This window comes from Prionailurus viverrinus, chromosome A1 (assembly GCF_022837055.1).
Source record: "Prionailurus viverrinus isolate Anna chromosome A1, UM_Priviv_1.0, whole genome shotgun sequence".
Lineage (NCBI taxonomy): Eukaryota > Metazoa > Chordata > Mammalia > Carnivora > Felidae > Prionailurus > Prionailurus viverrinus.
The window spans coordinates 17195971-17731905 of record NC_062561.1 but is presented as its reverse complement, the minus strand read 5'-3'; the positions used below and the strand labels follow the sequence as shown (position 1 = coordinate 17731905).

The 535935-nt window shown below is 41.0% G+C and overlaps 5 protein-coding genes and 1 pseudogene across 23 annotated transcripts; 4 read left to right on the top strand and 2 right to left on the bottom strand.

Annotated features, from left to right (window-relative positions):
* The first annotated feature begins 112959 nt into the window (after window positions 1-112959).
* LOC125177129 (uncharacterized) lies at window positions 112960-237674 on the top strand. 15 transcript variants are annotated; one of them, XR_007144896.1, is made up of 7 exons: window positions 113219-113541; window positions 116686-116894; window positions 135566-135725; window positions 153604-153768; window positions 154345-154615; window positions 165491-165584; window positions 218534-218978. XR_007144896.1 is itself a non-coding variant. In XM_047879238.1 (4 exons), the coding sequence occupies exons 1-3, from the start codon at window positions 112990-112992 to the stop codon at window positions 187023-187025; spliced, it is 789 nt and encodes a 262-aa protein (XP_047735194.1). In that variant the 5' UTR covers window positions 112960-112989; the 3' UTR covers window positions 187026-187036; window positions 218534-218978. The 15 variants fall into 15 exon arrangements, 5 of the variants coding, with proteins under 5 accessions (XP_047735194.1, XP_047679196.1, XP_047735391.1 ...); XR_007144897.1 differs by lacking the exons at window positions 113219-113541; window positions 116686-116894 and adding an exon at window positions 121837-121923; XR_007156535.1 differs by lacking the exons at window positions 116686-116894; window positions 135566-135725; window positions 153604-153768; window positions 154345-154615 and adding exons at window positions 186883-187036; window positions 237539-237674 and having other exon boundaries at window positions 112960-113541; window positions 218534-218653.
* A 1617-nt stretch (window positions 237675-239291) lies between these two features.
* Window positions 239292-250121, bottom strand: NHLRC3 (NHL repeat containing 3). 4 transcript variants are annotated; one of them, XM_047878897.1, is made up of 8 exons: window positions 249739-250121; window positions 249498-249526; window positions 248929-249081; window positions 248473-248620; window positions 246118-246318; window positions 244006-244097; window positions 241201-241313; window positions 239292-240362 (listed from the first exon to the last, which is right to left on the bottom strand). In XM_047878897.1, exons 1-8 carry the CDS (start codon window positions 249809-249811, stop codon window positions 240107-240109), a joined length of 1065 nt encoding a protein of 354 aa, XP_047734853.1. In that variant the 5' UTR covers window positions 249812-250121; the 3' UTR covers window positions 239292-240106. The 4 variants fall into 4 exon arrangements, with proteins under 4 accessions (XP_047734853.1, XP_047735079.1, XP_047735001.1 ...); XM_047879123.1 differs by having other exon boundaries at window positions 246118-246264; XM_047879045.1 differs by having other exon boundaries at window positions 249498-250121.
* A 187-nt stretch (window positions 250122-250308) lies between these two features.
* PROSER1 (proline and serine rich 1) lies at window positions 250309-278491 on the top strand. The gene is made up of 13 exons (XM_047878781.1): window positions 250309-251221; window positions 253710-253775; window positions 256512-256580; window positions 259437-259531; window positions 260558-260651; window positions 262764-262874; window positions 264419-264502; window positions 265855-265933; window positions 266505-266600; window positions 270442-270486; window positions 274119-275901; window positions 276353-276503; window positions 277125-278491. Exons 1-13 carry the CDS (start codon window positions 251177-251179, stop codon window positions 277245-277247), a joined length of 2841 nt encoding a protein of 946 aa, XP_047734737.1. The 5' UTR covers window positions 250309-251176; the 3' UTR covers window positions 277248-278491.
* A 1689-nt stretch (window positions 278492-280180) lies between these two features.
* Window positions 280181-280312, top strand: LOC125147506 (uncharacterized; annotated as a pseudogene).
* A 7329-nt stretch (window positions 280313-287641) lies between these two features.
* On the top strand, window positions 287642-309537 carry STOML3 (stomatin like 3). The gene is made up of 7 exons (XM_047871213.1): window positions 287642-287693; window positions 301129-301232; window positions 301312-301384; window positions 303523-303605; window positions 305044-305247; window positions 307348-307482; window positions 309313-309537. The coding sequence occupies exons 1-7, from the start codon at window positions 287642-287644 to the stop codon at window positions 309535-309537; spliced, it is 876 nt and encodes a 291-aa protein (XP_047727169.1).
* A 10998-nt stretch (window positions 309538-320535) lies between these two features.
* On the bottom strand, window positions 320536-488985 carry FREM2 (FRAS1 related extracellular matrix 2). 2 transcript variants are annotated; one of them, XM_047869874.1, is made up of 24 exons: window positions 483561-488985; window positions 477961-478050; window positions 412846-412992; window positions 405277-405507; window positions 390967-391092; window positions 389608-389859; window positions 358010-358159; window positions 355816-356025; window positions 354044-354241; window positions 353088-353252; window positions 352110-352292; window positions 348702-348832; window positions 347008-347166; window positions 345410-345713; window positions 342590-342721; window positions 339783-340114; window positions 330997-331189; window positions 328945-329049; window positions 327412-327539; window positions 326925-327059; window positions 325801-325927; window positions 324755-324942; window positions 324400-324546; window positions 320536-322900 (listed from the first exon to the last, which is right to left on the bottom strand). In XM_047869874.1, exons 1-24 carry the CDS (start codon window positions 488740-488742, stop codon window positions 322388-322390), a joined length of 9528 nt encoding a protein of 3175 aa, XP_047725830.1. In that variant the 5' UTR covers window positions 488743-488985; the 3' UTR covers window positions 320536-322387. The 2 variants fall into 2 exon arrangements, 1 of the variants encoding a protein (XP_047725830.1); XR_007154629.1 differs by lacking the exons at window positions 320536-322900; window positions 324400-324546; window positions 324755-324942; window positions 325801-325927; window positions 326925-327059 and having other exon boundaries at window positions 327425-327539; window positions 328945-329030.
* Between the last annotated feature and the right edge of the window lie 46950 nt (window positions 488986-535935).

Here is a 535935-nt window from a genome sequence, read left to right as displayed (position 1 = left end):
ACGACCAAGTTCTCACGAGAGAAGACTTTCAAGTCTATTTTGGATTGACTTTGAGAACATGGACAGTATTTGGCCATGGTTTAGAGCAACGAGAGCCAAGCCGTGGTTGGGAGGTCTGGGCCACCAGGCTCCAGGATGACGTCAGAGTCATGACAAGCAGCCTGTGACTTGCTGCTACTCCACCTTCAACACGGTGCTGTGTTTCTTTGGTACCTCTGTGCCGGGGACCATTTTACACCACTCCCTTTTAGCGTTCTTGGCCATTTGAGACGATTAGGTCACGTGTCTGCTCTCAGCATAAAGCCTTGACTAAAGAGAAGGATATGCACCTTTTCGTCACCCCACAACAGAACCAACACTTTCAGGAGTAAAGATTGCATCCTAGATCATGGATATATTATTTTCTTAGGCAACACCGAATTATTGCCTCAAACCCTTAAAACTTCAGTGTCAATTAGTGTCTCAATTGTATATTTTTTGAATTGGGGAACTGAGCATTCCGGTTGTCTATAACTATATTTTCTGTTCTTTCTATACATATTTGTCAATTTTACTTGCATGTCTGAATGTCTCACTTGCTTCTGGTTACTTTTAATCATCCAGCGGATTCCGGCTGCCTTGGAAGAACAATGCAAGAATCAGGCCAATAAAATTCTGGACTTTCTGAGGCTTTGTTGCTATGGAAAAAGTCATTCTGCTCTCAAATGCTTAATTCATAATGGGCTGAATATCCTCTGATTGTGTCTCATTGTCCACTGAGCGGGGGCTTCTCCACTTTGCGGTTTCCTGAGGAGAGGAGATTGCACTTTGCTTCCTCAATGAGCCCATCATTTCCATTATTGCTGGTGTTTTTCAAATGTTCTTAACCACACCTTCCTGTCAGAATAGAATTATGACCTCTTAGCTCCCATTGTCAAGTGGGAGTTCTCTATGGAATTCATTAAGGTTATTTCGTGGACAGATTTAATGATGACACTGTCATTTTTACGTGATCCGTGTGATTTCAGACATCAGTGGACCTCGCTAAAGTCAAAAGCTGACACTCCAGCAGGATGAAGTCAAAAGGCAAACCCTTACATCTCAAGTTCTAACTAGTCATATGTGTTTCTGGTTCAAGATGTCCCAGCGTTTCATGAGGAGCATCAAATTTATTAAGAATTGGGGTACCTGGGTGGCTCAGTCGGTTAAGCATCCGACTTCAGCTCAGGTCATTATCTCACAGTCCGTGAGTTCCAGCCCCGCGTCGGGCTCTGGGCTGATGGCTCAGAGCCTGGAGCCTGCTTCCAGTTCTGTGTCTCCCTCTCTCTCTGCCCCTCCCCCGTTCATGCTCTGTCTCTCTCTGTCTCAAAAATAAATAAACGTTAAAAAAAATTAAAAAAAAATTATTAAGAATTACCAAAAGATCACATATACTTCTTTTCAAAAACAATCAGGATTCATGAAATAATCATAACAGCAACAATAATAAAACCTGCAACAGGTCTATATTCACAGGCTGCTCACTGATGTACACTTAAGGGGCAAAACCCTCCATTTTCACAACCTCATGAAGCTTCCCTTGCTTGTACAGGCTTGTGAGGTAAGTGGGGAGTTTCCCTTGTTTTCAGAAAACGACATGCAAAAAAAGTTACTGGATGAAATTGAACCAACTCTTCCAATTTTCAACACATTCATTTGTGCATTTGGGATAATAAATAGTTTCTGTGCACCTGCTACTCGCTAGGTTTCCTGCTGGATGTAAAGCACTCCATGCAACGTGTCTTCCACTCTCGAGTTGGCCCCAAGCTTGTGGGGGAAAAGGAAGAGGAAAATCAGTGATTATCATATCCTGTGATGTCAAATGATGCTCACGACAAGGAGGAAGTTCCTCCCAGGCAAAGAATCCTGCACAGACAAATTAAAAAGGCATAGGAAAAGAAAGATGATAAATTATAGTTGTCTGCTCATCAAAAGACATCATTAAGAAAATGAAAGGGAGACTGGAAGTTGTGTGTCTGGAAAATGAATAATAAAAAAAAGTGAACCACGCATATTTTTAAGCGGGTCAAAAATTGAACGGGATATATCACAAAAGAGGACATATAAATGCCAATAGTCATTTGAAAAGGTGCTCAACATCATTAGTGAAGAAGAAAATGCAACTTAGAGCCACCGTGAAACACCACTTAACATACACTAGAATGACCAAAATGTTAACGACACCCAACATTACCAAGCACAGAGATGTATGGTTGGAAGGCCGTTAGGCAGTTACTTATTAAGCTAACCAAACTCATTCCCTTCTATGTATTTATGCCCCCCCAAAAAAATCTGTGTCCCTAAAAAGATTGTAAAAAAATGTTCATCTCAGTTTGGTATGTAATAATCCCAAACTGGGAACAGCTCAGATGTCTGCCAATCCATAAAGAAAACGTGGTATATTTAAATAGCAGAATACTAGTCCACAATTTTTTAAAAAAGGAATTTCTGGTATACATAATGATGCAGAAGAATCTCAGATGCTATGTTGAACAAAAGAAGCCCGACACACAGGCGACGCTAATATATGGTGATAGAAATCAGAGCAGTGGGGCGCCTGGGTGGCGCAGTCGGTTAAGCGTCCGACTTCAGCCAGGTCACGATCTCGCGGTCCGTGAGTTCGAGCCCCGCGTCGGGCTCTGGGCTGATGGCTCAGAGCCTGGAACCTGCTTCCGATTCTGTGTCTCCCTCTCTCTCTGCCCCTCCCCCGTTCATGCTCTGTCTCTCTCTGACCCAAAAATAAATAAACGTTGAAAAAAAAAATTAAAAAAAAAAAAAAGAAAGAAATCAGAGCAGTGATTAACCTGAAGGCATTAACTAGTGATGACACAGGGGACTTCCTGGGGTGATGGAAATGCCCTATGTGTTGATTAGGGTGGTGGTTACACAGATGTATACATTTTCCAAACTCCATCCATATGTGCTGTTAAAGTGTGTACTTTATCATATGCTAATCATACCTTGATAAAAAAAAAAAAGGTGGGGGGAGTCCTTGGAGAGCCCTGCCTCACGGGGCTGCAGGGAGGGTGCGTTGGGGCACAGTGAGAGAAGAGGGTAGACATGAGGTGGAAAGGGCACGAAGGGCTTTGTCAGCCACGCTGAGGAGATTACAACTGATCCTGAAGGCAGGAGAAGCATTTGACATGGTAGATGTGGGATGTGGCATGACTATCTGCGTGTTTTAGAACGATCCCTAGACCCACTATGGAGATGAGTTAGCAGGCGGCACAGGTGGCCAGGGGAATAGTACAACGTGTTCCTCTTACCCACAAAGAGTTTTGAGCCTTTCCTAAGTGCTTAGGAAAAGGAGGTGAACAAATAGGCTGATGCCATCAGGTGAAAACCGAACTGGGCAGGGTGGAGGTGGGGCGGACGGGACAGACCAGAGGGAACAGGAGGAGAGAATCAAGAGATCCTGGGAAGTAGGAAGTGGCACGGATAAGAGCAGAGCCGGTCCTGGTCTCGCACACAGACACGATATGAAACAAGAGCATCACAGTAATGAAGGACATCCATGGGGTGTCCAGTTGGAGATGCCTCATGGGTAGTTCAAAATTAAGGCCTTGGGCTCAGGAGAAATTTGGGCTCTGGAAATAGCACATACGGGTAATATCAGTGACTCTGCAGGCATTAATAAGAAGTGGATGCAGGAATGTTTTCACGATATTTAAAGCAGAAGCACGTCAGTTGGGATTTCCTTCTGCATGAGGTTCTTTTGTAGTGTATTGTCTTAACCATAGTGTACCGTGAAATATTTTCGGAGTATCTTTCACGTTTAAACACATTTAGCAGCATGCGATAATTACATCATCAGTTTTGCTACAGAGACAGTCTGTAGCAAGGACCTTCTTTGCTGCCAGTTATCATAGGCTGTTTGAAGTTAGAAAACTGAATAGCGACACCGAATACTGTGGAAATGCACTTTGCTCAGTAACACTTGTGTTGTTGCAATATTTGATTATCCATTTGGTTGTTACCAAAACTTTCTTAACTATAATGGGTTATTGTTGCTACGATAGTCTATTGCCTGTATTTCTACCTATAGTAATGGGCTTTACATGCTGGATTTTAATATCCTTGAGCTGGGCAAGTGCACAAGTCTTTTTAAAAGAAACATGGTTTATTTGCACAAAATTGATCAGTTTTGAGGATCGTTAATGCCCTTGAAGTGGTTTTGTGGGTGTGAAACACCTGGTGAGAATTTGAATTGATGCCTTTTATCATAGTATTGAAATTAAGTCTACTTAATTTATCAAGTCATGTTCATGCCCTGATTTTGTATACTTGTTATCTATCAATAAACATTGTGATACTTGAAAAAAAAATGAATGCAAGAGAAACCTTAGGGAACATATCATTTAAAAGATAAGATCCCTGTCCAAGGAGTAATCAGAGACACAGAAAGAAATTTAAAAAAAAAAACAAAAAACAAACAAACAAAAAACATTGTCATAGACACCAATGAAGACAAGAGAATTTCAAGAAAGAGAGTTCTCAAGAGTGTTTACGGTAAATGTCTTGCAAGAGACAAGTTAGATTTATTTGATTGGGTAACTAGAAGGTTAACAATAAAGCCATCAGAAAAGAGCAATTTTAGTGGAGGGGTGGGGTGGAGCTGAAATTGTTAGGGGTAGGAGAGTGAATTAGAGATGAAGAGAAGGGGCACCTGGATGGCTCAGTCGGTTGAGCATCCAGCTCTTGATTTCGGCTCAGGTCATGATCTCAGGGTTGTGGGACTGAGCCTCGCGTGGGGCTCCACTTTGAGCGGAGAGCCTGCTTCAGATCCTAGCTCTCCCTCTGCCCCTCTCCCCCAGTTGCCCTCTCTCTCTGTCTCTAAAATAAAAAAAAAAAAACCTTAAAAATTAAATCAAAAAAAGAGATGAAGAAGAAGAGACAGCTATAGAGCAAGCCTTTCAAAAACCAACTGTCAAGGGGAGGAGAAAATGGGGAGTTGCTGTTCATCGGGCATAAAATTAGAGCTCCACTTGATAAATGAGCTCTGGAGATCTGCTATACAACATAGTGCCTATAGGTGACCATACTTGAAAATTTGTTAAAACGGTAGATCTGGTGTTCAGTGTTCTAAGCGCGCGAACACACACACACACACACACACACACACACACACATAAGGAATACAAGGAAACTTTGGGAGGTTATGCATATGCCTTTTGCCTTCGTGGTGGTGATGATACTCTAAGTGTGTGCATATGTCCAAACTCATCAAGTTGTATACATTAAATATGTGCAGTTTTATGTATCAATTATACCTCCTTAAGTGGTACAAAGAAAAAGAGACTTAGCTGTGAAGGGAAGATGAAAAATAGAATTGATTCAGCATGTTTGCTACTAGCAAAATCATCTTTGCGGAAAAAAATTTTTTTTTTTTTTTTGCAATCCTTGGTGACTGGAGTGAATTTGTCAGAACATCAAATGTCCGTCATGCCCCCTTCTCTGACTCAGGCTTTCTCTCAAAATGGAGGGGGTATCTCCAGAGAGCCTTAATGGAAATAAGACCATTAGGTTCCAGCAAGCTCATAGGACCTAGAAGAAATCGCCTGTCACCTCAAGAGGGAACAGGATTGCACTAACTCTCCAGAACAAGGCAAAATGATTGCACGAACTGGGTCACTGCACTAACACGTAGCAGTGGGGGTCAATGAGAAAATAAGTGATTTTTCCCTGCAGGAAAAATCTCTTTCTATTGTAGAAAGAGAGCACATTCTTGGAGTCCAGGTCTCCTTTAGCTCTGTGTTCTAAGTTTTATATACTTCAGTGGTGGTTAAAGTAAGTATTCACATCTGAACGTAAATTTTAGGCAGTAACGAAAAATGAGAATTTCTTACTACGAGCAAGAACAAGCAGAAACGCCATGCTATGAGGCCATCTGTGGCCACACTGACCTTCAATTACTTCCATCAGCAATTGGATCTGGAGACGCTTCCTACTCTATTTTTTCCCTTAGCGACTTTCATAATTGCTGTTTCCCTGGGATATGGGAAAGAACTTGCTTGCCCTATTTTGGAGATTATGCTGTGCCTTCCATGTATGACTGCCTGAGATACTGTTTGGCTCACCCAGGATGCTTTTTTTTTTTTATGACTTCTGATATCCTGGTCTTTTTCTTTTCATTATTTCTTTACTTAAAACCGTTTACTGATCACATACTACACATCATACACTGTGGCCCATCTATCACTGACCCATTTTGTCTTTTCCTATGGGCCTTAAGTTTTTCTATTCCTTTAAGTTCTTAAAACAAACACTCTATGTTAGAATCCTATAAGCATATATTAGAGTATAACGCTACTACTAATATATTTTTTTAAATTAATGTTTAACCTGTAGTACACAAAGAAACAAGCTTTGGGAAACTTGGGTGGTTCAGTCGGTTGAGCTTCCGACTTCGGATCAGATCATGATCTCACGGTTCCTGGGTTTGAGCCCCACAGTCAAGGCTCTGTGCTGACGGCTCAGAGCCTGGAGCCTGCTTCGGATTCAGTGTCTCCCTCTTTCTCTGCCCCTTCCCTGCTTGCTCTCTCTCTCTCTCTCTTTCTCAAAAATAAATAAACATTAAAAAAAATTAAGGGGCTCCTGGGTGGCTCAGTAGGTTAAGCGTACAACTTCAACTCAGGTCATGATCTTGAGGTTCATGAGTTTGAGCCCCACGTCTGGCCCTGTGCTGATGGCTCAGGGCCTGGAGCCTGCTTCAGATTCTGTGTCTCCCTCTCTCTCTGCCCCTCTCCTGCTTATGCTCTGTCTCTCTCTCTGTCAAAAATAACTAAACATAAAAAAATGTTGTAAAGAAACAAGCTTCATGAGGAGACACTGCTTGTAACGGCTAGTTTTCTGTACTTACCGCGAATGAATTATTATTTCCTCAAGGCAAATTATTAAGTGGTTAGTTTCCAAGCCACTTTACCGACAAACCCAGGTCTCTAAGGCAGCCTTGGGGATAAGGATAGAGCTAACATAAAGAGATAGACAGGTTAGGGCTAGTTATCAGCAATGGACTTAGATGTTCTCGTTTGACTAAAATGTCGTTCATACATCAGTGTTTAAGAGATCCCTACCCAGAGTGCCCGAGTTTGGATCTTGATTCCATCACGGGTTAGTTCATGTAAACTTGGGCAAGTTTCTTACCCTCAGTTGCCTCATGTGTAGAAATCTGAACAGCAATCTTATCTTCATAGAGTTTGATGAAGATAACACTAGGTAATCAATGGGGAGCTCTTTGTAGGGCTCAGGCCAGGACAAGCTGTCAATACATGTGCATTTTTGTTATCATCGTTAGCTTTTGCTTTGTTTCAGTCGGGGGCCCTGGAGTTTTGGTTGATAGTAAGGGAGAGCCCAGGCATTCCAAGTGTATGTCTGTAACAGTGTCAAGAGAAGTGAAAGAACTCCAGATTTTATAAAGCACCTAACAAGATTTGTCACAAATGCTATATCAATACATGACTGTAAGAGCTAGACATGAGTGCTTCTTACCCTTAATCTTCTGTTTCTCCTGAAGAACCGTGGATCACCTTTTTCTAAGGAAGCTAAGGGGATGGTTCTTGCTAATTTAGCTCGTCTTCTGTGTGACCCATATTGCTTTGTCCTGTGAGGTCTTATATGCTCTAGAATGTCTCCTTCTAGGGGCGCCTGGGTGGCTCAGTCGGTTAAGCGTCCGACTTCAGCTCAGGTCACGATCTCACGGTCCGTGAGTCCGTGAGTTCCAGCCCTGCGTCGGGCTCTGGGCTGATGGCTCAGAGCCTGGAGCCTGCTTCCGATTCTGTGTCTCCCTCTCTCTCTGCCCCTCCCCTGTTCATGCTCTGTCTCTCTCTGTCCCAAAAGTAAATAAACGTTGAAAAAATAAATAAATAAATAAATAAATAAACAAACGTTAAAAAAAATTTTTTTAAAATAATAGAATGTCTCCTTCCAAAACACAAATCTCTCCTCATAAGCCTATATCACTTTAATTCTCTACAATGCTCTGCCTTCCTCCAACTGCCCTGAAACATGCTGGCTGTGATTTTGGCCTTGCAGCTGTCTGAGATTCTAAGCTGAGCTTTCCGAACCTCCATCTGCCTCCTCTGTGTCTGCCCTTTGTCATGATAATGGGGATTTACCTTCCGCTGGCTGGAAGAATCGGTTCAGCTTGCACATGTGCAAAATGATGTGTGGACAAGGTTTTCACGGAGGCATTTTCAATAATAGCAGAAGTCTGGAAGCAAATGATGACCAGTGGGGAACTCCTTACATAAATTACGGTACATATGAATGTAGGAAACTAGACAACCATTTGAAAGGCAGCATTTCTGTACTGATACAGAAAGATAGTCAGGGTCTAATAAGAAAGAAGAGTGAGACACACAGGACTCGAACTTAACTGTGGGCTAGACTTTCTAAGAGCATTTTGAAAGAATAGTCCTGTGTTTTCTTTATGCAAAAAGAATATCTCTAGGAAGATACAGAAATAAGAAACAGATGAGAAGGGCTGCTTCTGGATAAGAGACAAAGGTGGGGGGGAACTTACTTCATGTGACTTTTGTATGGTCTAACTTATGACGGTTACCTACTCAAAAATACTTTTAAAAGAATATAGAGATCATTTAAAAAGGTATAATCCAGGGGCTCCTGGGTGGTTTAGTTGGTTAAACATCTGACGCTTGGTTTCACTTCAGGTCATGATCTCACAGTTTGTGAGTTCAAGCCCCTCATCAGGTTCCGCGTTGACAGCTCAGAGGCTCCTTGGGATTCTTTCTCTCCCTCTCTCTCTGCCCCTTCCCTGCTTTCTCTCTCACTCTCTCTCTCTCTCTCTCTCTCTCTCTCTCTCCTCTCTCAAAATAAATAGATAAATAAAAATGTATAATCCAGAGATGAGATGACAGATATGCATATTCCTTAAAATCTACAGGAAACAAACCCTTCAATTGCACAGCCTATTACCATTCAAAGCCAGCCCCCACATTTCTGCACATTTCTGGGGGGATGTTTTCAGAGGCTACCCCTTAAGGACACCACAGGCTGCCTTTGTCCCTTATTTCTTCGCCCCAACCTGAAATTCAGCTCCTTTTGTGGTTTCTAAGAAAGAGTCCCCACAGGAAGAATTTGAGATTTTTAGGTTTTTCTGAAGCTTTGTCAGGTGAAGAGGAAGGAAGGGGTTACAATGCAGCATCGCAATCAACTTTAATGGAAACCCGAGACTACCTTCCTCTGATCGCCCTTCCAATGGTGAAGTTCCAATAACCTTGCCAGCCCGCTCCCTGCACGGGGCTCCCTGCTCGTCCTCTTCTATTCTCTACAAAGCAACATAAATTCTTTTTCTCTCCTGCATTGTGGTTCTGCGTTCCAATTTTGTTGCTTAATTGTGCCATTGACACACATACTCCAGTGCAAGTGTTTTTTCCAGATAAAGCCAATTCTTAGCTGAGAAGAAAATTTGCTCTCGGCTCTAACATTATATAAAATGCCACATATTTGCCAGGGTGATAACACCAAAATCGTTATTGATTTATGTGGTCCAGTACTCAGTCTTTAAATGCTGGAGTGCTTCAGGGACTGCTGCCTTTCCCTGGGCGATCTCATATTCTCCTGTGGCTTTAATCACATCTATTGTCAAAGGCTCCCACAGGTACGTCTTCAGCCCCAGACCTCTTATGCCCAAAGGCATATGCAATATCGCCATTTAGCAAACCCACGGGCCCAAACAGAATTTATAATCTTCCTCCTAAACCAGCCATCACTGGTGTTCCTACTCTCTGTGTATCATACCTCTATGAACCAAGCTGTTCAATTCAGAAACCTCCCTCCGCCACATCAGATGTACCCCTGAGGAAGTCCCGCCTTTCTCCACCTCCGTAGATACTATATTAGTCTAGTTAATGTCATCTGACTTGAACCAAGTTTTCCAAATCTGTGTTCAGGTTCTCTTTGCAAGTTGTTGCTAGTTTAGGATGTCTGGAGATTTGTGAGAGCCATAAATATCGTCCTCCACCGGTTTGCCACCAGATGGGATGTTATAATGAAAGCAAGTCTCCCACCAGATTCTGCCACATATTGCAAGCATTTGTTTGCAAGGAAGCACAAAAATTGTCACACAATCTGTCCCACTTATTGGTACTTTTGGCACTTTGAAAACTGCCCGGCCTGGAAGGTCCCGTAGAGTAGATGTGACAGTACCCCAGCAGCGGGAGTCAGCTCACCTTCTTTTGAATTCAGAATCCTCTGTTAAGAAGTGCAGCAACACGGAACCAAATGTCTGGTTAGTAAGGTCCAGGATCCTACTTAGAAAGTTGAGAGATGTCTGCAGGGTTTGCGAGATTCTGAGGAGGTAGTATGATAGGAAAAGAGAGTATGGTAGGCAGAGAGGGAAAGATTGGGAGCTGAGGTCCATGGCTGGGGAAAAACACATATTTTGGAACAATGCTGGGGGCGGCTGACCACAGCAAGCCCCCTGAGACGTAAGGTGCCTCTTAAGAATGTAACAGACACCACCTACTCCCCCTCAGCTTCCCCTCAGGAATTTGACACCAAAAAAAACCTGGCTAAAAATAGGTAGACCATAAAACCTATGACCCACAAGGAACGGTATGGCCGTAAACCACCCGTCATACAATGGAAGCGAGCCAATCATGAATGGATAACCCAGCACCTAGAGTTATCCGGCCAATAAATGTAGAACCTGAGAAGGAACAAGGGGGAAGGGAAGGGGAAGGGCTGACCAGAACCTTATAAAACAAGGACCCTTGCCTATAGTCAAGGGCATGCGCTTTCAAGTGTCCCCTCTCTGTAAAGAGAGCTTTCCTACTATTCTTTCTTTCGGATCTTATACTCTAATAAGCTTTTGCCTGCTGCTCATTTTGTGTCCACGTCTTCATTCTTCAAAGAGACGAGGCAACGAATCCTGGGTATTGAGGTTAAAAAAAAAAAAACTTGCAGCAATAGAAGTGATTCAGAAGGTAGAAGATGTATATTTGCCCAGAGTCAGTTCATAAATTCTGAATGCCACTCCTGTCACCAATGCAATATTCCTTCTAGCAATCTTATGCCAATGAACAGACACTGTGGGGAAGCTTTGATGGTGATATCTAAAGACATTTGTTGTAGCTGCCTCTGGGGAATGGATGTCTGATGAGGGTAATTGCTAGGGTGGAGATTAAAAAGAATTTATACATATCTGCATGTAGTTACACATAACATACTATATATATTACATAATATCATGCACAATATATATATGTGTATTTATACATGGCATCTTTAAAAAAGCAGGTTGCAAACAGTGTATCCCTTCTATCTGCATACTTCTAACTCATCTTCCCATGCCCTCACCTGCTCTCCTGTAAATTCATTTTCCACACTGGTGAAATAATCAAAGTCACAGACCTAATCATTTCCCTGTTTCAGTGGCTTCTTATTCCTCTTGTTTTGTCCTATCTGTAGGTACCTTGTCATTTTGGCCACTCTTCCGATCCACTGTGCTGGGCTACCTTGTCCTCCTTTTTGGGAACACTTAACTGGCCAAGATAACACCTGTCCTGTAGCATTTGTAGTTTCCTCCTCACCATCTAGAACATCATTCTCTACCTCTCTCGTCCTAGCTAAACCCTATGAGCAATGGAAGCCACAACTTAAAGGAAACCAGTGCCGACTCCCCGGATGAAGTGAGCCTCCTGGGAGACCCTCCTATGACTAACGTTGTAATAAATTAATTGTCTGATGTTCATCACTGGACTGTTGTCGTTATAGGGACGAGGTTCATGTCTTTCGTAATCACTTAGCTCTGCCTTTGTCTCATTGTTAGTGTTCAGTAAATATTTGTTGCACAACTGAATGAATTCAACAATGTTGTGTTGTATCTGAGAAAGTTCAGGCTTCCATTGTGCTTCCTGTTAGAACGTGGGTTTGTAGTTAAGTCTGGGAATATCAATTGGTGTAGAATTTTCAGTGAGATTCTTTGGGAAATGATATGACACATTAATGACTCAAACTATATATAGAAAGAAAATGTAAATATGATGTCCTTTGAAATCTAAATCCTAAATCCTCCTTGTCCTGGCTTCTCATGATCTTTGAAAAGGGAAACATTTAGAACAAAAAGCCACACAAATAATTGCATACTACATCTGGAAAGGGGGGGATTTCTCGATCAGTTTTCCTCTGGGTCTTCTGCAGAAAGCGTAGCAGGGTCAAAGGTGAGGCGCAGGAAGGCCTTCTGATGGGAGTCAAAGGCAGTTTCCAGGAAACCAGTTTGGAAATTGTGCTGTGAGTTCACGCCACATGGGTAAATCCTCCAAAGTGCAAAATCCGTTTATCTGCTCTGTTCAAGTAAACACAGAGTAGAAATCTATTTGTTTGTATTGCAAGGATTGGGTGTCTTTGATGGCATCCTACGGTGTCTTAGAGGCAATGCGAGAGATAATTTGTACATTCAAAGATTGCCAACAACCTCTCAGGCATTAAACCCATCATACAATTTTCCCCCTATTGTGTTGCTTGTTGAAAACACAGATGCTTGGGCCTAAGTCTCAAAGATTATTATTCGGAGGTCTGTTCCAGGGGCCCTCAATTCGCACTTCAAAAGGTAAGGTAAGACATTAAAAACTAGAGACAGCCACAATGAAGGGTATGGCAAACATCCGTATTAACCTTAGTCACACACATAGATCTAGTTCCCTGCTTTCATCTGTTGTAGAGTCCCATACTGTCACAGTGTTCTCCACCAGAGTGATGAGTGACTCCAGCAGCTATCAGGGATATCCTATTGAGAAAATGGGGTGTCCTGAGTTTGAAATGGAAGTGGATGTTGTTACAAATGAGGGAATGGAAAGGGGGAATTTCTTTTTCTTCAGGCAGAGGCCTACATTGTCTTTTTAGGTTATTAATAATAATGTGAATAGACATTCATAATAGACTAGATATTAGTAATATTTACTAATACAAGGGTAGCTTCCTCATGTCTCTTTGTTAGAAAAATCTAAACTTCCACAAGAGATAAATGATGGACGATAATGTAAATAGCATGCTCCCCTAATGCATGTAACGTATGCATGTACCTGCAATATTCTGGCTTAAAATAGGAACACACTTTCTTTCCAAAGAAAGATACACCTGCAAATCCATTTTCAAATGAAAAGAACAAAATGTCACTCAGTTGATGATCTTTAAAAGAGCTCCTATTTTAAAAGTATGACCCACACATTTTGATAGAGGATCATGAATTAGCAATGCAAGGGGTTTGTTCACTTCTTGGTAGGAATGCAGGCTGAGGAGAGAATACAGATTAGAAGGAGAAATTAACAGTATTGAAGTACCAGATAAATAAGTGACCAATGCGGTGTTCCCATTACATATTGAAAACCTTCGGTCCCTCCATAATTGCTTTTCTAAAGGTAAGAGTTAAGCAGAATGATTTGAATCTGATTTTATTAAGATGGTTTTAGTAACAAGATAAAAATGATGGTATAGAATTTTGAGGGTCTGACACAGGGCATTTGATCTTTCTTCCTGACCAGATGCCAGCTGTTGCCAATGTGTTTTTTCTTCTGTGGGTCTGGCTGGATACCAGCCTGGGGCAGGCTAAGTAGGTTTCTCCAGACAATTCTTTTCATGTTCTCCTTGCTCCCTCTCAGGGTCCTGGACAAGGTTGCTCTGACCTTTCCCGCTCTATGGTTTTGCATCTTGGGAGTTTTGGGGGGAGAGGAGGGAATTAAATCATTCTGTTTGTTGTTTTAAATTCTGGCTATGCTTGGAGTTTAAAACCATGGACTACTAACAGCATATGTCACTGTAAAACAGGCCTACATTAGAGACCTATTTTTGCCACTTACTAGCTGGACCAATGTCCTCATCTCTAAACCTCCCTCAATTGTTAACCAGAGGTGATAATAGTTCTTACCCAATGGAAACTCACCATAGAGTGCCTGGCAAATAGTGAGTGCACAATAAATTTTACCATGATTTTCACTCTTAATATTTTCACATTTTGAAATCCGGTTCTGGATGGAGCTGGATGGCTCAGTTCGTTAAGCCTCTGACTCTTGATTTCGGCTCAAGTCACCATCTCACAGTTCGTGGGTTCGAGCCCTGCATCGGCCTCTGCACTGGGTCAGCACGAAACCTTCACGGAGTTCTCGTTTCCTCTCTCTCGGCCCCTCACCCCCACCCCCAAATAAATAAACTTAAAACAATTTTTTTTTTAAAATTCCATGTCCCAAAAGAAGACGCGATAGTTCAGACCTACGTGTGTCGAGTCAGGTGTCGGAGGAGGAGACACCCCAATGTGAGGAAGGGCGTGATGTGAATACAGCGCACTGTGTGGGGAACAGAGAGAGAAACCTGGGTGTTCCATCACCTGAAACGTTCACAGAAGTGAGTAAGAAATATTCAGCACAACCAAGAGGACCCCAAAACCGGTGGCCGGGATGAGCACTTCATTGTTTCCTGAGTTCAGAACCTTCGGGATTTCTCCAGGCCCATCCGGCCTCCCCTGTCCTGGGGCTGTGAGCAGGCTTTCCTGGGATCTGGGGCTGCTCCTGGCCACGAGGAGCAATTCCCGCGAGCTTTCGCTGAGAGTGTCAGGTTGCTGATGCAGACATTTTCAGTCATAGATTTTTTTTTTCCTGCCACAGGCAAGTGGTTTTAAGCTATTCCGTTAGTAAAGAAAGGGGAGGGGTGCTTTGGGAAGAAACAAGACAGAAAGAGAACGTGTTTTGACCTAGTTAAGCAACTGAATAGACGCGTTTTAACGATTTCTGGTTATGCCATATTAGCTGCATGCATATATTTTAAAAAATTGGGGCTGTCAATTTTTCTAGGAAAATGGAATTGTAAATTATAAATGCCTATTAAATAAAGTATTAGGAGCAGCATTGTTCTTGAAACATGCCTCATAAAATTTCCTCCCTCCTTTCCTCCCTTTGTCCCTTCCCTCCTTCCTCTCCTCCATTTTTAAGGGCAAGAACCACGTTTCTAGGAGAGGATGTGCTACAAACAAAAGGTCCTACCCTCAAGAAGCAGTCTAATGGGGAGGCAGACGTGTTAATACACGGAGCTACAGTTACACAAAGTCGTACAAGATCCAGTTAGGAATACAACGGGAAGTGCTTATTCTATCTTACTTTTGAGGGAAAGCTAGATAGAGGAATTGTCACCCGAGTTTTGTTCTTACTAAAGAAAACCCAGCAACTGCTTCGAGCACTTTTTCAGGCTTTATTATACTCATGTGTGCACACAAATCCACACGGATGGGAGTCAGAAAAGACTCTCCTCAAGAATCTTAAGATAGAATTTTTAGGCAGAAGAAATTGCTTACCAAAACCTAGGACCGAATGCGTAACAAGAACGCTTAGCAGATTGGCCTCTGTCTTTGTGTCCAGATCTTTAGGACCCAGCTTTGGTTCAGTTTGGCACATATATGTTCAGTTTCTGTGGGTTCTGCTGTTGTTGCTTTGTGTTGTTTTTTGAGAGTTTTTAGGTAAGCAAATTTAGGTTCAGATTAGAATGGTAGCTTGCAAAATTGTTAGCAACATATATAGTGGATGTTACTTGCAAATTCTTTCTCAGTACCAGGAAATGGGTACTTATCTTCCGGGTAGCTGTGGTGAGAGAGAGCTTCCAGGAAGCCAGAGCAGCAGGGGCAAAGACTTGGAGGCCAAGGATAGTTGGGTACCATGGGGAGATGGAAGCGGTTCACTGCGGCAGGGAGGTAGGGTCAGAGGGAATGGGGCTAGTGAGTGGGACAAGGATCTCATGTGCCACTGAATTGCTGATGGCAGCCATGTTTGCATGTCCAGTCTTGACTGCTCCCCTCTCACTGAGCACCACAGTGCAACGTCTGACAGCCACCATGTTGCTTCCACATCAATACCTACCAACCCTTAAGCTAAGTATATCCAAAACAGAAGCTTTAATTTCCTCCGTGGTACTTATTTTTGCCTCCAGTTCTACTCATCTCTGTCAGGGGTAACTGGCACCCACAGTTAATGAAGCTGAAAATAAAAAAGGCATCTTCATTCTTCATTTTTTTTTTAGGTTTATTTATTTATTTATTTTGAGAGAGAGAGAGAAAGAGAGAGAGAGAGAGAGAGAGAGAGAGAATCTCAAGCAGGCTCCACTCTGTCAGTGCACAGCCTGATGTGGGGCTCAATCTGCCGAAGCATGATATCATGACCTGAGCTGAAATCCAGAGTTGGACGTTTAACCAACTGAGCCACCCAGGTGCCCCTCATTCTTCATCTTTAAACCTAGCCCAAATACAAAACAAATCCCAAATGTGCCCTTTTGTTCCCACTGCCACCATGGCTATTACTCTAAATAGCTTCTAAAATTTAGAGGCTAAGCCTCTAAAATCTTGTGTGTTTCTGTAATAATTATCGTTTTTACAAAAATATGTCTTATCATGCCACTTCCCTACCTTGGGCCCTTGGTTCTCCTTACTTTCTTTCTTTTTTTTCTTTTTAAGCATTTATTTATTTATTTATTTATTTATTTGAAAAGTAAGCTCTATGTCCCACATGGGGCTTGAACTCACAACCCTGAGATGAGGATCAAGAGTCGCCTGCTTTACTGACTGAACCAGTCAGGCGCCCTATTCTCCTTCCTTTCTAAATAACGTTTTAAAAACTTCTTATACCTACATTTTAAGGTCTACTCTTTGTGCTATAAAGTTCTACGGGTACAGGCAGATGCTCCGTTCCAAAGCCATTCCCGTCAGGTAGAGCTGTGCAATTCTCCCTCCTTCCAGCCTGCCCTTCCCCCGAGAAGAACCTCAGAGCACCAGAGCTGGTGATGGGGACAGCAGCACTCTTCTCCCAGAGCGACCCCCCGCTCTGTTAAGTGGTGCTGAGGGATGGTGGTCTTTTGGTTTCTCGGCTTGCGGGGCTCGTGTGGAGTCTCCTGCCTGTGATGAGCAAGCTGTTAAGAGTAACAGACTGCAGTTTTCCCAGCTTGCGGTACCTGCAGAAGAGCCTCTGCTCTTTGAATGAGCAGGGTGGGGGAAGCGAGTCCCATTCCTCTGCCATGCCTGCTCTGAACATGAGACTGTGGAGGATGTGAGAGCCTAGTGGCTTATTACCGAATCACGGCTGTAGGTTAGAAGCTAAGGAGAGCAGGAGACCCTGTCTTGCCGCCTGCACCCCAAAGCAATAGTCCTTCCATCACACAGAATGTGCACAGGTGATGGTGTGATGGGAGCTGGTCCCTAACTCAAATGCTGAGAACCGTTTCTGTCTTTTATCAGGATTTGGCATCATTTGAGTAAATGCCACGCTATTTGCTGTACATCATTAGAGAGATTTCCAGAGATTGTAAAGAGTTGTTTCTATTTCTATTAATTCTCACCAGTTAAATGGATGTTCTGCTGGGGAAACCATTCCCCCAGACCCTCATCTCATGGTTCCAGGAGTCCTGACCCCTCCCAGGCAGTTTGCAACTTTGAGCCTCAGTTAATAGGCATCCAGGAATCAGACTGTCAATCTTACATAAATGCAAAACAAATGTCATTGCTATTGTTAATGAGAATAATTTAACTGCGATAAATCCACATTAGTTAAATGGATAAGATTTCCTATGTCACTGTATCCGGGTTAGCCGTAAGAGGTTTCACACTCAGTATGGTGTGGTTTGTTTTCTTCGTTTTGTTTTGTTTTTTGTTTTTTGCTGTTGTTGTTGTTGTTGTTGTTTTTGTTTTGGTATTCTTTATGTTTTACAAAAGAAAGAGCAGCTAACTCAAAAAGAAAGCAAGTGACTTGTGACTTTGTTAACTGTTTTTCAGGATAAGGCAAGGACTCAAAATTCCTGGAGAGATCTCTCACTGAAGACAACTTCTGGCACACTGTCAGGCATAAAGTCCATGGGCTTATGAGTATTCCAGCTTGGGATAAAGCAGCTTACTTTTTCCTAATCTGCACTTTGATGCATTCGACTCTGGAGAGTGATTTTTTTTTTTTTCCATTCTTATTGCATCAGGTGGAGGTGGCTCAATTGTTTACGTGTCTGATTTTTTTTTTAAGTTTATTTATTTTGAGACAGAGAGCATGAAAGTGGAGTAGGGGCAGAGAGAGAGGGGAGAGAGAATCCCAAGCAGGTTCCGCACTGCCAACACAGAGCCCGATGTGGGGCTCAAACTCATGAACCGTGAGATCATGACCTGAGCCGAGATCAAGAGTTGGACGCTTAACCAACTGAGCCACCCAGGTGCCCCACATGTCTGATTCTTGATCTCAACTCAGGTCTTGATCTCAAGGTCGTGGGTTCAAGCTGCATTGAGTTCCATGCTGGGCATGAAGCCTACTTTAACACAACAACAATAACCACTATTGACTAGATATAGATATAGATATAGATATAGATATAGATATAGATAGATATATATAGTCTATCATATATTGGCTTTCTTATAAAATCCTAATATCATATCTTCAGAAGTAACATCTTGAAATTTCACCTCTGAAGTGACAGGTTTGGGCTCTTCAGAGTTCTTGATATATTATCGAGCTATGACATTTGAATTAGCTTCATGAAACCATATAAATATTTTTTGCTGGCCTTATAAGTGTCATTATGAGCTGGTTTTTATCATTACTTTAATTTCAGAGGCTGATGTGAAGCAACTTCTCCTTTGACAGTCAGGGAATTTCAGAATGAGAAGTACGCTTGCAATCTATTTGCACAACAGACTGAAAGTACCTTTCTTCTGTGGGTTTGATTTGATTGCCTTACAATTGTCCCTGTCATCATCACCATGGAATGAAGGTGAGGAGTCATTTGTTGACTGACAACTGAGCAAGTGTTCAGTGGATGGTGACAGAGCCCCTTCCTCGCTGAGCCCTTCGCTCACCCTTTGACATTATTGATGTTAACACATTTCCTCCAGTCTATACTGTAAAAGAATCATACTCATAAAAGAATCCTTAACTAAAAAAACCTTTCCTTTTCTAAATCATCGCTTCAGTGTCGAATAGGTCAAAAAATCCTCAAGCCCCTCTACTCAGTACACATAGCGTGCGTATGCCAAGATCTGTTTCTACGGTACAATATGGCAACTCATTTCTGATACTGACTACCCAGAGTTAATGCACACTCCACGGGTTGAGCTCAGAGTCCCCAACAAGACTTCCCCATTTCACATGCTAGCTGCAAGTTTCGGAGTCCTCAGGCCACCTAGACTTTTGACCAACTGCCTACAAATTCAGGAGTTCCCATGACTCCGTAGTTTTGACAGTTTGCCAGAACAATTCATAGAATTCAGAAAAGCTCTATATTTATGATCAAAGTTTTTTTTTATAAAGGACACAAATCAGGGCCAGCCAAAGGAAGGAGCACATAGGGCAAGATCTGGGACAATCCTGAATGCAGGGTTTCCATGTCCTTTTCCTGTGAAATCAGACTATCACTGTCCGGGCACATAAAAGCGCCCATCAACCAAAAATCCCAAACAAGCTTCGATGGTTAAAGTTTTTTATTGGGATTTCGTCATATAGGCACGACTGATTGAACCACTGGCACGTGACTGAACTCGATCTCCAGCCCTCCCTCTCTTCCTAAGAGGTGCTTCTAATACCACATGGCTCAAAGCCCCAACATTTGATTATGTGGTAGGTCTTTCTGGCAGGGCCAGTCCCCATCCCTGAACTATGTAGGGACCCAATGGGCCCACCATGAATAAGACAAATATTCCTATCACTCAGGACATTTCAAAAGGTTAGAAGCTCCATCTCAGGAACCTGGGACACAGACCAGATAATCCCTTATCATATGACATACACCTTCATCCATTTGTAAAGTTTATGCCAGCAGCACGTGTAGTAGTCATTGTCCTCCTCCTCGTGTGCAGTATCCATGGCTCCATTTGATAAAGGCTTTGGCCAACCTGTTAAATAACAGGTTAATTTCTCCGAGTTCAAATTATTATCATTTGTACCTGTGTATTCACGAAGAGTGTGCTGAGAACCCTTTATGGATTTGGACTTTTCTTTGTCTTTGATGATTGCTAGTGCTCATTGAGTCTTTGCTATGTCCCAGGCATGATGCTTAGCTCTGTACATGCATTTCATCATCATAACAAATCTATAATATTAGATAACTATTATCTCCACATTACACGTAAGGGAAGGGGAGTAAAGAGACGTTGTGTCCAAAGTAATGTGCCCCCATGGCACAAGGGTGGCTCGGTCAGTTAAGCATCCGACTTCAGCTCAGGTCGTGATCTCACAGCTCGTGAGTTCAAGCCTCTCGTGGGGCTCTGTGCTGACAGCTCAGAGCCTGGAGCCTGCTTCGGATTCTGTGTCTCCCTCTCTCTCTGCCCCTCCCCCGCTTGCACTCTGTCTCTCAAAAATAAATAAATATTTAAAAAAATTAAAAAATTAAAAACAAAGTAATGTGCCCCAAATCACAAAAGTAGTAAGTGGCAGAGCTGGGATTTACAAAAGGTCATCTACTCTCAAAGCCCGTGCGCCATTAGACCGTGCTACGTATAGCAACAAGAGCACTAGCTTTGCGCTGGAAAGTTCTGGAGCAACTCATTTGGTTTATCATAAAAGCAATTTTTCTTTATTTGAAAAGTGACGGAAAAGCCTCAGTGGTTAACATCATATCATAACAAGGTTTCTTAAAAGAAAACGTGCTAAGGACTCCTGTTAAACAAAAAGAGAATCCAATAAAATTCAACGTTCAGATATTTGTCATTCCTTGGATGCTTGTGAAAAATCTTCATTTACAGATTCACTGTCCCAACACAGGCAGAGTCAAATTCTGTATTTACACTGAGGATGTCCTCACTATTCTTTATCGTGAAGGTACTCTGAGTTGGAGTATTTTTTTTTTTAATTTTTTTTCAGCGTTTATTTATTTTTGGGACAGAGAGAGACAGAGCATGAACGGGGGAGGGGCAGAGAGAGAGGGAGACACAGAATCGGAAACAGGCTCCAGGCTCCGAGCCATCAGCCCAGAGCCCGACGCGGGGCTCGAACTCACGGACCGCGAGATCGTGACCTGGCTGAAGTCGGACGCTTAACCGACTGCGCCACCCAGGCACCCCTGAGTTGGAGTATTAATGTTTCTCTTTTCATCCCTACTTTTGCACCTTAACAAGCCGCTTTTGAGGCCTTGGTATGTTTGAGAAATTAATGTTAAAATAAAATGCAAGTTTAAGAAGATTAAAGTTATCATGAAATAAAAATATATTAACCAATGAGTCTTCATTTTCTTAACTGTACAACAGGGGTAGGAATCCAGGTAGAGTGTCGTGGGGCTTACAAAATACTAACATATATAAAGTGCCTCTGGTGAGGAACAGTGCTCCCGAAGACAGACAGATCTAGAATCTTCTGTCAGTGGTCAGGTGCCAGCAGGCCCACTGAAATGCTCAATGAGTGCCCCTTCTTTCCTGCTGTATTCATTTCTCATTCTGAAAACAAATTATTTTTCTCCTCTGGATACGTTACTTTTGCTTTTAGCAACTATCAAGAGAGGTAGGGTCAGACGAGTGACTCAGAGAAGGAAGAAAGAGTGTTTGATAGTGATCTCATTAACGGAGAACAAACAGGGACAAGATAACATCAAGAGCAAAACTGCAAAGTAATGAGAGAGTATGATGCACTTTGTGCTTCATTTTTGTTACATGCAGCACCCATGTTACCTACGTTCCCTCTGCTCATTCATTGTCCTAAAACTTATGTATTTGGAAAATGATGGCGGCTTCATTCATTTAAACACAGATGCTTTAGAAGCCTCCTCCACAATTAAGAACGAAGTAGAAGATACATTTAAACCAATGTGGTCATTTTTCACTACTTTTCATTTCTCCTAAACGTTGGCAAGCTGACTTTAAGTGGACCTTAATAAAAAACGTAGTTCTTTATTAAATAGTTTACGTCCAAGACGTTTATCCCTAAGTGCCTCGATCTGGTGGCTGTAAGTTCTCTTGCGGAAATTCAGCCCTACACATCCTTCAGGGCTTCTACGCACTAGACAACAGGCAAAAACAGACGTCAGCTGTTGGACTGTGTGAAAGGGCCCACGACAAGGGCCTTTCCTAGATTTTCCAGTTATATTTTAGTTTAAAAAAAGGCGGGGGAGGGGGGCAGTTCTACCTTTGAACTACAAACATTTAGGGCCAACTATTTATTAATATCTAAAATGTGAATCTTTCTTCCCTTTTTTGTTTTTGTTTTTGTTTTTGTTTTTGTTTTTGTTTTTGTCTGACAGGTCGTGAGGTGTGCTGTGCAATGAGCTGGAGAATTTGCTTTCAGATCATCGGTGGGTGGCATGGGCTCTGCTCAGAGGAGAAGCTGGTATTTTTATCCAGCCTCCACAAAGCCCCCAGCTCTTGGCAGCAATGTGTCCTGGGCCTCTGACTCGCTTCTCCCCCTTCCAAGCCGGCTCATTTTCTATGAGTGTTTCTTCTTCTTCCCTGACTCCTTCCAAGGTGTTTACAGATTACCCCCATCTCAGGAACCAAACCCTCGCCTGCGTCTGTTCAGCCTTCTCTGCTTCTCGTCACTCACCCAGGATAGAGATCTCATTCTGGAGTTTGAACCTCGGCCCCCCATTTATGACCTGTGTTAACTTGGGAAAATTACTTCACCTCTATTGGCCTCGATTTCTTCGTCTGTAAAATGGGACCGATATTAGTCCTTCTACATCTGAGTTCATTCAAGGAGGTAATGCATGTAAACTTCCTCGCACAGAGTCTAGTACACGTTACGGGCTGGTGGCTTTTATACTAATAATTATTTACTGTATCCAGCAAAGCAAAGAGGCCCTTTTTTAGTGTATGGAGATGTCTCCTGGCCAGTGTCCTATGATGCCTAATAGGATGGATGCAGCGGGTCCACCTCCATCATGTGCAGGGCTTGGGGGCAAGAGGACACGTGTATACCTGCTCCCACTTTCCTCTCACTTTCAGCTCTGTCCCTCGCTGCAAGTTACCTCACCCATGAGTGTGCGTCCTACTCCTACCGGCCTGTCTAAGCTCTGTCCAAACCCAGCTTCTTCCTATCCTGCAAGCAGCCGCTCCTTGGCCACCTCTCAGGTCTACAAATGGGTCCTCCAGAGACTATCTCCACGGAAGAGCTCCTTGCAGGCTGGCAGTGACTTGAGCCCCTGGATGGGGAACCCCATGATCCTGGTACACGGAGTGGGGTGGGGAAGCAGGGGATGGCACAGGCGAGGTGCTCAGAATTGTCCCCCATAGAGAAACCTGGCTAAAAGATGGCCGGAACAGGGCCCTCCAGGAGGTGGGACTCGGGGTAGGAGACCTGGCTGTCTGGAGGGAACCATGTTGCAGGAAATGAACCATGCGTTCGGGAGGGTAGTTTCTCCACAGGCTAGCTTGAAGCCCTGGTGTCCAGCACAGTTATGGAGATGGCATGTCTACAGTGCAGGAAAGAGCTTACTCCTCTCGCTAAGGCCCTGACAAGCCTTTGGAGCAGCCCCGACAGATGCCAGTTTCTTTGAGGGATCAGTTCTTGGTGTTGCAATGTCTGTGCTCCCCTTTCACAGACCTGCTTCCCATGCTGCAGCACAGACCTCTCTACTCCTCCCCTTTGCTAATGTTTCCTTGGCTTGGCAATTGCAGAGTGGACACTGAAGAAACCCTAGGAGAAGCTCACCTCAAATACCAGGAAACTTGGAACCAGGGAGAATTTCAGGACACAAAGGGAACGAAAGAGATCTGTTTGGTGGTAAGTAACATTTGACTCTAGAAAGTCCAGTGAGTAAACCACGAAGGTCAGCACACCCCACTTCCTGCAGAATTGGGGTTACGATCCATCTGCTCCTTTAAAATATATGGTTATGTCCTACGTTAGCAGCTTTCCTTTTATTACTGAGAGTCTCGGCACCCACGTGTTCTGCAGATTGCTGCGAAGGACTTGGGGTGAAGTGTTAACGTACTGAGAATTTATGTTTAGGAGTCATTTGGCAAGAAAAAGTTATGAAATATAATTCAATAGCAAATGGGCAATAAAGACAGAGCACCTGTGCTAGATAATAAACCCCCCAGAAAAGGAAACCGATGCCTTCAGTTATAAATTGTCAAGGAGTCACATTTGGAATTGGAGTAGAAGTGCCACCCTTGCAGGGAAAACCATTCGGTTCCAGCAACGGGAGCTGGGCTTGCCTCCTTCTGAACAAGAGTGCTTTGCTCTGGTGATCTCACATGTCCAGTTCCATGCTGGTGGCCTGGCTCTCGCCCAGGACCCGATTACTTCAGAAGTGAGCTTATCTGGCAAAGCATCCTTGTATAGAAAGCTGTATATGGAGAAGGAGGTTGTTTGTTTTTCTAAAGAAAACAAAAAGTGATATCTGACTGACATTCTAACTGGGGGGCTGGAGAACATGAGTTTCTTGTGTGTTAATAGAGGCTCAATATCAACAGGGTCCTGTTTTATTTAAATGTAAACTGAAGGGTTCTGCACCGAACAATTGGGAACTGTTGAATTAAAACCAAGTCTATCCATTTCTGGGTATATACCCAAAAGAATTTATAAGCCAGGTGTCAAAAAGATATTTGCACACCCGTGTTCACAGGAGCTAAAACATGTGTCCATCAACTGATGACCGCTAAGCAAAATGGGGTCTATACACACAGTGGAATATTAGTCAGCAATAAAAAGGGGGGAAGTTCTCATACAGGTGACAACATGGAAGCACTTTGAGGTCATTGTGCTAAAAGAAATAACCCAGTCACCAAAGGACGAGCGCTGTATGATTTCACTTACATGAGGTACTTACAATAGTCAAATCACAGAGACAGAAGATAAAACGTTGGTTGCCAGGGAGAAGGGAGAATGTGGAGTTAGTATTCAATGGGTACCGAGTTTCAGTTTTACAAGATGGAAAGAGTTTTGGGGACGGAGGTGGTGACAGCTACATAACAATGTGAATGTATTTAATACCCCTGAGCCACACGCTTCAAAATGGTTAGATGGTAAATTTTACATTAAGTGTATGTTAACATAAGAAACATTTTTTTTTATTTCTAAGGATGATCATTTTAACTGTAGGATATCTCAGAGCGTCTCTTATGCTCACATGCAATACTATTTGAAATAAGAGGGTGTAAAATACATTTTCCCAAAATAGAATATACTTGAGAAACTACTAATATAGATTGCTTTTCATTCCTTGATTTTTTTTCCTATCCCCTTTCCAGATAAAATCTTTTAAATATCTAAGTGAAGAATGCTATTTCTTTTAAAACATGGTAATTCAAGGTGTCCCACGGGGGTGGGCATGGTGGATTCGTGAGTATCGGGCCCTAATATCGCCGCACATTGTGCATCTTAGGAGGAAAACTAGAAAACGTTATGGAAAATTTCTCACGGAAAATAAGATGTGGGGAAGCCATTTCTGCCTGGGCTATTCCTTGGCATCTGTTCCATTTAAGCGCCACAGGGCTGCGCGGGGTTCGGGCGAGGACCACCCAGAGTTGGATCTCCACGCCTTGTAATAAGTTTGTCCCCATGTGTTCTTCCTAAGTTCTCAGACCTCCTCCCCTAAGAGACCCACTCCTACATGTAATGACTCTTATTAAGGAGGGACCAGAATTGGGGGGGGGGGGCAAGCAAAACTGGGGACATACTCTAGTTCTCCCCCATGCTTTTATTATACATCTCTTACTTTTCCTTTCTTTGCTTAGTTCCATAGGTTAACCTGTAGCCCCACAAGCATCGATTAACCTTTCTTGTGACATTTGAGGCTGCTCACCTCTGCCTAATTCAATAGACGTTCAGCTTTAGAGAGGTAGAGGGTGTGATTCAGAGGAAGGCAGGGGCCGAGAAATAAGTCTTGCACTAAGACACTGGGGGTGTTCATGTGCAAGTTCTCACTTTTAAAACAAAGAGTCTACTTTGGAACATATACCTAACTGTAAGGCATCTATCGTGAATTCTATAAACACGGTGATCATATTCTCCAAATCTCAAATTAGGACACACCAACTGGGAAAGGTTGTGTGTGTGTGTGTGTGTGTGTGTGAGGTTACTTAATTTTTGTAAAATATGCCTTAATCCCATTTAGTCAGTCAGTAATAGAAATCTTTTATTAGAGAAAATAGAATTTTATAAAATCATAACTGTACCAGCAAAGCTGGTATAGATGATCAACATATGTGATCCCACACAGTGTTTAGATTACATACTACCCTTAAGAATATTTTTTGTGTATTTATTACTCTTTTGAAGGACTGAGCCTTTGTAATTCCTTGTAAATCAAGACATAGTCCACTCTGCCATTTTTCTTTCTTCTTTTTTGTTAAAGAAGCTCCACGCCCGGCACAGAGCTCAATGTAGGGTTTGAACTCACAACCCTGAGATTAAGACCTGAGCTGAGATCAAGAGTTGGATGCTTAACCAACTGAGCCACCCAGATGCCCCTGCCACAGTCATTTTTTTTATTTTATTTTTTATTTCTTAAAATTTACATCCAAATTAGTTAGCATATAGTGCAACAATGATTTCAGGAGTAGATTCCTTAGTGCCCCTTACCCATTTAGCCCACCCCGCCTCCCACAACCCCTCCAGTAACCCTCAGTTTGTTCTCCATATTTATGAGTCTCTTCTGTTTTGCCCCCCTCCATGTTTTTATATTATTTTTGTTTCCCTTCCCTTATGTTCATCTGTTTTGTCTCTTAAAGTCCTCATATGAATGAAGTCATATGATTTTTGTCTTTCTCTGCCTGACTAATTTCACTTAGCATAATACCTACCCTCCAGTTCCATCCACATAGTTGCAAATGGCAAGATTTCATTCTTTCTGATTGCCGAGTAATACTCCATTGTATGTATACCACATCTTCTTTATCCATTCATCAGTTGATGGACGTTTGGGCTCTTTCCATACTTTGGCTATTGTTGATAGTGCTGCTACAAACATGGGGGTGCATGTGTCCCTTCGAAACAGCACACCTGTATGCCGTGGATAAATGCCTAGTAGTGCAATTGCTGGATCATAGGGTAGTTATATTTTTAGTGTTTTGAGGAACCTCTCCATATTGTTTTCCAGAGTGGCTGCCACAGCTTGCATTCCCACCAACAATGCAAAAGAGATCCTCTTTCTCGGCATCCTCGCCAACATCTGTTGTTGCCTGAGTTGTTAACATTAACCATTCTGACTGGGGTGAGGTGGTATCTCATTGTGGTTTTGATTTGTATTTCCCTGATGTTGAGTGATGTTGAGCATTTTTTCATGTGTTGGTTGGCCATCTGGATGTCTTCTTTGGAGAAGTGTCTATTCATGTCTTTTACCCATTTCTTCACGGGATTATTTGTTTTTTGGGTGTTGAGTTTGAGAAGTTCTTCATAGATTTTGGATCCTAACCCTTTATCTCATATGTCATTTGCAAATATTTTCTCCCATTCTGTCGGTTGTCTTTTAGTTTTGCTGATTGTTTCCTTCGCTGTCCAGAAGCTTTTTATTTTGATAAGGTCCCACTAGTTCATTTTTGCTTTTGTTTCCCTTGCCTCCAGAGACGTGTTGAGTAAGAAGTTGCTGCGGCCAAGATCAAAGAGGGTTTTGCCTGCTTTCTCCTTGAGGATTTGGATGGCTTCCTGTCTTACGTTTAGGTCTTTCATCCATTTTGAGTTTATTTTTGTGTATGGTGTAAGACAGCGGTCCAGGTTCATTCTTCTGCATGTCGCTGTCCAGTTTTCCCAGCACCGCTTGCTGAAGAGACTGTCTTTATTCCATTGGATATTCTCTCCTGCTTTGTCAAAGATTAGTTGGTCATACGTTTGTGGGTCCATTTCCGGGTTCTCTATTCTGTTCCATTGATCTGAGTGTCTGTTTTTGTGCCAGTACCATACTGTCTTGATGATTACAGCTTTGTAATACAGCTTGAAGTCCAGGATTGTGATGCCTCCTGCTTTGGTTTTCTTTTTCAAGATCGCTTTGGCTATTGGGGGGTCTTTTCTGGTTCCATACAAATTTTAGGATTGTTTGTTCTAGCTCTGTGAAGAATGCTGGTGTTACTTTGGTAGGGATTGCATTGGATATGTAGATTGCTTTGGGTAGTATCAACATTTTAACAATATTTGTTCTTCCTATCCAGGAGCATGGAATCTTTTTCCATTTTTTTGTGTCTTCTTCAATTTCTTTCATAAGCTTTCTATACTTTTCAGTGTATAGATTTTTCACCTCCTTGGTTAGATTTATTCCTAGGTATTTTATGGGTATTTGTGCAACTGTAAATGGTATCGATTCCTTGATTTCTCTTTCTTTCGTTTCATTGTTGGTGTATAGGAATGCAACCGATTTCTGTGCGTTGATTTTATATCTTGCAACTTTGCTGAATTCATGAATCGATTCTAGCAGTTTTTTGGTGGAATCTTTTGGGTTTTCCATATAGACTATCATGCCATCTTCAAAGAGTGAAAGTTTGACCTCCTCCTGGCCGATTTGGATGCCTTTTATTTCTTTGTGTTGTCTCATTGCAGAGGCTAAGACTTCCAATACTATGTTGAATAACAGTGGTGAGAGTGAACATCCCTGTCTTGATCCTGACCTTAGGGGGAAAGTTCTCAGTTTTTCCCCATTGATGATGATATTAGCATTGGGTCGTTCATATATGGCTTTTATGATCTCAAGGTATGATCCTTTTATCCCTACTTTCTTCAGGGTTTTTTATCAAGAAAGGATGCTGTATTTGGTCAAATGCTTTCTCTGCATCTATTGAGAGGATCATATGGTTCTTGTCCTTTCTTTTATTGATGTGATGAATCACGTTAATTGTTTTGTGGATATTGAACCAGGCCTGCATCCCAGGTATAAAGCCCGCTTGGTCATGGTGAATAATTTTTTTTAATGTATTGTTGGATCTGGTTGGCTAATATCTTGTTGAGGATTTTTGCATCCAAGATCATCAGGGAAATTGGTCTATAGTTCTCCTTTTTAGTGAGGTTTCTGTCTGGTTTTGGAATCAAGGTCATGCTTGTTTCAAAGAAAGAGTTTGGAAGTTTTCCTTCCATTTCTATTTTTTGGAACAGCTTCAAGAGAAGATGTTAACTCTTCCTTAATGTTTGGTAGAATTCCCCTGGAAAGCCATCTGGCCCTGGACTCCTGTTTTTTGGCAGATTTTTGATTGCTAACTTGATTTCCTTACTGTTTATGGATCTGTTCAAATTTTCTATTTCTTCCTGTTTCAGTTTTGGCAGTGTATATGTTTCTAGGAATTTGTCCATTTCTTCCAGATTACCCATTTTATTGGCATATAATTGTTCATAATATTCTCTTATTATTGTTTTTATGTCTGCTGTGTTGGTTGTGATCTCTCCTCTTTTCATTCTTGATTCTATTTATTTGGGTCCTTTCCTTTTTCTTTTTGATCAAACTGGCTAGTGGTTTATCAATTTTGTTAATTCTTTCAAAGAACCAGCTTCTGGTTTCATTGATCTGTTCTACTGTTTTTTTGGTTTTTATAGCATTAACTTCTGCTCTAATTCTTATTGTTTCCTGTCTTCTGCTGGTTTTGGGTTTTATTTGCTGTTCTTTTTCCAGCCCCTTAAGGCATAAGTTTAGGTTGTGTATCTGAGATCTTTCTTCCTTCTTTAAGAAGGCCTGGATTGCTATATACTTTCCTCTTATGACCACCTTTGCTGCATCCTAGAGGTTTTGGGTTGTGGTATTATCATTTTCATTGACTTCCATATACTTTTTAATTTCCTCTTCAACTGCTTGGTTAGCCCATTCATTCTTTAGTAGGATGTTCTTCAGTCTCCAAGTATTTGTTACCTTTCCAAATTTTTTCTTGTGGCTGATTTTGAGTTTCATAGCGTTGTGGTCTGAAAATATGCACGGTATGATCTTGATCTTTTTGTACTTACTTAGGGTGATTCGTGTCCCAGTATATGGTCTATTCTGGAGAATGTTCCACGTACACTAGAGAAGAATGTATATTCTGCTGCTTCAGGATGAAATGTTCTGAATATATCTGTTAAGTCCATCTGGTCCAGTGTGTTATTCAAAGCCATTGTTTCCTTGTTGATTTTTTTGATTAGATGATCTGTCCATTGCTGTGAGTGGGGTGTTGAAGTCTCCTACCATTATGGTATTACTATTGATGAGTTTCTTTATGTTTGTGATTAATGGATGTATATATTTGGGTGCTTCCACATTTGGCACATAAATGTTTACAATTGTTAGGTCTTCTTGGTGGATAGACCCCTTGATAATGATATAATGCCCTTCTGCATCTCTTGATACAGTCTTTATTTTAGAGTCTAGATTGTCTGATATAGGTATGGCTACTCTGGATTTCTTTTGTTGACCATTAGCATGATAGATAGTTCTCCATCCCCTCATTTTCAATCTGAAGGTGTCTTTAGGTCTAAAGTGGGTCTCTTGTAAACAGCATGTAGATGGATCTTGTTTTTCTTATCTATTCTGTTACCCTATGTCTTTTGAATGGAGCATTGAGTCCATTGACGTTTAGAGTGAGTACTGAAAGATATGAATTTATTGCCATTATGATGCTTGAAGAGTTGGAGTTTCTGGTGGTGTTCTCTGGTCCTTTCTAATCTTTTGTTGCTTTTGCTATTTATTTATATATATATATTTTCATCTTTTCTCCCCTCAGAGAGTCCCCCTTAAAATTTCTTGCAGGGCTGGTTTACAGGTCACAAACTCCTTTAATTTTTGTTTGTCTGGGAAACTGTTTATCTCTCCCTCCATTTTGAATGACAGCCTTACTGGATAAAGAATTCTTGGCTGCATATTTGTCTGATTCAGCACACTGAATATATCCTGCCACTCCTTTCTGGCCTGCCAACTTTCTGTGGATAGGTCTGCTGTGAACCTGATCTGTCTTCCCTTGTAGGTTAGGGACTTTTTTTCCCTTGCTGCTTTCATGATTCTCTCCTTGCCTGAGTATTTTGTGAATTTGACTATGATATGCCTTGTTGATGGTCGGTTTTTGTTGAATCTAAGTGGGGGTCCTCTGTGTTTCCTGGATTTTGATGTCTGTGTCTTTCCCCAGGTTAGGAAAATTTTCCGCTATGATTTGCTCACATAACCCTTCTACCCCTCTTTCTCTCTCTTCCTCCTCTGGGACCCCTATGATTCTGATGTGCCTTTTTCATGAGTCACTGATTTCTCTAATTCTTAAATCGAGCTCTTTTGCCTTCATCTCCCTCTTTTTTTTCTGCTTCATTATTCTCGATAAGTTTGTCCTCTATATCACTGATTCTCTGTTCTGCCTCATCCATCCTTGCCACCGCGGCATCCATCCATGATTGCAGCTGAGTTAGAGCATTTTTTATTTCATCCTGACTAGCTTTTACTTCTTTTATCTCCGCAGGAAGGGATTCTAATCTGTTTTCGACTCCAGCTAGTATGCTTATTATCGTGATTCTAAATTCTGGTTCAGACATCTTGCTTGTATCTGTGTTGGTTAAATCCCTGGCTATTGTTTCTTTGTGATCTTTCTTTTGGGTTGAATACCTCCGTTTTGTCATTTTGAAGGGAGAAAAGGAATTAATGAGGTAGAAAAATTGAAATTAAAATTAAAATTTAAAATATATTAAAATTAAAAACTAAACACATACACACATGCACACACAGATCGAATAAATGATGTTAGATCCTTGGTGTGTTTTGGTCTGGGTGTTGAAAGTGGTTTGACAGATTAGAGAAAAAAAGGGGGGAGGGGAAGAAATCATTTGAGAATTTGAAAAAATGAATACACTGAAGTAGACTAAAATGAGATGATGGGGGTAAAATAGAATTTGAAAAAAATAAACACAAAAATAAAGAATATAGTAGAAAAAATAAAAATATTTTTAATAAAAATTAAAAATAAATATGATTTTTTTCTTTTTCTGTATTTAAGAAAAAAAGAAAAGAAAAAGAGAAAAAAGATTTTTAAAAAGAGAAAAAAGAAATCGTTTGAAAATTTGAAAAAGTGAATACACTGTAGCAGACTAACATAAAATGATGGAAGTAAAATAGAATTTGAAAAAATTTACACAAAAGCAAAAAATATAGTAAAAAAATTAAATAAAAATATTTTTAATAGAAATTGAAAGTAAAATGAAGTTTTTCTGTTTCTGCATTCAAGAAAAAGAAAAACGAAAAAGAAAAAAAGGAAACAAAGAAAAAAATGAAATTGTATGAAAATTTGAAAAGGTGAATACACTGTAATAGACTAAAATAAAACGATGGAAGTAAAATAGAGTTTGAAAAAATTTACACAAAAGTAAAAAATATAGTAATAAAAATTAAAGAAAAATGTTTTTAATAAAAATTTAAAACAAAGATGAATTTTTTTCTTTCTGTATTCAAGAAAAAGAAAATAAGTGAAAAAGAAAAAAAAAGAAAATTGAATACATGGACCTGCTAACAGATTGAAATAGGACTGAAGTTACTTCGTTTTCCCCTAGAAGTCAGACCATGAAGAGCTTTATAGTCCATAAAGTAAACAGGCGGTGAGGCATGTTCTTGAAGAGCGAGGTTGGCCCAGTTGGGCGGGGCTCAGTGTAAGGACTCCGTTCTCCACTAGATGACGCTGCTAGCCTCCTGGGGTGGAGTGTTGTGGTGCTCCTAGGTGCATATGCGCATGCGCGGGGGGTGGGGGGGGCGGGGGAGGGGGGTGAAAATGGCACCATGCAGCTACCCGGTCTGTTCTCCCGGATCAGCAATCGCGCACCCATCCTCTGTCTTCAGCTTTCGTCCACTCCCCGCGTCTTCACTGTCTGTGACCAAGCCCTAGGCAGCAACTCTCTCCTGAGGTTTGTCTCAGAGGCAGCTGTTTCCCCGGCCCCTTATTTCTGAAGGACTGTGGCTTTGACCCGTTCCGCCCCTCTGTGGGAGGGTTTCACCCAGCAATGGCCGAATGAGCAATGGCCTAATGTTGGCTGCACCCAGGAAGGCCCGCTGGACCCTGCTGCTGCCGGTGCCCTGAGACTGCGGCCAGGTGTCAGCCCACCCCAGAAAAGTTCATGAGACAGTGTAGCAGCAGCGTTTCAGGGATTATGGGCACCAGGCTTCACCCTCAACGACTGTGTTCCGGCATCAGTGAATGTGGCCGCCTTCCGGGGTCTGCTGCAACCAGGTGGCTTCAACAGTCTCTACCAAATGTCCTTCCGGCAGTGGAACCGCTTTTCCCCGTGTGGCCTGAGAACCTCCCGGACCCCACTCTGTTCCTGAGGATTCGCCCTTCCCGCCAGAGCACCGCCAGGTACCGAGCTGCGGAGTTGCAGCCTTTGCGCTCCCCTTGTTTACAGTCTTAATGGAATTTAAACCCTCTCCTTTCTCCTTTCTCCCTTTTTAGTTTAGTCCCTTCGGCTGTTTCCAATTTTCCACTTTCTCTCCAGCTGCTTTTGGGGAGGGGTGCTTTTCCTGCATTCTGCCCCCCTCCCCGGTCTCTTTCCTCTCTCCACCCACAAAAGCGGTTTCCACCTTTCATGGCTTCTCGCTCCCCAAATTCACTTCTTTGTCCCGCGTACCTGCTGAATTCTGTGGTTCAGGTTGTGCAGATTGTTGTGTTAATCCTCCGATCAGTTTTCTAGGTGTGTAGGATGGTTTAGTGTTGGTCTGGCTGTATTTCATGGACGCGAGACGCACAAAAAACTTCCATGCTGTTCTGCCATCTTGGCTCCTCCCGGTTATTTTTAAGGAAGGCTTTTATCACTCTGTTTCCATCAGTGATTGAAACTGCGAGATAGTTTCTCTTTCAAAACTGTAGTTTTCCCACCCTGAGACACTGCACACAGGCCTTCAGAGCATAAATATGTCTCAGGGTCGTTGCTGTGACTTGTTGCTGACCCAGTCATTCCAAAATTCACATGTAATGCTGGAGAGCAGAAAGAATCCAAATCTAACAGCTTAATCTCTGTGTTTCCTGCGGTACTTAATAAAGTATTAAGTGAGCGTCGTCCCTGTCTAGTTCTGGTTTGTTTTTAGGTGAGCATAAATGCCTAAACCTGTCCAGGATGGAGGGCAGAATGTGTGCTATTGACTGTCTCCTATCAGGTCCCCATATTTGAGTTAACGTTGGCTTGCAGTTGGAAGGTACAGGACACTTGGACTTGATTAGATATGAGAAAGTTGGCAAAGCGGATCTATAGGTAACCCCTCCTGCATCTTTCCCTGGATCACCTTATCTGGGGTAGAACCTTGGCCATAAATCCTTTAAAATTTCATCAACACAAGAAAGTTTAGTTTTCCTTGCTTTATAAATGACTGTTAACTCACTTGCTTGAGTCTTGTTATTTTCACTTCTTTAAGGGAAAGTACTAAATTTGACAACTTGGGAACTTTGAGTTCCTTACTATACCTATAACAACGTTTATCAGAGAATTTCAGCAGGATCAAGGTTTGTCCAAAAAATTCTCTTACGGAGAGAGACCAAGGCTCTGATCTCTTATCTGGTGGAGTGTTGGTAAATGTTTAGCAACATAGTAGTTGCCACTTTCCATGGTATAAATACTGCCACCATGGCTGACTTAGTTAGGGACGGGTCGTGACTGAACGCAGGGCTGGGAAGAGGAATGGGTACGATCAGCTCTTGCAAGCCTGTAGGACCACTTGAGTTTATGCCCCTGGTCCATCGGCTCCCAAATTTTGGTGTGAATCATTATTGCTATTATTAAAATTACAGAGGTTGATTCAGATCTCTGCAACTGAGGCCAGACTACCTGTATATTTAACAAGTTTCCCAGGTGATCCTTATTCTATGGCATGAGCTCTGACTCCCATATTCATTTCAATGTAAAGGCTGCTTTTGTGTGTGTATGCTGCCATTCGAGATCAAGAAGTCTAAGTACATTTTCATTCCACAAAATTTACTAAGATATTATTATGTATCATTATATGTGGGCTAAATTCACTAAGATGTAATGAAAATAGATTCTGCTATTTGGAATGAATAATGACCATCCTGTTCACTTTGATATAATAGTCTATATTCAGCTCATTACTTTTCATTATCCTTGAATGTAAAATATGCCATGGAAATCCAAAATCCATATATTCTAGAAATTAGGTGATATCTTTATGGAGCTCGTAAATAGGCCCATCCTAGAGTTATGAGAAATATTTGCATCGGACATTTTCATTGTAAAGAAAATGATTCACATGACAGTTATCCTTGCTCACCATCAATATTCTTCCAATAGGATTGTGCCAAGTGTGTCATGAATGTAATGATTAGTTTATGACAAAAAACTTTGGATAAACATACCAACTTCCTCTGAAAGATTCTTGAGCGATTTTCAAAAAGGCTTCGTGGAGTTAGTTTATTATTCATCTTCGGGAATGAATGCTTTTCATCGGAGATGATTTCAACGCTTTAGTGCTGATCTCTTTCCAAAGACTGCATTCACCCTGTGAATATCTCTGAAGACATATTCTCTACTCTAAAGGAATTTACAATCTACTGGGGTTAAGAATTCCTTGTATTAACAATTAAGGGAAAATATGGGAGGTATTCGAAGCCGTGGTGGGTATGTTCCTGGCAGTTTGGTGGGAGAGACGGATATGTAAATACCAAATGACACATGCTGGGAGATGGTGACTAAAGTCTCCCTGATGGTTCAGTACAGCTTCACAAAGGAGATGACATGAGCTGGGTCTTCAGGATTGTTGGAAAGGTGGAAGCATAGAGGGCATTTGAGGCAGAGGAAAGAAACCGGGGCACCCAGCTGGACAACAGAGATTTCCAGATTGTTCATTTGAGTCATAAGTACTCTTCTACTCTGTACACAGAATTATGCTCAGCACTCAGGGGACGAAGAGTGAATGAAGGGCACAGCCCCTGCATGCAAGGTATTGATATGCCATTTGGATGCCTAAGATGTGCAAATGTTAGAGAAGAAACAGGGAAATCACACAAATGCCATGGTGCATTACAGATAGGTGTTGTGCAGGGTGTTGTTAAAAGGGGAGAGAGATGTGAGCTGTCGTGTTTAGGGATGACTTTCAGGGTTAAACATTTTTGGACAAGCAAAGCATTTAAACAAACAACCCAAACCCACCAAGCATATATAGGTGAGAGAGAACATGCTGTGTGGGAGGCAGGAAGCAAATCAGTGTGCCCAGAGTAGATAATGCTAGTGAGCAGTGTGAAGGAGGGGAGAGGATCGGGACTGGTCAGGGATTTGGGAGAAAAGGGAAACACCTTCTATCATTTCAGATCCTCAGTTTCTTTAACTATAGAGTGGGCTGAGAAAAATTAACTCATAGGCTTGTGAGGAACCAATGAGGCAATTTATGCAAAAGCATTTTGTAAGCTGCTATATACTATAAATATGGGTTGTTGTCAATGGAGGGGATTCCCCAACAATGATTCCTTTCTAAGTTTATTTATTTTTGAGAGAAGGAGAGCACGAGTGGGGGAGGGGCAGAGAAAGAGGGAGAGAGAGAGGATCCCAAGCAGGCTCTGCACTGTCAAACAGAGCCCGATGCGGGGCTGGAACCCATGAACTGTGAGATCACTACCTGAGAGGAAATCAAAGTTGCACGCTTAACCGACAGAGCCACCCAGGGGCCCCGTGATGGCCCCATGCCTGGAAACTTAGGTTTTCAGGAATGGCATTCTCAGTGTGAGGATATAGGTTATGTGCCAAATTGAGATCTTCCCACTGAGAACCGACATCAGAATCAAAACATTTTAAATGAAAGAGTCTATGTTTAAAAAACAATTGCAAATTCTGAAAAGCAAACTTTGGTTTCCAGTTTCTTTTATTATATCTTAACTGATAAACTCAACCATTTTTACGGTTTAAATTTTAAAATAACAATATTAAATAATTAACTGTTAACATTTTAGTGATATTAGTGTGCTTGAGTTTTCTTAAGTAGGTCACATTCCTACAGGAAAAAAAAAAAAGGAAGAACTTGCTTTATTTAAACTAAAAAAGTATTACTTGCTGATTAATGGCTCTTCTTTTAGAAAGTATTGTTGTGAAATGAAAACAATGCTGCTAATCTTAAAGTATCCATTGATGACCTGATTTTCTCATCAAATGAAACCTTGTGGTTAAAAAAAACTGAGTGTTTCTTGGCCTAGTTGACTACAAGGATTCTAACTGGCCATCTTCCCATCCAGCCACCCAGCTATGCCCATTAGAATAACACAGACACATTAAACACTATCAAAAAAACTATTTATTTTATATATCAGAGAGTGATATTTAAAAAGAAAAATAAATCTTACAAAGACAATTTCCTATAAATTTGCACAGAAGAGAGTTTCCAAAAGAAGTTTTGGTTATGTTTCTCATTTGGAGAATGATATTCTTTCTCAGACATAAAACTTCAGATCTTCCCCCCAATGCAGTTCTGAAGTTTTTACTGTTTGCGAGAAGACACAGAAAGTGACACCATTAGCTTGTTGCACAGAATTTCAGCCTCCGCTAAGCTCTGGGACCCTTGTGTCTATTTTAGGTCTTACATCTGTTCAGTCCATGAGGACCGATCGTGCTCCACTTTTCCCAATTTAGTTTTACTGCATTTCTTGGTAGAACCACCCACTTGGATCTGCTCAATGACATATGGCTGGATTCCTCATCATCACGGGTTTTTTTCTTGCCCAACACATCTGGAATAAAATGGATTTGAAAATTACGTTTCCACATTGAGGAAAGGAAAAAGATGGTAGGTGGTTACCGCTTCCATCAAAATACTTCTCAAATACGGCTAACATCCTTTATAATTTCAGGTACACTGCACTTATTTTGCCTTGGAAGAGGAAAATGCCTTTCGTTCATTCATTTTATACGTGTGAGAAGAATGATGATTCAACTAATCTGGTAAATTCCAGAATATGAAAGTGGGGGTACTGAGAATTCCAGCCCCTTTGTTTGTTAGAAGAGACAAGTTGTGTTTAACTGCTACCAAAACAATTTGAAGACAAGTTGGAAATTAATGTAAACCAGCATCATGCAATCCTAAATCCTCCAGTTCTTTGGCTGAATCCAATTCTTGTTGCTTTGGTGGTTGCTTTTAGTGAAACTGTTTTATGCAGATAAAGTAAGTCTCGGTAGATTAATGATGGCCACAAATTCTCTGTGACTTTTCCCACTCAGGGGGGGGAGTCTGGCCTCAGAGGCTTGCTTGAGTGTGGCAGAAGTGTCACTGTGTGACTCCTAGGCTAGGTCATAAGAAGTCTTTGTCTCTGGAATACTTTCTGGAGTCCTGAGCTGTCCTCTGGTCGGTCACTTACCCTTCACATGGGAGTGATGTTATCTGAAGCCTACAGACCAGTCCATCTAGTCAACACCGTAAGGGACAATGGAATCACTCAGCTGAGCCCTGCCTGAATCCCTTAACCACAAAATTTTGAGGTAATACAATCATTGTTGATTTAAGCCCAATAAATAACCTAACACACAAAAAGGTATGTTGTTCGAGATAGTAATTGGATTCTTACCCATTGGCCTCTTTGCCTTACCTTGTGACTATGATAAATGGCATCTTTTAAAAATTCTCACAATAATCTTGCACTATGTATGCGATTATCCCTGTATTACGGATGAGAAAATAGCCACCAAGAGAATAAGTAACTTGATTAAAATATGCAAGAGCACCATAGGTAGGACTGAAACCCAAGCCTGTCCAGTTTCAAATCCTTAGCTATCATCAAAGTGAGAATCTTAATTGTTGCTGATGTGATCACATCATTAAGAATAAAGTTTTCTTGGATGGTTCAGGCTCTAACTGCATGAATCTCAATCAGGGGTCAGCAAACTTTGTTTTTAAAGGACCAGACAGTAAATATTTTAGGCTGTGGGTCCTGTGGTCTCCATGGCAACCTCTCCATTTGGCTTTTACACTGTGAAAACCACCATAGGCAATATGTAAACAAAAGGTATGGCTATGCTTCAAAAATTTTATTTACAAAATCAGCCAGTGGACCGGATTTGGTTCACAGGCCATAGGTTGCTGACCCCTGATCTACACATCTGAGGTGATTATATTTGAATCTTTTCAAATCTTTGGAAAAGAACCTCAAATTCTAAATGAACTGTTGATGGCACTTCCTTAACAAGCCAAATTTTAAACCAAAGTCCAAGGTTTTAATAACTGTCAGGTCTAAACAGAATATGTGCAAGTCAGTGGAATGTGTAAATCAACGTAGGGGGTGGCCAAAGACTTTTGGAAATAGTATTTTAGAGATTCTTTTTGCTCTGCTAAGTTACAAATCCCCCCGAAAAGGATGGATTATACGTAAAGATAAGCTCTAATGGTCTGGAACTTTCTCCACACTTGCTTTACTGATCAGAATATCTTTAGTCAATTGTTATTCTAAGCCTTTGGAGTCCCAAAGAGATGTTCTTGGTAACGATTACAAAGTGTTTCATGAAGCATTTAGGCGCTATTTATGGAACTCATTCTCCCTCCTGCAGACTGGCCTCTGTGGCTGAGCTGCTGGCTGTTTGACAGCTGCACATGCATGTTATGTGCAAGGTCAGAACAGAATATTCCCAGCTTACTGAAACTATGTGGGCACTTGGGGGTCACAGGAACTTTTGGTAGTAGCCGAGAACTGCTCTTGGAGCTGGAAGAGTTTGTTCTTTACAAGGGAGTTAGTGAGGTCTTGAAAACCAAGGTCAAGATTTTAACTTCCGTGAAACTTCTCTTATTCTTTAATCTTTTGGTGTTGGTTGAGCCACTACAAATTATTGTAATCTGTACTACTATTAATTTTTTTGTCTTTCTTGTTATATTGGACTTATTAGTCCAGTAAGTTTTAAGTGACTTGCGTGCAAGAAATAAGGGTTTTCCTTTCTCCTTTATATTGTCATTTCCGCTGCTTGACATATAATTTTGTTCTATTCATTTTTGAATAAACAAATCATAAATCATTCCCACACTTCTTAGTCCAAAAGTTTCTATGTCTTGCTTGACCCCTTTCCCTCAAGTTTTCTTATATCAAATATACATACACATATAGACATATGAAGACTTTATATCCAGGATTTAGCTCTCCAAAGATGCTATGAACGGAATATGTAATATTATAATCAGTAGGTCCTATTGCCATAATAGCATTTATTTTAGTTTGATTTTGTGAATTAGCCATCCATAAAATTTCCAATAACTTCGAATTGATTTATTCATTAGAAGAAGTAATGTCTACACATGGAGCATAACTTTAAAAGGCACAAAATAATATACTGCAGTAAAAAGTCACTTCCTCCCATCTTATTCCACAGTCCTTGGTTTCTCATTGCTACACCCAGTTTTTTGCGCATTGTCCTTTCCAGGATGCGCTCTCTATATACACACTGCACCTGTACCAGACAATCACACAGACTTTCGTTTACATGCACATGCTTATTGTACATACGTTTCCAAGTCTTGGTTTTTGCACTTTTTATATTTTAGAAATGATCCCGTGTTAGGACATATAGAAATGACTTTAAAAAATATCTACTAGTGGGACGCTTGGGTGGCTCAGTCAGTTAAATATCTGACTCTAGATTTCAGCTCAGGTCATGATCTCGCAGTTCGTGAGTTCTTGAGCCCCACATCGGGCTCCATGCTGGAGTGTGGAGCCTGCCTGGGATTCTCCCTCTCTCTCTCTCGCTCTCTCTCTCTCTGTCCTGCCTCAGCTCGCTCTCTCTCTCTCTCTCTCTCTCTCTCTCTCTCTCAGTAAATAAATAAACTTTATATATCTGCTAGTATGTTATTGTGTGGGTGGACTGTAGTTGACTTACAGATATTTATTGATGTACATTTATGTTGTTTTTAAACAAACTGCTCTTGCAGGCAGTGCTGTAATGAATATCCTTTGACAGTGTCTTTGTGCACATGTGAGAGACTATGTGTAGGATAACTTCCGAGAAACGAAACTGCTGAGTCAAAGAAATACGCGTTTTGCATTCAAATGACCTCCACAGCAACAACACATACGTAGAGCAGAGACGTGCTCCTTCCAGTTTTCATTCCCTCCACACTCAGCGTCTCATCAAACTTTGACTTCTGTTAACTTGAGAAGCGAAAAATGTTCTTTCCTTAGAGTTTTGGACTGTAGTTTTGTTAGTTTGCCGAGGACCGCTCAATAGTTTCACACCAGTTTCTATGTAATTATTGACTTTTTCCTTCTTGATTTATAGCTCTTTGGATATTAAGGAAATGAGCACTTTGTTAGACATACCTATTAAAAGGTGGTTTTTTTTTTTTCAATCTTTGTCTTTTCTTTTTCAGTATAGTCAATGTCGTCAATCTTTTTGGGGGAGGAGATATTACATAATATTGTTAAGTTTGGATAAAAAAAGTTCACCCATGTTTTCTTCTAGTATTTTTATAACGTATTTGTTTTTCCATTTACTGTTAGATTTTCCTGGAAATTTTGTAGTAAAAAATTGACTTCTTTTTTCACAGAATGCTGTCAAGTCATCAAAACTCCATTTATGGAAGAATTCATCCTTTTTTCACCTCCGTGCAACGTCTTCTTATGTTATAAATTTATGTACGTGTTCTTTGTATTCTCCGTGTCTGCATTTTTTTTTCCTCGAAACAGTCTTTTGTATGTACCACATTCTTTATTTTTTCTTTAAAATTCTTTAACATCTAGTTTCCTTATTTTTTCTTTTCTAGAATTGTTCTAGATATGCTTAGGTGTTTACTTTTTCACATGAACTTTAGAATTAGTTAAGTTTAAAATTTTTCTATTTGTATTTTATAGTGGGATGAAATATCTTATAGATTAAGTTAGAAAGAACTGATATTTTTATGTCTTCTTATCTAAGAACAGAGCACAACTTACCTTATATTCAAGTCTTCTTTGAACTATTAAAATACTTTTCTCGTGGATCTAACTCATCACTTGTTAGGTTTATTCCTAGGGGTTTGTTTGTGTGTTTGTGGTTGCTCTTGCAAATAGGCTCTTTTCTTCCATTTTAGTTTTTCTAGTTGCTATTTGCTTATATATAATAAGGCTATCAATTTTTATACACTCATACTGAACCTAGCCACTTTACAGAAATCTCATTGTATATGAATAATTTTTTAGTTGTTTTGTTTGAGTTCTTTCCAGACCTACAATCATATCATCTAAAAGATAATTTGTACTCACTTATTAAAATATTTTATCTCTTAGTTTTTTCTCTTGACTTATCTGTTACTCCTACTTTAAAAAAAAGTTATGTAATGGTGTCAATGGAGCGTAGACATCCTTATCTTGCTTCTGACCTCAATGAGAATGCTTTTAGCATTTTTAGCATTAAGTAGGATATTGGTTTTACTTGGAATATGTGATGAGAAGATATTTCAATGTATAGATTTAATATATATTCATTTAAATATAGAAATGTTTCCGGGTAAGATGTATATGTGTATATATATACATATATGTATACACATAAATAAATATGTATATTTATCTAAGGAAATACTTGAAACTTTTCAGGTGATTTTGTGTGTGTGCTCAAGAAATGTGTATAGGAAAATGTCTAAATGTGTTCAGGTGATTTAATATTTTTTTCCTCTATATTCCTCTCTGGCCTCAGAAAACATATGAGTTTCCTCTACTCTTTGCCTCATATAGCTCATCCCCTAGTCTCTGGAGCAAGCTTATTGGCTATAGCTAAATAAATATTGAATCATACAGGCTCTAGAGCTTTTCCTAATTGTACCCCAGGGTTATAGAATTCTCTGACATATTGACATTCTCTGACATATTGAATCATTCCAATTGGAAGGAGGCCACAATATTTCTCCTCTACAAGGCATTTCAAGACGTTTAGTTGGATATTGTGAGCTCCACCCACTTCACCAAACGTCCATCAAAAAAATAAAAAAAATAGGGGTGCCTGGGTGTCTCAGTCGGTTAAAGCTTCTGACTTCGGCTCCGGTCATGATCCCACAGCTTGTGGGTTTGAGCCCCACATGGGGCTCTGTGCTGACAGCTCAGATCCTGGAGCTTGCTTCAGATTCAGTGTCTCCCTCTCTCTACCCCTCCCTGCTCGCACTCTGTCTCTCTCTCTCAAGAATAAATAAAAACATTAAAAAAAAATTTTTTTAAATATTTCAAAACACAAATATGGTGGGGCCCTTGAAGTTGATGGAACATGAATGGGTACTAACTTGCCTATGATGGTGAATTTTATGTGTAAGTTGACTGGGCCATGGTGCCCAGATATTTGGTCAAATGGTACTCTGTATGTTTCTGTGAGAGTATTTTTGGAGGAGATTTACATTTAAATTGGTAGACCTGAGTAAAATAGATTGCCCTCCATAATGTGGATGAGGTTTACCAATCAGCTTGCATGGCCTGAATACAACAAAGACCAATTTTCACTCTTTTCTCCCATTCCTACCCTGAGCAAGAGTTCAGACTTTAACCACAACATTTATTCTTCCCTGGGTCTCTAGCCTGTTGGCCCACTGTGCAGATTTTAAACTTGCTGGCCTCCACAATCATGTGAGCCAATTCTCTAAATCTCTTTCTCTCTTCTTTTTTTCTGGAGAATCCTAACTAATATATTGCTTTTTTGCCAAATTGTGGCAGGGAACAGGAAGGATTCTCTTCTTTATTTTACTACTTTTGGAACAAATTCTGAGATGTTAGATTTACTTTTGTTGGCTAGAGGGAGACGGGCACAATAGGAGCATGAGATCCCCTCCCAAACTCCAGACATTCCAGATTGTGCTGGAGAATGAAAGTAGAAATACCAGAGAAAAGCATGCAGTGATCTGGGCCTTTGGAATTTCTGCTTTGGCTGCTGTTCTGGGAGCTTTACAAGTTCTGCAAGAAATCTTACCTTGGATTTTCTGAGTCCTGTATTTATTTAAAATTCTTAGACACGCACTAAATTCTGTTCCTGAAATCATTATTACACTGTATGTTGACTAACTTGGATATAAATTAATAATAATGATAATAATAATAATAATAATAATAAAATTCTTAGACACATACACGCAGCGCACCTAGACTTAGAACTACTGCTGGTTTTCCTATTACCATTTCTTGGGTGGTGGTCAAGCCCCAGCTCTCTGGGGTCCATTGTTTCTGGTTCCTTCCTCAGCTAAAAGTGAAACACACCTGATCAATTACATGCTTTTGTACGAAACTGTGCTATCTTCCTGGAATAATTATTTCTCCTCTTTCCCCCATCCTCCTCCAACTTGAAACGGGCAGAGCACTGGCTTTCGAGTCAAATTTTGTGTCTTGGTGCCACCACTTATTACTCATCACATGGTCTCTCTCGGTCTCATTTCTCTCACTTGTAAAATGGACACACAGTAGTTGTTGTGAGGACTAAATGGGGTCACTCGTGTGAAGCAACCAGCACGGTTTTGAACCTATAAAGGGCCTCGATAATGTTATTTCCTCCCAACACTTCCTAATTTTCTTTTTAAGACCCAGCTCAAATGTGACCTTCTACATTATATCAGTCAATCCACTGGGCCTACTAGAAATAGACATAGGCCTGGGATTATCGAAGATTTTTTGCACACATTTACAAGAATGTAAATAGAAGGCAAGCATCCAGGGTGGTCTTCCCCGACCAGAACAAACAAAGGGAGCTTCACAGTGAACAGGAGAAATAGCTCTGTATTTTTTTTAAAAAAAATTTTAATGTTTATTTATTTTTTAGAGAGACAGAGATAGAATGCGAGTGGGTTAGGGGCAGAGAGAGAGGGAGACACAGAATCCGAAGTAGGCTCAGGGCTCTGAGCTGTCAGCACAGAGCGCGACGTGGGGCTGGAACTCATGAGCTGTGAGATCGTGATCTGCTAGCTCTGTCTTTTTAGGGACAACAATCAGATCTCCAAGAGCGTGTTTTATCTCGGTTCATCGAAAAGAAAGATTTCAGTGGCAAGGGTGTGTTGCCACTCAATATAGGTACAGAATACCTATGTTTGGTGGTTTCAAGGAAGCCTGTGGTAGGCAGAATAATGGCCCTCCAAAGATGTGCATGCCCTAATTGCTGGAACCTGCAGATACACTACCCTACATGGCAAAGGGACTTTGCAGATGAGATGAAGATTATAGCCCTTAAAATAGATTATCTTAGGTTATCAGGGGATCCCAGTGTTATCACATGGGCCCTTAAAAGTGGAAGGAGGGACAGAAATGGCAGTCAGAGATGCACTGGAGGAAGAGAAAAGCAGAAAAGATACAGAAGCAGGGAGATTTGACCTGTGTTTTCTGGCTTTCACAATGGAGGAAGGGGACTGTGAACCTTAGAATTCAGGAAGCCCTACGTGCTGGGAACACTCAGGTCCACAGCCATTAAGGAAACAGGGACCTGAGATGATGCTCTGCAGACACCTTAATTTCAACACCCTGAGACTGTGCAGAAAGCCAGCTAAACCCCAGTGTTCTGGGACTTCTGCAGAAACTGCGAGATAATAAGTGGGTGTTGCCTAAAGCTGTGGCGATTTATGACAGCAGCAGTAGCAGATGAATCCAGAGGACTTCTCAGGGATGCTTCATTTGCTTGGTATGCAACCCGCATACAGGTGCTTCAGCTCACACACAGGTAACTAGTGCCATGAGCTGTAATCAGGGTTAATTTCACCTACAGAGTAGGGATCAGAAATCAAAGCAGCATATGCCCGCCCCTGCAAAATAATGGGTTGGGCCCACTTTGATTAAAAGGTAGCGGTATAAATGTAGGCTGGTGGTACTTCTCTGACAATGACTCCTTGACCCAGTGCAGTTGGGAAAGTCTCCTCTCATCCTTTTAGGCATGACCTAATTGCATAGTCATTCAGTCATTTAGCAAATATATACTAAGAACTGACACACAATAATTAATTTCAACAATTCATTCATCCTATTTGATAACTGGGAGTGAATATGATCATTTCAACCCAAAGGGAAATACTCTCATGTTTTCTTCCCTGAGATTTTGTGCAACAATAGCCTTTAGCCTTTCTACCTTTTTCTGGTTGCATTGCAACCTCTGCTCCTAAAATACAACAGCTAATAACAGGCTTCTTGGTGAGAGAAATAGATTCATATTATTAGACCACTATAGTCATTATTTTAAACACCATTTGGTTTTTATTTATCTCATCTTTTTATTATTATAACTTCAGCCCTTTCATCCTTGCTTGGGCGGTTCAATATAAAATTACAGAGAAGTACTATAGACAAGGCTGCCTTGTTCCTGATTTAGTGACATTATAGGCCCAAGCGCGAAACTTAAATCTCTTTTGTTCATATTCCAGCTGTTCTGTTTTGGCAACAGATTTTTTTGTTTTAATTGTGCATTCCTAGAGGAAACAGGAAGCCACAGCTGCCAGTCTGTCATGGTATGTCTTTCTGTTTCAAACTCTAGCAACTTGGTCTCTTCTGGACAATGCGTGATATCCTGACCCCATTCAGTCAAGCGTATTCGGGAAGAGCAAATCATTTGAAAAGACAGTGCCAGTTCTTTCGTTGTTAGTGTTATTTCTGCAATATCAGCTCGAAATCTTTGATAATTTTCGTAATAGAACACTTCAGTATGGCCTTGATGTTCTCATTCTCGCCACATTCATTAGCCCCAGAGAAGCTCGAACAAGTCTTCATATGTCATACTTCTCTTAGAAGTTAAACATGCGCAAGTAAACAAAGGCCAATTAAAGGAGAAAAGGGAAGGCTGTTTATTCAGAGCTCGCTACAGCAAAGGAGTCAGCCTCCATAACTTGCATTCGGCAGACACCTGAAGGCAGGTGGAAAAAGGGAAGGTTCAGGTGAGCCCTGATGGGAGGCTGTTGGCAAAGGGAGGCTGGAGGCGGGCGAACTGGAAGCGAAGCATCCTGCGTGATTGCTTAGGTTGCATACTTGGCTTTCTCTGGTTGGTCCTAAGCTGGAAGTGGGGACAAAAATGAGGAAATGATCAATTATTAATTAGATCTTGGTCATTTGGGGTAGAATATTACAGAAGTTGTTCAACTTCCTGGATTGTCACTGGAGGTGGCAATCTGGCTTCCTGTAAGTCTTATTTGTGACAGGGTGGCCCCCTAGGCTATTTATTGTAGATAAAGGGGTTGGTTTCCTAGGCGGGTAGCTGCAGGTTGTGGGTCAGAGTTCTGTTTTTACATATGGACCAACCATTGTCCATTTGCATATTGTTTCTCAAATGTATCTCTGGGCTTTTGAGAATATGCCCCTGGTTCTGCACTCTGTAGTAAGCACAAGTCCAAAGCATACTTCCAAAGAGTGTTCCTTTATTAAAGTTTTGGACACGGGTCTAAGAAAAGATGTGAAGCTTGAGAAATTAAAAACAAGTTATACGTAAGACTAAATTCTGATGGGAAATCACCTCTGGTTCAGAGTTCCTTTATAAGAGAGATATTTGAAAGTTTGCAATTTTCATGTAATTTTCTTTGAGACATTTAGACGGGCATTTAAAGAAGCACATAATCATTTCTCTTAAAGACCTTAAACATAAATGGGCATTGAGAGTCCTCTGAGATGGATGCCGATCATGTGTACCTGCAATTTTTAGCCCTTACAAAAATTTCACTTTCATGAAAATAGAGAGAGACCAAGTATTGCAATGGAAACAGGTTTATCATGAAACAAAGGCCACTTCTACTCTTACATATGACATTATAATTCTTCATTTGTTCCACTGAATGTTAACTATTTCCTAGTCATCAGATCTTGGGGTCAAGCAGGTCAATAGACCTGGGGTCAATAGACCACTAGTTCTATAACTATTAAGTATCTATTATCTTAACTCAGGCAGGAACTTGGGAAAAGATGAAAAAAGATCATGTACAAAAAGCCATTGAGGTCCTCAGATGAAAGCTAAGCTACAAACAATTATTTCCTACCTAGTCCTTCCAGCCCCTTTGCTTTGATGAAAACCTAGAATATTTTCTCCATTTAATGCAAGGTGCTATGAAGGATAAGCCAGGCAGCCGACGACAGGAAGGTAGAGCTTCCAAATGGGCACCAAGGAATATTCTAATGAATTCAATTGGCTATACCTTTAAAGCTTTGAAAATTGGTCCATCTCTTCCTGATTTAACAGTGAAACATCTATTTTAGAATATCAGATAGCTTGTTCTGAAAAATACCTTCCTGTGTTCTTAAAGTCTGTGAGGTCTTCCTCATTTATTCTTTTTTGGAAAGCCAGTTCTCTCACCTATTAATTTAGGGGATCACTTTGCATCATTTTCTTCCATCACAGAAGAACTTCCAGAGGCAATCCATGGGAGAACAGATTCCCTTGGTAAAGGATCCTTTGGATATTTTTATTTCACTGCAAAATTTTTCCTATAAGGTGATAAAGAGCACTTCAAAATTCTTTCATAAAGGCAACCCCTATTCACATTTTTTTCTATTTCAAATAATTTAAGGTGGAAGGACCTATTACGCACATTACAAACAAACATGTGATTTAGCACTAGTGTTGAGTTTTGGGGTGGCATGCTTCCCAGATTTTCTGTGGAGTTCGGCCAGAATAATTATGCCACAACAAAGGAGTTTTTAAATAAACATTTATTGTCTCTTTGACTATCCTTCCCCTCCCCTGCCCCACCCAAGGAAAACTTAACTCAAAATAAGTTAAAAAAAATACCTACTAGTACTAATAATTTACTATTAACGTGATTTCTTCCAGAGAACCCCAAAAGATCATGTACAGTAAATGACTATATGGGGCATCTAGATGAACATGGGGTTAGTCAGTCAGCTTCCTGCAGGCCATGGAGAGCAATGGCTCTCATTCTGTCTGGAAGAAAACACAACCGAAGGTTCTCAGCCAGGTGCACTGTGCTGGTGATAGTTTGCAAAGTGCAGATGTTTCCCACAACACAATGTCTCACCATTTGTCCATCATCTAGAACTTGGGCTTTGGAAAAACTTCTGGAATAATTAAAGGCACATTTCTCAACGCAATTGATAATTATTCAGAGTCGAACATCTGGTGAAAAGAATTGATAATTCTGTAAAGGCAATTCCAATTACATTATGTGGCCCAGTGATTTGTTTCCAGACTGATATTTTGATGACTTTTTTATTTGTTTTTCTCTTTGTTCTAGTTCTTATTTCATTCTGACTTGTATTTCATTTCATTACTTACACAATTATCTTTCTCATTCATTTTTTTTATTGAGGTAAAAGCACTTTTTAGGTGATATGTTATGGGATATATCTTTATATTTTGAGTTCATAGTGAATTTTTCCAAAGCTATCTCTCAGTAGAGGAAATTTATTATTTACAACTATCCAATAAGATGAAACAAAACTAGCAAAAGTATTTCACAACATGGCTCAAAATGTAAGAAAAAACTTCCAAACGTCCATAGCATATAGCTGAGAACATGTGCCAACAGTGTACCATGGGAACACAGGGAATTCCTGTCTCCCGGGGCTTTCTGATCATGTAGGGAACTCTGTGCGTGCATACTCAAGCTTAAAATATATTTGGCAAGAAGAACAATGCAGACGTTTCTTGGGAAGAGATCGTGTTAAAGAGCATTCACACCATTAAAATGGTGTAATTACTATGATTCATCAGCAGGTTACCCAAAAATTTCTTCAAGACATCAGAAGCTTAAAGTGAGAGACCCAACCCGAATTCAACTGAACTGAGACATTACACCACTTCACTTAAAGTCTTTTATTCAGTCACTCATTCATTCATACATTCGTTTATTCAGTAAATATTTATCAATGCCATACTATAACATACTAGACACTTTACACATACCATATCTAATCCTCTCATCAAAGCTGAAGAGTTTGTGTTATTACGTCCATCAAATGAGGAAAGCACCTCAGAGAGATTAACTTTCCCAAAGCCACATGATTAAGCAAATGATAGAACTATTATTTAAAATGAGGCTTGGCTGTCAAACTCTGAAGTGTCTCCCTTGACATCACTCTATTTGCTTATCAATAATACTTCATTCTCATAGAAAACATTTTCCCAAATCATGTTCCCTGAAATATGAATCCTATGAAATGTTAACAACTGACGTAACAAAAAAGGGGGGCGGATTCCACGGCCAAACAAGTTTGTGATACGTTGGTAGATACTCTTACTCTCAACTTTCAATGGCATTCTTTTCTCAATTACCTACTCTCCTCTTCCTTATAAGGGAATCATACACCCTGCCAATCACTGTGTGATGCAGTGTTTTCTGTGAGAGAAACAGACATCCCGCGCCCCATACATAGCCTTTGGGCTTGGCATGTGACATTCTCCGGCCAATGGAATGTGAGCGTTCCAGCAGAAGCTCCAAGATGCCTTGGAAGTTTCTGCTAGCTTTCCTGCTCTCATATCTGTGATAAGAATAGCACGTTCTAGGCCATGTCTGTTCTTTCAGCCAAGTCCCGGAATGAGTGGGCAGGTGGATCAGAGCCGTGATGACATAAGCCTCTAGTCCCATACATGTATAGAACGTATTTTTGCTGTGTTGTAGGCTGCTGAATTTGGGGGGCTATTTGTTACTGTAACAAAGCTAACTAATATAAAAATATGACAAAGTAAATACCCTTCTCAGATATTCACAAAGCATTTGCTTTTTTTTTTCTTTTTTACGTTCAGAGAGTTCCTATGGTGAAGAAAATGTTTAGAAAACCCAGTAGATCAAACACACATACACTTATACCTGCTCCCTCATTAACTGCTGTTAAAATGTCAGTTAAAAGGATTTTTACAGAAAGAAACCACAAGAACAAAGGAAACAGGAAATAGAAAAGGAGTAAAGAGCAGACAAGTGATGACATCAAAATTTTGAAAGTTGTAAAGCAGAATGTGTATTACTTGGGGGGAAAATGCACTATATCAGAAACAAAAAGAGCTCCCTAAAAGCTTCCAGAGAGGTTTAAAAATAATAAAAGTTGGGTCTCATATCAAGAGGAGAAGAATGGAGCGAGGTACCACTATTGTTATTTAAGTTTGTGGGAGCATCTGATTTTTAAACATTGTGTTCTTAAGGCACCTGGGTGGCTCAGTCAGTTAAGCGTCCGACTTTTGCTCAGGTCATGATTTCGTGGTTTGCGGGTTCAAGACCTGCATCAGGCTCTGTGTCTCCCTCTCTCTCTGCCCCTCCCTCACTCATGCTCTGTCTTGCTCACTCTCAAAAATAAGTAAACGTTAAAAAACCTTTAAAAATTGTATTCTTTTGTTACTCGATAACAAATAAAACTTCGGTTTAAAAAAAACTAAAAAATATATTGTTAAGTAAGTGTGTCCGCTTATTTGACCACAGTCACTACTGTCATCGTTCTTGAGGAACAATGGTCTGTGGATCTTCTTTTGACGAAAACTTCTCTGAGAGGGGAAAACAACAAAGGAAAACTTTGTAAAGAATTAAACATATAGGGGCGCCTGGGTGGCGCAGTCGGTTAAGCGTCCGACTTCAGCCAGGTCACGATCTCGCGGTCCGCGAGTTCGAGCCCCGCGTCGGGCTCTGGGCTGATGGCTCAGAGCCTGGAGCCTGTTTCCGATTCTGTGTCTCCCTCTCTCTCTGCCCCTCCCCTGTTCATGCTCTGTCTCTCTCTGTCCCAAAAATAAATAAACGTTGAAAAAAAAAAAAGAATTAAACATATAATGTGCTCTTGAGCTTTTTGTATATGTGCCGATAGCGGTAATGGAAAAGGAAGTCATACAGAGTTCAAGTGCAGTGTCCATGAAGCGCTTACATAATACCTACCCTTTCCCTTGCTTGCAGTTGGGTCAGCAACTTCCTACGGATCTTCACTGGGGGGAGTGGGGAGGCCTTCGTAAAATTTGATCTTGCCCTTGCATACCAACAACTGGTCTTTGATGATAGTATTCCAGATACCTAAACCATCATCACTCATCAAGGAAATTGCCGAGTTACATTCCTTCACTTTGGAATTTCTGTTGCCTTTGGAGCTTTCCATTGCTTTGTGAAGAATCTGGTTTCTAGAATTTCTGACAAGATATCACATTTCAGTGGGTGTGATGAAATTACTGGGGTGGAAGAGATAAGTTTGATATTCCAAGTATATCTGACCAGCGCCATTCTCACTTTGATATGTAATACTTTTATGGTAGTAGTCAAATAGATTTTCTGGAGGCTCCATTGCTCTGCTGCCTGATAATGAACTTACTCTCAACTTTGATCTAAAGGATTTTAAGCTCTTTTGACACACACCACTGTTAAGCCTGGTCTCAACAGTTTCATATTTGGATTAAAGTTCCTGACCTTATATTTGTCCCCCCTACATATGGAAGGGTAGCTTAAAGGATCCTTCTGAACTATATTCTGTCATTCAATGCATATTTCCCCTCTCACAGTTTGTCACACACCAATTTTATAAGCATCCCATTTCTTAAGATTGTGAACCAGATGGGGCCAAGAAAATCGATCAGTACTTTTAGCAACCGTTGATTCATCAGTTTTGAAGGCACTCAGTTGTAATCTTATCCAACCCAAATTTCCCTAGCAAGTCCACTGTATATTATGTCAAATGGCTTGTTGAGTCCCAGAATCATTATATCTATCACTTTCTGTTCTGATGGTCCAGTAATCCTTTCAGAAAAAGAAAATGTAGACAATAGTAGATGAATTTTAAATTAACACACTGCGGTTTGGCAGTCGCCATTCCTTCTTCTAAAGATTGCCTCACAAACCATTCTTTCTGAGACATTAATTTTAGAATTTTCCTTAAGATTGCTGACAAGAGCAAAATAATCTACTCTTTTCTTTGGAAGAATCAAAACCATATGCGTTCGTGTACTTTTAGCACTTCTTTTCTTAGTAGGTTTTCAAAAAACATCGACAATGGTTCATGTATCTTTTTAAAAGTAATTTCAGTACTCTGAAACATAATTTGCCCAGACCATACTATTATTTTGCTCATCTGAGGCTTCAATTTCTACTCTCTATTTCTTTCTAATGATTACTGTCCTACAGCCCACAGATCAAATCAAAATAAGCTTTGAAGAGCATTATCAACTGAGAATGTAGAGAGGATAGTCGGGCTAGTAAACTCAGGGATTTAAGGAACTATCTTTAAACCTCAAAGTATCAGCAGTCACTTTAAAGTTAAATTGATAAAGACAAAGTTTTCGCTGTGGATTAAAGAACAAAATCCAATTACTTCCAGCTCATGATTTGACATTTAAAATATAAGGACAGAGAAAGTTTGATGGTAAAAGTATGAAAAAAAGATATCCCATGTAAACAGTAACTGAAGAAAAGCATGTGTATTAATGTTGAGGTAGACTTTATGGGGAAATCGTTCCTGTTTAAAAAGAAAGATAGTTTATGATGATCAATTCACCAGGAAAATGTAACAATTCTAATTAACACCAAAAAAAAAAAAGGCATAAAAAACTAATATCAGGAATACAAAAAGTATCTTTTAAGACTTTTCAAACATCAAAAATTTTAAACAGCTTATTATAAATAAACATCTCTCAAAAGTTTGAAATTTAGATAAAATTGGAAGTTCCTATTAAATACAGCTTATTAAAGCGAACATAAGAATTAATAGAAAATCTGTATTGTCCTGCACCTGTTAAAGAAGTTGAATCCAGGAGTGCCTGGGTGGCTCAGTTGGTTGAGCATCCCATTCTTGATTTCTGTTCAGGTCATGACCCCAGGGTTGTGGGATTGAGTCCCACCTTGGGCTCTGCACTGAGTGTAGAGCCTACCTGAGATTCTCTCTCTCCTTCTGCCCCTCTACCCCCTCACACACTCTTTCTCTCTAAAATAAAACAAAAAATACAAATAAAAATAAAGAAGTTGAATCCAAAATTTAGAACTTCCTACAAAAAAGCCACTGTAGACACATTTGTCTTCATGTGTGAATCTTTCAAACATGTAAAGAAGAATTATCACCAATTTCATACAAAGTTTTCCAGAGAGAAGAAAAAAGAAGAAATATACCCCAGCTTATTTTATGACACCAGCATAATTTTGATACTAAAACTTGGAAAGAACTATAAAAGAAATAAAAATTATAGGCAAGCTTTATTAACATAAATGACACAATCCTAAATAAAATATTAGCAAAATGAAGTTAGCCACAGATAAAAGAGGATCGTATTCTGACTACATAAAAACTTCTGAAGATCTGTGAGAGACAGACAACCCAATAGAAAAATGGGCAGGAAAATTGAACAGACCTTTTACAAAAGAAAGATTTGAGTGGCTAATAAATGTATGAAAAGATATAAAACTGAGGTAGTAATCAGGGAAATGAAAATTAAAGGCATTGTGTCTATCAGACTTTTTGTAATTAAAAAACTGACTATAGGGGCGCCTGGGTGGCTCAGTCGGTTAAGCGGCCGACTTCGGCTCAGGTCATGATCTCGCGGTCCGTGAGTTCAAGCCCCGCATCGGGCTCTGTGCTGACAGCTCAGAGCCTGGAGCCTGTTTCAGATTCTGTGTCTCCCTCTCCTTGACCCTCCCCCGTTCATGCTTTGTCTCTCTCTGTCTCAAAAAATAAATAAACGTTAAAAAAAAAAATTTAAAAAAAAAAAAAAAAAAAAAAAAAAAACTGACTATAAGACATGAACTGTTGAACAACAGGAACCCAACACTCTGCTGATAAAAATGAAATTTGGTATAACTACTCTGAAACTCTCTATGAAGTTAACCATTGAGATTAATTATATGTATATCCTATTGCCCAGAATTTCTACTCCCAGTGTCAATATGCCCAAAAGAAACAGATGCAAAAGTGTACCCAAAGATGTGTACATAAATGTTTGTAGCAACATGTTGTGTAATAGACAATGGTGAGAATAATCCAAATATCTAGCAGAAGAGATTGGATGCCACATATGAGTACAATCATATGGTGTTTGTCCTTTTCAGTCTGATTTATTTCTCTTAGCATAATACCTTCTACGTCCATTCATGTTGTTGCAAATGGCACAATCTCATCCTTTTCTATGGCTATGCAATAGTCTGTAATATTCCACCATTTGATATTCCACATCTTCCTTATCCATTAGCATAGCATATAGAGAATTTGAATCGCTATGTTGTCCACCTGAAACTAACATAACATTGCGTGTCAACTACACTCAAAAATTTTTTTCAATAAAATGAAAAGTAAAAAAGGAAGTAAAGCAAAAAATAAAGAAGCAGATCGGAAAAATAAATTGTGATTTATTCAAATAATAGAATACTATAGAGTGAAATAGACCAAATGGATGTTACATACAGCAACATGGAAGAATCTCATATAATAATACAGGACTCCACTTATATGAAGGTCAAAATCAGGCAAATCTGTAGTGTCAGAAGTTCAGATAATTGCCATTAGGAAGGCAATATTTGGGAATATTTGGGAAGGGGAACAGGGAGGAGGTTTCTGGGGTGCTGGTGATGTCCTATTTCTTGACATGTGTGCTAGTTACCTAGTTGTGTTTACTTTTGATAATACATAAGCTGTATACCTATGATGTGTACATTGTGTATATATATGCTTTTTTAAATTAAATAGCTTAAAAAGATTGACATAACTCAGCATTGGTGAGGATGGAGAACAGCAACAATTCTCCTTCAGTGCTGGTGGGAATGTCAGTTGGTGCAACTATGTTGGAAAACAGATTGCAATTAACCAACATACTAGACGAATCATGCTGTGATCTACATTCATTCTAAGGTGTATACCTAAAGAATGTCATGCAAATATGTGCTAGAACACTGTGGCATTGTTACCAGACTGAAAACCACCCACATGTCCACGCACATATGCATATATAAATCATGGTGCAGCCGTTAAATCATGGCAACAATATAGTGAGTGAACTACCCTACAAACATAGGATGAATTCTGCAAACATAACTCTAAGCTAAGGAAACGAGACAGAGAAGCATGTATTCAGAAGGGTTTTGCAAAACCGTTGTTTTGTGAATGCCATAATTAGACATTAAAGAAAGGTAAGGACATTACTGTCACAAACTTCAGGAGGGTGATTACACATGGGGATGGGGCCAGTTGTGACTGACTGGAAGGAGTGAAGAGACTTGGTTTCTCAGGGTACTACCAACCTTCTCTCTCGTGACCTCAGTGGGTTTTCATGAATTTTGAACTCATGCCTATTTGTAAAACTAAAAATAAATGTACTTTTCCATCTTTATGTAATATTTTGAAGCAAATAAATGACAAAATACTTGCTGAAGAATTTATATATTATTACATGACTTGCTTTTCTATAATTATTTGTCTTGCAAAATCATGTTTCTATTCCTGAGGTCAATTGTCATACTATCTTGGTCACAGAGTATTCAGCATGTCTGGACCTTACTCAGATGAAATTACTGATTAGGATCTATCTGTTTATCTGATTTCTGATATTGAGAAAAACTGAAGAACGAGGGTTGCAAACCCTGATCACTCTCAGAGCCTAAGAAATAACAGAAATGCGTAAAGAGGTCCTATGGTAATATATCACGAGCGAGCTCTTATGGCAAACATCTTTAATAATTGCTTAAAACACTGTAGAGCCAACAAAACACCCAAATAAAACATATCCAAATAGAGAAGACACATATTTTTGATCCATTCAAATAACGTGGCACCTGCCAGGCTATTTTATCTCCAATTCTGGGTAACACACTCATCATCACCACATACTAGCCCTAACTATACATTTCATATTTCTGAAAATGTACCTTCCTTCACTCAAGCTATTACCATCTTTCCTCGTTTCTCCCAAGAAATGATGAAGGAAGAAGAATAGTGCAGACTAATAAAAAATGCCCAAGCAGACTTTGCAAAGGAGGTAAGTCAATAAACAAGACCATAGGCTTTGTCATTGCTGAGAATGTCCCTGACTGTTCTGCAACTCAGGCTGTTCTTCTTAAGTGTGAACAATTCACTGAGGATGTATCTCTGGACTTTCCCTCAATTATGCCCATCCAATCTGATTGAGGATTGACAAGGCAAAGGGCGAGTTTCCTGGATGTGGCTCTCAGTGCCCACACCATTTTTCATCTCAACCACAGTAACTAGTCTTTTCTAGATTGTGTTTTGCTTGACCAATATGGCCAAAGATTATAAAGTTTCATCAAAACAGATCCAAAAGTACAGAGTGGTTCTCAGCATTATTGAGCTGTTCAATTGTGAAGGCACCAGCAGGAGAGCCATTTGCAATGGATATTTTCCTTTTTCTCTCATGGAATTGCTGAAGATTAATTACGAGGTACCAGCGTGATCTAAGAGCAGCCTCCTGCTCGACCAAAGTTATTTGGACAAAGCTGTGTAGTACTGGGTGTGTGTGGCTGCTGTAATCCAGTGATGCTATTTTTTTTTAATTTTTTTTTTAACATTTTATTTATTTTTGGGACAGAGAGAGACAGAGCATGAACGGGGGAGGGGCAGAGAGAGAGGGAGACACAGAATCGGAAACAGGCTCCAGGCTCTGAGCCATCAGCCCAGAGCCCGATGCGGGGCTCGAACTCCCGGACTGCGAGATCGTGACCTGAGCTGAAGTCGGATGCTTAACCGACTGAGCCACCCAGGCGCCCCTGCTGATGCTATTTTTATATTAGGGGATGACTTATTAATTTGGGGGAGTGGTAGCCCAGAATAGCTCTGAAGCCAGAAAAATAAAGACCCTGTTTCTCTGAGTGTCCATTTGTTCCTTTCTTTTATTTTATGTGTTTCTTTTTTTTTCTTTCGAAACTTCCATCTAGCACAACAAAACAGCACTGCAGAAGCGATACTCCAGTTCACCCCAACAATTCATTAGTATTTGATGTAGTTAAAATTTTTTTTTGGTTGGGAGTATCTGGTGGCTCAGTTGGTGACTCCTGATTTTGGCTCAGGTCATGATCTCGTGGTTTGTGAGATCAAGCCCCACTTTAGGGGCTGACAGCACAGAGCCTGCTTGGGACTCTCTCTCTCTCTCTCTCTCTCTCTCTCTCTCTCTCTCTCCCTCTCTCCCCCTCCCTCTCTCCCCCTCCCTCTCTCTCTCTCTCTCTCTCTCTCCCCCTCCCTCTCTCCTTCTCTCTCTCTCTCTCTCTCTCTCTCTCTGTCTCCTCCTGCTCCCTTCCCCTTGCTACACACTCTCTCTCTCTCTCTCTCAAAATGAATAAATACAAAAAAATTTTTTTAATTTAAATTTATTTCTTGGCCTTTTCCCAAATATCTAGAAAGGTGACATTTTCCCCTTGATGGTTTGCAAGGACTACGTTCTAAAGAGTGAAAAAAGGAAGATAATGAAGTACAGGCCAGGAAACAAATCTTCAAATTTGTCCAGTTTTCCCCTTTTGCCAACACGACTGTCTTTGTGCAAGCTGCTGGCCAGCTTCTGGAGCCAGCAACTGCTTCTCCCTTGCCTTGGTCTTGTCTTAGGCCATCATACTAATCCAAAATTGCTTTCTCCCATGGCACAGCTTTGGTTTGACCTACAGCCTCCAGAGGACAGTCCTATCCATACTGGAAGCATTTAACGGACGTGGGTACAGCACATGCAGCGGGTGTGGCTGCTAATCCAGACTTCAGTCATCTCTGGAGGATGGTTCTTGTGTGTTCAGAGCTTCCTTCTTAGGAAATGTCTGGGTGAGATGCCCTCCCGCTCTATTACCCCAAGGTGCCCAGAGCCAATGACAGACTCGGGTTGGAGGGATACAAACACCCTCTCTCATCTCTAGTGGGATAGGCTTGGGGTTTAACTTAAACTTCAGTGTTGCCCCATTAGACGCAGGTAGGCACTGACTTCATTTGAAGCCACTGCACTGCTTAGCTAGTCCCTCTTCCCCCCTGGGCTGCCCTCCCTGGCAGGCTGCTCCAGAGAGCACTGTAAGAACAGCGGTGGAGGGCTGGAGATGTGCCAGAGTTAACAAGGTAGCCTGACACAGTTTCATGGATCCTGGAGGAAGAAAGCGTGCCAATGTCAGAGACAAGGGGCAGTTTCTCACATGTAGCAAGGTAGCAGCCAGAGTCATCTCTGTGGCACTGGTTCCCCAGTCTCTGTTCCCAGAGGACCAGATGACGACTTGACATGGAGTCTCATCACAGGAGAAACTCCCAGAGTTTAGGGATCTTGAACCTTTTAGGGCAGGAAATGAGCAAACCCGCCCTTTGTGCGCAGGCTTTATGATCTCTGTCTAAGCTGATGACCTCACAAACATCCTAGAAAAGGTAGTTCAGGGGCGCCTGGGTGGCACAGTTGGTTAAGTGTCCGACTTCAGCCAGGTCACGATCTCGCGGTCCGTGAGTTCGAGCCCCGCGTCAGGCTCTGGGCTGATGGCTCAGAGCCTGGAGCCTGTTTCCGATTCTGTGTCTCCCTCTCTCTCTGCCCCTCCCCCGTTCATGCTCTGTCTCTCTCTGTCCCAAAAATAAAAATAAAAATAAAAATAAAAAAGAAAAGGTAGTTCAGAACACAAGAGACCAATTCCTCTGATCCCAGAAGGTACGGAAACCCGAGAGACCTGAGGACATCGTCACTCAGCAACATCTACTCTCATTTCTATATCTTCTTGGTGTCTGCAAACAATCACCTAAGATTATGCCACTCTGTCAATGACTTTGATTAGCCTGACTTACAGAGGTGGCAACCAGACTGTTCAACTGGCTTCATATGGGACAAGGCTAATACTACTCCAGGATAAGGCACCTGCAGTATTGATCTCAACTGCACCCCGAGTTTAAGACTCAATCAGCTGAATACATCTCATGAACTATGGACATCTCCCTTACAAAGTCAGGAGCTGGCTCCTTCATTTCCACAGTGACCCCTCTACTTTGCCTGAGGCATTAATTCAGATACACAGCATATATTAGCAGTTGCACGGACCCTGCCTTGGCCTACAGGAGGAAGTCTAGGACAATTCCATTACCTCTTTTTTTTTTTTTTTTTTTAGTTTATTTATTTCATCTTGAGAGAGAAAGAACGCACATAAGAGCAAGACCAAGGGAGGGGCACAGAGAGAGGGAGAGAGAGAGTCCCAAGCAGGCTCCAGGCTGTCAGCGCAGAGCCTGATGCAGGGCTCGATCTCACAGTTCGTGAGATCATGCGTGACCTGAGCCGAAATCAAGACCCGGAAGCTTAACCAACCAGCCACAGCCACCCAGGGGCCCCTCTTCTGCTTTTTCTAAAAGAAGGGCTCTGATTGCAGGGATAACTCCCTCAGTGTACACATAAATAATGACTCAGTCTTCCCTCTGAAAAGCCCTCTCCCCCCAGTAACAAAGGGTAGTCTCAGTTTAGAAAGATCTCTTTAGTTTTCTGAGGGCTGTATGTAAATTTGTGACATTTCCTTCAAGACTTAAGAGCTCTTAAATGCCATGTTTTTTGGGAGGGAGGGAAGTTCATGTTTGCCTTCTGTGTAAGTATGGTCCTGCAGGCACAGATAGCACCCCTGGAAAAAGAAGCGTCGTTTAGATTGCTGTTGACAGTGTCTCCAAGGTGGCCGCCTGGCAGGCTGGTAGCCCTTAGGGTTCCTAGTTCAGTTAGAATAATTGAGCCAACTCCTTACTTTGAGGGACTGCCTGGATCAAGCTGGCTTCACTTTTCATTTTCATTTGAAAGTAAGACAGGTTGAACCCTTCCCAGCTGGCCAGTCATCGAGCTCCGAAATAAGAACATTAGGCTGAGAATCACAAGACTTCCAGGGGTTAGGCACGGAGTTTTGACGAGATCCCAATGGCAAGCTGATAGCTATTCACAAGGGGTGCCCCTAGCAGTTATATCAGAGAGGTACCAAGTCCAAAACCCTACCGGGCATCTCCAAGTGGAGACTACCTTCCTTTGCCAGAGACTCAGATCATCAAAAAACCACTCGTTGCAAAGATTTGTAGCTCAAAGGAGTCACTAAAGCTGTGAAATCCCAAAGGCACTAGAACATCTCTGTATGCAGCTCCTCAATCAAGAGAATCCGCTCTGGTACTTGTGAGCATTCACAGGACAAGCATGACAGTCACCAGTGACGACTAGACATTCAGCCATAACGACAGTGCAGCGAATCAGCCCAAAGGACTCTTCCTGCAAGGCTCCCCATTGTGAACTCTGCCCAAACCCCATTCATTAGCTGAATCCAGGTGTCCCCCCTCATCAAGAGATTGGGTAGGATGGTGACAAGTGCTTGCATCCTCCAGAGCCATAAAACTTCCAAACCTCCTCCTCCATGACATTCCTTATGTAGTCACACATGTGCATATGGCCTTTGGTCACCTTAAGACATCCTTAGAGCAGCTGAGGTTGGGATACAGGGACGGATGGGCTCTGGGCATGACAGGAGTGAGCCGCTGTGTGCCAGGAAGCAAGGTGGGTTCACTTTTGGTTTCAGCCAGCACACGGGATGAACAAGTCGCAACCAGATGAGTCCCCAGTGTGTTTCATCCACAAAGCCTTATATCAGTCAGCCAGTTCATCACTACCGATGCCATCTATTTTGGCTATGAGGGCCCCTGGGTTTAGCAGCTGCAGCCATGTTTCATTCCCAGTTGAGGCTGCAGAATTCACATCCTGTTGGCTGATTTGGGCTTGACTCACACAGTGGCAACTTTTTAAAGGACTTGACCTTAATCCAAGGCATTTACTGCGTGTGCTCCTGTAACATCTCTTACTTTTTCACTTGCTTTTAACATAAGGCTAAGGCAGTTTCCTGGAATGGGGGCTGATAGCAAAATGTATCCAGAATTCTTTATGTCCGTTTCTCCTACACTAGAGAGTTACGTGCATCAACAGCCTAGGAGCTCCATTACTAGTGGATGCGGGTCTACAGTTTTCTGTGAGAGTTGTTTTTGTTTTTGTTTTAATCAGAGAAATCTTCCCAAGAGGGTCAGTGTCCCCTTATCAGAGCCAAGACCCACTGCAAAAGGCTCTATGACTTCTTACCTCTCATCTCTGAAGAGCTCTAATGTTGGCATGAACAGCAGGAAGGGCTGAGCCACAAGATGGCCCAGCTGGTCCCATTCTCATATTGCAAGTTTAGTGGCCCAGGTTGTAACAACTCACTTGGTTTCTGCTTTTAGTGGTTGTAAATTTTTCTCCTTTCACACTCAGCGTGTGCATCTTTGTAACTGTTGTCTGCAGAGGGTAGAAACTTCTGGCGCTCACCATTATACTGGTTCCATTATACTGGTTGTTACCGTGCCCCTCCACCCCCTCCACCGGGAGACTTTGCAACAATCTGACAGCTCTGTTGGAACTACTTCCCAATGGTTGACCTGCAACCACCTTCCCAATTCATGCTCATTGACAGGCAATAAAGCTGGAGACCACTTACTGCCTGGTTGAGTATACAATTGAGCTAAAATATTCTCTCCAGGTTCCCATGGACTTCTTGCAAATTTTGTTAACTGATTCAAGAAATTCTTGTTCTACCTTTTTCAGAAATCGTGTCCCTAACAACAACCCATCCTTTTTGCTAAAACTATCAAGAACTGTGAAGGTCTGAGATTTTACCCTCCTTGCAAGCTACATAGGCCACCTGCTACAGTTCACGGACGCTGGACAATAGGAGACTGTTGAGCCAGAGACAAAGGGACAGCTTGTGACACATAGCAATGGCAGTAGCCAGAGTATCTCCATGTTGACAGTGGGTCCCTACACCCTAATTCCCACAGGGTGATGCTTAGAAAGCGGTGACACTTGCTCACACAGTAGGGTGCATTACAGGAGAGAAACCTTGAGCTTAAGGAACTTCAATCTTTTATGCTGCTAAACAAGTAAAGGTTATCTGACCTTTGTCCTGGGAGCAAATGTTACCTTTATTCTGATATACAATAAACAAACTGATCTTTTGTTGTGGAAGGAGGCATTATCTCTAGTTTCTAAGGCTCTTTCTTACATAAATAACCTTGAAAAAATAGTTCAGAACAAAGCCAAACAGTGCCTGTGCTGATAAAACAAACAGAAATATGAGAGAACCAAGAAGTCCCTCCCAATACGCATTCTCTCAGTAAATCAATTTTATATGAATCTTTGTCTCCAGTTCTGCTACTTTGGAACTCAAGGCAGTGGGGAAAAAAAAGGAGAAGACGAGCTGGAGGTCAAGTTTGAAAAGCACAATAATAATGATGATGACTATTATGTCTCAGTCTGTTTGGGTTGCTATGACAAAATACTACAGACCAGGCAGCTTCTAAATAACAGAAATTTATTGCTCGCAATTCTGGAGGCGGGAAGTCTGAAGCTAGTGTGCCTGCGTGGTCTGGTGTATGTCTGGTGAGGGCCTGCTTCCCAGTTCATAAATAAATGGCCGTCTTCTTGCTGTGTCTTCACATGGTAGAAAGAGTGTCAGAGCTCCGTGGAGTCTCTTTTATAAGGGCACTAATCCTATTCACGAGGGCTCCACCTTTATGACCTAACACGTCCCAATACCATCATAGTGTGCATTAGGATTGCAACATAGGAATTTTGGGAAGACACAAACATTCAGACCCTAGCAATTACTGGATGGTATCATATAATTTTGTAGATTACATAAAGATGAGTAACAGTGAGAAGGCACTTTTGATGGCCACATGTGTTTGGCTCTCTTTCCTGGTGCTGTAGTTGATAAATTGTAACTATTGAGAGAAAATGGGTATTTACCAAGGGAGCAATGTCAATAGAAACATTTCCAAATGAGAACATGCAGATTAAATGTTTAATTCAACTAGCTTTGCGGGCTACAGAGCTACACCGTTAGCACAGATTATTTTAAAGTTCTCTCTAGATTTTTGTGGCTGGCTCAGTTCATTGGGTGTTTTATTATTAATACTATTATTACTAAGACTCAGATTCCATTTCTTGGTTCAGACATTATTTTTTCTCTCAAAGAGTCTGCATAACTTGGAAGATGAAAGATTTTGAGCTCCATGATGTAGAAAAGGAAATGAGTATTTGTTAAGGACACCAAGGACACATGAGTCTTCATAGATACAGATGAAGACCACAGAGATATGTATGTGCTGCCTGTTTAACACAAGTGTGTATTATACACGCACATTTAAAAAATAAGTTCTATGGTCCATCTGGATTTGTATGCATGGTCATAAAACATTTTGCACTGTTTTGTGCAAGCAATTACTTGTACATCATCTTAGAAGGTTAAATGTATACCATCTATCACAAGGCTCTATTGATCAGCAGTGTCTATTACTGCCCCTTCAGCACCCGCTAGAGAGAATATGCAACTTGATCAGCAAAGAACATACATACCTAGTCAGTAACTGTTTTTAAAGCAAAGTCCATGGTACAAATCAGCAACTATACAAATGGCTTTAAAAATATCATTTTCAAGACTTCGATACAAAAAGAGAAGGAAGGGAGAACAGAATAAAAGTCTCCCCTTTGAATAAGTGCAGTAAGTCAGCAGACTTCTATCTTTTCACGAGTCTTACAGACAGATGATGCTGTCTATAATATATGAAAAAGGTAAAAGAGTCTCGGTAAGGTTGTGTACCTTGCTGAAGGTTCCAACACCCGGGAATTAGCACAGCGGGAGATGTAAACCCAGGTCTGAGTCTGTCATTGTTCTTTTCAATCAACCACAGTGCCTCAAGCTAGGAAAGAATATTCCACCTAAATAGCCTGAAAATGACCTCTGTCTCCATCCAGGAAATTTGCAACTTTAAGCTGGGCCCCTTAAAAGAATGCCCTGGCCTCTCCTTAGACCAACTGAATCAAAATTTCTTTTCTTTTCTTTTTAATTTCTGAGAAGAAGAATAGAGCCTTAGCACTAGAAGTTCTGCAGGTGATTCTAATTTGCACTCATGACTGAGAACCTGAGGTTTAGCTCAACTCACTTCTTTCTTGGGACCTCTTAGATGTTGTGCTGTGACTTCCAACTCAAAATATATAAACCAGATCTCACACACCCCACCTCCCGAACCTTTCTCTTTTCCTCAGTTTCCCCAATGGCGCCTCATTCTTTCAGGCTTCACTAAGCCTCAAAATTCTGGTTTCTTATTTTTCCTTCTAAGGCCTTTCAGGACGAAGCCTTTAGTCACTTGCAGAGTTGTTAGTGAAGGGAAGTTAATTCTCTTCTTTTCTTTTTACGTTTATTTATTTATTTTGAGAGAGAGAGAGAGAGAGCTGGGGGAGGGGGACAGAGAGAGAGGGAGAAAGAGAGAATCCCAAGCAGGTTCCTCGCTGTAAGTGCAGAGCCTGACTTGGGGCTTGAACTCAGAAACCGTGAGATCATGACCTGAGCTGAAACCAAGGGTCCAATCAATTCTTAACTGACTGAGCCACCCGGGAGCCCGGAGCTAATTCCCTTCTTAGCAGCTTCTGTTCATTCCTCTAGTGAGGTATGCTTCTGCCGCCTTCCACTGTGTCTTCCTTGCGTAAAGGGAACTGATCTTTTCCTTGTCTGGGTGATAACGGAAAAGGAGATAAGGCTTGGTTAGATACCTATTGTGTTTACATGGCTGACATTCATTTACTCTGGAAAGTATTTCTTCTCTTCTTAGCTTTTTAATGTCTGTCTAGCAAATATTTTTTTTTCAAAATAATGCCTTGACATGAACAGAATCCTGAATTAAGTAGACTCAAAGAGTACTTTATATGTCTGAATATAAAGCAATCTCTGATGTAAGGTAATTCTCCCAAAGATAATTTTGACCAACTTCAGTATATACATTTTTAGGGATGTAGATGAAGTTGTTAAATTTCAACTTGCAAATTTTAATGTGTTAATTTAGTTACACGCATATCAATTACATATTTAATAATGCTTAATTAATAGGTATTATAAACACAAACAATTGTATAATATATATCATAATTTTGTTTAATTTAGAAATACTACTTTTCCATTCTCATATTTCCTGAAAAAATGTATTTTCATGGTTTAAGTATACTTTTTTACATATGCTGTCATTATTTGAGCCATTTTACAATCATCAAACACATTTTCTTTACGTCCATGTAACTATTGGTGATGCAAAATCCATACATGAAGCTGTCACTGAAAATTCCATCCCCAACTAGTCACATGTATCCATTTGTATAATATTCACGCACTTATTCAAAAAGTATTTGTTGAGCATGTACTGTGGGTACAGAACAGATCTCAGCACCTTTCATGTACCGGAAATACGACAGTATCCTTATGACATATAAGTTCTGATGGAGTTTGTATTCTAGCACGGGGAAGAGGGACAACTATCTCTCGGGTACGTCCTATGAAGTGCCATGAAGACAGAGGAGAAGTGAACGGAGACAGACGGTAGGCAGCGAGGTGCTTTCTTGGGATGGCCGAGAAGGCCTCTCTGAGGATTATATCAACCATTTCTTTTATTTTCTGTATCTTTGACATCTGGGGTCTTCCTGACCCTGTAGTGACCGCCCCTCCCAGGGTCAGCCAATTCTTATGCATAGTAAGCAGCTCTCCAATGAACACGTTTTCCAAACTTAAACCAACCAATCAGAGCCCACACCTCAGCCACTTCCTGTGTTGGCTCTCACACTCTGGGCCACTCACCACCTGCTCTAACCACCCCAGGGATGGATATCTGATGACCAGGGACAGACCCTTGGCTCCACAGTCCCCTGAAATCATTCAAACTAGCCAATCCTCAGGCTGCTACAGGCTCTTGCCCGCTGCGCGCCCCACCTCCCCACGCTGGGGACCCCCACACCAGGACCGAGTCTGGTGTGGCCCTTGTGGCCCCACGTGATTTGGCACCCTGCCTCCTCTTGGAGACTGTGAGCAGCAAACTGTCTTCTTTCTTTCTTTCTTTCTTTCTTTCTTTCTTTCTTTTTCTTTCTTTCTAACATTTATTTATTATTGAGAGACAGAGACAGAGCATGAGCAGGGGAGGGGCAGAGAGAGGGGGAGACCCAGAATCTGAAGCAGGCTCCAGGCTCTGAGCTGTCAGCACAGATCCCAACATGGGGCTCGAACCCACGGACTGTGAGATCCTGACCTGAGCAAAAGTAAAACGTCCAACCGACTGATGCACCCAGGCGTCCTGCAAACTGTCCTCTCAGTGGCAGTTGTCTCTTGGTCTGTTGGCTTCACTCTACCTCAGACCTTCTACTAATATACTATATTTTAAACGGAGGGAGTGACATCTGAGGAGAGACCTGCTGGGTGAAGTAAGGAAACGTTGAGGATATCTGGAGAGAGAACATCCCATGAAGAGAGAACTGCATGTATTCCTGGGCTTGTCTGAGGAACAGGAAGCTCGCCATACGGCCAAAGCAGTGTGAACAAAGGGGAAATACGAGGAGATAAATTGGAAGGAAGGTGGTGGAGGCATATGCAGTTGACATAAATGAGAGCAGTGCTATGGACTGAATGTGTGTGTTCCCCTCTCCCTCCAAATTCATGCAGTGAAACCCTAATCTCAATGGGATGGTTTTCGGAGGTGGGGCCTCCAGGAGGTAATTACATCATGGGAGTGGAGCCCTCACGAAGGCACTGATACCCTTAAAAAAAGAGACATGAGAAAGGATGCTCTCTCTCTCTCTCTCTCTCTCTCTCTATTATGTGCAGATACAGGGAGAAGGGCTCCGTCTGTAAACTAGCTACAGGGCCCTCACCAAGAATCGAAGCTGCCAGGACCTTGATCTCGGACTTCCCAGCCTCTAGAACCGTGGGAAATTAATTTCTGTTGTTTAAGCCACACAGTCTATGGGTTTCTGTTATAGCAACCAGAACAGACTAAGATAAGCAGGCAGTTGGGGGTCACTTGAGGCTGCCGGTAACTGGACTGTCAATGGGAGAGGCAAAGGGAAAGTCTAGACGCTGAGCACTCTTCCAGATAATGAGTGACTATTGTCAAAGACAGAGACTGGGGCAGGCAGATAGTTCAAATCTCCCATGAGGAGGCTCTCAGGACAAAAGTGACCAATAAATGACTCCTGTGGATGACAGAAGAGAAATTCTGTTTCCTTATCGTGCTCTCTCACTATAATGGATTATTGTGTTGAAATAAAAAAAAAAAAAAAAAAAAAGCACTATGGCTCAACCAGAGCACTTGCAAAATGACCTGTTGGATCATCCTCATGCCCTAGATCCTATTTTGCATCTTGAATAAATGAAGCTTCTTTGCTTCTTAGTCTCCTGAAAGTGGGAAAAACTTTAGGTCAGAAGTACGATTGATGGAGTAGGTCAGAACAGTATGATTTTTGGCCAGAATTTATGTATGTATGTTTAAATGCAGGGTTTATTTTGCATGCAGTGGGCACAATTAGTATGCATGTAGTGGGTGCAAATTAATTAGAAAGTCTTTCTTGCATATCTTATCGCTGCTCTGGGCCTAAGGGAGTTTCAGAAGTATGAAATGGTGTTTCCCTCAAAGAGTAGTCATCATGATAAGCACAGATAAAGCAATTGATATGTAGAAAGGAGCAAAATCTTATGATACGGGCTCCAACTTTTCCATAAACTCAGAGTAGAGGGAGATAAGAAGTGTTGGCGTAAAGAATGAAAAGCTCAATGTGCATTTTGATTTTGACCGTAAAGAATGTGTGAGATTTACACCAAAGGATGGTAGAGACTCATGAAGGGAACAAACCCTGGAAGCAGGAGGGCATGTAGAGTGTTTCTGGACGATAGAGAGTTCCACTGGATAAAAAAGAGAAAAAGATGAACAATGTATGTAATTGTTTTGGAACCTGAAAATAAGATAAACAGCATTTAGTGATAACCGGAGGAAATAGTCTACCACTTATCAGTTTTTTGAATAAAGAAGTGACCTAATGTGAGCGATATTTAAGGAGGTTTTTCTGTCAGAATTAAGCTGAATGGTTCGAGGATGAAACAGCCAGAATCAAAGACAACAGACGTGAGACGTATTACTTTCCCAAGGCTGCCATAACAAAGTACCAACAACCATGTGGTTTACAAGAATACAAATTTATTGTCTCACAGTTCTTGAGGCTCCAAGTCCAAAGTCAAGGTGCTGACAGAGTTGTTTCCTCATGGATACCCTGAAGGAGCATCTCTTACATGCCTCTCTCCCACCCTGGCAGTAACTGGCAATCCTTGGCATTCCTTGGCTTGCAAATGCATCACTCCAGTCTCTAACATCTGTGATCATACGGTGTTTTCTGTGTCTGTACCCAAATTTCCATTTCTTATAAAGTCACCAGGCATTGGGTTGGAGACCGCTCTGATTTCCTATGACCTCATTTACCTTAATTATATCGGCAAAGATCCTATTTCCAAATAAAGTCACATTCACAAGTATCAGGGGTTAGGACTTGAACACGTCTATTTGGGGGACACAGTTAAACACACAACATGGGTATGGTATTACCATAGCAGGCTTGATGGATTGAACTGTGTCCCCCTCAAATTCATTACCCCAATGTAATGGTATTAGAGACGGGGTCTTTGGGCAGAAATTATGTTCAGATGAGGTCATAAGGGTATTGAGGCTTCATGATAGGAGTAATGCTCTTATAAAAAGAGTGATCAGAGAGCTTGCCCTCTCTGCCGTGTGAGGACACAGCAAGAAGATGGCCATCTGTAAGGCAGGAAGAAAGCTCTCACCAGGTAACTGAATTAGCTGACACTTTGATCTTGGCCGTCCCAGCCTCCAGAACTGTGAGAAATGAACTCCTACTGTTCAAGCCACCCAATCTACTGTATTTCGTCATGGCAGCTTGACTGGCTAGTGCAGTAGGCATGAGGTGATTCATTCATTTAATAATTGCCGGTGCCCCCAGTGCCACGGACCAGGGTGTTACAGCTGATTCATGAACGCATGTAGGCACCTATGCACGTGTGTATGTTTTCCATTACTTCATTCCCCAAATGACTCAGGCTAGATGCCTGCCTAATATGGTTGTATTAGAAGAAATGGAAAAACAAATAGGAATATGGTAATTTGGAGGGATAGGAATTAGAAAACAATCCTGCAACTCCAAGGCAACACATTTTAAAAATGTCAAAAAAATAGGAGATTTCGTGACAAAATATAAATACCCAAATTAAATTAAGACATTAAAAAAGTGGTTAAACCAAGTACCGTAAAAGAGATTGAAAAGGTGAGCAAAAAACTTCCATTAAAAGGGCGCTGGCACCAGATGGGCTCACCACTGAATTTTATCTAACCATTAAAAATACAGATGATTCCATTATTTCTTAGAGTATTTTTGACCCCAGAAAAATATGGAAAACTCAGTAGTTTCTTTCATAAATCCAGCCCTGGTTTAATACCATAATTTTATAATGATAGTACATAAAAGAAAGCTGTAAACAATCATCTGTACTAAATATAGGTGAAAAAATGTAAATAAAATATTGGCAAATAAAATGCAACAGTGTATCAAAACACTAAGACATTCTGACCCAGGAGAGTATATTTTTGCCAAAAAATCTGTCAACCTAATTCAATTAATTAAAATGAAAGAAGGTTTGGGGCGCCTGGGTGGCTCAGTCGGTTGAGTGTTGGATTCTTGGTTTCAGCTCAGGTCATAATCCCAAGGTCCTGGAATCAAACTCCATTGGGTTCCACACTAAGCTTGGAGCCCACTTGAGATTCTCTCTCTCACTCTGCCTCTCTCCCCTTCTCACACTCTCTCTCTACAAAAAAAGAAAAAAAAAGCTTCATAATTAGATGAGTAGATGTGGAAAATGTGATGAAACAAAGTAGGTAGGTATTCTCGATTTTCTCTAAGTTATATGGGACTAGATAAACCCTATTTATGAAATACAACAAATACTTTTCTGAATGGCCAAGCCTTAAAGGCAAGAGGCAGTCAAGGTTGTCTGGTATTATTACCACTGTACAGCATAGACAGATTACTGAGATGGCCTCCAATGATTCCTGCTTCTGGAATTTATGCCTCATGCAATCTTCTCATCAGTATAGGCTGGCCCTACAGACTTGCTCTGAATGAAAAGAATGTGGTAGACATATTGGGCTGTCACTGACAAGATTATGTTGCAAAGATGGGGATTTCTGTCTTGCTAGCGCTCTCTTCCTCTTTCTGGTTCTTCTTGCTGGCCTCCTCTGATGAAGCTAGCTGCCATAGGAGGGAAGCCACCCTGTGGAGAGGCCCATATAGCAAGGAGCAGAGGGAGGCCTCGAGCCAACAACCAGGGAAGAGCCTGCAAAGATCTGATTCTTACTAATAACTACTTGAGTGAGCTTGCAAGTGGATCCTTCCCCACTTGGGCCCTGAGATGGCAGCAGCCGAGGCCAACACCTTGATTGCAGCTTGTGAGAATTCCTAACGCTGGGGACCCAGTTAAACTGTGCCTGGATTCCTGATCTACAGAGACTGAGATAGTAATTGTTGTTCCTTGCAAGAAAATCAAGGAGCCTACATTTGCTGCCTAAGGATGGAAGAAGCATTAGTCACAAAACAAAGAAAATATATATATATATATTTATTTTTTTTTTCCCCAGCGTTTTTATTTATTTTTGGGACAGAGAGAGACAGAGCATGAACGGGGGAGGGGCAGAGAGAGAGGGAGACACAGAATCGGAAACTAGCTCCAGGCTCTGAGCCATCAGCCCAGAGCCTGACGCGGGGCTCGAACTCCCGGACCGGGAGATCGTGACCTGGCTGAAGTCGGACGCTTAACGGACTGCGCCACCCAGGCGCCCCGAAAATATATTTTTTTAAGAAAGTATTTTTTTAAAAAAGATAATTAGAATGATTAAAGCGATCTGTATATTGGAAGGTTGCAAAGAGAAGGCTGTAATATGTAAGGAGGTGGCGATGATGATTTTTGTTTTGTATAAAATATTGTGTTATATTGTTTTTACGTATTGTAAATAGCATAGATTCCCATTGTAATTTGAAAAAAAAATCAAATACACAAAATTCCAAAATAAATACAACATTAAAATGTTGAAGGAGGGGACACTTTTTTTTCCTAGTGTTTGATGTTTCCTTTCTGTGAAGGATGTTCATATAATCTCCAGTTTCCCTCTGCCCCTTTGCTCACCCCAACATTTTTTAAATGTTTGTTTATTTTTGAGAGAGAGAGAGCACGAGTGGGGGAGGCGCAGAGAGAGAGGGAGACAAAGAATCACAAGCAGGCTCCAGGCTCTGAGTTATCAGCACAGAGCCCAATGCGGGGCTTGAACCCACAAACCATGAGACCATAACATGAACTGAAGTCTGGCGTTTGAGCCACCCAGGCGCCCCTTGCCCACCCCAACTTAAGATGGAGGGTGGAGCCGCGGGATATACCCATTGGTAGATTTGGGGAGACTAAATGGTAGAACCGGGGAACATTGGTAGCCTTCCTTTGGGGATAAAATGACATTGGACCGTAGGCGTTCTTCTCTGCTCCTCCCGGAACAGGTTCTCTCCTTTAAGGTTGCAGAAGACGTTGCGGGAGAGACATCAAGACTGCCCCAGCAGGGCGCTGGTTGGGCGAGGAGATGTGCGGACTTCTGGGGTCCGTTAGGCAAGCCCGTTTGACTCGGTCACTAAGCTACTTTCTCATTTTGATCTTCTGTCTGGCTTACTCTTTGTTTCCCAATTTAATCAGAATTGGGGCAGAAAGGAGATATATCATTAATTGATACCCTTTAAAAAAAAACAACAGTTTTAATTTGGGTAGGAAAATACAGAATATAAAAACAAAATATTGATTTGTGTATTTTATCTAAAAACACTGTAAACACATATAACCTCTACTTAGTAGTTTTGCTTATCCTAGCCTTTGTAATTCTGAAACTGCCTTGTAGGTATTCTGGGTTTAAGTCAATGAGTAAATATCTCGAGGATAATGGAAGCCAGATTTCTCACTCTGGACACATATAAATATGGAAGCATCCTGTGTTGTTGGATTGGAATTAGAGAGATCAGTATGAACTAATGATTTTAAGATAGATATGATAGATGATAGATAGATGGATAGATAGATATATGTGATCATATATAAAAATAAAACATGTTTCATATAACATATATTACTCAGGTCTATCAGATTAGAGCGCTAGAGGCAATGAAATATCAATAGGAATGAGCATATCTAGTGCCCATGAATTGGTTTTTATATACCATTTCCCATTAAAAGGGACCTGATCTTGGAGAAATGGCCAATTCCAGAGCATAGCCAGTATAAAATAAATTTGTAACGTCTTATTGCACCAAAAGTAAGGGAATTTTCAGACTTATATCAAAAGGACATAGAAGCCAGTTGGAAGAGGTTTACACTGGGTCAATTTGATCATCAATATAAATAATTATAGGAATGAATTATAATCCAATGAATAAAACAAATGTTCATGAATTCATATAGATGTCAATATATAAATTCAGAGAAGGCAAAAACTCTACCTGGCAATTAAATGCCAACTAATGAAAATAGAAAGAAAAATGGAAAGTAAAATAGAAAATCTTCAATAGATACCAAAACTAGGGAGTGAAAGTTCCACAATTACCTTGATACATGCATAGTCACAAAGTATCTCATGACTTACTTACTGATTACAAAGGGGAAAATAGTAATTCTACAAGATAAACCTTCTGATTACTATCTTAAGCAAGTTATTAAACTTAATATCACTAATACTAAGAGGAATTAACTTCCAATATCGTGATCATGTGCTTTCTAATAAAATACCCCGACAAGCACACAGCATCATTTTAGGGGTGTTCCTGCTAAAAATCTGGATCTAATCATAAGGAAACATCAGATAAATCCCAAATGAGAGACATTCTGCAAAATAACTGGTTGGGACTCTTCAAAATTGTTAAAGGAGAGGCGCCTGGGTGGCTCAGTCAGTTGAGCGTCCGGCTTCGGCTCAGGTTATGATCTCACAGTCTGTGAGTTCGAGCCCCGTGTCGGGCTCTGTGCTGACAGCTCAGAGCCTGGAGCCTTCTTCCGATTCTGTGTGCCGCGCCCCCCCCCCCCAACTCATGCTCTGTCTCTGTCTCAGAAATAAACATTAAACAATTTTTTTTTTAATATTAAAGGCAAAAAGACAATACAAAACCAAGGAAGGCTTTCAGATTGAGAGATGCTAAGGAGACATTTATGGCCTGAAATTTAATTCTGAGCCAGGGGAATAAAACCTATAAAGGGGAAATTGATAAAAGTTGAATATAGACTTAAACTAGATAATATAATTTTATCAATGTTAGATTTCTTGACTTAACGACTATTTTTATGGGTAAAAGGATGTGACGTTTCCACTTATTCTAAATTGGTTCAGATAAAAATAAATGTATACACCCACAGACACATACACAGAATTATGGAATAAATGTGGCAAAATAAATACACTCGCGAATCTGACATATATATGTGTGTGTGTGTGTGTGTGTGTGTGCATGATATATTTACATAGATATCAATTATATATATATATATATATATATATATATACACACACACACACATATATGTATATATTTACCAACATTATGTATCTCATATTTAATAGACACAAATACTCAATGAGAGTTTTTTTGTATTATTCTTGTAACCTTTCTGTAAGTTTTGAATAAAAAGTTGCCCAACTATTGGGCAATGATATGGATAGATAAATGTTGAGTGAGTTTACTTTTTCAGGGAATTTGTGGGGAAAAGTATGTACCTGGTGAGGTTTGGGTAGTACCACAATAGGTGGATTTGGGCTTCTGGACTATGGTGTGTGGGCAGGAAGTTCAGAAACTGCTGGCACGTCATGGCTTATATTGGGCTGGCATTTAACTTCTTGAGTTTAGGCATCACAGTTTTTTGCCATTTGACCGTTAACTGCAGTTTGTGGCGACTTTGTGGGCAGGTAGAAGTTTTTATGGAGGTACGCACTGGGTCTTAAGTAAAGGGTCTGAGCCTCAGCAAAGGCACGTATATATGAGCCTGCAGGTGGACTGAGCTATAGACATTGTGGAGGCTGTATTCATGATGCCAAGTTCAGCCTCTTGCTTGGAGATTTCCCCCAATTTATTTGTCTTGCAGATTGTGGATTACACAAAACTGGCATTGCCTGGCATCCCAACAAAGCTGAAACCAAGGATGCATTTGGTTTTTGTTGTTGTTGTTGTTTGTTTGTTTGTTTGTTTGTTTGTTTTTATGTTTTTTCCCCTACCTCTCAGGTACTGTTGAGTGTCTGCTATGGCCTTAGCCCACATCGGGCTCTGTGCTGACAGCTCCAATCCTGGAGTCTGCTTCGGATTCTGTGTCTCCCTCTCTCTCTGCCCCTTCCCTGCTCATGCTCCGTCTCTCTTTGTCTCAAAAATAAATTAACATTGAAAAAAAATTTTTTTAATTTGGTAGGTGTAAGACCTGATAAACTCACACATCCTATTAACTTTTAGACTCTATTTAGAAGAAGAAGAAGAAGAAGAAGAAGAAGAAGAAGAAGAAGAAGAAGAAAGAGGAGGAGGAGGAGGAGGATATGAGAATCTTGATGTTATAATTTCCAAGGCCCTAAAGAAACAGAACACATACCTTTTGGAGAAAGCCCAAGCTGCAGCTGCTGCATAAACCCCAACACTCCTGGGGCACCCAGAATTCCAAATCCTGTGACTAAGCAGAATAAAGCATGAAAGAGGACAGTCCTTGGTTTTAATTTATCAAGAACTCTGGACTTTAAATTTGTAAGTCCACAGGGTAAGATAATTTAATTTGGACTGTAACCTGCAGTGGGATTTAGCATTTAATTCTCCTCGGAAATTTGAAATTAAAAGAAGGGTTATGTTAAAATCCAGAGTATCTCAGTTGTTGTGGGTTGAATTGTGTCCCTCCCCAAATTCACATGATGCAGCCCTAACTCTCAGGTACCTCAGAATGTGACTATATTTAGATATAGAGCCTTTAAGAAGACTGTTACTTTGATGAGGCCCCAATGCAATCAGACCAATGTTCTTCTAAAAAGACGAGATAAGAACACAGAGAGGTACACAAGGAAAGCATGTGGAGATGGAGAAGACCATCTGCAAGTCAGAGAGAGACCTTAGAGAAACCAACCCTGATAATACTTGATCTAAGACTTCCAGCCTCCACGATTGTGAGAAAACAAATTTCTGTTCAAGGTCTGTGGTACTTTGTTACGGCGAGGCTAGCCAACCAGTACACCAGTGTTGTTGGATTTGTTGCTGAGGTAGGCCTATAAATTTTATTATTGGAGGAGCAGTGGTTGTTATTGGGAAAGTGAACTAAAGATGAGAACAGAAATGTCCTGGAAGATTGCTGGGCCCCTCCCCATGGGAGATTGAGAGTTAAGCTCAAAGAGTTAAGAGATCAAAATGAGAAATGTGATGAGGAATCTTTTTTCACTACTCTTGATGTTTCCTTTCTGTGAAGGGAACACAATTAAGTGTAACTCCTAGCCTCTCTGCCTTTTACTAATTTCACCCCAAGGTGGCAGTGGTTCTATTGGTAAAATTTGAATTAAGTTGGTCATATGTAAGAGGGCTACCCCACTGAAATACTCTTTTGACTGGGTGGGTAAGTGTTTCTAATTCTGGATTAGAATTAGCTAGCAGACTTATCAGGCTCTCCAACTAGACTGTGTTCTCCCAGCTTCATTTCAGTTTTAAAGGTGATGTTTCCCATATGCCTTACCTTTTTACCTCAATTTCTTCAGAGTAAGGTGTGGAGGAAAAATACCCCCTCAAAAACACCAACAAAATGATTCTATGTGTTGTAATTTTCCATTCTAAAGAGTTGGTTTTTTTGAAAGTGGGGATTGCTATTATTCTTGGACAATTGGCTTGGATTAGCAATGGTCCTGATGTTGTCCCACACTCAAGAAAGGAGTGTAGATTAAGGATAGAATCGGTGACTGCCTTCCCTTTTCCTGTTGGAAGCTACATGGTAATTAGGGAGAACCCAACTTTTGTAATATGTATTTAACTTATTAAATGTTCAGCTCAATACCAGGTCCAATTTAATGCTATTTTTTTAAAAAACACCTTTGATATTGATAAAAAATTATTTAGCCCTTTATAGTCTATGAAATGCTTTCATATATATTGTCTAATTTCCTCCATATTGTGGGTGACTCAGTTTATATGAAATATGAAAAGTTACAAAGCTAATAAGTGAAAATCATCCAAGCCTAGCTCTTGTGGTTCCAAGTTCAGAGATTTTTTTTCTGCTATATAATGCAATTGCTTTGCAAAAATTCATTAACTCTGCTGTTTTATGGGGAGTCAGAAAAATAGAGAGCTCTAAATAGTCAACAATATGTTCAGTTGCATTTGTGCTTAAACTGTGTGAAATAAAATTAAAAAGAATGTAGGAACTGTAATATATACCTAACACAGTGTGGGAACTTAGTGTCGGAATTTTCAACCTTGCTTTGCCGATTCTAAGGCAAATGAGCATCATTTTTTTCTCAGAAATATCTTAGAGTTGGCAACTGCTACATCATTCTTATAGGAGAAAATACTGTGATCCCTTGTAAACTGTTCTCTTCTTCCTTTCCAAAATCAGAGAGAAAATGGCAGCTTCCAGAAGATTCTCACCCAGTTGCTGGTTGGCAGCATCTTGAAGGTTCAAAATTCATGCTTTGCCTTTGCTTCTTCCCACTTCCTTTATTTCCTTCTTTTCCCCACCTTCATCTTTTGTCTGGGGCAGCTGAAGATTGATTTGGATCACAAGAGAAACTTTCAAAACCCAGGTTTTTTGTTTTTTGGTTTTTTTTTTCTGTAGGCTGGATTCTAGCAAATATTAATGGAGATCTGGCTTGCCTCCGTGGTTTTTCTCCTTTGGGTGCAGTGGGGGCTTGCCTGCTAGAGTCTCCATCTTCCTGTTCCCAGCCCACAATGAGACACCAGTATCTTAACTCAAAAAAAAAAAAAAAAAGAAAAAAGAAAAGAAAAGAATTTCTCCCAAGATGCTAGAGAGAGAAGTCCATTGTTAGAGACAAAGTCTTTTGTCAGATGATATCTACACTTTTAAAGGGGAATTTTCCTTTTTCGTCTGTACAATGGTACAGATATCTGCCACATAAACTTGGTGGTTAGGATCCCTTGTCCCAGGCAAGGCTGTTCATAGTTTTCATATCATAGTATGGATGCACATTTTCCCCTGTAGGACTGAGCCTACTCCCAGGAAATAGATCAAATCAAACAGAATAACAATGAAACACACTATCTCAGAGACCTCAAATAAAAAGTGATTTAACTTTAGCACTTTGCGAGGTGAAATTGCATTGTGTTGTGACACATAGAGCCCTTATCATCCAAAGCCTTAAATTTAGAGGGTGATAAAAGTCTTCCTTTCTCTTTGTTTCTTTAGCCTTCTATTTTTAAACCTTGAATCCCAAAGGTGAATAATGAGACCCCTGTGTCTGCAACTGACACATCTTTATTTGAGATGACATATTCATCCATTTTCATAAGTTATTAATAAAAAACTATATAGCAACAATATATTATTATTTCTTTAGAATCACATTTCTCAGCTACTTTATGAATACATAGATTTTAAATCGATTTTCAAAATAAAATTTTACTAAATGTCATTAACTGTGGTAACCATCTTTCATTAATAGAGGAGGCCAGACATGTTGGGGGGGGGGGGCTCCAGATCCTTTATTTATTTATTTATTTATTTATTTATTTAAGAGAGAGAGCATGAGCAGGGGAGAGGGGCAAAGGAGAGAAAGAGTGAATCCAAAGCAGGATCCCTGTTCAGTGCAGAGCCTGATATGGGACTCTATCACACGACCCTGGGATCATAACCTGAGCCGAAATCAAGAGTCAGATGCTCAATGGACTGAGCCACCCAGGCACCTCCCAAATCCATTTTTTAAAATCACTTTCTTGTCATTGTCAAGAAACTTCTTTTGAACCCTTCCCACTGCCCCTGCCTCCCTGTCCCCCAGTGCCTGACACTGAGCTTGTGCAGACCTAGACCATTCCCTTAAGATCAGGAGCTCCTACCAAAGCATAGAAAGTAACTCACACATTCTAGAGCACAATATGTTTCAGACTGTCAGAGTCATTGAAACAATGTCCTTAAAAGAGCAAATGTGGACTATTTTGCATATATACATTTAGTATTTTGCATATATACATTTTGCATGTATACATTTTGCATATATACCAGTTAGCTGAAATTTAAGTCTCTTGAAGAAGAGAGAAGTATCAACCAATTTTATGAATTCAGTATATGCTGTGTAGAACCAGCCCCAAAATACTCTATTTTATTAAACATTCACTTCAGGAAATAAATGAAAAAGTGCATTTTCGACAGGGTTCAGTTGACATAACTGTACAGTATTTATACTTGTCTTATTGAATGAATAGAAATTCCACGGGGGAAAAGCAAAGAACAAATCCTGGATGCTCGTTCTCAGAGTTCTCATTAAAGAAAAATTCTCTCCAACGCATATCTGTCTGGCAGAAAAAATTAACTTGGCAATATGCAGAAAAGATGATGGCTTTTGGTAAGACCTTGACCCAATCATGTAAAGTAGGATTCATCAGGCCTCTTTCCCCAGAAAGCTATCTGAAATCCTCCGATGAAAATAGAGGTACAAAGTGTACTTATAAATAAGTAAGGATTTTTACTGCTAAGATCAGCAAAGGCACGTTGAGGTTTTTGTGTCTCAGAACTGCCGACTTGGCAGACTGGGGTGATGTGTGAAGTGTGGGAGCCACAAGAACCACATTGGATGTGCCTCCCCAAGCCTTTAGGGTGTGGGCTCAGCTCCGCGCCCTGGCCCTATTAATGCCACCAGCTACATTTTAATTACTGTCTACACAAAAATGGACTTCCTTTGCATTTTTATGCTCATCTGTAGCCATTCATACGAGATTGACCCCTGGTTTCGTACTACAACTAATCTTGGTTCAACAGCCTTCTACCTAATTCCTTTAACTTTTTTTAAAAAGGGAGATGTAGTTAAAATGGAAACAGGCCACAAAGGCTTTACAGTTTGGCAATAGTGGTATACAAAACGGGAAGCTATGTCATGAAAGGATTTCCTCAGAGACACCATTAACCAAAAATTGCTTCCTTTATTCCTCTGCCTCATTTCATTTTTACCTACGTGTTCTGAGGAGAGACTGCCATCCCTAATAAATCTGCTGAGGTTAAAATCTATCTTTCCAAGACTTTGAAAAAATTTTTACTCCCATATCCAACAAGAACAAAAATAGACTTAGTGAGACATTACTGCCTCTGGAAAATATCACATTTTCACAGTTTATTTATAAAGTGTTATTTACACATGTCCCCTCACACATGATCATGACTGACACTTTACTGAACTGAGTTTAAATTAATATTAACAACACCAAGGGAAACAGAAGACTTTATTTAAAAAATCCTTCCAAGATGCCTTAATAATAATGGCATTTGGTAGATATCTGGTGATATGTTTTTTTCCAAAAAGTTCAAAATGTATCTTAAATAGAAAATATTTTCACAGTCTCAGGTAACCACATCTATCCACATCTATACTAGTACTTAAAAATATATATATATTATAGAGTTTTCTCTGATGCTGGCTGGAATATGGCACTCAGCTGAGATGATTTTAAGTCCTGGAATGAAGGTGAATTTCAATTGGAAATTAAAGACACATAGAAAGGATTTCTAAGTTGATGCTAAAAGTTATCCAAATTGCTAAGTAAGAGATAATTGATTAGCCTTCATTTGGAGCCCTGTCTTTGAAATTTCTAGGAGGTAACCTTTATTTGCATGTACTTTTTTTTTTTTTTTGCAAAGTGATCAATGTTCAAAACTGATTCCTTGCTAACATTTACCTAGCTCTTTTTATTTGCAAAGGGGAAGGTACATAGTGGTCTGTAAATTCAGCATCCTGCTGTAGATATTTCCAAAGGTCAAAAGGAATCAGGAATTTTTCTAGCCGATATATACCCTGTTAGGATCTAAGAAAAAAATTATCAAAAGATGCTTGCATTTTATTTATTTTTTTTAATTTTTTTAACGTTTATTTATTTTTGAGACATGGAGAGACAGAGCATGAACGGGGGAGGGTCAGAGAGAGAGGGAGACACAGAATCTGAAACACGCTCCAGGCTCTGAGCTGTCAGCACGGAGCCCGACGCGGGGTTCAAACTCACCGAGTGTGAGATCATGACCTGAGCCGAAGTCGGACGCTTAACCAACTGAGCCACCCAGGCACCCCCTAAAAGATGCTTGCATTTTAATTTAAAGGTAAATCTCAATAGCTGTAAATCATCCTGTAAAGATTATAATTCTTCCATGTAACTCACGTATAAAAAGCCAATTGACACATACCGCAGTTAAGATTACACCTGCCACTCTTCATGAACAGTGAGTCCTGAGTTTCAGAGGCCTTACCCAATAAAGAGTCCATTGTAAAATGCATTCCTGGTCATCCCAGCGAGCTGACCCTGGATTAGTAAGGAATCCAGGCTCTTACACTAGATTCAAACAAGAACTTTCTGATGGTGATGCATTTTGTTAGCACATTTAGGACTCTCACCTTCACTGGAAAACAAATTCCATGAGGGGCAAGGATTGGGTTATTAGCTATTACAGCACAAGCATTAATACCTGGCAAAAAAGAGACAACAAATAATATGGTTTAATAAACAAGCGATTACGTGAAATCTCTTGGGAGACCCGTCTCCTCATTTATAAAATAAAGATGAGTAATTAGATGGTCTATAAACTCTCTTTGAGCTGTACAAATCTTCTACAAAATAGTAATTCTACATTTAAAAAAAAGCATTGAGTTTCTCTGAGAATTTATGATAAATTAGTTGGGTTATTCCCCACAGGACATTTAGCTTACATGGAAGCCACGATCTATACACTCAGAAAGGAGACTATAGAGGAAGAACTCTGTGTGGCTGGATCCAGCCACAGGCTCTCAGCCCATCCAGCAGCCCGTCCCTGACCACCAGGCTTTGTTGGCAGCTTGGCCCACTATGGTGTAGAAAAGGATATTACCAGGAGCTCTGGCTACTTCAGGGGACACTGAGGCATTGCCGCGTAGACATCAGATTACCAAAGTCACCATAAATTGGGCCTCCGCCATATGTAGATACCCAAAGGAAATAGTTTCAAGAACCCTTCCCACCACACTTAACTCTCCCAGCTAGACCAGAGAGGCGACAAGGGTCTGTGAGAGGATGTTGTGAGGAGACTGGTGACTGGTAAGAGAATTCTTTTTTTTTTTTTTAATATGAAATTTATTGTCAAATTGGTTTCCATACAACACCCAGTGCTCATCAACAGGTGCCCTCCTCAATACCCATCACCCACCCTCCCCTCCCTCCCACCCCCCATCAACCCTCGGTTGATTCTCAGTTTTTAAGATTCTCTTATGGTTTGGCTCCCTCCCTCTCTAACTTTTTTTTTCCCTTCCCCTCCCCCATGGTCTTCTGTTAAGTTTCTCAGGATCCACATAAGAGTGAAAACATATGGTATCTGTCTTTCTCTGTAGGACTTATTTCACTTAGCATAACACTCTCCAGTTCCACCTACGTTGCAACAAAAGGCCATATTTCATTCTTTCTCATTGCCAAGCACTATTCCATTGTGTATATAAACCACAATTTCTTTATTCATTCATCAGTTGATGGATATTTAGGCTTTTTCCACAATTCGGCTATTGTTGAAAGTGCTGCTATAAATATTGGGGTACAAGTGCCCCTATGCATCAGCACTCCTGTATCCCTTGGGTAAATTCCTAGCAGTGCTACTGCTGCGTCATAGGGTAGGTCTATTTTTAATTTTTTGAGGAACCTCCACACCGTTTTCCAGAGTGGCTGCACCAGTTTGGTTCCCACCAACAGTGCAAGAGGGCTCCTGTTTCTCCCCATCCTCTCCAGCATCTATAGTCTCCTGATTTGTTCATTTTAGCCTCTCTGACTGGCTTGAGGTGGTATCTGAGTGGTTTTGATTTGTATTTCCCTGATGAGCGACGTTGAACATCTTTTCACGTGCCTGTTGGCCATCCGGATGTCTTCTTTAGAGAAGTGTCTATTCATGTTTTCTGCCCATTTCTTCACTGGATTATTTGTTTTTCGGGTGTGGAGTTTGGTGAGTTCTTTATAGATTTTGGATACTAGCCCTTTGTCTGATATGTCATTTGCAAATATCTTTTCCCATTCCGTTGGTTGCCTTTTAGTTTTGTTGGTTGTTTCCTTGCTGGGAGAACTGGACAGCAACATGCAGAAGAATGAAACTAGACCACTTTCTTACACCATACACAAAAACAAACTCAAAATGGATGAAGGACCTGAATGTGAGACAGGAAACCATCAGAACCCTAGAGGAGAAAGCAGGAAAAAAACCTCTCTGACCTCAGCCGCAGCAATTTCTTACTTGACACATCTCCAAAGGCAAGGGAATTAAAAGCAAAAATGAACTATTGGGACCTCATGAAGATAAAGAGAATTCTTTAGAGAAAATCGAGGCATTGTCATGCCCTGCGGGCCACCAGGCACTGCAGCCAGCCCCAAGTTTAACAGGAAAGCTTTGGAAAAACCCCTTGGAAACCTTTGAAATGTATTCTCCTTGGTAGTGACTTCAGAGGCCCGAGCCCTGATTCTTGCATGAGAAAACAAAAGCTGACTATAGACCAAGGTTCAGTTTCTGTCACCTGGGCCCCTTGAGGGTGAAAGAGTACTGGCTGCTTTGGTGGTAGACCTGGCAGGGGGGTGGGGAGGGGTTTACTCTCTTGGGACCAGACTGCCATCCCAGTTTGTGAGCCATGCAGGGAAGAGACAATGTGGAGTGGATTTAGACCTTGTTCCTGGATCTACGAGGAGACCTCAGCAAAACAAAAACAGCCCCAAACTGGCAGATCAAGAAAACTTCCTGTGAGAAGAACCTGCCAGGGAGCACGAGAAGCCTTTGAAAGATCCCCGGAAGATGAGGGATGATCTTTAATCATCTGGCATGGCCAGGAAGCATAGAGCCAGCATATGACTCTGCCTGCCAGTCAGGCTTCTGAAATGAAGCAGGGAGAGGACTTCAGGCTAAGGCAATCTTGGACGGGGTATTTCAATTACTATTGTGAAGTGATGCTTGCGACAGAAAATGACTCGGTTTTATTTGAGACGGAGGAAGAGTGATAAGCCTGCCAACATTTTCAGGTTGGAGCACGGAAAGATTATTTAATAGCATTTAAGGAGTTGGGGGGAGACAAAAATAAATTTCTGTTTTGCTGTGATGTATAAGTCATCGCTTATACAACACAGTGGTTACACCGTATCTGTCTCAGATTTGCCAATTACGTGGCACTCCACTGAATTTGGTTTGTTGCACATGTTTGAAGTTTCATGAAGTTGCATTTTGTTCCTCAAGAGAAGAGGTGAAAGGCCTTGATTGTGAGACCCTATTTCTGGAGTTTGCATTACCAGCTGGAAGTGCAGGGATCCAGCCTGCTAAGTCTGTGAGCCGGTTCTCATGGGGTTACTTGCCCTGTAGGAGTATGTCTCAGGTCACTGGTGGGACAGATACCTTGATCAGGAAGGACCTGATTCCTCCCCCGTTGGCCATGTTGCCAGCTGAGAGCCTTCCCCTGCAGACTCTTTAGGGTTTAGGGATTGCCGTAGCTGGCCACAGACAGACCCTCACACGTGTCACCAACATGACCCCCCACCCCACCCGACCTCAGGAAATTTCTAGCCAAAGCTTCTGCCCCACTGTCAGTCTTACATTTTAGAAGCATACTAACAAACTGCTAAGACAGAAAAAGAAACATTTGAGGAAGAGGCCTGCACAGATGAATCAGAAAGTGCCAGAAGTGACCAGCAGTTACCTAGGCCTCGTGATAATGTTAAAATCCTCTTCTGAGTATTCATCCCAAGCACTAATAAGAGGAACTTGCCTTCCCTCTTTATGGGAGACATAGCTTTAAATTATCACTCCCCATGATCTCCTTGTTAGAAAAAATGTAGTTGACTTCGTGAGGCAATTCTACCTGGTGCCATCTTGGTCTATAACTCACCGAGGAGCGGGCCCACTTTGGTTGGGTAACACAGGTCCAACCTTTTTTCCAGGTGCTCCATACCCAATGACTAATCAAGAAGGTCATAGGAAGGCTTGGCCATTTCAGCCTAACTCAAGATAACTCTGAGGGATGGTTTTACTGGCAGAGCTCCCCATGGGGTTTTCTGAGGTCATTTGGACTGTACTATAGCTTGCTACCTCCCTCTGCCCAACCTGTTCCGTTCCCCTACCTTCTGCAGGTGTCAATACCAAGGTACTTCGTAACAAACAATTCTGCTCACCTAACTCTCTGCTCCCCGGAGAGCCCACCCTGCCTGAGTGGCCCTCTGCATTAGTCTCTACCCCTGTTACTCTCCCTCATTTCAAATCTGCAAGGATACACATGCACAGTGCTGTGCCTATAAAGTTGTGGTCTTGGAACAACTAAATCAGTATGTATGTGTTTGGGTAAAAATGTATACAATTTAATTTTCTAATTATAATCTGTAAAATATGTACTTTGTGAAATTTCATTCATGAGTTACACAGTCCCTTCAAAGCTTCTATGACCTGAGCATGAACACCATGGTGACAATCCCAGTTGACCTGCCCTTGAGACAGCCACACAGGCTCACGTATAAACTAGTCTCTGGAACATTGCTAGGTATCACTCAGTCCTAAATCCAAGTTTCTGTTTGATGAAAAATATATTAAAAATGAATAATTTTATCACTCTCCAAAGAGTAAAGCAATCAAGTGACGCAAGTATTACAAATTCGATGTGCCTTTCCCAGGAAGAGTAGATCAATGAAATCATAGGTTTTCATCTCTTTTTCATTTAAAAACACTATGTGCATGTTCTGAATTCAAAGACACAGTCAAATACTCCATTTAATGAGTCTTAAAAGCTAACTGGGCTTTTGCTTTACCCGTACACATTTATTATTAACTCATTATGAAATTGTATTTTCCATTATGTCACAAGGCTACAGGAGGCAATCCCTTTCCATCTGGCCCCATTAAAAATTTGATAAACACATTTATTAAGACAAATTGGCAGAGGTGAATTGTTCTTTACAGTAATTTGCTCTGGTGCCAGTACTGTTTTAAATCATTGCTCCTTGAGGACAGAGAGTGTTATAAAACTTCGCACCCACTCATAGTGTTTAGAATAGGGTCTTGCATGCAGATCATGACTTGGTACAACTTCCTGAATTCAGTGGCAAAACTTTTGGCAAACGTACCTTTTGTTTTGTTTTTTCTTTTTTTTTAATTTAGGTATAATTGACATATAAGATTATACTAGTTTCACCTGTACAACATGATTTGATATTTATATACACTATGAAATGATCTGCACAATAAGTCTAGTTAACATCTTCCACTATGCATATTTACAAAGAAATGTTTTTTTCTGGTGACGAGAATGCTTAAGACCTCTCAGCACCTTTCAAATATGCAGCAGGGTATTATTTATTTTTAATTTTTTTTAAATGTTATTTGCTTTTGAGAGAGAGAGACAGAGTGCAAGCAGGGGAGGGGCAGAGAGAGAGAGAGAGAGAGAGGGAGACACAGAGTCTGAAGCAGGCTCCAGGCTCTGAGCTGTCAGCACGGAGCTCCATGTGGGGCTCGAACCCATGAACCGTGAGATCACAACCTGAGCCAGTCAGATGCCTCACCGACTGAGCCACACAGGTGCCCTGCAGCAGGGTATTATTAACAATAGATACCATGCTGTACCTTATATCCCCATGACTTGTAAACGTACTTGTCTTGAGAAGTAATTTTATTATGAACCTTCTTCACAATGACTTTATGATTGCCTATGTACTGGGAAGTCTATGTTGATGGAGGACAAAAATATTTGTACATCTTCTAAGCCTAAATTCACTATTACTCCAAGCCAGTGCCAGGCCCATCCCAAACAAAAACAAACAAAAACAAAAATCCACCATTTCTATTCACACTGCTAAGAAGCAACCAAAGAAATAACAAAGGGAACAACCAGACCCCAGGCCCTCTTTGCAAATCCTTGGGTTACTTGTGTCTCTCTCACTCTTGGCCCCAACACTACTTTAATGGACTTGCGTGTTCACACACACCTATGCAAACATGCATACATCATTTCTATGTGTTTTGAGAAACTGTAGTAACATTCAGAGTTCTGTATTCCAAAGAAAGCCCTTTGTCTTTGTGCCACTTATAGGTATTTGACTTTCCATGTCTACATGCAAGATTTTTTCTTTATTAGCTAACTTTCCCTACTAGATTTTACTTTCCTTGAGGGAAGACATCCTGTCTGTTTTACACACTGTTTTCCCCTTGCATATAGCACAATGCCCAGTGCATAGCAGATGTTTAGGAAATATTGTGATCCAGCCCTGGACTTTAGAGTATTCTATGTGGGCACAGTTCTGCTAAGTGTTTTCCATTTCTCTTTTCCTTTTGAAAAATGTTTGGACTCCTTACAGCCTTTGCAAATTGTTCACCATTCAAGAACGGAACTACCAGAAGTCATTCAGGGATAGGGAATGAGACTTGTTGGTGGCATTGCCTTAGTGCTAAAATATTAAGAGTGACTCATAAGAAGTACTGAACACATGAACTGCACGCATGGTATCTGTGAAAAGCAGAAGTCACCTTATAGTCATGCTTTTATACTTGTGCCAAGTATATGTTTATACTTGTGTGTGCACACACACACACAGTCTGCATATTCATGGAAGACTTTGTGTAATCATGTAATCTCCTGTCGCACGTAAGCAGGACTTAGTCACATGCTTCTAAAAAATAGAAGAAAGCAGTGGTGATGGAATCTCACTCTGAGACGAAATCATAAAAGGCAGTGTAGCCTCTCTCTTTCTTTCTCATCACTTTTTCTTGGAAAAGCCAGTTGCCATGTCATCAATATCAATATAGAGAGAGGCCAACATGGCAAGAAATGGAAGCGTTTGGTCAACGGCCACACAAGGGAATCTGGAAACAGATCCTCCAGCCCAGTCAGCCCTCAAATTGCAGCCTGAGCAGACAGAAAGGCTTCATGAGAGAATCTGAGGCTGAGCCATCTAGCTGAGCTACCCCTGGATTCCTGACCCACAGACACAATGAGATAAGATGTGTTTGTTTTAATATCCTGAATTTGGGGTACTTTGTTCAGCACTAGATAACTAATACACCATACAACAACATTTATTGAGTTTCTACTACGTGCTAAGGACAGTTCTAGATGCCAGGGACTATAGCATGGCAACCAAACCCAGAGACTTTGTTCTTATGAGAACAGAAATTGTTATTAAATTTTTATTATTCATATTTATTAATATCATCCTGAATGCATAAACAAGGCTTTGTGGGACAGAGCATATTATTATTTACTTACAGCAAATAACCACAGGTTCGCCTGTGCCTCCCTTCTTACCTCCGGAGTGACGGGATGAGAGCCAGAAGCAACCTGCACCTGAGGGGGTTGTAGGTGAGGAACCTGGAAAAAAATAATCTCACTCTTAGGAGAGAGACAGCTGTTCCTCTTTCCCATCTGAGAGAATCTCCATGGACCCACAATGGGAAGGATTCGGGGTTCTTATCCAGATTTTGTGGAGTGAACTTTTTTGTAAATTTTTTTGTAAATTTTTTTGTAAATTTCTCCGGGAGAAGATAAGCCAGTATCCAGGAATGTTTCCACAGTCCCAGGTCTCAGCCTCCACTGAAATGCAGAGACATACCTTAGGAAGGAAAATATCTCTAGAATTCTCCCACTATTCAATCATTCAGAAATTCCTCCAAGGCTTGCTTTTAGCTGAAGTCTCAAGTTTTAATAAAATTTGTACAGAAAACTCCAACTGTGCAGAAACATAAAAATGTTTTCTCTACAACCCCACGGCTCTAAAATGTTCACCATTGCATTAGTCACAAAATGAAAATTTTGGTATAGGCTAAATGCTTTAAAATAATGGGAATGGTCAAATAAATTATGGAAGAGCAATTAAAAATCTATGCATCCAGGGGCGCCTGGGTGGCTCAGTCGGCTAAGCGTCCGACTTCAGCTCAGGTCACGATCTCGCAGTTCGTGGGTTCGAGCCCCGCGTTCAGCTCTGTGCTGACAGCTCAGAGCCTGAAACCTGCTTCGGATTCTGTCCCTCTCTCTCTGCCCCTCCCCCACTCATGCTCTGTCTCTGTCTCTCTCAAAAATAAATAAACATTAAAAAAAAGAATTACTATAAATTATATACTATATTATCTACTATAAAACCTGTGGGGTTGGCATAAGGTTAGATAAATAGCAGAACAGAAGGAAGAGTCCTTACATATATACAGTCACTTGATTACTACTAAGCTTCACTGAAATTTAATGGGGAAAGATAATATCTTCAGTAAAAAAGAAATGAATATTGCCACGAATCTCACACCATACACAAAACTTCAACAGGGGTTGGAGACATCAATGTAAAAGGTAGAACAGTCAAGCTTCTAGAAGATGAATCTAGAAACAGAATAGTCTTACAAATTTTACACAAAGGTTTCTTTAAAAGAACAGGAAAAGCCAGTAATCCTGAAAGAAAGACCAAGGCAGTTAAACTATATTAACATTAAAACTTGTTTTTATGAAAAGAGCATTAAGAGAATGGATCCAGTAAGACAAAGGATATAGGTAGGTGAACTGTAGGTAAACTATAAACTGGGGAAGCATGCTTGCAATGCATGTATCCCTCAAAGGACTCTTGTCCCAAATACATCAAGACCTTCTGCAAATCAACAAGGAAAAGAAAGGCAACTCAACCTATGTTACGATTTGTGACTGTGGTGAGGTTTACAGGAGGTAAAACTGCTAGGCAAATTGAAATCTTTTACAAATACTAAAATTACTATCCCTCAAAGGACCAACGGATGTCTGTGCAACAGTCTAGTCTCTGCATGGGAAGCCCCCTCACAACTTCTCAACACTTCTTTATTGACACCCTTTTACTATTATCTAAATTGGAATAAGAAGTTGTGGCATCTTAATATTGTGTCTAAATAAGACGGTATGGGATATTTTAACCGAATAAATTGGGCTTTTTAAGCTTCCCGGCCCTTCAACGACCGTTAAATATTCAAACTTGTACCTGATTCAAACAAATTGGTCAACTCCATCTAAACCATCAAACTGGCAGTAATGTTTCTGGCCACAGGCTGATCAAAAGTTCCATTGGTTTGCATTCAAAGCGGGGGCAGGGCTTAGAGGCCGTGAGGCTCAGATCAAACACTTCCTCTGATGGTGGAGCGTGACACATCGTCTGTCTTCTGGTACCGTGTGATTTGCAAGTCTGACTCCGCTATGGTTTCAGAATGTAAAAAAGCTTAGAAACTTCTTATAGAGGCAGGGAATTATGAAGCAGAGGAGACCGTGGCCCTGCTGATTCATAAACTGGAGCAGGAATACCATGAGAGTCTGAGGAGCCACAGCACATAGATGGCATGGATCCTCCATGAGCATGAATTTTATTCTGTCTGGCGGAAGGAAAACAGCAAATAACAACGACAGTAATTTAATAGTAACCAATTGAAAACATTCTTATGATAAAAGTGTGACTACACATACTATGGAGAGGACACATGGTACATGAAATTTTTAGATAAAACCCAAGAATTCAAAGACTTCATCCACTTTCTGAAGGGTCTCTTTGGCAACAGATTCTAGAACCCTGGGGACAAATGTTCAAGCTCCTTTTAGGTAGTGACATTTATAAAGCACAGATTGCTCCTCTAGACCAACCCCCTTCTTATATATGTGAAGATTCTGAGGTCCAAATTGGCGGAGTTAGTGGCAGATCCAGGGCCAGATCCCAGGATTTCTGCTCCCCCACCTCCAGAACTGTCTTTCCAGCACGTGACCGACGATGTCGCACACGGGATTGCCAATAGAGATTGATTGGGTCGAAGCAGTGTTCAGCGGCTTACCAAGATACGTCAGGAAATACCTTGAAGGCTTCAGTTTGATGACCTGAATTCAATTCAAGAACGGATTAGTCCTCTTTGTTGCGTGTTTATTAATGAGCTTGTGGAGTTAAAGAGTGTTCTCCCAAACTCACCTCGATTTGGCAGAGATGCTCTGATTGGGATTCCGGTTTGAGAAGCAGCGTGCCTGAGGGCGGCCTGGGAGAGCAGGACCATATGATGATGTGATCTGCAGTGATAACCCATGGCCACTGTGGCCTGCATGTAGCACTGACAAGGGGTGGGCATTCATAATACAGCATAATCCACCCGGTAACACGCAGCTCTGCTCTAACTAGGGTTGTAATTTCTACAGCAATCTCAGGCGCTCTTGTTTTTCCTGCCTTTTTTTTTTTTTTCACTTGAAGTTGCAGAAATGGGGGAAAGAGAGATTTTATCAAATCTCTGCCAATCTGAATTGGATAGTCTAATTTTTGAGAGGATTAATGTTATCCAAGTTTCTCTCTGAGATTAATGACAAGAATTTGAGCGCGTAAACTTAACTAAAAAAAAAAAAAAAAGTGCTAATCGGGGCACTTTGGAATTTGCCAAAATGCTCCACGGTAATTGAGATGATCTGTCATTTGCTACACTGGCGAGGCTGGTGAGTTCTTGGAGCCCGGGAGCGGGTGTAGACACGGGTCTGCTTCACTTTGCTCTGCTATGTTGCTTCATTTCGTACAATGTCTGACTTTGCTGCACGTGTGCGTGTTTCACTCAGTGTATATCACTCCTCCTGCCAGCCATGGGAATATTTCCGTAATTTCTACTCACGTTCATTTTGAAAGGAAAGGAACGCCCCCTTTTCAGTTTCCTACTTAAAGAAAATCCAAGGACCCATGATTTCTTTTTTTTTCTGAACTGCCTACAGCACCAGGACACATCTGTATGTATTTTAAATATAAGCTTTTTATTTTATAACAGTTTTAGATTTACGGAAAAATTATAAAAATAGTACAGAGAGTTCCCATAAATCCCACACCCAGTTTCCCCTCCACCTTACCTTACCACGGTATCTTTGCCACAGTGAGCTTATATTGACACGTTATTATTAACTAAAGTCCATATTTTATTCAGATTTTTTTTTAGCTTTATACAATTTTTTTTTCTTTTCTAAGATCCCATCCTCGATCCCATTCCATTAGTCATCATGTCTCCTTAGGCTCCTCTTGGCCGTGACGGTTTGTCACACTCTCCTTGTTTTTGATGACAGTTTTCAGGAGTACGGGTAAGGTGTTTTGCAGAATGCCTCTCAACTGGGATTTTTCTGGTGCTTTCCTCGTGGTTAGACTGGGGCTCTGGGTTTTGAAGAGGAAGGTCATTCACATTACATCACATCAAGGGTGCATAGGATCAACATGATTTACCACTGTTGATGTTGACCTTAATGACCAGGCTGAGGTGTGGTGTTCTTCAGGTCACTGAAATGTAAAGTTGATTGTTTTATTCTCCTTTCTATACTGTACTCTTTGGAAGAAAGCCACTTACTTTAGCAGTGGGGAGTTATGCTCCCCCTCCTGGTAGCAGAATACCTACCTAAATTATTCGAAATTATTCTGCCTGGGAGACGTGTCTCTTCTTTTATTTATTTATTATTCTTTTCAGTCATTTATTTATTCAATCATTTATTGAGATCAATGTGGACTCATATATATTCATTTCAATCCAATGCTATTTTATTTATTTTGTTACTTAAATTGTTCCAGGTTTGCTCTTTGGGATCTCTTTCAATTGGCTGCATCCCTTTGACATATTCCTGTTGTTGTTGCTGTTGTTGTTGTCGTTGTTGTTTTAATCTGTTCTGTCATTATTTTTAAAAAATTTTTTTTTAACATTTATTTATTTTTGAGACAGAGAGAGACAGAGCATGAACAGAGGGGCAGAGAGAGAGGGAGACACAGAATCCGAAACAGGCTCCAGGCTCTGAGCTGTCAGCACAGAGCCCGACGCGGGGCTTGAATTCACGGACCGTGAGATCATGACCTGGGCTGAAGTCGGACGCATAACTGACCAAGCCACCCAGGCGCCCCTGTTCTGTCATTATTAAAATACTCCAGGCTCATCTTATATATTTCCTTTCAAGTCCTGGAATCAGTCATTTCTCCAAAGAGTCCTGTTTTCTTTTATTGGAGAATGGGGTTAGAAACCAAGCCCTCTGTGCTTGGTGTGCTCATCGCTACTGGAGTGTCATTGCTTCTGGGCCCTGTGGATGCTAACCTGTGTGTATGCGCACATATCCGTGAGCATTCTACATGTAACAACCTGTATCTGTATTAAGCTACACACAAGTTCGTGCTAATATCTCCACCTCTAATCCACTACTACACAAATCACTCTAGACCTTTCCCCTCGCATAGCTCTACCCTCCTACGTCAACAGTTAGAAAATCAACTCCCACCATCTGCCATCCATTTACCTAGTTGTTTATTTCATGTATAGTATATTGCAATTGTTAAACCATAACCCTGTGAGTAACAACCATACCAGCTAGAGAGCAGTGCTTACGTATAATTCTTTTTCCTTTATTCTTAGAGATTCCACTCCTTTTTTTTTTTTAATTTTTTTTTTTTTAGTGTTTATTTATTTTTGAGAGACAGGAGAGACAGCATGAGCGGGAGAGGGCAGAGAGAGAGAGAGAGGGAGACCCAGAATATGAAGCAGGCTCCAGGCTCTGAGCTGTCAGCACAGAGCCCGACGCGGGGCTCGAACTCACGGACCGCGAGATCATGACCTGAGCCGAAGTCGAACACTCAACCGGCTGAGCCACCCAGGCGCCCCGAAATTTCACTCCTTTTCAAAGTTAGTTAGGTCAGAGCCTTTTAGCCCACCTCCTTAAGTGAAGTTGTTTCAACTATTTGCAACGTAGTTCGATAATTTTGGCCCTTTCTGTATTTCATCCTGGGATCCCTGCCCTCCTAAATGATTTTTTTAAAAAGTTTTATACATTAATTCATTTGTTCTTTTGCTGTGAAGTTCTGTAGGTTTTAGCAAATGCATAATGTCATATATCCATCACTACAGCATCGTACAGTATCATTCTGCCACTCCAAAAATCTTCTATACTTCACCCATTCAATTCCATTTCCCTCTTTCTGTATCCCTGACACTCACTGATTTTTATACACTCTCTAATTTTGCCTTTACCACAATGTCATATCTTAGGAATCACATAGTAAGTGGCCTTTTCAGAGGGGCTCCTTTCACTTGGCAATATGCATTTAAGATTCATCCATGTGCTTTTTGGTTTGATTTTGTATAAATGTATATGTTAGAGAGAGAGAGAGAAATAGAGAGAAAGCATGAGTGGGGAAGAGGAGCAGAGGGAGGGAGAGAGAGAATCTTAAGCGGCCTCCGTGCTCAGCACATGACCCTGGGATGATAACCTGAGCCAAAATCAAGAGTCGGGAGCTCAACCAATCCAGGCGCCCCGACAGCTTATATTTTTATCACCAAATACTATCACGTGATTTGAATGTACCACAATATATTTATCCATTTGCCCATTCAAAGACTTTCTGGTTGCTTCCAGCTTTTGGCAATTATAAATGGAGCTGCTGTAAACATTTGAATGGGGATTTCTGTGTGGACATAAGTCAGTTGGATAAATACCTAGGAACACGATTGCTGGATTATATGGTTCGACTTTATAATAAATTGCCACACAGCCTTCCAAAGTGGCTATACTATTCCATTCCACCAACAGTGAATGCAAGTCTCCACTGCTCCACAAACTTGCTAGCAATTGGTGTTGTCAAGCTACCTGTGAGGTGTTTTTTTTGTTTTTTGTTTTTTGTTTTTTTTTTTACCAAATGACTGTTTTATTCATTACCTACTATACCTGGGCCTTACTGACTCGTCTGTCAAATGAGTTGCAATATCCCATCCTTCATACCTCTGCAGAACATGACTAAAGAGTAAATGTGTGTAGAGTGTATGCAATGTAACAGAAAAAAAGTTCCAACAAATTTTACTTTGGATACAAAAAGTCAACAGCAACCCTTCTCCCCCAGGGGAAGAATATCAGAAATGTACATTTCCACTTTATAAAATACCTCTCTTGCAATTACAGTAATTGGATAGGTTGAGAACAGCATACTTAGTCGTTAGAAGTGGCCGAAAGGTTCCTAAACTCTTTCCAATCAACCAACGCACTTTATTTAAAAAAAAAAAAAAAAAAAAAAAAAGCTGCATAGGTAGGATCTGTGTTTTCTTTTCTGTGTATGCTCACCGCCATCTATCAGGGAATAGGTTCTCGGTAATCGTGACTAACTAGAAATGTAAGAAAAGTTGGGCTTTCTGATTTCCTGATCAGTGCCCTGTGCGTGATATCTGGCTGCTGATTCTGGTTACCTTTCCGAATTATGCCTGAACTCTTAGCAAGTTTACAGAGCCAATCACACTTTGATCATTGACCGCAAGTGGCTGATCAGCCCTAGTAGCTGACACAAATGGGAGTGCTTGCTACTTGTGAAGCGGATACTCAAGAAGGTCTGCGCCATTTCAAAATGAAAATGGGAAATGGAGAGGCTGGCTTGGTATGGGGCCGACCCGGAGGCTCATTTCAGCACTCTGCTGCCCTGTTCTTCGCTACTCAAAACATAGACACCTGCAAGGGATGCCTAATATGTTTTCTGGGAAAAGTAGGAATAGCAATGTTTCGCTTTCACCCATAGAGCCACGTGTGCGAGTTCCCAATTTTCACTGAGGGACTTGCCCCTCTATCTTCGTGTGTTGTATTTGCATGCATTTGGTAATGTCTTGCATTAGAAAATATCCTTACACTTGCTTTTTGACTATCACATAGCCAGTCACACAGTTATGTTAGGAACTTCTCTGGAAACACATAATTTCCAATTCAAAATGCACAGAGTGGAAGGAAGCGAAGAATAAGAAGATGAAAAGACTCAGAAGATGAAAGCCATTAGCGAAGACAGGTATAAGTGGCTTAATTCATCTTTTATCCTGCAGCACACTACATGAACACAAAACCTAGTTTCAAAGCTATGTCGCACATGCTATTATGCATGTATATAGAAAGCTGACAATCACCCATTTGAATATCTGTACAATTAACTGCGGCTGGGGAAGAAACAGCATATCATAGCTACTGTCCTGGAGCCTCCAGGTGCTTTTCCAGATTTTACCAGTGCCACAATTAATGGTCATAACTAGTTGAGTATTCAAGGATCTAAGTCTCTGTAATATCTTATGCAGGGTCCTTGTGTGAGAACCTAAGCTGCCTTTGTGCTGTGAAATCAGACATGGGTAGCTGGGTCTTTGTCAACAAGTCAGAAGGTTGAGAGGTGCTCTATTTACGTGGGAACAGATGAGTCTCGTGGGAGAGGCAGTGATTGGATCCATTGATGGGTTGTTCACGTGGCTAAGATTCCCAAGTAAGGACTGCACAGGGGCTACCCCAGAACTTCCCAGGCATCAAACGTTTACGGAAAAGAGGTTCACTCTCTGGGAAGCCAGACGCGGTTGCCTGCACTAAAGTCTGGGGAGCCAGAATGTGAGTGGGCACAGGGATTTTAATGAACTACTGCACCCATTATGAATAAATACATTTATATTTACATTTATGACTCTAAGGCTTATGTATTTGGATCAGCCCCCTTAGAATTGACTTACACCTAGAGAAATGCAGGAAGTTAAGTTTTCGAACATGGAAAGGTGAGGATCTGACTGACCAAAGTCCACCTTAACCCCATCTGCTTGGCTAGCCCAAACCCCTTAGAGTTCCAGCCTCTTAAATCATAAATCTGTGTAGTGGGTTTATCATTTTTAACCTCAGATTTATTCCATGCTTACCAGTTGCATAGTAATGAATTATGCTATCCATTCTGTTTTCATATTTTGTTAAAGTACTTAATTGTGCACCCACAGTTTGGTTTCCTTTCCAATAGGTCTCAGACTACACAGACCCAAGGATAATTTGCACGGGCTTCAAATTTAACAGGCAATCACGTAAACCACTCAGGAGCTGAATTTACTGATCATATATGCCTTCCAAGAACACTAAAACAGATCACCTCTGCATGGTGCCTGCAAAAGCAGATGTTCTTAAAGGAATATCTGAGATGAATAGGAATAGAATTATATTTAACAGAGCAGCACTTTCTATGGGTGTTTCTTACTAGTGCCACGATTATTAATAATTGTCAATGGCCAAAAGGTGCCATGGTCAAATAAGTTTGAATTATGCTGAGTCAAAGTTAAACCAATGTCTTTACCGTAGGACACATCGGTCTTTAATATGCTAATGAGTCCTGAATCTCTAAGAAGGAGCCACGGTGTACAGCATTTCCCAGCCCCACCTGACCTTGAAAGTGGGTACATTGTGCAAGTGCTCTCTTGAATACATTTGGAATATTGCCATCCAGAGAGCAACAGAAATCTGGCTGAAATCCTGGTAGGCATCTGGGTATGGGATAGCACCTTGACGCTGACTATATAACTACACAAGGTGTTGAAGAAATCTAGCACCAAAGACAGAAGCAGTAAATGATTAAGCAACACGACCCCTGAACTGATGTCACAGGAGCATATTTACTGTGTTATTAGGAAGTGTCGACGAGTCGTGTAAGAGACTCACTCTCAGCTGTTGCTCTAAGCTTAAAGTCTCTTACCTCCAAAATAGGCTTGAAAATTGTGCATTTCCATCTTGTGTTACATTCCGATCTCAGCAGAGAGAATGGCTGTGTCCATCTACAGGTGGCAGGGGAAGCCAGCATCCCACAGAGCGTACAGGACGGGGGTGGGGGGGAAGTCCTCCCAAGATGGCGGCTCATGAAGACTCAGTGAAGAGTGTCTACTTGTAGCATCTGCAATACAAAGAACAGGCACTTTCTGAAATGGATGATAAGGCCTCTGGAGCAAGCAGCAGGTGTCCCAAAACAGACAGCGCAGGGGACAAGGAAATTAGGGCACCAGGGACCATACTAGAAATTGTCTCCTGGTCACTTTATTTGAAGGTTATCACCAGTTTCTTAATAATGAGGAACTGGACGTAGATTCCGTAATCCGTTAAATATCCTTTTTACTTTACCACATATGGTAACCTTTGTTGAGTGTTTACTATGCACCAGGTATCATTTCATCAGATCCTCACAAGTCTATGCAATGCTAAAGAGGAAACTGAGGCACAGGATGGTAATACCACATGTCCCCAGTGCTCAGTGAGGCGCAAACACAGGTTTATCGGACACAAAAGCCTGTACCGTTCTCTGCACACTCCATTCTCCACAGAAGACACACTTTATTCTTCCAGTCCTTAGCAACCAATCGCTTGTCAGCTTTTGTAATCCCCACGTTCAAAAACACCTCCAGGTATCATGCACAAGATCCTGCCCAGGTAATCATCTCCCTGACCATACAGGGAAGAAGGATCACATTTTATCTTAACAGGCTCAATTCCGTCTGGGTAAACTTACGGTGAGCAGATGTCCAGTTTGCCCAGGACAGTCTTGGTTGAGACATTATGCTAAATGGGGCTTGATTTCACTCTCAAAATGATCCTGGATTGGATTACAAACTATATGATCGCACTGGATCTACATATATTTCACACTATGAGGACACTCTTTGCCAAGAAATGTTAAAAATATACCTTCGAGTGGAAATTAGAATATTCCCTGAGGAGAAAATGAAGAAGAAGGAGGCTTATTACGCCAGGCCTCTGACTTCAGTCCACTTGGCAAATATGGGTAGCTGACAAATGGCCAAGGCAAAAGAACAGTATCCATATTTACTAGGTATGCTCTCATGTAAAACATTTATTTGTTGAGTAAAATACACAAATATTCCATATTCATATAAGGTACAATGCAATTTTAGATGCACTTACCAGACCGTTTTATTTTATTTATTTTTTTGCCAGACCATTTATTTACTTATTTTTTTAATGTTTATTTATTCTTGAGACAGAGACAGAGCATGAACAGGGGAGGGGTAGAGAGAGAGGGAGACACAGAATCCGAAACAGGCTCCAGGCTCTGAGCTGTCAGCACAGAGCCCAACGCAGGGCTTGAACCCACGAACTGTGAGATCATGACCTGAGCTGAAGTTGGACGCTTAACCGACTGAGCTACCCAGGTGTCCCTTTGCCAGACCATTTAAAAAGAATCATTTTTGTAACATCAATTTTCGGTTTAAATAAAATCATGTGTATGATTTTAAGTTTATGAAGGAACATAAAATAGAACAAACCATCCAAAATGGAAAACAAAAACAAAAACTAAAGGAATCCCTGACTTGCTGTTACTTTTGAAGAGTATCTATTGAAAACCATATCCATATGATGTAGGTTTGCATTTTTATTTAATAATTCTATGCCTTCGGGGATTGGTTTCAGCTCAGGTCATGATCTCACTATTCGTGATTTTGAGCCCCACATCGGGCTGCACGCTGACAGTGCGGAGCCTGCTTGGGATTCTCTTTCCCCCACTCTCTTTGTGCCCCCCACCTCCACTTACACACTCTCTCTCTCGGGGAAAAAAATTATATGCTTTTGCTTTTGTTCCAAATTCATAAAGAAGGAAAGGAAGGAGGGAAAGAGAATAGCATGATGTATGAATATCTTTGCAAGACTGACTATTGAATCTTTAAGATAAAGGTTCAACGTCCTTATCATAGCCTGTTCGTCACGTGGCGGTCTGGCCCCTCTTTATTTCTCTGGATGCAGTTTGCTCCTTGTTGCTCCTTGTCATCCGCTGAGCTCCAACCTCACTGACCTTTCAGTGGCTCAAATCTACCATGATCCTTCTCACACAGAACATCCAATCAAATTGTTCTTCGTCTGCCTCACTTAGTTCATTCCTACTCACAGCAACCACAAAGTGCTCTCTCTCCATGAACCAGCACGGTAAGGTGGATTATCATTCAGAAGTAGACCCCTCGCCGTTTCTAAGAGAGGAATATTGCTTCTCATCCATTGATGTTGGGCTTCGTATTGGTCTCCTCTGGCTAATGGCATGAAAATAGGTAACAAGGAAGCATCGTTGTTTTTTTTGTTTTTTTTGTTTTTAAGTAGGCTCCACACCCAACGTGGGGCTTGAACTCCTGACCCTGGAATCAAGAGACAGATGCTCTACCGACTGAACCAGCCAGGTGCCCCAGATAACAGGAAGGAATTTTGAGAAGCTCACGCACATTTAGTTTTGCCTTCTCATGCCTCTGCCCTTGCCATGAGAAGAACCCTCCCAAGCTGGCTGCTGGGTCCAAGAGGAAGGATGAAAAGCATGTGAATGGAGCCACCCCCGTGAAGCCCACCTTAGATCCTCTGATCCTCGCTGAGCTATGGGACTAAAGAAATTGTTACTGTTCATGGATGCTCAGGTACCTTTCGGTACTCGCTATCAGAAATTGCTAGCTGATAGGGCTGTGTATTTCTCTTCTGCAGCATTGATGACGGCTGTCATTTTACATTTATTTGGGTGCTGATGTGATTAACATATCTTTGCAGCACTACAGCGTGCGCGTGGTAACCAAGAAGTCGCCGCACTGGCACCCAGCAGAGGCTGACACGAAGCAGGTACTCAACAAATACTCTGTTTTAAAACATAAAGGTAACGCAGGCCCCTCCGTGAGCAGGTACGTGAATAATGACGGATTAAAACGGGAAGATGACATTTCCTCGCTAAAAATGGTCGAATGGCAACCAACCAGGCTTCTGTAATCTTCCTCAAGGAGCCGGTTCCCTGGCTGGCACTGCTGTGTGGACCCTCCTGTCACCTGCATGCCAAAGTCAAGAACAAAAGCTGTAAACCATTGCATGTGTTTACAACAGCAATCGGCGCTACTGATGAAAAAGTCAACTGTCAAATTAGGCAAGGGCGAGATTGATTTTTTCCCCACATTAATCACTAAAACAAATCTATTTCCTCCTCCTATGTTTCCCTCTCTGCTACCCCACGAGGGAAGAATGAAAAGAAAGGGAAGGAAGCATGACTTTCCCAGGAGTCTCACTAGACACACTGCCAGGCAGGCTGAGCATGATTGATGAGGAAAACTACCGAGGACCGGCAATGTTTCTGAAGAGAATAAAAAGACTACTTTCAAGGCCATGCTACTCAGCGCTGCAATTCCATGCCAAATAATGGCAATTCTTGCCAGAAACTTGCTTAAAAGAAGATATATCTAAGATGCTATTGAATGTTTCTTCAACTAAAGACCCAAATTCTGATTTTGTCCTCTCTCGATATAAGCTTATTAAAAACATTATGTAAATAGATTTCTCACAGGACTACAGATGGTGACAGATACACGTCCTGCCCTACCTGCTGCCCAGACTTCGATCGGCTTCCACGTGTTGTGGCGCCTAAGTCTTCATGTCGTGTGCTCAGCATCTCTTATAAGTCACAGTTAATATCAAAAGTTCCAAGGCAAGGTCACCTGCACATAAAATCAAGGCCTTCAGAAGCACTGTCCTTAAATACTGAGCCTCTGCAATGACCACAGGATACCCACACGTTCCCCAGAGGGAGAAGAGAGGTGGGGAGGAGTGAGACAAATTAGTGGACATGTGCCCAGACTTGGGTGATTGGCCAGGCCTGGGTGGATGAGAGGCCACATGGTTCTTTCTTTCAGGTCCTCACTCACTCGTTTATTCCACGGTATGTATTCAGAGCCTTCATTGTGCTGGGCATTGAGGATAGAAAGATAGACCGTCGGGGCGCCTGGGTGGCTAGGTCAGTTAAGCGTCTGACTTCAGCTCAGGTCATGATCTTGCGGTTTGTGAGTTTGAGCCTCGCATTGGGCTCTGTGCTGTCGGTGCAGAGCCTGCTTCGGATCCTGTCTCCCTCGCTCTCTGCCCCTCCCAGACTCATGCTCTCTCTCTCTCTTAAAAATAAATAAAGATAAAAGAAAGAGAGAGAGAGACAAAGAAAGGAAGGGGAAAGAAAGGAAGAAAGAAAGAAAGAAAGAAGAGAAAAGAAAAGAAAAAAGAAAAGAAAAGAAAGACGGTCTTTCTGGAGAAGGCAGAGAAATAAACAAGAAAGAGCCATACACTGTGCTAAGGGCGGGATAAAGGGTGAGTACAGTGCAGCAGAATCACTTTGGACATGTAGCTGGCCCACTTTGAGAGTGATCAGGGAAGGCTTCCTGAATGAGGAGACATTTAAGCTGGCATTTGAAAGACAAGAGGCAATTATTCAAAGTGACCACGTATAGACAAGGTATCGTAGGCACCGAGGTCTGATGTGCCAAGAACGAGAAGCGGGACAGAGAGGCTTGTCTGTGGGACCGTGGGGCTGTAGCACAAGGCGGCGCTGAGGTGAGGAACAGACATAAAAGAAGACAGTGGAGTGGACGGCAGAGGCCAGACTATGGGAGTCTCCGCGGTGCTGTCTAAGGGGTTTGCAATTTAATTCACGGGAAATGGGAGTCACAGGGGGTTTTTAATAAGGAATGGCATGACCAAGTAAGACAAGTTAAGAGAAAGCAGGGTGCTGGTTTTCCTGATTTGTCTTACATGTGTTACAGTTTGGGACACACGAAGTTACTTAAATAAACGAGGGAGAAGCAGCTTACTCCCTTGAAAAGGGTGCCTCTGCTCATGAAGGGGACAGGCGCGACTGTAGATTGTTCAGCAAAAGTGTATAAGGCCATCCGAAGGCCACTTCCAAACACAACTCAGTGTTGAAGGGCCAGAAAAATAATAGAAGCCACGATAAATACCTTGCAAAACATGACAGCATAAAGGAGAAAGTTATGAAATGGGATTTAGAGAAGCCACATTTAAGTGGCTAAAGATAGGCAATTCTGTCCTAAACCGAAAGATAAGAGATAAAACTTTGCAGGAACATTAAAAGGCAGGACGTTTAAAATATGTGCAATGCTGGTCACAATCTCGCGGTCCATGAGTTCGAGCCCCACGTCTGGCTCTGGGCTGACGGCTCAGAGCCTGGAGCCTGTTTCCGATTCTGTGTCTCCCTCTCTCTCTGCCCCTCCCCCGTTCATGCTCTGTCTCTCTCTGTCCCAAAAATAAATAAACGTTGAAAAAAAATTAAAAAAAAAAATAAAATAAAATATGTGCAATGCTTATTTTGTTTTACTACTCTTTGGAAATCAAAAGTCATTTGCATGAGTTTAGAAATGCGAAGATGAATTATATATAAGGTGTTCCGCCCTTAAAGTGAGGTTGATATCTCGAGATACGAAGCATGAGAGGAAGTCCAAACCTCTGGAGAAAACTTTCCTCTGAACTTTCAGAATATGCATCAAAAAAAGTGTTGAAGAGAAAAATCAAGCCCATCGTGTCTTAAAGAAATCAGGTGATCACTAGTTGTTTTGAAGCTTCAGAATTCTAATCTTTCTTTTATGGCGTAATGATGGTATTTTCACCTTTTAACAGCGTTTTTATGCATCTTATATAATTTCATCTTTAATCATTATCTTTGGCAAATTATTATTTTGAGGCTTGAGTGGAAAGGTACAACCCATACTGTCCAAATAAACACCTTCCCACCCAAACATAGATTCCTCCAGATTGTGACAACATCCAGTTCATTTTTGTTAAATGTTGTCTTCTTCCAAAATCGAATGACAATTTAAAATACTTCCTTGGGGAACTGGAAGCAATAACTTGTACGTGGTAAGTACGGGTGGAGAAAATTCTCACAGATTCTTTCATACCCAAGTGCCATCAGCCAAGGAAAGTAGTGAGCTGTCTGTGATATTCACAGTAGGGACCTTAAAAAGAAAACAAATTCAGATACCTTTTAGGGGATGATTTGATAAATAAATGGTGTTAGGGCAGAAAGTAGTATTTCCTGACCCGTGTGGGGAGATTCTGTCTCTTTCTCTTTCTCTCTCTCTGTCTACGACAATAACAACAACAAATAACTAAAGAGACGTGTGGGCAGAAAAATAATCCCAAAGATGTGCACGGTTTTTCAATATGTTATGCTATTTAGCAAGGATTAAGGTTGCTAATCAGGCGACCTTAAAATAAGGGAGGTTATTCTGGATAATCTGGGTGGGCCTGGTTCAATCAGTTGAAAGGATTTAGGAGCAAAGTTGAAGCTTTCCCAGAAGAAGGAATTCTGCCTGTGGATAGCAGATTTAATTGTGTCCGTGTGGATCAGATCTCCAGCCCGCCCTTGCGGACAGCCTCCCTCAGATTTCAGACTTGCCTCCTCCCACCCGCTGACAAACGCAGAAGCCAGTTCCTTGCAATGAATTGCTTAATATACGTCACCTAATGGCTCTGCTTCTTTAGTTGAACCCTGACTGGTACCAGAGGTTAGGCAGTTATTTGGTGACAGCCCATCCACCATTTTTCAGGACGAGTAACCCCGTTTTATGAACCAGAATAATAAAACTCAATTTTCAGCCCTGTGTAACAAATGACCCTAATATTGTTTGAGTGTCTATAAAAACATAAGCTGTCTGGCTTCTCCGCAGCATAAGCAGTAAGACCTCTCGTCTATTATATTTCTCCTGCTGATAAGCACACACCACACACCTAATAGACAATTATAAATAAATACTGGTTTGTTTCAGAAGACAGTTCAGGCAGATTTATTTCAAATCAATTGAAAAAAAAAAAGAAGCAAAGTAATTTTTTTTTAATGTTTACTTATTTTTGAGAGAGAGAGAGAGTCAGAGCATGAGCAGGAGAAGGGCAGAGAAAGAGGGAGACACAGAATCAGAAGCAGTTTCCAGGCGAAGAGAGTGTAGAGCATCGCCGAAGTTTGATCAAGGGGAAAGATTGCTCTCTGGAGGTAAAGCCTGTAATCCAAGCTTCATGCTTTGAGATAAATTAACCTGCTGATCAGGATTTAGCAGCTATCAGTCACTGTGACATCCTTGGAGTAGTGAGGAGAGAAAGCTGCCTCTCTCGGGGAAATCATTTTTGTACCGTTTTCCTCTTTGAGACCTAGCTCAAGCTTGCCTGGTTAAGAGGGCGCTTTCAGAGACGGTGTCCTGGGAGAGGAATGTGGTGACAGGCCGTGGCATGGAGAACACAAAAGAGTTCCTTCAGGAATTTACAACAGATAGTCTTTGATATGAATAACGGTCTATAAGTCTGAGGCTTGGGGAAAGTTAGTTTTGCTAAGGGGTTGGTAGAACTCAGAGTTTGAACCAAATAACCAAATCGAATAGGGAAAATCTTAGTTTATAAACCAGCCAATGGGTTGGTTTCTCCTTGAGTTGAGATGCTGCTATATTATAATAATGAGGAATTGGAGGGGACCCCTCACTCTTCAGAGGGCCTTTACACTGCTTGCATTATTTCATTCTACCCCAACTTTAGAATGCTGTGAAAATGTAGTTCACATATCTAGATTCTTGCTTGTGAAAATCTTGACTTAGGAATTACGTGTATTAATCAAACCGGATATGTATAGCTTAAATTTCCCCCGCATTAACTGCCTAAGAAAATGATAAGGAAAGATTTTAGTGAGAATGTGTAGGTGTAACTTCAAGCTGAGATGATTCCCAGAGAAAATTATAGAAGATTTGCTATCAGGACAGAGAGAGCCCAGAGTCCCAAGAAGATGGGTAAGGAAAGTCTATTGAGAGATGAGAATGGGACTGAGAGCCAGGGCTTCCTATCCAGGCAGCTGGATGGATTATTTCATTCTTCTGAACCATGCCTAACGGAGTGTACAAAATTTCACATTAATCTACCCCAAGATGAGGCAACTTCGTGGTTCCTTTCCACCTCGGAACTCTCTTTTTTTTTTTTAATGCTTTTCATTTATTTTGAGAGAAAGCACACATGCCCATACGTGCGAGTGGGAGAGAGACAGAGGGAGGGAGAGAGAGAATCCCAAGCAGGCTCTGCACTGGCAGCACAGAGCCCAGCACGGGGCTCGATCTCACAAACCAGAGATCATGACTGAACCGGAATCAAGAGTCAGACGTTTTACCGACTGAGCCACCCGGGTGCCCCCACCTCAGAAGTCTTTAAGATGACCCCTCCAGTCCCCAGAGCCCAGAATATTGCTTGACCTGTCACACAACACAGGTCTTTTTTAATTCTATTCATCTGTTCATTTTATTGGGGACTATATTAGAGTTCTCCAGAGAAATAGAACCCATTAGAGAGAGAGAGAGAGATACAAATAGGTAGATCTTTTAAGGAATTGACTCACTTATTGGGTCACTCAATAAGTTGACCCAATTGACTCAGTCTCCCTCCCACTTACTATTAAGGAATTGGTTCATACAATTGTGGGGGCTGACAAGTCCAAATTTGCAGTGCGGGCTGGCAGGCGAGAAATTTGCCCCCAGCTTTATTGAGATATAATTGACACATTACGTTGTATAAATTGAAGGCGTACAGCGTGTTAATTTGATACGTGTATATATTGCAAAATGATTATCGCCACAGCGTTAGCTTAACACATCTATCACATCACAGGTCACATGGGTACCGTTTCTTTTGTGTGGTGAGAACATTTAAAATGTCTTCTTAGCGTTATTCAAGTATATGAAACAGTATTACTAATTATAATCACCATGCTGTAAATTAGATCCCCAAACTTGTTAATCGTATAATTAGAAGTTGTACCCTTTGACCAATATTATCTCCCCGTCTCCTGGTAACCACCACTCTTCTCCCTGTTTTTCCGAGTTTGGCTTTTTTAGGTCCCACATATGAGTGATATCAGACAGGATTTGTCTTTGTCTGGTTTATTTCACGTTTGATGCTGCGCTCTTGAGTCCGAAGGCAGTCTGGAGGGAGAGTCTTCCTTCTGGAGAAGGAGTCTCTTCCTTCTGGAGAGCCATTAAGAGTTTTCTCTTAAAACTTTCAGCTGATTGCATGACCCCCATTCACATTATGGAGAGAAATCTTCTTTACTCATGCTCAACTGATTTAAATTTTGATCACATCTAAAAGATACCTTCATAGCAACATCTAGACTGTTGTTCGACCAAACAACTAGGTACCTCAGCCTAGCCAATTTGACACATAAAATCAACCACCCCAGGGGCAAAATGTCTCTAGGGGAAAACAATAACCCCAGTTAAAATTGAACTGGGGTTTTTAAAATCCAAGACCAACGTGTTTGTGGACTGGTGGAAAAAATTTGGTTTGATAACCAGATAATACGTGTTCTGGTGCCGTTTTAGTTACTCTCTGGCTATGTGACTTTGGGCAGGCACTTGACATCTCTCAACCTTGTGTCTGTGATACATAAAAGCAATAGGCTGGACTATGGGCATTAGTTAATTCATTTTTTTTTTTAATGGATTCAACAAAAACTTAATGAGTTTCTAAGATAGGCCCACCTGGGTCTATGCTAGTATTAAAAGTTTTCTAGAGGTTTGCATTATAGAGACAGCTTAGTGAATTATTACCAAGTTCGATTTTAAGAAGTAGAACAACAGTTTTATAGCTGATCTGTTTTTGCTTTGCTTTTTTTTTTGTTTTAATTTTTCTTCCAGTATGAGGAGCTTCTATTCCAAGACCTTTCTGCATAAAAAGCTGGAGGCTAGGATTTAAAATATTGATTTTTGCTGAGTATAGCTCTTGCTTGAATGTGATGGGTTCTTTGGTTAATGTCTAATTAATGACAAGGCAGAGCTATATGGTTTAACGAAAAATATCATTTAAATAATAAAAACATAAGTGGCTTCCTGGCCTTTAATCATCACTCTCAGAAAAGAAACATATTTTATAGCTATTTAAAACCACAAAAAGGCTAATCAGACCTTTTAAAATATAGTGCATTCAACAATGTATTAAATGTATTATATTTAAACATATTGAATAAAATAAGGACTAAGCCTCTGAAATAAAACCAAGTTTCGTTGACATGAGTCTGCTCTCCTCTTCCACCCAGCTCTCCTGTCAGAGGACCGGAGAGGACTCGAGGGGCAGGGAGACTGAAAGGTGGGAAGAAGAAATGGCAGCCACCCCATCTCCGGAAGTAGGGAGAGAAGGATGCGTCCCTGTGTCCCGAGTACTCTCCATGTCCAATATCCTCAGATACGGCCTATGAAATGGATGCCAGCTAACAAAAACTTCCTGGAATCATGGCTTGCTGTCCTGGGATTCTCAGACATTTCAGAACCTAGAAAATTCTCATCTACATTGAAAACCACCACCTGGAGTGCCAAGCTGCAGCCAGTGGATTCAAATCTCCGTCTGGACCCCTGGGGCTTTGGGGTAGTCATTTTGATAAATTCTTAAAGTGATGTCTGTGTGTTTTACATGACTGAACTTCCAGACTCCACGTATGGAGCCATGGTGGAAGGGTTACAATGGCACACAGCAAGAGCCCATTAAATAGTATATTATATTTAAAGCTTGAACTGATTTAAGAAGTCACATCCATTCTCCCATGTTAATCCTTAAATTTGTCTTAACATTCCTTTCCATCCAGGGCAAGATCTCACTTGACATAAATCTCTTAGATCTGGAAGGAGAGGTAAGGAAGGAGTGTTTCTAAATTCCTTAAGTGTCAAGCTCTGCTGTTCAGAAGTGAAATCAGGATTTGAATTCCTTTTTTTCAAGACGTTCGGTGATTTAATTATATACAATATGCAGCCTTTGGGATAAGCAAATACTCCAGGCCTCAGCACTGAGAAGACATTGCAAGGTCGTAGTTCTTTTCATTGCCCAAGTTATCACAGCCAGAAATTACGTCCCTTCAAAATTTCCCCTCAGAATTTCTGAGCGTTCCCAGGCAGCCGTTGCGGGGGTGATCAGGGTTGGGCCCCGCACCCTGTTCTTCTCTGTCCTCTTGGTCAAGCCCCTCACTCTTGCTTTCATGGCCACAACACTCAAGATGCATGCTGCTTCTCACACTGTTGTCACCAGCCAGCAAGAATACTGTTAGACCCTGGCCTTCAGAGGAAGGGGACCTCTCTTTTGCCTAGTGTCCAAAACATGAGGCAAATCAGTTCCTAATTTCCCATAGCCTAGCTGAAGCACAAGTTAGATTTTACTTGGTAGGTGCTCAAGTGAAGGAAGAAATGCTCGAGGATGAAAAACTATCAAAGAAGAAAACGAAACAAAACAAAAAACATAGGCAATTTTCACTTGTACTAAAAGTGTCTCCCTTTAGATCCCACAGGCCCAAACAAACTTCAGGGTCTCCATCGGCCTGTCTTCAATACGCAGGGCTCTGTTCCCACCTGCTCCCCACTTTCTGCCCAGCCCATCTCATCACTGGCTGAAGTACCCCTATGTTTCAGAATCTATAGCAACCCCACCCCCACCCCCGCCATCTTGGCTGTGGAGAGAAGAGGCCATGATTTTCCTCACCTTCATGGAAAGCCTGCTCCTCACGATTGCCCTCCTGTAATGGAGGCAGTAGGAATATCTTATTTTTGTTTGTTTTTTAGGTGTATTTACTTGTAGATATACTTCCATTTTTTAAATTATTATTGCAGAATAAACCCCACCCAGGTTTAGTTCTGTGAACGTCATGTAGGTCCCACCTATGTACTTTTCCAGAGCCTATGTTAATCTTAAACAAACAAACAAAGAAACAAACCAGTCAATAGTCCACTTGGGATTACTTCGTTCTTTTTCTCTACCAGGACATAAAAAAAAAAATCTCTGCATGTCTTTATTCTCTCCTTCTATTGTGTCTTCATATTCTTGCAAACAAATGGTCATTGGAGAATACATAGAACTCTAAATAACCTAAGGAATTTTAATCCCCCACCTAAGGAAATTATTTCGTTCTGTTAAAACATGTATCTTGATTAGGTCATTAAAAATAGCTCCTAACTTCTTAGCTTGGAGGTTCACCATTGTTCACCTTCTTGCATTTTGGTCTTTCTCTAAAATGATAAGTAGGCACTTAAGTTTCCTTTTCTCCATCTCAGAACAAATGGAGAGTTTTTCTTAAAGGTAAATTCACCACTTAAGAAATACAAGCAGCTCAAAACTTTGAACATAAACATTTTCCAGATTAAAAAAAAGTATCCTAACAATGCCCTTTCTAAGCATTCATCTGAGAGAAATGAAAACAGATGTCCACACAGAGATTTATACAAACAGGTTCATAGAAGTTTTTTGGTAATAATTCGTAACTAGAAACAACCAATCAGATGGTTGATGGATAAACAAATTACAATTAATAAATACAACTGAACACTTCTCAGCAATGAAAAAGAACAAACTACTATTTTTACCCAGTGGTATGGATGAATCTTAAAAGCATCATGTTTAGAGAAAGAGGCCAGACTCTTTCAAAAGGCTACACCCAGAATTTATGTGACATTTTGAAAATTAGGAACAGAACATTAATCAGTGGTTGCCAGGGCTGGGTATCAGGAGAAACGATTAGCTGTTAAGGGCATTAAAGAACTTTTAGCAGTGATGAAAATATTCTGTATCTTGACAGTGGTGATGGCTAAACTCATTGACCTTAAAAAGTTCACTTAAAAAGTGAATTTTCCTGAAGGCAAATAGCTCATTAAACCTGACTTTAAAAAACTACTTACTGGGGCACCTGGGTGGCTCAGTCAGTTAGGCATCTGACTTTGGCTCAGGTCATGATCTCCGGGTTTGTGGGTTTGAGCCCCGTATTGGGCTCTGTGCTGACATCTCAGAGCCTGGAGCCTGCTTCAGATTCTGTGTCTCCCTCTCTCTCATCACCTCCCCTGCTCATGCTCTGTCTCTTTCTCTCAAAATAAATAGGCATTAAAAAAAATTTTTTTTAAATGAAGAAATGGCTTGAAGAAGTCAAGCAACTTACTCAAGTTAAGTGGCCAGCTGGGAAGTGAACCCACATTTGCTGAGTTTCTGCCCAGCACTAATACCATTCTCCCACACTGCACATATCAGTAGAGATAATTTTTTTTTATTTAATGATTTTTTTTGCATGCGAAAATAATCATCTTTTATAAGGATTTAAACAAAGAGAAGTTAAAAATTAAAAAAAGAAAAAGCTCCAAATGTTCCTGTTCCACAATAATCATTAACATTAGATGAACACTATTCTGGACATTTTTCTATGCATATATTCAGAGAGAAGTATAGATGTACCAATTCTTCCTATTGAGCAGTGTTGTACCAGGAAACATTCTAGGCCCTGAGGATATAGAGCTCAAGACAAAATCTTTCCTTTTGTGGAGCTTGTTCCAAAAAGGGAGAAAAAAAAGTACTAGTTCAAAAAAAAGTGTAGAATAGGGACACCTGGGTGCCTCGGGCAGTTAAGTGTCTGACTCTTGACTTTGGATTAGGTTATGATCTCACAGTTCATGAGATTGAGCCCCCATTGGGCTCTGTACTGACAGTGCGGAGCCTGCTTGGGATTCTCTCTCTCACTCACTCTGCCCCTCCCCTGCTCACACATGCCCCCCCTCAAAATAAGTAAATAAACTTTAAAACAAGACTACAGAATAGAATTTCAGTTAGGAAAATATCTATGAAGAAAAATGAAAATTGCTAAGAGAACGGAGAGCGACGGTGAGAGAAATTTTAGATTTATTGATCAGTAAAAGTTTCTCTGTGGAAGTTTTTTCTTTTGAGCAGAAGCCTGAGTGAATCGGCCTGCTAAGTTCCTGTGGATGGGTCTGCTGCAAATCTGATCTGTCTTCCCTTGTAGGTAAGGGACTTTTTTTCCCTTGCTGCTTTCATGATTCTCTCCTTGCCTGAGTATTTTGTGAATTTGACTATTGCTATGCCTTGTTGATGGTCGTTTTTTGTTGAATCTAATGGGGGTCCTCTGTGCTTCCTGGATTTTGATGTCTGTGTCTTTCCCCAGGTTAGGAAAGTTTTCTGCTATGATTTGTTCACATAACCCTTCTACCCCTCTTTCTCTCTCTTCCTCCTCTGGGACCCCTATGATTCTGATGTTGTTCCTTTTTCATGAGTCACTGATTTCTCTAATTCTATTTTTTTTTAATTTTTTAAACGTTTATTTATTTTTGAGACAAAGAGAGAGAGAGAAAGAGAGCGTGAATGGGGGAGGAGCAGAGCGAGAGGGAGACACAGAATCCAAAGCAGGGTCCAGGCTCTGAGCTGTCAGCACAGAGCCCGACGTGGAGCTCGAACCCACAAATTGTGAGATTGTGACCGGAGCCGAAGTTGGAGGCTTAGCCGACCGAGCCACCCAAGCGCCCCTGATTTCTCTAATTCTTAAATCGAGCTCTTTTCCCTTCATCTCCCTCTTTTTTTCTGCTTCATTATTCTCTATAAGTTTGTCCTCTCTACATATATCACTGATTCTCGGTTCTGCCTCGTCCCTCCTTGTCACTGCTGCATCCATCCGTGATTGCAGCTCAGTTATAGCATTTTTCATTTCATTCTGGCTATTTTTTACTTCTTTTATCTCTGCAGAAAAGGATTCTAATCTATTTTCGACTCCAGCTAGTATTCTTATTATCGTGATCCTAAATTCTGGTTCGGACATCTTGCTGGTGTCTGTGTGGGTGAAATCCCTGACTGTCGTTTCTTTGTGCTCTTTCCGTTGGGGTGAATTTCTTCGTTTTGTCATTTTGAAGGGAGAAAAGGAATTAATGAGGTAGAAAAATTGAAATTAAAAAAAATTAAAGTTAAAAACACACACACACAAATCGAATAAATGATGCTAGATCCTAGGTGTGTTTTGGTCTGGGTGTTGAAAGTGGTTTGACAGATTAGAGAAAAAAAATGGGTGGGGAGGAAATCATTTGAGAATTTGAAAAAAATGAATACACTGAAGTAGACTAAAATGAGATGATGGGAGTAAAATAGCATTTGAAAAAAATTACATAAAAGTAAAGAATATAGTAGAAAAAATTAAAGAAAAATAGTTTTAATAAAAATTAAAAATAAAAATGAATTTTTTTCTCTTTCTGTATTCAAGAAAAAGAAAAGAAAAAAAAGAGAAAAAAGAAAAAAAAAGGGAAATCATTTGAAAATTTGAAAAAGTGAATACACTGTAGTAGACTCAAATAAAATGATGGAAGTAAAATAGAATTTGAAAAAAATTATACAAAAACAAAAAATTTAGTAAAAAAATTAAAGAAATATTTCTAATAAAAATTGAAAATAAAAATGAATTTTTTCTCTTTCTGTATTCAAGAAAAAGAAAAGAAGTGAAAAAGAAAATTGAATAGATGGACCTAACAGGTTGAAATAGGACTGAAGTTACTTCGTTTTCCCCCAGAAGTCAGACTATGAAGCGCTTTATAGTCCATAAACTAAGCAGGCGGAGAGACTTGTGTTAGCGGGGAGGGAAGTTGGCCCAGTTGGGCGGGGCTCAGTGTAACGGCTCCTTTCTCCACTAGATGGCGCTGCTCAGCTTACTGGGGTGGAGTGTGGTAGCGTTCTTAGGTACTTTTGCGCATGCGCGGGAGCGGTCAACGTGGAGTCACCCAGCCTTTCAGTCTCTAGTATGGGAACTCTGTTCTCTCCGATTAGCAATCGCGCACCCGTCCTCTGTCTTCAGCTTTCGTCCACTCCCCGCGTCTTCACTGTCTGTGACCAAGCCCCAGGCAGTAACTCTCTCCCCAGTTTTGTCTCAGATGCGGCTGTTTCCCCTGACCCCTTACTTCCGAAAGACTGCGGCTTTGACCCGCTCCACCCCTCTGTGGGCGGGTCTCACCCAGCAATGGACGAATGAGCAATGGCCTAATGCTGGCTGCACCCAGGAAGGCCTGCTGGACCCTGCTGCTGCCAGAGCTCCGAGACTACGGCCAGGTGCCAGCCTGCCCCAGAAAAGTTCGGGAGACAATGTAGCAGCAGCGTTTCAGGGATTATGGGCACCAGGCTTCACCCTCAACGACCTTGTTCCAACACCAGCGAACGTGGCCGTTTTCAGGGGTCTGCTGGGACCAGGTGGTTTCAACCGTCTCTACCAAAATGTCCTTCCAGCAATGGAACCGCTTTTACCCGTGTGGCCCAAGACCCTCCCGGACCCCATTCTGCTCCTGGAGATTCGCCCTTCCCCCCCCCCCCAGAGCACCGCCAGGTATCAGCTGCAGAGTTGCAGACTTTGCGCTCCCCTGAGAAGCCTGAGTGAATTGATGGAAGGATCCGTGAAAACATCTGGGGGAAGAGCCTTCCAGGTGGAGAAGGTAAGTGCGAAGGCTCTGAGGTGGGAACGGACCTGGAAGGTGTGAGGTGTGGCAAACTGCCCCCTCTTCCTGTAAGGTACTTCCTTCACCTGGCCCGGGGAGGTCCTACCCTTTTCTTTAGCTGCGGATCGGACGGGGTGTTGCAGTGTCACTAGTTCACTTTAAAATGCTTCTGTTTATTAATGTGATATTATGTATGCGCCAGTCAGTTTATGCTTTAACCAGGCAGTGGTGCACTAGTGGGCCATCAAGAGCACCCCGTCTAGGGGCGGGTGGTCCTCAGCCCTGTCTCCTGGGGAAGCCCCTACATGCCCTCTGGTAACTGCGTCTCCATCATACTATGTGTCAGGAAAAACCAATGACTTACTTCCATGATGACTAATAGAGCTCTTATTGATGAAATTCAAGGTTTTGAGGGTAAGTGGATTCACTACAAGAGTTTAGGGCCACTCTCTACTCTAGCCTGAAGCGCCTAGAAGCACGCAGCTAAGTTTCTAACCTACACTCAAGCGTGGTGCCCTAGACCTCCCGTTTAGTGGTCCTCTGCTTGGCCATTGATTCAGGATGGGTTTTGACCGCACAGTGTAGACAAAAAGGCAGAGAATCCTGCCTCCGACGGTTGCCCTCTCTTCCCGAAATGAAACTTTAGAATTGCCTGCTCCTACAAAACATTTGTATGAATATTGTGTGTCTGCTTTGCTAAGGAGGGCTTTGTCTAATTAATGTGGTTGTATCCTTGGCACAGGGGACTCTAAGTATTCTTAAAAGTGATCGTATGTATTGGCTCCATACTATGTGCCAGGTACCGCAGTGTGCTCTGAAGGTAACAAAATGAAAAAACAGACGTGGTTACCATTCCTCTGGAAGCACCAGTGGGTGACAAGAGCAAAATTCAAAATGGTACATGCGAAATTATTTAAACTAATGAAGTGTTAAGAAGCGGATATTCCGGTGCCCAAGAGGGTGTGTAACAGGAGGATAATTGAATAAAGGAATGAAAAGGAAATTTTTCTTACAGAACATTAAGGTATAGTTATTTATTATTATATTTAATAGCTAAGAGTCACAGTCCCTGGAAAAATAAGCCAAAGTACTATCTTGTTGAAAATATGAGGGAGAGGTCTAAAGAGCCTTGTATTTTTAGACATTAAGATATATCTCTTTATAATGCCTCCACAAAAGGTTTACAGAGTGCCTCGTCTAGGCAGTGCATACATGAAGCCAAAGCAAATAAACATAAAATGCTCGTAGCCAGGTGTGTGGTATCATGCAGAGAGATTCCATCCATCAAGTGCATGTTTAGTCTGCAGATGCCAGGGAACCAATGTGACAGAACATAAGGTGATGTTTTTACTGCAAAGTTATTGATGGATGAGGAGACAGAATAATAGAATGTCAGAACTGGACGGGGTTCCAAGAATATGAATGACTCGGCCAACTTGAAGCCTGTTCTCAGCTGAGGTTCACTGGGCTTCCTGACCAGGCCTTTCCACCCTGCAGTTGCCTCTCAACAGCACACTGGAGGCCACAGCCATGAGCTGGAGGAGAAGCAATGTAACCTGGAGTGCACAGGAGAGCAATACGCACGGATGGGTCTTGAGAAGGGTCACTGCCATCTTGGACAAAGGATCACAAGGCTGTATCTGCACTGATCTGTGGTTGTGGGACTATAAGTGAATTTTTTCTTTGTTTTCTCCATCTTCCAAGTTCTCTATAATAAGAATATCATCATCATAATAACTAAATTTATTAAGATCCCATAGTGGGCCAATATTATACTTTTCATTTAATTTTCAAAACAGCCATATAAAATAAAAGGATGCTATTATCCTACTTTAATATATGAGTCTTGCTGAAAGTGAAAAAGACAAAAGGGGCGCCTGGGTGGCTCAGCCGGTTAAACGTCCGACTTCAGCTCAGGTCACGATCTCACGATCCGTGAGTTCGAGCCCTGCGTCGGGCTCTGGGCTGATGGCTCAGAGCCTGGAGCCTGCTTCCGATTCTGTGTCTCCCTCTCTCTCTGCCCCTCCCCCATTCATGCTCTGTCTCTCTCTGATTCAAAAATAATTTTTAAAAAACATTAAAAAAAAAAAAAGACAAAGACAAAAGCCCCAAGCTCTGTACCTCTTGAAAAATACAACTTGGATTGGAATCTATGTCTGTATTTAAGGTTAAGTCACAGCTACCATGTATTTTTCTAAAAAATAAAAATATAATTTAATTTGTAAATATTTTGCATTACAAGTTTTTTGGCTAAAAAGCTTCCTTTCAGCAAAATTATGTATGACACAGGTTTGGGCTTCTTCAGTAGAACGATGTCATATGTTGTTACCACAGTTAGGCAAAACGTTAGAGCTATCAAAAGTCAGTTGTTTAATCTTTTAAAGATGAAAGAGATATACGGCCCTAAAAATGAAGGGGAAAATGTAAAATTTCATCATGTTCAAAATTATCAACATATAGAATAACATATAGAATAACATATCAACATATAGAATTATGTTGATATATAATTCATTGATATATATAGAAACATATAAATTATCAACATATAGAATAACATATCAACATATAGAATATGTCTATATGTCTATAGAATATATGTTGATAATTTTGAACATGATGAAATTTTACATCCTTAGGATCCTATTGAATTCAAAGGGCTTTCGATGCAGACAGAACATATCTTCACGTATCTTAAGAAACAAAGAAAGGTAACGTGGAATCAAGTGATGGATCTCAGTGAGAGTTGAAGACCAAGCTGACTGAGAATAGCTAACGTGAGCCACAAGACTAATCCTCTTCCAGGTTCGAAGCCGTGATGTAATAACAAGAAATCTCAGCTCATGCAGATAGTGTTAGCAGCAGAAATCGCCCATGGTTCTTTCCAATCACTACCCCACCATAGATTAGTTGTGCCTGTTTTTGTCCCTATGTAAATAGAATCATGCAGTAGGTACTATTTTGAGACTGGCTTCTTTCAATCAACATTATGTTTGTGAAATTCCTCCGTGTTGTGGGTGTTTTTTTTATCCTCCTTGCCTGAATTCCGCTGTGTTAATATTCTGCAATTTATGTTTCTCTTCTACTGTCGATGGGCATTGAGGCAGTACTGACATGAACATTCCAATACTTGCCTTTCAGCGAACATGCATATGCATTTCTGTCGACGAGGCGTCAGATAGTGGACTTGCCAAGTCATAGATGTGTATACAGTTACCTTTAATGGACACTGACAAACACCTTTGCGAAGTCACTGTACCAATGTGCCATCCCACCAGCAGTGTGTGAGGTTTCCTAGTACTCCACATACGTTTTTGTAGTTTTTTATCTTTTTTATTTTAACTGTGTTGGTGAGTATATTGTGGCACCCCGGTCTGTTTATTTATGTTTCTGGAGCCTAAGATTGTGAGCATCTTTGAATATCTTTATTGATTATTTGGATATCCTCTTGTGCGTAGTGCCTGTTCAAGTCTTTTGTTTGCTTGAAGATTTTATTCTTTGACTTTTTTGTACTGTTTTCTATAAATTTCTCTAAATAGATAGATCTCTATTTATATTATCTATCTATCATCTATCTATCTATCTATCTATCTATCATCTATCTATCTATCTAGGGAAAGAATATATGCCAGATTAATATAAGACAAATAAGTATTTCTATTTAGATATATATATATATATATATATATATATATATATATTACAGTATATTTTCCTACTCGGTGGATTCCATTCTCTCTTCATTATTACATTTCTATAAACACAAATTCTTACCTTAGTGTTAAGGTTTTCCATTGCATCAATATTTTTATGTTATATTTAGGATGTTTTGTACCTTATTTAAGAAATCTTTGTTTATTCCAAACATGGCAAGATCTCTTAACTAGTTTTATAAATATTTTGTATTATAGGGGGTACCTGGGTGCCTCAGTAGGTTAGGCATCCGACTTTGGCTCAGATCATGATCTTGTGCTCCGTGAATCTGAGCCCTGTGTCAGACTCTGCTGACAGCTCAGAGCCTGGAACCTGCTTCAGATTCTGTGTCTCCCTCTCTCTCTGCCCCTCCCCCACTCACATTCTGTCTCTCTCTCTCAGAAATAAACATTAAAAAAATTAAAAATAATACATATTTTGTATCATAAAAGGAAAAACCATTCACTGTAGAAAATGTACAAAATTTAGAAAGGTACAAAGAAGAACATAAAAATCAACAGCAATCTCACTTTGAGGAAGATAATTGCTGTTATTGTTTTCTATTATTGTAGTTTTAGTTGCGTGTGTGTGTTTGTGTTTTACATAATGAGTATCGCTGTATATACACTCTTATCATGCACTTTCTCTTTTTTACCCATTTACTCATATTACTTAAAATTATTCAAAAATTTCTCTTTGTAATGATTGTATGTCCTATAAAAATCACATAACTTCTCTAAGGAGTCCATTACAAATACTATATATATGACGTAAAATTATTATAAATAATGAGGTGAACATTCATGCAAATATTTTTAAACTACATCTAGTAAGTATTTATAATAAAATTACTAAGGTCGGAGGTCTAAATATCTTTTTAGTTCCTTGATGACGATCGTAGAATGCCTTTCAGAAAAGCTATAGCAGTTGGTTATTTCATCAGTGTTGCGAGAGGACCCGCCTCACTATATCCTTGCCAATATTGGTAAAACAGACCTGTGACAATGTAATACCAAGAACAATAACTTATTTTAATTTACATTTCTTTGATCTTAAAACGCTGGATATTTTTTCAAACATTTATTAGTCATTTGTACATCTTATTTTGTGACATATTTATATGCTTCCTTCATTAACTTTTCAGAGTTCCAACTTGGTTTATAGGACTCCAGCTAATGTTTAACAATAATGTGCATTTCTTTGTGTGTAAGTGTATGTGTTTAAATACATAGGAAAAGATCTGGAAAATAAGCTACTGAGATTACACAGGTGACAAAAGAGATTTCGAACCTTGTATGAAATATTTGAATGAGCTACGTATGTAACTAACGAAAACTTGATTTTTAAAAAGCATATCCTAGTTTATTGTATGGTCTCGGCTGCTGGTTTTGCTTCCATAAGATGTGAGTAACTCTTTGTTCTTTGATGTTAACAGCTGCAGGATTCAGCAACTTTTCACCCATATAACTGAAGTGCTGTAGCTCAGGGAGCTCTGTTCACTTTTACCTCGCGGGCCACCCCACAAGATTTGTAGTGCCTGCCTGGAGAGCAGAATTGACTGAGATTCTGCAGCTTATTGATGAGTTATACTTGTCATGAGATTGAGGGGCGCGAGGAGCGGACGGACAGCAGGAGTCCCAACCAGCGACCATCTCTACTCTAGATACTTTGACTTTATAATTGTGCTATATTTTAAATGAGTCGGGAGGCAGGGATAGTACAGAGGAACACAACAAATAATTTAGCACACAGGGCAAATTTTAAAATCAGAAGCCTCTTTAATGTTACCAGAAACAAAGTAGGAGACGTATGCAAGTGTTCTTAGCTGTTTAATGATATTCACATTTAGTTGTCACTTGATTTAAGTATAGAGTTGCTACTTTGTCTAAGTAGTTTTGGAATATTCTCTTCTAGTAAGGCAGTCTCTCCCTGAAACTCAAGCTGTCATTATTTTGTTATATGATGACAGTTGCTAAATCATTTCTGTCCGTTAATATGCCATTAGCTGCACTATTTCACAGAGTGTTCTTTCTGAGATGAAGAGGGCGTGTTTTACGTGGGGATATTCTTTTTAATCACTTCAAGGCTACCACCTATACTCAACCATGTAGGTGACAAAGAGACGGCTGGAGACACAGGTCCTAAGCCCTGATCATTTGGATGTGCTTTTGAACTTCTTTATGCATCGAGAGATGCTTCTAGAGACAATAAACTTGAAGAGTCAGGTAAAATGCTAGCGATGGTCTTTGAAGCCCTAAGGGGCAGTGAAAGTAGAGTGAGACACAATAGATAATTTAACAGAGAGAAAAAATATTTCTGGGCTTTAACTGGAGCAGATGCCCTCAGGCCAGTTTAGTATGATTATTGCTGAGACCACCGCAGGCTACAGAGCTTGGCTATATGAATCCTTTGATTTCAGTCCCTGTTGTCGGATTGTTGACTCACAAGACTTCAACTCGGGCTCTCAGCAGCCATCACATCATCATCAGAACAATAGCTACAATTTTATTGAGAACTTAGGAAGAGTTCAAAAATAGTAGGTGCTATAATTGTTATCCTTCTGTTCAGGCTCTGTGCTAAGGTACTTTTATTAAGGCACACTAATTCACCCTTCACAGATGACCGAATTGAGCTCATGGATGTGAAGCGACCTGCTGAGTGTCATGGGGCTGCAGGTGGTAAGGCTGAGATCCGAACCCAGTTCTGTGAAGTGCAGAGGCCACGAGCTCGGGTGAGGTGCTCCACTCTGTCTTTGCCCTGCTACCCGTTCTTCACGACTCTGCCATCCATAAGCCTCTGTTCACACCCTGCTATGGTAGGCAGAATGATGGAGCCCCAAAGATGTCCACATCCAAATCTGCAGAATCTGTGAATATACTACTTTATATTGCAAAAGGGGATCAAAATTACAGATGGAAATAAGGTTGCTATCAACTGACCTTGAGTTTAAGAGATTATCCTGGATTATCAAGGTGGGTCTACTGTAGTCACAAGGAGTCAGAGTCAGAAAAGGAGATGTGAGGGGGAAGCACTCAGGGAGATTCCGTCAGGAAGGACTCAACTGGCCATGGCTCACTTTGAAGAAGGAGGGAGAAGCCATAAATCAAGGAAGGCAAGAGGCCTCTAGAAACTGGAAAAAGCAAAGATACGGATTCTCTCTGCGATGATTAATGTTATATACCAATATGACTGAGCCACAGGGTGCCCAGATTAAGTATTATTTCTGGGTGTTTCTAAGGTGTGTCCAGATGAGATTAACAATATGGCTGGTGGCCCTGTGATAGAACTGTGCTCGGACAGTGGCCTGGGTGTGGGTCGGGCTGAAGCAGCAGAGGTAGGGTTGATCGCGACCAAGTCTGTGTTGTAGGAAATAGCACAAGCAGTGATCACATGACACATGCATCCAATGTAATACCTGAATACCCATGGACTCTCTGAAGACCAAGAGGACAAAAGGGCTTCTTAAGCTTACAAAATCTGGGTGTACATTTTTGATGCAACTTCAGTGGCTCAATCGACTGCTGTGGTTGCAGGAAGATGATATGTTTTTGTAAGAAAGGGAGTGACATGCTCATAGTTGCGTTTTAGAAGTGGCTCTACAGAAGGTGGAGTAAAAGATGCTTTAGAGAGGGGAGACATAGCACAAAGTCACTTAGAAGATTGATGCAAAAGTCCGTGGAAAAGATAATAAGGGATTTACTGGAGGCAGCAACAGCTGACGAGGAAAGGGAATGGATTTGGGGAGATCTTTGAGACAGGATTAATAGGAATTGGTGACAGAATGAAGAGAGGCCGAGAAACCCCTGGTGGGACTGGAGATACCATTATCTGTCGATGGGGAGTACGGGAGAGGCAGCAGGTTCCCGGTGAGGTCTTGTCTTTGCAGAGATGGTGAGCAGTGAGCAGGCAGAGACAGGCCAGCGTCAGGCCACATCTGAGGGGACAGTACCTGGCACTACAGACTTGGGCACTGAGCCCCTTCTCCCCTTGGCCTGAAAGGCTTAAGGATGCAGAGCAACCTTAAGGATTTTGCTGTGCTTTTCACCATGGGACCTTGAGACACTCTTAACAGGTTTGTGTCTTAGTTTTTCCATCTTGGATACCATAATAAAGTTCTTGGGTAAAGATTTACGAGCTGATGCTTGCAAAGTCCTTTGAGAACCTCCGCTGAGGCTCAGTACAAATTACTTTATTAAGGATTGATGAATGCTTGCAGTTGGCAGGTTAGCCTGAAGAGGGAGAAAGAAGGGAAAAAAAGTTCTTTGAAAAGAGAGCTTCCTATGATTGTTTTGACTGGTGGGTAGAGATGGAGAGAAGGGAGAAAGGACGCGGGAGGGAGCGAATTACCCCCGCGGTGCTACCAGGATGCTGTTTCTTCAGGCTGGGCTGCAGGTGGGCTGCAGACAGCGGGCGATCAGGATAATGCAGAGGCATCACGTGGGCTTGTTCTGGGGAAGCAGGGTTCAATTCTTCTCTCTCGGAATCATTTATGGTTTTTGTAAGTGCTTGCCTATGGACTTCAAAGGGTTAAAGCAGGACCTTAAGATAATCAGGCCCAGGCTATCAGCACATCGCAGGGGCTTGCTCCGCTCTGACAAGGACGGAGTGCGGAGCGGTCATCAGGAGCCCACCGCTAACTGTTTCAGCAGACAGAAACAGGCTTCCTCAGGCTGCAGAAAGTGGCAGGTAATGAGGGCTCCTTTTTGCTGAGCACTTTTCAAAATGAAGTTAGAAGCGGATCGATGAATCGTTAGCAAATGGTACACACGGTGATGAAATGGGGGAGGGGCATAAGCCAAGTACTGGACCATTTATACCTCAAATTGTCTGAACCTGCGTGTCGTTTGGGTTTCATTTGTCTGTTATTAACTTTAATGGCTGCTGGGACTAAGGAGCGGCACCTCAGGTTTGTCATTCTCTTTGATACGCTTTTTCATATGCTTGTGCGGTTATTTTTAGTCTACGTCTCACATTCTGACCTCTCGGATTCTGTTCAAAAGCAGACTTCTGTCATAGGATGTTAGCATTAAAGAGCCTCCTAAAAGATCCTCCTTTTCATTTTATACAGAAGGAGATTGAGGCTTGGAGAGATTCTTGGATTCTGAATTGCCCAGCTAATTAGTGGCAGAGGCAAACTCTTAGCAGCCTCTCGTCTCAAAACAGTATCCATCTCTCACTTCCGTACAGCACTTCCCGACCTGCTGTACCACCGCCTGACACCTGGTGACCTACGTTATCATCCCAAGTGGGTCACCGTCAGCAGGGGACTAACAACTACAAGCCCAAAGTAAACGTCTGAGAAGACGTCTTGGATGCTCAAAGGAAATGCAGAGAAGACATAAAGAATGGGCAGTGAGAGAGCCAGAAGGAGTCAGGGAGCCACGAGTTGTCTTTGGTGTGTTAGTCAAGCCCATGGGAAGGAGTCATGCCAGCCCCACTCAGTTCATCCCAGAACGACGCCAGGGAGAGCAGCAGTGGTGCCCAACCACGTAGGTGGCCTCCTGTTGTCCTCCTAGGAGGCTTCATGTTTCACCCTGGTTCTGTTTATACTCCCTTTTCATTTGTGGGCTTTTCTAGGGCAGCTGGGTCTGTTTTCTTTAGAAAGCAGGGTGCAATTAGGTGGATGCATTTGCGATAATAAAGTTCTATAATAATCTCAGAGACTGTGACACCAAATACCTAACAAATACCTAATTCCCTGTGCTTCTGTAAATCTTGTTGCTTGTGAGACTGGATTTGAACTTTTTTTTTTTTTTTTTTTTTAAGCAACAAAAATGTTGTCTATAAGACTTGTTTCTTTTCTGGTTCATTTCCACTGCTTGCCAAGATTGCAGGAACTGGTTGGCCTCTTTTATTATCTTAAATTCATTATTTTATTTATGTATTTATTGCTATTACCCATCCAGAGTGGAGCCATCCAGCAGCAAAATACAATCCATGAATTTCATTCTGACTTCCGCCTCTGGATTGCCATTTGAGCAGCTAGAATTTTGGGGGTGGAATACAATAGCTTGAGAGGAAAAGTAAGCAGGTGAGCAATCGTGTTTCTTGGTCCTACACCTGGACTAATTAGGCCTCCAATAGTTTGGGAGTGGGTCAGTCAGGAGGGTGAGAGATGAGCTTCTGAGATGTTCTTATCAGGTTAAATTGGTGTCACTGGACAGTCCTGGACTTTGAGGGTGTGATAGAATAAAACAGCAGCATTCATCCGTTTCTTCCTGTTGCAGCAGATAGCTAGTGGACCGGAGGCCCAGCGTTAGGTAAATCCATCCAGGTTTCTAGATCTCTGTGGTGATGCTAACCTACTCCTGACATTCTTGATGGACGGTGGCCCCGGTGCTCCCAGGGGAGCGGGGGCGTTGCTGTTACTGCCAATGGGCACCAACACTGATGCTGTCAAATTTGCCCTTTTCTAGTAGCTTCTGCCCATTCCAACAATTTCCAAAGTAACAGCTAAGATGAAAAATACTGGAACTAATTTCTGGACCAAGTCATTCAATGTCCTAGAAAAACTGTAGTGGGCAATAGAGCTTTTATTTAGTTCCTTTCAATAATTTCTCCCTCTCACTTAGGTCATTTGCACTGATGAAACAGGCTGTTGCTCTATCCGAATCTAGTCTCCAGGTGATGCTTCTAGCAGATTCCCTCCTAGAACCATACATTTTCACCCTGATCAATCTCACATACCCTGAGTCCTTATCCCACTTCTCTCCCATCTTGGTAAGCTCCTTGCCCATCCGGTAGAGTCAGAACAGGACCAAAAGGGCATAGAAAAATGGCTAAGAGGATGGTTCTTATTTTTGTAAACAGCTGTGCTCTCTTACTCTGAAGCTGGCAATCAACCTGTTGGTGTTCAGTCACATTTCTTTCGCCCCAAACCCTCAGTTTCTCATGGAAACATACCTTGGCAAGGCAACACTGCCAGCCGGTCAGTTATAATCAGACATTCTCAACTGGATACAACACACTCCTCACAACCGTGTGCCGAGATTCCTGTTGTGTCTTACTGGTGTCTTTAGTGGTATTCTCAGGGAAACTGAGTCAAAGATTTGGCATGCTAGTATTGTTGGGGACAGCTCTGGATAATACTTGTGAGGAAGTGAGGAAGCAAAACTGAGAGAAGCAAGGAGAAAAGTTGAATGGCAGTAGGGTTGCAACAGAGACTAACACCCATCCCGAGCGGAGCTTGGGACTAGGAGGGCCTTTTAGACGGTCCGGAATTGAGGTAAGGAGGCTGATTATATGACATAAGCTGCCAATCATTCTCCCCCCCTCCCATTCCTGGATAACCTTGGACAAGGCTCCTGCCTTCACAGGAGGACAATTCCCAAAGAGGGAGTGAGTAGTTAATACTCATGGTCGCTGGCGAAATGAGGGCTTTGACCCAGAGGAGGGGATTCAAGTGACGGACCCTAGCATACGCCACACGTGGCAAGAGTTCTTTGTTGAGTTTGTTTCATTCCCACTGTGAGCATACCCCAAACTCTTACACTGTCTCAGGCTTCAAACTCAGGGAAAGATAGATAATACCAGTAGGGCAAGTTTTTGCCTCTTTCCATTCCATGGCCCCTTCAGCTTGCAATCTGATGAGTGGAACAAGCAAGGTGATACAAATGTGTGGCCATGTGATCTATATTGCCAGTTGCCAACAGCGCCTCACCCTGAGTCGGTGGGAGAGGAAACGAAGCAGTGTTCGGACACCGCCCCCCTCCGCCACCGCAACGCAGATCTTAAGGATACTGTTTCTTTTACATTTTCTCACTTACATTCTTTTCTTATTCTACTGGTTAAACTTCTTCTCCTATGAAATAAATCGTCCCCTGTTTGATACTTCTCACTCAACATTCCTCCATATTTTGCTTATATCTCTTCAACGTAACACTACTAGAAGAATAATGAGACTGCTATTTATAACTTTTTCCTACTAACACAGGCAAAATATTAAACATTCCAGTTCATTCCCCCCCACCCCCCAAGATTTGGGCAGATACAGTAGATTGGCTGAGTCACCAGCGATTTCCACCTCTTTCTATCGTGCCTCCCTTCCTTCTCTACAGGGGCGACAACACCCAGGTTGCCAGAATGATTTAACTTTTCCCATTCAGGTGTACTTGTTCAGGACTCAAACTCTGAAACAAGTCAAAAGGGAAGAAAGAGGCACGCCAGTCGTCTATTTGGGGATAGATCTGGGATAGATCTAACAGGCTCTGTATGGCTCTGGTGGTAGTTCCCTGATCCCCAGACCGTGGCTAAGATAGCATGGCCCTGTGGTCATCAACTGTTCTTGCACATTCCTTATCCCCTCTCTTTCTGATGCTGCTGGAGGTAGCAGTTATGCTGGTGGGCTGGTTCCGGGGTAGTATTCTTGTGGTGAATCCTTCGGACTCAGCTTCTCGCAGCTTTTAAAGCACCTAATTCTTTCCACTAAATCCCTTCTTGTTTGTTAACAGAGACATAAACCCTGGTTTATAAAACCTAATGATTTTTTTTTAAATGCACACCCACTTCATTTAGCCGTGTTTAGAAGCTATTTTTTGACTGCTAGTTTTGTTCGATATGTGTTGTTTAATTGTCTTAAATGGCATGATCTGCCTGTTGGATGGTCCCTGCATTTCTATCTACTCAGAGAAATTTTTTCACTTCCCATTGAGGGAAGAATCCTCTGTGACGTGCCCGGTCATTTCCCAATAAGTCCCTTTATCCTCCTTTATCTTCTCTTTCTCTTTGGCCCTTGAAATCAAGGAAAAGTGCCCAGAGGTAGATGAAATGGAACCCAGGTCATTTCCCAATAATCCTCGTTTTAGACATGTAAATTATTTTTCTAGCAGAGATGACCCTGGCCTTTTCCTGCCAAACCGAATTTTTCACTCAGAGCCCGACTCTGAGGCCAGTTGCACATGGAAGTGACAGTGACCCTCAGATGAGAGAGAGGTATCTCTCAGCCTCCCTTCACCAATTATCACGATTGCCACAAGATTAGCGTCCCCATCCCCATTCTGAGAACACTTCATTCTGATGAGAATACCTTTCTGCTTCCTGTCCTCCCAAGCTTCTTTGCAAGCCAGGCACGGCTCCCACCGCAGCATGGCTGGCCGCTGTGTTTTCCTCACTCAGAAGAGGCTGGATAGGGATCTCACTTGTGTGTCCCTTCTCATTAGTCCACTCTTTTGACCTTATAACGGAAAAACAGAAGAACCCTCTAAATCTGACTCTTATCCTAAGACTTTCTCCCCATCCGGCCCACCATCCGGGGGCAGACTCTTCAGAAGACTTCCCTTATCCTGGTGATCCAACTCAAAACTTTCAGCTTCCTGGCTGACTCTGGCTAAATGCTGCAGCAGGGTCCCCTTGTCCTGGTTCTCTTGCTTTTCAGCCTTTTCCCCATCAAGTGATAACTCCTCGTATTCTACAAACAGGAACATCTCCCCTCCACCTTGCGACCAAGTGTTTTGAGGGATGTGAAATAGTTCCCCTACTTCCAAACTTGGAAAGATATAAATCAAATGCACACTGACCCGGATTTATCATCTTTGTCGGAAATTTCATTCTCTGAGATCATGTGAGGCACCAGTGTGTCCCCATAGAGACCAGTTCAAATACCCTGTTCACTCTGCTGTGCTGATAACAGGCCCAGCCCTCAGGGTTATGATCAAGTGGACAGCAACCAAAGGACACAGCAGGCTGTCAAGATTGTTCCCAATGCAGGTCAGTTCATATGGGGCACCGGGACAGTGAGTTTTTCCTTTTCCAGCATATAATTCTTTCCAAACAGCAGTGCTGATGTGGAAAACAGGTGAGACAATGTGGATGTGTGCCTTTGTGATTTATTACTATGCTAATGGCCAGAGTCAGTAGAAAATTTAATAAGTCAGCAGTGCCCAGATACCCTCTCCACAAGGTCTAACTGACCTGTACAGTTTCTCCCAGAATTTACTAACTTCATTCCTCCTATTTCTATAGGCAACCCCTCATATCTTTCTCTCTTTCTGTCCAATGATCTTTGAAAATGGAGCTATCAGCTTTCAGGAGTGCTGGAAGAAAATTTTAACACTTATATTTATTTTTTAGATGATTATTTAAAATTTTCTTTTATACACTTTTATACAGCACAGAAATATATTAGCATAGCTGTCTATGCATATTGATTATAAGTAAAGATACATTAATTGGCATGTGTGAGCTCGATTTTTTAAACTGATCGTAATGTATGATTAAGAGCTGAAAAACCACTGCTTTAATCAATCAACTCGATGTGTAATAGTAGTTTCTAAATTTTTGGAGCCACATAATTTATTTTTTAATTTCATAAATGATATTTTGATCATTTTTCTTCTACCTATTGATTAAAAAAGTATAATGAACAAAAAAGCTATTATGAGCTCAATAGTGCTTTAAAATTGCAATGTATTTTATCACAGTAGCCTACGCACACTTGAAAAATAATAGTACATATCTGTGTGTGAAGTATATACTTTGTACATATTATATTTGTAGATCTTTTGCAATTACCCTATGAACTCCCAGGGGTTGTGTAGCAATGGTTAAGAAGTACTAACCCGTTGGGTTTTTGTGTGCCTGATTAGCTCTTAGGTTCCCAGCCTTAAACACGCCTGACAACATATTTGTCTAAAAAGAAGTAAAGTCACTGTCTGTAAGGAAGTGGTGAGAAGCAAGAAGTCTGAATCCCATTAGAGAACAATTATACCTTTTAGAAAGCTCTCTTTAGGCAAACCATTCACTAACTAGGGATATCTCTGTGGCTTATAAGAATCGCTCCAGCTTTAGAAGATGGACTGTGCACTCTGACTGGCTCAAGTATAGGGCAATAAGGAATTCTAGGGAGAGAAGTCTTTTAAATACCACATGCTGAAAATATTACACGCATCAACTTTGTGCTGCTTTTCTTTTACAAATAATAGCACTGGTCCTTATAAATTAACCTTTAAGTTGAAGACCTGACATTCATATTTAGGGTCATGTCCCTCCTCTTTATTAAATGATGCTAAGGAAACTATGTCATTACCAGAGTTCCCCTGGGCAACAACTAAATAGAATGAAATTGACAACCGAAGGCTGTCATCTCCTTTCCTTATTCCAGGCGAGGAATGGGAATGAATGCTCAAAGGAATCATTAGTTCTTTCTGGTTGTGCAGATTTGAAAGTGATCAGCTGCGTGGCTTACCAGTAATATACAAGGGACAGAAATATTTATATTTTAGTTCTCTTGTCATCTCAACTTTTCTTGAAGCTAATGGATTACATTTTTGTAACACGGCACGCACTAAAGCTTTGAAGCATTCTTTGCGGCCAAAGAAAGTCACTTAGATTTCTTCGCCACTTTCTTCTTCAGAATTTAATTTAAGGTACTGTCAAAAGGAAACTGTTTACTGTAAATGAGTCACCCTTTGCTGAAATCATTTTGGCAAATGTACTTACAGTCCCGAAATACAACCACAACAGGAACATATTCACTGTAATTGTTTCATATGCCCCGAGATCCCATAAGTGCCCATCTGGCTCTTGTGCCCTAGGTGAGGGCACTGAGGGATACGTAGCTCATTTCCACCATACGGTATTCAAAGGTTCTATTTCTTCTGCCTGGAAACCCCTCCCACCCCTGTCTATCTCCAACTAAAACCAACTGACACTAAAATTTCTGCTTAAATGGCACTTCTATGGAGAAGCCTTCCAATCTCTCATTTAAATTAGGCTCTCTTGTTATAATTCCTCATTGCACACCATATTTTCCCTCAGTGGTTCAAGTTGTTATAATTTCTTACATATTACAGCAATTTATAATACCTTGGCTATTTGTATTATTATTTGTTTCATGTAAGATATCCAAAGACAAGGTTTGTGTCTATTATATCCACATTTGTATCCCAGAATGTTACGTGGCTCATAAGGAATTCAAGAAACATTCATTGAATGATAGATTTTTTTCTACATAATCCAACTAATGTGTATCAGAATTGAAATAGATAAAATCATCCTTTGTAGCTTTATTAAAAAGTTATCGTTCATTATTATTCTCGAAGAGAACTAAAAACCTCAATTACATCAAGGTATTAGGGTTGTTGAAATATCTCTTTCAAGAACAAAGTAATTTAGTAAATGATGGTCTGGTTTTCTAAAGAGGCTAAATCAACCATTTGCTTTCAGGGTTGCTGCTTCTTAAAATTCTCACTAAAATGTGAATATGTATGAAGGGCAATTGGACTATACATCCTTGGTTTGGGAAAGAAAACACTTTAATATTGGACATCTTGGGGTTAGAATTTAAACCACAGTGAATATCAAGGTTTGGGTGGTCGCAGTATACCAGTAGTCTTTCCACCAATCATATTAAGAAATACGGGGAGTCCAAAAGTTGCTCTCAATATGTACAAAAACAAAAAAACAAACAAAAAAACCCAAGAAGCATCATAGATTCATCTTCAGTAAGATTTCACAGGATAACTAAAATGTCATATTCCTTTGATTTTGATTTGAATCAGATTAATCAAACATGATTACTCATGCTGATCAGTTACTTTTTTTGGCTATGAGCAAATGTTACATCAAATTAATCAAAAATAGAAATCTACATTTATAAATGCAGTTTGTTTGCTAGACAGTATCTTCCAAACACATAAGGGGTGATGGGGAAATATTACAAAAGGAATCCCTGATGGTAAAGAATCTAAGAACCTCATAATCAATGTCGTGAGGAGAGGGACTGATATTTAGCTTTGCCAAATAACATGACAATTTTCTTACTGAAAGAAGCATAAATTAGAAAATAAATTATGAAAATCAGCATTTCCAGTTGGCCTATTAAAAAGCCTTAATTACTAACAGTTCCTGGGGAGGTCCTAAGGGTATGACATATGTTCCATAGAAATATAAATTAAGAACTTCCAGGCAGCCTAGGAAATTAATTATTTTCCCTAATTCCCAGCAAATGCCCTTGCTCTCTGCTTTACAGAAAAACTAAGTATCATCAAACAGGAACTTCCTTAGCTTCCCTGCACCGTATCTCAAGCTGGTTTGCGTCGACCTTGAGGGGATGAGATAGCCCTCCATTGTCTAAGGCTGATCTTCTGTCTGTGCCCTGGACTCCTCCCCCAACCATCTGAGGGCCACTCTGTTGAAGCACTACCCTTCCCATTTCTGGACCTTTAATCTCCATTCTCTAGCTCTCTGGCATTCTGGCTTTCTTCTGTCAGCTCTTAAACATAGCCAAGGGTCTCAATTCTTAAAAAATAAACACAAAAGTCTAGGACCACACAATATCTTCCAGGTACTGCTCTCTTTTCTCCTACTGAAAGAGTCCTCTACACTTTCCATCTTCACTACTGTGCTGTTCACTACACCTGCAGTGTGGATTCAACACCCACTCTTGCACAGGAACAAATCTTGCCAAAGTCACCAGCAGTGTTTTGGGTAGAGAATTCTCAGTCCTTATATTCCTTGGATTCTAGGAAGCCTTTGATATATGAATGAGTCCTTCCTTCGTTCAGTCATTCAACAATCATTGATTATCCCCTACCAAGTGGCAAGCCCTGTTTTATGTGGTAGGATTACAGTATTGGAGAAAACAAAGCCTTCCCTCCCTCCACCTAGTTTTTTTGGGGATACAATTGACATATAAAATTGTGTAAGCTTAAAGTATACAATGTGATGATTTGATACAATATGTTTCGCTGAAAGATCACCATAATAAGATTAGCGAACACCTCTATCACCTCAGGTAACAACATTTTGTGTTTGTGCGTGTGTGGTGAGAACACTTAAGATTTACTCCCTTAGCAACTTAGCAACTGTATATGCTGCAGTATTGTTAACTACCATCACCATGCTGAACCCTAGATCCCCAGAACTTGAAATGGAAGCTTGTGCCCTTTGCCTAACATCTCCCCTTTTCTCCCACCCCTCCATGGCCTCTGACAACCACCATTCTACTGTCTGTCTCTTGGAGTTCAGCTTTTTTGTATACAAGGAATATTGTTGTTGTTGTTGTTTTCTTTTGCTGCTTTAAAAATTGTCTTTTCGTCTCTGATGTTTTAAATTACAATGTCTTGGAGAAGATCTTTTTCAGTTAAAATTTTGAAGACCTTTAAGCTTCATGAACTTTCATGCCCAAATCTCTCCCCAGATTTGGGAAGTTCTCAGCCATTATTTCTTTAAATAGGCTTCCTGCCCCTTTCTCCCTGTCTTCTCCTGGGACTGCCACCACGCAGATTGTTTCTGTATCACAGTTCCCACAGGCTGTCTTCACTCTTTCTTTATTTCTTGCTTTGTTCTCCTCTGATTGAATAATTTAAAAATTTTTTTTTCAACGTTTATTTATTTTTGGGACAGAGAAAGACAGAGCATGAACGGGGGAGGGGCAGAGAGAGAGGGAGACACAGAATCGGAAACTGGCTCCAGGCTCTGAGCCATCAGCCCAGAGCCTGACGCGGGGCTCGAACTCCCGGACCGCGAGATCGTGACCTGGCTGAAGTCGGACGCTTAACCGACTGCACCACCCAGGCGCCCCCGATTGAATAATTTTAAGTGATCTTTCTTCCACTTTAAAATCTTTCTTCTGCTTGATCAAGTCTGCCATTGGTACTTTCTACTGCATTTTCATCTCATGCATTGTATTCTTCAGCTCCAGAATTTCTCTTTGGTTCCTTTTGATGATTTCTCTTTATTAAACTTCTCATTTTGTTGGTGTATTATTTTCCTGATATTGTTGAATTGTCTGTCTATGTTTTCTTATTGCTCACCGAACTCCCTTCAAACGACTGCTTTGAATTACTTATTGGGCAACTGTAGACCTCCACTCCTTTGGGGTCAGTTACAGAAAAATTACTGTATTCCTTTGGTGGTGTCATGTTACCTTGCTTTTTGTGCCCCTTGAAGCCTTTCAGGAGAAGTACCTTCTGTCAGCTCTGTTAGACATTCTGAGGCTTTCTCAGACCCTGCCTATGGATACTCCTGCCCTATACTTCTTGTTCCCTCTTGAGGAAGAATTCTTAAGATTTTATGCCTTCTTTGGATCCTGCAAAGCCATGCTGGTGCTGACAGCCTCCTGTTTGTTCGTTTTCCTTAGAGATACACTGAATACTCAGATGTGTGTGCTTTCTCCCAATCCTGTAGAGTTGGGCTAGCTTTCTGAACATGCTCGCTTAGTCATCTGCAAAGGCTTGCTCTCACTGCCCTTGGGAGTATGCACCAGGAGCCAACCACAGGCTGGTAGCATATGTGAGTCAGGCACACAGAGTGCCAGGGTGTCCGTGGGTCAATTGAGCAGATCCGTACGTGGCACATCACCAAGAGCTAGCAAGCAGGCTTCCTCACGGAGTCTGCAAAGCAGTTAGTAGGAACTGCGACACTGTGACCCCCTCCAACAGCCCTAGATGCTGTTCTCCCAGCCATTCCCCTCCCTCAATTATGTAGCACACCTGGTTAGTCTGGGTAGGGTGAGAAAGAAGTGGGTTTCTTGGGCAGCATCCCACACAGCTAGAGATGCTGGGTGTTTAGTCACACCCTCTCACTTTCCCACATGGAAGAAATCATGGTCTCTCTTGGCACTGAGCTGTGCTGCCTTAGACGAAGGGTAAAGTAAAACTGTTCGACTTTCCCTCTTACGTGCCTCCAATCTTGGATGTATATATCCAGCTCTAGCAGTATGCTGGAACCTCTCCACTGGACTCTCCAAATTCCACAAACCAACTCTGGTCCATGGATTATTGTTGAAATTGGTGTTCTCTTGTAAGGGGGTGGGGACAGTAGAAACGCCTCTATTTTGCCGTTGTGATGACATCACCTCTATTGAAAACAAAGTCTTGGCCCATTCCATTCTGTTGGCTTCAATTATGTGAACTTTCTTGATTTGCTCTATCCTTCTGACTTCACATTTATATATATAATTTATATGTTTATAATTCATGTACATATTACATATATACTATATATTATTTATACTATATATATACTATATATATTTTTTTAATATATATACATACATATAAAATTTATTTACTGGCAACTCTTTCAATGCCCATCTTACAAATGTCCCTTTCTTGAAACTATATCTTGGTCTGTCCTAGGCCCTTTCCTACCCACTGTGATCTCATTCACTTCCATGACTTCAATTACCATCTGTAAAGAGATGGGGACTCACATCTCTCTTCTGAGCTTCTGATCCATATACCAAGCTTTTCTCTAACACATCCTCTTAGAAGTCCTGTAAAATGCTCTAATTCAATGTATGCCAAGCTGGATTCTGATCTTTCTCACCACCACTTGCTCCATTCCCTGTGCCAAAACTTGGTCATGGCTGTGATTCCTCCCTCACCTCATTCTGTATCCAATCAGTTCTTCCTCCTATACAACTTATCAATGTGCCCCTCCTCATTTGCCTCACCCCACAATCTATCATGTCTCACCTCCCCTTTTGTAACTGTCCGTATCTTTAATCTTACCCCCCTCTAATCCCTGTCTTATGACTTAGCCTAGTGGATTTTTCTAAAATGATAAATCTTATTCTTTGCTTCCTCCATACCCTTCAATGGATTTGGTTATTTTCAGTACTACACTTGCACTCCTTGGTATGACTTAGATGGTTCTTTTATAATCTGACGCCCCTCATTTTCTCCAGCCCAATCAATTACCCCTTTCTACTCTATTCCATGTACTTCAACCATGACAAATTTCATTTTCTCTTGGTTTTGTTCCTTCATACATGCTGTTCTCTATGTATATAAATACTACTTATTTTCACAATCTAACCTTAATGAACATTCCTAAATATTAATTCAAATAGTAATGCTATAGATTCTATTGACTTTTATACTGGGTAATTATATCATTCTTAAGTTTTCTTATTTTCTAATCATTCTACCTTTTATTTCCTGAAGATGGTTACCAATAAAGAATGAGAATTCAGCTGACAGAAACCTTATCAACAATAGCAGATATTCCAAAAGATGAAGTAATATTTTAATAGTCTTGAAAGAAAATAATTGTCAACCTAGAGTTATGTAACCAATATTAATATCATTCAAGAATGAGAGTGAAATAAAGACATATGTACACAAACCTATACCCACGGAAATTGCTATTCACAGTCTTTCACCAATGTATCTGCTAAAGTATGTGGTTCAAGAAGAAAGCAATTCAGACTAGAATTAGTGGAATGCAGTAGACAATAACAAGCTAAGAACATTGTAAATACATTGGGAAATATAAAGCATTGGCTATGAACTTATGACAATAAAAATTAGAATATTTGATGGATTTTAAAAAGTGAAATTAAAACAATAAGCAAAAATAGCATGGAAGATGGAAACATAAGATCACAATTAAAAAGTTCCAACATCCTGATGTTATTGGTAAGAATGATGTAAATAATTAAGGACTTTATACTTTATCAAATTGTATATTTTTGTTAAAGTACTAAATCTAAGCATAAGTGAGTAGAAAAAAAAGAGAATAATCAATGAATCTAATAAATAAGAAGAAGAATGGGGGAGAGCAAAGAAAAACATGACAAAATAGAAAAACATGAAGTAATGTGGCAGAAGTATGTCAGAAATATAAGAAACCATAAAATTTTAAATAAAGGTCATCAGTTTATAAGAGATTATCATATCAAATATATAATATTCATGAGATCATAATGCTGAAAAAAAGAAACCTCGCTGACCTCTCCTGGAGGATTGTAGGAGACAAAATCATTATTCTGAAAATTGGTAAGTGAAGAGGAAGAATAGAGCTTTTATCCTAGAACAAACTGGATTTCTAGAATCTAATCTAATCTTTCTCTAAATCTAATTATTATAGTAATCATGAGATTAGAAAAATAAGTTAAAAGGCACCTTGAAGAAGCATACTACCAGATTCAGAATGTAGGATATTCTACAGGAAAAATAATGTTTTTTTCCAACAAAATGTGATGTAGAATAAAAAGAGAAGAACAGAGGAAGTAGTCATTAAACAAAAAGGCAACAACAAAATGCAACAAATGAAACTTCTTTGTGGAAATTTTAATGTAGACTGGGTTATTAAATATTGTGAAGAAATTATTGGGTTTTTTTTTTCAGATTTTATGATGGTTATGTTTGAGAAAAAATCCTCATTGGTTAGCTGAGGGATTAACTTTAAAACAATTATACATAAGGAGGAGGAGCAAGAGGAAAAACGGCCAAGAAGGCCAAGAAAGAAAATAGCATGTGGGATGGATAGGTGATACAACATAGCACATCTATTAAGTGTTGAATCTGAATCTGAGTTACAGGATTTATTATACACTGGTCCCCCTATATCCATGGTTTGGCTTTGCTTTCTGTCATTTCAGGCACCTGCAGTCAACCTTGGTCCAGAAGCCCATGATCCTCTTTCTGATGTATCCTCAGAAGGTCATTAGTAGCCTAATGCTACGTCACAATGCATACGTCATCTACCACACTTCATCTTATCATGTAGGCGTTTGATAGTCTCACATCATGGCAGGAAGGGTGAGTGCAGTACAATAGAATATTGTATTCATGTAACTTGTATTACACCTTGTTATTTTGCCCTATTTTATCATTAGCTCTTGTTGTTATTCTCTTGGTGTGCCTAATTTCAAAATAAAACGTTATCATAAGTATGTACGTAAAGGAAAAAACAGTACATATAGGGTCCAGCAGTATCTGTGGGGGGCTTGGAATGTATCCCCTGTGGATAAGGGGTGACTTTTGTTTCATCATATCAATCCAGTTGGAAAGGGAGTATTCTTATCAGATGATGTTTTTAATATCCAGTCCTGTTCTTCATTGTAAGAATCAAACTTAAGGGGGCACCTGGACGGCTTAGTCAGTTGAGCATCCACCTTTGGCTCAGGTCATGATCTCATGGTTTGTGAGGTCGAGCCCCACATCAGGCTTTATACTGACAGTGCAGAGCCTGTTTTGGAATCTCTGTCTCCCTCTCTCTGCCCCTCCCCTGCTTGCATGGTCTCTCTCTCTCTCTCTCTCTCTCTCTCTCTCTCTGTCTTCCTCCTGTCTCTCTCTCTCAAAAATAAATAAACATTTTTTTTAATAAAAAAAAGGAATCAAACTTATGGAAAAATAAGACATAACAGTAGGTAATAAAGCTATGTGAAAAGATAGATCAGGAAAATAGCCAAAAGAAGCTATAAATGCTAGTATTAGAAAAAGATGCATTAAAGGAAAAATTATTTCTAGAGTTAAAAACACTACCAATAATTAAAGCAACAGTTCACCAAAATATATGATTATCATGAATGTGGATGCATAAAGCAGAGTCAAACATATGGAAAACTGATAAATCTATAGTTATATGGGGAGACTTAAACATGTATCTCTTAGAAAACGTGATCAAGAAGAGAAATTTTATAAAAACACAGGAGATATGAACAATATGAATCCCAAACTTTACCTAATAACTGCCTGTAAGATTCTAAACTAGTATGCAGAGAACGAATATCCTTCTGAGCCATCCATGGAACAATCAAGAAACCTGACCACTCTTTAGGCCACAAAGATCCAAAGAGGTGATAGCCTATAACCTGTGTCCTTGACTGCAATGCAAATAGATTCAATATCAGCAATAAAAGATGATAATGAGTCAGAGTGGAAATTATGAATTTCTTAAAAATAATTTTTTCTAATTTTTAAATTCTTATTTGTTTTTGAGAGACAAAGAGAGAAAGGGAGAGAGCCAGCAGGGAAAGGGCAGAGAGAGAAGGAGACACAGAATCCAAAGCAGGCTCTAGGCTCTGAGCTGTCAGCACAGGGCCCGATGAAGTACTCAAACCCACGAACCGTGAGATCATGACCTGAGCTGAAGTCAGTCACTCAATCGACTGAGACATGCAGGTGCTCCATCTTAAAAATAATTTCTAAAGAAAGCTTTAAAAACTGGTAGGATATAACTAAACAGTGCTTAGAGAAAATTTATAACTTTAAAGACAGGTATTAAAAAACAAAGCAGATTAAATGTAAACAAGCTAAATATTCAACTCTAGAAGCTAGAGCAGACAACAGAGTAAATACAAAGGAGAAGAAAAGAATAAATAGAAAGGGTATTTAGGCATAACCAACCATAAAAGCTGATTCTTTGAAAAGACTAATGAAAATGTTAGTAAATCTGTAACAACATGTCAAAAAAAGAAGAAAGCACTATTATAAATACAAATACATACAATATAAAAATATGCAATATTTTATTAGGCCAGACTAGTTTGTATTACAGTAAAAATCAATACAAAGATTTCAATGGCTTAACAAAATAGAAGCTGATTTATGCTCACAAAAGGCCCTTAGTTTATCCAGGTGATTCTCCCAAGATCTTTCTGAAGGTAGCTGAGCCTTCTAGGGTGCTCTGATCTCCTACTATTTGCTTTCATGATCACCCCACACTGGCTATTAGCTATACTCTGGTACCTAGAGGTGATACCCATCACTTTCTGTCATATTGCACTGGACAGACCAAGTCATATGGGCAGGCCTGACAGCCAGGGAGTGGTCTTCCCTTGAGGGTTTCCTGAGAAGAAGAAAAGAAGCAATATAGACCAGCATTCATAATATTTACCCATATAATGTCACAATACATTTAAACATTTACATGAAATTGAAAATTTTCAAGAAAAACAGAAATTACCAAAACTGACCCAAGAAGAAATAAAAGATCCAAACATAACCAAAACTGTTAGAAACACTGAATCAGTCAAGAAAGTTTTCCTCTCAACAAAGGCCAACAAAGGTTTGGTTGACAAAGGTTATACTGAAAAATGTTAATAAATCCTCAAAAACCAAAAGCTGCCTCACTTCCGTAATTAAGAATATTTTTTAAAAAGGTGGGCACCTGGTACCTCAGTTGGTTAAGCAACCGACTCTTGATTTCAGCTTAGGTCATGATCTCACGGTTTGTCAGTTCAAACCCTGCATCAGGCTCTGCACCCAACTCCTCTTTTGAGGTTATTATAATTTTGATAAGAAACTGGATAAAGATAGTATCAGAAAGGAAAACTGAAGATCATTATCATCAATCAACAAAAACACAACAGTCCTAAATATAGTACTTGTGTAACTAGCGCAGCGAACAAGCAAGAATCATAGGACGTACTCATAAAACATCTTCATTTTGTTTCCCACTCTGCCTTTAAAATGTTGTGAAGAAGTGGACTGCTTCCCCCCTCCCGGATGAAAACTCAGGCATACTCAGGATTTTTCTGATTATTCCTAGGCAATTAAAAAATCCCAAGTCAAACACAGTCTCAATTCAGAAATTCAAATGGTAAGTCTCATATCAAAACTTAAAACTTGATTCAAGGATAGATCTTTCTTCCCGAGATGTAGCTGGGTTTTGTGAAAACCCAGTGCCCATGGAAGGAGGGCTGAGTTGACTGCTTTTTCTTGCTAAATTCCACCACACTTAAATGCTGCTAACAGCCCCTCTGAGGCTGAGAATGAGAAGAAGGTACACAGAAAAGGAGAGGTAAAAAGAGCTAAATAGTTCTTTCCATGTGTATCACCGTTTAACCTGTTCTTGTGCTCTCTGGGCCTTAGGCATGTTTAAAACGAATGCCTTGTTTTGTGAGTTTTTTCATGTTGTTTCCCCTCCCCCACCCAGAGCATCTAGCTCTGACAAACGCAGGGAGGGAGATGATCCCACGTGCCTCAGCTGTCCGCAGCAAGCCAGCCCATCTTCAGCCCCTTAGAACTTTAGCTGGGAATCAGTCTACTGCAGCCTAGCTTTGGATGACACAGAGAAGGCTCTCAGAATAATCCTGTTGACTCCCCTTCCACTGGGTTTAAGGAGGGGAGCAGACTTGCCCCAAACAGTTCCTTGGTTTGAATTAGAAAAAGGTGATCCTTTCTCCAACTGACCTTGGTGAGTAGCACACAAGGGATTTCAGGCCCTATATGTTCCCCCTTCCTTGTGTCCTTGTGCATTAAACAGCATGCACAGATTTGTGCAGAAATCCTGACCCAGCACCGATCCTTGGAGTTACAGTGGTGGGGAGTAGGGATGGATAGTTCATACCATAATTCCTTACAAAAACAAAAGAAAACAAAACAAAACCCTCTTCCTAAATCCCCTTTTGAAACTCTGGCTCCAGAATCTTTTATACCTTTGATATAGATAAAAGGCTTACCAATGATCTAAGAAGCTTTGGTCACCTCTTATCCAAATTCTACTGGGTAGTCTATTCCAAGTTGACTATTGTGTCTGATAGCTGTCATTCTAGAGTCTTGGCCAGAACTTCCAATGTAACAGCCTATTCAGCCAGCAAAGCAATTCCTGGTTTCTACTAATCAAGCCAACCAGACAACTAAGAGGACCACGTAGGACTTATCCCAGGATACAGGGGTTATTAAATCAGAACACTTGCTATTTCAACTCACTATAATAACAAATTAGCAGAGGGGGGAAATGTAGTCATTTTATTAGATGCAGAAAAACTCCTTCGAGTATATATATTCAAAATTCTTTTATTCTTTTAATTCTTTTATGATTTAAAACTTACAGCCACCTAGAACTGAAGGAAATTTCATTTGCTTGATAGAATGAATTTCCCCAAAGAATACAATAAACATAATTCTTAGTGATGAAACAATAGGATTCCCACTGAAATGAGGAATGGAATGAGGATGTGATCCTTGCCATTCAGTGTCATGTGGGAGGATGTTATCTATATGTCAATTAATCAGTCAATCAATATTTTAAAAAATAAAATATAAAAAGTAAGAATGAAAAAAAATCATGATATAGGAGAGTCTAGCCAGTAAATTAATACCAGGAAAATGCCTGAAAAAAAAAACAGAAACTGTGTAATGTTTGAAAGGGGAAAAGAAAATTGACATTTTTTTTCTGACAATATGATTGTGCACATGGAAAACTCAAGGGAATTTACAAGCTATTAAAACTAATGAAAGATTTCATTAAAGTCAGTTGATAGATGAACAACATGAAATTTAACAGCTAACAATGAACAAGAAAATGTAATAAGGAATAGTTACAAAACATATCTAAGAATAAATCTAACAGTAGATGTGCAAAATATTTATGGCGAAAATTAAGGATATTACTGAAAGACACAAAAGCAGGGCTAAGGAGGGGCACCTGGCTGGTTCAGCTGGTGGAGCATGTGACTCTTGATCTTGGGGTCATGTGTTCAAGCTCCAGATCAGGTGTGGAGATTACTTAAAAATAAACTCTAAAAGAAAAAAAAAAAAAAGTTGGCCTAAGCAAGGAGAAAAATTCACTGATTTCATGAGAAAGATTAAATATATACAGATAATGCAACTTTTTCAGCAAAATAAATGTCATTCCAGTAAAATCTCCAAATAGGTTTTCCATGGACTTGAACAAATATTCTAAGAGTCATATAGAATAAAAGTCCAGTGATAGCCAAGACAGTTCTTTAAAAGGAAACGGAGACTCCTCTTACCAGATATCAAAGATTTATTACCATCTATAATTCTACATTATATGATATATATTAATCTATATAAACATGTGTGTAATAATTAAGACAATGTATCATTATAAAGTAATAGATACACAAATTATTAGAACGGAATAGTGAGCCCAGAAACAGACCCAAGTTTATCTAGGTTCTTGGTATCTAAGAGAGGAGGTAATGCACATAAAAGGGGAAATAATGGCCTGTCCAGTAAATAGTACTGATATGATTCTATTTCTGTGTGGGGAAATAAAATACAATTAAGACCTACCTTATATTCCACAGAAAAATAAGTTTTAGACGTATTGAAGATTAAAATCTCACATTAATCAGATTAGAACCTGTCCTTGGAGAATAAGCTCCTGGGGTAGGGAAGGATTCCTTAAACAAGTCAGACTACAAAACAAAACAAAATAATAAAAAAAGGAAAATATAATAAAGAATTTAATAATAATTCTTAAGAGAAATAAGCAAAAAATTTGTCTAAACCCAAAATTTTAAAGTTTCTAAATGACAAGAGGCACAATGAGCAAAATGAAGAGAAGCAGAGTACTGAAATGAACACAGTTGCCAGATACACAAGGATAAGTATGGAGGGTATATAAAGAACACCCACAACTCCATAAGAAAAATAGGCAAACGTTATTAACTGGCAATTTTCAGAAAAGGAAAGCTTCTAACCACCAAAGATATGAAAATGCTCACTTTTATTAGCTATTAGCAAAATAAAGCAGCAATGACAATTTTTAAAATCTAATTATTCCAAGTGTAGGTGAGAATGTAGAAAAAGGGTCATTACAACTGCTTTGAGAATGAAGTTGGCATCCTCTAGAAAATTTGAAAGTATGTAGACCTCTGTTTTAGCAATTTTCATTTCTGAGTATAGCCAAAGGAAAATTCTTACCCTCAAGGAGATAGACAAGGATACTCACTATGATATCACTTGCAATAATAAAAGAATTGAAATCAACTAGATATTCATCAATATGGAAATGAATAATAAATTGTGATGCATGCATATGGTGGACATAATATGATTTTTGATATAGACATGTTATAAATATGTTTATATTAGAATTATGATATATCTGTATGGCACTTCAAATAAATAAATTGATTTGTCTCAAAACAATGAGATCTTGAGAGGAACAAAACAAGTTTTAGAGTTATGAACTGTATTTTTTACCAGATGTTAAATTAAAAGCAAGAAATGATACTATAGGGTTTTTTTTTTTTTATATATATAAATGTGCATCAGAGATTTAAATGCATGGACCAGGAAAACATTTACCAAATTTGTGATCTGGCTTCTGGAGGGGCAGAGCTGGGTAAGAGAACAAACTTTAACCCTATCGTAATGTTTCAATCCTTTTCACTTAAAATTTGAATTAAAAATGAAAACAAATAAGTAGGTTAATTCTCAGTGGTGGGTACTTGGAATTGTTCTCCTTAACTGAGTATTTTCCTGTAGTTTTAAAACTCCTCAAAAAAAATTAATTACATTCAAGTGACATTCTGTTGAGATTATAGAAGGTTTTATGATTGGTGGCTATGGTCCTTCTCAATAGAACCATCAGCCAGATGCTTAAGAGATGCTAAGCTAGAAGACATTGGATGTGCTCGAGGAACAATAGTTGGACAGACCAAATTGTTTAGAAGATAAAGTGCATGCAAAGTTAGAGAAAACTATTTGTGATTAGATGGAAGTCCTTAAGTACTAACCATCTGGGGTTGGGCTAAATTCAATAGTCAGTAGAGACTCCTTCAAAATGTTTAGTTTATTTTTTTTAAGTTTATTTATTTTGAAAGAGAGAAAGTGTGTGTGTGTGAGAGAGAGCAGGTAAGGGGCAGAGAGAGAGGAAGAGAGAATCTCAAGCAGGCTCTGTGCTGTCAACCCAGAGCCCAACTCAGGGGTTGATTTCAGGAACATAGAGCTCATGATCTGGGCCTAAAGCAAAAGTCCTGATGCTTAACCTACTGAGCCACCCAGGCGCTCCCAAACATTTTGTTTAAAATAGATTTTAGGGACACCTGGCTGGCTCAGTTGGTTAAACGTCTGACTCTTGGTTTTGGCTCAGGTCATGATCTCATGGTTCTTGAGTGGTTCTTGAGACCGAGCTCTGCATTGGGCCCTGTACTTTCAGTGCGGAGCCTGCTTGGGATTCTCTCTCTCTCCCTCTCTCTCTCTGTCCCTCTCCTGTTCTCACTGTCTCTCTCTCTCTCTCTCTCAAAATAAATAAATAAACATTAAAAATTTTTAAATAGATTTTAGGAAGATGTCTTTAGTTTGCAGAAATTGAAAAGTAAGTATGAGTATGTGTGTCAGGGGTGGGGGGAAGCCACTGGAATTTTTAAGTTGGTAACTTACATGTGGTCTTTAAGAGAGTAGTTTCATCAGGATAGGAAGATGATACATTTCAAGGAGTGAGTGGATAATGAGGAAGTGGAGGGAGTGAGAACTGCTTGCTTGGTTTAAAATAGAAGCTTGGTAGGAAAAACAAGGCAAGGAAGTCTGGTGGCTTGAGGCAGCATTTGGACTGGAAGAGTTATTATTTTTAATGATGGGAGACAGATGTGTATACTTCTTTTAACGTTTACTTGTTTTATTTTTGAGAGAGAGAGAGTACACAAACAGAGGAGGGGCCTACACTCTCAGCAGGTTCCACACTCTCAGCAGGGAGCTTGGTGCCAGGCTTGATCCCACGAACCGTGAGATCATGACCTGAGCCATAATTAAGAGTCACAAGCTTAACTGACTGAGCGACCCAGGGGCCCCGACATATGCTTAAGGCCAAGGAGGAGTGGTGGGAAGGAAGAAAAGGAAAATGCAGCAAGTAGATCAGGAACAGCATGATATTGTGAAGTGAGGGGCAGTGTAGGGCAGCAAAGAGCAGCTGAGAAGGTAGGTGTGTAAAGGAAAAGAACATGTTTTCTTCCAAAGGAAGGACAAAGCAAGAAAAGACAAGTGAAGGTGCCAATACGTTTTGAGTTGGCGATGTGGCGATGCTCAGCGGATGCTGTTTGTTCTCAATTCTTCAGGATGAGGGGAGGTCATCTACTGAGCATGAGGAATGGGAGCTGAGGCCACACATTCAAAGGATGGAAACAATGTGACATATCTGTCAGAGCACGTCCTATCCCTACCTAGACTTCTGCAGGCTATTGCCATTTCTGCTGGAGCTGAGATCCAGATGTGGAAAAAGAGTGGACATGAACTTATCTTGAGTGAAATCTCGCTCACTTTAAATACTGGGGGACAAAAGGTCTATGGTGCCTTGTGAAAGTTTATCTCCCCAGAAAAGTTTGGCATTTCTCAAAGGAAGTATTTGCTCCCATAAAAATACTATGTTAAGAGAATTCTAATCATCTCGGCCAGCATCCACCAATAGTGATGGCAAACAAGCCATGCTGATTTCTGACGGCTTGCAAAGCCATTAATTAGTCCAACAGAGTTCTTTTTAAGATCCAAAGCATGCCAGTATGGAAAAGACTAAAAGCACTGATGAAAATGTGTTTTCTGTTAAATAGGTTATGGAAGAAGCCCAAAAATATTGAAGTAGTAAACATTTCAAAGAGAAACAGTGGAGGGAGTCCAAATTCCCAGTAATCCCACTGGAATAAGTTCAGTGAGATCTGTGTGAGGCATAACCCCTTCATGTCCTAAAATAATTTACCAGAATATAACAAAGGTCATCATGTTCTAATTAATTTGGAAAAAGCTCTGAAGTTGGATTCCATGAGTGTTAAATTACTGAAGCTAAATCACATGCAACTAAAACAGAAATTGGCCAGCTATTGCTCCTGGGTCAATTTCAGCCCACTGCCTATCCTGTCTTCCTGTTTTCCTTCTTTCTTGTTTTCTCTTTCTTTATCCCTCCATCCCACTCTTTCTTTCTTACTTTTTTTAAGTTAATTTTTGCTTTGAGAGGGAGAGAGCCAGCAGGGAATGGGCAGAGACACAGGGAGAGAGAGAATCCCAAGCAGGCTATGTGCTGTCAGAGTAGAGCCTGATGTAGGGCTCGAACCCATGAACCATAAGATCATGACCTGAGCCAATCAAGAGTAAAATGCTTAACTGAGCCACCCAGGCACCCTTCCTTCCTTGCTTCTATTCTTTTTTCTTTCTTTCTTTCTTTCTTTCTTTCTTTCTTTCTTTCTTTCTCTTTCCCACAGTCTAAAAATGGCTTTTACATTTTTAAATGGTTCTATTTAAAATGGTTACATAAGTATCTTTACAATGTCTTTCATTTTGTCTCTTGGCTGGCAAAGCTAAAAATTTACTACTTGGCCCTTTGCCAAAAAAGTTTGCCAACCCCTGTACTAAATGATCCGAAATTGGGAAAGTAAGAAAAGGAGGCAAGCCTCAAGAGGAGAGTATATATTCCTGGATATAATTGAAATACGATTATGATGCTGTTTATCCACTACTATTAGTCCATTGACACTAGTTTTCCTTTATTACTGAGAGGTTTGCCTCATATTTTATCATTTATCTCCACAGTAGCTTTAAAGATAAACCAGTCTTATGTGCTGCAGTGGTTGTCAGGTAGAAACTTGTGTTTGTGAATGACTATGAATTACTGAGATGGTAGGTTCTGGAGCCAAATTAACCATCTGTTGGAGGGACTAAAAGCGAGTATGACAAATAACCCAAGTGGAGAGCAAACATGGTGGATCCCCTTGAGATCACAAAGCATTTTTGTACAGCTGTCCAAAGACAGGTGGTAAGCCAGTCCAAAGTCTGAAAGCTGAGATGCATGGTGCCATCTTGAAAGAAGCCCAGAAGTTAAAAAAAGGGGAGTGGGCAGAACTTAACATCAAGGAAGACTTTGTGAACAAATGGAATGTGAAGATGCTAGGATGTCTCTCATGTCTTCAGAGGGGACTGGTCACATGTGCATTTCTGGAAACAGTGGCTGCTGCTGAACAAATGAATCAGCATCGGAGTGAGTGGGTGTGGATGGTTAATCTGACCAGGAGAGTTGTGGTTCCTCTTGACTACCCTTGGGGTGATTCACTTCTGTGTAACAACAGAATTCCGACAGCAAAAGCCTTTTTGTTGTCAGGTGATTTTTCTCTCACTTTCTCTCAGTTATTCTCTTAATAATCTCACGAGTTATTATTTTTTTCCGTGACAGATAGGCAAGCTGACGCTCAGAGCGGTTGAGCAACTTGACCAAGGCCATCCACTTTGTAAATGAAAGTCATGATTTACTTACTCTCAGACCTTCTTTCCTCCAGTCCCAGAGCACTTTACCATTAACCTTTTATCAAAGCTTACCCTCTTTTACAGTGAGCTGTTGAGAACTAGGCTTAACCAATGGGTTACCCAGTTAATACATAATTTGAAATGTCCAGAGGCCTTCTTTTTTTTTAAGTTTATTTATTTACTTTGAGAGAGGCAGAGAGCAAGCGGGAGAGGGGCAGACAGAGAGGGGGACAGACCCCAAAGTGGGCTCTGTGATGACAGCTGAGAACCTGATGTAGGGCCCAAACACACAAACTGTGAGATCATGACCTGGGCCAAAGTCAGATGCTTAACCGACTGAGCCACCCAGGTGCCCCAGTGAAATGCCCAGAGGCCTTCCCCATGAACCTCATACAAACTAAATAAATTTAAGCATTTTAAAAATCCTTATTGACTCCAAATTTTGGACGGTGGAATTTCTTGTTAGTTTGTTCAGGAATTTTTAAAATTTTATTTTATTTTTAATAGCTTTATTGCAGTACTATTGATATAAAATAAACTGAATATATTATAGTATAAAATCTGATGAATTTTGACATGTGTATACCCCTGTGAAATCACCCCCAAAGTAATGAACACACCATACCCATCAACCCCCAACGTTTCCTCATGCCCCTTGTGATCTTTTCCTCCTGCCCCTCCTCCCATCCCCAACCCTTCCAGCCCTTACCCTATCTCCAAACCTGTGTTCTGTTGCAACAGATTAGTTTTCATTTACTAGAATGTTAAATAAATAGGATCATACTATATGTATTCTTTTTGTCTGGCTTCTTCCACTAAGCATGATGATTTTGAGGTCCATCCCTGTTCTAACATGTATGAATAGTTTATTCCTCTTTGTTGCTAATAGTCTATTGTACGGAGATGCCATAGGTTTTTTCATTTATTCACCTATTGATTGATACCCATTTGAGTTGGGTTTTGTTCTCTTGGGTAAATACCTAAATATGGAAAGCCTGGATCATATGATCAGAATGTGTTTAGCCTTTTATGAAACTGTCAAACACTTTTTAAAAGTGGCTGCAGCATTTTGCACTCTTGCCAACCGAGTATGAGAATTCCAGTTCCTTCGCAGTCTTGTCCACACTTGACATGGTTAGCCGTTCCAATTTTAGCCGTTCTAATCTGTTTGTAGTGGTATTTCATTGTGGCTTTGATTTGCATTCCCCTATTGACTAACAGCAGTGAGTTTTTCTACCTGTGCTTATCTGCCATCAGTATACTTTCTTGGTGAAGTATTTGTTCAAATCTTTGACCCATTTTTTTACTGGGTTGTTTGTTTTCTCGTTACTGAGTTTTGAGGTTTCTTAATGTATTGTGGATTAAGTCCTTTATCAGATGTATGATGTGGAAAGAGTCTCTCCCAGCCTGTGGCTTGTCTTTTCATTCTCTTAATAGAGCCTTAGAAGAGCAGCTTTTACTTTTGATGACATCCAATTTATAATTTGTTCTTCTTGGATCATGTGTTTGTGTATGGTCCAATTGTCAAGCTTACAGAGAACACCACACAGAATATTTATGGTTCCCATAGAGGATTTTCTGCTTTGCTTACTTACTTTAGACTGGAGTCACTTTCAATGCCTTGGAGATGACGAGAAGTCCTCTGAAAGTTCTTTCAATTGTGTATTCCATTCCCAGATAATGTCCCTCATATTCAGAGATGAATGGGTTCCCAGGGTTTTATTCATTTTAGAGAAGAGATGGGACCGAGTTACGACCATAATTGAAAGATTGCACAGTTTACTGAATGTTGGTATTGCTGAGAAGTAGATCATGCTGTCAGGGTTTTATAAGGCCCTGTATCCTAAGGAGCTCACATAATTTAGTATCAAAAGGGAAGTTAGTAATCATCTTGCCCACTTGCCTATGTAGCCCAGGCTTCCTTCCCATTGAATCTTCCCTCTTTCATTCAGATTTTTGCTTAAAAGCCACCTTTTCAAAGAGGCCTTCATCTTACCTAAAATAACAAAACCCTCCTGGCCCCGTTACCTTTGATTTCCCTCCTCAGCTTTGCTTTCCTCTATAACACCACTACCTGAAATTTTATTGTGTATTTAAATTTTATGTATGTCTTTATTTTTTTTCTCTGCCCCTCCTACATGGGTAGACTTCTCTGTTCATTACTGTATCCAAGCACCTCCCCATGTAACCATTCAAAAAATATTTATTGACTGAATGAATTTCTTCTCAGCCTGAGTGTCAGCTCTGACAAATAACACATTGTACTGGAAAGAGAGCCATGTGTCCTGCATTCTCGGCCTTTCTCTGCCACCAGCTGGAATTTTGTTAAACGACTGGGTTGACTTTGTGCTATTTAAGGACTGACCGGTCCAGCTCCATCACACCGCGATCATAGGAAATTCATACCACGAGGCAGCCCCTGCCGGTGTGGGGCTCTGAAGATATTAGATTTTTTCTTCTAGGGAAACAAATTTAGCTTTTCTAAAAAAGAAAAATTGGAACCAAAAGTTGAAACCAGACAGTTTCTATTCTTTCTACTGGTTTGAAGATCTGCTTCCTTTGGAAACTTATCTGAAGAGTGCCAGGCATGGTCTGAGTACTTTGATCCTCCAGTGGGCAGGTATCATTATTGTCTTCACTCTGCAGAGAAGAAAACAGGCGTTGGGAGTTCCACAATTTGCCTAAAGCAATGGTAAGCTGGGAAGTCAGAACAGGATTGACTCCAAGAAGTCTGACTCAGGAGCCCATGTCATTTCTTCTATGTTCTGTTGCATTTTATTTAATGCTGTGTTTTAAAATAGATATTATATTTACATGAAGAAGCAAAACAATATAAAAACTTATACACTGAGAATCTTGTTTCCACCTTCTTCTCTCCTTCCTATTGAAAACACTTGATTAGATTTTAAAATTTATCTTTTTAAGGTTTGCTTATACAAATGAGTATTTTTGTTTCTCTTCATTTTTGCAACAAAGGTAACATTTCAGATCCACTGTTCTATTTACTTTGAAAAAAAGTCATGGTTTGGGGCACCTGCGTGGCTCAGTCGGTTGAGCGCCCAGCTTTGGCTCAGGTCATGATCCTATGGTTCGTGGGTTCGAGCCCCACGTCGGGCTTTGTGCTGATAGTGCAGAGCTTGCTTGGGACTCTCTCTCACTCCCTCTTTCTCTGCCCGTCCCCTGCGCATGCTCTCTCTCTCTTCCTCAAAATAAATAAATAAACTTTAAAACAAGTTGTGATTTTAAATATACATTGTTCAGCTGTTATTTTGCAGAATTTCAAAACAATGGAGAAAATCAAAAGGAATATCACAATGAACACTAATATATGCTTCACCTAGATTTTCCAGTTTTTAACATTTGCCACTTTATGTTTTCTTCTCTATTCACCTATTTGCTGTTGTTTTGCTGAACCATTTGAAAGTAAGTGGATCTATCATGACACATCGTCCCTATATACTTCAGTGTGTAACTTCTAAGTAACCAAAATACCATCTTTACAAAAGTAAATATTGCAAAAGTAATATTGAGTCAATAACATCTAATATACAATCCATACTCAGGCTTCCCTCGTTGTGCCAATCGTGTCAACTGTTTACTTTTTTCTGGTTTGGGAAATTAAAAATTGCATTTAATTTTCATGCCTCGTTAATGTCCCTTTATCTGGAAAAATTTCTCGTGACTTTTTTTTTTTAATCTTTTGTGATATTAACATTTTTGAAGACACGCCATTTCTTTTATAGACCGTCTCACACTCTGGATTTTTCTGCACGTGTTCTTGTATATTTGGACAAACTCTCCTCGTACGGCCACCACATAGGTGATATTATGTTCCTGCCACTGCATTGCACCAGGAGGCACTGAATTTCAGCATGTTCCTTTATTGAGAATATTCCCTTTTATTACTTTGCTGAGATTTGTTCACCAAAGGTCTCCGTTATGAAAAAAACTTTTCTCTCCAGGCTGTGCGAATACCCTATTTCCCACAACCTTTCACCCAATACTTCTTACTATCCATTGATGATCCTTGTCTGAATCAATTGTTGCATTGGGATTGCAAAATGGTAGAGTTCTAATTCTATCATTCCTTCTACATTTATTAACTGAACTTCTTAGTGAGGGCTTCTTCCGCTTATATACATACTTGTTAATTTAGTTTCATTTTAATCTTTAAAAAAAAATTTTTTTTTCAACGTTTATTTATTTTTGGGACAGAGAAAGACAGAGCATGAACGGGGGAGGGGCAGAGAGAGAGGGAGACACAGAATCAGAAACAGGCTCCAGGCTCTGAACCATCAGCCCAGAGCCTGATGCGGGGCTCGAACTCACGGACCGCGAGATCATGACCTGGCTGAAGTCGGACGCTTAACCGACTGCGCCACCCAGGCGCCCCTACTATCATTTTAATCTTAATGGTCTTTTTTGTCCTTACCATTACTATCATTATCCTTTTTGATGCTCAAAACTTTGATGTTTTACTGTTGGCCTGATCCTATATTCATTTCACCTGTTTCCATTAGTTTTTGGGTACTGTCTTGCTTTCAGGCACAACTAAATACACACATCTTGTACTTTGCTTAAATGCCATACTTTTTTTTTCTTTTAAAATATATCCTGGAGATTTCCAAAATCACTGTGTTGAGAATGCTCTCATTTTTTTTTTTTTAACTGGTGCACTGTGTCTTATTCTGTGGATGGTTTACTAAACCAGTCCTCTTGCTGGAGATGCAGTTATTTTCAGATAATGCCATGGTGCAAAACCTGGTGTATACATATTTTCATTCCTGTGCATTTGTAGAATAAATTCTTGGAAGCAGAATTGCTGAGCAGATGAAATGCATACTTAGTTGTTGTTAAATATGCCAGATTCCCCTATGTGGATTGTACCATGATGCACTTCTACTGACAGAGACCCCTGGATTGCTGCTAGGAAGGTCTGTTTCTGAGGTTCTAGTGGTACCTTCCAAATTTCCCATCTTCTTGACTGGGGTAGAAGTCGCAGCTCCACCTGTGGACTTGTTCAGTGATGATTTTCTGGGAATTGTTCCTGGAGGCCCAGCCCAGAGCTTACTCTTTGCATGCTTCCAATAATTTGTAAGCACCCATTTTCCACGTCTAAATCTCTTTCTGTACAAAATGCCTAGAAAGGTTTCAGCTTGATTTAGCACACTCATTTTTTTTTGTTTTTGCTCGCCATGAATTTTTTTTTAATATAATTTATTGTCAAGTTGGCTAACAGTGTATATAGTGTGTTCTTGGTTTTGGAGGTAGATTCCCATGATTCATCGCTGACATACAACACCCAGTGCTCATCCCAACAAGCACCCTCCTCAATGCCCATCACCTCCCTGCCCCCCAACCCTCAGTTTGTTCTCTGTATTTAAGAATTTCTTATAGTTTGCCTCCCTCTCTGTTTGAAACTATTTTTCCCCTTCCCTTCCCCCACAGTCTTAAGTTTCTCAAGTTCCACATGTCAGTGGAAACATATGGTATCTGTCTTTCTCTGACTGACTTACTTCACTTAGTGTAATACCCTCCAGTTTTATCCACATTGTTGCAAATGGCAGGATTTCATTTTTTCTCATTGCCAAGTAGTATTCCATTGTATATATAAACAACATCTTCTTGATCCATTCATCAGTTGATGGACTTTTGGGCTCTTTACATAATTTGGCTATTGTTGAAAGTGTTGCTATAAACATTGGGATACGTGTTCCCCTATGTATCAGCACTCCTGTATCCCTTGGGTAAATTCCTAGTAGTGTTATTGCTGGCTCATAAGGTCGTTCTATTTTTAGTTCTTTGAGGAACCTCCACACTGTTTTCCAGAGTGGCTGCACCAGTTCATATTCACACCAACATGACAAGAGGGTCCCTGTTTCTCCACATCCTCGCCAGCATCTGTTGTTTCCTGAGTTAATTTTAGCCACTTTGACTGACATGAGGTGGCATCTCAATGTGGTTCTGATTTGTATTTCCCTGATGATGAGTGGTGTTAAACATCTTTTCATGTGTCTGTTAGCCAACTGGATGTCTTCTTGGGAGAAGTGTCTATTCAGGTCTTCGGCCCATTTCTTCACTGGATTATTTGTTTTTTGGGCGTTGAGTCTGGTAAGTTCTTTACTGATTTTGGATACTGACCCTTTATCTGATATGTCATTTGCAAATATTTTTTCCCATTCCATCGGTTGCCTTTTAGTTTTGTTGGTTGTTTCCTTTGCAGTGCAGAGGCTTTTTATCTTGATGAGATCCCAATAGTTAATTTTTGCTTTATTTCCCTTCCCTTCAGAGATGTGTCAAGCAAGAAATTTCTGCTGCTGAGGTCAAAGAGGTTGTTGCCTGTTTTCCCCTCAAAGGTTTTGATGGTTTCCTGTCTCACATTTAGGTCTTTCATACATTTTGAGTTTATTTTCGAGTATGGTGTAAGAAAGCGGTCTAGTTTCATTCTTCTGCGTGTTGCTGTCCTGTTCTCCCAGCACCATTTGCTAAAGAGACTGTCTTATCCCACTGGATGCTCTTTCCTGCTTTGTCAAATATTAGTTGGCCATACACTTGTGGGTTCAAGTCTGGGTTCTCTATTCTATTCCATTGATCTATGTAGCACACTCATTTTTGGTTTCCCTCCCTTCCTTGGCTTACTTCCCCTACTCCCACAGGATCATTTCCACTTCCCATATTAATAACTGCATCCCAGTTTGCATCAAGGTCAGCTTTTGGGGGTATTCAAACTGAGAAAACAACAGACATATATTACTCTCATGATTAGGGTGAAAAGTTCTTTTAAAATCCTATTATAAGGAGTTATTAATTTTTGAAATACCAAATATCTGCTAAAGAAGATGATGCTATTTGTTTTGTGACTTGAATTGAAGGTATAAATCTTTATCCCCTTGTAAAGTGGGATCATATTTGAAGTATTAATACAAATATGATTTCCACATCTCTGAGACCACTAAAATTTTTCCATTCCTCCTAATCTGTTCAAGTCAGTAGAAGAGAACTAAAAACATAAGGTACAAACAGAAGAAAAAATAGGGGAAAAATCAAGCAAATACTGAACAACTTTGTGACCTAAAGGAAAGAAGTATAATGTTGTTTACTTGAATAGTGATCTTTTCTCATACCAAGGAGCTAAATGACTTCCACAGTGGCTTGAAGAAAGAAGTGTAAAGGAAAGAGATGCCATGCATTCAGGAGGGCAAGCTGGGACTGGAAGCCCCCTCACCAGCAACATTACAGGAGCAAGTGCAAGCTGGGGCAATATGGTGGTCTTGTTGCCCACTTAAGACCGCCAAGCTCCAAGGATTAGCATGCTGATTCTCCATCGCCTTTTTTGGAATTATCCTTAACTGAGGCCGGAAAACTTGCCCAGTAGCCCATGTGATCCATCTCATGTGGACAATCCAAGACAGATGTGCCAGATGCTTGTCAACTCCATCTTCTCAGATGAGGCTAAGAGAACAGGACACCTCATTGGATTATGTCAGTGTGAAGGGTAAACCTTGCCTTTGAGTGAGGTGTAACTGTACAAAACTATCTAGAAATTGCCTGCGGAGCAGGGCAGGTGGTAAAAACATCTCTCATATCACACTGTGACTGCTGTTACCGATGGTAACCGCTGATTTTTTGAGTGCTATGTTTCATGCTCTATATTTAATCTCACAGCCACCCTTTGACATAGGTATGTTCTTTCTCTGGCTTTACATATCAGGAAACTGAAATGCAGAAAAGATAAGGAATACAAAGCTTTCACCACTAATGAATGCAGAATTGGGCTTGTGACTTAACAGCTAACATATAAACATCATAGTTCTTACTACTGGTGGTCATGAAGACAAGCACTGGAAGAGGCATATTTAAAACTGAGCAAAACCAGGTAGGTATGGTTGCCATGTTGTAGGGTTGGGAATGATTAATCACCCCTCCCCCAAGGTGTCCACTATAATATGACATTGTTACTCCTCCAGATGTTACTTTTACTCATTTTGTTATATAGCTTACATCTTGGGTTTCAGAGCAGAGGCACCAGATTCTCATTTTAATGTTCTAATAGGAATGGGCTTTGTTTGTGCCTTTTTCTTGCTCGTGTTATCACCAGTGCTATTAGAACAGATTCATGTGGTGTCGTTCCTCGTTCCCATTACAACCTTTATCACAATAATATGGTGCAGTATTGGAATTTTAATGGTTCATATATTCTGTGAAACATGATGGTAATAAACTTTAAGGCTTTGACCTCAGCTTTTTAATATTTGATGCATCGCCCCTTCCCTACCCACCTAGCCCCCTCCTTTCCTCATGCTATTTGAATGAGGATGAGGTAGAATGGGCAGTCACTCAAAGAAGGAAACATTTACCAAGTGGAATACACCTGTTTATAAGCCTATTAAAAGTGGATAGACATTCATGTTCTATTTTGAAAAGAACAAATCACCCTTTCTCCTCATGGCAGACAACACAAGGAGAATGTAAACTAGAAAACATGAATCAGCTCTTATTACGGGAATCACAACAGGAACAGAAAATGGCACATTGATCATCTACTCTTGAGACAATGGCTAAACTGAGAGCCGAAGCACCACAAAAGCAACTTCCTTCTTCCTGCAATTGGCTGCATGTATCTATGAACAAAGTGAAGAATATGAGAAGGCAACTCAGAAATGAATTCAACATCAAAGACCAGCCTCGCTGTTTATTTAGAACCCACGTCATGCATGACTCAGGTAAGACCCAGCAATAAGAACCCTTCATGGAGCCAGCCAAGAAATACCATGACTGAAATGAATTGTTGACTCCTATATCTCATCATTTGATTTCTCTATCACTGGGCCCTTTGTCACGTGTTTTGAAGAGCAAAACTGTAACTATTCTTGTTACGACTTTCCTTGAAAAATGAAGCGCTATGTTCTTCTGGCACCAGTTATGTGTCTGTCCCTTTTCTATAAAGTGGTGGCATCAAAGTGAAAAAGCCCGACCCCAAAAAGTGTTGAAGTTTAAATTTTTTTTTTAATGTTTATTTATTTTTGAGACAGAGAGAGACAGAGCATGAACGGGGGAGGGTCAGAGAGAGAGGGAGACACAGAATCTGAAGCAGGCTCCAGGCTCTGAGCCATCAGCCCAGCGCCCGACGCGAGGCTCGAACTCACGGACTGCGAGATCATGACCTGAGCTGAAGTCGGCTGCCCAACCGACTGAGCCACCCAGGCGCCCCAAAAATTGTTGAAGTTTAAAGAAAGTCTGTGGGGAACTAGAGGCTGCTGGCATGGGAAAATGAGCTGAACTCCCTTGGAGTATTGACCATGCTTCCTGGTTTGACCCTCAGTTTCGTAAATCCAGAAACTCAATTTGTAATCCCCCAGAGTTCATCAGGCTCATGTTGACTTAACCATGTAGGCTACTTCATGCTGCAATATAAGCAGAATGCTAGTTTATTAATTTATAAAGAGAAATACTGCTACAGGCTGATCCCAGAGTCTAATTAATGGGATAGCTTAGTGATGTATCCCCTCCCACAACAGGGAAATTTCCTTCTAGCGATAGGATAGGGCAAGTCCATGGAGGAGAGCACTCTGTTCTTTTTTCCTAGTAGAATTATTAATCACTCTTCTTTCATCCAAGTTTGAATGCCTTATTGCTGGTCACTTTGCTTTTCTTGAGACCATGATGCTATCCCATAATGAGAACATTTTTTTAAAGAGGTAGAAACACCAAAAACTCCCCTCCCCCCCAAAATGGACAACATGTCCCTATGGGTTAGAGGCTCTAAAAGAATTCACTGGAGGTAAGATTAAAAGGAGGAAAGACGGCCTGACTGATCCCACCAAGTTTCTTTCTTATCCTCTTAAATAATCACATGTAGCCTTTCAAGAAAGCAGTTTGCTATTAACATCAAAGGAAATTTCTCCTTGAAGCAAGATGAGATGAGTCAAGCAAGATTGGAAACTGGTCCAAGATAAATATTTTAAGGCAATATGAAAATATTTGGGACATTGTGGTAGGATAAAAGGGAATTAATGGACTGTTGCTGAACTAAAGGAAAATCAGCAATGGTATTAAAGGAAATATCCTCATGGAGTTGATTCTAACGGTGGTGTGGTAGACGACCGAGCATGCTCAGAGAGCAACTGTGTGTTACCAGACTATGAGACTGAATAATTTAAAGCAATGATCCCACCTAGATGTGTGTGAGCGTTCACTGGCTGGCAGAAAATAAAGCGCATTTGTCTGATCTCTGTTTGACTTACTCCATGAGTTTCCACAATCTGCGATGACCTGATCATAGAAAGAATGCAAGACCTCACTGCCTCCTATCACCCCATCCTGAAAATTCCCTAGCTTCGCATTGTCATGATGTCAGCCCCCATTATCTTCTTCAGCACAGAGCGATCCAGACTTTGTTATAGAAATTGTAGTGCATCACCCAGATTCTCCCTGTTCCTATAGGAGTATAGTCATTCTGGGATTCGTTCCCCCCAGCTTGCAAGAGTGTTGGCCTCTGAGTGCCTCTCTGGGGATTTCTCCCTGGGAGATGTTTCACCTTAAGTTATGCCCTCTGCTTGTGTTGATGCAGGAGTCAAAGGCCTACCTCCCCACCCCGAATTCAGGACAGTTAAACATCTCAGCTGCAGAGCGCCCCACGTTCATTGCCCAGGTCTAATTTGACTCTGTATTACAATTTAGCTTCTACCTCCACCGGACTGTGATTCCATCATTTTTTAAAAGTTATTTGTTTATTCTGAGAGACAGAGAGAGTGTGTGCATGCAAGCAGAGGAGGGACAGAGAGAGAGAACGAGGGAGAGAGAGAGAGAGAGACAGAGAATCCCAAGCAGGCTCCATGCTGTCAGCACAGAGCCCGACGTGGGACTCAATCTCACAAATCATGAGATCATGACATGAGCTGAAGTCAAGAGTCAGACGCTTAACTGACCAAGCCACCCAAGCACCCCAATTCCATCAATTTCTATATGTGTTATTTCTGACTGCAATCCCCAATGAGCTTCCTGTACACAAATTTTCTTCTCAGACAGAACTCACTCCCAGGAACTTATGACAAAAGGTGGTGAAGTGGAAGAGGCAGAATTTAAAGTGAGGTTTTAGAGCTGCCTCACCCCCTGGCCACATGACAGTAAGGACCCCTCAGCAAGTGACATGTTATAGCTGTGCAACTTGTTAAGGCTTTTACCAATGGAGAAGTAAAAAGAAATACCAGCAGAAGAGAATATGCCAGCTGGTATAATATCTCAAGTGTTGGAAAGATACAAGGGAAGAAGTAATCAAAAAGACGATGACACTGGATCGAGTTACTAAGTGCTACTCATATACTGCAGAAAGATAATGGAAGGTCGAGAGTGATTATCCTTGTATCTATTGCTCTGTAACAAACCACTCTCAAACTTGGTGGCAACAATGAGAATATGTATTTAATTCACAAATCTATAATTGGGCAGATTACAAAGGGCCCAGCGAAGACCTCTCCTCTCTCCTCCCCTCAGCATCAGAAAGAGTGGCCAGAAGGCTAGAGGCTGGAGTCATCCAGTGGCTTATTCAATCATTTATCTGGTGGTTGATAACTCCCTGCCAGCTGGAAAATTTACAGGTGACCCTCCCATGCAGCTGCTTGTCTTTTTCACAGCGTGGTAGCTGGTTCCCGGGGCAAAAGTGCCAAGAGGGGGAAGAGAGTCAGGTGGAAGCTAGATTGCTTCTGTATGGCTTTTATATATGGCTTGGCCACAGAGGTCATGTGGCGTCAATTCGACTGTATTCTGTTTGTTAGATGTGAGTCACAAAGGGTGTCTCGTAGGTATGTCAAAATTTGCTGATATGTTTAAAACCACCAGAGTGATTAATCACTAATACAAGGCGAATTGTAGAAGTCAGAAGGCCTCATTTATTGCATATCAAGAGACATCTCCTCTATAGCTTAGAGTACAGAAAAAACTGAGAATCAGTTTCAGGACTCCGGAGATTATGAAATCCTCAGCCTCAGCAAGCTTGATGAACCAAGGCCAGGGCCTTGATTAGTAAGGAAAAAGAAGCTGAGCTTTGGAATGGGGACATCTGGGTCAATGCACTCAAGAACCTTGAAACCCTGGGTCATTCTGAACTCTCTGGGCCTGGAGAGGTAGCTCGCTCCCATCTTGGAAAGGACAGCACTCTTTCTCCACACTTTGAAGACAAAGGAGAAGCATCTGTCTTGCAGCACTGACCCAGCTAGGTAAGTGATGACTCTTAGAGGAAATAGATTATACCCTGAAGAAGCTCTAAAACCGAGGAAACACCGACTGCAGGAGGTAAAAGAGTATTGCGGTGTTGAATCCAGACAGTGCAGAATCAAGGAAGGCTCAATAACAAGGCAGACAAGAAAGAGTTTATCGATGTAAAAGGACTCTCCTGAGACACAGAATGTAACACCCTGGCAAAGACCTCATGAGACAACGCGAATATGCTAGAAATATGGCTCTTGAAAGCCTAAGAAACACGACGGCCTACACCAAATGAAGTAGAAATGCCAGGATGGTTTTGGCAGACATTGGTAAGCTCATAAGGCTCAGAGAAGTGAGCATGCTAGAGAGAATGTACCACGTGAAAGCAAAACCTACAAACTATGTGCAATGGGAAGGCTTGGAGGAAACGGGCCTCACTGAGAAGCTCAGTGGCGTCTGTCTTCCATAGGCCAGGCTAACGGTAGGGGATTTTGTTATAGAACTGTGTCTCTGATAGTAATGAGAATAAGATATTGAAATAACGGAGGCCAAGGCCGCCTGATAGCTCAGTCAGCTCAGCATCCGACTTCGGCTCGGGGCATGATCTCGCGGTTCGTGAGTTCGAGCCCCACGTCGGGCTCTGTGCTGCCAGCTCAGAGCCTGGACCTGCTTCAGATTCTGTGTCTCCCTCTCTCTCTGCCCCTCCCCCACTCACGCTGTCTCTCTCTCTCTCTCTCTCTCTCTCTCTCTCTCTCTCTGAGACAAAGAAGCATTAAAAAAAAGAAAGAAAGAAAAGAAAAGAAAGAATGGAGGCCAGTTGGTAGTGCTTAACAACGAAAAGCGAGTGTATGCAATTGAGTGTCAGGTCAAGTAGTAACTGGGTGAGGATTGGCTCATGGAGAGCTATGGAGATGGTTAATAGAATTATGGAATCCCTAAGGACAAAAGAGATGGACAACAAACAGCTGTACTGCTCAAGCTATAAAACAAAAAGAAATCAAGGAGAAAGATCAGGAGGCTGAGGCAGCTGCTTCAATAAAATGTTATGATCCCTTACCCAGCTTCTGGACTTGCGCCACAGCCAGAGAGTATAAGTAAGGTGGCCCTGACCCCTGTGTCATTGACTACTATTATATCACTGCCTCTCTTTCCACTCGCATCTGTTGCTGCATATGTGGGTCCCCAGCTGACAGAGAAGGAAAAGACCAAGGTTGGCTTAAGAATAAGTTGTCTTGGTATGTAAGTACAAGCCAAAAATAAATTTTGTTCTCATATAACTCCACTCTCAGGTGGTGTTGAAAGACACAGGTGAAGGAAAATCCTTGCAATTACCAGAGACATGGCAAGTATCCCTGATCGCTTACTTTATGAAGAAAGAGAAGTGGTCAGCCGTAAATCTAAACAGAAAACTATGCACAATAAGTGAATGGTTTGGCTGTTGGGCAGAAGTTTGGAAAAAAAACAGACAGGTGGAAAGAAGTCTGGGAAGAAGCATGTGGATGCACCTATGGAAGCGGGCACAAAGTGTGAAGTCCTGTGTACTGGGGAAGGTCATCAAAAAGACGTGACTGCCAGTTGACTTGTAAGTTGGATCCAGCCACTTGGAGGCTCCTCATCCCCTCCCCCAGTTTTGGAGTGTGGGTTTCACCTGACTTTCCCACCCCCAGAGGCTGCTCCAAAAACATAGCCTTGAGATGATGATGTGATGTTGAGAACACCTACACGGTATATGTGACTTGGCCCAGTTAGGGCTTCTTTATAAACATTTAAGATTTGGAGGGTGGGTGTAGGGATCCGTCTGTCTTTCTGCCCAAGACAGCTTCATATGTAAGTTCCCTTTGCTTATTAAAACTGCCACCTACCAGCCAGGAATGGTCTGCTTCTTTCTTCGGTCTCTCTCTACCCTCCACATATGGGGGTCAGCTTCAGATTACACCTGGGAGTTCCCGAGAAGGTTGTGAACCAACACTATGCATCACAAGTTAACAGCCAAATGAGAGAATCTGCCACAGAAGAGGCACCAGACAATCAAGAGTCTCAGATGGTTGTTGTCAGCCAGTGTCCGTCATCAGCCTTCCCAGTTCTGGCCCACTATAGCCATGATGTCAGAGGGAAGGCTGTATATGGTTCCAGTGGTATGAGCTCTCACATAAAGTTGATCTGTTTCTGTAACTCTGAATAATCAGTCTACCAGCAACATAGGTCAACACTGAGCCCCTGATATATTCTATTCCTAGAAGGAACTATCCTTAGATGGAACAAATTAGTCATTTTACAAATTGTCTACACTTGACCTCTTTCATCCTAGAAGGGGCAATGGTTCATTCTGCCTGGAATAGTAACATACTCAAGATATGAGGTTACCTTTCTTGATCCCAGGGCTCCAGTCACCACGAAAATTGACAATGTTCGATGCACTTACACAGGTTAACGCAGAGCATCATTTCAGACCAAGAGACCTACCTTCCACAAAAAGAGGTGCAGCTGTGGGCACATGGGACCCACTGATCCTATCATATACACACCACCAACAATCTGCCAAGCAGATAAGAATGATGGACTGCCCTTTTAAAGCTAAAGCTAAAGCACCAATTTGAAGATGAAACTCTGTAAGAATAGGGTGTCCGCCTTCAGGAAGATGATTATACACAATGTTAAAAGACCATTACATGATGCTGTGTCTTCAGTAAGTATAACATATAGGTCCAAGATCCATAGGGATCGAAGTAGGAGTGGCTGGGCTTACCAACATGGCTACTTTGTACTTCCAATGTTCCACACAGCCAGAGAAGGATAGCTTTGCTCTCAGGGACATGTCTTGGAACACTTCTCCCAATTTTAACAGTAAATGGACAAATTCAGCCGTCACAGCATGAGAAAGGCCCAGTGACCGGGACTCCAACCTCCTCAGGGATGAGGGTAAGTCTCACACCGTAAGAAAAGCCACCCAGACCAACAGAGCTGCTAGCCAAGGGTGAAAAGAATATAGAATGGGTCGTGGAAGAAGAGAGGATGAGAATCAGTTGTGACCTCAAAGCCAGTTAGAGTGGTGTGGTCTGTGGCTGATCCCACTAACCTTCCTCTTGTGGGTTTACCGAGATGAGACCAAGCAGAATCCTAGAGAAGCTGGTCCCAGGTGGAAGTAAACTTACTATGAGAAGCAAACATGACGAAGGGTGGATACGTTGACACATTGTACCCAGACCACATTGTACATCCAGATTGTACCCTACAGACCAACACGATAGTTCTTCCAGCTGCCCGGGATGTTAACCATTAACGCTTCCTAGTTGGATCCTTCTCTGGGGATTGTTATCCACCAAAGGCAGCACCCCACCCAAGTTTATGCACCCTCCTCAGGGCAGCCACACTGATCAGTGATTGCCGCAGGGTGCAAAGTCTTGGCCTCTCTGTCACAATTTGTAACCACTTTGAAGGACCAGCTCTGGAGTGCCAGAGCTCTGAGTAGGACTGGCCGAGTCTGGTAAAATAACATCTCTTTCATCTTCTCTCTCTGCCCAGTCCTGCTCCCCTCACTTTCTTACTGGTGATGTTCCTATAAGCATACTCCCTAACAAAACTCCTGCACATAAATTTCTAGCTCAGAGCCTGTCTCCCAGGGAACTTGCCTTAACACAACTCTAAACTTCCTCCCTCAATCACAAAGAAATGCCAGAGAGAAATAAACGAGTTCGCTGCGTTTGCAGATTCTAATGGGTTTTGGTTTAGTTCAGTGTAATATTTCCAGCCCCCCGTTGCTTGTCTGTTCTAGATCCAAGGCATACAGCCCTCCCTGTCTTCACTTCCATACCCAACCTGATTTTCCCATTTCACATCTTTTTGGTTTGTTTCACTCACATTTATTTATTTTTTATTGAGGGATAAACATAGTGCATACAGTGAACTAATACTAGGTATACGATTTGATGATTTTTTGCATATGCACATATTCCTGTAATCACCATGCAGATCAAGATATAGATCATTTCTGGCACATTTCTGAAACCGTAAGTTTCTCACATGCCCCTTCCCACTCTGTATCCATCATCCACCTCCCCAGAAAACCGCTATTCTGAATTTTACCATCATTGGTTAGTTTCAACACTTCCTGAACATCAGATGGATTTGGAATCACAGAAAGCGTGGTTTTTTCGTGCCTGGCTTTTTTCCCCGAATGTAATTTCTGGGAGATGCATTCATGCTGTTGTGTATTTCAGTGGTTTGTTCTTTTTATCTTTGCAAAGTTTTCCACTGTATAACATGCTGCTAATTTTTCAGTTGGTGGCTGTTTTTAGTTGGAGGCTATTATGTATAAAACTGCTCTGAGTATTCTCACACTTGTGTTTTTTGTGGACGTACATGTCCCTTTCTCTTGGTGTGAATTGCCGGACACTAAGATAGACCTTGGCAGCTTGGGCAGAAGTTGTCAGTTTTCCAGCGTGCTTGTGCTTTTGACATTCTAGCTGCCAATATATGAGAGTTCCTGTTGCTTCACACCCCTGCTTACACCTGGAATTGTTGGGCTTTTCAATTTTTGCCTCTCTGATGTTCATGCAGAGATCATTTATTCTGGTTTCAGTCGTGCATTCCCCTGATGACTGAAGGAAGTGTGCATCTTTTCCTATCCTTGATGGCATTTGGATATTCTCTTTGGGGAGCTGTGTTCGCCCCTGTTTGTCATGCATGATTGTTCCCTGTTTATTCCACATTCTGCTTGGAAGAGAATAGATTTAAATAATAATGAAAAGAATCAAGAATAGGCAGACTTTATTTCAATTAAAGAAAGGATTTTAGGGGTGCCTGGGTGGCTCAGTCGGTTAAGCATCCAACTCTTGATTTTGGCTCAGGTCATGATCTCATGGTCATGAGATTAAGCCCCACGTCAGGCTCTGTGCTGGGTATACAGCCTGCTTAGGATTCTCTCTCCCACACCCTCTTTGCCCCTCCCCAGAATTCTCTCTCTCTTTTCTCTCTCTCTAAAAATAATAAAATAGGGGCTCCTGGGTGGCTTAATCAGTTGAGTATCTGACTTCAGCTCAGGTCATGACCTCACAGTTGGTGAGCTCGAGCCCCTCATTGGGCTCCATGCTGACAGCTCAGAGCCTGGCACCTGCTTCAGATTCTGTGTCTCCCTCTCTCTCTGCCCCTTCCCCCCTCACGCTCTGTGTCTCTCGGTCTCTCAAAAATTAATAAAAATTAAAAAAACAAAAAATAAAATAAAGTAAAATATAATATAATATAATATAATATAATATAATATAATATAATATAACAATTACAGCCACCAGCAATAGATGGGCCGCCTTAGGAATCAGTGGAGGCAGATGAAGTATTAGACTAATAGAAGGAGAAATATGGTCATTTCAGTATCATGATCCTGTGACTGGAAAAGATTCAACAAATAGCAGAACACCCAATTTTTATAACTTGACTTAAAGTTGCTATATGGGTCTTTATGTGTAAGTTTCCCAAGATTAGTCTCTATTTCCATATTCTCTATTGCTTAGAGACTCCTTAAATGCTTACCCATTCACTAATGTCTCACTCTACTCCCTTTAGCTACACCCTCCTGGGAGAAAACACTTACTATGTTTAGATACTTCAGCCTCATTCATCCTACTATGAGGAAACTGAGTCACACACAGATTAAGTCTTCTCACTTTTTGGTAAGGGAGCCACATTCTCGTGTGTCGGATGCTCAACTGACTGAGCCACCCAGGCGCCCCTGTTTCTTTCTTTCATCTGGATGCCTTTTACAGTTTATGCCAAAGGCTTTCGTGCAGATGCAGTTCTAGAACAGTTTCACTATCACCTTAGACTGCCATACACTATTGTTTGAGAACTGTTTTCCAAACAACATATTAAAATAACTTTTTAAGATCTGAAGTTCTAGAAGAAGCTGGGAGGTCCAGCCTGCTAATTCTAAGATGGAGTGTTGTGTTCCGCTGCTCCCCCGTTAGACACACAGGTTTTGTCTTCCTACAGCTTCCTGTCAGCTTCTAGAGTTTATTTCTGCTTGAGAAAGCAGCCAACTCCTTTTCCCCAAATGTTGGCCAGCCAGAGGAAAAGCAAATCTGCAGCCGCCAGTCGGCCTGGCTAGCACTGGCATGCCCCCTGATCTAACTTGCATCTGCCTGCCAGTGTTCTCTCCAACTTTTGAGAGTTGACAGAACCCAAGGTACATTTCTTCCAAAATCTGTGTTCCAAATCCAATTCAAAATTTAACACGTGTCAGCCTTGTCATCTGACAGGGGGAAAAAAAAAGAGTAAGAATAAGAAACTTTTAACTATTTATATTCATTTGCCATGTTTCTCCTCCTCAGAGGAAAATTTAAAATGAAGACAGATTGATATGCCTGTTCCTAAAAGCAGACATGTTCAGATGGCTTTCTGTCATAAATTTTTAAAAAGCAAGTAAAAGGTTTGATTGTTGTTAAAAAGTGATCTGTGTAGGTCCAAGAAATGCTCTTACTTTTATACTTGTCATCATCTGTTTCTACATTCACCAAGATGTGTCACCAGAGAAATGAATGCTGTTTCTAAAGTACCTATCACTTGGGATAAAAACACCCAGTGTTAATGCAAGGCCTTTTCTCTCCCTTGCCTGGCTGCGCCCCACCCCCACCCACCCAACTCATCACTCACAAGGGAAAACCCTATAATTAGACAGATGTGCTTTGTGCACGACATAATAATAATGAACACTGAACCTTGGCTGTGTGCCAGGTACTTTACATAGACTATCTTATTTAACCGATGGGGGTAGAACTGCTGTGATTTCCATATGATTGAGAAGGTTGGTCCAGGGTGGTTCGGCCACTTGTCCAAGTTTAGCCAGCTGGGAGGGAATGAAGTTGGCCAGACCCAGACCACCATTTTTTTTTTTTTTTTTTGAGAGAGAGATTGAGAATCTCAAGCAGGCTGCGTGCTCAGCACAGAGCCTAGTGTGGGGCTCGATCTCACAATCCTGAGATCATGACCTGAGCTGAAATCAAGAGTGACACACTTAAGGGAACCCCCCCCACCCCAGACAACCTAATTCTTAAAGGACAGTCACCCCTTAGCTATCCTGCTTCTTATCATTCAGTGTCAGTTAACAGAGAGTGTTTTGTAATGAGACTCATTGCATAAACAGGGTAGACATGTCTTAGTGTATGAAGTCCTGAGTATACAGTATTGGTTAAGAAAAAAAAAAAAAAAGGACGAGTGCTCAAAGTTATGTTACAGGCAGAATATTCCTTTTTGCTGCGCACTAGCTGAAGTTTCTAGAAAGAAATCAATCTGCATTATTGGAAATAGTAGGAACAGCTGCAGCCTGAGGGGAAGCCTCCTGTTACAGTTCATAGCCCTCGCACCCTCCAGAAGACTAAAACTCATTTTATTATTTTTCCCAGGGGCAAGAAGGCACATCCAGCCAGAAACTACGCACACCTCTTCATGGAGAAGCACTAACTGGATGGAGCAAACACATAACTGTCGTCCAACACGGTAGGTGGCAAATTGTGTTAAGTACAGAAGACACAGTTGAATCGGGAGGTCCTGGCTATAGGGGACGGGGACGCAGAGATGGGACACAGTATGGAGGAAAAGTTAAAGGGAGAGTGCTTTACAAGATGAAAGAGAAAGGCCTGAGAGGTAAGGAATCAGAGAGTGAGGAACCGAGAGTAGGAAATGAGAGAAGTCCATTGGGGGAGGGCAGACAAGAGATCTGGGAGCATCCAGAGGGACTCTTGGCGAAAAGCCTAGACGGTCAACACTGTAACTGTGCAGAAAGATAACTGGGAACTAGACCCAAGAGCACAAAACCCATATTCTCTCTGGGTGGACTTACCACTCATTTACCCCTCCCCCAACCCTTTCAGTAAAGAGCTGCTGAACTCTCATAAAGGTCACTGGTATTCTCCCAGGGAATAGTGTGTGACAAGCTGTTCCCAACACAACAGCTCCAGGAGGGCATCAACAAATAGGGACCAGAAAAGGGGAGGGGGGGTACCACCTGGCTCAAGAATACAGCCATTCTTCCCAATACCATCACCACCACTGCCATTGTCTAAGTAAGACTTAGTTGTTTTTTAATTGTGAAATTGAGAATAGATTCCATTGTGAATAATGTACATGTTAAAGAGCAACGGTAAAATGAATATCCACATAATCTTTAGCCAACTTAAAAGACAAAACATAACCAGGACTTTGTTTTGTTTTGTTTTGTTTTTAAGTTTATTAATTTTTGAGAGAGAGACAGAGCAGGAACAGGAGAAGGGCAGAGAGAGAGAGAGAGAGAGAGAGAGAGAGAGAGAGAGAGAGAATCCCAAGCAGGCTCCACGCTGTCAGCACAGAGCCTGATGTGGGGCTTGATCCCACGAACTGTGAGATCATGACCTGAGCCGAAAGCAAGAGTCAGATGATTAACTGACTGAGCCAGCCAGGCGCCTCTAGATAACCAGAACTTTGGATGCCACTGCTATGGCCTGCAGAAGTTCTTTCCCATGCCCCCCCTTCAATCACTGTTGTGATGTTTAGTTAACCACAGTGCTGGTGTTCTTTGTAGTTTCATCATTCTCATTATCCTTTCACAATATATTGCTGAGTTTTTAAACTTTACATAAATGAAGTATGTTGTAGATTTTCTTTTGGAATTACTCCTTTCATTCAGTGTCGTGCTTTGGAGGGTCACGGATGATGATATGAGTGACTGTCGTTCATTGATTTTTTTCCACTAATGTAGAGTATGCCAATAAATAAATGTAAACAAGAAGTATTTCTTTTTTTTTTAATTTTTTAAATGTTTATTCATTATTTTTGAGAGAGAGAGAGAGACAGAGTGTGAGCAGGGGAGGGGTAGAGGGAGAGGAAGACACAGAATTTAGAGCAGGCTCTAGGCTCTGAGCTGTCAACACAGAATCCGATGCAGGGCTTGAACTCACGGACTGTGAGATCATGACCTGAGCCGAAGTCAGATGCTTAACCGACTGAGCCACCCCGGCACCCCAACAAAAACTATTTCTTTCTCCCACTATTAATAAGCATTTGGATATTTCAAATTTATATCAAAATGTCACTATGTCCTTACTAAGTTTTGTCCCCATAAACAAGAGTTTCTTTGTGTTATAGTCCAAGGAATAAAATGTCTAGCTCAGAACATACGTATTTGTTGAATTTTACTAGCCAAGGCCAAACTGGTTTCCAAAAGATTTATTTTCACTGAGACTAACTCCAACATGTATGAGAAATCTTTGTTTTTAGATTCTTACAGACACTTGTTCTTGTCAGACTTGAATTTTCACTAATTTGGTGAATACCAAATTGTGTCTAATTTTTAAAAATTTCCATTTTACTGATTATATATAACATTAAAGACATTGTCATATTATATGCTTTTTTTGATTCTATGAAATTCTTGCCCATATGTTTGCTCATTTCTCTATTTTTTTTTTTACTGATTCATAGGAATTCATTATGTATTCCAAATAATAACCCTCTGTTGAATATACATGAAGTAAATATCTTCTTTTAGTTTATGACTTGTTTTGAAATCTCTTGATGATGTCTTTTGATGAACAGAATCCTTAATTTTAATGTAGTTCAATTTATCTAATATATGCTACCAATTCTTATGTTTGGTTTTGGCAGTTATTTGTTATCATTTTTGGCTGTACAGTACCTAATAAGCCTGCCCTTGACTTTAACTTGGGAACTAGAGATTCAGAGAGGCAAAGAGTTCTCTCTCACGCAGTGGTAACAATTAGTATAAATGAAGTTTTCAAGGTAGCAGTGAGTACTCATAATGGTGTCCTTTGGCCACCAGTGTGGCCAATGTTCGGGGCTAACAACATTAGGAGTACAAGCTGTATACGTTCACAACTAGCTTAGATGTGTCCTTTGGGGACTGTGTGTGTGTGGCTGAGTAACCCCCAAGCCACATTCTCTAATCTTGTTGCTATTCTGTGAACTCTTCAGTGTCTTTTTAATAAATTTCATTTGCGAATCAATAATTATGCGAATAATAATTTTCATGTGCGAGTCAATCAGAGTAGATATCATTTGCTTATAATGAAGAACTCTAGCCAACATGGTCAATAGAAGACTGTTTTGCATTATAAGCCATTTTGCCGCTTGGTATTCCCTTGCCCTATTCTCTGCAAAAGTTCAAGTATAGCACGCTCAGTGTGAGAGAGAAAATAACTAGAAAAGTGCCCAGTAAAAATTTCCTTTCTCATTCTGGCTATCTACCCATTTTGTGCAGAAATTTGGTTTTCTTCTTTATTTCTCAATGTTTTCCCTACCCCATCCCCTTGCAATCTCCGTATTCTGTCACATCCCTGCCTGTAAGGTCCCAATTTGGAAGCCTTAATGAGACCCACTCATCTACACGGCGATGCCTTCAGTGTTCCCGTCTCCCCAGTGGATCTTCAGGTTTCTGATAAACATAGTCATATGCTTATCAACATTCATTCGTTCAACAAAATCGCTGTGTGAGTTTTATGGCAATAACATTGGTAAATGTGAGAACAGCTAGTGAAAATATTTTAAGGTGACAGATTGATGGCAGCTTTGCAAACAGATTCAGAAATTCTCTCTCAGACATGTTATTCATGAAATGATATTTTTAAAGCACTTCAGTACAACTTTATTTCAGTCCCAGCCTTATAATGAACAGGCATACGGAATATAGCAGGGAAAGAAAGGATTTTCACAGAAAGCCTTTTATGATCAATTTAATGGATACAACAAATACACTCAAAAATGAGGTGGTTCGGAGATAAATCGAATCACTTTAGCTCATGATTTAAAGCGACTGTCAGCAAAGCTTGAGTTAATCAATTTTACTAATCAGAATGTTGCTTAATACAATCAACTACCCATTGAACAAACGCTGAGTGGGAAATACTAAAAGAGGCCAGGTATAGGGTACAAGACAGCCCGCGAAAGAGCATTAAGTCTTTCCAGAAGTGAAAAAAAGCTGGAGATCTGTCTCATGTGGAGGGAAAAGCACTGGAAGACAGAGAGATGATGTCTGGGTAGTTAGTTCAGTACAGCTGGAGAGTACAGTAGCTGCAAGGGAAAGGGATATAGGTGACAAGGTACTTATTGGAAAGAAAAGGAGGAGGGGCGCATGGGTGGCTCAGTCGGTTAAGCGTCTGACTGGCTCAGGTCATGATCTCACGGTTCATGAGTTTGAGCCCTGCGTAGAGCTCTGTGCTGACTGCTCGGAGCCTGCTTCGGATTCTGTGTCTCCCTCTCCCTCTGCCCGTCCCCCACTCATGCTCTCTCTGTCTCTGTCTCTCTCAAAAATATATGAACATTAAAAAAAATTTTTTTAAAGGAGGAAAGGAACTTAAGGGCACTGTGTGATTCGTATCATATAGCTCATGGGTCAGGGTGAGGTTTGGATATTGTTAGAGTTGAAGGCAAGGGGGACTTTGGGAGACTCGAAGCATGGAGTGAATGGCTAGATCTGTGCTAAAGGGAAATTACTCTGGCTTCAGTGTGAATAAACCAGGGATCAGGAATGGAGTTGGCAATGGAAGAGGGTATTTAAGAGACTGTTGCAGTAGGGGCGCCTGGGTGGCTCAGTGGGTTAAGCATCCGACTCTTGGTTTCAGCTCCCATCATGACCGGACGGTTTGTGGGCTCGAGCCCCACGTCAGGCTCCATGGTGGCAGTACAGAGCCTGCTTGGGATTCTCTCTCTCCCTCTCTCTCTCTCTGCCCCTCCCTTGCTCGAGCTCTCTCTCTCTCTTTCATGCACAAAATAAATAAATAAACATTTTAAAAAAGAAGCTGTTGCAGTAATCTGAGGGAAAGGTGCCAGTGGCTTGAACTAAGGAAGGACCTGTGTTTGGAAATAAGGTTGTATATTTGAAAGATGTTACAGAAGTAGAATAAATAGGACTTGTTGGCTGATTGGACATAGTGGTGGAGGAAGACAGAAAAGGACGCTAGGGTTTCTAACTTGACATCTGAGTGGATGCCACCATGATGTCCACGGAGAGAGGGCACACAGAAAGAAGAGGAATGGGAGATAAGGTTGAGTTGGAGGTCACTATATCCATCTTTTCTAATGGAATAGAGGGTCGGAATAGAGGGTCCACAGGACAGGACCGTGTTCCTTTTGTTTAGGGATATATCCTAAGTGGTATACACAAATTCATGCTCAATAAATACTTATGGGAAGAATAAGAAGTTCTGTGTGTAGATCTCGAGCTTAGGAGAATGTCTTACCTTTCCACTGCTGAGTAGTAGTTTTCTACTACCTAGTTTTTTATGGCCCTTCTAAGTTTATGGTAGAAACTTCTAAACAGCACCCAAGTGCACCCAAGTGCACTCTCACTCACAGTCCTGTAGGTGGGAAAGTCAGGTGGGCTCTCCAGGGTTCTCTGGGTGGGGCCTTACAAAGCTGGAATCGGGTTTTTGGCCAGGCTGTGTTCTAATTTAGGTGCTCTGGGGAAGAATTTGTTTCCAAGCTCATTTAGGCTGTTAGTGGAATCTAGTTCCTTGTGGTTGAGGGTCTGAGGTCACCATTTCCTGGCTGGTTGGCAGCTTAACTGGGGTCACTCTCTCCTCCTGGAGGCTGCCTGCATTCCTTCAGACCAGCAAGAGCAAGAAGGGGTTTCTTATGCTTTGGATCTCTGGGAATTCCTCTCTCACTGGCCAAAGGAAACTCTAGGCACTTTAAGGGCTCACTTGATTGAGTCAAGGCCACTGGATAATCATCATATTTTAAGGTCAACTGACCTGACATCTTGATAACATATGCAAAATCCCTTCACAGAAGTACTACCTTAGTGTTTGATTAAATACCCAGGAGGCAGAGATCCTGGAAACCACCTTTGTAATTCTGTCTACCACTGAGAAGAATCTGGGCTAGAGGTATAATTTAGGAATTTTATGCTTATGTACATTTGAAGGTTATTTTTGCCAAGTATGTTAGAACGAATAGGGCAATTGTTATTTAAATTACTGTATTAAACTATAGATATTTTCTGGATATTCTTATTTACTAATTGATATTTTCTTTTAACAAAGAAAGTATGCCTTAATTTTTAAAAATTTTTTTCATGTTTATTTATTTTTGAGAGAGAGACAGAGCATGAGCAGGGGAGGGGCAGAGAGAGAGGGAGACACAGAATCTGAAGCAGGCTCCAGGCTCTGGGCCATCAGCACAGAGCCCGATACAGGGCTCGAACCCACAAACTGTGAGATCATGACCTGAGCCGAAGTCAGACACTTAACAGACTGAGCCACCCGGGTGCCCCAAGTATGTCTTAATTTTTAAACTATTTATGGATGTGGATGTTATTTTGTAAAAATAAAGAGACCTTTGTAGTCATATTTTTAAAAACTTAAAAAATCTTTATCCTAAGTTTCTAGATTAGAAACTGTGTGAGGTTACCTGAGTCCCATCACATCCTTTAGTCACAAGGCAGCAGGTAAACTTGGCAGAAAGTGGAGAATGTGGGTTTGGAGAAGGGCAGGCCTGGGTGGAGCCAACCCTTTTCCCTGTGACCTCAGGAAGGTGCTTGTTCACCCAGAAGTGAGGTTTTCTCATCTTCAGAATATTAATGAGAGTATCTGCATCACTAGGCTATGTAAAGAATTAACCTGAGTGGTAAATGAAGAGTCTGGCTATGGCAAACTTTGAGTACAGATGAGTTCTCTTTCCCTAGATTCTGTGTCGTGACCTCTCCTGTCCTGTGATTTCACTGTGCTGTGTCCCTGAGAAGGTATCAGCCAAGGGAAAGCCACAGGACAAATAGGGACTCAGGTTGTCCATTTTACATTCAAGATAGACGCATCCTCGACAGCTTCTCCTGAGACTGGGGCTCAGCTTTTACACAGCACTCTATCCTTCCCTGGGCCTGGCCGTCAGGGCAGGACCAGCCCACCCCCAGGTGCACCCGAGCCCCAAGGCTGGCCGTTACACTCGACACATCTTCCTCATAGGCTGTATCCTCCTGGGGCTCACCTCCTTCTGAGAAGCAATGGCTGTGCTTTGGGTTCGAATCTCCCATGTTTGATAAACATCAAAGAAATCTTATAACCAGTTCCTTTGCAGGGCCCCAAATGCACCGTCTATGTGCATTTACTCACAAAAAAAACACACTTGGCGTGTCTTTCACATCTCTTCAAAGGGGAGAAAATTAAATGTATATGTATAGATCTATCTATGCCAATATCTCTGTACTGATCCTTTTACCAAGGGAGAAAGAAAGAGAAAGTTTTGGGAAATTACCCACACAAGTGGCGGAGCCATGTATTGGTCAGGGTTTTAGTTTGTGGGGACCAACGCAACTCAGTATAAACAAAAGAACGTCAACAGCCTACAGAGTTCCTGGACAGTCAGGTGTACCAGGCTGGATGGAGGCCATGCAGCCAGAAGTCGTGCCAAGATCTCCCCGCTGAACTGGCCCAGCATTCCCACTCCAGAAAATTCACCTTCCTGTAACTCACATTGCTGCCAGAGAGAATTTTCTACCATCCCAGAATTTTGTACCAGAAACTCCTGACTCAAGTTCCAGGATGCATCTCCCAGTCCATGCCCGTGCCCTCCCTCCAAGGAAGATCAGGAAAGTGAGAGACTGGTATCTGCATTTTCCGGTTACTAATAGAAAAATCCGTGTTCGTTTTCTGTGGTTGTTTTTAGTAACCACAAACTTAAGACAAGAATTTTATTCTCTCACAGTGCTGGAGGCCAAAGTCCAAAATCAAGGTGTCAGCAGGGCCCCATTCTCTCCTCTCTTGGGGGTGGGTCCCATCTTTGCCCTCCCTAGTGTCTGGGGGCTTCTGGCATTCTTGGCCTTGCGGATGCTACTCCAGCCTCTGCCTCTGACCTCAACTGCCTTCTGGGTGTGTGTTGCCAAATCCCCCTCTCCCTTCTTCCAATAACTTGCAATGACAGATAAGGCCCACCTAGACGATTCAGGATAATCGCTTTACCTTGAAATCCTTAATCGCATTACTTCTGCAAAAACATGACCCTATAAGGTAACATTTACAGATTCCAGGTATTAGGGCCTGATATCTTTAAGAGCCAGAGGCAAGGAATTATCCTTTACCTTAGAAGGGATATCTGGACCTGCTGTACATCACTGGGTCCCTAGAAATTCATGGGGGTGAGTGGGTTAGGCCCCTGAATTCTTCCCAGATTTATCTCCCACTCTTTGACATGCAAATGTCTTAACAGCATGTCTAGAAGAAATTGCTGCTGCTTGCTCACTTAGATCCAATCAGAAAAGAGGTAAGGGATTGCTAAAATATCATGAGGTTCAGATGATGGTCATCAAAATGATCAGTGTCTAGTATAATTAATACACAAGATTTATAACATAAGAACCTATAGACTTTTGTTAGAAGCATCCCATAAATTTTGTTGAACTAAATTGGTTTTAGAAAACAAGACTTAAGCCCAGATTGCTTATCAATTTGGAAATTTTCTTTTTTAATAAATAGCACAATAGAACAAAGATATATGTATGTGTATGTTATACATATAATATACACATACATATATATTATATATATAACATACACATACGTATATATCACCAACAGAGGGATAGCTGCCCAGCTAAGCCTATAACTTGCAGACCCTTTCACAGTGAGGTGTGCTTATGATCTGGTCAGTGAGATGTGCTTAGAAGTGATACGCGGAGTTTCCAGTTTGTGCATGAACAGGCATACCCCTCGCTTCCCCTTTTTTCATCTTCCGCTCATTGGATGTATTTTGCTGATGCGGACAACTGCACTAGGGTGGATACATGAGGTACCAAACGCTTAGTGTTCTTCTCTATTGTCAGGGCCTCCCTTCCATGGGCAGCTGTGGACACTAACACTGAACATGTACAGACTCCACCTTGCATAGCCCCTCAGCCAGTTCTGACCAAGGTGGTCCATATATCAGCAGGCACCATACCACTGGGGTTGGTGTGGACTAAGCCCACTATATGAGGCCTTTTTGCTCTTGAAATCTCTAGTGCCTAGCAGAGGGCCAGAAGCCGTTGTTGGTCTTTGATTGGCAGGGCCTAGATGACAACCTGTAGCCCAGCTTCTATGTGTCCTCAGAGTCATAAGTTAGGGGATTTTTTAAATACGGGAAAGGTGTTCTCTTCTGCTGGATGGCCAAGAAATAGTGAATAATCCGCACTACAGTGATAGAATATGCAAGGCACCTACTCTGTCTAGTGCCTGGTCTAAGAGGTGATCGATGCTTAAGTGAAGAAATGGTTGTTTACATGAAGAAATAAACAGTGAGCGTCTGGTTCAGCTCCTTCCTGTACTAGAAACTCTGTGGGGCTGAGCATCTTCCCCAGAGCCTAAGTTATGTGACTAAAGCCTTGCCAACTCTCCTCTACCTTACCAGCCCCACTTTCCCAGAGTGTAGACCCTTCCTTTGATCACTGTTCTGGTTAAGGGTCTGTTCTAACTCAGATTATGCAGAACGACAATGTTACCTCCGGCCTGACTTCGAACACCTTCACTGGGTAAAGACCTCTGACTACTGAAAGACAACTGAAAACCACCTCCTTGGTTTACTGTGCCCAGTAAACTTCTGGTCACTTCTTTCAAGGGCCAGGTCTACAGCTGAGTCTATTGCTGAGTCAGAACCCATAGTCCTTTTTTTAATTAATTTTTTTTTTTTGAGAGAAAATAAGAGAGAGAGAGAGAGAGGCAGAGAGAGAGAGAGAGAGAGAGACAGAATCCCAAGCAGGCTCCACACCATCAGCACAGAGCCTGACATGGGGCTTGAATCCATGAACTGTGAGATCATGACCTGAGCCAAAATCAAGAGTTGGAGGCTTAACTGACTGAGCCACCCAGGTGCCCCAGAACCCATAGTCTTTGATCCTGGCTCTCTACTTGCCTAGTCTACTGAAGTCATGTTATGTCTTGAAGTCTAGTCCATTGTAATCCTGACAGTAATAAGGTGACTCAAAGTTCAGTTTCTAGGAGTGTAGAGTAAATAATTATATTAATAGTGCGTGAAGTTAAGTAACATTGGATAACACATTTTCTGACTAGATAACCTGGATTCACTAGGTCTATGATGGTGCAGGACAATCTGTAGTTTTAAAAACACCACAGGTGAGCTCTCTGATGCATAGCCTGACTTAAGAATCATTGTGTTAGAATTGTGTGAGTCCTAACCACAGAGGCAAAGATGATTTAGGTTAAAAAGGCAGATACTGGGGTTTCAGACCTGCTAACCATTTAAAGTAAGCAACGGTTTTCTAGAAAATAAAAACAGATAAACTTGAAATCATTAAGGGCCCTCCCAACTTAGAAATTGTCAAGTACAATATAGAATGAAAAGCTTTTCAAGAGTATTGCGATTCATGGTGAGGCAGGAAACGGGGCGCCCGGGTGACTCAGTTAAGCGTCTGACTCTTGATTTTGGCTCAGGTCATGATCTCACAGTTTGTGGATCTGAGCCCACATCGGGCTCTAGGCTGACAGCACACAACCTGCTTGGGATTCTCTCTCTCTTTCTCTCTCTCTCTCTCTGACCCTCTCCCACTTGTGCACATGCACTCTCTCTTTCTTCCTCCAAAATAAACATTTTTTTTTTTAACCACGATTTTGGGGTCAGACAGACATGAGTGTGAATTCTGACTTAAGTCAAATTATACAGTTGTCTGAGACACAGTGCCTCATCTGAAGAATAGGGGTAATATTTGGCTCTCTCTTAAATTTGTTATAAGTTTAAAAGCAGTAATATGGGGATAAAAACTGTGCTAACTTTTGTGGACTAATGTGAGGATTATATGAGTGGGTATGTGTAGAGCAGTTGGAACTGTGCATGTGGAAGAAATGTTTGCAGCTGTCGTTCTTATCTTAAAGACTACGGTGGGGCGCCTGGGTGGCTCCGTCAGTTAAGCTTCCAACTTCGGCTCAGGTCATGATCTCACAGTTTGTGAGTTCGAGCCCCACGTCGGGCTCTGTGCTGACAGCTCAGCCTGGAGCCTGTTTCGGATTCTGTGTCTCCCTCTCTCTCTGCTCATGCTCTGTCTCTCTCTCAAAAATAAATAAATGTTAAAAAAAAAAAAAAAAGACTGCACTGTGACTGGCACATATTAAATGCCGGCAATGTTCATTCCTTTCTCTCTGCCAATTCTCTGGCTATTTAATCCACTAAAGGGCTTTAGGCAGAAAGGTCCTAAATTCTATGAACGTGTTAAATTGGTTTTAACTGGCTGAGTGACTTGGAAGTCTTCTTTTCTCTTTTCTAGTTTATTTCAATGACTTATTTCTTCTCCCTGTCGCAAGTCCGCTTGACTGTGATAGGGAGTGCAATGAACCTCACGCCCCATTTAGTACAGAAAGCTCATGCACTGGGTATTGTTCATCTGGTATCTTACAAGCTAGGTGCTCTCTGCTGTTTCTGTGGGTAGGAGAATCAGGTTGCCCATGGGAAATGGCAGTCGTGAAAAGCCAAAGAGTGTAATGTATGGTCTGAATTAATATCGGCTGCTGCCAGATTAAGAACGAAAGCACAAAAACATTTCTCGAAGCACAAACAAAACAGGTTACAGTCTTAACAATGGTGTTGGTAATTAATCTGCGGAGAGTTACAGATGGTTAATGACTCGTTGACTTGAGCAGACTCAATTACGTCCAGGAATGTGCTCCGCTGGACGTTAGAGGATATGAATGAATCTTTTCCTGGAAGGCTGATTACATGCTAACTTCAGCAGAAACGAGACTGAACCTGGATGCAAGCGACAAATGTAAAATATAACGTCTTGACAGTGGGAGGTCCTCTGACCCAACACTCTCAATTTAAACATGAGGAGATTTTGTTTTGAGTGGTCCACGGAGGTTGAGTGTTTGCACGCCAATGAGTTATGAGTATAAATATTTTATCGGCGTCAAGGTAGATAATCTAAACTACAGAATAGCTTTTACCTGTACTTTAAAGTTGAAACATTTGGTGATTGGAACTTCCACATTCACATACAAACATCTACAGACATTTATTGTATGTGACAGAAAATGTCTGGAATACTGGGATTTCTGTGGGTACAGTGAGCAGGATGCTCGCAAACAGGATGGCCCAGAAATTCGAGGGGGTACCATCATGATCGCCAAAGGCCACACATGTCTTACACCTACTGAGAGGTGGGATAGCTAAGTGGTTAAGTGACTGGACTCTGAATTCAGACTGCTTGGGTCTGATTACAAGTTCTGTTTCTTACTGGCCGTGTGCCTTTGAGGATATTACTTTTGTTCTTTGTACCTCAGTGTCCACATTTGTATAACAGGATGATACAAGTTGGTATCTACCTCATATAGGTACCATTACGTGAATTAATATAATGTATTTGGAAGGATGCCTATACATAATAAACACTGCAAAATATTAGCATTCTTTGTGTTTCTGACCCTCACAGTGATATGAACTGAGGGACTCCAGTTTTCAGTTTTATTTTATTAAAATTTTTTTTCATTTTATTTGTTCTAATTTTACTTTTAATGTTTATTAATTTTTGAGAAAGAGAGAGAGAGAGAGCAAGTGGGGGACAGGCAGAGAGAGAGAGGGGACAGCAGATCTGAGGCAGGCTCTGTGCTGACAGCACAGAGCCCTACACGGGGCCCGAACTCACAGATGGTGAGATCGTGACCTGAGCCAAAGTAGGATGTTTACCCAACTAAGCCGCCCAAGCGCCCCTCATTTTATTTACTTTAGAGAGACAGCATGAAAGGGGAAGAGGGGCAGGGGGAGAGAGAGGGAGAAAATCTTATGCAGGCTCCACAATCAGCGTGGGGCTCGATCCCACGACCCTGGGATCATGACCTAAGCCAAAATTAGAAGTCGGAAGCTTAACTGACTGAGCCACCAATGCACCCCTCCAGTTTGCAATTTTAAAGCAGTCAACAGCTGTGTGCTGCTGAAAGAAATTTCAGGGCAAAGGGGCTACAGAAGTGGAGTCCAGTGGGAGGGCTTTCTGTGGATGGTGTCTCTTTTGGAAATGGCGGTGCTCTCTATTGATCTTGTACTTTCATGATTTTATCCCTTTCTTTGAAAAGCTTGTTTCTGACTCAATTCTACTGTGCTCTTAACAGTAATCAAAATTATTAATTTTTGGGGGTTTTTGGCTAGGGTCCTGGGGCAGTTTTCCACCATAACGCACATACAGTCAGGCCTCTCATCACTTGCTCTGCAGTGTCTGTTCTAGTATGCCCACTGATTTGTGTCTGTTTTTCTGTCTCACACCCAGCTTCTGCCCCCAGATAGCCAGTCTGAATGTGCCACTGTGCACTTCCCATATTCCCTGTGTATTTTCAGTATATCTTTATCTTCCGTAAGCAAAACTAGTGTTTTAAGTAGCTTTGGGGTTACCTATTTGATAATGACTCAAGTCATGGTCAGGGTAAGACCTTTACCAATCTCTGCTAAGACTGTGGGAGCCCCACCCTGCAACCCATATCACTGCCCCAAAATGTATAATTCAAAAGTAAAAGAGTATTACAATATAAAACTCGCATAACAAAGTCCAAAAGAATTTGAATTTTTTCTCCATGATGGCATTTTGAAGTATCATGTAGCAAGTTTTTCGCTAAACTGTCTCATTTTTGATACTCATGTCTTCTGGAAAATCCTTAACCAAATTTCCCATTACAGACCTAAAACCCTTTAACATTTACCAGACTGGCAATAAATAAATTTTTCTCTTCTTCAGAGAAATAAGAGAAATTAGCAAATGGAAACCAGTGCTTACTGTTCTGAAATACATCACACAATAAATTTCTATGAAAGATAAAGTTCTTATTACTGCAACCAGTAGACTGGACCACGGTTGCAAAGTTCCGGTGAGAAATCGCTGCACGACATCAGGCTGGCTTGCTGTTTAATAATGCTTAAAAAAAAAGAAAAAAATCCAGAGAGGGATCTGTGGGCTTTTCTGTCCTCAAAGGAGGTAATGAAGTGTTCAATCATTTGTACTACAAGGGAAGTTATAGAATGGGTCCAAATATCTCCTCCGTCTGGAAACAAATGTTTTGTTAGAAGTCAGATCATTTGTATATGCACCCTAAACATTTGGAGGTACATTCCTCCTTGGACATTTGAAACAAGAGGGGAAATCCCACCAGTTAAGGGCTGACACCAGTGTGGTAACATGTACACACTGGGCATAAGATAGTGTAACAGTGTTGGGAGTGAAAACTAAATGGATGTAAACAGTAGCCTTCTGACTGGCGGCTGGGTCTCTTGGTGTTCAGAATCTCCCGCTTCACTTACTTTTTTAATTTTTATTATTATTATTTTTTTTAGATAGGTACCATTAAGTCAATTTAGATGGTCAACAGAAAGCATGATTCTAGCTTTGGCAAGTACCTAAATGTCGCTGATTCACCCGTGCATTGGCAGGCACTTAGGCTGCTTTTTGCTGGAATGTTGTGTGATACATGATTAACCAGGAGGAAGACCCTAAGATCAGGCAAAGAAGAAGGAGGGGGAAGGAAGGAATAGAAGAGAAGCAAACTACAGAGAAGGAAGAAAATCTACTGAGTGTAAATTATGTGCGAGGTAGTCTTACTCTACAACGCTTCCTAAAGTCTTGACACAGAATGCATTTTTATCCCCCAACTTTACAGGAAGGGCACTGGAAACCCCAAATTTAGTAATTCTCTGGATCACAGAGATTCACTGGATCACACAGTGTTCTTTCCCCAGTGATATTTTTTTTTCATTTGTTTTCAGTGACGTATTCCCTGACACTTTCAGGTGCATTTCTTGATCTCTCCTTTCTCTATGTCCCCAAATACTTTGTACAGTGATCCCACTACTGTATTAATGGTGGTGGATGCCCTCCTTCCCACTAGGGTTGTGAGCTCTCACAGGGCAGGAAGCATCTCATTCATTCTCAGTGCTCAGAGCTCAGCACTCAGCAAAGAGTAAACAAACATGACTATCTAGGTAGACAATGCTACCATAACTCACTCTTTATTTCAAAAGTCCTGCCAATACTATTCCAAAGAAATAGTTTTGACCATTTTAATTAAAAAAAAAAAAAACCTGTTAGAAAGCACTTTTTCCTAAATTCTTAAAATGGTATTTTTCTCTCTTTTTTGAAGTTATTTTTACTGCTTTATGTGAGCTTAAGTAAATCTACTCATCTTTTGCACTAAACCGTTGCTAATGGGTGCAGCCAATTCAGTTAAAATTGCTGAACTTTGTGTGTGGCCTGAAACACTGTTCTTGTCTCTTTCAAATCCTCTAGCAAAATATGCTGATCATCGTGTGGTCACAATCTGTTTGCATAACATATTTTTAAAAGAGATTTTAGAAAATGCTTGTATTGGGGCGCCTGGGTGGCTCAGTCGGTTAGGCGTCCAACTTTGGCTCAGGTCATGATCTCGTGGTCTGTGGGTTCGAGCCCCGCGTCGGGCTCTGTGCTGACAGCTCAGAGCCTGGAGCCTGTTTTGGATTCTGTGTCTCCCTCTTTCTCTGACCCTCCCCTGTTCATGCTCACTCTCTGTCTCAAAAATAAATAAGTGTTAAAAAAAGAAAGAAAGAAAGAAAGAAAGAAAGAAAGAAAGAAAGAAAGAAAGAAAGAAAGAAAGAAAATGCTTGTATTAATTTGCCAGGGCCACCAGAACAAAGAACCACAGACTGGTGCCTGAAACAAGGGAAACTTAACTTTCTCACACTTCTGCAGGCTGGAGTCCAAGATCAGGGTGCTGGCAAGGTTTGGTTTCTCCTGAGGCCTCTCTCCTTGGCTTGGAGCTGGTGGGCATCTACCTGTGTCTTCATATGCTTTTCCCTCTGTATCTTAACTGGGTCCATGTCCTAATTTCTTTTTCCTATAAGGACGCCAATCACTTTGGATTAGGGACCATCCTAATGACCTCATTTTGATGTAATCACTTCCTCAACGACCCTGTCTCCAAACACGCAGTTGCATTCTGAGCTATGGGGACTTAAGACTTCAGCATATGAATTCTTCAAGGGATACAATTCAGCCCCCAGCAGTGCTTCACATCATGTCCCCTGCTGTCATTCCTTCTGGAGGATCCGGCTTAAAAAGAGGAAGCTGTTAAGAGGGCTGAATGCCTCCACCCAGCAGGGCCCCTGGGCACCGTGTGCTGGGTTGTCCAGCTGGCTGAGGCCTGCTGAGTGAGGTGGAATTTAGCTGAAACTTCCAGATCTAACTCTGTCCTTCTCAGAAGGAATTCAAGAATTCCGTACAGTGAAAGATCATGCTCTTCTGTGAGCTGTTCTCCAAACTTCTCTCAGAGCCAGGAGCACCACGTGCCTATGAATGTATAAGTACCTAATAAGCCACTTTATCATCTCGGAGCTATGAGAAAAGTATCAAGTTATCTGCTGAGCAATGAGCCATGTCCGGGAACTCTTGGGCCGCTGTAATGGCCTTGGGGTTTGGCCTCGGTGCTAACGGATGCAGAGCCTCCTTGCACACAGAGGAGGACAGTTCTCTGATGACAACTGATTTATGGTGTCCGTGGTGGGGCTTCTCTAATTAGGGACCGGAGCCAGCCGGCCCTGTTCCAGACGCCCTGGAAGAGGCCGGCTTTGTAATACTGTGCCCTGAAATGATGGCATCGTCCTCTATTTGCGGTGTCATTAACAAGTCGAAATAAAACTCTTTTGACGGGTGTTTTTCCTTCATGACTAAGAGTCGATAGCTTTGCGAATTGCAGGGTGTTTTTACGAGCACACATAACTCACTGGGGCATGCATCGCAGTGCTACTTCTCTAGTGAGGCACTGAGCGACGGGGTCAGACGGAGACTTACTTAGACATACACACCCCGTTTGCCTAAAACTGACGTGCACTCGAAATGCTCGAAGCCAAGAGGGGGAAGACACCCTTGCTCCGTCCTGGCTGCCATCTGCTTGTCTGCAGCTCGGATGGAACGAGGTGAGAGGAAGCACACGTTGAAAGCAACACAATCTAGCATAACCTCCGGTCCCCGCTTTTGAAAGAGTGAAACAGCTAATCAAATGATCAAAGGTGCTTTGATATATCTCATTCTGGCTTCACGGCTGACTTCTTGTACAGTTGTCGAGATGATTAGAAGCCCGGTCTCTTTTAGAGCTGCTCTGGAGAGAGGTTCTCCAAAGAGAAATAGAACCTGAAAACTTTCTAGAATGTATTCCGAGTTTTAAAAAATAAAGAAGGTTTGGGGCGCCTGGGTGGCTCGGTCGGTTGAGCGTCTGACTTGTGGCTTTGGCTCAGGTCATGATCTCATGGTTCATGGGTTTGAGCCCTGCGTCGGGCTCTTGATGACTTAGAGCCTGCCTGGGGTTCTCTGTCTCCTTTTCTCTCTCTCTGCCCCTTCCCTGCTCATGCTGTCTCTCTCAAAAATAAATAAATAGACATTTAAAAAATAATAATAAAAAATAGGGGCGCCTGGGTGACTCAGTCGGTTAAGCGTCTGACTTCAGCTCAGGCCATGATCTCACAGTTCGTGCGTTCGAGCCCTGCGTTGGGCTCTGTGCTGTCAGCTCAGAGCCTGGAGCCTGTTTCGGATTCTTTGTCTCCCTCTCTCTCTGCCCCTCCCCCACTTTCGCTCTGTCTCTCTCTGTCTCTCAAAAATAAATAAAAACTTCAAAAAAAAAAGATTTAAAAAAAATAAAAAATAAGTTTTGAAAAACAATATGTATTGACCGGAAAACAAAGAATTGCCTTGAAAATCAATTTTCTCCCCAAACTGGTTTATACATTACTCAAATTACATGAAATTTCAAAAATGCCCAATCTTTTCTTCTACTTACACTTAGGCTGATTGAAGAAGGTGTCACTTATACACAAACTAACTTTAATCACTTCTGGGAAATAGTTTTATTTTTTATGTTCTTAGAAAAGAAATGACATTTTAATTTTAGATTCCTAGTAAATAACCCAAGATGCACTTTAGAATCCCTCTGATTGACTAATCAACCACAATTCTAAGCGGTGCTTTAGAGTTCTAAATTAAGTTGAACTGAGCCTCAGTGCATTAGACACAACAGTTGAACATTGTAAAATTCTCTGAACCACTGTGGGAGTGGCCAATGCTTCCCCCACAGTAGTTCATGAATGATGGCCTAGAGTTGGCCAGAATACTTGGTGTGAGTGACACCCAGGAAGTGATGGGCAGTAAGCTACGGCAGCTTCTTCTCTGCCCTTTGTGAACTTAGGAAGAGTGACAACTATTGTCTCTTCCTACTTGGCAATATTTTTCCCCATTTTTTATGATTCCTATATAGAGAACAATGACGTAACTCACGGTACAGATAACATCTCTCACATCTATCTCTGGTGTGACCTCTCCTGACTTTCAGAACTTTTTTCCTAAGTCTTATGAGGCCAGTCTGTAGAGAACCACAGACATCCTAAAACCCGCATCTTCAGAATTAAATTCATTCTCTTCTCTCCCCGCTAATTCAGTCTTTTCACCCGACAGCTTAATTACACACTCCAAGGCATCCTGATTCTTTCTCCTCTCTTTCCTATACTTGTCACTGCATCTTTCTCAAACCCTTTCCCCCTCTCTCACCTACTGCCAATGACTTGGTTATAGTCCTCAGCAATTTACTTTGTTTGCTTTTCTGATGAGATTTTTGTGGAGGTCAGGCATTACTATTAATGAATTCACACCATCATTTTACAAACCGACGCAAATATGACGGGACCTGTGCTGAGCAATGAAGACGCAGAGATGAAAGATACTAGCCTGAACGTATAGATCTGGAGAGGTAGTTAAACCATGGTGGGGGGGTGGGGGTGCAAATAGTGCACTGTATTAAGTCCACCTGGTGTCAGGCGAGTGGTATGGGCTGCGAAGCAGGAAGCAGACTTAGATAATGTTGGGGTCTGATGAGGATTTTGAAGGATAAGTAGCTAGTAGAGAGGTAACGAGGTAGGATGGGTATTACAGGCAAAAGGGAGGATGTGCAAAAGCAGGAGCATAGAAAAATCACAATGAGTTCATACGGCTGTGACTAACTTAGCAGATCTGAAGGAGTAGAAGAGGAAGAAAGTGTTAGGAATATTGCAAAAGGCATGGTAAGATTTTTCAGAAGGTGTGATGGTCTTAAAATACATCTATGATTTGTTCACAGTCACCCTCCACACCCCAAATATGGAGGCTAATTCTCTTCCTGTTCTACCAATGACTAGAATGTGGCACACAATGATGCCTGTGACTTCTGAGGGTAGGTCATTCTGCACGAATCTTTCTCCTCTGGATCTCTGCGCTGTGGGAAAGCCAGTAGCCTTATTGTGAGGATACAGCCTGGGGAGAGGTCGTGTGGGGAGGAGCGGGGGCCTCCAGCCGACAGCCAGCATCTCCTTGCCAGCCACGAGCTGAGCCATCTTGGAGATGACTCTTCCAGCCCCAGTCAAGCCTTTAGATGACTGCAGGCCCAGCCAACATCTTGACTGCAATGTCTTGAAAGACCTGGAAACAAAAGCAGTTGGCTAAGCTATGCCTGAATTCCTGACAGAAATGATGAGATTAATAAGTGTTTATTATGTTTCAAGCCATCATATCTTAGGATAGTTTGTTATGCAGAGAGAGATAACTAAGACAAAAGAGGAATGAGGCGAGCAGACTCATATTTTATAATAAAAAATGTAATTGTATTCTGAACTATAGAGAATTTATGGGACAGGAAATAGAACAGAAATAGTTAAATAACGTAGGTGGCTGTCAGAGTAATTAAATAAGGATCTGGTAAGACCTGTATTAAGGCCTCAACCTTCCGGTGTAAGAGGAGGAAAACAGTTTGAGAGGTTTAGGCAGGAAAAAGCAACAAAGGTGTGACTGGTTAGTCACGGGGCATGAAGAAAGGAGATCATCAAAGATGTGATTGCAGTCCCTTGCTTAGCAGACCAAGGAGTGGTGGCATCGTTTATGAAAATGGGGAGTAAAGAAAGAAAATAGGGTCGCCAAGGGAAAGGAGTTTTTAGTTTTGAATGTACGGAGTGTAAATTGTCTGTGGAATATCAAAATGGAGATGTCTTATTAGTTATATAGACACAAGAACCTTGACCTCAGGAAAGGGAAATAGACTAAAATTACATTTGAAACAAAGAACAGTGAAGGGTGTAATACAAGTTATCCAATGATAGAACAGAACATTGGATCACGTTAACATTGATGAGAGACAGAAAAGGAGACAGGGCAGGGTTGTGAGAGATCAAATAACAACAACCATAAAAAAAAAACAAAAAACAAAAAAAACCCAAAGAGAAAGCATAGAGACCAAAAGAGCAGAGAATTTAGAGCAAAGTTTGCAGTGAATGAATTAAGATAAAGGCTAATGGGTATCTACTAGAGTTAGCAACCAGAAAGTTACTAGAAAACTTGGCAAAGGGAGATTCACCTGGAGTGACAGTGACAGAAGCCAGGCCGAAGTGGATTAAAGGACGACCAGGAGGAGAGGCACCTGGGTGGCCCAGTCAGTTGAGCAGCCAACTCTTGATTTGGGCTCAGGTCATGATCTCACGGGTTTGTCAGTTCGAGCCCCTAGTGGGGCTTGGCACTACATGAAGCCTGTGTGGGATTCTGTCTCTCTCTCCTTCTCTCTCTCTCTGCCCCTCCCTTGCTCGCTCTCTCTCTCTCTCTCAATAAATAAACATGTTAAAAAATGACCATGAGGAAAAAAAACAGAGGCAGTAAATGCAGGCTGTGCTTTCTAGAAGCTCACAGTAAGACAAGGGACCTCCTCCCAGCTGCTCCTCATGCCTTAGCTCTGCCTTCTCGATGTCCACTTCCCACTGCTATCGGTGCTCTCTGGTCAACATCCAACTTGGCATGGACTCCTGATCCAACATGGTGGACCAGCCTCAGAGACATCAGTGGGTGAGGAACAACACATTTGGGGAAGAAGGAAGGCAAAGGAGGAGAGGCAAAACTTAGAGAGAGGAAAGCTCAAGCACCTGTACAGAGCTGGAAGGGTCGGTCTGATTTACCCTCATAAGACCTCTGGGACTCAGAACAAATGCACAGACGTGCTGTGAGACAGAACAGGCAGCGAAGTGCGTGGCTGAAGAATCCAGAGTTGATTAAGGGATGCTTCTACACTGGCTGGGCTTCTACGTGTGTTGAAATTCACTTTTTCGGATAAACAGTTGGGCGACATTCCAAAAGATGATGCTTTCAATACCACAGGCTTAAGAAAGGCTCTTGAGAGAACTGGCAAGGCCCGCAGAAAGTTCTGCAAACTGACCCATCAAATGGTTGAGACGAGAAGGTCAAACATGAAGTGAAAGGTAATGTGGAGGGTCATCATATAATTCGAAGGAGAATTTTCCTACCACTCACAGAACAAACCTCTGTTTCAGCTCGGCTGGTTGTGTAAATTAGTGTGTAGAAGCGATTTTTACTGAATTTTTGTTAATTGTAAGAAATACTTTTTTCATTTTTTATTGTTGTGGATAAAGTCCTAACCCAATCTTTGATCCACTACTCACCCTGAAATGGTAGGTACCTTTTAAGTTCTTTTCGGGTGACGTTTTCCTGATGTCAACAATTACGGGTACAAATGACCTCCCAGCTGTCCATCGCCCTAAAGCTCCTCACAGTACAGTTATTTCCATACATGCTCACAGTTTTGACAGAAGCGTCCTTTTAACTATGAAAGAATTATGTCTTTCTCAGTCTTGAATTTCTAGAATCCTGCACAGTGCTTGGCACTTTAAATGCTTAGAGAGAGAGAGAGAGAGAGAGAGAGAGAGAGAGAGAGGGAGAGAGAGGGAAAGAAAGAAAAGAGGAGTGAGGAAGGCATCTTATTTAACTATAAGAATAACTACCATTATCTCTTTGCTCCTGAACAAGGACCCTGCCCTTTCAGTGGTCTGCAGTGGGGGCCACGGGGCCACAACTGTGCCTACAACTGTGGCCAGAACTGTGGGGAGGGGCTTCAGGCTTTTCTGCGAGAGAGACCTCATTCTTGGGAGACCTGCTGGTCAGGAGCGTGACCCCCATCCAGGTAAATCTGTGATATGCTGTCTCTTTTCTCCTTTCCCCCAGGATCTTGACTGGGAACAGTCACTAGAGAAGTCAGTGCCTCATCACTGCCCTTTTACCAGTGTGATGCCCCATAGGTGCGGATAAGGAAGTGAGAAAGAAATGGAGGAGGTGACAGGGCACAGGAGAGGCCAGAACTACAGGGGAAGTCTTACTTCTAGTGTCCACAATTAGATTCTTTTATCTTTTAGGTGAGGCTGCAATTTATAGTTAGTGCTAGTGTTATCAGTACAGAGTTCAGCAATTACAATCGGAAATGATTAGGCAATTATCCCAATATTCTCCAGGTAGCCCGTTCTGGACCCTAAGTTCGGAAAATGTCACATTGAAAGAAAAACTTTGTTCGTGCCAGTTTTGAAAACACTTATCGACTCCCCGTGTTCTTGAATGCCTTAGACTCCAGGACCTATTTTATTTTTGAAAACTATTTTTTAATGTTTTATTTATTTTTGAGAGTGAGAGCACAGGCGGGAGTGGGGGAGGGACCGAGAGGGAAACAGACGATCTGAAGCAGGGTCTCAAACTCACTAACTGTGAGATCATGACCTGAGCCAATGTCGTACACTCAACCAACTGAGCCACCCAGGTGCCCTGACCAAGACCTATTTTAAATATCTTCAAGTTCCTGCTAATGCACACTTGCATTTGCTTAAAGCTGGCTTTCGCATGTTTTTTTTATAAAAGGCTCCTAAACTCTTTCCCAAACACACCAACTCTTTTTAGGGTTTTATTTTTTCCATATGTTAAAAAAAAATTCGCAGATTTATGTTTAGATGATCCAGTGCTCTTTCAGAAGAGCGTGGTGCGGCCAGTTCTCAAGATCTGTTATTGCCAGAGCTCTGGGGAAAGGCTGTGGTTCACTGGAGCTCTCTTGTCACGGGACTCTTCTCGGCAGACACGACTTATGCTGAAGGATTGCTAACTCAGCAGGTGCAGGGAGAGACACAGACCCAGGCAGGTGCTCATAAAAAACCTGGAGAAGCACAAAGGGAGCATTCTCTGTTCTCTGCAACAAATGCCACCCGTAGGAAGTAACGCTTTGTCTGTGAGGCGTGTGGGATTCATCATGGCCCACTAGGCAGAACGAGATCAATGCTATGGTCTGGGACAGGCTCAATGCAGACTATTGTGGCTGCTGTCGTGACTTCAATGACAGAGCAGGATAAACCCCATCTGGTTCCTGCACCCCGAAATGGCCATGGCGTCAAGTGGCCATTCCCATGTCCAAGTCAGAGTCGACTTAAAATCCCCCTGGTTACGTTGCCCTGTCTTAAGGGTCACTCAGTTTCTACCGTTGTTTATTCTCCAGTATTCTGAATTTACACCTACACATAAACGTGTGAAGGGCTGGGAATGCAGAAAAGACCAGGCTGATTTTTCCAAAGACTTCCTCATTTAATTCAATTCTCACCTATTCCTCTGCCCCCGGCCTTAGCTTTTTTGTGTCTATAATTTAGTCCAGCTAGGGTTTGGTGCTTCTCCATCCCCATAGGCATACAGATTTTGCTCAGTGTGTAAGTTTCTTAGGCTGGAAATAAAACAAATCAGGTAATTACACACGAAGGAGATAGTGATAAATCTGATTTTTTTTTTTCTTTCAGTGTCTGGGGCTGGTTCTTCCTTTAAAGAAAAATGTTTATTTATTTTTAAGAGGTAGGATAGGGGCGGAGAAAGAGGGAGAGGGAGACAGAGAATGCCAGGCAGGCTCGGCACTCTTAGCACACAGCCCGATGCAGGGCTTGACCTCAAGAACTATGAGGTCGTGACCTGAGCTGAAATCACGAGGAGGACATTTAACTGACTGAGCCACCCAGGCGCCCCAATAATTCTTCCTTCTATAAGACAGTCCCTCCCGTTGCAAGATATTTAGTAATCCTGGCTTCATCATTTCTGCCATTCCTGTCTCTATCCTACTGCATTGTGATAACCACAAAGTGCCCCCCCCCCATACATCTCCAAATACTCTCAATGAAGATCCATCGTCAGAGACCGTCATGCCTACAATGCTAAGAACAGCTGCGGTGATGCTGCAAAGGCCTACTGGATACTCGGTACTGTACTGCTGGCTGTCCTAAATAAACTAATCTCTAATGGTGGAATTTCAGGCACCTGATTGCGTGAATATTTGGGAGCCGACGAGACTTCCTGGTATACTCCGATCACATAGGAAGAGAAGCTGTTCCTGTGTGAGGCCAACCCTTGGCTGAGACCCAAAGTGAGGCAGGTCTCCTTCGTCACTGCCAACGTCTCGAGCAAGAAGGCTTCATCCACGGACTATGATATTTATTAGGGGCTGTCTGAGGACGTGGTTCTACAAAACAGAGTATAGCTATTTTGTCTGTCATTGCCAGAATTTATAAAAGGCCTATCTAGCTTACACCAAGCTTTCCCACTTCAGCTGCCAACATGGCACGCAAGGGCTGTAAGAATTCAGAGTATCTGATGGCCCGCCCTGCCTCCAGCTGGCCTGGCCCTCACTGGCTCACGAACAGTGCTGTTCTGACAGCAGGGAGAAGAACCCCCATAAAGCTGTCTTCGAACACTAGCTCCTAGCAGCTGCAGTTTGAATTCAGAGAGCCTTGGAAATCAGTTTTAACCTGTGACAGAAAAGGAGCCACATGAGAATGTCTGTCTTGAAATGATGGCTCCTTCGAGGAGTTTTGAGGCTTTGGAAACAATAATGAATATTTACACTGACTGAAGAAACTGGTCATTACTTACATCCATTTTTCACATTAGAATCATTGTAACATTTTGCTTGGAAAAAAAAAAAAAAGACTTTCCAACTGTTAAAAATACTTCCAGCCCAATGTTCTCTGCTCCGTTTAGGATAAGCATATTCCTTGCTCAGTTTACCAGATTAGATCTCCAAATAGGGTCTGTCACTGGTTTGAAGAGTAATGTCTGACTGAGGAAAAAAAGAAAAAAAAAAGATTCCTTATCTTTTTCTTGAAAATTATGGAAAAGATCATTTCCACTTTATTTTCTAAGCATTCTTAGGTGCATATATACTGAAATTGTTGGCTAGCACTTAAAAAGCCATCTCTTCCATAGATGCCTCTTCTTTCCCAATTTACCTTTTCTCTCACTGTGCACTAGAGAAAACCAGATGTTTCTAGGTGACTGAAACAAGGTAGCCTACAGCGTGATGGGTATGAATGAGTTAAAGTCCCTCAACTGCTTCTGTCAAGGGTCTGCTTCTTGGGGTCACACGTGAGCCTCTGGTTTCACTTCAGAGACCAATCCGAGAATAATTTTTGTAGTCAAAGAGAGCATAATCTCAACATGGCCCTCAGCGTAGCATGCGGTGAGCCCGAACTTCTCCAAGGCATCATGAAAGGAAGATATACCCCATGCTAAGAGCCCTGAGGTTGCAAATGACTCAAGGCTATTTAGTAGTTAACAATTAGTAAATTCTATCTGGGAAATACCAGTTAGTCTTCACTAGTTAGAGGTAGGAAAGTTGGATAGATCTTCTTACACACAGCACTGCTGAAGGGGGGTATATTACACTGAGAGCAAATCTCCGATCCAGTTCTGACATCCATACAAGCCTTGGCAAGCAAGCACAACACCAATCACAGCCTATTCTGTAAGCTCAGTGAAGTAGCAGCTGTCTGTCTTTGTAAGCACTCCCATAAATATCATGTCTGAAAGATTCAGTCAGGGCAAAAATCCAAGAGGTGAAATCCTGTCTCAGTAGCCATGTGTGAGACAAGTTAGAGTCTTAAGCCAAAATTGCCTTTCTTCAGGGTCTGGATTCTCACGGTACCTGTATGACACTTTTGGGCAATCCACATACCTTAGGTGCCACTCATTTTGCCAGTGGAAAATTATCTCTAACACCCATTATGCTCAGATTAACTAGAGATAAAGTCTTTGATGTCCTTTGGAGATCGCTGAAGTTCTTGTGACTGCCTCTCTAAGGTAGACCTTTGATTAAGAATCTTTCAGATGTTTATGAATCTCTCATGGGGTCTGTACTCCAGATTGGAGCACATCAATTGTAAAGCAATTGCCCCTACATGTAGAGTCAAAAATATAAATCATATGTTCTACATGAACTATGTAAGATATATTATGGATGATATAAAAGATGGTTTAGAAAGTCACAGAACCATCAGACCAGATAAAGTCATCCATAACTGAATAAGTCAAACAGAGAGAGCAAACATTTTATGGTCCAATATTTAGGTCCATATTTAGGTCCATATTTATAAAAAATAAACAGTCCAGGAAGATGAGTTAGTCATACTATTTAGGTCCATATTTATAAAAAATAAACAGTCCAGGAAGATGAGTTAGACATACTTTTTCTCATTCCTTCCACTATGTACAACAAAAATCCCTGGATGTTTTATACACAGCAAACATATGCAGAATCTGAAACGTAGAGACAAACAGGCAGGCTGACTAGGGACTTCCAGACTTGAGAAATGACCTGGTTGTGTGTTCCTTGGGTTTTCCTTCTGCCTCATGTATCCCGGACTGGGTGCTTGGAGAAATGAGCAACTTAAAAAAAAAATGCCAAGGGGCGCCTGGGTGGCCCAGTCGGTTAAGCGTCCAACTTCAACTTGGGTCATGACCTCGTGGTTTGTGAATTCGAGCCCCGCGTCGGGCTCTGTGCTGACAGCACAGAGCCTGGAGCCTGCTTTGTATTCTGTGTCTCCTCCTCTTTCTGCCCCTCCCATGCTCATCCTCTGTCTCTCTCTGTCTCTCAATAATAAATAAACATTTAAAAAAAAATGCCAGTGGGTCCAGTCAAAACAACAAGAACAACAATAATAAACACCTGCTCTCTCTAGCCAAAGAACCAGGTAAGGGGAAGATCAATAAGACAGAATATTTTTATTTATGCATTTATTTAAAGTTTATTTTTATTTATTTTGAGAGAGAGAGATAGAGAGCAAGGCGGGGAGAGGCAGAGAGAGAAGGAGAGAAAGAGAATCCCAAGCAGGCTCCATGCTGTCAGCACAGAGACCCTTGAGGGGCTCAAACTCATGAACCGTGAGATCACGACCTGAGTGGAGATCAAGGTTCCCAACGCTCAACCGACTGAGCCACCCACATGCCCCTAGACAGAACATTTTTAGATAATAATTGTTCTACTCTAGCCAGATCCCTCACCCATGACAATAAAAGCTGAGTGGGAAGACTAGAGTTTCCCTCCTCACCAGGCTGTAATGAGGTCCCCAAGACCCTTCACACAATCATCCAAATGGCATCAGAAAGGCCAAGTAATGGGCTGGGACTGCCACCCCCACCTGCAGTAATGAGATGCCCCACTGTGATGGTATCAGAACAGAACGAGGAAACAAGACGTTACCAATATCCAGTGGTAGGGAGCCACCCGCCACACGATGGTGTTGGTGGACCTAAGAAGAGATGCTTCAACCACTTCCAGGCAGGGAAGTGTCATTGGAAGCCTGGTGGGGAGCCAGAACTCCCAGCCCCACCCAGCAGTAACAAGGGGTCCTTCTGGTGTCAATGGAGATTGTGTGAGGAACCTTGACTTCTATCCCTGTTTGCAGTAACCAGATGGCCCCTCTCCTCCTTCCCCTGCTAGAGTGCTGTCAGCAAAAAACACCTAAAACAGAAACTTTAAATAAGACCCAGAGTCTCACAACATAAAATTCAAACTGTCTAAGTTTCCATAGAAAATTACTTGTCAGCAAGGAACCAGAAATGAAATATATATTCCTCAGACTGAATGAGAAAAAAATCGAAAGATGCCAGTATCTAGATGACAGAGATTCTAGAATTGTTTGGCGAAGATTTTAAAGCAGCTATCATAAAAATCCTAGCAATTATGAGCAGAATTGAAAGAAATGAAAACAACGGAAAGTCTCAGCAAAGCAAGCAATAGAAGATAGAAGAAAGGACCAAATGGAAATTTTAGAACTGAAAAATAATCAAAATTTAAAAAAAATTCTTGGGGTGCCAGTAGATTAAGCACCTGGATCTTTATTTCTGCTCAGGTCATGATTTCACAGTCCTGAGATCGAGCCCCACATCAAGCTCCAAGCTGTGCCTCGAGCCTACTTAAGATTCTCTTTCTTCCTCTCCCTCTGCCCTAGCTTGCCCTCACTCATGCTCTCTCTCTCTCTCTCGCAAAACAAAAACACAAAAACAAAAAAAAATAAAGTAGATGAGTTCAACTGTTAAATGAAGAAGACAAAGAATGAGCAAGATTGAAAAATTAAAAAATAGAAATGATCCAATCTGAATAAAAGGGAAGGTAAGACTTTAATAAGAACAGGGGCACATGGGTGGCTCAGTCGGTTGAGCTTCCGACTTCAGCTCAGGTCATGATCTCACATTTCTTGGGTCCGGGCCCCACATTGGACTCTGTGCTGACAGCTGGAGCTTGGAGCCTGCTTCGGATTCTGTGTCTCCCTCTCTCTCTCTGCCCCTCCCCTGCTCATGCTCTGTCTCTCTCTCTCTCTCTCTCTCTCTCTCTCTCTCTCTCTCTCTCAAAAATAAATAAATAAACATTTAAAATAATAAGAACAAAAAAGCCTCAGGGACCCATAGAGCTATAATACAAGAGTTAACATTTGTGTCATCAGCCCTCCTGGAGGAGAGGAGGAAGAAGATGGGGCTGAAAAAATACTCAAAGAAATAATGGCCAAAAAGTTCCTGAATTGGGAAAAAGACACAAACCTACAGATTGAAGAATGTCAGAAAATCTCAAATGGATAAACAAAAAAGCCATACCAGGAGCTATCACAGACAATCTTCCCAAGACTAAGAACAAAGAAAAAAATTTTGAAAGCAGAAGGTGGGAGTGTTTGGGAGGGAGGGAGAGAAGGAGAGAAATGCCTTATCTATAGGTCAAACAATTAGAATGAGAGCAGATTTTTCAAATGAAACCCTAGAGGTCAGGAGGAGGGGGTGTGACATTTTTTTAAGGGTTGAACAAGACAACATTGTCCAGCCAGAATCCTGTATCCAGTAAAAATATCTTTCAAGAGTGAAGGGGAAATCGAGTCATTCTCAGATGAAGGAAAGCTAGGAGAATTTGTCACCAAAGAACTATCCTGACCTAAAAGAATGTCTAATGAAGTTCCCTAAACAAAAAGAAAGAAACTTGGAACATCAAAAAGGAAAAAAGAACATGGCAAGTAAAACCATGGGTAAATAAAATAGGCTTTCCTTCTCCTCTTGAATTTTTGAAACTATGTTTGACTGTTTAAGCAAAAGTCATAGCACTGTCTGATGCAGTTATAAATGTATATAGAGGGAATATTTAAAGACACTATATTATAAATGGAGGAAGATATAGGATGTAAAGGGAGATAAGGTCCTATACTTTGGTTGAGCAGTTAAATGACATTATCAGTGATCATTTAACCATGTATATACATACACAGACATATACTCAAAGTGCACTTAAATACAGTATGTGTACTCCAAACAAAATTCTTAAATGAAATAAAAGTCTCTTGGAGGGGCATCTGGGTGGCTCAGTTGACTAGGCACCTGACTTCTGCTGAGGTCGTAATCTCAGGGTTTGTGAGCTTGAGCCCCACCCCTCGCTTTGCACTCTCTCTCCCTTTCTCTTTGCCCCTTGCTCACCTGAGCTCTCTCTCTCTCTCAAACGAATGAATGAATGAACAAATGAATAAATAAGTAAATAAATAAATAAATAAATAAATAAGAATTGAGATTCAATGTTACCAAAAAAAAAAGTTTCTTGGATATTTCATGTTATTCTGGAAAGAAGATGAAGGGTGAGGGGATTTTTTTTTATTGACTGAATTTAATCTTTAAAAGGATGATGGTATTTGCTTATAATTAACTAGATTTAACTTTCTGTATATGTAGTATGAGCTTAAAATAATATATAAGTTTATTTTAATAATTAGAAAATTATATATTAATATATATTTGTATTTACATATGATATTTTTGAATTAGTAGCTTGAGAAACTCCTACGAGTTGCATGTTTAGTAGCAAAATAGTGGAGTATTTTCTCCTGTGAATTTACAACACTCCCGTAAGAGACACCAGGAAGGTAGTATTTAGAACTACTTTATAGAAGCAAAAATTATGTCTTAGAGAAGTTCAGTGACATATAAAATTGTAGATCTAAGATTAAAACCCAAGTCATCTTATTTCAAGTAGGGTCGTCTTTAGTAAGCACTAGGTACAAGAACGTACAGGTGGCATTCATTTCAATTCCTGCTTAAATGTCAATAGCTTTCATTTTGATTCTCTTTCTGTCACTGGGAACCAGTGTAACCTAGTTGTTTCACTTTTTCTCGCCACTACCAGGGACATTACTTCTTTTTCTCTTCTATTGCCGAGAGTGTAGTTGCTTCGTTTTGTCTCTAATGTCCTACATTTCTCCTAAAATGTTTTTAGGTATTTGTTCAAATGTATCCAAAGAAAAAAAAATACTCTAGTACATGATATTTTTATCTAGAGCAGAATTAACCAAATAAATAACCTATTTTTGATATGGTACAAACAACATACAAATCCTGGAATGAAAACCAGGTTGCTGTGAATTAAGAAGCTTCTCAGAACTGGGCAGACGCCCCACATCTGTTATATAGTCCGGTCTGGGACTCTGATGCAGCCCCTCTTCCTTTATGCTCTCCTAGGGAGCCATATTCTCTCTGGATCACAAGCACAGCACATTAAAAAAAAATAGCATTACATTTGGAGTCAGAAAGCCTGAGCTTGATATAGTGGACATCTGTTGGCTGCTCTAATATTGTGTGTGTGGCAATTTAAAATAGTATAAAAACAATGAGATGATTGGGCACAAATCCATCTCAATCTGTAACATAGGTACACAGCAGTTTGAAGTTCTCTAATCAAGACTTCATGCCCCACTTTTAGAGGTGGTTACTCACTTTAAAATATCCTTACCAAAATATGCACGAGGGGGTCTACTGGGGTAGCTTATAAGACGTTACTAATAACTTGTCAATGGTGAAGTGAGTAATGCTCAAATCAGGTAATGTGGATTGGGAATATTGCACAGTCTCTTTCAGGAGTTGAAGTGTAGAATCCATCAGGTCCAGTGGTCATGCCACGTGCCTGCTGGACGACGGGAGCAGTGGTCTTCAATCTGGGCCACGTGTACCCTTGGAGGTATGAGAAGATTTTCCAAAGGATGTTAAGGAAATCTACCTCCAGATATTTACATTTCTCTTGTACTCTTTTCTAAAATGGGTTTGCCTGGGAATGTGCCTGCTGAAGGTCTCCACTCCTTTCCGTCACCACTCTTGCAATGTTCTTCTATCACAAAAGAAAAGCAGACTTCTCCTCCAGGACCAGGGACATAATTTGTGGAGCCCTGCGCAAATGAAAATGTGGGGACACTTTTTCCAAAATTATTAAGATTTTCAAGACATTCACAGCAGAGCATTAAACCTAGTGTGGGACCCTGCTGAGCTAGGGGCTCTGTGCCAGCACCCACGATACCCCCCTGCTCTCAGCCATAGCACACTTTATAATAGCACATTCTTTGATGGAGGCTGGCAATGAAAAGACACTGGATGACAGATAAAAAAAAATTCTGCATATTGGAATTGGTATTGAGCAAGTAAATAAAGTACTTTTACAGGTCAGGTGGTTTCTAATTTATTGTTTTCAAAACACTGAAAGAGGATGGAATCAAGTTGTCAGATGAAAGAGAAAGATGATCAAAATTAATTTCGAGGATAGATCACTATGTGATTTTTGGCACATAATTGAGAAGGAGTTCAAAGAATTGAATGACATTCCTATAACAAAACTCCTTTGATTCCCATTCATTTATATGAATTAGTTTTCTCTGAAATTTTGTCTATTAGAATGCTAAATAGGAAGAAAATCAGTCCTCAATCCGGTCTCATTTTAGTTAATAAATATACATGAATATATGTAGATATATATGAAATAAATGTTTTAAATTCCCAACGATCTTATGAAAAAATACAATTATAATAAAATTTTATCTTCTGTTTAATAATTTTCTAAAAAAATATGTGCAATATGCTTATGTTTTTATTAATTTTAGTGTAATTGCAATGACAGCTTAGTCCAGAAAGGAAAAAATTCTTGAGTTAAAATTTAATTGTATTCATGTATTTTTATTAAGATATGTTGATCACTGAAGCCCTTTCAAGCATAAAATATAATAAATTAAGATGAAAATCTATAAGGGAAGCAGAACGAAAACAAATTCAGAGAGAAAGATGAATACTATAAAACTTCTTACTATTGAAGAAGTTGTTCTTTTTATAATGGCTGGTGATGTTATAAATTCATGGTATTTGGATTCTATACACTACATTTTGAAAAATAATGTAACCATTTTATTTTAAAATGCCAAATATTTTCAACATCCCAGAAATTAGGTCCTTAGCAATTACTAAATCTTATGACAAAAAATTTACATTTCCTTTTTAAATGTGTAAGTTTCATTTTTTAAAAAATTGGTAGAGTTCAGGATTATAAAGACACTGGAGACTGCCATTTGGGGGCCTAAAGGGCTCCATGTTTGCTCTGTCCGGCTAGCTAGTCCTACCTTCAGAATATTGTTGGGACTTTCATACATGTACTAGTTGCAAGTGCCCAGAGCAGTGGTTTTTAACTCTGGCTACACAGTAGAATTACCTTGGGACCCTTTAAAAATACTGATGGTCGATGGAATTAACAAGTCATGGGAATAAAAGGCACAGCATAAGGAACATAATGATATTGTAATAACATCGTGTGGTGGAGGATGGTATCTACAGTTCTAGTGAGAAGAGCATAATGTATAGATGCTGGCGAGGATGTGGAGAGACGGGAACCCTCTTGCACTGTTGGTGGGAACACAAACTGGTGCAGCCGCTCTGGAAAACAGTGTGGAGGTTCCTCAAAAAATTAAAAATAGACCTACCCTATGACCCAGCAGTAGCACTGCTAGGAATTTACCCAAGGGATACAGGAGGGCTGATGCATAGGGGCACTTGTACCCCAGTGTTTATAGCAGCACTCTCAACAATAGCTAAATTATGGAAAGAGCCTAAATGTCCATCAACTGATGAATGGATAAAGAAATTGTGGTTTATACACACAATGGAGTACTACGTGGCAATGAGAAAGGAGGAAATCTGGCCTTTTGTAGCAACGTGGATGGAACTGGAGAGTGTTATGCTAAGTGAAATAAGTCAGGCAGAGAAAGACAGATATCATATGTTTTCACTCATATGTGGATCCTGAGAAACTCAACAGAAGGTCAGGGGGGAGGGGAAGGGGGAGGAAAAAGTTACAGAGAGGGAGGGAGGCAAACCATAAGAGACTCTTAAAGACTGAGAACAAACTGAGGGTTGATGGGGGCTGGGGGAGAGGGGAAAGTGGGTGATGGGCATTGAGGAGGGCACTTGTTAGGATGAGCACTGGGTATCATATGGAAGCCAATTTGACAATAAATTATATTTAAAAAAAAAGAATAGCATAATGTATAAACTTGTTGAATCACTGTAATACACCTGAAACTAATGTTACTAATGTTGTCACTAATACACCTGTAACTAATGTAATGCAGTTGTGTATCAACTGCACTCAAATAAAAAATATAATAATAAAAATAAAAACAGTGACATTTGAGTCCCTCTCCAAAGATTCTGATTAAATGGTGAGGCATGAGCCAAACCATCTCTGTTTCCCAGGTGATTCTAATGTGCAGCCCGGACAGAAGCCACTGGTCTGAGACAAATATTGGAACTTTCCTGAGCTACAACCTGGCAGTGTGACAGTTTTGTGTGTGTGTGTGTGCCCACTTGCTAAATATATGTTGGATGAGATTTTGTTGGAGACTTGCTGTCATTGTAGCATTCTGCCTGGAAGCAATATTGGAGGACCGAATTATAGCCCCCTCCGACTCTTAAATGAGGTTCCAATATTTACCAAAGAGCACAACATTTGCCATGCAGTCAAACTAACTTAGGTAAATTCACACAACAGCCTTTCCAACCCCCTTTTTCCCTTCCCAACAGACATCTGTGTTATGTGTGTCTGGGCCTGAAGTCCATCAGCCAAGGTAACAAAATAGACAGGACTGGATTTGGGGATGGGGCACGTGAGTTAAGGCTAGAAACAAGATAACTTTAGGAATATTGCCAGAATGTTTTCTCCATACTGGATATGAAGATGAACACGTATGATGTGAGTTGCTGCTGGCCACTGTTGTGGGAACTCAAGGGAAGCCAGTCTTAGGTTGAAGCCAACACTGGAATACAGAGTGCAGAAAGCAAAGGAAATCTGGTGAGAGAGCTAAACCACCAGACTGAGCCGCATCAGATGTATCACGTACTTAAGCCAATATACTCTCTCTAATAAGCCAGTCTGAGTCAGATAAGACCATGGGCTTTAAAAGCAGGCTGCCCGGGGCGCCTGGGTGGCTCAGTCGGTTAAGCGTCTGACTTTGGCTCAGGTCGCGATCTCACAGTCCGTGAGTTCGAGCCCCGCATCAGGCTCTGGGCTGATGGCTCAGAGCCTGGAGCCTGCTTCCGATTCTGTGTCTCCCTCTCTCTCTCTGCCCCTCCCCCGTTCATGCTCTGTCTCTCTCTGTCTCAAAAATAAATAAATGTTAAAAAAAAAAAAATTTAAAACCAGGCTGCCCAAGTCTAAAGCCCAGTTTGGTAATTCACTAACTCGGTCATCTTGGCAGTGTCCCTCAGTGTCCCCATGTGTAAGATGAGCTTCATTATAGAGTTGCCATGAGCACTAAGTGGGTTAATGCTGGAAAATTCCTTAGGATGGAACAAGGCAAGAACCATGCTATGATTTAAAGCAATTATTGCTTTACTTGGGCTTAGTATTACTTCCCGTTGAAAACATCCTAACTGTTATGTTTGAATTTTGATTCCACGAGTGATCTGAAGCAAGTAATTTAAACCTCTGGGCCCTGGTTTCCCGATTTATAAAGTAAGAAGGTCGGTCTGTGATCTCCAAGGTACCTTCCAGCTCCGTTTTAGTAAATATGGTTAATATACATTACATTTCAAGCTGTTTTCTCTCCCAGTATGATTTAGAATGCAAATATCAGAGTTCATGAGTCTTTCTTTTATTCATGTGTTCAATAAATATTTATTAACAACCCACCAAGTGCCAGGCACTGTTCTAAGCACTAAGAATATAGTGATGTTCAAAATTGATTTAAAAAATCCCTACTTCATGGAGTTCCTATTTTGGTGGACATAGATAAACAAATAAGTGCATAAAATATATAGTATATGAGGCCATGATGAATTCTATGGAGAAAAGGAAAGCAGGAAAGGAGTAGGAAATAAAAGGGGGCAGGGCCAATTTTAAATAGACCTGTAAATTCCCAGGTTCTTGAGGCTGACTGACATAAATCAGCAAGTATAAAAATGAGATTAAAGTTAGTGGTCTCAAGAAAGATAATGGTGGTGAGCCTGTGAAAAGGGTCCTATTTAATGTGAGGTAAGGAAGCCTAAGTTTCAAAGACCCTCACGCGCATGTGCCATTTTGAGGACCCCATGGGGAGCTACCAATGAGTTCTCACGGTATTTTGTATTCTTTTACTTGAAAAGGACACCCCATAATGTAGAAGTTTTAGGTCCCACAAAATTGGGATCTGCCCTTGTTGTACACATTTAGTGGGCAGGGAGGCACTGGTGTGGATCCTGCTAGAAGCATCCAGAGCACCCAGGATGCCCACTCAGACCTGCTGCTGCATAATTATCTGCCATCTCAAAGCCACTGGTGGATTGCATTATTGTTCTCCACTCTTCACCCCACCCCTGCCTTTCTCTACCACCTTAGTCATGGGATTTCACAGCTCACCCTACAAGAGACAGGATCCTTGTATCACTGAAGTTACCTTTAACTATAGGGCTTGCTTAGGCGAAAGGAACATTCTGAATGCGATGAGAATAAAGACTTTAAAATATGCCTACGGGCTGGTGATTTTCCTTTTGTGCTCTTTCCTTTTGTCGTGAAAAGAATCTGTCCAGCGTAGCCTTCTGGCCTTGTTAAAGGAGTAATACCCAGAGCAGATCTGAACTCAAGCTAAGCCTGAAGCCAGGCCCAGCTAAGCCCGCCTAGATCAGTTGCACCCAGTCAACCCACAGACAAGAGTAAGAAATAAATGCTTATTTTTTGCTACCAACCACGATGAGATTTTGTGGTTTTCAACTCTTTGCATAATTGTAGCCACAGCTGACTGATAGAACAAGCTATGCGATTTTGTCAGTTTAGGCTAAACTATGCTGCAGTAACAAAGACCTCTATATTTATGGCTCACCTTAGATGCCATCATGGGGCAGCTGAGGCTCTGTTCCGTATTTTCACTCAGGGATCCTGTCTGTCAGAAAGGCCCTTGCCTGGATTTACTGGTCTCCCAGTGGAGGGTACAGAGATGTGGACTCTGTACTAGCTCTGGAGACTTCTGCTTAGAAATAACACACACATGACTTCGCTCACATTTTACTGGCCAAAATACATTATACAGCTGTACCTGCTTAGGGCAGGAATGCACAGTCCTCTTGCATGGAGCCACACAGAGGGAACGAACCCACAGGAAGGCCTCTACCTCGGGTAGAAGCAGCAGATACTTTGAAAAATAATAAAAATCTACCACAACAAAATAGCTTGAACATTTTGGGTAGACACGATGAAGGCATGGGTTGACTCTAACTTGTGCCACATCATTTTCTGATTGACTGGAATTATGCTATAACTTGAATCTGCAAAGCAGAGGCTGTGTTTGTGTGCTCCTGTGGATCATACACCTCCTCTCGTGGGATGTGCCCATCACTCTTCCTAGGCCAGACAAGCAATGATAGAAAGCCTGTAATTTTCTCCCTAAAACTATCAACACTGCTCTGCTTTCCAAGCATCAGTGTTTTCCATGGAAAAGAAATTAGATATGTAACGAAGGTTCCAAATAAAGCAAAACAATTGTGCAGGGAAGCCATGATGTTATAAGGACCCCCATTTTCCTTTGTTGTTCTGGAACAGGGAGTTCCCAAGTGTTTGGACGTCAAAATTGATACTGCTGAACTCGGAATTCATCCAACTCCCACCACCCCCTTCACACCACAAAAGCCAAGTTTTATATTTCATCCTAGCATGGAAGGAACATTCTGTAATTTCTTTCACCCATGAATTACTTTCTAAAGAACCAGTAAATCAAAGTTGTGCATAATTTCTCTTTCCCTCCCTCTCTCTCTCTCTCTCTCTCTTTTTTTTTTTTTTTTGAAAAGTCATCTTTATTATTGTGTGGTTCTTTCTGACATTAGTATTTTGCTCATAAATCAAGATGGTCACCTTCTGTGAAGGGGGATACCAAAGTAGAATTTAACCATCCACCTAGCCACTTGAGCTAGAGACCTAGGTATCTCCATAATCTTTTTCTCTTTTTTCACTGCTACCATGGCCTTAGTTCAAGCCCTTAGAAACATTTGCTATGTTATTCTCTTAGCCTTCTAATGGCCTCCCAACCTTGAATCTCTTCCCTCTCTACTCCCTTAAAAATGCCAGTAAGACCATAGATTCTTCTAGTACTTTCTTTTGGTAACTGGCCTAGGGAAGCTTGGGATGGTTTGTAATCGATTAGAAATAAGAGATTGATACCTCAGGTAAATTGGGCATCAAATAATGAAACTTTAGCTGATAATTTTGCATTTTCTTGTGATATGTGGTGTCTTTTTGGAATCACGCCGCCTCCCCAAAAAAGCAAAAAGATAAATACAATCTATTTTGGAGACTTCTTTATCAGAAGAGCTTAGGAAAACAAAAGGTCCTCAGTAATAACAAGGCAACTCAAGGTATTTGAGATCTTGATTAAGCACTTGTGAAAGGTGATAGAATTTCATGAATCCCTGGCTCATGGCAGTCCCTAAATACTTTTTGTTCTCCCAAGGAATAGCAAATGATTGCTTGCATTGAAATTTTAGGAAGATACGGGAGTTGGCACAGATCCACAGCTGTAAAGTACATGGTTCAGGGAAGGATCGAGGAAAAGAATAATATTTGGATTTGGATCCCAGAAAGAGTTTTAACCCACCCTCTATAGCTCATCATTTTATTTGTATCTAGCTTATCCTTCCCAAGTTTCTCTTGAAAAATTAAGCGTGTGTTTGTATGTTTTTGAGTGTGTATGTATGTATATATGTGTGTGTGTGAATATGTATTTACACAAACTTATATAGGTATGTATATATATACTTATACTTACATACGTATGTTACATATATAATTTCCCCTTATTTCTTTTTAAAAAAAATTTATGTTTATTTATTTTTGAGAGAGAGCACAAGCAGGTGAGGGGCAGAGAGAGAGGGAGACATAGAATTCGAAGCAGGCTCCAGGCTCTGAGCTGTCAGCACAGAGCCCGATGCTGGGCTTGTACCCATGAATGTGAGATCATGACCCAAGCTGAAGCCAGAGGCTTAACCAACTGAACCACCCAGGGGCCCAATTCCCCCTTATTTCTTATACAAGGTAGCATACTATATATTTATTTGCAATGTGCTTTTTTTTTTAACTTCTGAATATATTTTGAAAATAATGCTATTCCAGTTCATAGAGCTCTACCTTAGTATTTTTCATTTTTCACTAACAATCTATTATATGGCTATCTTATAGTTTATTCAGTCAGTTCTCTCAGAATGGTCCCAGTTTTTCTCCAATATTTTGTTATTTCAAACAATGTTGTAATTAGTAACTTTGTGCAAATGTTGTTTCAAATTGATTCATGTTGTGGACGGGTACCTTCACAATACAGTCCCAGAAGGGGGATTGTTGGATAGAAAGGTAAATGCATATGTGGTATTACTGGGTACTGTTAAATTCTCTTACATTACGTTTGTGATAGTTAATTTTATGTGCCAGCTTGGCTGGGCCATGGTGCCCAGATACGTGGTCGAACATTATTCTGTGTGATTTTGTAAGAGTGTTTCTTGGATGAGATTAACATTTAAATTGGTGGGCTTTGAGGAAAGCAAATTGTCCTCCAGAATGTGGGTGGACCCTCACCAATAAGTTGAAGACCTCTCTTGAGCAAAAGACTGACTCTCCCTGAGCGAGAGGGTAATTTCTGCCAACAAACAGCCTTTGGACTTCAACTGAAGCATCAGGTTTTCCTGGGTCTCCAGCCTGATGGCCCACCCTGCAGATTTAGGGCTTGTCAGCCCTCATAATCATGGTAGGCAATCCCTTAAAATACATACATTCACACCTACATACACATACACATACACATACACATACACATACACATACATATACATATACATATACATATACATATACATACATCCTATTGGTTCTGTTTCTCTGGGGAACCCAGGCTAATTTTGTGGTTATGCCATTTTGCACTACCAGTAATGTATGAGGAATGCCTCTTTGCTAAGCATTTGAATTTTTGCCAAACTGATAGGTAAGAAATGGTATCTTGGTGTAGTTTTAATTTGTGCTTCTATTATGAGTGAAATAGAGTATCTTTTTATATAAAAGACCATTTATATATTTTCTGCAGTGAAATACCCTGAGAATATTTTTATGACGTAAACATCTCTTGTTGTGGACCAAGCTAAATTGCGGTCAGAAAGATAGACTAGGTCTCCAAGGTTAATGTAATCACGTTTCTAATAAGCATAGCCATTCCTCTGTAGAATTCAGAGTACGCATACCCTTTATTTCACTGTACTTACATTTCATTTTTTGTTAACCAGTATTTGAGTAGCAAGATAGTGTATACCGAGGAATTCTCTTTGATTAAATGTGTCCTGATAAGATTCTAGATTTTACAACACAATTGAGAAAACTCTCAGGTGTAAGAGATGCTTTGTTGGGCACCTGGGTTCCTGACCTGGCATCTTTCTATTAGGTAGAGTAGGGTTTTCTTTCTCCTTATCCTTCATCTTACATACCCACCCCCACCCCACCCCCCTCCAGGCTTTCTGAAGTCATCTTTGTACTGATTGAATAAACACAAGTCTGTGCTTTTTCCCTGTATATCCAAATGCTTTCTTTTATTAACACTAGCAAGTGTAAATAGCTTCTCAAAAGGTACAAAGTGAATGCATTTCAAGTCAAATCTGCCTCCAAGGTGCTAACTCTGAAGAAAACTTCACTTTAACATGGACATTAGTTTCCAAGGTGGATTGCGTATCCCTAAATGATCATCCATTTTCCCAAAACTGCCAGCAGGAAATGTGTTTGATAGGAATGGAGATAGAAGGGACCAGCAAATAGAAAGCTAGCATTTCTCCAATAGCTGATGGTTGCCATGTGGCTGCATGTGAGATGAATACACCTTGCAGACATGTTCTGTTTTCTTTAAGTTTGAATTAGTTGCATTCATCTAAAAGCTCAGAAAATTTATTGAGCAATTTCGTTGTGGACAGTTCCTCATTTTTCTCTACCATTTTCTTTCAAACACGTTGTGATGAATGCATGTAATGAATGCAAATGTTGCTTTGCCTGGTGGAGGTGTAATTCTGTGAAAAGTTCCTAGAAGGGAACTTCAAGAGTTTTTAAAACTCTGAATGTTTACTTAAAAAAAGGGAGAGATCTGGCAATGCTGGACCAATATTCCTCACTGGTTATAATTCATATGGACATCTTGAGCAAGACGAACAGAGGTGGAGGCATCACACCTCCTGATTTCAGACTATATTATGAAGTTACAATAATCAAAACAGTATGATCCTGGCATTAAAATATAGACAGACCAATGGAAGAGAATAGAGCCCAAAAATATGTTCACACATTTACATTCAACTAATCTCCAACGAAGGTGCCAAGAACACATAATGGGGAAAGGGTAGCCTCTTCAATAAATGGTGGGAAAATTGGACATCCACAGGCAGAAGAATGAAATTGGCCTCTTCTCTCACACCACATACAAAAATCAACTCCAAGTAGGTTAAAGACTTAAACAGTACTTGAAATTATAAGACTACTAGAAGAAAACATAAAGCAAAAGCATCCTGACATTTGTTCTAGATGGTTTTTTGGATATGATCCCCAAAACATAGGCAAGGAAAGCTTAAAAAAAAAAAAAAAAAAGACACATGGAATTGTATGAAATTAAACTTCTGCCCAGGAAAGAAAACAATCAACCGAGTGAACAAACAGCCTATCAAATGGGAGAAAATATTTGTAAATCATACATCTGATAAATGGTTAATATCCAATACATAAGGAACTCAAACAATTCAATAGCAAACAACAAAGAACCCGATTTAAAAATGAGCAAGGCATATAGCCATGTCTTGGAAGAAGATATACAAATGGCCAACAGTTAATTAAAGTGTTTTTAGCATCACTAAGCATCAGGGGAAATGCACATCAAAGCCACAGTGATGTATCATCTCACACCTGTTGAAATGACTATCATCAAGGAGATAAAAGATAACAAGTGTTGGTAAGGACGCAGAGAAAAGGGAACGCTTGTGCACTGTTGGCAGGAATGTAAATTCGTACAGACATCATGGAAGATAGTATGGAGGTTCTTCAAAAAATTAAAATAGAACTACCATATGATCCAGCCATCCCACTGCTAGATGTATATTCAAAGGAAACAGAACCAGTATCTCAAAAGGATGTCTTCTCTCCCATGTCCATTTTAGCATTATTCACACTAAGCCAAAATATGGAAACTACCTAAGTGTCTGATGTGATGTAGGGGCACCTGGGTGACTCAGCCCGCTAAGCCTCTGCCTTCGGCTCAGGTCATGATCTCACAGTTCGTGGGTTCAAGACCCGTGTCAGATTCTGTGCTGACGGCTCAGAGCCTGGAGCCTGCTTCAGATTCTGTGTCTTCTCTCTCTCTGTCCTTTCTCTGCTCAAGCTCTCTGTCTCTCTCTCAAAATAAATAAATGATCACCTAAAAAAAAAAAAAAAAAGAAAGAAAATGTGATATAAATATATACACTAGAATACTATCAGGCTTGAAACAAAACAAGGAAATCCTACCAGTTGTGACAACATAGATAAACGTGAGGGCATCATGTTAAGTGCGATAAGCCAGACGCAAAAAGATGAATACAACATGATATCACTTATACATGGAATCCAAAAAAACAAATTCACAGAAGCAGAGTAGAATGGTGGTTGCCAGGGTCTGGGGGTGAGGGAAATGGGGAGATGGTGGTCAAAGGGTACAAAGCTTTAGCTATGCAGGGTAAGTTCTGTAGATCTAATGTGCAACGTGGTGACTCTAGTTAATAACACTGTATTGTACACTTGTAACTTATTAACAGAATAGATCTTAAGTGTTCTCACCACACACGCCCACACAAATGGTAACTATTTGAAGTGATGGAAATGTTACTAGCCCGATTATGGTAATCATTTCACAATGTACATGTACATCCAAACTTCATGTTGCACACTAGAAATATATACAATTTAATTTGTCAATTGTACCTCAGTAAAGCTGGGGGGTGGGGAAAGAAACCAAACTCAATGTCAATTTATGCATGATACCTGGAAAAATGTTCTGTTCCTGCCTCTGGTTCACAAAGTAGTTGCCTGTGTCTTTACTATAGATCTCATCATATCTCTTGTGTTTATGATTACCCATCTTTCTATATACCTCATGATGGAGATTTCCTCAAGGTCAAAGGTCTATGTGTCTTTGGATCCGCAGCACCTATCTGGCACGTAGTTAGATGTGCTATATGTTTGTTTGTTTGTTTTCTGTGAATGAGCAATGAATGGTCTCTGGATCTAAAAACAGTAGAACACCAGGAAGACAGAACAATATCGCTGTCTGAAAGACCAACATCCACAACTGGCTCAGCCCCTGGGCTGCACATCATTGGTTTGGACTAGTTTGCAATTCATACTTGAAAACCTGAAAATCAACGGAGATATAACGCTCCTACTCCAAACAGATAAATTTTCCATTTTTGATTCGGTCAATCTTAGCTATGTAAAGTGAATTAAACTCATTATCTAACATTTCCCAGGGGCAACCCAGCCACCCCAGGAGAGCTAGAGGCCCAGGGGAAGAGCATTTACGTATGAAAAAAAGTTCTAAACACAGGCCCCTGAGAACCACAGCACACAGTCACTTTTGAACATTCTTATTTTTCTTATTCCTTAGGATTTCCTTAACTTTTCCTTTTGTTTCAAAAACAACATCTGTGAAAAACAAAGATCTTTTCCTCCCTTCTTCTTTCAAGCCCATTGCCAGCTAGGAGGGACATGGGGGTTCCTGGTTCCCGAACTTTAAAAGTCTGATCAGTGCACTTTTCGGCAGCACGTATACTAAAAGTCCGATCTAGGTCGTCATTTGAGACTAGATTGGATCTGACAGACAGTCTTATCTGCCTCAGAGAAACTATAAATTTTTATAAAGCCTGGCTTTTAACAGCCTAAAGGCCAATCTCATCATGGAATAGGAGAAACACGCAGGGAGAGACCGAGGAAATTCATCTCTGGAAAGCTCGCGAGTCAGACGTTTTTAAATGGAACAAGATTCGGAACTGGTTGCTTTCAGAAGATATTAAACCCGACCTCGGGTCTCATCAGGCCGGGGCTCCTGGGGGATCTTGCGGACCAGAAAGCTCCATGCGAAGGAAACAGGACAGAAATTGTCATTCCCCTTGTCACTCGGAAGAGCCACCTGCTCCTGAGTTAAAGCCACTTTCTCTTCAACTCGCCAGCATGCTAATTAAAGAATGACTGCAGGATGGTGGCGTTGCCAGGCGCTATGAAGATCCATCACTGTCTTTTTATACGGTTAGGCGAACGTTTAATTAAAACTGCATGCGGTGTGTCTGCCCTACCCACCAGCACAGCTACATTTCATTTACCTGAGAAGACCATTTCCTATTAGTGTCTTTCAAGAGGTAAAGCACCCTGAAACAGACTTTGCTGAACTATTTAATGTCTCTGTACATGACTTAATTAAGGGCGTCAGTAATTACATCAGGACAACATGAACCTGACTTTCCTCGGGGTTCCTGTTGTGCCTCCTGATAACGAGTCAGCTGTCTCTTCAATGGCATCCTCATCTGGAGAAGACGGCAGAGAACCGAGGATGGGTAAGAGTGCTGAGCCTGGCTCTGTTACATTTTACTCGGGCATACGAGTGTTAATGCGCCGAAAAGCCCTCTTTTTGGAAAGAGAGACAGAAACTCTGAGAGGAGATGGAAATGAAAGGTGCTCCCGGGACTCGCTTGTTGCGGAACTCTTGCTGACGACTAGCATGATCATCCGCGCTGCAGACCTACACTGAGCACCCTCTTGAAACAAAATTATAGGCAGTTTCTTTCGTTTTGTTTGAATTTTGAGCTTATGCACACTCCCCTCCCTTTTAATCGAGCAAAATATTTTGGCCGGCGGTAGATTTTAGCTGGAGAACATGCTGCATGCCACAAAATTCGAAAACAAATCGTAACTGTGGATGGTTGCTAACTTCAGGTCAAAGTAGAGAAAACTGTCTTACGCGAGGATCTTGAAGACTGGAGATAGTCCTCTCCACTTGTGAGTTTTCAGGTTAATGTTTTCGGATCAAGTACAAGGGAAAGGGGTAAAAATGAGGCTTAAAAGCCCTAGGTCCGCGAAGAGCTGAGCCTTAAGTACAGATTCCCCTGCTCAGCTTCAGGGAACAGAAGCTTCCCTGGAGGCGGTCCTCTCAGTCTCTCTGCTCGGCAGGTCTCCAGATGGCTCTAACAGTCCCTCGTGGGTGGGATGGCTTGTCCGAAAGAAGCGATGGTGGGGTGTGGCAGGAAGTGTAAGAGAACCATCATGGGCCTTGACTGAGCTGCAAATTGCACCCAAAAAGTTTTGGATTCCCTTGGCTCTCCCTTGGCAGCATGCTGGACATCCTAGCGAGCACTCGCCAAGCACAACCAGACCATTTGTTTCCTTCAGACTTTCCAGCACCAAGGCGGTTTCCCACCCAGAAGAGCGAGGGAGGCATGTCCTCGTCACCATTTTGAAGGGGCAGACTCACAGTGTGCTGCCACTGGGGCTGCAGGTTGGACTTCACAGTTATTTTTCTTGCTGAGGACCCAGAAGGAAGTTTGCTTGGAGAAAATCTGTGATATTGTCACATCAATGCAGTAAATATTTTATCACCCTCGTACTGGAACAGCTTGGTACCTCACCAGCCATCCCTGGAAAAATGGCTCCCTCCCTCAAAAAAGAGTTTCTAGAGCACCTGGGTGGTTCAGTCGTTTAAGTATCTGAGACTCTTGATTTTGGCTTAGGTCATGATCTCATAGTTCGTGAGTCCAAGCCCTGCATCGGGCTCCATGCTGACAGCGTGGACCCTGCTTGGCATTCTGTCTCCCTCTTTCTGTCCCTCCCCTGCTTGTTCTCTATCTCTCTCTCAAAAGAAATTAAAGTAAACTTTAAAAAAGAGCAAGAGCTGAGAATGCCCAGGAAAGCAGTAAAGGAGTCACACAGAGGAAGTATGAAACAGTAAGAGCTTGAGGGGAGAGCACTGTTTGGGAGCCTGTACCCTGGTGTGAATTGTGATCCATCTCATTCTAATAGTGTCAAAATGAAATCTCTGAAATCTCTGGAATCAGCCTTTTCCTTCCAGGGGTTTATTGTTATTATTGTTTGCTGTTTTTTCTTTTTAAGGAGAATATTCACCATCCTATAATCATGCCACCACCATGTTTTGATGGTGTGAGAGACACAGCCACCAACATATGGGTCTCTTTCTTAGTTTTCATTTGGGAAGAAACCAATGCGGAAACTAAAAAGGCACGACACACAGAATTGGGAGTGGGATTCCTTGTAAGCAACTTGATGGGGAAGCGTCAGACAATTACTTCCTAGCTAGTCTGTCTTAGATCAGTCCTAGGAGCGTCTTCTCCACCTTTTTGAATATTGAATTGACGCCCCGATTAAAAAAACAAATCAGACAATCAACCAGGAGGTTACAACTTGACTTGGGCCTTTCTGGTTTCAAACTTACCATTTACCGCAACCTACCATTGGCAAGAGTTCAAGAAAAGCGCCGTGGCTCTAGCTGCCCAGTGTATTCTGACCCAGACGTAGGCTGGACTTGAAGATATTAAACCAGAAGCTCTAATTACAAATAGGTATGATTTCACCTGTTGTTCCTTCATCAGGATCAACTGATCCATGTGAATTCTCTTTGGGGAGAAATTTATAAGTGGAGGAGGTAAATATGCTTATGGGAATTCCCCCATTCTTCTTAAAAACACACGGAGTAAACAGGTTTAGATTCTTAAAAACCTAATTCATAAAAATTAAGTATCCATGATGACATAATTGAAGAGCCATTCATTTTCCTGTGAGTCAAATAAAGAGGGGGAAAAAAATTAGTTACCAAGAGTCAATTACAGGAAAGTAATGGAAAGTATATCAGAACAATATTTTGTTCTTAATTTATAAGCATGGCACTTATAGACCACTACTCAGGAGGAAATGGGCTTTGGATTGATTTCCCAGCAATGGGGTTATTCAGTTTCACTTTCCTGAGATGACTGGTTGTGGCTAAGAATGTAATTTGTGACTTTGTATTACAACAAGCTAATTGATCTTGGCCTTATTAGCACCATCTGGAAACGGTTGAAATGTACAGTCAAGACAAAGGAATAATTTGTAGAAAAAGTATAATGTGTATTTTTTGGGAGGTTCCCAATCATGGCTCTTGACAAGAGCCAGAAGTAGCTAATTCAGATGGGACAGTATATTAATCCGCTCAGGCTGCTGTCACAGAATCCCATAAATTGGGTGGCTTAAACAACAGAAATTTATTTTCTCACAGTTTTGGAGGCTGTAAGTCCAAGATCAGGATGCCAGGATGTCCAGATTCTGGTGGGAGTCTCTTCCTGGTATGCAGACATCAGGATTCTAGCTGTGTCTTCACAGAGAAGGGAAGGGGACACATGGAGAAAGAGAGATTAGAGGGCTCACTCTCTGATGACTCTTCCTTTTTTTTTTAAAGTTTTTATTTATTTATTTTGAGAGAGAGAGAGTAAGTGAGGGAAAGGCAGAGAGGTGGGGGGGGGGAGAGGTAGAGAGAGAAGCCCAAGAAGACTCCATACTGACAGTGCAGAACCCGACATGGGGCTCGAACCCATGAACTGTGAGATCATGATCTGAGTTGAAATGAAGAGTGGACATTCAACCTACTGAGCCAGCCAGGTGCCCCCTGCTGTCTCTTCTTGTAAGGGCACTAATCCTATGATGAGGGCCCACCCACATCTCAACCTAATTAATTCCTGAAGGCCTTATCTCCAAAACCATCACATGGAGGGTTAGGACTTCACCATATGCATTTTGGGGGAATACATTTCAGTCCGTACAGTTAGCAAGAAACACAGACTGATAAATGCACTCTCAACTCAGTTGTGCTCTTATTCATTTAGCAATTATTCTTGGACACTACTATGGGCATACAAAGAAGGCAAATATTACTATTTTAAATGTTTATTTATTTTTGAGAGAAAGAAAGAGAGAGAAGAGACAATCCCAAGCAGTCTCTGTGCTGCGAGCACAGAGCCCAATGCAGGGCTCAAACTCACCAACCCTGGACATCAGAACCTGAGCTGAAATTCTGAGTCAGATGCTTAACCAGCTGAGCCACCCAGGTGCCCCAAGGATGCAAATACGATTATGACACACATTGTCTGACCTTGAGTAGCTTTTAACCTCGTGAGGAAGCTACACATGGAAATAAAAAATTGCAATAGGATGTGATAATTATTAAAATTTTTTTAAAATCTTTATTTTTGAGAGAGAGACAGCGTGTGAGCAGGGGAGGAGCAGAGAGAGAGGGAGACACAGAATAGGAAGCAGGCTCCAGGCTCCAAGCTGTCAGCACAGAGCCCAATGCGGGGCTCGAACCCACGAAGTGTGAGATCATGACCTGAGCCGAAGTCAGACGCTTAACTGACTGAGCCACCCAGGCACCCCTAGGATATGATAATTATTATAATAAATGTTTGCAAAAGACATTACGGCAGGGCTTTATTACAGTGCAATAGGCTAGTTCATCATCATGTCCCCGACTTTCTTGAGAACCAACCACATGCCAGGCAATGTGCTCAGCACTCGGAATATAAAGATAAATAAAAACATAGAGTACTAGCTCAGCTTGAAAGATCCAGGAGAGAGATCCTAAAGAAAATGATGGTATATGTTCACCTTAGATGAGAAAGAATTATCCAGGTTGGCAAGAGGTGAATGCGCATCCCTGCAGGGAGAAGAGAGTGGGCACACACAATGGTGTGATGTGCTGGGGCACAGCAAACCCAACAGGGTGGGTGGAGCACAACGTCCAGGTGTGAGAACGGCCTACGCTGGTGGCCTGAATCCAGGTGGCAAGGATGGGAAAGAGGTGATAAGCAATAACCTGGATCATATTCCGAATACATTTTGAAGATAGAGCTATCCAACTGGCTGTGTAGGAGAAAAGTCAAAGACGACTCAAAGATTTTTGTGCAGAGAACTAATAGAATAGACTTACTATTGATATAAATAAAGACTTGTAGAAGGAACAGATGGCTGGGAAGTGGCTACCTGAGAATCAGGGGTATGGTGACTATGGAGACTCATTTATCCCACAAGTTTTTTGGGGGGTGGGCCTGGAACTGAAAAAAAAGATAAAGATTTAAGAACTCTTTAGTAAGTAAGTTCACAGAGCCTGTGAACTTAGCAGATGAAGGAAGTGAGGAAGAAGGAGAGTAAAGTCTAGGATGACTGACTGCCAAGTGGGATTGCTAGATGGACAGCAGGGCCTTTCATCATGATGGGAGAACAGGAGGAAAAGCGATTTTATTGTGGGGAGGAGTCAAGCTCTGTTTTGTGTGTGTTCGATTTCAAGGGCCTGTGATAGGGGCACCAGAGTGGCTCAGTAGGTTCAGCATCCTACCTTGGCTTAGGTCATGATCTCGTGGTTCGTGAGTTCGAGCCCCACATTGGGCTCGCTGCTGTCTGCACAGAGCCCGCTTCGGATCCTCTGTCCCCCTCTCTCTGCCCCTCCCCTGTTTGCACTCTGTCATAAATTAATTAATTAACTAGTTAATTAATTAAAGGTCCTGTGATACATCCAAGTGGAGACAACATTTAGGGCCTCTGAAGCTAAAGACAGTGCTAGAAATTTGGGTAACACTCTTCAGTGGTAGAAAATGAAGCTAGGGGGTGAATGAAAGGCATGTAAAGATTGGACAAAACACAAAGAGAAGTGATGTAAGGACAGAACTTACATGAGCAACATTTAAGGAGACAATGAACCCAAAGAACATCAATCTGGAACTTAGTCCAAACCTTCCTTGGATAAAGTTACATATTATCTATACAGAAGAGCCATTAGAGGATTAAGGACCAAGTCAAATTTTTATAATAATAAGAAGAAGACAAAGAACTAGGTTTCAAAGATCAAAAGCAAGTTTAATGAAATTAATTCTCCTATACTTTATTTTTGAGAAATCTAGGCTATCTTAATTTGAGAAAATATCTAAAACTTTTAATTAAAATGTGTCTTCAGAAAAGTACACATATCACAAGAGTAAAAAAACTTGATGACTTTTCATAAACTGAACACATTCATTTAAGCAGACCCCCAAAAAGAAACAGTATATTAATGACGCCTGAAAAGCCCCTCCTTGGGCTCCTATCCAGTCATTACCCCATCAAGGTAACAATTGTCTCATTTTCTAACAGCACAGAATACTTTAACCCGTTTATGTACTTTATAAAAATAAAATCATACAGTATCTATTCTTTTGTGTCTGCTCCTTTGCTCCACTTTAGGTCTGAGAGGTTCATTCATATATGTGTGGATATATATCTATATGCATTTACTGCTATATGGCATCCCATTGAGTGAATGTTCCATGATATAGTCATCAATTTTAATGTCAATGGGCACTCGGATCACTTCTAGTTTGGGACTAAGTGTTGCTACTATAAATATTGTAAAAAGTGCCTTTTGGTGAATATATATAGAAGTGGATTGTGGGAGCATAAGCCATGCCCATATTTAGCTCAACTTTTCCAAAATGGTAGTACCAGCTTGTACCAAGCAGCACTGTGTGTGAGTTCCAGTCGCACTGAAAGCTTTCACGAGGGGAAATTGTTGCAAAGGGAATTCAACAAGAAGAAAATGGCCAAATCCCACGACTAAAGTTTTTTTCTCATTTTAATTTTTTAAAGGCTAAAGGATTAGAGATGGAAATAGGAATTGCTTGAGTACTACCTATATAATTTTCATTCTATCACAGTGAACTACAACCTCCTTATCTTCCAAGTTAAAACTCACTTTCGGGGCGCCTGGGTGGCGCAGTCGGTTAAGCGTCCGACTTCAGCCAGGTCACGATCTCGCGGTCCGTGAGTTCAAGCCCCGCATCAGGCTCTGGGCTGATGGCTCAGAGCCTGGAGCCTGTTTCCGATTCTGTGTCTCCCTCTCTCTCTGCCCCTCCCCCGTTCATGCTCTGTCTCTCTCTGTCCCCAAAAAAATAAATAAACGTTGAAAAAAAATTTTTTTTTAAAAAATCACATCTTGGGGGTGCCTGGGTGGCTCAGTCGGTTAAGCGGCCGACTTCGGCTCAGGTCATGATCTCGCGGTCCGTGAGTTCAAGCCCCGCGTCAGGCTCTGGGCTGATGGCTCAGAGCCTGGAGCCTGTTTCCGATTCTGTGTCTCCCTCTCTCTCTGCCCCTCCCCCATTCATGCTCTGTCTCTCTCTGTCCCAAAAATAAATAAAAAACGTTGAAAAAAATTTTAAAAAAAAACTCACTTTCTCGAAGTCCAGCTCGAATGCCATTACTGACTCCATCAAGTTTATCCTCTCCACTAGCAGGGATGTCATTCATTTAAGCTCTTTTTCACTTTATGTTCCTCAAGTTCCAATGTAGTTTGGACACTTTGTATATCTTATCTCCTCTGATTTATTACTGGCTTGAGTTGGCTTGAGGGCAGGGATTGTACCTTTTCTTTTTTTTCTTCTTGGCATCATCACCTATTCCACATAGGCTTTTGCCCATAAAGGGAGGTTTTCATATACTTGTTTGGTGACTAAATAATTTTCACGTTTATTGGGCTGAGTCTCACTCATTACTCTCCAGCATCGCTATGTGTCACTATCCCCTTGCCCTAGAGAACAAATGACTAAAGGCTTAATTTCATAAAACTTAAGTTTGAAGCTCATCTCCAGCTTGCCCCAGGGAGCCGGGTGTGGGAAGGAATGTGGAAGGAAGGCAGAAAGTTAAGCAATTTTTATTGTTCAAAGGAATGCGATGCAATATGCTGTCTTGGAGCTCTGGGGATTTAAATATCAGAGGGATTGCTGGCCGCTTGGGTTTGCATATGCAGCACGGTTTGGGAATGCTCATCTGGTGTGTGATTGTGCCCTGCCTAGAACTGACAATGCCATCTGTTCCTTGCTCTACTGAACGATCGGACTTAGCCTGTCCTCTCCAAATGAGCACACGTGCATGTACACTCACACACACACACACACACACACACACACACAGCCCCAACCCCTACCCCAGCCTAAACAGAAAACACTTAATTGGCTTTCCATTTCAGGTTTTAATCTCAGCAGGAAATTTAGATGGATCAGGTATCTAAATCTAAATACAGCCAGAGTCAGAGTCAGATCTTCCTCTTTCATGGAGAACTGAGAGGTCCAAGTGGCTAGGAGACCGGTAATCATCACATGCAAAGCCACTCAGCATAGGAGAGGAGTTATAATGACAGATGGCAGTAGTCAAAAACAACAACAACAACAACAACAACTATAGAAAGAAGCATGCTGCTGAAAATGTATCAGTGTAGAAGTCAGACGCGGGCAATGTGATAAAATAGCGATAGGAGATGATGGAACAATTTTTTTTTAGTGTTAAGAAGAACTATTTTGTTAAGTATACTTGTAAATCTATCCATAGTTTGCAAATAGTAGTTATTTCCTTATGTCATCATCATCACCGTGAAATTACAGAAAAACAATGGAGCTCAGTGTTCCACAGATGCAACTGTGTTGCAGGAGATCATGTGCCCTGAACGGAAAGGGAAAAATTGAGCGACATGATTAATGAGCCGTAGGTGCAGAAAACATATGTCCAGTGTTTTCTGGGTTTGCCTCAATTGTATGTGGTTTTATTCTTTCCCAAATATAGGAGTGAAAGTTTCACGAAACATAACATAATTTGATTTTTACACAATGGCAAATCTTTTCACTTTAAAAAATCACAAATCAAGAAAAGTTTTATTTTCGGAATAGAGATCGTCATTTTGGACTCAGAAAATATGGCCATCGTGATGATGGCCTTTGGAAGATAGATGCACGTTGGTGTCGACGTATGCAGGTTGCTGGAAGCAACAACCATTCTCAGCAACATGTTCTAGTTAACCTGAAAAAGAGTCGTTCATTCCAAAACACAGTGAAATGCTAGATAAAATGTAACAAGCGTTCTTTCCAGTGTAGTAACAGAGCTTGTAAGACCGTAAGAACAATTCCTGTGGAGCCAAAGTGAAAAGGAAATTGAAAACCTTCGAGGTAAGCTTGTAAGCTGACTCTGGAAGACTTCTGTTTTGAGGAAGGAGGAAGTTTCAGTAACCTAAGAGCTTCAGTTTCATGCCCACTGAAGACTAGGTCTTGGGTAGCCTGGTGCAAAAGTTCAAGTCCAAATAGGATATCTGCAAAGCTTCAAAGTGTCTATCCCCAAATATGTAGTAATTACAAAGGGAAAAGTAGTCAATTTACGTGTGCGCTTCCTGGCAGACGTCTTAGCCAGGTGACGATGAGTAACAGTAGCTCTGTTCTGACCTCATGTACCCCTGGTATGATGCGTTTGGAAAGCGACAGCACTCCGGTGGTATCCTTCCCAATGATGCATGACATCAGCACAATCATGAGAAGACATCAAACAGACCCAAAGTGAGGGACACTCTACAAAATAATTGAGCATTACTCTTGAAAAATATCAAGGTCATGAGAGACAGGAAAGAATGGGGCACCGTCACAGATTGAGGAGACGAAGGGGTCATGTAAATGTAAGACAAGTGCCTGTAATGTGAGATCCTGCATTAGATCCTAGAACAGAAAAAAGACATTAATTGAAAACCTGGTGCAAAGTGAGAAAGTTTTTGTTTTATTTTATTAACTTTAGTAAATAGTATGGTAACAAGGTTAATGTCTTTGTTTTGATAAGTACACTGTGGTTACGGAAGATATTAATGTGAGGGTGAACAGGTGTATGGGAATTCTATGCTGTTTTTGCAGTTCTTCAAAACTAAAATTATTTCCACAAAAATTAACTGCTAAAACAGAAAAAAAAAAGGTACCAGTGATGCAGTGACCTCACTGTGGTTATAAAAGGGATCAAGAAAGAGGGTGAAACACTAAAAACAAAAGGGCCGTTAAATCATGAATAGATGAATTTATTAAATTCAACTCATCATGGGCTGGCAGGGACTGACTCTCTCTCTCTCTCTCTCTCTCTCTCTCTCTCTCTCTCTCTCTCTTTCTCTCTGTCTCTCTCTCTTCACTATTACAGACTGTGTAAGAAGGTGTGAGACCATGCTGAAGTTACCCCTATGAGTTACAAGCCACGGCTAATGGAAACGTAAACCTCAAGAGGAAGCTGTCAGACAAGCAGGCACCATTGACGATGCAGGTTGGCTTGAAATTTCCTGGAAGCAGCTCCTTCCTCCTTTAGTAAAACGCTGCCCTGGGCACTGTGACCTTAATGGAACCATGAAAGTAACAAGGCATTAAACAAATCTCGGACTGGAAAAGTGAGAGATGGCGAAAATATTCAAGTTAATCAAATCCACCTAATGATACATTCGAGCGGCGTAAACCAGTTTCTCCAAGCCTTGTGCCCCTCCAGCTCCTGAGGTTTTGCTCTGGCATTCTGAAGAGAACGGAAGAAAATAGCAAGCAATGGGGCACCTGGGCAGCTCAGTCGGTTAAGTGTCTGACTTCGGCTCAGGCCATGATCTCACCATTCGTGAGTTCAAGCCCCGCGTCGGGCTCTGTGCTGACAGCTCAGAGCCTGGAGCCTGCTTCAGACTGTGTAACTCCCTCGCTCTCTACCCCTCCCCTGCTCGCATTCCCCCCCTCTCTCTCGAAAATAAATAAACATTAAAAAAAAATAGCAAGCAAAAACTGATACGACTTCAAGGAAAATTAACAAATTCATTTTTCTCAATAGCTCAAGGACATCAAAAACTTTTTAATACAAATAGCAGACTTTATAGAGTAACAATAGTTAGAGGATACTCATTCTTTTTCAAGCATAAATGGAGCATTTACAAGATTGGCCATATACTTAGCTGCAGTTCAGGTCTCAATATTCCAGATCATCTATATCACACATACTGCTTTCTCTGTCAGTTATGCAGTTGAGTTTGAGATCAGTAACACAAAGATGAAGAAAATTCCTCATACTTGTAACCTTAAAAACAGACTTCGAAGAAGAATCATTATGGAAGTAAAGTATTTGGAACAGAATATAATGGAGATACACACATGAGAACTTAAATGGCCCAACAAAAGTGGCACTTAGAGGGAAAACCATAGCATTATGAGACAGAAGAAGGATTTAGTATAATGAGCTAAACATACACTTAAGAAGTTAGAAAAAGAACAGAATAAACCCAAAGAGAACAAGAAGAAAGAATAGGGAGCAAAATAGGAAATCAAGGTATTACAGAAAAAAATCAACAAAGGCAAACACTGGTTCTTTGGAAAGAAAAATGGATAAGTCCAGCAATATTGATTTAAAAAAAAAAAAAGAAGGAAATTTCAAATGAACAAGATTAAGAATGAAAACAAAAGTGAATACAGCATAGCAGATATTTAAGGGAAAAAAACCAACAGTGCATGTTTATGGTTGAGTGGGTATTAAGAAGGACCTATTTTAGTCCCTCTGGGCTTCAGCTTTTCTTCGCGGGCCGCTCCTTTTTTGGTTCACCCTATGCAATATTTTGGTCTTTAACATGGAATATTCCATTTCTCAGGCATAAGCTCATCTTCTGCTGTATTCAGGCTTGTGCTTGTGGAATCTGTATAGCTCTTCAGTCAACAGGGTTATAGAAAAACATGGAGGTATTCAATCATAACACCTCAAAGGAGAGAAAAGTCTCACCCAACACAGTGTTCTCTCGTAGTCAGACCGGTGGTGTTCCTTTTCCCACTATGCTCCCAGTCTTTGTTACCCCACTGGCTGATACTCTTATAGCCAGTGAGAAGTCTATCTCTGCCCTAATCTCTAAGGTATAAAGTGACAGACAACTTAATTGTGGCAGATTTGGAGATCTGAGCAAAACAGATTTTTTCTTTCACTCTGTGTTTTGATGAGCACTCAGAAGCTGGCTATGAAACCAACATGCAATAGTTTCTGTCGAAATTTCTGCCCAACTGAAGGGGACTGGCATCATTTAACAGGGCACATTTGCCCAGGTAAGGGACACAGTTGGTGGACACCACAGTTACAATCTGTGTTTAGATCTGTTGGGTTCAAATACTGCCTCTTTTCCTGTCCTCCCTTCGAGGTTAAATCCTGATTTCCTGTGACACATCGTCTCTCTATTTATGCACCTTTTATGTTTTCCATGCTTCGTGTGACTGCCTTAACAACTTCCAAACTGATACCAACATAGGTGTTCTGAATAATTTTACACTAAGGAAGGATGTTATTTAATTGTTTATAAAGCCCTAAATGCGATGTGCCCTCAACAGGCTCTGCAGGCACATAAAGTAAACCTTCCACGCAGTGAGAGCACATTTTGTTCCAATGGTAATCTGTCTCTTCACTTGAAAAATGAGAGAAAGATGGAGAACTGGAGCAAATATTCATCCTTTCCGTCCCACTTGACTAATAAACTGACAGTACAGGGACAGACTTCCCTCCCTTCTGAAGTATCTAAATTAATACTCGCAGGGATCACAGAAAGAGCTGTCATGTCTTGGGAACTGATTATCGCCAATTCTGTAATACCACAAAAATCCTAAGGATGCACTTTAAGATAACTGAGTTAACAATAGCTTCAAGTCTACCCTGTGTTTGAGATCAAGCCAGTGCAGCTTTGTGTGGTTTAAGTGAGACGTTTATGCTAATCACAACTATACTTTTTATTTATAACATTGTTCCGACACACAATCTCTGTGCCTATAAATGTGCGTGTCTTCAGAATCTTGGGCTCACTGTAGAGAAACAGTGGGAAGTTACGGGGAGGGAGGGAGGGAGAAAACAAATGGTTTCCCCTTCCTCTGTGGTATTCTTTCTCTTGCTTTCCCAATTTGGTGGAAGGAGCTTAAGGTATAAGGAAAACGAGGACAAACTCCACTGCCCGTTCTGTGGTTTCCCGTCCCTTCCTGTGACAGCCATCCCTTCTTTTCCATTTTTAAACTCCCTTCTCCTCTCAGAAAATATTTACAGTTCTCCTCAATCTTAAAACCAGACACAAATGCGTTAAATCCTCGATCCTTCCTCATTAGCTGCCCACTCTATTTCTCCCGTTCTCTTCTCAGGCAAGCTTCTTGAAAATTGCACTGTTCATCTGTCCTTCTTCACCTCCACTTGATCTCTCAACCCACGGCAAATTGGTTCCCATCTTCCCAGATAGTTTAACTGAAATTGCAGTTACCCAAGTTACTGAGAACCTCCTCTTGGCTCAACCCAATGGTCATGTCATTATTTGATCTGTCTTTCACATGTTGAAACGCTGACCACATCCTCTTCTTAAAATTATTCTTGCTGCCATATCACTCTCCCCCCGATTTCCTCCCACTCTTCTGGTTGCTCCTTCACAGTGTCCTTCACTAACTCTTCTCTCTTACTCTCCTCTTAAAACGTGTTGCTTGAGACTTCAGTTCTCACTCTTCCATTACTCTTTCCACTCTGAGTGATCTCACTTATTGGCTTAGTTTCCACTTCTACCTAAGCAAAAGATATCTCCCAAATCCCCATCTCAGCCCAGACCTTTTTCCAGAGCTCCAGGCTGGGATATCCAACTGCCTGTAAGACATCTAATGTTAAATATACCACATGCATGTCAACGTCAAGCCATGTCCCAAATTAAGTTCTTTGCTTTTTTGCTCCAAATCTGTCGAGAGTCTTTAGTTTCCTTTTCCAGAAACCTCAAGCCAAAAATCTGGAGTCATTCTTAACTCCTTACTGTCCCTGACTCTCCTCATCCAGTTCCAGGGAGAGAATCCAGTGCCATAGATTCTAAAGTCACAAGATTACTCATTTCTCTTTCCTCCTTTATACCAGACTGCTGGAGGAGGTCATCGGGAGGATGTGGCCACCTGTTGGACCCTTGAGCTGAACCTGGGCAATTGGAGGCCCCTCACTTCCTCTCCCATTGTTGGAATGTACATTCTACCCATCATTCTCATACAGGGAGCTGCCACAGGATGCAGCCTTGAAAGAATGTGTTATGGCTGTGAATAGGACTGAACTCCATTAACTGACATATATTTGTTAGATGAATGAATACCCCAAAGATCTTTCTAAAGGATCAAATGCCAAAATATTAGAAAATGAAGCTAAATGGCAAGAATTGGTCTTTCATCTGAATTAGGTCCAATGGGGTACCTGGGTGGTTCAGTTGGTTGAGTGTCTAACACTCTTGATTAAGGCTTAGTTCATGATCCCAGGGTCATGGGATCGAGCCCTACATCCGGTTCCACACTGAGTGTGGAGCCAGCTTGGGACTCTGTCTCTCTCCTTCTGCCCCTTTCCCCAACTCGTGCTCTCTCTCTCTCTCTCTCTCTCTCTCTCTCTCTCTCTCTCAAAAAACAAAACAAAACAAAACACACAAAAAAACTTCAACTCAGGTAAATTAGTTCCAATAAGTCAAAAGCTAGACCAGTATCAAACACCAGGATCTTTTAGTCCCTAATCCTTACTTTTCAATCCGATGCTCTGATTCATGGGTCATTTGCTAAGCGGTATAGCAGACTCTGGAGAGCCTAGTGTTTAGAATATTTATATACCCACGGATGAAATAAACAAACAAACAAAAACCCCAGCTGTTTTAGTGATGTCCATCAAGGATCAAGTATCGTCTCTTGAGGAACCTATCACAAGCCAGGCATTGTACCTGCCATCGAGAATACAAAGATTAAATAAATACAGCAGAGTTATGCCCAAAATCTATTGGGGCACAAAAATGTATTTGATTAAATCTGCCTGAAATACTATGCCCGGTCTATGAATTCATAGAATATTAGTTTATGGAAGCCAAAGGTGATTTCTTAGATAATAAATGGTTATTGTTCACAGCAGAACTTGTACAAACAAGATGATAATAATGCAGCTATAATAGCTGTCTATTTATGGACCAGAGCCCAAGCTGTGATAGATGCCAATAGTGGCTATAGAAGACAGCAATGATGAAGTAACCAGTGGAGTCAGATCTATGTGCACTTGTTTACTAATAGTTTTAATTATTTTCTTAGATCAAGGAGGGCCCTATGCCTTAATTGCATCTGGCAGTGTAGAAGTATTGACTGAACCTGGATTCCTGATGTTCAAGTAGAAATCACAACGTAGGTTCTTCATCACTGGGTCATGCCGATTTAAGGGAGGCAGGATTTCATATATCTCATTTTCATGGGGAAAAAAAAACCCTATTATTTTGTACAAAAGGAAACTGAAACCCCAGAGAGATTTCAATAAATGATTCAAAGTAACATACTGGCAGTCGATTTCATTTCAGACTCCAAGCCCACTCTCTTTCCGCTGCACCCAAAATTGGATTACCATAAATAACGGGCTGGATTTACAACACAAGTGTAAATTGTCACTGAATTCACTTAACTGATCATTTCTATTCCAAATATGCTGTGGCCCAGAAAATGGTACACCAATACTAAAAGGGTGCATTCCTTCAACACTCTTATGTCCCGAGCCGTTAATACATGAGTGACTTGGGAGGAACTGTAGTTTTTTCAAGTACCAGGAGAGGAAATCTGTTCCTTAAAATTCCAGGCAGCCTCCAGAGGGGTCAAGTAAGTGAAATTTCTCATTGTGATTTCTGTCTTCATGTGATAGAACTTATGACCTAAAAATGAAAAAAAAAAAAATGTCAAGAATTCTGCTTTTTGGCTATTAGGCACATACCGGCCAGTAGTGGGAATAGCCAGGCTCCAGAGGCAGGGAGATCTGGAAACTCAGCTTGGCTACTTTCTATCCTTGTAACTTTGGCCTTCAGCTCCCTTATATAAATGATAATGCCAGGACCGCTGGGGGGCTCAATCGGGTTAAGCCCCGACTCTTCATTTTGGCTCAGGTCATGATCTCACAAACTGTGAGATCAAGCCCTGTGTCAGGATCCACACTGAGAGCACAGAGCCTGCTTGGGATTCTTTCTCTCCCTCTCTCTCTGCCTCTCCCCTGCTTGCTCTCGCTCTCACGCTCAACAATAAATAAATAAACTTTTCAAAAAAGCGATCATGCTAATAGTTGCCTTGAAGGGTAGCTGTCAGGAGTAAAGGAAATAATGTATGATAGGGAACCTGGCACGGAATGTTCTTAGGGAGGCTTCATGCCCTCTTTTTTCATGTGAGGCCCCAGGATTATTCCTCCGGCTCCAATGGATGCCAAGCCTTCTCTTCTTCCCCAATTCAGGATAAGGATGAGGTGCGTGAGGCACTCTGCTCAGCCACAAAATTTAAGGGGTTTCTAAAAATGCAGTGACTCACGTAAATAACATTTTAATGCGGTCTTTCGAACACTCATCTTGCATGACTTGGCCTCAATTGCTTCACCTACTATTGGCCTTTATTTAAAAGTCTGATATTTTCTTCTTTATGTTTTTTTTCCTGTTTAAATTTTCAAAAATATTTTATTAAATTTTTCTTGACTATTGAGTATTTTGGTGAATCTTAAATTTTATACCAAGCCAAGTGGCTCACTCGCCATTTCCTAATCCTAAACCCGTTTCTTCCTCCTCTCCAGCCACAAGCCTCAGCCGACTTTGTGCTCCTCAGAAAAAAGCCAACATTCTAGCCTTAGGGCTCTTCCATTCTGGATGGGTGGTTGCAGTGGGAGGCAGGCTTTTCAGTGCTCCTCTTCCCTTGCCTCCCAAAGGCAAGAAAAGAAGACTTTTTTTGTCTTAAGACCCACTTGGAAGAAATGAGGGAGAAGACAAATGTAAAATGAAGGCCATATTGTCTGTTAAGAGTCACTGCATAGAGCCCAGAACCAATGAACTACAGAAGAAAGAGTACTACAGGCACCACAGAAGCGTAAGAGCGTGGTGCTCGACCACCTATCGTCTCCACCCCTCACAGGCTGTGTGACCTGGGAGGGTACTTAGTCACGGCCCCTTACCAGCTGTGCCGTCTTGGGAAGTTGCTTGAAGCCTGCTAGTTACCAGTTGTTGCCCTAGTAGACAAGTTCCTTTAGCTCTACCCGTTCATGGTTTTGTCACGTTGGTCAAGTACCTTGAGCTCTGTCCTTCCTAGTTGTGCTATGTCCTAGCTTGACAAATACTCAAGCTCCACTGGTGTCATGTTGGGACATTACGTGAGCTCCGCTCCTTACTAGCTATGCCATCAGGGGAAGTCACTTAGGTTCTCTGCGATTTGGTTTTTCTCATCTGTACAATGGAGGCAATAGAGGTACCTATCTCGTGGTTACTGTGAGGATTAAATAAGTGAAGGTATGTAATGCTCGTAGGACAGAATCTGGTGAGCATTAAGCATTCAACGCACAGTGGCAATTACCATTTGAAAAGTGTTTCGGACCTGGGGCGCCTGGGTGGCTCAGTCGCTTGAGCATCATCAGACTCTTGATTTCAGCTCAGGTCATGGTCTTACAGTCATGAGATCAAGCCCCACATTGTCTTCTTGCCGGGCCTGGACTCCGTTTAAGATTCTCTCTTCCTCTCCCCCTGCCCCTCCCTTGCTTCTGTGTGTATGTGCGAACGTACGCACACGCTCTCTCTCTCTCTCTCAAAAAATCTTTCAGACCTAAAAAAAAATATATTCAAAATGAGGAAAGCTGTCAATAGTAAAATTATATGTATTTTCAAAAATGTTATGACAGCAATTCCATTGACTTGAGAATTTGACTATATATATTTTATCTGTTTATTTTGTGTATTGGGGTCTTCCAAACAAGAGGCCCATGGTTCTTTCAAGGTCCTAAAACAGCTTTGAATTCAAGTCATGAAGTTTGTGAGTCCCACAAAGTATCAAGTATCCTGACAGCTGTATCTGTTGTGCTCCTCTCTACAATAACAGCTAGTATTTATTGAATGGTGTCTATGTGCCACACATGGTTCCAAGCTCTTTAAGTGCAGTATTTCAATAAATCCTCACAATATTCTCACGAGGCAGGAACCATTGTCACGATCGTATTTTAGAAGAGGAAATGGGCCTGGGGAGTTTGAATGACTTGTCTGAGCTCCCACTGCAAGTGGAGGCAAAATGAGGGCCATCAGGCACTGTTTTTCCAATTTCTTTCCTTTTAAGGTAAAGGACTCTCTGTGACCATGTCCCTGATTCCTAGGCAGAGGTGATCTGACTATTCTGGGAATGTACATAGTTAAAACTAAAATGTCCCCAGATATAGAGGCGTCCCTTTGGAAAGGATTCTGCTCATTTAGAAGCACTTTTGGTGCGTTTCCTGCTCTCTAGACCTCGAGTAGACTGGAAATTTATTCAACATGCATTGACATTATGAGATCCAGTTGCACAGAGGAGAGGCGACTTAGAGAGGGGTAGATGACCCACCCAATAGCATGCCACACCTGGGAAGAATTTCCAATTCTTCACTTTACCGCTGCCTCCCATGGCTATTCATTGTATTAGATGGTGGCATTCCGGGTTCTGGAAGTCTACTGATGGAGGACGAGAGGATACAGGTGAGTGGCTCATGCCATTATCATACCTTTCAATCCTCTCCTGATGAGAAAGGTTGAGATTATCCTTGTATAGTCACATAGGGGAAAGAAAGTTAACCTGTTTAAGGGAGGGCTCCTTTGGGTCTAACAAGTGGGTACTTACATTCTGGAGGAAGAGCCCTTCCTCCTTTCTGTGCTTGCACCAGTCACTGTGAGAGACTCCTCCTTGGTACATGCTTGCTGCTCTTGACTCACCTCTGAGACTGGAAATTCTGCCTTATAGCTCTCTTATTCTCTACCATTGAAGGATCTCAGAATCCAGGTGTGACTGTATTAATTGAGCATTTATTATGTGCGTAGCACTAGGCAAAGCATTATGAAACATACCAAAATTCCATTCTCTATTATTTTGCAAGCTTGATGGAGGTCAAGACATACAGAAGCAATTGATGGGGCACCTGGGTGGCTCAGTTGGTAAAGCATCCAACTTCGGCTCAGGTCGTGATCTCACAGTTTACGGGTTCAAGCCCCATGTCGGGCTCTGTGCTGACAGCTCAGAGCCTGGAGCTGCTTCAGATTCTGTGTCTCCCCCTCTCTCTCTGCCCCTCCCCTGCTCATGCTCTGTCTCTCTCTGTGTCTCAAAAAAAAAAAATAAATAAACATTAAAAAAAAAATTTTAAAGACATACAGAAGCAATTGAGAATACATTTAAGTACAAAAGTGACAAATAGACAATAGTACTTTATGAATTGAAAGGGGAGAGGTCAGTGCAAGAGGAGAGTCTTCAAGAAACATTTCCAAAGCTATTAAAAAATAAGTCATGATCTTGATAGCTGATGTCCTATCAAATGTCCGAATGACACTTTTGTTTCAAACTTGCCTTTTCTATGCTCCTAACCAGGAAAAGTAGTGTTCTTTTTTTTCTGTATTAATTATAAGCTGTTGTTTGTACATAGATACTTATAGGTCTGACATACAGTTGGTGCAGGTAATACTCTTTATGTGCATTTGTCAAATTAATTTAAGATTGACTTTAAATTCAATCTCCAGACATTTCTCAAGGAGTCAGGTGCTTTATTGATGAGCCAAAATCTCTTTGTCCTCTTTTTCTCGGGTAGGAATCATCCATCATCAGCCCTATTAAGGCCCTGAGAGGTTAAAAACATTTTAGTCCAATGTTTTTTCGTTTTTTCGTCTATAGTGAACTTGGCTTATGCCTTTAGGAGTTACACCTTAAAGCATACCCTGCACTGTGGTCTGTAAGGCCCACAATGAATTGAGAGACTGGGCGCCAAGTAACTCTTAAAAAATATGTCATCGAGATCCATACACTAAGGAGAATGAGAAATACATTTCTGTCAAAGGTACAAGTTGATAAGTTTGATGTCCATTGAGATTATTCCCTACAGAGAAGGGAGGGACTTTTTTTTCAGTCTGTACCCAGTAGAAGTGTTTTCTCTTTTCACCCTCAGCTACCTACCATTACTACACAACTTTGGAAAGCTCAGGTTGCATCATGTATCAACGGATCATAGAAAATATTTTTCTTCGTCCCATTCTGTGATTTCACCTTTCCTATATTTCATACATGCTCTACCTGTTCTTTCTAACCAAGGTTTACTGCTCCTACCCTTTATATACCGAGCAGTCTTATCTACCTTGCTTTCCTAACACTACGTACTTCCGAGCCATATGTGCTCTGCAATTCCTAACCCTTAGTAATGCCTCCTCGGTGCTTCCTCGAGGCTACAAACCATGGCTAAGGAAACTAAAGGAAACGAGAATACCTGACATTCAATATTCTGGCTCTCTGGTTTCAGTTGACAATGGATTCATTCATTTTGTTTTCCTGGCATCTGCTGTACAACTGCTGTTCACATTCTTTTTACTTCCTCTTACACCTAATCACGTTCTTTCACTCACCAGATGTACTTGTGGGTCAAGGTTATCCAACAGCTATTCTCTCCGCCACCATTCCTCCACCGAAGTCTCTTTTCTGTTGTTTTCATTCTCCGTTTTCCCATCTTCTGTCTTGTTTCTGTTCCCATTCTCCAATCTTCAGTTTCATTTTTTAATCAAATCTACCGAGGCTTAATTTACCTTCAGTAAAACCCACCCATTTTAAGTGTATGGTTTGCTGAATCTTGAGAGATATTTTAATCACCAAATGACATACAGATATTTTAATCACCAAAATGAAGATAGAGTTTTACCTTTTTCTATTGGCTATTCCATATGCGTTTGTTTTATTTTTGGTTGCACTAGAATTTACAATACTCCTCTTTACATTGTCAGAATCTACTTCAAATATTATATTATTTCTCATATTTTTACAACAGCATGTTTTCATTTTCTCATCTCATCTTTTGTGATATTTTTGTCATTTTTTTACTTCTACATGTTATATAAATTCATCAGGCATTATTAGTTCTGCTTCAAATGGTCACTTACCTTTTTTTTAATGTTTATTTATTTATTTTTATTTTGAGACAGAGAGAGAGAGAGAGAGAGAGAGAGCCCATGTATGCAAGCAAGGCAGGGGCAGAGAGAGAGAGAGGGAGAGAATCACGAGCAAGCTCCAAGCTGTCAGTGCAGAGCCCGACGTGGGGCAGGTTCTCCTGAACCATGAGATCATGACCTAGGCCGAAATCAAGAGTCAGATGCTTGACTGACTGAGCCATCTAGGCACCCCGATAGTCACTTATGTATAAAAAAATTTTTCTAAAAGAAAAAAAGTTCTTTATATTTAGCCATAGATTTTCCAATTCAAGCCCTTCTTTTTGTCGTTGTTGTTGTTTACTCAATTTTGAGAGGCAGAGAGAGACGAAGTGTGAGCAGGGAAGGGGCAGACAGAGAGGGAGACACAGAATCTGAAGCAGGCTCCAGGCTCTGAGCTGTCAGCCCAGAGCCAGATGTGGGGCTTGAACCCACGAACCGTGAAATCATGACTTGAGCTGAAGTTGGATGCTTAACCGACTGAGCCACCCCGGCACCCCAATTCAGGCCCTTCTTATTCCTTTGTGTAGATCCAAGTTTTCAAATGGTATTACTTTCATTCAGACTAACGATCTCCATTTACTATTTCTTGTAGTATAGATTTGATGGCAATGAACATTCCAGCTTGAATGTTTGAGATATGTTTCCTTTTCTTCAAATTTCAAACAAACATTTGTTGGATACAGAATTCTAGATTGGCCTTACTTTTTCCAGCAAGGTAAAGGTAGTCCATAGTTTCATAATTTGTAGCCATTCTTGTGTGTTCCCACCATATAACAAATATCCCCTTTCCTCCAGTTTCCAAAAACATGTTCCTCATTTCCTTCTGAACCTTTACTAGCAACACCTTTAAATTCAAATGTTTACTAACAGTCTGTTTACAATGCATGTATTATCTAAGACAATACAGGGTTTCAATACTGTGCTCAGTTCCTTCTGAGCTCTCACCGGTTACGTCTTTAATATCTTCTACCAACCATCTAAAGCAATCTAATCTTGTTTGCATCATACTTACAAATTTTTTCCAGCTTCTACCTATTATCCAATTTCATATTATACTTTTACATCTTTAGGTATATTTTCCAGGTATCAGCTCGGTATTACTTTCCTACAGCTGCTGCAGCAAAGTATCACCAACTTAGGGGCTTAAAAATCACAGAAATTTATATTCTTTCACAACGTGGATGACCTAAAGTCCCAAATCAGTGTCACGAGGCCAGAATCAAAGCCCAGGCAGGGCCACGTCCACTGTGGAAGTGCTGAGAAGGAATCCCTCCCTTGCCTCTTCCAGCTTCTGGTGGCCGTTGGCATTCTTTGGCTTTGGTGGCATCACTCCAATCTCTGCCTCCGTGGCCATACTGACTTCCCTTCTTTTTATTTATTTATTTAAAAACAAATTTTTTTTCAACGTTTATTTATTTTTGGGACAGAGAGAGACAGAGCATGAACGGGGGAGGGGCAGAGAGAGAGGGAGACACAGAATCGGAAGCAGGCTCCAGGCTCCGAGCCATCAGCCCAGAGCCCAACGCGGGGCTCGAACTCACGGACCGCAAGATCGTGACCTGGCTGAAGTCGGACGCTTAACCGACTGCGCCACCCAGGCGCCCCTTGACTTCCCTTCTATATGGCAGATCTTCCTCTGCCTCCCTCTTACGATGAAACATGTGATTCTATTAGGGCCCACCCAGATAATCTAGGATAATTGCATCTCAAAATCCCTAATGCAGTCACACCTGCAAAGCCTTTTTTGGCAGGTAAGGCGACATTCACAAGTTCTAGAGATCAAGCTCTGGATATACTGGGAGCAGTGGGGAGGGGGTACTTTATTCACACCACCACTTAGTGTTTCAGGTGAAATGGTTCCTGTCGTCCCAGCTTCACTGAATGCCAGCCGGACACAAAAAATACAGCAGTTGTGAGAAAGTAACGTTCAGAAGTGGATTTACGGGGAGAAACAATAGGAAAGCAGGTTGGAGGTGTCTGTGCAAAATGTAATAGGGAATACAGAACGTTTTCGAAATTTCTTTGAAAATAGTATTTCAATACCTAGGGAAGGACAATAGATTCTCGTACCTAATTTGATGAGGAAGAAGCAGGAGGTGGCATATGAGACCTCTCTCTACAGAAAAAAATAATAGAGATAGCAATGCTCGAAGTCACAATATTAGTATGGATATTCCAGTGAGGCCCTGAATTCTGAAAAAGGAAACAAATCCAGAATTGGGGAGGGGGAGGAATGGTGAAACAGTGACAAATGAATAAAGGCAAGCAGAAAGGAAATATGAAAGGAAATAGGTCTCAAGAAAATAGAGTAGGGCAAGTGCAGACTGAAATAAAATCCAAGTAGATAGATTAAAAGATTATTTGACCTGAGAAGCTTAAGCTAGTTAATGATCCAATAACTATTAATATAATAGTTGAGTAGATCATTAACTAGTAGGTGATCAAGTAGGTGGTCACTTGGTCAAGTGTGGACTAAATGAATGACACCTACTACGTTCCAGACACTTGGGCACTGAATAAATTAATCTCAGCCTTATATGAAAATTTATATTCCAGGGGTGCCTGGGTGGCTCAGTTAGTTGAACGTCCAACTTCGGCTCAGGTCGTGATCTCGCAGCTTGTGAGTTCAAGCCCCGCGTCGAGCTCTGTGCTGACGGCTCGGGGCCTGGAACCTGCTTTGGATTCTGTGTCTCCCTCTCTCTGCCCTCTCCCTGACTTGTGAGCTCTCTCTCTCTCTCTCTCTCTCAATAAAAAAAAGAGAGAGAGAGCACATTAAAAGTTATTGATTTGTGGGGTGCCTGGGTGGTTCAGTCGGTTAAACGTCGGACTTTGGTTCAGGTCATGATCTCACAGTTTGTGAGTTCGAGCCCCACATCAGGCTCTGTGCTGATAGCTCAGAGCCTGGAGCCTGCTACAGATTCAGTGTCTCCCTCTCTCTCTGCCCCTCCCCTGCTCATGCTCTGTCTCTCTCTGTCTCTCAAAAAATAAAAGGAAGGTTAAAAAAAAATTAAAGCATACAAATAAAGATGGAAACTAATACAATCATTAGTAAAGATGCAGTAATTCAATATTACCAGTAATGAAGCTGTGATTGCATTTTAGTGCCTTCTAACCTGATTTTTAGGGTATTTGCAACAATTATTGTGAATACCTCTATGGGATGCATTAAAAAATCTATATGGGGGGACCTGGGTGGCTCAGTTGTTTAAACGTCTGACTCTTGGTTTCAGCTCAGGTCATGATCTCACAGTTTGTGGGTTTGAGCCCCATGTTGGGCTCCTTGCTGACAGTGTGGAGCCTGCTTGAGATTCTGTCTCCCTCTCTCTCTGCCGCTCCCCTGCTTGCCCTCTATCTCTGTCTCTCAAGAATAAAGAAACATTAAAAAAAAAAATCTCTGTGAGACAAGTTTGCATTGAAACCTGAGCTGTTGCATGTGAAAAATAGTTTCTTTTCAGGGGGGAAAAAAAAGGTAGAAAAACAGATATGTTCCCAGAAGTGAGCCGATAAGTACAAACACACATAAACACTTAAAAGCTTTTTGAGAACCATTTTCCTCAGTTCTGCACAGAATGACTTCACTTTCATTTGGAAAATATTTAACAAAAGATTCAACAATGAAGTATTTCAAGATGCATGATAATTTTTAATCTTTAATCTTCGTGGAATTATTAGAAACATTGCCAAAAGGTCACACTACAGAGAAAGCAAATCATACAAACGAACAAGGAAACTGAGTCGAAACAAACTGCTGACCATTATTATGAAAACCTAGTCACCTGCTGAGTTTGTCCAATACAGTAGCCAATAGCCATATGTAACGATTTAAGTAAAAAGAAGGTAGGAAATTCAGTTCCTCAGACACACAAACTACATTTCAAGTGCTCAAAAGCCCATGTGCTAGGGGCTACCATGTTGGACAGCGGAAATACAGAACATTACCACCATCACTCTATCAAGCCCTGACAAAGACTGTGCGTCCAATCCGTAGTGTATATGACAAACAAGAATACTTAATATTTATTGAACTACTGGCTTACAGACCCTATCCCTTTCTCACACCTCCCGTGATTTTTCATTACATTAAAAAAAAAGTTTCTTCGTGTTATATTAAATTTTTGTTTTATAAATATTTTTATAAATAGTTTATATAACATATAAATTATAAAAAATATATTTTATAAATATTGTTTCATTTCACCTTTAAAGGTCCACGCAATGGAAAAATGCGGAAAAAAGTTCTTGCTTCTTTAAAGAATGGATCTATTTCCTTTTATTAGATGAAAATTATATATCCACATTTCCTTCTTTGGCTATGAGAAAACTCAGAATTAAATAATGCTTAATTGCCATAACTATGAATCCAGGTTTTGAATAAATGTGTTTTCCTCCCTTCTATGCAATTTTTGACATTACTCTATTTTAACATATTTTTAAAATGTTATCGCAAAGAGGCTCAAATTCTTTTTGGAGATGGGTGGACCATAATTGATAAATTCTATATGATGGCACTCTACTGCCCTCTTTCTTTGAAGAATAGAAGTTTCAAGCAAGAAGTCAATTACCAACTAAAGTTTTTCTAACAATAACCATAAGAAAATATCTGTACCTTTCATTAGTCAATATATTGTACACATCAATGCCAAAAGCCATTATAAAATTAAGCAATAATTCTTTACAACTATTTAAAAAATTTTTTTAATGTTTATTTTGGGGGGGGGGGCAGAGAGGGTGGGAGACACAGAATCTGAAGCAGGCTCCAGGCTCTGAGCTGTCAGCACAGAGCCCGATGTGGGGTTCGAACCCACGAGCTGTGAGATCATGACCTGAGCCGAAGTCGGACGCTTAACCAACAGAGCCACCCAGGCACCCCAAAATTAAGCAATGATTCTTAATAAAATTCTGAGATTAAAAAACTAAGTATGAAAATTACCAACATTCAATAGCAAATATCATATTTGGTAAAGTACCAATATTTCCATTAAAATCAGAAATAAGACAAAGATACATCATATCACTACTATCATTTAACATTGTTTTGAACAATGTAGCTAATGCAATAAAATTTTAAAAAATCAAACAAGCAATAAAAATCTTGAAAGGCATATAGTTATCTTTATTTTCAGAGTGGTATACCTACAAAGTCTGAATATCTATAATAGCTAATTAAAATTAATAAGGGTTTATTAAGGTGAACAGATATGACATACATAAGAAAAAATTGATACCCTTTCTCTATACCACCCAAAACTAATCAGCAATGGGGAAAAAATCCTACTCTAGTAGCTATAATTAATAAACGTGCGGGATAAATTTGACACAGGAATCTAAACGTGTCTCAAAAGAAATGCACAGAATCTAAATTGAAAAAAAAAACCCACCAAAAACATCTTATTAAAGGACATAAAATAAGACATAACAGCAGACTATTTTCCTGGATATGGAATCTTAAAACCATAAAAAAAAAATCAACCCAAATGAACGTAGGTTAATTTAATACTGAATTTCTTAGGAATGCTTTTTATCTGCAAGAAAACACCCAACCAAAACACTGGCTTAAATGAACTAAAACATTTAATTATCTCACATAAAAATCTAGAGTAAGGAATTACAAGGCCAATACAGTGGTTCCCCAATCATAAAAACCCAGCCTTCTTTCTGCCTTCCTTAAGAATGTCATTTGTTGCTTTATAGTTCCAAGATGGCTGCTGCAACTCAAGGCATTACATTCAAGTTCGTCAGGGAAGGAGGGAGAAGGCGGTGGTGCTAAGCATACCTTTTTATTCTCTTAAATCCAAAAGCAAATGATTCTCCAGAAATCCCCCAGTAGACTTCCATTTATGTTGTACTGGCCAGAACATCATGTGACTACCCCTAGATGCTGGTTAGGCTGAGAAAGCAAGCACCTAGCTCTTCCAGTCTCCAAAATGGTAGAAGGAAGACAATTGAGAATGGGTGTTTAGCCAACCAAGTGTTATATTTACCACAAAGTCTCATCAGAATCTCACTTTTTCACTCAAACTGTTCTGTTTCCCAATGTAGAATGTGTATTCCAGAGAAGGAGTCTACCTTGCTCACCACTGTATTCCTAGATGACTAAAAAGTGGCCATTCCTAAATGATAGATGACTTAGTGTATTACAACGGTATCTTTAGTCTTCAATAGTGTGACTAAACACAGAATCATACCATAGGGAAGGTCATCTGGTCTTCTCATCTTCCCAGGGTAAGAATTTCTGCCCAAAGATGGCACGACTGCCGGTCTCTGGCTGACATACTTCAAACGAGTCTCTTAAAGTGTGGGGAGTGCTTACTGTGTGTCAGGGACTAGGTTTACTGTTCTACCCGCACAATCTCATTTCTATTCACAATGACCCTATGAGGAAAATACAAGTATTTCCATTTCACAAAGGAGAAGAATGAGGCAGTGTCAGAACAACGCAGCAAGTAAGTGGCAGAGCTTGGATCAGAACCCAGGTCAACCTAACTCCAGATTTCGGGTTCTGAATCACTGAACTTTACCACTTCCCATATGAACACAGTCTGTTCCACTGCTGAACAGCTCTTTGCTAGAATGTTCTTTCACTAAGCTGGACCAACGGGCCACACTTATTTCCACTTATTATCTTCATTCTGAAGGATAGCTCAGTAATCCTATGCTCTATGATCACCCTTTGAAGGTCTCAGAATTATTTCCAGACACCATGTTATTATTTTGGTCAACTGCTTTTGGATTAGAGTCTATTTGTGGGATTCTTACATGTAGCATCCGAAGGGAAACTCCACACCACAAATCTGTTTACCAGGGTCAGACTATTATAGGCTCTGAAAACGGGATCCCCCAAGATGGGCCACTTTGACATAAAGGCAGAATTAAATCATAACAATATCCTTTCATTGTTTACCACGGAAGAAACAAAAGTTTCAAAAAGCGCTATTTTTCACTGCTTAAATTCCACTCAGTTCTTACATACAAAGGGAGTATCTATATGTCACTACATGTTCACAGGACTAACTTACTCTATAAACTCATGGATTCAATGGGTAAGTAAGTGTCTGGTGGAGAAATTACTGGGCCTCTTTGTAAATAATATTTGTAAAAGAGTCAGCAACTATGAAGCAAAATTGTTTAAAACAAAAAAATCTAGTAAGGAGAAAAGGAATAATTTTCTGTATTATATGAATGTATTTTCTATTACACTAAACTCCTCTTCAGGTTACAGTTTAAAATAAGTTATTCCCTTCTGGCTGTTAGTTTGGCTTTTACTGAAAGTGTTTTGGGGCGCCTGGATGGCTCGGTCGGTTGAGCGTCCGACTTCAGTTCAGGTCATGACCTCACGGTTCGTGAGTTCGAGCCCCGCATCGGGCTCTGTGCTGACAGCTCAGAGCCTGGAGTCAGCTTCGGAATCTGTGTCTCCCCCTCTCTCTGTCCCTCCCCCACTCTCTCTCTTTCAAATGTAAACATTAAAAATTTTAAAAAAAGAGTGTTTTGGTTTTTTTAAAACATGGAAATGTCTCAACAGTAAATATCCCAATAATCCTTGGAAAGGATGTCACCTACAAGCTAATTTCCTCAAGATACACAAGCTAAAGAAAAAAAAGTATGGTTTACCTCAATTGTTAAAAAAGTCAAAGTATAAAGATGAAAATCCACTTCCGGTTTCAAGAAATGCTTGTAAGCAGGACTCTACCGCCCTCTCTTGTACCAAGAACGTAAGACACCACCAGTGCAAGGAAGGCACCTCCCAGGGTGAATGAACTGAAAGGAAACTTCTCTCCAGTAGATGGCCAACTGCGAGGGCGAGGGCAGAGGACACCTGCCTGAGAGCCTTCGCACATCTGCGCTTTCACGTTTTTGTTGAATAAATGAATCTCTTTTTTTTTTTTTTTTTTTTTTTAATTTATTTTGGGACAGAGAGAGACAGAGCATGAACGGGGGAGGGGCAGAGAGAGAGGGAGACACAGAATCGGAAACAGGCTCCAGGCTCTGAGCCATCAGCCCAGAGCCCGACGCAGGGCTCGAACTCCCGGACCGCGAGATCGTGACCTGGCTGAAGTCGGACGCTTAACCGACTGCGCCACCCAGGCGCCCCGAATCTCTTTTTTTAAAGGTTTTTTTTATGTGATTATCGCTGAAATTTTAAAGAGTAAAAGAAAGTCATACATTTAGGATACTTTTTTTTTCCTTCTTGATTCCAACAGACTTATTTTGGTGAGTCAAAGGAGCAAAAATCTGGCAGTTTCCAGTTGCAGTGCGGGTATCCAACGTACCCTGTTTTAAAATCCAGTGTTCAAAATCAACAAATGCAGAACAAAAGTTGGGACTTGACTGCCTTTATTTAGCCTGACGACCGCAATGCTTGAAGCGGTCTTTTGACCTGGTAAGTGACCGAAGCACAAATTATATGGGTCTTCTTAGTTTACCCTCTTGATTTCACACAGGCTGCCTCTGCGGACAAATAATTCCATCATAGAGACCCGATGTTCTAATAGGGGTTAGGGAAGATACAGTCTTTGGTTTCCTAATTTAGAAAAGTAATCTCCCCCTCCGGGAGATCTAGCCTATACTTTACACGTGAATGAAGGGTATTCTCTCAGTGCCAACTTGTGCTATCAGGATGGCTGAAATTCTTTAACAGAATAAGAAGTTCTAAAACTGCTTTTATAACAATAAAATCAAACATTAGTTAGAGAGCCAGATAATACTGCCTTTTCTTTCCAAAAGTTTAATTCGTATTCTTTAGTCAAAATACAACACATTCTCTCAGTCATTTAACCAATTAACCCAAAGGAAAAAAGTGAAATACTATGATTACAAGTATGCTAATAAACACTTTAAGCAAGATATATGGCAACAATACTTTCAACAAGTTTTATAAGAAACTGGCATAAAACAAAGTTAACTATAACATTTTTAAAATGACAAGATCAGTTTACCTAACCTGTATTCCTTCCAAGAGGTATTTGCACTTCTTGTCCTGGCTTAAAAACAAAACAAAACAAAACAAAACAAAACTCTCAAATCACTTCCTTCTATCCAAATAAATTTACTATATTTGCTAAGCTGCATAAAGTTCACGACGACAGGTTTTGAAAACAGCACTCAACGCAAAATTAAGGCAAACTGGATAGTTGCTATCAGGTAAATTAAGCAGCTGGAAGGATCTCTGTTTAAGAATTTCTGCCTCGAATGCCCTGGGAGCTTAGATTTCAAAGGGCACATTTGTACCTGTCGTACAGCTGACCCTTGCAGCATTTCTGAAGGAGGGAGGAAATGATGCTCCCATTTTACTAAGGAGAAAAACCAAGACGACTCACTGAAGATCATACAGCTTGGTCAGTGGCACAAACACACTTATCAAAGGCCTCGGAACACAGGACAGTTTCCTGTTGGTAGATTTAACTTTCTAACTGTGTCAAGATATGATCCGAGCATCAAAATAGTGTGAATTCCTTGAGGTCTGGAAAACAGACGGCAGCTACAATGGGTGACGAGGAAAGTCAGCTCAAGATTTCTCACGTGCTACACGATTTACAGTGCAAGTCCGGGATAAGGAGGGAGGTGAATACAAGAAGAAGGGGACGAATGAGTTGACATCATCATACGGCGAGGTCTGAACAGAACCTAGAATAAACTAGAACCGAAAAGATGGTCTTTCATCTGGTATTCAGACCAAAGGGTAGAGAGACGTAGAAATAGAAAGCTAAGAAATTATTCACCTTAACAGAGCCCCATATATACAATTCTAAAACTTCTTTGAGGTAGACAGATGTTAGGAATGAACTGAGTTCATGTTTTAAAAAAAGAAGATAAGGAAGGGAGGGAGGTCGGGAGGGAGGGAAGGAGGAAAAAAGGAATGAAGGGCCCTATTTTCAGTCGTACCTTTAATTAAAAAACATCCCAGTTAGTACTTGTAAAGATCCCTTTCAGTAAAGTGCTTAAATGCCTGCTGTTTTATTCCTACATTTAGAGGTTGAGACGAAGTATCTTACAGCTGAAGGACCCAGGCCAAGCTGGGCTTTTAAAAGAAAGCCTATCAGGGTTCTCAGCAAGTCTGTAACTTTTTACAGCTTGTCCATGTGGACCACCTCGTTTTCCCCTCTTTGGTTTCTCCAGTTGGGAGCTCGAATGGACTTTCCCCGCAAAATCTCCAGGATTCTCTCAGTCAGATGTAATGTTCCTACAAGACACGCTTGAGGCCTGCTGACACGCTTGTATCAGTTTGCACACTTGTCTCCCACTGGACTAGATGCTACTGAACAGGCTCACACAGGTAAGTCCTGATTCTTCCTCTCTGAATCTTTAGGAGCTAGCATCCCGTGGGTACTCATTGATCAAGAGCCCATCTGACTTAATCACTCAAAAGGTACATTTTGTATAAGGTGAACAAACTGGAGGTTTGTAGTCCTTCACATGAAGTTCAATATATCCTGCAAAACCCGTTTTTACTCCTTTCCCTCTTCCTCCCAGGGAGGATTAGTCTACCTGGGCAAATACCTACCTTATGGTCTTAGTCCCTCTTTCAGATCCCATTTTTTAGAATTACATTTTCTTCGTTAAAATAGCCTTATGCACTTACAAGTAAAACTAAGTCATGAGAACAGCAACAAAACATATGGTTCTGAAGGATATAAGAACAAATTCTTCTCATCACTAGATCATGGGAAAATAAAGAAGCAAATACTGGTGCCTGAACGTTATTTGTAAGGACAGGACAATGAATCTGAGAATCTGAACTTCCACTTGAAACATCTCCGGGAAAAGAAACATTATGAATGTGTGAACGAAGGAAAATAGCCCTCCACTGGGACATATTTTTGCACTTGCTTTGCTCCGATTTCTGCTACATAGATGGCTCCAGTCTTCCCGCTGACATCTAAGAGATGAGGTAAAACCTGGTCTGCTAGTTGGATTGTGTTGATCACGGAACAGTTGCCAATGCTTCCCACTGGGGGTGCGGCCACCAGTAAGACCCTGCTGAGATTCAGCTGGGCTACGATCACGTACTTCCCGTCAGGAGTAAATCTAAGGACAGAGACATTTTACAGAATAAATGTATGCAAGATCAATATAAATGTTGACTTCTTCAACATTTTTCTCCCCTACAACGCTTAACAACAATAGGCACCTATACTTGCTGAAGGTTGCTTTCGAGGAGAATTGAAGTTTGTCTAATTCTGCTTATGAGGGAATAAAGATTTGTGAAGGTAGATGTAGCCAAAGAATAGCTTGAACGACAACAAAAAGTAATACGCAAGAACCACACAAAATGAAACTAATGGACAGGAGAGTCGGTGCCAGGCTGACACTACAGACTCCAGATTTCTATTTTCGTTCTACGTTTAAAAATTCACCACATGTACCCTGAGGGTGAAAGCTGTAGGAGGTCCAGCATATGTTATCTGACACCCCGACCCCACAGTGCACTGGGACTTTAACTGCTTTTCTTCCTCTGCTTGGGATCTGAAATATGGTTACGTATTCTCTGCAAACTTGTTTCTGTTCCTTTTCCACCTTCTGAAAATAATATTTTAACGTTTCAGCTAGCTCTTCAGAGAAGCAAACATAAATCAGATTTAAAAAAAACCATTAAAGGGGCGCCTGGGTGGCTCAGTCGGTTAAGCGGCCGATTTCGGCTCGGGTCATGATCTCGCGGTCCGTGAGTTCGAGCCCCGCGTCAGGCTCTGTGCTGACAGCTCAGAGCCTGGAGCCTGTTTCAGATTCTGTGTCTCCCTCTCTCTGACCCTCCCCCATTCATGCTCTGTCTCTCTCTGTCTCAAAAATAAACATTAAAAAAAAAAAAATTTAAAAAAAAAAAAAAAAAAGCATTAAAAAAAAAAAAAAAAAAAAAGCAAAACGTTACCTGACTGAAGAAGGTCCCTCTTCTGTGAAACAATTATTCCATGCTCCTAACCACTCCCCAGTGTCTTTATCAAATACTTGAATTCTTTTATTTCCTCGGTCAGCAACCCATACCTGAGAAAGCAAAAAAATGTTTTTTGGAAAAGATCCACATATAATGAGAAAACAAAAAGGGAGAGGGGCGGGATGGATGTTTATTTCTACTAGTTTCCCACACATCATCTCATGCGGTTCTCAGAGGGCCTCAAAGAAGGTAAGCCCTATCTTCAGACAGGAAATTAAAGTTCAGAAAGTTTAAATCCCTTGTTTGAAGTGAGCTTCCAATACGTGGGAGAGCCGCTTTAGGCCACCTGTCTCAACTCAAAGCCCACACACAGTACTCTGCCCGCTCTACCAAGCGCCCGAATAACAAGAAAACCGGAGTCCTCCATCATGATGCGGAACATGAGCAACACTGAGGAGGGACAGAATTCATCCGTTCCTCTCACAGGCATTCACCTTCCGGCTGAGTACTGCCACCCTGCCAGTTCCAGGGCTAGGTTAGAAGACAAAAAGAAAGAAACACAGCCTTGTTCCTCAGGAGCCCAGGCTAGGGTATTCATTCCTATTGTAGTACCACTAAACATCCACCTGCTATTTAGCAAGGCATGTCCAAAGTGCCAACCCACTGGAAGAGGAAGCTTAGAAGACTTCAGTAACTTTTAAGAATGACAGTAGGCTAACAACAGGTTTAATTCCGTTTTGCTATAGGCTGGTATGAGTTACTAAGGAAACTACTGTCATAAAACAGGAGAGTAGATTCACGTTAAATGGCATCTCGTGTACTATATCTGATACATGCAACCTGCAGCATACATACAGCGAAATCACTTTAGGACATGCAGCTAGGATTATAGAGGGGTATGTAACACTGGACTGGAAGTATGGGCCTGCCCCACTGACCTCTACCACCTTCTCCTTTCAGGATCTTGGGTTTGTGGATTCAGGGACTGTTTCTTCAAGGTAACCCTAACTATGTATTTGTCAGTATGTTTGAGTTTCAGTAGCCACTAAATTCATCTACAATAAGACACAAATAAACTGTTTCACTTTAGAGAGGTTGTTGATCTCTATGTAAGGCAATTTCTCAAGACCTTTTCCTGATTCGTGATTCTTTAGTAAGGATGGATTTCCTTAAAGATTTTGGGATTACTGTCTTAGATGAGTGACCAAGGAAGAAATACAGTTTAGGTCGTAAGACTGAATAAGACTTTAGATTGTTAGCGTTATCTTTCCTACTGAACAAAATCTGAGAAATCTTGTTTAAGAAACACCGGCAAGTTTACCTCTGGACCTAATGAACTTTTCACATAGGCTTGGATGATGACTGACTCAATCACGTAAAACGTTCAGAACAGCATGACTGTGGTTAAAACACAAGTGTGCGGACATGAACATTCTCATTTCTCATCATTCAGTAATGCCAGAGGATGTCCATCAAATGTTCTCCAAGGCCTCTCAAAAAGGCACTTATCACTGTGGAGAATTTACCAGGGTCTAAGTCTTGCCTGCTCAGAAACATGATCTTGTTCTTATCCCACAAAGGGAGAAGTTAACCAGGCTCAGCAGGGTAATGTGTTTAAAACCAGAATTCCAACTTTCTAGCTCCCCATTTACAGACAAAATTCACATGTTCAGTTATCTTCCTATCTATACTGAGAACTACCTGAAGATTTTATGATTAAAACATTCTCATTTTGTCTACACAGGAAGCCAAATCGCAATCAGAAGGTTGCATGCTAAACACAGAGCCAGAAGTGGAAACGGATTAAATTTCTAACGGTATGAAGCCAAGATTGTCTGATGCATCTATTGTGTGTGTAGTAAGTCCTTTAGTCACTTCAGTTACATATAAGATGACCAGTATGTGCCAGACGCCCAGATATAAAGCAAAAGAGACTCAGTACGTGCCCTCATACAGCCTACACTGTGTCAAGGGAGACAGTTAATTGATACGATAGTGTGACAGTTACTATAATGGGGGAAGTACAGGCCACTATAGGAAAACAGGAAAAGCTAAGGTAACATTTTGGGTGGGGTTTGGTTTTGGGAAAGTAACCCCAAAGAAGTGGTATGTATGCTTAACGGTGTGCAAAAGAGACGGGTGGGAAAAAAGAAATGGGTTGAAATGCATCAGTTAAATTGTTCTGTTCCCCACACTGGAGCTAGTGAGAGCAGAGCTTGCCAAGGTGGCTCTTGTTTTCAAGCTTCCAAGGTTAACCTCTCCCTTCTCCCTTTTGGTCAACATATTCTAGAATGAATTTAATTCTAAAGTTAAAAATATATTCAAACACATCGTAGTTTTCTTAGTGGGAGGGTGACTCATTTCTTCTTCAGGTTACTTATGTTCTACTCCTTTATTTGTTCCTTCTACCTTTAAGTGACATAGAAAATCTATTTTGTTCATTTTTAAATATTTGGGGAACTCTCTCCAGTATGGGACCCAAACATTTGTAAGAGTACGTGGGTATACCCAGCCCCAAAGGAACTGCCCAGACATACCCAGATACACACAACCACAAACATTCATACGTAATTTATACGTCCAGAAACACACATGTGCACCAAGATCCATATATATATATATATATATATATACACACATATATATATATATATGTGTATATATATATATATATATATACATATATATATATATAGGCCCATACACCAACACACACACACACACACACACACACACACACACACACACACACACACATATTTAGATACACAGTTCCAGATACAACGAGAGTGTATTTTTTACCCGACCAGCCGAATCAACTGTAACGCTGTGAGGTATGTTGAACTTGGCAGGCCCTGTCCCCCGTTCTCCATGCAGCCAAAGTATCATAAAATCTGGACGGTGGTAAACATAGTTAGTTGGTCAGAGCAACATATAGAATACCTGACACATTTGCATGTTATATTTTATGTCTTAAGTTGCAAACAAACTATTCAACTATACCTCCAATTGATTATGCTTTACTGGCTTTCTGTTTGTATACCACTTTAATTCTTATGCTTTACCAGAAAAAAAAATTCCTTCTCTGTTTCAAGCAATTAATCGACTTCTTTAATGACTATCTCCACTTCAATCTTTTATCACTCAAAACCACTGCTGTGATTCATGTCAACATCTCCCTCAAACTGATACCCCTTCCTAACTAATCGGTTATTTGGTATTACAATTCCTCTGAGCTTAAAAATTCACATTGTTTTTATATTCTGTCTCCTTTATTACCTCTACCCCTATTACCTCTACCCCTAGAGATATGCCCAAGCCCGAGTCACAGGTACTCCTGTATCTGTAAATGTGACTTTATTGGACACAGAATCTTGGAGATATAATGAAGTTAGGGATCTTGTGAAGAGATGATCCTAGATTTAGGGTGGACCCTAAATCCAATGACTAGTGTCCTTGTAAGAGAAAGGAGAGGGAGATTTGAGACACAGACACACACAGAAAAGAAAGCCATCTGAAGACAGAGGCAGAGACTGGAGATATGCTGCCCCAAGCCAAGGAATGTCTGGAGCCACGGGAAGCCGGAGAGGCAAAGAGGGATTCTCCTCTCGTGCCATTAGAGGGAGCATGGCCTGCCCATTAGATTCAGACTTCTGGCTTCCAAAACTACGAGAGAAAACATTTCCATTTAAGCCATTTAGTTTGTGGCGATTTTTTAAAAAAGATATTTAGTTTTGAGAGAGAGAGAAGGAGAGAGTGCACAAGCGCAAGTGGGGGAGGGGCGGAGAAGAGGTGGACAGAGGATCCAAAGTGGGCTCTGTGCTGACAGCAGCAGCCCCAAAAGGGCTCAAACTCATAAACCTCGAGATCGTGACCTGAGCCGAAGTCAGATGCTTAACCGACCGAGCGACCCAGGCGCCCCGTGGCAATTTTTTTTTATCACAGCCATTCAATCTGTCTCCTGAGTTTGGTTGTTTCTTTCATAGAATTTTTTGAGCCTTGCTTTATCCCTACGTCACCTCCCTTTAACTATCACCAACCAAACTCAGTTACTGGGTGATAAGCTGACTACACAGCTTCCATGTAGGGGTTTATATCGTGTCCAAATGACAGCGCTTACTGCAAATATATCTCGGTACAGTGTCTATTGTAAACACTGCTTCTGTAACATCACCTTCCCACTAAAAAAGCTCAGACATTTTAAAGGCAAAATTATGGCTTCAAAATTCTTCGATAAGCCTTCAACATCCCAAATCGTACTTTCTACTATTCAAAAATTACATCCTAAGCTCCTTTCCTGAAAACTTGCTAATTACCACCTGTAGACCTTGTGTGATGGAGCTTGTGAACGTTCCTCCCATCTCCCTTCTCCTCCCACCAAAATCAGCGTAGTTCAAGAACTACTTCTTTTAGGAACCCTGGCCCTACTTCTCCAGTCAACAGAAGTTTCTCCTCCTAGTCCCATTTTGCTTTATCAATACCGCAGAGTACCATTTAACGGTTTCATCTGAAATAGACCTGCACCTAGAATACTACTGAGGACACAACAACAGTAAAATACAAACACAAACTTTAGCCGATCAAACTGAAGGATACCTCAGCTCTGGGATGTCAGGTTCCCAATCTCCTTATTCTGAACTGGATAGGATAACCACTTACTTCTTGAGCCCACTATAAATCCCCAAAGTGCTTCCAGTTTCATTCAAAGCAAACGCCTACCTTTTGAGAATTAAGCAAGCCTATCATCAGCACCATTTATTATTGGCCATCCCACACAGCTCACTTGAGCCCTTTACACACAGCTTCATATACAACATGCAACAGTTATGATATTTACCAAGTATCAAGCAAACTAAAGCAATGCAACTTACTGAATAGCATTCTTACAATGCCATGCAAAGCTAAGCCAGGTACCTTGGGACAATTTGATCAATCTGTTATTCAATCCTCCGTCTCCATCCACGATGTAAATATCTCCTGTGTCGTCTACATACAATTCTGCGGGGTTATCAAACTGTAGGGGAGTCAAACCAGTGCCTTTCTTGCCTGGGGTACCCAACACTTGAACAAGATCACCAAAGGAATTGTATTTTTTAATAGTATGACCATAGGATCCTATAAAGATAAACACACACACTTCACAAATACAACCACTGTCCAAACATTCACGTTTTTCAAGTAAGCAGAGAGCAAAAATGTACTAGAATTAAACAGTTAATTGAGCTTCTTCATTAGTTACAACCAAACTTATTATGAATTAAAATCTCAGGTACTCCTAAATAAGTAGATTCTAAATTCAAGTAAATCAAACCAAAACAATTGGCTCCTTATACAGGAAGCTTGTGATGCTAAATTATAGGTAGGTCATTTTCTTTTTTATCATAAATACAACCTTGAAGGAGCAATCCTTGCAAAAAGAAACCAAAAAGGAACTGGAAAAGGAACTTATATTTGAAAATCATTATTTCAATCATATGCACTCAAATTTTAGTAGGTCAACAAAAAGTGCACTATAATACAGATTTTAAAACTACCCTTTCTCCTAGTGGAAACAAGTTCAAATTCAACCCATTAACATTTTTTTCCTAAGAAGGGAATAAATCTTCCCAAACTGTTAGTATCATATCCTTTCACTTACATCAAGACTTCTTTGAGTGGAAATTCCTTACAAGCAAAAATATAAAGTATTAACAGATAGGAAAAAACCACAAAGTAGTTAAGAGAAATCAATTTGAAGGCATACCAAGACCAAACTAACTGTTAGGCATTCAAAAGATAAATTGGATACACTGAGCTTACTGGAAATAAAGTGAATCAAACTTGCATCACAATTCTAACTTAAAAAGTGTATTTATTATTATGCCTCATTTGAAAGCTTGAGTTAGTTTGTAGCAATAATAAGAGAACATAATATTATTACAGAATGCAACCTTCAAAGTTCCTAAAAAATTGGCAAAGGACACAGAATACCAGTGGAAAACATTCTTGTGTTTTTTTTTTTATATAGGCTCATTTACAGCCATATTTTTATTAAAGGAATGTATTTCTTCAAAAAATGGGAAGGAATATAAAGTGTCTCCATATTTGTGCATGAAAAAAACCCAGCTATAATGGAAAGAATGAAGAGGTCATGTGTGTTCTTTTTATTTGTGGGAATCAATGAAGTATTTTATAAAAAAGGATCACATGAATGGAATAAATGAAAAACTAAAGGCTTTTAACAGTAAATTCTGAAAAAAAGAGAGAAAAGAGCCATATTTCATTACAGTATTACAATGAAATCAGATGCAGTCTAGATTTTTTTTTAACCAAAATCTTACAATCCAAACTACATTTTGAAATGAATGGATTATCAGCTGAAGCTCAGAAATCTCTTGGGTTCTGAGAACAAATGGTAACAGCACTTCTAACAAAAACTGAGAGTTCACTAATTCCAAAATGGCATCTGAACTAGCCAGAAGTGAAGAAACAGGATGTCCTTCAAGCCATGAATGTAACTGGGCCAAAGAATACTAGAAACACTGTCTTTATGATCCCATTCATTCCTGAGATCCTGACATAATGCCAGGTTATCTAGAAATACTGTCTTTATGATCCCATTCATTCTTGAGATCCTGAAATTATAATCACAAGTCATCTCCGGTACTATCTTGTCTTAAGCCACAATAATACGCAGTTATCTATTAAACCATTCACAGCTATAAATTCAACTGTGCTTGATTTACAACATACTCTACTAAAAATGTTTTTTGGAAGGAAAATTTCAGACATGCTGCAGTAGGTAGGATTTCAGAAACATTAACACCAGCAGTTTCTGCAAATCTTGCATTTTGGGCAGCAAAGCAGTTCTGGTTTCTTAGCACAATCTCTTTTGAAAGAGAACTGGTAAAGGAAAATGAGACAGGGATTTTACTAACTCTCAGAGATTGTTACTTCTGTGGCTTCACACAAGAGGTTTACATTTAACCTGGGAGGAGCAGCTGATGTTTTGAAAACTATAAAAAAGGATCCCTGAAAGTATAGTCTCACAAATGGCGCTACAAAGAGGAAAAGTCCCTTGACAAGTTAGTGGTAAATCACAACGGTAGCCTTCTTGTTAAATGTCTTGACTCTACGGAAGTACAATATAAAGATTTTTAGAAAGAAGTGATTTCATAAGTCATTAAAGAAATTATATTTAGCAACTCTTGATTTTAAAGCATACAAGCAAGAACATGGGCAAAAATATGATTTCTAGCAAGACAATTTAATAGATATTACTACACATACCACTTCCTACATCCGTGATCCAGACAGACTGTTCATGTAGTGTACTGGCTGCAAATATACCATGAGGTGTGTCAACTGTGTAATTCCAGGATCGTAGGAAATATCCATCCTCTGTGAACACTAATACCTTTGGGATGTTATCCCCTCTCTGAAGGTATATAAAAATAACTGCTTAGATAAGATTATTTTTTAGAAAGTAATCTTTATTTTGGTAGAGAGAAACAACAATTAAAGGTTAATCGAGAAATTAATAATGTTTAAAAAACCATCTTCAAAACCTAACAGTATTAACTATTACATTCAAAACCAAAATATTTACTCAAAACCAATCCAAAAAAACCAAATTTCACGATTACCGTAATGTAAACATACATGGTTACTTAGTGCAGCAAATCAAGAAGCTGTTTCCTTTGTATTCATAATTTTTTTTTTTTTTTAAATCCCAATTTTACTAACCTGGGCTACGTAAACCAATCCGCTGAGGGAGTCAATTGCAACACAAAATGTTGTTCCAGTAAAGTATTCTGGACGATTAGGCCATCCCACATCCAGCCGGTAAAGAATTTCCTTGGTTGTCCAGGAAACTTGAAAAGCAAATTTCCTTAAAACCTTAAAAAAAAAAAAAAAACCCAGAAGATTAAGATTCAGTTCACTCTCTAGGTTAAAAAAATAAATAAATGTTTATTTTAAAAAAAAATTTTTTTTAACGTTTATTTATTTTTGAGACAGAGAGAGACAGAGCATGAACGGGGGAGGGTCAGAGAGAGAGGGAGACACAGAATCGGAAACAGGCTCCAGGCTCTGAGCCATCAGCACAGAGCCCGACGCGGGGCTGGAACTCACGGACCATGAGATCATGACCTGAGCCGAAGTCGGACGCTCAACCGACTGAGCCACCCAGGCGCCCCAATAAATGTTTATTTTTAAGCATGCCTTGACACCTGATACAGAGGTGTTGAGGCTGGACAGAAATGATTGGGGGATGGGTTTATACGTCGAAAGACCAAGGGGGCCACAATACAAACCTGCAAATTATTTGGAGACGTAGTGGGGTCTGGGGAAAGAAAGAACACAGAGAAACGGCGATGCATCATATACAAACTTTTAAACCCGAAGAGACAAAGCAGGACGTCGGCAGTTCGGCCCGGGTGGGGGTTTTGAGACAAGCCAGTGCGGGAGCCAGGGCCCGCCACCTCCACCCAACAGCGGCGTCGCCTCTCAACGGTGCCGTCCACACACCCGATACGTCTTCACTGCTCAACTCACCGGTGAGCCACAAAAACGCGAATGCAAAACCAGTAATGCAAGAAAGAAGCCAGCGCCTGCCAGGCCGACCCATAATCTCGCCATGACGAGACGGAAGGGTCCGCAGGCGGCTGGGGGCCACCGAACGCTCTCAGGTCCACGCCGTTCGTCGCCGCATAGGGCGTCGGCCCAACCTCGGGGTCGAAGCTCCTATCTCCAATTCCCTCTCCCTGGGTGCGCGGGTTTTGAAAACCCAGAGGAGAGCACAGATCGGGGTGAGAGAAAATCAGATCTCGGGTAGCGGTTTCCTGGTGCGTTCGGGGTCCACGCCCCCAGGTCACGCGGCTCGGGCTGACCCACTGACCACCCTTTTCCGCCCCTTGGGGCTGTCCACACTGCGGACTTCGCCCGTCAGCCAAAAATAAGGGTATCCATAGATATGCCTTAACCTCTCGACGTTCATTTTTTTTTTTTAATTAAGATTGAAAAATCACAACCCAACACACGCAAACCAGCAAAATAGAAATGTGGCTCTCAAAAAATGATTTTCAAGCTCTGAGAAAGATTTCTGCTACCTCCGATTCTGAGGAATCCAGGCGTTTGCTGTAGACACCTACGTTCCCACACCAGGACCCCTCCTTTGGCTTTCGGGAAAGAGAGGCCTAAGCTCTCGGCGCAGAGTTGGGTTTACAGGGGCGCGACGAGCTTCTTTAAAGGCCCCCAGGAGCCGGTGGGAGCTGTAGGGGTAACCAGGAAGGGCTCTAGACGCCGTGGGCGCCGCGGTATTCGGGAGTCCCCCTACCGGAGAGTGTGGGCCCCCTCGCCCGGCTCCCGGTGCTCTCCGGCTGCCGGCCCGCTCCCGGAAGCCGTGGCAGCTGGTAACAAAGAGCCTGCCCGGCCTCCGCTGCCCGGGCTACGGGACCCAGGAGCCAGCGCAGCTGCTGGGGTTGAACGCAAGTCGGGCCATGCGCCGCGGTGAGGGGCGGCGGCCGGCGGCCTAGGCGCTGGTGCGGGTTGAGAGGCCGGTACCTCCTTCTTCGCCGCCCGCAGGATCCGGGGCGCAGGTGCATCTGCTCTCCCGGCCGCTCCACTCGGGAGAGCGGCTTCACGACCTTTCCCCGGCGGCGCCTGGCCTTCAGTTGCAGGGGACCGAAGCTCAGCTCCGGCTGCCAAGCCCTGGGCTTCTTTGCAGGACTCCGAGAGCACCGGACTCTTCCCCGAGGTGTCCTGAAGCTGAGAAAGTCTGGCGGTTTTTGCTTTTAATAAAAAGTTTTTATAAGTGTCCATTTTTAGAAATTTTTGCAGAGTTTGAAGTACTCTCTACCTCTTTGCATCCTTTTTCTTGCTCCTGGAGTCTTTCCTCCTCAGCTATAAACGTTTTTACTATTAGAGCAGACCAGGGATGAACATTTTGTGATTGAAAGTGCAACTGTGTAAAACCACGTCGAAACTAACCAAGATGGACAAAAAGTCCTTTGAAACGGTGTTGGATGAAATTAGAAAGGTAATTTCACTTAATGCCTTAAATCAATCTATGAGCTACGAATTTTCGTAGTTAATTCTCTTTGAAGGACTGCGTGCCGATGGTGCAAAATACGAGTTTTAGGATTGCAAAATTGGTAGGAATTTTTAATGTACACTACGGGAGCTTGTATGGCGATATATTTCACGATACAAATAGAAATTAAGTTGTTAATGCTAAATTTGACGATCAGTGCGGTATTGTGGAAAATATATTCAAAGAATACTCGTTCGGAAGCCGGCTCTACAAATCTAATAGCTCTGTACTTGGCGGAAAAGTGATTTAATATTTAAGTTTTTATCTCATCTTTCAGTAACCTAAGACTGACAATTAAGAGATAATACGTATAAAATTTCTTTAATGGGAGTTCTCATGGCAGGTTTTTCAAATCTGAAGATAGGCTATGTGTTGCCTGGACGGACACAATGTCCAAATGTATTAGGTTTAAAGTCATATTCTTAGGAATGGGCTTCAATAACTTGAATTTCAACACTTTTTTTCTTCCTGTTTTCTAAGTTTTTGCTTCTTTTCGAGGCTGTTGTATGTAACCGACCTCCCAGAATGAACCAAACAGCAAAAATATTTGGAATGTAGCCTTGAGCCCAGTAAATACTTAAAGCACAAAAGTGTTTACATAATTAGATCTGGAAGGACCATCTGTACCATTAGTATGCTAATACTGAGTGTTTTGCTTAGAACTTCTGGCCATTTCCAAACCTTTAAGACCCTTGACTGACAGGGTAGGATTTGTTACTTTATGCTCTGGTGATTGATTTATTTCAGCTTATGAGATGAATGAAATTGCCTGTAGACATGCTGTTTTTCTGCATTTTCTATAAAGCAAAGTGTTCGTTTTCTTCATCTGTCCTAAAACTGTTTTTCAAATTCGCGTATTAGGTTAAATTTACATGTTGGGTGATATTGAATGTTGTTTTTGGTCAAAATTTCAGGTTTTGCAAATCCAGCTTGTCCAATTAAAATTTGCAATAAAATGTCAGGTTGTCAACTGTATGTATAGAATTTGTAACAATTTGTTTATGAGCTGATATTTACTGTTTATGAGGAAGTAATTTGTGGGTTCAAGTAGACCAAGTAGATTTCTACTTTTGGAAGTTATAGGGTGCAGTTTGCAAAATCTCTCCCTTCTATGTTGTGAAAAGATCACACACACACACACACACACACACACACACACACACTAATGAGGGGAATAGGATATTTTCCAGAGATCAAAGTCATACATGAGATAGCAATTTACTTTCTTATTTAAATCCTTATTTTTGGTCTGCAAGCAAATTAGATATATCAGCATTGTCTCAAGTCTGTTAAAATGGGATAAAAACGTAGGCATATCTAAATGAGAATTACTATTGTTTTTTAAAAAAAATTGCTTTCAGACTTTGTAGATATAAATTGGTTTAAACCAGGTAATCGCTTCCCGAGATTACATCTCAACAGTAAGAGTACCTTACCCAGAGTCCCATTCTCTCTTCCTCACTTCCCTTTTCAGTGAAAAACTACTGGGCAACCTGGATGTTTCTTTCAGTAAACTGGTCATGTTTTCTCCTAGCAAAATGATATATATACCAAATACAAATATTGTTTTGTAGTACAAAGGGTTTAGTTGATTTTTAATGATTAGTAGCTACCAAATTATGGTTGTTTCCATCTCTAAGTTTGGCAAACAGTTGCAAGGACAACATATGTGATTTTAGCTGGTTCTGGATAGTGCTGGGTCAAGACCACCATACTTTCTCTCTGAACTTCGCATTGATAGAGGCCCTGTGAGGAAAGGAACCGTAACTTAGTACTATTATGTGTCAGATCTACTATTGACTATTTTAATTTTCACAGTAACTCTGAGGTGGGTAGTGAATGTTGTTCCCTTTTTATGGTTAAAAAGGTTCTCAAGCTAATTAAAATGCCTTTCAGAGGCCGCAAGGCCAGTTAGTAGCAGGCACACATTGAATTGAGGGCCCTTTTTGGCTCCTTGGGGTCTTAACATTCCAGTGGAAGTACTGAGAACCTGACCAGACCTTGTCATTCATGTTTCTCTATCACTAAGCACATAATAGCTGCTCAATAATTGATGCATGAATGCGTGAATAATGTTTGATATAATTAGGCTTCTTAAAAATGACGGTTTGGTTGAATTTGGGATGTTCTGAAACTCTAATAACATTAGCAAGAATTCTGTATGGAATTTCTATTAATGTCAACGCTTGCCTATTACAGCTTTGTTCCTTTTCCTGGTAGGAGTGAGTAGGGAGACTCAGGAGGTTTTCCCGCTGTCTCAATGTATCCCTTACTGCACGGAACCTGGAAGGTAGAATGTCATGTCACCCCAGTGACTTTCGCTGCCTGTGCTGGGGCTGAAGAAGGGCTGCCATGTTGCTTAGGCAGTTTTGACGTCTGCATGTTACTATTTAGCTTACATATGCTAATGCTGTTTTTCTTTTTCCTTTCTTAGGCTGTTCTGACAGAGTACAAATTAAAAGCAATTGAATATGTGCATGGATATTTCTCTAGTGAACAGGTATTTGTGTATACAAAGATCTTTTTTCACTCTGATATTCTGGTTAATGTCTATTTACTTGCTGGTCAAGTTCAGAATTGCTTTTAGTTTGTTGCTGTATTTATTCAGAAACTTTAGAAGCTTTCCATTTGGGAAGAAAATTTTATCTAGTGTATAGTTAGAGTATTTTACAAACATACCTACTTTCACTGCAATATCATATATTTACTTTATTTTGTTTTTTGTTTTAGAGAGAGAGCACAAGCCGGGGAGAAGGGCAGAGAGAGACAGAGAGACAGAGAGAATGAGTGAATCTTAAACAGGCTCCAGACTCAGTGTGGAGCCCAATGAGGGGCTCAATCCCAGGACCCTGGGATCATGACCTGAGCTGAAATCAAGAGTCAGACATTCAACTGACTCAGCCACCTAGGCGCCTGTGTTAACATTATTTTATTTTATTTTATTTTATTTTATTTTATTTTATTTTATTTTATTAATTTATGTTTATTTAGAGAGACAGATAGCAAGTGGGGGACGAGCAGAGAGAGAGGGAGACCGAGAATCTCAAGCAGGCTCCGCAGCTGTCAGCATAGAGCCTGACATGGAGCTCAAACTCACGAACTGTGAGATCATGATCTGAGCCGAAACCAAGAGTCAGACTTAACCAACTAAGCCACCCAGGTGCCCCTGGTAACATTTTAAAATTCAGTGTCCAAGACCAGTTTTCAAATATTTATTCTGAGCACAGCATCATGAATTTATAGATTTCTAATGGTAAACATACCCAAATTTGTACAGTATTTATAAGTCAGTAATTACAAAATTGACTACATGTTAAAACAAAATGTGGTGTTTAATAAGTAGTTTCTGTCACTGCCAGACAAATAATGTTTTAAGCATAGTAGTTTAATGAAAACTCATGCAGCTTTAGGGGGAGTTGGCTAATTTAAAAAGTGTATGCAGGGGCGCCTGGGTGGCGCAGTCGGTTAAGCGTCCGACTTCAGCCAGGTCACGATCTCGCGGTCCGTGAGTTCGAGCCCCGCGTCGGGCTCTGGGCTGATGGCTCGGAGCCTGGAGCCTGTTTCCGATTCTGTGTCTCCCTCTCTCTCTGCCCCTCCCCCGTTCATGCTCTGTCTCTCTCTGTCCCAAAAATAAATAAACGTTGAAAAAAAAAATTTAAAAAAAATAAAAAGTATGCATATGTATGCATACCCACAACATACATAAAGAGGCCTGATTTCTGAGGAATACTTAAAAAACACTTGATAGAGAAATAGGGCAGAAAGAGAAATGTGCCTCTGGAGAAGAGTTCTGGGAAAGGGTAAGAATGTGTGGAGAGGGTAGACAGTGGATGAATCTGTAGGTGGAGTTAGTAAATGCTCCAACTTCTCATCTGTTATCTCAAGATTTTTAAAACTTGAGGTTTGGATCACTTTAAGCCTACAGAGGTTTTGACTCTTAAATGCCTAAAAGCTACTTTACAAATTGCATGCATTGTATTGCTGTCTATTTAGTGAGTGTTTTTCAGCTGTCCCATTACTTTTCAAAATCACCTTAATTTAAATGTTTCACAAGGATTTATAATATCTCATAGATAATAACTTTTCTTCTTTCGAGTATATGTGTGTGTGTGAAATTTTGTAGAAAACGTCCCTTGGTGGTTATTCCACTTTGCTAAAGTCATCAAAAACTTTAAAAAACTAAAAGCTATTTTTTAAGTATGACCTTCTAAGCCTCCTTATTGTATTGAAGGTTTTTCTTCCTATCTCAGACGTGATAGCAACGTTTTTTTTTGGTTGGTAAAGGGGCAGGTAGCATTTTCTACGTGTATGTATAGTAAAACCATTATTCCCATAATAGTAAAGAACATATGCATAATACTCATTTGCAACATACACGTCACTTTATAAGGAGTGAAAGTATTTTCTGCTCTTCATATACCACTCCAGTCTCTAGCATTAATTTTGCTTTGTAGAATAATTGAAACCTTAACACATGAATTCACTAACCCAGATTTTATTACTCCCTCTTTGAGTCTTTTTTTTTTTTTTTCTTTTCTTTTGGATTTCCCTTGGAGGCAGTGAAAAGGGTGGTGGTGACTATGCAGGAACTTCAGTGTTGTGACCTTGATGCCCTCCTCATCTTTTATAAGAGATCTCGTAGTATCTCCCTCATTCATTTGAAATTCGCCGGTGGCAGTAGTGGTGGGAGAGCCTGGCTAACTGTGTTCCCCAAATGCCCTACTGTTTACAAATTGCTGGAGTAACTCATGGTGCTTCTTACACTTTTAGGGAATAGATGTGTGGTGTAAATACGAGATCCGTGCCCTTGAGATTCAAGGAAAAGTATAGGAGATAGCAGACCTATTCTAAACTACACCAGTGAACACCCTTTTGTGATTGATTAAAACTGTCACTCTCCACTAAATTTTGACAATTTTCCATTCGTAATACAGCTGACATTTATCTCCATCTAGTACTTTTTCATTCTCTTTTCTTTAGGTACTTTGTTTTTCCTGTATTTTATACTTTTTGTTTATTTCTGTAGCAGCGCTGCCCCAGTCTCTGTGATGACCAAAATGTTCTCTTTTTGCACTATTCCTCGTGGTAACTATCTACTTCAGATGGCCATTGAGCACTTAAATTGTGATTTGTGCCAGTAAGGGACCGAATAGTAATTCATAGTACTGAAACAAATCTTGTAGAAATGTTGGCAAATACATATCATTAGAGCTAAAGGAGTTCTTTGCTTTTTCAGGTGGTTGATTTACTGAGATATTTCTCCTGGGCTGAACCTCAGTTAAAGGCAATGAAAGCATTACAACATGTAAGTAACTTACTTTTCTTTAGAATGAAGAATTTAAGTATCTTGAATTCTCCCCTTGTTTTCTATAATTGATCTCAGGTTGTAATTTGTTTGCATTAGAAAAACTAATCCTAAGTTTTATTATACTTTGATTAATCAAATAATTGTTAAAAAAATTAAGACTCCCCAAGCTGTGAATTTAAATTGTATGTACCTTATTAAGTTGTGAACCATAGGATCCTAATTGGCAGATTGGAAGAGAAAATATTTATAGGCAAACAAAACATAGAATTTGAATTTTCTTTTATAGAGTATTTCTTTTGAGAGAGAGAGTGCAAGCAGGGGAGGGGCAGAGAGAAAGGGGGAGAGAGAGAGAGAGAGAATCTCGAGCAGGCCCCCCCTGCTGTCAGCCTGGAGCGTGGTGCAGGGCTTAAACTCAATAAACTGAAATCATGACCTGAGCCAAAACCAAGAGTTGGACGCTTAACCGACTGAGCCACCCAGATGCCCCTAGAATTTGAATTCTTATTTTTTTTAAAGCTTATTTATTTTTTTGAGAGAGAGAGACAGAGCGTGAGTGGGGGAGAGGCAGAGAGAAAGGGAGACCCAGAATCTAAAGCAGGCTCCAGGCTGTGAGCTGTCAACACAGAACCTGGCTTGGGGCTCAAATTCATGAACCACAAGATCATGACCCGGCCGCTTAACCGACTGAGCCACCCAGGCACCCCTAGAATTTGAACTCTTAAGTGTTTTTGTGTATGTCCTTCAAATTTTTGATATCTTTATCCTTTTGTATTTAGTTTTAGAACAGTAGTCAGTTGGGTTTATATTTATAATTCTTTAGACCAACACTGTCCAAATGGAACTTCCAGCGATGATGGAAGAGTTCTGTATCTCTGCTGTCCAGTCTGGTAACCACTGACCACATGTGGCTTTTGAGCACCTAATGTGTCTGGTCTGCCTGTGGAACTGTATTATTTCTTTCATTTTAATTTAAATAGACACATGTGCCTAGTGGCTACTGTGTGGCCAGCACAGTGCTGGAGCCTAAATTAAAGGAGACATTTAAGTCAAACAGTATCTGGCTATGTAGGAAGATTCTCCTCGGAGGATCAGGCACAGATAGCTTTAAGGAAATCTACAGATCCTTAGCTTCCTAAACCAATTTGGCAAAGAAAGTGTCTGGATATGTTAGTGTTTCTCCTCTTTAACAATTTTTTTTTTTTAACTTTATAAAAAAAAAAAAGGTTATCTCACCCATCCACCCATCACCCCAGGGTGAAAATCTTTTCCCCAAGGACCCAAGAGACCAGTAATTTCCTAAGAGGGAGAGCAAAGCAGAGAGGTTTTGTAAGAAATACTGATGGGGACCTCACCTTATTTTATTAAGACGAAAAATTCATGACAAAGCTCTGAGGCCTGCTTACTTGGACCTACCTTAAAATTAAAATTCTAAGGTATTTAGAGGCGAAAGGCTAGCATGGGCACATCTTAATGAGTCCAGCCTTTTCTGACAAAGTCAGTCTGATTTGGTTGTTTTCACAGAGGACTAATCTTGACAATTAGGTTATACAATAGACATTTTCATAAATGAAGTGAACTAAATCAGTAGTTCCAAAGTTTTTACAAATATATAACGAAGATAAATAAATCAATTTTTATAAATATTTAAACTTGTAGCATAGTTTTTAGATGTCCATTTAAAGACTTGCAAAAGGGTATATAGTTAAACCAATTCTCTTGGTGCTAACCTGGATAAAATTGTCTGAAAACCACTGCTCTAAATTGTAGGAATCTAGGGGCGCCTGGCTGGCTCAGTCGGTTTAGTGTCCGACGTCGGTTCAAGTCATGATCTTGCGGTTTGTGGGTTCGAGCCCCGCATCGGGCTCTGTGCTGACAACTCAGAGCCTGGAGCCTGCTTCGGATTCTGTGTCTCCCTCTCTATCTGCCCCTCCCTCACTCACGCTCTCTCTCTCTCTGCCTCTCAAAAATAAATAAATGTAAAAAAAAAAAAATTTAAATTGTAGGAATCTATTGGGCAGTGATTCTAAATGATCTGGCATTGACTTTCCTTTGAATTCCATCCACTGTTAACATAAATCTGTAAATTGGCTGAATCTTATCTTCAAAAACAAAAGTACCCTAGTCAAATTATGTAACATTGCACACAATCTTGGAGTGTCACAGTGCACGTTATTATAAGACTCCTAAGAAAGTTCTGCAGTAAAGTTCTGTTTAGGGGTGCCTGGGTGGCATCTGACTCTTGATTTAGGCTCACATCATGATGCCACGGTTCATGGGGTCAAGTCCCGAGCAGGGCTCTGCACTGACAGTCCCTGTTTGGGATTCTCTCTCTCCCTCTCTGTCTGCCCCTCCCCCTGCTCACACACGTGCACACTCGTACTGTTTAACCTGTCCTTTCCCTACCTGAGGTGACTCTGCTGTCACCCTATCTTAGTAACAGTATTCAGCACGTGGACATCACTTTAGGAATCCCTGATTATAGACTACTTGGTGTTCTGGCTGAGGAATGTAGTTTTTTTTCTAACTTCTCAAGCCAAGTATTTCCCATATTTATAAATACCCCCTTTTTTATGACCTTTCTGAGAAAAGTAGTATATGTAAGTATTTTTCTCTATAAATGAATCCACTGAGAAATGATAAGAAAGAGTGCATGGGGAACTTAGGTCTTCAACTGAAATGGTTATATAGAAAAAGCCTGAGTTGAAGTCACATGGTTGTTAGGGCTTACTTTTAGTAAGCAGTTTTACCTCAAATATTTACATTAAGAACATTTAACCATGTTTCCCTAAAAAAGGCAATTTCTGGCATGAAAACTTGTCATGTTGAAAACAACATTGTTTTTTATATTAATAGAAAATGGTGGCTGTTCACCCAGCAGAAGTGGTCCATATTCTCAATTGTTTCACCTTCAGTAAAGACAAGCTAGTTGCTCTTGAGCTGTTAGCTTCGTAAGTATTTCATTTTCTTGTTACTTCATTGGAGAAAATTTGGAAAACTTTTTAAATCTTTTTTAACTCATTAGTGTGTGTTAGAATTTTATTAGCAAATGGAACTCTAATAAAATCTGTGAAAGTGTAGACTGAATTTTTATATCTAAATATCTAGTGTACTTATTGCACGTGGTTATACCTTAGAGAATAACAGGCCATACTGAGATTATTTGTCCGCATTTCAGTGACTTCCGTTGCCTTCCTACTCTGAATAGTTTGAAAGGCTTATTGAGAAAGCTACGGGTTTGTGGTTAGGTTCTGCCACATTCTGATCAACATGTTTTTTTTGGCTTGATATGTACTTATTCTTTATGGATCTTATTTTCCTCGGGTGTAAAGATAAGGATCTCACCTACTCGGTAGGATATGTGAACTTTTGATACCGTAAGATATGTGAAAGCACTCAGCGCTTCATGGAGTAAGTGACTGTGATGAATGTCAGCTCAAGGAGAAAAGAGCCTGCTGTTCTGCAGGATGGAACAGTCTGTAGGTTGCTGTTTATTTCGAGCACGTGCATTTTGAAGTGCTATAAGGGACTTATAACGTATACCATATAATATATGGGACTTACAACCTACAAGTGTTTTGTAGATGTGCACAAAAATACAAAATTAAAGCACAAGGTAAGCTTCAGTTTTAGATCAACCATGACTCTTACGCATTTGGCCACATAGGTTTTTTTTTTTTTTTCTATTGCCATAGATCTCCTACTACTCCTCGTGAGGGGACGTTTTCAAAGAATCTCAGAATGGTGCTCTTTATTGAATTACTTTGTTACTTTTAGGTAACCAGATGAGCCTCAGCTCAGTTACATTTGTCAATTTTATGTAAGCATGTTGTTTATATTCACCAATTAAAATGAAATAATCACTTTTCTCCGTGTCATTGGGGAGACGCTTACCCAGGTAGAGTTGTATGGTAAAGATTGTGGCCTTTGTATTGTATGTCCAGGTTCTTAAAAGCTAAATTGCATTTCCTTTGTAGAAACATTGTTGATGCACAGAATTCTCGTCCCATTGAAGATTTATTCAGGATAAATATGTCTGAGAAGAAACGGTGCAAAAGAGTACTTGAACAGGTAATTTTCTCAAGATTGCTCTATAAATAGAACACTGGGTTCTTCTGAATGTTGATGAAAAAGTACAGTCTTATTCCTGTGTTTCTGTGACAAATGACCTGACTGCTCTTGTGCGATGGGTCAAGAATGACAGCCCTACAGTCCGTGGAGGATGAGAGCTGGGTGAAGGGGGTACTGGCGGATGAGGAAATGGCTTGAGAGTGACCTATTCAGCTCCTCAGCTTAAGCCTCAGTCGGTATTTATTCTCCATCCCCTAGTAGCTTTGCCATGCCTCCAAGCTTTTGCCTTTAATCTTCTGTAACTGTGAATGTGATGTTTTAAATTTGTATTGTTATCGATCTTTTTTTTTAACTTTAAAGAAAAAATTTTTTTAATGTTTATTTATTTTTGAGAAAGAGAGGGACAGAGCACGAGTTGGGGAGGGGTGGGAGGGCACAGAGAGAGAGGGAGACACAGAATCTGAACAGGGTCCAGGCTCGGAGCCGTCAGCACAGAGCCCGACGCAGGCCTTGAACCCACAAACCACGGGGTCTTGACCTGAGCCAATGTCAGAAGATTAACCGACTGAGCCACCCAGGCGCCCCTCATTGTCATCAGTCTTACGTTAATCAGATCTAAGAGATAGATAATGAAGCAAAATTCCAGTTTACTACTTTAAAATCTCAAGAATAGAAGAAGTAGTACTTACTGAAACCTACTTGATTTGTTACTTAAGGTATTTGTTTCTTAAGATCGTGATGGCTGGAAACTGAATTAATGACTAAAAACCCGCTTGAGGAAGATGCAGACTCCTCTCCTGGGGCCTGACTGCCGAGGCACATTAAATCTTGCAGCCTCTGCTAAGCTCAGAGCCAGCAGAAAACTTCGCCTTACTCATGAACTATTGGAGCAGAAGCAAGATCTGAGCCCACAGTTCTAACGTTAATAACTTGTTCATTGGTTCTCTTGACGAAATTCTTTAAGGCACGCTGCATTTACTGCTGTTGTTTTCTTCCATATAAAGCATTCTGATCAGGTCACTTTTCCTTCTCAGAAGTAACATGGGCCTGAGTATTCTGTGGAATAGGCTGTCTAGTCAATGTAAGTTAGTACAACTTCTCTGGAAAGTAAACTAGGAGAGCCTTAAAGTGTTCATGCCTTTTGACCCCAAAACTCTATTACTAGGAATTTATTCCAAGGAAATAAATATATACCAATTTGTATATAAGGGTATTTACCCTGGTACTATTTATAAAAAGCAAAAATTGAGATAATTTTTAGGGTGGGATTATATAGCCAATTATATGTGTTGTGAGTGAATTTATAAAACCAATATACTTCTGCAACAGAAAATGTGACATCGTACGTAGCTGTAAAATACAGCCATGTATAACTTCATACCCCTGTAACATAATATGGGTCTATTGGGATATATGTCGCCTAATGTAGTGTTTTTCATTCATTTAATGTTTATTGAGTATGAATTCAAGACTGGTTAGTGTACCATTGTAGAAGCTGAGAATGCAGTAATAAGCCAGAACATCCCTCATTGTGTCTCATGACTATGGAACACTATGATGAATGCAGTTTGCCCAGATATCTCTTGTTTTTTCAACAGTACAGCTCTTTGGATACCCAGTGTCCCTCCCATGTTACTTGCTTGTGTTTTCTCCACCAAGTTACACGTGTCTTCAGAGCAGACCCATGTCCGTGTCATCTGTTGCTCTCTTTGCCTCACCTGTAACATAAGCTTGGCATTTGTAGAGTTGGACGATGTTATTTCTTGGTCATTGGAGAAATGGGACACGTTAAATAGTAAATGAACTTTTTTGCGCACAATTTGCAAAACCTCCTGTGGAGATATCTTTGTGTAGGAGTCTGTTCGTTGTGACCAATAGAAAGCTAATTAAACACATGTTACCGCCTGAGTAATTCCATTGAAATAAAATGATTTTACTAAAGAATTTTGGTCATGTTCACTACTGTAAGTGCTGATGAATGTATGAACAGATTAATGTGATGCTGTTCCTCAGTTCATGTTTTTTAACGGGTCTTCCTAATACCCAGAATACTTAGCCTATGAGTTTGTTTTTTGTTTTTTGTTTTTTAACTACCCTCTTTTTTTGTTACAGGCTTTCAAGGGGGGCTGCAAAGCTCCTCATGCCATGATATCTTCTTGTGGAACAATCCCAGGAAATCCATATCCCAAAGGAAAACCTAGTCGCATAAATGGAATTTTCCCAGTAAGTATATGTTTGTGACTATGGAAACTTCTTGTGGCTAAGTATGAAATTTAGCACAGTTAAGATATTTAAAGAAAATACCAGTTGATGATGCTTCTACCAAGGAAAGGAAATTTATTACGTTGGCAGCGTAATTCATGGATTCCTTACTGATTGAAAGTTCAGACTACGTTAAAGTACGCGTGTCAAATGTATAGAAAACAAGCCAAACAGAAAAGAGGATGAGTTTGTTTTGTTAGAAGCACTTATTTGCACTTAATAAAGGACCATTTCTCATATTCTCAGTGTTCCTCGGTTTCACAATTAAGTGTGTTTGGAAAATTATGTGCAATGTTTCCTTCCTGGAGAGTCACACTGCATGCTAAAGGCTCTGAGAAGTCCTGTAGGAAAAAAATTTGTTTTGATACCAACCAGTGTTCCTCAAATGTCTTTATAAGATAATCTTTTCAAAGAATGGTATATATTTTTTGTGCTATAACAAATAACCCTAAAACTCAGTGGATTAAAACAGCCTCTCTCAGTGGGGAGAGGCTTAGATTGGTTCTGGCTCAGAGTTTCTCATGAGGATATAGTCATCAGAAGACTCCATTAGAGCTTGAAACTCTGCTCCCAAGGGGATTCGTGTACACACCTGGCAAGTTAGTGTTGGTCGTTGGTGGGGGTCTTTGTTCCTTACCATAAGGACTTTCCTGTAGTGCTGCTTGAATACCTCATGACCTGGTAGCTGACTTCCATCAGAGCAAATAATTCAGGAGAAAGCAAGTGGAAGCTGTGTTATCTCTTAGGACATAGTCTTGGAAGTCAAATTGCCATCATTGCTGGAATACCCTATTTGTTACACAGGTCAGCTCTGTTCATTCTGGAAGGGAACTTCACAAGGGCCTACAGGATGTGGGGACCTCTGGGAGCCATCTTGGAAGTTGGCTTCCTTACTAGTATGTACCATTTAGGGACACACCCTTAGGAGGATGCATCGTAATAGTCTGTCAGCTCATTCTGATCTGTTAATAATAACAGTCTTGAATGAGGTCTCGTTTATTCTTGCGTAATAGAAACTATCACACTTACTGCTTATTGAGAACATCATTTTTTATCATCTATTTTTGATTGTAATATAGGTACTCTTTTTGATCCTTTGACCATTACATATACCTAGGCATGGAAGTCTTGTTTCTGGTTGCCCCAGTTGTGGAGGGGAAAAATTAAAACCTACTTCATTCTGCTCTCCTGTCATCCGCATGTGTATTGCGTGCTTCTGGGTGCCTGTACATGTTGTGAGGGTTCTATGGCAGAGGAAGGCTGAGGACCTTAACAGGGTCTTAAAGCCAAGTCAGGATTGGATCTGGACTCCAGGTCCTTAACCCCCTACCGTGTTCAATCCTTTTCTTCAGTGTAATACTGTGAGGGATTTGTTTTGGTTTTGCTTTGAGGTGATTTTTTTTCTTTTTAAGTCTCAATTCTTTTCTGTTTATCTATCTATCTATTTATTTATTTATTTACATACATACGTATTTATTTACGTATTTACATATTTATTTAAATAGGGAACTCCCTTGAAAAAAGATGGTGAAGAATGTACTAATGAAGGCAAAGGAATAGCTGCACGGATTCTTGGACCATCCAAACCGGTATGTGTAGAGAAGAAATGATGAAACAGGTCTTAACTCTTACATGTAGTTTTCTGTCTGTCCACAGCAGACAGCATAAATTCTGTTTTTGTGTTGTAAAGTTTAGAGTGTACCAGAAACTCCAGGAAAGTGAAGGGTCTAGGGAAATAAAAAAGCATAATTAGTTAACAGTGTTAAGGGCCATTCTGAGGTTCCATGTTTTATTTCAAAGCGAGACCAGTCAAATTTGTTTTGTTTTGTTTTGTTTCGCTGTCCCTATTCAGCTGTTCCCTTGCAGGAGTGGAGTCTGGAGACCTTTAAGGTTGTGGCCAAATGAGTGTTACTGGTGAAGCAAGAGCGGAGCCAGGAGGCTGAGGGTATTTTTAAGGGAGTGATTTTAATGATTGGTTAGGATATAAACTAAACCCACAGATGACCCTGCAGGTTGAAGGATCGTTCCAGCTGAAGTGGCTGAGGCCTTTACACAGCTGTCTTGCGGTCCCTGCTTGTTTACATGACAGGAATTCCAGTGGCAGTTGTTTATAGCAAAACAGTCACAGATCGTAGTCCTCGCACAAGACTAGTGCATCTTACTGGGCTGCCGTGTATGAGAGCTAGAAAGAATCTAGGTCTTTTACTACCAATGGATGCCCTCTGCCTCAAGAGCATGAGTGCGAGATTCCCCGAAGTGGGGTCCCTCTCTCGCTCACTGTAGTGAAAAATACAACGTTTGGCATAGCTTCAGATACCTCTGGCTTTCTAGAGACCAGCTGAACTGTAAAATAAAAGAGTTGAGGATTTCAAAAGGCAAGAAGACCAAAACACCGAATTCATAGCCCCCCCCCCCCCGCCCCATCCACGTTCTCCTGGAGTTGTCAGAGTGCTGAATGCTAACGGATATGGTGCTTTTTTTTCCCAAGGTGACAAGAGGGTAAGAATGATAACATGAATCTCTGATGAGTTTAGGAGGATGTTGGAAGTTCTTGGGTAGCCAAGGCTCCAAAACCTAGCGGAATTCTTGTGTGACAGAAGAGGAGCTAGGAATTCTCACATTAACCTCTACTGGGTCAGAGAGGAGTTTGCTGTTTTGGAGAAGATCTGACGCTTCATGAGAGAGGATTTAACACAGAAATAAAAAACACCTCTACAGCAGTCTTTGGCAGCATCTGCCTTTGGAAATTATAGGAACCACATTTATTAGAGCAAAGACATTTCCCTGATTTTGTGCCGCGTGTCGCTCCAGTAGCCTTTGATATGCTGGAGCATTTTTAGCCTCTTAGTACTAAATATGTCAAAAGACGAGTTGTATTTTGTTTTGCAGGGAGGCTCCTGACTTAGTTTTCTTCTAACTGCTGTACTTCCCCTTCATCTAGCCTCCTCCAACATACAATCCACATAAGCCGGTCCCTTATCCGATACCTCCGTGCCGGCCACACGCAACTATCGCACCAAGTAAGCAGCAGTTCATACATTTTTTATTTTTTCTTCTTTTTGCCCTTTATTCTTAAGTAAATGTTGGTGTATGTACTTGGGAAAATTGGAGCACTTCTGAAATACGCTCTGATGAGTCTCATTCTGCCCACAGTGCCTTGGTCTACAGCCGCGCAGCAGCCAGTTTAGTTTAGGGCATTTACTTTTTGGTAAATTAATTATAGATTCTTTTTAATCATTATGAGTTTTTGCTTTGGTGAATCATCTTGAATCCCATTTCAGTAGTTGGTTTTCAAAGGTATCCTCAACTGTGTGTGCTTGACAGAAGAGGCAGATCATTTAAGGACGGCGGGATCTGCCCGCCATGCCGTTCAGTGAGCTCATGTCCGGAATGAGCCTGCAGTGGGAAATCACAATCTCCAGTTGTCTCATGTGATCTCAGCTTTCTCCTAACAGTAGACCCAAACCGCCACGTAAAAGGCAACTCTATTACGTAACAGTTTTAAAGATTAGATAGCTGTGTTAATACGGTTTGAACTCGTGGCCACAGAATGATACTAAATTATGGTTTTTTCCTCTAATTTTATTTTAGGTGCTTATAACAATGCAGGTCTGGTACCATTAGCCAACGTCATAGCTCCGGGTGTCCCCCCTCCACCTCCATATACTCCTAATCCAGTAGGAACAGGTAAAATCGTGTTGTTACGGGATGTTAAAAGTAAGAGCTTACTTAGACACAAATGTACGCTTGGAGGGAATAGTTGTTTGCCGTGGTGTGTCCTAACGGGAGAACGAGCTCACCCTGATGACGGATCTGAGTGTGATGTGCAGGTTCTACCAGAGCGGCCTTGGCCCACCTGTGCGAACATGAGCGAGCTAGAGACAGAGGAACGAGGAACAGTTGCGCGTGAGCAAGAAACTTTGAGAGGCTGTAGAAAAGTACAGTTGACTTAATGAGTATTACCATTTGGGCACATCACTCCTATGTGGGGAGGAAAAGCTTGTAAGAAGGTGCTCAGAGGGGCTTAAACCTCCCCTGGGTTTTCAGTTCACCATTTTCCTTTGAGTCTGTAGGGAACATGGGATTTAGCCTATATTTTCATTTGTGTTCTTTCACAAAAATGTAATATTTCACTTAGGTATTGTTTATTTGACTCCTCTGAGTTTTGTCTTGCTAAGGAAACCCTTCCCCATCCCAGCAGTATGAAAATGTCATCTGTATTTGCTAATTACTTTTATAGGGATTCTTTCTTAGCATATAGCTTTTAATCTACTCACGATTTATTTCTAGATATGTGTAGGGTAGGGATAGAACTTAATTTTTTTTTTTCTATCCTTCTCAGAGACCCAGAGTTACTTAATACCATTTATTAACAAATTCTTTTTTAATCACTAGAGTGATTCTGTTGTTTGCAGGCAGGTACTCCGATGAGAGTTGCTAAACAGTTTTTTCCAAAATTATCATTTTATTTCTCACCCTTGTTTATGGTACCTTTAGCCTTTAGAGTTTTGTATTTTTGCATAGACAAAGAGAAGCTAGGAAAGAAAAGCTGGAACTGTTTTATCTTGTTTCAGATCTTCTTAACCCTAGGCAGTCCAAGTTATCCGGGTCTTGTAAGACTCTTACGGCATCTGGAATTTATTTTCATGTAGGGGTGAAATAGAGGGTCTTCTTAATTTTTTTCCAGAGAGTAGCCCGTCATGCCAGCACCATTTATTAACTAATCTGTGTTCCCCATTGATTTGAAAGATGCAGTTGTCATGAGTTTTCATATACACATGTGGTTCTAAATCTGGATTCTTTATTCTGTTCCAGTCTAGTTATTTTATGTTATGATGATATGTTGATTTGATTAGCAGATTTATAGTGTGTTCTGATATCTGGTAAGGCTAGCTTTCTCTTACTATGTTTTCTATTTTTCTTACTATATTTGGAAATTTTTTTTTTCTATCTGAACATGAAGATCATTTTATGCAGTTAAAAACAGTTGAATGTATGTGTACGTGTGTGTGTGTGTATATATATATATATATATATATATTTCTAGTTACAGATATTAATGTTATATAATTTTATATCATTAATTATACATATAATTAATATGTAATTATATAATATATACAGTTCTATAAATTTAGAGAGATCTGACATTTTTATGATATTAAGTCTTACTATTCAATCCTGTGTCTGTCTTTATGTCAGGTGGTAGTGATTTTCCCCCAGGGCATATTTTATCTCTTTGAAGATTTTATAGTTTTCTTTATATAGGTTCTTTGCCTTAGGTTTGTCTCTAGGGATTTTAAAGGTATTTTTTATTAAAATTATAAATGGAATATTTCATTTGTACATGCTTATTACTAATTACTTATTCTACTTTTTTTTCTTGAAAGTCAATCTTGAGTTTTCTAGGTATAAAAAAATGTCAGCTGAGTTACACTTTAAGATAGTTCTTTCTTGCGTGGTGTTATTGGGTATTGTCCTTTTTGTTTTCATATTGTAGAAATAACATTATTTGATTTTATGTTTACGTTTACTTTTAATTTTTATTTTAGGGTTTTATTTTGTTGTTAGGTTAGTTGGTTTATAGATTACATATAGCTGGATTCTGATTTTTAAACCAGTGGGAATGAGGCTTAATAGGCATTTTCAGTCATCATAAAAATTGCATATTTGTTCTTAGTCCTTCCATCTTATTTTTGTATTCATTATTAATCTTTTGTCCCAGTTTTTCATTTCCCTTACTTTTGTTTACTTGTATTGGTCACACTGCTGTTTTATTTTTAATAGCTCCTCTCGCCTTACCCCACCCAAACTTAGAACTTTTGATCACTAGTGATTACTTTGGATTGTTAGTGGTTGTCAGTATACAAAAACTTAAGAAAGCTGCTCCCTGCTCCACTGACCTCACTCTCACTCTCCTTTTTCATCAATATGTGTGTTTTGTTGGAATACCATACGTGTTTCCTCCTGGGCCTCTGAACTTAACGGCCTCTTACTACTTCCTCTGTTCTCTGATCCTCGGTCCTGATGTGCTCATTGTGCTTTTCTGTGAGCAGAAAATTTCTCTAAGTACTTTTTAAAAAGGGCACATATACAGAGTTGTAGATGAAAAACTCAATTCCAGTTAACTTTCTCTTCTTTATTAGAACCTCAGTCTCCTTCTGTAAGCTTACAAAGAAAATATTCCTTATCTTTCGAATTCAGAAGTGTCTTTGATCTTGGAGTTCAGCTATTTATTTCATCAGGATGTCTAGGTGTGGATCTTAGCATTAATCTTTCACAGAACTCTGTAAGCCCTTTAGATATGAAACTTCAAGTCTTTAAAGCTTAGGAAAATTTTGTTTTCATTATTCCATTAGTTACTGCTTTTTCATCTGTTCTTTCTTTCTCCTTCTGGTACTTTTATTTTGCACTGTATTTGTTTTCTAAGTCTCTTACCTATTTATTTATATATCCTCTTTTTTTGTTGTATTTTTACCATTTTAAGTGTGATTTTGTTGTTGTTTCTTATTCCCAACTAAGCAACTTAGCTTTTATAATGTTATTTCTAATCTTCACCATTCTTTACATCTATTGATTTGGAATCAGATTTCTATATCTAAACGTTCACCTTCCCTGCTTATATTTTCTTGCATATTATGTGTGTGTGTGTGTGTGTGTGTGTGTGTGTATGTGTTCTCAGTTTGCATTACAAGTTTTTAAAGATTTTTTTCCTTTCATTGAATCTTTATTGATAGACACCATATGTTGTGGTTGTTTATTTGTACCAGGTTCCTTAGACAAGCTATAATCTTTTTTTGCTCACCACGTCAGAGCTTGCAGGTTCCTTCTGCGCCTTGTATCTGTCCCACTGTTTGTTTCTTGGGCATTTACTGTCAAGCTATGAGGTAATTTTCTTCCCGTTGAATCTTTGACTGATGGTCTAGTTAGGTCCTTTCCCGGGGGTGTGGGGGGGGGGAGTGTGCTCTTGGGTCTGTGTCACAGGCTTCAAGTCTACCTCCATTAGGGTGGTTCTCGGCAGCTCCTAGCATAGGGCCTTTTGCAGAAGTGTGAGTGCAACAGGAAAGCAGGGCCCCTTTCTTTCTGTTTGCTTGGATCGTCACACGGCCTGTGAGATCGCTCCCTCAGGTGGCAGTGGATTCTGTGCTCGGCATCCATTTCCCACCTCTAAGTCCTCCTGCGCTTGCTCCTGGGTGGCAGTCTCAGGCCATCACCTTTCCGGAAGGTGTTTTTAAATATGTCTGCAAAATATCAATGGTGATTTAAAGCCCGATAAGTTAAGGAGAAGTGGTGGGGGACGGAGGTTAGGGGTCAGTTGCTCATGATGCTGTCAATCTTCACTTTAGTTACTACCGTTGTCTCCATTTCCTTTCTCTCTCTATAAGCGTCTCTAAGTTGTTTTTCCTAACATAGAATGCATCCACATCCTGAGCTTCTCTTTTTTTGATGCCAATCTCTGGTTATTATGGTGGTGATTAACTTGAATAAAACTTGAAATCAACCTTTTTATTTATTTATTTTCATATAGAAAATGAAGACCTTTCCAGTCAGTCAAAACCTACACAAAATCAAAGTAAGTACCAAATTTGCTCCAGACATAGCTGAAGTCTGTCCCGGTTTTCTGCTCCGTTACCCACTGACAACAGTTTGAATTGAATGTATCTGGAATCTATGCTTTGGGGAAAGTTCCTACTTAACGAATTTAATCAATACTCGCTAAAAGTTGCTTGATAGTGGTACATTATATACACAAGGAAACGTACATATTAACTGGGTTTAAAATTAACCATATGCCCTTGTGTCTTATGTGAAAAACTTGCAATATAATGGGAGTGCTATGTGGCATTACGTTCCACATTCACTTTACATTATGTAATATTAGAAACCTCATTTTTGTTTTGATAGAAACACATAAGGTTTTTGATAAAAACCCTGTTTTCCAAGAGCTGTTTTAAGTACTCGTTTCAGATTTCATTATTTTCGTAAGTATTAGGGGTAGCGTAGTTTAGTGTAGAACAAAAAGTAAGGGTTGCCAAAGCAGAAAGCGGAATTGAAAAAGGAAGATGGAAAATGTCGCCAGCACGATGCCTGCAGGGGGCAGTAGAGCCACAACATTTTCTTCTTCCTCTGGATGAGGATCTTTGTGGTCAGGAAGGAGAGGCGAGCCCTCTGGTAGGAGACAAAACTTGGGCTCGGTTCTTGTGTAGCAAAGCAGCACATGAATCTAATCATCATAGGGCATAGTTAGGAGCCTCTGTGGGAGAGTTCTCGCCCCTGAGCAGGGTGCCTAAACAGGGCTTTTTAGCTGTGGCTTCTAAAGGAGGTAGCATAATGGGCTGGAAAACATGAGATGTCAGGACATCGTTTTCTTATCCTGGCTCTGGTGCTGCCTAGCTTTGTGACCATGTCATTTACCTTCGATGAAATGGAGGTTAAGGAAACTTGAGCCTTAATGTTCAGCTTCACTAATCTATTTTTGAAGGCAGTTAAGAGGCATAAGAACCAACGTTAGGAATAGCATACCTTGATTTCCTATGTTGTGAATGTTAGCATGAAATTAAGATTTTACTTGCCTTTTGAATAATATCAAGAAACGAAAAGATAAACTAGGATAGTGGTTAAGGATGTGGGTCTGGGGTTCAAATTTTGGTTCTATCACTTAATAGCTGCATGACCCTTTTAAAATTATTATTATGATAAGATCTCAAAGAGATCTACCCTCTTAAATTTTTTAGTACACAGTACAGCATTGTTAACTGTAGGCATAGTGTCATACAACAGATTTCTGGAATTTATTTATTAGCTTGCATAACTGAAACTTTATTCCCTATCTTTTTAAGTTTACTAACTTATTTTGAGAGGGAGAGGGCACGCATGTGTCCATGGGAGTGGGTGAGGGGCAGAGAGAGAGGGAGAGAGAATCCCAGACAGGCTCCATGCTGTTGTGCAGATCCTGGGCACGGGGCTTGAACTCATGAACCATGAGATCATGACCTGAGCCAAGATAAGAGTCGGACACCCAACCGACTGAGCCACCCAGGTGCCCTGAACCTTAATTCCCTTTGAAAACTACTTAATAGCTATATGATCTTCTAACAAATTGCTTTAACCACACCAAGCTGCAGATTGCCTGTCTGTAAGATGGGGTTTTTAGTACCTATCTCAGAGGGTTATGTGAAGACAAATGAAATGACAGACATAAAGTACTTGGCACAGTATCTACTGTTTTATGGTTGACACCCAAATTACGTGACAGGAAAGTAGTATTTATCATGGTATATTTTTGGAGTTTTTTCGATTTGTTGTTGTTTTTGTCACATTTTAACTGTAGGCACTACGATCAACAGTGCATGACTTTTGCTCTGTTATATAAAAAGATCTCCAGTCTTTCGGAGGCTGCTATAAAGAATGCTGTGGGACAGTTTGGTCTTATCTTATGATCTGTCATTAACTGCATGGTCCTCAGCATGTCATTGTATAAAATAGTGAATTCTCAAATATTTCCCAACCGATGTTGACCTAAATAAATTTTTAGTACATTATTTAGTACAAAACTAGGTATATATTCCTTGAGCTTCTGCTCATGAAACAAATGCCAACAAAAGTACAAATCCATTTTTCATATGTTCTCTAAATTTAAAATAGCTAGGCTTTCTTTTCTTGAAATGAAATTACTGGCAATGACATGAATATGGTACAGGCCTCTTGGTTTGAAGTGTATGTGTTTACATATTACTGTTTGTCAATTCTGCCATTTTTCCTTTTTTTAAAAAAAAGTTTATTTTTGAGAGAGAGAGCGTGAGTGGTGTAGGGGCGGAGAGAGAGGGAGAGAGAGAATCCAAAGCAGGCTCTGTGCTGTCAGCATGGAGCCCCATGTGGGTCTCGAACTCACCAAACCATGAGGTCATGACCTGAGCTGAAATCAAGAGTCGGACACTTAAGTAACTGAGCCACCCAGGCGGCCCTCTTTTTGAAACTACTGTAAATTTGTTCAGCCCAGTATAGCATCTTTTGGTCGTCTCTTAGTACGAATGGATTATGTGTATGTTATTTTCTTCCATTCTTTTCCTATGGTCCCTTCCCCACTATGATTCGTATAGTACATTACTTCATTGACCATGTCAACTTTTTTATGTAAGAGTCTTTATTATGCATAAACTTAAAAACTTGAATCTTAGCCCATGAAAATATCTTTCAGTTGATTATCACTGCAAAAGGAACATTCTCTGCATATAACTGAAACAGACTTCGATATGAGCGTGGCAGCAGACGATAGTTGTCATTAGGACTTCAGCAACCTAAGTCATGCTTTCCACTTGACACTAACAAGATCATCAAAGGCTAACATTGTCACTAAATTGATTCAGAGAGAAAGCACAGATCATCCCCCAAAATACTTACAGTAATTATTCGTAGAGTTTATCAGAATAAAAATGTGAGAGCCAATTATAGTACAGTTCTTCAGAGTAAGTCCTTGGATGGGTCTGGTAACTATAGTTGAGGTAATGGTGATATATCTAGTGTGGCAAACATTTATTAGATGCCATGCACAGCGCCAGGTGCTAAGGCTCTAAAGATGAATTAGATACGGCTTTTGCCCCTAAGGGAGCTCCTAGGACAAAGCAAATATTAGAGGTTGAGATTGAGTAGAGGAGGAGAGGAGGCAGTATGAGAAAATGCTTGGGAGAAAAAGCTGTATAGGTTATAAACTGGAATATCAAGTTCAACTCACCGAGTGGCCATAATACTGGAGAAATAGGCATGAATCCTGGAAGGCCTACAAGGAAAGTGATGTCCCAAAAGCTCCTAAGAGGGGCAATGGCTTGTTATTACTCTAGGTAAGTGGTTTGAAAGAATGAAAGGTAAAGTCAGTACACCAACACTAACCACAAAATAAATTTTTAATTTTTAAAAATTGGGAAAATGTGAAAAGAGAATTTGCTAATTTCTCAAGGCTTTCTCCGTGTGCATCGGAGGGCTCTTCTGAGCAGAGTCTAGATAGAAGACAGCTAGCTCTAACGGAGGCTCCGCAGTGCAGATCAGGGTCGTAGAGTCAAGCAACGTGGGTGCCAGAATAGCCCCTTACACCTGTCACTGGTTTTCTTTGTGTTTGTTAAATGTTACAGACATTTTGCTATTTCTCTTGGGTTACAATATGACACTTCAGCATGGTGACAGATTCTTGCCTCTTTCTTCCCTCCATAGCATTTTCTACCCCAGGAAGTCAACTCTTCTCTCCTCATGGTTCCAACCCTTCAACACCGGCTGCAACTCCAGTCCCCACCGCATCCCCAGTCAAAGCAGTAAATCATCCGTCAGCACTGGCAGCTGCTACCGTTTCTGGGATGAACATGCCGAATACTGTCCTCCCTGTGTTCCCGGGGCAGGTCTCCGCGGCCGTCCATACGCCTCAGCCAGCAACGCCAAATCCGACAGTCATCCGAACCCCTTCCTTGCCTGCGGCGCCCGTTACTTCCGTCCACAGCACAACTGCGGCTCCCGTCCCGTCCGTTTTCTCTGGCCTGGTTCCCCTGCCGGGTCCCCCTGCACCTTCCGTCCCAACCCCTCAGGCCACGTCCGCACCTCGGGCCGCTCCTGCTTCCAGCGAAACCTTCGCTTCTACGTCTGCCCCTTTCCCCGGCCTCCCCTTTGCTGCCACCTCTACCGCTGCTTCTACCAACAACCCGAATTCCGCCTCTCTGTCCTCAGTGTTTGCGGGCCTCCCCTTGCCCTTAACACCCACATCCCAAGGCGTGTCCAAACCTGCCCCTCCTGTACTTGCCGGCGGCTCTGCCCCCAGCGTGGCTTGTCCCCTCGGTGCAAACAGTCCTCTTCTGTCTGCTTTAAAAGGCTTTCTGACCTCAAATGACACCAGTTTAATCAACTCATCCGCTCTGTCCTCTGCTGTTACAAGTGGGCTGGCTTCACTGTCTTCTCTGACTCACCCGAACCCTGACTCCCCCGCTCCAGGCCCCAGCAAGTGCTACGCCCCCTCGGCCGTGCCCGCCGCGCAGAGGTCGTCCACCCCCGGGTTGGCCATGTTCCCGGGCCCGCCGGCTACCGTGGCCAACTCGGCCTCCACGCCATCTACTTTGCCCGCACATTCTCCCCTGGTGACGCCGGCGTCGTGTCCCGCCTCCGTGCCGGTCAGCGGGGGCTCGTCGGCTCCGCTCTTGCAGGGCCCCCACCCGGGTAACTCGGAGCTGCACGGCGCGTCCGCCCCCGCCGTCACCACCCTCCCTGTCATGATCAAAACCGAGCCCACGAGCCCCACTCCCTCGGCCTTCAAAGGCCCGTCTCACTCGGCGAATCCCCCCCACGGCACTTTAGGTTTGGGGGCGCTGGGCCGCGCGTACACGTCCGCGTCGGTGCCCATCACTCTGTCTACTTGCCTTAACCCCGCTCTGTCGGGCCTCCCCAGCTTGCCCGCCCCCCTGAACGTGTCCAACCCGCTCTCGTCCATCGCCCTGCCGCCGCACGCTTCCTCCGCGCCCATCACTCCGGTGTTCACGGCTCTTCCTCCGTTCACATCTCTGACCAGTAATTTCCCTCTAACTGGCAACCCGTCTCTCAACCCCTCCGTGTCTCTTCCAGGGTCGTTACTAGCCACCTCGTCTGCGGCGGTCACGTCCACGCCCGTGCCCGCCGCCAGCTCCACCGCAGCCGTGCTCCCGGGGCTTGCGGCCTCGGCGCCGGCCTCGGCGGCCCCTTTCCCCCTTAACCTGTCCACCGCCGTCCCCTCCCTCTTCTCGGTGACGCAGGGACCTCTGCCGGCCTCAAACCCCTCGTACCCCGGCTTCTCCGTCTCCAACACCCCCAGCGTCGCCCCCGCGCTCCCCTCGTTCCCGGGGCTGCAGGCGCCGTCCACGGTGGCCGCCGTCGCCCCGCTGCCCGTCGCTGCCACGACCCCGTCCCCGGCTCCCGTCCTCCCGGGATTCGCCTCAGCGTTTAGCTCCAATTTCAACTCTGCTCTCGTTGCCCAGGCCGGGTACGTGGCTCGTGCGTGGGGAGGCTGCGGTCGTTCTTGGCCCACCTTGTGGTTTAGAGTCTTCCGAGCAAAATCTCATTGTTCGCTGCCGCCACAGTCTGGTTTTTCCGGGCCGGAGCTTCAGTACCCAGGGCACGGGGAGCTCTGCAGCCACGTTGAGAGCAGCGTGTGCAATATCAACGCCCGCACAGGCAGTTGTAGTGTTTGTCATGTGTCGTCATTATAAACCAGCGGGAAGTATTCTATGCAAAACACAGACTTCCTGAATTCAGAATAACATACTGTGTACGAGAAAGTACATTTGCTATCAGTGAGTGGCTGACTTTTAGGGTTCCTTCCAACAGAGAAATTTAAAGTTCGTTTTACGTCTTAAGGTGGTATTTGACAGATATAGAAGCAATAGCTTTTGTCTTCGCCGCATTTTGACCTATTCTTCTGTCTATTGTTTTAGCCTGTCATCTGGCCTTCAAGCTGCAGGCAGTTCTGTTTTCCCAGGCCTGCTGTCCCTCCCAGGTATCCCCGGGTTCTCCCAGAATCCTTCCCAGTCATCCTTGCAGGAATTACAGCATAATGCAGCTGCACAGTCTGCCTTGTTACAGCAGGTAAGCAGGCAGGGTCCACCGGGAGTTCAATGGCAAGACCCGGAGGTGGCTTCTGTAGTGGTGACCTGGCTGTGCAATAATGGTAGCCCAACGTTGGCCACAAAATGGCTCGTAGCAGAATGTTAGCAGACTTATGATTAATCTCCCCAAATGTGCAGATTATCCTCGTTCTCCTTCAGGAGAGTAACAAAGGTGCCGGGGTCTATTCGTCTGTATGAATTCTTTTCCCGCTTTGAGACTTTCAGATCTTAGTTTAGAGCTTACAAATGGAATCTTGATATGTGTCCGTTAAATTTGAGCTGGTCTTTTATAATTTAAGCTGAAATAATGGACCATTAAAGCATATTTTCTCTAGAAAACTTACTGACTTTTTGGAAAGAATATGAAGTCTTTCAGTGGTATCTCCCATTGCCTCCAGCATCTGAAGTATTTTGAACGTTTATTAAAAATTTCGGGAGAATAAGCAGACTTAATCTTGCCCCAGTGTTTTGTTTTGTTTTGTTTTGTTTTGTTGTTTTTTTGTTCTTTCCCATTCTAAATCTCTGTGGTGGGGTGTAAGCAAAAGCAAGTACAGACTTGAATGAATTTGGCACTTGCTAACCTGCACCTTCTTTCTATCAGGTCCATTCAGCTTCGGCTCTGGAAAGCTATTCAGCTCAGCCAGATGGATTTCCTAGTTATCCTTCGACACCAGGAACACCATTCTCTTTACAACCAGGCTTGTCCCAAAGTGGGTGGCAGTGAATATATTTTCATTTGTATTCTCCTCCGGAGCGACATCGGATATGCCTAAGGACTGCAGTGAACAATCTGACTAATGCGAGGTTGGCTGACATTCTCAGAAAATGAGAATGAGGATAATCTTGGGGAAATTGGGATAAGAGTTTAAAACAATGACGATTGCATTTTTTAATGGTTTTAAGTATGAACACTCCCCCATGTAAATATGCTGATGACGAACTGTACGGAGAATAGTATTAAAAAGGTGTTCGGGGACTTTTCATCTCCCACCCTATGAAATTTTGAGTCATGTATGTGATCTGTGTGGGAAGAATACTAAAGAGGAGGTTGAACTCTTTATAGCCGAATACAGCCTTAAATCTGCTTGTATAGCATCCACTGACAGAAGTAATAGTTGTGCCTCAGACTCATGGGTTGCATTTGGCCCTGGGGGCATTACTGCCCTTGGAATGCATGAGTGGTTCCCGTTAGCATCTTTGGAACGCAGTACTCCGTATGTAGCCACAGAAGGGAACTTGAAACCCACCGTTATTTCTAACTTCTGACATTTATGCGCAAACATTTACTGCTGAATTTAACTTAATATATTTCAGGTAAGTGAAAATGGTGCTTAATATAGTCTTTAGAATGACTTTCAGGTGTTTTCGACTAAAAATGTATCCAGAACTACTTTCTTACAGAAACGCAAGTAAGGCTTGTGATGATTGGCCTTCGACACTTATTTCTTAATCTCAGCAGTATCCGAGCGAGTGAGGGACATTTGACTGACCATAGGGCCACCTCTATTACTCATTGTACTCCGGAAGCTCTTGGTGAATGTTTACAATCATGGGACATAGTATTTCTGTTTGTACTTCAAGTCCAACGCTTCTCCAAAAGTCTGATGTGACAACCAATAGAGAAGACTTGCTCTGTTAGTAAACATGAAGTGTGTGCTCTAAGGGTCTGTGGTAGCATCGAATGTGAGTGAATGTCATTCATTAACGGGAAGAACTGCCACATTCGGGGGGGCGGGGGTGGGGGGTAGTAGGGAGAATGATTTTCAATCTTAAAAGTGTAAACTATAGAATCTACTGTAGTACATTTCAGCATCTAGAAGTTTTACTTTTATAAAGATGGTGTCTGGAAGATGTTGCTAATGTATTTTCCTTGAACACGGGGAACAAACTTTTTAAGTATATTAATAAATATTCCTGTATGGTTAGTTTTTAACAATTTTTTAAAATAAACTTTATGGATATGACAAATACTTTATAAGTGTTTTATTAAGTGCTTTGACAGGCTTTTTAATTGTTCATATACGCTAATACATAGAGCATAATTTTATCCAAATTCAGTTGAAACTCCGCATAGACTACTGATTGCTCAGTCCTTTAAATGGTATCTTACGTGAAAGTTCTATTATAACCAACACTAGAAACAAGCTATTGATGCCTTAAATTATCTGCAAACAAAGAACGTAACTGCATAGTTACTCCGATGCCAGTTGCTGGAAGTTGTCATTTGTTCTAAGTTTACACTTATAAAAATTTTTAAAGATTATATTTTTTTTATATGTTGACCACCCAAAAAAATTTGCTGAATGAGTAATCGCTCTATAGTGCTTCCTGCTGCCAGGTTTAGTTTACCATGCAACGAGCCCCTATTCTCACAGCAAAGGAGCTATGTCCTGTTCATCTTTCAGATGCATTCCTGGCCTCTTGTGCATATCAGGCACTTCAAGGTTTATATAAAAATGGAGATGGGGCGCCTGGGTGGCGCAGTCGGTTAAGCGTCCGACTTCAGCCAGGTCACGATCTCGCGCTCCGTGAGTTCGAGCCCCGCGTCAGGCTCTGGGCTGATGGCTCAGAGCCTGGAGCCTGTTTCCGATTCTGTGTCTCCCTCTCTCTCTGCCCCACCCCCGTTCATGCTCTGTCTCTCTCTGTCCCAAAAATAAATAAACGTTGAAAAAAAAAAATTAAAAAATGGAGAGAACATTTCTGGAGCACTTGTAATAATGACTGGGGTCTGGGCTTATGTATCTCATAACCCTCTGAAGGAAGTACTAGCAACTTCATTAACCAGATAAATAAGACAAGATGTAAGTCCAACAGCGAGTAAATGGTAAATTTGAACCACGCATTTAATACCAATACGAGGGTACTTGTATTACCAAGTGCTTTGAAAATACATAGGAGAGGGGCGCCAGGGTGGCTCAGTGGGTTAGGCATTGACTCTTGATTTCGGCTCAGACCAAGATCTCACAGTTCGTGAGTTTGAGCCCCGTGTCAGGCTCTGCGCCTGCTTGAGATTTTCTCTCTCTCTTCTCTGCCCTTCCCCCACTTGTGCTCCTTCTCTGTCTCTCTCTCTCTCAAAATAAATAAGATTTCAAATAACTATTAAGGAGAGAAGGTGAGTACCTTTCTGCCTGAGGGAGTCCAGAAAGCCTTCTTAGTGACCTAAAAAGTCTTAGGATGAGTAAGAAATAACATCCCTCATGGAGCCCCAGTGTGACAGACTAGGACAACAATATCATCCTGTAACTGGACGGAGTTTGAATGAAGTTTGTAGTTTGGGAGACTCGAAAAAGCAAGGGGCCTGATTGTAAACCATGCTAAGGGTTTGGGCCTTTGTTAGGGGTCAGCAGTTTGAAATAGAAAGCACTTTGCAAAAAATCACTTAGGCTGCAGCACGGAGGTTGGATTAGAGGTAGAACACTGGATGGTTTTTACCGAAATCTAAAAACGAAGATGATGAAGATCTGCATTATGAAAGGGATTAATGTGCCCTTGAACGTAGGGAAATGTACCTCTTCATTCTCTTTCCATAAAGCCCCACAGTCTCTGTGGGATTTGCAAACACTGTTAATTCATATAATCGGTTAACCTTAATTTTAAGCCTTAACACTTGAATCTAGTCAACACTTGGTGAATCTAGTCAAGACTTTATTCCCTCCAAGCCTCATCCTAGATGAGAACGGGCATTGTTGTTTGTGGTGTCCACAGATTGTTAGTGTGGCTACATTGAGGCACAGGTTATGCTCCCATCACAAGTGTATTGCAGGGGTGACGGTGAGACCTGTACCATTTCTTGTAGGCTCATGAGTTCAAAGTGGATGGAACAAGACTTTTCAATATTAGAAACAATTAAGGAATACTATCTTTTACATCACTTGAACAAATAAAAATCAATGAACTTTCTAGGATTTAACTTCTAGGGCCCTACAGCCAATTGCTTGAAGAAATTGGATTCCAAAGATTACTGGTGGGGACTTTGTGACATATGTCCATATTCAAGTGGAGATCAAAGAAGTCCAACTGAAAGACTGACCATGACAACTGTGGGTTGAGCCAAAGTTGTTTTTAAAAAGGGCTACCTTGGGGCGCCTGGGTGGCAGAGTTGGTTAAGCATCTGACTCTTGGCTTCGGCTCAGGTCATGATCTCAGGATCATGAGATTGAGCCCTGGGTCAGGGTCTGCGGTGAGTGTGGAGCCTGCTTGGGGTCCTCTTCCTCTTTCTCGGTGTCCCCTCTGCTCGTGCTCACTCCCTGTCCCTCTCTCTAAAAAAAAAATAATAAAATAATAAAAAGGGCTACCTTGAAGATTATGACAGACCTTGGAGGAACTAAGGCGATTGGTAGTAGGAGGAATCACATGTGAAATTCCTTAAAGTAAAATTTATTGACTTAAAAAGACTTCAAATCAAATTTAATGAGCCTTTGTTGTTCCTAAAGATGACACAAGACTAGTAAACAAATGTCCCATTTGGGTCAGTTAAGAGATAAAATATTGGGCAACACTGGCAAGTCAGTTGCGAAAGGAGATCAAAATTAAAGTATTCCCAGGTCCTTGTATTCAGGAGGGGCATTTTGATACTAAGTAAATATTTAAATTTCTAATTTAATTTATATCTGGTAAAAGTTTTATAGTACGAGTTAAAAGCCATTGGTGTTTTTATTTTTTTTTTTTAATTTTTTTTTAACGTTTATTTACTTTTGGGACAGAGAGAGACAGAGCATGAACGGGGGAGGGGCAGAGAGAGAGGGAGACACAGAATCCGAAACAGGCTCCAGGCTCTGAGCCGTCAGTCCAGAGCCCGACGCAGGGCTCGAACTCACGGACCACGAGCTCCTGACCTGAGTCAAAGTCGGACGTTTAACCGACTGAGCCACCCAAGCGCCCCGCCATTGGTGTTTTTAACTCCTAATTGGTACAGAGGGAAAGTGGAGGAAGATAAAACACCAAGAACAAGGCACAGAAAAGTGGAAGAAACCAGCACATGGGGAGATGTCATACTGTATGTTGGTTTCACAACACTTGGAAATGGAAAGGAGGCGGGAAGCTCAGAAGGCTTTTCAGCCTCATTCTACTGCATAGACTCTTCCAAGAGAATATGAGGAAACGTTCCTCAACTCACTGTTACAGACCAATTTAATACTAAAACTCAGACAAGCGTAGTATGAGAAAGAAAAAATGCAAGTCAGGGGCGCCTGGGTGGCTCAGTCCACTCAGTTGAGCGTCCGACTTCGGCTCAGGTCATGGTCTGGTGGTCTGCGAGTTTGAGCCCTGCGTCGGGCTCTCTGCTGACAGCTCGGAGCTTGAAGCCTGCTTCGGATTCTCTGTCTCCCTCTCTCTCTCTCTCTCTGCCCCTCCCGTGCTCATGCTCTGTCTCTCTCTCTCTCTGTCATAAGTAAACATTAAAAAAATTTTTTTTAAAGAAAAAATGCAAGTCAACTTTACTCAAGAAAATAGTGAAATATAAAATACTAGCACAAATTTATTCCTAAGAAATGATACACCATAATCAAGTTGGATTTGCGCCAGGGGTAAGGGATAGATTTATTAGCAGTAAAGCAAAGATAAAATTAAATGTTCAGTCATCACTAACAAATGGAGAGAAACCATTTTCTCAGTCTATAAAAAATGGTTAATGAAACTCAATCACAATAATGGTTAAAAAACATACACTTAGCAAACCAGGAAAAGAAGGAAACTTTATCAGGTAAGGAAATCTATAAAAATAGAGCACACATTATTCATAACTGGAATTTTATAAAAATCCCTTTAAAATCAGAGACTGGTCAAGTAAAATGCAATTCAGCATTGTACTACACACTCTAATGTGCTAAGGTACAAAAAAGAAATAAAACATAATTGGAAAAGAAGATATAAAGCTTAGTGAGATTTAAAAATATATATTCAAAAGTCAGTTGCATTTTCAAATATGAGGAACAGCAAAAAATGCCATTCAAACAAAGGGAAATGCCAGGCAATGGAATACTACTCAGCACTGAAAAAAGAGGAGGTGTCAGGCTATTAAAAGACATAGTGGAACTTTTAATGTATAATACTAAGTGAAAAGCCAATCTGAAAAACCTTCCCTATGATTCTACCTAAGTGACATTCTGGAAAAGGAAAAGAAAACCATGGACAGAGTGGAAAGGCCCATGGTTGCTAGAGTTTGCGGGGTGGGGGGGGCAGGGAAGGATACAGAGGTGGAGGGAAGAGGAGTTTTTAGGGCAGTGAAAGTAGTCTGTATGATACTATAGTGATGGATGACATCCTCCTGATAGTATACATTTTTGCAAACTCGCGGAATGTACATCAAGAGTGAATCCTAATGCAAACTCTAATGAGTACGGAGAATTTTTTTTTAACTATATGACAATCATTAAAGAGAAATTATTTAAATGGAGGATCCACAATCATCATGGTTACAAATAATACATACTCTTCTCAAGACCATGAAGAACCTGCTCTACCAAACACCAAGACTTATTGGGCCTTAGAAACTAAGACAATGAAGAATTCATTGGAGATAACCAAAATGATAGTGGAATATAATAAGGAAACCGTGAAAACCCACTCGTAGGGAACTAATTTATAACTGGCATGGAAGATCAGTTAGATATTTGACTATTTGTTTATCAGGTGCTGTGATAACTGGTTATTTCTGTGAAAGAAAATTAAAATGGATCCCTACACTGTGCCATGCCCAAAAAGCAACTCTAGGTAGATTAAAGACTTAAAGTCAAAAAGAACAAATAACTCTTAAAGCTTTCAAAGAAAATACAGGAGGAGCACCTGGGTGGCTCAGTCGGTTGAGCGTCCGACTTTGGCTCAGGTCGTGATCTCACAGTCCGTGGGTTCGAGCCCCGCGTTGGGCTCTGTGCTGACAGCTCAGAGCCTGGAGCCTGCTTTGGATTCTGTGTGTGTGTGTCTCTCTCTCTGTTCTCTCCTGCTCACGCTCTGTCTCTCTCTCTCAAATAAATAAACATTAAAAATGTAAAAAATAATAAAACATAAGAGCATATCCTTAAGACCATAGAAAGGGAAGGATTTTTAAATAAGGTGTACCAAGCACTAAATATATTGAAGCTTCCTATATTTGATATCATAGGCATCATTAAAAAGGTGAAAAGATAAGCCACAATGGGGAGAATTATATTTACCACTCATGTAACTATCAAGAATCAATATATATTTTGATATATATTGATATCTATGTATGTATATAGAAAGGGGATGAAGCTTAGGAAGAATACTCAAATAGCTTTAATGGTGTTGGTTATGTTCTAGTTTTGAGTTGGGTAGTATATTTATTGCCCCTTTTATTCAATAAATACACGCACACATTATATACATACACACATTGTATATATTATTCCACATGCATCATCAAAATTTCTGTAACAAAAATCTATTTAATAGAATGCTTTCTAACGGGTAGAATATTTCATTGGTGGGGGGGTATATTTGGGTAGAGATATTTCATCAGCTGACAGTTGAAAATACTTATTATTCTGGAGAGAAGTCTAGGCCAGATTGGCAATTTGGGGAGTTATCGCTACATAAATATCCATACGGATCTGCAGACTTCATTCGTTATTTAGAGATGTGGAAATTCAAGAATTGTATACACGAGAATGAATAAAATAGAATGGATGATATATACTGGTGAAAAGTTAATGAAATCAGAGCACTTCAACGTTTAAAGAAAAGGGAACATTTTCCTAAGGGAGTAGGAAATGTCCTGGAATGTATTTGTGCATCTTAGCAAGAAACGATGGTGGGTGACCAGTGGTGGGAGAGCATTCCTGAAACCTGAAGCTTGGGGAAGAAGACAGGTCTACGGCTAGAAGGAGTTGTTTCAAGATAGCGTTTGTGCTCTACGATGAACATTCAAGGAAAATCAAATATACATATTTAGGGACATCTTGCATATCAGGAGCTGGAATGGAATTAGGGCTTCTACACACATAGCTGTCCGAAAACAAACAAACAAGTAAACAAACAAAAACCAAACAACTGTCCTCATTCAGGACTTTGCCCTAGTTCGGTACTTGACAGAATGAAAATGTAGAAACACACGGGAAAATGCCCATTGGGAGTACATTCCAGCAATTCCTGACCCGCTTCATTCCCCCACCTTCACCACTCCCCCACGATGGAGGGGAGAAAATTCCAGCAACGGGGCCCAGGACGGTTTATACTTGAGACAAGAGAGGAGGAAACCTAGAAAAGGATCCCGTGTTTCATTCATCCCCGGAGGCCCGGTTGTTCCTTGGTTGGTGCAATCAGTCTTGCTTTCTAGGCTGAGATACTTACAACGTTTTGCAGGAAGAAGAAAAACAGTTGCTTAGTCATCTTCCACAGGGATGTATGTGTCGCAAGCGCGCTGCGGGTTCCCGCCAGCCGCCACCAGGGAACAATTACTGCTCCTGTTGTTTTGAGCGTTGCGCCTGCGTGATGGGCAGCGCTGGCGTTAAGTGCTATTTGGCGAATAGTAAGGGCGGTATTTAGAAATGACCTGAACTCGTACTTCCCATTTTGCAGCATGACTGTGGAGGGTCGTCCGATTCGAAGGGCAAGGGGCTTCCTGTGCCAGGCAAGGAGAGTCCGTGACCGAGTCGCAAGAAATGATGGAAATAGGAAGTTTTCCTGTTGCTCTTTTCCATGAGAGGTTAGTCCCAAAGTGACGACGCAGTGATTAAGCAGAGGCCAGGAAGAAACAGAGTGGAATGCACGGATTCACAGAGCCGGGAACCCAGGGGCGGACCCCCAGTTTTCAAATTTGCAGCAAGTTGGAGAAGCCTTAGGCAAGCGAGAGGTGGGGAGTGCTTTGATTCACCTAATCAATCCCTACTCAAGCATACATTTGCTGGAAGCAAGGATGAAAGAGTACTGTGAAGGTTAGCCCAACATCCTCATTTCAGAAAGAGAACTGACTTCCGAGAAATGCAGCTCAGCTGTCATCGACAGTAATAATAGTCACCATTTATTAATGGTATTAATCCAATGGTAATTATTTCATAACATAATGAGTATTTTACATGGAACATTTCATATACTTCTCATGCAGACAACTCTGATAGAGACCATTATCAAACCCATTTTACAGATTAAAACAAAACACAACATGAAGGGGGGTGGTTGGTGAATGAGTTACCCAGTGTCACATGATCAGTTTGTAGGAGAGCCAAGACTTCTTTATACCCAGGGGGTGCGAGCCCAGGGCCTGCTTTCTTACCCACTGTGCCTCTGGCATGATTTCCACATCAAGCCATAACCAAGGATGTATGGGCACAATGCAGAGAAAAGTATTCTACAGCAGACACACGAACTCTGTGCACACGTATCTGTTTTAATCTGAGTTTCTGGTTCCTGGCCTCCTTTCCCAAAGTTCTAATATTCCATATTAATTCTTATAATTACAAACTGTGCATGACAGTTTTTGCTATTACTGTAATTTGAGTTTGTAGAGGAGGCAATTAAGAGTATCGAGTAGTTGGCAAAAGTATCCCACAATCTGGGAGAAGACAATAGCTAGATAGTTGGGGAAGAAAGACCGGAAAAGACAGGATGACCTGGGAAAGATCCGAGTTTGTTCTTTATCGCTTTGTTTTCACACCTGGGAAACAAAATATTGTTTGCAATATTGATATAAGAAAGATGAACATCGGGGTGCCCGGGTGGCTCAGTCGGTAGAGCGTCCGACTTCGGCTCAGGTCATGATCTCACAGTCTGTGGGTTCGAGCCCCGCATCGGGCTCTGTGTTGATGGCTCAGAGCCTGGAGCCTGCTTCGGATTCTGCGTCTCCCTCTCTCTCTCTGACCCTGCCCCGCTCATGCTCTGTCTCTCTCTGTCAAAAATAAATAAAACATTAAAAAAAAAAAAAAAAGAAAGATGAACATCATTAAAGTAGAAGATTGGCTCTTTCTGTAGTGGAGGAAGACCTACATTGTCCTTGACCGTAAGTGGTATGATGCAAGAAGCACTCCTGAGACAGGAGCCTGGGGACCTGAATTCGAGAAACAGGGTTGCCATTTGTGAGCTGTTATTGTTGACAAATTACTTATTCATTCATTCTACGTGTATCTGTCGGGCATCAGCTATGTGCCTGGGTTGTTCTAATGCTGCAGGTGCCATGGCAAAAAAATAAAGAACTCGTCACACCCCTTAAGCAAGTTATTGTACAGTTCAGGGGTCATCAAACATTTTCTGTAAAGGGATAGATAGAAAATATTTCAGGCTTTGCAGGCTGCATGGTGTCTATAGCAAATACTCAACTATGCAGGTGTGGTACAAAAGTGGCCACAGCCAACACAGAAACAAATGGATGTGGCTGTGTTCCAGTAACACTTTATTTACAAAAATAGGTGGCAGACCAAATTTGGCTAGCAGGCTGTGGTTAGCCAACGCCTAGTCTAGAGGAAGAAGCAAGTATTAACCAGATAAGTGTGCATGTGGCAACATATGCAAAGGCCCTGTGGCACAGAGGACACAGATAGCTTTAGTGGGGTTCATAGAAGGTCAGTGGGGCTATTTGCCAAGTGAGTGAGGGGATTACCATGTGAGTGAGACAGGAAAGGGAGAGAGGGGCAGACTAGCAGGAACTCTGGGGGCACTTAAAATTTCAGTCTTTGCCATACTAACAGTTGGCAGTCGTTGGATTCCTTTAAGCAGGATGGCAACATGATCAGATTCAGGTTTTAAAAGATCACTCACTACAGTGTATAGATTGAATTGAATGAAATCTCATCTGAAACATAAGACTAGGTAAACTGTATCAACAGTTCATTGTGGTGAACAAATCACACAAGGTGCATAAAAGTGTGTTATGAGATATAAATGATGTAGAGAATTACCTAGAGCTGTTTTGGAAGCAAAGGTCATGTTCTTTTGAATGTTCTCTATGAACAAAGGCAGTCTGAATTCATGAAAGAAATCGTTTTGTTTATGTTAACGGGCTTCCTTCACCAGGGAAACTGCTCCTTGGGGTGCTCCAGAAAGACGAGGGACTTCTCTCTCTCGCTCATTCCTTTCCCTCTCCCAAGCACATCGGGGTGCTGCCTGGAGCCCAGGCCTGGCTCCAAACCCATGAAAATTGGCCGAGCATAAAAGCTTCTCAAGAATGAGATGGATCCTGGGGCATCTTCCCCCGAGAAGCTGGATAAAGAGAATTTAGTGGGTAAGTCCCTCTTTTGTGCCCTAAGCTTGTTTTTTGTACGTTAAGCAGAGCGAGAGTTGTGGCATTTGTGAGAGTTACAGGGTTACCCATGAAGGGGATTGATACATACCGGGACTGGCGTCAATTCCGGTTGGAGCCCAGGATTTTGAATTCATTGCTTTTTGTGGCTTTGTCTTTTCTTCTCAAACAGCAGTCTATCATCTGCTCTTTTCTTCAATGTTAGCTAGAATTTGTGTTTGTCTTTATACTCTTTGTTTTTCTTTTTTTGCATTACATAGCAAAGACCCCAGGCTGAAATGTATCCGTTTTCAAATATCAGCTGGTGATGCTGTGATTAAAAAGAAAAGTTGATGTGAGCTGCATCATGTTTGGTACATGGAGAAAAGTTGAGGAAAATAAAAACTTAGGCCATAAGCGCTAACTACTACCTTGAACGGCACGTCGGTATTATGAAGCATTTTGCTTGCATTATATTTTTAAATATTTTTTTTTAACGTGTATTCACTTTTTGAGAGACAGAGACAGAGTGCGAGCAGGGCAGGGGCAGAGCGAGAGGGAGACACAGAATCCGAAGCAGGCTCCAGTCCCTGAGCTGTCAGCACAGAGCCCGACGCGGGGCTCGAACTCACGAACCGTGAGATCATGACCTGAGCCGAAGTCAGACGCTCAACCGACTGAGCCACCCAGGCGCCCCAGATTTTTAAATCCTACAGTAATTCTGAGGTGGCTTCTTGCATAATCTCATTTTATGACGGAGAAAACTGAGTTTGGGGGAGCTTAAAAACTTGTTGAACTTCCAGAAAGTGATGATGCACATGTGTAGGTATGTGCATATGTGTGAGGAGGGAGAGGGGGTCCTTACCCACCCTCTCTATACTTTATGCTGCTGAAGAAGTCCCAGTGAAAGCTAGGAATAGAGAACACATTTGGCATGATCGCTTTGTAAAAGGAAAAGTATACGTGTAGAGATATTTATCTACATCGATATGTCGGAGGCAGTAAATATCCCTTGGAAGCTAAGAGGGAGGTCTCTCGAGAATACCTTCCATTATCTTTTTAAACAAAATGTTTCCTGAGACATTTTAGCTTCCAATCAACAAGAGAAAGCAGCAGCTGGGAAAATGGTATGGCTGGAGCTCCAGACCAGTGAGATATTTAAAACTGTCCACAGGGTTACTCGGTTTTGGTTTTTTTTTAAATATAGTGAAAACCCTGCACTATCATAGTGCAAACCGAGATGGGGCTTATATGTCACAACTTCTTTTTTTTTCAACGTTTATTTTTTTGGGGACAGAGAGAGACAGAGCATGAACGGGGGCGGGGCAGAGAGAGAGGGAGACACAGAATCAGAAACAGGCTCCAGGCTCTGAGCCATCAGCCCAGAGCCCGACGCGGGGCTCGAACTCATGGACTGTGAGATCGTGACCCGGCTGAAGTCGGACGCTTAACCGACTGCGCCACCCAGGCGCCCTCCCTTTTTTTTTCAACGTTTATTTTTTTTGGGACAGAGAGAGACAGAGCATGAACGGGGGAGGGCACAACTTCTGATTTCATATGCTTTTGGCAGTTTATGAGAGATGTGGCATCGGTCATTCTCTGGAGATGACCCTTGCCCTCCTCCATCTTGGATACGTCAAGGAGCTGACCTTAGTTAGTGTTTCAAACTGTGCGGAAATTTCCACTTACAAATGTTGAGGGAATTAACTGAGTGATTGAGCCCTTGTTGGCACCTCCAGCAGGAGACTTCTGCGGTACTGTGCCACTAGCTTGTGGCACAAACTTCCGGAAGCCACCAGCGTGCGTCTCTTCCCAACTCCAAGCTCAGTGACATCACAGGGGAGATCAAATCTACAGAGTGCTATAAATTAGGGCTCCCTCCCCCCCTCCACCTGGTTGTTAAACACGTACTCGTGTAACTCAGGACGACACTACTCATTAGCCATTGGGTTCTCTCACACTCCTTATTTTGTTCCTTTTCTCTTTAAGAATTAAAGTGAAGCCAACTGGAATCTTAATCATCCAAATCTTGGACTTTCTTCTCCATGTGAATATGAAAAAAAAATTTTCCCAGGGAGTTTTTTGCAACACAGGGGGCTTTGGTCCTCATCCCTGGAAGGCCCGGTACTCTAGTTCTGGGATGGGCTCACGATTTTGCATCCAAGGAAGTTGCAAGCTGGTGAGGTTGCCAGGCTGAGACCACACTTCGAGTAGCCCAGGATTTCTTTCTAGCAAGAAATTTCTTTCTAGCAAGAAATTTCTTTCTTTCTGTGTTTTCCCTGAAGAATATCCCTTGATGCAAGCTGGGTGCACATTTCAGAGAAACAGGCAGGAGGGAAAATGACTTACAGGTGATGAAAAGATAGTATTTCCCAGGAGGGGTTCACTTCAGATTTTATGTCGGGCACCTAAAATCCTTGATTGAAGAAAGAACCAGGAAAGTGCTGAGACTGTACTTCACTGACTGTATCTCCACAGGATTGGAAGTGAATAGAAAGAGGAAGAACTTGTAACGCTACATCCCCAGGCCCAGGGAAGGTGATCTCGTTCTGCACACTTTTTCTTTTTCCCCTGGGAGGCATCCAGGTTTTCCTGCTGTGGAAACAGAAAGGACTTTTTTCTTTTTTTACTTGATGTGATTAAGTTTCTTATTTAAAGATCCCCTTTTAATATTATAAAGGTATCAAAAATTAAGAAAACTTAGGACAGTCTTGCGGAGGAGGAAAAATTTCCCCTTACCCTTCAAAGGCTCTTCTGGCTGGCCTCGGAATTAAATTGACCTGAGACTGACTAACGGGAGATAATCTAATTGTGTACAAACAGGAACCCCACATGCATAAGAGGTTCAAAGACAGAAAGATAAAATGAGGTACATGTGTCATCCTGGCCTACGGAATGGGCCAGCGCCCTGGGGCCCCAAAGGGGAGGAGGGCAATTCTCAGGGCAATAAGAGCAGGTACTTGGTAATTACATGTTTGCTCTGCCACAGAGATGGGTCACTTAGAGAAAATTCATCTCTGGTAAGAACTCTCATTCTGGGAAAACCCCCGATTTAAGTTCTTCTAGGTAGTTAAGGGAGGAGCAAAGATCTCTCTTGAGCTCACTGGGTCTTGATTTCTCCTCCAAATACTCACATGCCAAAGTAGCCCACTTTAGGGAGATTTGTTCTGACCCCCTTCAGTATAAACCGATCATACTCGCACTGTTCAGAATTAACCACTGTTAATATTTGGGTCAGTTTCTTCCAATATTTTTCCATGCGTGTATTTTGTGCTGATTGGGATCATATCGTCCATAGAATTTTTCCTTCTGCTTTTTTCTTTTAACATCATACCATAGGCATTTTCGTGTTTTCATAAATTGTTTACAAAAATATCCGTGATGTGGTATTGTGTGGGTATGTGGTGGTTTGCTTCATTATCTCTCCACTGGACTCTCAGAGAGTTTTTTACTTACCCGTGTCATAAATAACACTATCACGAGACTGCACCTAAATCTTAAGGACAAAGTATTTGTTGTTGCTGTTGGCCATGCTGTTATTTCATACAGAAAAGGGAGGTTGAGGAAACAGAAGAATGACGCAAGCAGGGGAGAAGACAAACCTTTTCTCTACCCTTTTAGGTTCTTTGGCGGGTCTACTAATTAAATGAACGTAAGACACCTCGCGGGAGAAAAACACCTCGCGTGAACGTGAGAGGCTCTACGACAGTCAGGCAATTGAGGGTTATATGCCAGCCTGAGCTAAGAAGAAGGGGGCGGTGGGCTGAGGCTTCCAACGCACAGGAAGGGGAGAAGGGCAAACGTTTGGTAAATAAATGTTTGTCATGCCAGGCAGAAACCGTGGGACTCGGAGAGGAATTTAAACGAACAGGTCCTGCCCATCTCCCCTTGGCTAACCACACCCTTTGTAATGATCTCCGATGATCTCTTCCTGGACCAAAAGCTCTTCTTGAGTCTTTTGGGCCTTGCATACCTGCAGTTCAGAATAATCCGTGTGCCAAAGCAGCCCGTTCTGGGAAGGCTCATTCTGGACGCCTTCGTAAGGAAAACATGTTCTTCGTTTTCTTCTCATAATGGTATGGGGGTTTGGTACAGCAGTAGCGTGAAGGACAAAATGTGAGGCCAGATGGTTCTCAGTTTAATTGCCTCTCTGGAGAGCAGGCAGAATCTCTTCTGGAGATTCTGGATCATTATTTCCAGACAAGAGGCGTCAAACTGATCACTAAATCTATTGTGCTGCTGAACATCATCCTTTTTTTCTGTTTGTTTTTGAGCATCATTTTTGATCATTCGGTGCATTTGGTTGCCATTCACCTCATTTGTTTGATGAATGAATTTAAAATCTACGGTGTGTCAAGAGATGGAGACCTAAAAATTAAATGCCTGCTCTCAAAGCCCCACAAATCTCCAGGCAAGACACACGAGTTAGCTGAAAATTACAACGTCCTATGAAAAGCCACGATGGAGGGTGTACGAGAAATTCAGAAGAGGAGCGCCCAAAGGTGGGGGTGAGAGAGAAGACTCTTCCTAGAAGAGGTGACGAGTGAGGGGAGCGGTGTGGCCAGGTGAGGGAGAGGAGAATGGGGGACGTGAAGGGGGGCTGGGGGCCACAAAGGCCCACGCAGAGGCACAAAGATGTGTGAGGACACTCGTGCTTAACTCTAATACAGGTGTTAGCATGTGGCTTAGTCAGCTAGACCCAGAGGTGACAGACCATAGCCCTGCCACCTGAAAAACTGAATTGAAGATTTCCTCAGAGCCCGTGTGTCAAGCCTGGTCTCCTAGTGCGCGCTTGGGTGTTGCTGCATTTGACTGATGGGATGAAGGCTCATTGGAATGCATCGTGAGGAGGCTGCAGGCAAGGTTCCTCTGGGGGGAGGTCACGACACGGGCCGCACGAGGGGCTTCCCTTGGGTTGGCCGTGCTTGAATTCTTTTTTTTTTTTTTTCCAACGTTTATTTATTTTTGGGACAGAGAGAGACAGAGCATGAACGGGGGTGGGGCAGAGAGAGAGGGAGACACAGAATCGGAAACAGGCTCCAGGCTCTGAGCCATCAGCCCAGAGCCCGACGCGGGGCTCGAACTCCCGGACCGCGAGATCGTGACCTGGCTGAAGTCGGACGCTTAACCGACTGCGCCACCCAGGCGCCCCATGGCCGTGCTTGAATTCTTAAGCTGAAGGTGGGAGGGCATAAGGCGTTAGAAGCAGTTATTTTTACACCTTCTTGAACATTTAAACATTCTATTTCAAAATATGTCTTCCATATTTCTATAAGAGACCCCACGGCACAAAGGAAATCAGTATACGTGTGTCGTCAGGTTCACATAACTATTCAGCACCGATCATCGTCTGTGGGTGAGACGTAATTATCACATTTTAGAGAACCCTCATGGTTATGAAATGTGGTAGTCATAGGTGTAGCGACCATAAGATCACCACCTAGCTCTGATTTAGTAGTTTTGCACTGAAGATCTGGTCTCTCTCTCTCTCTCTCTCTTTAAGTAAGAACTTACAGTCAGGGGCTCCGTTACTTTAGGAGGCAGATACATTCAGGGGTAGGGATTTATTGTACATTCTTGAAAATGTCGTTCTTGCCCACATAGAGGGGCCATCATCTGGATGGACCAGAATATCCACAATGTATATGTAGAATCTTATCTGGTAAAAGAAAGCAAATTACCAAATAAATAAATACATAAATAAATAAATAAATAAATAAATAAAATATTATGTAAGTGCTCAGCGTAAAAAATGCACCAAAGTTAAAGGACTTAGTGAAGACTATTGCAATAGAGGAGAGAGGCCACAACTCAGTGTGAACCAACTGTGTTGAAACAAAGGCGAATAGGGTTTCTAAAGCCTGGAGCGGGCTACTGGAAAACGAGTGGGGGAGCTTAGGAGATGGTCAGAGGCCATCGGTGTTTGCTAATACACTTCTCTCATCTTTCTGACAGGTGGCATATTTACACCTTGCAGCGAGGTGCCCACGGCAGTCAGGCTCCCTCACCCCACAAAAAATTGGGAGTGCTACCTTCTTAAATTTTTTTTTTTTCAACGTTTATTTATTTTTGGGACAGAGAGAGACAGAGCATGAACGGGGAAGGGGCAGAGAGAGAGGGAGACACAGAATCGGAAACAGGCTCCAGGCTCTGAGCCATCAGCCCAGAGCCCGACACGGGGCTCGAACTCCCGGACTGCGAGATCGTGACCTGGCTGAAGTCGGACGCTTAACCGACTGCGCCACCCAGGCGCCCCAACCTTCTTAGAGGATTACATTTCAAAAGAAGGGCTCTCAGGTCCTTGAGAAAATAATCCTAGCAAGAGGCTTTTAAAAACCTTTTTTAAAAAGATTTATGTCTTGGGGTGCCTGGTTGGCTCAGTTGGTTAAGTGTTAGACTCTTGATTTTGGCTCAGGTCATGATCTGGGCTTAGGTCATGATCTCATAGGTTGTGGGTTCAAGCCCCGTGTCAAGCTCTGTGCTGTCAGCACAGAGCCTGCTCCAGATTCTCTGTCTCCCTGTCTCTCTGTCCCTCCACTGATCTCTCTCTCTCAAAACAAGCAAACAAACAAACATACAAACATAAAAAAAAAAAAAAGATTTATGTCTTGAAGGGGCAGAGAAAGAACTTACCATAAGTGTTTCTAAAGAAAATGCTCTAAGAAAACAGAGATTAGGGGCCAAGAATCTATAAAAATCTGTTTAATGTTCAATCTGATGGAAATGTTAAGAGTATCTTTTTTTTTTTTTTTTTTTTTAAGTTTATGTATTTTGAGAGGGAGACAGAGAGAGAGAGGGAAAGAGCATGCTTGTGATCAGGGGAGGGTAAGCGAGAGGGAGAGAGATTCCCAAGAGGCTCTGCATTGTCAGCACTGAGCCTGACCTGGGGCTCCAGCTCATGAACTGCGAGATCATGACCATGAGATCATGACCTGAGCCGAAATCAAGAGTTGGACGTTTAACCGATTAAGCCACCCGGGTGCCCTACAAGTGTCTTGACCAAAATACACCTCTAGGACAATGCTAGGCAGCGTGTTGGTTGGTTAGAGGGCCTCCTGATATGGCTAATATCCTTTACATGTAACCTAATCCGTGCAACTAGTTATTATTGTGTTAACAGAGGAGGAAACTAAGACTTAAGTGGCTTTCATGGTGAGTAGGATGTCATCCAACTTTCATGTGAAGGCGTCTCAATTAGAATGTGTGGTGAATGACTCAGGGCCTCCACTGCTCATCGGGGCCGGGCACTGTGTCCATCTGTCCACAGGCTGGCTTTGCTGAAGGTTTCCCATTCTGTCTGTCCTCTCTCTGAGAATGCAGAGTAAGCAGTGAGTTTTCCATCCTCAATACTAGCCTGACCTTATATCCTCTGGTTTTTATTTGATTGATTGATTGATTTTTAATGTTTATTTATTTTTGAGAAATAGAGTGTGAGCAGGGGAGGGGCAGAGAGAGAGGGAGACGCAGAATCCGAAGCAGGCTCCAGGCTCCGAGCTGTCAGCACAGAGCCCGACAAGGGGCTCGAACTCACGGACCTCGAGATCATGACCTGAGCCGAAGTCGGACGCTTGACCGACTGAGCCACCCAGGCACCCCTGTTTGAACTATTTATTGAAGTGTGAGATACATACACATAAGTGCACAAGTCTTAAGTGTTTATCTGGAGAGACTGAATAGACAAACAGACAATGGCTGGACCATATATAAAAATAGAACTCTGAGGAACAGCCTGTAGCCGCCTGTCCCCCAAAACAACCCCCTTTGTCTGTAATAACGAGCCCAGGAAGCCAGCCTGTCAGGAAGTCAGTCTTGCAAGAAACTAGATTGTTATCTCTAGTGACAACTCAGGAAGCTAAACAATAACTTCTGTAACTATCAGTCCCAAAGGGCCGGGACTTGATAAATAACTGACAGCTTCTCTACTTTTTGTCCCTGCTTCCAACTTAAGACCAACTAAAGAAAGCCAAGTCTGGTCCTTTACCCAATCACAGGGGATGCCCGGCTTCCAGGGAGCCCAGCTGTAGCTTCCCCATGCCAACAGCCTCCAGTCGCCTGAAGCCTTCCCCCTTTTCCACCAAGAAGCCCCCCGACTCCTCTGTCCGCCTTTCAGTCTCTGACAAAACTCAAGTGACAGAGGCTGACTCTTGTGCCAGATAGCAGGGCTCTGGATAAAGAAACTTTGCTGTTCTCATTTGACTGGTCTTTGTGTATTTCCACAGCCTTGATATGTGTAAGTCTCTGCGATCACCACCCTGATCGAGATATGGAAAATAACAGCACCTAGAAAGTTTCCTCATCCCTTCCCAGAAAATACCCAACCCCATTGATTAGAGACAGCTACTACTCTGAATTCAAACCTAATACATTAGTTTTGCTTGTTTTTGAATGAGATGATGCAAAATAAGTGAGATCTTACAGTATACATTCTTATACATAGGGTAAGAATATATATAAATATAATATAATAAGTATATTACACATGGGATCAAAACACGTGCCCTCTTGGGTCCGGCTTATTTTGCTCAATATTTTGTTTTGAGATTCATCTGTATTTTGCATATGGTGGTAGCTTTGTCTTTTTTTCTTTCTGGGTAGTACTCCTTTATATGAGTATGCCACAATTTTATTTATTCATTTTACTATTGATGGGTTAGGGTGGCTCTACATTTCTTGAATTTTATGAATAAAATTGCAATGACCATTCTTGAACGTGTTTTCACTGTCATTACCTCTCATTTCTCTTAAGTATTACTTAGAAGTTGAAGACTGAGTCATAGAGCCAGTGTGTTTAACTTTAGTAGATATTTTCAAATAGTTTTTCAAGCTGATCGTGTCAATTTGCATACCTGAGGGTTCCCTGCGGCACAACCTTGCCACAATGTGGTATTGTCTGTCCTTAACACTTGCCTCTCTGGAAGCCGTGTATTATTATCTCATTGTGGTTTTGCTTTTCATTTTCCTGATGTGTAGTGTATGTCCTTCTGTTCTGGCGTTTTGAAACAATGTCACAAAAACCCAAACAGCTATTTCTGCTTAGAGAAGAAATAACTGTTTTGTAGTAACACGGATCTGCGGGCAAGGGTCGTATGTAGTATTAACCTGATATTTAAATACTATTGACCGAGCCAAAGTAAGAAATGAGCAACCAAGTCACCTCGCCTGCTTTACTAAAATTCGTTTCTACTTCAAGCACCATGTACGTGGGGATTTGGAATAATCTCCCTTACTTCCTGGCCTCACCCAAGTAAATTATCAATCTTGCTTTAAGCGTTTACCCCTAGTCCTAAAGGTTATGTAAGTTTCCTCTGGTGCTACAGGCCGGGGCTAAATGCAGAAACAAAGCCCCGGAGGCATGCCTCTGTAAGTGAGGCTCTGTTTTGCCTCATTGCCTAAATCATTAAAGGCACACAAGAATTACTGTCAGTTTGGGAAATGTGTGGGTCCCAGTTTACCTAAAAAGAGATTAAGATGATGACACCACTAACAGGGAAGTTTTCGGGCTGCAAAATGAAGGCTTGGCCTCCGTTATCCCTGAGGTCCTTCCAACTGAAAGTCCCGGGGTCCTTCCCCCCAGGGTCAGCAGTGCAGGGTCTCGGGTTCTGTGCGTCACAGCTCTGCCTTTCTCTTTCCAGCTCGAAGGAAGTGTAGTGACTGAACATACTGCTGTTCTTTGTCACAGTCACATACAGGAGGGAATCGCCGCTTACATTGCCAGGGGGACATTTCCTAGAAGGCAGCACAGCAAAGACCCGACCCTGTGACTTGTCCTTCTTGTCTCTCTCCTGCAGACATGAACCCTTGCTGGCAAGTTCCCCATCTTCTCCTCCTGTGTATCCTCGGCCCCAGCATGATGCCTGGTCTAGAACTGGGAAAATGCTGCTCAACGGAGGGATGAGAAATCGAGAGGAATTTGTTGGGGGTGGCAAAACCCAGTTCTCTGCTGGGCAGTGAGCGTACGAAGATGGCCATGTGATATCGTGACAATTACAGAAAAGACACCTCCGTGGGTTTGGAGGAAGTGGGAGAGAATTAGGCGTGCCGTGAGCTTAGCGGGTTAATGCAGAGGTTGTATGGGGCCCTTTCCTTCCGTCAGGAAGGCTCCTGCAGCAACCTTGTGGAGGCTGCAATGGACGCGCGATGGGAGGTTCCTGGAGATCCTTGGTAACGCAATCCCTGCCCATCTTCTCAGTCAGAATGGGGAGCCTGGGTCCCGCTTCCCAACACTTGCTTCGTGGGTTCTCTGTGAAGGGGAGGCTGGAAGATCGCCTCTGCTCAAAGCCTGTACAGCTGGCTGGCCAGGCTGGCTGCTGGGCCTGCAGGGAAGCTGGGTAACTGTGCTCCCAGCCCCACTTTAACGACGGCTAATGACACCCCCGGGCTCCGCAATTCTCCCAGCGGTAGTGGCCTGGGGGATGCTAATGCTCAAGGGTAAATCTGGGCAGATTAATCACACTCTCATCTGTTGTGTCTCTCAGCACGTTTAGTACCTAACAGAGCCTCACTGGCAGCTGGTGAGGCAAGGGCTTGATGGGGCTCCGGAGGCATGCCGACGGTTGGGGGGGACGGGCCTGGTTCTCCGCCGCAGACACTTGCTCATGCAGCGTGGTGTTCAGAGCGTAGCTGGTCTGGAAACGTCTAGCGCTCCCTCAGGGCACGGAGTGTAGCTCGTGTCCTTGTTGGAGCCCAGCTGCCTGTGTGCCTTGCCCCGCTGGAGTCACAGCCCCGGGACACCCCAAGGGGCCTGAATAGCAACGACGTCACGGAGATTCCAGGGAAGTGCAACTTGTCCCCGAGAGAACGTGTACGAGCACGGGTTCGGGGCGGGGGGGGGGGGGGGGGGGGGGGGGGGACAGTGTGCGGTAATTACGAAGAATGAGGTCAATCTGCACGTGCTGACATGAAGCATCTCTAAGATACGTTCGGTTTTTAAAAAAGGAGTTTAGTGTGGTGCCACGGCTCACCAAATCTACAAATGTAAGCATTTTTAATGCTTATTTATTTTTCAGAGAGAAAGAGAGAGAGAGAGCACAAGCAGGGGAGGGGCAGAGAGAGGGACACACAAAATCTGCAGCAGGCTCCAGGATCTGAGCTGTCAGCACAGACCCCAATGCCAGACTTGAACTCATGAACTGTGAGATCATGACCTGATCTGCAGTTGGATGCTTAACTGACTGAGCCACCCAGTGGCCACGAAGCCAAATGTTTTCTAATGATAGTTACATGTATATAAATACATTGAATCGATCTATAATGAAATGCACCAAATCAACAACTATGGGACCATTCTAGATAAAAGTGGACTAAGGGGAGGGCGGTCAGGGGGACTTTGGTTTTATCCATGTTGCTTTGGATTTTTTTTTTTTTTTTTTACAATGAGAATGTTTATAAACAGGCTGTGTCATTAATAGTAGTTTAAAAAGCACTAATAAGCAAAATGCAGCAAAGATTCTATTAGAATGTACAAAATGTCTTTTTAGCCTGCATAATGATAGTCGAATCCACTTCAGTGTGGTCCGAGGCTTTGGAAGGTGATATTTTAAAAATGTAAACTTTGGGGGCTCCTGGGTGGCTCAGTCGGTTAAGCGTCCGACTTCAGCTCAGGTCATGATCTCACAGTCCGTGAGTTCGAGCCCGCGGGGCTCTGTGCTGACAGCTCAGAGCCTGGGTAAACTTTGGGTATATAGCCCAGCCCTTATCGCTATTGAGTATATCTTTATGTGTGTCTAGAGCCTATTAAAGGGCATTTGCCCCCAAGTTTTTAATACTAAATATGTGTCTAAAACTTAGATGCTTCTCATCTGTCGGCATGTCATAATTGAGAAGACTCAAAATATCTAGTGAGGAGAAGCGTGTGGAAATAGCCACGGTGTCACAGTGTGCCATTGATGACAGTGTGAGGTGGTCTGAAGTCTTTGAAGGGCACTCACCGCTTAACAAAATTGTAAATACTCATCTCTTTGACCTAACGCTTTCACTGCCAGGCATTTACCCTACATAAAGTGTGTAAAAACACATATTAGAAAGCACTCATCACAAGATTGTTTGTAAGCGCGAAATCCTAGAACTCTCCTGAATGTTCATACGCTTCTGGCGTGGGCACTGACGAGCCAGTAACAGTAAAGTGGATAAGTGAGGATGCTTTTGAGGTGGCATCAGTTAGACCTAGTGACTTCCGCGGCTGAACAGGGAAGGGACAGCGATAACCCTGTGTCTCTAACGTGGACAATAAGGTGCATGGTTTAGGCATTAATGGAGCTAGAGATAGTGCATGTTGTTTGTGGAATCATCTGTGGGAAGGCATCTAGTATGTGCAGTTAATTCGGGTGCTTGTGTGGAGAATAGGACTCAGTTGGAGGAAGTGTGGGGTGAGGTGGGGCGGTCGTCAAGAAAAGGAGAGTGAGAAGGAATGAGAACGAAAAAGAGGGTGGAATAGTGAATATAAACAATAAAATAAGCATACAGGGTCAGCCAGACCTGTGGGTCTTACAAACATGAGCTCGAAAATCTGAGAAATTATGTAATTGAAGTGGTGAAAGCTACCAAGTTTTAAGTGATTGGAGTCTGATTTGAAGTTAGCGTTGTAGGGCAATAGTCTTTAAGCCAAAATGGCCCTGTTATCATAACGTGGGATTAGCAAAAAGACATCCAATGTAATGAGTCAGTGTAACAAGATTCTGTGAAAAGTCAGAAATGTCAAATACCGGTGGCTGACAAGTTCCTGTAATATCTGTAAAATGAGAATAATAATATATATTTACTAATGTAGATGTTAATGTATGGGCCAAGTGCCATATAAAAATTATCTCATTTAGTCCTCATCAAATCCTTCAAGCTAGTTGACTGCCATCCCCAGCCTATAGATGAGGAAGTGGAGGCTTAGAAAGATTGAGTGCCTTGCCTAAGACCTCAGCACCGGCAGGTAAGAGATCTCTCGTAGAAACTCATACCTTGGGCTCTTCAAAATGGTTTTCCTGCCACACTGTCTCCCTTTGGGGGTAATGATACCTACCTGTCTCCCTAAAAGATTGTCTTGAATTTCAACCTGGAGAATCCTGGGGGCAAAAGAAGTTGTCTTTTAAAATGGTACCCTAGTGATTCTGATGTAGGTAGTCCATACTCTGGGCAACAGTGTTTTATATGTTTTGAGGATTATAAACCATGTCAATCCTACTAAATAGAATGGTAGTTATTATTACTGATTGCTATGAGAGTTTGCTTGGAAGGGACAGGTCAATTTCAGTCTAAAGCCCTGAGTGAATAGTGTGTGTGTGTGTGTGTGTGTGTGTTTACTGCATTTATAGGTGTGCATGGATTTAGATCTCCGCCTCAGTGCCATCAGGCATGGCCAGCCATCTGGGTAGTATCCTTACTCATGCAGCTGAATGGCTTTTTCTAAGAACCACATAAATTACAGGCTTGCTTCCTCCTCATTTTCTAGGCATCAGCAGTAAACGGCTTGGTGTCTGTGGCTGGATCCTGTTTTCCCTTTCTGTCCTGTTGATGATCATTACCTTCCCCATCTCCATATGGATGTGCTTGAAGGTAATACCCTGGGAAATAAATTGGACTCTGTATGAGCTGATGAACCATTAAGACTAAATGCTCTCCCTTAATCTCTTAGATCATTAAGGAGTATGAACGTGCTGTTGTATTCCGACTGGGACGCATCCAAGCTGACAAAGCCAGAGGGCCAGGTAGGACACTGTGGGTGCCCCTGACAAGGATCAGGGGCACCTAATACTATGACTATTGCCACCAAAACTTTTCCCGGCACTTTCTACTGAGAAGAAAAAAAAAATCACAGGAAGCTGGAACCCTTGCCTCTCTGTATAATTGAAGGATGTGGTTCTGTTATGCAAGTTAATATGAATGACCACTAAACCATTAGTTTGAGAGTTTGGAAATCTGGTTCTGTCTCTTAACATTTCCCTCCGAGAGATTCAATGAACCTGAGCAAACAGTGGCTCTGTTACGTTGGCTGGATGTCACTTATTACCGAGACCACTAAAGGAGTGACAGAAGAATGAGGGGAGGGAGTAAATGGCCAAGGTAGATGATTAAATTACTCAGGAAGAATATTCCAGGAGCTGGTTTTTGATTCTCAGTCTTCGAAAAGAGCTAATGGAAAAGTAAAAGGCAATTTCCTCTTCTGGCAAGTAGATTAATAGAAAGATAGAGCTGGAAGCCATTGTAGAACTCCTTTGGCCCAAGGTAGTATTTCTTTTCATCTTTTCTCTTAGAATGAAGAGTGTTCTAAATTCATGTTGTAAAAGGATGGGGTTTGGGAGAGGGGGCATGAGAAGGTCTGAGGTACTAAAACTCTAGAAGTTAGATATTGATTTAATTCTCGTAACTTCTCTTGGTCTACATGTAGTTGAACTATATGAAGTGGCTAATATTTGTTTTTGACTCTCAAACATGACAATTTCATAGGATAACTTCTAATATTTTGAAAAAAGAGGTCACCAAAAATAGCATCCTAGAGGATACATGAAAAAGACGGGTTATCTGCAATACCTCTCTAATAACATTTGTTTCCTTCTCCTTGTTGTGATGTATGTGAGTAAACACGTTCTCTGTCCAGCTGGACTATAACCCCTCTGGGGGGCAGGAACTCTCCTATCCACCGTGATACTGCAAGTGCTCTGCACTTGACCATGCACCATGGTAGGCACTCAGATACCTGTTGCATAAAAAAAATATAAGAAATTTCAAAAGCAGAAGCTTGCTAAAGACAGTTGGTCGTTTCAAGTAGTATAACCCTACTTGTGTAACTCTGTAAAGGACCTAAGAGAAAGAATGCAAGAATTATTTATGATGGATGGTCTCATGAGTTTGTCCAAATAGAAGTGTTAGACTCATCCAACTCAGGTGTATCAGACCAAGGTTGACCCCTTGTTGGTTATGTTGCATTTGGTGCGGCCAAATGTATAAGCAGGGTAAAGTTGGATAACTTGGAGGACTCTAGAGAAAACTGTATCTCTCTTAAATGAGTTTTCCCAGAAGATTTCACCAGCAGATGTCCCAGGATAACTACTCTCGTCATACGTGTCTCTGGGGCTAATGAGTTACCTCAGAAAGCCATAAGAACTAGAGGGAAACAAGCCAAATTGCCAATGGAAAACCTCTTCACTTTTGTAAATTGTCCATTATGCTTTAATAATGCAAGTATTAATAATAAGTTTTGCCAGTTCTTTTTTTTTATATGAAATTTATTGTCACATTGGTCTCCATACAACCCCCAGTGCTCACCCCAATAGGTGCCCTCCTCAATGCCCATCATCCACTTTCCTCTCCTTCCCATCCCCCATCAACCCTCAGTTTATTCTCAGTTTTTAAGTCTCTTATGGTTTGGCTCCCTCCCTCTCTAACCTAACAATAACTAGTTGTGCGGATTAAGTTACATGTAAAGGATATTAGCCGTATCAGGAGGCCCTCTAACCAACCAACACGCTGCCTAGCATTGTCCTAGAGGTGTATTTTGGTCAAGACACTTGTAGGGCACCCGGGTGGCTTAATCGGTTAAACGTCCAACTCTTGATTTCGGCTCAGGTCATGATCTCATGGTCATGATCTCGCAGTTCATGAGCTGGAGCCCCAGGTCAGGCTCAGTGCTGACAATGCAGAGCCTCTTGGGAATCTCTCTCCCTCTCGCTTACCCTCCCCTGATCACAAGCATCCTCTTTCCCTCTCTCTCTCTGTCTCCCTCTCAAAATACATAAATAAACTAAAACAGAAATCCTTAAAAATAATGTATCGCATAACTAGGATATGATTTGTTGCAGTTATTTACCATAAGGTAAGATTTTAAGCTATATTTTCATTTTCTTAGGCTTGATCCTGGTCCTGCCCTGCATCGACGTGTTTGTCAAAGTTGATCTCCGAACTGTTACCTGCAACATTCCTCCACAAGAGGTAACACTGGTTAAAGCTAAATCACTAGAAATAAAACCTGTATCTTCCCCATTACATGGCCAGTTGACATTTTACAGTTCGTTTTCAAACTATAGGAGGCCTGCTTGAGAAGCCGTGGGTGGGTCCTAAGACCACTGGGCTTTTGCTTTGAGAATAAAGCCAAGGGCAAGGGTTGGATTGCTCTAAGCCTTGGAATGGCTGGGAGGGGAAAGTGCCAGAGGACAGAGAGAAAAGGTACAGTTGTCAGAGAATCTGGGGTGGGGAACAATAGACAAGATGCTCGGAGGAGTCAGGTAAGTTGTATAAAGGAGCTAAATTTAAGTTGGTGGAGGGCAGGGTTTGGTTATGATATTATCCTTGCTGTCATCTTTCCAGAAGGTGATATATATATATATATATGTGTGTGTGTATATATATATATATATATATAGTGAGTGGATACAGCACAGTGGCTGGTCCTGGGGAAAGAACAGACATTGCACAGAGCCCACTGGCATTTGGATTTCAAATAACTATTTTCAGTTCTTAAAGCACTGTAAATAAATATCCAAGACCAGTAACTGGGCAAAAAGGGAGGAGAAACAGAGTTACTAATAACCAGAAGGATTCACGAAGAGGAAAGAAAATGGGAGTGGGACCTACAATGTGGGAGGGCAGAGGTGATGAGAGGGTTATGAGTCAACGTTAGTTTTCTTTTCTCTGGCCCAGGAAACTCGGTCAAGACCCGGCAATCCTCTCACCATGCCACTGGTGGGAACTGAAGAGTCCTTCCTTTGGGATTCGGCCTGTGTCATGAGAGCGTTTGGGATGCCTTGCGACTTATCGTGGGCCTTTTCATCAACAGTTCTAGATGGGAGAGGGGAGGCCTAAGTTCTGCTCCTATGCCAGAGATCTCTCAGTGGCTACAGAGACCCTTGTCACCTCACTCAGAATGATTAAGGCGGAGCCTCTGTAAAACATAGACTATAGAACATCCTCTCTGTCTGAATGCAGAACGCGGTCTCCGGTGACATCTATGTTTTCTAAGAAGCACTGCTGTTCGTCAAATGTGATAAAAACTGAAAACCAAAAAGTTTTCAGGCATCAGGGAGACAAGCGTTCTACGTGTGTTTAGAGGGTAGAATTCCAGAGAGGTGCTCTTGCTACTTTGTAAAATACAAGTGCTGATTCTCACCAGCGCAAATCAAGGGCCTCGGGGTGTAAGACTTCCCCGAGATGAAGTTACGGGGCTGGGGACGGACTACAAACGTATAGGAATTTTTGTCGCCAACTACAATGATGTTGTACTCAAGCCAGGGCGGATTTTGGGTGATGCTGGCACGAGCCGTAATCATTAACGCTCTCCTCCCGTGGAGAGGGCTCTTAGGCTGGCTGGCACTTTGTCAGTCGCTGTGCAAGTCGTAGTAAACACGTGCTTTTCCCTGCTCTTGCCCTCCAGATCCTCACCAGAGACTCTGTGACTACCCAAGTGGATGGAGTCGTCTATTACAGAATCCATAGTGCTGTCTCTGCAGTGGCTAACGTCAACGATGTCCACCAAGCCACGTTTCTGTTGGCTCAGACGACTCTGAGAAATGTCTTAGGGACGCAGACCTTGTCCCAAATCTTAGCTGGCCGAGAGGAGATTGCCCACAGCATCCAGGTAAAGATGCTGGGAATGAAAAGCCCGTATCTTTAGTCGGTTCATTTTAATGATCAGTAATCACCAAACACCAGCAGTTCTAAGAACCCCTCTCAAGTGCATGCACACGCACTCACACAAAAACCATATGCACACACACACACACACACACACACACACCCAGGGCCGCTGTAAACATTGGGCCTCAGTATTTGGTTTTATTCCTTTCTAATCACAAGGTATAGATTTTGTTTATGTATTTATTTATTTAAAAAATTTTTAATGTTTTATTTTATATTTGAGAGAGGGAGAGGGAGACCCAGAATCTGAAGCAGGCTCTGGGCTCCGAGCTGTCAGTGCAAAGGCCTATGCGGGGCTCGAACTCACGACTAGTGAGATCATGGCCTGAGCGGAAGTCGGACGCTTAACCGACTGAGCCACCCAATCTACAAGGTGGATTTAAATTTTGGAGCAGAAGGGGAGCCATAGGAATTGTACACTTCACCCATTTTGTTTCGAATTCGAAATTATGACTTAGTATTGTTCACGTTAGCTTTTCTGAAGAGCTTAGAGTCCTTTTTTTTTTTTTTTAACATTTATTTATTTTTGAGACAGAGAGAGACAGAGCATGAACGGGGGGAGGGCCAGAGAGAGAGGGAGACACAGAATCTGAAGCAGGCTCCAGGCTCTGAGCTGTCAGCACAGAGCCTGATGCGGGGCTCGAACTCACGGACCGTGAGATCGTGACCTGAGCGAAGTCGGACGCTCAACCGACTGAGCCACCCAGGCGCCCCTAGAGTCCTTTTTAGCTTAGATTACTCCAGAAGAGGGGCAGCCATTTCTCAGTCAGCCCGTGTGTTTCTGCATGTAAGTGGAATATTAAAACAGGATTCGATGGAGACAGCACGGGCCTGCCATCCCTGGAAGATCTGACATCACACTACCAATATCAGTAATAACATTGGTAGTAACCATAATTATAATATTGATGAGGATGTTGCAGGCAGCCTCCTCACCTCTTGCACACCCCAGTTTATAGACAGATTTCTGTATGTTTTTTAAATCAATTATGTTTTGATTCTGAGCCTCCCTTCCGTACCTTAGGGGGGAAATTCAACTTTGGTCTTGGCATCTCCTCAGTCCCTACCGTTGGCACAGAGTCCCCAAGGTTTCATGAGATAATATCAGTTCTGCATAACCCTCCAAATCATTTGTAAGAGCCCCATGAGTTTGACAAGTTGGATGTTTCCCCTGCCACTGTCTGGTCACTGGCTCCTTGGGAGGTCTCCCCATCTCCTTGGGTTCTGCAGACATCATGGAAAGGCGAGAGATCACTTGCCATTTGGTAGCACAGAGATCTCTACTGCTTGTCTGATCTTACTGTTTCGCAAGGCAGTTTTTTTTTTCATCCCTCCCCATCCAGGATAACCGACGTGCTATCCTAGGGTGGTCTTAAGTTTTTACAGAGGACAAAAATATCTTTGATTATAGGCTGCTTGTGCTCTACAAAAAAAAAAAAAAAATTGTGCCTGGCTACCTGTTTAAAACTGGACACAGGGCAGAGGTTAAATGGAGCAAGGCACGTAGTATCTCAAAAAGTACCCTAGGGTATTTGAGTTATCGTGAGGCACTGGTAGATTTCTTACATATATAGTCTCCAAGTCTCACGAGAATCCTGAAAGGAAACCTTTTAAGGATGAGAAAACTAAGAATCAGAGAGGTTAAGCAACTGGCCCAATGATGCACAGCTGCAATGGCAGAGCCGGGACAAAATCCAGGAATGTCTGAGGAGCCAGTGTGCTGCTGCCTGCTTGATGTCCGTGGCAAGAAAATGTGGGCTATTTGCTCAGCTCTAGGTGGATGACATTAGGAATAGTTTGGGGGTCAATCCTGATAGCTTTTGAAAGATCTATCCGGCTATGCTTCTGAATCCTTCCTGGGATTCACTTCAATTCCTGGACGTGATCGGTAAGGACTCCTATTCCTTTCCCAAACGGTCCCACTCCAAATGCCGTGAATACAAAAGGAGAAAAAAAAGAGGGATTTCTCTTGCAAATAGAAAGCATATCTGTAATATCACCTGTCTTCTGAACCGTGGCCTTTCTTTTGCTTTGGAAACAGACCTTACTTGATGATGCCACCGAGCTGTGGGGGATCCGGGTGGCCCGAGTGGAAATCAAAGACGTCCGGATTCCCATGCAGTTACAGAGATCCATGGCAGCTGAGGCAGAGGCGACCCGGGAAGCCAGGGCCAGGGTAAGGGCTACTCTGTCTACACTGCAAGATGCCTCCCCTTGGAGCAGACAGGAACAGACCTTGAATGGAAGATCAGGCGTTCTCCATTATTTTGTTAAGAAAAGGGTTTCTTTTTCACGGTCTTTACTGTGAATTTCTTCCTGAATTAAAAGGTAATGGGCAGCTTCACGTACCTTGAGGAAGTCTGGCAATAGGTCTCGGGTCAGGGGTGACTCTGCGAGGCGGGTCCTAAGTCGGGCTGCATTTCAGAGTCTCCTAGAGAGAACTTAAGGCAGCAAACACTAATTCCCAGGCCTCACCTCGGACTCAGCAAAGCAGAGTTTCTTGTGGCTCAGGAATCTACATTTTTTATTTTTTTATTTATTTTTTAAAGTATATTTATTTTTGAGACAGTGAGAGACAGAGCATGAACAGGGGAGGGGCAGAGAGAGAGAGGGAGACACAGAATCGGAAACAGGCTCCAGGCTCTGAGCGGTCAGCACAGAGCCCGACGCGGGGCTCGAACTCACGGACCGTGAGATCATGACCTGAGCCCAAGTCGGACGCTCAACAGACTGAGCCACCCAGGCGCCCCCAGGAGTCTACACTTTTTAAAGCTAACGACTGTGTGTGCTTTGTTTTCTTTAATTGAAGTATGACTGGCAAAGCTAGATTAGTTTCAGGTTGTCAACACACTGATTCAACAATCCTGTACATTAATCCGTGCTCATCTCACTAGGTATACTCACCATCTGAAAGCTGGTAATTCTGAGGTAGCCAACCGGTGCCTGTCTTTTGAACATTATTGTTAAAGTGCCTACTGGATTAAAAGGGAGTGGTGGTGGTAATTAAATGCAATCCAGGTCAGAATTACAAAATGCGAGCATAGCCTGGCCTCGGATGCTCTTGAATCTGTTGGACCTACGGTCTTCACGTCTGCATGGATGGGTTTCCTAGAGTGTCAGCAACCAACTAAGATGGGGGGCGCCTGGGTGCCTCAGTTGGAGAAGTGTCTGACTCTTGATTTCAGCACAGGTCGTGATCTCTCGGTCGTGGGATCGAGCCCTGCCTCAGGCTCCACGCTGAGTGGGGAGCCTGCTTGAGATTCTCTCTCTCTCTCTCTCTCTCTCAAAATAAATGAGTAAACGTTAAAAAAAGAGCCCACTAAGAGAAACCTTTCGCGTACCCTCTTCAGAATCTTCCTTGTGAGCCAATGCAAGTTTTCCTCTGCTCCCATCCCTTCCCCAGCTCTCATTAATCTGCAAAGCTCCAGCGGCTTCTCAGCAGTGGGCTTGGAGGGTGCTTTGGCACAGAGGCAAAGAGCGCTCACGGCTGGTCTTGGGCAGGAGAGACCTAGGAGGGGAGGGAGCTCTAAAGGAAGCCTTCTAATATTATCAGGGTGGCACTTGTAGTCAAGAGCAGAGAGAACTTCAAACGTTGGTTCTCACGTTGTTAAGAATGAGGCGAAGCTGACAACAGAATCAAAGAAAAACATCTCCTAGGATAAGTAAAAACCACAGAAAGAAGCCAGTTGGAGGCTTTGAATTTCAGACTTCTCTTAGTTTGAGTTAAAGTCAGGGCTTTTGTTTTGTTTGCACATGAAATCTGGGGACTCCTAATTTGTACAGTCTCTCCCGGCTTCCCGCAACCTCTTCACATTCCCCTGATCACATTAAGACGTGAAACTCTCACCCCCACCAACGAAGCAAGTAGAAGAGACCCTTGTGGGAAAGTGGGGGCTGGCAGGGAGGCGTCCCTATGCAGCCGCCGCAGCCTCCGGAAGCAGAAAGCACTAGTTAGTTACACCTGTAAACTTCGATGTCTGAACTTTGTGTATTTCCATCCCTTTAGGTCCTTGCAGCAGAAGGAGAAATGAATGCTTCCAAATCTCTGAAGTCAGCCTCCCTGGTGCTGGCCGAGTCCCCCATAGCCCTGCAGCTGCGTTACCTGCAAACCTTAACCACCGTAGCCACAGAGAAGAATTCCACCATTGTGTTTCCTCTGCCCATGAATATCCTGGAGGGCATTGGTGGTGTCAGCTACAACGACCACAAGAAGGTTCCTGACAGAGCCTGAGGTCCCCCGGCTGTAGCCAGCCTTTGCTTTGGGAGTTGTTTCTGTCAGAAGAACTCAGCGGTAGAAGTGCAGAGAATCCCAGCATTATTGAAGCAGAGGACTCCCCAGCTGGAATAGCATTAGCGAGGAAATGCCATAGAGGCTAAAAAAAGGAGGGCTGTGTACTTTTCTTATTCAAGAGCATGAACAGCATGATCCTTATTGTAATCAGCTAGCTGGCCTTCCTGACTTAAGGCGGGAGCTTTTTTGCAGTGAGGGGAAGAAATCCTTGGGTGACTGTGACTAAGATTTCGGCATTACTTTTGATTCGTTTGAGGACGTTCTCTAGATAATTTATAAAGTCACATAGGCCTCCTGTTTACACGAGATGTTTGCTTTATAATTGCCGAGTAAAATTTCCAATAATCGCCACAAACTCCCACGATGTTTGAAATTCTGATGGATTTTTAAAAAAATGTTCATTTATTTTTGAGAGGGAGAGCGTGTGCGAGTGGGGGAGGGGCAGAGAGAAGGGGGCAGAGGATTCAAAGCAGGCTTGATGCTGACAGCAGAGAGCCCGATGCGGGGCTCAAACCCACGAACCATGAGATCGTGACCTGAGCTGAAGTCAGACGCTTAACTGACTAAGCCACCCAGGTGCCCCAATTCTGATGGATTTGGTCGTTAAGGACGGAACAGGCACTGAGGCTCCCAGCTGCAAACTCATCGCCAACCCCCAGAGCAGCCTGTACTCCCCTCTCTTAGTGCCCGTGCCCCTGCCCAGAGTGGTAGTCAACGCGCAGTGGCCTGGCACCTTTGTCGCAGGTGGGACAGGGCATGGTGTTTAGATATGAGAATGCTCCTATCTAACCCATTGGTTGAAATCACTGGGGAACATCTTCCTGTGGACTTCATGTTTTCACTCCGTTATTAGTCCCAAGAGCCACCAGTCATTAAGAATTGTTTGTAAACTCTATTGGCCCCCTCAAAAAAACACACAAGAAAACAAAAAACAAAGCAAAAAACCAAAAAACCCAACAACAAAACACGCACACAAAACACCTGCTAAAAATAAAGAAGCCACAGAATAGAATATAGATGTGATGTATTTTAAAAATTGCTTTGTCAGAAACTTTTTGTTGCCATGGTGCAATTTTCTTTTGAGTTCTATTCTGAGCAATGGGCTAGAATTTTTAGTTACCATTTAGTGAATGTCTGCTATGTGCTAACAGTGTGCTAAGCCCTTTATGGATGCCAAGAAGTATCTTTATTTTGCAGATGAGAAAGGGATGTCAAGAGGTTAAATAACTTGCCCCAGATCCTGCAGCTAGTTTGGGGTTAGGATTTAAAACTAGGTCTGACTCCAAAGTCCTTGCTCTTAAACATCACGGAGTTTTATTTGGGGGAGGTACGAGGGGGAGGGGGGGCGAATAGAGCCTTCTCATTCCCTTTTTGTCTCTGGAAGTGTGGGTGTTCACGACAGTTTTTTTTAATGTTTATTTATCTTTGAGAGAGACAGAGACAGAATGCGAGTGGGTTAGGGGCAGAGAGAGAGGGAGACACAGAATCTGAGACAGGCTCCAGGCTCTGAGCTGTCAGCACAGAGCCCGACGTGGGGCTCAAACCCACGAGCCGTGAGATCATGACCTGAGCTGAAGTCGGACGCTCAACCGACTGAGCCACCCAGGCGCCCCTCCACAACAGGTTTTTCCTGTGTCCAGGACTGTGAGAACTTGCACACACATGTGCACACACTCCTTTTCACACTGCAAACATACTTCTTATATAACCCCCTACCCTCACATCCCCCACCCCGCACCCCCATCTCTGCTCACATCCCCTCCGTGTGCGCCCCTGTCACACGTAGGTATTATCTGCATCTAAGTGCAAAATAGGGATCTCATTCTACCTTTGGTTTCGTAGCCTGCTTTTTTTCATGAAGCCATATCATACTTGATATGAATTCTGAACGATTCACAGTTAATAAATTTTTTTAGTAGATTCCACTGACTCTGTAACTCTAGCACTCATTTTTTTTTTTAATTTTTTTTCCCAACGTTTATTTATTTTTGGGACAGAGAGAGACAGAGCATGAACGGGGGAGGGGCAGAGAGAGAGGGAGACACAGAATCGGAAACAGGCTCCAGGCTCCGAGCCATCAGCCCAGAGCCCGACGCGGGGCTCGAACTCACGGACCGCGAGATCGTGACCTGGCTGAAGTCGGACGCTTAACCGACTGCGCCACCCAGGCGCCCCACTCTAGCACTCATTTTTAACTCACCAGGGCTCCTATTTTTCCTACGAAGATAAATGCTTGCATTTTGACAAGAATTGGGAGCAGAAACCTATCATAGCTCATCCACACCGGCCAGAATCTGAGTCCTACCGGGTAGACATTTGGTGACCCTACATCTTAAGAACAGTGGGGCAGAGACTGACCCACAGGCTTGGGACACCTGAGGAGGGAGGCTCCCCCTGTACAAGGACATTCTGTGGGCTCACTGCAAAAACCTCTTCCTAGCCTGTTCCAGAAACTCACAATTATCCCTGCCTTTGGTTTCCAGGATTGCACTAAAAATGCCAATCTTTCCTGTCAACGTACGGCAAACTCTAAACCAGTGGTTCTCCCTGAAGGTCATGGTTCTCTCACTTCCTAGATCTTTTGCAAACCGCACAGCCCCGTGGCGTGGGAATGGAGGTGTGGGAGCTGTGTCAGAATCTCTGGGGCTGTGCAGACGTGATCGGAAACTCTCTGGGAGACTCAAATTACTCCGCTCCTCCCGCACTAAGCCTCATTAATTCTTTGGCACTGCGGTAGGTCATTTATTATATCAGTTACTAAGGGCTGACTAAAGAAGTCTCCTTTGAAGGGAAGTATATTTGGGGGCCAATGGTACAGGAGAATGAGGGAAAGTCAGAGCTCTCCCAGAATGCTAACACCAAAGACGATATTCAAAATACAGTAACCCCTGCCCCCAGTCAGGGTGACGTTTGGTTTTCTTCTGGGGGAGCGGAGCTGGAAGGGAGGACAAGGCTGGAAGGAGGAAATACAGACGACCTCTTGGAGAGAGGGAAGCATCCGATCTCTTTACCTGTAGGCCCAGACCACGGTAATCCCCAAGAAGATCAAAGCCAGCACAGGTGACCCCTGTCCGTGCTTTTCCTGTTTGGGCAGCAGGTATGGTGTGGCGTGGCCTTGAACACAGTGCTCAGGCAGGGTCTGGAGTCCCCAGCTGTTCTGACCATTGATTGCCCTTCAGATGCTGGGCCAATACAATTTCTGGGGGTCGTTGGCATCACACACATGGATCCCTTAGTGTATTTGGCTGTGCCTGAACTTGGAACAGGCATTCCTGCAGGGGTGATCTCTTTCCTGGGTCTTAAATGGGCAATGGTAGGGGAGGGGCAAGATGCCTCTTTTGCCCTTGCGGTAATCCCCCGACCTAATCAGCTTCCCAGGCTCCTAGCCTCTCTCCATCTCTCTCTCTCTGTTTCTCTCTCTCTCTCTCTCTCTCTCTCTCTCTCGCTCTTAATCCTTCACACAATCCCTTGATACTAGAATAGGTCAGCTTTTACCCTTCTCTCTGTTTTCTTGTCAGGACTTGCCTCCCACAAAACTCTCACACAAATCTTGACTTTGGTTTTGAAAGTCTTTGTTCTTAGTGCTCTGGTTTTGGGTATAATTAAATACCACGGAGTCCAGATAAAAAATCCCGGCCCTTCTTCTAGAGTCTACTTTTTCGTTTTCCATCTTTTAAATTTTATTTATTTATTTTGCGAGGCAAAGAGAGAGAAAGAGAGAGAATGAGCAGGGGAGGGGTAGAGAGAGGGAAAAAAAGAGAGAATCCCAAGCAGGCCCCGTGCTGTCAGTGCAGAGTCGGATGCGGGGGCTTGAACTCATGAACCGTGAGATCATGACCTGATCCAGAATCAAGAGTTGGATGCTTAACCTACTGAGCCACCCAGATGCCCCTAGAATCTACTTTAATTCTGCCCCTAAGACAGATTCAAAGAGGGTTGGTCAGTTCCTAGAAATTAATGCCTTTCATAGGCGAACCAAGCAATCCAGAGCCCCTACCCCAACCACCTTCTTTAACTGCCTCTCATACTCTGGGTTACTATCCATCCGTCCAATCCTCCAAGGGCCAGGTACCGGATATTTAGAGACAGCACGGGGCACCTGGGTGGCTCAGTCTGTTAAACATCTGACTTCGGCTGGGGTCACGATCTCACGGTTTGTGGGTTCAAGCCTTGCATCGGGCTCTGTGCTGACAACTCGGAACCTGGAGTCTGCTCCAGATTCTGTCTCCCTCTCTCTCTGCCCCTCCCCTGCTCATGCTCGCGTGCGCGCTCTCTCTCTCTCTCTCTCTCTCTCCTGTATCTCAAACATAAAATAAACACAAAATAATTACTTTAGAGACAGCACTACGCCCTAGCCTCCATTAACATTATTCAAATCAGCTAAACCTCATCCTGCTTATCCTGCCTTGGCTGTTTCTGTCCATAAAGACTACAAGTAAGGCTCTTGCCCATACTTTCTCCTGTTCCCTCCGCCTCATGACTGACCCTGGTGCTCCCGTGTGTGGGGCTCCTGTGGTGCGATGGCCTGTCTCCCTTGGGAGCCTATGAGCATCATGTGCTTTCTTTTCAACGGCAATTGTTTCTTGATCCGTTGGCCTTGTCATATCTGAATAGTAACAAAACTTCCATTTGAAAACACCAAATTATGAGCCTGGGGTTAATGTCTCCATAGAGAAAGTATTTTCTCCAATTTATCTACACAGAGCAGACACTTGTTTTAATGTGCATAAAATGTCCCTGAAAATCATACTCTGTGTAGGTCACACCCCCAGAAAATCATGTCTATAAATTATAAACAACACTTCTTTCATTCATGCCACTGCCTCTGAGGCCTTCTCTTACGACCCTTGGGTCATAACAATGCCTCTCGATGTAGTGATCTCTTTAGAATTCAAGCCAAGTGGTGGTGACGGTGTGGAGGGGGGAGGGGCTCCTGTCCTCATCAAAAGTGGCAGAACCACGTCGGGCCCCAGCTACTGTATGTTTCGGACTCTGAGGAAATCCTGGGGAGATACTTTTCCCTCTTTTTGCAGACACTTTTCCCCAAACGTTCTCTCCCTGATTGGTACCCTGCATCGTCTCTGACCCGTGTCTACTTCCTTTGGATATAATCTTACTCTGTCTTCTCTACCACCTTTAACCATTGCGCAATTAGTCACATTTCAATTTCTAGGATGAGATCATGACGTCTTGAAAGGCTTTTCAGTCTATTGTAGGACTTTCAAAAATTGCTATCGACCTTCCTCTGCCACAGTTTACTGGCATGGCTGTTGGGTAGGGAGGGCTCAGACTGGCCTAACTCTGCTCCTGATGACTTCTCCCCCCTAGTCAGGTCCACATTCACTCATACTGGTTAGGGAGGGGTTTTCCCTTAGTTTGCGTCCCTCTGGGGTGATTACGACTTTATGGCATGATCTTGTCTCCCACTGTCAATATCTGGCGTGGCTGGATCATGAGCCTTCCCTTCCTTGGTCCTCTTCTCCAATTTCTTGAAGGCCAGGATTTGTCCCTAGCAGCTTGGAAACTTCCTAGCATACAGGCTTTCTTTCTTTTCTTCTATAGTGAAGATGGAGGGGGGTGTGGGTGTCTCAGTCGGATGAGTGTCTGACTCTCGATTTTGGCTCAGGTCATGATCCCAGGGTCATGGATCTAGCCCCAAGTCAAAGCTCTGTGCTGAGCATGGAGCCTGCTTAAGATTCTCTCTGTCCCCTCCTCAGCCTCCTCCCCATTTGTGCGCTCTCTCTCTAAAATAAAATAAAATAAAATAAAATAAAATAAAATAAAATAAAGATTTATAGTGGAGAAGAATTGAATCCATCATTTCTGAGACCAATCATAGCTTTTCTGCTACAATGTGGCCATTTCTTCCCCCCAGCCCTCCGCTCCATCTTTTGTGTATGTTGCCCTTTTCTTGGGATTATCCTTCAGTACAATCCTTCAACACAATCCTTCTTATGGCTCTAAGAGGCTGCCTTTGCATTTCTTTTTGGTACTGCATTCTGGTGGCCACATATTAAAAATGTGACCAGACAAAAATCAGATCATCATTGACTTGAGTGAAGTTCGCATAAAGGCAACCAGACTACCTTGTCAGCCTCTCAGCAATGGACCCGATCAGTTGACTCATCCTTATCAGTGTAGCTGGGCACAGCTTCATAACTGTAGTAGAATCTAGACACCCTGCTCCTTGGGACAGAGTCAGTTCCCTAAATATATCGTTTCCTGTAAGTATACATTGCCCCTGGCGGCCTCTGGCTGTGTCTGCACCCGCTACAACTGGTGAATAAGCACTAAGATCCTGCAGGTAGGTCCCGCTGAGGAGCGGCTGTATTTTTCCATCAGCATCAGAGAATTCGTGGGAACACATGTCCCAGTCTGGAAGCCTACAGGAGCTCAGGCTTCAGACCCAGGAAGGAAATAACTGACACTCATTGCAGACTGCACGAGTTCGTTGATTTTTAGTGAAGTTGAAACCAGAGAATGAACCACAATCATTTGACCATTTTAACACATTTATTTTTATATGGGCTTTATTTATATGAAACATGTGATGTGTTTTGATGGAAAACAGTGGTAGTTATGAAACACAAGTGGCAGCAAGAATTATTTTAGACGTGGATTGAAGGCTGAATGGCTCCAGATTATTTGCATAATTGGTTTCCCAGGATAAGTTTCGATATCCAGCAAATATGAAGTATCCCAGTAAAGAAACAAAAAAACTAGACCCCCGTTAGCTTTTGAAGAGTTCCCATGGGAAAATCACAAAGGCTATTAAGTTCTGCAAATAATTCCATCACACACAGATATGCTGCTCAGTGGCTGGATAAATATAAATTTACTGAGTGCTCTGGAGGGCTTTGGGGAAGGAAGCAGGCACTTAATACAATTATAAAACACACAACTCCTTGTCCAGGCTGAAGTTTCCTTTTATAGGCAAATGGGCTTAAAAATACCTTGCCAAAAACTTGAATTCCTGAAACGACAGAAGCAGACTCTGCTTTGTACTTCTTTTTGTAATATGCTTATTTTGGCCCTTACAGAAATGATCTTTTATTCTTACCAGTAATTGCTTTTCTATATTTTAAGTGATTTGTATTATCATGCTTTTTATTATTAAGGTTAGTTCTTAAAAATTTACATTTCTCTCTTTACTTTCTTCTTTTCTAAGGCGCAATACTGACAATTCTTAGAAAGGACGATCCAAACATTGGAAAAATAAATACCTGGAGTAGAAGTTCACTTAGAGTATCCAAAGGATCGTGTAATTGGTGTAGGCAACATCTGGCTCCTTGTAAAAAGAACACTGTGCATTTAATAATTACAATTTAAAACACTTCGATGCTGTTAACATTTTAACAGTATTTTTGTTTTGCCATTTATTTCGTTGCAAAGTATTCAATCATCCAAAACAGCCTCATATATGTGATCTCTGGCCTTTTATTTTTACTCAATCAGATCCTTAAAGGGATCTTTTAAAATATCTTAAATGTCAGTGTTGAACCTTTACTGAGAGAATCAAAGCACAGATTGTCATCACATTATTCAATATGATGCTTTTGATCTTTTGAAGGGAGTTCTTTCCTTCATCCAAAAGCCTTAACATTTTATAAAGAAAGGACAGTGCACACGTCTTATGCTCACCTACTAGCTTTCGGATGGATAAGAATATGTAATTACGTAGTGAAAATGGCAATGGTTTCAAAACTAAAAGGGAAGCATTACAGGAAGAATGATAAACAAATCTCAGAGGAAGAAAAAAAAACCTAGTCCATGAAGAAAGGAACCAAGGAAGGAGGGAAGGAAGGAAGGAAGGAAGGAACCAAGGAAGGAAGTAGTAGATGTCATTGCTAGAGCAAGTTTTTTTTTTTTAATGTTGATTTTTACTAAAACACAATACTAAACAAACACACACACACACACACACACACACACACACAAACAAATATCAGGGAAAAAGTAATAAAATGTACTTGAAAGATAAGAAAGCAACACTATTTAAAAGTTTGCAAATTCAATATTCTGATTTTTTTCCCCCAATAAAATTAAATCAGAATGAGGCTGACGTTAGTAGTTTGTTTTATCAACTTTAGTTCAAGAGGGAATCAGCATTCTTTACTTCAAAACTTTCTGTATAATCTTTCTGGTAAAAAAAAAAAAACTATAGAAAATACCACGAACTTCTATGTTTAAATGCCTTATTAAAATCAAAATAACTACCAAAATCTGTCTTTTGTTCTTAACATCAAAGGACATGGCAACAAGGAGAACTAGACAGTGAGAGAAACTTTGAACCTATGGATATTTTCTGAAAGTGTTTACATCTTTACCAGGCAACACTAGAATCAATACCAGGAAAAAAATCTTAACGAAACATATCAACCTTTGAACTAATGTCCAAGAAACTTCCCACAATGGTATGTTTATACAAATAACCATTCTGTTGACCTTCTCGAAAATCTCCATGTGAACCATTTCAGTTAAAACTGTAGTTAGGGCCGTCTTTTTTTCTAGAAATGAGATCTTTGGTTGTTTTTAGATGCACATGTGGCTGTGTGTGTGCAAGATAATAGTAGTATTTATAGTTTCCTGCCAACTCGCACATTTCTGAGGCGTTGCAGTGGGACTGATTGAACATTTAAGCCCTATTCATCGTTTGCCCTAGGGTTAGTAAAGACACCTGTTTTCTTCCTTTTGTTATTGCTATCATGGCTACAAGAGATGAAAGCTGTTCAAAGAATCATAGCTCACTTGTTTTCAAATGCATACAATTATGTAAATTTCAAATTTGTAAAACATTTGCATCTTTAAAGATATTTTCTTCTTTTTCTTTTTAAAGGACTAAATTGGTTTCTCAGCCAAAACTAAATAGATATTTTCAAAAGAGTAGCAGAAATCAAATTTCCAACTTCAAAAATCTAAATGTCATTACATTCTGCTGTTATTGCTACTTTATTATTTCTCAGTCTAGGACTATTTTAACCCTTAGCACCAATTTGTACGAGGAAAGACTCCATGATTCTCATACAGGTCCATTTCCATTTTTATTTTTATTTTTTTATTATTATTTCTTTTAATGTTTAATTATTTTTGAAAGAGAGACAGAGCATGAGCAGGGGAGGGGCAGAGAGGGAGGGAGACACAGAATCGGAAGCAGGCTCAAGGCTCTGAGCTGTCAACACAGAGCCCGCCGTGGGGCATGAACCCACAAGCCATGAGATCATGACCTGAGCTGAAGTCAGACGCTTAACCGGCTGAGCCACCCAGGCGCCCTTCCATTTCCATTTTTAAAATGGACCTTGGAGTCGGTTCCCTGGGAAAGACTTCGAGGTAAGAGGACTTGATAAAGAAGTTGTTTGCTGCTTATAGAACTAAATCTCTTCGTATTGAGCCTAGAATCCGTCCTTCTTATCACAAATGCTATGCAGTAGCATGGCAGAATTTCAGTTGACCTTTACTCATACTGTTCAAACACTGTGGAGGCTTGTGGGAGGGTGCACTTCAGGAGGTACTGGGGATGTTCACGGTCTGGAACAAGAGTTTATGCGTTATATCCCATTCTTGGGATAAAGTCGGCATGTCTTCCATTCAGAGGAAAAGAATATACAGGGCTATCCGCATCCCTGCAACGTACCTTCTCTGTGTAGATTTCTGAAGGGCGATTCCATTAAATTATTGATTTGAAACATTTTGCATGAGATCCACAATCAGAATGATCTGTAACATGTGGGGTTCTTTCAGATGAAAAAGATTACAGCCACTGTCAGCGCTCTGGAGAGATTTTAAATTGTGGTTCACAGATACGCCTGGTGTGTTCCTGGTCCAGGGGAGGACCTAATGTAAATCTTGATTCCTTTAGACTAAGAGACATGCCACATTTGAGCATATCCTGCCTGAGAGCAGGGAGGATATCCTGGTTTCTGTGTAATCTCTCAAAGTGGCTAATTCTAGGAAAGAATTTAGTAAATGTTAACAGAGGGAATGAACTGGAACAAGTAAAACCATGATTAAAACATAATTACGTATTTTAATGCTTCATAGTTCATATGCTAGGGGAGCTACTAAGGCGCTCTCTCTCTCTCTCTCTATATATATATATATATTTGTGTTTTGGGTTTACTATGCAACATCAAGAAAATCTTGTTTTAATTAGGGTCAGAAGCTACTGAGCATCTAAGGAGCTATTATAGCTACATCCTGTTGTCTATGGGAAGTTATTTTATGTAATTGGATCTGATAATACCAGCATAATTCTCTAAAAACAAAATATTGAAAAAAAGGGTCTGCTTTATTGAACAATAAAGCATTTTGCCTGATTCTTTCTTCCACTAAAAAGAGTTTTTATGATTAATGTATATTAAATCACATGTTAAGTGAATAGATACAAAAGAAATGATGCCGAAATCCAAACACTTTATACTTAAGAAAGCTGTATCTGCCTATTTCCCACAGACTCTCTGTTTTCAAGGGGAGGAAGGAAAAGAAGAAGACAGAAAGGGAGAGAAAGAGAGAAGGAAATGGGTGGAAAGGAAGAAACTTCTTTATTAAGAAAGGATGGACATGTCCTGTATTGTATAAACTCTCCAATTTATATATGGCAATCTCACTAGAAAAACTAATTGTGGAGTGAAGTTTGGTACAAAGCCAGTGTGGCCCAAGGGCTCAAAACAGACATGTTGTAACGATGCTTCGCTAATTACTACACTCGGTGACAGAGACGCCCGAGACCGCACGGTAGGCTCTGAAGCACCCAAGCTACCAAAGTAGCATAAGGTCAATTGAGGGTACTTGCTTTCACTATCTAAGTGAACTGAACCCCATGCTAAGTCATGAGAAGTCCACACATTTGAAGCTGCGTCATTCACGCTTATGCCTATACTAGTTACGAGATAACTGAAGCCAAGCATCCGCCAGAATGCGAAGCAAAAGGAAAGGGGACAATTAAGAAAGCACTGATGTTTATTTGACAACTGAACTCCTGGGCCATCCAGTACTTTATATGTAAGTCCCAGGGTGGGGGGACACCTTTGAGTAATAGGTGATATTTGTAAATTCCCCAATGGAAGGGGACTACGCTCCACCATGTTCTTTGAAAGACTTTGAATGTCAAGTGCAGAGCTGCCCAAAAGAAGAGAGGCGAGTATCAGACACTTCTCACCTCTCTCTCTCAGCACCAGTGTAGATTCTTTTTTTTTCTTTCCAATAAAGAGATGGTTGGTGCTCACAGACACCGGGTAAGATCCATTCCACTAGATGTCCAGTGTGGCCAGGCTATGGATGCAAGTGAAAGGGGATTCCAGGCGACATTTGAGGGTTGGTTAGTCTTTAGGCACGGTTCTTTTTCTCCCGACCTTCTTTTTGCTTGAAATACATTTACCAGCTTTTGGAAGACTGGTCATCAGACCACTGACATTTTCCTTCCCTTTCCAACCGAAATCTCTGCCATTTGGTAAAAGCACATTTTTTTTTTTTCCCAGAAAGGCGACAGGAGCCTTGCCAAGCAAACTCCCTATGTTTCTTGGTTTTTAACACTGTAAGCGGTGTTAAGCATTACATTTTCAGATACTCAGGGATCGCACTGCACCAGCTCCCTGAATTGCAGATGTCACAGAATGCTACTCTCCTCCTGGATCAAAGAAGAAGAAGGCACCTCCAAGACCACCTCTGGAATGCCAGTGGCAGAGAGTCCCCTGGCTTAGACCAGATGCTGATTAGCAAGTTAATGAAATGTCCTATGGCCAGTTCGAGTTCTGGACATTGTTATGTGATTGTGCTACTCTGAGGGTTAACCTCAGATGTCATCTGGCAAAATGTTCTATCAAATGTGTATAGAGGCACTTTGGTTAAACACGTTATGCTAATAAATATCACTTTCTCCCTCCACCACCTGTAATGATATTTTTCATTATCATCTGTGGGTTCAATACTGCAAATATCTAGGCTCAGTTCTTAGAGAACATTGTCTTCCAAATGCAAATCTAACGCTATAGCATTTCTTCATCATCCAAACGCCACCAACCCTCTCATTTCCCACAAATGCTGAGCACCAATTAGGTATACTACCATGCAAGAACTCGACTACTTCTCACTATATAACAGCAAAGTCTTTCTTCAACAATCTCTTCCAGATGGAACATATTCTTTGGTTTAATTTAAAATTAAATAAGCAAATAAAACAAGGACACCATAATTCAAATCCAAACTAGTCAGTTACTTCCCTCTCTCTTTCCTTCCATTCCCTCCCATGTAGTAGAAGAGGTGAATTATGGGTTGAGCTATCCCTGGTCATACTTCCGTGCCGTCTTCGCCTGTTAGAAAAATTGTCATAATAAACAGTGTGTTTATCATCCTTTCAGACTAGCAATTAAACCGTCCTAGTAATAAACTGTTAGGCAGTGAATAAATGATGTGATAATTGCACCTTCAAGGTTCAGACTAACATAGCAACAATAGACTCCTCTCAAACTTCTGACGGAGTCTGTAGCACCTCTGAATAGATTTGTCTCCGCTGTGTGGAGAAAATGCCTAAATGTGAAGTATATCCCTGGCGGTCCATCGCTGGCTCTGCGTAGGTTGCCTTTTGGGCAAGAAGAAAGATGCGGTCTGTGGTCTGAATTTGTTCTGTGACGCATGAAAGAGTAGACAGAATTCAAATCCAAGTTCAGTAGTCCGGTCAGGTCCTCTGAGCAGCTTCGGAGCAGAAGTCCCCAAAGCTCTGCTGTTTACGGAAGCATTTGGGTTTCTATCGTCTTTCCGAGGCACTTGAGGAAAAGGCTGAATCCACCTGTGGTCATCAAACCTCTGAGCTGTCGTTGTGGTGGCTCTGTGGGGACATCATGGGCTTGCTGCTGCCCGAGCCCTTCAGGGCGTCCTTTCTCCGGGCGCCCTTCTTGCTCTGGCACATCGTCACTGTGATGGCGGCAAGGCAGAGGGTGAGTAACCCCACGGCGATGCCTCCCACCACCGTGACCAGGCTGACCTCAGAGCTGGGAGGGTTGAGCTCCCGGGGGAGGACGCCATCAGGAGGAACTCTCCCTCGGGGGATCTGCTTCTTGCTGGTGCGGTCCAGGGCGACGTGCTGGATGTTTGTTCCCCGGTTGTTTTCAGCACCTATTTCCCAGGCCAGCGGGGGTGGGCTCCTCATCTCCCTCTTCTTCCGGCCCTTGGTTCCTGCCCGGGGCTTCCCTGAACTCACCAAAGAGTGGTGCTGGTACTCCACGCTTCTTTTGCCAATACCTCGATTGGCGTTGTCTCTCGATCTTACTGTGTAGATGGTGTGTATGTACCACTCTCGGCCCAGAGCCACCTAGAAAACACAGCTCTGTTTGTTAGAAAATTAAATACCATACCAACCTACTGCATGACTATTGCAAGAGAAGTTAATGGCAGAGACAATAACTGATAATAGACTTTAGTCTGCAAAAGGAATCTACTATTTCAAAAAAATTTTTTTAATGTTTATTCATTCTTGAGAGAGAGAGAGAGAGATCTGATGAATGCGAGCAGGGGAGGGACAGAGAGAGAGGGAGGGAGGCATAGAATCCCAAGCAGTCTCCAGGCTCTGAGCTGTCAGCACAGAGCCCGACGTGGGGCTTGAACCCACGAACCGTGAGATCATGACCTGAGCTGAAGTCAGATGCTTATCTGACTGAGCCACCCAGGTGCCCTGGAATCTACTGACTATTTTTGCACGTATAGTACGTACAAGGCTTTGTGTAGAGCACTCTAAAATATTTTGTGCAACTCTTGAGGGAGGGTGTGCCGGTAAGTATTTGGTCATCTGTGACTTGTAGCCATTGAATGTCAGAGCTGTAAAGAGCTTTAAATATCACACAGCTTAACTTATTCATCTCAACAATGAGTAAACAAGAATGCACAGCAGTAACTTGCTCGTGTCCCTCAACTAGTTAGTGGCAGAGGCAGGACTGGAACTCAGACCTTCTGACCCTCAGGACTCTCGTCCGATTTGTCTTGCTGCATATTTACACACAAGACCGAAGAAGAGGTCAGTTTTTCTGCTTTTCCAGGGCCTGTGAAAAGAAGGGATTTTCTGATGGTTTTTTGAAACTTTCAGGATTTAGAAGGGGTCAAATGCTTTGAGTGTTAACAGTAAAAATAATTTTAAAAAAGTACTCAGAACAACAAATATACTTCCTTAAGATTCTTCCTTTAGGGTTGAATAAAGATAATGTGTTTCTGCAGCCCATCCTGTCTGGACAATTTTCAGTAAATTTCCTAAAAGGTGTACTTGCTCCCCCAAGGATTCACACTGGGAACACATCTCTGAACTTTTCTCAATTGTCTGCTCAGTGTTACGGTCATGTGGGTCTCTTTACCATCTACCTCTAGGTTAGGACATCCTGTCCTAGTTTATAAAGTCTTTGGGAGTGGAGATTTATGAGCAGCGCCCACTTGTTTTTTGGAATCCAGCGTTTCATACAAGATCACTCTAATAAAGATGGTCACGGAAAGTCGACAGGAAGGAAGTTTTGAAGAAGAAAAGCAGAGTTCCCAACCATCAGACTTAGATTTATATTCTGGCCTGAATGAGGGTCTTCTTTACACAGGGACCTAAAGTAATGTTGAGGCATTAATAAAAATAACAATGAGAGTTTACAGAATGCTCACCATGTATGTGCTCAATATGGTCCTGTGGGGCGTACCTACCTTACCTTATTCAATGTTACTATGACTTCTGCAATATTACTGTCACTGCCATTTAATAGAAGACATCTGGGGCATTCTGATATGAAGTAACCTGAATGTCCTCGTGGAGCTGTTGTAAGTGGCTTGTTATTGGCCCACCTGAAAGAGTGCTGTTGAGTCGACTTTAAACCCATCGGATCCAGGCTGATTCACTAAGAGAACAGCTTCAGGGTCATCCACTGCTAGTCTGGCATTAAACAGGACATTTCCAAAACTGGTGGCTTGTGTCTCTGGCTGAGCTTTGTCCTTTAAGCAACAAGAGAATGAGGAGTGCTGTAGCTAATGACAACTTTTGCAAGTACAGAGTGTTTCTTTCGTTTAGTTTTGTGCCAGTATAAGTATAAAATGTCACCATTTGGTTTCATTTGAAAAGATGCTATTGTTTTTAAACATCGGGCAAAAACACTTGACTTTGAGTGTCTACCTAGTTCATTGTTTGGGTCAAAGCACTTACCACAATTTTAAATCTATACAGGAGCGAAGGAGAATCAGCTAAGCAGCCATATTCTGCATTCGTGGGACTATATTTGGGAACATAGCCATCAGCTCCAGTGCACAGGAACACCTTCTCAATGCTGCAGTAAAAGGAATCACCTAGATTCTGGACAGGATCTACCATGACTCGACCATAAATTATATCACCTGAAACAGAGACGTGGCAATGTTATTTCTGTTACATGGCAAAATGTGTCTATGTGACACTGCAAATAATTTGTGACAGGAATGCCACCAGAGGGTATTTCCCTCTTTTCCTAATCTGGCATCGAATATTGGAAGACCTTCAGGATCTCACACGCTCCCAGGCTAACACCACTTTGAGAACTGACTACATGTGACTGAAGATTTATTGACCCTCCCGTGCTCGGCCAGTAGCAGGAAGAACCTCCAGGCTTGGCCTATGGTTTAATATTCATAATATTCCACTGTGGCTAAAGCCTGCTTTAGATAAACAAATTACTTGCCAAGACGCAGACTAATAAAGTCTATAAAAAAGGAGTATCGATAAAAAGCTGGGTTAGCTTTATTTGATTTTGAAAGAGAGTTTAGGGAAATTCCCTGGTATTCAATCATCTTTTTCACAGCTAGTACTAAACTCCTGCCATGCGTGTTAGGCATTTTGCTAGGTGTTAGAAAGACATCACTGAACAAGACAGCCATAACCCTTGCCCATGAGGCATTTATAATCTCAAGTAGCTGTAGGATTTGAATCTATGCACCTTGAGAAAAGACTGAAGAAAACAAACCTAGATTTGTTCCAAAAGTCACTTAGGTAAGGGACATGGAAATAAATTATTTATTTCCCCAGAAGAAAAACCATCCAATAACATACATACAATTTCAGTGGCCCTACCCCATCCCCGTCAGAGTGGCAAAGACCCAGTGATATTCTCATAACCATAGCTGGGGTTACAATTTCCCCTCTCAAACATGACCCCAAGAGAGCAAAGCCCAACAGATGCAATGGCAAACAGAGCAGGCGTCCCCCTTGTGAAATGATACCTTCTGCAAAGGCGACATCACTCTCTTGCCCAAATCCCATGGATCCATCAGACAACCAGAGACTCTTCTTGGAGAGTAGGTACATTTGGGTGTTCAAGCTAAACTCAGCTGCTACTGGGTCGCTGACCTGAAACCAAGCGTAAAAGCCCTTTTACGTGTTGTTGATTGTTCTGGTGGTGCATAAATACATTATTCACACACACACACACACACACGCACGCACACAGCTGTGTACATGGACCTGCGGAGTCCTAAAGCCTGCACTGCGATTTTCACACCCAACCAAACTAATGAAGGTAATTATAACACTGGCTCTGTCTTTCTTGAGAAGGCAGACCTGGTGAAGTGAAATTTTTTGGCTGGGACTAAATAGCACTGCTTGAGTTCTTTTCCATTGGTGTAACAGGGTATATCAAGGTCAGTGGAAGGCCAGCTCTTAATAGAAGTTCTTGGACAAAAAGTGCCATCACTTGTCTTTTAATATATAATGGCAGTTAGGCCCTTGAGGTGGCATGAACTATAGGATATTTACTTTCCTTGAAGATCAAGAATAAGATAAAGAAGTGCAGAAGAACTCTTGGGAAAATTCTCAGACCTCAAGGCAGCAAACTCCAGGAGGAGACAAGATCACATAAGAAAAACAAAAACAAAAAACGAACAAAAAAACCCCTTCTATACTTTTTTAAAAATTTTAATGTTTATTTATTTTTCAGAGAGAGAGAGAAAGAGAGAGAGAGAGGGAGAGGGAAAGCTTGTGCGAGCGGGGGAGGGGCAGAGAGAGAGGGAGACAGAGAATTAGAAGCAGACCCCAATCTGTCAGTCCAGAGCCTGAAGTGGGTCTTGAACTCACAAACGGTGAAATCATGACCTGAGCTGAAGTCGGACGCTCAACCGACTGAGCCACCCAGGTGTCCCAACCGTTGCATATCCTGAACCAATGCCAGATAAAGGGCAGTTCTTTCCTCTTTCCTTCCTTTCTTGCTTCCTTCTTGTCTGCCTTCCTTTTTTCTCGGCATGTGAGAATTAAAGTCATTGGGTGAATTTATTTATTTTTACTGAGAAGACCGTGACCTTAACAAAATGGGATTCTGTAAGTCAGGGGAAAGTAAGTCCAAGAGGCACACCTGTTGGAACCGTATGTCAAGGTCAAAGGTGACAGGCTCTCTGGGGTTGCAGGTGACTGGCAGGCGGTACTCTTGATTCGATGGAATAGTGCATGGCAGCAGCTTTACGGTGTAGGTCCCCGAATAGTCACGCACCTTTGAGGAGAAGAGAGGACGTTTATGTTCTTCATGTAAAAATCTGAGGTGGAGGCCAACCGTAAGAGATTCTTAAATACAGAGAACAAACAGGGTTGATGGGGGGGGGTGGTGCGGGGGAGAGGGGAAAATGGGTGACGGGCATTGAGGAAGGCACTCGTTGGGATGAGCACCGGGTATTGTATGGAAGCGACGGACCATGGGAATCTACCCCCCAAACCAAGAGCACGCTGTACACACTGTATGTTAGCCAACTTGACAATAAACTACATTAAAAAGAAAAAAAAAAGAATCTGAGGTGTAATCAAAGGCAGCAGAAAAGCAAACTTAAGTAAGAGCCTGAGTCACTTACGGCAAAGTCAGAGACAAAGCTCCATTGCTGTACTGGCTGGTTATAGGTGGGTTCACTCCTTATGAGGCGCAGGGAAAAGGTCAGGCCTGGATGGTCAGCCGACATGATCATGGAGCTCGTGAAGGATGCTAGAAAAGTGCCATTATAATAATGGTATAGTAGTTAAAAGAGTACATAACACATTAGAGTTTTCAAAGTAACTTATCGTACATTGCTCGCTTTTAACACCAAGCTTCAAAGTCACGGTGTTGGTATAACTGCCCTCATTTTGTCCCCGAGAAACCGGGCCGAGACTGATTATGGTGACTCTCCCAAGATCACACAGCTGGGATGTGTGCCCTCTGATTCCTAATTCAGTGCCTTTTTCCACTTTCTAATTCTATCAAGAGATACTTGTGCAGATAATTGTGCTCCAACAGTTCAGGGCTACTTTCCAGGGAGAGGCAGCAGGGCACTAAAAGCTGATGTGAATGCATTTGTTGTGCACCGGGGCTATGAGCTGAGTTTTCGTCTATTAGCATCCACACAGCCGGGAAAACCCAATTTATAAGTGGAATCTAATTTTACTTAGATTGTCTGTAATTGTGTCTAAACAAAGATTCAGTTTATTAGAAAGGTAGACATGTGGAAGGGACCTGTAAAGACCAAGAAATTTTATTTGCCAGAACTGTCAATTATAATAAAGCAAAATGAGTCTTTTTGGGTCTGTTTTTCTTGCGGCTCAGTCTCATAAAACTACAATGAACCCTCTTTCTCTTCTGAATTTCAGCCCTATTCTCTCCTTTGTTTAGAGCTCAAACCCAGAAAAAGAAAGGAAGGAGAAGGCAGTAAGTGAACTATTTTCCCCTTCCAATCTGACAACAGTTGTCAAAGGGACAATACGCAAAACCAATTTAGTGATATGGAGAATCAAATAAAAAAAGATGTCTAATGAAATGCCCTTTATAAAAAAAAAAAAGCCTGGACATAAGACTTCAGTGACTGCCTCCTCGTTGATATTCAAACCACAATCTGCTGTCACAGTTAGTAAAATGACATAGCCAATCCTTATTAAAGATAATTAGTTACCATGTCTGAAATGTAAGTATCACACTGAAGTGCCACTTCTGCCTCTGTTACAAAGGTTTCTTACAGTGTCTAGAAAATAATTGTGAACGGAGAAGGGCTCGCCGAACAAACGACCTAAAATTCCACTTCTCATACAACAGAATTGAAGCAGAGAAGGGGATTGTTGTTGCTAGGCTCTTTATCCAAGGCAGACTCCACCAAAAATGAACTCAGAATTTTCTTTTAAATTTACTTTCACCCTTTTGCGTTTTCTCCAAAAATCTACGTACATAATGATGACTATGTAGCTGATGAGAGGGAGCTGAGCAATTCTCAGGCACCCTGCAGGTAAGTCACAGTGATAATTCATTTGAAAGGAGGGTTTCAGACCTCCAGGGGAAGCATGCTGAAACTCGGCACTTGTGGGTGTGGGAAATCTGTATCCTGCTGTCTAGGGCATGCCTGTTAGTGGATTACAGGGCTTACCCGGGTGGGAGAGTACAAACAAGCCGTGGAACTGAGCCTCCGTCTTGAAGTTCACGACCAAGCGCCCCTCTTCGCCGATGCGCATGCTGGTGGGATAGAGAGAACCTACATGGGGAGAGTGCGCAAGAATGGAAATATGGGTGACCTGGCACTTCTGATGGGCAGGATTTCTTCCAAATTTGAAGTCAGAACGGTCTCATCTTTAAACATTCCAGCCAAGGGGTGCTATCGGAAGAATTCTGAGTGATAAGAGATGCAAAAGTATTTTGGTTTGTTTTGTTTTGTTTTCTGACAAGAAAAGATGTCTAGAAGGGAGGCAAAATAGAATCAGGGAACGTGAGAGAGGTCACTATGAAATATACAGATTGATTATAATAGACCAAGATTTCCGCCCCCCCCAAAAGCATTAGTCTACATAAATGAAGCTGTAAATTGAGGGACACAGTAAAATTGTGAAATGTTGAAGATTTGGACACAGAAGTGAGTTTGTGTTCTCCAGAATGATTCCAAATTTCACGGGCTTAAAAACTCTGGAGCTTTTCCAAGACTGTTAGCAGTGTGACCAAAGTTGGTTCCAGATAGAAGAAGGAAACTCCTGGGTGGCTCAGTCGGTTGAGGTCGTTTGTTCCAGATACTGAGACTTCGGCTTAGGTCATGATCTCATGGTCCTTGAGTTCGAGGCCCGCATCAGGCTCTGTGCCGACAGCTCAGAAACCTAGAGCCTACTTCAGATTCTGTGTCTCCTCTCTCTGCCCCTCCCTGGCTCACACTGTCTCTCTCTCTCTCTCAAAAATAAAATAAAAACATTAAAAAATTTTTTTCTAAAAGGAAAGAAGGAAACATGAGATCCTCATGTAATACTTGAGAACCCTTGCATGGATCCACATTAAAATGTACTTAAATATACATTTTCTAAGGCAAAATACAGAATTAAAACATGAAAATGTAAAATAATCTGGAATGACCACTCAGGGTGCACATATTACCTATCACATAGCTTTAAGGCGATTTTACTGTGCTTAAGATAGCAAATTTTGATGCACTATCAATAGTATTTTCCTCCTGGCTCATAGTAAGTAATGCAGGCATGATGCTCAGATAGGCATGGAACCAGAATAGCAGCATGGGCTTGAAAAGAAACAGTTCTCATCCTACTAATAGATAATTAGCTTTATGCTTGTGGACTTTGAATTATACTTCTGACGTGGAGACTGAAACAAAGATTTGCAGATGCTTATGGGCTTAGGAGGTAGTTGTACTTACTACACTGTTCCAAAACACTCAGCTAAAATATCACAGAATAATAGAATTTTAAAATAAAAAGAATACTGGAAGTCTAGCTTATCTTTCAGAAGAAACTGAGTGCCACAAAGGTTAAGGAGTATGTTCAAGATCACACAGCTAGTTAGTTGTGGAGTCAGAACGAGGATCCAAGACATCTCTCCTTCTTCCCTTCCTCCCTTCCTTCCTCCCTCCCTCCCTTCCTTCCTTCCCCTCTCTTCCTCCCTCCCTCCCTCCCTCCCTCCCTCCATCTTTCTTTCTTTCTTTCTCTTTCTTTCTTTTTTTTCTTTCTTTTCTTTCTTTTCTTTCTTTTCTTTCTTTCTTTCTTTCTTCTCCATGCCCCACATGGAGCCCAACAAGGGCTTGAATTTACAACCCTGAGATCAAGACCTGAGTTGAGATCAAGAGTCAGACACGTAAACAACTGAGCCACCCAGGCACTCCCTGAGCCAAGAGGTGCCATTTCTTATGTTCAACTGGAACTTCCTCTATGCATTTTCTAGAATCTAGGAAACATGTTGACTGTAAAATGAACTGTAAGGATTAAGTATCCATGAAATATATATGTTATATTTAGCAGGCACATATTATGCAAAATTTGGAGGATTGATATGATTTAGTTTTTCCATGACAAAATGAAATAATCTCAAAACGTTTAATATAAAAATAAAGTATATTGAAGGTCACTTCCATTAGTTTAAGCTATAGTAAAAATTCCTCTTAAGTAATTCAAATGGGTAAGAAAACAAGTTTTCCAAATTATTAACCCACCTTGGAGTTCCGCTTCTGGTGGGCTGCCGATTCCATCATTCCACAAGATGGCAGTGTCATACACAAAAGTAAGACGGAGCTCTGACTTCAAGTCAAAATGTTGCCAGCCTCCTACCCCAACAGGAGAATGGAACACGTAGGAAACATACAGAGGCACTCGAAGGGTCACATACGACTGTACTAGATTTAGGACCTGAAACAATAAAATTGTACCTATCAACATGGTTCAGGGTTAATTAGAGGAGTCTAATTTTGTACAAGCTGTTGTCTCCACTCAGCTAAAGATTTTTAGTAGCCACTGAGGAAAGGAAGTGACAACATTTACACTACTGTCCCCTCACTTAATTATGGAGCAATTAAATAGTTGTTACTACAGTACCTTCCTTTGCAACAAAGGATATGTGGCAGAAATCTTGAAGGTGAATTCCATTGTTTTGAGCATATTATGCATACACAGTCTTTTCTGTTTTGTAACAGCTTTATTAAGATACAGTACACACACCATGTAAATCACCTATTAAAGTGGACAAACCCACAGTATTTAATATATTCAGGGAGAGGTGGAATTTTCAACACAGTCAATTTTAGGACATTTTCATCACCTCCAAAGGGAATCCCAAACCCATTAGAAGTCATTCTTTTATTCCCTCCTCCTCCAAATCTCTGGCAGCCACTAGCCCTATTTTCTGTCTCTATGTATTTGTCAATCCTGGACTTTTCATATAAATGGAATCATAACAATATGCGGTCTTTTGTGACAGGTTTCTTTCACTTATGTTTCCAAGGTGCATCCATGTTGCTGCACATGTCAATACTTTTATTTCTGAATAGCCTACCATTTTACGCATAAGCCACACATATTTAGCTGTTCATCAGTTGACGGTCATCTAGGTTACTTCCTGTTTTGAGTTATTATGAATAATACTGCTGTAAGATACTATTAAATTACTAAAGGAAGATAAAATAAAGCAGGAAAGACCTAGAAGCAAATATGTTTAGTAATGACATGTAACACTTAATATGTCTCAAAAATAATTGGTTGAAATGAAGTGAACTGCTTGGAATTTTGCACTTTCCTTCTTCAGGTATTTTGCAGGTGGGCTAGGACTAATATAGGATAAACTAATATTTATTTATTGAGCCCCTAGGTTCACAATAAAAGCCATTTAATACTTTTAATCTCCCTCATAATTATATTTATATGTATGTGTGGATGCTTGGATGGATGGATGGATGAGTCATTGGATGGATGGATCGATAGATGATGCATAGAAAAAGAGAGAGAGGAAAGTTAAGGCTCAAAGAAATACATTTCTCACAGAATTCTTTAAGCCTCCTCAGTGGCCCCTGCCATTACTGGAGCACAGCCTTTGACCTGTGCTTTTCTACTCTATCACACCTCATCACATTCCAAACAAAGCTGAGGGCGGTCCCTAGATCACCAAACCAACATTATCATACTTCAGTCTCAAAACAGCTTTGCAGACTAGCTGGGCAAATATCCTCTTCTACACAAGAGGAAACAGACTTAAGTCAGATCATACTCTTGAGAAGTTCCAGCTGGGCTTTCTGATACCACTCTAATTCTCCTTCCACAATGAATGGCAACAGGGATCATAGACATGTGTTGGTGAATAATATGAATCATGAGAGCAGTAATTTATCACTTTATCATAGACTAAAAAATAAACTCCTTAGATCACAAAAACGATGATGTGAATTGCCAGCAAAAATATGTAAAAAGGAAACCATCATCCAAGCAAATGATTTGATTCCTAGCTGTGTAGTGGCTAGCATTCCCCATCATCTGCTAGCCCGGCCTGCAGAAGGGGGGCCTTGCAACCAAAGTCCTTTGAGATTATTTTTGTGAAGTGTCGGTATCATTGCAGTTAATGAGAACTGGATCTTGTAGTGCAATTTTAATACTCAGTGTAAAGGAGAGTGATTAAGTCAATGTATATTCCCCTGGAAATTAAGATTAATATTTCATCCTGTGATTTTAATAAACTTTTAAAAATTAGGCTTTAGGCATGAGTTTCCAATTAAACTTTCTAGGTGCTAATCATTTTTGCCAATGTTATGTATCAAATGTTACTGTCTTGGAGAGAACTACTAGCATTCACTTCCTACGAATAAGTTACTTGGCACAAAGCTCTCCAATTTTATTTTCTTTCATTGGTTCTTGTGGTAACTTAAGAGTTTGGCCATTTCTGGACATGGAATCAGCATCTGACTGCCTTTTCTTGCTCATCACGGCCAGGTCTTCTGTGTCTGCTTAGAACCGCTGTCTGGAGTAAGTGGAGCCAATGGAACAATGTCAATCACCCACGTCCCCTCCTGTTCATTCCAGAAAAACTGAGGAATGCAATGGGGTTAATTTAACTTCTGGACGTCATCTTAATGAGTACTTAATTTTCTTTCTGCCTGTATGACAGGGCTTTTTAAGGTGTTTATTTATATTAGAAGAAATACATGTGGTACATGCTCTTCAAGCAACTGTGACATGACATAGGAGTTTATGGGTCCTTCCGGATGTTTTGAGTTTTTTCAACAAAATGAAATGATACTTTAACTTCCATATTTGAAGGGAAAACATAAAATGCAAATTCTCTGGAAAAGGTAACACTGATATCAATTTCCACTACCACTACTAAGTGGCTAATAATGGGCAGCAAGTATATATTTGGGGAGGTATTGTCAGGTGAAGGGACAAAGGAATTTCTGCTGGGCCATGTCAGATGGGTAGGAGAGGGAAATAACAGGAAAGAAGATGAATACTCTAAAAGAAAAATTATACTCCGAATGTTGTTTAAGGTGGGAACTAGAGTTGAGGTAAATCACAGTAGATTTAATTGTTCACTTATCTGGGGGGTGCCTGGGTGACTCATTCGGTTAAACACCTGACTCTTGATTTCAGCTCAAGTCATGATCTCATGGTTTGTGGTGGGTTCGAGACCCATATTGGGCTCTGCACTGATGAAACAGAGCATACTTGGGATTCTCTCTCTTTTTCTCTCTGCCTCTTCCCTGCGCGCGCACACTCTCTCTCTCAAACAAAAAATTAAATAAACTTAAATAAAAAAAAATCTTCACTTATTGGGGCATACAGCTTAAGCCATCCAACTTACATATTGCCTTATTGATGTAGGCAGTATATATACACACTGCTTCTTATAGAAGTTGGCAGTATAGGGGCGCCTGGGTGGCTCAGTCGGTTGGGCGACCGACTTCGGCTCAGGTCATGATCTCGCGGTCCGTGAGTTCGAGCCCCGTGTCGGGCTCTGTGCTGACAGCTCAGAGCCTGGAGCCTGCTTCCGATTCTGTGTCTCCCTCTCTCTCTGCCCCTCCCCCCTTCATGCTCTGTCTCTCTCTGTCTCAAAAATAAATAAACGTAAAAAAAAAAAAAGAAGTTGGCAGTATATATTGTGTTAATAAAACCTATCTAGATTTACTTTGTTCTTTTGCACCTTTTACTCAAGCAAGACTATATTCTACATGTGTTGAAATTAGGCCATGAGGAAGTCAATTGACTTGCCCAAGATTATTCACAATCAGCACGAACATTCAAGTATCCAGACCAGCACTATTCAATAGAAATATGTGAGCCACACATGTAATTTAAAAATTTCTAGTAGCCATACTTCAAAAAGTAAAGGGAGGGGCACCTGGGTGGCCCAGTGGGTTAAGCATCCGACTTTGGCCCAGGTCATGATCTTGCGGTTCGTGAACTCAAGCCCCACATAGGGCACTGAACTGACAGCTCAGAGCCTGGAGCCTGCTTCAGATTCCGTGTCTCCCACTCTCTCTGCCCCTCCCCTGCTCACACTCTGTCTCTCTCTCTCTCAAAAATAAACATTAAGAAAAAAAGTAAAGAGAAACATGCTAAACTAACTTTAAGAATAGTTTACTTAGTCCAGTATATCAAATATATTACATTTTAATATGTAGTCAATAAAAATTTATTTATTTATTTATTTATTTATTTATTTAAGATAGAGAGTATGTGTGTGTACATGGCAGGGGGGCAGTGGGGAGAGGCAGAGGGAGAGAGAGAATTCCAAGCAGGCTCACGCTGTCAGTACAGAGCCCAACACGGGGCTCGATCTCAATGACCATGAGATCATGACCTGAATCAAAACCAAGAGTCGGATGCTTAACCATGTGAGCCACCCAGGCACCTCATGGTTTCTTTGTTTTTTTTTTAAGTGAGAGTAATGTTAGTTCTGTGGAAAGCTGGGAAACTAAAAGCATCTAAAAAGAAAAATCTTGTTCATTAGTCTGTTATCATTGTGCACAGCCAAATTTTCTAGTTCTCTCCAATATACACACACATTTTTAATAGTAGCAATGTAATATCATTTATACTACCTTGTATATTGCTTTTTAACTTAATGTTGTTAGCATTTTCTCATGACAAGGAAAATTCTTCAGATATATGACTTTTGATGGCTATATAATATTTTTACCTTGTGGGTAATCATAACTATTCTATTATTGGTCATTTAGTTAATTTCTAATTCTATCATTGTAAATATCCCATAAAGTTATCCTAAATACTAAGGAATCTGTGGACCAGTATTGACCCTACCTCATTCCAGGGTCTCCCTTATGCATCTCTGATCTCATAAGACTTCAGAAAGTCTTCTATGTGGACACAAACCTAGGCCTCTTTCTTCCAAGTGTTCCTGGATGTGTAGACTGCTAATACTACTAATCCCTTGGCTAAAGATTCTAACTTGTTAAAACAATGATCTCCCCTGGGTAGCTAAGTACATGCTTTATTGAGACTTTAAGCTATTGAGATCGATGAGCCTTCTTTACACATTCACAAACACCACCATCTTGATGATGTAGACATATTTCTGGTAACAAAAGGAGCAATAGAAAGAAATTTCAATCTGTGGGAAATCCATACTAGTGGTAGTCAGATAACATTCTAACAATTCTACTTCAATTTTTAATCTTTGAAATAAGCACAAACCACATATCCCACATAAAGGTGGGTAGATACAAGATTGTAAAATATTTTTAAATGATCATTGTTTTCAACCTGTGTGGTTTAATTAAAAGACCTTGGGTAGGGGAGCCCGGGTGGCTCAGTCAGTCAAGTGTCAGACTCTTGGTTTTGGCTCAGGTCATGATCTCATGGTTTTGTGAGTTTGATCCCCGCATTGGGCTCTGTGCTGATGGTGTGGAGCCTGCTTGGGATTCTCTCTCTTTCTCTCTCTCTCTGCCCCTCCTCCACTCACACTGTCTCTATCTCTCTCAAAAATAAATGAATAAACTTTAAAAATGAAAAAAAAGACCTTGGGTAAATAGTTTAATCAGTGCTTCCCAATATGGTAACCACTAGCCATGTGTGGCTACTGACCATTCAAAATGAGTCTAGTCAGAATTGAGATGTGTTGTGCATGCAAAATACACACCAGACTTCAAAGACAGTAGCAAAAAAAAAGTAAAATATCTCATTAAATATAATTTTAGAGGGGTGCCTAGGTGGCTTAGGCAGTTACGCATCCAACTCTTGATTTTGGCTCAGGTCATGATCTCACAGTTGTGAGCTAAGTTTTGGATTTGTATAACTTTATCAGCAGGGGGCATAGACATAACTGGCATGCATTCTCATGACCACGGTTGGGCAGCATTTTGGTCCCAAGAACAGAGAAGTACATTTGCCTTTCTTGCAATTATATCTGGGACCACATCCATTCCTGTCATTCACCCAATCAAATGGCATTTAATTCACTCAATTAAATGTCCAGATAAGAATCATGATGTGGTTAACAGCACAGGTTTACAAGTGAATTGAATTTGGGCCATTATTTGAAATCTCTTTGCTTCAGCCTTCTTATCTCTAATAAGGGGGAAAAATTAATATTTGTTTCATAATGTGAGGACAGAATTTGTGGAAATATGTATTTAGAAGAATGGTGGGCACAGAGTAGACATTAAATAATTGTTCGCTATTGCTATTATTATCATTATTGTTATCGTTAGTACAATCATTAGGTATTTTCTCTTTTTCTCCAGAACTCAAAAGTAATGGGGAAAATTAGGGAAATATCTCAAAGAGCTACTGTATTTCTTCTACTTTATGTTTTCTTCTTCCTCACCTATATTTAAGTAATGTGTGTGTTGGGGGGAGGTGGGGAGAAGTAAAAGTTTAAGCCTAAGGAAGAAAGTAGGGGAAATGGAGATGAACATCTCTGAGCTCCACTCTAAGAGAGTGATCAACATGTCTTATTAGATTGTATTAATGTTTAGTTTATACTGAGGCTTTTAAAATTTTATAACAAGATCCTGAAATTTCAATGATTTATACTGAATCTGGTCATCTCTATTTATGTTGATTGTGATGGTGATACTCTTAGACTTATTTTCAACAATTCTAAAGCAAAAAAACAAAAACAAAAACAAAGCTTCTAAGAAGAAACTCCTATACACATCTGGGCATCTTAGGAAGGTAATGCAAACCAGTTAAGAATTGGATGAGATAATTCTTCTATTCCTAGTGTTAGGTACCAGAAGCCTTGCAGGCAGGTAAATCTTAACATCAGCCTCCGGTTGCTAGCTTTCACCTAACGGAGCAGAACCGCTGACAGCTGAACTACAGAAGCAGGGCAGTGACTTTTCTGCCTGGCAGTGGTGATAGGAAGGAAAAAGCACTGAAGTTAAAAAATTAAATAGAGGAACTGTGATTTAAACACACACACACACACACACACACACACAGCAAAGTATAGTCAATTTAGCTGAGCATTTTATGGTAAGATTTGGCTAGAGACATGAACACATTAGAGGGACAGAATTTGCATTCAAAATGGCCTTGGGGCGAAGCGTATGACATCAGGTCATGATCTCACAGTTCTGCGTTGGGTTTTGTGCTGACAGCCAGAGTCTGGAGCCTACTTTGGATTCTGTGTCTCCCTCTCTCTGCCCCTCCCCTGCTTGTGCTCTCTCTCTAAAATAAATAAATATTAAAAAAAAATAATGCCCTTGAGACACTGAAGAAGTGGGCAGATGTAATAGGATAGGACTTCAGCGGGCAAGTGCAAGGTTTTCACTAGAGAAGGCTGTCTGGGTTGCAGATATAAAGGATCAAAAAATGCTGCCACTTTGCAGAAAAGATGGAAAACATTCTTGAGGGTGAAAATAAACTATAGCCTAGGTGAGACCCATAGAAAAGCTCCATGGTACTGAGTGAATGATAACAAAGAACTGGAACTAAACTGTAATCCTATTATATATCTAATTTTGTCTATGCTGATAGATCCTGTGACTTATGCAAGATCCTGAGAGAAGAGCAATGAGAAAGAAAACCAGAATGATTGAATAACAGATTGGAAACAAGTTCTGTGAGTCCCAGCTGAAGGAACCAGGGATATTTGACCTATAAAGGAAAAGGCTGACGTAGATTTGTTAATATGAGCCTTGATTTTTATTCTGGGGGAAGACTTTTTTCTTTCACGTTTCTTTCTGGTGGCAAAGATACACTGGGGAAGAGGGACCTGAAGAGGTAACACTTCCGAGGGCTTAAGTAACTCACCCAGGGACAACAAAGCTAGAAAACCTCAGAGCCAAATTTAGGTCTACATGTGCTAGTTTCTAATATCCATGCTCTTTCCAGCATTCCGCACTGTCTTCCTGTTGGTGTTTCGTGAATTTTTACTAATCCTTGCAAGTTTCTGAATATTTTGCTGCTTTCAGAGGAGATGGAGATAACGTCTCATTACCTGGGAGTCCAGTAGTCCCCAGATGTAATCAATGGCTGCCCATTCCACATCAACACTAGCTGAATGTGTCAGGTTTCACAGCTTCGCCTCAGGTTAAATTGATACCCTGTTGTCATTCACATTTCTAATGCTACTACATGTTTTATACTTTAACACCACAGGGATATAGATCGGTCAAAATCCGGCCTCACCCTGGCGAAGTCTTGAAAGACATGAGACATACGGGGTACCATTCAACACTTTAATGTGTAAGCCTGCTTATATAAACTCTTTGTTTAGTCCAGGTAGGACAGAGCATGGCTTTTAGTTCAAACACTCATTACACTTCTAAACTACACTCAACGTATTTTGGATTCTCTATCATAACTGCCAACGGAGATCTTGCCTCTTTATCATTTTGACAACAACTTTGTTCATGATGATGAGGGTAGGGATTGTGTGTGTGTGTGTGTGTGTGTGTGTGTGTTGTGTATTTTATGTGTAAATGTCTGCGTAGTATGAAGAGGAGTCAATAAACACAGAGGAGGAATAACAATAAGACTGTAGTACAAATGCTTTTGACTATGTTAGTGATGGAGAAATGAAGCAGACTGGGAGGCAAAGGGGATTTGAAAACTAGGCAGGAGAAGACAGGATGAAGGACAGAAAGATAGAAGGTGCAGTAAGAAAATAAGGAAGAAGAAAAACTGAACTCACCAGAGGATTGAAAATCCTCATCTTAGATGATTTATGATACATTACAGACATCTGTATGTATACACAATAAATGATAATGTATGCTTTGAAAAGAAATTAGCACTTGGAATTTTATAATATCAGAAGAGATTTGGACTTTATGGCATTAATTATACAGTGACCTTTTGATACAAAGACAATGATAATGATTCCAGAAGTAGACATGAATTTTCACACCAGTCATGACAGTGTCTCTTGTGCCTAATGAACTACCACCAAGATGGAAGCCTGGAGGTGGGCTTTAGTCCAAATCTGTATACTTGGACAGAACCAACTGGCTTTTCAAGTGACCGAAGCTCAGATGTTCAAAATCCATACCTGTCCATCCGTCCCGATGGTGCCTCCACAGTCAGTCAGAAGTTCTGACATGTCATAGTAGCTAACAAACTCCCATAAGCAGGCCTCCAGGTTCAGGTTTCGATAGAAGCGTAAGGTACTGGAACCTCTGATAGACGAGCTGTACTGGTAAGGATGCGTCTCTCCAATTATTTCTGGATTTTTTGTAGCATCAGTCAAGAAACCATGGTGGGTCTTCACTTCAGTATAGTCCAGAAGATTGGAGCACTGGTGGTTTCCAACTCTTGAGCCGTCAGGGCTGAGGGTGAGCTCGAAGTTGGAAAGCTCTTTAGTGGAGATCACAGGGAGCATGCCTGCGAGAAAATGTAATCATGATGCCATTGTCACCAGCAAAGGGCTTAGAACACTTGTCATTTCTTCATCCTCCAGAAGACAAGTGTTATAAAATACTGTATGGCAGTGATTACTCTCAATGTGGTGTCCCAGATGTCCCCTGGAATTTTTTAGGAGATCTGTGATACTAAAAGTATTCTCATAATGATTCTAAGGCATTATTTGACTTTCCCACCATTATTCTCTCACTAGTGTACCGTGGACTTCTTCAGAGGGTACAGGTCATCACACATTGCCACAGATTGAATGCAGAAGTAGATAAAAGAATTCAGCTGTCTTTCATTAAGCCAGATATTAAATATATTTTAAAAGTATAAGAAAAGCAATAAATTTTTTGATTTATAAATGATAGTTTTTTTGTTTTTATTTCTTTTAATCTTTATTTTTGAGAGAGAGACAGAGACAGAGACAGAGCATGAGTAGGGGAGGAACAGAGAGAGAGAGGGAGACACAGGATCTGAAGCAGGCTCCAGGCTCCGAGTTGTCAGCACAGAGCCTGACGCGTGGCGCAAACTCATGCACCACGAGATCATGACCTGAGCTGAAGTCGGACACTCAACTGACCGAGCCATGCAAGTGCCCCAATTATAGTTATTTTTGTTAAAAGTATGTTTTTGATGCTAATATGTAATGGATTTGTTATTTTTCACTGAATGAAAATAACTCCTTAATTTTAATTTTAAATCTAGGCCATATTTACAGACATAACTCATAAAAACAGGAAGTCTTTGAGATCCTAAATAGTTTTTAAGGATGTTCTGAGACCAAGAAGTTTAAAACTACCCCTATAAAATACAGGCCGAGGACTGGCAAACTTCTTCCATAAAGGGCCAAATAGTAAATATTTTAAAATTTGTGGGCCATCAGGTCTGTGTCACAACGGCTCGATGCTGCCATGGTAGATGGGAGGCTGCCACAGGAGACATGTAAAAGTATTAACAGAAGACTTTATCATGAACAATGGATTATAATTTCATGTAATTTTCACGCTCCATGAAATATTGTTCTTTTGTTTTTTTCCAAACATTTAAACATGTAAAACCATTCTTAGGTTGCAAGGTTGTTTGAAAAGAGGCAGCAAGCTGGGTTTAGCACAGAGGCCACAGTTTGTTGAAGCCCGGTGTAAACAACGCAGCAAAGGACCATGAGAGAGGTGTTCTCCTGGAACCTTACCCACCTCTCGTTTTCAGATTCTTCTAGAGCGACCCTTGGCCTCACAAAAGAACTGGTCAGCTTCTACCATGCTCCTGGAAGAGCTGTGGCTATTGACCAATGCACACAATGCACAGTCAGTTCTGGGAGCAGCATGAGGGACCAGCCTTTCTATTAGGACTGTTATAGCTTGTTTTTCCCTGCTGGGTCCCTCCTTCCCTTCGTACCTTTGAGTCACATCTTCAACATGAGCCTAAAGATGGGCTGGGAGTACGTGGGTCCCTCACTATGCTGCAAAGTAAAGAGGTGCACATTCTTGCCCACCTATCTCCCACCAACAAAAATTTGGGTTTGTAATAAGCAGGAAAAACACACTTACGTCTTTTTTTTTCTGAGAAAGAAAAATTCTACCTTATCGTTCCCAATACTGACCAGTTGTTTCCTCTCACCTAGCTACTTAAACTATAACTAACACACCAAGTGGTGAAATTAGTATTAACAATTTATTTCAGGTATAAAGTCATTGAGGGGAATAGAACTTGCAAATGTTTTCTGGGGGCGCCTGGGTGGTTCAGTCAGGTAAGCGTCCAACTTCTGCTCAGGTCATGGTCTTACGGTTTGTGGGTTCGAGCCCCGCGTCGGGCTCTATGCTGACAGCTCAGAGCCTGGAGCCTGCTTCGGACTCTGTGTCTCCCTTTCTCTCTGCCCCTCCCCCACTCACGTTCTGTCTCTGTCGCTCAAAAATAAATAAACGTTAAAGAAAAAAAAGAAAGAAAACATTTTCTGTACTTGGGAAAATGTTCCCGGTGTGGATAAAGTTAATGACTCATAAATTCTGGCCACACTTTCTTATCTGGAGAAAATGAACACCGTTTATAAATTGGATTTATAAAATTCCAGCTATGAAATAGCAAATACACACTGAAGGCTCAATGAGATGTCGACATACTTTACCGGAATTCCAAGTTTAAGATTAAGAGTTTTTAAGGATGGACATATTTGTGCCATTTCATAAAAACTAGCACATTAACCAAAGTTTCGCTCCATCGTGTTTGGACAATGTATTAAATTTATTTCATTTTAAAGAATGCGTAAGTTGTCACACTTAAAAAAAACAGGATCGAGAGAAAGCAGAAACACTTGAAAGAAGCAGAAGAACTCGACGGTCAAGTTGCACAACGAACACGTATTGTCTGTTTGGTGATTTCGACCACTCAGTGACATGAACCAGGTACGGAGGAGCCCAAACCACTCCCGTGGCTTTGCTCACCCAAGCCACCTACCGTCTACGTGTGGCATCGTGACAGTGAGCTTGATAAGGTTTGTGTACTCTGGGTCCTCGGGGCCCGTGTAGCGCAGTTTAGCGGAGAATGGTTCTGCTCCCACCGTCCCTGGTACTCGGGGCTGACAAAGACCTCAGGGAAAAACGAACATGTTTATGCTAAAAGAAGAAAACAGACAACACCTAGAGAATGTTTTTAAACTAGGCACCCTTACTTTTTAAGTAATAAAATTAAAAATTCTCTGTGGACCAAAGCATTGCTAAGAAGAGCTATAAAAAAGCTGAAAACCCTGGTGTGAGAAGCAATCACAGCAGACAGTTTACTGGCTACTTCTTTACATGTTGGGTGTTTTATAAAGTTTGAGAAAAAATCGTTATTGTTCAATGTTTAATTATTCTGTTTACTGTTCAATTGTTTAATACACTGGGCATTCATTCTAGGTTATAATCATATTTACAAAGTCATTTTAATATAACATGTGAAAGCCGACAGGAAAAAATAACTATAGTTTAATTACATGAATTGGGTGTTTACCATAGAATAATATACTTACTTACTGACTAGTCATAAAGTATCGGTATTGATAATCAAAGCAACTAAAAATGCACTCATCTTTAAAACAAAAAAACCTAAAGTCTCCTTAAAATTAGGGAACAAAATGTATACAGTAGAGTTTTCTCTATATATGTAACTTCTTATGGTATGTGTATTATGAATTATAATTTATAATATACATACTGATACAAAATATACTGATACTGACATATGCAGACACGTACTGAAACACATGACGATGTAAGATTATTTTCTGTCTAACATCTATCTAGCTCTCAGTGATCCTCAAGAATGCTGACATGAAAATCTTCCTCCAAAGTTTACTTTAAAAGAATTGTAATGTTTTCATTTTCGTAATATGGAACAGACAAAGATGCGGGGTTGTAATTTCAAGACAATCAGGCAATATATAATCTCTTTTCTATTTGTACAAAACAAAGGAAACAGACAAATATTTATTAAGATAGCAATAAAATCAAGGCAGTTGCCACATCTGGACTATTTTATAAAGAGGGGGACTCATTTTAAGGCAGTGTTTAATTTTTTTTTTTCCTTTCTGGTACTAACATAACAGTTTGGTTTTTAGAGGAATTTAAAAACCATATATTTTAGGGGTGCCTGGGTGGCTCAGTCGGTTAAGCGTCCGACTTCAGCTCAAGTCATGATCTTGTGGTGAGTTTGAGCCCTGTATCGGGCTCTGTGCTGACAGCTTAGAGCCTGGAGACTGCTTTAGATTCTGTGTCTCCTTCTGTCTCTGCCCCTCACTTGCTCATGCTCTGTCTCTCTCTCTGTCTCAAAAATAAATAAAAACATTAAAAAAAAATTAAAATCCATATATTTTAATTCTAACAGAAGAGCATGTTTACTATATATGATATCAATAAATACCGATCCTGAGTATTAACTGTGGGAGGTGGTACCTATAACATTTCTTTATGCAACAAATACACTTCTGAACCATTATATGCAAAGAGAGTTTTAGGAATAAAATCTTATAAACAAACTGTTACTTTCAATTTTTTTAATGTTTATTTATTTTTGAGAGTAACAGAGTGCGAGTTGGAGAGGGGCAGAGAGAGAGGGAGACACAGAATCCGAAGCAGGCTCCAGGCTCCGAGCTGTCAGCACAGAGCCCAACGCAGGGCTCGAACTCATGGATCACGAGATTATGAGCCAAAGTCAGTCGTCAACTGACTGAGCCACCCAGGCGCCCCACCAGACTGTTATTTTAAAAATCTAACTTAAAAAAAAAAAATCTAACTTAAAAGTTCTTCTCCAGAGTGCAAGATTAGTTAATAAGGTAGAGTTCCTGTCTTTTCAGTGTTGTCTCCAGCTACATCCTGTTCTTCACCTCCAATGTCTGGGCTTCGGCCCTGGACCCCCCACCCTCCCACCCCCCCACCCCCGTAATCACAGAGTGTGGACACCTGTACATCCCTCTCCACCTGCACCATCCCTCCTCGGGCCCGGTCCCCAGCAAACTCCTACTTGTGCAGCAACCAGGTCATCGTATAGGAGCCACCGTGTCCAGATTCTCCCTAGTCTCCCTCTCACACGCTTCCCCATGTCTCTGTAGTTTCCGGATTATCCCAGGATTTTTCAGCCTTCTATCAGTAATTGCTCATGCTTTTCTTTCTCTGCTGTTTCCAAGATTCAGCGTAAGCAGTTTTTCTTTGAGGAAACCTTTCCTGACCCACCCAGGGTAGAACGAATCACTTTTACTGTGCCTTGTCCAGACTAAAGTTAATCTTTGTCCCCGGCTTGAGTGAATTCCTCGAGAATAAGCATCCTGATCTCTTGTTCTCATCACCAGCAGAAAGTATGCGTATGCCAGCCTAAAGTCTGGCATATAACAGGTGATCAAAACACGTGGAACAAATACTTATTTTCTAATGGATATTTTTATAAAAATGATGTCATTATTTAAGTACTTGAAGAATATTTAGGCACCCGGTGGCTCAGTTGGTTAAGCGTCCTACTCTTAATTTTGGCTCAGGTCACGCACGATCTCGCGGTTCGTGAGTTCCAGCCCTGCGTCAGGCTTGGCACTGAGAACACGGAGGCTGCTTGGGGTTTTCTTTCTCCCTCTCTTTCTGCCCCTCGTCCGCTCTCACTCTCTCTCTCAAAACAGATACATAAACTTAAAAAAAATTAAGCACTTAAAGAATATTAAGGAATGCATGGGGGCATTTGGGAGAACTAATAGCCAGGAATCAGACATTTGTGTATTTCAGTGGTCGTCATGTGACAATGGCAGTGCAGTACCTTCTTCTCTGCTGATGGTTACGACAGGGCTCATCAGCTCCAGGCCCTCATTGCCATCGGCATTCACAGCACGAGCCGCACACTGCACCCGAGAGCCAGGCTGAAAGTATACGGAGTCTAAGGTGATCATCTTGGATGACGTAAAGAAGGTGTCAAAGTCCACTTCTCTCATGGGGCTGGTCACGCCATCAGGGCCAGCGGGAGCGCTAGTCAGCCATCGGTACCGGGTCAAGGTGTCGTTGATGTTCTCACTTGCACAAATGGAGCCTGTTTTGTCATAGTCTGAGTATTTAGGGTTGCAAGCCTGTGGGAGACAAGTGACTGTTAGGGCCACGGCACAGAACAGTGTGGAAGTTCTGCCTCTCAAGCTCTCTATCCTAGTGTTTTCCCTGCTGCTTTTTGCCATTTCTACCTGCTATTCATGCAGCCGGCACATTTCTATTCTAGCCCTAACAGCACGTGTGGACTCTGAACTTCCATTTCAAATAGCTTACTGGGTGTTTCTACTCTAACTTGATGCCCGTAAACTTGCTATGCTTTGCATCACCTCATGAATCTCCAAGATCCCGAATCATTCTTCTTCTCCCTCCCTCCCTCCCTCCTCTCTCTCATCTTGTCCCCCACTTCCGGTGGGTCAGTGAACTTGGTTGATTCTTCTTTTGCAATGTTTAAGCCGGTACCTTCCTTCCCATTCCCAGCACCACCTCGCAGCAGGCTGGGGGTCTTTCCGGGCAAGTGACACACTGCTGTGTGGGGACACTCCAACACAGCCCTCTTCTCCTGCCTTTCCTCTGCGCGAGAACCCCCTGCTACCCAACCGATGAAGTCCATGGTCCTTCATATAACATGGAAAGACCTCTATAACTTGGCACCAAATTCTTACCTGCTTAGTTAATTCAATAAACATTTATTGTGTACCTATTATATGTAGATCATTACACCTGGGCTGTGGTCATATAAAAATAACATATAAAAATAAGTGCATTCCAGTTTTGCTCGCAAGGAACTTATAACTTAAAGTCAAGGAGAGGCAAGTAAAAAGTAATCATAATATGCCATTTTTTTAGCGCTATTTCTGTAGATGTAGCTCGTGTTGCAATCACTTCCTCCTGGAATGGCCTTCCCCTGTCTGACTCTTATCTTAAACTGCTGAAATTCCACACAAGTGCCCCAAGCCTCTTCTCACACATGGAGCTGGGGCTCTAGCTGGCTTTCACGGTCATGATCACATCTTACCCTCTGGTAGAGCGACGATTCCTATCCATTTTTCTCTTCCTTAAAAATCCAATTTTTAAGTTTCTTGAGTGCACAGTTCAACCCTTATTTATTTTTCTATCAATGGCAGACCCTGAGATAACAGGAGATAACACACTGTGTACACATGAGTTAATAAACCTTTGTTGGATAAGGAAGAAAAATGGGAGCTTTATTTGACTAACGTTATGTTTTCCTGTCCCCAAAGTTCAAAGCTTATGCCTTGTGGTATTTTCCACTTGGCATTTCTTCATGGCAAAGCCTATCCTACACTGGCTAACATCTATAATTATTTTAAATAGTCATTTTGCAATTTTTCTCAATTTTGTCAATTGCCTACTCACTGTGATACAGACGACAGGATACCCAGACACAGGTCCAGCACTATCTTTAGCTCTGGAAGTGTCATCATACATCAGTAACGACACAATTTGAGGGACAGAAGGAAAAGTGACGTCTGCCATGCTGTTCATTTCTTCTATATACACAATGGCTTTGGTGACCTACAGGGAAAAGATAATTACCTTTGATTATTAAAATATTTGGCTCTAGGAGCTTCTATTGTACGGTATGATACCCATGATGCTTGGCACGTCCCTGGCGTCACAGTGATGAGAACTGTCACACGCAGGGCCCCTGCAGAGTGACAGGCCCTATGTGGTTTGTTCTGGGTGATTCTGGCACCTTGGCCATATCTGCTGGCACCAGGGGAGGGTGCATGAGCCCAGGGCAGCCGGGGTTGGCCGGTGGTTCACGAGGTATTTGGGTTCTATTTTTCCTCTCCAAATCGTGATGATCGCGGCTGAATCTGTCTTGGGTTGAGACACGGAAGACCCATGAAAGGGCCAATTAGTTGCTAGTGGGAAAAAAGCTGAGCCACAGGCTGAAATAAGGCAGATCCTAGGGGTCATGTGATAGCATGGCCATGCTGACGCGGATGCCAGTGAAAAGCGAGGCTTTAAATGAGCAGAGACCAGAAGCACAGCCTGAAGCCCAGGCAGAGCGTGATGCCAGGACACCCTGCCGATAAATTTGCCTTAGCTCCTGAAGAACCTTCCGATATCTTCTATATCACAGTTTCCAAATCTATATTCACCTGTGGATTTGTAAAAGCAGCTGTTGTCCCTTGAAGTGACCTGAATGAATCTCCGTTCCTTTCACCCCAAAGAGTTTAATGCAATGCTCCATAAAAATAGCAATAATCATTTTTAATGTGATCAAGGGTTATAAAAAGTATATACGTGGGAAAGGTTTTCGGCCCATACTTCTTGAATTTTCAATATGACTTAAAAAAAAGCCAGGCACTGTAGCAGAAATACCATCAAGCAGGAAAGCTTATAAAATGATAACAAATACTGAAGGGAAGAAATCTGCCCAATTTGATTTTGTACTAATAGTAAATCAAACAATCAAAGAAACGGTAAATTTAAGCATAGACATTAGAAACATTGGTCTGTGCCTAAAATTATTCAGTTGTAGAGATTAAAGTTCAAATGTCAACATTCTGTGGAAATTATGTGTATCTTGAAGAAAATTGGTCGGTGACACAATTTAAGTGAAATGAACACAGAAAACCAGTATTAGGACCATAACATTTTGGTCACTGAGGCTCCGGACATCAATTTGCTAAAGCTAGGATGAGCGGTGGGAATTTTGAGGGACAGCAAACTGTGACGTGGATTGAAATGTACATTTTAATGAGCTGCAGCACTGAATTTACAGTCTTCTCTTTATGTGGAGATGATGCTCTCTTTCTGGAAATGAATCTCAAATTCAATGGCTGCCGACTGAAATGGAAAGGCTAAATGGGCAGACGTGGGGCTCAGTGACTGTAGTCTCTGAGTTTCTCTACACATGACTTTTCAAAGGAAGAGTAATAGGAGCAACATTTATTTCTGAGGTGAAAAGGGGATTATGCACATCTCCTTTATACGAGGCTTGCACAAAATTCCATTAGTCTACTGTATACCATGTGAGGCGTATATGCATTTTCCCCGATTAAAGTGCAAGCCCTGAATTTGTATCCGCATTCTCTTACCTGAGTCTCTGCAATCATGTTCTCATCGGGTTTTAGGTGAACAGTGAAGGCCTCTCTCATTTCTCTGATCCCATCGAAGATTACTTCAATGTTAACAAGATGCTGCGTTTCTCCCTCCTTAAACTCAATTTCTACAAATGCAGAATCACAGATTGAAGTCCTTTACACACGAATATGTGAAATTTTTGTCAAGCTTTTTTGACAGTGACTCACAATGAGGAAAAACACTTCACACTGTGGCCCAGTGTGTGTGTGTGTGTGTGTGTGTGTGTGTGTGTATGAATAAAATGGAATCACAAGTTTGAAAACATCATTTATTTTTACTTCAGGTCTTGCACTTCAATGTTTTCCATTCTATTCAATTTCATCCAAATAAAATTCTAATCAGAAGCTACTATATTTGTTTGTTGGCCCACAGTCTGAAAAAACACAGAGTAACGGAACAGAAGATCACCAGTTCTAATACTGAGGCGTAACCAGAAAAACGGACTTCTTGGTTCCAGAATTTCTGAGCCAATAGGATCCAAGTTAAGTGACTAATTTTACAAATATTATGAACTGTGAACAGCACTTGCATTAAGTATGTATGGATAATATAAGGTGGATATAAAATTGTTGAGCTTTTTAATATTGTATCAAATTATATTTTAAGAAGACTTTTTTCTGTTGTTGGCGTTAATCTTGGAAACTTAGAAAATTCTTTTTGAGAGATGCGAATGGTATTCTTCCCCTCAATCCTGCCCTCACTAAAAACAAATTTGTTTCATTGTCATGAAAATGAAACCCAGTTATGAGAATCCTTTTAAAAAATTATTCATTTCAAAATTCTTAAAACGTTAAAAATTAATTGATTTTACTGAACTCAAGAGTCAGCAGCTACCCATATCATGAGACTTGGATAAATGACTTTGTTGGTTTTCCTGTACCTTTTGAGAAACTGGCTCAGAAGAGAAATAAAAAGTTTAATGCATATCATTCCAATTAGAGAAGACAGCAGATGCTGTTTCCGACGTAACTGAAGTTCAACCATTAGAACTCTAAATTACAAATCCTTTAAAGTGTGGCAGAGGAAAATGTGTCTCCAATGTGTGTTTCTTCTGCTACTTCTATTTTTTTATAAATTATGAAAAAGATTTTTTTCTTTAAAATTGAGTTAGTAAGCCAGATCCCTCTAAAATGAGTTCTGTTTCTATATATAGCCATCTTCCACATTAGCCTTAGCGTGTTCTTTGAGTCTATTAGTCTTGGGTTTCTCAGACCCTGAGAGAATTTAGGGTTCTTGTTCCAGAGGATGAAAAGAGCTGATCATCTCTGGCCCATCAATTTGTTTGGTCTGACTCCTGTGACATTTCATTATAAGATTAGTTTTTGAAACCAAAAATATCTGGGGATTGCATAGAAAAATACAGATTTTTTTTTTAAGTTCTTTTGCACTTTCCTGCTTGGCAAAAGTCAGCTGGCTATGATGGTGCCGGCTTTTCCCAGCAGGGAATGGACTTTATGGTTCAGTAACGCCTCCAACGTGTCATTTTCCCTCCTACGTCACTTGCTTCACTCTTTTCATCACTTGTTTTAGCCCTTATATAAGCAGTCGAGTTTTATAACATCCAGAGCTACAGAAACCCAATTTCTAAGAAGTTAAAAACTTAAGTATTTCTTTTAAATATTTAAATGACTGTTTTCTCACCGTACACTTGCTAGATGATAGGTAAGTTTCCTCGATGACTCAATTACTTTAGTCTTTATCTGTCACTTTTGACATTTTTAGCGCAAAAAAAGTTTCAATTTTTCTTCTATGTTTGTTATTTCTGTTTGTTCATTAGGGACTGGCCTCAATTTTGACCACAGGGGGAGAAATTAGAATATGGGTTAGAAGAGATGACATTTTAATCGGAAGCTTTAGAAACAGCATGTTTACAATGGGATAAAAGAGGCACAAGCTGATTCACTGATATTTAACCTTTTTCTGACTTCATAGGTCAGTTTACTACAGAGGTATAGTTTTATTTCTGCTTCAGCAAAAAAATTTGTTTTGTTTCCTTGAAAAACATTTTCTGTTAAAGGTCACATTCTCCATCTTTAGAACGTGTTTCCTTTATGTAAAATCTGCTTATTTACAGAAAAAAGACTTATTTTAGATTTTTATAATTTTGTATCTAACCAGTTTTTTTCTTCTCCTTTTGGGTTGTATGTGATTTATTTCAAATATAATATAATATAATATAATATAATATATATTTAAAATATAAATATATTATTCTTTGCAAAGAGAAAATTCTGAGGATAACTTTGAAGCCTTACAGTAGTCAAACATTTACCATATATGCAAGGAAAACAAGCTTTTTGGTAGAGGATGCTTTTTTTTTTTTTCCTATTGTCTTCATCAACTTTATTACTGACTCAGAAATCATTGTCCATCATTTTCCAACCTTCTTTTTTTTCACAAGTTAGGAGATCAAGGTGAATGCCTGATGCCGTATGATCAAGAACTAAAGATTGGGGACGCCCGGGTGGCTCAGTCGGTTAAGTGTCCGACTTCGGTTCAGGTCATGATCTCATGGCTCATGGGTTGGATCCTCGAATCTGGCTCTCTGCTGTCACAGCAGTGCTCCCTTGGATCCTCTGTCTCTTTCTCTGCCCCTTCCCCCCCACATCAAGAATAAATAAAAACATTAAAAAAAAGAACTAAAGATTGTTGGTAGCAACAGGTAGGATACCAGAAACAATGCGGATAACTAGAATGCCACATGATTCACAAACTTACCTTTGACAAAGAAGTCAATTTATAGCTATTCTGTCAGCAAATAGCTTATAAAAAGAGAGAGAAGAACTGATTTGTTTTAATTACTCATAAAAATAAATGGTGAAATGGTCCAAAAATTTGAAGACAGAGAGGAGTGGATGAAAAGCATCCATTACGAAATCCTAAGGCCTGGAAAATTCATGGTCTCTTTGGTTGGTATTTCACCGGCCTTTTTCTGCCCTTCATTAACACAAAATTTTGTAGCTTGAAGTTTTAGATTGTTGGTGTTCTATAAACTAAAAAACTATCTCAGCTACCATGCATATTTTCATCGTACTAGAATATTCTAGGATCGAACTTAGTTAGTATCTGATTATCATAATAAAGGTAACACCTATTAAAAGTAAAAGTAGACTTAGAACATAAAGTCATTTGGTCTATTCACAACTTCTTCCCTAAGTCCTCACACATAAACCCTGTAAGTCAAAAAGGAAAATTCTGGAACTAAATTCCACTGCCTTTGTTTTTCTGGAAGAGATTAATGTAAAGGGGTATGTCTATTTTTGTTTCAGTTGGGTATTTCTCTTCGTTTTCTCAAGGGCACCAGTGCCAATAAATAGTGTGAGCACCACCCACCTGGAGGCAGGCCCTGGGAACGCCCGTACCTTCTGACACAGGGTGATAGTCTTCTCCAGAGGTGGCTGATCCATCCTTGGTGTGGACTCTCACGATGGAAACCTTCGAAGTATCTCCTTGGCGAATCACTGGAATTTTTATAACCACCGACTGTCCTGGTTCTTTGGGTTCACTGACACTAAATTTGGTTTCTCCAAATTTAATGATGGCCTCTAAAATTGTGAGAAATGTGGATAAATTAAAATGTAAGGGGAATACTTTTTCTTCATTTCTAATGTTTCTTTCCATATGGGAAGAACTTAATTAGTATTACACTCCTGGCATCTCTCCGTCCCCTCACCCATAATTATTGGTGAGTGGGTTAAGAGAAACTGAGTGTGTGAAGTCCAGCTCCTTCCTTGGGAATTAACCAGCCCCAGAGACCATGTACTCTGGGTGGCCTCTATGTGCCATAAGTCTTACAGGAGTGGGTCTCTGAGAAAACTGATAATAAATTTTCTCGCTGAGGGAGAAACTGCTGGTCCAGGGCTATCTCTACCAGGTGGGAGGTATGAACATTCAAAATTCGGCATTATATATAAACCATATTCTCCAACATCAACTTTCAATTTTAATGGTTGATTTGGCTCCCATTCGTCTTACTCTTTTCCCCTATTTCTCAATTGCTTTAAAACCTTAGTCAGAAAGAGGCGGGTGGTACCTGAGTGGCTCAGTCGGTTAACCATCTGACTCTTGATTTCAGCTCAAGTCATGATCTCATGGTTCCTGGGATCAAGCCCCGCATCAGGCTCTGTGCTGACAGAGTAGACCCTGCTTGCTTGGGATTCCCTCTCTCCCTCTCTCTCTCCCCCTATCCCGCTCATGCTCACTTTCTTCCTCTCCCTCAAAATAAGTAAATAAACATTAACAAAAAGCAAGAGGGGGTTATTTACTGAGCCACCAAAATTATCAACGTAGAGGGATTTCAATTTCCAAATTACAGCTGAACACAAGAAATAACGTCTTACTATCAGCATCATCTTGGATCCTTATCAGAGTTTCATTTTGTTCCCCGACCGCAGCCCCGAAGGGGGAGTTGCTGTGTGGGGTGCCAAGAACCAGGCGGAGCTCCTCTACCTCCTCATAGAGTTGGTCGTCCATCAGCTCAAGGACACAAGGCTTTTCAGTCTCACCTGGCACAGTGATAACGACAGCACGTCAGTTACATCCCATCCCATCCCAATCCCATCCCAGGCCCTAAAGGACATGTGGGCTACTAGAATACAAGCACCGTAAGGGCAAGGATGTTGCTTTTTTCCCTGCTATACTGACAGGGCGAAGAACAGTATCCGGCATGTCATAAGCCTCCAATAAATATTTGCTGAATGAATGATTAAATGTTTGAACATATGCAACGAGAGCTCCTACTTGTATGGGAAATTTCTTGAATGTCTGTTTTTAAGTTCTGTCGCTCATCTTAGAAAACGAGGATAATGAGCAAATACCAATTTTAGGTATGAATTTCTTGCATCACGATCAGGAAGCAAATTTAGCAGCCTTGTACCAGACGGTCAGAGTTAATGTGACCACAGTGCTAGTTTCTAGTACAATTACGGGATCAAAGTGATCAAACATTTTGAGGCTCTGAATTCACATTAAACGTGTGACATCTGTTTCCTCTCCTCTCTATCGTTTGAACCCTATCTCCCAGTAGTGGGAGATATCTATACAGCATATCTATACAGCTGATATGCCCCTGGGTAAACAATACAGCACATCACTGGAAACTAATTAATAAATTAATATGACATGAAAAAGACATTCGTTCAATCTGTGACAGCCTACTCTGCCCTATTCACATGGTGCACGTAAAACCATGCCATAAGCTTGTGGAAGTCAGGGACATGTATTTTCCTGGTACATATTTCTCATCAAAAACTCGGCTTCCTCAAATTCCACAGAAAAATGTCAGGCCCAGCCTTACCAGGGAGGAACGTGATGATGGAGCCATCAGTGTTTGGACGTTCCTCAAAGTCCGCCATCACCTGTGCAGACCCCTGGCGTGTGTAGCATCTCACTGAAGACCTGTAGTGAATGTCTCCATTCCTGTGGATCATTGCGACTATCTGCCCATCATTTTCGTTGCCAATATACACCCGTTCTTTGAATTGCATCTTAGGCACTGCAAAAACAAATGGGCATCAGGATCAAAGTGGACAGAGATCTCCTTGAGGAAAACGGCATTTCAGAGAACCTGGCTTAGTGGCAAGAATAATGGAACGGAAGTGAGAACTGAATTCCAGTTTCCACGCAGTCACTTGACAATGTTTTGGCGTTAAGCAAACCACTTAAATAAATGAAGTGTTTTGATTTCTCTTATCTGTGAAATTCTGCTCTGCCCATTCCACGGAGTAGGGAGATGCAGTGAAATGGTAAAAAAAATAGATAAAACCAGAGACTTTGAGATATCTGTATTTATATATGTTGCTTAATCATGAGCTTTTCAGAATTACTGAAATTTCTGGGTAATTTCTGAATTATCTGTGAATAACACTCAATATTGTGTATATAATTACAAGCGGAGTTTACCCAGACTATGTGAGAAAAGTTGATAATGAATATAGTATTATATATGTGTATGTATATATGTATATAATATATATATATAATATATATGTGTATACACATATACATATATATATGTGTGTATATATATGTATATAATATATATGTATATATGTATTAATATATGTATATATTATATACATATATATGTATATATATATATATTATATACATATATATATATATATATACCGTTTTTGATCCTGAATATTATGTATATATTTTAAGTGATACCTATGATGGGTGAATTAAACATAGGCCTCATTAACAATAGGCTACATTCTTCCAAGCAACGCCACGATCACCATGGTTGAAACTTATTCAAAACTCCCTCATGAGGATGTGTCAGAGAGCCTTACCATGTGTCCAGCAGCTGCATGACTTAGAACTATAGTTTTGGCACCTCATTAGGGAAGTTTCAAGTGTCTAGAGATGATAGAAGTCTTGTGTTGAGAAGTGGGAAAAGACCATTACATTCAAGGGTCTGTGCAACCCCATGTGGTTCCATCAAGATACTGATGACAATCTCACTTCGTTTTTTTAAATTTGGAAAGAAGACTAAAAGTTTTCTTCTGAGACTACCTAATTTTAACAAAATGGTCAGAAGGAGAAAGGAAGACATGGTCAGATAGGGTACTGTTATGGGTCGAATTGCATCCCCTCCAAATTCATAGGTTGAAGTCCTATAACCCACACAATCTGAAAATGTGACTTTCTTTGAGGATATGGTCTTTACAGAGGTAATCAAGTAAAAATTAGGTCGTGAGAATGGATTCTAATTGACTAGAATTGGTGTCTTTATAAGCAGGGGAAATTTAGACACAGTGACATACATAGAAGATAATGTAAAGGCACATAAGGACAAGATGGGTATCTATAAGCCAAAGAAGAGGCATGGAACAGATCCTTCCCACACAGCCCTCGGAACAAACTAACCTTGCCGACATCTTGATTTTGGATTTCTAGCCTCCAGAACTGTGAGACAAGAAATTGTGGAGTCTATAGTACTTTCTTATGGCCGCCCTAGCAGACTTCTACAGGTATGCGAACCCCAGTTCATCATTTTACTTAACAAGTATATAAACTCTAGCCTATCATTTTACTCATCATTGTCAATTAATAAACACTCACAATCTGAGACAGAATCATTTATGGACACTGTGGCTTTGCTGGGCTCGCCAAGGGCAGCGTTCATTGGCATGCGAAGCACCAGTTCAAATTTCTCAATTCCCTCCAGCACTGGTTGCCCGAGATCGTCCAGGATGGTAACACGAACAGTCTGCATGTTGACTCCAGGTGCAAAATCTAAATTACGGCTGATTCCCACATAGTCGGTTCCAGCTAGACGAGTAACAAAAGAATGATTCAGTCAGGGACTGACTAAAATAAACAAGATTATGAGATGCAAATTATGTAGACCTATTTGTGATTCTTTAAAAAAATATATAGACCAGTATTACATTGCAAAACGTACATTTAATGAAATGCAAAAGGTTAGTATCATATAGGTTTTTGAGCTAGCAGAACAAAGACCAGGTTCTGAACTTTATTTTCTTTATGTCTAATGAGCTATTTTAGCGTTGGTTACATAATTCTTCTGTTTTTATTTTAGAATTCTCGAATAGAGCTAATAAAATTCAGGTCTGAGTTAATCAGCACATCAATCATATATATGATTATCGTAAAATTACCTACGAAATACATACATTCAAAGTTTGTTAACATCAGCTAAATATCTATATTTATTTTCCAAAGCTACAAGAAAATATCCTACTTAGGTGTGTGTTTGTCTGTTGGTTAAAGCAACATTTCAGATGTAAGCTTTTGTCCCTCTCACTCTACCCACACTCGCCCCAGGAAAAGAGAGCAGCCAGCTTTTATTCTCAAAGACATATCTGGTCTTTGGCTTATTATTTTTCAGACCATGGGGTGCAAACCTAGTGTCAACACCTCAATTTATGTCTAAAATAGTTACAAACAAAACTGTCCGTCAATCTTTAGGGAATTCATAAAGGCTGAGAGTGGGTGACAAGGTTTCCATATTAATTGCTTCTTTGTTTTCATACCTTCTGTTCTCCTAACCCTCATTTTATATTCTCTCTACCTCTGAATATGCAACTGTGAGTGTATATGCCCTTAATTCATTTTTTTGAAATCTCCATCCAAATGTCCTTGTGGTTCTTCCAGTATTTTTCTTTTCCTCTGCTTCATCTTTAATTTTCATCTTTCTCCGATTTGAATTTTTTCTTAAAAAATGATGAATTCAGGGAATCAAATACTTCCTGGACACTGACTACATGCAAAGTATTATGCTGTTTCCACTACATTAAAAAGGTTAAAACTTCAGTGTGACTTTTAAAATGATATGGTCCCTGCTTGCTTTGTGGGATGAGTGTGTGATGCGTGCGTGATGTACGTGTGTGTGTGCACACGAGAAAGACAGAGTGTGTATTGTTGGCAACTTAGAAGAAGAAACAAAGGACATTCCTAATCCTATGCTTACCCTAAACTTTATGATCAACTCTTTGGAGATGTACATTCCAGAATAAAAGTAAGCATGGACCAGGTAGGGTAGCTTATATACTGAAGCATGGAAAAGCCTTTCGGATCTGAAGTATTTATGGGGACATCTGGTTAAAAGGAGGAGGGAACCAGGTCGGAGATGCACATCTTCAAGATACTTACCCTTCATTAGATTTCTGTGAGAGTGGCTGGAAAGATCATTCTTGTGCACACTGATGCTGTAATATGCAATGATGTTAGATTTGCAAAGTGTAAATCTAATGAATTAGAATCTAATGAATTAGAGAACCAATTCATGCAAAGAAGGCATTAGAATTTAGAGTCTTTGAGTTCTGTGTTTGTAACGAAGCCTCTGATTTGTGGCTTTAAAATATTTTTTTAAATGTTTACTTATTTTTTGAGAGAGAGAGAGAGAGAGAGAGAGAGACAGAGTGTGAGCAAGAGAGAGGCAGAGAGAGACAGAGACACAGAATCTGAAGCAGGATCCAGGTTCTGAGCCATCAGCACAGAGCCTGACGCGGGGCTCGAACCCACGAACCGTGAGGTCATGACCTGAGCTGAAGTCGGATGCTTAATGGACTGAGCCACCCAGGCACCCCTGATTTGTGGCTTTTAAATGTATTTTCTCACAATAATAAAGAGAGCCTAGACTTATCTCCTATATAATAATAATTTCAGAAAAAGTTCCATTTATCCAGACTGCTTTAGTAGGAATGCAGTATTTTAGCTTTAAAGTCTTTTGCTTCACGGTGAGTTGAATACTGTAGAGCAATCGAAAGAGCTGCCATAGGAAACTGCTCACCATCAGCAGAGGGGGGATCTGTTTTCCGAGACCTCACGGTGACACTGGAAGGCTTGGACAGGTCTGTGCCCGTCCTCCACACCCGCACTTCCACGTAGCCGGCGCTCTCGTCCACGGAGTACTCGACATCGCCGAAATAGAAGACGGGTTCTGTTAAGAATGAGGCAGTGCCCTTTGGATTATTTGTATTTTTTCCGTATCAATCCTTACCGACAGAATTCCAGACAAGAGAAAGCTTTATTGAACTGACTCCCTTAGATCAGATTTTCTCCTTTCAGTAAGAGAACATCTCTTTAATCTGTTGATTTATATAGTTTTCAGGGCGAAAAGCCTTTGTTGAAAAAGAAAAAAAAAATTATGGTTAAGTGCCTAATGGAACGTTCTCATCTTGAGGCTCGAATTACTTTGTCCCCCATATGTGGGATTATAAATGGCTTCTAAATGTATTTCCTGGAAGGTTAGCTAGTAAAATAACCCCCAAATGAAACAAAACACATGAGCTGAATTGTTGTAAGTTTGGTTAGACGGCTCAGTGTATCATCTTTTCCCAAGCCTTCAGCCCGGAGACTAGTTGCATTATGACATTTTCTGGTCCATTACATTTGGTCATAATCTGGTGTAACTGGGTCTATCATGACCACTGCAGAGTTAGCACGTACTGGCATAATTGGACTAAATATATATGATTACCCACCCTGAAGACTTCAGGAAGACCACTATAGGTTACCTGTAACTCTGTAGGTAGAGTGGGGTGCCGTAAGCCAACTGAAGTTCCACTAGAAAAATAATCTCATACCAAGGTATTAGTCTTAAATATGTATGAAAATGATGTGACTTAGGTCATTAAGGTAAGACGCATGCTCTGAAGACTCTGTATTTTTCTCTGGTTTTGGTGATGAATTGATCTAATCATCATTCTCTGTGTGATTCTGCTTGTGACCAACAGTTTACCTTGGGAGACAGCTGACACAAGTCTGAGGAACAGCGAGAGATAGCTGAATAATGAAGAACACTGAGAGATCATTGGTGTTCTGACTTGTAAAAAAACTTACTTTGAAATATTTATAGGTCATAGGAAGGTACAGAAATTATAGGGTATATACTTACTCACTGTGAGCTTATTTTAGAATCAAACTTTGACAAAGATAAATGAATTGAGTGTACACACAGAATAATAAGATTTGAGACATTTTAGTCATTTGTGTCTGGTTTTATAAGTCTCAAAAGGACTGAGTCTAGAAGGTCATAGGGCTCATCAGTGTTCCTTAAAACACAAGACCGTTAAAGAGCTGACCGCCATGTTTCCAAGCATCTAACTGAATTACTAAACACCCAATAATCAAGCAAAACCCTACAATCATGGCTTACAGCCAAAGGAAATCCATTTTGTGTTTTTAACTTAAGCATAAATTCTTTATTTCTCTGACCCAAATAAATTACCTTTGTTAAAACCAGAAAATAGGGGCGCCTGGGTGGCTCAGTCGGTTGAGCGGCCGACTTCGGTTCAGGTCATGATCTCGCGGTCCGTGAGTTCAAGCCCCGCGTCAGGCTCTGTGCTGACAGCTCAGAGCCTGGAGCCCGTTTCCGATTCTGTGCCTCCCTCTCTTTGACCCTCCCCCATTCATGCTCTGTCTCTCTCTGTCTCAAAAATAAACATTAAAAAAAAATTTTTTTTAAAAAAACAGAAAATAATGTTTTTCTTCGTTTCTTCATGTGGGGGGAGGGGCATACTTATGCAAGTTCCCCTGAACTTTTGGATAATACAAAACCAGCCTTGGACATTTTGTTTGCATATTTTGGTTCAGGGGGTGATACATCTGCCCAGGGCATACTTTACCTCCTTCTCATCCTTCCACAACTTGGATGGTGTTAGGACAAGTGAGTGTGTGTGTACATGCAGGTGTTATCTTATTAACCTCAGTCAAGGCAGACCTCAAATACAAGCCAATAAATTCCTTACATTTCTCACACCTAAGTAGGGGCCAAAGGTGAAGACAGTCTGAAAATGCTTATTCTGACCAAATGGCCAAACCAGGCACATCTGTGTTTGTATGTATGTTTTATGGAGGTCTGATCATCCATATCCAATGTGATCTCTCTGTCTCACATGGCTGGCAAACCATACCATCATACAAACTAGGTTTCCAAGTTAAGGGAGAGAGCTGTGAAATGCAGTAGGGGGGGGTGTTCCTATTAAATAACAGCATCTCTCATCTTCCATCCCCCTCTCCCTCGTGGATATTGACTAGAAGTGGAACAGATTAAATCATGTGAGGGAGTCTGACTGTTAAACACAAAATGGGCTACATATCAGAGGCAAACTGCTGTTCTGCATGTGTGTGTTCAGACTCATTTCGTCTACAATATGTTGTTATGTGACGGTTTAATGCAGAGTTCATATAAGGAAAAACTGAATGAGTCCTATGTAGCACTCTGAAAATTATCCAACTTGTCAATCAGAGTGAAGATTAATGATAACAGTTACCCTATTAGAAAACGAATCACATGTCTGACACATGTTTTATAGGCATGTGTGTGTGGTGTGTGTGGCAGAGATGAAGAGCGAGGGATGGGAGGTCCTGGTCCATGCAACAAGCAATAAATAATATGATTTATGTGAACGGTACAAACCATATTATCACAATTGCTTATCGTACAGTACGGTGTTCCCTCCAGCAGGAAGAAATTGGGCAAATGGAAAAAGGTTTTAACCTTAAATCTCACAATTTTACTACAGTAGCCCACAGAAGGCATTAGAAAAGGTATTTATTTCCTTAAAATTAGTTTTGTGAAAATCAGTAGATTTATTTATGTGATTTCTTTCCCTCTCTGTGCTTCATTGATGATAATTGGAAAACGGATCTATTAATCAATTGCAATCATTGCAGTTAAAGTATAAGGTGATTAATACAATAAGCTTAAAACACATTCAATAGTTATTATAAGAGAAAAATTCTTGTGAACTGCCTAGTTTTTTTTTTTTTTTTTTCAACGTTTATTTATTTTTGGGACAGAGAGAGACAGAGCATGAACGGGGGAGGGGCAGAGAGAGAGGGAGACACAGAATCGGAAACAGGCTCCAGGCTCTGAGCCATCAGCCCAGAGCCCGACGCGGGGCTCGAACTCACGGACCGCGAGATCGTGACCTGGCTGAAGTCGGACGCTTAACCGACTGCGCCACCCAGGCGCCCCGAACTGCCTAGTTTTTTAGGATATGAATAAAAATGAGTGGCTAGACATTAGTACCTCTCTATCTTTTCAGTGTAGTTGGATGAGAACTGAAAAGAATAATTGTTATTGCTATTTCAAGTTCTCAATACCTTGTAAAAAACTTCCACAATTTAAATATTGTTTATAACTGTTACCATTTGGACCGAATCTCATATATTAATAAAGGAGTTAAAAAATCCTTCAAGCAGTGAGTTGAGTTATAATCACTCAAGATAAATGGCAAGATGTTCCTGGAACATTTTAATGCATAGATAATAAGCAAGAAAAAGGATGCAAAGAATCAACAAATGAAGATTGTCAACAGCTGAAGGATACCTACACAAAATCCAGAAGAAGTGCTTGTCCTGGAAAATTACTATCATTTATAAGTAAGATTTTAACTCCCCTATCTTTGGCATGTTTTGTTTGCATGTTTTATTTCTAGGAGCTTGGTTTCCCTTAAAAGTTAACTGCAAGGGGGCACTTGGGTGGCTCAGTTGATTAAGCATCCAACTCTTGGTTTCGGCTCAGGTCATGATCTCATGGTTTCATGAGTTCAAGCCCCACATTGGGCTCAGTGCTGACAGTGTGGAGCCTGCTTGAGATTCTCTCTCTCTCTCTCTCTCTCTCTGCCCCTCCCCTGTTCACACTGTCTCTGTTTCTCTTAAAAATAAATTAATTAATTAAAAAAAAAAAAGGTTAACTGCAGATCTTTGTCTATTAGTTTAGTAAAGGCCCACATTATGTCTTCACGTACTGTAAAAAAGCTTACTTATTCTGTAATCAGATCTTAAATAGACACTGTGCTGAGTAAGGTCATAGTCTTAATGGAAAAAAACAGTGAGTGGCTGATATTATTACGTGGAATGAGAGAATAATCAAATAAAGCCACATATCCCACAGCCCACACCCCAAAATATAAAACAATTATTCCCTATCAGTCCAGCACCCACAGGTGACCCTCCAGAATACATATTTATTCCCTCTCCAGTGAAAGGTAAGCGGAGTGTGTGAGCAGTGCAAGGGAGGTTTTAAATTGGTCTAGTGAAATAGTGTGAAATTTATAAAGGAAGTCAAACCATTCTCCGTATCCTTTGTGGTGTTACGTTTTTAAGTAAAAGAGCACAGATGAAGGTATTGAAGATCACAGGAGAGTCTATTTTAGCTCACCGAACAATAACATGCTCGTAAAAAATTTATCTTAAAAAAATTAACACGCTTTTCAAGGTTGAGGATACTTTTGTCACGAACAGCACAGATAGGATCATGTCTGTTTCTTACAAAAGTAGTTGATGAGGAGGCCTGGCAAGCCAGCCAACAGAGACAAAGGGAAAATAACTCAGGTTCTTCCCCACAGGGAAAAAGTAAACTTTTTTTTTTTTTTTTTTTTTTGCTAAGTCTGTGGTATCTAGATTGATGTTTACAATTACATTGTGTCTCACGAGATGAAAGAAATAGGTGCCAGTAGTAATTGCTATCTGGGGCCAAACCTTATTTACTCACGTGTACATGGACCCATGTCAAGTGAGCTTTGTAGTTCTAACCAACATGTTTGCTCAGAACTGAGCAAAACAAATGCTTTCATGCTGTCTTTTGGTTGAGTGCTGAAAACAATACAAAGAAGCCTCCCCAAATTGTTTCCAACTCGGGTCTCTCTCTTCTGAGTTCTGGACCCTGACAACTGGCTGCCTCAACCTGCACTCAACCCCGTGCACCTCAAGGCAAGCTTCTGAACAGTCAGCAGAGTCACCTCCACTGCCTGCTCGTGGGTTCTCTTGGTCTCATGTGCCACTTCCCCAGATTCCGCCAGCCCAGCTGCCATTTTAATTTCCTCAACGGCCACTTAACCAGGCTCTTAACCAAAAAGGTCATCCCTCAGAGCAGATTTCAGCATGGTAAGCCAGCTACAGAAAATCTGTCACTAGTCACTACTCTTTGCTATGCTACCCTCATAGTTTTGCACATTCTTTTCTCCCTCCTCATGGGGATAACCTCTGCTCCTTTCAGGCTTCTGCTTGGAAGTTACTTGTGCTGGGAAGCATCCTGTCTTCACCATCAAATCCCCCACTCTCTCCACAGTTGACGTCTGTCTCTGAGTTCTCCATGGGGAAGAATTAAGCCTCCTTTATTCACTGGCATTTCTCCAACACTTAATGTTATCAATGCTTGGCAGTAGGTGCTCAACCAACATTTGTATAGAGTGAATGAACATCAGTAAAATTGGATTATTGGTTTTCAGACCAAATGAATCAATACATCTTTGTGGTGGGTCAGTGAGAAGACGACATTTCTAGCACCAGGTGAGTGGGAGGTTTAAAAAGCCTCTGAAGAAGGAGCAAGTGGTGGTCTTTGCAGTAAAATGACTTGGCTAGGGCCACCTTTTAGATCTGGAGGAAGTCCAAGGGGAAAGGAAACTGAGTCACAATGAACACACAGAGAAGGTAAAGAGAATTCCCATTTACTCCCTGACTGACCCCTTCCCATATTGCACCAGTGTTTTTAAAAACCCTTACAGTTGCCAGCCATCTGCATCTTGTTTTAGCTCTTTTCAGTGTCTTTAACAAATAATGACTATTTGTTGAATATCCCACTAATTGGTTTGAATTCAATATCTTCATCCTCATAATCACCCTATGTGGTATGTGCCGTACTTGTCTTGTTTTCACAGGTAAGGAAACTAAGGATTAAGGAGATTAAGAGACTTGTCCAAAGTCCCACAAGAAGGAAATGGTGGATGCCTAGACAAAGCCTAAGCTCTGAACTAACTTAACTAAGGAAGACAGGAGTCATAATACAAAAGGTTTTCAAGCACCGAATGATGTATGGAGGTGTTGGATCACTATATTGTACCCCTGAAACTAATATAATACCCTATAGTAAGTATACTGGAATAAAAAAAAAAAGGTTTTCATAAGATTTTGAGGGATAAGATTTTTACCAAGCAATTCACTATATGGAGTTTATCATATAGAAATACTAACGTAAGCGTGTAGAGATTCCTATGCAAGAATGTTTATTGTACTCCATTTGTATCAGGGTGCAATTGGAAACAATTCTCAAATCTATCAGAAGTGGACTGATTAAATAAATGTAATTTATTTACATTTATATAGTTCATTTGTAAAATGAAATACTAGGCTATGAAGGTGTAGTAGTTCATTTGTAAAATGAAATACTAGGCTATGAAGGTGATTTTACGTTCTTTCTTAAAAAATTTTTTCTTTTAGGTAAAAAAGCTAGTGGAGACATTTACATCTGCTTAAAGGCAGCTTTGTGATTTTGTATCTTATATTCTCTAATCTAGCAGTAATGATAGATTAAAAATGAAAGGTAATATGCCATTTCTTTTTGGTAGCTTTGAAGATTTTCCCCTTTATTGTTAGCATACTTGATAAGGAAAAGGAGAGCTGTGCTCAAACAAGATAAACATCTCTGTGAACTAAAAAGGTAACAGAACATCACAGTGGTGAGTGGGGCCAAAGTGAACGGTTCTGCTCGTCTCTGAAGTCTGGAGACAGGCTGTAAATCAACATTTGAGTCATAGAAACCGAGCGAAAACATATTTCAAAAGTGAGGGCAAAATATAGGTATTTCTTAGGCAACCAAGATGAAGAGGTTTTACTCCTTTATAGATGCATGTTGAGACATTGCTAAAAGCACACAAGAAAATAAATAAATTCAAAGGGAAGAACCTTACAAGCAAGAACCAACAAAATACGTTGGTAAATCCTATTAATTACAGGCGTGAATAATAATCATACGTTACATTCTTCTATAGCAATATTAACTAAAGTCCAAATATGATTTAAAGCAAAATCATTAATAAAAGAGGAACTCTGTATATGAAAAGACAGTTCACCAAGTTTATATAATAATTTCAAATTTGTATTGAAATACATAAAGCAAATATTGACGGGATTACAGGAAAACATTGACTAATCTACAATTATAGAGGGTTCTTTAATTGCACAACTCAGAAAATGATAGATGAGTCAGAAAAATTTGTAGAAATACTGAAAAAAAATCACAATGTAATCTTTGCCTAATGTATGTATGTATCCCTGCTCCCCAAAACAAAAGATCGGTATCCAAAATAAATTAAAACTCCCATAAATCTATAACAAAAATTCTAATAGCAAATGGAAATACTGGATTATATATAAACATATATACATATATGTGTGTGTGTATATTAGACTTTTTATATATACACACACACACATATATATTATAAAGTTATATAAACATTTAAGTCTCAGAAGAGGAAACTTCCGTTGTCATAATGCAAGTAACCTTAAAATGGGACATTATTTAATACTCGTAAGGTTAGCAAAACCTAAACAGTTCAACAGGATGAGAAAACAGACATTGTCAGATACGCTGGTGGGAGTACAAACAGATTCAATCACTTTAGAGAGATTTCGCAACATCTCGTAAAATGGAAATTGTGCATCCAGCATGAGCCATCAATTCTACCGTTTGGTAAATATCCTACAAAAATTCTGCACATGGATACACAGAAACATTTGCAAGTATGTTTAATGCAACATTATTCATACTTAAAAACCAAGGGGAAAACCCAAATGTCCCTGAGTAAAGGAATGGATAATTAAAACTCATGTAAATGGAATGGCTAAGTTGTATACCTGAAACTAAGGTAACATTGTATATCAACCATACTAAAACAAAACAAAACTAAACAAAAACCAAGAAGCCCAAACCTCATCTAAATGCATCAAAATAGCAGATCTTGAAAAGACTGTGCTAATTAAAACAACAACAACAAAACAACAACAACAAAGTTGTAAGATATGCAAACCCAATTCATGATCGTTGCTGCTTTGGGAGGCAATGGTAGTTGAAGACCAGAGGGGTCTTCCATTTTATGAAAAGTGTTTGATTCCTTTAAAAGATCTGAAGCAACTATGAAAAACGGTAGCCATTAGTTTTAGACAGAGTGCATGTTATGCTGTATTATTTTTTACATTTCTGTAATAAAAAGTCTTCCATGGTAGATATAGAATGGTACGCGTAACACGATTCATCTTATTAAAATGTATGTGTGTATTGTTAATGCACAGAAAAACAAGAAAGAATATACGTCAAGCTGCTAACTGGTTATTTCCTAAGGATGGGATTATGAGGAAATCTGATGTCCTTTGCTATACGTTTCTTTGTTCTTTTTTTTAACGTTTATTTATTTTTGAGAGACAGAGAGAGATAGAGTATGAATGGATGAGGAGCAGAGAAAGACGGAGACACAGAATCCGAAGCAGGCTCCAGTCTCTGAGCTGTCAGCATAGAGCCCGACGTGGGGCTCAAATCCACGGATCACGAGATCATGACCTGAGCAGAAGTCAGATGCTTAACGGATTGAGCCACCCAGGCGCCCCTGCTATACATTTCTTACATACATTAATTTATAGTACACCTTTTATTTTTTTCAAGTTGCATCCATTATTTTGTAAATAAGAAAAACAAGGAGGAGAAAAAACCTGATGAACTTTCTCCTATAAATAACATTTTCAAAAAATTAGTTTTAAATAATTTTGACTGGGCCTTTCTGTACTTTTCTTTCAAGAAATACTTTCAATATATAAACATAAATTCTTAAGAATGACCTCATATCTAGTCTTTAAAAAGCATTTCAAAATTCTTGTTGAAAAATAAAGTTCAAATGTGTATTTAAGGGGAAAGCTTAGGAGTATGTATCAGTTTAAAGGCATGTTTTGACATTTCTTTTTCTTGCCAACTATAATTTTCTCAGAGAGAATAAAGAAAAGTCAGTACATGTCTAGAATGTTGATAATTTAAGGACTGAATCTTCCCAAGATTTCAGCTGAGAATACATGGTGAGCCTTTTTCTAAAATGATAATGTTATCAGAGATTTTACTGACAATCTAGTTTCACTCCAAAACTCTGATTTTGTCTTTTCCAGGGTCTATATAAGTTTAAAATAAAATTTAAGTGTTATGGTCATCTGAGTTTTCCACCATCTAGTAGCATTTGAAAAAGTCTTCCTGAATGCCTTTTACTTAACAAATATTGTTGAGCATCCTGCCTTCTAGGAGAGTGGTTTTTTTGGGTAACTTTTTATTTTTGTTTCTTTTTTTTTTTTTAATTTTTTTTTCCAACGTTTATTTACTTTTGGGACAGAGAGAGAGCATGAACGGGGGAGGGGCAGAGAGCGAGGGAGACACAGAATCGGAAACAGGGTCCAGGCTCCGAGCCATCAGCCCAGAGCCCGACGCGGGGCTCGAACTCCCGGACCGCGAGATCGTGACCTGGCTGAAGTCGGACGCTTAACCGACTGCGCCACCCAGGCGCCCCATATTTTTGTTTCTATTCTAAATGATATATTGCATAAACAGAAAGGGGAAGGAAAACTGGTCATGACCCACTAATTGATTTCTCAACTCAAGGGGTTGCAATTTACAATGTCCTAAACACTCCTCTTTATGCGTGGCAATGTTTCCTACAGGTGGTCACAAATCTGTATTGCAAGACCCTAGGTGGAGGCGGGGGGGGGGGTGCAGTTTAAATGTAAATTCTGGGGGTCTCACCTTAAATTGACAAAATCAAAATCTCAAAAAGTTTAAACTGTCCTAGGTGAACTGCATGCATATTCCAGTCTGATAAACTCAGTCAGGAGGATGGTGGGTGGCATTGCGGGGGTGGTGAGGGGTGCAGCAACTGTACCAGAAGACAGGAGCTGTGGTTCAGAGGTTCTCGAAGGTGTGCTGGAGGCAGCAGGACAGCACCCCCGAGAAGACAAAGGTGAGCGTGTGGGCTGAGCAGGTGTTGACAGCAGCGAAAAGGAAGGACATCTCAGAAGGATGAGGAGGAGGAAAGACCTGAGCATGTGTGGTGGGTTAAACAGAGGTGTGGCTCAAGTATATGGAGTTCCCGAGAGGGCAAATGATGAGGGCCAAGGCTGAGGTCAGAGCCGGTGGTGGCTGTGCCGCATTCTTGCATAACAGGCCAAGAACTATGGAAAACGGGCAGCCCCTGATCATTTGCAAGCGGAAGCAACACAGTCAGAACATGATTTGCAAAAGGGACCCCAGTGGATTGAGGGCAGCAGGGAGATGGTAGAGGCTGGAGAACAGTTAAGAAACTACAATGGAGGGAAGAGTTAGTGAGGTCTGAAAGTGGGGAAATGGAGAATTCAGATTCAAGAAGGGCTTCAAAAACAGAGTGGCCATGCTCTGTGATCAGTCAAATGTGGCAGGCAGTAGGAAGTGGATGAGTAGGGCTTTCTGGCTTGGTCAACAGGCCAGCTTTTAATTGTGAAGGGTATTCACGCCATTCACAATGCCTTTGCCAACCGATTGTTCTATTATTCTCCCTACTTTCATTCGCTATCCTTCTCGACACTCTTGGATGCTACATTTCTTCAAAAACTATATATCAGCGTGCTCCTATTCACGTCTGATCCTTCCTTTAGGGCAGATGAAAATTCCCGGTTATTTGTGGTGAAGAAGCCAGATGAGAGCATCCTCTAGATTTTCACAGAGATGATATATTTAATTAAACCTAAAGTTATGAGTGCTAGGGTTATCAGAGGCTCTTGACAAACACTAATCATTATTTCCATTACATAATACAGATACTTTCTAATCATATGTATATTGTGACATCTAAAACCAATGTAATCGTAAATACTAGACAACGAAATGATAGATTACGTATGTGAAAAAGGATATTTAATTACAGCATATGTGTGATAGAAAAAGATCTGCCAACGACCTACATGTTCATCAATCAGGGGTTGTTAAGTATGTTATAGCCACACTGAGGAATACTACGTAGCCACTAAAAAGAATGAGCAGGTGTATATGGGCTGGCAGAAAAAGGTTTTTGTGATATATTGCTAGGTAAAATAAGTATATCATGAGATAATATGTATAATATGATCATGTAGTATTAACAAATATATATTATTTTCAATGTGTCCGAGTATTCTAAGTGCATATATATATATATATGCATATACATATTTCATTTAATCCTCTTAACTACCCCTCTGAGGTAAGTACTATTATCATCTCCACTGAGGAAGCTGAAGTCCAGACTTTTAAGATCAGCAGTCAATAAGTGGAAAGGAAATCACACCATCTGCCTCTAGAATCTGTGCTACCTGCCACTCGGTATAGCAATAATTACTTCTAATCAAAGTGAAGATAAAATGCGTGCATGTAAGTGTGCATATAAAAAATCCACACATCACACTTAAGTGACCTCAAGAAAGAGGTGTGGGTTTGGTGAGGGAGATGACCAGACTCTCACCATTTAGTTGATGTCCTTCTTTTTAGTACTCATGTAATAATTTTCTAATAAAAATACGAATACTGAACAAGGATTAATCTGCATAATGTACCTCCTTTAAACACAACCACACAATATTATTAAAGAAAAAATATTTATCAGAGAACAAAAAGTCTGTCCTCTCCTTGTTAAAATCCTTAAAACATTTTTTACTCTTAAGAGGTTCTGGCCTCTTCACCAACTTGCTGTGGTATTTCAGTGTTGTGGATGAGTATGCTCTCTAGGGAACTGGTCAGTTATTTCACCTTCAAAGAAACCATTATCTAGGAGTCCCAACGCCCTGCAAAGTTATCTTTCTTTTCTTCTGTGTAACCTACGTCGGTTGACAGCTGTCAAGCTGCCTCTGATTTTTCTCATACTGCACATTTCATGTTGTGTTCAAATGACTCATCCAGTCAATTCATCTCCCCCATTGGATCTTTCCAAAGGCAGAAATCATGTATTGTTCATCTGTAAACTCCAACGGGAAGCATGGAGCCCGGCATGTGAGGGGTCATCGAAAAATGTGTGGAGACCTAAGCTAAGACTCATCACTGCTTCTAGGGTTCCTAATCAAAAGTAATCATTTTGGCTCCAAAGCTCATCTTGTAAGTGAGGATACACTGATTAATATTATAGTTAATGTCACAGTAATATTATAATTGCCATATTTATTGAGTGTCTGCCCCTGCAAGTCACATTAGAATGTCTGGAATCATTTTTCTTCTTTCTCTGAAAATAGTTAAGAAAGGTGAACATTGTTAGAATATTTTCTTTAAAGGCGTGTAATGAGAATCTTCTTGAGTGACAAGAAAGGAACACAACATTCCATGTAAGAGAAAGCTAGGCTATTATAGATCAGTATTCCTTAGTTGTAAAGATAACTTTCTTCATAAAAAAATCATCATAGGAAGGGGGAAACAAAATGAAATATCATTTTATGCTTAAACTGCCCACAACTTAAAAATTGTTACTGCTCCAAAAACCACCGATAGGCATCCATGTACATTTTCGTTCCTACTGACTGACGTGAACTTTGTAAGTGAGATTTCAGAATCGGTGGAGACTCTGACATGCAGGGTGATTTATGTGGGAATCCCAACAGCTGAAGGAAGAAAGATTATGACCAACAGAGTGTCGAACACAGTCTGTGTGAGGTCTCAGGAATAAAAGCATGTGGTTGACACTTGAGAAATAAATAATCTCGACCACAGACAGGCTCCACAATGGACACTTGGAACGTGCCTGCAGGCGGCAAAGGAAGGGCCTCCAGAATAAATAGCTACAACTACTCCATTTGAAGCCGAGGGGAATGTGCTCCTTTATTCTAAGAAGCCTTCTTCCTTGTCTCTCCTTGTGAGTGTTACCCAGAAGCAACTCTGCCTTTGCCCCATTGCTCCTAGTGTACTGCAGGAAAAGACGTCCTAAGAGTTTTCCATCCCTCTGTATCTTGGTGAGGAAGACACACACCGACCCCTTCCACAAGCCATGGTGCTGGTCTCCGTTCAGGCACTTCCGAAGGCCGGACACCGGGGAAGTCAGCCTCGCTGGTGCCTGGATTTCTGGTCTGCAGCCCAATTGGGCCTGTGAGCAGTCACATCACTGAGCTCGCGGGCCTATGCACATTGTCTTGGTCCCTCTTGGGGACTGCTGTGTTTCTTGTCAATATGACGCTAGCTGGTGGCTATTCTTCTCATTTAGCGTTCACACAACCTTTTCAGGCTTACTTCCCGAATTCTCTTTTGGGAAGAAAATAGTTGCTCCCTCTCACGGAAAAATAGTTAGATCATTTTTGTCTTGCAAATCGTCTGCAAGCTAAGGACAAACCATAAACCAAGATGATAAAAATGTAGACATGATGATTTTTCATGTGACTTCTTATATTCAGATAAAACGTCTTCAGTAACATACATGACTACTAAGGTAGCACCGTGTTTAAACCTTCAAACTTGTGTTTTGTTTTAATTTATAGAGAAGGAAGAACTATACTTCTTTTTTTTTTTAAGTATAGTTAAAAAATAAAGCCACCTCACATCCTAGGCTGTCTCTCCATATATCCTGAGTTAGGACTGAGGAACAGTCATGGCTGAAAGGTGTGATTTACGTGCTTAAAGGGTTGCTGAGGGAGGGGGTTGGTAATGGAACTGGGCAGCTAAGTAAATGGCTTATATGGGGAAACTTAAAAGCCAATTCAAGGCTATTAGTGTTCAGATAAATACAGCGTCACTAAGAAGCTGTCGAATGTCTATAACAGCTGACTATAAACTGGAGCAGACAGTTGTCCAGAGCAATGGCTATGCCTCCTTGTGACCTTTAGGTGGGAGACTAACTTTGGTTATCAGAGAAGGACCTCAGAAAATTAAGTGAACTACAAGGTTCATATTTTGTCCTTAAAATATACAGATTTTGTTCTTGCTGTAGCATTTTATAAACACACAAAATGTATTTTTTTAAATAAATAGAGCTCTGTTCTTTTTTTGTCTTTTTTCCACCTTATAAAAAATAGTAAGTGATGGTAAGACTATTAAGAAAGGTAGCCCTGGTCAGCCTGCTGTCTCTAGGCATTTATCCTTTCATTTATTACATATTTATTGAACACCTCTTATGGCTGAGCACTGTGCTCCATGCTGGACATACTGATGGAGACACAGCCCTTGTCTTCAAGCAGTTTCTGGTCCAGTAGTTGAAACAGACAGTAAAAGCCGTCATGACAGTAACAATAATGGCAGCTGAACACACTGGTGTTCTAAGTACTTTACATATACTAACTTATTTATTCTTCATAACAGGCCTAGAAAATAGGTGTTAATGTGAAGAAATTGGTACTGAAAGGTGATATATCTTATAAGATATAAGAGCCAGGATTAGACACCAGGCAGTATGGCTTCCCAAGCATATCCTGCCTCCATGAATAAAGCAGTTCTAATTGCTTGAACTGTGCTACCAGATTTTGCTAATGATTTATGGTACAGATGATATCTATCTCCTCGCTCTTTCTTCCCAACTCAAATGATCATAAATAATCTTTCCCTCAATGCTATCACACCTTAGTTCACAGCCACAAGCACCACTATTTGACCTGCAAGTTTTTCCTCTCTTCCCTTCCCTTGAATAGTAACTTGAAAGACTATCCGTTATCTTTAACTTTTTCAGCTCCCATTCACATTGAAACTTATTGGTGCATGGTTTAATCCTCCAAAGCATCCAGAAATCCTCTCTCCAAGTTGACTGGTGCCCTTCTCTTTGCTAAATTCAACTGCATATGGCCAATCTGTGTTCCTTTTTTTTTTTTTTTCAATCTCTGCAAACTTTAATGCTGGGGGATCATACTTGTCTTCCTGAATCTCTTTATCCTTTCTCTTCTGTAATACCACTCTCCTCTGGCTATTCTCCCATCTTTCCCCTGGTTCTTAATTGTGGGTGTTTCCTTTTAAAGGACAAAAATAAGAAAATGGCCATTAAACGCTCAGCAAATTACCCTCACACAGTTAAGTGCCAGCCGTGCTACTGAGTCATTATTCTTATTAGCAGTTGGATTTTGAGGCATCGTTGTGAGTTAGCCAGGTAATGTGTGAGCAGGTAGAGTGGGAGAGCATTCCGAGCGGAGGAAGCAGCACAGAGCTTCACACATGTAGGGACTGCAGACAAGTGGGCACGTATGGTACATCGCACAGGGCGAGGTGGCGGGGGAAGGAGAAAAACAGAAAGCAACGGCCAGGCCACACAGGACCTTGCGTGCCAAGCTGAGGGGTTGGAACCTTATCCCAGAAGCTGCCACTTGACAGGCGCTCAGTTTCAAGAAGGGGAAGGCAGCGATAAAATGCACGGTCAGGGGGTCTGGAGGATGGATAGGTTGGGGGTGGGCAAACCGGAAGCAGAGAGACTGGTGGACAGCCACTGCAGGAATCTGGGCAAAGTACGGAGCTGGCTGCACAGCTGGTGGCGGTTCTCATGGAAACGAGAGTAAAGGTACAGTATTCAAGGATATAAAGGAGGCAGATCAGGAACGTGGGGTGGGGAGTGAGAGAAAGGAGTCTAGCGCTGATCAAATTGCTTACCATGATTAGAAATACAGGAGAAAAGCCAGGTTAGAGCAAGAACTACCAGCCCTGCTCTATTTCATTTGTGTTTTCTTGATTTGCTTTCTTTCAGAAGCGAAGGCACTAGACCTATGGTAACTTGTGTGCCTCTAATACTTCCCCTTTACTGCCTAGAAAGAAAAAGGAGAAGATCCCAAGCATAAGTGAATTACTGAGTTTTCTGTAATTGTGACACAAGGGTTGATGGAGTTTCCCTCTTCACAGAAGTGTCAAGGGATGCGATGTTTTGAACAAGGTAATGAAGCTTTCCTCAGAGAATTAATCAAACATCTTCTCCTGCTCATAGTTTATTTTTCCCTTCAGTACACTGAGCTAGATCCAGTCACACTGGTATTTACATGCACCGACATTTTAAAGAACTTCAGAATATGTCTTCTGGACAAACATCAGTTAAAGCATGCTAGTTAGATTTGTGAGGCAGATTGTGGGCATAAAATCCGGTGTCTCTTTCCACCCTGACGCATCGTGTGGGGAGTATTCCCTCAGTTCACTGAGCTGTGGACCATGCGTCTTAGACCAACACCTACACTATTTACAATCGGATCTTGTATTTATAAGGTCCCTTTGCGGCAGTGAGAATGTGAAGTGTCCTATGCCTTTGGCTTTTTCAAGCTGTCCCTGGCAATAAGTATGGTCTTGAAAATTATCCCTCTGGATAAGTATGGTTTTTGAAAGAAAAAGAAAAAAAAAGGAAGAAAGGAAGGAAGGAAGGAAGGAAGGAAGGAAGGATGGAAGGATGGAAGGAAGAAAAGAAAGAAAGAAAGAAAGAAAGAAAGAAAGAAAGAAAGAGAAAAAGAAAGAGGGACAGAATGAGCTTCTTGTTGGCATTTTGACCACAGTGGCATACTTCCTAGGACCATGAAACAGACTGTTTGTGAAACACCCTCAGGGAAACTGAAGCTGAGATATATTTCAGCCCTAGGGGGTGTAAAGAGAGCCCTCTTTCTCTCTCACAATGCCTATATTCTGACTGTTCGGACTTTTTAAAAAAAAGTGCTAGCTAATAGAGCTTTACCAACCATTTAATTTTTTTTTCCTGGGACTGTGTTTAAATTCAGAGGCTGCTGATCTGTACAGTGACTTGGCTCATTCCAGACAGCGCGGTTGTCTCCACAACTGAGACTGTCACAGCCTGAGGGGACATGTGACAATGCACATCAGTTTGTGAGCTGCCAACTCGCATGACTCAGTCTTCCCAGTTCTCTGTGTGGAGGAGACCTGGCCTTTCCCGACCGAGGCCACACTGGATGCTCCTTTGAAAACTCCTGTTACACGTGGACCCGGTCTCATCATTTGCCATGTTGTATCTGTTGGCCTCTACAGACTGGGCCCACCTTGTTCACCACCGTGTCCTCAGAGCTTTGGACAGTGGCCAGCACTTAGTAGGGTGCAATAAATATGTGAGGTGAGGGCAGGACAAATCTCGCGTTGCTTTTACCCTATCACAGCATCTGGCACCTTGGAGATGCTCGGCAACTATTTCAAATAAATAAACGTATGAACATATATGATTCAAATGTTTGTTCTTTTTTTTTTTTTTTCAACGTTTATTTATTTTTGGGACAGAGAGAGACAGAGCATGAACGGGGGAGGGGCAGAGAGAGAGGGAGACACAGAATCGGAAACAGGCTCCAGGCTCTGAGCCATCAGCCCAGAGCCCGACGCGGGGCTCGAACTCACGGACCGCGAGATCGTGACCTGGCTGAAGTCGGACGCTTAACCGACTGCGCCACCCAGGCGCCCCTCAAATGTTTGTTCTAGTGTGACAGAACGAGGACCTGTTTATTAGAAAAAGGATGAAGAAGGTGTTGATTTCTCTAGAAGTGTGAAGGAAATTTTTCAGCCGTAATTTTAAGTGCTTAAAGTGGCCTAAAGAGGAATTTTTAGTTTTACTATATTTTATATTCCCAACGTAGATTATTATCGCAATTATTTGGTATAAAAATGATACAGTTCACGGTTTTAGCCAATGATATTACCCATATTCTTTACTGGGCAATCTTGTATCTCTCTGGGGTCAGTAAAAAGGTTCTCTACCTCATTTAAAGGAAGATTTAAGGTTACAAGAAAGGGAGGTGTAAGATTTATAAACTAGGAATAAAGGGAGAAAAAAAGATCCAGAAGTCTGCTTCAGCAAGACAGAATGAAGACCTGCTTCTTAGGGAATTCATAAAACCTGTCTGCATCCTGTGAAAGGTAACGTCTCTCTGTAAAGGGAAAGGGAGGTACACGGAGAACCTGGTGACCCTGTAAAGAGTCCTCATTCCCAAGAGAACTGCTTTTGGTTGGTGGCAGGTTTTATAAGGAGGCAAACTCTCTAAGAAGTTTCACATCTGTACAGTGACCAAGGAACTGGCAGATCAACAGTGTCAGAAAATAGTACATTATGTTCCAATTTTTTCCTGAATCTTTCATTCCAATACCGTAAAAGGAGACGCTGCTGTCTTTTAATAATGGAATTTATGGGGCGCCTGGGTGGCTCAGTCGGTTGAGCGTCCGACTTCGGCTCAGGTCATGATCTCATGGTGTGTGGGTTCAAGCCTCACATTGAGCTCTGTGCCTGGAGCCTGCTTCGGACTCTGTGTCTCCCTTTCTCTCCGCCCCTCCCCTGCTCGCATTCTGTCTCTCTCTCTCTCTCAAAAATAAATAAACATGAAAAAAAAATTAACAAAAATGGAATTTATGAAGTACATGGTTTCCACAATAGACCACAGGTACACAGAGCCTTGTCTGGACTCAGTAAATAAATGATCACACGTCTGTAAGTTTATTGTAGGATTTCACAGACTCTGGCCTCTCCCTCCATCATGGGACATGCAGGGCAAGGCTCTGAAGCCCTGCCTTCAGCCAAGTTGCAGCTGTTGGCGTATCGGCATTTTCTTTGTGATTTAGGATTTCAACAAGAGGATACACTAGACCTCTGCTGCTGGCGAATAATTAGCAATTTCTTATGCTAACTTAACATTTATTAAGAGATCTCTTCTGGGGCACCTGGGTGGCGCAGTCGGTTAAGCATCCGACTTCAGCCAGGTCACGATCTCGCGGTCCGTGAGTTCGAGCCCCGCGTCGGGCTCTGGGCTGATGGCTCAGAGCCTGGAGCCTGTTTCCGATTCTGTGTCTCCCTCTCTCTCTGCCCCTCCCCGGTTCATGCTCTGTCTCTCTCTGTCCCAAAAATAAATAAACGTTTAAAAAAAGAGATCTCTTCTATTTTCTTTTGCTGCCTTATTGTAATACCTCTTTTAATAATTTTAACCGTAAAAAAATCTGAAGTCTAGTATCTGAGAAGTCATTTCTCAGATGTATGTGATTTTTAGCACTAAAATGGAATTTGTCTGTGACTGAGATCTTGAGGTTCCCACAGATGTTTATAGAGATCTGCTTCCAGGGTTTCGGTGATCATAAATCAGCAATATTTACCCTCTGATGTCTACAAGACGGTATTCCATAGCCAGCATCCACTCTCCCGGGTGGAAGAGATGGGAGTCAGGCATTCAGTGTTAACCAGGAAAAAGACCAAACAAACACAAGACGGCATTTGTCCATAAGGACTTGACAAGAGAGCCGGGCGCCGATCCTTCCAAGTGCAACCCCTTCCCCTGGACCGGTTGCTGAATGATGTGGAAAAAGCAATGCTGTTCCTTGTCCGGCTGAAGTACCGGAATGCACTACTATGCTTTCCTAACGATCCTTGAGGAATTAAAATTGGTAAAGGGGGCACCAAGATAGCTTATGTACATAGCTTATGCCTAATGTCTGGAACTGTCAACATTTTAATTATTCCAGGATTCCCAGGATGCTGTTTGCGTATAAAAGCATCTGGTTTGCTTTACCTTGTCGGGTTCTCTATTAGGATACCTCACACTCTCTTCGAGCAGTCCAGTGTAGACTCAGAAGGCAGCGGTGTATATTCCATGAGGTGGGAAGCCTCATGGTTAGTGCCACGGACCCTGCAGTCAGCCTAGCTGAGTCTTTACCAGCCGTGTGACCTTGAGCAAGCTACCTAGCCACTCACAGATGATGACACTGAGGCACAATTAAACCTTGCTCCTAGTTTGTGTGTCTGTGTGTGAAACAAAATAATTCAAACAAAAGCCTCCGCACACCTAACAAGGGGCTCACGTTAGTTATTATTATTTTATGACGTATATGATATCTATGAGGCCCTAAGAAAAAAAGACAGGGGTTAGTTGAATATTGTGTGGCCAGCGTGGTCCTATTCGGTACCACAGCCTTACCCTCTTAGAGCCACCCCGGCCAAACGCATGCCTGCAAATTTACACTCCATGAACTCGAGAGCTTATTTCTGGGCGGACTGGCTCTGTGCCCCGGGCCCCGCTCCCTGTGCTCACTCTCTTGCGGCCATAAGGTCATTCTTCAGTGTAAATGATACAAAACGGTTAGCTGTTCTCGTAGAGAGCTCTGGAGCCTCTGTCTTTTCTGGTAATGGGGGGTGAATGCTTTCATGTGCCTCGCGGGAGAGACGCAAGTGGCTGCTTGCCAAGTGTGCGTGTGTGTGGTGGACGGAAGCCCTTCATGCCTTCCCTGCTGCGAGCAGTGCATTGTATCAACAGTTCAGGAAAGACCAGGGGAGTTGGCAACAGTACACTACCCAAGTCCTTCAGAGCCGCTGACCATAACAGGGTGAGTCAAATGTACTTCGGTTGCTAATGAAGTCCCTTGGGACCCTGGTTCATTTGCCGTATTTTAATACATGCCCCTGAGCCTCAGCCCGCTGTGGGGCTGTTCCCTGTCTACGGCTGGCCTGCTGGGCCCTGGGGCCTGCTGGGCTCTGGGGCCAGCCAGGTTCAGAATCAGGTCGACGGGACCGCAAACAGGGACGCTGAGGGTCCAACCAAAGACCAAGCCTCACTTCTCTGGACCCTCCTACTCAGATTTAGTGAATGACCCGCTCATTCACATCCACAAACGCTCTTTCCCTTACCCTCTCCCACTCTGGAGTTTGCTAGAAATGAATGAAGCCTATAATTCTTGCAACACCCTCCAGAAACCATTATAATTAAAAAAAAAAACGATATGAAGTAAACTTTTTATCACAGATGGCTTCAATTTAACTGAAAAGTATAAAATGAGGGAACTAAACCACGCTACTTTAATGTTAGTTATTTTAAAAAGGGGCAACATTTAAAACCAGTTTAAAGGGCCTAAAAGTGTACTTATTGTTTGGTAATTCCAATAACGTGCGTCATTTTGCACATTCCTGCAATTTTCTTGTTATATAACAAGGGATACTTAATTATTAATTTGCATGTAACAGCTCCCCCCCCAATCTGTATATTATTTAATAGACATACATTCTAATAACCTTTCATTATTCTACTTTACACACTTGACTTATGGGAAATACATGTGAAATTGTACTACATGGTCATCTATCCTTTCACCCTCCCCTCTCTTTCTCGTGGACCTCCTGCATCCTTCTGACTTCAGTTATGACCATCTGGTGCACGACACCACATGCAACCCAAATCCTTAATTCCGGCTTAGTCAGTTCCATATTTATGGAGGTCTATTGCCCAGTTTCAATGGCGCCGCATAGCTAACCTGAACTTGGTGTGTTGAAACAGAATTTCTCATCTTCTTCCAACCTCCTTTCTTCCAGCTGGTTCCCTCATCTAACCTCCTATAATGAATGGTACACCTCCCTACTTTGAGCCTGTCAAGCACAAAGTTTTTTAAAAAGTCCCCTCCTCCCTCCGACATGCATGAGGTCCAAGTCATAGCAGGCATCTATAACAGTAGGTTGTTTCCTTTCTAGCCTCACCATCTCACTCTACGCTTCAGGTTCCAATTCTGTTCACATGCATTTCTTTCTAGTTAATAACCTCCCAATACAGCTCTGATTATTGCACGCTCTTGTTCAAACACTTCCGGTGCTCCCTACCCAATAAATTCAGAACTCCTTATCTCATTCAATGTCACCCCCGGTATGCTTCGAACCTCTTTTTCAGACTCATGATGCCCACCTTTCTTTTCTTTAGCTACGTTTTAAAGTGCTTTCATACAGATCATGTTCGGTCTTCACAACAATTCTGCAAGGTAAGAAATCCAGGTGATAACACGCTCATGTTTCAAATGAGGAAAACAGACCCAAGAAGACAAATGGAGTGTTCAGGATTCCTTGACTGGACAACAGTAAAGTGTATCTACAGCCTTGGTCTAAGGGTCAATCAAAGGAGATGGGCACTCAACCTTTCTTGGAAAAGGCCAAACCTGGCCAAAATGGATTGTCCCCTGCTCTCAAAGCCTTTCCCTCCCTCAAGCTTTCACTCGTGTAATCTTGGAATACTTGGCTCTGTTCTCCATTCACCTGAAACTTTTCTGCCCGTTAAAGCCTTTCTCTCTTCCTCTCCTGACTCACAGAGTGATCATGCAACTGCCTTTAATCCCACTCTGCTTTCTGAGTCTTTTTTTCTGTTCCAAATTATTATTGAAATGAATCATTCTCCTTTAACATTTTATGCACTTAGGTTTTTTTTCCTACCAAATAGACCATAAGCATTGTGAGATTCTGGTCTATGTCATAAATGTCCCTGTAGTCCCCACTTGTCACACTCTGTAAATGCATAACAAACATTTACTCTGTGTGTGTGTATGTGAGATTCAATTTTTTTTCGTACAGCAGGATATTTCATTTTTGCTATTTTATTCTATTGCTATTTCCAAAGTGTATAATATTTACATCATTATATCTAGAATCCTTGCCATGTGAAAAACCTGGTATAATCTTTATCATTCTGGCAATACCTTTCACTCACTGAACACCCATTGGCATTCACTAAATCCTTAGTTAGCATCATCAACTATTTTTTTTTATTTTTATTTTTTTAATTTTTTTTTTCAACGTTTATTTATTTTTGGGTCAGAGAGAGACAGAGCATGAACGGGGGAGGGGCAGAGAGAGAGGGAGACACAGAATCGGAAACAGGCTCCAGGCTCCGAGCCATCAGCCCAGACCCTGACGCGGGGTTTGAACTCACGGACCGCGAGATCGTGACCTGGCTGAAGTCGGACGCTTAACCGACTGCGCCACCCAGGCGCCCCCTTTTTTTTTTTTTTAATTTTTGATATAATCATCATCAACTATTTTAAATAGTCTGCTAATGGCTGCAATACATTAATATTCTAAGCAGTTAGAAACTCATTTCCCATGTCTTGACTTTTAATATTGTTCTAACTCAAGCATTACTAAACCAGAATGTGACTTTGTTTTGTCAAGCTGTTACTTTAATTGAACTTGGCCATTCCTGACAATGACTGGCCTGGCATTACTTAATTGGAGCTTACCCTAATCAAATAATGGTATTAGAGAAGAAAAACGATGGAGACCAGGTCTTTCAGCTCAACACAAATGAATAAAACATATTTCACCCACATTCCATACCACGATGTATTTTTCTAGTATCAGAAATGTTTTTTTTTCCCCCCGATAAAGTAGGCTTACTGTTGAGAAAGCTTTTCTCGTGTCAGTAAGCTTTTGAACAGCATTGAATTGAGTTACATTTACCATAGGGCTCACCACGCTGCCTCTTACATGCTCCTGGCTCATATCTAGAATGGTAATTTGCCTAGGGTGGTCGAGGAAGCCAGTCACTTTAGCGAAAACCCCTGCGGGCTGTCACACAAAAGCAGAAAATGGAAGCTTGAATATTCCTTAATTACCTTCCAAAGACTGACAGCAAAGATTAGTGAAATACTGCTAGCCCTGACTTAACACTCTTCCCAGTGAACAAATGCTGTAACCATTCCTGAAGTTGTGCGCGTTAAGGACATTGATGGCGGATGTTTAGAAGAGCTGCACAAAAGGACGGCATTATTCTTGTGTCAGTGTATAGCTCGTGTGGAAGTCTTTCCCAAACACAAGGAAGGCGTTAGCTTCTTAAAGATTCAACGCAGATTTTATCAGACGTGTTGCTGCACTTTGAACCCCTGCTCTACTCTCAGACCACAGACAGTGACCCGTGGTTCTGGGTGAGATCCTCGGATACTGGTACCTAAAAAAGTTGCTTCCGGCGTCGTTCTTGATTCTCTACTGTGCAGGCACCGAAACCCCATCTCATTACTTACTTGAGGAACCATCTAGCTTTGGAGAACCAATTCACTGTCTAAAATTCTGATTGCTCTGAGTTACAAAGTTACAAAAAATTTATTTCTTATTAGTCAGGGAATGGTTAGATGATTTGCCATCTGCTGTACCTGTGCTGTACCAGACACAGCGGTCAGAGCAGAGGGTGTTAGAAAGTCGGGATGAGTATTTCATCCAGACTACGTAACAGGCTGGAACATTCTCCCTACTCCAGTTACGTAATTTTTAATGAGTGAGAGATTGGCCACCCTCAGAAACAACACACGTTCCCTCCCTACCAGTACGGACCTGTGTTTATTCTTTTCTAGATTCCATGTCAATGGCCTCCCTTCAGTTATGTCACTAGGTATTACTTACATTTTAATCCCCTTGATGAGTTTCAGGATTCATTATAGCCTAATGACGAAGCACATCGATTCTGCGTTAAACAGACCTAAGTTTAGGACATATATCCAACACTTTACATCTGCGTGTTCTTAAGCAATTTTTTTTAGCTTGAGTCTAGTTTCTCCATCTGCCAAGTAGAAGAGATACCTACCTATTCCACAGAGTTGTTTTTAGATTTAACTAGGTAATTCATGTAAAATTTTTGGCACATAGTGAGTGTTCAGAAGTGACAACTGTTGGTATGTATCGGTATTATCGTGCATGCATATAATTTGCCTTTCTCCCCATTAAGCCAGCATTATTTCCTCTCTCCAAGATGAAAGTACTTCAGGGCTCACGGTATTGTTTTCATTTATAAATATGTACATGACAGGCAAAACATACTCATAAGACGTCAACTTTTAAAATGAAAAAAAATATGTAAAATTAATATCGCCATTTTACTCATGGAAACTGAGTATTAGAGACATGAATAAAACTTTCTAACACTTTCTTGACTGGGATTGTCGTACCCTTCTAGGGACTACCTTTCTCTTTCCCATTCTCTCCTTAGCATTCATGAAATGCACTCTGTTTTTTAAGATAAGAGAACTGAGTAAAATATGCCCATGTTATAAATCATATGGGAGCCATTAAACAATCTTATCTTCTCCCATGACTTTGTTATTATCAACAGACATAACATGTAACAATGTCTCTAGAGCAGAGTTCCGTCCTAATGTCCAGACCCATATCTCCATTCTCCTACTCCATGGGTAGTACTTTGAAATCACACAGGCTCTTCAAACTAACATGCTCTAAATGAACTCATTGTTCATGTTCTTCCTATGCTCACTCTATCTTGGTGAACTGGACCAGTCTTAGCACAACTGCCCCAGCTAGAAGTTAAAGCGTCATTCTTCGGACTTTCCTGTCCAGTCAATCACCATGTCATGCCCATTCTTTCCCAGCATATCTCTTGGATGCCTCCTGGTCCCTTCATCCTCATCCAACCAACCTGTTCAGGCCACTGCACCTATCACCTGCATTTCTCCAACAGCTTCCTGAGCAGCTCAATCTATCCTCTACATTTCAGGCAGAGTGATATTTCTCAGATATGAATCTGATTTTGTCATTCTACTTAAATTAAAGCCTGTTAGTCATTCCCTACTTCTATTTCAACAATAAGACACAACTTCTCTACATGGCAGCCTGGTCCTCTGAGATTGACCTCTTCTCCATTTCTCCAATCGTCTTTGTTATTCACACCTTTGGGCTGTAGAGTTTTGTTACGTCCACACTGCCCCCTGGACTCATCACAAGCCTGTGCACTTGAGAGTTGCTTCCCCGGAAACATACTTCCCTTCTTTCTTCCCTGGGGTACTCTGGTACTGCCCTCAAATTCCAGCTAGGACATCATGTTTTTTAAGAATCCTTTCCTGGGGCATTGGGGTGGCTCAGTCGGTTAAGTGTCTGACTTTGGCTCGGGTCATGATCTCTCAGTTGGTGAGTTCAAGCCCTGCGTTGGGCTCTGTGCTGACAGCTCAGAGCCTGGAGCCTGCTTCAGATTCTGTGACTCCCTCACTCTCTGCCCCTCCCCTGCTCACGCTCTGTCTCTTTCTGTCTCTCAAAAAAAAAAATGTTAAAAACAAAAAACAAAAACAATCCCTTTCTGAACCTGGGCTGGGAAAGATGTCCCTTCCTGGCAGAACATTTATCACATTTATTTTATGCTTGCGTGTTCACTTCTCTGTGTATCCCCCAAAGTGTGAAAAGCCCAGGGGTTTGGAAGTTGTGGTTCCTTTGTTTGCTTTTGCACCCAGCAGTCGCTAGAACAGAGGTGCTCAGTTTACATGTCTTTGAATGATTAGAGTGAATACTGGATTCTCACAAAATATTGCTGAACTAGTGAATACACAGTAAACAATACGACACTATCCAGAGATTCCATCTCTCGAGTTATGCCAAGGAAACTTTAAAGTGGAAATTCTCTTCTTTTACTAAAGTGAAACTTGTGCTGTACGTTATTAGGTTAAAAAATGTTACATCCTTAAGTTAAAAAAAATTTTAAGTTAACAAACTTTGAACTTCTTTGAAATAGATGACACCGTCTTATTTGTGTATAGTTAATTACGCATTTTCTGAGGAATAATTCTGTTGGTGGATGTGTTCAATATGCGCTTTCCTTGTTTCTTCATTACAGTGAAAGCTTTCTGAGGGCAAAGGAGTATTTATTTTTTTGTTCTATGTCATCTTCAGAGACCTTGTGGTGCTTTTCCCACAATACAGGACATCAATGAAAGTTAAGGGGTTAAATAAAAAAATAAAGATGCCAAACCAAAGGGTTTTGTCCTAACACAGGAAGATTAATGGCTTACAGTAGCAAATATATATCCTCAAGACATTTTGATTCGTGGAAGAAAGGAAAAGACATTTTCATTTCCATATTTCTCTTTGTGATATTTGTGTGGAGAAGTATATGGTAGTATTAAGATGACTTTCAGGGGCACCCGGGTGGTTCAATTGGTTAAGTGTCCAACTCTTGGTTTCAGCTCTGGTCAAGATCTCATGGTTCACGGGTTCGAGCCCCACATCAGGCTCCATGCTGACAGTGCAGAGCCTGCTTGGGATTCTCTCTTTCCCTTTCTCTCTGCTCCTCCCCCACCCTTCAAAATTAACAAATAAACTTAAAAAAAAAAAAGATCTTTCAACAGAGAAACAGAAAGACCTCTTGTTAAGTGATGAAAATTAAGGTCAGCTACAGTATGTTGGGGAGTACAAAACGGACATGGGAGATACAACTTGGCTGAAAGACACTAAGTCTCTTACTGGAAGATACTTTCTGGCTTTGAAAGTCAAGCAAATGGTAAGGATAGGAATTCGCCAGATGAAACAAATAGGGTGTTTTCTGTTGTCTGTGTCTTTTGTACTTTTGCATTTATTCTTCACGCATGTGCAGTTTTCCGGATGGTGGCCAATGTGAGGAATGGGGGAATAGTCACTGTAACAAATGAGACAGGTTCGAACCAGAAAATTCACATGTAGAAAGTGAGGCACTTGATTCTCTCACTTGACTCCTTTCCAGTCTAAAGCCAGACGAATCAACAAACTTAAATCTCATTCATAAACATAGGTGCAAAAGTACTAAATAAAATATTCTCAAATTTAACCTAGCAGTTTATAAAAAAATAGGTCATGAAAGAGGAAGTTTATTCAAGCATGTACATGTGGCTTAAGGCTAGTGCATCTCAAATTGCAAGTCATAGCGTGAATAGGCTGAAGGGAAAAAAAAGACTACATGATAATTTCAATAGATGCAGAAAATTTGATGGGATAAGATTTGACTTACTTCTGCTAAAAGCTTTTGTCAGATTGGGTGTTTTCTTAACCCAACAAAATGTTACTAGAATCCTATAGCCTACATGATTCCAAATGGTGGGACATTCTAAATACTTCCTTTCAAGTCAGAAAAAAGACCCAGAATGTCAGAAAACAACAAAAAGATATCCCCATGGATGCCTATTCCACTGCTTCTATGCAACATTATAGTAAAAGTCCTACCTAGCACAGGAAGAAACGAGAAGAAAGAAAACGATGCTGCTAATAGTTAAGGAGGAAACAAACTGTGATGAGTCAATGAGAAGGAAAGGTTGAGGTCCGAGTGCAGGTCCTAAGCACTGTAGGTCGATATTGTTAATCTCGCCAAGGGTCGGTATCTGATGTAGTAATCAGCACTGATTTTACACACATCAGAAAATCTCACTGAACGAGTACTATAAATGATCACTTAGCCAGTGGGATGGTCTCTGAAATACTTCACCCAAAAGAACTTTGTGGGGAGGCAGCAGTGGATAAGCGAAGCGTGGAAGCCATCCTCAAACGGTTGCTTATTGCACTGAATACAAGCTCGATCCCCACAACTTCCACGTCAGGGTGGAGATTAAGCCTCAGGAAGAGTTTGTGCCATCTGCTGTGCGTGCTACGTGGTCCAGGGAATAATTCCTTCTGATAGGTCATAGTAGTCTCAGAGCTGAGCTTCTGAAGACTTAAAAAGAAAGCGGTTGAAGAGCTGTAAGCAGCGTTCATTTTGCTAGTGGCATTTTGAAGAACTGTGGAGGGAGAGACTCACTGCCCAAATGGATACAGGATGTGCAGAAGTGGTTTATTCTGGAGACTTGTCTCTAGTCTTTTTTCATCTGGATTGTCCTTTCCTTTCCTCCTTAGATATGAAGCTCTTTCATTTCTTCCGCTAATTTCCTGGACTGTGCTATTCTTCTTTCTCAGTCTGACTTTGTTTGTTCTCTTGAGACCCGCTCTCTCTGTGTCTACCTCACTGTCCTTCCTTCCTTCCTTCCTTCCTTCCTTCCTTCCTTCCTATTTACTTATTTTTAACGTTTATTTATTTTTGAGAGACAGAGAGAGCGAGAGCATGAGTTGGGGAGAGGCAGAGAGAGGGAGACACACAATCCGAAGCAGGCTCCAGGCTCTGAGCTGTCAGCGCAGGGCCAGTGTGGGGCTCGAACTCACAAACTGTGAGATCATGACCTGAGCCGAAGTCGCAAGATCAACCGACTGTGTCACCCAGGTGCCCCTCTTCTCCTTTCTTTTCTTTCCTTTTCCTTTCTTTTTTTTTCCTTCCTTATCCTGACCAGACAGATGGTTATATTTTTAAGAAAATAACTGCAATATTTGTTGAATAACATTTATAAATCTTGCTTTTAATTTAGAAATAACTTCAGTCTTTAGAGGTTTCTCCACTGTTATACCACCAGCACAGTTGAAGCAATGCTTTATTTTTTTCCCTCTTGTGCATTATTGGCTCTTGGGTGAGGAAAGGGGAATGTTCCCATCCTCCTGATGGTGGTAACATTTTGCTGTCAATGGTTTTGTGTTGAGGGGAGGCATGGACTCGAGTTTAAGAAAGATTAAATTGGTGGCAGTGGGAACAAGGGTTTGCAAGGGAAGACACACCAGGATGTGAAACCTGTGAATTCACGATAATCTACATGTGAGATGGAAAGGGTCTCTCTGGACTAGAGTAGTGCTGTTAGAAGCAGAAGGGAAGAGACAGAAGAGAGAAAACAGAAGGAGACATAAAAGGGGTTGGGGGAATGAAGAAATGAAGATGGTTCCTTATAGCATTCCTGACAGTCTGCTGGTCCAATGCTTGCGTGGCGTTCTGAAGCCTTGAAATCAAAGCCTGTGGCCCCAAACCCCCCAGCCCTATTCTGGGGCAAACAGCTCTCGGAGCTTTAGTTACCCCACTCAGAATACCACTTCTGCTGCCTACACCAGGGAATGGGAAGCTCAGTGAAGCATTCGTAATAATAAAGTATTTTACAAATATTATGTAATAGTAGACATCATACCAATGGTTTCCACAAACTCGTCACCCCTAGATACCAGTGACAGGGTAGAAAAGTCATGTATTTGGGGCCCCGATAGTAACTTTGTAGTGTACTAACTTTGTAAATTCAAGTCACCCTGAGTCAGTTGGCCTCTCTAAGACTCAGTCTTGCCATAGTAAAACAGGGATCATGACATCACCCTTCACCCTTGAAACGATTTAGCTCTGTACCTATGAAAATGCCTGGCGCTTAATAAATAATGGTTTCTTTGTGTACCTTTATTGTTTCCCCACGTACATCCCACAAAAATCCATATGGGAAAGATTTTTTGCCAACAAAACAAACTGAGCTGAAGTAATCGTTAATTATATTTACTATTTCTAAATTAAATCTCACGATCTTTCTACCTACGTTAACAGAAATAGATAAATATCTAGATAGCAGATAGGTGTTTAGTGTGGACTAGTAACTCTGTTTTGGCTGCCTGGCTTCCTCTCTAAGACCATTTAAAATAAAATTTCTGTACTTTATTTAAATACAGAATAGAATTGCTTATTAGTTTATAGACAAATAAGCTAAAGCAACCGGACATCATTTAAGTGATAGCAGAATCAACACTTCCTTCAAATGCCTCTTGATAAAATCATTCCTAATTTTTGTCACTAGTGGTTTTAAACGTTTTCATAAAAAAAAAAAAGACATGATCTATTTCAGGGGATTGTCAGGAGGATGATGTACAGAGGACCCAGGGCTGTGTTTGGCACAGAGTATAAGCTCACAAGCCACGTTACTATCCTTTTAACTTAACTGTCTCTTAACTGTCAAAGACCCTCCCTGGTAGGTTATAATCTTTTCCCTGAGTCTTCATGTTATTTGGAATGAAAACATTTTGACTCTCTTCCAGCTCCTCTCCGAGCCAAAAGATTCATCCACCCAACTTCTTCCTCTTTAATCGACTATGAGGGAGAGAAAAATATTCCAAGTAGTGGGTGGCGGTGTGGGGGGAGGTCCTCTCGGTTTGCTGCTCTCTCTGTTCCTCAAGAGGTTACTCACAATCGTCCCCCTGGTTCTCTTTTCTCAAGGCACAAACTATTTCTTGAGCTGGGACGATAAGACCTTCTCCGTTTTCTATTCCCAAAGCGGGATTATTTCATGATAATTGAGTTTCCCTCTAAGATAACCCCCTCCCCCCCTCCCTTTTTGGTGCAGGGAGCTACCTGTGGGATTTTATTTTCTATATGTTTATTATCTTTCTAGCTATTCATTTATTTTATTTTATTCATTTATTTAATGTTTATTTTTTGAGAGAGAGACAGACAGAGTGTGAGCAGGGGAGGGGCAGAGAGAGAGACGGAGACACTGAATCCGAAGCAGGCTCCAGGCTCTGAGCTGTCAGCACAGAGCCCGACGTGGGGCTAGAACCCACAAGCTGTGAGATCATGACCTGAGCCGAAGTCAAACATTTATCTGACTGAGCCACCCATGTGCCCCAAGTTATTTGTTTATTAACAGCCTTGTCTGACGGGTTTCTTTGTTAAACAAGTTCAAATACTGAGATTAATACTGCAAACTATAAACTTTTAAAAGCAAGACAAAACAGGGGCACCTGGGTGGCTCACTCGGTTAAGCCTTTGACTTCAGCTCAGGTCATGATCTCATGATTCATGAGTTCAAGCCCCGGGTCGGGCTCTGTGCTGACAGCTCACAGCCTGGAGCCTGCTTCAGATTCTGTGTCTCCTTCTCTCTCTGCCCCCTTTCCCCACTTGTACTCTCTCTGTCTCTCAAAAATAAACATTAAAAAAAATAAATAAATAAAAGCAAGGCAAAACAAACAAAAAGGAAATAAATTAAATTGATTATCGCTTCCATTCTTCCTCATGAGACTGGAAAAATTTCATCACCTAGCAGTAAGCAGCATTATAAAAGAAAACTGTACAGAGGGAGAAAGCGTACATAGGTGTGACTTTTGCCTTTTAAAAACATTAAATCAAGAAAGCCAAATGGATTGATGCGGCCAACTTTGAAACTTAGTCCCACTACGAAACCAAGCATAATACGAATGTGCATAATTCTCTCACGCTCTTATTTTTCTGTCTAGAAGGTTGTGCCTGATGTTGTTCTGCCTGGTAGGAGGAATAACTTTCAAGTAAATTAGCACTTACCATCATCTTTGTCAGGGACGATTGTAACCCGAGCCCTTGGGTATTCTGATCCAATCCTCCCGCCCATGGGCACGCTCAGAAGGACATGGAATGTTTCCTCCTCTTCATACAGGGAGTCGTCAATAACAACGATGCGACACGTTTTTTCACGCTCATGTCTGTCAAAGTGGATGACACTGGTGTGGTCTTCGGGTCTGGATATGTAATCTGAGTAGGACAGCACCGACGTCGGCACAGTTCCGTCTGCCGTACCTGGGGACAGAGAATCCAAAAGGTGTTTATGTAGAACATATTACACAAGCGCGTTTCCAGAAATGATTATTTTCACATGCAACATCTTCACGGTCAATTTGTATATGTGAACCTCCCTGGAAATTACCATAGCACCTACATGGTATTCTAGCATTACGCGTCACCTTCACAGTGGTCTCAAGCATACAAAGAGTATTACATTTCCAGTGTTTTCTCCTCTACTTCCTGCCACTGGTCTTTCAGAACAACACAATATTACAAAATAATAGCTTCTACTATTCAAATGCTTACTGTGTGCAGGCAAAGTGCCAAGTGCTTTACATGCATTGCCTGATTAATCCTCTCAACCACGCTATTGGGGTTTACAGAGGTTAAATCACTTGCTCTGGGACCCAGAGCCCAAGGCTGACCCTGTAGTCTGTGTTTCTGACCACTATTCTTTATTATCTTCCAATTCATACACACACACACACACACACACACACACACACATTAATGGGAATTTTCATGAATGCTCAGATATCAACTGCACATATGACCTTTTGACCTTTTCTTTTACATTTTTAAAAAATCTACCTGTTTCCTAGGAAAGTATTTAGTATATTAATGAATATTATATATTAATTTTAATTTGGTATTACATAAAATCATCTTTCAGAGGAGGCTTACTAATGAGCAAAAGAAACATTTTGAAATTTGGTTGAAATGAGTTTCAAACTAGTTTACAATGATTTTCTTTTGAGTATGCATTTCTTTGTCTCTGTCTCTCTCTTTTTTAAATAACTCTCTCCCACTTGATCAGGTCTGGGTGGGGAAAGGGGACTTCAATTTCTTACATTCCAAATGGCTTTGAGTGTTAGGATAAGCAACCACAAGAATCAGATGTATTTTGATAGGTAACAGCAGTCCTTCCAGGCCCTCTTGGAAGAGGTCCCCAGAAGTGTAACAGTGCAGGAAGACTTCTGGGGAAGTGCAGCTTTTTTCTTTATGAAAACTGGAATAATAAAACATACCCCTCAAGGCATAATGTTCTGGCTCCAACATGTCAAAGAGGCTTATTTCTATGTCTTTGCAGGGACAGTTCAGTTCATTGGCAAGTCAAGCTACCTTGTTGTGTATAACAGACCACCATCAATTCCTGGCTCACGTCTCCACTTCTTCGGATGGGAATGAACAGCTCACCCACATCTTCTTCAACGGAGTATTCCGACTGGGGAATAAATACAGTGGACTCTAAAGAGAACACACAATCACAGTCACTATTACTTTTATCTGAACTTCAGCAATCCTATGCAAATTAACATTGCTCTAATCGTCAACTTTCCCACTTGCGTGTTCTTTGAGAATGCCACCGTGTGAAGGGAAGGAAAGAGAAGAGGGAGGCAAAAGCAGGTATAAAGCATGCAGGCTCTGGGCCAGTGAATTCCTAGCCTCAAAATAAGACTCAACATTGCAAAAATAGATACATAGATAAAAATCTCTGGTAATTGCGTTTTTCCTCAATTAATAAAGCTGCTGACATACTTCCTTTAAACACAGCTTTGTTCACTTGACAGATCAACACCTTCCAATGGTGTAGACAAATTTTAGAGGCAGACGAGACCTTGGAAGTCACCTTGTCCTACCTCGTACTTTACAGATGAAGAAACCAGAGAGTTGAACTTATTTGCAAAGGCCTCTTTCTGGGTAAGTCAAAATTAAAACTCAAACCTTGTAATGTCTAACTCTAGTACCCTTTTTTTTTTAAGTTTTTAAAAAAATGTTTATTTTTGAGAGAGAGAGAGAGAGAGGCAGAGCATGAGCTCTGGGGAGGGGCAGAGAAAGAACAAAGAATCTGAAGCAGGCTCCAGACTTTGAGCTGTCAGCACAGAGCCCGATGCTAGGCTCGAACCTGTGAGCTGCAGGATCATGAGCTGAGTGGAAGTTGGACGCTTAATCGACTGAGCCACTCAGGCCCCCCAACTCTAGTACTCTTTTTATCTCAAGTCTATTTATCAGCTATAAGGACCATACGTGTGGTTTTCTTCCTCTCCTAGACAAATAACAATGCAGAGTATACAATATTATATTTTTATAATAAGTCTAAATGATTCATTTTTAAGGTAGTTGAAAGGCACACTAAATAACAGAATGACATAATTAAATTGTTGAAAATACAGTTCAATGTGAAGCTATGTTTAGTTCAGGATGACATTTAGTTCAATAATTTGACATGATAACTCTTAATAGATACTTTGGTATTTGACTGGGAGTCTGTTTCACTGAAAGTCTCACAAACACATAAAAAAAACGCTTCATGGTTATTTTTAAAACAGTAAGCCACTTTGCTTTTCATGATTATAAAAGACCACTGGAACAGGAGACACAAGCCGCTCGAGGTCCGTGTTCCATCCTCTCCACCCTGCCCTGTCCCCCAGGAGCTGACTACTGTGAACCACATCAAAGGTTTCCCTTGTGCTCTGGCTTCTAGTTGGGTCAGCCAAAGGGAAGCACAGGCAGGACTTGGAGGTCAAGAGCAGAATGGGGTCTGTGCCATTCATTCCCCTGGCTCCCTCAGGGTTCAGGGCTGACCACACCCCTTCCCCCAAGTAAAGGTCATGGTGCCCGCTGAACTCTCTAGCTCACTCTCTGGGCTCAGCTAACGTCTTCTTCCCTTTCCCTCAGGCCTAGAGGTGGTAATGGTGCCCACTCTTATTCCTTGGGGCACTTTACCATGCCTGGTGGTTTCCTAATCTTTGACCTCAATGTTGTAAATAGTCATATTATTACATTCTTTTAAAATTACTTAATGTAATTTAAGCTATTACATAAAAAAAATGAGTATGTGGGGGTGCCGGGGTGGCTCAGTCAGTTGAGCATCTGACTTCGGCTCAGGTCACGATCTTGTGGTCTGTGAGTTCAAGCCCCGCGTCAGGCTCTGTGCTGACAGCTCAGAGCCTGGAGACTGCTTCAGATTCTGTGTCTCCTTCTTTCTCTCTGCCCCTCCCCCACTTACTCTTGTCTCTCTCCCTCTCTCTCTCTCTCTTTCTCAAAAATAAACATTAAAAAAAATGAGCATGTGGTTTATTTCTTCTGAGATTCTCACTGATACACCAATTTAAAAAATGGTACCACTAAAAAAATGATGGGTGGATATAAGGTTTTATAACTAATTATTCTTTTATCAAACATTGGTTGGGTGACTTTTACTTGCCAGACATTCCTACTAGGCAGAGGGGATATGGAAGGAGACAAAATTCCTGACCTTACGGAGTTTTCATTTTATTTGGGGTTGGGAAAGAGGAAGAAAATAAACAAATATACAAGAATATGTAGTATGCCAGGAGGTAATGAATTATGTGAAGAAAATAGAGTGTGCTGAAGGGGACAGGGGCTAAGGCAGGGGAATGTGCCACGGTCGGCCTGTGTTATATGGGAAAGTATCTGTGACAGAGTCTCATTTGAGATGAGACTTCAAGGTGGTAATGAGATGCCTTACATACATAGTTTAGAGAAGAGAATTCTCGGCAAAGGAGTGAACAAGTGAAAAGGGCTTCAGGCCTGGGTGTGCCAGGTGTGCACGAGGAATGGCCAGGAGGCCAATGTGGTTTGAGTAAGTTGGGTAAAAAAGAGAAGGCAGGACATGGGACCACAGCAGCAGTGACGGGGTCGGTGCCGGGAAGATCACTTGGCACTTCAGGATCGTTGGGAGGATGTCGGGTCTTACTCGGAGTAAAATATTGTGTAAATAATCAAAGACCAACCAATGGGATGAAAACAAGCACAGGCCATTTATTCACTGCGCCATAGCAAAGGAGTCGGCCACTATCACTTGTCTTTAGCAGAGACTCAAAGGCAGGCCGAGGGGTGAGAAAACTGTATAGCGGGAACAAGGGAAGGCTACAGGGGCACCCTGGCTGGAGGCTGTGGGTACAGGGAAGCTGTGGGCAAGCTAACTAGAAGCGGGGCATCCTATGTGACTAGTTAAGGCTGCACATCCGGTTTCTGTGGTCGGTCTTAAGTTGAAAATGAGGGCAAAATGAAGGAAGCTGTCAGTTATTGATCAAATTTTGACCATCTGGGGCTGACTGCTATGGACAGAGGCTGTGGTTTGGCTTCCCAGTTGCTGTAGGCTGTGGGTCAGAGTTGTATTTTAATACGTGGTCTGTCCGTTGTCTCTGGGTACACCCATCCAGCTCTCAATATAAAAGCATGAGAAGGCTTTAAACACGGGGATGCTGTAAGCTGCCATATCTTAAGGACGTTATTTTTGGCTGCTGTGAGATAAAGAGACACTGAGGGCCCAGGAGCTGGCCAGGAGCTCAGTTAGGCTTTGCAGCCGTCTAGGAGAGAGATCACAGCAGACGACCAGGCAGCGGCAGTGGAGCTGGGATAACACGGCTGTGTGCAGGACATACAAAGGAAGAGCCAAAAGAATTTTCTGACGGATCAGATGTGGTACGTGAGAGAGCAGAGGAGTCAAGGGTGATTCCAAGCTTTGCTATCTTGACCGGCCAGAAAGATGACATTGCTGTTTATAGAGACTGCAGGAGAATCAGATGTGGGGCGCAGATCAGGAGTTTCATTTTGGGCATATTAAAATTGAGGTTTGAATTTTAGCTGAGATGTCAAACGAGCCAGCTGAGCATACAATCCTGGATTTCAGCGGACAGGTCCAGATTGGAAATAGAAAAATAGAAAAGTGTGAGGCACCAGCATTTTGCTGTAGGTGAAGTCTGAGTCAGAATAAAATCAGTTAGGGAGGGATTGTAGATAAAGAAGACAATGGATCCAAGCACTAACCTCGGGGCAGTTGGAGGTCAGGGAGATAAGGAACGCTGAGCAAAGGAGGCTGAGGAGGGGTCCCAGGGATGAGAACAACCAAGAGAGTGTGTGGATACTGGAGGTCAAGTGCAAAAAGTGTTTTCAGAAACAGGGAATGAAAGGGCCTCTGGGTGGCTCTGTCAGTAAAGCTTCAGACTTCAGCTCAGGTCATGATATTGTGGTTCATGAGTTCTAGCCCCGCATCGGGCTCTGTGCTGACAGCTCAGAGCCTGGAGCCTGCTTCAGATTCAGTCTCCCTCGCTCTCTGCCCCTCCCCCACTCGTGTTCTGTCTCTCTCTCTCTCTCTCTCTTTCTGTCAAAAATAAATAAAAAACATAAAAAAAAAAAAAACAACAGAGAACAATCAAATGTCTCAAGTGTTGCTGACAAGTCAAGAAAGCTGAGAATCGATCATTGGATTTAGCAAAGGGAAATTACTGGTTACCTTTATAAAAACTGTTTCAGTGGAGTGGAGGGGACAAAAGCCTGAAGGAATTGGAGGAGAGAAACTGAGAAGACAGCAGGCACACTTAAAAATGTTTGCTGTAGGGGCGCCTGGGTGACGCAGTCGGTTAAGCGTCCGACTTCAGCCAGGTCACGATCTCGCGGTCCATGAGTTCGAGCCCCGCGTCAGGCTCTGGGCTGATGGCTCAGAGCCTGGAGCCTGTTTCTGATTCTGTGTCTCCCTCTCTCTCTGCCCCTCCCCCGTTCATGCTCTGTCTCTCTCTGTCCCAAAAATAAATAAATGTTGAAAAAAAAAATTAAAAAAAAAAATGTTTGCTGTAAATGGGAACAGAGTGACATCTAGAGAAATATCTTGTTTATTTATAAGAGGAGTTTTTTTAAGGGCAAAATTATTCCTACTTGTATGAAGTGGGATTTTACCAAACATAAAATAATATAGAAATCATCATAGCGCTTCATTAGAAAAAATACACAAGGTGCCATGAAATATTCAAGTCGGGTCTTCAATGAGTTCCAATGAGTTTCTTTTCATGGAAATTAAGTCTGGTACCACCTAGGTTTTGGCAGTCCTCAGGTCATTTACTCCAATGGCATTCGTAGAAATATTACAGAAAGTTTGGTTTCTTTGTTGGGGGTCGGGGGAGAAAGTGAGTGGGGGAGGGGCAGAGGGAGAGGGAGAGAGACAACCCCAAGCAGACTCCACCAGTGTGGAGCACAACTCAGGGCTCATCTCACAACCATGAGATCACGACCTAAGCCAAAATCAAGAGTTGGACGCTTAACCGGCTGAGCCACCCAGGGGCCCCAGTTTTGTTTCTTTATTAAAGTTTGCTGTGGACTGAATGTGTCCCTCAAAATTTCTGCATCGAAGTCTTAACTCTCAAAGTGATGATATATGGAGGTGGGGACAGTTGGGAAGTAATTAGGTTTAGATGAGGTCATGAGGGAGGGGCCCTCATTTTGGGATTAGTATCTTTATAAGAATAGGGAAGATCTCTCTCTCTCTCTCTCTTTCTCTCTCTCTCTCCCCCCAGGTGTCCAGAGCTTGCTTTTAGCTCTGAAACTCACTCCTACACTTGGTCTGAAAGAGGGTAAACAGGTCCAGCACCACATTTAGGTCTTTCGTTGACCTAATGTGGGCAGAAATGTGCATCTGTGGGAGAAACTGGAAAAGGCGAGATGAGGAAAGGCTTTCCTGCTAGGTTTTTCCAGTTCATATCATTTTTCAACTTCATTTTATATATACAGGAGAGCTTATACACAGACTGCCTCAAGTAAGCATAACTTTTTAAAACCCCTGAAAGTGGCATTTGTTTTTTTATCAGCCTTAAAAATTATTAGCTCATATGTATGGAATTCTTAACTATTTGCAAAGCCCTATTCTAAACACTTTACATGAGGGATGCCTGGGTGGCTCAGTCGGTGAAGCGTGCCGACTTAAGCTCAGGTCATGATCTCACAGTTCGTGAGTTCGAGCCCCGTGTCGGGCTCTGTGCTGACAGCTCAGAGCCTGGAGCCTGCTTCGGATTCTGTGTCTCCCTCTCTCTCTGTGCCCCTCCCCCGCTTGCACACTGTCTCTCTTTTTCTCTTAGAAATAAATAAACATTAAACACTTCACACATATCGGCTAGTTTTATCCTGGCAACAATCCTTTCACATAAGAACTATTATGATTGTCATTTTATCTCTGAGGACACAGAGGTTCAAAACCGGCCGAAGCTTAGGCCGGTAGGTAGTGATACCCATATTTGAACCCAAGAAGTCCATCTCAAAGCCCAAGAGAGTAACTGCTGTGATCCACTTGTGAAAGAAGAGTGCTCGGATCGGCCGGCAGCTGCACTTAGGCCAGAAGGCCCAACTGAGCTTATAAGAGACATAAATTACTGCTAAAAAGCTGGCGGGGACAGCAGAAGCAGAACAAAGGAAGCTAAAAACAAGTATTTGAAAATTTGTTTAGACATCTAATGTATTCATAGAATTCTATATATAAACTTATAAAAGTGTTATGTAAGGAACAAAATCTGCATGATGGTCATACTGACAAAGTTACAGAAGTATTATAGAAGTTATGTGCATAAATGTACAATAATATGCTTATGAATATAACACCTGTATTATGTAATATAGCAGCATATCATTTGTCAGATCCCAACTAGCCCATTAGATGGAAACCATAGCAGTCTCTGGGAGGGTGTTCTTTGAAAGACAAAGCAAGAGTGGTATTATAGAAATAGTAAACTCTGCTAAGTAAATAGAGATACGTAGACAAAAATGACTACAGGGTCATCCTCTCTAACCCTTAACACTGGCTTTCCCATGTAGTAGGTCTATGAGTGACTTTTATTTCCTTTTCTTAAATTTTTTTTTAATGTTTACTTATTTATTTGGGGGGGGGGGAAGAGAGAGAGAGAGAGAGAGAGAGAGAGAGAGAGAGAGAGGTTACTCGTGAGCAGGGGAGGGGCAGAGAGAGGAACAGAAAGAATCCCAAGCAGGCTCCACACCATCAGCCCCCTGTGGGACTCGAACACATGAACCGTGAGATCACGACCTGAACTGAGATCAAGAGTCAGATGCTTAACCGACTGTGCCACCCAGGCACCCCTGGCTTTTACTTTTTTAAATCTTTCAGAATTCTTGACAATGAACATGTGTTACTTTTATAGTTTCAGATTGGTTTCATTATTCTGTAAGTGCAAAGATGAAGCTGAGTAAAGTGAATGCATTCGTCATTAGTCACTGCAACTCGATTGTAACGAGTGCTTTGAGCTGCAATTACAGTTTTTATTTTTAGGTTTGACTGTGCTGTAACTTTGGCCAAAAATGACTTTTGTTCTCAGAAATAAAATAGTTGTAGTTACATTTGAAAGCTACTGTTCATGCCAGTCTTTTCTCAATTATACTGAACAGATCAAAAAAAAAAAACCAGATTCTACTAAAACCAAGATGGAACAAATTATCTTCTAAAAATCTCTGTTACAATAGAACAGAGAAAGCAAAGGCAGTGCATGGACAAAGGCACTGAGTGTTTGTTGTCTTTAGAAAGTCTGGAACATTCAAAAGTAACACAGAAGATGTTCCGGTACCTCCTCAGGCTACCATGCTGTCCTCAGCCTGCTCGACAAGTGGCACCGAGTAGGAGTCTGTCCCTGACACGTTTGATCTTGGACATCTCTCTTACATTTCTACGGTCTGTTTTTCACTCTCAAACAGACATAGTAATTAGTACAGGTTAATTCAACAGGGACTTGAAAAAGACACAAATGAGAGTAATGAAAACATCTAAATAACATGCTTACAAGTGTTTTTTTAATGGAAGGGTTTTTTTTTTAATGTTCTTTATTATTTATTTTTGAGAGACAGAGCACGAGTGAGGAGGGAGGGGGGGACAGAAGATCAGAAGTGGGGTCTGCGGTGACAGCAGTGAGCCCATGTGGGGCTCGAACTCAGGAACCATGAGATCGTGACCTGAGCTGGTCAGGCGCTCAACTGACTGAGCCACCCAGGCACCCCACATGATAGTAAGTATTACAAGCTCACAACAGGATGCCGTGAGATCCAAAAATTATCCTTTAGCACTAGGCAAATGTTGGTAAGAGTGAATCTTAGGGTAATCTTTGTGCATATCGTTAAAAGTTTTTATTTTGTGAATGTAGAAACTTTCAGGAAGTTTTACAACACTACAATGGCTTTATTTTACACCACCTTTTTTCATATCCACCTTTTGGTGCCAGAAATGTACAGATGTGTGCTGTAATTTTAGCCGGTATTTCAAATTGTTTGCTTCTCTTAAGACAATGACCTGTGCTTCACGGCAACAGGATTCAAAAAGGAAAAAAAAACAAACAAACAAACTTCCACTCTCACTGAAATTGAATTTTTTCATGCTTCTTTCTCATTTTGGTGTCATAGCTGCCGTGGATTACCATTTCATTAATTCTGGACCTTCAAATTTGGTAGCCAATGATCTCCCTATGTCAACTGTGACAACAGTACCAACTTCTAGAAAGAATAATTAATGTTTGTGTTTCATGTTACAGCCTATGTCATCTGAATTCCACTGCATGAAACGGGTTGGCTCACTCAGCACACAAAAGTTTGCCTTTTCTTTGTAGCCAATACGATTAGCATTCTTGACATTAAAGTTCTACTTTTCTTTGGAATGGGATGTTTATTCGCTACTGTATATTGTACAGAATTAACCTAATCTCGTCATACAGAAAATGATTACACAGACCAAATATTTAATTCCCTGGGTTCACGGTTGATTTTTGGTATCATAAAGGTATCAGAACGAGCCCCTTTCAATCAGAAGTTTGCAGATACTTCAAGTATGTACATAGTAAATAATTGCACGAAATACTTAGGGACTTTAGACATCTATGTTTGGTATCTGTACTCGAATACCTATATCTGAGGTTGTAGTCTCCTAGTAAAGTACAAAAAACTAATTTACTCTGGTTAGAAATTATACGAGGTAAAAAAGGAATGGGATCTTAATGTAAAATAAGTTTTAGCTCTTACCTATTTTCCTCTTAACAGAAATGAAAATGCTTAATGTTAATTAATATCTAGATGCTTCTCAGAGTGAGAAGAAATGGTGTTATGTCTGACAGTTAGGGAACCGAATAAACAGGAAATCGAGAATCTTCTTTCAGGCTTCTCCTGTGGGTGCTGATTGCTCCTTTATCACAGCACATAACATTGTACATTGTTAGTTATAATAATTTTGTGGAGTGCAATCACCTAATGATACCCTTTCAAAATTAGTATGCCTTCTTCACTGTAGCATCCCTACCTCTTAGCAGAATTCCTGGCATGTAGCAAAAACTCAATAAACAGCTGTTGAACGTACAGATACATAATGCTGAAGCAGTCTTGATTATCTTTCTAGAATACTTGGTTTTGTTCACCTATACGAATATATTTTTGGCTTGATATATAAAGGGAAAATTAATAGAATAAGAAGAGAAGGAATCACTTTGTTCTTGGCTCTGTTTGTTCGTTTCATATACAAGAATGGGTGAGACAATGCTGCTGTTGGCAAAGCATGTGGTTTAATTAGGATATTATTTCTTTTCAGTCCCAAGAAATGACAGAAGACTGTAAAACTCAGAGAATAGAGAGAAGGGCTTCGTAGAAAAAAATCTCTATATATTCAAACCCTGGTTCTGGCACTTATTAGCAGAGGACTTTGGGGAAATACATTCTTTGAGCCTCAGAGATCCGATTTGGAAATTGACATATCAATCACAGGTTTACATGAGATATGATTGCCCAGCTCCTAATGCAGGGTCTGGCTCAACCGTGGATATTCAAATATGGTAGAGATTGGCATTGTGATTACTATCTTACCCTTGACCTATGGAATAATCCTTTTGGAATTCTCTGGGTTAGGTTAGAAAAAAAGGGCAGAAGGAGTAACAGTGACCCGAAATTTCTTCAAAGCCCTTCTTGTCTTATGGCCATCTGCTGTCTGCTGTTGATTCAGTCCAGCCTCATCACAGCGGGTCTTTCCACCACAGCTAATTGTTACCGCCCTCAGATAAAGGGTAATCTCACCCATCTCTGACAACGCTAAAGACAACCAATCGACCAAGTGGTCGATTGAGGCAGAGATTTAAGGATGGCACTATTTCTCAGGTTCTTCATCCAGACAACAAGTTAAATGGTTTATGCACTTTAAAACCCCTCCCGGGGCGTCTGGGTGCCTCAATCGAGTAAGCGTCTGACTTTGGCTCAAGTCATGATCTCGCAGTCTGTGAGTTCAAGCCCTGCGTCAGACTCTGTGCTAACAGCTCAGAGCCTGGAGCCTGCTTTGGATTCTGTGTCTCCTCTCTCTACCCCTCCCCTGTTCTCTCTCTCTCTCTCTCTCTCTCTCAAAAATAAATAAATATTTAAAAAATTTTTTTAAAACCCATCCCAACTGGAACTGCATTTGTAAAGGATGGAGACTGTGGAATCAAACTGAAACAAGGAAAGATAACAGTGATAGACGACTGAAAAGTAAGGTAAAAATCTTGACAATAAGAGCAGATTTTCCATGGGAGTGCCTCCAAGGCCACAAGAACCTGGGACAAGGGAAGTATGCCAAAGAGAGATTAACATCTCTGGTTAGCAGTCTGTTTTCTTCTTATTCTAGTTTTCCTCTTTGTATCGCAGACTTCAATTTTTGAGGACATTGAATTGATTGATTTACTCAATAAATGACTAAATGACCCCATTTGTCTAGAAAGCTATTGATCCCTACAATCATGGCAGAATGGTGTGTCCCTCTTTTGTGCGCCCATAGCACTTTGTTAAGTAGAAGGAAAAGTTCTCCATTTTCAGTCCTCTTTCTTCATGCGACAAAGTATGTCTGTTCTAGGGGTGCCTGAGTAGCTCAGTCGGTTAAGCATCCAACTCTTGGTTTCAGTTCAGGTCATGATCTTATGGTTTGTGGGATTGAGCCCCACCCACATCAGGCTCGTGGCTAACAGCATGCAGCCTGCTTGGGATTCTCTCTCTCCCTCTCTCATTCTGCCCTTCCCCACTGTCGCTGGTTCTCTTTCTCTCTTTCTCTCAAAATAAATCAATAAACTTTTAAAAAAACTGAAAAAAGATCTCAAAAAATACATTCTAGACAAAAATGTGGGCTTCTGAAGTCCCATCTGACAGTTGAGCTGTCCTTGCATGGCCCCTCTCTCACTGGCAGGGCAAGTACCAACATGGCAATGAGATTTGCATGTGAACTGTAGGAGATTAGCTCCCTTCTATTCATGGCCACCCAGGGTGTCCAGGGATGAGGAATGGGGTGCACTTGCTCCCAGTGGTGACTGCCCTTTGAGGCAGGCTGCCTTCTTGCACACAGGATGCAGGAAGACATAGTGACTGGGCCCACTCCTTAGAGAATGGTCATTTCTATTGATCATAGAGCTTGGCTTTCCAGCCAGAAACCAGGCTGTGTTCTTGGAACCATGTGTTCCCAGCCAGACATTCAAAACATCTGGAGGCATGAGACATATTACAGAACATCCATATGGGTACTGAATAGTACTTGAGGCTAGATAAGTAACTACTTAAGTGTATGTCATATCTCCGCAGTAGATGTAGATACTCATGTATTGAATAAAACACATAGTCAGGGGTGCCTGGGTGGCTCAGTCTGTTGAGCGTCTGACTTCGGCTCAGGTCATGATCTCATGGCTCGTTGAGTTTGAGCCCCAAGTCAGGCTCTGTGCTGACAACTCAGAGCCTGGAGTCTGCTTTGAATTCTGTGTCCCTCTCTCACTCTGCCCCTTCCTCGCTCATGCTCTGTCTCTCTCAAGAATAAAACATTAAAAAATTTTTTTTTAATGCAGAGTCATTTAAAATCTTTACCTAAATCACAACTATGTAAGTTAAAAAATATAAATGGATAGAGTATTATAAGACTATAATTATGAACATGTGAGAATTCAGGATGTATGTATGTATATGCTTGTGTGTGTGTGTGTGTGTGTGTGTAGAAAGAGAGAGTTTATGTTAGTAAGTTGTTTGTTTTGTTTGTTTTGTCACAAAACATGGGAGCAAGTATTCTAAAATTTGTCACATGTAAAATTGAGAGCATTCTATAAACTAACCAAGTAAAAAGATCTACAAGTATGGAGATAATAGGGAGTGAAAGAATGTATATAAAATGTGTTAATTGTGCTGTTTGTCGGTAGTGAGTATGTGATGAATTTCAATTATTATCATTATCTGTAGCTGTTATGGGTAAGTAAGGAACTGGGAAAAGCTCTTTTATTAACTGGCTAGTAAACAATTTCCAGAATAAAATGAAGCAGTAGTGGTTATTTCCTTTTCTTGCTGCCATAACACTTTGTTTATACTTTATTGCATCACATCACATTCTATTGCAATCATTTATTGGTAGGGCTCTCTTTCCCATTAGACCATAAGCTCTTTGACAGAAAGATTTCTATCCTATTATCTTTGCATCCCTAACACATAGCGCTGTACCCAGCACACATACGAGCTGAACACATTTTGAATGCATGCAAAATAGAATCTCATAACACGACCTAGAACTAATACATAGAGGGGAAGGTTAGAGGCATAATAGTTCCTAGGGCTAGCAAATTTCTATATGAAGAGTTACAAGAGAGTGTAGAAAGAAATAGTCAAAATTTTGAAATGGTAGGGAGAGTGACCCTTTAATGGTGGGGAACAAGGGCTCTTTAATCTCTTAAGATGAAATCTAACAATGTTATTTGGGATACTAGAAATAACAACAGTAGTATTGTGTTTATGTTTTATAGAATTCTTTCACAAGAATGATGCAACATGAGACTCATTAATTTTTCTTATTTTGTGCATTAGGAAACTAAATCTTAAGAAAAGGTGTTTGATTTGATTAAGGTCATAAAACTAGAAATGGTAGAATTGGGAATCAAACTCAGATCTTATAACTTTAAGACTAATGGTCTTCAATAAGACATGGAATATACCAGGCGTTATGAGACACTTGTCAGTTATCATAGGAATGATCATGGCCTGGAATGACGAGGGCTGAATGTCATCTAGAAAATTCTATAACAACTTTGATGACCATTACATTAAATGACATTATGGCAAAGTTGTGTGTGTGTGTGTGTGTGTGTGTGTGTGTGTGTTGTATGTACGTATTTTAATATTCCACTTCTCAGATCTACTATGGGTACAGAGTATAGAGTGTTACCCTATTCTGAGAAATAGAAAGGGACAGATGAGTTTAAGTGACTTATTCCTCAAGGTAAACAATGACAATTATACCAACTGGCAAATAAAGTATCAAAAAATGGCTTCAGGGGTGCCTGGCTGGCTTAGAGGGTAGAACATGTGACTCTTGGTTTCAGGGTTGTGAGTTCAAGCCCCACACTGCACCTAGAGCTTCCTTAAAAAAAATGAAGGAAGAAAGAAATGGCTTCAAACAAACTCTAACTGATGGGCCAGTTCATGTGTATTAAAGCTGCCATGGGCTGGTTCAAAAGAGAGAAGCTTTATTATGCTACCACTTATTCAAGACTTAAGACTCGAAGAAACTTTAATTATTCATTCCTAGATAATGCAGATAAAACTAAATGTAATTAAATGCCAACTGTTCTTTAAAGGAATTAGAAGCATAATTGAACTTCATATTTAACTAAAAGAGAGATGTTAAACAAACAGACCCCGAGCCCAGTTCTCTTATGCTCTCTCTCTAATTAGGTTCAGTCTTTTAACCCAGAGATTTCCACACAGGTCTCCATTTCAGGTACTCAGTAGATTGTATCTTCAGAGAAAATTTAAGAGTTTTCTGACTGACAAAATAAAGTAGGCTGGCAGTTAAAAAGAAAGTCACGTCTGGCTTCTGACAGGATTTCAGCTTGAGAAGACTCTCTCCAACCTTTGAATAAATGCCAGCCCTCAGAAAGCCATTCAACCTTTTTCTTTCTTTCTTTCATTTTCTTTTTCTTTTTTTTTTCTTTTTTTTCCTTTCCTGACTGCACGGAGACAAGCTAGCACTTAGAACGATGGCAAGGGGGAGGGAATAGGTCAAATTACACATGAAAGCAGTGAGGTTCACTTTACCAACATCAGCCAAAGGTGTGCACTGACAAAAAAGCATAATCTAATAGAAATTAAGAGGAGTGATTTAAGACACGATTCGCCAAAGAGTGGGGATAGGTCTGGTGGGTTTTATGTAACAAATGTGGAGGCGCACAGCCAAGTGAAAACTGTTGGCTGATAAAAATTCTAACACTTGAACAATCAAGTGTAACATGGGGAACAAATTAATCCCAAACGGTCTGATTCTTAAACTCTTTGTTTAAAGGACACTTTAAAAGACATTTAAAAGACTTTAAAAAGTAATGAATTAATTCAAGAAAAATGAGATGAGCAATATTGATTCGAAAGAACAGAATGACAGTAAGAGAAAGAACATGCTGATAATTCATATGAGCTTACGTAGTTCATTTACTTGAAATGATATAGCTTCCCTTATTAGTTTTTGGCTTCCCTCTCCCATCAGCACATGTGAGAATATGAAACTATTAGTCTAGAACATTCCCCCCATAGCAAGTCCAAACACTGAATTTAAAACTTCCTTTATAAGGTATTTTGTCATTAAAAACCCAACAGCGACGAGACAAACAAGTCTACAGCTCTCACCATCTCCAGGGTCAACAATCTCCACCGTGGTCACTGCAGGGAATTCCAGAGCAGCCAGCACAGGCTCTGAGAGAACCACCTGGAAGGTCTCCGACTGCTCGTGTTCTCCATCGCTCATGATCCGCACTCTCCAGGTGGCCCTGGTCTGGCCTGGGTTGAACTGCACTTGTTTCTGTGCTTTGCCCTTGAAGTCTTTGTCTTTTTCTGCAGTCCCATCTCTTGTGACGATACCTTCACAAAAACATGGTATCATTTTCTTAGCTTCATTTTTAACTGGATTATTAAAGTTTGCCTTGTCGTTAACCTTTTGTGTGTTATTTATTCTGCCTGCCACTACATCCAGCTTTGATTCCATGAGCTGGACGACTGGGGTACAGGTGCCACAGTAAAAGGGTTCTACTGTAGGTATTGGGGGTTCACGATTCTGTTCTATTCTTACCTCATGATGGTTTTGCTATACATTCTTTGAACTGTGTTTGTGTTAGAACCTCTTGTAAAGCAAGACTCAGCAAATTAATATTCATGTTGCAAATATTCTTATTCCTACAGTTCATTCAGTCTTAAAAGCTCTTCACTTTTTAAATTTTTTTTAATGTTTGTTTATTTTTGAGAGAGAGAGAGACAGACAGACAGAGCATGAGTGGGGGAGAGGCAGAAAGAGAGAGGGAGACACAGAATCCGAAGCAGGCTCTAGACTCTGAGCTGTCCGCACAGAGCCCGATGCGGGGCTCGAACTCATGAACTGCAAGATCATGGCCTGAACCAGAGTCAGAGGCTTAACCTACTGAGGCACCCAGGTGCCCCAAAAAACGCTTCGCTTTTACTTTTACATGTGTTATACTGCATGTGCCATATGATAAAAACATAAGAAAAATTCTCTAACTAGAAAATAAGGAACTCTGTGAGTCAAGAATTCTTTGATAATCAAAGTTGTAAATGGCCAATAATAAAAAAAATTACAATATTCTCTCCACATTTACTGGGACTAAGATCCTTAAAAGAATATAATTCAGTGATTGTCAATATGACCACATCCAGGTTTGTGTGTGTGTGTGTGTGTGTGTGTGTGTAACACTTCAGAATTCCATGAAACCATGTGAACAGAATTGTAGAGCTAAATATATGTGATTCCTATGAGCAGTATGTTGGGCTCACTCTGATGGTTCAACTCAAGGTCAATTGCAGTTAGCTGGGAAGGCTGAAGGACCTCTGAGTCTCTCACTACATTACAAGAGGATCTTCACCATCACTATACCATGTTCTCAAGTCACAGGTTATCTATAAACAGTCAACAGTTAACAAATCCAATGTCATCGAAAAATTATAAATTGCAGTTAGTACTTGTTCTACTTTGTACTTGTACTAGTATATCCTTAAGTGCTGAATCCAAACCTCTTAGTGAGCCATGTTAATAGAATAATTTTCAGATAGGGGCATCTGGGTGGCTCAGTCAGTTAAGCGTCTGACTTTGGCTCAGGTCATGATCTCATGGTTGTGAGTTTGAGCCTCGTGTCGGTCTCCGCACCGATAGCTTGGAGTCTGGAGTCGCCTTCAGATTCTGTGTCTCCTTCTCTCTCTGTTTCCCCCCTGCCCCCTGTTCATGCTCTGTCTGTCTCTCTCTCTCAAAAAAACATTAAAAAGAATAATTTTCAAGTAAATTTCTTTAAATATTGGCATTTTGAGAAAAATCTGTAGGAAAGACAGCTTTAAAATGCGGGAAATAAAATCTTGTGACTATTAGAATTAAGCCTGAAAATAAAGTGTTTGTAGCATTTCTTATTTAATTGAAAAAATTACCTTATTTTTAAATAATGGTGCTTACGTCAGATGAATCTGAATATTTTCATCTGTTAGTTTCATTTTAAAATGACAACGAAAATAAATATTTCATTAAAATATTTTTGTCTTGGGGCCCCTCGGTGGCTCAGTCGGTTAAGCGTCTGACTGTAGTTCAGGTCATGATCTCACGGTTCCTGGGTTTGAGCCCTGCATCGGGCTCTGTGCTGACAGTTCAGAGCCTGGAGCCTGCTTCAGATTCTGTGTCTCCCTCTCTCTGCCCCTCCCTTGCTTTGTTTCTCTCTGTCTCTCAAAGATAAATAAATGTTTAAAAAAATTTTTTAATAAAATATTTTTGTCTTATAGCTCTCAGAAGCAACTGAGATAAAAATATCTCATTTTTTTTCAATAGTAGGTAAAACATGATTTTTTAATATCAGGAGGAAAAAGGGCACAGAACCAGGCATTCCAGCACTACGTATCCTGTTGAATGCTGCAGACTTCCCGTTAGCTCTTTGGTTCCTAATGCACACAGACAGGTTGTCAACACCTCTTGGGTCCGCCATGATTCACTGCCGAGGTAATGGATGATGAGAGGAATCATTCTCTATGAGGTTCCAGCACACATGCTGCTCATTGACCCATCTATCCACAGTGGCAGGGGCCAGCAGAAGAATTTGCTATTTGCTCTCTGATAACCACTTTTGTTTTGTTTCACCAGCGATGCATTATTTTCTTAGAGATTCAAAAGGCAGTTTAAAAATAAAAAGGAATGCGTATAGGGCCGCTCAGTCGGTTAAGCGTCCGACTCTTCGGACTCTCGATTTCAGCTCAGGTCATGATCTCACTGTTCGTGGGTTCAAGCCCCGCATCGACCTCCGCACTGATAGTGTGGAGCCTGCTTAGGATTCTCTCTCTCCTTCTCTCTCTGTCCCTCTCCCATGTGCACTCTTTCTCTCAAAAGTAAATAAAAGAATATTTAAAAAAAGGAATGAGTATAATACAAAGAATGTCTACTAGTTCCAACTAGTCATCCTTACTAAGTGATAATCGAGTTATCCAACCTGATAAAATGTAGACTGTCGTACCAAATTTCACGGTTGCTGCTAAAAACACATATCATTTTTTTAGATGGACTTCATGAAACATTCCTGATTGGATGTAAATTATAAATAGGCAAGATCGTTGATTTGCCAAGCAAAGAGGAATGGACGTCTATTTTGTGAAAAAAGACTTACACCTCTCAAACGTGAGGTAAAATTAAGGACGTGTCATATTTTTAGAGGGTAAAATAAGACTTAGATGGAATACTAAACTTGCTTTGGGTCAAAAATAAAGATTTCCTTTTTATAATTAACACACAGTACCTACTCTGAGTGTAGTGTTAGTCTATCCTGCTACAGGATACAGTTACTTACTATCCATGGACCAGCAGCATAAACAACATCTGAAAGCTTGTTAGAAATGCAGAATTACAGGCCTTACCCCAGACCTACTGAATCAGAATCGACATTTTAGCAGGATCCAGGTAAATCTTAGATGCATTAAACCCGAGGGTCGGTGGACACATACTAAATATTTCATACCTCCATAGGGCCCTTTACATAGGTGCCCATTTTTTTATAATTAAAGAAAAAAATTTTTTAATGTTTTTATTTTTGGGACAGAGAGAGACAGAGCATGAGCAGGGGAGGGGCAGAGAGAGAGGGAGACACAGAATCTGAAGCAGGCTCCAGGCTCTGAGCTGTCAGCACAGAGCCTGACACAGGGCTTGAACTCATGGACTGTGAGATCATGACCTGAGCCGAAGTTGGACGCTTAACCAACTGAGCCACCCAGGCACCCCTAAAAAAAATTTTTTTTAATGGTTATTTATTTTTGAGAGAGGGAGAGAGACAGAGTGTGAGTGGGGAGGGGCACAGAGAGAGAGGGAGACACAGAATTGAAGCAGGATCCAGGCTCTGAGCTGTCAGCACAGAGCCCGACACGGAGCTTGAACTCAAGAACCACGAGATCATGACCTGAGCTGAAGTTGGACGCTTAACCGACAGAGCCACCCAGGCGCCCCCTAGGTGCCCATTTTAACAAAGGATGAAGAAATGGTGTGTAGACTGTGGAGGACACAGATTAGTCCACGCTTTAATCTAACATGGTAGATGAGACAGCAAAGTACACACAACGTTGAAAACATGCTCTTAATTGGAGATACAAATACTCAGCTGGTAAATCATACCTATTATAAATAACATTATTAGATGGGGCAAAAAGAATTCTAGAAATCAAAAAGCTTATAAATTGGGCTTAAGTTTATGCTTTCATTTTTTCAAAGAGAACTAATTATTAGACAAACCATATTCCTTTGATTTACTAAGCAAAACCACAATTGCAGCTCTTCCTCTGGTGTGGAAAAATGGCATGGAGGTTAAGCAAGGCACTTTTGGAATGAGAGAACAGATCATATCCTACCTTGGCCACGTAGTGGCCATGGGACCACAGGCAGGTTATGAACTTCCTCTGTTATGGGGGATTTCAGAAGCACCATAGTGTGGTAGTTAGGAAAGTTACCCCTGGGGCCAAATCTCAGCTCTGCTCCTTAGTAGCTTTGGGAGGATGACAACCTCTCTGTTTCTTTTTACCTGCATCATGGGGGATATAATGACACTCCTCTCACAAGGTTGACTATGTAAGGTATTGGGAACTGGGGCTGGCACATAAGAAGAACTCAATACATTTTAGCCATCATTATTGTCCCTTCATAGTCCAGTATGTAACACAGTGGCCGGCACTGAGTAAGCCACTCAAGAAAATGTGAGGTTGAATTAGCGAGTGAAGTAAGTCGTAAGGAGAAAAAGACCAAGGTAATGTACTTAGTGTGCCTAACGAAGTATCTTTTATTTAGTAAATTCACAATAGCTGGTAGCAGTAAGATCTTTGAAATTCCGATACTCTTATGAAATGCAAACACATATTTAATTTGTTAATGGATTATACTGGTTATAAAATTAATAATCATCTCTGAGAAAACACTTATATAAATTTCATGTGATCCATGGCCTCCTAACTATGCTCCTGAACTTAAGTGATAGTCTGCCTCTAGATATCATGCAAACGATCTAATTCTAGAAGCTTGTAAGTGACAGTGGAGGTTTCAGGAAACAGTAACATGAAACACATTCATTGTAGAACTTCTTCCAGGCTTCCCTCCTCTTTAATCTGACTTCCATTCTCCCTCCCAGCTTGAAGTCTATTATCTCTTCAATGATTGATGGGTGTGGGCCACACACAGAAGTCTTTCCAACTTCCTATCTCCCCAGGTTACTAAGTAACGTGTGAGGTTAACCAAGTAGAGCTAAAGAACCTTTGTAGAATGGCTGGTGCTCATCTCCACATGCAGGAAATCATAGTTCGCTGAAAAAATAATGCTAGGAGAAAAAAAGAGCCCTTGTTTGACATTTTAGGATTTGGCTTTAAAAAAGAAAATGAAGAGAAACATGCGAAAAGATAGCTTTAAAAATATCTTTCAACCATTAACTTTCCCATTACTTTCAGTGGAAGTGAGTAATTAAACATACCCACCAGGAATTCTGGCAAAATGCAAATAGATAAAGGCATCCTTAAGAATTGCTGAGGTTCTCTGTGTCTCAGTTATTATTTCCTGCATACTTTCAAGCACAAAGTCCAGTTAAGGCTAATCTCTCACGGACAATAAGTAAGACAGGATCAGATTCCTGATCTGCAGAGCACGCGTGTGTGTGCAAAGAAAACATGCTTCCAAAGAGAGAGAGCACCAAGAGCATTCACTATGCTTTAGAAGGTTAGACAAAGGGAGTGTAAATGGCAGCCAAGAGGAGGCATGTACAAATCAAGACGGAAGCAGAGGGGCGCCTGGGTGGCTCAGTCGGTTGAGCGTCCGACTTCAGCTCAGGTCATGATCTCACGGTCTGTGAGTTCGAGCCCCGCGTCAGGCTCTGGGCTGATGGCTCAGAGCCTGGAGCCTGTTTCCGATTCTGTGTCTCCCTCTCTCTCTGCCCCTCCCCCTCTCTCTCTGCCCCTCCCCCGTTCATGCTCTCTCTCTGTCCCCAAAATAAATAAACGTTGGAAAAAAAAAAAAAAGACGGAAGCAGAGCAAAACATGAAAAAAAAAAAGGGTGGGGGTGGCGCCTGGGTAGCTCAGTCTTTTGAGCATCTGACTTCGGCTCAGGTCATGATCTCACGATCTGTGAGTTCGAGCCCCGTGTTGGGCTCTGTGCTGACAGCTGAGCCTGGAGCCTGTTTCGGATTCTGTGCCTCCCTCTCTCTCTGCCCCTCCCCCGCTCATGCGCGCGCGCGCGCGCGCGCGCGCGCTCTCTCTCTCTCTCTCTCTCTGTCAAAAATAAATAAACATTAAAAAAAATAATAAAAAAAAAGACGGAAGCAGAGCAGCACAAGGTCCGCAGGTGGACCAGCTACCCTGGAGCCAATAACCTGACGGGGTCAGCAGAGAGTGGTGTGAAAATCCCTCTTACATGCTTAAAAAACAAAAAGCACTTAAAATTTTTTTTTTAATGTTTATTTATTTTTGAGAGACAGAGAGAGAGAGAGAGAGAGAGAGAGAGTATGAGCAGGGGAGGGGCAGAGAGAGGGAGACAGAGGATCCAAAGCGGGCTCTGCGGTGATAGCAGAGAGTTGAATACGGGGCTCAAACTCACGGCCCATGAGATCATGACCTGAAGCCAGACACTCAACCGACAGAGCCACCCAGGTGCCCCCAAAACAAAAAGCACTTTAAAAATAAGGAGTAATTAATACCCAGCATCCAAATATCAGGGGGGAGCCTGGTGGGGGCAGATTGTGGCTGTGGCAAAGGTATTGTGTGTGGTATGTGTGTGTACGTGTGTGTGTGTGTGTGTGTATAGGGATCTACTCTTTAATGCTTTTTGAATTTCATGGGCCAGTAAAATTTCAAGTAATTGTTTTGCAGACAAACACAGGATTAGCCAGCTTTTATTTTTTATTGCCAACATTTTCCCAGATTCCTATCTTAGCTGATATTCTCACTCAGTGAAAGCTCTTTTACCTCATGAAAATTCTATCAGCCTAGATGTTATATGTTAGTTTGAACTGGACTTGTAAAAAGGCTTTAGTCTTTGCTTTTGACTTTCAGTTTTATTTAAAAGAGTAAAGCAGCAGAAAATGATTATATTTAACGCCTGAGCATTGGTTCTGAAGAAAAGTCACAATGTGCATCTTTTAAGTAGAGCTTTTATGTAGAGTTGGGGTTCTTGGACTTTTTGTGACCTACCAGAGCATTCAAATGCAACAAATAGTAAATTACACATCAATGTCTAATAGATTACTGAATAGTTTTTCACCCCTTATTATTAAAGTTGCCCTTCTATATGTTTTACACTGGCATTTCTGCAGAGTTTTATACTATTGGTTAGATTACACATTCCCCTAAACCTCTTCTAAGATCTACTGACATTTAAAAAATTTTAACCTATGAGCGATTACCGCCATTTTTATGAAGTTATTTATATCAGAGAAAGATCATATGTAGGTAGAAGGTTTGAAGAGGTATATATATATTCGGTTACACATTTCCTATTTTTATAGCCTTTTGTCTCTATGATTTAGCTTTGACACAAAACTCTTGGCATGTTTCTGAAGCAATCTAAGAACCTTTAAATGTCAACATCTCCTTAAACTTTAAAACTAGAGCAGTAAACTAAACATATTTTAATCATTGTAAAATTATGGACATTTGCTAGGAACAAAGGGGGATTTGGGAACAGAAATGTCGATTAAACTTACTTATAAATGAAGTCTCTCCCAAGTAACCTCTGCGTTTAAGAACGACATCTAGAAATTTGGAATCCTCATTGATCAGGTAATATTCCTTTTCAAACGAGATCCATGCCCAATTCAGACGAAAATGCTGTTTGGTTAATTTGTTTCCGCCTAGAAAACAAAAATTTAAAGCCCCCAAATTAGTACTTTCTTGAATGAATGGCCCTAAAATTTCCACAGAGTATTTGGATGATACAACATTAAGAATCATTATAGCCACTTGGTTTGACATGCAACTCCATAATACATACCTAGAGACCAGCTTACTGTTCAGCGACTGTTGTACAGAAATTCAATAGCTGACATCCTTCACAAAATCCCTTGATCTTTAGAAGGCAAAGTGGGTAATGGGGAAGAACCACACAACTACTAGCAGCAATTTTCTTTAAATGCACAACTATCCAAGTTGCAGGACGACCCACGTTCCACAAGGTGCCGCTGGAGAGCAAGTTTTCTTCTATAAAGAAGGCTTCAAGGCTCATTTGGATGTTAAAAACACACATACAACTTCACAAATACCTTTTTCTGGTTCACCGAGCAATTGGATGGAAGGCTTTAATTATAACCACTTAAGAAAAAACAAATATCCCTTCTCCGCCTCCCTTCCCCACTATAGTCCACTCCATTCTTTAGAGCAAACAGACAGCTCTTTTCATTGATTCCATTCTGTTCTCAAGATAAGGCTCTCTCCTCCCACCTCCCCACCAAAATGGAGCTGGCTGCCTATCAGGAGAAAACAAACTGTGTGTGATCTCTCTAATGTGAAAGCTGCTAGGCAAGGAAAATGAAAGGAGAAATGGTTATCAGCTGATCACTCTGCAGTATCCTTCCATTTCCTTTGATCTACACCAATTATTTCAGAGTAAAGTGAAGTTTATAAACAAAGGCACTGGTAATTTCTTTTAAGTCTTTCTGGAAGAGGGTGGAAAAAAGCCCAAGTAACAAACACAGCTAGAGGCACCATTTTAATTCTAATTTCTTCTTTTCTGAGTTCACGTAGAGAGAGCTACTCTAGAGAAGGAGAAACGAAACAGGAAAACATCATGATTTCAATAGACGGAGGGCAAAAAATCTGCACAAGGAGAAACACAGTGACTGAACAAGCACATGAAAAAACGTCCATCTCTGCCAGAAATTTTTAAGAAGAAAAGTTGCAGTGACTTTGAGTTATCAACCAACATGTACTGAAGGCGAAAGAGAAAATACCCAGTGCAGCAGAGATTATATAGGGAAATTGGTTTTGCTGTTTATTGCTGTTTGAATTGTAAATTAGCACGAGCCTTTCAGGCAGCTACATGGCAAAATGTAGGCAAGAGACAAAAAGCTGTTCGGTTCGTACCGTTTGATTTTGTAAGTCCTGTGAATTTTTGCTTCAAGAGAAGCAAAAAGATATTTGTAAGGAATCCTTCATTTCAATATTTTCTATAATAGGCACCCAAACCAAAACAACTTTTTAGTTTTTGGGGTGCATCAAATCAATGAGATACTATTGGGCCATTGAACAATAAATGTGACATTCTTAGTGGAAAACTTAAAACACCTAAAGACAGAAACACAAGGCGTTGAAGCTGTGAATGTCGTAGCTACGTAAAATGAGGCATCACAGATGTGGACCTCCTTCGTGTGTTACATGGACAGGACTATGGACCTTTCCATGTTTTGGTTAATTTTTACAAATATAAATAGATCAGAGGGCAGGAAGTTCATCCATTTTGTCCTTAGGAACGTATCGTGCCTACCATCTCCTGCACACGGTGCCGTCTTCGCGAGGAGGGCCCACGGCTGGGGCCTGAAATATAAGGCCTACTTCGTTTTTCATCTGCTGTCTTTCAGCAAATTTCTTCCCTAGACCTCTGCTTCCTCATGTGGGGAGTCAAGGGAAGGTAATATTAATTAACGCCTGCGTCCGGCGTGAGAACGAAGGGAGATGACCCACGCAGGCGCGCGGCACGCTGTGGCGCATCGATTGCATCATTCCACAAAAGTTAGCTCGCTTGTTCCCCCCGCCACACCGCGCATGCTCACATCCAGCCCCCACGCGCCCCCTGCCGGACTCCAGGTAATCCGCCCGAAGTCCCCTTGCGGCTGGCTCCCCTCTGCCTGGCTCCCGCCAGCTGCCGCAGGCGTCAAGGCAGGCCTTCCTTGCGGATTTCCAGTTTGGCCTTGACCTACCCTGTCTTATCCCTGATGCACTCGCTCACTCCCAGATCCAGCCAAGAGCCCGCTGCCCCATGGATTTGCCAGCCTCAGCCACTCCTCCTGTCCCCTCTGTCCTCTGGCCTAAAATGATGGCCCATCATTCTTCTGCTCACATTTTCCACTCCTCGAAGTCTCCCTTAACCACCTCCTTCATGAAGCCTCTCCGGCGCCGCCGACTCCAGCCTCTCATCTGGGTGTGAGATTCACTCACAGATTCCTCTGCGGTTTTGCACGTTAGCAGGCATCCCCTCATCTTGCTTAATTGTACAAATTAAATAATTGTACTACATTATACTAATTTTTGTCGGGGAGTCAGAGTGGCCATTCATTCTTTTACTATTGCCAACCCTTGGTTTTATTGCCTTTAAAGATATTTAAAGATTTTTTAAGCTCTTGTGTTTGTGTTCTGTTACTTGGAACATTTCTCATAGAATGTAACAGATAAGACTAGAATAGCATTTGATCACTTGCACTAACACATAAAACATTTCTGATCTTTCAACTAATTATTACAGGAAAACATCTTTGTGCCACACTTCTCTCTTCCTTCTCATTTACATTGTGGCTCCATCACAGGCCAGATTTTATTCCAAACTTCTTGTACTTCTTGTCAGGCTCTACCAAGCCATTCCTTCTTCATCCTAACATCTCCAGCCTTCTATACAGAAACATCCAGGCACACCCAACTTCTCAGCGTTTTCTGAACAAAGCCGGGGGGGGGGGGGGTGGTGGTGCAGAGAGGGAGACACAGAATCTGAAGCAGGCTCCAGGCTCTGAGCTGGAGCCCGATGCAGGGCTCAGACTCACAAACCGTGAGATCATGATCTGAGCCGAAGTCGGACGCTTAACCGACTGAGACACCCAGGAGCCCCAAACCCACAAAACCTTGAGATCGTGACCTAAGTGGAAACCAAGAGTCCGACACTTAACCAACTGAGCCACTTGGGTGCCCCACAGTAATTGTAATTATTTATCTGCATGCCTGTGTGTTCTTCTTCTAACTGTCTGACCTCCTCGGGACAGGTGCTGGTCAAATTCATCCTAGTCTCCAAGTTCCAAGTAGTGTCTGCAACACAATGAGGATTGAAGAAATCTGTGTCATAAGTATGATTTTTAGGACTAGAGTGGCTAATTTGTGACTCCTGCTTGTTTTATTCCTTTTTTATTCATAACAGTTTTCAGCTTACACAAAGCACATACTTCAGTTTTGACTTGTGACTAATAACACCTGACCTCTTTAGTAACTCTTGTGCTCAACAAATGAATTTTGGTCGACAGTTCTGAATATTTTATTCCTATCTCTTTCCCCTATATCCAAGAAGACATCACTAAACACAGTTTCTCTATTTCTCTAAATTTTTTGACACTTTTTAGCTAATTGTGAGATCTGATTCTAATCCTCTCCTTAAATATTCCAGAAAACATCACACTTCTAAATATTACATGTTTTAAGAATACTGAGTCAAGGAGGCCTTCCCTTCACACTCTGTATAAAACAGTGAGCCCTAGTGCAAACCGCAGCATGCTCTAGGCCCTTTATTCTGATTAATTTTTCTCCACAGTGCTTTCCATAACCTCATATCCTATATATGTCTACTTTTGTGTCTGTTCACTTGGTCTGTCCCGATTGCAACACATGATCCAGCCCATTTTGCTTAACTGTTACAGAAACACCTACTAAATGAATTAAGACACTCTAACGTCTCCGCTGAAAGAAATTCAGTAGTGCTTCACTTCTCAGGCAATATCAATGTCCTGCACAAATGTAACATAACTCTTTCAGTACTGAGTCTTTTTCTTATATTACAAAAAAAGGAATTGTTTTTAATAACGCCCTTTCTGAAATGTTCTGCATACTTCTATTCTTAAACACTGTGTAAAGGCTTTAAACGATTACCCATGAATGTGAATCGCTGGGATTTGTATTTATCTCAATGACACCTCCAGGGGTTACAGATGACTCCAGGCCCGTTTAACCCTTCCATTGCATTATGAAATAGCTTGGACGGTCTTAGGAACAGGTAACTTCATCTCTCCTTACAAATTTATAAAACTTATTATTGGGTTGGTGCTTATGTTCCGGAAAGATGAAGGTGCCAGGTTACTGGTTAATCAAGGGTTTCAGGTGACACACAGCTGAACAAGTTTGCCAGGATTTCATATGTCTGCGGCTTTGAGATTTTGTTTGAAATAAAATTCAGAAACAGTACCGAGAAACTTGGCTTTGTGAGACAGTGACATGCTCTAAGGTAATTGTTTTAGATGCTTAGCTTTCACTCCAAATCTGGGCTTTCTAAGTAGATATCTTGCTAGAGAATAGAAAGTAAGTGTATAAAGCTTAATGCTGAATAAATTAAATGCTACATAACCTCTGATTTTTGTGCATATGAATCCTACTGCATTTTGGAATTTGTAAAATCTTAGGCACTACTCATGCAGGAGAGGTGCAGGGATCTGAGGAACTAAGCTGCCGTTTACTGTAATTCTTTTTATTAAAACTGACCTTGCACAATTGAACTCTGTATTTCATCTAAAGAATGAAAAGACCCAACATATATTCATTCATCACATGCCACATAAACTCCTCTAGCACCTTACTATATGGGAAATAAATGTTAATACTTTTAATACCAATAGCTGCAGCTTACTGAATGTGAAATTAACTTAAACTGACAGTTTTTCACTTCAATTTCACTTATTACTTATTTTACTATTTAATTTTACTTTTATTTCTGATTTTAATTTATTATTTTGCTACTTATTTCAGTTCCTAAAACAGACTCTGTCATCTGTGATGCACAAAGAATGAGTCTCAGTGTGTCACTGGAGACAAGCTGAAGTCCCTAACTGTGTCATAAATCCATACAACAGGTGCCTGCCAGCTGATAACCACACTCCCATAGGCTTTGTCCCCAAACCCTGACACTAAAGCCATTAAGGGTTTGATGAAAAGACCTCTTTTGAACTTTTCCAGCTGGTCTTTAGGGTTCTTCATTTTCTTTTTCAATGGGAACACAAGAGGTTTTTTTTTTGTTTTTTTTTGTTTTTTTTTTTTTAGAATAACAAAGAATTGCAACCTTCAATTAGCCCTCCCTAAGAACATAGAGCTGCCTGGTTTTTCTAAAGACAAAGTATACATCTTCAATATAAAACTATTCACACCTCTGACTTGTCTTGATCAGGGTAATTTCTAGGTGCCCATTTAGCTTTGATTTTTTTTTTCAACATATTTTAACAAATATTTTCCTTGGACAAAAGTTAGTTACTGATAGAACCTAATTCTATTGGTTAGATTTTTCTAGCTTGCTAAAATTTCATTTGCCCTCAATAAGGTTCAGACTGAAAGCTGAACTGAAAATCAAATCCATTTTTAAAAGTTGGATATTGTCCTTTAAAGCAGCAATAGAAATAGACATTTACATTAGAAAAGAGTAAGGCAACAATATTACCTAATTTACTACGAAAATTAGATAATTTGGTTTTTAAGCAGTCTTGTTCTCTTAGAAGGCAAGAACAGTGGTTAACAACCAATGCAGCTACCATCAACATCTATGTTATTAATTGTAGTGAAAATCAAAAACTAAAACTGAAATAAGGCATTTATTGTGTTTCATTTCTGTGCCAGGATGATCTTTTAAACTTTACTTTGCCTTAGAATCTTCCATACGAGAAACTTTGAGAGCTTCCGGAGCCCTGTCCTCCAGCCTTTAGTCAGGTGGATTTCACGGTTTACTGCAAACCCTGGAGGTAAAGCTGCAGTCAACTTGGCTTTGAAACATACCCTCCCCAGTCCCCCAGGAGCTGATATTCAAGTATGGGAGATGGCATAAATACATAGATAAGTGTATATGCTGAAGATTGATAAATGCTGTGGGAGAGGCACTGATAATGAGCTGTGGGAGATCACAGAGAGAAGGACTGCTTTCACCTGAGGGCATCAAAGACAAGTTCATAAAAGAAATAGTGTTTAAATGGGGCCTTAAGTACAGGGTGGTATTTGGACATTCACAGAGATTGGGGGAAGGTGTTCCTGGAAGAGTAAGTCTAAGAACGGAGATAAGAAATCCAGTGAGAAGAACACTTCAGGGAATTCAGTTTGGTAGGAGTTAGGGACATTTACTAAATACTCACTTCCTTGCCTTCTTGTATAAGGGATTGGATAGTAAAGAAAAAGAGGAAGTGATCTCGATGCTTTAAAATCTGCCCCAAGGGTGTAATCCTGCCTCAAGGCAATCCTGCCTGACCCAGCCACCCCAGGGACGAAGAATCTGGACCTTAAAGGCAGCTGTGCCTTAGTATGACTCACGGAGCTCCTGAAAAACTGAGAGACAGACCCAGAAAAATGGTCAATAGATTTTATACTTTTGTCGACTATTTAATAATTCCAATGGTTGTTTTTGTCCGATAGTGACTTTTGATCATTGATATATCATTTTCTTCCTTCCATCTGTACAGCCACCCCCCCCCCCCCCCACATGCCACCACATTCCCACTGCCTTAGACATTCTGAAAAAGAGGCAGCACAGGACAAAGTATCAGGTTCACAAATGCAGAGACTATATAGAGAAACATACAGAAAGAGAGGTAGTGTGCCAAAGACCCAAAGGTGGAGAGAAACAGACACAGCACGTATTGACCTCTATTGGATATGCACAGTCATATATGGCGGTCTCTTAGGCTATTCTCAGGCAAGGCACCTATAAGTTCATCTTTCATAACCAAAACCTAAATGCAGCCCAGATATCTTGGTAACTGTCACATGAACTACAGGGAATGGAGCTCAAGCATGGATTAGTTCACGTTTTTCTGTAGGATATAAAGATAAGAAATTGCCAGACAGGGGCGCCTGGGTGGCTCAGTGGGTTAAGCGTTTGTCTTCGGCTCAGGTCATGATCTCGTGATTCACAGAGCCCTGCGTCAGGCTCTGTGCTGACAGCTCAGAGCCTGGAGCCTGCTCTGGATTCTGTGTCTCCCTCTCTCTCTGCCCCTCCCCCACTTGTGCTCTGTCTCTCTCTCTCTCTCTCAAAAATAAATAAAATGTAAAACAAAATTAAACAAACAAAAAAAAGAAGTTGCCAGATAAGGTGAAGGCAAAGACGGAGCTGACAAATAGACCAACATTCACGTTAGAAGCCAGATCACAATTCACTTTACCACATGTAGTTTTGTTCCTTAGCAACGTGATTTCATTGAGTACATACCCATGATGGGTATACGATGTGTACATATACCCATGATGGGTATATGTGTACATGAGATTCCAAAGAGCTGAATTCCTACCCATGTACTCTACCAGAGGTTGATATACAGTTGATGCCCATTCATTATTCCTGGAGTCTGTATTCGCAAATTGATCTACTCACTAAAATTAATTTGTGACCCCAAAATCAGCACTTGCCAGGCTTTTTGCTCATTCGTGGACACTTGCCGAGTGGCTTGGAAGAATCTGCATCACCAGATTCTCTGCCTTCTTGTTTCATACTGTAAACTAGTGTCCTTTTCACAGCCTACTTAGTGCCGCCCCTTCCGCATTTCTGTGCTTTGTGTTGGTAATTTCACTGATTAAAATATCGCACAATCATAGCGCCACAGTGCAGCTCAGTGTTCCTGAGCTAAGAAAGCTGTGATGCCCTACGGAAAAAATACACGTGTTAGGTAAGCTTGTTCACATATAAGTTATAGAGCTGTTAGCTGTGAGCTTACTGTTCATCAATCTACAGCATGTACCAAATAAGGTATCTTTAAACAGAAACACACACCTAACAAGGTCACGTATTGATTGGATAATAAAACGTCGCGACCAGAGGCTCACGGGGAACCTTACTCTGTGTTTCTCCTAGGAGCTATCACTCAGCATTGGCAGTGATTTTACAGAGTATGACTACCGCAAATAACAGAAATCAGTTGTATTGCCTCAAAACAAGCTACAATAAGTCATCCTTCTGGGACAAGATAAAACGGAGCATAAGGATTGGAAAAGTGTTCCGCCTCCACACACATCTCACCTCCTTTTAGCCAACCCTTTCCCTGGCACGTGATCAGGAGCGTGAATGGAAAAGAGCATTGTCAGTGCATTGTCGGGTGGGCAGCCTGGCCATCTGGACCCCGTAGCACTAATAGCAGTAAAGGGTAAAGGGGATACCGGCTCCTGCGTGGCTATCCTGCCACAATCAGAATGGACAGCAAGAATTTATAGGCTAATTTTTTTAAGTAGGCTCATGCTCAACGTGGGGCTCTAACTCACAGCCCGGAGATCAAGAGTCTCATGCTCTACCGACTGAGCCAGCCAGGGGCCCTGATAATTTTTAACTTAGAGGAAAATAATACACATGGGATGAGTTCTGATGCACAATAACTCCTAATCCTGCTAGATTCTAATTATCTTAGACTCATTTGTCCTGGGGATATTGGTTCAAGCACAGCCCCCATCTGGGATTCATGCCTATTTATGCTTGTTTGGGGAACAGGAGTAACAGACCTCATGCAGGCTGATTTTTGGGGGCTATAAGGAGCCACTGGAGAGAGAACTCACTGTAATATAGATGGATGTGTCAGGCACAATGATGTAGACTCTGTACAAAGTCTTAAATATCAGAGCAAAGGAGAGATTCAGAGCACAGTGTGAGGGTGTTTGTTACTCATCTCTAATTCATGTCCGGGCTCCCAAATGAATGTTTGGTTCCCGTGAAAAGAGAAAACCGTAAGTGGAAATTGAAAGAGTTACCTGATCACCCTCATTCGTACCAGGTTCCAAGCAGCACTCTTTTGGATATCCCGGTCATTGGATACACAACACGGGGAAAAGTTCACCACGGAGCCCTGGCGCCCACTCCTGGTGGCTCCTGGGGCCATAGGCAGGTCCCAGCTTGGGGCGGCTGGACCTAGGGACTGGGATTCCAGGCAGAGCTATGGCAACATTGTGGGACTGAGCTTCTCGTGAACACCGACCCTTGAGCAGAAGCATGGGCTTGAGCGACCAGCATTGGCACAACACTGACCAGTCATAGGAGATCCTGGCCAAAAACAACTGGAACTCACGCCAGCACAGGTATAAGTGGGCTGAATGTCAGCTCTGCACTGGAGACCCTGAAATTACATGGAGAATCGGGCTGGACACAATGGGGCCAAGAAGTCAAGGTAATTTTGGTAATACACACATTATCTCAACGCATGTCACAATAACCCTGCCTATTAGGCATTTCTACATTCTATGGAGGAAGAAAATACCGTCAGGCTAAATTATATGCTTTAACTTGCCGGGTGTGTCATAGATCTAGGATCCACATCCAGCCTGCTGGTATTTTGTACTTCCTCTGAGGAATCAGATTACTTCATTTGGGTCTGCATTCTATTTACAGATGACTCGAGCTTAATTTTCATTTGCTGTAATTTAATTAATAAATGAGTGCTATAGAACAGAAGCAAACGTGATGTTCTGAGCATTTCCCACCACCGGCAGCAAACCTTCTCACGCTAATGAGTAGTGAGGCAGACAAATGGTAAGAATTAAGTGGGAGAACAGAGGGTGTAAAGGACAGTGTCCAAAAATTTGAGACTGAATCCTAGAAAAATTAACACAAGCTAATGAATGAATATGGGGACACAGCCAAAAGTTGGGGAAGCTGGGAGGAAAACACTTCCAGGCTGAATGATGTGCTCCATCAGGCCACATCTGGGCCAGAGTGGCAAGTCTGAGCCCGTGGGAATCCTCCAGGTTTCATTCGGCGTGTTCCCCTCCCCCCAACTCCATCCTCCCCCTCCCCCACCCCTGCCTCAAAGGAAAGAACTTACTTTCAGGCTCTGTAACAAAAAGAAAAAGAAAAAGAGGGAACCTCCTAACCTCAGGCTTTAAAAAAAAATATTTCCTTAATCTAAACTTGATTTAACTGTGCAATACTTGGCTTTCTTAATTAGAAGTTTAAACCCAGTGGAATGAATGCTTTCACTGTTGGTATGCACGGCCAGGATGAGGAATTCAGGTGTACATCTACAGAAGACAAAGGACAAAGCAAACATATAATTGCAAGGTAAGCTCTCATGTACAGCATGCACGTTACCAGATGATCACGTGCGATCTAAATTAAAAGCTAACTTAGTCATCTTAATGCTGTACTTTGAGTGGCCAAGGAAACTTTGTTCTGAAAAATGAAAGTGTGATATCATATTTTAAACAAGAACACACACTAATTCAAGAAGCCATTATGCAGATGAACAACACAACCATAAACCGCAAGCATTTTGGAACAAGAATGAGGCCTGGGCTGCAAATTTGCATATTTTCTCACTGCCGAATTTTACCAAGATCCAGAAAGCTGTGATTTCATCAAGATTACCAAGCAGTCATGTGCAGAAGAGGAGTGAGTTCCCAGGGGTTTTCAGGTCTAGTCTGGTGGACTTTTTATTTAATAAACTATGATATGATTTCAAATATATTCTTCAACATAAGATCGTAGAACTTGTGTGCTTAAAACAGTATGAAATAGTATGAAATATATATAAAATTTAAAATTTTAAATTATATATATATGCACACACAATTTAAATTTAAATTTTAAAGGGGACTTAATTATTTCTCATTAAAGCAGCCCAGAAATAACTTTCCATCCTATTTTTCCCATTAACACATAGAATTAAAAAAAAAAAAAACCCGAACCCTGTACTTTCACAGAAACAATAACTGCTCTATCAAAAGCTGAGTTCAGTTTTGTCAAGAAGATCCACACCCTCTCCTGCCTCTGGGGAAAGGAAAAAATACAAAACAAAACACCTGGTGCAGCGAGACTTCTTGCGTGCACCGCCTGAAGCAACAAATTATATAAATTTATTAGATCTCTGGCAACACATTCTTAAAATAAATTTAATAGCCTTAAGGTCTCTGTTCAAACCAGAGTCTAATTCCTTTTGTGGCGCCAGACATCTCCCCCCACCCCATGGAAACTCTACGGGGAAATGAAAGGGGTGCTCCCAGCACCTCTCTGAGTAACCGGTTCAGCACCATTGAGTTAATTCCCTGTGAAGTTCGGTTGTTTTTCTAATTCCTATTTGTATAACAGCACCATGCACATTACCATCACACACAGCCATTGCAATTAACAGGGATTACAGCTGGAGCTGTAGTTTGGATTATCGTTGGAAAATGCTGTATCCACGTTGAGACAAAAATATAAAAGAGAATAAAATCCCAGAAGTACCTGGATCTGTTAAAAACAAAACAAAACAAAACAAAAGAAGAAGAAACCTTCTTTCACCTGAGTTGTTTCTATTACTACAAACATTTAAATTTATTATTTTAAAAAAAAAAATTTTTTTTTCAACGTTTATTTATTTTTGGGACAGAGAGAGACAGAGCATGAACGGAGGAGGGGCAGAGAGAGAGGGAGACACAGAATCGGAAACAGGCTCCAGGCTCTGAGCCATCAGCCCAGAGCCTGACGCGGGGCTTGAACTCCCGGACCGCGAGATCGTGACCTGGCTGAAGTCGGACGCTTACCCGACTGCACCACCCAGGCGCCCCATACAAACATTTAAATTTAATGGCTGGGAAGGAGGGATCAAGAAGGAATGACAGCATAATAGCCATTCTATGAATTACAATATCACGAGCAAATTTTAACTCCGAATCTTAGAATATTGGAGCTAACAGAGATCACCCCAAAGATACTTTAGAATTAGTCTGTTGTTATTGTTGTTTTTAAATCTTGAGTTGGGACACGTGTTCCTAGGTCTATTTGTTCTCAGAAACAAAATCAAGGTTTGGATGTTTTAGATTTCTAGACTTAAAATTTAAAAGCAATACATGGAATCACGTCTAGTTTCCTGGCTATTGCTCCTGTGACAAACTAAAAAAAGCCTTGTCTTTGAGGTCTGTCAAGGAAGGAGAGAGGGAAGGAGGGAAGCAGGAAGGGGAGAGAGAGGGGGGCGGTGGGGAATGAAGTAGACGGCCTTCAGCGCGGTATGTTTGTTTTTCACATTTTCTTTTCATTTATTTCAGATTAATTTTACAAAGCTAGCTTTTGTACTTAACTTGTGTATTATTTAATTAGTCAAAACCCTTTGGTGGCTGCTCTGATCCCTTTAAAATTATTCCAGTGCTACCAATAGAGCCCTCTTTGGTGATTTTACTGTCTCTGATTAACATAAAAGCCATTCTTTTAAATATTTAGCTGCTAAAGAAAAAAAAAAACCACAATAAACATAAAGACAAGCTGGTATGGTCTTAGAGCACGAAACCTTGTAGGAAAAAGATTCAGCCAACATACAGCAATACAACAGTGGTTTTTGTTTGTTTGTTTGTTTTCTGTTTTGTTTTGTTTTTTAAATTTTTTTTTTCAACGTTTATTTATTTTGGGGACAGAGAGAGACAGAGCATGAACGGGGGAGGGGCAGAGAGAGAGAGGGAGACACAGAATCGGAAACAGGCTCCAGGCTCTGAGCCATCAGCCCAGAGCCCGACGCGGGGCTCGAACTCCCGGACCGCGAGATCGTGACCTGGCTGAAGTCGGACGCTTAACCGACTGCGCCACCCAGGCGCCCCGTTTTGTTTTGTTTTTGAACAGAATCACAGCACAGGTTATTAAGTAGAATGATGGTTCACACACAGTCCCTTCTGTAAGATTTAGACTCTAGTACGGAAAGCAAACCAAATAACCTACATTAGTTATTAAACAAAATGTAAGGTAAACCAGTGAGCATGCAGTACCTGGGGCTCAGAAGAGGGAAGGGAAGATGTTCAGGTGGGGAGACCACCAAAGGCGTGGCATGAGGGATATGGAAGAGGTCCCTTTGAGGAAGAGGGACCTCAAAGGACGGTGTCCCTTTAAGGGAAAGGAATCACAAGAAAACAGGTGTAGGAGAACAGCAAGGTGTGTAAAAGTTCAGCTCTGTGGGGTCTGCAGAAGCAAAGTGGGGAAGGAGGAAATAACCTGGAAAGTGAGGGATTGATGACGGGGTAGAAAAAGACATAATCTGAATTCTGCTTAAGAAATATTAACTTGGGGGGCACCTGGGTGGCTCAGTCAGTTAAGTGGCCAACTTCGGCTCAGGTCATGATCTCGCAGTTTTTGAGTTCGAGCCCCGCGTCGGGCTCTATGCTGACAGCTCAAAGCTCGGAGCCTGCTTCGGATTTTGTGTCTCCCTCTCTCTGCCCTCTCCCTCTGCTTTCTCAGAGCACATGCTCTGTTTCTCTCTGTCTCTCAAAAAATGAATAAAAATGTTTAAAAATAAAAAAAGAAAGAAATATTAACTTGGTAGAATTATTTAAGGATTCATTAGGATGAACAGAGACTAGGAATCAAAGATACCATTCACAAATAGCCCCCAAATGCTCCCCAAAATGGATGCTCTGCCAGGGGAAGAGAAAATTTGCATTATGATACAAATGAGTCTATAAATATTGCCGTAAGAAAAATAAAAATCTTCTCCTCAATAAAATGGCAATCCTTAGAATATTAAAATTTACCTTTGAACAAATCAAATGCCTAACCAAAGATGCCCACCGTAAACAGCCAATATCATGAACACTTGAACTAGAAGATTGGACATAGCTTTTGCCAAACTGCCATATCAAATAACTCCTTCTTATTAAAATTCTTTTGGCAACTAACTCTGTATGGATGGAAGTCAAGAAAGAAGAAGGACCCTATCTTTCACTGAATTTTAATAAAAAGTTTTAATAAGTATGGTTAAGAAAGACCCTGATGTCCTTTTAAAACTGAAAACTTTGTATTGTGTTTCAAAATAATTTACAACTGGGATACTCTTGCTTTCAAACTAAACGTAACTTTCTGGTGAGAAAAAGTTGGGTGTTTAATTTGCTACTTCTGTCTGTTTAAAGAGAATTACTCTTTTTACTGACAGAAAAATGTGTTATTGTAAATCAGAAGCCATTATTAGTAGCAATGATAAGTTATTCCAGTGATCCTTCAATGGCCATCTCAGTTAAAAACTTTTTTTTTTTTTTAGGGGCGCCTGGGTGGCGCAGTCGGTTAAGCGTCCGACTTCAGCCAGGTCACGATCTCGCGGTCCATGAGTTCGAGCCCCGCGTCGGGCTCTGGGCTGACGGCTCAGAGCCTGGAGCCTGTTTCCGATTCTGTGTCTCCCTCTCTCTCTGCCCCTCCCCCGTTCATGCTCTGTCTCTCTCTGTCCCAAAAATAAATAAACGTTGAAAAAAAAAATTAAAAAAAAAAACCAAAAAACTTTTTTTTTTTAATTTTTACTTTTTAAGTTTCCTTATTTATTTTGAGAGAATGTGAGCTTGAATGGGGGAAGGTCAGAGAGTGAGAATTCCAAGCAGGCTCCACACTGTCAGTGTGGAGCTGCTGTGGGACTTGAACTCAGGAACCGTAAGATCATGACCTGAGCTGAAATCAAGAGTCGGATGCTGAACTGACTGAGTCACCCAGGTGCCTCTGCATTAAAAACTTTTAAATAAACATTGCCAGCAAGCTTGATGAGTAATTTTCATAATAGCAAACCAGGATGAGAAACTAAAACCTTTATTTAAGGTCTTACAATTTAGGCATGAACTTAGGGGTTGGAAACTCAGGCCCTATTTAAATATGCAGAAAATCTGATAGTTCTAACAATTTTTTTTTCTTTTTTTAGTCCTTAAGAAAATGGTGTAAAGTACTTTAAGAGTTCATTTATTTTGAGCAATAAAAAGAAACAATGACTAGATTTCTTGGGGGCATTTTGGACCTAAGTGTCTATTTGGTATAAATCCACGGGCTAAAGTTTCTTTCTCTCTCTTTCTTTCCATCTCTCTCTCTCTCTCTATCTCAACCTAAAAAGAAAGTGAGGATCCATTTGACAAATTCTTTTAGGCCAAGATAAACCATACAAGTCATAATATAAACAAGTAGTTCTCGGTTTGGGGGTGGGCTGGCGGACTACATGATTTTGCCCTTGTGGGTACATTGGACAATGTTGGGAGATGTTTTTGGTTGTCATAATAAGGGGGAGGGAGAGGTGCCTAGCCAGTGGTGCCTCGTGTGTGGAAGACAGGGAGGCAGGGACTGAAAAATGCACTGGACAGTCAGATCTCTGCCCCACCAAAAAGAATTAGAATGATCTGGCCCAAAACGTCAATCATGCTATGGAAAAACTCTGGTCTAGACTTATCATATATATATAATATGCATATTATGTTATGTTATATTATATTATTATAATATATGTATATATAATATGTATACACACACACATACAACTTAACATAAACATATTATCTGACTTTGTAAATTCCATGCTTTCTTATGAATTGATAATACATGTAGTCCCAGGACGAACATGACTCTTTGTACATATATATGCAGAACGTTTCAAAGCCATCATGGATGTGGAGAAGTTTCTAGGACAAAGATTTTATGTTCTTGTTGCAGGAAGTAGCTGAACCAGTCGTTTTCCTGTGCAGTCAAAATTTGTGGCTAATCCTCTGCGAAGTCAGGAGTGAGGATCTTGAGAAATCACCAACCTGTGATAAAAACTGTCACCAAACTGTGACACACCAAACTGTGTCAAAGCGGCAGTGCACGCATGATTTAGATTTTAGTATGAAATCAAATATGTGGGTAATGATTTCCATTCCAGAGCTTTTCAGCAGATTAGGCTTCCCTAGAACACCTCTGAGTGAAGAGTGGGATATGGGAGGGCTTCCCGTGGTGATTGTAGGAAGGCAAACCTGGACACTGAATACAGGCCATCCAGCTTTCCATGCCTTTCCAGAACTGAAAGGAGAATCACTGCATATTCCAATTCATGTGTGTGCTAGTGTGCACACATGTACACGTGTGCACGTGCACACGCACAGATCCTCACTTTTGCTTTTACAACGAATGAAAATATTGTCTGAAACGTTCTCCAAAAATATAGAACGTACAGCCATTTACGAAATTTTGCACTGAACAATTTAGGAAAACATTTCCCAAAATGTGTTTTTTCAAATCTTGTTTTTCCTGTCTGTTCCTAGATATTAAAAAAAAAAAATCACTGAGTCAACTAGAAGAGAAATGTCCTGGGATTAAGCTATGTATACAGAATTCTTTACTCTCACATGTCTTAGGGACTTCGATATGGGAATGTGCTCTAAGCATGTATGGGAGGGATATAGCATGTGGCACTACCCAATCTCATCTCACCAGGGAACCCAATTTTCAAGGTACTGGGTGAGACTCTGTCCTATAGAATGTCCGTTGGGACAAGATGGCTCTGGGTACAAACCATTTAAAATCTACATATGAGCAGAGAGTCATGTACAGCATCAACCGCATCCAAGTAATATAATTTTCAATTGTAGACATTTGGCACCAAAAGTTGGGATTGCATTTTATAGTCTTGAGGAACAAAACCAATAAAATGAAGTCATTTCCCCCTTTTTCTGTCAGCTGTACAAATTCTGGTTCAAGACACTTCCATTCCCTAATCTAAATGGCAAAGTAAATACATGAGCTCGTAGAATACCAACAAAACCAAAGTTAAGTTCACATAAACCCAACGGACTACTGGTATACTTGTTCCGGAGAGACCACAGGGATTGGTGGAGACGCTTTGCTTTTTTTGTGGTTGAACAGGATAGTGTCCCAGCCATGTTTTTTAATTAGTCAAATGCGGGATCAGATGTCACAGGAGACAAAGATTAGGATTTTGGCCAGTTCCAAAAAACGCAGCTGAAATCACCAACAACGTACAACGAGCCATGTCAGCCTCCCATTTTTTTGAGTTGGATCTTACTGCCTGTGGATATTTGAACCCTATGATCTGCCCAGCTCTGATAAGGGATTTAAAGGCTTACTAAAAAGAATGCTTCTGAAGCTATTAAAACAACCGGCACGGGAAGAACTGACTAAGCCGGGTTTTAGAAAGAGGATAATGCTGCAACAAAAACGTTAAGGCTGATAAACAGATAAAAAATCTGAAAGCACATTGTTCCCTAGTCTGCACTTCTTCCTCACCCTGATCGGTAACTACTTCCCATGAGAGTGGGATAAATGCTATAGCTCGGCACTCATCAATTTTAGAAGGGAGCAGAAAGACATCTTTGAGTCAACGACTCACGTCTCAACTGGTTGCTGTCCAGTTCTGTTGGAAAATATCTTTCATTCACTGAAGAACCGAAAGAAGATGGAAAATGTTAATTAATGCCACTACTGGGTCATATATGTATGGAACTGTATGTATACCAGGTGCTCTGGAGATTTAGGGCAACGAATGAATATACGTATAGGCGTATGTGTATGTTTTATACACACACACATACGCATATACATACATATCCACTTTGGGCCATCAGGAAACTGACACTGAAAATCCTTACAAGATAAAATTTACACAAACAGAAAACCAGATCATGAGAACCCTTTAAAGAATAAGAAGAAAATGATCTTTGAGGAATATAGAAGATTCTCAAAATGGTTTCTTAAGAGAGGAAAATCTCGTAATACGTGTTAGCACCTAACGATAACAAAGTGAATGAAATGTGGGGAACACCATATTTCTTCCCTTTTTTACTGTCCTGTGTCAGTATGGGAGGGTCAAGATTGGTAGGTGGTGAGACTCTAACAGGAAATACCTGATAGACATTACAGAAGCTGGACTCCGTGATTCTGAACAAGGGAAATGGGCAGAACTGCCCTAGCTTGTACTCTCAAGGTCTGAATTAAGATATCTGAGCTCGTATGGAAAGCTACACCTGGCCAGTATTTGGAATTCTGCCCTGGTTTCCACCAAGAACCCAGGCACAACTGCCAAATAGGCAGAGTTTGTGCACCTCCTGTGTTGGTAAATTCCTCTTCCACACCTTCGCTCGTTCTCTGGAGTACTCAGATCCCTTTCTGTTCTCTGGAGTACTCAGATCCCTTTCTGGCCAGTTAAAGCCCTCACTCCTTGTGTGTTGGCCCTTCAGCTCTGCATTTTCCTTCTTTCCTCCTAGCCTCAGTTATAAACCCCTGTACGTAAACATTGTCAGCTATAGGACAACTTGTCTTAACTCAGTTATTTGGCCTAAAATATGCATGATTTTATCTTTGCAACGTTTCTTCTAAATAAGGGGCTTTTTGACATTATTCTTCTGCCAGAGGAGACATTTTTAAGGATGGACATTCCACTAGTTGTTGCCTACTCTAGACCATTATTCTTGGTTAGTCGGCCAGGGAGTCTAGAGCATTTACTCCTTGGAAGAAGAATCCCATGATTGGTTGATTTCATCTTTCCACCACCACCCACCGGCCTGTCCCCACCCTTCGCCTCTGTCATTTCTAGAGAGAATTGTGGCTAGAAAAATGATTTTGAGTGTCATGAATATAAATGTGGACACTCTGATATGTTTTGGCAAAATCTGGACCACAGCCTTATTTCTTGTTGTGGTCAACATACCTACACGGTATTGCAGCTCTTTCTTTGGGAAAAGTCTGAAGACATATGATAGCTTCGATAGTGCCCAGGTTTCTTTTTCTACTTAGGAACTTGTTTACAGGCCTCATCAAAAAAATCCAACAGTCCTGGGATGTCGTTATGAAGAAAAAAGTCCAGAGATTTTGAACTTATTTTTAGGGTTCCTAGTTAGCATCAATTATGGAAAGGCCAAGTTAGGACGGATGAGTAGAGACGAAGGAAACTCTAAGAGTTCTACAAAACAAGATACCCCTGAACACCTGGGAATGAGTATTTGTGCTGTCTTCAGTGAGACAAGATTCCCTCATGTATATGGTACAGGGATCACGAGAGTGAGAAACGGGACTGGAGTCCTCATACAGGTGGATCGTGCAGACTCGAACGTGTACGTTACCAGAATGTGAACTTGGCACAGGGCCCCAAACAGAGGCTAGCCGTAAAGAGCCAGAAAGAGAAGGAGAAACGAGGTAGGCAAGCAAGCACACTCAGGGAGAAAATTCCCACTTTTGCCCCCAGCTCTGTTCTAAAAATATGGATAATACCCCGGCACTGACTGTCTGTTTTCCTGGTTTCAATCTGTGCCTCCGATATATTGGATTAAAAAAAAGAAAAACCGAGCTTTTCTATGGACAGGATTTACATAAGGGATCTGCGATAACAGTGACTGGATTGGTGCACCAACCTAGACTTCTTCGGTCACTAGAGGAGAAGGGGGCAAATTATGACAAATACTTTTAAATTTTCAAGTTTATCCCTTCTTAAAAGACAAAATATGGGAAAACCACAGAGGAACGATGGAAGTGAGCCTGGTGTTTCCAGGGAGCTGATAAAGCACCAAGCCAGAACTTTATAAGTAGTCGTGCCAGAATGAAAAAAAAAATATATATGAAATGTTAGGGAATATACCCAAAGATTTTAACTATGGCATGAAGTCCAAATAACTTTATTTAAATGAGGTATGTTTCAAGATTGACTCTGCAGCCCAGATTGGAACTTCCTATGAAGATGTATCACAAAATATGAATAGCATGTTCAACAACGCTTTTCTTTCTTTCTTTCTTTCTTTCTTTCTTTCTTTCTTTCTTTTTTTGTTTCAAGTTTTTTATTTAAGTTCTAGTTAGTTGACATATAGTGTGATATTGGTTCCAGTGCTCATCCCAACAACACTTTTCTTCTTAAAATAAAAAATACACTTTAAAAAGAATTTAAAATAATTGAATTAGATTAAAACCTGGTGAATTTGTGAATATTTACCCTCCCCCCCCCAATCTTGCAGATTCCTTATACTATTTGTGTTCCTTATAGTTCTATTTTCTTTGTGGGTATCACCTTAATATATGAGGATTGTTGGGCCATTCTCCCTAATTAATATTTTATTGGCCATGAATGAATTTGCTTTAGAAAAACACAAGCTGTAATCTGAATGTATACAGTTCGGCTTCTAGTGAGAAATAGGTAATTCAGGGAACTTCAATGTCACGTTGGCTTATGCAAAACTAAATAAATAATGGTTGTGATGATTTGTTACTGCATCGGTGCATCTGTGAGGACAAGTACTGTTGCAAATCTTCCTAATGCCTGGAGGAGGATGGTGGCATTCCTTTTTAATTAAAGAGTTGACATCTATAGAATTATTTGGGATTATTTTAAATTTGGTAACAAGTTGGGGTCATTCAAAGAAGAGCTAAGGTTTGCCACTAATCTGTTAGCTAGAACTACAGTAACAGCATATTTCAGATGCTTCTGTTCTGACTTCATGGGTGTTAATCATTTATATTCTTAGCTGACACTCTTTAAATTCAAAAACATCTTTGTGTTGACTCTGTTCACCTTATCTTTTTTCCATCTCTCCCCTTCTATTCTTGTAAGAATTAGGGGAATGTGACTTTTCATGGTTTGTTTCCAAAGTATTTCACTGATCTTCAGCAATATTTACCTGTAACTGTTTCTGTAAAAAAAAATATATATATATGCACATGTATATATATATACGTATATATACACATATATATACATATACATACATATATACACACATATACATATGTATATATATTCATTACTACCAATTTAAATTTTTTTAACATTTATTTATTTTTGAAAGACAGTGAGCAGGGGAGGGGGGGAGAGAGAGAGAAAGAGACAGACACAGAATCCAAAGCAAGCTCCAGGCTCTGAGCTGTCAGCACACAGCCCGATGCAGGGCTCAAACCACGAACCGTGAGATCATGACCTGAGCCGAAGTCAGACCCCAACTGACTGAGCCACCCAGGAGCCCCAGTTACTACCCATTTTATTAGTCCATTTATTATATAAGTAGTTATGAGTAGTTACCATGAATAAGTCACTGTGCTAGGTGCTGGGGACACGGACATAAAAGGCAAGCTCATGATGTGGTAAGGGAAAAGACAAAGAAAGACATCTTTACTGTTGTGTTTGGTAGGGACAGAAATATTGGGGAGTGAAGGGTGCTACAGTGGTTTAGAGGAGGGACACACACAGGCTTGAATACACAGGAACATAATGATGAACAGCTGTTATTGTGTTGCTCTGTAATAAAGTGATGCCTCGTGGCTTACTGAGACTATAAGACTTTCTGTGCTTACGCTAAATGGCCCCATTGTGCCATTTGAGTTTCTGGGCTTTTTCGAAAACAGATTTCTCTTCCTTCCATTATTGTAAGTAGTTTGCTGGCACTTATGTTATCGATGCTCACTTCCTTTGCTAGACTCTCTACCCCCATCCTACTGTTATCCCTGAAATCTTCTGGGAGACTGAAAAAATGAGACAAATGAATGCAGGCTCTCAGTGAACCAAATGGGACACACCTTGCCACATACAGTTTTGGGGGAGAAAGCATAGTGGTAAAGAACATACCATCTAGAGTGATAAAAACTTGGGTGGAAAATTTACTCAAGTATGCCAAATATCAACTTGGCTGGAGCATCTCTGGATTGTAAGTTAAGAACAGATTTGGACAAGAGGAGACCCCCACATAGGGACATATCTGTAAGTATCGTGCATGGATTTAGTGGCATCAGTTTTGTTCAACAGAGACTCATTTTATTTACTTGCTTTTTTATTCCAATGTTCTATACACATAAGTTTGTAAAGTATGTTAAGTTTTATGCACATAAAATATCACAGTATTTTCAGTCCTTTTTTAAAATTTTTTTTTATTTTTATTAAATTTTTTTTTCAACGTTTATTTATTTTTGGGACAGAGAGAGACAGAGCATGAACGGGGGAGGGGCAGAGAGAGAGGGAGACACAGAATCGGAAACAGGCTCCAGGCTCTGAGCCATCAGCCCAGAGCCCGACGCGGGGCTCGAACTCACGGACCACAAGATCGTGACCTGGCTGAAGTCGGACGCTTAACCGACTGCGCCACCCAGGCGCCCCAGTATTTTCAGTCCTAGTTCAATGTCTAAGTTTTGCAAGAAAACCTAGTTCAGATCTTGCTATTGGGCCATTTTGACCAACAACATGATTGCTTTTGTCCTGATGATTATTGAACAGTTGCCATAGTGTACAAATGTTGGTTCTTGCCAATGTAAAGATAGGGTACCAAGTTAAATCCTAATTTAAATCCTAAACTCAAAACTCATTGGAAGAACTATTGTAGTGTAGTAGCGAAAAAGGGTTGAGGCTCATGGTTAGAAGCTTATGCACAGATTACACGTAGATACTTCTACTCTCTTCGGAAGCCCCTCAAAATCATAACCCTATAAACAATAAAATGGCATGATCCCTCCAAAACCAGAGAATAAGAAAGAATGCAAAAGCAATCACATTTGAAATCTGGAAAGCAGATGTACAAGTGTAACAGCCTTGGAAGAGTGGAGAAAGTAAAAAATGAAATCGGCCTTGGGAAAAGCCCAAAGACCTTATTTGTGCCTATGGACTCTAAAAAGGCTTTATAAGGTGATGGTACCGTGGAGCTTCTCACAGCTAGCCTGTTTTGTCCCCCAGGCCGAATTCACATTCCGGTACCCTTAGTAGTCCACATAATTGCTCTATATGAGGCATCTGACCCTATTTCTCACTTTCATGATTCTATATCATATAGATTAGGGAATCCTGCTTCACAGAGCACAGCAGAAATAGTCGTTATCAGATTTACAAATGCATATTTTTGCAGAACTCTTAAAGTTGTATCCACCTCTATTCACCTGCCCTAAATGGGTCTGTAAACCACTTAGGCTGAGTGGGGGCTGTAAACATGGGCTCAAGCCCAGATAGAGATACTTAAAACCTGAACAGTTGGGTATCCTATAAGGAAGAAATTTTCAAGACTGGAAAATTATTGTCTAGCTGTTACTGTAATTAGAGTGCTACTCTGCCTTATTTTAGTCGACCGATTCAAAGATATATTTTTTAGTGGTTTCCTCGCAGCACGTTTCCAGCCTCTGATCAACATGTATTTTTTATTGCCAATATTTTTTAGATGAACAGTAAGAAAAAAATATTCAGAAAAACCTCAGAGCCTCCTTTACCTTCAGACAGCGTATCAGACTTTGGCCCTAGACGTACACACTTTGGCTTTGGCAGATTTGTCACTGGTGTTTTGATGAAATGATTCCTACTTTCACTTCCTCACAAAAATGCATGCCTAGACCAGTGACTACGTAACCTTCCAGGTGGATAATTACTTCCCATGACTGATGAACACAGCTGCTTCCATTCATTTTCAGAGAAAATGAAAACAATCCTTTCAAAAGGTTAAGGGTCAGGGAGCCCATTAGGTGAAGTGCTATTAAGGTAACAGCTTTCTCAGATTTGTGGTGTTCCGTAGGAAAAACTAAGAGCAAGTGTGTCCAGTGCCTTAATTCACTTCTGACAGTGACTTCCCTGGAACAAGAGAGGTCCACGCTTCTAGTTGTTTGCCACGTACTACGTTTTACAGACCCACGCTGCCTTCGACTGTCCCCGTATATTGATTTTTCGGGAAAATTTATTAAGCTCCAAGTTTGTGGTCATTCCACGACTCGCTTTTGGGCACACAAGATCTTCATTCGAGAGTAAGTCCGCTTATTTGTAACTTGGAATCAATAACATTTCTTCAATGTTTTAAAATGTGTTAAAAGAGCACAGCATACTCCTGACGTTCTCTCATTTTTTCTTTCTGAACATCTAGCACTGTTTCCCCTCTCAGGGCTGAATCAGGCATGAGCCTCACATGTCTCTTTTGTGGCCATTCTGCCCTCGCTTCGGGCAGCATGGTTTTGTGGAAGAAACACGTGCTTCTGAGGTAGCTCTGGGGAGCTTTGAATCTCGGCTCTGCCAATGACTACATATGGCTTGAGATATCTTATTAAATTCTCTGTGCCTCAGTTTCCTACCTTGTGACATACCTTAGAGGGTGAGGATGTGGAGTCAACGTGTATAAAGCAAAAATATATATTCTTAAATATTATTATGGAAGGTGTGTGTGTGTGTGTGTGTGTGTGTGTGTGAGTTGTATGTACACAAGAGGGCTGCACTGATTACCAGTGAAACTTATTCTTCACTTTCCAGAGGAACTGTCTTCCTCATCACTATTAAGGCAGGCAAAGAGTCAAGAGTTGCAAGTCTAATCCTTATTCCTATCCTCTTTAAACCAACCACTAATATTGGGGCAAGCTTCCAAATTAATGTCATGCATAAAAGTTTCCTAAAACCTTAATATACAAGAACTTGATTTTCTTAAGTGGGGACATACGAATGGGTCTCTATCCACGATTAAAATTTTAATTATCATATGTACTGGTGCCTACGGAGCCAATAACACTATATTAAATTTTTCATCATGACGAGTGCTGTAACGAAATTACAACCGAATATGGAATGATCCATTTGTTCCCTAATGAGGAATAAAGCTTGCAAATAGGATCCTGTAATTTTCCTGGTCTCTTTTGTTCTTGCAGCAAAGACTATAGCACAGAGAGTAACATGATCATTAAATGTACCGATTGGCTCCAAATAATCATATCAATTCATAGATTTTCAAGTTCATTTGAGAGGCTATAGCTCCTAACAGCGCACGCATTGGTAAAGCCCCATCTCAAACGGCGCATGTTTAAAATCTCACTTGGTTTGCTTTGTTGCCATTCTTCAATGTTGATAAATCACAATTATGTATTTCTATAACATGAAGCTGACTCAAATAGTTAAACTATAAGAGTGGAAGGAACAGTTGAAGAACTATGATTCATCTTGTTATTTAAACAGCTATAAATGTAAGCCATTCTAAACTGAAAGATAAAATTGTGTAGGCATCCGCAGGCGAGGTCCTCTGAATGCTCTCAGACATTAAAAATGTATGAGGGGCATCTGTGTGGCTCAGTCGGTTAAGTGTCCGACTTCAGCTCAGGTCTTGATCTCACGGTATGTGAGTTCGAGCCCCGTATCAAGCTCTGTGCTGACAGCTCGGAGCCTGGAGCCTGCTTTCGATTCTGTGTCTCCTTCTTTCTCTCTGCCTCTTCCCCACTCGTGCTCTCTCTCTCCCTCTCTCCCTCTCTCCTTCTCTCTCTTTCTCTCTCTCTCTCTATATATATATCTAAAAAATAAACATTAAAAAATTAAAGAAATATGTAAATTTGGGTTTCTGACACCAATATCACATTTTCTTTTTTTTAAATTTTTTATTTTTTTGGAGGGGAGAGGGGCAGAGGGAGAGAGAGAATATTAAGCAGGCTATAAACTCAGCATGGAGCCAGACATGGGGCCAGTCTCATGACGGTGAGATCATGACCTCAGTCGAAATCAAGAGTCTGACGCTCAACCAACTGATCTGCCCAGGCACCCCCACCAATATCACATTTTCTAAGCTAATGAAAAAAGCAGGTTTAAATTAAGTACTTTATCATTATCAATAAAACAAGGTCTAGCAATATACTGTATCACCTAGTGCGACCTGGAATCCCTGCCCTTAGAGGGACTGGGTAGGATCTGTTTGGGAATTAGATGAAAAGCATGAAGGCAATCCATATTGCTTTGGGGTTGGGGTGAAGGGATTATCCACTAAAGGAGTGAACACAGGGAGCCTGTGAAGGAGTGAAGGAAGGGAGGTAACAGGAGACTTCATGGAGCAGTTGGGACTCGGGTGGAGTCTTGGAGACAGGCATGATCAGAGCGGGCTGGGTGGGCGCAGGCTTCTGGAAAGAACTCTTCCAGTGTGAGCAGAAGAAGGCATCTATGGGTGGAACAATTTGTTTCAAGAAGCATCAGGTTGAAACAGGCCAGGAATGCTAGGCAGAACGGGCTACACCTAACTGTTGCCCTATTTTTTTTTCCTTCCCATAAAAATCAAAAAAGAAGCCTTTACATAATGAATCCCAGTTTCCTTACCTTCCATTAACACCTTATCCACATTGCAGGAGGTCTCCTGGTACCCACTAAAATTGGGTTGTGCAAGGTCACCAATCCAGCCTAAGTTGTCAAATCCATTGGGCAGGTTTTATCATTTGTCTTCCTTTGTTCCCAATATTTGCCAATTTAAAAACTCGTATTAAATTATTTTTGAAACTCTCAATAAAAGAGTGATGATGGTGATCATTATTACAACTACCACTACTTTATAATTTCTATTCCTACTAAGACTGTCTCCACCAACTCTCCACCAACAGCAATTATTGTGCACTTACTATGGGCTAGATGTTGACAGGTTCTCCACATATACAATATCACCTCATCCTCATGTAAATTCTAGGAGATCGATACTTTAGCCATACCTGCTTTCAAATCGAGAAGCTAGGACTTAGAGAGGTTAGTGACCCTGCCTAGTATGATATAGCTAATATTTCTGAAGTTCAAAACTGATGTTACCCTCCAGGTTTTATTCGGAGCTCTCTGGATGTCTTGTTTGTTTCAAGCTTTTCATGAGCTTGTCTTTCTCAAGAGACTCCTTAGCTGTTGCTCTCCAGGGTTCTATGCTCAGCAATCTGCTGGTCTTAACGTTCTGTGTCTGGCTGATCTTGATCCATTCTCATGGCTCTAGCTCCCACTGGACTCCAATGCCCTTAAAATCTGCAGACTCATCCCATCCACGTTCATCAGCTCCCGAGCAAGGTCATGCATTTTCCATTGCACGTCTGCCTTCGTGTCCTGTAAGCACTTGGAACTCACATGTGTGTCCAAAGCTGAACTCTATTTTTTTTCTGCAAAGCTGTTTCTCCTGATGTATTCTGTATTATAGGAAACAGGGCTTTCTTCCTTTCAACTACCAAAGCAGAATGTGAGGAGTCATACCAGCGGCTCATTCACTCACTTCCATATTAATCAGCCATCAAGTTCTAAACATCTCTGGAATCTATCCTCTTTTTTTTTTTTTTTTTTTTTTTTTTTGGCCACAGCAATTTCCTACATAATCTTCCTGCAATAGCTTTTGACCTGTTGTATCTGTCCATCATTTCACACTCTTCTATCTGTCGTCCAAGCTCCACTTAGTTCCCCAATAATCTTCCTGAAATGCTAGTCTATATCATAGCATTTCCATATGAAAATCCCTCACTAGCTCCCTATTGCCTTGAGGACAAAGTCCAAAACCTTAGAATGCAGGGCATGCAGGAACTTTCATCATCTGTCACCTCCTTATAGTCCAGACTCATTTCCCTGGTGCCTCAATACCAACTGTTCACTAAATCACACCAAACCGGCAGTCCAGAAACATCACGCGTTCCACACTAATGAATATTTAGTGAACGCCAATTACATGCCGAACACTGACGTAAGCTGTTGCCTTCACTGCTCTATTCTGCTCTCTTAAAAATTTCTTGGCCGTCACTTTGTTGTAATTTACTCTTAGGTCCAATTTTTAAATTATAGTTCAGAACTGGTATGCACTCCACAAGTCAAAGCAAAGTTTCCCTGTAGTTTTATGCACGCTACATAATCTCTGGCAACCTGCACTCTGCCATAGACATTCGAGAAAAATATGGTATTGGTTTATTGTTTCCTTTAGATTTGTGTTAGATCCTGTTTTGAATTTTTAAAAATCTGAGTAATAAAATATATACATTCCATCCATTCAGTATTAGAATTACAACTGTTTAGAGACCTTCTTGGGTTCTTAATTCTTTAAAAGCTAAATCTGTTCCCTATTTTATTCACGTATTCAACAAATGCATGATGTGCAAGGACTATGTTAGGGGTAGAGTATGAACAGATGAAGGAAACATAGTTCCCAGGGGGAAATGGACAGGAGCACCAGCTACTAAAATGCCCACATGTGGTACACACACACACACACACACACACACACACACACACACTGTCTCTCTCTCTCTCTCTCTGTCTCTCTCTCTCTCTCACTCAGGACTCTTATGGCACAGGGAGCACAAAGAAGTTGTTTCACATAAGTCACTAATGGTTTTCCAAAGTAGACTATGCTGAAGCCAGATCTTCAAAGACAAAGAGGACTTAGTTTAAATAAAAAAAGAGAGTAAGGACATTTGAGTTGGAAGAGACTCCCAAATACCGAGGCCACTAAAAGTCAGAGAGAAAACAAATAAAAAAGAAATAAGGAAGCAGGCACAAGTAAGTGTAAGTTCCCTATCTGTATGTCTTCTGTGAAAAGTTAACACTATGTGCTGGTTAATGGGATTTCTTTCTTTCTTTCTTTCTTTCTTTCTTTCTTTCTTTCTTTCTTTCTTTCTTTAACTTTATTTATTTTGAGAGAGAGAATGAGGGAGAGAGGAGGGCAGAGAGAATCCCAAGCAGGCTCTGCATTGTCAGCGAGGAGCCCAATGTGGGGTTAGAACCCACAAACCATGAGATCACGCCTTGAGCTGATAGCAAGAGTCAGACGCTTAACCAGCTGGGCCACCCAGGCACCCCATTTGGGATTTTCATCAAAGGGAAATAGGTTGGTTTTTAAAATCAATATAAATTTCTGTCCCTGATGGTTTTTCATTATTTACTTAAACTAGGAGTATCTAGTTATTCTAAGCTTTGTCTTCCTAATGGTTGAGGTTTAACCAAGAATCTGTGGATGTTTGTCTCATAAGTCACATATTCAAAACAGGCTTCCTATATAATATCATGTTGTACACCTAACAGTGGATAGAGAGAACATACTAAGGTCTTAAACCTTTGGGAAAAGGGTGTAAAAAATGGAAATATTTCATTGTAAAACATCAAAGAGGTTTCATGTGTTGAAATAACACAACATATTATAATAAATTATAAGTACTTTTTTTTTTAAGCTTTTCATAAACCATGCCCGCTCCCTGGTTACAGAGAGCAGTTATGGGAGACGTACCGGTGAATAAAATCGTACTTTTAAAAAGGTTCCCTTCATAGGAGTCCCTCAAGGAGACTTCAAACGGGTCCCTCAACTCGTTTCCACTCTCCACTGTGAGGCCCATTTGTTTCCTTTCGAAACGATGTTGTAGCACCCTAAGGCCAGAAAACCTAAGCCAGTTAGAACCAGTTGCTCAAAATCATTCTTACAAATAGGTTACTTTCTAGTTAAAAATTATCTTTCAAGGTTTGAGATCTCTTGTATCATTAAGTGAAGCTCTGAGGCACAGGGAAGCTGGACTGGATAAACACTGCAGGGGCAGGGGCAGGGGCAGGGGCAGGGGGCCGTTAGAGTACTGACAAGGTTTCAGGCAGCTACAGGGAGCCACGTTCTACGCCCTGTGTTTTGCCACTGACGGCTCCTCTCTGTTCCCCGGAGAAAGGAGGACTCCCGTTTTCGCACAAAGTCATGACATCTCTGTGCCTACGAGGGGGCCAAGTGAACTAAACCCCACGTTTCCTCTCCTCATCCGCTGGCAATATGGGTGGCGATGGCCGCCCAGACGGGGAGGCAGGAAGAAACAGTTGGTGTCACTTAAGGTGCTCACCTCCCCTCCCCTCCACCCATGCTCCTCTGCCCCGAGCAGTGTTGCTGATGATACAAACTCAACTCTAACGGAAACGTTCTGGACTGTTCACAATTGTGGGTTAAGCTGTTTGGCAACAACGACTGAAGTGTCCTGAGTAGTTCCTCAGTAAGCCTTTTTTAAAACCTCTTACTACAATTTCTTGCTGTGATGACAAGTAATTACTATTTTGATAAATGAGGTGTTTTGTGTTTTGTTTTTTTTGTACTCAGAATAAAAACTGAAGATGAACGGACAAAGGAATGGTTACCTTTTTCACAGATATAATCAGAGAAAACCATCAAAGACAGCAGGTAATTCCTTCCTTTAATGAACTTCACTTTCAAATGTGGCCATTATGGAGGGGTGTATGTTGCTGTTGTAGGTCTCTGCTTATCTAAATTGGCCCACATAATTTCTCAACTCAGGGGCACATTTATAATTTGGATTATAAGGATTAGGAGTTTATACATAAGAGTGTGTGTCAGTTCCTAATAACTATATATAGTGGGAAGATATTAAAACTCTTCATAAAAAGACAAGTTGGGAGGCTAGGTTTTCTTAATGTACTTTAGCCAAAATGACAATGTCACTACAGACTGAATGCAGAATCAGATATGAGAATCCAGCCGAACATTAAAGAGAATCCCCAAAATGCATAGCAATGCCACTCTTCTCACTAAGATTTTTATTTAGGAACACATAGCTATTTTTGATAAAAATTTAATATGTTATGGGTACATTATTGTTATATTTAAATGACTTAATACATGGATATTTACAGGTGTTCTCAGCTCAGACTATGGTACATATCAATAGATATATCCCTAGCAAAAGCTCTTTGAGGTCTTTGAGAAGTTTTTCAGAGTGAAAGAGGTTCTAGATCCAAAAAATCTGAGAACTGCTGTTATACGATGTGTATAAACAACAATTTAATCACAAAAAAGCTCCAGGGTTAAGGGAAAATCTTTTAACGGGTTATGTATGTAAAAGACTTCATAGTTGCAAACGAAATTCATTTCTTCCTACTAATTTATCTAGCCTCTCCTTTCTCATACCACCTTTTCCTCTTGCCAGATTACAAAATGAATGTTGGATATGTAAACACGTGATTATTGGAAAACAATAGGGTAACACACTCTATTTTTACAAATCAAAACCACTGTAGGGCAGATTAATTTTGCTTTGGTTTGTTCACTTGAAGATGGCTTTTTTAGAAAACCACAAACGGCTAATCATAAGGTGATCTCATTTATTATTCAAATGATTTCTTTCCTGCATTAACTAACACAACCAGTTTATTAGGCTACCTAAATGTTTATTTAGGTATGTTACTTTTCTTGCATTGAGACCAAAAGATTCGCTTTTTATTATTAATTGAACATTAAAGGTGGTTCTGTATCAGACATTTGGTCAAATGCAGGTAGCTTATGCTTCCAGAATATAAATATCAGTGGTATTTTATTCAATAATTTTTAAAATAGTAAGACAAAAGAAAGGAATTTGAACTGCAGAATGATTGCACGGCTCTGCTTCAATTGCTTGGTGTAGATAAAGATTCTTAAAAACTCTTTTGTTTTATTAGAAGAAAAATCCTCTACTGTAATGTTTTCCTAACACATTCCATTAGTGTTTAATGAAATCATTTCAGTGGGTGGATTGCAACCAACGTTTTAACAAAAGAAATAGAGTAAAAAATGTCTGTTTATGGTAGATGCGAAGAAGTGTGATTTCATAAAATGGGTTGTGCTCTTTTTACTTGTTCTAGTACAGGCACACATTTCTGTGCCCTGGAGCTTTTCTGTGGTCCTCCGCTGTCTTGCTTTTATTGAATCTGCCCATCCTCAGAAAAAACCACTGCCCTCACAGTCCCCTGCAACAGAGGTTGCTGCGTCCCCAGAATCTATTCCCCACGATACGAGAAGGAGGTGCAGGTCCATTCCGAACTCCTCGGTGCCCACAGAAGGTGGTGGTGGTTCTATTGCCATCCCTTGAAAACCCCTTCCCTCTCTGGCTCCCACATGTTAGTCTGAACCTTGAGACCCCTTGCTCTTTGCTGGATGATGGTCTCAGCTGGCATACGGTTTTCCTGTCACCTGCTGCCAGCCTCTGTCTAAGTAACTGAAATGTTCCACGATGAAGCCTACCTCATAGTGCCCTTATCAAAGACATTCTGTGTCACTGGTACCCCAACAACCCTTTAACCACCTCAGTTACTGAAGCCGCATCCCAATAATACAGTAACAGTCTTCAGCATTTGCCAAGCCAACGCGCACACCCTTCCCCCACTTTCCAGCTCCTAAGCTCAACCGAAGTTCCCCAAACCACGTTTGGTAGTGTTCTCTACACACACAGTCAGTACTGAATTTCTGCTGAATTTTGGCAAGTCTTTCATTATTAATTCCCTATTAACCTGCATTATTAGTCTTGCTTCGATGAACTTCCACCTTCATCAGTTTTTTTTGGCGAGCTTCAGTGATATTTCAGAAGGTCTGCAGCGCTAGAGGCATTGCACATAACTTGCGGAATTTGAACCGGGTCTGTCTGACTCCAGCGTCAGTCCTTACCCCACACCTACACCCATCCCAGCAGGGGCCAGGTCGTGGCGATCTCTGAATCACCGCCTAGAGCCTAGTACAAAGCCTCACGCACATCGAGAATTCAATAGACACTTGTTCAATGGACAGATAGTACACTTTGAAAATAATGACTTTGATAACTACATTGGTTTATTAAGTGAAAATAAATCACATGTTGTAATGAACACGGTACTGATGTCTTATTATTTACAGCAATTTCTGTTCGATTAGCAGCATCCCTGGATTGGCAAAGCGTAGTAAGGAAATCGGCAAAATCTGACAGGGAACATGACTCGCTGAGTCCTGATCTGTATGGAGTCTTCATATCAAAAATCTAAGAGCAAATAATATGAAAATTTTTCTGCTTTAAAGGGCTGCTAAGACACGACATTTTGTCCAACTTAGTTACATTCTTTTAAGAGGATTTTAAGGAAGCTTAGACTTTAAGCACCTTTACTGTTAACATACTTCACAAGGAAAAGGATGATGCGTATGTACATATCCCACATTTCTTTTGCAGTCACCATTTTAACTGAATATGAAGTAACTGGTGGCATGAACTATTTTACCGTTTCAAAGCTCTACATGACACATCTAAAGATGGAAATTCAGAATCATTTGCTTTACGCCAGGTGTATCAAATGCTGTTGATTCATGGATCTCTTTTCACATCCAATATAATTATTTTCTTAGTTTCTCCTGCACACTTAAAGTTATATATGTGTATGTATATATATCTTTATATTAAATATATATGATATGTAATATATAACAATAACATATACATATTATGTATATTTGTGTATAGATAGATATATGATTCTCACGGACGTGAACAATAGCTGGGGACTGAGGTCATCTATCTGTAAGTCACTCTGTTCTGGGCAAATATTTTCATGTTTTAAAATGTTTATTTACTTTTGAGAGAGACAGAGAGACAGAGAGAAAGCCCAAGCAGGGAAGGGGAAGAGAGAGAGGGAGACACAAATCTGAAATAGGCTCCAGGCTCTGAGCTGTCATCACAGAGCCCGACGCGGGGCTTGAACCCGCGAGCTGTGAGATCATGACCTGAGCCGAGGTCGGACGCTTCACCGACTGAACCACCCAGGCGCTCCTCGGCAACTATGTTGTTTTGCAGCTGGTAATATGGGTGAGCTCCAGGAGAGCAAGCCTGTCTGCTCATTTCAGAATTGCTTCCCAGAGCCTTGAACAACAACAAAATAATGATGACATGTGCTTATTGAAGAATTTTCTTTTCTTCTTGTGAGATTCATGATCTGTGAGCTGGCCATTCTTTTCTACCTGTCCAGGACTATTTTGGTTTGTATCAGTCATCTTGGTGCCCAGTGTGGTTAGTGTCCTCTTTCTCTTCAAAAGGATCCTGGCTAGGTAACAAATTATACAGTCCTTCGCTAATGACATAGAAGGACCGTGTGTCGAGCGAAGGCCTCTAACAAAGGACCTGCTGCTTGGCTACTTTACATTGGCATCTTGTAATTTCTGGTATACACCCCACCCCCTCCAGGAACACCTATATACTGTTTCTTTTAACGCTTATTTATTTTTGAGAGACAGAGAGAGATAGAGAACAAGCAGGGGAAGAACAGAGAGGGAGACACAGAATCTGAAACAGGCTCTAGGCTCCGAACTGTCAGCACAGAGCCCAATGCAGGGCTCGAACCCACGAACTGTGAGATCATGACCTGGGCTGAAATTGAACACTTAACCGACTGAGCCACCCAGGTGCCCCATATGTTGTTCCTAAAGCCAATTTATCTACGAATAACCTTTAATCATTTACTTTGTATGTTTTAGCCATAATTTTCTTGACTTAATACCTAAAATAGTTATTGAGTATAATAAAGTCAGTTGAGCAGAAATTTTTTATTTTCTCAGTGGCTACATTTTCTAGAAGTTAATATAGACTTCTCAAAGTCTTCTTGAGGTTTTTTTTTTCCCTTGTCACCCTTATGAAGAGTACTTTAATAAGATTTTGAATGGTACACTGTTAAAAAATTGAAATTGAACACTAAGTTTGAGTTTTGTGTTTGAACTTAAATTCAGAAAGCAAAGTATGGATTCTTGGGTTTAGACAATAGTCATAGGAGCATTAGTATTTCTCAGCAAAGGCATAGGTAAGAACTGTGGAGAAGAAAAACTTATGAAAAATTGAGTTGCATAAGAAAATTTTCATAGCCATTTTAGTGTTATTTGAGCTAGGCTTTACACTTTAAAACTTGAAGAAAAATTGTTTTGAGACTTTTAAAACATACAAACAATAATATTTCTGGCTATTTCTCTCACCTTACCTGCACCTATAAAATGAGGGTGAGAAGCCTTATCTAGATGACAAATCACAGTTCCATAAAAGCTTTTTCATCTTGTAAGGGAAACTATGAACACATCTCAAAACACATAGGTGCAAATAATGGGTTAGGGGGAGGGTGGGGAGTGAGGGTGAGCTGCCTGAGGAATAGGTCAAGTATAATTCTTTTAGTTTCTTCTTGCAACTCTTTCCAAGAAAGTGCCAAGTCTTAATGAGAATCTCCAGCAATCCAGCATTCCTTTCTCCCAGAATAAGATACTGATTCGCACTGATAGAAAGGCAAAGCTCACAGAAAGCCCTCCATCAAACACATAAGTGCCTTTATTAATCACCTGCCCTGTACATATTCTAAATATTAAGTTCTTCGGTTCCATTTGCATTTTTACCACTGAATAATGGTTAGCAGAGAGAATCACTTTATAAGCAAAAAGAAATATCCTTTATAAAGAAGTTAAGTGTATACAAATCCACCCCTTTTTTAAGACAAATGAACCATAAACACACTGGGACAGTACAACAGAAAATTTTTAAATTCCAGTTATAGCAAAAACCTTGTTTACATTGCAACTGAGCCCAGAGCTGCCATGAGATGTGCATAGCAATGGGATCTTGGTTTATTCAACACTAGGCAAAGGTAGGGTCCTAACACTCTTTCTAAATTCTTGGCCATCATGACTCCACTTCCCTTTATCATTCCTAAACAACTATCCTAATAATTAGGGCGGGGGGCGGGGAGTGGGATTGCTCTTCATGTTTTAACTCTCTTCATTTATCTACTTCGCAGACTTGTAACCTTATTGTGACGGTTGTCTCTGTTTTATCATTTAAAAACTCTGGAGAAAATCATAGTTCGCCAATGTAAGACACTATGTTTACTGCCAGATTGAAAATAGGACTCTCATTCTTCCTGATATTGCTAATTCATTATATAAAGCACAATTTAAAATACTCTATAATTATGCACCTTTGAAAAAAATGTAACCATGTTTGACCACGAATGCTAAGCTTCTACGGATGATAGAGACCACATGTAGCACTTCTGCAGAGGTCTAAAGAAAGCCTCAGCCCATGTATCACACATACTGTATTTGTAATAACACGTCACTCACAAGTGAGGATAGGGTCTGTAAAGAAGTACTCTTTGGTAGAGAGAGTTGACTGAGAATTAATCCAAGTCCTTTCATTAGACTCAAGATGCTAGAAATAAAAGTAGTCCAATTCCTAGTTTGATCGAGAATTTAGTGATTAGTGAAATAAAATTTTAAAACTCACAATCTCATGGAGATAGCCCAAGTGTCCACCAATTGATGGACTGATGAATGGATAAAGAAGATGTGATATATATAATGGAATATTATTCAGCCACAAAAAAAGAATGAAACCTTACCGTTTGCAATAACATGGAGGGAGCTAGGGAGTACAATGCTAAGCGAGGTAAGTGAGAGAATGGCAAATACCGTATGATTTTACTCATGTGGAATTTAAGAAACAAAACAAACAAGGAAAGGAAAAAAAGAGAGACAGAGTGAAAGTAAGAAATAGACTCTTAACTACAGAGAACAAATTGATGGCTACATAGGGGAGGGGCGTGGGGGGATAGGTTAAATAGGTGATGGGGATTAAGATATGCACTTCTGATAACACCAGGTGTTGTACAGAAGTGCTGAATTACCTATATCGGACACTATATATATATATATAATATATATATAATAATATATTTATAATATAATAATATATTTATATGTGGTATATTATATATAAACTAATATAACACTGCCTGTTAACTAACTGGAATTAAAATTAAAAGTTAAAAAAATACAAAAAAACATAAAAGAAGGTTAATGTAAAAAAAAGAAAAATAATAAAAATCACAATCCTGGTGATGCTGGAGTGATAGAAATTATATGCTATTATATTCTTGAGGCTATGACAAATTCATATTCTTTTTGGACAGCAATGTGGGAATACGTTTCAAGGATGACATATAAATTTTTATCACGTTATCATTTCATCAATAAATTAGCAGAAGGACAGTGACACATGCACAAAGAATCCGTCATTCGATCCCATAGTGTGCATCATGAGCTTTGTCCTTTGGTGTCACCTTTAAAGGAAAATGTCTGTGATCAAATGAGTATGGGAAATTCTGAGTTAAGGTTTTATTTTCTTCAGGACTTTCAAACTCTGTGACTCTTTGGGATGGGGATAAAGTAAGCAGCATTTTCAAACTATATTTGACTATGAAACTCTATAGGGAGTATCTCACGAGCTGGGCATTTTGGAGAACATCTTCATAGAAAGGATAGGGCGGGGAGTCTCTGTGGATGGTCCTTCTAAGTCACAAAGCTTCTGTTCCCTGTTATGTGACCTTCTGAAGAGCCCAAATGGAGAACATGATAACTCAGGCTCATTGTATAACACCTGTAGTACTAACCCTGTTTGGTGAAAACGGTAATAGTGGAAGTCTTGGCAAAGACAAAAGGTGCCCTTATCTGGTCCTTGTCAGAGATTCAGAAAATCACTAGGTAGAAAAAAAATAATACATAGTATTCTGCATTATTTACGGTCTCATGCTCTCCAGGGCAAAGCTTCTCAGAGGATCCTAGCCCTGAACCTACTATTTATGTGAATCTAAGTATAACCTGAAACTCACTTTCTTCATCCAAGAAATGGGCCAACAATATGTCCAAAATATGTTTGTAAGGTTAAATATGGCTTACCTGAAAGTTTTGGCAACGTTATTGTTGTATAATTGTCTATTCCTAAGCCATGCTCATATAATGAGCTTGAATTAACTTGTAATTAAATTGAAGAAGAATATCATTAATTTTATAGTTGTGAATTGTTCTGTTTTTTTTTTCCATCACAAAATTACCTAATAAAATTATGAAATACTATTGGCAGAAGCAGAAGCAAAACAGGTCTGAAGAAAGGAAGATACTGAGATGCTTTGTGGTCCAAAAAGCATGAGGACGTGGCAATAATTGCTGCATACATAATACATGCCGCCATTGTAATTTACTTGGTGTCCATTCATACAAGTATCCACTACGTTTTATTAATAGCTTACTGTGTGTCAAGAGCTATGCAAGGTGCTAGACACAATGGTGAACAGCCATGGTCCCTGCTCCCAGCTGGCCCGCAGTATTTTATCTATAAAAGTTTGCAAATGCATTTGAAGAGCAGAGTGTTGACCTGTATTTTTTTCAAGCATTTAAAATAAATGAATAGAACGATACGCTACTGAGGGAGATCCTTTTAAATTTACTTATATTGATGATATAGTAAAGATTTCTGTCTTAGACTCAAATCTAAAACCTAAACACCTATGATTTAGAGGTGCTTTGGTGCAGTAGATGAAGTTTCTGGTCGAGTACAGTTGAAATTATATCTAAGGCATAAAAACTACCTCTAATAAGCTTTGGGGAAATAAAACAATACCTTCTTTGCACCTTAATTAAAGTCAGTAAAGAATCTTACTTTGTCAGGCCTGACAATTACCACCTTTCATTTCAACTGTTTTAATTAAAATACCTAGCAACTTGGCAGACGTTTTACCGATTAACTCAACCACCACTTAACTCTTTTAGAAACATCTATCAGATTCAAAATTAAGGTGCAGCAACAGCTGTATGTCCATCATAAGCATAATGGGTAAATGTTTTTATTTCCTCCACCCACAATCCTATGTCTGTGCTAAAACATCACATAAGAACAGTTTGGGCAAAGGGTGGGGTAGGAAGAAGCAGCTGTGATTTCTTTGAGCCCCTCGTGGCCGTGATCTTCACTAGTGGAGGGAAAAAAAAACAATAAAAGGAAAAAAAATATTTCTTACTTTCTTTTGCATGCATTTTCAAGCATTTACCAAGGGGATATGAGATAGTGAATAGTTCTCAACCTTTATTTAATGGCTCCCTTCCCGTCCCTGCCCGCCACTATATACATGACAGATACCCCTTACAGATTCATACGTCCAAACCTATACTGTCTCTATTTTTGATACTCTGGCATCTGCGGCCTTGCTGCTGATGGGGAAAGAGACTGCCCCTCCCAACCAACCAACCAACCAACCAACCAACTAGGTGAGCTGAGCCAAACTGAGAAACAGAACGATTCCAGGTTCTCATCACATCACATCTAATCACCCCTGCAGTCAGCCTCTCCTGGTTTTTAAAAAAAATTTTTTTTTAATTTTTTTTTCAACGTTTTATTTATTTTTGGGGGGACAGAGAGAGACAGAGCATTAACGGGGGAGGGGCAGGGAGAGAGGGAGACACAGAATCGGAAACAGGCTCCAGGCTCTGAGCCATCAGCCCAGAGCCTGACGCGGGGCTCGAACTCACGGACCGCGAGATGGTGACCTGGCTGAAGTCGGACGCTTAACCGACTGTGCCACCCAGGCGCCCCTAAAAAAATTTTTAATGTTTATTTATTTTTCAGACACAGAGAGAGACAGAGTGCAAGCTGGGGAGGGGCAGAGAGAGAGGGAGACACAGAATCTGAAGCAGGCTCCAGGCTCTGAGCTGTCAGCACAGAGCCTGATGTGGGACTTGAACCCACAAATGTGAGATTGAGCCGAAGTCACATGCTTAACTGACTGAGCCACCCAGGTGCCCCCTCCTGGTTTCTTAATTACACGAATACATTTATTCAAATGTACATACATTTGTGTGTAATACATTTATTACAAATACATTTATTTTTGGCTTAAGGAAATTTCAATTTTTTTTTATCACTTTCAACAGTAAGGGTCCTGGTAGACATGAGTGATGATGCTGCTCTCATAAGGATAATTTGTATTTTACATAAAAAAAAAAAAAGAAATTGGAAGTTATTTCTTCCTGGGTCTCTGCCATGTATACAGGAGTATCCAAAAGGATGCATAGTATTTGCCGGGTCTTGAAGAAGGAAATAATGATGACTGGAACCAAAGTCCCAGAATTCTCCATAAGCAACCCGCCAGATTTCTGGGAGAGCTGTTTAGTAGGAACTCTCTATTATGGAATGAAGATTTTTGCCCCCTCCCCATTCCTATGTTGAAGCTCCTAGCCCTAGTGTGATGACATTTGGAGATGGGGCCTTTGAGAGGAGGTTGGGGTTGGATGAGGTCATGAGACTGGGCCCTCCTGTTGGAATTAGTGGCTTTGTCAGAGCAGAAAGACAGATCTCTTTTGGTCTCGATACACATGCACTGAGGAAAGGCCATGTGAGGACATAGTGAGAATTTGGCCATCTACAATCCAAGAAGAGAGCTCTCACCAGGAACTGAACTGCTTGGCACCCTGATCTTGGGCTTCCCACCAAAATTGTGAGAAAATCATTTTCTGTTGTTTAAATTAAAAAAAAAAACAAAACTGGGGCGCTTGTGTGCCTCAGTCGGTTGAGTGTCCAACTTCAGCCCAGGTCATGATATCATGGTTCGTGAGTTCGAGCCCCATGTCAGGCTCACTGCTTTCAGTGCAGAGCCTGCTTTGGATCTTCTGTTCCCTTCTCTCTCTGTCCCTCCCCCACTCCCACTCATGCTCTCTCTCTCAAAAATAAATAAAACATTACAGAAATTAATTAACTAACAAAAACTAAACTAAATTGCTTTATAGCCACTGGTTGCTTAATCTCACAAATGATAGTAATAAACACCCCTAAAGTTGGGCGCTGGAATCCAGTACTCCACCTCTAGTGTGAATTCTGTCACGTGCTGGCTGTGGGGTCTTGGTTAAATTACTTTATCTTTCTGAATCTCTGTGTCTTTAAACTGTAAAATATTTTATCTTAGAATGTTCTAATGAGAGGTGCCTGGGTGGTTAAGCGTCTGATTTCAGCTCAGGTCATGATCTCAAGGTTTGTGAGTTTGAGCCCCACATCCGGCTCTGTGCTGACAGCTCAGAGCCTAGAGCCTGCTTTGGATTCTGTGTCTCCCTCTCTGTCTGCCCCTGACCAACTCATGCTCTGTCTCCGTCTCTCAAAAATAACCAACCATTGAAAAAAAAAAAAAAAAAGAATGTTCTAATGAAAATGAAATGAGATAATGTATAAGGCGTATAGCAAACATTAAGCCAAGTTTGGTTCCTTCCTGTAAGCAGGGCTGACTTTCCATCTGATGGCCATTCCTTCTTACTGTACCTCCCACTACCATCCCCAACTAGTTGTCGATACTATGTAACACACGGGACATAAGGAATAACAATCTAAGGCACAATCTTTCAGCCTGGATGCGCTGGGTCATCTGACTCAGCAAGTAAGTAAATATAAAAGAAACACAAGCCTAACTCCAGAAACATCAGCACTATAATAAACACAGTGTTAGCAGAGCAAATAAAAACACCGATTCCACCGTTCTTATTGTGCATACAGCCTCTATTACTTACTCTTGACCTTGGGCAAGTCACTTGGTTGTACCTTAGTCTCCTCACCTGTAAAAAATGGGGATAAATAGCAGACTCTACTCTTAGGATGGTTGTGAAAATTAAGTAAGGTGTTAACTACAAAGTGCTTGGAGCGATGTCTGGATTCCAGCTCTACAGGAAATGATGTGAATGATTACGTTTCTCAATTCTCCCAGAGTGGTACATAGCTAGTACCATTGTAGATGCTTGCTAACAAAGTCAATTCACTTCATACAATGGATACTTTCAGGCATTAGGGATTAATCCTTTCCTGGAACCCCAGGTGAGAAGGGACGGATGTAGAAAGAGCCCAATAAATGGTGGTCATTACTGAAATTCTATTTAGGAGATAGTGAAGGTACAATTTACATCACAACTCACACCCGGCAAGGATCCTAAAAATTCCTTCCACACATTTCTTAACCAAAAGTTTTTCCTCCCCATTCCTTATCCCAATTCACCAGAAGCTAGCAATGGACATTTTCTTTATGTAAATAGGAGCAGGGGAAGGATTTCAAACAGTCCTAATTTAATTCAGTATTTCCAAATATTTCTTCTTCTAATATTTGACAAAATAAAAAAGGGATGCCTGTGTTAGCAAGCTCTACAGAGTGCTTACTGTGTGCCAGGCACAGATAATAATTCATTTAAGATGAATAAACAAGTTGACTGTGGCACGCCTCCCCAGGTATCTCCAGCTAGGTTTGAAATACTTCAAAGCGCAAATTTTCAACATTCAGCTAAAAATCTTGCAAACCTCTTCAACAGATTGTCAGAAATGACGAATATAAAGCACTTGAAATCTCGTGTTTGATGTTAACTCTGGATCATAGATTGAATCCCTGAGGTCATTTGAACAGGCAGTAGAATGGAAAACGTATTACCAGTTATAAACTCGGCTTAATTATCTTTACATCATCGTTTTAAAAAAAAGAGTTTCTCAAAATGTGCTTCCAATGTCAGTAGCATTGATACCTGCCTGAGCCCCGCACTAGACCTGCTGAATCGTATGCTCTGGGGGTTGGGTCCATTCGTCTGCCTTTTAACAAACTCTCCAGGCTATTTTGATGCTATGTGAGAAGCACGGCTCAAGCAATACAGACTCAGCCCAGTCGGTTAAATAGGCATTAAAAAAAAGAAGTCACAATTTCAGGCAGGATTGTAAACCTACTTTTTCTAAATCAGTGGTTTGCAATCTTGGCTGCTGGAGGGACACATCAATGCTTGTGTCCCAGCTCCAGGGATTCAGATTCCTGCGACTGGATTTTGTAAATCTCTCCAGGCCATTGTGATATCTGACTAGGCTTGGTAATTTATTCTCTCTAAGCCATAGGTAATATACAGGAAGGATGGAAACTATCATCATCTTCCAACTGTATTTTCAGGATTTAACTTTCTGGCACTAGTAGCTTTTGGTATCACAAGGAGATAATGAACCTGTATTCATTCCACTACAACACAAGTGTAAATATTACTTAATTTACATTCCTTAGAATAAGATTTGGCAAATTTCATCAAAATGACTGGATTCATCAGCGCTAAAGATTATAAAGAGCTAGACTTGCCTCAGAAATAAGACAATGAAACAGTTGATATTTTTCCCCCTGCAGGTTCACAATTTGTGGATAATTTATGCCTGAATATGCAGAGCCTGGCCAACCACTCTTTTTCATAAAATATGTTATTAAACTGCCTTTTGGATGAGTCTCAGCAGAGGTCATCTTCGATATACTCATTTGGCTTGGTACAGGTTATGGGTCTGTTCTGCGGTAAGGACCAGCTTGCCATTGTCCCACAGCAAAGCACCTTCTAGGAAGCTATTTGGCTGGTGTCGTTTCTCTCTACCCCGGGTGGCTACCCGAGGCCATCCCTGCTCTTCTTCTAGTGCGCTGTCTTCACCCAAGGCTGGGACTTTGTGGGGTTGCTCTCTCTCACCCTTTCTGTCCCCTGCCTGTGCTCTCCGTGACTTTCTTCTGACGTCTTGCCAGTTTATTTTACTTTCCTCAAGGTCTGGGGACATCTGGATTTGATTTCAATATACTGTCAGCCAGCAAGATTGTTTTTTCTTCTGGACCTACCAAACACACGATTACTTTACTAGTCACAGCACGTGTGTTCATCGCAAGTTGTGATCAGAAATATCTCCATCTACTTCCATTTTTAAGGATACCCTGAATGATACAGGATCCATATTGAGGAGAGGAATAATGCATCTTAGAAACAGGACTCCTTCTTTGGGACCCCAAACCCCTGGGTACCCTAACATTTCCCTCCTCTCCCCAGGGAGATCAAGAGACCCCATATTGTCCAGATTCAGCCTTTCTCCCTCCCTTTGGAATGGTTTCTCTGTCCTTGTTCCTTCGGGATATTTCATTTTGGTTCATAAAGCATTTGCAAAACACTTTTCAGCATCTTCAATTGGCAATTCAGTTCAACTGGGGATTTTAGCTTTCTACCCTGTAGGCTCTGGGCTGGAACACTACCCTTACCCTATTCTAGCTCAGGATCAGAGATCCTTCCTGGGGGTAGATACCTAATTTTACAGGGGTATGATTCAGGCAACTTTTTTCTTTAATTTGTACAGATCACTCTGGTCTGAATTTTTAAACCTAAGCCTTTATATGTCAATATTTACCCCAAATTAGATACAAGTAGAATCTGTTGAAGCATGTGTAAGCCCTATAACTGTAAGCAATCTGTCTTGCACATGCAAATAATTGAAAAAAAATCGTCCAACTGAATTGGCTACATTTAGTGTCAATGTCTGTAGACAAACTTCCATCTCAATTCTGGTTGATAGTGGGCCAGTTGATTTTCTTTACAGTTAAACTGTCAAGTATCAACAAGATAGTAGTAAATAAAGATTAATAATGGAGAAAATACATCAAAGAAAAGTTACAATGCTGTTTGTGCATGTCTCCTATCCCTAAGTAACGGGGAAATCCTACCACTAAAACTAGCTCTGGGCCAAATGATGTAATAGGCTAGAAAGAAAATTAGCATCATTACACTTCCCCTTTTAATGACCTTTTTTATTATCCCTTTCCCTTACTTCCTGCCCCTAAAATGTTCCCTGTGTACTCAGCAAGCTGCTGGTAAATCTTTTTTTGTGGACTTCCTAGAAATCCTTGATGACTTTTGCATATGAACCTCAAAGACACTAATTCTAATGATAGAAATTCAAGTATTAGGGAAGGCAGTGGGTTAGATATTTTTGCACAGGAGGACCTATCTTATGCCCCTTGGATTCCACCAACATACAGACAAAGTTGGACTTGACTCATCACTTCGCTTATTTCCTACAAATAGGATGGCTTTGGCAGGCAAAATAATGGCTCTCCAAAGAATTCCACAACCTAATTCCTGGGACCTGTAAATATGTTAGTTTATGTGGCTAAGGGAAATTATGACTGCAAATTAAGTTAAGGGTGCTAATGAGCCAACTGTGAAATGGGGAGATTGTCCTGGAATATCTGGATGAGTCCAACATCACCACAAAGATCCTCTGAAGTGGAAGAGTGAGCAGAAGGTCAGCATTAGAGAGATTTTTGAAGATGCTACACTTCTAGCTTTGCATATGGAAGAAAGGACAGACCATGGGCCAAGGAATGCAGGTAGCCTCTAAGAACTGGAAATGGCAAGACAACAGATTCTTCTCCAGACCTTCCAGAGGAACACAACCTTGCCCATGCTTTCGTTTCTGCCCAGTCAGGTCCATTTTAGAATTCTGACTTCCAAAGTATAAGACAATAAATTTGTATTGTTTTAAGTCACTAAGTTGGTGGCCATTTGTTACAGCACAGATAAAATATTAATACAGTAACTTTGAGAAATTTCTTTCAATTCTTTGAGTTTCACTTTCTTCCGAAGTACAATGGGGATAATAGAAATCACTGATTGCTTTTATAGTAACTCAGTGAGTTGACTTGGGAAATTTCTTGTCACATAGAATGCATTCAATACACACTGTTCCTTACCTGTTCTATCTGCTAGCCCACAACTGACTGAACTGCCACCATAAATCTTGCAATGATCGCTATACTGAGGGCATGTAATTAACAGATAATTGTCTAACAGGTTTTATAAAATAATCTCTTAAATGTATTAGTGTAATTTTTTATACTGAAGGAAAGGGAGAGAAACTGGTATTACAAGAGCCATTAGCAAATACTAGGAAGCTCTGTTTATGCACAGCTTATCATTGGAAGATGTAAAATGACTTCTGAGCTAGTAGATGCTCTGAATAAGCATGCCAGGAATTCAGAGTTCAAAAGATCATTACAAACCATACTTTCTTTCCATTAACACTAAGAGGGAAAAGGAATGCTAAAGGGGGTATTGGTGTCATCAGCTCTTCGAAGAAACAAGAATGCAGCTTGATTCCACCTGTTAGCAGTGGAAGTGAAAATGTAGATGGACCCAAAATTATCTTTTCACCCTGGAGCGGGGGTGCCATAATTAGTCATGTTAATTGCATTAAAGTCATTTAACAACTCATCTCCTAAAAATACGGACTTTAAAAAATGTCTGCAAGTATTTAGATAAATGATAGAATATAATTATACAGTGGTATATAAAGCCATCATTAAAAACCATTGTAGATCTATATTTATTGTTCTAGAAAGATGTGCAAAACATGCTCTGAATTTGGAAGCCAGGATTCAGACTGGTGTACATTGAATGATGCCTTCTTCTTCTTTTTTTTTTTTTTTTTTTTGGTAAAACATGTGATATGGAAAGAGACACAGCTAATGCTAATCGTGATTTTCTCTGGTGAGTGAGATTATGACTCATGTTATTTTTAGTTCTACATTCATGAATTCTCCTATCATGAATATGTATACTTGTGTAAAACCTTAAGTACATGCTATTGATGAAAACTCACTATAAGAGTCTTTCAGGTTGTAAAATGGAAATGTTTGTAAGAAAAAGCTCTTAATTTTCTATATTTTTATCAAGATACAGATTTAGCCATCTTTAAAAGATCATTTCCTCAAGTGAAGCTTGAACCCCAGAAATTTAGAATCAATACCTAATCGAGTCTCACCCTATCTAATAATCAGTTTTAACTCTTGACAACGGCCAGTCAACTTGAATACTTGTAGTGACAGGAAGATATCATGACATGACAGCTCACTTCAATTGCAGACTGCACATCACCACCAGCCTAATCATATCTTTCTCCTACTTCCAAAATTTGGCTGTGGTTCCAAACTTAAGGTACTTAAAGTCATTTACAACCAAAGCTCTCTTTACTTGGATGCACACCATTGGGAACAAATATAAAGAGAATCTCATTAAAACTTGTGTGTGTGTGTGTGTGTGTGTGTCCGTGCGCGTGCATGCATGTGTGTGTTGGGAGAACAAGAAAGAGCAGATATGATTCCTGAGCCAAGGACGTGGGAATAGGTGTGAGGAAAGGGGAAGGAAAGAAGGAAGATAGAAAAGAAGACCTATATGAAAATATGCTACGTTGATGTTAGGGAACCCCAAAGGTGTTTCCTAATGGTTTGGGGGTATGGGAATAGCTGGGTGCAAGCTGATAAGAATTTTGCTTATGTATATATATTTCTAAGTAATTAAAAAATATGAGTACCATTGATACACAATGTTACGTTAGTTTCAGGTATACAACATAGTGATTCGGTAAGTCTCTATGTCAAGCTATGCTCACCCCAACTGTAGCTACCGTCTGTCGCCACACAACATGATTACAATACCATTGACTGCATTCCCTCTGCTGTGCTTTTTATTCCCATGATAAGCAGAGAAACATGAAATCATACTTTAAAAAAGGGAAGGCAGGAATAAATGTGTTGATTGGTGAAATTACAAGTAGGTGTAATGGTGAGAAATCCATTTGAGGGAGAATATAAGTAGACCGGGGGAAATAAAATAGCGAGCATCGGTTGGGGTCCCAGAGTGACAGACTGTAATTGCATAACCTATAGCATGGTCTAGTCGGTAGATAAAGGAAAAAAATTGAAGGTTTTGAGCAGGTGAGTGACAAAAGTATTATAACAAGGAAAGATACGTTAGTAATAATAGTACACATCGCAGGCTCATTCCATTATATATTTGCTTTCCTTGTGTCAGGTAGTCTTTGTAATCTCGCTGAGAGACTGCTACATCAAAATTATGTTCCCATTTTTATCGACGGGAAAACAGAAGCGTAAGGGACTTGAAGCGTAACACAGTTTAATGGACTTTCCTGCTGTCATTCACTCCATTTACAGGTGGCAAAGGGGAGAGCTGGGCCTAAGTTTTCTGAGTCCAAATCCAGGGTGAATCCCAAACCCCATTGAATCACAAGTGCCTAGCTTCCTCTGTGAAGTGTTTTATTCAGGAGGAACTTGAAGTTGGGGAGACTGGAGAGGAGAGACAGATTAGAAACTACTAGAATAGTTCAGCAACTCCAGGTACTCGGGTGACTTTCACTGAAGGCATGGAAGGGATCCAGTGAAAGTGTGCAAAAGGAAAGTAGCAGGTTGTAGGGACTGGTTAGCTAGAGGATGGGGGAGGAAAGTTAAAAGATGTTTAGATGATTCCAAGGACAGACATACCATGAAAAAAAATGGGAATGACACAAGAGCAGCATCAGATAAAGCACCTTAAAACTACAGTCAGAATTAAATGCCCGATTAGGGGCGCCTGGGTGGCTCAGTTGGTTGAGCGTCCGACTTCAGCTCAGGTCACGATCTCGCGGTCCGTGAGTTCGAGCCCCGCGTCAGGCTCTGGGCTGATGGCTCAGAGCCTGGAGCCTGTTTCCGATTCTGTGTCTCCCTCTCTCTCTGCCCCTCCCCCGTTCATGCTCTGTCTCTGTCTGTCTCAATAAATAAATAAAAACGTCAAAAAAAATTAAAAAAAAACAAAACAAAAATAAACGCCCGATTAATTACCGTCTAAGGGTAATTCAGAATATAAGAAAATATTTCCAGCCTTTTTTATATTATTGCTTAAGAGGCCAATTTTGGAGCTAGTCACAGGAAAATGTTACTAACTAATTAAGGTATAAAACTGGTCCCAAATAGGAATATACTAGGATCCTACTCAAGCAAGATGTGTGTGTGTGTATGTGTGTGTGTGTGTGTGTGTGTGTGTGTGTGTGTACCTGTCTGCCTTAAGTAACTGATGGGATAAAAATAGAAATGTATACAAAATGCTTTCTGAATTCTAACAAATAAAGGCCATTAAAATACTAAAAGGGGGTCTATATGGATACATTATCCTTGGGGAAGAAATAAGAATATGGCAGATCCTGTATTATACTACCTTGTAGATTCAAAGAAGTCTTAATCATGAATTCAGTTGTATCTATTACTTAAAAACAAAACAAAACAAACAAATTAAAAAAAAAAACTTGGGCCAAGTAACATAATCACCGTGGATTAAGCAACTACCAAACAAGTCAGAATCATGTTTTTCTAGAACAACACAGAAGAGCCCTTAACCACAGCCAATGTATATACCGTATGCTCCCTGTGTTCCCTGCTGCTTCTAATTCTTTCATTCAGTTTCAGAAATTCACAAGGTAGCTGCTGTATTTAAAACTGTTTGTGGTTACTGTCAGTATTTGTGAATAGTAATAATAAAGGGTCAAATGCTCTTTCTACTTCATGTTTCGTAATTACATGGATTCAATTCACTTCTTTTTTTTTTTCATATAAAAAAAACGCTTTAAAAACTCTAAGATGAGGGGCACCTGGGTGGCTCAGTTGGTTAAGCATCTGACTTCAGCTCAGGTCATGATCTCACGGTTCGTGGGTTTGAGACCTGTGTCAGGCTCTGTGTTGCTAGCTCAGAACCTGGCGCCTGCTTTGGATTCTGTGCCGCCTCCCTCTTTTCTCTCTGCCTCTGTCACTCATGCTCTGTATCTCTCGCTTTCTCTCAAAAATAAACATTCAAAAAATGTTTATTGAAATAAACATTCAAAAGATGTTTATTGAAATAAACATTCAAAAGATGTTTATTGAAATAAACATTCAAAAAATTTTTTAAAAAAAACTCTAAGGGGGCGCCTGGGTGGCGCAGTCGGTTAAGCGTCCGACTTCAGCCAGGTCACGATCTCGCGGTCCGGGAGTTCGAGCCCCGCGTCGGGCTCTGGGCTGATGGCTCAGAGCCTGGAGCCTATTTCCGATTCTGTGTCTCCCTCTCTCTGACCCTCCCCCGTTCATGCTCTGTCTCTCTCTGTCCCAAAAATAAATAAACGTTGAAAAAAAAATTTAAAAAAAAATAAAAAAAACTCTGATGATTTTTAATTTTTAAAAAGCATTTAAAAAAACTGTTAAAAATTCAAAAATTAAAAACAACCTGTTTTTTTAAATTACCTGCACATGAATAAAATAGACTGATGATTGGATCAACACACTGAAAACTTTGGGAATATTCTACTTGAAAGACAATTCTTTCTCTGAACTCTCAAAATCAAATGTCTATCATTCTGAAGGCTCTAAAACAGACGGTCTTCACATTCATTACGTATATTTGCACAGTGAATATTTAATCAAGCAGGTGAAAATAGAGACTCAAAGATGGACATCTTGGAAAAGGGACTCATTTCCAGTATTTCGACTTTGTCACGCCATTTAGCAACATTGTTTTTTTTTTTTTTTTTTTTAAATTTTATTTTTTTTTTTCAACGTTTATTTATTTTTGGGACAGAGAGAGACAGAGCATGAACGGGGGAGGGGCAGAGAGAGAGGGAGACACAGAATCGGAAGCAGGCTCCAGGCTCCGAGCCATCAGCCCAGAGCCTGACGCGGGGCTCGAACTCACGGACCGCGAGATCGTGACCTGGCTGAAGTCGGACGCTTAACCGACTGCGCCACCCAGGCGCCCCACAACATTGTTTATTTAGAAAAATCGCCAATATAAAGTACTTTGATAATCCATTTTATCTCGTACAGTGTTACTTTTCTCCCAAATTAAGTGAAATTGACATTTAATTGACTTGGTGCTTTTTTTATGAATGTTGCCTTTTACCACATACACACTTGAGGTGGACATGGGGGGGGGGGGGGAAGGGCTCACTGGTTGTCTCTGTTCCTGTCAAAGTCATGTAGCAAAAGGGGAATGAAGTGAGTCTATTAAGATAAGGGTAGAAACTCATTCCATTCTCAATGGTGTCTTAACATAAATCAATCAGATTCGGCATGCTTATTATAGTAAGTAAGCTAAAGAAACTTCAGCTGAAATGTCTAAAGGCTAGATCTGTAAAGTAGAAACATATCCATACGCATAGGAAGAGAAACTCCATTTTATAATAAGCAAGACAGAGTCTGATGTCACCATAAAAGTCTATGCAAAGAATCTTGGAAATGTATATGTTTCTATACACTTATGTGTGCTTGAAAGATATTTAAAAGCAAACACAAGCATCCATTTATTTTACATTTTTTAAACTGGCAAGACTATTCTATTTTCCTTTGGATCCCTCTCTTTACTTCTGAAATGACTCCACCCACAGCTTTAAGAGAAAGTGGTAATCAGTTATTTATGTTCAGTGTTTATTCATGGCTTCACTCTACAAATATTTATTGGACTCCTACTAAGTGCCATGTAGAAACTAAGCACTGGACAAGGAGACATGGATATAAACGAAGCAGCTCCTGCAGTGGAGAAGCTTTATCAACACAAAAATATATAAAAGACTGCAGTGCAGAGTGGCCTGTTCTGCGTGGGTATACTGATAGCTGAGGTGGAGAATGCCTTCCGTGCTGATTAATAGACAGAAAGATCATTTAAAAGTTTGCAGAATCAAGATTCAAGCCCAAAATGCTTCGAAGAACTCATATGGTTCACCAAGATATTACACTGCCTCTCACGAGCCCTAAGGTATTAAGTTCCACCTAATTAAACCTTGCTTTCTGGCGAGTGATTTTTTGGTAACTTTGTCTATAAATGGAGATATTGAATATATTAGAGTCTCATATAATTTGTAAGTCTTAGAAATAATTTGGGTGTCATTGATTAGTTTAAGAAAATCTCGGAGTAGATTTAATACCATGGACAATATCATTGATGTTAAGAGCAATTTTCTAGGAGCACCCGGGTGGCTCAGTTGGTTAAGTAAGCATCTGACTCTTGATCTCGACTCAGGTCATGCTCTCAGTGAGTTGGATCCCCACGTCAGGCTCTGCACAGCTCGTGCTCTCTCTCTCTCTCTTTGTGTCTCTCAAAATAAGTAAATAAACTTTTTATAAAAAGAGAAGTTTACTACCAACTGGAGCTACAAGTCACTTGGTAACAACCAGTTTAAGGGCTAAGTCATTGGAAAAGTTTGATCCTATGCCAACTCATGGCCCAGGAAGGGTGTCTTTTAGCTTATGAAAGCTGCTTTAAATAAAAGATGGGGTAAAAACAAAAGATATTTAAATTATTAGTGAGTTGATGAGTAATTTGTACTATACCAATACACTTGTGAGAACCTTTATACATATATAATATTTTACATTGCATAGTATATTAACAACCTTATACATTATACTATATATTATTTGTGCTGCCACATCTTTTGCTTGGTAAGTGATATATATATATATCACTTATATATAATGTACATATATATATGTATGTATATATGTATGCCTCTTCAAGAGACTCAGGCCAGATATTTCTCCCTGACTTCTTCTACCCTTGTGCTTAGGGTCAGACATCACCACCTCTGTGTTTCCATAACTACTCATATTTGTATTCAGGGATGATATGCAAAGTGTTTATTTATAGATCCATATATTGATATATAAAGTAATTTAAATCATACCAATTGCTATATATAAAATACACATATATATTACATGTGAGTGTGTATATGTATATGTACATTATATATAATGTATCATTATATATCATATCATATATCATATTATATCATATTATATATCATATAATATCATCATATATATATGATATATATATGATATAATATGATATATATATATATCATTATATATCGTATCATCCCTGAATACAAATATGAGTAGTTATGGAAACACAGAGGTGGTGATGTCTGACCCTAAGCACAAGGGTAGAAGAAGTCAGGGAGAAATATCTGGCCTGAGTCTCTTGAAGAGGCAGGAGGAAGGATATTCAGGAAGAAAGCTAAAGAAAAGGCAGAGCACAGGACGTAGCATGGCATGTGTGGGACTCCTGAGTAGGCTGGGTGGCTGGACAGATCACACTTGGTAAGTACGGACATCACAAAGGGTCTGAATTTTATCCTGTGTTTAACAAGACACCATGTGACAGCTGGAAAATAAAGATGACATCAGATTCGCATGTCAGAAAATCAGCCGTGACAGCAGAGGGGAAGACAAGTTTTCTGTGTGTGTTTTTGTTTTTATTCTTTTAAAGACAATTCAAAAATCACATTTGTAATTTTAGGTAACTATGGAAATGGTATATCTGGATCAGAGGGGAAAGCTGCAAGAGACAAAGAAATCCATTAGGAAAATCACATTAGAAAGAATGTATTCATGCAGCGCCTGGGTGGCTCAGTGGGTTGAGCGTCCAACTTCGGCTCAGATCATGATCTTGTGGTTCATGAATTCTAGCCCTGCGTTGGGCTCTGTGCTGACAGCTCAGAGCCTGGAGCCTGCTTCGGATTCTGTGTCTCCTTCTCTCTCTGACCCTCCCCTGTTCATGCTCTGTCTCTCTCTGTCTCAAAAATAAATAAACGTTAAAAAAAAATTAAAAAATTTAGAAAAATGTATTCATTCACTCATTAAGCAGTTATTGAACATCTACATGTGCCAGCAATGAGGATGCATCAGTGAAAAGCAATGCTAGGAATCTTGGCTCTCACAGATATCCGATTCTATGCTAGTGGGGGAGTGGCTAACATTTACATGGCACTTCTCTGTGCCAGTCATGATTTTAAGCAGTTTACATCTATTAAGTCATTGAAGATAAACCTCAACATGATTCTAATGGGATCACCGGGAATGGAGTTAATGCAGGAATCTGTTTCAACAGAAATTCTGAAAGCAGGTAAAATTAACTGGATTTAGTAACTTGATGGACACGCATGGTGAAACAACATGACTCTTGAGCTTTAGGTAGCGAGGGTCATTTTTTTCTTAGCGGTTAATAACAATTTCTGAAATGGTTACATGTACCCCACCTTTCTTAATTTTATAGCCATGATGCCGTGCACTTAATTTTGGGCTATTTCTACACACAATAAAGTAAGAGAAGAATTATGGGAACACAGAATGGTTCTTTTCTGTCTCCTGGATTTCTGAGGTCTACTGACCAGTTTGACCACTTTATTTTCAATTTCTGAAGTGGCTCTCTTGAGCTAAGCTTGAGAACACTGTTTTCTGTGTTCTCAACTCAGGCCTCTAACAGTTATATAAGTGGAGTTAAAGGTAGCAGGTGGGGGCTTTACCAAGATGAAATAATTAAACCTTTCTGCACCGAGTTAGCCAGCCAAAAAAATGGAGAGCACGTACTCTGCTGTCTCCGCCTGGAAGAATGTAGTCAGAGCTTTCTTGAAACAAAAAGGAAGAGAATCGTGTCCTGGCTTCCTTCACCAAAAGATACTACCGAGGGTGCTATTTTCTTATTTATTTATTTATTTATTTATTTATTTATTTATTTATTTATTTTTGGGACAGAGAGAGACAGAGCATGAACGGGGGAGGGGCAGAGAGAGAGGGAGACACAGAATCAGAAACAGGCTCCAGGCTCTGAGCCATCAGCCCAGAGCCTGACGCGGGGCTCGAACTCACGGACCGCGAGATCGTGACCTGGCTGAAGTCGGACGCTTAACCGACTGCGCCACCCAGGCGCCCCGAGGGTGCTATTTTCAAGCGTAGTTCAAAATCAACATGGAGAGCATCAAAAGTGTTCTAAATTGAAAAACACATATAGCTTATATAATTATTTTCCTTTCATCGTTTTCTTCTAATTTCTTATACCAATAATACTGACATCTTTTGCAAAAAGTCAGTCTTATTGTTAAATAGTGGCTAGCCATAACTGAATAATTCATTTTGGGAACTTCTACCATAACAGCTCTGTAAGAATTCTAAATGTAAACATTCAAAGGTACCTTGTTTCTTTAAGGTACTTATTCCTTCAGTAAGAAATTACTTATATACAGCTACTAGGCATTGACTTTTTGATTCTTAGGGGCAGAACCAGATGAGTAAATCAGTGACTTCAGTAAGTTTAAGCGAACTGTCCTAAAACAGAATAATACTAAAGAAAATTATTTATTTTCATTTACACAAACATTTTTGCTCTTAGGAAATGTACATCGTTATATCAGTCTACATTTGTGAAGCAAGAAAAAAGATACCTGTTTTTATGTGTGTATGGCTCACTCACCCTTTTTCACCTGGCCTCACTAAATTTTGTTTTTCCTTATTTTCAATCAGGGTTAGGTATCACATTTGTCCCTTTGGCCTCCCTGGATTATTACAGAAAGACACATGGCCTTAAATCTTATTTTGTCACTGTCATCAGCTGGTTAGACTTGCAGTCAGAACTATCACTTAAGCCTCATATTTGCTAAATCCAGATGTTTTCGAGTGCTATTTTTTTGAAGTTGGTTACTATATTTAACCTTCAAGTCTATAAAAATTAAACTTCCAGTTATTAAAAGGAAAAAAAAGACATGTAAACTGAGCTGAAGGGACATGGTATTTTGTATTTCCATTGTTTCACCATAGGGAACACTTTGTATTACTAGTTTAACAAAAACTTTTGTATCAGCATTTACTAACAACGAAATAACCTTGGAAGACTTCTTAGCCTTTAACCTCAGCAGTATGGAGGTGTTCACCACTTTTCCACTTGCATCCCTGTATTATCTCGTCTCTCCACCCAAAACAAATAGTCAAACTTTACAAACAGCTGCTATGAGAAAAACAAAAGATACTACCGAAGGTGCAAATTTCAAGCTTAGTTCAAAATTAACATGAAGAATATAAAAAGTGTTCTAAATTGGCGCGTCTGGGTGGCTCCATCGGTCAAACGTCTGACTTCGGCTCAGGGCATGATCTCACAGTCCGTGAGTTCGAGCCCCGCATTGGGCTCTGTGCTGACAGCTCGGAGCCTGGAGCCCGCTTAGGATTCTGTGTCTCCCTATCTCTGCCCCTCCCCTGCTCGTGCTCTGTCTCTCTCTGTCTCTCAAAAATAAATAAATGTTAAAAAAAAAAAAGTGTTCTAAATTGGAGACCAAACATAGCTATATAATGATTTTCTATTCATCCTTTTCTTCTAATTTCTTAGTACCAATAATACCGACATCCTTTGTAAAAAGTAAGTCTTATGTTAAACGTAGAGGAAGAGGAAAGAAAGAAAAGGAAAGAAGGAGAAGAAATAGAGGAAAGAAGCAAGAGATAAAAGAAAAGGAAAGAAAGAAAAATCGGAAGAAAAACGCTGGAATCCGTCAGAGATGTAACCTCAAAAGCCTCACTGGCTACCTGCACGGTCATTACTATGCAACGGGAAGTGTGCCGCATGAATGGTCCTATTTCCATGAATTATCTTACTTAATCTTCAAAAGAACCTTATTAGCCAGCTACTGCTATTGTTCCACGTTACGACTGAAACCGAGGCCACAAAAGATTCAGTTACTTGGCTCGGGGGGTCACATCACCAGTTACTGCAAAGGGCAGAACCAGTATTTGTTCCAGTTCTAACTCCGGAGGCTCAGCGCCTAACTGCGATGGAAGGGAAGATAAGCAGGGTCAACAGGCTGGCCTTCCTGTATGCACATTTCACAGTAAGGCATCTCATAATTATGATGTCCAAAATGACCTCCTAATTTCCTCCCTGAAATCTGTTCTACGCCCCCTTGTCTTTTCCATCTCAACGAGTAGTGCCACTGCTGGAGAAGCCCAGAATTGTGCTTAAGTTCTCCCTTTTCTCCCATAATCCAATCTGTCAACAAGTCCTATAGACTCAGATCCACAATTATATCAAGCCCGTCCTCTTTTTTCTGTCTCACATCTGTCTTACTGCATCAGCCTCATATTGGTCTCCTTGTTGTCCCCTTGCTGTTTCCTCTGGATCCTCCAGGGCTGCAAGCGTCATCTTCTCAAAACGTAAATTGCAACAAGTTACTCTCTTGCTTTAAAACGATGGGGCAGGGGCGCCTGGGTGGCGCAGTCGGTTAAGCGTCCGACTTCAGCCAGGTCACGATCTCGCGGTCCGGGAGTTCGAGCCCCGCGTCAGGCTCTGGGCTGATGGCTCAGAGCCTGGAGCCTGTTTCTGATTCTGTGTCTCCCTCTCTCTCTGCCCCTCCCCCGTTCATGCTCTGTCTCTCTCTGTCCCAAAAATAAATAAACCTTGAAAAAAAAAATTAAAAAAAAAACAAAACGATGGGGCAGTAGGGATTCCCTTTGCCTTAGAACAAAATCTAAATCACTGTCCTGGGTTATAAGGCTCTGCACCATCAGGCTCCAGTCTAGCTCTCCAGCATCGTCTTGCGTGACACTCTGTTTGTTAACTAAGCTCCAGACAAGTTGATGTTCTTCCGGTCACTTGAGCACACAGAGCTCAGTGCCTTCGCACATGCTCCGTACCCCCCTCCCCCGTGCTTGGAACATTTCTTCCTCCCTTTTTCCGGTGGCAGCTTCATTCCATCCTAAATGTAAGCCTAAATATCACCTCTCAAAAGCCATTCCTGACAGCTGCATCTCTAACTTGGATTAAATGATAACCTCCTTAATGTGGTAAACACTGTATAAAGTTTTATTGGTCTATTATTTTATCATCTGAGCCTATTGGAACCTCAGGTCAAAGATCACGACAGTGATGCTCATCCCTGTTTTCCCTGGATCCCACAGACGTCTGAAACATGGGTGCTCCAAAAATGCTTGTTGCCTAATTCAATAAATAAATGAATAGGGGACCTCTTTTTCGCAAGTAGGTTTTGCCACAGAAGCTCTGACCCTTTTTTTTACACTGCATTGTGATTCTCTTTGTATTGTCGTAGGCTCAAGCGAATATAGGACCATACCAATGACAACGATGTACTACACCATCGAATACTACCTTCTATTTTTCCCTGCCACCCAGAGCAAACTTAAAGAGAAAGAATAAGATAGAGTTGAGCTCTGTAATATATACCAAAAATAAATATTTGATGTGAGATTATGACCTTTTAATAACCTGTGAAAGATTTTCTTAGTTTTAAAAGGTGACTATCATCGCTTTTGAGAGTAAATACAGAATCACGCTAAGCCTCTAGAAACGTGACTAATAAGGATTCATATTCACCAAAAGATTGAACAATTTAAGAAAAGTTGCCCTTAAATTAAAGCCAGTAAAACAGTATACCCACGTGATGTATAATTTTGAAATGAACCTAACCAATAGTAACTGATAACATTTAGTTTATATTTTTCTATCGAAAAGGTATGACTTCTTTCATGGACACAGTACAGGTACCTAACAGCCATGCTTCTAAAGGCAGGCCTCTGGTATAGAAAGACCTTGATGATCTGAACAATTCTAAACTGCTCGTTGAAAAGAGAAAGGCTTCCAAACTTTGAGCCATAGTAGCCAACAGCCCTTGCCAGGCCCTGTATCCTAGTAGATGTTATGCCCTCTCGCAGATTAGAAGTATCTGTCTCGGTGCCTGACGTTACTTCATCTTCTTATTATAATAACTCCCTAAGGCACCAGTGTCTTTCCTCTGGTTCTCATGTCACTAGCGATTAATTTTATTGCCAAAGAATGCTTGCTTTTCTCTCTAAGCTGAATGTGTCTGTATAATCTTTTAATGCTTGTACTCAAACCTCCTTTTCCAACTTACTGCACTTAGTTGTATTTTTCCAGCCTTTGCTTTAAATTCCAGCTATGTGTCCGTAATGACTTTGCCTCACACCCTGAGTTACTGGTCACTTTCAAGCAAAATCGTGTGCTCCTTCTAACTAGAATGACGAGCTCCAGTCTCCTTGTGTCTGAGTATTCAGTCATCAAATATTGAATAAAAATCTGAAAGCCGTGTCCTTAACTGACACTTCATATAAAGAAATGACTTTGCAGCTCTATTATGTCAAGATGCTATTTATATCTTTCAATAGCGTATGAATTAAAGATCTTGGCGAACGAAAAATTGGGCACCAAAAGACATACTCAAAGACGGAGGCAACAAATGTCTGGCTCTGGACCAGATACGTTACAACGGCCAACATGGGTATCATATCCGACGCCCCAGTTTTACTGCCAAACCAGGAGACGGAACTCTCTCAGACTGTGCTCCCAAGTCACATGCGAGTTCAAATGAGGAAGCAGCAAACCAATTTTCACAATGGAGAAAAAACTAGGGCTCCTCCTACGGGGTATGTCAAGCCAGACAGATGATCACATATCCCACTGCTTTCTTATGCCCATCGAGAAACGTCTTGGATCTGATGCTGCGGGCTTGAGACTTAAAACAAACATATAAACAAGAAACTAATAAAAAGTTATGTAATGACATTTCAGTGAGGACTGAGGATACTTTATGCTCTTAGAGCTTTCTACTTCTCTGCCTGGCCTAATGTCTATCACATGAGGCAAAAAATTGGGTAACTAAAAATACCTGAGTTAGTGGTGCTGACTTTAAAATTACACTGATTTATAGAAAATGTCTACTACCCTTTAAATTTTAAAGGCATTCCATAGTTTATATAATATACTGACAACTTTTTTATTTCTGAAAAGAATTCTTTAAGAATAGCATGAGCTCCAGGGGTGTCTGCGTGGCTCAGTAGGTTGAGCATCAGTCTTCGGCTCAGGTTATGATCTCGCGGTTTGTGGATTCGAGCCCCATCTCAGGCTCTGTGCTGACAGCTCAGGGCCTGGAGCCTGCTTCAGATTCTGTGTCTCCCTCTCTCTCTCTCTCTGCCTGTCCCCCACTTGCACTCTGTCTCTGTCTCTCTCTCTCAAAAATAAATAAACATTAAAAAAAAAGAAGAAGAACATGAGCTCCAATCTGGTGGTTCCTGGGAATCTGGGAATCTCCTCTGTCTTAAGTATATTTCACTGAAGGTTCCAAAGGAATTTTCACAGCAGTTGGTTTCATGTGTTTAAAATTGTGAAAGCTTTACTAAAAATCTTTCTTGGTGCCACAGGGATTTAAGTTAATGCTAGGATGGGGGATGCTCTAAAGGAATGCCAAGGGCCACTGGTAATTGTTTAGAGGGAGTTTTCTTAGAATATGATGTAATTGATCTTTATATAAAAAGGGAGCTTCTTTTTCCCATTTATCTATTTATTCATTTTAATATCTGTTAAATACTAACCCTTGTTTTCAACCCTGGGGAGGCACTGTGCTACAAACATTAATGACACCTTTTTTGATCTGAAGGAGTTCCGTCTCTACAATGAAGGTCTTTACATTAGCAAATCATCAGAATACACCATTGTTGTTGTACCTAAGCGTAACAGTAGAAGCACAAAGAAGGGCACGGCTAACTTAGTCATCATGACCTTGGGAGCAGTTCTGGAGATGAAATGCCACTTAGCCGGATATTGAAGAGTGGGAAGGTCATTAGGGTTGAGGGCAGGACATGCCTGGAGGAGCAAGTGAGACCAGCTTTCGCATCACAACAAAGAGCTAGAAAAGTTCTTTGGAGAAAAGACTAAAAAGGGACAGATGCATTTGCATGTTAGAATACTTGCAGACCGTTGAAGGCTGGGATGAAATCAGATAAGAATATGTTCCAGTAGGAACAAGATAAAAGAATACTTGCTTTCGTCTTCTGCTAAAATGCTGGAGCACTAGCTCTCCAATTAGACTTCAAAGAGGTGATTATCAAAGGAGGATGTCTTTTCCAGGTCTGTAGTATTATTGTATTGAGCTCCCCTCAGGGTGACAGAGAGGATGAAGCAGAAAGGAATGAAAGACGGGTTAGCTAAACCCACATGTGATTGCTACATGGCACCTTAGCTGCAGCCCGTAAGGAGAGCACATTTCATAACTTCCGAGTTTGACCTTATAAACTGTAAGTGACAATCTGCAACTACATAGGATATCCTTGGCCCCAGAGTACCTGGATGGATGGCCTTTTGATGTACTATTCTCATATTCTTTACTAATATTCCAAAAAACATATTTAATTACTAAATGATCATTTTAAGAATTACACTATGATGGACTCTATCACTTAAAATTTTAAGGACTGCATTAAATTTTAAGGACTGCCATTACTGAAAAGCTCTTTATGTTTATTGGTCATGGAGAATAATTTCTGCTATTTGAGTACACGGTGACATTAGTATGCCCGTAAGGTTTTTGCTTCGGTCGAGCCGTGTCTTCAGTGGAATACTGTACCCTGTATGGCTCTAACTACATATTCGCAGGTTTTTCCAAAGCGTTTTCTCACTTTGTAGCTTCACAAACATTACAGAAATATACCTGTTTCATCATAACTCACATATTTGGTATTTTTAAAATTTCTTCACAATTTAATAAAATAAGTAAAAAAAATAGTAGATAAATAAGTAAAATTAGATAAAATAAGTAAAAAATCAACTGTAAGGTTGATTTGATTTGTGCTTATTTGAACTCTAGAAAGGCTATATATTTTTACATGTATTTTTAAAAAGAATTACAGTATGATGTCAAAAAAGAATACTGTAAGTTTGAGTACACAGAGCCATTAAGAATTCTAAAATAAAAATTCACATTTCGTAAGAGACAAAACTTTTTGTCTGTAGACACATCCTACTCTGATTTCATTCTCATCTACTAAGCATTCCTAAAACCCTGGTCAGGAAAACCCGGAAAACATTGAGTTAACACCCCTCCTCGCTTATCCTGAGTAAGTATAGAAGTTACTGCTTGCAGAAAGGATCCTGGGATTCAAATTGGCCTCTAGTTGCCTGGTTATGACACTTGAGGAAAGTGCCTATTTCTGTGACTCAGTTTCCTCATCCGCCAAAAAAGAATAGTAATGTTTTTGTTTGTTTTTACGAAGCTGACAGGAATGCTATGAAGACAAAATTGCATAAACCATAATAAGTCATATATGAGGTTTAAGATCTGATTGAAAGAATCCTAAAATATAAGAATCTGTGTGTGTGTGTGTGTGTGTGTGTGTGTATTACATGCACAACCAACATTCATTTATTAAATCCAAACACAGTAGAACTCCCTGAGGTAAAATCCTGAAATTATCTATTCTTCAAATAAAGTCCTCTCAGCCCTGTCATTTGGTAACAGCCCCAAACTAAAAATTAGTAACTGTGTCCTAAGCACCATCCCATTAGTGATGGCTGGTCCTAATCCATTCCTACATCATAACAAGATTTCTGTGGCTAGTCAGTGTCTTATGATAATATAATTAAATCTGAAACAAGGGCTTTTAGCTTTCTGCTTTCCTAAATCTCTTCTTGACTCCTGAAAGCAAAAGTTATATTTTATTTATTTTTTGGTTATTCAAGGACTATGTTTGCTCCAGTAATTTCCTTAGTCACTGTCCTAAAAAGCAATCTTGAGGACTTGGAAGAGGTGAATTTAGTGGACTGAAAAGAGAATTGGAGTAGACATTTCTTAATTTTATGGCCTGGTGCCCTAACTGGCCTCCCAGATGTGAAATACTGGAAGCATTTTGTGTATTTCGTGGAGAAGCTTTATCGTTATGCTTCCCATCGTTGTATAAAAGAGGTGATAATACATCACTACAGCTGAAGTTGATAGTCAAACCCACTAGTCCAAAAAGTATGTCATCACCTAGATGGGAAGAATAAGTTACTCTTGAGAGAGGTCTGTTACTTCCTGGACAGATGGATGCATTTGGAGAAGTTACCTATCTTTCCCGAGACCCAGATCACTCCAACTAAACAACAAGAATAGTGCTTGTTCATAAGATTCAAGTACTTTCCATAATTCCCGAGGAATACATATCTTTGAAAAGTGTCAAAACATATTATATATGTGTCTTCATACACATGTATTGTATTACATGAAACGTATATGTTAAACTTGAAGATTTTGAAAATAAAGGTTCATATTACAGTCTATAAACATAGATTTTTTCTGGAGTATATTTTATTTATTTATTTATTTTTATTTATTTAAAAAAATTTTTTTTCAACATTTATTTATTTTTGGGACAGAGAGAGACAGAGCACGAACGGGGGAGGGGCAGAGAGAGAGGGAGACACAGAATCAGAAACAGGCTCCAGGCTCTGAGCCATCAGCCCAGAGCCCGACGCGGGGCTCGAACTCACGGACCGCGAGATCGTGACCTGGCTGAAGTCGGACGCTTAACCGACTGCGCCACCCAGGCGCCCCTCTGGAGTATATTTTAATTAAAATTATTGACTGTCTTACCAAGATATTAACTTGGTAAGACAGTCAATAATATAGCGTATAACATATAATATACTGTATAATGGATATATTACATGTAACTGAGTCAAAAAAATCAAAATTCTTAGTTTAATATTATTTTTACAGAAAGGAGAGATATCTTTATTTTCTCTCTTTCCACAAATACTGCAAATATTTTTTTTTATTTCTCTTTGGCAAAATACCTCACACTTCCCAGAGAGTAATTTCATTCAAGATACTCTTTAAGTTAAACAGTATTGCACTTCTCATTCAAATATTAGAGTATTTTACAAGACAGTGCAAAACCCCTACAAAAATAAGTATCATATTAAAATAATTTTGAAATATATATATGAATTTTTATTTTTTCTTTAATCCTGAGGTTTTCTGTGTTTATTCTGCTAGAGGGAAGTTTTCTTATATCAGGCGAATTAAGATAAATTCTGTTCCGTAGATAGTTTGCCAGAATCTGCCTAAGCCCCATAAGTAACGCCATGTCAACGGTGAGAAGAAGGGTCAAGAACAATATCTCTGGAATTTTTCTCTCTCACATGAAACTCCGGCTCTAAAAAAGCCCCCGAAATGATTTATTTTCTATTTCCATAAACACAATCCTTAGATGCACAGCCACATTTTCAGCAAATCCAAAAATAAACTCGGTTTCTTCAGCTAGCCATTCCTCGCTTACTATCTTGAAATATGATACAGCATAATGTTTTCTAAAGTTTAAATACAAATCAAAATTTTAAAGTAAATGTTACCATTCCATTAACTAGGGAGAGAAATGTGCCAAATAATAGAGCAGCCGTATCAGACCGAGACTATAACTGAGGGAAAAAAGCAAAATATTAAAAAAGCAAAAGCTAGGGGCACGTGGGTGGCTCAGTCAGTTAAGCGTCCAACTCTTGATTTTGGCTCAGGTCACGATCTCACAGTTCATGAGTTCGGCCCGGCATTGGGCTTTGTGCTAGCTGTGCGGATCCTGCTTGGGATTCTCCGTCGCCCTCTCTCTGCCCCTCCTCCTCTCTCTGCCCCTCCCCAGCATGCACGTGCTCTTTCTCAAAAACAAATAAATGATTTTTATTTTAAAGTAAAAACTATATTGGGGCGACTGGGTGGCGCAGTCGGTTAAACGTCCGACTTCAGCCAGGTCACGATCTCGCGGTCCGTGAGTTCGAGCCCCGAGTCGGGCTCTGGGCTGATGGCTCAGAGCCTGGAGCCTGTTTCCGATTCTGTGTCTCCCTCTCTCTCTGCCCCTCCCCCGTTCATGCTCTGTCTCTCTCTGTCCCAAAAATAAATAAACGTTGAAAAAAAAAATTAAAAAAAAAATAAAATAAAATAAAAAAAAGTAAAAACTATAATATCTGAGAATTGTAACCATTTGCTTTCAAGCCTTTTTTGGCAATTTTAAAGAAAATCATACTTTTGCTATTGAGGTATATTCAGTCATTCCAAGTGACAAACACGGGGCCTTGAACCAATAACTTAGTCTTTAAATTTTGATCTACTACACAGATTTACTTCTGAGTTCCACTCTAAAGTTATACTGACAGTAGGATTTCCCATTTGAGCATCAAGATTCAATTAACACATTATTTTTTATAAATTGGCGTCCTTCTTAGAATTGGTTTCATACTAAGATTTCTTTTGTCAATACAAAGAATATTAAACTATGATTTGGTTACTATAAAAACAAAGGCATCAAATTTATTAAACATCTGGACTGTAGGGAAAATCACATAGTCGAACCCAAATTAACACACTTTTTTGCCTCTCTGGCATGTATCCGACAGATGTCATTTTTCAAGGCTGTGATCACGTTACGCCCAATGATATTTTAAACAAATGGCCATTTAACGCTTCAAAAAATATGGAGGGTAAACATATCATCTTTTTGAGATAGATGACATAATTATGTACTTTAAAAAAAAATATCATTAGGGGTGCCTTGGTGGCTCAGTTGGCTAAGCGTCCGACTTCGGCTCAGGTCAAGATCTCGAAGTTCTTGAGCTCAAGCCAGGCGTCGGGCTCTGTGCTGACAGCTCAGAGCCTGGAGCCTGCTTCGGATTCTGTGTCTCCCTCTCTCTCTGCCCCTCCCCCAGTCATGCTCTGTCTCTCAAAAATGAATAAACATTTTTAAAAAAAGGTTTCTTTTTTAAAGCATCATTAGAAAATAGATGACTGGATCCAAATCCTTTCTTTTTCCCTCCTTCTTCTCTTACACACATACTCCCACCCCCACTTCCTGTGTCTTGTTCACACAACACATGTACTTCCTGAGGTTCTTTCGCTTCTCCTGAGAGCATGAGAGAACAGAACATCTTTATGATTAATCTAGAAGTGGCCAGTTTTTCTCCCAGCCTGTGGGATCAGGAAGAGAACAGAAAAGAGAGTGAGCAGCGGCGGGGGCTTTGGGGGGAGTAGTGACGGTGACCTTGTGGAGGAGACTCGGACCACAAGTCATAGCCTATCCTCTGGAGTATTCTTCAGATTTCACCGAGAAAAAAGTTTTAGCTAGCTCAGTCACAAAATCCCCCGAACTGAGGACATCACTAGACATTCTGAGATTGGTAAGGTAAAACACACCTTTACGTAGCACTGTGTTCCTGGTGAATGCAATTATCCATCATCACAAGTTCACACAGCACCCATGTGCAAACTAGCAAAGGGCACCCGCTTTGGGCAGACACCCCCCCGGGTAGGCACATGGCTTGGAAGTGTTGCTGGGCTGGATTCCAGCATCCTCTTGTCACCTCAAGTCGGCAGCTTCATGCACGGCATATTCTGAACAACTGGACATGGGGATCCTATGTACATAGATCTTTCTTTTTTAGTGTTTTGCTAATCCCAAGGCAAGAATAATATAACTGGAACATTCATCTCTACTCATTGCAGAGTAGGACTGTGGCAGATTGAGAATGTAAGATTTTCTATCGGCAAATAACAAATGCACCCGGTATAAATTCAGGTGAGCATAAAATGATACTCGAGGCAGATTCCTTGTAATGAAGTCATCAAAGAACAACCAATAAAAGTCACTCTCCTTGTTTATACTAACAGGAGAGTGAACACTTACCACCATCTTCAACTGTAAAATGGAACATATCACTTGTGGCATTGGCCCCATCTTTTAAAACGTAGCATATTTTCATGTCTTCGATGTCAGCTAGAAAATAACCAAAGAACAAGATGATTCATTACTAGGGCAAGATTGGTGACTCATTACTCATGGCAAATCCTACTGGCTATTACTTTTCTGTAACCATATTTAGATTTCCTTCTCCTAAGGGAGGCAGTGCTATCTTATTTCTCCTATCTCTAAGCCCCTTGATTTCAGCTGTCCCATGGAAATCTGATCCCTTACCCAGATAGAGTTCAAGAGTTAGGTTATAATAATAGCAAGGTGTTGCCCCACCCAATGGTATTTGCATGTTCATGCACCAAAGAAGTGACTCTCTAAATACGGAATGTCAGACTTCATGACAGGTGGAAAGGAAGATATTTTGAGGCACGGCAGATTTCCTGGCACTCCTGAAATCACACCCTTTCCCTCCCTGTAGCGCTGGCCCTAAGAGGAAAGAACTTCCCTGCCCCCCTCTGGCTAACTTTTCTTACCTCTGGCGGTATACAACACGCTGTTTTTAAGTTCCCCAGAGCTTGAAAGGGAAAGAATCAAGGCCGTTTTAAATCTCCCAAGATTGAAATAAGTGTCATGACCCCAGAGAGAAATGAGAACAGAAAGCATCTAATGAGAGCTGAAACTTTTATTCAGAGTGAAAAGTTATTCTGCCTCAGGAATGCTCTGTAGGTTGCTTCCTGTCCCAGCTTTCAAATTCACTGGCATACTCTGTTTTCCGTATTGACTAAGGTACAATTTCAAAAATTGATTTCCCCATTTTACGAGTTACTCTCCTTCATGATGCCACACAGACAACATAATGAACCAAATATCATCCTGTTCTGTGATGCTTGCAACACTATTGTTATTTGATCTGGGCCGGGCAGTAAGTAGTTATTGCCAAAGCTACATAAAATCAAGATCGCAGCTAAAAGTGGCTTCAACAATGAATGGTATGTAATATGTATTTGTCTCGTGTGCGCTCTGCAGGTTTTCCATCTTCGGAGAGGTCTACTGAGTTCGTGCTATGAAGTCCACAAGCATTGTATATGAGAAAATTACTTTATGAAAGAATAAACTCGAGTGATGCCAGGTGTTGGGATCAACAAATTACTCCATGAATTTTTAGGACTCCACTTGACAGACGTGAAAAGGACACTCCCCCTTGGCTCATACAGATTTGAAAGGTGACTCACTTACAATCAGGCATCTGAGGGGAAAATCTGATTTAATAGTTAATGGTAACTTCTTATAAAAGAGGTACTAGAAGGTGAAGCAAATTCAAGTTGTTTTATTCTCCCTTAGCGTTTCATTTTGAACTCTGCTGTAACTTTCCCAATTTCTGCCTAGTGTCATTTGTATCTTCCTGTGTGGCTATCTCTCCTAGAAGACTGAAAACTTGTGGGATTGTTGTTGTTGTTGTTGTTGTTGTTTTCATCTTAACTTCCCACAGTCCTTTGCTCGGAGTCTAATATTCAGCAATGGCTCAAATGTTTCTTAATTTAAAATCTGAGAGCCCAAGGGCACCTGGGTGCCTCAGTAAGTCAAGCATCCCACTCTTGGTTTCAACTCAGGTCATGATCTCATGGTTTGTGGGCTCGAGCCCCACGTCAGGCTCTGTGCTGACAGTGCTGAGCCTGCTTGGGATTTTCTCTCTCTCCCTCCCTCTCTCTGCCCCTCCCCTGCTCATGATCTCTCTTTGTCTCTCAAAATAATCAGTAAATAAACATAAATAACCAAACGAAAGAGCCCAGAGGTCTGGTGGACCACGCTTGGACCTCTACCTACTCATGTATGATGTTTCTACAAAGGTAAGGAGTGAAGCCCCCACAGGCTCTTTCCTTGTCTACTCCCACAACTCTGAACCCTTTCAACCTTTAACTCATCAGGAAGAAATAAGGTGAACTCTACTCTGACCACACATCCTTAGCATTAGAACAAAGTCCTCTGGTCATGTGGGGAAGACCTTTTTCCAAACTTCCCCATTCCTTCTTTAATTTTATAAGAAAATCTAAAGGCTCTACTATGAGAAAAGGAAAAACTCATTAGTATATCCACGCTTTGTATTGATGTTTTCTTGCAAAAATACAGTATTTACGAAACAGTTACACTTAAATAAATCACCACTTCAAAACTGATTTTTTAAAACCTTTTTTTTCCTTAAGTAAAGAGAACATGAATGCAATTACATGACACAAAGGTGTCAAATTTTCCCTCCAAGTTAGGGCATGCAATATTGATTAGTTGGAACAAACCAAAATTCTTTTCATTTTTGTTATAACTCAGTTAATAATTCATAGCTCAAAAAAGGGACTTTAAAAAAATCTCAAATAAGTAAAGACTTTGATCATAGTGCTGTTATTCTATAGGAACCTCTAAAACTATCACAAACATCATAAATATATAAACAGTCGCTTCTTAAGGCACAGTGGTATTAGCTAGATCAAAACCTAGTTGCCAAAATGTTACCTTCTTTCAGTAAACATCTAACAATGAACTGGATGTTCTTCTAACCACTACTCATGCATCAGATGTATTTCAGTTTATCTACACAAGCATTCCACATTTTGTGTTTTTGTTTTGATTCTAAGTTCATTGACTTGCCTGGCAACCATACCCTGGCTCGAACTCTTTGGGGGAAATTTCTGAAAGTGATCTACAACTTATCTCCCACAAGAGATCACTGGGTACTACTCATAGACAAAAAAGTCCAGGTCCTTGACACAAGTGATTTAAACCTGGGATAGAGCGAGCAGGGACACCCTGGCAAATTGAAATAATTAATTTCTCTAATTGGTCTAATTCTGCCTTGTTAACTCTTCCTAAGAATAAAAGTGAATAAACTTTAGAAACAAATGGATTTTCATCTCCTAAGGACCATTACGTGAATCGGTTTGGGAATAACCTTCTTTACCCACCTTTGCTCACTTGACTCAGCCCAGTGCATTGAAAATCCATCAAAATATAGTTAAGCATCCCACTCTTGATTTCAGCTCAGGTCATGATCTCGTGGTTCGTGGGTTCGAGCCCCACGTCGGGCTCTGCACTGACACTCTCTCTCTCTCTCTCTCTCTCTCTCTCTCTGCCCCTCCCCTCCTTGTGCTTTTTCTCTCCTTCTCTCTCAAAATAAATAAGCATTAAAAAATATATAGTTTAGGGGCGCCTGGGTGGCGCAGTTGGTTAAGCGTCCGACTTCAGCCAGGTCACGATCTCGCGGTCCGTGAGTTCGAGCCCCGCGTCGGGCTCTGGGCTGATGGCTCGGAGCCTGGAGCCTGTTTCCGATTCTGTGTCTCCCTCTCTCTCTGCCCCTCCCCCGTTCATGCTCTGTCTCTCTCTGTCCCAAAAATAAATAAACGTTGAAAAAAAAAAAATTTTCAAAAAAAAAATATATATAGTTTAGCTTATCCTTTCATGACTACGGAAAACAAAAACAAATACAAAGTTTGTGTTGTCCTCACTCCAGATACTGCTTTTATTTGTCTACTACGAGAGCAGCCACCGTAACTCTATGATGGGAGCCTTTCCATTTTTATTCACCCATCTAGTCTCTAGAAATAACTGCCATGAACCAAACCGCAGTCTCAAGTTGTTCAAATGAGTGCTCTGTGATTAACTACCAACAGTTTCCCTAGTCAGTATTTGGGTTCTTATTGGAATGCGATCGTTTCTCTTAGAAAAGGTAATCTTAAAAGAGTATCTTCACTTTTTATAATAAACTGATTATATTTACAAATGACCATAAAGAGTAATCATGGTGAGTTCATCTCTAAGGAATAATCAGGGTGAGTCCACGTCAGTGAGAGATAGGGCAAGAGCCTATAAAGAAATCACATAATTTAGGGTTCGATATTTACGAAATAATATTCCAATATTTTTTGAGCTGTTGGACTTGGTCCATAGAATTTAAACCACATCGTCTGCCTGTCGTCACACGAAAATTCCTTTTTAAAAAATCTTTAAAATCAGATTAGTTTTTCAGGTCAGAGGAGTGATTGGAAGTAACATTTTCTATCCTGTAATATATTCCTTTTACCCTCTTCACTTTCCACTTTCCATGAAAAGAAACCAGTCTAAGATTGCATGGCATCTCTGTCCTCAGAAAGCCTTCACACAAAAGTTTCCTGCCGGTCTGGCATGACACTGGGCACTCTGAGGTTTTCCTGTCCCTGCAGGCCCTAGAATATATTCAGGCTTGCAGCCAAGAATCAGGAGGTTGGAGTGCAGGGCCATTTGCCAGAATCTAAAACAGAGGAGCAGTTCACTTTAACACTAACTACACTTCGCGACATCCGTTTATTAAAGCATCTGTTGTCTCAGAGCACAACACTATTGCGGGAAAAGAACACCCCCCCTGGGATGCCCTGAGGATAAACCTCATCTCCGCTCACAGAGCCCACAGAGGGTAGATCTCGTTTCCATCCTGACACGGTGAGATTTCCATGAAAGCAACCCAAAGCCCTTTGTAGTGAAGGTCGCACGTTCTAGAGAACAGAGCCCTAAGTCCCAAGCCAGCAGACTGAACGGGCTTCTCCCGTCAGTCACTGAGTAACTGCACGGGGCACCTGCCCTTCCTGTCGTACATTGTGTCCATACACAAAGAGGATTTAGTTTAGAAAAGCGCTTTAGCCTCAAGAATGTAGATGCTTGAGGCAACGGGTGTTCGTTACTGTGGTTGAAAGGGGACGCAGAGAAGATCTGAAATAAGGAAATAACTTCCTCCTTCTATTCTCCTATTAATCTTGTTAACATATCTTCAGGTTCCTAACAAAGTGAACGTATATTCCAGTGATGGACATGTTGTCTTACACATCATGAAGCGTGCTTTCTTTTTGGGCTTGTATCACGTGACACACTTTGTACATAGAACTGTTAGAACTCTAGACAGGTGCTCGCTTACCTCTTAGGTCTCTGGTGTTTGCCTAAGGCATATAATAGAAGAATTAGAAACCTACAAAGTAAATATAAATACATCTCTTTATTCCAGTTCCAAAGTTCCCAAGAACTATGACAGGATTAGAACAATGCTCTCAAGAAAATTAATCAAAGTAATATAAATTTGAAGGCTCTGTGTGAATGGTAGGTGAAAACGGTCCGAATACAAAGACTTGAGAAAGCACATCTCTCTCGAAGGTGCCAAAATGCTGCACGAACTACCTGTTTGTACCACAGTATAAACCACAGTCTGCTCAGAGGGCAGGTGTGGCAAACAAAACAGAACGGAAGAGCCTTCTTCAGCTTAAACTCACCGAGGTCTGGCCCCTGGTTTGGCAGCATACCTTGCTGCTGTCAAAATACATTGATATTCACTCAATGCAATGTCGAAATACATTGATATTCACTAATGCCAGTCGCTGCAGGGGGACATATGGCAAGAAGGGATATTCTTTCCTCAGGAAAGTGAGTCCCTGTACTCTCCCCGTCTCTTTATTTCCCTTCCCTTTTCTTCCCTTGGACTCAAATTCGATCCCCTACTTGTAACGTTTTTGGTGACTGCCATATCCTCAGAAAATAAGACCCGCACTTTCCGCTGGGTATAAGGAAAGAAAAGTGTACCGTACCTTGTGTAAACTGAGAGACACTGTGGTTGCCTCTGTCCAGGTTGAGGAGATACCCATGTTGAGGGGCCTCCGTCACAATAAACCTGAGAGAAAAACGTAAGCTGTCTCTGTCCTCCACTTTCAATATTTTGCTTGTGATCATGAATCCCAAGTGGCCAGTAGCCAGAGTGCGAAGTGTAGAGGCCCCTTTGTTCACTGCAATTTGGGGGACGCTATCGTCAACAGGTAAGACTTGGATTTTCATCACTTGGGGTCTCCTTGTTTCAAATATTGTATCGGGGAAAACATAGAACTCTGTATGGGAACCATCAGTCACTGTGAAGGAGAAGCTGTCTTCATTTGACTCAGTGCCATCATGTCTGTAGCTGATTAAGTTTTCGTTCAGGTCTTGCTTGGTAAAAACCATGGCAGGTCTGGTATTGTTGAATAGGAGTTGACCATGAACAGGCACCTGCGTGACAGTGAACTTCAGGAGTTTGTCTGGAGTATCTTGGTCTTCGACAGTGAGTTCAAAGGGAGTGATCAGCTTGTTTTCACCCTCACTGACAACCAGGTTATGGACGGTGACCACTGGCTTTTTGTTGTCCACATCGCTAATGGAGATACGGAATGTCCGGAAGACAGGGTTATGTCCATCAGTGACCTGAAACTCAAAACTGTCCATCTTGACCTCATCGTCAGCTGTGTGGATGTAGTAGATTTTGTTGCCAGCCAGTTGGAGCTGAGAGAACGATGTGATGGATGCTCCAGGTTGATCTGTGCACTCTAAGTGACCTCTCATGGGAGCCCTGGTGATGGTAAAAACTAAGTTTTCATCAGGACTGTTCAAGTCACTAGTACTTAATAAGTCTGTTGTGAGGGTGACTTTACCACCTTCTTTCAAGGATACTCCCTTGCTTATCACATCCGGGAAGACAATGTCTACGCTCCCAACAGAAACATAAAAGTAGCGATCTATAAGCGCATTTATTCCATCGGTCACATCAAATTTAATTAGGTCCCGAATGCCCTCTTGTCCAAAATGGACGTACTGAATTAAGTTTCTGTCCACTTCATCCTGGGTAAAATTCATCCCCACTGTGATATTTTCAAAGGCACCTGCAGGTTTTTGTCTCTGTAATAAGCCATGTCCCGGCCCATAACGAATAATATAAACCAAAGATTTGTCTTCTGAATCTAAATCAGTTGCCATCAATATTTTGTTGTTGATAATTTTGGTTTCCCCAATTTCTATTTCTAGACCATTATTGATGGTCATTCTGGGGGTCTCATCATCAACTGGGATAACCATAATGAGGACCATCCTTTCCACCGAGTGCTTACCGTCTGTTAGTTTAATCACAAAACTGTCCTCCTGGGTCTCAGAATCATCATGCTCGTAAATAATGCTTGAACTCTCTATGATCTGGTCCAAGGTGAAGCTTTCAACCAACACTGTGCCATTTATCAGCTGATTCATGATGTGACCACGAGTGGGAAATTGGGTAATGGTGAAAGTTAGATCATCCGGGGGAATGTCAGCATCAGCAGCATTGAGGATGGGTGTATCGATCACCAGACTCATGCCTTCCATCACCATAAATTCTCTCATAAATATTTCTGGCTGTTCGTCATTGGTGGGAATGATTATAATGGGAAAAAAATGTCTCTCTGAAAAGTTAATGCCATCAGAGCAACGAAATATAAACCGGTCTTCCACAGGTTCTACCCCTTTGTGGACACTCTGGACATAGTTAATATGACTCTGCCTGAGGTCTTTCAGGGTAAAGGCACTTATGGCAATTCCTGCTCTTGATTTCTCAGAGCCTGGTGCTGGAGAAATGTTTTCAACATAACCGGAGGTAGGCTGAATAACTATAGTACACAAGATGTCATCATTGAGGGAATCAATATCTTCAGCACTTATATGTGTTGAGGTTATAACACTTTTGTCACCTTCCATGACTATAAACCGTTCACCTACAGAAATTTCTGGAGCTTGGCTATCGACAGGGAGGATGGTCACCCACACAGTAACCCCTTGGATAGCACTGCCACCTATTACCCATTCTTGAGACATATCTGACAGACTCAGGTTAAAAGAATCCCCTTTGGGCAACAGGCCTATCTCACCGCTTGTGTGGGCATAGACGACAGAGCCCTCTAAGATGTCCCTTTGGGTAAACTGCTCCGCCGGAACTCCGTTGACCAGGATTTCTCCATACAAGGGTGGGTCTTCCAAGAGGAAAGTCAACATCAAATCATCAGTGTCCCCATCAGTCCCCTTGATAACACTGGCAGTGAGTTCAGCAGCTCCATTTTCTAAAACGTCTAGATATGACCCCAGAGTACCAGCAGGAAGGCTCAGCATGGGCACCTCATCACCCGCGGGCCGGACATTCACTCTGAGAGTGATGGGCACCACGTGGTGTCTGTCGCTGACCTCCAAGGAGCAGCTGTCAGTCAGGGACCCGTCCCCATTATGGACATAGGAAATCCGACCCTGTTTTATATCTTCCAAGTGGAAGACCTCCCCCACATGCAGTATCTGTCCAGACACTCTCAGGTGGCCATGTTCGGGTGCCCGTGTGAGAGTGAAAGAGATGTGGGCTACATCGGTGTCTACATCACTCACACGTAACTCAGTCTCACTCAGGATGTGGTGGCCCTTCACCTGAACGGTGAAACCCGTGTTGAGGATCTCAGGTGGCTGGTTGTCCACGGGCTGCAAGTAAAGGGTGAAGGTGCCTGGAGCCACATTCCCGGCTTGGTCCTCCACCTGGAATTGAAACTGGGCCACTCGGGCAGCCACTCCCAGTTCTTGATCCGGAGGTCTGTAGGCAATTTTATGGTGGTTGATCTGGGCTTGGGTAAAATGGGCCACCACGACTGAGGGGTTGTCGGTCAGGACCAAGGTGCCGAGGGGGGCTGGTGAGTGGTTTTCATCTGTGTCCGTGGGGGGCTGGGTCACGGTGTAGCGCAGCTCTCGGTCATCTGTGTCCAGGTCAGTGTAGCGCAGCCACTTTTTCCTCAGCGGCGTGAGCTGGGATTCTTGCACCACCATCCGAAGGGGACAGCCGCTGCCCAGCTCCGGAGGGAGGCGATCCACAGGATGGATGCGAATCGCAAACCTGTGTGGTCCAGACTGATTAGGGGGGTCATGGTTATCCTGGACCCGGAATGTGAACTGGTCCATCACTGGCCCGGGACTATGGGGCCCGGAGTGCCTGTAGAACAGCCTCCCCTCTGTTATGTCCCGCTGCCTCCACTCCGTCACCGTTTGCTCATAGAACGCTCCCTGTTTCCTCCAAGGGCCCCTGCTCAGCTCCTCTTCCTCGCGGGGAGGATGGGTTTGGCGGAGAAGCAGATGCCCTATGGTCGAGGAAGGCGACTCCAGCACAAAAAGCAGCAGAGGGTCATCTGAGTCGATGTCCGTTGCACTCAGGGCCAGGGGAAGGATGGGCGCCGTTTCACCCTCCGCCAGCGTCAGCCCCGTGTTAGCATTGAGGACTGGCGGCTGGTCATCCACAGGCACCAAGGTGATGGGGAACAAGAACTGCACCTGGTGCCTGCGTCCTCCGTCCACCATTCGAAGTACAAGGTTGTCACTCAGTGAGCCGTCTCTGTCATCGTGATGGTAGACCACCTGGCCGGCGGCCAGCTCGGCCACCGTGAAGGTCTTAGGGGCAGAGTTGCCATCGGTGGCGCCCAGAAGGACAAGGTGACCGTGGCGGAGCCCAGCCACCACCTCTAGCTGCACTGCCTCTAGGTCATCCTCATCGCTGACGACCAAGTTCTGCGGTCCACTGCCTGCAGGGCCCGTCAGGGGCCGAGACTGGCCCTCATAGAGAATGAGACCGGTGTTCCGGGTGACCACGGGAGCCAGTGTGTTCATGGGCTTCACCACTACCATGAAGGCAAAAGGGTCTGAGGCTGCTCCTTCCGGGTCCACTGCTTCCAACTCCAGTTCAAAGAGACGCTCCTGGTCAGAGTCCTCAGAGGGGGGCTGGTAGGCAATCTTCAGGAGCCGCAGATCCCTCTGAGTAAAGGAGGAGAGGGGCAGGCTGCGGTCATCAGTACTCACTAGGTAGCCCTGGCCAGGCTGGAAGGGAGAGGTGAGGTTGAAGATCAACAGGTCAGGGGGCGACTCGGCATCCTCGGCTGCCAGCATGTCTGGGGTCAGAGCCGTCAGTACAAACTGGTCCACCTCCATCATCATCATGGCCACGAAACTGGGCCTGGGTGCGGTGTTCTCCGCCCCTCCTCGGATTCTCACCAGCACCTGGAAGTGCTCACGTTTCAAAGGGGGTCTGCCCACAGGCGAACCCCGAGAGCGCAGCTCCACCACCATGGGCACCCAGTCCCTGTTCGGTGACCGACTGGGGGCTGTGTGACGGTAGCGCACCCCCAGCTCCTGGAAAGCTTTGCAGTCCATCAGGAGAGGCTCCGGGGCGCCCCCCTCGCTGGCTGGACCCGGGACCTGTGGGTAGTGGAGGAGCTCCCCATAGCGAGGCAGCGCGCTCAAGCCGGACAGGATGCCCACGCGACACTCCTCGGTCTCCGGCTGGTAGGCGAACTCCAGGCTCCGCGCGTCCAGGGCGTTGCTGGTCCCCAGCAGCTCCTCCACGACTAGGGGCAGGTTCCGAGTCACCACCTCCAGCTGGGTGAAGACCACCTCCACCTCCAGCACCAAGGGTAGCACTGCGGCCCCTCCCGGCGCGTCGTAGCGCAACTGCAGCCGAATGCGATCCCGCGACGGGCTGCGCGCGCCCAGGTGCGAGTAGCGCACCTCTCCCGGGCCGAAGTCGCACGGGAAGCGCTTGGGACTCAAGCGTCCGGGCCGCTGGGCCAGCGCGTCGTTGTCTAGCACGGTCACCGCGCAGCGGTCCCCCGGCTGCACCTGCAGCACCAGGTCCTGCAGCGGATCCAGCCAGACCTCACGGCCGAAGGGCACCCGGAGCCCACGGTTTGCCAGCACGATGGCCTCCTCGGCGGGGACCCCTGCAGCCCCCGCGAGATCCGGGGACAGCAACGCCGGGCCAGGGGCAGCGGGCTGTGCCAGGACGCAGCTTACCAGTGACAGGAGAAGCAGCAGCAGCAGCAACACCAGGCGGGGCGGCAGCGTTGGGATCTGCTGAAAACTGGTGGGGCTGGCCACCCCGCCGGCGTGGGAGGCGATCCCGGGGGTCCTGGCCGCGTGCATGGTGCAGATATTAGGGCTCGGACAGGTCAGCCTGAGAGAGCACAGTCAGTCCCCGGGCAGGGAGCAAGAGACCTCTCCGCAAAGTGCCAGGAACTCCGCACTTGGTAGCCGCGTCTGGGCCGGGATGGAAAGTTGCGCGGCGCGGGCCGAGCTGGCGCAGCAGAGGCGGCTGAACCTTCCCGAACGTCCGGCTCCGCCGCCCGCGGCTCACTCGCTGGGAGAACCGAGTCCCCCCGCCCCCCAACTCCTGCTTCCCAGGTCCCGGGACCCAGAGCTTTGAGGGAAATCCCTCCCCCAGCACCCCCTGACTCCAGTCCTCCCAGGAGGCCAATCGTCGGTCCCGGGAGGAGGCCCCGAGTTGAGGGTTGGGTAGTGGTATCTGCCAATCAGCTCCTAGGGGCGGAGGCGGGGAAACAGCGCGGTGGGGAGGAGGTGCAGGGTGCTACAAAGTTGTCTTGGAAGCGAGGGGCTAGCGGCCTGACGCTGCGCAGCTTTGCTCGCGCTCCTCTCGGGCTAGGGGTTCCGGCAGAGGAGCCGAGGCACGCGTCTGGGCTCGAATCAGTCCTTCAGCTGCCTGGGACCCAGGATTACCCGCTGTCGCCCGCACCCCCTCCAATTCGATGCAGCCTCGCGCGGAGGAGTGTGCGGTTATTGCTCACAGACGTTTGCAAACCCGAGAGGAAAGTTATTCGCAATGTTGCGTGTGTTTGAATCGAAACCCAAGAACAGTTGGATGGAAACTCTGGGGCATTTTTGCAAGAGAAGGATAGCTGGAATTAAAAGCCAAGGCTAGAGCAGGTTGCTCACCGCCCCCGCCCCCAACACACACACACACACACACACACACACACACACACACACACACACACGCCCCACCCCCGCCTGCTGCTGTCTCCTCGTAAATTACAAGGGGGCACAGTCCTTGGATTGGGGAGTTTTAAACAAGTCCCTCCTTTGCAACCAAAGTTCTGAGTGAAAGGGGAATAAGGGGTGGGGAGGGGGGACGTTTGGAATGCGTGAGAAATGCAGTCCGATCGGAATCGCGAGACTAGCACCAAAAAATAGCTTCTAGGGAATGTAGCCCCCAGGCTCTCCCAAAGCCGCCGCTGTTCAGGTAGTTGTCGTTAGAAACGTTCCTGTTCTCTTCGCAGTAATTAGACCAAGTGCAAACTAAATCTACTTGTCAGCGTCACATTTCTTTGCATGCCAAGAGAAATGATAAATATCCGGAGGGCGTAACGAAAATAGGTTAGCTCCCATTTCAGTCGGCTGGTTGTTAAGTCAGATCTTGAGCTCTTCCTGCCCCCTTGTGTTTGTCCGGTTTCAGGAGCTTGTGGATTCCCCTTCTAAAGAGTTTCTAACAGCACCCCTCCTCTCCAGCGTCTTGGGGGGGGGGGGGGAGAAGAAGATGGAAAAAACTCTTGTAGTTAATAAACCAACCATTTCCCGATTAGTTTCTTGAGCAGTCTTGCTTACTTATCCTGATCAATATGTTTTATTTTAGATAATATTCTTTCCTGCTCAGTAACACAAGTCGGATTATTAGTTGGAATATAGAGTTGGGACTATGGTCATCCTGCCCTTTCTAGTTTAAAGGTAGTTTAGATTTGGGGAAGAAAAGAGTGCAAGAAACTGTCATGACATTTTAAACTTCAGCCTAGATTGAAGATATAAAATGCATATGTGGGTACATTTCAGTAGGAAGTATTTGTCTTATTAACTCTTCTGGGTCTTTAGCCTGAGTTTCTCCAGTCCCGAATTTTGATCTCTGCTTGGCACACTCATAGCTATTTTCCAGGCCACAGCACTGAGCCTCTCTACAAAGTATAGCTGGGAAGTGTCAGATTCTGTTCCAGAAAGGCCACTGGGCAGTGTCTGTCCCTGGGAGTCAGAGATGGAAAGTTCTGAAATTTTTCAAAAAGAAGCAAGGGAGAGAGAGAGAGAGAGAGGGAGGGAGAGAGAGAGAGAGAGAGAGAGGGAGAGAGAGAGAGAGAGAGAGATTAATTTAAAGGAGCCACTCATATAAGCAAACAAACAACATTTAGTTAATTAAACATTAATTGAACTTATTCCTTTTTCTTAATGCTTTGGACTTTGGGGCAGCTTTTAGCTCCCACTTAGAACTGATGAATATTTTTCACAATTTAGTATAAAATGAGCATCCACAAACATAGAAGGGATAGGGCTGAAATTTTAAACCTATGAGAAAACCCCCATCCAAATCCATCAGTTTCCAATTCGCTTTGGCATTATTATTTCATAACTTCTTATAAAATTATTCGTCATTGCAAAAGAGTTCAAACTGCAGTGACAGAGGGACGTTTTATCATGTCCTGTTCACAAATAAAACACAGGGAAAGATGCCAAATGAAATAGAACATCAGTGTCAGAATATGGTTCTTTATAGATTATATTCCAAAGTTTGGTTCCATACTTTGAAAAATTTCAACTGGAGGAAGAGATTATTCAGGCATTGTGGCTCTGGGTGTGTTCTCACCAGAATCAGATCAACACCCTGACCCTTGATGCTTCCCAGTGGCTCCAGGGTTTTCCTTTCTTCCTTTTAAAGTCCAACTCTGTTTGACTTGCAAGCAATGATAAGATCAGCATTTGAAGTATGGTAGTATGCCTGAAGGGCAGAGTTCAATATGTTGTTTCATGGTAAAAAGAATAGAGGTCCACATTTATTTTTAAGTAGCCTAAGGAAATCAATAAGCTATAATCTTTTTTTGACTTTTTAATTTAGCCTGCCTTGATTGAAGTGATGGAATGATTCTTAGGAATGACTTGTTTTGGAGGAGGGGTAAATGCCTCATTTGTTGTTGATTTTTTTAAATCACATAGAAGGTACTGTTAGTTGCTTAAGTATATTTTTCAGTGATGATTATTGAAAAATAATGAAATATTAAATTCTCATCTGAAAGCAAGTATTGTTGATGATAGTCCCTCTTTAGGATAAATATCTCAGTTTTAAAAGATTGCTACACTTAAATTAGCAAGGAAATATTATTCTATGACAACAGTCTTAATATCATAAGGGGTAAAATAAGTTGGCAAACTTGTAATTCTTTAAATCTGAGTTTAATTATTCAGTTCTCGCTTTCGTAAACCTTGTAACTCTCACTGTGCATTCTCTGGGCAAAATATCCTTCAAAATAAATTCTTAAATTTGCTTAGCATATGAAAAATACACTAAAATGCCTCCTCGAATCAACTTAAAGCTAAAATTATTCATTGTTAAAACTCAAATGATCTCTGACCTAGGGTTAAGCACCAGAGAACTTATTTCCTAAAATGAAGAAGGTTGTGTGATGAATTCAAGATGCAAAAAAAGATATTCACGTGTAAACTGAAGGCGAGTCTGGGGCTCTGGTTAAATTTACATCTGGTCAAATTTTGAATGTTACATTGCCATTCCAGAGTTTATTTCACTTTTTTTTTTTTTTAATGTTCCTCTACTGGCCTTTAAGACTCCAAAAGAAGAAGATTGCTTCAAGGACACCTGTAGAGTACTTACAGATGAATGTTTGGGGCTTTATGCTAAGCATGTTTAATAGTTCTCAATAGAATTTTATTCTTTGATAGCTTCAAAGCCATTGCTTGCCTGCAAACACCAAACTTGACTGCTTGCAGAGCTCGGCTGAAGGGGTAAACAGCTCTGGGCTGATTGATGGAGACCTGGGTTCCAGGCTTGGCTCTGACATCCACCATGTGACTTGCAACAATTCTCTTCTTTTGCAACTGCGGTCTCCATAACTGTAAACCAAAGGGCTCATTTTTTTTTTTTGGACAAATTCCCTTTTGGCTCCCCTTTAGTTTTGGCGTTTGGTGCCATAAGACCATATTCATGGATGACCTGCCATTTTGCTTCCTTGTGTCACTTTTTAGTTGACCACACTCCTTCTCCCTGCAATACTCTCTGTAACTGACTGTGGGAATCAGCCGGGAATTGAAGATCTGTAATAACCTTGCAGACCACTTGCTGTGACTTCCTCATTTCATGAGGGGAGGAAACAGAATCCAGGAGGTGAAGACCCAGGAGTGGAGCTGGAAAGGAAGAGAGATTACCAACTGACTGCCAAGTCAGTGTCCATATCCTACCTTAAGCTCCAATTCAGCCTTTAAGGATGATGTCAAGTATTTACTCCCCCACGGAAACTTCGTTCATCTATGCAATTTAGTACAAGCCATGCCTCTTTTGACTCTCTATACCACCTCCTTCCCTCTGCGCCATATGCCTTTGCTTGTATTTCTATTATGAGATCACTCTTACTGTATGTTGTGTTATAGTCATCTGTGTTTTTGTTGTGCCCTTCACTATTTGGAAAGCATCTTGAGCTCACAGCCTGCATTTGCTCATCCTTTACCTCCAAAAAGATTTTAATAAATACTCGTTATATGAAATTAGGTCACAATTTATCATTTCCCAAGCCAAGTCACTTGAAAAAACTCAGCCAGATTTTGCAACAGCTTTACAAGGTAGCCAGGTATATTATTCAGTTTTCTTGGGAGCAAGCAACAGAAACTGACTGGCTGAATTAAGCAAAAATGAAATGAAAAGGTAATGAATTGCTCCCATAATTTCTGGAAAGGCAGCAACATAAGGCTCAGAGAAGTGAACATGAACCAAAACCCAAAGCTTCTGCTTGGTAATGGTCTGCTGGGGACAGCACTAAGCCACTGCTGAACACTGGAGCCTGCAGGTGACACTCACACTGTGGCCAACACTATGTTTGAGTCAACAGCCCTGACGTCCTCCGCTGTTCTTGGACTTAGATGTCACTGCAGCCAATGACCTATGATTTTTCTCTCTCTGTCACTGTAAAATCAAAGGTCCAGGCAGGATTGGATTATCCAAGCTTAAGTCATAGGCCCACCCCCTGGCTGCCAGAGGCATGGGGGAGTGTATGTGGGGCCTTTTTGGCCTCCTGGGTTTGAGTGGTCCCCCTTACTACCAACATTCATACTGTGGGTATTTCTCACCTAGAAGAAAGAAGACCACATTTGAAGGAGGCAAATACAGACTGCTCATCACAACAGGTTAAATAGCAATATTACCATTTTATGTTTGAGAACACAGAGACATAGCAGGGTTCAGCGATTTTTTTTTTCTGGTTTGTACAGTTATTGACAAAACCAGAATTAAATAAATCAGATGAAATAAATTAAAAGAATAAGTAGTCTCTTCTAGTCTGCTTTTTCTTTTACATTCTGAAATATACCATTTTTACTTAAAAAATTTTTTTAATGTTTAATTTATTTTGAAAGAGAGAGAGAGCGCATGTGAGCAGGGGAGGGTCAGAGACAGAGAGGGAGAGATAGAATACCAAGCAGGCTCTGTGACACGGTCAGCACAGCGCCCGACATGGGGCTCGAACTTACGAACCATGAGATCATAACCTGAGTCGAAATCAAGAATCAGATGCTTAACCTACTGAGCCATCCAGATGCCCTGCCATTTTCTACTTTTAAGGATATTTAGCAAAACTTCCTACTTTTTTCTTACTCAGAGAAAGCGTTATTGAGCACTACAGAGTGGGGGACGTGGTTCATGATAGCCTTATCTTCTGACAGCCTTTGGTAATGGGGATTCCTGGATGTACGCACTTGGGAACCTACTCAAGCCACACAGTTGTCAAAATCTTTCTTGTTAAAGAAAGTCATACATGGAGGAGAAGAAGAGGGAGGTCAGCTTACTGTGGCCACAGAGGCGTGGGCTGGGCCAGCAGTAGGAACTCAGTGTGGCCCGAGGGTCAGCACAAAACCCTGACTTGGCACCTTTGAAACAGTTTTCTCAAAGAGTTGGCTTGTCCCTTGTTAACATCTTTTACGCCAATGATCCTGGGGGATTAATATCCGTGGATTTTCCACTTGTACGTTTTCAAACATAACTCAGAATGAAATGGAATTTAAACATTGTTTAAACAAGAGACCACTACTCAGCTGAACCAATAAGAACTAAACAAAGAACAAAGAAGGGGGAGAAAGTTCTCTCTTATTGGGATTTAAATTAAAAAATAACTTTATGGGAGGACTTCTGTATGTTTCTTACAGCAATCGTATTTTTTTGACTCTTAATAATAGGCCTCCATGGAAATAGTCCCCGTGTCCTTGGCATACACAATGGGAGATTTAACAAAAGGCCCTCTGAAACGGAGTACCTTCTCCTGTGTACATCTCACATGAATTAAGTTCTGTAGGACAGAGTAATCTAAGGGATAAATTTAAATTAAAAAAAAAGATCTATATAAGTCTAATGTGAGGTGCACAGTGCACACAGTTATAGAGGGGAAAAATCTTCTTTACTTTGGTAACGGCTTTAAAACAGATTTACAAAGTCGTAACTTACAGACACAATCACAGATTGGTTTTTGGGAATTATTCGTTAGGATGAATCAAGTTTTGAGAATGACTTCATGGATAAGCTGCTTAAAAATTTCCAAAAATCATCTCTTGCAATTTTTATTTATGAATCAATCTCCAGATGCCAATTTTCAGCAAGCTTCTAGCCTCTACTGGAAAGACTCAAGCCTTGCTCTGGCCAGTGCCATGCTGAGGATCTCAAGCAGTTCTCCCGAGTCGCTCCCTCGAGGGCGAGTCCTATCATCTTTTGGCAGGCTCCCCAAATTCCGGTTTCCCATCCCCTACCTTCCTGTCTAGCGTTTAACTTTCACCATCTAGATTAGATGGTCATTTGGTTGCCATGGAAATCCTCCAATGACAGAAAACTCGCTGTTCTGGGGGGAAGTCAGGTTTATCCCTGAAAAGCTGTAATTATTAGAAAGCCCATCCTTCTGTAGCATTGAAACTGCCTTCTTGTGATTTCCATCTGTTCTCTTCTCTTGAATGAAGTGGATTCTATCTACTCCTTCTTCCACATGACAGCTCTTCAGGTATTTGAGGTCAACAATCATATCCCCACCATGTTATCCTTTCTCCAGACTAAATAGTGCTGCTTCACTCAACTGTTCTTTGTGACATGTTCCCAGAGCCCTTGCCATTTTGTTGGCTGTTTTTCAGTCTTTTAAAAGGTGGCACCAAGACCAAAATAGCTTTCTTGGGATTGCACAACTCATAAGTAACTGGGCTGGGATTTGAACTCAGGTAGTGTAGATCCAGTGATTGGGTTCTTCTGTACTAGACAAGTCTGTCTGTCAACACTGTGCCTCAATTATTTGTGGTTTAGGGATATTTTTAAGTAAAATAAGCTACATAATCTTCCTAAATAGATTTTGAAACGGTAGAAGGAAACTAACTGGAAAGATCCCCAGCCCCATTTATACCTTTCGAACTCTCAAACAAACAAACAAAACAACAGTGACAAAGATTAAAAAGGCAAAGGAAAGAATAGGAATGCTAAATTATGAAGGGTATATACACTGTTATCACATTTATTGGAAAGGAATTAGTTTATTATTAGTATATTAGTTCCCAGTGAATGGATGATATTTTTATTCCTTTGAAGTAGTCATTGCAATTTCAAAAATTTATCCTAGGAACTAATCCAAAGTTGAAATAAACTCTATATAAATAAATATGTTTATGGTAATATTATTGATTTTGAAAAGTCACCAAGCAAAACTAAATGTCTAAAAGAAAATGGAAAGATTGAGGCAAATCTAGTATATTGATTCCTTATATTGGTAAGCATAATTTAAAAATGTTAACTATGTGAGGTAACAACATGGAAAATGCATAATATTAAATATGTTTACTATGATCCCAATGTACAAAAGTAATACATGGACAAAAACTAAATATGCAAAACAGGAAATCATCATTGTGCTATATTGGTGGGTTCTTGGAAGGCATTTTTTTTTAGTTACCGTATTTGTTGAATTTATAGCAAAAGAAATTTAAGAATTAGTTTATTCAGATTTGTCTTAAAAACGACACCAAATTCTTTTGAAAGGTGAGCTGAAGTCCCACTCTTGAACTGAATTCATGCAATAATTCAACATACTTAGGCATGAGTGCTTAAGATAAGTATTGGTCGTGCTATAAACTGTAATTCTTCCTCTCTCTTAATAAGTTGGCTTGCACCCTAATAGCAATTATTATAATAAAAATAGCATATACATGATGCTTCATCAATGTGCTAGATGGCAAACATTGTTGCCAGAAATGTAGACATTTTCTTACTATTATATCAGGTGGGCTACATCTACCACATTTATAAGCCTTTGCATTTTAAGACAGTGAGTAACTTGTAATTAAGGACACACACAAAATGAAATGTGGGCAGGTAGTGCTTCATAACCAATGTTAATGATCATATATCTTTATCCAATAAATTATGTATATATGAATAACAATTTTCAATACAAAGCATATTCAGAGTAATGTTATTTATTGAGCTGAAAAATCTGGGAATATCATTTATGTGGCTTACCAACTTGTACATAGAGTAATATTGGAAATGATTTGTAAGCTGCTGATTCAGTTATTCAGTGATTTCTAAAGTTCAATACAAAAATATCTCTTTTCTCTTTCTAGCTTTACACCTACTTATTGTGTGTGTGACCTTACAAATGTTGCTTAATTTCTGTTCTCTGAGTCCTTTGATTATTTTTTAAAATTATTTTTCATTGAACAAGACATATCATTATTGCCTTATGGTAAGGATCAATATACTTATGTTACATTAAAAATAGGTTTTTAAGTATTATACCAATATCTAAGATTTGGGGTAAAAATCTCAGTCTTGCCCTACAGAATCTATATTCAGGCTGAATTATTCAATGACTTAACTTACTTAAATGTGTAAATGTAATGTGTGCTATTTAATCTTTATAAATAATTAAAATTGTATAATTACATCTGTTATTGAAAATTTTGAAGTCTTATTCAATTTAGTCTTGCCAAGAAACATTATTGCCGACATCTTGAATGTATGAGAAGCTACAAAATGGATACGAGGCAGAATGTAGGACTTAGAATTAACAAGAAATCAGTTTACACGATATGGTAGGTAAATGCTGTCTTTTTATACACGAGGTAATGCTACTGAGTCATCAGCTATGACTCTGTCCATACCTATCACCTTGACCTCACTAACTCCATGTCCCGAGCAAACAAAACAACACCAGGAAATCAATTTAGATGAATATGTTTATTTAACAAGTGCTATCATTATTATTCGTAATATTTTGGGTTGCTAGGGCCAGATCGGATGATTAGGGGGGGGGCTGCAGGAATAAGGAGAAAAAAAGAAAGACTTGAACATTTGGAAGTAAGAATGTGTTCATAACAAGTAATTCAAGGAAATAATTTTTGAGTGCTTATTATGTGCAAGGCTAAGCAGCTGAGATTTGAATTGATACAGGAAGGAGATCATTCCTCATTAATGAAAATATCTGTTATACACAACGAAATGCGTCCATCTTACTTTAAATGAACAAATGTATTTTAACTTAATAATGAATCCAATACATTTAAAAAACCAACGCCTTGAAATGAATTTTTCTAATTGTTAGTGTTGTTCTGTTTTGTTTTTGTAAAATGTAATCATATTCTTTTCTACTACTTGTAAGAATATTCAGATTTCTCACCTTCCTTGCTTTTTAAGAAAGCTTACTAGAATAATAGGTGACTGGAAAAACAAGACAAGTGAACTCTACTGAAGCAATTTCTGGATTTCCTTAGAGTTTTCAAACTCATATTGCCTCAAACTTAATGCACCTACTGTTTTCCACAGCTTATGCACCATTCTTATCTTTGGCATTGATTTCTTGGAAGGAAAAAATAGTTTTCTATTTTGCTTTCAATTAGATTCTTTGGGTTTTCTGACTTAGTGCATCAAAATCAGTATGCAGCATTAATAAGATCAGTAGCTATTTTCCATATGCCCAGTGCTCATGATTTTGAACTTAGAGTTGATGATTCAAACCTCGTCCTGACCTTTAGTGTTTTGATCATCAAATTGGATAGACCAGATTGGAATGATTAGAAGGAACTAAGGGACACTGGAAGAGAATTAAGAATAATATATAACTGAATAATGAATGTTGCAAGGTGGATTAAACAACTGTGTTCAGGGGGGAAAAAGGTACATCAGGTACTTGAAGTAAGAAATAGGAGGGTTTAATGAAGGATGTGGGCTTGAGTTGGAAATCAAAGCATGAGGTTGGATAAATGAAGAGAGAGGAGTGCCTATTGGCCAAGGGAATACATGAGACAAAGTTTAGAGGTTTGGTTAAACCTGCATCTTAGCAGTAGATAGTCATGGTGAAACGAGGCTCTTTATTGGTATAAGGAAAAGTATTGACGAATAGGCTGTGGTTGCCCAGGTTAGAGATTCACCAAAACACCAACAACAAAATATTACGATTTAAAAACACAAGAAGAAGTAGCTCTTGGAGATTTTGAATGCCATGGACAATTAAAGTAGTATTTTAGGGAGATTAATCTGACAGCTAGCTCTCCTCTATGCAGGACGAAAAAGAATATAGCACCTAGGACAACATTGCAATGGAATGACGGGTGTCACTGCAGAAATAAGGAGAAAAAGAAAACTCTAGCATGGTTGGAAGTAAAAATATAACCATAGCAGGTAATTTGAGGAAATAATCACTGAATGTTTATTGTATGCAAGGAACTATGCTAAGAACAGACAGGAGCATAGAGAATAAAGAAGAGAGGAGAATTAAAGACGGCTCTATGGTTTTTAACTGGAGGAGTGGAAAATGGATTTCACAAGGAACGGAAGAGGAGCTGTTAGGACTGTATCTAGAGGACTTTAATGGGCCCAAAGGACTGAAACTCAACGCAATCTAAGTAAGAGATTTTGCCGCAAGTTTTTTCCAAAAGAGCATGCGTTAACATACGTGTGCACACACCCACATCTGCCATCAAAGGAAGGGAGGCTATAATTATATACACAAGGATGGTAAGTTTCTTTGATCTATTCCTGGTGTAAGACTATTATGTTCAAAGATATTCATAATGGGCTCTGCTTATGGTGACCAGTTGTAATGTCTCACACTCCAGTGAGTACTTTTCTACTCACTCTTTTCACTTTTATTTGGACTTTGAAATAATAGAATTACAATGTTTTAAATGTGCACCTTGCAACTTAAATTCTCGAATGTGACCTTCTTTTCATTATGCAGTATAAATATTTTTTATACTCAACTCGTTTCGTCGAAACTACACTGTGCATGAACCTTCTTTTTTTGTGCCAAATTAATATATTGTGGCACATTTATACTTACTCCTCCTAACGCCTCAAGATTCCTGCATGTTGATATCTGTCTGGCTCTGTATTTGACTACAGCTTTCCAGTGTAGGCGGATGGTTTTTATAAAAATATGCAGTTGAGCTAGATGAGTCTTAACGCAGAAAAATAAATATATATCTTTGGGTTTGGGGTTTTATCTAGAAACATATTGCTTTTATAGGTATGCTGATGTAGACATACGATATTGCAGAAGATTATCTTTTTTTCTCCCTTAGGCCATGATGGAATATCTGAGTTTAGCTGCTTACTGTCCCTGTTCCCTAAAGCATGTGGCTCACAGTGCTCACAATATTATTGTGTTTCCAGACAGGCTACCGTGGCTGCTTAAAAATAATATCTTGATGCTGATTCTGCTGGGCTGGCCCCTGACTGTAGGAGAGATATTAAAAGAATAATAGAATTATATATATATTATATCCACATGTGTATATGTGTATATTATACATATATTATATGTATATAATATATATATCTATAGAAACATACATATCATATGTAATAGAAATTTTGAAAGTTTACAAAACATTCCTCATTTTGAGAGAGTATTACTATGATGTCATCTGGGAGTGGATGTGACTGAAAGTGCTGGTGTATTACAACTATAAATACCAACATATTTCACAAGTGTTCCGGATAATATTAGATAGGGGAAAACCAAGCTATTAAAAGAACTAATTGATGCCTCCAAATGAAGGTCAATTCTAAATACGGTTCCTTTCTTGGAATATTCCAATTCCATTTCTATTATCATTGCAATGACATATTCGACTTTAATAATATTAGAAAAATCTCAACAATTTCATGAGACACGATGGCTCTGATTTATAGAGGTTCTGAAGAACTGGCAATAAAAATCAGGCAGCCCGAGGGAGGTGGGTAAAATACAGTACCCCACTTTGCTGATGGGACTCATCATCAACAGAGTCATGCATTCACTACACGTATAATGCTAAAGCTGGGACAAGGATCCTGAGCTCTGTGCTTGTCTTTCCACAAGGCAGCTTTAATTACAGGGAACGCCCAGGGCATAATGACTTCATGAGACCCTGAACCCCCCATGGCGCAGCTTTTCCTGGGACAGAGGATGGCAACCCCAGCCCATCACAGAAGTATAGAGACTCTTAGGGTAACAGGGTGCCTTGTCATTCTCCAAACAACGAGAAGTGATACTCCCTTTTGGGGGTTTAGGTGGGGAAGCATGTTCTCCCCTTATTGAAGGATGGTAGGACAGGGGCGCCTGGGTGGCTCAGTTGGCTGAGTGTCCGACTTCTGTTCAGGCCATGATCTCATGGTTCGTGAGTTTGAGCCCCTCATTGAACTCCTGCTGACAGCTCAGAGCCTGGAGTCTGTTACGGATTCCGTGTCTCCCTCTCTCTCTCTGCCCCTTTGCTGCTTGTGCACATGCTCTCTCTCTCTCAAAAATAAATAAACATTAAAAAAAACATTTAAGGGGCGCCTGGGTGGCTCAGTCGGTTAAGCGTCCGACTTCGGCTCAGGTCATGATCTTACGGTTTGTGGGTTCGAGCCCTGCATTGGGCTCTGTGCTGACAGCTCAGAGCCCGAAGCCTGTTTCAGATTCTGTGTCTCCCTCTCTCTCTGCACCTCCCCCACTCATGCTCTGTCTCCCTCTGTCTGAAAAATAAATAAACATTAAAAAAATAAAGGGGCGCCTGGGTGGCGCAGTCGGTTAAGCGTCCGACTTCAGCCAGGTCACGATCTCGCGGTCCGGGAGTTCGAGCCCCGCGTCGGGCTCTGGGCTGATGGCTCGGAGCCTGGAGCCTGTTTCAGATTCTGTGTGTCCCTCTCTCTCTGCCCCTCCCCCGTTTATGCTCTGTCTCTCTCTGTCCCAAAAATAAATAAAAACGTTGAAAAAAAAATTTTTTTAAAAAAATAAAAAAAACATTTAAAAAAGGATGCTATGGTAGGACAGAACATGAGGGTTGAATCAGAAAGCATCTGGTTCCTACTCAGTGAAGGTTTGTTGAATGAATATTGCATAAACGTTCTAGATGCTTCAGTCATGAAGATAAAACAAAACCTAGGAAGCTCAGCATTTAATAGGGGAAAAGAACAAACAATCTGATGGTGACAAAACAATGAGTAAATATCCTAACAGAGCTATGTCTTGGATGCAATAGATGGACAGAGGGAAACTTCATCCCTGCCTGTGGAAGAGCAGGGGGGATGTTTTCAAAGTGAAGATGGAAACTCAGTGGAGTCCTGAAGAAGAGATTCACATCAAGTAGATGAATTGGGAGAACGGCATCTCATCACTGAACTTGATGCCCCATTGACTGATTCAGTTACTTGTGGCTGAAGTTCAACTTGACACGTGCCCTGCTGAGCCACGAATTGTAGAAATACCTTCTATCATGTTCTCAGTTTGCACTTGGGTACAACTGGTGCCCTCTGTTCCTCTTTCGCCTGCCCTGATGTTTTACTTTAAGCTTTGTTTGCCAAACTCTAATTTCCTGCTCAACCCTTCTCCTGTCCTGTCGCCTGATTGCCTGCTTTGAGTCCTATTTTTGACATTTTTGACAAAAATGATTGAGTATCATTTTTACTTACCCAGTTTCAAGAGAAAGAGAACACGGTAATTGTCACTGCTAGAAAATAGTGACAGGTGCCTCCTGACTTGAAAAAAACACAAGAATATTTAGGGGGAAGTGTGTTACGTTGACTTGGAAGCATTTATCTATGCATTCAAAACAATTTATGGGTACATATTTCTGTACGTGGAAAGAGCAAATTGTTGAGATAATTATTACTGGAGAGTCAACTGTGAATTCTTTCTTTTAGAGCCCCTTTTCTTTACCTTGCTATTTGGAATATCACTTAAAAACATCTGATGAGTGGGGCACCTGGGAGGCTCATTTGGTTAAGCGTTCGACTCTTGATTTCAGCCCAGGTCATGATCTCACGGTTCTTGAGTTCCAGCCCCACATCAGGCTCTGTCCTGACATTTTGGAGCCTGCTTGGGATTCTCTCTCTCCCCCCACCCGCCCCCCGCTCTGCCCCTACCCTGCTTGCTTCCTCTCTCAAAATAAATAAATGAAAACATTAAAGAAAACACCTGATGAGTGCCTCTTTGTCACATATCGTTCTGTGCAAGAAGATGAAGTTATTTAGTTGACCCTCACCCTGGTTTCTTGTGCTTGATTGGGCATTCTCAACCAAGGGTGATTTCTGTCCCCAGGGAAATATTTATATTTATATTTATATTTATATTTATATTTATATTTATATATTTATGTCTATATATATTTGACAGATGGAGGCTGGGAGGGAGAGAGAGAGACAGAGACAGAGACAGAGACAGAGACAGAGAGACGGAGGAGAACTCCAGTGAATATTGGAAGTAACACTTTGACTTCATTAAAACCAAAGATCTGGAGATATTAAGGAAAGGAGGGAGGTCAGTAGCCAGTGGGCATCAGTACAGCCATCAGTGAGGGAGACAGAAGGGCTGGAGGGCAGTATTCCTTCAGGTTAGGGGCAGTCACTCTTACAGAGGAGAAGAAGTTACCGTTACTGTAATTGTACTTTACCCCGGAGGCTAGCAAGTAGCACAACTTACAATTCTATGCTTTTCGCAGACCCTTTCCTTGTATTTGTAAACAAAACGATTTTGGATTTCCTAATGGCACTTGTTGTGTGGGCCTTGTTATTTCTTTTTTATGGCAGTAGTGGACTCATTGTGGTGCGGTATTTACCCCTATGGCAATTTTGTCAAGGTTATTGAGTCCCTCCCTGTAAAATGCACATCTGCACGTTCACACAGAACTTTCCCTGCAGTTTCAGGGAGTTCATGCACATGAACTCCCCCCTCCCCCTCAAGCTCATCCATGGAGTCCAAGAGTTCATGGATCTTAGATTTAGAATACCTGCTTTCTCGAAACTAAAATGAAGGTGCACAGAAGGCTAAAGACTGACATTTCAACACAGGGATTAAAACGGAATGGAGCCTGGAAATGGATAGAAGTGATGGTGAGAGGCAGTAAGAGAACTCTCAGATTTAACCCCTCTGCAGAATCATAAAATTCATCCCATACTGTCTTGATTTTTTCTGATTCTGAACGTTTTTTTTTAATTTTTTTTAACGTTTATTTATTTTTGAGACAGAGAGAGAGCATGAACAGGGGAGGGGCAGAGAGAGAGGGAGACACAGAATCTGAAACAGGCTCCAGGCTCTGAGCTGTCAGCATAGAGCCCGATGCGGGGCTCGAACCCATAAACCGTAAGATCATGACCTGAGCCGAAGTCCGACGCTTAACCGACCAAGCCACCCAGGCGCCCCTGAATGTTTTGAATTTTAAAACTAGTAAGCTACGGTGGGCCAGAGTCAGAACCTCTTGTCTAAATGACCTTTGATTCTTCTGAAGGGCACTCAGCATGGAGTCTGTTTGTCCTGTCACTCAGCTTCCGTGTGGCTTCAGCTTCGGATACAGATGCTCAAATGGAAACGAGAAATAGAAAATGTGGTGTAGAAATAGCATGAGCTTCTCCCACAGGGAGTATGTTGGGTTTTTTTGGCTCAGCTTGTGTTAACCTTGGTGTTTTCATTGATTTACTTTACGACCATAGGCAAATGACTTAACTTCAGATCTGTTGTCCTTCCCACAAATTGGGAAGACCGGTGGCTGGCACCGTGTGCCTGTCTTTGATTCTCGAGGATTTGAAGGCTCTAAGATTTCGGGCATGACTGCGGGCAAAATACCACTTGTACATATTTGACATAATTCACTCTGAGGCAGATTTTATTATTCAAAGACCGAAATTACACTCCGTCAAGTCTGAACTTGTAGAGTACCTTAGTTAGGCCAAAGAAAAGCAATGGTGACAGTTTGAAAAGCAGATACCTGTTTCTAGAGGCAGACAAAACGCAGAGGCTTCCCACATTGTGTGGCGTGCAGTAAATGCTTATTGATTAACTGTGAGTTTGCAGCCAGTTGGCTAGGTCACAAGACCAGTCCTTGGTTCCAGGCTCCCATCTGGAGTTTGTGTCATTCATTCGCTCGGGCTCTAAGCTTATGTTGCTGAATTAAAATAAAACCAAGCCAAATGAAACAAAGCAAAGCAAATGGTCTCTGCCACAGGAGAGACCTTACAACTTTGCCCAAGACAAGTGATAAAGAAGAAAGCTGGGGCGCCTGGGTGGCTCAGTCAGTTTAGCAGCTGACTCGATTTTGGCTCAGGTCATCATCTCAGGGTTCCTGAGTTCGAGCTTGCATGAGGCTCTGCACTCCCAGTGCAGATAGGCTGTCCCCCTCTCTCTGCTCCTCCCCTGCGTGTGCACACGTGCTTTCTCTCTCAAAAATAAATAAATGTTAAAAAAAAGAGCACTGCAAATTTTTACGAGCATTACAAATGAAATGCAAGATGCCTCCAGTAGTATAATGTTCATGACTTTACTAAAAGTTCTCTCATTTGTGGTCTGAAAATGCAATGGCATTTAGAGATTTAATGACCTTCCCTAACCCAAGCATACCAAGAAAAAACATTTGTTTTTGCGTTTTCGTTTCTTTATGTGATGACTAAGGATGGGAATGGTTAGTTGTTGCTTTGGGACCTGGCTTTACAGGAGGGGTGGAGGTTTTGTATACAGGGACTGACCTGCACTGGCGGTGAGAGGGGGGAACATGAGAGCAAGATGGAGGGATGCAGTGAGAAGATTTTCATATTTCAGGGGAGACATTGCAAGTGAGTCAATGAGGGAAGGGCGCAGACAATAGGAAGATTTCAGGAAATGGCGTTTTTGTGAAGGGATGTGAGAAAAATGGGGCAGCTAATTATTGTGCAATTAAAAGAACAGGAAAGTTAGCAGTGACTCTGCTTCCCACTTTTGGTTTCTGGAAACAGGGTACTCTCGTTTGCAGGAAGACGGGAGGCTGAAAACGAAGCGTGGCAAGAAAGGGAAGGAGCCCCTCTTCATTGAGCACCGCTCTGTTCGTTTTCGTGATTCTAAGCTCCACATGTCGAAGGCTCTTTTGCTTGTTTCAAACCCTGTTCTTTCATAGAAGGCATTAGGGGGTTGTGGGTAGAAAAGACCTCTGATGTTCTACCACATAACTCATAAATCTCTTAAATTCCTGAATTCCTCATAATATTGATCTCTCAGGTGATTGTGAGAATTAAGGGAAAGACTGTCACACCCTTCTCTCTTGCCGAAGACGTCACCCGTGTATTATGTAGTTAACTTATGATGCCCATTCTGGCATCATATGTGGGGATGTGTGTGTGTGTGTGTGTGTGTGTGTGTGCATGTGTATGCATTTCACAGCTTTAAACTCCCTAAGAGAGGATTTTTTGTCTGTTTGTGCCAAGAAAGTGCCTGGCACATAATAGATGCTCAATAAATGCTTGTTGATTAAACAATTATGTCATTTTATTAACAAATCCTTTAATTGACTTCATAATGTCCTGAATTAATACAAAACACACACACACACACACACACACACACACACACACACACACACAAACAAGCAAAACCAAACCTCACTGGAATTGTCAGTGAGAAAGACCAATATAATCCCATTACACCCGGAGCAGCTGGATCTTAATATTTGGGTGAAGCTAAAACAGCATGCCTAATAGACTCATTCTGAAAAATAGAGTCTCTTCCTATTTATGTCTTCCAAGTGTTACACAGTTTGTAGGAATTTCAGCATCTCTCAGAGAGGGAATAGAAGATGAGCAGAAATAAATATATGCATGCTTGGTCCAGAAGGGAGGATTTGATGCATAGGAAGAAGTGCCACTGCCTGAGGGTATGGGGTAGTGCGAGATGAAGCCATCAGTGAGACCCTATTCCTCCATCCTGTCTTTGGACCAAGCACACACCTGGGAAGCAGGGCAACAGTTTCTCAGAAATGTATCCTATTTGGGAGATTGGAAGTGTCTTACATCTTTTCTAAAGCTGAACAGAAGCCCACCCACCTCCTCCTGACCCCTACCTCTACCGTCTACACACACCAAAGGTGGGAACATCCTGGGGGATTTAACACTGCCTCTGTGCCCTCTGAGAAAACCTATAATCTGAACCTCTTGGGAAGAAGGAAGGAAGAACTGTTCAGGGTAGACAAAGTACCTCTTGGGCCTGGTATCATGGGAACCAAGCTTTGGAATTGATGAGAATGACACAAAAGTCCTGCAGATCATAAAGACAGAAGACAAGTTTCTCTTGTCCTTCTTGTTCATCTTTCTGGTCCTAAGCCTCAGATAGCGTCAGAGGCACAGCACTCAGAACTTCTGTGAGCGAATACATTTGCCCTGTGGTCCCTACCCCTCTGAGTGAGGACAGACGCGGGGGTACATCAGCTTTCATGTTTCTCCTAGAAGCAGATGACAAAAAGCACTATCATGTGCCGAAAGCCTTCCAAAGAGGCAAGCTACGTATGAATGTTAGGATTTAAACCTAGAACTAATGTTTACAATGGAAAAAAAATGCATTTTCTGTATGTTCTCTTTGGGAGAAAAACTTCCCACCCAGTTTTAATGTGAAGACAAAATTGGCTCAGTTATTACTTCTGGAGAGGAAAAGGTTAAATTTTGCTCCCGTCTAAGTTTTTTCTGTGTTAGCTTTCTTTTGAGTCACAACTGTAAGAGTTACCTGCCTGTGACCGGCTGGGGTCTTGCCCGGGACTTCAGTTCAATGACTCATACAAACTCATAGCAAGAAAAGGATTGGGAGCTGGTTTTGTATTCAGCCCCCTCTCTTTGCGAAGCGTGGTTAGCAGATAAAATAGAGTATTTAGAAAAAAGGACGGTGGAAACTTCTGGCCCCGTTCTCTTCTTCTGTAGAGAATAGAATGAAAAATACTGCATGCCTGTTTATTTAAAGCATATTTTCAGAGTGCTTACAGAGAAGGTCAAAACACACGAGGCTATTTTATTTTTTTCATTTTTATTTTTGTTCTCTAATCTATCCGCTAATGAAGAGCAGAGCACGGGATACGATAGCAAGAGTTTCCAAATTTGCAAAATCCAGATGAATCAAGATTTAAACAAAAGAGGATAATTAATACACTTGTTAGTGCAGTTTTTCCATTCTCTACCCCCCATCCTCACCTGTTTCTCACAAAGGTAATAAAACATGATTGAACTTCAATCTCATTATCATCATTAAAGTTCAAAGTAACTGCAGACAGAAATTTGGGAACACGAGCATCTGGATCTTTGGATCATCACTTTCTTCTTTGGGTTATGTGCCACATAGCCAAAAAAATCAACTTTTAATCTCAAGCTTCAATTTATTTTTTTCATTTTTTAAAAATGTTTATTTTTGAGAGACAGAGTGACACACACAGCACAAGCAGGGGAGGGGCAGAGAGAGAGGGAGACACAGAATCCAAAGCAGGCTCCAGGCTCTGAGCTGTCAGCACAGAGCCCAACGTGGGGCTCGAACTCATGAACCATGAGATCATAAGCTGAGCTGAAGTAGGATGCTTAACTGACTGAGCCACCCAGGCGCCCCTCAACTTTCAATTTAAATTCTAGGTCTGTGTATGTACCAAATACCTTGGGAAAAAAATTCTCTCTCTCTCTCTCTCTCTCTGTCTCTCTCTCTCTTTTTCTTCTGAGTTCCTGGGAACCAAAGAATGAGTGTATAAAGACAATGGTTTGAGGTGTTTTATATTCTTATATATTGTCTTTTTTGTTTCCAACATAATTTGCTTTTACATATTCATATCTATTTCTGTATTCTTCCCTTTATTATAGCATTATCATCCATGTATGGGAAGGTGCAATGTCATGGTGATTTCTTAATGTCTTATAAATACCCCAAATTATGTAAAATACTCAATTTTAAAACATAAATATTCTGTCCTTTTAAGCTTCTTTTTTTATCTCTAGCTTACCCAGCCTTTCAAAAGCCTTTGGATCATAACGGACTCTTAATGCAGAGAACAAACCAAGGGTTGCTGGAGGGGTTGTGGGTAGGGGGATGGCTAAATGGGCAAGGGGCATTAAGGAGGACACTTGTTGGGATGAGCACTGGGTGTTATACGTAGGGGATGAATCACTGGATTCTACTCCTGAAATCATTATTGCACTATATGCTGAGTAACTTGGATGCAAATTAAAAATAAATAATAAATAAATAAATAAATAAATAAATAAATAACCAAAAACCTCCCACAAAAGCCTTTGCATCAAACCAGTCACAGTGTGGTGTCATATCCATGCAGGCTTGACCCTAATATAAGCTTCAAGTTCAGTGTAGCTGTCAGCACAGAAGAATTCAGTAATGGGCAGGTCCCAGGGCCATCGAAATATGTAGATTGTAGGTCTCCTTCTAGTACTTTGGCCGAAATTAAAGATCCTGAAGGGGTAGGGAGATTTCAGATTCAAATTTAACGAGACCCAAGTTGGATATTAGGGCCTTCAGCCCATGGCTCCAATGTCTTCGATTCCAGAGCGGGAAGTGGACGCACAATTAAACATAAGCCTAAGCATGTGGACCGGCCACGCACGGAAGGTACGTGTGTAAGGTGAGGGTGTTCGAGGGAGCGGAGCAGGGGTGTGGACTGGAGAAGAGGGTGGCAGGTAAAGGATTAGCACACGCTTAGGGCAGCAAGATTAATTATACTCTGCTCCTGCATGTTAGTGTGCGTAAGCCCATTGGAATGTAGACTGCCATGGTGAGGCCTGGCTCGGTATCGGAGCTGAGCAAAGACTGAAATTCAGTAAAGTGAATGCCTGCAGAGGAGAGGAGCTGGAGAAATGAGGTGCTAACTAGTCCATCTTGGAAGCCATCCAGGTTAGAACATGTGACCTGGGTGCATGTGTCTCTAGACACATAGAAAAATCTTCTCCTTCCTCTCACCTTTGGTCTTAATAACCTTCAACCCACTCCACACGATCAAGTCATGCATAAATCTGCAGATATTGTTACTGTTTCGAGTGTGATGGAATAAAAAACTTGATAGTCCGTGAAACAGAGAGAGCTACGTTTGGTTCTATGTGTTTTTGGTGCAGCGTAAACAGCGTAACAGTTTCATCGAAATGGAAAGTAAAAATCATGATAAGGCATGAGAGCCATCTCGTAGAGATGTTTATGAATTGCTACATCAGCCTATGTCCCATGAGTCATGAAGACTCTTCTTTTTATTTTGGACGGGGGAGGTTGATATTTATACCTTCTGATGCCAATCACCACGTCCAGTACATTGCTAAGAAAGCGGGTCTCTCCTTTATGGTAGAGACATCTGATTGTCACCAATTCCATTTTTTCTTTTTGGCTGGGTATAAAAAGTGAATTGCGCAGCTTCCCTTGAGGTTAAGTTGGTGCCGTGTGACAGAGTGTGGTGGCCCTGGGAAGTGGTCAGAAGTGAGGTACTGTAATTTCCATCTCCGCTGATAGGACCCCATGTGAGACCCTCCTGACTTTCTCCCGTGTGGGGAGATGAAATAACGAAAGAAGCCTGCCTACACTGCTGATCCACTACCTGGAATACAACTGTTCAGGCTGCATCTAACTGCTTTGCTATGGGCACCTGGGTGAGTCTTTTTGTTAAGCTTCTGACTTCGGCTCAGGTCATTATCTCACAGCTCGTGGGTTCAAGCCCCACATCGGGCTCTGTGTTGACAGTTGGGAGCCTGGAGCCTGCTTCGGATTCTGTGTACCCCATCTCTCTCTCTCTCTCTCTGCCCTCCACCACCCCCCCCCTCAAAAATAAAGAGGCATTAAAAAAAAGGAAAGAAATAGAGCACTGGGTGTTGTATGTAAGTGATGAATCACAGGAATCTGCTCCCAAAGCCAAGAGCACACTCTATACACTGTATGTTAGCCAACTTGACAATAAATTATATAGACTGCTATGAAAAGTCGCTGAGATTATGGGGCTGGTTTAGCCTATTGCAGAATTTAGCTTATCCTTGCTTGTTATGGGGTCTTTGAAATTTACTGAGATATATCCTAAAGAAAAATCACTCAAGGAAGGGGAAGTCACACATCATTCCTTTGGATAAACTGGAAAACGGGATCTGAGTCTTAAAACCAAACTCAAATACCCACACGTTGCTGAGTGAATAATTTAGTGCTGTATTGCAAGTTACCCCAAACTTAGTGGCTAAAAACACTGAACATTTGCTATTTCCAGTTTCTGGGGTTCAGGAATCTGGGAGTGGCTCAGCGGGGTAATTGTAGCTCAGGATCTCAAGTGAGATTACAATCAAACGTCAGGCAGGGCTCTGGCTGTCTAAAGGCTTCAACTGAGGCTGGAGGGTCCAGTTGCAAAAAGATTCACTCGCATGGCTGTTGGCTGGAGGTCTGTTTCTCGCTCATGGGACTCTTGCTGGAACTGCTCATAACATGGCAGCAAATGTCCTCCAGAGTGAGAGATCCCAGAGAGAAAGGCAGAGGCCACGGTGGCTTTTATAGTCAACTCTTGGAAGTGATTTACCACACATAATACACTTCTGACTCTACCTTTCCTGAATTTGGTTATATTTCCTAGGTCAAGGGCACGGTCTCCTGTAAGGCTGCCCTCAACCTCAGACACCGGCTTCAAGCGCTGCGTTTCCACACCACCTGCACTTCTGATCAACTGACTACCGATTTGTGGGTTTGTACTGTCCCCTCAGGCTCAGTAATTAGGATGACTCAGAACTCAGGAAGGTACTATATTTACCATTGTTCTAAAGATATAAATCAGAACCAGCCAAACAAAGAGTTGAAAAGGCTAAGTCTAGAAGGGTCTCAAGCCCAAAGTTCCATGTCTTCAGGATACATCCTGCTGGCAGTGTTGCTCTGTATCACCACCCAGGGAGCTCACCCAGCTTCTTGGATGTCGAGGGTTTTCATTAAGGTTTTGTTCTGTAAGCTTGATTGATTGAATCGTTGACCACAGGATTAAATTCAATGTCAGCTTTCCATTTCCTCCCATGAGATCTGACTGGTATCATGTGGCTCTAAAGTCCCACTGATCTAGTCACCCTTGGCTGGTTTTTCTGGTGTGGCTGGCCCCCATTTTGAAGCTCTCTAAGTGATGTTTCAAGTCAGCTCATTAGCCTAAACTCAGGTCTGGCCTGAGGGGTGCACTATGAATGACAGACACGAGCTCTAACTTTTTTCAGGAACCAGGGATGAGGCCAGGAAAATTCTTTATTATACAATAGCATGCTTCTGCCATATTCTGTTTCCATACAGACCATTCCTGATATAATTTGGGAAGGGGCCAGACAATGGCACAAACACCAAAAGTAGGGGACCACGGGGTGCCATCTCAGAGGCTGCCCACTGCACCTAACATGATTAAAATCAAAATATTCATATACCAGACTCGTATTTCTTACAAAATATTATTGGAATTATTAAAGTGCTTTTACATAGTAGGCAATCGACAAGTGTTTTTGGATGTGGATTGAAATGTAGCAAGTAAAAATGTAATTCTCTTCTTTTGGAAACATGGATTATGGTTAATTTAAAAGGATATTGATTACACTTAGTTCATAGATAACAGTATTTAAGAAAGAACTAACAGAAACACGAATTTGTGTCGATGAAGTAAATACTTTTTAATATTGTTACATTGAATACCAATTAAGAAAAGAAGTTTTTAGTAAGAAAGCTTTGTAATCTGATCTAAGACAAATGAAGGATGACCAAAGATCAAACAAACAAACAAACAAAAAAACCCCAGGATCTTTTATTTGGCGCCCATTTTAGATCAATATGTCTGAGTCAAGGGAAAGTCTTCTGTTTCATGCAATCAATTTTCTTTCTTTTCTAATATGACATAGAAATTAATTTTAAGTATAATATTTCCTCTTAATTACAAAGTGAAAGGATTTAAGGAAAGTGTAAGAACAACCAGAATTAATCTTTAACTAAAGTTACAGTAGCAACTCAGTTATATGGGTCAATAATTCATGAATACAGTATATTTAAATGAATATGTTATCTTTACGCCTTTAATCATAAATTGAAACCAAATGACTTTGGATGCTATCATACTTAGAAAATTTAACTAGGCATATTCTATTTGAAGATTAAGTTACAGATTTCTTTTATTTTATTCCCAAATGATATGTTTTGGTTCTCTGAACTGAATCTTTTCCTCATTGAAGCTTAATGGTAGAAACCTTTAATTCTGTTGACTCTTCTTTTGATAAATAATCTTTGAAAATGGCCTAAAGGACCAGAAGGGGGCATGCTCTTTTATAGGAATTATTTCTTACCTTTACTTTTATTGATGATTAGCAGAATTATTATAAAGTCAGAAGAGCCCGTTCTTTGCCTTTTTTCCTTTGTGCCATGCAACAAAATACACAGTGCAATAGAAATCTCTCAAGAGATAGAAATTTAGGATTTAGAGCTGCCTTTTTAGGGAGTTATTTAAAAACATAAACTAGCTTATTTTTAAATCATCTTGGATTAAATCTCAGCAATTGTCTGGCAGCATAGATGAAATATGGATAGAGGACATTAGGGGGCCAGTAGGGCTTATAAGAATTATTTTATTTATATCCCTGACAGGGCAAGGATCAAGGGTATTTGAAAATAAATCAAGCAGGCAGTGGAAGAACCAGACAATTATGACTTGATGACAAAAGAGGCGATTGCCAGGATATTCAGATAACAGATTATGAGTTCCCATGAAAACAGGATTCATGTATCAAAGCTTCTCAATTTAACTGTAGGCATTGAGCTATTTGGATTTAGTAGATTCTGAGATCTTGCTAAGACTGCATTGCTAGAAAGATAAAGAAATTCTAGTCTTGTCCAAGAATTTAAAAATCTCTAGAAAATCTCTATCTTTCATCAGTTTTCATTCTGATGAAATCTGGGAGTCTGCCTAAAAGATAGATGAGTCCACAGTGCATGATATCGTAAATTGCGGTGGCACTGATAGGAAATAGAGTTGGGCCCAAAAGCTACTTTAAAAAGACCTCCATCTCTGGGTGAGAGAGATATTTTCAGAACAGTAGGTTCAATGATGGTATCTGGGCCAGGACTCAGACCATTTAAAAAATCACTAAAAGCAGCAGCAACTGTTTTTTGATCACTTACTTTATATAAAGTTCTAGGCTCCACTTAACAAAGAAATAAACAGACAAGACACCATTTTACGTTCAAGGCATTTTAACAGACTGTAGAAGCACGATTCATGAATACAAACAATTAAAAGTGAGGTGAATGATACTGGAAATTTCTCTGAGCTATGTAAAATTAATGTTCGAGTAAGTCTTAAGGCACAGGGATCTCTGAAGTAAGAGAAGAGAGTTCCCTGAATAAAGAGGGGAGAAGATGGCATTACCCCAGTTCCATTGGAACAGCAGCAGTCTGAAGTTGAGTAGAGCCAGGAGCCTGTAAAAGTAGGTTTGGGGGCAGATTGTTGAAGATCATAAGTGAGAAGTGAAGGAATTTAGTCTTCTTTCTTTAGATAGTAGGAAGTTCTCAAAGATGAGTGTTTCAGAAGGATTGATAAGTTGGCGATGTTCAGAATAAGCCGTAAAGAGAGAAATGGATGTGCAAAGAGCAAGAGGCTACTAGAGTAATCTGAGATTAGAAGGCTGTGAACCTGGTAATCATAAAATGAATCATGTGAAATTATTGATATTTGATCATTTTTGACCTACAGAAATAGAAATTTCATATGGTTCAATAAAGAATCAATGAAATTCAACATTTAAATGAAATTTGTGTAGGTGACTTGGTGAAAGATATTACCACAAACAGAAATAAGAAACTTAGGGAAGGAAAACCAAATAGTGTATATATATATATATATATATATATATATATATATATATTTTTTTTTTTTTTTTTTTCCTTTTCAAATGGAATGTTGGTGAGGCCCAGTTGAAAAGCCCAATTTTAATATATTGTATTTAAAGTGACAAGGGGGAAACGTCCATTGGTAGTTGAAGGCGAAGAACTGGAACTCAGGGCAAAGTCAAGGATGACAATGTAGATTTGAAAATTCACCTTACAGGTAGGAGACCAGGAGAACAAATGGGATCTCTGAAGAAGGAAGGTTGGGCGAGGAAAGAGGAAGATCGAAGACCCATTTTTGTAAGCGAGGGGCAAATGGAGAAGGAGAGGTCAGAAGCAGAAGGGGAAATGGAGTGGTTTAATGGGATGCCCCATAGTATGAAGTGAGTACCAGTCATTGGTTTTGAACTTAGCAGGTGGTTCATAACTTTGGAGGAGGCCATCTCAGTAGTGCAATGGGGATGAAGCCAGACTGGTCAGGAAAAAGGAGGCCATGGATAACAGTGGCTGTCACCTTCTATGAAAAAGAAGATAGTACCAGCCTGTAAGTTTGCCTTGTTAGTAGAAGCAAAATTCACCCGTGCTCTATGACTTCAGCCCATAAAGAAGGATAAGCAGTGATCTCTTATAGTTTTGTGCATGTTTGGGCTTCTCTATGGCACGCAAAATCATTTCCCTTAGAGCACCTCAGAACACAAATAGATGAAACTATCTTAAAGAAGATTCAGTTTACAGTTAAGAACGAGAGCTGTGTTTACCATACTGGTGTTGATTGTGTTTTTGTGGATTCCCCCAGCGACCTCAGCTGCCAGGCCTGAAGCATTCACACCCAGGTGCAGGAGCCGGTGCAGGAAGTTTGTAGGGAATGAGACTTGAGACTGCCAAGGCCCATGGATCGGGAGTCCAGATAAACCTGACAGAAGCTGGCACACAGGACCGTGGCCTGGAAGGAGCTCCTTCCTGCTTCTCAGTTCTTGTTTAGCCCAAACAGCAGAGCTTCAGTCAAACACCACCCATAGCGACCATCGTAACTCAACAAATGAACTTATTAAAAATTTTTTTTTTTCAACGTTTATTTATTTTTGGGACAGAGAGAGACAGAGCATGAACGGGGGAGGGGCAGAGAGAGAGGGAGACACAGAATCGGAAACTGGCTCCAGGCTCTGAGGCATCAGCCCAGAGCCTGACGCGGGGCTCGAACTCCCAGACCGCGAGATCGTGACCTGGCTGAAGTCGGACGCTTAACCGACTGCGCCACCCAGGCGCCCCCAAATGAACTTATTAATTCCAACTTATATCATTTCTTTGTAAGACGTTCTCATAGTTTTGGTTCCATGGTTATGACATCCATTTCTATCTTATAACATTTTTGTTGTTTGCGTTGCTGAAAACTGTTTCACATAGGAGAAGCTATGTGGAAATTGAAAATAAAGCTTATCCCAATCTGGAGAATATGAAGATAATAAGGAAATTAATCAGATCACGTGCACACGGCCATGTTCAACTGCACGTTGAATCCTGATTTCAATAACTGAAGTATTTTTAGGGGCTATGATGCTAAAGAAAACTTCCATAAATACTTTTTTCCTAACTTGGGTGTGAGTGTGTTTCTAACTTCAGTATTAAACTAAACTTTTCGTTTAGACTCAAATTAAACTTTAGTATTACATAAACATAGTATAGCGTTAATAGACATTTTCTCATAGGTATCACACTAAAATAGGACTCTATAGACTTTTGCTCTTTTATGCATAAATACCCATTGTGAGGCTTAAGAATTAGAAGACTCTATTCTCTGCCTCCTGAGCCAGACCCTGATCCCTACTGTCAGGGAGATGTCTCAGAACGAGCTTGGACCAGACCTGGCAGGAGTGGATGGGAGAGAGAAGGGCATTCTACGAAGTGCTGATAGTGATTGCATTTTCTAAAATAGGCTTATTTGATTTTCTTAACTTTATAGATGGATGTTGAAAGTGAGGCATGAAGGAGATAGATGTAAGATTTTCTTAACTTAAAATAAAACAGATAAGAATAGGATACGGCATTTTACCATGGGTAACACCATTAGAGTTTATTATTGTGAAGAGAAATATACCCAGATATGGGTAAAACAACTGTCTCTAGTTTTTGAAGAGCTTATAATCCACGGGCCTAGCAAGGGCACCCCAGTGTAATCAAAAGCCCCTGAAATCTATGTCATGATAAGGAACAATACAATTTAAAAGAAACTAATGGAAAAGGAACATAGTTTCTTCTGCTTTTCAGTGGGGGAATATGTGGGTCACTAATCATAATGGTGCCCTTGAATCGACAAAATCTACTGGGTGCCGACTGCATGCCAGCTGATGTTGTAGGCACTGGGAATACAGCAATAGAAAGTCGCTGCCTTTGTGCAGTAATCATATATACTTTTGTGAGCTAAGTACTGGGAACACAGAGGGGGATGTTTCTCAGCCTAAACATCACTCTCCCAGAGGAAGACAGATTTACACTCAAGTAAGTGCAAAAACACAATGTACTAAGAAGAGAAACCATTACTCAGATAATAAGTCACTGGTGGGGCGACATTTATTTAAGAGTATCACAGGAATACCGTTGTCTTAAATAAAGCTGGTGAAAAGTCTTTGGCAAAATTCTGAATGTTCAGAAAATAAATATGATACAGGACATTAAATTTAACTTTTGTTGTTATTTCAGTTTTGAGATTGGCAAAGCCAAGAATAGCAAGTGGCAAGTACCCCAATGGTGTAAGGAAGTTGCTAGAACATCTATGCAGGACTTCTGTTTATGCTTCCCAATTGGAGAGTGTTGGCTGAACCATTCTGAATCAGTTCATTCTTCATTTGTTCTGTGTTTAAAGATGCCTTCTAGGGGGCACCTAGATGGCTCAGTCGGTTAAGCATCCAACTTCAGCTCTTGCCATGATCTCATGGTTTGTGGGTTCGAGCCCCACGTTGGGCTCTGTTCTGACAGCTCAGAGCCTGGATCCTGCTTCAGATTCTGTCTCCCTCACTCTCTGCCCCTCCCACTCTCTCTCTCTGTCTCTCTCTCTCTGTCTCTCAAAAATGAATAAATTAAAAAAAAATTTTTTTTAAAAAAAAGATGCTCTCTAGGAATAAAAAATAGAGAACTTAGTTTATGGACCCTACTTGACAAATGCAAGATTTTCCTGTCTTTGGTATGCGTACCAAGTAAAGAGTGTCTTTTAGCAAGAATGCTGTAACAAAGACCAGTTTTGTTGGCTGTTTTGTACATAACCAAAGTGCTAATTGCTGTTAAAAGAGGGGTTGATAAATTCCACCACAATCTATTCTTCATTCCCAAGTCATACGCTTTTGGCCACATAACCATCACCAATCTCGTTAGCTAGACATAAACGTCTGCCTGAGTTTTATCCAGTATGCATCAAAGAGCAGACCTAAGCATCATAAAATTTTTGCTCTGACCTTTTTCTTCAATGTACTTCAAACGATTCTTTTAAACAGTGTTTGATGTCTTCTTTGGTAAAGAGCCACAAACCAAATAAAAATACAGCTATTCTAATTTTACAAAAGGAATTTGTAGTTATTACTTGGTCCTCAGAATTATTTTAGTAAACAAAACACGGGTCTTGGTTACAAGAAACAGCTGCCACCTGAAGAGGAAAAACAGGGTGCTGGTTTTTTTTTTTTTTTTTTTTTTTGCTTTCGGCATCAGATCAAGGCTTCTGTTCTTTCCCCTGAACTTTCCTCACTGGATTAAAAGAAAATGATGAAAACCATTGCATAATAAATAATGATTTCTTCCATTACTCTTCTACTGGTGTACTGGTAGAAACAGACGCTTCATTTGGTCAGTGTTACCTTAGTCTCTTTCTCTTTAAAAGAGAAAACGGGGTGGGGGGGGCGCCTGGGAGGCCGGGGAAGTGACCAACTTCTGCTCAGGTCATGAACTCACGGTTTGTGGGTTTGAGCCCCTTCGACGGGCTCTCTGCTGACAGCTCAGAGCCTGGAGCCTGCTTCGGGTTCTGTGTCTCCCCCTCTCCCTGTCCCTCCCCCGTTTGTGCTCTCTCCCTCTCTCTCTCTCTCTCTCTCTCTCAAATATAAATAAACATTAAAAAAATAATAAAAGAAAATAAAAATTAAAAAAAAGAGATAAAATGTTCGGGGCTTAGATATCAGCTGTCTTGGCCTTTACGTTGAGCGGGCAAATGTAGTGATGGGCCCTCTTGGTGCCTTAGCATATAGCAACACAGCACAGCAAACTACACTAGCAGTCCCTGTTTTCTTTACCACCAGGGCACATGCAGTTAAGAATGTTATCGGTGCAGAAGTAGACAGAAGATTGAGCTGTCTTCTGCTACGCTAGACAGCGAAAGGTTTGCCCGAAATATAAAATAATGCCTGTTTTCCCCACTGTTGTTGTTTTTTGTTTTTTTGGAAAATGCAGTTCTTTCTTATAAAAATATGTGTACTTAGGTTAACCTTTCATGGGATTATTGTTGTTGGATTAATACATCAATACATCGATAAATACATGCTTAAAAATTTCTTAAATTTCTCGTACGGCAAATTTTAAAAAGATGTCATCTACAGAGACAAAAATTCTTTGAGATCCTCAATAAATACTAAGAGCATTGTCAAAAGCATGAAGGAGCTATGGGGCCAAAAAAGCATAGGATTGTTTTTCCACATTACTGTGCAGGAATAAAGCAGGAAAGAGATTTTTTTTTTTTTTTTTTTGAGTGGCAGAAATCAGGAAGGATCATCACCCGGTGATATGTCACAACTGTGTAAGCAACTGGAACATTGGTTAGGATGTCCTTCTGGCCTTTGTGTCGGAGTTCCTGACATCTCGATCAGGCATATTCAGATTGTAAAGATACTAGTGTGTAATTCAGGAGGATAATTTAGTAAGCCAGGGTAGCATCGTGTGATACTGTGAAAGTTGGAGTCAGAGGGCTTGAGTTGGAATCCTTCTTCTCCGTAGTCTAGTTGTAGAATAACTGGGCACATTGTCTTATTTCTTCATGTCTCAGTTTCTTCCTCTGCAAAATGGGAATCAAAGCAGTGCATAACTTACTGCTTAGCAGAATGCTTATACGGATTAGATGAGATAATAGATGTAAAGCCATTACAAATGTGACAGCATCGTAGTAACCATTTGGTAAATACTATCCATTATTCTACTTCTTCCTATCCCACTTGCTTTCCTGCTTATCATGTTCCTCTGCCAGCCTTCAGTATCTAGTAATCTCGCTTAATTGGCAAAAAGGACTCCCCCTGCCTTTTTTTTTTTTCTGCTGAAACATTTCTTCTCCAATCCACTCTAACTGGGCATGTAAATACAGTGTAGGAAGTTTTTAGGGTGTCAGCAACTAATACCTCAGATAAACAAACCTGGGAATTTCCAACAAAGTTGATTCCAATAAAGCAACACCATGTAAACCGTGCCAAGAGAAGACACACACACCAACTTAATAAGCAGAGAGACTAGGCTTTTTACTTAAGCCCTTATTGTTGTTTAATGTTCATAAATCTTTATAAATAGGTTAGGACCTTGAGACATTTTTCTTGGGTTAGGGAGTTTTGGGAAACAATCCAGAATTCATAATACCAGGAGCGAAAATTCTTCAGCAGTGGCAAGGATGGAAAGATTAACATAGCAAATAGGGATTTTTTTTTTTAACATAGCAAATCATGTTAGGATTTACATTCAACTGGCTGGCTATGTGTTTGCCATTTTGCTGTCTTTCCACTATAAATAAAGTGTCTTTTTTATTCCTTTTGTGCCTCCTCTCCCAGTGTCCCAGTGTTGGCACAATCCAATGTCTTGACTGTAAGAAAGTAACGCTTTGCCTTACTTTACCCTAGGGGAGTTTTAGCAGGAGAGAAAATGATCAGACAAAGGATCTTTGTAAAACTGACCTTTTGACATTCATCTTTCAATTTGTCTTGCTTCGTAGTTGTCAACAACTAACTTTCCATGCATAAAATACTGCTCCTTTATAAGAACGAAGAAGGAACGGTGAGATTTTGTGCATTATGGGAAGAATAGGACTGACTTGAGGGATTTGTGGTAAGATCTGTAGCAGTTCATTCCATAAGTAGGTCGCATTCATACCTATTCAATCTCATAAAGACAAGAGGAGTCCCTAATAAAGCAGGTCAGCTGCACAGACACTGTCCACTAAATGTAGATATAGACAGACATATATAATTTATGCTATTAATACATTAGAATGCAAAATGAGCCTAGACACATTTTAAAAAGCATTCTGTGCCCCATCCACAATTAGGCCTAGGAAACCTCTCCCAGATTTCTGAGCAGAAAAATAAGAGTTCATTCCAAGATCATCTCCAAAGGTATTATTCAATTTGAGTTCAGGAAGGTCTACTTTCTTGCCTTAGATTTAACAATAGGTTAGTCTTCCTACTGTCTATTTGTTGAAAGAATGAGATGAAATTGGATGAGATTTATTGTACAAATTTTCTTCTAAGCATCTGAAAATATTTTATTATTGATTATACCATGGAAGTATAGCTTTTAAAATTCCTCTTGCTTAAACTTTATTCCTTAGTTTTATTTCCCTATTTTTTAAAGTTTATTTATTTATTTTGAGAAAGACAGAGAGCACAAATGGGGGAGGGGCAGAGAAAGGGAGAGAGAGTGAATCCCAAGCAGGCTCCGCACTGTGACCCCAGAGTCTGAAGTGGGGCTCGAACCCAGGAAGCTGTGAGATCATGAGCTGGGCCAAAACCAAGGTCAGACGCTTAACGGAGTCACACAGATACCCTTATTTCCTTGTTTTTAATTCACATCTCTCATCTGTTTCTTATTCCATTTTTTTGTATGTTTTTTTTTCCTCTGTTCGCTTCTCTACCTTTTTTTCATATTCAGTTATTTACACTCCTCATAATTCTGCTATTTTTATATGTTAAATGCAGGCCAAATGTCTGCTTTCTTTTCTTCTCATCTGTCCATTAAGAAGGTATTTCGTGGCGGGGCGCCTGGGTGGCGCAGTCGGTTAAGCGTCCGACTTCAGCCAGGTCACGATCTCGCAGTCCGTGAGTTCGAGCCCCGCGTCGGGCTCTGGGCTGATGGCTCAGAGCCTGGAGCCTGTTTCTGATTCTGTGTATCCCTCTCTCTCTGCCCCTCCCTCGTTCATGCTCTGTCTCTCTCTGTCCCAAAAATAAATAAACGTTGAAAAACAAATTAAAAAAAAAAAAAAAAAAGAAGGTATTTCGTAGCAATTGCCTTAGGTACAGAATTGCATTGCAAAGGCAAATTAAAATGTTTTCCTCTAAATAAGAAAGAGAGAGGCATATTTTAAAACTGAAAAATCATCAGAAATAGCTTCATTTGAGTGCCGGTGGAAGAAAATTTCTTTCCGAGTATGAATAAAGGTGACTTTTGAATTTTCTAACACTTCTCAGCAGTATAAATATTTGAATGCTGACACTCATTTTGTATTGGAGAGTTTAATAAGCAAATAATCAAAACTTACTCATAAAGAATGTATATTCCTGGTAACTAATGAGTATTCAATAAATGTTTGAACTGAACTGAATTGTTTGTTGAAGTAAGAAAAGAAATTCCACATGGATAGTCCTTGTGCATATGGAGCTCTAGTTCAAGGTTTAAATGTAGATACTTAAGCTCAAATGGAATGATTAATGATTCTCATTGAATAAACAAATAAGCTAGGAATGTTCAGCGATTTCTTTAGGTACGTGCCTTAAAACCCATGAAGGTCATGACCTGAAAGACTACTACAATTTTCTTATTTGGGTATTGTTTATGTTACCCCAAATGAATTAAAGGACATTTTCTTGGTTATGACTTTCTGGGCACAAAATATATTTTTTAAGGGTTTATTTATTTTTGAGAGAGAGAGAGAGAGAGAGAGGGGGCATGCGCAGGTGCGCGCGAGTTGGGGGGGGGGGCAGAGAGAAGGGGGACAGATGATCCGAAGCAAACTTTGACAGCCTGGAGCCAGGATGTGGGGCTTGAACTCAAGAACCAGCCGAAGTCAGACACTCAACTGACTGAGCCACCCAGGTGCCCCTCTGGTTCCAAAATATTAAAATGTTTTGTTTACATTATTTGCACATACAGTTTTATTTCTCTGTTAATACACAGCTCTTTGATATGAGTTTTAAGTAAGGTTATTTTTTTAATCTCCATAGTCTCAGGACGTTTCTTCTCTAGGATGCTGTTGTAGCAAGTTCTTTGTTACTAAAAATGAGGGGCTGAGATAACAGTTTTTATATAGAAGCATTAACATTATCATGTGGTATGCGTGCCTGGTATCAGCAAGGGTTCAGTCAGAGAAGCAGAACCAGTAGGAGGTGTACATCAGGATATTTGTTGTAAGAAATCGGCTTCCATAGTTGTGGGGGCTGGTTAGGCAGGTCCCACATCCAGATGGTACACTGTCAGGACGGGCAGGCTGGAGCTCTGCAGCTGAAGCTGTTGTCCACAATGAAATTTCTTCCTTACGAAAGCATCAGCTCTACTCATAAAGTCTTTCAACCGATGAATTGGGCACTCCTACATTATTTGGAAATATTTCCCTTATTCCAAGTCAACTGATTATAAACTTCAATCATGTCTACAAAATACCTTCAGAGCAACATGTTGGATGGAATGATTGGGGACTGCAGCTTAGCCAAGTGGGCACATCAAAAGACCATTACACCTAGAAAGATAGGAGTTTACTTTGAATGACCTCCCTCCTTATTTATTGCCTTTTATCATTATTTTTTTCTGTCCTTTTGACTTTCTATAGTTCTATGTTGTGTTGATTCAAAATACAAGATTTTGGTTTTGTTTTTATTTTTTCACAAAGGCTTATCTTTCCCAAATAAGAACAGTTGTTGAAAGCCAGCTCCCTCTGCTCATAATATTGTATCCCAGCTGGGTAGCATAATTATTCACTTGGAATACGTTATTAAGTCGAATGAAGCTCTATGTTCCAACAGGCATTTTTTTTAGTGATTCTTTTTTTTTAATTTTATTTTTTATTTTTAAAAATTTACATCCAAATTAGTTAGCATATAGTGCAACAATGATTTCAGGAGTAGATTCCTTAGTGCCCCTTACCCATGTAGCCCATCCCCCCTCCCACAACCCCTGCAGTAACCCTCAGTTTGTTCTCCCTATTTATGAGTCTCTTCTGTTTTGCCCCCCTCCCCGTTTTTATATTATTTTTGTTTCCCTTGCCTTATGTTTCATCTGTTTTGTCTCTTAAAGTCCTCATATGAGCGAATGGTAGATTGTCATTCTACCATGGTTTGTCTTTCTCTGACTCATTTCACTTAGCATAATACCCTCCAGTTCCATCCACATAGTTGCAAATGGCAAGATTTCATTCTTTTTGATTGCCAAGTAATACTCCATTGTATATATATACCACATCTTCTTTATCCATTCATCCATCAGTGGGCGTTGGGGCTCTTTCCATACTTTGGCTATTGTTGACAGTGCTGTTATAAACATGGGGATGCATGTGTCCCTTCGAAACAGCACACCTGTATCCCGTGGGTAAGTGCCTAGTAGTGCAATTGCTGGGTCGTAGGTAGTTCTATTTTTAGTGTTTTGAGGAAACTCTCCATATTGTTTTCCATTGTGGCTGCAGAAGCTTGCATTCCCACCAACAATGCAAAAGAGATCCTCTTTCTCTGCATCAATGCCAACATCTGTTGTTGCCTGAGTTGTTAATGTTAGCCATTCTGACAGGTGTAAGGTGGTATCTCATTGTGGTTTTGATTTGTATTTCCCTGATGATGAGTGATGTGGAGCATTTTTTCATGTGTCGGTTGGCCATCTGGAAGTCTTCTTTGGAGAAGTGTCTATTCATGTCTTTTGCCCATTTCGTCACTGGATTATTTGTTTTTTGGGTGTTGAGTTTGAGAAGTTCTTCATAGATTTTGGATCCTAAACCTTTATCTGATATGTCATTTGCAAATATCTTCTCCCATTCTGTCGGTTGCCTTTTACTTTTGCTGATTGTTTCCTTCGCTGTGCAGAAGATTTTTATTTTGATAAGGTCCCAGTAGTTCATTTTTGCTTTTGTTTCCCTTGCCTCCGAAGACGTGTTGAGTACGAAGTTGCTGCGGCCAAGATCAAAGAGGGTTTTGCCTGTTTTCTCCTTAAGGATTTGGATGGCTTCCTGTCTTACGTTTAGATCGTTCATCCATTTTGAGTTTATTTTTGTGTATAGTGTAAGACAGTGGTCCAGGTTCATTCTTCTGCATGTCGCTGCCCAGTTTTCCCAGCACCACTTGCTGAAGAGACTGTCTTTATTCCATTGGATATTCTTTCCTGCTTTGTCAAAGATTAGTTGGTCATACGTTTGTGGGTCCATTTCCGGGTTCTCTATTCTGTTCCATTGATCTGAGTGTCTGTTTTTGTGCCAGTACCATACTGTTTTGATTACAGCTTTGTAATACAGCTTGAAGTCCAGGATTGTGATGCCTTCTGCTTGGTTTTCTTTTTCAAGATTACTTTGGCTATTTGGGGTCTTTTCTGGTTCTATACAAATTTTAGGATTGTTTGTTCTAGCTCTGTGAAGAATGCTGGTGATATTTTGATAGGGATTGCATTGAATATGTAGATTGCTTTGGGTAGTATCAACATTTTAACAATATTTGTTCTTCCTATCCAGGAGCATGGAATCTTTTTTCCATTTTTTTTTGTGTCTTCTTCAATTTCTTTCATAAGCTTACTATACTTTTCAGTGTATCAATTTTTTGCCTCTTTGGTTAGATTTATTCCTAGGTATTTTATGGTTTTTTGTGCAATTGTAAATGGGATCAATTCCTTGATTTCTCTGTTGCATCACTGTTGGTGTATAGGAATGCAACTGATTTCTGTGCGTTGATTTTGTATCCTGCAACTTTGCTGAATTCATGAATCAATTCTAACACTTTTTTGGTGTAATCTTTTGGGTTTTCCATATAGACTATCATGCCATCTTCAAAGAGTGAAAGTTTGACCTCCTCCTGGCCAATTTGGATGCCTTTTATTTCTTTGTGGTGTCTCATTGCAGAGGCTAAGACTTCCAATACTATGTTGAGTAACAGTGGTGAGAGTGGACATCCCTGTCTTGTTCCTGACCTCAGGGGGAAAGCTCTCAGTTTTTCCCCATTGAGGATGATATTAGCACTGGTTGTTCATATATGGCTTTTATGATCTTGAGGTATGCTCCTTCTATCCCTACTTTCTTGAGGGTTTTTATCAAGAAAGGATGCTGTATTTTGTCAAATGCTTTCTCTGAATCTATTGAGTGGATCATATGGTTCTTGTCCTTTTTTTTATTGATGTGATGAATCACATTAATTGTTTTGTGGATATTGAGCCAGCCCTTCATCCCAGGTATAATTTCCACTTGGTCGTGGTGAATACTTTTTTTAATGTATTATTGGATCCAGTTGGCTAATATCTTGTTGAGGATTTTTGCATCCATGTTCATCAGGGAAATTGCCCTATAGTTCTCCTTCTAAGTGAGGTCTCTGTCTGGTTTTGGAATCATGGTCATTCTGGCTTCATAGAAAGAGTTTGGAAGTTTTCCTTCCATTTCTATTTTTTGGAACAGCTTCAAGAGAATAGGTGTTAACTCTTCCTTAAATGTTTGGTAGAATTCCCCTGGAAAGCCATCTGGCCCTAGACTCTTGTTTTTTGGCAGATTTTTGATTACTAATTCGATTTCTTTACTGGTTATGGATCTGTTCAAATTTCTTTATTTCTTCCTGTTTCAGTTTTGGTAGTGTATATGTTTCTAGGAATTTGTCCATTTCTTCCAGATTTCCCATTTTATTGGCATATAATTGCTCATAATATTCTCTTATTATTGTTTTTATTTCTGCTGTGTTGGTTGTGATCTCTCCTCTTTTCATTCTTGATTTTATGTATATGGGTCCTTTCCTTTTTCTTTTTGATCAAAATGGTTTATCAATTTTGTTAATTCTTTCAAAGAACCAGCTTCTGGTTTCATTGATCTCTTCTACTATTTTTTTGGTTTTGATAGCATTAACTTCTGCTCTAATCCTTATTATTTCCTGTCTTCTGCTGGTTTTGGGTTTTATTTGCTGTTCTTTTTCCAGCCCCTTAAGGTGTAAGGTTAGGTTGTGTATCTGAGATCTTTCTTCCTTCTTTAGGAAGGCCGGGATTGCTATATACTTTCCTCTTATGACCGCCTTTGCTGCATCCCAGAGGTTTTCAGTTGTGGTGTTATCATTTTCATTGACTTCCATATACTTTTTAATTTCCTCTTTAACTGCTTGGTTAGCCCATTCATTCTTTAGTAGGATGTTCTTCAGTCTCCAAGTATTTGTTAACTTTCCGAGTTTTTTCTTGTGGTTGATTTCGAGTTTCATAGCACTGTGGTCTGAAAATATGCATGGTAGGATCTCAATATTTTTGTACTTACTTAGGGCTGATTCGTGTCCCAGTATATGGTCTATTCTGGAGAATGTTCCAAGTGCACTGGAGAAGAACGTATATTCTGCTGCTTTAGGATGAAATGTTCTGAATATATCTGTTAAGTCCAGCCGGTCCAGTGTGTCATTCAAAGCCATTGTTTCCTTGTTGATTTTTGATTAGATTATCTGTCCATTGCTATGAGTGGAGTGTTGAAGTCTACTACTGTTATGGTATTACTATCAATGAGTTTCTTTATGTTTGTGATTAATGGATGTATATATTTGGGTGCTTCCATCTTTGGTGCATAAATGTTTACAATTCTTAGGTCTTCTTGGTGGATAGACCCCTTGATTATGATGTAATGCCCTTCTGCATCTCTTGATACAATCTTTATTTTAAAGTCTAGATTGTCTGATATTTGTATGGCTACTCTGGCTTTCTTTTGTTGACCATTAGCATGATAGATAGTTCTCCATCCCCTTATTTTCAATATGAAGGTGTCTTGAGGTCTAAAATGAGTCTCTTGTAAACAGCATATAGATGGATCTTGTTTTCTTATCCATTCTGTTGCTCTGTGTCTTTTGATTGGAGCATTGAGTCCATTGACATTTAGGGTGAGAACTGAAAGGTATGAATTTATTGCCATTATGATGTTTGTAGAGTTGGAGTTTCTGGTGGTGTTCTCTGGTCCTTTCTAGTCTTTGTTACTTTTGGTCTTTTTTTTTTCTTTCCCCCGCTCAGAGAGTCCCCCTTAAAATTTCTTGCAGGGCTGGTTAAGTGGTCACAAACTCCTTTAATTTTTGTTTGTCTGGGAAATGTTTTATCTCTCCTTCTATTTTGAACGACAGCCTTGTTGGATAAAGAATTTTTGGCTGCATGTTTTTGTGATTCAGTACATTGAATATATCCTGCCACTCCTTTCTGGCCTGCCAGGTTTCTGTGGATAGGTCAGCTGCAAACCTGATCTGTCTGATGCTAGATCCTAGGTGTGTTTTGGTCTAGGTGTTGAAAGTGGTTTGACAGATTAGAGAAAGAAGGGGGGGAGAAGGAAGTTGTTTGAGAATTTGAAAAAATGAATACACTGAAGTAGACTAAAATGAGATGATGGGAGTAAAATAGAATTTGAAAAAATTTACACAAAAGTCAAGAATATAGTAGAAAAAAATTAAAGAAAAATGTTTTTAATAAAAATTAAAAATAAAAATGAATTTTTTCTCTTTCTGAATTCAAGAAAAGAAACAAAAAAGAGAAAAAAAGGAAATCATTTGAAAATTTGAAAAAGTGAATACACTGTAGTAGACTAAAATAAAATTATGGAAGTAAAATAGGATTTGAAAAAATTTACACAAAAGCAAAAAATATAGTAAAAAAATTAAAGAAAAATATTTTTAACAAAAATTGAAAATAAAAATGAATTTTCTCTTTCTGTATTCAAGAAAAAGAAGTGAAAAAGAGGAAAAAAAGAAAGAAAGAAAATTGAATAGATGGACCTGCTAACAGATTGAAATAGGACTGTAATTACTTCGTTTTCCCCTAGCAGTCAGACTATGAAGTGCTTTATAGTCCATAAAGTAAACAGGCGGTGAGACTTATGTTCTTGAAGAGCGAGGTTGGTCCAGTTGGGTGGGGCTCAGTGTAATGGCTCCGCTGTCCACTAGATGGCGCTGCTAGCCTCCTGGGGTGGAGCGTTGTGGAGCTCGTAGGTGTGTATGCGCATGCGCGGGAGAGGTGAAACTGTTGTCACCCAGTACCCAGTGTCTAGTATGGGAACACTGTTCTCTCCGATCAGCAATCGCGCCCCTGCCCTCTGTCTTCAGGTTTCATCCACTGCCCGCGTCTTCACTGTCTGTGACCAAGCCCCAGACAGTACCTCTTTCCCGAGTTTTGTCTCAGATGCGGCTGTTTTCCCCGGCCCCTTACTTCTGAAGGACTGCGGCTTTGACCTGTTCCCGCCCCTCTGCAGGAGGGCTCACCGAGCAATGGCGGAATGTACCCAGGAACGCCCGCTGGAACCTGCTGCTGCCGGTGCCCCGAGACTGCGACCAGGTGCCAGCCCGCCCCAGAAAAAGTTCACGAGACAGTGTAGCAGCAGCGTTTCAGGGATTGTGGGAAATCACAACACATCTGGCACCAGGCTTCACCCTCAACGACCTTGTTCCAGCATCAGTGAATGTGGCTGCCTTCCAGGGTCTGCTGCAACCAGGTGGCTTCAACAGTCTCTACCAAATGTCCTTCCGGCAGTGGAACCGCTTTTCCCGGTGTGGCCTGAGAACCTCCCGGACCCCACTCTGTTCCTGGGGATTTGCCCTTCCTGCCAGAGCACCGCCAGGTATGAGCTGCGGAGTTGCAGCCTTTGCGCTCCCCTGGTTTACAGTCTTAATGGAATTTAAACCTTCTCCTTTATCCTTTCTCTCTTTTTAGTTTAGTCTCTGCGGCTGTTTCCAATTTTCCACTTTCTCTCCAGCTGCTTTTGGGGAGGGGTGCTTTTCCTGTATTCTCCCCCCACTCCTGCCCCCGTCTCCGTCCCCTCTCTGCCCGCAAAAACACCTCTCCGCCAGCTGCAGCTTCTCGCTTCGCAAGTGCACCTCTCCGTGCTGCAAACCTCCTGAATTCTGCGGTTCAGGTTGTGCAGATTGTTGTGTTAATCCTTCAATCAGTTTTCTAGGTGTGCAGGGTGGTGTAGTGTTGGTCTGGCTGTATTTCATGGACGCGAGACGCACAAAAAACTTCCATGCTGTTCCGCCATCTTGGCTCCTCTCCTACAGGCACTTTTTAAGCAGTACTAAATATAGAGCCTCTTCCTTCTTGAGATTTATAACTTAAGAAAAAAAAAAACAAAAAACAAGCTGGGTGTAAAGATATACCTAAGCATAATAAATAAAATTTCTCATGTTTTTATAAAGGTTCTTATGTGTATATTTTAAGAGTAATGAAGAAAGACTTGTAACCATTGTGTGCTTCTAGGAAGCATCTTGAGCTTATAAGTGGCCTTTTAAAATCATTCAGTCCTCAACCTTTATTGAATATTTACAATGCATAGAAGCGAGCTCAAGACATTTGGGTTTTTCTGGCTAACTGGAGATTGGATCCTATTTATTTGAAAGACAGATAATGAACTCAAAGACACATGCATGCAAGTCCCGATTTCCTGTGTCCGTATGAGGTTATGTTTTCAATGTTGTGGTAAGAGTTGAATACTGTAACACTAACTGATACAAACAGAATTTTTGTTCATTTGTTTTCATCTATAAAACATGTTATCTCAACAACTTTGGAGGATATTTATAAGAAGTATTATGGTATCTATTAATGGTGAGAATCATCCAAGGGCAGAAAGTCAAAATAGTCACTTGTGATCAAGATCAGCTAATCAGGACAAAAATCTATACCAATAGTGTTTGTACCACAGTTCACTAGATATCTGTGCGTCTCAGAGATTTGCTTAGAAATTCAAGACATTTTTGCTCGGCAGTTACTCAATGGATTCTACGGTCTATTTAAATTCACATAAACACTGTATTCATTAAGCAATTACTAATGCCACATACTTCTCAAATTATACTCTGTTCCATCTTTAATTTCCCTCCATCACACACACACGCACACACACACACACACACACACACACACACACATGCATGTACCACCCATACATGCTTCTTCTTCCATGTTTTCCAAATGTCTTTCTGATATTTCTGGTATTTTCTTCCCTATTTAATTCTGCTGAAATCTCATTTCTTCTATGGCGTATTTAGTATAAGGTCTGTGCACAGCGTTGCTTTATTATATGGGTTTTGTACTTGGGCATTAACTTTACTTTGGTTTTGTACTTCCTATATATATATATATATATATATATATATAGTTATGTTTCTGATAAATGTTTTTAGTGATGATGATGTTTTGATATCTTTTCCATGCTAAATTTATTACTATATTTTCAGGGAAATTTATTACAGATTTTAAATTATTAGCTTATGCATTGCTTGTGAATGTATTTAAATTCCATTCTCTTGAGCAGAGACTAGATTTCTTGTATACTTGATATTGCAAGTTATAAAGACACCGGTAGTGATAATACTAATTTCTATACATGGAGAAAAGAGGGAACTTTCTGGGGTGACAGAAATACTTGATTTGTTTAAAGTGTGCTTTATATGGATGTACACATTTGACAAAATTCATCAAACATTACATTTGGATTTTTGCATTTTGGTACTTGTAAATTACACCTTAGTAAAAATTTATTATAAAGATAAAAGATTGGGTACTGGAAGAAGTAAAATGAGAAGGTGGCAAATTTTATCCAAATGGATATTATTGAGCTGTTTTCAACCTTGCCATGGACCAAATTTAAAGAAACGCTGAATGGGGCAACTGGGTGGCTCAGTCGGTTAACTGCCCGAGTTCAGCCACTCATGATCTCACTGTTTATAAGTTCGAACCCCGTGTTGGGCTCTGTGCTGACAGCTCAGAGCCTGGAACCTGCTTAGGATTCTGTGTGTGTGTGTGTGTGTGTGTGTGTGTGTGTGTGTGTGTCTCTTCCCCTCCCCCTCTTTCATTCTCTCTCTCTCTCTCAAAAATAAATAAACGTTAAAAATAAAAAAAATAAAGAAACACTGGCAAGGAATTTTTAGATTAAAGCGATATGGCTTTTCAATCTCCCAGCTAGTTTTATTTTACTGTCCATGTTGCTTTTCTCTTGTTAACAGCAATAACAACAGGGACTCTCTGAGTAGAGGAAATATATCCAGGATATGATGGAGGAATGAAAACTGGGTCCTCTAGTTTTGATTTTAGATACATGTTTATTTCATAAACAATATTTTCTGGAAGTATACTGTCTAGTTGGCCGCCATATAAAATCTAGTAAAATAGACATTTATAATGAGCAAGTATGTTTATAAAATATGATTTTCTTAAATTTGAAAATATTTTTGTTAACACACAAAACTAGGGCAGAGAAATGTTTGCCAGGAACATTTATAGCTAGAAGACATCATTTATCTTTAGCCCTCTGCCTAAAATACTTTCTTCTCACTTTTCCTTCTGTCAAACTCTTAATCATTCTCAAAGACACAGAGAATATTACTTTTTCTGCTAAATATTCTAGACTTTCCCTGAGGTGACCACATTTTTGCTCTTCTCAAAACCCCTCATTTTTCTCACAGAGCACATGCCATGATTTTATGTAATTATGTTGGGTCACCTTTGTGTTTCCAATTAAACAGCAACTTTTCAAAGGTAGATTGTATCTTGTTTCCCTTTCGTATTACTATGGGTCTGCATCTTGTGCTCAGAACAGAGCCAGTGTTCTAAAATATTTCTTGAAGAAATGATTTTTTTTAATTGAAACATATTAAGCATGACTTTTATACTCTTTCCATCTGTCAGCATTGACCAAAATAGAATGCCTCAAAATGATAACTTTTTGTGATAAAGAAAAGGAGAGGGGCGCCTGGGTGACTCGGTTGGTTAAGCATCAGACTTCCGCTCAGGTTATGATCTCGTGGTTTGTGAGTTCAAGTCCCGCGTCAGGCTCTGTGCTGACATATCAGAGCCTGGAGCGGCTTCAGATGCTGGGTCTCCCTCTCTCTCTGCCCCTCCCCTGCTCACGCTCTGTCTCTCTCTCTCAAAAATAAGTAATAAAACATTAAAAAAATTAAAAAAAAAGAAAAGGAGAAAGTGGATGTTTGGCCCTTAGGTCAGGTTATTCAAGAGCTCTTGATTGATAATTCAGTTCAAACACATTTATTTCTCTTGGTAAAAATATGCTCTCTAAAAATATGTCATCTTAATTCCTTGCCATTTTTCTCCCTCAACTCTGTGCTCTAAACCACCAGACTGAATTCAGCAGGCTCCCATTTTTTTCTATGCTTGGCATGCCCTTATTTGCTTAGGAAACTCCCACCTTCAAGGCTAAACTCAAATGTCTTCTCTTTTTATAAATCCTTACTAGTCCTCCCTAGAATACTCATCTGAATCTTCCTCTAATATCCAACAGTACTTGGATGCATTTCTGTTAAAGCCTTGTCACTTTGTCTTTATTTAATTATTGGTTACTATTATCAGATGGTGAGTATCTTAAGGCTCAAAACATATTTGTTAAGATTTGAAGAAAGGAGTCAATCCAACCATTTCTACTCTCAATGTGCAAATGAAGTAATCAGGCGATAAAATTCATGGCAAGATAAATTTCCTAACAGTCTATATGAGTTTTAAAAAAAAAAACATAAGATAAAACTCAAATAGAATCATAGAAACTAATCCTAATTGCTCTTTGGGCTATAAGACCTTGTCTGATTTATATTGGATCCCTAGAGCTCAGCACAGTGCTTGACACATAGCACATGTGAATAAATCATCATTGAATTAATAAATAGATATATGGGGAGTTACATCTGATATTCTTAAGGTTCACTTGTTTCATGATCTTGTTTGACATATGTCCATGATATGCAAATGGGTATAATGTCTATGTGACTATCAGCTCCACTCCTAGCCTGAAAATTTTATAAGGACAGAGCTATACTTAGCTAACCATTCAGCACTTACTAGATGTCCATTAATGATTGTTTTAATATTGTTAAATGCTGATATCCTGGGCATTTAGAGGATAGGGTTTGCTTTGGTTTACAGAAAAAAACTCCTACTTACATCTTTCATTCTAGTTATTTAAATTTTCTTTCTAATAATGATGGAATTAATTTGAGCCCATTACATAGTTATTTTGACATATTGAGTCAGGAATAGCAATACTTTTAGTCAAATATCTTGATGTTCATGCAGTGAAATACAACATGGCATTTATACCTGTTATCTATAAATAAATGTTTAAAAATTTTAGAAGTTGGGAATTTAAGTCATCCAGAAAAATATAGGTGCACAGCCCAGTATAGTGCTTAATATATTCTTATGATTGAGTTAAAAAGTAACTTACTCAGTGGCAAAAATTTACATTCAGAGTTGCAAAGAAGAGCCCCCCCCCCCAACAAAAGTCAGAAATAATCCCTTTTCTTGAACGTTTTGAGTTTTCCTCTAAAGCAGTTGTCATGAATGAGGGTTGTCTACACCTATGATAGCTATACATCCTTTTAAATAATTTCTCTTGTCAATTCTGCTTATAATTAACTTCATAGGGAAGCAAATGGGTTTCTATTCTGATTTTTCTCATCTAAGGAAGAAAAGAGAGGGTCATATATGGTTACATGTTGTTAGATCAGAAAGCAGAAATATGTCAAAGATGATTTAATTGTACCATGTAGCGTGGGATCTGTTGAAGTAATGAAATCTGAGAGATTTAAATAAATAAACTCATCTAAAAAAGCGAACTTTAACTTCTTATGAAAAGTTCAAGAGCAGTTAGCTGCTTGATTCTGTGGGTCTTGGATGCTGAGGGTAGAATCTAGGGCTTTGGGATGGTTTGGGATCATCTATTGTCAAGAACGTAAACTCCCTTCAGATTGAATAAAGTCATGGCCCCATGTTCTGTAATGCACACATTACTCTAGATCAGCATTCCAATACACCTTTCTGTGAGAATGGAAATGTTCTATGCCTGAGTTGTCTTTTATGATCACCGATGGCTATTTGAGCACTTGACATGCTGCTAGAGTGACCGAGTAATGGAATATTTCACTTTATTTAGTCTTTACTGATTTAAATTTAAATAGCCACCTGTGCTTAGTGGCTACCATATTGGACAAAAGAGTTCTACACTTCCTGTTATTAAGGAAAATGCCTACTGTAAAAATTAGTCTGTGCCTCCACTAGAGGGAGGTAATAGCAAAACCTAGGCAACTATATTTGCACAGATAATTTCCTTAAATAAGACCCTCCTTCCTTCCATAGTCAAGAATAAAGGATTCAGAAAAAGTGAAAATTGCAATAAAGAAATAAAATGGAATTTCTTTTCACTTACTAGAACAAAGGATTGTTGGACCAACTGTAGGAAATATTAAAGTGTTTCTTCTTAAAAAGTGAGTACCTTAAAATATTTCTAGTATTCCGTTTGCTTTAAAGTGATCAAAGACCATCAGAAATAAATTTACCATTCACGGAAATACGATGAGGCAGTGGAGCGCTAGCTTGAAAGAACCCTTCTTTAGGGTACTGAACTTCCCACAGGTCTACCTGTTCGTTTATTAGTTGTGAGCTGTGATCATTCAAGGTGACACATGAAAGCGATGGGTCCTAAAAAAACAATGTTTCCTACTTTCGTGCCTTTGAGTATTTCATCTCTTTTTCATTCTATAAAGGATGTAAGATGTGAAAACACCAAGGACTCAAAAAAGAGTTACGTAATTTTTTGTTAAAACTCTTAGCAAACAATGAGGACTAGGTGATCACGACCTTGATTTCGGTGCTTAGATTGGCCAGTTGGCTCGGAAGAGCCAAACAATAACCAGGACTTCTGTCCTGAAAATGTACTATGGATTAGGATCATAACAGAAGTGAGTGTGGAGAGGACTTAGGGAAATGATTCTCAACTTTCGGAAAAAGTGACCCACAGAATTGACGACATGACTTTCATATATAGAAAATAACATTGTTACGGGTGACACAGTTCACGTGCAAAAGCAAGTCATGGAAATGCCACCTGATGTCTAGACAAAGACTTTCAGTTATTCTTTATAACAAACTATACATTTAATATTTTCAATCCATACTAGTGCCTTTCAAGGGAAGGTAATTTTGAACAGTTTGGCTGATTATGAGTGTGATATGGGTTGGCAAAACAACATGAACATTGATTCAATCGGCGTCACAGCACAGGGAATAATAACTTTAATGGTTAGAAATAATTTTCGGAGTTTTTAATTTTTTG

Bases quoted from the DNA above. Each gene is read 5' to 3' on its own strand.
- LOC125177129 (XM_047879238.1), top strand. From the start codon at position 112,990: ATGCGGCTGTTTCCCCTGACCCCTTACTTCCGAAAGACTGCGGCTTTG. The intron at 113,542-165,490 runs GTAAGTGCGAAG...TATTTTTCCCAG, and splicing joins GAGCCTTCCAGGTGGAGAAG to GGGCAAGAAGGCACATCCAG. The intron at 165,585-186,882 runs GTAGGTGGCAAA...CTCCTGAACAAG, and splicing joins CATAACTGTCGTCCAACACG to GACCCTGCCCTTTCAGTGGT.
- NHLRC3 (XM_047878897.1), bottom strand. From the start codon at position 249,811: ATGGGTCGGCCTGGCAGGCGCTGGCTTCTTTCTTGCATTACTGGTTTT. The intron at 249,527-249,738 runs GTGAGTTGAGCA...TTCTTTCCCCAG, and splicing joins CGCGTTTTTGTGGCTCACCG to ACCCCACTACGTCTCCAAAT. The intron at 241,314-244,005 runs GTAAAAAATACA...TTGCTTTCTCAG, and splicing joins CAGTTGATTCGGCTGGTCGG to GTATGGGTTGCTGACCGAGG.
- PROSER1 (XM_047878781.1), top strand. From the start codon at position 251,177: ATGGACAAAAAGTCCTTTGAAACGGTGTTGGATGAAATTAGAAAG. The intron at 251,222-253,709 runs GTAATTTCACTT...TTCCTTTCTTAG, and splicing joins TGTTGGATGAAATTAGAAAG to GCTGTTCTGACAGAGTACAA. The intron at 259,532-260,557 runs GTAAGTATTTCA...TTTCCTTTGTAG, and splicing joins GCTCTTGAGCTGTTAGCTTC to AAACATTGTTGATGCACAGA.
- STOML3 (XM_047871213.1), top strand. From the start codon at position 287,642: ATGGATCCTGGGGCATCTTCCCCCGAGAAGCTGGATAAAGAGAATTTA. The intron at 287,694-301,128 runs GTAAGTCCCTCT...CTCATTTTCTAG, and splicing joins GGATAAAGAGAATTTAGTGG to GCATCAGCAGTAAACGGCTT. The intron at 307,483-309,312 runs GTAAGGGCTACT...CCATCCCTTTAG, and splicing joins CCCGGGAAGCCAGGGCCAGG to GTCCTTGCAGCAGAAGGAGA.
- FREM2 (XM_047869874.1), bottom strand. From the start codon at position 488,742: ATGCACGCGGCCAGGACCCCCGGGATCGCCTCCCACGCCGGCGGGGTG. The intron at 389,860-390,966 runs GTAGCTTGACTT...CTCTGTCCCCAG, and splicing joins GGTCTGTTATACACAACAAG to GTACGGCAGACGGAACTGTG. The intron at 327,060-327,411 runs GTAAGTGACTCA...TTCTCCTCAAAG, and splicing joins GCTTTGTCTCTGACTTTGCC to GTGCGTGACTATTCGGGGAC.